This window comes from Stenella coeruleoalba (genome assembly GCF_951394435.1).
Source record: "Stenella coeruleoalba genome assembly, chromosome: 12".
Classification (NCBI taxonomy): Eukaryota; Metazoa; Chordata; class Mammalia; order Artiodactyla; family Delphinidae; genus Stenella; species Stenella coeruleoalba.
This window is the reverse complement of record NC_137158.1, coordinates 69,229,146-69,682,028: the sequence shown is the minus strand read 5'-3', so window position 1 is coordinate 69,682,028 and position 452,883 is coordinate 69,229,146. Positions and strand designations below refer to the sequence as shown.

Sequence of the window (452,883 nt, the reverse complement as noted above, 5' to 3'; positions counted from 1 at the left end):
TGTGCCTGGCTTGTGATCAGCATTCAATGAAGGTGAGCAATCGTTCTCTTTCCAGCTTAGTGTAGTTACTCACTTAATGTCATTGTTGCCTTAGAATGGCCAGCTCCTGAAACTAGGGCCTTCACCATCTGGGATCTGTCAGCAAACACGTGCTTTGGCCTCACATCACGTTCACATCATGGCTCTCTGTTAGCTTGCATCTTGACCCAACCTGTCAGCTTCCTGGAATCCTAATCCTTTTGATTTCCCTTAATTTCTGGTACCTTTTGGGTCACTTATATTACATACATAGACTCTTTTACTTGCTTCTAGTCCCTAGCAATTTTATGTTCTTTAAAATTCTTTTTAACTGCACATCCTCTTGATATTGCTTGGCTTTCTGCTGTTCTTAAGAGTCACAAGTACATACACTTCATTGCTGAATACACTTTGGAAATATTGATCCCAATTAATTTTCCTTACTGTGCTTTCTAATTATAAAATGAATTTTGAGTATTCTTTGGTATGTTTCGGTTGTGTTCAAAGCACTCAGATGATGTGTAAATGAAATGATTTTACAATCTTGGAGATAGTCAGGTGATGAAATAGTTTATTAAAATTTCATTGTAGTAATTTCTTCATAGTCTTAATTTACATTGTCTATGGGGGTATTTTTATCCTTTTCCACAGATTCTGTTATATGTGTTGAGGATTCTTAACTTCCTCTCTATAGCCCAGACCTTTTTCCTGACTTTCAGGTCATATATCCAACTGTATGTCTATCCGCATATAGCTGTAGTTGCTAACTTTTCATAATTAGATAAATACCGTAGGGAGGAGAGACCTGGCATTTTCAGTACTTGTTGACCTAAGGATGTGTTCCTGGATGAACTTTTAACCTTGGCTGGCCCAAGTCAGACAATCTGGAGTAGGGAGTACTCAACATAGGAAAGAATTTGCCCTTAATTGTTCTTGCAGGTATACTCAGCAGTTCAAATTTAAGCTATAAATCTTCTCCCACAGTCAGTTGAAGTTTGTTACCTCTTTAGCTCAGTCCCTGATTCCTGAGTCTTCGCCAACCTTTCTTAATTTTAATCTCTTTCTTAATCTTGCTACCACATTATTCTTCCTAAAAGACAACTCTCATATTACTCCTATTCAGAATTTTCCAATGAGTTCCCACTGCCTACTCAATACCTCCCAGGTGCTTTAATATAGCCCTCATTATCTTCTGTAGTTTCACCACAGACCACAGTTCCACATTACTTTTTTTTTTTTTTTTTTTTTTGCGGTACACGGGCCTCTCACCGTTGTGGCCTCTCCCATTGTGGAGCACAGGCTCTGGACGCGCAGGCTCAGCGGCCCTGGCTCATGGGCTCAGCCGCTCCGCGGCATGTGGGATCTTCTCAGACCAGGGCACGAACCCGTGTCCCCTGCATTGGCAGGCAGACTCTCAACCACTGCACCACCAGTGAAGCCCCTACTTTCCTTTTATTCCTCAAATTGAGTGAAACCAATTTTTCCCCAAATACAGTATATACTCTTCCAACATTACAACTTTGTTTACATCATTCCCTCCAACCAGAGGGAATGATGTAATTTGGTACCTAGAAATGGTACCACTTTTAACAAAAGAGCAAGAAAACCTTTACACAAATGATACATTCTTAACCTTTCTCTAGAGCTTTATGTGTTCTATTAGTGTCCACTTTTTACAGGACAGAGTTCAAAACTCACAAACCGAACAAGGACTTGGGTTGTCTGGACAGCAGTGCTGGTGGCAGCAACTCCACGCCATGTCTGAGTTGAGGTCCCACAAAGAGTTTTGTCAAATTTAATAAAGTTTAATAAATCCGATGCTATCAAAGCACTGTAGAAAATGAAAAAATTGTCCATTACTTACCTCCATTAGGTTTTAGAAAGTAATGTTTCCATGTAGAACCTGGTTGAATGTGAGAAAAAGTGGAAAGTAGTTGTTGAACTACTACACCTACCTTGGAGATGTACTGCTGATTTTTAAGGGCAAACTTGGGGCCAATTTTCAAGCCTATTCTACTTTTTGGTCCCAATCTTCTCTCTTACAGGTCTTCCCTCCAGGATAAAGGTACACAAAATTGCTTTTCAACTTTCCACTCATACTTTTGCCCTTGTCCTGGAGTTGAGGGAGGCTCATGTACAATTTGTAACCACTGCTGAAAAACATGAAAAGTATATTGCAATTCCTTTTCTGGTCAAAATATGTTCCCAAGCTCTCTCCTTGTTTGTAATACATTAAATAGTAGGCATAATGAGGAAGTCTGTTTATTTTCTATATTAGAAACTCTAAAGGGACTATCTTATTTTCACACATTATAATGTGAATGAAAACAGCAATAGCAAATCTCCTCAGATATAAAAAGACAGGAAGTTTTTAAAATAAACTGTAAATTGCTGTTTAAAGCAGTAATTCTTTAGACGGATATTTTAAATTAAAAGTACAAACCGGGCTTCCCTGGTGGCGCAGTGGTTGAGAGTCCGCCTGCCGATGCAGGTGACGCGGGTTCGCGCCCCGGTCCGGGAGATCCCACATGCCGCCGAGCGGCTGGGCCCGTGAGCCACAGCTGCTGAGCCTGCGTGTCCGGAGCCTGTGCTCCTCAACGGGAGTGGCCACAACAGTGAGAGGCCCGCGTACCGCAAAAAAAAAAAAAAAAAAAAAAAAGTACAAACCACGAGGACTTAAATACAAAAAATTTTAAGTCAGGAAGAGTTGAAATTACAGGCAATGAGAAAAGCTGTCTTATTCTTGCTTTACAGGTGAGGACTCTGTGAGCTGTTAATTTAAAAATACCGAGCACTGTCTGAATACAATAGAAACTGGAACAAACTGAAGCTGGGAATTTCCCAATGATTTTATTGAGGTAACTTTTCCCAATTTTATACATATATGCATTTATATATACTTAAGAAAGCTAAACAATGTTCTAAGGCACTTGGAATTGTGCACAGCAAAGTATCCTACAATATTATACAACTACATAGAGCATAATTTTGCTTTTTAAATAACACAAACACCAATACGGAATAAAAAAGATAATACATAGTCTTTCAGGTTACAATAGTGGAATTACATATACATATGTGTGTATACTTGTAGATATTTATACCCACATACTATAATACAGTACAGGTTTAAGAACAACAACAAAAAAGAGAAACTGTCATGTAATCAGTACACAGTTCCAGTTATTTATAGTCACAGATACTATACCTGTGTAATATGTAGGGTTAGATCACTCACTGGAAATTAGAAATCATTCAGTCTGATAACAATCACAGCTTACCAATCTTATCACTTCCACCAAAGCTTGAAATAACGAAAGAATGCATATAGTTCTTTATATAAAAATCACTGTTACACAGAAAAAAGATGACTAGTTTGAGTTTTTAGTAGGTACTAAATCTGGTGAAATTGGTGCAGAATGTTTTGAACACATTGGCACATTTCTAAGCCACAGAAGAAATATTTTAAAAAATAAAAATAAAAATTAGTGCCTATATTTTTAGTGATGAAAGTGGTTTGACCCTAGATTCATTCAGGTTGTTTTTGAATGCGAGTTAGCATTGCCATGGCGATTTCTTGTGGAAGTTCTCTAAGCAGTGTATACATAGTCAAACTATAACAAAACATCCAGTAAGGGAAAAGCCCCCTAAATTGGCAAGTGGCACAAATATCATTGGCATTTTAACATACCACAAAATTGACCTGAGGGTGGAGTGGCATTCTGCCTCATTTACTCCCTTCAATTTATTCTTAAAAAAAAAAAAAAAGTATTTCACAAGAATTCTTAAGCACCATCTAAAAATTCACAATATAATCACCTTTATTGACTGAGTCGCTCTGCTTCAGAAAAGATATTTAGAAATTTTAGTATTGAAAACAATTATAGTGGCTAACTTCATTCGATCTGTTAGCTACAATACATCCAAATAATTTCGAGACATATTTACCATTCAGTTTTGGAGATAAAAAGTTACGAAAGGAATAAGTATGTTTATGTACTGTTAGTATAGTATAATGTTTCACCTAGGTAAAACTCATTTTGTGTCTGATCATCGTCGAACTATGAACAATATGCAAGCAATCCACAGCTCACCCATGTTTCCTTCATAATTTAGTATTCACAAATCTAAGAAAAGTTGAACTGCATGGCTATATTTATGCAGGGGGGAATTCAAGCATGTGCATGTGGATTAAATGCTTCTTTAATAGGATAAAGAGGCAATTGTTTGGGAACTCATGGGATGCAGCTTACCAGGTGAAATCTAATGGTGATTTTCATAGACCAAGAGTTTTGTTTATGTGGATTGTTAGCTGTCGTGTTTGTAGTTAAGCCATGCAATGATCCTCATGACACTGACAAGGATTATGACCAACAGTGTAGTTCTGAGGTAAAATTGTGAGGCAAAAAACAAAAACAAAAAAAGTGTACTTCATGTGAAATCTCCCCTTTAAGTACATACAGGGACTAATCAAGCGACTATGCCTGTCGGAACTGCCTAAGCTACTCAATAACCTCCTCCCTGAAGAACCGGTAAACTAAAGCTGCATCAGAAGGCTAGAAACAAAAGGCTAGAAAGATGATGGGGGAGGAAACTACTCAGGGCCCAAAGAAATGCAAGGGAGTCAAGATGATGTTTTGAGATAGACACTTTTTCCTGTGTCCTCAAATTGCAGTAGACAGTGGCATTTAAGGGAGGAGGTACTGCCCTCCCAGGAGGGCATCTGAACATGGGGGAGCGCTTTTTACTTTTCGTATTTACAATGGCTGGGCATACAACTGGCATTTAGGCAGCAGGGGCCTGGGAGAGTAAACATCTTGCAATGTGTGGGACATTTCTGTACAAAAAGAATTGCCCAGCTCCAAATGCCAACAGTACCCCACTGAGAAACACTGATGGAGTGCTTTGCTCATATGCGCAGCTGTGCTAGCAATGTGAAAAGCTAAATGACATTTTTCTGTGCAGTAAATCCTAGCCTAGCTAAAAATGACCCTTGCCTATAGGGTTGGCTTTTGGTGGGAATAGCTGCTATAGGATTCTCTCTTTTTGCCAGAAATCTTACAGCGTGTACAATAGGATTTCTTAATTTGGGATAAACCTGTCTTTGAAAAAGCTTAAGTGGGCTATTTTTTCAGTTGTTTTCTAGAAATGTTAATGGTGGTTTGCATTTCCATAAAGAGCTTAAGCTTAATGATTACAAAAAGTAAGTGGAAAGTGAAAATGAGAATGGGTTGGGAGTATTCTACCCTTGTCCTACCACGCTTTGATCACTGCCAAATTATAATAACGCCTCATGCTGCTCTTTGAAACTTGCGTGTCAACTATTTGGAGATGTGCTTTCTCTCAGAAAGATGGTCCTATTAATTTGATGATTACTTTTGCTGTTGCATTCCTGTCTAGGACATATTTCAGCTCCAAAATTTCATTCTGCTTTGGCAAGTAAAACAATGTGACATATACTCAAATGCCCAATAGTGGAAGATCAGCCAGTTCAAGTGGCCAAGGGAAAACTTTGTAAATAAATTGCATCTTAGTGGTTCCTTAGTGCTCATAACATTCTCTAACAATGTGAAGAAATTAATTATTGTCTCAAAGTATATACTTTCACTAGTAAGATTAGGCTTAATAATATGATTGGATCTAGGAATGTTTAAGCTACCATACCGATGAAATGACATAAATTGATGTATCTTGTACTAGCTTGATTCCATCTCACCTATTCTGAGAACGATTTCTCACTCTGTGTGAAATGTGCTGCTGGGACGAATTAAAGAAATAATATGACATTTTTGAAGAGCTTTCACTGTTTAAATGTGGAGATACTACTATGTGATAGACAAGGTTGCTTTTTTCTATTGTGAATACAGTATAATTTGTGAAAGTTGTGTCTGACTCTATTAAGTATAAATACAATGCCTGTTTTTGTGTTAAAATGTGGTACACATTAGGATATGCAATGTTAATGCAGATTTTTCTCTCTTTTAAGTGTAAGTTACTGTATTTTTTTTAAGTGCCAATGCAGCACTGAATTAACTGCAGGTTGTAAAACCTGAGTTATGGGTTTTAAGGACTTATCTCTCATTTTCAATATTCGATGATTATTCAAGGGTGTATTCAATTCCTCTACTTCCTTAAAAAGATTTTCACTGACATTTTAGAACATCTACAAACAATATATTTACTAACATAAGAGAAAGATAAGTGATTACAATCATTATGCTAATAAAGGATATGAAAATGAAACCAGAAAGTCGTTTTTTCTGGGTAAATCAGATAGACGAGTGTGCTTTTTTCTCCATTTAAAACAGCTGTTCAAATACCCAAACTAGTTCTCTGAATATTATAGATTTCATCTAAATAATTTTAGGAATTATCATAAAGGTAAACTATATTGAACAAAAAGAAAATGCTAGACATTTCACACCATAGGAAATTATCAGGCAGGGCTGCCAAAAATTAACACTAATCACTGGAGAACTAGTTTTGTCAGCCTAATTGGTAATGACCATGAAGATGCTGATAAAGCTAATGGCATCTTCTTACTACCTTACTGTTACTGTTCTTTTTCTCCATTTTAAAAAAGATGGAAATGGTCACTTCGGTTTTTACAGTCTGTCTAGTTTTTTCCTGCCTGTGACCTTTCTGGAGATGGATTTGTTCTCTTCCTTAATCACATCTTAGGGACCCAGGAAAACCACTCACTTCTTCTACGTCAGCCTAATGTTACACTTTAAATAGGAAAAACCCTGGTGTTGTATTACAACAACCCAATTCACATAAACATGTATTTTTATAGAACTGTAGCTTATCGGTTGGATTGCAGAAATGCTGGCATTAGGCGGATACATAATTCTATGGAGGGTGGTCCACATCTTTGTATCCTTTTAGGCTGCCAGGTAAGATGGGCTGCTGAGATGGATATGCAGTGTTTCTGCCTTTTAAAATTAGCTACTGGGGATATGGGGATGTATGGATACGTATAGCTGATTCATTTTGTTTGTTATACAGCAGAAACTAACACAACATGGTAAAGCAATTATAGTCCAAGAAAGACATTAAAAAAAAGTAAAATTATCTATTAAAATAGAGCTTCATTCTGCAAAATATAGCTTAGCTCATAATCCTTCCATTCTTTCCATAGCTTTTTATTTAAAGGGTCATTCTAATGAAATAATTTGTGGTTCCAATTCTTAAAAATTAAACTAGTATTGGTTAATTTTTTTGACTTTTAAACTTTTCCCTAAACATGTCAATCATTAGAAGAAAAAGTATGGGTAGTTCATAAATCTGACATATCATACAAGGAAAACAATATATTGAGGGACCAGAGTTTCATTTTTGTACCGAGTGCATCTCAGTGTAGGGAATAAAAAAACTGTATCACATGTACTGCTAGTGGGAAAAAAATGGTTCCTTTTATCAACCAAATAGAGACTTTCTGTGATATGTATCTTGAGTGATAAAACAGTGATAAATGTCTTATATTTACCATTTTTATAAGGGCCTTGTGATTAGAAATTAAAATGATGTTCTAAGATTATAAGTATAGAAAATTAAAATAACACTACATTCCTTGGTATTTTTCCCAAGACACTAAAATGACAATAAAACAATATCATAAGGAAAAACATGGCTTCAGCAAAAAACTGGAACCTAGTTAATATCTGTGGCTGGATTTAAACACTATGAAATGGATAAAACTTCAGCCAGCGAAAGACACTTGGGCATGCAGAAAAAGTTTTTCAAAACAAAAATACGTCTTACTCTATCAAGGACATGACAATAGTGTAGAATTCTAGGTTTATTTTATTAACGCATATAGCTGAGTGCAGCAAGAGGTGTCAGCAACGCTGGCTACTTTTGTTAGTTATAAAACGGTCCTGGCTTTTTGTAATAGGCTAAGTGGGACTAAATCTTTTTTTATTTTTGAAGCAAAATCATCCAATTTTAAGTGGTTCTTTAAAATGTAAATGAATGGCAGGATCCAAATTTGTCCACCAGATTAAATGTTTGCCTTTTGGTTGAAATAGAAAATTAGAGTTTTCCATATACTGCACCAGAATCATTTCAGAAAATCCTAGTCCAAACTCTGAGAATAAAATAAAGTCTATTTAGGTCTTGTCTTGTTGTTATACATCTCATGTGTTTTTAATAAAAGGGGCACAAAACAATCATGAAAGAACAATGAAATGCAAGGTGGTATTTACATATGGTCATATGTACTTGGGAGCAGAAGCCATACTATGCCTGTGACTCCATGGAAAACAGTAAGATGACAATAGAGGACTTCTTAATGTAAACGATATTGACTGTAGGCTCATAGGGAAATCTTCCATAACTTTAATCTCACTGATTATTTTGCACTGAAAGTCAATGCTATATTTATGGATGCAATCTGCAGATTCTTAAAATATCAAATGAGGTTCTCCTCACTTACAACTTAGCAGAAATTTTCTGTTCTTTTAAGTCTTTGGGTGAGTATTTTTTTAATCCATGTGCTTAATTTTTTTAATAGCAGCAATCCAACTTAATGCAGCATGGAAAATAAGTAGTTCTTTTCATTCCTATTCAGAGCTAACTGCTGGCAGAAAACTTGCATTTCGCTTAAGTTTTAACTTTGGATTCAGACTTTTTAAAAAGGTGCCATGATTGTCGATATTATCTTCTTCAGATCAAGTACGATGGTTTCAACATTGGAGATAATCAAGCTAGGGAAAGACCAAAAGATTTATTTCTAAAGCCTGCTACAGATTTATAGGGTCGAATAATTACGTCTGACTTTATTCCCAGTCCTATAATCCTCGTGGAAGGTTGGTACATTAGGTAAGGAGTATTAAAAAAAAAAAGTAAAGTATGTCTAGCTATGCTACTTAAAGCATGCAACAAAATTTGGGTAAGCATGCTTATTAAGAGTCAGTAAAAGCCTCTCGCATTTAAGAAAAAGGTACATGAAAACACTCAGACTTATTTCTGGCAACTGAATTCACTGGCACAACAAAAAAATAATGGTACGACACTGTACCAATATAATGATGAAACAAGAATATTCTTCTAGGGTCAGGTCTTTAGGAAATCCACCTTGGGTGATTAAACTCCCAAATCCCTTAATAAGTTCTCAACTACCAAAAGCCTACTTTGAAAATAACTTTATGCTTCCATTTCTTCTTTTCATTAACATAATGAAGTACTTCTCTTGCTTTCTGATTTTCAACCCCCCACCCCTCTCCAGTGCTCAGAAATTCCATTCCCCATTCTTCTTTAACTTGCACTCTTAAATGTGGCTTTCTGGCAACAGGGAACCAGCGATTGTCTTCTGCTCATCTTCTTTGATTAAAACTCCTGATGAAGAATAAGTGGTGTAACCATGGCATCCCCTTACCATCAATCCACATGCTGGACAGCAGAGTCGCTGCACCCTTCCCTTTGCTTGTTGGCCTATCCGGGCTGTATAGGTGGGGAGCACGTTCCACACGCTTCCTTCACCACAAGTTAAACGGAAACACACACATTCAAATCCCAGTGCAATATCAGGTTTTCAGGAAGCGAGGATTCCCCCAAAGATGATCAGTCTGTTTCCAAAGAGTCCCGCACTTCATTATGGACGATGAAACCTGAAATATGAAACAGAAACTCTGTGAGACAGTAGAGAAACACAACTCTGCATTCAGTGAAATGAATAAGTTACAGCAATGCTTATGATCAAAGGCAGCTCTAGCATCCCCAACTGAATTACTGTTCTAAGTTATTGTCAGAACAGAATACCATTATAAACGTCATGTGGAAAAGCAGAGACAGCCCCTCTACAAAAGATGCTGCTGGGGCTTCCCTGGTGGCGCGGTGGTTGAGAGTCCACCTGCCGATGTAGGGGACGTGGGTTCGTGCCCCAGTCCGGGAAGATCCCACATGCCGCGGAGCGGCTGGGCCCGTGAGCCATGGCCACTGAGCCTGCGCGTCCGGACCCTGTGCTCCACAACGGGAGAGGCCACAACAGTGAGAGGCCCGCCTACCGCAAAAAAAAAAAAAAAAAATCAGATTGGGCAAGAAAGTAGCCAATGGACCAGGAGAGATTTAGAACCTTTTAAAGCGAAGCATTTTCCTGGAAAGTGTCCTGCTTTTAATTTCCAAAAATTAGCAGGACACTACAATTTGCTACTATTTGCCCATGGATCCATTAGAGAAAGAGTTCACAGACTGGATTTTGTTGGAAGGTCAGGCCATCATCAGCACAGCTTCTACGTTGGTGAAGAAAAGATGACTAACCAATACTGTGACTGCAATAATATGCTGACAAAGCTGCAGGGGGTCAGAAGTGCTACCTCAGGACTTCCCTGGTGGTCCAGTGGGTAAGACTGCGCTCCCAATGCAGGAGGCCCAGGTTCGATCCCTGGTCAGGGAAGTAGATCCTGCTTGCCGCAACTGAGAAGCCCGCATGCCGCAACTAAGAAGTTGACACGCTGTTAACTAAATGATCCCACATGCTGCAGTGAAGATCCCGTGTGCCGCAACTAAGACAGTGCAGCCAAAATTAAAATAAATAAATAAATGTAACCTCTCTTCATATGCACTGCCCAGATCTGGTCAAAAAACCCGTATATTTTCTTGCACTATCCAATCAGAAAAGGACATTTATATCCTATTTAAATTAGGCATCTTATCTTCAAAATCAACTCTTAAATTTTATGGTTAGAGGTCCTAAAAATGCAAATTATTCTTAAGTTTGGTACTACTCAGTGGTTTGCGTTCATTTTAAGGTACATGAAGTTCAGCTTTACCTCGGGGGAAGTTTGCCTATCTAACAGAATGACAGTTTTGGCTTTAGGCTTCAAGTTGATGAAGCAATAAATAGGTTTCCTGTGCTCTCAGGATACTTAAGCTTTTCGTCCACCCTTTCTTCAGAACTTTCCTGCAACTCAAATTTGAAGTTATCTATATTTTCTTCTTCTTGTTAAAACTGCAATAAATCTTTCTTATTTTCATACTGCTGAGAGGGAGTGAATAGGAGGAAAAAGCTAATTTTAAGTCATGGAATTCAGGTAAAGATAGTTATTTTCCATAACAGTTCCTCTACAAATTAATATATAAAAATGTCCTCACCTTCCTGTAAATTCATTCAGATAATATAAAATATGAAATTACTCACAAAGTGTAAAATATTACTTTCCTATAATTTCCTAATTGATATATACAGAAATCCTGAATAATTCATTTTCCCTTTATTTAAAAGGGTTTAATGGTCACGGCACATACACTTACGTTAAACAAATGAGGAGACTCTCCTAAACCACTGTGCCTTGTTCAACTGGAGTCAGATGACATGCTGGATGGGATTTTGTTAGTCTGAATAGGCAACCATGCTTGCAACTCTGGTGGTCGAAGCAGCATTTTGCAATTCTTTTTAGTTTCTGTCCAGGTATTAAATAAATGGAGCACCCAAGAGAGAAATGAGTAGGCAGAAGCAGCCTTCTCATTTCTCTGTAGAGGGGCCCTGAATTAATGTTTATTGAGGTCACAGGTGTAGTTCTTGCCATGTCACATTTTGATAAACCTATCTAGAAGCTCAAAGAGTGGTTTAATTTATCTGTAAATCCACATTGGATAGTAATAACTTAAGGTGTCACAGAATGAGAAAATTTCTTTAAATACACACACACACACACAAACACACACACACACACACACACACACACACCCCTCAACATAGCTACATTAGGAAATTTGAAAGGTAGAGAAAAGGAAAGAAAACACCTATAGGCTCTCTCTATAACAAATCATTAAGAGTTTTTTTTAATAAGGTTTGGCATTATTTGCATTTATTTATTTCTTTATTTACATTGAAGTACCATTGATTTATAATATTGTTGGAGTTTCAGGTATATAGCAAAGTGATTCAGTTTTATATATATATATATTCAGATTATTTGCCATTACAGGTTATTATAAGATATTGAATATAGTTCTGCATGTTATACAGTAAATCCTTGTTGCTTATGTATTTTATGTATAGTAGTTTGTATCTGTTAATCCCATACTCCTAATTTATCCCTCCCACCCTCCGTTTTCCCTTTGGTAACCATAAGTTTATTTCCTATGTCTGTGAGTCTGTTTCTGTTTTGTATATAGATTCAGGTGTATTATTTTTTAGATTCCATACCTAAGTGATATCGTATAATATGTGTCTTTCTCTGATTTACTTTGCTTAGTATGATATTCTGTAGGTCCATCCATGTTGCTACAAGTGGCAATATTTCATTCTTTTTTAAGCCTGAGTGTTTTAACATTGTTTCTTATTTTTCTTCTATGCATCTGAATTTTAAAATAAAACAAACCACTGCCATATATATACATATACATATACACACACACACACACACACACACACACACACACACCCACACACCTTTAGTCAGTATCTGGATTTTTCCACTTAACATTATGCCAATAATCTCTTGAGGTCCGTTCTGACTCTAAGAGTTGTCAATTTAATGATCCTTTGCTTAATATAATAAGCAAACAATTTAAAAGCTAATAAAATTATATATATGAAAATGCTACTTTGCATACTCTAAAAATGTTCTTATTTACAAAATTCAAAGTCTGTTTTTAAAAGCAATATTCTCTCTTGATTATAAATCTGATACATGTGGACATTTAAAAAAATTTGGAAATCAGAAAATATCCAAAGGTTATAACTAACCATAGATCCTACCATTCAACTGTAACCATTTTAAAGTTTAGTTTTTACGTAAATTGTTTTCAAACAATTTACATGTCTTTATAATTTAGAGAATTATTTTAAATTGTAGAAATCCCATTTACTATGGAAAGAGAAGTGGGTTTTCTTTGCCATGGTGATCTGTTTCCAGAATGCAATGGCCCCATTTAATAGTACAGTGCCCTTCAAATGGTCTTCTGGGTTTTGAACAGTAGGCTGGGTGGGCAGCTGCTGAGGGGGAGAAAAAAACAGTATGTGTCTGGACAGGCAGCAAGTGTTCTAAAAAACAGAGGTTAAATCGTGGTACCTTGCAGGCCAAAGGATGAATTCTTATGGGGACCAGTTATCCTCATGTTTCTCACATGACCCTAGAATGCATTCCAATTCCAAGAGCCATCTGGAGAAACTGGGGGAATTAGATGAAAGAGTGGATCGCTACAATCCCTCTTCAGGTCAGACATGCAGAGAACGTACTCCAGGATGGAGTTTTCAGAGGTGTCTTCTCGGTACAGGAACAGCAGTAATACCACAGTATTACTGCCAGCACACTCTTCATGAAAAGCCACCATGATGGACTCCTCATTTACAGAAAGAGGACTTCGGAAATAGATCCTTCATTTTTTTCTCTTAAATATTTTTTTCTTGACTAGGTAATAAATTCTTATGTTTCAAAAATTCAAAAGGTTCGTAAGGGTGAATAGTGAAGTCTCCCCCACCATGCCTGCCCCAGTCATCTGATTTCCCTCCCAGAGGCAAACCAATGTTACCAGCTTTTTGTGACTCTCTGCAGAGATGCAGAAGCAAAGGAAGCTGTGTATAGGAATGCATCCTCCCAGTGTTGACTGATACATCACTGTGTGGGAGATCATCACTGGATGAAGAGGTGCCTGGGCAGAAGAAGCAGGGCTGTCTCAACCCTTTTATGAACCACTCTAAATCACAGGCAGTTAATAGGTTTTGATTTTGAAGGGAAGGCTTACTTGATATAAGGAGATAACATCTGGCACTAATGAGAAAGGCTAATAAGTGAGCTGCTCTCTATCTGGGTTGCATTTAAATGGCCAGGTCATGATCCATGGCATGTTTATTCCTTCCAAGGGTGGCTGAGACTAAAGGCACCACCATCTCCTACATAAGCAATTTTCTAAATGTAAAACATTATCATATGTTTGTATTATTTTGATAAGACTAAGCAGTATTTACCAAACCTTTCACCTTTTAAAAGAAATACTGAAAACAGCTTAAAAAATCATAAGTATTATTTTTATGTCTCAGAGCCTAAATATTTCTCTACTGGAATACAATTCTAATGATGTAATATACATTGATGGAAAAATCACAGGAGACATTTGCTTTACTGCCAAGTTTTAAAGAATACTTAAGCAAGGAATATTTGTCTTAGTGATATGAATATTTAATTTTTCCTTATCCAGAAATTTAATTTTCTAAAAAATTGAACTATAATTGACTTATAATATTATATTTGTTTCAGAAATACAACATAGTGATTCAGTATTTTTATACATTATGAAGTGATCACCGTAAGTCTGTTACCATCTGTCGCCATACAAAGTTATTACAATATTACTGACTATATTCCCCATGCTGTATATTACACTCTAATGGCTTATCTATTTTATAACTGGAAGTTTGTACCTCTTAATCCCCTTCACCTAATTCACCCCTTCCTCCACCAGTGTCTTTAAAAGACATTTTTAAGAGGGTTAACCAATACATTTTTGGGAAAACTTTTAAAGCTTACCTTTGTATCAGCTGTTAAAAAAAAAAAAGCCTATGATTTTCTCTTGAAATACAGTCATCCCTGTTTGCATCTATTAATATTTGCTTAAACAATGAAGATAACAATTGACTATTTTACGGCACACACAAACACTCCAAATTTCTATAGATGAATAAATACAGAAAAATAGCCAATAGAATTTTAAAGGTGAAAAAGACTCCATCAGATTTAAAAATATACTACAAATCTATTCTAATTAAACTGTGTGACACAGTGCCAGGACAGACAACAGCTCATTAGAACCCAATACAGAATCTGGAAATTGATCCTTAATGGTCTTCTTTTAATAAAGAAGAATTTCACATAAAGGGGGAAACAAATGGCATAGGGACAATTGATTATTGATTTAGAACAAAGAAAGTCAACAACAACAAAAATAGAACACAGTAAAGTTAGCTTACTCCTTTGAATCATACATACAAATAAATGCCCGATGAATGAAAGATTGAAGTATTAAAAAAAAGCACATATAAAAATCAAAGATGAGTTTTATAATCTTGGCCATCCACCATAAGACACAAAATAATGAACTAAAACATAACAATATACACAAATTTGAATATGCAAAAATTTAAACAAAAGACCATAAAAAGAGTTAAAACATTAACTACAGATTGGGGGAAAGTATTGTGACACATGTAACAAAGGGCCGATAGCCACAATATTTAAGGAAGTTGTACTAATCCATATGAAAAATACAAACAACTCCAAAGAGAACTGGTCAAAGCACATCAAATTAGAAAAAAATCAATAAAAATATATAAAATGCCTAACCTTACAGAAATCAATGAAATAGGATATTACTGTTCATTCTCTAGAGCCCCCACCACCCCAAAATACTGATGAAGGTGAGTAGACCAGTCATGTTCATAAACTGGAGGTCGCAATGAAAACTGTGTCCTTTGGAAAGACAAGAGCATAGTAATCTCTCAAAATGTTAGAAAATATATATTTAGTGGATACAGCAAATACTCGTATACTACACAAATATTGGCATGTATGCAAAAGAGTGTATTTACAAAGAAAGTCAAGGTAGCATTGTTTAAATAATGGAAAAATGAAATTTTCATAAACATCCATCAATAGAATAATTGTTCAACAACTTACAGCATACTGTATTATCTATGAAATGCCATAGAGTCATTCAAATGAATGAAATATATGCTAACATGGACAGATTTTCTAGATGCTGTCTTTGTGTATAACTGAGAGGGGTACAGAAATGCATATAAGTACCTACACATATATCACATATATATACATGTTTGTGAATGTACAGAAAACTCTCTACAAAGATCTACACCAAACTTTTACCAGTGGTTCCTGTGAGAATGGGGATGAATTTGGGGAAGGAGTGAAGGAAGGTTTCATTTTTCCTTGATAGATTTTTGTGATGTTTGAATGCTTAATTAGAATATATTATTTGTGTACATAAGAATACATAGATAAAAAAGAAATGAACTTCATTTCTCCCTACCTCCTACTTTTTTTACTTGGTCACAGAGTACAACAGAAGAAGAAGGACCTATGTGAGTATAAATGTCTAATTTTCATAAAAGGAGAACTTTCGTATAAGTGCATTTAAAAAATTTGATTATTTCTATTGTAGTTTATTCTTCATACAATGCTATCAAATGAAAATGAGTTAATCAGTTACTACAATTCCTAGGAAAACTATACAGATGTAAAACTATCCTAAATGTCAAAAACTGGGTTGCGTGCAGTCACTACATCTCAGGACTCTCAGGGTGAGGACTCAGCGACACAAACACATGGCATCGCCCCAGTTTCCTGGAGGTCCCACCCAGCTCAATGTCACCATAAATATCCAGCTGCCTTATGATGATCAACTTAACTGGAGAAGTGTGACCACAGTGTCAGATATTAGCATGAACTCTTCCTGACCCCAGAAGCGGAAGGGAGAAAAGGAGAGGACAAATAGGTCTGCTTGATATGGGAAGGTGATGGGTCCAAGAGTAGATTATCATAGGATAAAGCACTCAAATAGAGAAAAAGTCTATATATTCAGGACATCTAAAAGCCCTACATGCATTTACAAATAAATATGATACAGGAGAAAACAAAACAAATAAGGAAGAACTATCCCTAGGAGAAAGGGGAATTTCTTCTACATGCCAGACATTATTATAGGACCAACAGCCATGGAGCAAGCAGGCCCCCATAAGCCTCAGGGAAGGGATTTGCTATTAAATTATGAAGATACATCACCACTGCCCTTATCATGGGACACGCTCCCCAGCAGGGAACACCACCACCAACAGGAACCACTGCAGATGCTGTCGTACCACGATGTATGGCTGCGCTACAGAGGGTGTTTCTAGTCTTGGGATCAGTATCTGCTTTCCAGAAAGACCTACCATGGTATTCTTCACGTAATCATCTGTCCTCATATGTTTTTTAGCAATTCAAGCTTTCAAAGATTTGATTCGCATGCAAATTCTTTGAAAAATCTTATATAATACCTGTTACATGTAGCAAAGCACGTAAACCCACGAGAGAAATAAACAGAACACCTGTGAAGTAGGGGGATCAGACTACATGATCATTCGGGTCCCTTCTGGTTTTAGCAGCTTGTGAAACTGAAGTGTGTTGGGAGGAAAAATGGTAGGAGTATAGTGATCTTCTGTGGCAGCAGTAAACATCGAATTCCTTTCTAAGCTACGTCTTCTAAAAATTACGTGAGTTCAAAGCAGACACATACGTGCCCAAACTGAGTTACGTGAGTTCAAAGCAGACACATATGTGCCCAAACTGGCTCTCACCAGCATCTGTTCTGGCTATAAAACTTCAACGGAGTCTCTTCAAGAACAGAATAAATGACGCTGATACTTGTTTTCGGGGCCAGAAAATAAAACTAAGAAAGAAATGAAAACATAGCCCTTTGGAATGATTCAGACTTCTTTGAAAGAAAAAAAAAGACTTAATTTTAGAAATGCTCACTAGATAGTGGGTGTTGTGTTAAACTATATTTTTAAAAAATTTTTAATTGTGATGAAATACATGCAACATAAGTTTACCATCTTACTCATTTTTAATTTGCTCAACTGCATTTTGTTTACCTACCTGGTAAACTGTCGACTCTCTTCATGAACTTCCATTTCTGTACTTTTAAATTCATTTAGTTCTTTCCTTATTGCCGCCTAAATAGGAAAAATACATAAACTGAATTGTTATTTAGATCACATATTTCTTCAGTATACATAGCATCAATGAAGCAGACATTCTTTGATGAAATGTCTTGGAGAAAGGCATTTCTAATTTCTACTAGGTAAAGGTATATTACAAATGAAATGTCAATGCTACAGCCAAACAAAAACCAGGACAGGTTTCCTTCAGGTGACATTGGCAAGGCAGAGCTGAAGGAGGCCTTTGCCAAATTCACCGTGGGGCCTGATCTATGAGTCACCCACATGCCCCATCCTCGATAACCACAAGGATAGCACAGGTCATGAGACTTTTTGAGAAACAACATCATTTTCCTATGAAAGTTCTGCATGTCATACCACCCACAGCAACATGGCTTTGACGAGCTACCACAGAGCTACAGAGAAGGCAACTGCTGTTTATTCTTTTATATTGAAAGTTTAGACAATTAGAATTAAAAATTTCAGCACAACACTTCAAGCCACTCAAAGAAAGTATCAAGTAGAATCCTATTACTATTACTATTTATTGAACACATAATCCATGTCATGTACATGATGGGGTTGGAAGAGATGCTATGTCCTTTCAGGTTGAAAAGCTGAGATACTCATCAAAATGTTAACATTAGTTACGTATTAACAATACTGGCTGGATCATGGATGGTTTTTCGGTTTCAACTATGTGCTTATCTTTATTTCCTAATTTTTCTAGGAAGAAGTTTTTCCTCATGTAAATGAAAAAATACTAATAAAAGCATCCCCATAACCTCTGAGAAATGGACTCTTCAGCTGAAACAGAATGACATTACAAACCACAGAGAATGGCTTTACAGAGAGATAAGAAAATCTACTTTGTGGTTGGAAAATGATGTATTTTAGAAAAGGGAAAAGACAGAAGAAAGCCTTGAGGCCTCTCTCTGGCTTTCTCCCATCACTAGCTATCACTCTGCAATATACAAGCTTTTCCCCAATGCTGCTTTCAATGTTACGTTTAAATCCTATAGTCGTAGATTGTTTGTCTCTCCAAATATATTCCTTAGCCCCTGTAGTTTCTATGAGGAACCTGAGGCTGGGGACTGTGGCAGTGGTTCCTGCTAATGGTTTTTTGGAAGAGGATGAATCAAGTAGAGAAATATTTCTGGGCCCACAAGTTCCCTGTGATAAGACAATATATCTTGTTTCACAAGTGAGATCAACAGTGAGGATACTTTGTTTCACTCACTGTAAAAACTGATACCCAGAACCAGTATCTGGCTGATACCCAGCTAAAATAGCAAAAACTCTCTATATTCATCACCAATTAATATCTATCAAAAAGTCTTCCTTAATCAACCCAAGTGTCCACTGACAGATGAATGGATAAAGAAGATGTGCTGCATATATACAATGGAATATTACTCAGCCACGAAAAAGAATGAAATCTTGCCATTTGCAACAACATGGATGGACCTAGAGGGTATTATGTTAAATAAACTAAGTCAGACAGAGAAAGACAAATACCATATGATTTCATTTATATGTGGAATCTAAAAAACAAAACAAATGAACAAACGTAACAAAACAGAAACAGACTTACAGATACAGAGAACAAACTGGTGGTCGCCGGGGTGGGAGGGGTGTAGCAGAGGGATGAGTAAAATAGGTGAGAGAGATTAAGAGGTATAAACTTCTAGTTACAAAATACATAAGTCATACGAATGTAATGTATAGCACAGGGGATACAGTCAGTAATACTGTAGTGACTTCGTATGGTGCTAGACAGGCCTTCTTACTTCAAGTCCCATGCTCTTTCCAATAAAATGAGCTTCAGGGCCTAAGTCATCCAGATAATTGTCTCAGATCTCCATGTTGTGTGTGCTAGCTTGTAATTAGAAATGATGAGTCAGTTATAGGCAATGAATGTGATGTGAAATTACAGGGGCTGCTTGTTTGAATATATATATCAGGAAGATGTGACTATAGGCAGTTAAAGAAATGCAATACTCATTTTAAAAATTCACTGAAGACCACAGTTTTATTCCAAGAGTTATTTCCTCTTACTATTTATTTATTTTTATATTTATTTATTTGGCCGCACCGTGCAGCATGAGGGAACTTAGTTCCCTGACCAGGCATCGAACCTGCGCCCCCTGCAGTTGGAAGTGTGGAGTCTTAACCACTGGACCGCCAGGGAAGTCCCCTTCTTACTATTTAAAGAGAAGGTTTCCTGAGAGAGTTCGGAGAGGAAAAAAGTAATTAAATACCCTTTATGTTAGGGAAATACATGTACAATAATCTTAACTCTCTTCTATACAAACGAGACCAGAGTTTAAGTCTAATAACTCTTCACATAAGTGTAAATGGGACTGATATTTTTTTGAAAGATAATGGGATAGAAAGAGGTAGGCTGATGTAGTGGGACTGAAATCTGAATGGTGCTGAGTTGGGTCAACAATGGGGAGTCATTCGGCCAAGACTAGGTATTTCTGAGACTGAAACAAAACCAGTCCACAGAGACAGTACTGGCACCAAATATGTAGTGTTGTTTGGTAGCATGAGAATTATAGAAAGGAAAATAGAAACAAAAATGACTGGAACTAAGTTTAAGATTGACTCGTGATGACTGGTGATGGAAGGTCTGCTTATCATTCCCAGTCAGCTCAGGGGTCAGCCTGGCCAGAAGCAAGAGGTGATTTGTTGAATATATGGACTTGCTGCCTTCGCAAATAACCCGAGCTATGAGGATTAACTTGAACTCCCATCGTTTCGATGTCTTTGCTTATTTCTTTGATAAAAATCTGATGTTTAACATGGAGGGAATTTCTTGACTACTCATCAAGCGCAACGCCATGGTTAGCTAAGTGTACTCTCTGCTGCCTGGGCAACCATGAATAAGCCAAAGAACATCTCTGTATGGAATTAAAATCTCAGTCTTCCCTAGGACCTATTTAGACAGTGCATTCCTGGGAGGGTGGTACGTTCTATTCATCTTTATGTCCCCAGTATCTAAGACAATATTTAATATATTAAAAGGGTTTTAATAAAAGACTACTGAGTAACTTGGACAAACCCATGTATCATCTGAAAAATTCCGGATTCTCTTTCATTGGATAAATTTAGACTAGACTGTAAACTGAGGCTTCAGTGAGTAATGAAAATGTCACCAATGGGGAACAAAGCTTAGATTATCAAGCCTGACCATGAAAGTAATACTGGTAAGAGCTATCATTTATTGATGAGCTGGAACTCTATAGATAATCTACTAAATTCTCAGGATAGATATAATTAGCTCTATTTTACTAGTGAGGAAACCCAAGTTAAATGACTTGGTCAAGGTCAAACATCTACCAAGTGGCCAATTAGGAATCAAACCCAGAAGCGCCCTGCTCCATAGCCTGCCCTCTCCTCTCTGCATGGAGCTTCCATGGTTTACCCCAGGGAGATGGCAACTGCTGTGGGCGCTTTGGTCTTCAAGCCAAGTTGATGGCCTTCTCTGGCTCTACTTGTCACCTTAGGGCTCATCTACTCCAGCACAGGTATCTATATAGGCCATATATATTTATAGAGGCCACAGATATCTTACTATACGTGTATCTGTTTCTAGTGTTCTACCCAAGCACAGATATTCTAAAATTAAAAATTTTATGTTAAAGGTGATTTAAGCTCAGTCAAGTTCACAATTAATAATGCATTTTCCCCACTACTTCTCTTTCCCATTTTGGGCAGTTTAACAAGACTACCAGGTCTATGAGATTCCCCAGAATACCCAGCACAGTGTTTTCATAGAATGGGCATTGATTGGTTATTGACTAATTGGCTACTGACCCCTTTTCTTTATATTTGAAGTTCAAAAAAATTTTTAAATGCAAAGTGGTATCTTAGTGGGGCTAAGAAAATAGTACTAAGAAAAGAGAGAGAAGGATGGTTCCTTTAGGCTGGCAGGAAGTTCAGTGTTTATTTTGAGAGCAGAGGTAGAAATATTTACTTTCAATAGTTTTTTTTCTTTAAATGGGATATATAGTTCAAAAGTTAAAAAGTAAAATTCTTTTTTAATATAAAGGTAAATTATAGGCTTTTATATTGATTAACTTATTGAAAAAATATATCATCATAAATCTTATCATCATATGTTATGAATATTTTAAAGTAAAAAACAACAGAAATCCAGAAATGCTTGTTACGATAATAATGATTAGCATGGGTTTTCATTCTAAAATAAAATATATACTAAGACCATTGATAGTTTTAGTATCTCTGGGCAATAACATTACATTGTACAAATCTTTTAACATCTAGAGAAAACAGATTATTTTTTTCAGTGTTAGGTTGAAAACAGTATTTTTAGAAATTCTTAAAAATACCACGCATTGGGCTTCCCTGGTGGCGCAGTGGTTGAGAGTCCGCCTGCCGATGCAGGGGACACAGGTTCGTGCCCCAGTCCGGGAAGATCCCACATGCCACAGAGCGGCTGGGCCCGTGAGCCATGGCCACTGAGCCTGCGCGTCCGGACCCTGTGCTCCGCAACGGGAGAGGCCACAACAGTGAGAGGCCCGTGTACGCAAAAAAAAAAATAAATAAAAAATACCATGCATTGATGTGCACTGTAATTATTATTTCCTCTTCTTGTATTTTTGAATATTCTGATTTTTGCCAATAAACACAAGTCACTTGTGTATATACGAAGTACTATACGTTAAAAGCATTTTACATTGCTGCCTTTTTTCTATTTTCTATCTTTTAAAAGTATACAACATTTTTTTCTTTCTAAAAGAAATTATTCTTAGTTTTCTTCAAGGAGAAAAAACCTACAATACAAATCCGGTTCTAAAAATGCAGTCCTTTAGACCTTCAAAGGTCTCAGGGTTAATGGAAGAGACAATGCCAAAGGGAGAAAATGAGACTCAGATGTGAGTAGGGAGGGCCTCTGGCTGTGCTCTGGGGCTCAGGGTTCCATCTCCAGGGGAGATGTGAAAGTCACGTGCCTTCAAATTACTCGTGAAGAGACATTAATCCTGTAGAAGAAAACTCGACCAAGTACATCTCCCCTGCAGCCTAGAAGTCCAGCACAAAAATCTATTTTTGTTTCAACACAAAATTAAAAAGAAAAATCCTCTCTGTTATAGCTAGAGGTGGACAAACTTTACCTTCCACCAACAGACAAGAGTTAGGAAGGACTATTTCTAGAGTATGGAAAATGTAGTTTCCATACGAGGGTGGTTGATCATTTAGACTCTCACTGCTTGTATACTTTGCACTTGCTCTGATTTTAATCATCTACCTGGCCACGCCCTACCTGCCTTTCTGAAATTCAACATTTGAGTAACGTGATAACTGGGAATGGTGGATACGGCAGACTGCATTTTCCAAAGATGGCAGCAATAATAACTCCAGCTCACACTTCTTCTGCAATATGACCTTGCCACCACTCCCCCACTGAAAGGCAGAGCTAATTCCCCTTCCCTTGAATCTGAGCTGACCTTATGACTTGCCGGGAACTAACAGAATGTGGTGGAAGCGAGGCTGGGTGCCTTCTAAAGCTGGGTCAGATAAGGCCACGCAATTTTCACCTGGTTCTCTCGGGGCACTTGCTCTGGGACAAGCCAGCCGCCACGTAAGAAGCCTGACAACTCTGAGGCCGCCATGCTGAAGAGGCCATATGTCTGTGCTTTGGTGGACAGGCCTGGCTGAGCCCAGCTGCTAATAAGCCCAGCCTCTGAGCCATCCTCACCAAGACGCCAGATACGTAAACAAGCCGCCTCGGACCCTCCGGAGCAGCCCATCTGTCAGCTGAACAACACTGAGTGACCTGAGTCACTCTTGCCTAAGCGCAAGAAATCACATTAAGTAGTTAATAGGCAATTACTGGTAACACATAAACTTGCTATTTCCTACAGGAAACCTGGTATTGACTGATGGTAAGCTTGTCCCACGACCTGAGTATCACAGCCTTCTTCATGCCCTCATGGCTGCCCTCAATCTGAGGGACTTCACCTGCCTGGGGGAAGCCTCCTTTTTTAGGGCACATTCCTCAGCCTGTGTTCTCCATCCCAACCTCAAGGGTTTCCTCCTTGCCTTTTCTGCATAATCCTTGACCTGCTGCGCCACTGATTATGCCCTACTCTAGCACTTACTGACTTTTTCTCCTATATAGGCAAACTTTCCCTTTCTTTTGGCTCCTTCCTCATGGCATAAAAGATTGCTCAGGTATTTCCCATAAATTAAAAAATCACTCCCTTCATATTCTTATTTTCCAATTCTACTCACTCAAGCTTTCAGCCTCCACAATCATTTTCCCTCAGGTGTCTACCTTATCATACCTCTTCTTCACAGCGAGACTCTTGAGGTTGTGTTTTATTCTCATGGTCCCCACCGCAGTCAGTCAGCTAAAATGCCTCCTTTCACTATGTTACTAACCACTTGTGAGCTGACACTCCCCTTTCTAGGCTGCCGGGCTACAGCTTCTCTTTCCCCACCTCACAGACATTTCTTTTCAGTATTTTTCCAATGTCTCTTCGTGTTGGGTTTCTCGGGCTCTTTTCCCAGCCTCCTTCCCTTCTGTTTTCATTCTGCACATTCTTCCTTTGTAACCTTACTCCTTTCTAGTTTTCATTTCTTCTTATGAGCTAATACTGATTCTGTATCTCCAATATGAGCTTGACACATAGTAGGTGCTTTACAGAATGAAATCTCCTATTAGAGAGCATCAGCACAGAGTGTACCTAAATACCTAGTTCTAGCTTTAAGACTGGGTGTGGCATGAGACTACTCAATATGGAATTTTGCTTAGAGACAAAAATTAGAAACCACTATTTGGGAGATCAGGAAAATTGTAAAGTGAAGAATTTAAAAACAAACAAATGGTTGGCAAAATTCTTTATGTAACCATGGTACTCATAAAATAATTAGTCTTTCTTCATGATGGAACCCTCTGTATATTTCAGTTATCCTGAACTGTGAGCCATGATACAGATTAAGTATTGGTAAACCATGACCCATAGGCCAAATGTGGCCCATCATCTGGTTGATTTTATTTATTTAATTAATTTATTTTTATTGGGGTATAGTTGTTTTACAATGTTGTGTTAGTTTCTACTGTGAAGTAGAGTTCCCTGTGCTATACAGCAGGTTCTCATTAGTTATCTATTTGATACATATTAGTATATATACTGTCAATCCCAATCTCCCAATTCATCCCACCACCACCCCCCCAACTGTTTTTATAAATATAGTTTTATTGGACCACATATACATCCATTCACTTACACATTGTCTATGGCTGCTTTCATGCTACAAAGGCAAAGCTGAGCAACTGCAACAAAGACTGGACGGCCCACAAAGCCTAAAATATTTACTTTCTGGCCATTTATAGAAAAAGTGTGCCAGCCTTGATTAGAGATCAATACCTTTTCCACTGTTAACATATCCCTTTAAAAGAGTCACTTGTATAAGTTATATTTTCTACGAGTAAGGATAAATCATGGCTGTGGGAAACATGCCCCACCCCAATCCAGGTTTGAATGCAGGCAGGTTATATGGTAACAAAGAACAATTTTTTTCTGAGACTTAATTGAAAGAAATATGTTGATATTATTAAATGTATCACCTAAGTGTCTTGAATAATCAAAGGCAGAAAATTATTGGGGTATTTGGTAATACCCAGTCTCCTAAGATGACTAAGTAAGCAGTAAGTAGGTATTGGAGCTTTTAGAAAAACAATAAAATCATACATAAATAAAATCAGGGCTCAAGCCACTGAGGTCTTGCCTTGTCTGCAGGTGTTAACCTGGCCCAGGGCTTGTCTGCCCGGCGATCATAGTCAGGTGAATCGGTGACTTCCACATACTCATTAAACCGCAGGATCCTTCGAGCTTGCAGCTCTGCCACTGTGGGTCTCAGGCTGAGCTGCAGGAGGATAGGGATGAGTTCAGTAAACCATTTACAGCCTCATGGTGGCACGTTTTCTACAGAGTACTTCAAACTTATGGTTACATAAGGTCACTTTCAGATATCAAAAAAAAAAAAAAAAAAAAGGCAGCAGCATCTTGGGAGTTTCTAATGAGAACTAGAAAGCAGTGTGCCCTAATTTTGCAACTATAAAAATCACCATTGTTAGATAGGTCACAGTCTTTAGCAACCATCTGCATTATGCTATTTCCCCCACCTTGCCTGGCATTGTGATAAAGGTGCCTGTCATCTCTGACACGGGGGACAGACACAATAGTAATCCAGATATAGTATGGCTGGTTTGAAGATTGAATTATCAAGACAAAAGCCCTACAACTTGTAGAAATGAGAATAAAAATCTCTGTTCCTACTATGTTAAACCTGCATATTCAGAAATGCACAAAGTTACAACAAAGGAATGATCCAGTGAAGGGTGTGCCTATGGCAGTCTTCCAGGAGAGTCTAAGGACACAGGTCCAGATCTGACATTTACCCTTGGCCAGCAAAGCCGATATGCAGCAATGAGGAGGGGGGACGCACTGGAAAACTGCACTTCAGTGAGGCCAGAACTGCTTAAACCCAGCTGCAACCTTAAGACACTTCTAATAACTCGGAGTCCCCCTGTGGTTTTTGTCAAATTCAAATTTATGGTTATATTTAATCTACCCTGCCCTGTGTGTATTTGTTTTCCTCTCATGGTCCTTTCTCAAGCCCAAGAACAGACAGAGATCGTCCTGAGAGACTAAAGAAACTTGGCCCCTGGTTGAACAGGCATCATCTACTGTCCGCTATTAAGTTTCATGCTTTTGTGGCCTTTCTCAGTTGGGAGGTGTCACGGTATTGTCGGACACGTAGAGCCAGGCCTATGTTTTACCCATCGGGTCCATTTTCAGTATTTTTCTCTCCATACATACACTTTATATACAGCCAGACTATCCATGGTTTAAGTGGTCCTCTTTGGAGGCATTCCTTATTTGCATGGGTTCAATTTTTGGAAAAATTAAGCACTCCCACAAAACAAACAAACAAACACAAAAACTGATGTTTTTTGTGGTCAAAACGCTCCCCTTTCCTTGGTTTCCTCTTGAGTAAAACCAGAGGCTGAACTGTCAATGCTCTAAAACTCAAGGCATTCAAGGATTCTTAGGTCTGGGTCTACACCCTGAGCCTACTTGGCCTGGGATAAGGCAACGGCGGCTCCTTCTATCTTCATGAAGCCCTGGTGGGTGATGGACAAAGGGAGGAAAAATCTAAGTGGTTCTGTTATACTCTCAGTTACTCTGGTATCTATACTGCTAGCTCCTTACTGCCACTCTAGGGCAGTAGGATTAAGAAGGTAGAGAAACCCTTGCTTCTGGGGACTTCCCACAATGCAAGTGACCAATGGTCACAGAGGTCAGAAGTTCTCCATCCAGTCTTGCCCTTCAGGGCTGTGCCAGTTACAGGGTAGCTATTAGTGCTATGGAATATTTTGCACCTATGGCAGGGAGCTCTGTGTGGTACAGGCTAGTGGGGGTAGGGCAGCTCTGTTGTCTCCCAGAAGGACCCAACTGGATTAAGAAAAGACTATATGTATGACAGAGGTGAGCTGGAGCAAGGAGGAGGGGTTACCGCTTATCTGTAGCTGGTAACTTAATGGCCATTGAATTGCTAGAAGAGCCATCTCAAGAAATTCAGTTTATAGTGTCTTTTTTAACTTGATTATTGTTTGATGTTTGGGATCTCTGAGGAAAAAAAGAGATGAATTAAGGCTATTTTCCCCTAAAAATCAAAACCAAAACCTCTCAAAATACAGTCTCCAACTTTTCCATGGGAATGGAGTGCTGCTTCTTTCTGCCTTGGAATGTTTTGGCTGTGAACTCCCCAGCCAGCCCAAATAAATGTGGGTCAGGTCACACTCTTTGCTGCAGATGTCATATTTTACTCATCCTGCCTTATCCAGCTGTGAAAGGTATATCTGAAGAATTACTGAGCAAGGTGTTTATAATGAAATATAAACTCTGATAGTGCTTAATTTTTCCAAACATTATTATTATTTTAACACTTACCGAAAAAAGCGAGGGCCCTGGTATCAGATTTATATTTTCATAAATGGGTAGAAACAACGGTCTGAGTTTTGGAGGTAAGCCATTTGTCAATTTGGGTAGCACTGCAGCAGGCAAGCTGGATGATCAAGTTCACTTAATAAATTACTCACCCAGCTCAGAATCTTTAGTAATAACAAAGTATTTATTCAGTGTGTCCCAAACTGCATGGAAACAGTGAGCATTTTTACAAACTACACATTGAAATGTTAATAATGGTTATCTCTGAATGGGAGATGTCTGCATGATTTTCTAGTCTTTTTTGTTCCTTTTGGCATTTGAAAAAATTTCACACAGATTATATGTTATTTTCATAATTGGCAAATGTAATTTAAAACTTTTGACTGTCGACTTTTCAAAATTAGCATATTATGCATTAATATAAACATAATTCATATTGCAAACATTACACTGATTTTAATGTCTGTGATTAGTCAGTAGACTAATAGGAATAATTATTCCTAAATATCAGATTTACATGTAAAGCACTGACTTGCATTTTAAAAATGAAGTATACTCAAAATACACACGATCGTTAACCATCACAGTTTCATCACCTTTCTGCTGAGTCTGCGTTTCAGTTCCATTTTTGCTTCTTGCTCTTCTTCTTCATTCTTTTCTGTTTATTAATTGGGGGGGGGGGAAGGGGAGGAAAGGCATGAAGACTTAGTTACTATAAAAGATTATACAATCAGAAAAGTAGCTCAGGCCACAGTTATTTGACTTCCCGGATATTGATCAAACACTCCACCAACATCTTTAAAAAGTTATCGAAAGATTCTGCAGAAGGATCAATCATTAATTTACAGATAATATTATTGTTTTCCTTATAGGATTGGTTTATTTACTAATTGAAAACTTTTTGCTTCCTGACTGCTTGTTCTATTCTGAAAAAACCACAAGAGTGCCCATACTCCAGTGAAAGCCTCTCACTGCTGATCATCTCATAGGCTTTTATAAGCACAATTTATCAGAATTCAGATAAAAACTTACTACTGGATCTGACCTTTGTGTGAAAATCTGAATCACATCAAAAAAACAAATTAGAACCACCTGATGCATGTCTGAGTTGCTGATTTCCATTCAAATCCAAGCAAAATACATTTGTCTGCTTTGGTTTCCATAGAAGCAGAATGTAATCATTTCTTTGGACTTTGCTTTCAAACCAGAATGTTCTGAATGGGGTTATGGTGTACGGTTGATGGAGATGATTTATTTTCTTGTGATGCTAACTTTCCAAAGTCTTCTCTTTCTCTAGTGCTTCACCAAGTAGTACAATTTAAAGGCCAACTCAAATGAACGCTGTCCAACAGATGGAATTAAGAAAAAATTGTCCAGAATTTTAAAAGAAATAAACACTGCTCAGGATTTTAATGGTTGCTATTTGATGAACTTCTCTCTGTTGGTTCCTGTAGCTCATACTTTGTTTGATAAGTGAGCATAGATTCTTGGATACCAATGCTTACGAAAGAATGTCTTTTAGAAAGTGCTGTTATGAATTCTACTGAAGGAAAATCACACGGTATAAAGGCTCAACCAAAAGGCTGAAAAAGAAAAGTCTCCTCTGTAACAGACAGATTTACTTTTAAAATTCAAACAGACTTCTTAGCACTAACATTGTTTTACTGTGAATACAGTATCAGTATTCAATATTTGCAACATCTGTATTTGCTAGCTGAACATGCTAAATTCTCTATTAATTTTCCTTATCTGGACAGGGAAAAGTCTTGACGTTCTTCTGAAATACTAATTTTAGTTTATAAGAAAGAGGATGATCAGTCTGGTTATTTAGACAACGAATGAACATAAACTGAAATTACCCTGCAAGACAAGAAACAACTAGATAGTATGCTTTCATTAAGCGCCTGTGAGTGTCAAACAAAATCTGATTATAATTCAGACTTCTTCCTATGAAAATACTGTAGGTTCTTCTAATTGCTTCACAAAATATATTGCAATATATCCTTTGATATCCTTAAAACACATCCTTAGGGTCAAATCATTACTTTACTATTATTATTTTTTAAAGGAAGTGGGGAGACTCAGAATGCAGGCAGACATCTGCTGCTCTTTTTTTTAAAAATTAATTAATTAATTAATTTAATTTATTTGGCTGCACTGGGTCTTCGTTGCTGTGTGCAGGCTTTCTCTAGTTGCGGTGAGCGGGGGCTACTCTTGGTTGCAATGTGCAGGCTTCTCATTGCGGTGGCTTCTCTTGTTGCAGAGCATGGGCTCTAGGCATGTGGGCTTCAGTAGTTGTGGCACGCAGGCTCAGTAGTTGTGGCTCGCGGGCTCAGTAGTTGTGGCTCGCAGGCTCTAGAGCGCAGGCTCAGTAGTTGTGGCGCACAGGCTTAGCTGCTCCAAGGCGTGCGGAATCTTCCCGGACCAGGGCTTGAACCCGTGTCCCCTTCATTGGCAGGCAGATGCTTAACCACTGCGCCACCAGGGAAGTCCCAAATAATTACTTTATATGAGTTGGATAAGGCATGTGGATTGTAAATTATATATAATAGACAAATACCGAGCTTGTGGTTCATGTGATTCAAACTAGGGCTTTACAGGGTCAGGCCTTTGATGATATTAATAAAAAGAAAAATATAATTGTTACAACATTTCAGTTATTCTTTCTATATAATGATTATGCTACATTTTCAAAGGTACTTTCCAAAGGCAAAATACTGGATATCTAGTATGACTCAAAGCTAACAAATGCTCCAATTTTCAAGAAATACACAAAACGTAATTTCCTGGAAGAGAATATTAGATAATTTTGCTTTATGAAGCATACTGCACATCTAGGTGTCAGCCAGTGATATTTAAAAAAAGAAGGGCCAACTGTAAATAAACAGGATTTTACCAATTGGGAATTCTTCTCTAACATCAGGAACTGACTTCCTTAGATTTCCCATATTTGAAATTATGCCTCTAAAGAAGTTAGAGGAAGAGGGTGAGAGGTGGAGGAAGGCCAACGTGACTGTTCCTAGGAATCTTACTAAATAGTCATTGTTAAATCTTCTACTAAGAGTCAAGGTTAAACCTTAAACTTGGTTTTAAAAAATTCACCAAGGGAATTCCCTGGTGGTCCAGTGGTTAGGACTCCGTGCTTTCACTGCTGAGGGCCTGGGTTTGATTCCTGGTTGGCGAACTAAGATCCCACAAGCCGTGCAGTACGAACAAAACAAAACAAAACAAAAATTCACCGAGTTTTTGGAACTTAAAAAAAAAATTATTAGAGGGCTAATTGTAAAGTAGGATGAAAGCACGTCTGGTCACTTTAAACAGACTGGAGGGATACTCATGAAGGAAGTGACTGGCTCGCTGACAAATCTCGCCCTCAGTAACTCATCAGAGCAGAGAGGGGCGGGTATCAGAACAGCCACGGAAAGCGTTTGCCATAAGCATACAAACGATACACGTAGTTTAACAGCAGTGGGTGCTACAAGAAACCTGCCTGCCAAGTGCTGCCCAGAGCCTTTCATGGATGATGCGAAAAGGAGAAGAAAGAAAAGCACCAAAGTACCAACAACTGGAGTAAGATATTCTTCAGTCACCAACTCAGATAAGATGGATTAAAAATAGCCAAACATTTTTTTGTGGGATTATTTCACTTTTTGCTGTTTTACACGTTTCCACATGGGTGTTGGCAAGAAATGAAAATATATTTATAAACCTACTTTGAAATACATCCAAAAAATAAGATGTCTCCATGGATGGACAGATATGTGATAAAGTAAGATGTTAATGGTAGAATAAAGATAGTAGATATATGGGTATTACTGTAAAATTATTTCAGCTTTTCTGTATGCTTTAAAAATTACATAACAAAACACTGGGGAAAAATACATGCAGAACTCGATGGCTTAATACATGTTTTCTCTATGACGATTTAGCTGGAATTATGGCCCTAGCTAAACAGTATTAGAGGACCTGAATATTTTATCCCTACCTTGTAGAAGATGTTCCACGAACATCTCTTTTCCTGATATGCAAAAGTTGATCCTGCAAACACCAAAACTTGCTTTCTATTTTAACAATATTAAGAAACTAGTTCCAAAATCTAACTTAATATATATGTTTTTTTAAAAACCCTAGATGCACTAAAATAGGAAAGAGATCAAATTAGGTGTGGTACTGGGAAAGATACTAAGAAATGAAATTTGTCCTGTGGTCTCCAATTACTGCTATCAGCGTTGACTGCCATTTGATTTATGTTTATTAAACTAGTGACAGGCTTGGATTTGAGCACTGCTGAATGTTTTATGCTGTGAATTAGTTTCCTAATCTGTCAAGAAAAGATGACCTCGTTAAATAAGTGTCCTTAAAAATCACACCACATCACACACAGACTTTTCTTCAAATAGACAATCATATTGCTTTTGAACAAAAGATGGAGACAAAACAAACAAGAGTAATCTATGTGGAAGAACACAGAAACAAGAGGAACTGAATAAAGTGTTGTCAGCTCTGGCCATCCAGTTCCCTGGGGCTGCTCAGCAGAATGTTTTGGGTGTCCTCCACCAGTTCTCTTTTCTGCTTCCCTTGGCCATACATTATGTCAGGAGATCACAAGCCAGTTATCAGCTTCTCCAGACTGGAAACGTGTCTTTTGTTTCCAGCATAAGCACATTTAGACAAACTAAGAAGGAAGTAAAAAAAGGCTGGAGTCAAATCTGAAGTTGACTTTGGCGTTTCACCCTTTCCCCAACCTCCAGGAAAACGGAGTATATAAAGCCAACACAGCACTTAAGATCAATGTGCGATACATTTCTAATCTATGAAACAGTTCCTCAAATAACCAAACAGCAATGTGGTTTGGCTCTGTGTGTCTCCCAGGAGCAGGAAAGAATTACCCAGAATTCACTCTTTCTTTTTTTTCTAGGTATTGCATCAGGCAGCCAATAAGATACACTCTCTGTGTTTTCGGAGCTTATGGACTGCATTTGAGCTTATCTACAATTTAATTCATAAATATTTTCCAGGAACCTATTATTAAAAACCATGAGCCTTTTTGGTTTGGTTTTGTTGTCAAAATGAGATGTTGCTTTCATTCTTCCTCAGAAAGCTAAACACAGTTTTTGTTTATTTTTCTTATCTAGCCATGACTTTTTCCATCTCCAAACAGGCTCTTCCACACACTGATGGTCACTTAAGTCCTTCTTCTTTGGGTTCCATGCCAGTTATGCTCAAAAAAGGCCAGAAAAAAACCTTGCAAGGAAAGAACCCCATAGACTGGCAGTTCATCCCACTGTTCAGTCTTCATTGTCTGGTTGTCTCAGTAATAGCAACTGTAGTATAAATATGCTGTTAAAATCTTTCTTTCCTTCAGGAAAGAAAACAACTCATCTGGAGAATGGGGATCACCCAGACAGGCCAACTTGACTCTGAAAGCCTGGTTGAAAAAGATTTCCCGCACGCCAGTACTCTCTGGAGTACTCTCTGGAGTTTTGCCCATCCCTGCTGTTTGATATTTCATACAATAAAAAGCTCTTTTGAAACTGGGTTAATAATATAGAAAACTACAGCTAGGCTCAATTTAAAAATATCCATTATTTAACTCACTGTGGTTAGTAACCACATCGATCCACTACAGCACAACAAACCACTTCTATTCATTTTATAGCTTCAACATATGAACTCCAATAACGTAAATACGACTGGACCAATGAGTAAAATGTAAAGTCCAAGAAAATAGAGGGGGAAAGAGAATGGGAAAATGAAGTAGGAAAATGAATGGAGAACTCCTTAAGTGCTGAAAAATTATAAATAACTCAAGAGGGAAACAGTTATCATAACAAAGGAAAATGAAATGGATTGAAAAATTCCTTTTCCCATAATTCTGTTTTAAATGGAGTCATTTGTTAAACCTGGCAACACATTATTATTAATAATAATATAGGAATGTTTGATTTATTTCCTTGTGGATTTTTTGGTCTTTTCTTTGACATTTAGTTGCAAGCAGACTAGAGCATTTTCTTCTATTTAATATTTGGGTGAAAGAATACATGGAATAAATTTCATCTTTCTTAAAAACAACTGTCACAACCACGACACCGCTCTGGGGTATCTCAGGCTTAAAGCCATAAAATGAAACACAAACGTCAAGAAATTATTTTAAAAATGATATAAATAATTATATAAAAATGTGATCTAAATGGGCCATTTCAGTCATTCGTGAATAAATATATTAAGGTTCCCTGCTGACAAATGGATTTTCTCTAGAGGGAGCTTGTTCATGGTTACACGAGGAATTTGCTGTGTAGTACAGGATACTCACGCTTCAGGATATTTCTTTGCTCTAATTCTTCAGTTGTGGGCCTCTGGCTAAGTCTCCTGTGATGAAAAACAGATATGCTGCCGGTTACAAACAAGGCCGCCTTAATGGGAGACGCAAAATAAAACAACAAGCAAAGCTGTATTTTTTTGTGTTTTGAGAAACAAAAATCCATTTTTAAGCCTCCTTTCCATTAGTTTGGAGACTAGAGATTGTGGCTGAGACTGCTAACTACCCCCCGTACTCCCTTCTTCCTTTTAGAAACAGAACCCCCAGAGTTTTAGCTGAACACCCAGCTATAGATTTCTGCCTCCCTACAGGCAAGGTGCAGCCGTGTGACTGAGTTCTTGCAATGGGATGTGAGCAGAAGCGGTGTTTGTAATGTCTGCTTTTTACACTTAAAGTGACTGGGTGTGTATTCCCTTCTCTCTTTCCTTCTTCCACAGGGTAGAACTTAAACATGGTCATGTGAGCCAGCTCAGATCATGCAGATGAGGATATCCACGGAGATGGAAGAGCAACAAGACGGAAGGAACCTGGGCGCCTATCTGACTGCCTAGAGCTGTGCTCCCCACCCATGCTGGACAGCCCACCTACCCCTGCACTGCGATGTGAAAAAGAAGCAAACACGTAGAAGTGGCTTGTTTGGACCACTGCACTTTTTGGTCTCTGTTAGAGCAGCTTAGCCTATACCCTAATTAACATACATATAATTAGAATCTAAAAAAAGGCTCAAGCGTTCATACCAATTCATGAGATGATCAATTTATACTGCACAGTGCTTTCAGGAAAATATTACTTTCGGGATCTCAAATAAATTTACAATGTATATAAAGTTATCTTGAGGTATACAGACCATTTCCATCAACCTTCAAGAAAAGCCAGGCTCATTTGGGATTAGTACCTGATCATTTGTACACAAGGGCTCAATGTCTTATTAACCCATTATAATTTTGTTCTTGGTTTTGTTTACATTATTTGTTGTTAATCACAGACAAAGACTTCCTCTGGATGTATTGATAGATTGAATTTGTGCAAATTAAACTAATATACATGAAAGGCAATCTTAATGCAAGATACTATCAATTCTAAATGTTTATGGCTGTGACAGAAATGGTATGAAGAATTAAAATCAATGATATTTTGAATAGCTCATTAAAAAGTTTAACATTTAATCTTCATCAGCGCTACCTTGAAATTCACTTAATAAGTGAGCCCACGAAAAAAGCCAGTGAACATCTATGCCAGCCAGATTTTGTGCCATTCATATATCCTATACTATATATCTGTACGATATCATCCCCCAAAGACATCATCCTTCTTTTGTTTATGGAGTTTCCTTTCTCTGGAATGCCCTCCTCTCCTTCTTCACCTACTGAAATCTTTTTTTTTTTTTGCGGTACGCGGGCCTCTCACTGTTGTGGCCTCTCCCGTTGTAGAGCACAGGCTCCGGAGGCGCAGGCTCAGCGGCCATGGCTCACGGGCCCAGCCACTCCGTGGCATGTGGGATCTTCCCGGACCGGGGCACGAACGCGTGTCCCCTGCATCGGCAGGCAGACAGACTCTCAACCACTGTGCCACCAGGGAAGCCCTGAAATCTTTTAAGTTATTAAAGGCTCCTGGTTCTTTGTCCCTCTACAGCAGTTCTACATAAATTATACATCGATTAAAGCACTTATTATTATAAAGATAATCACAGCTCTCATTAGTTCATCCTTTTAAGTCCCAGTCACTATGCTGGGTGCTTAGCTTACATTATCTTGAATCCTTGAAACAATTCAGCAAGGTGGCAGCCAGTTCCCATTTTACAGATAAGAAAATGAGAGATTAATTCCCTTGCCTTCCAGAAAACACTACTGAACGACAGAGCCAGGACTCCTACGTGGTTCTCTTGACCTAGATGTTTGTGCTTTTTACATGATCCCCATCACTCAGTATAAATTTTGCCTCTTTCACTAGACATGGAGTCCTCTAAGGCAGGAACTGTAAGTGGTTTATCTTTGAATGACAGGGACTAGGTGTGCTGGGTTTGTAGAAAAACAATTCTATAAAATTTATATACTTATAAAACTAAAAACCCTACCCTGATCAGATTTTTATAGATATGGACTACATGTGTGTTTCTAGAGGCTCTCAAACTTTTGGGGGTTGGAGTGGAATTTTACAAAAACAGAAGTGCTGCTCTGGTTGGCTACTTAGACCTACAATGAAGGAGTCCTCTCCCGCCTCAGCCCCAAAACACACCCGCTTCCCTAGCTCTCCCCAGGAAGCCTGAGTATCCTCTCCAAGAAATCCTAATGCAGAGTTAGAAAACCACCACCCTACAGTTATTTCATGGTGTCAACTTCTCACAATGTTCTTCATCAGTCCCCTGTTTTTGAGTGTTTCGGGTTTGCTTTAATTTCTCACTGCTCTAAATACCCTTCAAATAAACATCTTTGGAAAACACAGGTTTTTTTCCCTTTTAGATTATTTCCTTCTTGTATAACCTCCCAAATGGAACTACCATGTAAAGAAATACTGTTTTAGAATTCTTTTCTTATATTATTAAGTTGTTCTTCAGAAATATTGAACAAGGGCCAAGTATATGTGTCCTATTTTCTCATAAAGTTGCCGACATTAGGTTTAATTTATAAAAGTGTTTTGCTAATTTAAGAGGTAATACTTTAATAAAAAATATTTAATGTTCTTAAGTGCTCGCTAGGATCTAGGCACTAACATACCTTCAGCATACCATCTCATTTAATCTGCACAAGCCCTGGCTCGGCCCCATCTACAAAACAGACAGTGGTTTCTGAACCCCTCACATGCCTACCCTGCAGATACACCACAGTCACAGAAATCTTCCACTTCCAAGCAAGCGGAGGACTTTTCTCCCACCTCCAAATCTTGTTCTGGTGTTCCAGGCTGTTCCCTTCTCCCAATAAATGCAACCTATTTTTTATGCAGAGTGAGGGAAGTTAGCAAAACAACTAATACTTAAATATGCTTAAACTGATCATAAAAAGGAGAGTTTCAGCACTTGCTTCTATTACAACTGCCAGTACCATGGACTTCCAATGCCACGAGTGGCAAAAGTAGAAATCCTACAATGGCGGAGGCAGGAAGTGCAGTCAGATGACCATTTATTTCAAGTGAAAAGGGGGAAGTTTCGATATGGGGGCTATGGCTACCTGACTAGGATGGAACTGGCCCTTGAAGCTACTCAATATTTCTGTAGTCTCGCAGCCCCCAGGGCAGAAGTGGATGGCAGTCATAGGAATGCTATAGGGAGCCCATGAATCAAACCAGGAGTTGGGCAAACTATGGCCCGCAGGCCAACTCTGGCCTGCTGCCTGTTTTAGTGAAGAATGTTTTCTTGGAATGTAACCGTGCTTATCTGTTTATGTATTGTTTATGGCTGCTTTCATGCTACAATAGCACAGTCAAGTAGCTGCAATAGGGACTGTCTGGCCAACAAAGCCTAAGAGATTTACTAACTGGTCCTTTATAGAAAAAGTTTGCCCCCACTTGGATCGGGCTTTGGCGACCTCAAAGCTACTGGCTAGCTGGACCAAAAAGGCGCTTCTTTGAGCGATTCACCATCCAAGACCAACTTTAGAAGACCAGATAGGCCAGGCGTGCCCTTCCATGAGGGAGTCACAGTGATCTCAGTTAGGGAGGGAACTGTAGGAAGGAGAAAAGTAAGAATTAGTCAGTGCTGTCCCCAGATTTCAGCAATTACCTGACAAGCTCAGTTCCAATTTGCTGTCGGATTTCCTGCCTCTCTTCTTCAGAGGTACGCTGCAAGATGTTTTTGTCCTCTAATTCCTTCTTAGACGGTCTGTTGCCAAGTTTGATAGCAAGAGTATCCCTTCGTCGTATTTTACTGGCCAAAGCACCTGAGGATTAGAAAAGGCAGAAATGCAGAGCAAGGATTTTAGCCAGTGGCACTCAGGTTACACGTGCGCAGGGACTTTAAATAGAGTCCAGACCAAACTCTTTATTCACATGCAACGGTAGAATTTTAATTAACCTGAAGAAAAAAGACTTTCAAGTTGGATGTAGTTCGTTTTGAAAAACTGAAGAACTGTTTTTTTGTTTTGTTTTGGTTTGTTTAACACCTTTATTGGAGTATAATTGCTTTACAATGGTGTGAAGAACTGTTTTTTAAAATATTCCGAAAAATGTTGGGAAACCCTGAAAAAACCAGCAAGCATCATCTCACCTTTTGGACAGTGACATTTGAAGTTTATTCTGCTGAGACGGCATACCACGGAAACTACTGATTGCATAACGCCTTTTCTTTTTCGAGTCTTAAACACTTAGCCCCTTTGCTTATTCTGTAGAGTAAATCCTCGTCTTCCCTTTTCCTCCCCCCACTCAGAAAACCACTGACAAAAGTCTACCTGTGATACCTATGTTTTAATCCTAAATTACCCAGCAATCCCTGATATCTCACAGAGGATAGTAAATACCAATGAATGATAATGATTTTTGTTATTTTTGATTTGATTGTTGATGATTTTTTCATTATTCAGTACAGACTAGAAGGAATTTGACAATGCTGTTTAATCATGAATATATTAATAACTTTTTATAATCTGTAAATTCAATTCCATACTGAATCGCTCCCAAGTCATCTTTCTCAGAAGATTATTTAAAAAAATAGCATTTTTCCAGTTCCCTAGGTTATATATAAATGGTTGGCTTTATCCACTTTACTATCATTCCTTCTTAGAAGGCATACCACCTTTCTTATCATGGATGAGTGACTGTTTTTAATTCTTAAAAGGTATTAGTCATTCTTGACTCATTCCTCCTTTTAAACCACAGTATAAAAGTGAGTGAAATTCTTGGGCTTCCCTGGTGGCACAGTGGTTGAGAGTCCGCCTGCCAATGCAGGGGACACGGGTTCGTGCCCCGGTCCGGGAAGATTCCACATGCCGCAGAGTAGCTGGGCCCGTGAGCCATGGCCGCTGTGCCTGCGCGTCCGGAGCCTGTGCTCCGCAACGGGAGAGGCCACAACAGTGAGAGGTCCGCGTACCGCAAAAAAAAAAAAAGGAGTGAAATTCTCAAACATCCCCCATGAGTAATCCAGCAAATCCCGCACTGATGCTCTTTATTCAACAAAGGTCCCAGTGTGGAAGCGCCATCTTTGATCAATCTGAGAAAGGCCTCTGTTGTTTGACTTTCTGGACAAATTCAAATATGCATACTGGCCTCATAGACTGACTCCCCCACCGCCCTGCCCTGTGGAATCATCTTCCAGAAAGGACTCTCATCTAAAGCTAGACCTCAGAAGATATACATTTCTAATCTGAGAAAGGCACATGAGGGGAAAGAAAACATCAGGTGTCGGGCTCCTGATGAGGCTTTTGCCCTTTACAGGCTGCAGCTGCTTCTGCCCACCACAGACTTCCCTCCCTACCTCTTGAAAAGAGCCTTACTTTCTCCACTGCCGTCCTCGTCTTCATCCTCGTCATCGTCATCGTCATCGGTATACAAGACAGGCCCATCAGAGTCAGAGTCATTGGCCTGGTATTCCCTTTGGCCTTCGTCCTCTGAGGCACTGAAGGATTCTGAAGATTCTCCCATCAGCCCAGGAGTCAGCAGCTGAGGCGCTGCCTTCCCCAGCTCGTCTTTGGTTGTGACACTGTGAAAGGCACAGAAACATGGGGCTGGTGTGAAGCTCAGAGCAACCCTCGGGGATGATGCCGGCACATGAGACAGAACTCTAGTTTCATAAACATCCTTCAGGCTGGTGAGAGGAGAAAGCAGACACAAGCCAGCTAACGTCACTGAAATGGGGCAACAATACCGCACTCCTTAATTCCCAAGGCTTTAGTCTTCATCTGTAAAATGAAAAGGACTGACCAGGTGGTGACTGACATATTTAGTACAAGAATATTGTAAAACTATGTTTTGAACATTTATTTTTCCCTAGCAATAGGAGGTTCCGTGGAAAGAACAATGGGCTAGCGGTTCTTAGATATTTGATTTTGCCTCCACTTTTTCTTGGACCTGTAACTCCCACTTATCTTTCATGTCTAGCTTAAAGCCTCAGCTCCCTGAAGACTCTCTCATTGGCCATCAGACTAGTTCCTTGGCCTCTCTCCCTGCTCCCACGGTGCCCACCACACTGGAGCACTTAGTACACTGCATCTCAGTCTGCCTCCCCAGCCTGCCAAAGTTCCTTGACAAGCAGAACTCATATCATGTCGTAGCCCAGCCCAGTACCTAGAACGGTACTGACACAGAAAAGTTTATCTTCTTTAATTGGTATAGGAATTAATCCTACTTTCATCATAGTCAGTGTATTAACAGTAAAAAATTATATATCTTCTCCATTTGTAAAACTGCCTGTCATAAGATTATACTAATAACATGAGATGGAAAATATGAAAGCTAAGGGGACTCTTTAGAAGAAAGGTGATATGTCAGAATGCAATGAGTTTCTATTATTTAGCTTGGTAAGAGTCTCTGACTTAAAGTTACTATAAATATACAAAGCTTGCCAATTTTCACAGACCAGAATTTAAAAAAATACTTTACATCAAAAACATATCATATCAAAAACAATGTAATCTTCATTTTAAGATACAGAAGTTCCCCACATTGCTTTCTGATATAAATAGAAGAATCCAAATTTGGACGTCACACTTCTGAAAGACCGTTCAGTGCAAAACATGTGCTTGCTGTTCTCACTGAAAAAAATCAAAAAACAGTTCTCTGAATGATAAAAACAGGTAAACGTTGTCAGAATCGGAGGTACTGACTTTCAACTTTGTGGCTGATAAGCCTAAGCGTTCTCAAAATTCTCTATTTTTCACTTATTAGAAAAATCCAACAGCCAAACATTCTTGTTTTCAAAGAAGGAAATACGAAATTTCTGTCTTAATTGTGTGAAATACATAAAGCCTAAAATTGACCATTTTGACACTTTTTAAGTGTGCAGTTCAGCGGCATTAATCACATTCACGTTGTTGTGCGACCATCACCACCATCCATCTGCAGAAGTTTTCGTCTTTCCAAACTGAAACTCGGTATCCATTAAACAGTAAGTCCCCATTCCTCTTCTTTCATCCCCTGGCAACCACCAGTTTACCTTCTGTCTCTACGAATTTCACTATTATGTGCTTCATATAAGTGAAATTTTACATTTGTCCTTTTGTGTCTGACTTACTACACTTTGGATGTCTTCAAGGTTCATCCATGTTGTAGCATGTGTCAGAATCTCCTTCCTCTTTAAGGCTGAATAGTATTCCATTGTATGTAGAGGTCACATTTTGTTTATTAATTCATCATTCCATGGATGTTTGGGTTGTTTCTACCTTTTGGTTGTTGTGAATATTGCAGCTATGGACACTGGTGTAAAAATATCTGTTTGAGTACCTGCTTTCATTTTTTTGGGCTATATACACAGAAGTAGAATTGCTGGATCATATGGTAATTTTATGTTTAATTTTTTGAGGAACCACCATATTGCTTCCAAAGTATGAAATCTCATTTTAAATAAGATTTCTTTTTTTCACAGTCTGGATTTCTAGCATACTGCCACTGGAGGCCACTGTGGGTGACCGAAGCACGTTTACAAGATATGCCAATTAATAACACATTCTGAAGAGCGGAACAAAGATACTTCAGGGTTGAGTCCTAGTATTTGTATCACTGTTCATTAATTTATCATGATACCAATTATTAATGTAATCTCATCATTTGCATTTTACAATGTTTTGCAGTTTTCAAAGACTTCTGCATATATTTACAACTTAACAATTGTTCTATAGTATAAGGAGGGCAGGTAATTTATAGTTCATGAAACCCAAGAAGGCCATGAGTGAGTTGCCCCAACGAGGTAGCAAGGCCAGTCTACAACCCAGACTTAAAACCCTCAGTCTATCAAATGTGATGTTATATTTTAGTTTTATACTTTAATATTATGTTATGTTGATATTATAGATTATATTTAACTTAATATTAAATATTTTACTCCAAATTTTTATCAACCAACTCAAGACTCGGCTCTCATTTTCCCCCTACGTTTCTTGGCACATAGAACAATACAATGAACTCTATTAATGTTTGTGGAAATGAACTAGAAGAGTCAAGTCCCATTTGGGTATGGGCTCCAGATGGGGTTATTAGTTTCTGCCTAAAATTATATCAGAATTATATATTACTGATGCTACCAACAAATAGAAATCTACCAAATAGTAACTACCCTGCACTATGTGAATAGAAGCAGGTATTTTTACACATGGCCACTTGTCTTCTTTAAAGTTTTCACATTTGTATTCCAAACAGAAGCCTCTTCATAAAATGACAGGATTTTCACACATTCGTTGACTAAACATAACTGAGGGAAAGTTCTAAGTAAAGCAAGCGACTAAGGGCCAGAAATTCTAACTCACATATCCACTTAAAAAGGGAAGAAAGTATTTGGAAGGAAATTTGAGAGACTACTTATTCCAAGCTCCTTAACTCAAGAGCAAACACAAACCGCCCCTGTGAGATGAACTGTAATTTAAATTTTTAATTCTGAAGAATGTACAGAGAAGAAAATCTCTATGCCCTCTTCTAGGAAAGCATTATAGTTACCCTGACTGACAGGAAAATCTATTATAAATACCTCGGTGTCCAATGATGTTCTCAGCTCGTTCCCTGTGATCACTGCCCCAGTGGAAGTGGAGAACAGATGCTCACCTCTCTCGTCTGACAATCCTGCAAGTACTTGGGCTGAAGACAGATATCAAGCCCCCAGCATGCAGCGTGGAGTTTAGCACAATAGAGTGCCCTTCCTAAAATGGTTGTGCAAGTGGGTTGGACGGAATCAGGTCACCTTTGGAAATGGGCTTTCTCAGTGCTTAAGACTATCTTAGGAATTATTTTATATGTTACACCTTGTTCTTTAGTATATTGAAGAGTGAATCCATATACTTGATCTCCTTCCCTAAATTCGGACTTCATCTTAAACATTTATACTTCCTGGGCATGTCAGACATTATTTTGGTAAAAAGCAATCTGAACTGTAATGTTTTGTCCACTTTTGTATCTTTGGTGCTTAGTACGCCACCTGGCACATAGAAGGTAAGCAAAAAATACATGGTGGAATGCTGAGTGCCTGTTCAGTTCTAAAGGCTGGAATTGATGCCAATGCTGGCAAACACTCATAATGAAGTGAAGACACCTGCTCTGTGCTGGAAGTATTCAGGACACCATAAGCATTCATTTCAATACCTTCTTTTCCCCAGTCATTTATTAAAATGTCAAATAAAATAATTTGTACTTTAACATTTATTTACCTTTCCTTGGCTTTCCTTTGAATGATGGTACTCAAAATGAGAGAAACAAACACAAAAGGAATTGCAAAAGAAGTAGAAGCAGGTGCTTTGGAAACTTATGAAATTCCTTAGCACGCTGAGTGTGATGTGCAGCTCTGGGCTTGCGTCCTGACTCTGCCACTTACTAGCTGGGTGATCTTGGGCAAACTATGTTATCTCTCTCAGCATCAGTTTTCTCATCTATTCAACAGAGATATTTCAGGGGAGACTTATGTGAATTAAATAACTGACACTTCCTGACATTAAATAAGTATTTAATAAATGGAGGTTAATATCACTAGCAATTGAATAATTAAAAGTGATATTTTAGTCTCTTGATCCAAATCAATTTAATTAATGTACTAATTTTTTAAAGTATAACAGGACAAGGATTTTTTTGAAAGAGGAAATATTAAATTAAATATTGTAAAGAGCGAATTTGGGTTTTATTCTTAGAAACAGAAGAGGCTGGATTTAAGAGCTCCAAGCCTTCCCTAGACAGAACTGGTAGTGACATCTACTACACTCTGACAGTCCTCTTTCTTACACCTAGGGGACAGCAGAGCTAACATGTCTTATTTATCTTTAAGTAGAAAATTTATAGGACTTTGTGAGTGATTAGATCTGGAGGACAAGGGAGAATGAGGACCCTAGGATGAATTCCAGGTTTCTGGCTCGGGCAACTGGATGATGGCATGCCTATAGCATACCAGATTCTGTACTGGTTGGTGGGGATACAGAGGTAAGTAAGACATGGTGGTTAGTTCCGTCCCATAGGTAAGAAAAAAGTGCTGTTAGAGTACATGCAATAACCAATTCTGTCTGGATGAATATTGAAAGGCTTCACAGAGGAGATAACACTTGAGCTGGGTAGGGAATTGAGGAAGTAAGAAAGGTAGCTGCTCTAAGGTTGGAGGAAAAGGAGTTGGAAAAGAGTTGTTTCCTGATGCTCTTTATTTTCGGAGGAGGCTAAATAACTTGTTGAAATGGAGGTGGGCAGGAATGGGTGAGCAATCTGGACATAAGTGGTAAAGATGTAAGTAACCACTATAAGGGAAGAGGAGGAAACTGTCTAGGAAAAAGAAAAGGGACTGCTAAGCAGTGATGAGGCAGACTCTAAATGTCCTTGAAAGTACAGATCTGAAGTGTATCAGTCAGTAAAGCCAATGTAATCGTCTCCAGCAGCCCGTGGCATTCCTGGGGCAGGGCTATGAAAAATCAAGACACACGCACCCCAGTGTTCATTGCAGCACTATTTACAATAGCCAAGGCATGGAATTAGCCTAAATGTCCACTGACAGATGAAAGGATAAAGAAGATGTGGTACATATATACAATGGAATATTACTCAGCCATAACGAAGCATGAAATAATGCTATTTGCAGCAACATGGATGGATCTAGAGACTATCATACTAAGTGAAGTAAGTCAGAGAAAGACAAATATCATATGATATCATTTATATGTGAAGTCTAAAAAAATGATACAAATGAACTTATTTACAAAACAGAAATTGACTCACAGACATAGAAAACAAACTTATGGTTACCAAAGGAGAAAGAGGGGGGAGGGAGGAATAAATTAGGAGTTTGGGATTAAAAGATACACACTACCATATATAAAATAAACAACAAAGACCTACTATATAGCACAGGGAACTATATTCAGTATCTCGTAATAACTTATAATGGAAATGAATCTGAAAAAGAATATGTATACACACACACATATACATGAATCACTTCACTGTACACCTGAAACTAACACATTAGAAATCAACTATACTTCAATTAAAAAAACGAAATCAACGGTTGGATTACAGGTGTGCTTACCTAACATTACCTAACAGGTGTGCTTACCTAACTAGATTACATTATAGAAGAAACCAAAGTAGGCTCCTTCATTGCCAGCAGAGTGATTTAGTGATCTTTAGTACCCAGCTTCATAGGAATACAGATAGAATATGGGGTTTTTGTGCCGACTCACCATTTTGCATTTTCTCTGCTAATACTTAAGCCAGTGCCTGAGTGGACAGTGGTGCTGTTTGTCGCCTCTTCGGTCCAGAGAAGCTGACTTGGGTCTAAGGCAGGGACGGGCAGGTCGGCTCCGTTGCTGACCAGGACGACAGGAGTGTCTGAGGCAGCAATGCTCTGCTCCTCCAGGGGGGGAGAAGGGGTGGGGGGAAGAGGTGCTGGAGCCACAGCGGGCAGAGGGACTGCGGACTTGGGTCTGCCTGTGGTCTGCTCCTCGGTGCCGGGGGCAGTCTGCTCGGGTTTGAGACTCGCCACGCTGGTCTCCGAAGGCTCTCCTTTAAGGTCAGATATGCCAGAAGTGGTTGCATCTGAGGACGGTTGAGACGTTGGCTGCTTGCCAGTTTTTTTCTTGCCCTTTGTGATTCCTACCATCCCTGTTTTGCTAGAAACTGTCTCCTTTGAAGCTTTAGGACGAGATGAAGTGGAGGAAGTAGACGGTGAAGCTGTTGCTTTGGAGCCAGTTGTTTTTCTTGAATGAGAGGAACCAGCTAAAGTAGAGAGATTTTGCATTAAGAGTCAAAGAAGAGAACATTTTTTAAATAAACTAACCGAGTTGCAATCGTCAATGACCATGTTCCCTTTAAAGTTTACAAATCTGTCTGAATAAATGCATAAAGGGAAATAGGCTAATGATAATAATGGTCTTGTTTTCTGCCCCCTCCTTGCCTCCAACGGAGGAGCAAGTGATGCTTGAGGCCAAACCCTGAGGGACAAGAGTCCTCTGTCTACTCCCTCCTCCAGTCTTTAGCTGAGCCCAGCCAAAGGGAAATCCTCACCTTCTTGCCCTATGGGTCACCTGAAAAAGTCCCTGTATGCTCCAAAGAAGGGACATTATAGCATGTAGAGGGCACACAACAGCAGCTGTCTGGGTATAGTACAAGGTTACTCTCATCACAAACTGTACATGTTCTATGATGCCTTTCTGGGAATGGAGTGGCCCACATTCAGAAGATCCTGGAGTATATACCACCAGCTCCTGTCTGGCCAAAAGCAAATTTACTCATCTTAACTGCTAAAAGAGCAAACTCCAAACCAGGTCTCCCCAATGGCTGTACAGAAGCTTGCCACCCTGCCCCATCTCCCCAACGGCAGCGATAACGGGGCAGAGGGAAAACCCATGGCCACATATGAAGGACAAGTCTCCTTCAAAACATCAAGAGGCAGAAAAATGTCTTTTTTTTTTTTTTTTTTACAAAAAATGTGTAAATGGGTAGTGTCTGAATAATCTGAAGGGAAAGAGTATCATTTTCAGAGCTTCTAAGACTGCTTATGCTGCTAGAGGGCCTTCATCAGAGGATGGCCATGGCTACGGCAAAACAGAAGTTAACTCTCCTTTTCTTTTTATCGTCACAGGAAATACATTTAAACTCCTATGACCTTTAGGATCGATACATTGCTCCTAATTGTTTTTTCTGTTACAATGTTGTATAGTCCCTCTTTTTCCTGAGGGGTCAAACTATCTTCCACAGAAGAACTAGAAAAATCTTGTTAGTATTGTGGAGCCAATCCACACTGCATACAGATGTTATTTATTGTAACTTACCTCTGGTTATAACTTTATTGAAGTCAGTTGGGAGGGTCAGGAGAAGAAGAACAGATAAAGGAATAGACCATGAGGTGTATGACTTCACTAGCTCTGATCTACTGGAAAAAGGCAGTCTCACTTTGTGACACAGATGCAGGCTTAAAACAAGTCTCCATGGCCTGGGGGCTTTATTATTTTAGATATCCGTAATTATGAGAATTCCCCTCCCCCATATCAAGGCCTGTCAATGTTTCTTTGAAATAAACAATCCTCATTTGCTTATAGGACAAACGTATTAAGCATACTCCTACAATCTAAGTCCATTCCAAATGTACCTTTCACAACCAAGATGCTACGGACTTGCTGTCTAAACACGTTCAGTTATTTCTTGGGGAAATTGAACAGAATCGTTTCCACACATCAATTCTAATAATTTTTTCTTGTAGAAAAGTCTTTTTGTTTTTCTAACAGCAAAGTTAACTTCAGCCTTGCTTAGGGAAAAAATTTTTTATGCCTAGAGTGCAAATTCAAGCCATGTTACTATATTTCTCTTTTAAGTGTCGTCTAAAATGAGGATTTTGCTGAAATGTTGCTTAAGTTACCTTGAATTATAGCCATGACTAAAAAAGAAATGCCACCTCTCCTCAGTTAAATACTTGTGTTGTTAACACAGGGTGTAACGAGAAAGAAAAAAAATATGAGATGTTACTTCACCAGCAAATGTGCCAACCTGATATCTGGTGATCTGGAGGTCTACACTAACTTAGTAACAGAGGAAGAATCTGAACCAATAAATTTTTTTAAGAGATTAAATGTCTGACTGAAAATCAGGAGTGACATTTGAAGTATCTTTTCCAGAAGGTCAACTTTATTCAAATAAAACAAAGTTACCACGTAGAAGGTTCTAAACGGTTACAAATGGAATGTGAGGAGGATTCTGAAGGAGTATTATCAATATTTGATAAAAAAAAAAAGATCCTTGCACGCTGGGCTTGTTGGTAGACTTCAAGGCAACTCCTGTTTCTCTGTGATAACCTGAGAACAGCAACCTTTTTCACACTGAGCGCCAGTTGGGCCTCTTTTAATACAATGGATAACATGACTGTACTTTCCTCTTAGGAACATCATAAGTCTATAAAAAATCTTCAAGTAAAATATCTGGAAATAACTGCAAATCTCTCATGAAAGCTGTCACCTGCCCTGGTGTTAATCGCCAGCCTTCTTCCGAGAGAAGTAAGAGAGGGGGCAAGCCGAGTCAACCGTGAGCTGCTGCCACGTGGGGCGTGGGGAAGTGGGGCCTCACTCCCAAGGACAGGGTGAGGGTTTGGGGCTTTACTTCAGGAAGTAAATCAGCACCTGCCTCACTTCAAGCACTGCTCCTGAGGTGTGCTAGGAAGTCTGGGAAACACACACAGACACCAACGAGAACAGACACTGATGTGTGATGGAAGATGGTCCCTGAGAAAATGGCCTGTAGGCACTGTTGGCAAAGCATTCTGAGATTTTCATTTTAGAGCTTATTAGAAAATGAGACCCAGACACACAAGGTCAAAGGTGGCAGACAGGAACACCAGGACACAGACGTCTATCTGCATTCTGAGTTCTGTCATACTGTCACCTAAGCCACTCTCTGAATCTGAGCATTATGGGTTTAAATTACAAGGGGGAAAGATTAATACCAAGGCATATCCTGGTAGCTGGTTTTGAGGAAGCTGCTGCTGATTTTAAGGAAAGTAAGGTTTGCTGTAACACAGGAGAATTTTTATGCATGCGTTAATGGGACCAAGATGCTCAGCATGTGTATTTGGAATATATCCTTTCAAAGGCTGGACGGCAGGAGAGGCTTCTTTATTCCACTTCACTAGAATGGGGGCTCCGCTCTGCATGAAGCATATCTGATGTGAAAGGAAAGCTGGACACACATGACATGAAGTGATGTAATCACCCAAACATCCCCCGGTGATTTGCAGGCACAGCTTGTAATCGCGCCACTAGATGCTTTCCCTTGTAACACACTGAGGTCTATGAGGTTGGGAAGGGGGCACTGAGCATGTAACTTCCAACTCTGCTGCGCAGTTGTGACTCCAGCAGAGAGTGGTGGCATGAAGCACTGAGTGATATGAACCCTTTGTCATCTGTCAGTAGAGAGATGCCTATAAGGTTTAAGACATTAAGATCCAGCAAATATGTCAAAGAGGTAAGCATCATGTTTTCATGTGCAAACTTAAGATATTTTGCAAGAAAACCCAAGCCAAAGAGCCACCCATAAACTCAAATAGGCAGTCCAGTTGGTGTCTAAATAACGTCAGATCACATCATCGCTATTCACCAGGCAGACTACTCCCTGTTTCCTTCTACTGGGTTTTGTGCAGATAGTGGATACTCAGGATGAAAGACGTCTATTCACCCTAAACCTAATGAGGTGAATGGATCAAGTGGTTGACTTTTCTTTGGTAGAGACAGCAACAAAGGAATCTCCCGGGCATTCTCTGTGTCAAAGCTGAGTCCACTGGTGTTACATCCTAAGAGAGCAGACACCAAAAAGGCCATCATTCCTAGAAGAAGAAATTACCCCACCCCAGCGCCAAGCACCCTAGACTCAACCCCACAGCGGGCATACTCACCAGCCTCTCGGGTTGCATTTCGGCTTGCTGGCTTGGGTGGAGGGACGGGGGCCTGCTTACCAGGAGCCTTGGTAATTGTTTTAATAGGATGTACTTCGTCACCCTTGGGGCCGGCCCCAGCAGCGGCCCCTTTTGGAGGCACAGGTGTTTTTTTGGGCTTAGGTTTGGGTGTAGGTTTAGGAAGAGCTGGAAGAGGTAGAGCAGGAGCTGCCGGTGTTTCAGAGTGGTTTTCAGGGTTCTCTACAAATGAGAAAGTGAACAGAAGCAGACTGATACAGACACACGCCATACACACCATGCAAATAGAAGGAACGAGACATAGGGCAGCAGTGAGACAAACATGCAGCTGCTTGGCCCCTGGGAACAGTGGGCTTCTGCACCAGAGAGAGTGAAGGTTGGGGTAAAGAAGATCAAAGGCTAAAAGCCAAACTAGGGTGTGCTCTCCAGGTCCAAAAATCACTCCTGTGATAGAATAAGACTGCACGAGTGACTGTGATGAAGTTAAGTTCAGGGTGAGCGTAAATGTCCACCACCAGAGGCTGACACCAACCTCGAATCAGTGGTTGCTGGACGATGATGTGGGCATGAGTGCTAAGTTTTTAACCAAACTGAAGAACTCCAAGAGTGGCAGATCAGCGCATTATACACACGGCCACAGGGTGAAGCTGACGGCACAGCAATGGTTGGACTCACAGTTACCCTCCACTGAGGGACTTTCTCAGGAGAACTCAAGCCCCATCAACCTGAAAGGGATCTGTGCTCTGTCTCTGTCTCATTGTGGTCAAAAATCAATTATTTTCTAAGCTAAGGGAGACTCTCTAGAATCTGGTACAGGAAGCACAATGCACTGAATAAACTATTTTCTATTATTAAAATTTTCTCAAGTTCTCCCAGTGCACTAGGGCAGCTTCCTGTTTTACAATAACTTCCTCTGACCTTTTCAAACCGTGTCACAACTGTAGGTACTGGAGGGTGCAGAAACCAAAAAAAATATCAAATTTGTTTTGTCGTGTAAACACAAGTAATGAGTTTAAAAAGATACACGTTAAAATTCATTTAAAAAATCATACCTAAGAAAAGAAGCCTCACACAAGATTTTGCATAACTAGAGTAGTATTAGTTTCTCATTTTAAAAAGTGGGGATGCTGAACGTTCATCCACATATTCACATCCTTATCTTTTCTAATTGTGACTAGTTAAAATGAAAATACACTTTGGGGGGGCTTCCCTGGTGGCACAGTGGTTGAGAGTCCGCCTGCCGATGCAGGGGACGCGGGTTCGTGCCCCGGTCCGGGAAGATCCCACATGCCGCGGAGCGGCTGGGCCCGTGAGCCATGGCCGCTGAGCCTGCGCGTCCGGAGCCTGTGCTCCGCAACGGGAGAGGCCACAACAGCGAGAGGCCTGCGTACCGCAAAAAAAAAAAAAAAAAAGAAAAAAAAATACACTTTGGGTCCAAAGAGCTAAGCAGCATTTCAAAATGGAGCACAACGAAAAGTGTAAGACAGCGTTAAGACAAGACTGAGCCTTTACTGTATATGTTCTTCTATTATCAAATGACCAAGAAAGAATTTTAATATTGGAATGCATCACATTTTATTATTTCTTTTGTTTCATTTCTCATCCCAGTGAGTGTGAAGTGAGGACTCCTCCCCTTTTTTTTACATCTCCATCATTCTACATGTATAACTATCATAAAAATGATTGAAATTTCAGTATGTAATGAATAAAGCTTTTCTTTTACCTTCCCTCAGTCATGCAACCCACCCGTCACTGCAGCCCAGACGGACTCCTGCACTTAACTGTACTCGTTATCTGAGCTACTTAGTCACCATTTATCAGAGGCTACTTTGTATGTCTGCCTTTCTGTTTATATATCTTGTCTCTTCAACTAAGCTGCGTAGCACCCATAATGCAGGAGCGGCGCTCCTAACCCACCAGGCCTGAACCACAAGGCCACTGCATGGCAAGAGTCAGAGTTGAGAACAACACAAGTTGACAGTCACTGAAAACATTTTATTTTAATGTAAAACATCCAAATGTACGTTGATTTGCTAGTCTTTTGACTTAGCTTAGAGGCCTGTTCTTTAAGTCCATCTTTGTACCTTTAGCCCCTGGCATAATGGACATCCACCAATAACACCATCCATGGTGAAAGCCCGTCACAGCGATCTGCACCACTTGGGATCCTAATTCTCTCTCCTGCTACAAAGCCTCACATCTCTTATCCTCTGCCTTCATGGCATATTACTGAGGGATCTTTTTTCTGTCTGCCTAAGGTTTTTAAATTCTAAAGTTATATCCCAAAGAATCCAGCTTCTGAGTCTGGGAGGGAGATGGTTCTCTCTATATGACAGCTGGAAATTTCAATTCCTACTGGGTTGAGAATGTACATACTACACGCAAACTTCCGGCTACTCCTGGAGAAGCGTGGTCCACTCCTCCCTCCTCTGTAAATTCTATCAAATTATCTGTGTGTGTTTGCCATATGGCCAATGTTTATGTTTACTCTGCAGTGATTCCTAACGGGTATATGTGCGTGTGTATGTGTGCGTGAGCACACGCACGCAAACAGTATACTTTTCTGACTAAACTATAAACTGCTTTTGTCTGAAATTTTATATTCCATCAAGCAAGATGCTCTAGACATTATGTCTATTCAGTGAATGTGACTGATCAGCTGACAGTTACTAACACACACACACACACACACACACACACACACACATCCGTGGGAAGTGAACTCTTGTATCTGGGAGATAATGAATAACGTCAAGAGGTATTTTTTACTATTAGCATATGATCTGAAGAAAAGACATAAACTGATGGTGTAGAGGAGTATTACCTTTTCAAGAGGAGGTTAAGAAAGGGCTGCCTATGCACTCTGGCTTGGTGAGGATACTACATCTCTTAACAATGGTCTGGAGGTGAGCTATTGACTACACTTCAAAATTTGCCTCCTTCCACCACATGGAGAGTCGAGTCCAACAACACTTAGGGCAAATCTGAGAACTGCAGGCGGCCTTCACTTTGCCTAGAATGCACTTGCCCCCATTCCTCTCCTTCGTCTGACTGCATCCTTCTTATCTCCTCCAGGTCTCAGTTTAGAAATATCTTCCTCTTAAGACCCAATTTTGGTCCCACTTGCAAGCTCCCTGGTTTGCTGTCCTCGGGCCTCCCAGAGCACTTTGCATCTTGTATTACAATTGCCTGTGTACGTGCTGGTCTCCACATAGGTCACGATCTGCTTGAAGGCAAAGGCCGTTTCTTATGCACAGTGTGCATAAGATCAGTTTTTCTGCTTATATATGATTTATTGATAAGGAATAATGGGAGACTAAGAGGCCCGAAGGCCTTCAGGAAAATGTTTCCAGTGTTAGGCAGAAGAGGCCCAAGACCACCGGCCTAACTCAGAATCAGGTGCCCTCAGGAGCCCCAGGAACACCACGTGTCCTAGGTAGAACCTGCCCCCAGAGTAGTGGGAGGCCACTTGACATTCGTTTTGTTTTCTTTGACGCTGATGTTTCAAATATTAAAGCACTGACGTGCTGTCTCAAAAAGAGATACAAGCATCTAGGATGGTATGTGATATGGCTTTGCAAATATAACTCGTTAATATATGAAATGAAGTTCTTGGGTAAGTTGACTTAATGCAAAAGGAAGGGGCACACTGCACCCCAAAATAAAGGGTAAACTGAGAACATGGGAGAGTAGATTTGCATGGTAGTAAGTTCAAATAAGAAGTGAGATCAAAAGAGGAGCAGAGGTAAGAGTAAATCTTAAGCTGTTTTTTCAGTATTAAATGCTGTCTTTCCAGAGCAATGAATGGTTTGTTTATAAGATATTTTCTATTTAACATGATACTCCATGATGTTGGGCAGGAGTGACATTCTTTTTACTGTCAGGAAGTGGTTTCCATACCAAATGCTTCCCCTCACTCAGGGTGGCTCCAGCGGGGCCACTGTCTACACAGCGAGAGGGAGGCTCCTCTGTCTTACTGGTGCTGGGGCACCATGTCCAGCCTTTCCATCTCCTTATGTACAGACCAGCCAAGCAAGATGTTATCTTGGACCTTATTTGACCAAAAAGAACTGAATGTACTAATCCAAAGTAAAAAATAAGAAAACAAAAACATCTCTCAAATATCCATGAACCTATGAAGCCTGCCATCTTTTTGGAACATCAGGCCTGCTGGTTTAATTAACATAAAACTGTCAGCAACTTTTTATTAGGCTGATAAGGGAAATACGGCCTTTGAAGTCTGTCCAGTCCACTGACTGACATTCCACACGGACCAGGCAAGCACTAGAGATGGCACTGTTACATAATGAAGGATGTGATTTTGAATGTGAAAAGGCTGTAGCAGGGACAAAGCACAGATGGATTTGAAATTTAACAACGTGGTGAGACAGGACAGTTGGACTAAAAAATAAAAAAGTAAAAAAAGAAATCACTGCATTTCAACTGAAAACTCTTAAACTCTATTCAGGTCTGTTTTCTCTTATGTTCCAGGAATATTATCATTAAAAATTTTAGTTAATTTCTCATAATCAGTTATGAGAAATCAACAAACATATGATCTTAAGCATAACCAGAGCCCTTCAATGGAAACACTAAGTAAAGCCCCATGAGTCCCATACTTAATATGGAATAAAGCAAAATAATAAATTTCCAACAGATTATTAATAGAGGCTTCTAAAATTTTTAAAGGCTAATTTATATTCAAATAATTAGAGGTTATGGACTTTCTGAGAAGATGATTTTAAGTTGTGTCTGTCAAATGTTCTTTCGTTCCCTTTGCCTTTGGAGGATTTGGGTCAAGAACAGAGGAAGAGAAGTTTCCTTCCAGCAGTTTCTAAGAGTTCTCAAAATGCCTAGAGAGCCCAAACTAGGTTTGACAAATTTATGCCATCCAGCTCAGAGGCAGGCATTATGGAAAAATAGATGTTTTCTGAGGATTCATTTCTATGCAGCAGGAAATCATCTAGAATCTCCCAACAAAGCATTACCTTACGGGGGTTTCAGTTCAGGTTTGCATAAGTAAGAGGCTTGGGGGTTCCTGCAACCGTGATAGGAATGGTATGGAGATGTAGTCAATCAGTGACCAGGAACTTGTGAATGTTCTGGGGGTCCTTGATAGACAAGTATTTTGCAGTTCTGCAATCTACCATAGTATTTCACTTTGGAAACCAAAGTCTCTAAAGAAGCCTTCAGGTAATGGCATAATTGCCTCTGGCCTATTTTGAAATTTCCAATTGCACAGACAAATCGTGGAGCAGAGGTTATGGCCAATCCAGCAACCAGAATCCCCGGCATTACTGGGAACTATTCCTGGGTCTCCCAGAAATGCCTGAACCTGGACCAGAACTTACAATGTTGGGTGTGCGGATGCCACCAGCCAAGCTCCCACTTCTAAACAGATAATGCTGGGCTGAGTGAGCCATCTTGTTATGCTATTCCTCCAAGCTGAGCTGCTATAATTTGAAAGTAACCAGCAGAGAAAGATGTTCAGACTGCTGGCTTTTTTTTTTTTTTTTTAAAGATACTGAGGGGCTTCCCTGGTGGCGCAGTGGTTAAGAATCCACCTGCCAATGCAGGGGACACGGGTTCGAGCCCTGGTCCAGGAAGATCCCACATGCCACAGAGCAACTAAGCCCGTGTGCCACAACTACTGAGCCTGCGCTCTAGAGCCCGCGAGCCACAACTACTGAGCCCGTGTGCCATAACTACTGAAGCCCGCGCGCCTAGAGCCCAAGCTCCGCAACAAGAGAAGCCACTGCAGTGAGAAGTCCACGTGCCATCACCAAGAGTAGCCCCCGCTCACCGCAACTAGAGAAAGCCCGCGTGCAGCAACAAAGACCCAATGCAGCCAAAAACAAATAAATTAAATAAATAAATTAAAAAAAAAAAAGATACTGAGAGAAAGCTCCTGAGAAAAGGATAACATTCCCAGACATCTCCAATGATAGAAGAGGCCACCCCTTCCGATTCTTACTATTAATTAGCCCCCTTTAATAAAACATTAAATGATGCGTTTATAAAATGGATGTAGCTACCTGAGGAAACCATCCAATTTCTCTTTGCTAGTTATCGTTTCTCTCCTCTTTGTATTTGCAGAACTCCTCTCTACTGGTCTTAGGGTCACTATTTGAAGCCTAAGACCTGCTTCTCAACTTTGAGCTGTAAAAGAATGTGGGGTTTCTCTTGATTTTACCTTTCTTATCTTCTGCCTTTTCCTCCAGAGGTGGTGCTTTTTCAGCTACAGAGCCATTACCTTCTTCAGATTTTACTACATTTTCCTCTCGGGTAGATTCCTCTCCGATGGGTATCATGTGCCCGTTTGAATTTTCAAAGTTAACTGTTACATCTCCATCTAAAAATGGGGAGAGAAACACCTAGATGTCTAACGTGATGGCTTTCTTAAAACCAAATTTTCCAGTTACTAGGACTGTAGGGTTCAGGTTTATGTTTCAGACCTGGGAACCAAATACATCCTGGACTATTTTCACCATGTTTCACTGAATAATTCATTCAAATGAAAGAGCTAGAAAATTCTTATTCTTGGAGGAAAGAAGTTATGGAGGGAGTATCCAGGAGCCATCTCAAGACAGTTAGGAACGATTAACCTAATTATAAAATATCCCTAGGCAGGAGAGTCCCTCTCTTCTTGGGCTTAGTTTTGGTTGAAGTCAATAGTTAGGAGTCTCTCTGTCATTCAGAAACTGACCTGTGAAAAAAGGAATCTGAAAAATGGAATAAACATTTTTAACAAGCACCAAAAACACAAGGTGAATGCAAATACACAAATAACATGAAATGCAACTACACATACAAACGATTAGTGGGAGAATATGAACATCTCCAAGCACCACTGTCTCCAGAATATTACATCCATGACATGGTAACTTTACACAGTAATATAACTGCTACTCTATTCAGGGAAAGATGGCAGTAAGGCTAACTGTATTTTCATTTTCCTATTTATGGAAATATTAAAATGTACTCAGGGAATTGTCATATATAGCTGACCAGGAAGTCTTTAAGCTGGGCTAATAATAATTTGAAAACATTAGGAAAAAAATGTAAATAAAGCAATTACAGGGGAATTTTTAAAAAATCACAACTGAAATTAAAATTTATGTTATCTAAATCACAAATAACTAATTTTAACACCCCTGAATGTTTATAAATTCCTAAGAGTTTCTAGAGTGAGGGAGATTTTGCCAAAACTCTTAATTCAGTGATGCTTGAAAATTTAACCGTAGTTCATATCAGGAAAATTTTAACAAGCTGTGCTGCCACTGTAAAAGTGAAATAAAGGATTGGACGTTTTTACTTAGCAAGCTTGAAGAAATGCATGATTAGAGCTGATTTTATGCAATTTTTGATTAATCTTATTTTGGCAATCATTCTAAAACAGAGACCATCTCCCAAGTTTTCATTAAATATGATTGAATTGCTTTGGCTTGACAATAAAATCCATTGGCCTTATTGACAGAAACAAGCATGGCATTTTAATAAGTAAAATACATGTCGCAGAATTATGTCATACTTAAAATGAACAACTGTTCCTTAGTCACGTAACGTCCTATAATCCGATTCCTGTATAAAACTAAAATAGACAATAATTGAAGGCAATGCCATTACAAGTAGATCTCAACTATTTCAATAAAATTAAGGTAATGATTTTTAAAAGACTATACAACAAACCAACAAGAAAACAAAAGATTCTTAGTTCTTATTACTGGATTCCAAGAAATTTGCTAGTGAAAAAAAGAGGAAGGGGAGACACAATATAATATCCAGGTACTGGATTCAGAGAAACAAAAAATAATATAAGAACAGAAATTCCAGACAAAATAGAAAACCACTTCTTTATATAAAAATCCTCAATTTTTAGGTAACCCAAATATAAATTTACCTTTGTTTTCTATGACTTTAGTTGGTAATGAAAACATGTTGAAATCATGTTAATGACAATGTAATTGTTTTAACCATTATTACATTAAAATTTCTTTAGTAGACTAAATAACTAATTTTTAAAATTCAGAACAAAAAACCTAGAGAGAAAATTAAATAATTGTGAGCACAAGAAGAAATTGGATTATCACAAGATAGAAAGAAATAATCAACAACGTAGAAAGATACTTACTCTGAGATATAAAGCCAAAGTACAGGAAATAATAGAAAAAGGAGTCATGTTTGTAATAAATATGGAATTCAAGAATAAAACAGAAGAGAACTGAAGTTATTATTAATTAATTGGTGTATTGAAAAGGTTTTCTAGTTTTGTATATTATTTTATCAATAGAATTAAAATAAGTCAAGTCCTTGATATAGTTTATGTATGTAAGTAAAATACAAGCTCAGCAAAGGAAGGCAAGACAAGGTGCTGAGCCAGGCTGCAGGTTACAGTAAGATGTGCCCACTCCAAGTCTTACAGGAGCATTTGTGTGCAAAGGAAGGAGAAAACTCAGACAAGAGTCGTCAGCTTAAAGTAAACCAAGAGATAAAGCACACAGAAATAAGTGGTTAAATAAGAAGCATGAGAGTATTTGAGGGATTTCCCTCTTTCTGGTAAACTGGTACATTGGGGATACAGTTAACAGAGGAACAGAGACAAGAAGAAAATCATGTAAGAACAGAAGTTGGGTGACTCATTAGAAGGTTAAAGAGGACACCATGGGAGAAAAAGAAAGGAGGCTGTTATGCAGGCAAAAGCATCTACATGCCTTCATGTTAAAGCTAGGGAGAAGATGGAAGGTAAGAACCAGAAGATGTGACTAAACCTGGACCAGACCATGGACTTCTCAGGAGAGAAGGCCAATCACTGAATTTTTAGATTGAAGTTAGATTTTGGCATAAAAAAGGTCATCTAAAAGGAATAATAATAGCTGGGAGTGAAGGTATGGGGTGGAATGGGATGAGGTCGAATCCAGGGTAGCTGGCAGGATTTTAAAAGTCTATTTGGCTCACTGAATAAAGGGCATGATTGACAAGCACTGTCAAGAGCTACGACAAGGTCAAGAGCATGAAGGCAAAGAATGAACCTTCACTGGCAGAAGAGACGAGGTTTTCACCAAGCACGGCAGCTTCCAGTCTCTGGCTAGAGCTGAAAACAGACCGAAATTCTCAAGATAATTGTTTTTGGAAAAATGACAGAAAACTATTTTCCCCAGCCCTTGGCTGAAAGTGGGGAAGGGCTCTATTTACAATAAGCCTCACTGAGAATTTCTAAGTATTTGGTAATTTCTGTAGTTCTATATAGGGACCATGCAAAAAGTGGAAAGTAAGGTTCGGTAATTGATGACTTCCCAAACATTAAACCTACTACGCTATGTTTATGTTAAAGACTGTTTTGTTATTTTATGTTTTAAAACTTTTCACGTTCGGTCTGCAAACATTAAATAAAATAATCCAATAGAGTCAGATTTCTGGAAAGTAAGTATATGAAATCGTAATCCATCTTGCAAATAGTTTAACAGATTAGCCAAAATAAAACCAAGCAATATTAAGCATTTCTTTCAGCTGACCACTGCCACTTGTCTTTAGAAAAAGTAAACGCTTTTCTAGCTATAATTTTTAATTGGGTAAAAAAAGAGGCCTTTAGTCTCTAACTTTAATACTCATTAACAGTTTCGATCAGAAATTTTTCCTTTCTTTGAAAAGGTTTCCAAATAAAGGACACCAAAACAGTGCACTGGCCCACGCTATAAAGGTGATGGCCCAGCACTGAGCTTTCAGTGGACATGTAATTTCTCTGCCGTCTCCAGGGAGATTAGGGAGGAAGCAAACTTTGATACCAGTAGCAAGCCCACCTTCAAGTACAAAAAACGTTAAGGATGTACATTTTTTATTTCTAAAAGTCCCAGGAAGGAAATGACTAGCTTCAAGGTAATAGAAAACTAGGGACTACTTTAAGTTCCTTCATAAAACGGAGTGAGAAAAGTACAATACATAAAATACCTAAAATTTTGAGGGCTCAAGAAAAATGGCAGTATTCGCTCCAGACGTCCCTACTTTCTCTGCAGGAGTAAAATAGTAAAGCATCTCCTAGCTCCTTCTAGAATATTCAGATGCTGGGAAAAGTGTGGCATTTGGACTTACAAATAGTGAATGCCTAAAGAGGTTAAGCTCTTTGCAAGGAATATATATCAGGAAATGAGAAGAACTATTATTTCAATCCCAAATCAACAGCATTTTATTTGTGCCTACAAAAGCACAATAATAATATTTTACGCCAGTAAATGTTTAGAGGGGGGGGTGAGGAAAGGCATGAGGTAAGTCAGCAATGTTGCAACAAAAATTTCCTTTAGTTTTATAGTAGTGGGAGCAATGAAAATCACTCAGTACTATTTATTTGGAGAAATAACCATCTTGGTATTTCTTTTGAGGGTCTATCTCAGTTTCCATCTAATCCTTGTCTTTTTGAGAAAGAGTCCCCCTTGGGAGGATACAGGAAAAAAGGGAAGAAGATTAGAGGTAGGGGAAAAAACACTTGGAAATAATAATTGTTAGTGATATGGTCAGACAGAGCTAGAGTCAAAGAAATGAAAAGAGAACAATGCTGGGAAAATTACTTGAGAGAACACATAAAGCAGATTAATTTAATTTGCCCATTAATCCTTACTGACCGTACATTTGAGCGTATTACAGAGCATAAAGGACGAGAGGTCTGTTTACCATCTCTTTTCTCTCTCTTCTCTTTTCCTGGTAGACTTAAGAAACCAAAAGGCATGAGCCAAGCTAAAACTTTGCATTTACTTAAACAATTGAGTTTACTTGTATAGACAGATTGAAGCTCAAGAATAGAGAATGAATCATGTAAGCATTTGTATCTTATCTGTATCTCCTGCCACAGAGTAGCTTTGTAAAGCTTTAGGTTTAGGGTGACATATGGTGAAGGACTCACCAAAAAGGTCATTGTATTTCTTCTCTAGAAAACCTTAGATTCTCTGCAGCCCACAAAGGCATTCTGAATTAAAGCAAGATTCTCAGAGTGTGGTACTTTATTTCCCAAAGACCATGATCATCTTAAATTTCAAAAGAAAATGAAAGAAAGACCAAAGAAGGAAGGATCAAATTATTTTAAATGTATGATTAATTTCCTCACCTTGATCAGGCAATTCCTTAAGAACTCCCCTTCTTATCAGCTCCTCTCTACTTTGTCTTGTAGAAATCTTCCTTTCTAATACTTTTAAAAAGAATAAGCACAAGTAAGAATCAAGTCATTGCTTAAAATAATTATGAAAAACATTTCAAGTAGAATCGAGCATATTCATTCTGTTGACTTGAGGCTCAAACCCCAGTTTTTCTGGTTGCCTAGCAAACCACGTGATTGGAATCCACATAATTAGGACAGGGCAAATAACCCTAGCCCAAGACCTGAAGCTCAGCCACTGAGCCTCGTCTTCCAAATAACAGAATGTGGCCACGAATCCAGACACATTATCTCATATCAACTATGGAGCACCAAGGCTACTTCTCACTCGGAAATACCCCTTTCTTTAGTAACGATGCATTCTAAAACACAGGCATCTGTGAATGATGAATGTGCAATGTATGAATGCGCTTATATGGAAAATAAACTTTCACTAGACACTCAGGTAACTCATCTGAACCCCAGACAGAAGGGACTACTTTTCTAGTGTTTTCTTTCTCACATCATCTATTACAAAAGTCCAACATTTCTGTAATTCTTTTCCCTGCCATACTCACAAGTTCTAGAGTGTTCTGGTGTATCCCCTGACAAATCCCAAGTCTTGGGAGGATGGAGTTAATTCATGTTTTCATAGTATGTAAAGGAATGGGAAACTCAACACTGACTCTTCTTCTGGAAGAAAGTAAATTCCTGGTACAATTTCAGAGTTTAGGAGTTTAGGAGCTCAGGGTGGGACTTCAGTAGTATTCACCTTGTATGTCTATAATATTAGTTCCTAAACCCTACATGTCTATATGACCACTAGTTCCATTCCCCCCTTTCAAGGGTCATCTTCTAATCCTTTGAGCCAACATTCCTCAAAGTGCGTTTGCCAATCTCTATTCCCTCTGGATGTCCTGTTCAAGAAAGCACCTTGACACCTAAAACAGGGCCAGAGAAGAGATCTACCTAGGGCTCTTTGGGGAAAAGGAAAGGTACATTGGTGGAGAGTGGGTATGCACAGTGGGACTAGATTCTGACCCCCCCCCCACTAATATTCCTACCCTTGGCTTCATAATTTGCAAATCCTAAAGTCACCCTGGACAACATAATTTCAAGACCTAAATGAAACCCCATTGCCCCAAGCCACACCCTCACACATACTGAGAACGTGTTTTTTGGGGGGGTGCTCCAGGTGGCCTGATGCTAGGACACTGGGTGGGGGAGGGAGGGACGTGCCTTAGACCAGCAGCTGTGTATTAAGCGATGACATGAGCCCCAGAATAGCAACACTTAGTCTCTTAAAGAAATTGGATTTTTTCCCCTTTCCGATAACTAGGAATTATGTATCTTGGTTGCCAGAAAAGTCAGAGAAAAGCTTGATATTTACCATAGATTTCATATAATTCATGGATGAAATCTGTTTCCTCCTTCTTAGCAAGTGACCTGACTTCATTTATATTTTATGTATAGCATATGTGTACTCTTTGTTCTAAGTTTTGTCCAACTTTTTTTTTTTGGTTAGACTCAGAATGTAAACAAACAAGAAAATGAATAAATGAGTAAGTGAATGAAAGGTCAAAAGAATGATACTGAACATCTCATTGGTTCACTTGGAGACACACACAGAAACCCCACGCCCCTTTAGGTCACTCACCCAGCCCCACTCTCCACCACCCCTTGCAGAAGCAAGTGACAACAGCTCACTGAAATGTTGGCGATTTCAACAGACAAAGTTACCTGGGTATGGGGGGCCAGCAGGAGCTGTTCTTTTATGGGAGCTCTTTTATGTAAAAAGAGTACTGTTGCTTAAAGGCAGCTCCAACGTGTTCAGCTTTGTCAAAGAGGAGAGAACCCCGGTCAGCACAGGAAGCCAAACAAGAGCACCCACAATGCCACCGGGGCACTGCGGAGATTGTGTGAGGGGTTCAGTAGGACCCATTCACACCTGACTGGGCCTCCAGCGGGAGCAGGCCTCTGAGACCTCTCACAGCGGGATCTCAGCCCCTACTCCTGGGGCTGGGCCCAGAGACCCCCAGCTGTGCTGCACTAAGCTTGAGGCTGCAGGCACCACTGGGCACAGGACGAGCCCACATCCTGGGAAACGGAAGGCACTGCCTATTCAGAACACAGTCATTGTGGCCGTCTGCCCCTGGCTCTTAGGAAACAGAGCTTCTAATTGTTTGCTCCTCCGGTAAAGTGGCCCAAAACACAAAATAGTTGTCAGAAGTCTTGGATGCTAGCTCCAGAGCTTCCACGGCCAGTTGTGTGATGCTGGGAACTCTTCAAGTTCCAAGGCCCCTGACCCATTATCTGTAAATCGAGGGATGAGATTCAATGGCCGCTAAAGGACAGGTGGTCCAGCTCAAATAGTGGGTGATCCTGGATCACTAATCAAGGCCATTCTGTAATCTCTGCTTTGGGCACCTTTTAAAAGCTTTCATATTTGAACTTAAAAAAAAAAAAATCATCAGAGAGCCCGAAAATATCCTCTTGTTTCTGCCTTTCCGTTATGGATCCCAGAGGATGCTTTAGTTTAGTGTTAAGTTTTCTGTTGCTTTAATTCTAACTTAATCTCAGCTAAAAATCCCTCCTCTTTCTTCCATGTAAATACTGGAGCTAGACCTCGGCAGCTTGGCTTCCTGCCAAGAATCAAACTCCACTGCTTTGTTCTCTTGCTCTACCTCCTATAAAGGGGCCCTGATAGGAAAATGCCTTTGGCTATTTGTTTGGTCTTTGGCTGAGGGCATTTTTAACACATAATGCAGATATCTGTGTCCTGGGCCAAGGAGAACAAACTACAGGCAACTAAGCACGGAAGGTATTTTGTCAAGGCACCAAGTTCCAACCACCGTACTCCCAGAACAAGTATCTCACTCTTCATCTTTTAAAATATGTGCCTCATGTTTACAGAGTGTCTGTGTGTTTGCAGAACACATTCACTGGACACTTTTTCATGGGCTCAGAAGTGTCTTGCATTGGAATGAATCCGCGAGGTCATTCTAGTCCAACATACCACACAAAGCAGGAGCCCTTTCAGGAACATTCCTGAGATGTGCTCACCTGCCTGAAGACATTCGGAGGCAGGAGGGTCCCTTTGTGGCACAGCCCCCCTCCAGTTCTCCATTGCCCTCACTTTTAGGAAGGAATACCTCACCAGGAGCCAAAATCGCACTCCCGCCCTGTAACTTCAGCCCATTCGTCAAGCCCACGCTCCCCACAGCTCTAGACTCGAGCCAGTCGTCTGTGAGTGGAAAACAGCAAGAGTGACTCTGGGTCCACTGAGAGCAAAGTGGGTCATGGAAGCCTCCTAGAATCTGATCCCAAGTATCCACCAGCTGCTCTTCGACTCTGAAGCTCACACTCATCTGCTCAACAACAGCAGTAATGCTGGGGCGGGGGGCGCGGTTCTCACTCACAGCTGTAGCATACCCAGAATCCTGCTGGGGAAGAGACTTAGCAGGACACAGATCACTGAATGTAATAGTTGGGCTTCTCCATGAAAAGTATTGTTGCCAGTTGAGTAAATGCCTCATGGTTACTCAGTTTTATCCTAATTGAAAAAGCATGTGTGATTTTTACCGCAAGGCCAAGCAAAACCATGATTTCTTTTTTTTATAGAGTTGATTTACATTATTGTATTAGTTTCAAGTGTACAACATAGTGATTCAATATTTTTATGGATTATACTCCATTTAAAGCTATTACAAAACCGGCTATATTTCCCTGTGCTGTACAATATATTCTTATTGCTTATTTCTTTTATGTGTAGTAGTTTCTATCTCAATCCTCTACTCCTATCTTGCCCCTCCTCCCTTCCCTCTCCCTACCGGTAACCACTAGTTTGTTCTCTATTTCTGTGATCTGTTTCTGTGTTGTTATGTTCATTCGTTTTATTTTTTAGATCCCACATATAAGTGATAACATACAGTACTTGTCTTTCTCTGTCTGACTTATTTCACTAAGTATAATAACCTCTAGGTCCATCGACATTGCTGCAAATGGCAGTGTTTCCTTCTTTTTATGGCTGAGGAATATTCCATTGTAAATATATACCACATCTTCTTTATCCATTCATCTGCTGATGGACACTTCGGTTGCTTCCATATCTTAGCTATTGTAAGTAATGCTACTATGAACATTGGGGTGCATGTATCTTTTCGAATTAGTGTTTTTGTTTTCTTTGGATATATTCCCAGGAGTGGAATTGCTGATTATATGGTAGTTCTATTTTTAGTTTTTTGAGGAATCTCCCTACTCTTTTTCACAGTGGCTGCACCAATTTACATTCCCACCAAGAGTGGAAGAGGGTTCCCTTTTCTCTACATCCTTGCCAGTATTTCTTTGTGCAGAACCATGATTTCTGTTTTACTCCCCACTTTGGGTGAATTAAAGTTCTGACAGTTCAATCCTGATTACAACAGTTCATGTTCTCTCCAAGTGAAGGAAGCACTGTGTTCCATTTTCCCGACTTCATACCTATACTCTGGTTTTTCAAGTATTTGAAAAGGACCACTCTTCCAAAAACTTCCAATGGCTGTCCATCTCACACTGAATAACATCTCAACTCCTTGCCATGGTCCCTAAGATGCCCCACCCCCTACTCCAGGATGGCCCTCCCCCAACCTGATCGACTCCTAACCACTCCCTCCTGGCTCTCTCCGCTCCAGCCCCTGCAGCCCCTGCTGCTTCTCACCTGAGGCAAACTCCTGCCTGGTGGCCTCTGGCCTTACTGGGATGTGATTTTTCAGACCCCCACAGGGCTCATTCCATCACTTCCTGCTCATTCCCTCACTTCCTTCAAGTCTTTGCTCAAAGGTCACCTTATTAGAAGTCCCTTCCCTGTATACCTGATGGAGAATAGCTTGCTCCTTTTCCGATCTTTATCCTTCTTAACCTGCAAACTGTGTCCTGACCTCGGACATGGGATCTACTAACTTTGTGTAAGTGTAGTCTCCATGAGAACCAAAACTCTGTTTCATTGACTGCTGTATCCCCAACAGTGCTTTCTTTGCAGGTTGTTGGCACTCAGAAAAAAAAAAAGTGTATTTGTTGAAAACAATGGATTAAAAGAAATAGGCTAAACAAAAGAAAATAGGCTAACCATGGTCTTATTTTCTGCCCCTTCCCCACCTCCAGGGTAGGAGAGAGCAAGCGAGACCTGTGGCAAAACCGTAAGAACAAGCGTCTTCAGTCTTCTCCCAACTTGACTGCTTGGCTGGACCAGCCCAAGGGAAAATCCTCAGCTCTGTCCTATGGCTCATCTGAAAAAGTCCCTGTATGCTCTGAAGAAGGGAGGTCACAGTGTGTAGAGGACAGACACCAGCCAACTAGCAGGGTGTAGCACACGATTGGACTCATCATAAATTATAAGTGATTTATGATGTCCTTCTGGGCACGGAGCCTGCATTCAGGAGAGGAGGCTGGGGCACATGCCGCCAGCTCCTTTCTGTGGATGCATGGCCAAGATTTTATATTACTCTGGAAGTATCTGTGAGAGTAAATCTTGCAGTCCACAAGCCACTTGTGTTTTCTTTTGGCAGGGAAAGAGAGCCCTAATTCTCAATTCTAACACCGTTTAATGTCGGAACAAAATAGAAGAGCAAATAGGAGACCATTAAATAAGCGGACCATGTTATCTCCTTGGTTCTGAGTCCTGAATGGCCTTACTGTGAAACAGAGACAGAAACAGAGACCTGCTTGTCTTGCGTGGAAAGTGTTCTCTAAGAGCCTGGCTTTGCTTTACCTCTCCCTCAGTAGTCATTACAGAAAACAGAATGTCAAGAAATGGTCTCCTTTTTAAAAGACCCTTCACTAGGGCTTAGCTAAATCATTTAAAGAACTACAATCACCAAAATGCCACCCAACAGGACATTTGCAAAAACCTTCCAAACCATCTCAAGAATGTAAGGCAGAGAAATAAAGCCAACAGCTCCATCTCAAAACACTCAGGGGTCTGGCCATTTTCTTGTTTATCCACGCCACTCCCCCTACTCACAAATCCTACAGACTCCTGAACAAGTCCAACTCCTCACAGCAGCAGCCAACCTTTACAACTGGTCCCAAAGAACCATTCTTCCCCTCACTTCTTTTTTCACCTCACTTTTGCAAACGCCCAATGTTAAAGTCAACCTTTACTTCTTGCCATTTCCTAAACACTTCCTGCACTTCCTCTGCTACATTCCTTTGTTTCTTGCTGCTAGAATCAAGCTGTTTCCCTCTCCCTCTACAGTGAAATCCTGCTAGAATTTTAAGTCCTCTTCAAACAGCGCCCCCTGCATGGCGATCTCACTATTCAGGCTGGTAGAATCCATAATAACTCTCTATGCTCCTAAAGCACTTTTTCTTTTTTTTTTTTTTAACTTAAGTATAGTTGATTTACAATGTTGTGTTAGTTTTGGGTATACAGCAAAGTGATTCAGATATATATATTCTTTTCCAGATTCTTTTCCATTATAGGTATTACGAAATATTGAATACTGTTCCCTGTGCTATACAGTAAGTCTTGTTGTTTATCTGTTTTACATATAGTAGTGTACATCTGTTAATCCCCTAATTTGTCCCCCCGCTTCCCCTATGGTAACCATGTTTATTTTCTAACTAGAGCACTTTTATTTTTAAATTTTATTTGTTTGTTTATTTGGCTGCGCCGGATGTTTGTTGTGGCACACAGGATCTTCATTGTGGTGTGTGGGATCTTTAGTTGCAGCATGTGGGATCATTCAGTTGCAGCACGTGAACTCTTAGTTGCGGCATGTGGGATCTAGCTCCCTGATCAGGGATTGAACCTGGGCCCCCTGCATTGGGAGTGCAGAGTCTTAGCCACTGGACCACCAGGGAAGTCCCTAGAGCACTTTTTTGAAAATAATTTATTTATTTTTGGCTGCATTGGGTTTTCACTGCTATGCGCGGGCTTTCTCTGGTTGCGGCGAGCAGGGGCTACTCTCTGTTGCGGTGCACAGTCTTCTCATTGTGGTGGTTTCTCTTGTTGCAAAGCATGGGCTCTAGGTGCATGGGCTTCAGTAGTTGTGGCACGTAGGCTCACTAATTGTGGCTCACAGGCTCTAGAGCACAGGCTCAGTAGTTGTGGCGCACGGGCTTAGTTGCTCCACGCCATGTGGGATCTTCCTGGACCAGGGCTTGAACCCGTGTCCCCTGCATTGGCAGGCACATTCCTAACCACTGCGCCACCAGGGAAGTCCCTAGAGCACTTTTAAATAACCTCTCTGTGCCTCTACTTTCTCATTTACAAAATGAAATAACAGCTGCTACTTTCTGGTTCTTCTGGAGATTAAATGAGTTAAAACAAATAAATGTTAGACTAGCCTAGAATCTAGAAAGCACTGAATAAATGTTAGCTATTACTATTATTGCTGTTATAGCACTTACTATTTTTTTATTGCTACATGGATACATAGTTGCACATTCACATGACTCTAGTCTAAGCTCTATGAGGTATGTCTTGTGTATCATTTCATCTCCATGATGCTAGAAATGATACACTGCAGAGTAGATACTGTGCACTTCAGTTTTGTTTTGTTTTTGCAGGGAGGTAGGGGAGGCATGTCTAGTACCCTTTTCTACCTTTTCTATTTATCTTAGAAACAGCCCTCATGATATTTAGCCTTTGAGGAACCATCCTCCGCCTCTCTGAGTCCATGTTACCTGTGTGAGGCTAACCCCAACCCTGGGCTCCAGGGCTCCCAGGCTTATCCAGTCAAAGCCCAGTACCTTCCTGGCGTTGGTGACTGGATCAGAGAGGGGCTGTGTCTGAGTTGTACCAATGAGACCCAGGCCCAAGAATTTTGGTAACAGCAGGAAAAGTAGGCGTTTTCTTTCTTCTGGATCTGTAAAACTAGCTGAAGAGGAGCCTAGGGCGGCTAGTAATCAGCCACTTTGCCTCCGTAAAAGGAGAGCCTAAATTAAAAAAAAAAAAGCCAGTACAGAGGAATACAGGCCCAAAAAGGAGGCAGATTTCTAATCTTAGCTTCTAAGGACCTGGATCAAACCATGCCTGAAGGTTGTGTGCCCCTGGGCTTCTCAGTTATGTGAACCAATAAATTCCCTGTTGCTATTCATCAGCAGTGAAAAGCTCTGACTCATCAAAAAAGATGTTAAGTAGATGCTTTTTAACACTAAATTTTCTTACAGCAGAGCCCAAAGAGTCTCTAGGTTTTCAAGGCAGAAATATGAAAGAAGAACTACACAGACCCTCTTTTTACCCCTCATAGCCTTAAAAAAGAGGAAGATGTCTACAATCCCTTCCTCCTCTTGGGAAATCAGTGACACAACTTCCTCCAAAAACCTGACAGTAATCATCTGTTTACCTGGTGCTTAGATAGCTTTTTTTTTTTTTTTTGCAGTACGCGGGCCTCTCACTGTTGTGGCCTCTCCCGTTGCGGAGCACAGGCTCCGGACGCGCAGGCTCAGCGGCCATGGCTCATGGGCCCAGCCGCTCCATGGCATGTGGGATCTTCCCGGACTGGGGCACGAACCCGTGTCCCCTGCATCGGCAGGCGGACTCTCAACCACTGCGCCACCAGGGAAGCCCAGAAAACCTTTTTAAAGTTAATTTTTGTTGGGCAATTTTTAGATGGTAGTACATTCTCATATTTCAAATTATAAAAGAATACAGTAGAAAATCTCACTTTCTCTCTGTCCCCCACTGGCTCTTACCCTGTACCCCACCTATTCAAATTGAAACTCACCCTTACTCCACAAGCAAATAACCATTTTTATTAGTGCCTTATGTATCCTCCCAGACTTCCTTAGGCATATTCAAATGCTCATTTTAATTTTTCCCTTTTTTACATAAAAGGTCGGATGCTTTAAAACTGTTCAGGGGCTTCCCTTGTGGCACAGTGGTTGAGAGTACGCCTGCCGATGCAGGGATTACGGGTTCGTGCCCTGGTCCAGGAAGATCCCACCACATGCCGCGGAGCGGCTGGGCACGTGAGCCATGGCCGCTGAGCCTGCGTGTCCGGCGCCTGTGCTCTGCAACGGGAGAGGCCACAACAGTGAGAGGCCCGCGTACCTCAAAAAAAAAAAAAAAAAAGAACCCACCTGCCACTTCAGGGGACACGGGTTCGAGCCCCGGTGTGGGAAGATCCTTCATGCCACGGAGCAACTAAGCCCGTGTGCCACAACTACTGAGTCTGTGCTCCAGAGCCCACAAACCACAACTACTGTGCCTGAGTGCCACAACTACTGAAGCCCACGTGCCTAGAGCCCGTGCTCCACAGCAAGAGAAGCCACTGCAATGAGAAGCCCGTGCACCGCAACGAAGAGCAGTCCCGGGTCCTCGCAAATAGAGAAACCTGTGTGCTGCAACGAAGACCCAATGCAGCCAAAAATAAATAAATTTATTAAAAACAAAAAGAAATCGATTAAAAAAACTGTTCAGCATCATACTTTTTCATTGAACAGTGTATGTAATACTTCTAAAATTTCAGGTGACAGAAAAAGTTGAGATGGGAGGAGAGAAGAGGTGATCGATCGCCTTTGCCTTGTGCAAACAGCAGAGCAGCAGCTGAAGTCACTTCTGTTCCCAGAGAGGACAAGCTGGGAACAGCCATGGCAAATCCATCCAAAGGGACTCATGGGTTTTATTGCCAGGGGATAAAGGTTCAGGATTAGAACAATGAAGTCCCCGATCCCAGATGGGCCAGGAAGTACAAGTGATCTCAGGAGAGTAATTAGAGGCCAGGAATTGTGAGCTACGTGAAACACCGCTTGTCCTTCCTCCTTCCAGGCTGACTCACCTAAGCTCATGAGAGGCACAAAGGCACTAGACAGGTGCCCTGGGGGTTCATCCTGTTTGATGGAAAGTCTGTGTGCTTCCATGGCTTGTCTCTTCACATTCAAAGACAGTAAACCCAAAACAGGGTGAAGACCACAAAAGGCACAGATGTTTGAAATAAAGACAATGATAATCATCCTTCGAGAAATTAGCTTCTAACTTCCCACTGATAGGCAAGAGAAGTGAATCTCAGCTCTGAATGGTAAAGAGGTTTTTTTTTAAGCTAGAAGATCATAAACAATACCCATTAGAGAAGAAGCTTCTAGAGAGCCTGGACTTCTTTGATACCCTTCCCCATCTACTCTAGGACAATCTTATCCATTTCAGGGACTCAGCCATGTTGATTGAAATGGGATAATATCTTGTCTTAACACTCATCAGGCAGCCAGCTGACAAGCCAAGAGTGGATATGAAAGAGACCTTAGTAATACTAAACTATCTGAGATTAAGATATTCCCCTTCATTTCAATATTAAATTCTATTGTCCAGGATTACAGGCATGTGAAATTTAGGGCAATTTTTTAAAGGGGGTTACTATAATCTTTAATAGCCTGCTTTCTTTTTAAATTAAAGTGTAATTGATGTACAACATTATATTAATTTCAGGTGTTTAGCACCTATTTTATTTAGTTAGCCTATGAACAATACGTATTAAAATATTACCATCTCAAACTGATAGGTGTGAGTCACCAGTCTAAGTAAGAAGACCCAGTAGGCATCCCCCCAAGTCCATGTTCACTACTTCCATATACGTATCTAATCAGACCAGGTTTCTCCAGATGATTAAATAGTTTGTGCTCTTGAGCATTTTAAACGTTCCCCTCTTCTACCTACCATCTTGCCTACACAACAGAATGTACAGTATTTATAAAGAACATTATTTCTCCGGCAACACTTGTCCATGCCTAGACTAAACCTAGCTTCCTGCCTGAGCCTGCAGTGAGAGGACCAAGAGTAACTTCACTAAAACTTTTATTTTCCAAGGCAAAATACCAAAAAATGTTTGGTGTTTGGGAAGAAGTTCCTTTTCATTGTAACTGGAACTATAATGTTCAAAGTTTGATAGCAGTGCTAACTTTACACTTTGATATAATGCTCCCCTTCAGTACTTTCCCTTTCCATTCTGTTTCTAAATTTCTGATTATGACGGTGATATCAGGTGATTTCAATTCTTCTTAAACATGGAAAAAGCTAGAAAATAGAAGTATATATTCTAGCCCTTTAAAAAATACATCTTGAGTTCAAATCCAGAGCTTGCAACTTGCAGGTGATCACAGGCAAGCTCTTCAACTTCATGCCTTAGTTTCTGCATATGAAAACAGAGGTAGCAAAACATGACCCAGATGGACATTAGAACGATTAAAACGTCTTGTAAAGTGTTCGACACAAAGTAGGCACCCCATCAATATTAGGTATTTTTCTCCCCTACTTTCCATTTCTCCTTATACATATCTATATCCCTTTGACAATATTCTACTGAGATTTTTACCTGATATGCTTATTGATCTAGAAGGCAGCACAGTACAGGGGTTAAGAATGAAGACTCAAGCCAGGCTTCTGAGGTTCAAATACAGGCTATGCTACTCCCAAGCCCTGGAGCCTAGGGCAAGTTTTTTAACTTTTCTGTGCCTTAATTTATCCATTAGTGAAACGGGGATTATAATAGCAACCTACCCATAGAGTAACTGGGAAGACTTCAAACATTTAATATAGCATCTGGCACACAGTAAAAACTCAACAAGAGTTAGTTATCATTATTATTAATATCTATATACCTTGCTCCTATTTTAAGTTTAATCACAAAAAAAACTTCAAATGAGAAACAGAAATAAAAATTAATTTACTTTGTTTAAAAAAATGCTTTTCATATGCTGCACATGTAGCAAATTATACAAATTATTCAAAGGGAACTTTTTTTTGTTGTTTTTGGCCACGCTATGCAGCTTGAGGGATCTTAGTTGCCTGACCAGGGATTGAACCCGTGTCCTCAGCAATGAAAGCGCAGACCTAACCACTTGACCGCCAGGGAATTTCCTAAGGGAACATTTTTCATACCTCATGGGGTAGTAACTAAATTTAACTCTTTAGCACTGAACTGAGAAACAACAAGCAAGGACTACATAATGCCAGCAACATGTTAACATCAGATTTAAATAGAAGATTTTTAGTTCATGTCGCTAATGTTTTGCACATGATTCACTTAAGGTCTTTTTAAAAGACAAATTATAGGGGTTGAGGAGGAGAGGAAATGGGGAATTATTGTTTAATGGGTAGAGTTTAATTTTTGCAAGATGAAAAGTTCTGGAGATCTGTTGCACAACAATGTAAATATACTTGACACTACTGAACTGTACACTTAAAAATGGTTAAGGTGGTAAATTTTATGTTATGTGTTTTCTACCACAATTTTAAAAATAAATTAAATTGTAAGATACTTTTGGACTACATTAAGGCTGACAGCCATATGTCTAGATGAAGAACAGATCAGAAGGAATTTTCAAAGAATTTTAACTACATTGATGTATTATGTATTCACTAACTGCTTTCCAGTATCCAATCTTCTCTCCACCCATGCTTTTTATTCTCTTGTATTTCTCACATAGTCTCTCATGCCGTATCTTATAATAGGTACTAAGTAAACACTTATACTTTCAAATAAAGAAAAATTTAAGAGTATCCATTTCAAAACCGAAAGAGTCTGGATTTGGGAAAGCAGCTGAAGAAAACTCAGGACAAAAAAATGTTATAAGCCTAGATGAGCAAACTCCTTTCACTTAACAAAAGAAATACGAATTAACCTATAATTTATATTCCAAGTGGGAAACGAATCAGGAAAATATATATGCCAAAAAACAGTCATTTTCCAGGACTTAGCCCTTAGTGATAAAGACCGGATTCATATCATAAGATTAAAAAAAACAAAACAAAACCACAAAGGGAAATAATATGAAAAGGAAATAAAATGATGGACTTTCCTGACATGGGTTCTCTGACCCAGGCCAGAAGTTCTGTGGTACCTTTAAAAGTTTAAAAGTGGCACCACTCCCAAGGAAAATGAAATTAGGAACTTATCCACCCAAGTAAGGCATATAAGCAATCAGATTCTCTTTTAAAACAATACAAAGTTACTATGTCTCATCCCAATGGAAGCCTTTTTTATTAAAAAATCGATGGAATCATTGCTCCTTTCCTCCACATTTCCCTTAGGAAGTAAATGTGGCAAAGAAAAAAAGAAACATAAGTTAACAATTCTACATTTCATTCTAGTGGGTTTGATTCTTTTTAAAATGTCATTTATAATCAGAAATCAGCAAAATCTGATTATTAGGTATCATGGATGGCATCCATGACACGTTTGAGAATGTTTTCATAGAATGCTCAGTGAAAATGCCTTGCTTATCTGAGCTCACTTGTCCTATAAAAACCTAAATTCCCCCTGGGAAAGGCTAGAGGCCTCAGATCCTAGTCAGCTCTGTGGCTCAGCAAATTTAAACCTAGAGCTCAGCTTGGATTCAGTAAACACTATCACATTTTCTAGAATGTACAGGAAACAAGGGAGTCTCCTCAGCTCCATTTAGAAGTAAGATTTTATGGTTTGCATTTACCTATAGAAGGTGGGTCAAGATGGTTTGGTCATTCATTGTGCAGCTGGCTATTTTAAACCCATCATGGAAGGTTTTCATATTTATGAAACCACTAATTTTAATTACCACAAACATACAAAAAGTTAGCACTCACAGTATATTGCTCTTTCCCATAAATGGGTTTTACCTCTAAAACAGACCTATAATGAATAATAAATGCTCCATAAGTTAAAAGGTGGGGCCATAATGATTCTTCCAATCCACCTATGAGTAAGAAGACTGAACTAAGAAAAGATCCATTCTACTGGGAGAAAAAAAATGAAGAGGAACACTTAGTCTCCTTCACATTTAATGCATAGAGGAAATTTGTTTTAATACCATCATATATCTTTAGGAAAACAGAATAAAAGGATTTCAAGAAAGTATTATGGTAAGATTACTATATATTATCTCTTATTCACAGAATTTCTAACACTCATTTGGTCTGATTAGCTTCAGTTATAAAATACGTAAGTACATAAGTGGTTGACCTAAAACACAACACCTGCCCCACCTCCATTTTGTGTCCGTGATGCCCGCACATTGACCTTTAAATGGCTCGTACCATACAGAGCACACAGTTACAGTTACGTAAGTGAATGGACCCTCAACGTGTCCATTAAATTTCGTGAAATATTTATTTTGTCTATTTTGGCTTTTTAAGACTCCGTAAGGCTCTTAAGTTCTCAATGATATGAACATGAAGTCAGAACTGAAAACAGCTATAGCCTTTTCCCTCCAAAATTCTAGCATTTTCCAAATCACAAACATCTACTTCCCAATGTCCCATACTGGGATAGGATAAGGTCCATCTTATTAATTAATGAAAGAGCTTTTCATTAATTAATTCATTCAACAAACACTTACTGAATGCTTAGCATAAGCCAGACACTATTCCAGTTGCTTGGGATTTTACCAGCAAAGAAGACAAAAATCCCTATCTTCATGGAATTTATAATCTAGTGGAAAATGGGGCCAGAAAGCAAACAATAGAAATAATAAATGTTAGAAGATAAAATGTGCTATGGAAAACAAAAAGAGTACGGCAGAAGAGTGCCAAGAGTGCCAGGGGACCTATTTTACACCCACCAGGATGGCAATAAGACAGATAGATAATAGCAAATACTGCCCAGAGTATGGAGAAATTGGAACCCTCATACACTGCTGCTGGGAATGTAAAATGATGCAGTTGCTTGGGAAAACAGTCTTGGCAGTTCCTCAAAATGTTAAACATTGAATTATCATATGACTCAGCAATTCCATGTCTAGTTATATAACCAAGAGAAGTGAAAACATGCATCCACTTAAAAACTTATACACAAACGTTCACAGCAGCATTATTCATAATAGCCAATAATAGAAACAACTCAAATGTTCATCAGCTGGTGAACAGCTAAAGTGTGGTTTATTCATACAATGGAATACTATTTGATAATAAAAAGAAATTAAGTCTTGATACATGTCACAACATTGACGAACCTTGAAAACATTATGCTAAGTGAAAAGAGCCAGTCACAAAGACCACATATTTATTACATGATTCCATTTTCATGAACATCAGGAATAGGCAAACCTATAGAGACAGAAAATAGAGCTGGGGGTTTGGGAGGAAAATGCGGAGTGACTCCTAATGGAATGGGGTTTCTTTTTAGGATGATGACAGTGTTTAAAGTTGATTGTGGTGATGGTTGCATAGCTGTGACTATTACTTAAGGGATAACCTTTATTACTTAAAACCACTGCATTAAATGGGTGAATTGCATGGTATATGAGTTGTATCTTAACAAAGCTGTTAAAAAAAGAGTGCCGGGGCTTCCCTGGTGGCGCAGTGGTTGAGAGTCCGCCTGCCGATGCAGGGGACACGGGTTCATACCCCGGTCCGGGAGGATCCCACATGCCGCGGAGCGGCTGGGCCTGTGAGCCATGGCCGCTGAGCCTGCGCGTCCGGAGCCTGTGCTCCGCAACGGGAGACGCCACAACGGTGAGAGGCCTGCGTACCGCAAAAAAACAAAAAAAAAAAAGCAAAAACAAAACAAAACAAAAAAAGAGTGCTGGGGGATAGAAAGATTCAATATAGGAAGATCAAGGTGGATCTCACTGAGAAGTTAGAATGTGAACATGGATTTCAATAAAGGAGAGGAGGTAGTTGGTTAACCATAAAGAAATTTGAAGAGCCTCGCTTTGTTTTCCATTTCAAAGCACCAGAGGTCCTATCAAAACTCACCCAAGATAAAAGAGGTAACCTGAATAGTCCTATAGCTGTTAAAGAAATAAATTTGCAGTTTAAAATCTTTTTAAATCTTTTTTTCTCCCCGTTCACCACTCCTATTTACTATCATACTGGAAGCCTTAGCTAGTGCAAAAGGGTGAGAAATGAAATGAAAGGCAGAGATATTGGAAAGGAAAAATGAAACCATCCCTATTTACAGATGATATAATTATCTACATTAAAAAATCATAAGGAATTTTACTACAGTCAATAAGTAAGTTTAACAAGGTAGCAGGATACAATTGTATTTCTATAAACTAGCAATGAACAATTGGAAAAAATTTTTTTAATATATGTCATTTACAGTAGTTTTTTAAAAAAAGAACAGGAAAGAAATACTTAGGAATAAACTTAATACTGTTTTCTAAAAACTTCTAAGCACAACTGAAAGAAACAGATGAGCTAACTAAATGGAGAGACATATCAGTTCATAGATTAGAAGATTCAACATAGTAAAGATATCAGTTCTACCTAAACTGCAATATAGATTTAATGTAATTCCAATAAAAATTTCAGTAGGAAATTTTGAGAATATAAACAAGCTGATTGTGAAATTTATCTGAAAAAGCAAAGAAACTAGATTAGTTAAAACAATTTTGAAAATGAAGAATAAAGTTGGAGAAATCACAGTACCTAACTTTCAGGCCTATAAAGCTACAGTCATCAAGACAGCATGACATTGGTGAAGGAATAGATACATAGATTAAGAGCACAAGTAGTCCAGAAATAGACCCACACAAATGCAGGTCTTAATTTTTGATAAAGACTATGTGGCCAATTAATTTTTGACAAAGCTGTAAAGGCAGTTCAATGGAGAAAGAATAGCTTTTTCAACAAATGCTCTTGAAAGTTTTTGTTTTTTCCTGCACATGAATGTTCACAACAGCTTTATTTGTAATAAAAGTTCTTATACATGATACCAAAAGCATGATCCTAAAAGAAAGAAGTGATAAACTGTACCTCATCAACAGGATGACTTTTGCTCTATAAATGACACTGTTACGGAATGGAAAGGCAAGCTACAGTCTGGCAGACAATATCTTTAATAACATATCTAACAGAGGCAGCATACATATCTGGACCATATAAAGTACTCTCAAAACTCAACATTAAGGAAACAACTCAATAAACATTGTCCAGAAGACTTGAACACACCCTTACCAAAGAAGAGTATAGGGAAGAAAATATGCTTATTGGTTTTTTAATGATGAAAAGGCAATTTAATGGAGAAAGGATGGTCTTTTCAAAAAATGGTATTGAAAAAACTAGATACTTATATGCAAGAAATGAACTTTGACCTAAACCTTATACCTTACATAAAAAATAACATATAACTGATCAGGGGAATTCCCTAGCTGTCCAGTGGGTAGGACTCTCTGCTTTCACGGCTGAGGACCTGGGTTCAATCTCTGGTGGGAGAACTAAGATCCCACAAGCCACGTGGCAGGGCCAAAAAAACCCCCAGAAAACTAATCATAGATCTAAATGTAACACACTAAACTATAAAACTTTTAGAAGAAATTATAGGAGAAAATTTTTGTGGCCTGGGGTTAGGCAAAGACACCACCTACAGACGGGGAGAAAATATTTCAAATCACATATCTGACAAAGAACTTGTATCCAGAATATATAAAGAACCCTCAAAATGCAACAATAAGAAAACAATCAACCCAATTACAAAACAGGCAAAATACTTAAACAGAAACTTTACCAAAGAGGATATATGGACAGCAGATAAGCACATGAAAAGAAATTGATCATAATTAGCCATTAGGGAAATACAAATTAAAACCATGACAAAATTCTACTACATATCTTCTAGAATGGCTAAAATAAAAAATAATGACAGCACATCCATGTTCACAGTAGCACCACTCACAAGAGCCAAGAGGTGGAAGCAACCCAAGTGTCCACTGACTGATGAATGGATAAACAAAATGTGGTATGTATGCAATGAAATACGACGCAGTCTTAAAAAAGAGGGAAATGCTGTCACATGCTTTAGCATGAATAAACTTTGAGGATATTATGCTAAATGAAATAAAAGTCATAAAAAGACAACTTCTGTATGGTTCCACTTATATGAAGTATCTAATGTAGTCAAATTCATAAATACAGAAAGTAGAATGGTGATCACCAGGCACTGGGGAGAGGGGGTAAAGGGGGATTGTTTAATAGGTATAGAATTACAGTTCTATAAAACGAAAAAGTTCTGGAGATTTGTTTTATAACAATGTAAATATATTTTACTACTGAACGATACACATTCTAAAAAATGGTTAAGATTGGGCTTCCCTGGTGGCGCAGTGGTTGAGAGTCCACCTGCCGATGCAGGGGACACGGGTTCGTGCCCCGGTCCAGGAAGATCCCACATGCCGCAGAGCAGCTGGGCCCGTGAGCCATGGCCGCTGAGCCTGTGCTCCGCAACGGGAGAGGTGACAACAGTGAGAGGCCCGTGTACCGCAAAAAAAATAAATAAATAAAAAATGGTTAAGATTGTAAAATTTATGATATGTTTTCATCACAATAAAAAATTGATAATGATAATACTAAGTGCTGACAAGGATGTGGAACAACTGGAACTTTCTGACACTGCTGGGAGGAATGCACAACTCTGGAAAATAGTTTGGTAATTGCTTATAAAGTTAAAAATGCATTTAACATATGACCCAAAAATCTACTCCTACATATTTTCCCTAGAGAAATGAAAACTTTTGTTCACACGAAAACCTTTACATGAATGTCAACAGCAGCTCTACTCATAATTACCTCAAAGTGGAAAAAATCCAGATGTTCTTCAACAGGTGGACAAATAAATAAACTATGGTACAGTCATACCAAAGAATACTACCTAACAATCACAAGGAATAACTGATATATGTAACAACCTGGATGAACCTCAGAGGTGCTAAGCTAAGTGAAAGGAGCCAGTCTCAAAAGATGTCATGCTGAATGATTGCAAGTTTAATGACATACTTGAAACAACAAAATGATGGTGAAGAAAAACAGAGCAGGTGCTGCCAGAGGTTAGGAGTTCAGGGGGTGGGTGGAGAGGAGGTAGGGCAGGACCATAAAAGGACAGCCCAAGCGAGATTTTGGGAGTGATGGAACTGTGATATGTGCTGATGATGGTGGCAGTTACTCAAAACTATACATGTATTAAAATTCGTAGAACTGTACACACATACATACACATACACACACGCACATACAATAAACAAACAGAAAAAACACAAGAGTGGTGAATGACCATGAAAATGACCTCTTTTGATGAAGTCCTGATCACAAATGCAGTGACAGAGTATGAACTAGCTGGTGGTTCCTTTGTATGTCTGCCTCTCACATAAGCCAACCACAGCCACTTCTAAGAAAATCTCGGGAGTCCACCAGCGTAGTTGTCAGGAAGAATAAGAATATCTTCCTGCTGACTATAGGCTTATTGACCCAAGACCACAGTCCAAAAGAGAGGCAAGGCAGGGAGAAGTTTTGGAAAAATCAAAATCCTATTTGTGTTTTCTGAAAGGGCTATGGTTTGACATTGCAAGCCCAGACCACTGCTCAGTGAAAAGCTTCATTCCTAGGGGCCCGGTTTGCTGGGGAAAGTTTACAGGAAATGTTTCCAAAAGGAGCTGCCAAAAAACTGACTACAGGTAACCTCAAGACCCAGGGGTCTGGACTGCAGAAACCATTCCAGTGATCTCTTGGCTGTGACCTTTGCTTTTCTTCCTTGGAGAGGAGCCATCAATGGGTGAGCTATAAATACAAGCAATTTTCACATAAGGGAAAGTAAAGGACTTGGGGAACATCTCCCCTTGCTTTGGAAAAGGTGAACGCCATCTAGAAGGAAAGGAAAAATAATACAGTTAAGGAAGATACAAAGAGAAATGTTTTGAGGAAGAAAACAGGAATCAAAACAGCAGTTGAGAGGTTGAGAGGAAGAAAACGTTAACACAAAGGAGAGGGGAAAAGCTGATGAGCTGTGTGGATCTGGAGCTGGACAGCAGGTCAGAGAGACAGAGGAGAACAGTGGGACCAGACACATCAAAGCAAAGAGCCAAGGACAAAGTTCATGAGCCTGGGAATTTTCCCTTTTTGTCAGCTCTTGGACTCCCAGTGCATAGAACAGATCTGGGCTCACAGTAGGAGATCAGCGACTATTTGCTGTACAAATGAACAAGAAGGGAGACTGGTGAGAGCTGGTAGGAAGAGTCCAACGGTAATCACTGAGGAGCTCGCACTGATACGCATGGCCCGCCTGGCCCACCAGAAGGAAGGCTGGCTTTTTGTAATGTTTTTTAGGGACTTCCCTGGAGTACCAGTGGCTAAGATTCCACACTCCCAATGCAGGGGCCCCCGGTTTGATCCCTGGTCAGGGAACAAGATCCCACATGCTGCAACTAAGAGTTCACATGCCACAACTAAAGATCCCACACACAGCAACGAGGATCCCGCCTGCCGCAACTAAGACCTGATGCAGCTAAATAAATAAAGAAATTTTTTTTTAAAAAGAATTGCTTTAAACAAATGTGTTTTTTAGGACATGAAGAAGGGCATGCCAAGATGTCACAAACCCTCCTCTATTGATTTTTTAAAAACAGGAATAATTGTCTTCCCTAGAAGCAATCAGAAGCCCCATCCAGTCAGAAGTTCTGAGGAAGAAACAGGAAGGTGTGGAAGGCTGGGTGTGTTTTTCTTCTCTTCTGGCTGAAGATATGATATGCAAAGACTGGACAAAGACTGCGAACAGCCATTTGAGTTGATGGTGTCAGAGACAAAGGCTGATTTTTCTGGACCATAACATCCATACAATAATGCCAGGCCTGGCAGGACTATGGAAGTGATATGGAAGTGATATGCTGGGCGAAGACTGACTGAATTGGCCTACTGAAGTTGAATGAGGGAGGAAGGAAAAAGAACCAGATAATAGCATAAAATCAGGTATCATGGAGGATAGCAGAGAAGACAGAAAAAAACAGCAGTGAAGAATTCCAGTGCTTTCAGAGCAAACAGAATCCAAGAAGTGTGGGCACAATATGAATGGGCGCAGAAACAGAAGAGGAGTAATAAAAAAAGGCACGTGGGGTGTCAGCACAAGAAAGTAACTTTTGAGACATGGTGGGACAGGATTCTGGATGACTCAAAGGAGACAGATCAGATACAAAAGGGAGGTCTAACATCAGGAGGGAGCATACCTCGCCAGACACTATCCTATTGTTATATGGGGTTGAAACAGATCACCCAGGATCTGGGTGATGTTTTTCTATATACAGAACATTAAATGAGCAGAAATGTAATATGGACTATTAATGGGGGATTTTCAATTCCCTAGACATTTATAAGACACTTAATGCCTACTGAAAAATTCTTACCATTTTAATAACAAGATGAATTCTTATTCTGGACATTGATTCTAAATATTAAAAATGTGATTGGTAAAGTGCAATAATAAGAATTTGGGGGAAAGTCACTATGTTATCTTGGCATGAAAATAGCCAAGACTGAGAAGTACGGCCAGGCTCACAAGCTCAATAAAAACTAACTGAATAATCTAGACAATTTAGTATGATGAGAAACTCTAAACTGAAAATAGATCAAGGGGATGAAAGAACTTTAAAACAAGATGGGAGGACCATCATGTACCAATGCGATCAGGAGATAGATACATAGGTAGGTAGATAGATAGACAGACAGGTAGATAGATAGATTAGTACCAGGGGACAGTTAGAAAACCTGGAGAGAATTTGTTTCAGGTCAATATAAAAGAAAACTTCCTCAATAATGAGAGCTAGGAATTAGGAGCTCAGGAAGAAGCTGAATGACTGTATCTTATCAGGCTTGCAGGAGACAAAAGGTATTCCTGCCCTGGAGACAGACCTAGATGGTTGGTTAGGTCCTTTGCAACCCTGAAATTCTCAATTTCAACTGAAAACTCAGAAGATGTTCTGCCACAGTAACAATAAACAATGTTTGGCTGTATTTGGAGGAATGAGTCTTAACAGTACCAGGCTTCAGGTGTATCATGGATTAAACTGAATTTTGTAAATTAACATGGGAATTTACTCATCATTCCTTGTAATCTAACCAAGAGGTATGGGGACACGATTAACATGTAAGTTAAGGACTGTCTGAACACTGAGGCAATAACGCATTGTTTCAACTTATAAAGGCGTTCTTTGTAGAACCTGAAACTTGGATCCACCAAAAAACATCAACATATGAGGTATTCTAAACTTGGACTCCATGAAGCTAGCTTTCTGATCACCTGTCAGAAGCTGGCTCTTAGATTTGAATTTAAGAAAGGAAGCCATAATGAAACATTAGTATTACAGAGTTAAATCCCTTTCCTGGATTGCTGCTCCTCTTTTAGCAGAACTGTAGAGAAAAATTACGATTTTTTTCAGAGCCATGGTGCCAACAACTGATATCAAGATTAGCAACCAGGACTTCCCCAGTGGTCCAGTGGCTAAGACTCTGTGCTCCCCATGGAGGCTAAACAATAAGTTACTAAATAACCAAGAGATCACTGAAAAAATCAAAGCGGAAATCAAAATATACCTAGACACAAATGACAACGAAACACGATGATCCAAAACCTGTGGGATGCAGCAGAAGCATTTCTAAGAGGGAAGGTTATAGCAGTACAATCCTACCTCAAGAAACAAGAAATTTTTTTTTTTTTGCCACCCCACATGGCTTGTGGGATCTTGGTTCATGAGCCAGGGGTCAGGCCAAAGCTCCTATGGTGGAATCTCTGAGTCCGAACCACTGGACTAACAGAGAACCTCAGACCCCAGGGAATATTCATCCGAGTGAGGTCTCATGGAGGTCCTCATCTCAGCACCAAGACCCAGCTCTACCCAACAGCCTACAAACTCCAGTGTTGGAAGCCTCAGGACAAACAACCAGTAAGACAGGAAGACAACCACACTCATAAAAAACAAACAAACAAAATCCGATGGCAAAACAATATGTCACAGATGAAGGAGCAAGGTAAAAACCTACAAGACCAAATAAATGAAGAGGAAATAGGCAATCTACCTGAAAAAGAATTCAGAGGGATGATAGTAAAGGTGATCCAGAATCTTGGAAATAGAATGGAGGCACAGACTGAGAAAGTACAAGAAATGTTTAACAAAGATCCAGAAGAACTAAAGAACAGAGATGAACAATACAATAACTGAAATGAAAAATACACTAGAAGGAATCACTAACAGAATAAATGAGGCAGAAGAACGAATAAGTGAGCTGGAAGACAAAATGGTGGAAATAACTGCCAAGGAGCAGAATAAAGAAGAAGGAATGAAAAGAATTCAAGACAGTCTCAGAGACCTCTGGGGCAACACTAAACGCATGAACATTCGAACTATAGGGGTCCCAGAAGAAGAAGAGAAAAAGAAAGGGTCTGGGAAAATATTTGAAGAGATTATAGTCAAAAACTTCCCCAGGGGCTTCCCTGGTGGCGCAGTGGTTGAGAATCTGCCTGCTAATGCAGGGGACACAGGTTCGAGCCCTGGTCTGGGAGGATCCCACATGCCATGGAGCAACTAGGCCCGTGAGCCACAACTACTGAGCCTGCGCGTCTGGAGTCTGTGCTCTGCAACAAGAGAGGCCGCGATAGTGAGAGGCCCGTGCACCGCAATGAAGAGTGGCCCCCACTTGCCACAACTAGAGAAAGCCCTTGCACAGAAATGAAAACCCAACACAGCAAAAATAAATTAATTAATAAACTCCTATCCCCAACATCTTCTTTAAAAAAAAAAAAAAAAAAAAAAACTTCCCTAACATGGGAAACAAAATAGTCACCCAAGTCCAGGAAGCACAGAGAGTCCAATACAGGATAAATCCCAGGAAAAACACACCACGACACATATTAATCAAACTAACAAAAATTAAATTCAAAGAAAAATATTAAAGCAGCAAGGAAAAAAACAAAATATAACATACAAAGGAATCCCCATAAGGTTATCAGCTGATTTTTCAGCAGAAACCCTGCAGGCCAGAAGGGAGTGGCAGGATATACTTAAAGTGATGAAAGAGAAACCTACAACCAAGATTACTCTACCCAGCAAGGATCTCATTCAGATTTGATGGAGAAATCAAAAGCTTTTCAGACAATCAAAAGCTAAGAGAATTCAGTACCACCAAACCAGCTTCACAAGTGCTAAAGAAACTTCTCTAGGTGGGAAACACAAGAGAAGAAAAAGATCCACAAAAACAAACCCAAAACAATTAAGAAAACGGTAATAGGAACATATATGTAGATAATAACCTTGAATGTAAATGGATTAGATGCCCCAACCAAAAGACACAGACTGGCTGAATGGATACAAAAACAAGACCCATATATATGCTGTCTATAAGAGACCCACTTCAGACCTAGGGACACATACGGACTGAAAGTGAAGGGATGGAAAAAGATATTCCATGCAAATGGAAATCATAAGAAAGCTGGAGTAGCAACACTCATGTCAGATAAAATAGACTTTAAAATAAAGACTGTTATGAGAGATAAGGAGGGACACTACATAATGATCAAGGGATCAATCCAAGAAGAAGATATAACAATTGTAAATATTTATGCACCCAACATAGGAGCACCTCAATACATAAGGCAACTGCTAACAGCTATAAAAGAGGAAATCGACAGCAACACAATAATAGTAGGGGACTTTAACACGCCATTTACACCAGTGGACAGATCATCCAAACAGAAAATAAATAAGGAAACACATGCTTTAAATGACACAACAGACCAGATAGATTTATACTTATAGAACATTCCACCCAAAAGTGGTAGAATACACTTTCTTCTCAAGGGCACACAGAACATTCTCCAGGATAGATCACATCTTGGGTCACAAATCAAGCCTCAGAAAATTTAAGAAAATTGAAATCGTACCAAGCATCTTTTCTGACCACAATGCTATGAGATTGGAGATCAATTACAGGAAAAACACTGTAAAAAACACAAAAACAGGGCTTCCCTGGTGGCTCAGTTATTGAGAGTCCGCCTGTCGACGCAGGAGACACGGGCTCATGCCCCGGTCTGGGAAGATCCCACATGCCACGGAGTGGCTGGGCCTGTGAGCCATGGCCGCTGAGCCTGCGGGTCTGGAGCCTGTACTCCACAATGGGAGAGGCCACAACAGTGAGAGGCCTGTGTACTGCAAAAACAAAAAAAAAACAAAAAAACCCCAAAACTTCCAACAAACACAAGTCCAGGACCAGATGGCTTCACAGGTGAATTCTAGCAAACATTTAGAGAAGAGCTAACACCCATCCTTCTCAAACTCTTCCAAAAAACTTTAGAAGGGGAAACACTCCCAAATTCATTCTACGAAACCACCGTCACCCTGGTACCAAAACCAGAACAAGGTATCACAAAAAAAGAAAATTATAGGCCAATATTACTGATGAACATAGATGCAAAGATTCTGAACAAAATACTAGCAAACAGAATCCAACAACACATTAAAAAGGATCATATACCACGATCAAGTGGGATTTATCCCAGCGATGCAAGGATTCTTCAGTAGATGCAAATCAATCAACGTGATACACCACATTAACAAATTAAGGAATAAAAACCATATGATCATCTCAATAGATGCAGAAAAAGCATTTGACAAAATTCAAACCCATTTATGATAAAAATTCTACAGAAAATGGGCATAGAGAGAACCTACCTCAACATAATAAAGGCCATATTGATAAACCCACAGCAAACATCATACTCAGTTGTGAAACACTGAAAGTCTTTCCTCTAAGATCAGGAACAAGACAAGGATGTCCACTCTCGCCACTATTATTCAACATAGTTTTGGAAGTCCTAGCCACAGCAATCAGAGAAGAAAAAGAAATAAAAGGAATCCAAATCGGAAAAGAAGTAAAACTGTTACTGTTTCCTGATGACATCATACTATATATAGATAATCCTAAAGATGCCACCAGAAAACTACTAGAGCTAATCAATGCATTTGGTAAAGCTGCAGGATATAAAAGTAATGCACAGAAACCTCTTGCGTTCCTATACACTAAAAATGAAAGATCAGAAAGAGAAATTAAGGAAAAAATCCCATTCACCACTGCAACAAAAAGAATACAATACCGAGGAATAAACCTACCTAAGGAGATAAAAGACCTGTACTCAGAAAACTATAAGACACTGATTTAAGAAATCAAAGATGACACAAACGGATGGAGAGATATGCCATGTTCTTGAATTGGAAGAATCAACATTGTGAAAATGACTATACTACCCAAAGCAACCTACAGATTTAGTGCAATCCCTATCAAATTACCAATGGCATTTTTATACAGAACTAGAACAAAAAACCTTAAAATTTGTATGGAGACACAAAAGACCCCGAATACCAAAGCAATCTGTTTTTGTGGGTTTTTTTTTTTTTTTTTTTTTTGGCTGGGTTGGGTTTTCATTGCTGCCTGTGGGCTTTCTCTAGTTGCGGCGAGCGGGGGCTACTCTTTGTTGCAGTATGTGGGCTTCTCACTGTGGGGGCTTCTCTTGTTGTGAAGCACGGGCTCTAGGTGCACAGGCTTCAGCAGTTCTGGCACACGGGATCAGTAGTTGTGGCTCGTGGGCTCTAGAGTGCCAGCTCAATTGTTGTGGCTCACAGGCTTAGTTGCTCCATGGCATGTGGGATCTTCCCAGAGAAGGGACCGAACCCATATTCCCTGCATTGGCAGGTGGATTCTTAACCACTGTGCCACCAGGGGAGCCCCCAAAGCAACCTTGAGGGAATAAAATGGAGCTGGAGGAATCAGACTCCCTGACTTCAGACTACATGACAAAGCTACAGTAATCAAGACAATATGGTACTGGCACAAAAACAGAAATATAGATCAATGGAACAGGATAGAAAGCCCAGAGATAAACCCATGCACCTATGGTCAACTAATCTATGACAAAGGAGGCCAGGATATAAAATGGAGAAAAGACAGTCTCTTCAATAAGTGGTGCTGGGAAAACTGGACAGCTACATGTAAAAGAATGAAATTAGAACACTCCCTAACACCATATACAAAAATAAACTCAAAATGGATTAAAGACCTAAATGTAAGACCAGACACTATAAAACTCCTAGAGGAAAACATAGGAAGAACACTCTTTGACATAAATCACAGAAAGATCTTTTTTACCCACCTCTTAGAATTATGGAAATAAAAACAAAAATAAACAAATGGGACCTAATGAAACTTAAAAGCTTTTGCAAAGCAAAGGAAACTATAAACAAAACAAAAAGACAACCCTCAGAATGGGAGAAAATATTTGCAAACAAATCAACTGACAAAGGATTAATCTCCAAAATATATAAGCAGCTCATGCAGCTCAATACTAAAAAAGCAAGCAACCCAATCCAAAAATGGGCAGACGGCCTAAATAGACATCTCTCCAAAGAAGATATACGGATGGCCAAGAGGCATATGAAAAGCTGCTCAACATCACTAATTATTAGAGAAATGCAAATCAAAACTACAATGAGGTATCACTTCACACTGGTCAGAATGGCCATCATCAGAAAATCTACAAACAACAAATGCTGGAGAGGGTGTGGAGAAAAGGGAACCGCCTTGCACTGTTGGTGGGAATGTAAATTGATACAGCCACTATGGAGAACAGTATGGAGGTTCCTTAAAAAACTAAAAATAGAACTATGACTCAGCAATCTCACTACTGGGCACATACCCAGAGAAAACATTAATTCAAAAAGACACATGCACCCCATTGTTCACTGCAGCACTATTTACGATAGCCAGGTCATGAAAGCAACCTAAATGCCCATCAACAGACGAAGACAGAAAGAAGATGTGGTACATATATACAATGGAATATTACTCAGCCATAAAAAGGAACGAAATTGGGTCATTTGTAGAGATGTGGATGGACCTAGAGACTGTCATACAGAGTGAAGTTAGAAAAACAAATATATTATCGCATATATGTGGAATCTAGAAAAATGGTACAGATGAACTGGTTTGCAAGACAGAAATAGAGACACAGATGTAGAGAACAAACGTATGGACACCAAGGGAGGAAAGTGGGTGGGGGTGGTGGTGGGATGAATTGGGAGATTGGGATTGACATATATACATTAATATGTATAAAATAGATAACTAATAAGAACCTGCTGTATTAAAATTAAAATAATATTCAGAAAACAAAAAAACAAAAAGTCTTTGCTCCCAATTCAGGGGTCACGGGTTTGATCCCTGGTTGGGGAACTAAGATCTTCCATGTCACGTGGCGTGGCCAAATCAATTAAAAAATAAATAAAAGATTAGCCAGCATGAGGTTCATTAATGTGAAGCATTTTGATTGTTAAATTATTGGATAAAGTTTATACTTGATTACATTCACAGTACATTAACACCATTATTAGGCTGAAGAAAATGCATGCATCTCTAACTCATGTGATCACTTAATAGGATTTCCCCGAGTGCTTTTTCTTTTCTTCCCTCTTGTTTTTTGCTCAAATGTTGCCTTCCTGGTAAAGTTCCCCTGACCACTCAATTTTTTTGTTTTGTTTTGTTTTGGATTTTTTTTTTTGGCCGCACGGCGCACCATGCAGGATCTTAGCTCCTCAACCAGGGATTGAACCCGTGTCCCTTCAGTGGAAGTGCAGAGTCCTAACCACTGGACCACCAGGGAAGTCCCTGACCACCCCTTTTCTTTTTTTTTTGTGGTACGCGGGACTCTCACTGTTGTGGCCTCTCCCGTTGCGGAGCACAGGCTCCGGACGCGCAGGCCCAGCGGCCATGGCTCATGGGCCCAGCCGCTCCGCGGCACGTGGGATCTTCCTGGACCGGGGCACAAACCTGTGTCCCCTGCATCGGCTGGCGGACTCTCAACCACTGTGCCACCAGGGAAGCCTGACCACCCCATTTTAAACTGGAACTTCCCTCCCACATTCCCTACTCCTTGCTTTATTTTTTCTCCTCTCACGTTCTAATATACTAACTTACTGGGTTTACTCTATGTCTCCTACCCCTGCTAGAATGTAAGTCCCATAAGGGAAGGCAATTTATCTCTTTTGTTCCTGCTGTATCACTAGAGTCTACAACAGTGCCTGACATATAGTAGATGTTGATGTTCAATAAACATGTCAAGAGGATAAAAGAGTATTACCTAACATATAAGCAAGGAGCCCTACATGGACCAGGATGTGCTGTGTGGTCTTTATGGGCTATGTAACTTCCCTCTGCTGCTGTAAATTGGGAAAAGGGAGAGATTCTCTTCCCTTCCTCCAATATGGTGTGACAGTGAATGATACATGAAGGTACTTCCATGTTCTTAGTGGAACAGGATAGAGAAAATCAAAAGGCTGCCATTTATTAATACAACCAGATCAGTCCTGAACAAATATCACCCTGGGAAAATCCTCTAACTTTGCCCTACCTTCTAGATATAGAAAATAGTCACTATCAGCAACATCATGCCTCTATGATTACAAAGAATAGTATCTTAAATGAACCAAATATAATTTTGATCCTTTTCAACCATTTTTCTGTGTACACTGCTGAAATCAGGCTAGTCAAGTAGAATCAAAATAATTCTTCAGACCGAATCCTTCTTACAGCAAAAATTCCAGTATATGAAGCAAATCCAGGTATTAGGGTCACCTTTCAATGATCAATCCTTACTGGTCTGAGTATGAAGTTATCGTCTGAAGAGGCCACACAGTGTAATGGTAAAAAATCTGGCTGTGGCACCATATTGCTTGGGTTCAAATACTGCTTTTGGCTCCTACCAGGTGTGTTTCCTTGGGCAAGTCATTTGAATTTTCTGACCTTAGTGTCCTCATCAGTAAAACTGGGATAACAGTAGCACTTAAACTTTATAACCTTTGAGGATTAAATGAGTTAACATGAATAAAGTTCTTGGAGCAGAACCTGGCACATAATAGCATTCAATAAAAACATAGCCATTATATTATTAGGGAGTAAGAGTACCTTCAGTAAATTAAAGCTTTTAGCAGATGACTTTCTGCAAATTACTCTGACTCCTAGAAGGCTGATAACTTGCAACAATGTTATCTAAAAATCTGGACGTGCATTCCTTCCCCATGACTAACAACACAAATAAAAGTCACAATTATAATGAAAATAAATTGTCTGGATTTTCTTTATTTAGGAGTGTAACTTCTTTTTAAATAAGGGCAAAAAGGTAAGAAAAAGAAATTTCCCCTAATTATTTTATTGGCTTTTAATAGTTGTACATGGCTGTAACTGTGAGTACATGTTTTTGGTTTGTATTTTAATTTATTGTCTTTATCTTTTCCATGATATTTTTTCAATCTTCAATTTCTTTTATAAAGTCCTAAAGCACCCAGTGCTGTATTTTTAGTTATAGTGGATATCCAATAAATAACCAATTCAAGTCATATGTTAAGAGTACATACCAGGTTCAAATGATCATGTAAAGCATCTGAAGTGGGGTGAAGATGAGTGAGATAGTCTCTGCCCTCAAATAATTTACACAGTAAATTGGTAGCAGACACATAAACTAGGAAAGAAGTCAAAGTACATATGTCCTAACAGGAGGACAAGCACAGGAGGGGAGGTTCCTACTAGATGATGCAGAATCAAGGTCAAGAACATCCTCAGGAAAGAAGAGACATGTTAGGACCCTTGCATGGCTTGCAGTATTTTCCCAGGTGCAGCTGTAGGAAGAAGGTGCTCAGAGGAAGAGGGAAGAGCGTGAAGAAAGGCCTGGGGACACAGAGGCTCCGGGCATGCTCACTGAGGGCCCCTGGGTGACAGAAGTCCAAGGCAAGTGACTAATAAAGAAAGATAAGGGCTTCCCTGGTGGTGCAGTGGTTGAGAGTCCGCCTGCCGATGCAGGGGACACGGGTTCGTGCCCCGGTCTGGGAAGATCCCACGTGCCGCGGAGCAGCTGGGCCCGTGAGCCATGGCTGCTGGGCCTGCACATCCGGAGCCTGTGCTCCGCAGCGGGAGAGGCCACAGAGGTAAGAGGTCCACGTACCGCAAAAAAAAAAAAAAAAAAAAGTCCCTCAATAGCCTAGAGTTTATAATCTATACTAAATCATACCCAACAAACATACTGAACCCTTGCTATGTATGTGTACAACATTCAGAATTGACCTATAAAATAACTAATACTTAAATTTTAAAATAAACATAGCCATTATAAGCACTTTTTAATTTACTCAGGGGTTTTTTCAGTTACCTTAAAAGCAGAATGGTGTAGCTGATAGTTTTGAGTACTTACTGTATCCCCAAAACCACATTAATCATTTTGCATATATTACCTCATCTAAACCTGTGATGGGACTATATGGCTTTCCAGGATTGATTTAAGAATAAATGAATATATATCCAGCATGATGCTTGACCCACAAGTTAAAAAAAAAAGAAGTGTAAATACCCAGACATCTGCAACGTTTCCCCTTGTCCTTTGAGCATAAAAATTACTGTATAAGGGCTTCCCTGGTGGCGCAGTGGTTGGGGGTCCGCCTGCCAATGCAGGGGACACGGGTTTGTGCCTCGGTCGGGGAGGATCCCACATGCCGCGGAGCGGCTGGGCCCGTGAGCCATGGCCGCTGAGCCTGCGCGTCCGGAGCCTGTGCTCCGCAACGGGAGAGGCCGCAACAGTGAGAGGCCCGCGTACCGCAAAAAAAAAAAAAAAAAAAAAAAAAAAAAAAAGATAAGACACGAAAGGTCAGTTTGGGTTACACTGCAGAGAGCTGAGGAGTCTGGAATTCATTTAGGAAACAACGTGAAGTCAGTCACTTTTTGGGCAAGAAGCAAAGGACCAAAGTTCCACCTGAGGAAGACTTCCTGTAGTGGTATCCAGGATGATCTAGATAGAGGAGGGAGGGGAGAGATTTCCCCACCTATTTTCCCAAAACCACAATAATCCCTGCTCTCTCCAGCCACCCAGCTCTTGGGCTGTGCCCTTGTAGCGACAGGAGCTCCAGCACCTGAGGTCTGGGGTCTGAAGAGACCACTCCCACAGACCTATCCCCTGTGTCCCACTTCAAGCAGTGAGTTTCCGTCCTGAATCCTTTGGTAACTCCCTGTCCTAGTTACCAGCTCTATTCCCCGGTTCCTTAAAAAAAAAAAAAAAGATGGGGACCCAGTTTGAGTCTTTTTGGTTCCAGCACCATCTGCCATGAATACTGCCACCTAAGTAAAGAACACGCTGGCTCCCAAGGCTTGCTTGGATTTCCCAGTCTCACTCACCCAGGTGCTCCGTTATGCTACCCTACCTGGTGGAACACATGCCATTTTGTTGTGAAGGACCCACTGCTCTATTTGCTGGCCTGAGATCTGGATGTTATCTTGGCTACTCTAGTGTTCCTGACAGGCTGTGCCACCCTGAATCTTCTCTGTCAGCCTCACTAGCTGGGTCACGTTCCCTTCCTAGGCAGGCTTAATGCCAGAACCCAGTCTCTCCCTGCCTCCTCCAGCATTCCATAGCTTTCTAGAGCTCGGACAGCTAATACCTAAGTAGAGCAAAGAGGCCACCTGCAATAATTGAGACACAGAGTGATGAGGACCAGACAATGGGGACCGAGAGGAAAGGCTGATGGTAGAGGCCTGCACTAGGAGAAATAAATAAAAGGTTTAGGAACTAACAGAATGTAGAAGATGGTAAAAGGCAAGGACGAATCAAAGAACTCCGTGGTCAAAGCCTGGATGCCAAAGAAAGCCACGTCTGCAATAGCAGGGGTAGCTGGGGACGGCAGGGGATCTACTTTGGTTTGGAAAGTATTTGTACATAGGACTTTCCCGCGCCCTCTCTGCTCCCTCTCTGTGCTCATTCAGAGCAGGTGTCAGTACCTTCCCTCTCTAAAACGAAAGTTTAAGTTAACGCGTGAAAGACAAGTAGGGTGAGCATAATGAGACCTTCCGGCGACTGCTACTGCTGCCGCGTGAACTTTAAATTTTCTATCTTGCTTCACCAAAAATAATGTTTCTATTCCTGAAATTACATTTTAATACTATCCCCAAACACAGAAGTGTTTGTGAAAGCAGAAGTTATGAAAAAAGTAAAGATAATTAAGCTGAAGACATTTCAGATGTTAAGCCAATGTTAAGTGTTAACTGTGGGTATGTGTTGAAGAGAATAAAGAATCAAGTTGTAGGTTCTCTGTTTGGTGCCATTGCCTTAAACAATGTCAAAGAGTCATTCTTGTAAAAGATCAATGTTGGTATCTCATATCCTGTGTAAAGCCTGGGATACCTTTAGGGAGGGGTGGAATTAGATGGTTGCTACTCCAGTCACCTGCCCAGCCACTCAGTGGTTTGAGGAAGAACTGAGTGTGGTCATAGGTTACAGACCCTCTCTTCTAAACCGGGGGACACACAGCACGTATTCACAGCAATTCTTCTGCTTGTAGACACTGTAACCTCTCGTTGTGAAAATTTCTCGGTCTAACTCTGCAGTCTTACAGTCCAACTTAACTGAATGCCTCCCCTCACTGTGTGAGAGCAAAATCTGATGCAAGTTTCTTAACATTCTCACTACAAAATTCTGCTTTTTAAGTAAAAAATTGACACCCAGAAGCAAATTAATCAGTGCCTGGCATGTACCACGTTTTCAGTGTAGATCTATGTAGACCATAAGAATGGGTTTTGCGTTAACACACAGTCCTCAGGCACTACTGCCCATGAGGTGCTCGAGGAGATGTGCCTGGGTTCGAGAGATGTGGGCACTGAGAAGAAAGAAGGGTGAGGAAGGGCACGTTCACAAAAGGAGAAGGGCTGAGACAGGTAGCGAACCTCTCTTGCACAGGTTTAGGGGAAATGGGAAGGGGAAGAGAGGGGACAAAAGAGAAAGAAAAGTCAAAGACAACCAAGATGATGACACCTTGTGTAAATCAAGTAAGAGCTATTTTGTAAAGCAAGGAGGGACACAACAGCAATGGCGCATCTTGTAGAGACTGAGATGGATGAAAATGAGAGAATAACACTAAATGTCAGGATTGGGAGGCTTGGAGTCCCCTCAGTGGAGTGCTGGATGCAGGGGCAGACTGCAGAAGGAAAGACATGAGAGTGCAGGAGGGAAGTGGAAGCAGCAGACACAGGGTAGATTTTGAAGACCTTTGGTCTTAGTTGTAACCACCCATGTAGAAGTTAGAGGAACAGCCTGTTTGTTTGTATTGTCAGCTTTGGGGAGATGAACGCATACGTAAAGACCCAAAGGGAGGCACCTCAGCCACCACTACCTACCCACCACCACCACCCCCCCCCAAAAAAGGGAAGAAATGATTATGTAGGAAAAAAAGCGTAAATGAGATTTTGAGTTCTAAAGTTAGGGAAGGGATGGAGCTTAGGTGGAACCAAAGGAGGACGCTTTCAGTCAGGAGATGAAAACCGAAGAAAAGACTCACCAAGGGAAAGTAAATAGAAAAGACTACTCTGCCCTAGAACCCAATAGCCTATGGACCATTCTAAACAGAGTTGAAGATACAGGTAACTTGCTGCTTTAAAACAAGGCCAGAGAACTCGAAGTCGGGGCATAAGCCCAGCCAGCCTTATAGGACAAGACAGCCTTTCAAAATCTAGTTGACTCAAGGACTACCAAGCAGACAGAACACAGGACCTTTCTTAACTTCCACCACCATGAACATGTGAGAACAATGGCATTTATTACAGTGGCATTAATAAATCAGTGCTGCATCCTATCTACCATCACTTAAAAATTCCTACCACAGACCCCTACACTAAGAAAAGTGGTATTAATCGCTGTGTAATAGAACACAGTAAGATTCATGTCCATATGACTGTAAAGCCAAGAGCTTAGGAGAAGGACAAACGAAAAAGAGTTACTCTTCTTGGAAGAAATTCATATTCTTTCATATCCTAAAATATTATGGATCTTGCCTAAGGTGTTCTTTGATGGAGCTGGCCTTGGTCATACCCAAACCCCTAGATTTCACTGTTTGAGACAATGTATTAGAGAAGAAAACACCCTACTCTTGGTTATTTCCAAATGCATCAGTTTTCCTCTAGATGTGACATCTTTCCTCAATGTGAAAAAAAAACTTGTTACACCACTTCGTTCCTCCATTTATTTTAAGCTTTACTAATACATTCCATAAAACTCAGCAGAAATTGAATTAAAAATATATATATATATATATAGACAGTAAAGTACTTGGGACACTTGATAACATCTTACGAAATTCAAATAAAACATTAGTAATAACATGGGTTTAAAAAGAAATGATGTGGACTTCCCTGGTGGCGCAGTGGTTAAGAATCCGCCTGCCAGTGCAAGGGACATGGGTTCGAGCCCTGGTCCGAGAAGATCCCACATGCCGTGGAGCAACTAAGCCCGCGTGCCACAACTATGGAGCCTGCACTCTAGAGCCCATGAGACACAACTACTGAGCCCGCGTGCTGCAACTACTGAAGCCCGTGTGCCTAGAGCCTGTGCTCTGCAACAAGAGAAGCCACCACAATGAGGAGCCTGCGCACCACGATGAAGAAAGCCCGAAGACCCAACACAGCCAAAAATAAATAAATATATTTAAAAAGAAATGATGCAAGTAAATGTAGCAGAAAAATTCACAATGAATTGTTAACACATCCACTTGGCTTGTCTTTATTCTGTTATGTCACAATTTTGATGCAAAGACAAAAAACAAAAAACAATCTGATGATATATCTAATAACTTTCTCAGGTTTTTAATGTGGTTCGGTAGTCTTTAGGAACTAGAAATATAGTACCCATAAATAACTTCTTGGAGCTCAACTTATATAAAATCTTGTGTGAATTTGAAAAGGAAACAGAATACAAAGATTGCTAGGCTATCCTCAATAAATATGGGATAATATAAAATAACACTTAATGCTGTCTAAAATGACTTTTCTTAAATATTCTGGGTTGGTAGAAATGTTACAGCCTCCCTACTATTAAAATAATTAAAAAGAGTGACAAGAAAAGATGAAGGGAAGTTCTTTGTAATTGTTCCTACTTTAGGGAGAGAGACAGTAGCAGCCCAGACCCAGGAAAAGGGCAAGAGAGACAAATGAAGAGACTTTCATCATCTCTTTTTAATGTCTTCTTAATGCTACTGTCCAGAGCCCTATTCCCATCTTGGTTATCCATGGTAACTCGAAGAGCTAGACTCCCCCAATGCTTAGAGAAACCTGAGCGGGAAGTACTTAAGAAGACCAGTGTATTTCCATCTACAACTGCAGAACAAGGAAGAACAAGATGCCCAGTCAGGGGTTGGAAGGAGTCAAGGATCCACACAGAATCTGGAACTGAAAGCACATTAGAATTCAATTCATTCAATTCTGAGCTGACTTGCTCAAGGTCACACGGTACCTTGGTGGCAAGGACACAACTAGAACCCAGGTGTCCTCCCTCAGCACAGCACTGTGTTCATCCCTTCCCACTGCTCCCAACCCAAGAAGCCAGTTAGGAACTAAAGAGGATTCAAAAAGCAAACCATCATTATTTGCTCCTAAGGCAAGTCTTTTGTCTTTGCCTATCTTTTTATTGCCAAAACTTTCCAGTACCTACAAGTAGAGATATGAGAATAATGAACCCCATATATTACCAACTTGGGACCGATCTTTCATCTATACTCCCCTCTCCTCCAGGATCATTTTAAAACAAATCCCAGAAATAGTATCATTATTTCTTTTTAAATATTAAATGCTCAAAGAAATGATACAGCTGCAAAAGCAGCAGAGACAATTTTCTTTAGGAAGCCCTGGTGTCTCTATCCTACACCCTTGTGCTATTGATGGTGTTTTCCTTTTTATGTCACAGCGCTAGAACTAAAGGCCAACTCTTAGCACAGACCAGTAAGATATGCTCTGTGATCCTGTACATACACGGACAATATTAGTTTCTGGTGCAGTGAGGAATTTTGATGAAGGGATTATTTTAGACAACAAACGTGGAGAAAGCTAAACTTACACCAAGATATAAACTCATTTTCACCTTAAACAATACCCTGATACTGGACATTTGTTTAAATCAGGCTTAATTCTGGCCTGAGATTTAAGGCCAACTTCCTCCGTAAGTCCATATGAAAGGTACTAAATAATGTAATTCTTAAGGTTTAACAAATCCACAAAATAAAATAACAATAAAAAGTTTTCACACCATTAGGGTTATGACTCCTCTAGGACACAGACCATTTATTTGTCCTAAGGACATGATGGAAATTTAAAATTAATAAATATAGCAACACTTTTCCTTCATACAGCCATTTAAATTTTGCCCACAGAACAAATACATTTAAAAGACATTTTAAAAATTCTTCATTGACAAATAGGATCGTGATACTGGAACTAAGTAGACAGATAGATAATAGTGTTCGTATGTGTGTGTATAAATGGATACTTGCAGCTACAATACTGACAAATAACATTTCCACTTCTAATTTTCCATTTCACCTCCCTCTCCCTACACATTAATTTTTTATATGAATTTACAAGTACATATTTAAAAGCAAGACTATGTTAGAAAGCCAAAGTGAGTAGAAAAAGAAGGCAGATCAGAACCCTAAGTTGTTTCACCCTTAAATGAAATAATTTCATTTCAAATATAGATTAATTTTTTCCCTGAAAAAAAAAAACCCTGCAAGATATGATTTTTTACCTTTTGGAAAATTTAACAATTTATCTTCTAACAAAATTATGATGTTCCTACCTGCTGATGTCTCTCTAAATTTGTCACTGGTCTTCTTTTTCCTCCATTTCCAAGGCTTAAAGATTTTACCAATGGTGGAGAGTTTCCCCTTCCTCTTGAAGGGAGGTGTTTGGGAGCCTGCTGTTGGGCCATCTGAGTTTGCTATAGAAGCTTTGTCCAGTCCGTCAACTGTATAAAGAAAGTCAAGTCAGAGAAAAGCTGTAATAAAAGTTTGAAACAACATCATCTATGTCTTCCTGCACTGTTCAAAGTAAACATGCCCACTTTAATTGGAATCTCACATAAAGTTTATTTTGCCCCATTTCCCTGCCAGTAGAACTCCTCTAATATCAATCAATAAATCAATCATTCAGAAATTACAGTCCCCTTAGATAATCATTTTGAGGAAACAGAGAAGAAATAAGAGACCTACATAAAAGGTAAGGCCAGATAAATAAGGGTCTGCGAAACAGCTGAATCCGTCTGCAACAACTACATCAATATTTTGTGCAGAAATAGAGTATTCTAAGTGAAACAGGATGTTCCTCCAGAGACTAGTTGGGCATTCTCAGTAATGAAAATGACAGTTATAGTGTAGTTAAAACCAGGTTTTTTTCCTTCACAAAATAAAATTTAGTGCCAAGAAGCCAAATTCTAAATTTTACTATACTAAAACTATCTTTTGCTTGTTACAAAAAAGTTTCTAGCTTCAAATAAACTGATAACTATCACGAATGACAAAAAATACGTGGAAAATATGGATGTCGTAGGTAATAGAACATATCTTTATGTGCCTCAATCATTTCATCAATCAGAAGAAAGGCCCCAAACCTTAAGTTGCCTTACACTATGTTCATAACAGAAAGAAGATGGTGATAACTTATATTACCCCAAAGATTAAATTTTAATGGCAAAAAACGGGAAGCAACTAAAGCATGGATAACTATGGTATTTTTCATGCAATGAAGTAGCACTCAGCAATTTAAAGAAAAGGAGCCATTGATACCTACAAACAACGTGAATGTATCTCAGAAACATTGTGCTGGCAAAAAACAGCAACACACAGAAGAGTACATACTGTGTGCTTCTATGTATATGAAGTTCTAAAATAGGCAAAATGAATTTATGGGAAAACAGAAAAAAGAAGAAGAAAGAAAGAAAACCAGACAGTAGTTGCTTCTTGGAGTGAAATGGATGTGGGAATTAATTGAGAAGAGGCTTGAGGGATTTTCCTGGGGTGATGGAAATTATCTCAATAAAGGATGGATTATACAAAATGCATCAAATGGTATTTATGATATTGTGGATTTTTCTTTATGTAAAATCTACCGTTAAAAAAACCATAAATAAGTAGTGAAGTCCAATCAATGGCATGCATGCTGATGCGTTTAGGGATGAAGTGTACTGATGTCCATCAAAAATAATAAATTGATGGATAGATGGAATGGAGATGGATAAATTTACAGTATAGTAAAATATAGCAAAATGTTAAGTGTTGAACTTAGGTGGTGGGTGTGTGGTCATTAACTGCATAATTCTTCCATCTCCAAAACTTTCACAATAAAATATTGGGAAAAATAAAACAAAAATTGAATGTCAAGAACCTCTGCTTCTAGGAAAATGGAGTAAACTTACTTTTTCCTACTTCTCCTGCTACATACAACTAAAAAAACCCTGAATGCTATATATAAAAAAAACATGAAAAGACTATATAAGGTGAAAAGAAAGTAGGCCAGCTTGGGACCTCAGGACCTAAGAAACAACATGGAGGTAAGATCCCTGGGTTTTCCTTTAGTCTCATGTATTCCAGACTTGCAGCTGAACCTGAAAACACCAATGGGCACAGACCAAAAAAAACTCACAAAAGCCTGCTCTCTCTAGCCAAAGGAGCAGGAAAGGGACAGCCCAGCAAGACAGAAAACTTTTAGACAATAACTGCTCCACTCCAGCCAAACACCACAGAAGAAACTATGACCACCCAAGCCAAGAAAGGCTGAGTGGGTAGAGTAGACTTCTACCCTCTAATGAGGAGCCCCCAAACCCCTATCAGAGTGGTGTCAGAGAGGACCAAGTAGGGAGCCAGGACCTTCCTGTGCACCAGCTCTCAATGAAGCATCCTCTACATTGTCAGTGGAGACCATGTGGGAACCTGGTCTTCCACCCATACCCAGTAATGAGGTATCTCTTATTCTCCTTCCCTGCCAGTATTGGGGTAACATCAAACCACTGCTCAGTGGGAACAAGACCACCCCCACCCACTATGGTGTCAGTAGAGACCACGTGGGGATCTGGAAATTGAACCGTGCCCAAGAGTAATGAAGACGCTTCCCCCCCATATCTGCCGCCAGATATCAACAGAGGATGAAGGGAGAACCTGGGTGTTTACCTCCGCCTGGCAGTAATGAGGTGGCACCCCTCGCTTCCCTTGCTGGAGAGGTGTTAAAGCCAGTTAAAACAAAAGGTTTCCATAACATTTACAGTCTCATAATATAATACAAAAATGTTTTAAGTTTCAATCAAAAATCACTTGACATATCAAGAACCAGGATAATCTTAAATTGAATGAAAAAGGACAGTCAATACAATACCAATACCTTAATCCTTATAAGTTCTCCTTCCAAACAAGAATGATAAATCCTGTTCTTCCCACTCATAAAGTCAACTCTAATCTCAGGCAGAAATGCAAGTTCAGCAGTGACTGATTCTTCTGTAAATGGTTCCTAACCCTACTTTACCCCAGCCATGTTGGCCACAGTGCAGCAGGCGGAGATACGGGAAGGACTAATTTGGAAGCTAAGCCAGAGTTAAAAAGTAAAATCCTTATTTACTTTACTTCCACTCCTGTCCAACTGCCTTCCTTAAACTAGGGGCAAACCCAGGGAGAAACTGACCATGTGGTATTTCTTCTCCACTGAGACTTTACGCTGAAGGCTCAATTTTGAACAATTTAAATGCTGTGAAATATAGAAGGACTGACTATTACAAACATGGGAACTAAAGTTACCATCTCAAATTCACCTCCGTGCCTACAGACACACATTTAGTTCTCATTTTCTCTCAACCCACATATCCGGTTGCCTGACACTCCATCAAAATTCTGCTTTTGATCTGAACCACTAAGGAATAGTCTATTTTTTCTCCTGAAGACAAAAACAGACGAAAACAAAAATTAAATATTCCTTAGGTGACAGAAGGTGACAGATGGGGAGACTGAATGAGGTAGTTGCAAAATGAAAGCCTTCATGTTAAATTCATAGCTACATAAGACATTAACTGTCATTCCTTTCTTTATTTGGCATTTACAGTTTTAGTCTTTCTCTCCTCTGGAAGGGGCCTGGGCCAGTGCCAATGACCACAGCAGAACAACGCACACACATTCCTTTTTCCTGATTGAATGAATCCACCTATAATTTTGTAATTATTGGGCTATTACGGTAAACCACACTTGCAATTAGGAACCATACGTCGGCACAGTTGGCCACAGGGCCATTGTACTTCTTGTAAATCATGAACATGAAGGGGACTGCCACCTGATTTGGAGTAGTATAAACAGAATATTTACTCCCTTCTTTCCTCCAAACACCTAGGATACTGCCAGGGCCACTGATAATTCTTTTATTTTTCTTTTGGACCAATTTACCATTAAAGTCACTTTGAAATTTTTGAAACAGTTTTTCACAACAAATCTAGTGAATTTGGCATTTACACACAGATAAGAATTGCCAGGTAAAGCCCAGAAGAAAGTCTGATTTCCCTGTTTTATTTTTATTTAACATCCATCTTTTTATTTATTTATTATTATTATTTTTTGGCCGCGCCACTCGGCCTGCAGGATCTTAGTTCCCCAACCCAGGATCAAACCTGTGCTCCCTGAAGTGGAAGCGAGGAGTCTTAACCACTGGACCACAAGGGAAATCCCTGATTTTCCTGTTTTACATGTTTACTTTGATCCACTTACATGTTATGAAGAGTGACCTGTCATTCAGCAGGACTTTCTTTTTCACACTGGAAATCAACATTTAAAAATATTTAATTTAATTAATTAATTAATTTAAAATCTCCTTGAGGAGGAGATTAATAAAATTTATTTACTTTTAATTATTTTTTAAAATTTTTTATTGGAGTATAGTTGATTTACAATATTGTATTAGTTTCTGCTGTACAGCAAGGTGAAGCAGTTATACATACACATATATCCACTCTTTTTTAGATTCTTTTCCCATATAGGCCATTACAGAGTACTGAGTAGAGTTCCCTGTGCTATACAGCAGGGCCTTATTAGTTATCTATTTTATATATGTATATGTCAATCCAAATCTCCCAGTTTATCCCCCTATCCTTATCTCCTGGTAACCATAAGTTTGTTTTCTACATCTGTGACTCTACTTCTGTTTTTGTAAATAAGTTCCTTTAATTTTAATTTTATATTGGAGTATACTTGATTAACAATGATGTGTTAGTTACAGGTGGACAGCAAGGTGATTCAGTTATACCCATACAAGTATCCATTCTTTTTCATATTCTTTTCCCACTTAGGTTATCACAGAATATTGAGCCAAGTAAATATTATTTAAATATTTTTAAAAACAGTCATTAGCTGTTCAAATGTAGACATTTTAAATGACACAGCTCAGTCTATCTTCCCACCAAAGTAAGCTCATTCCTAACAGGATTTCCCTGCACCACCACCCAGTAAGATCCAGAAAATACATGAAGATTTTACTTTTCATTTAAACGGAAATTTATCAATTAGACAATCCCAGTGCTACTGTGACCACAGAAGCCAAAAATAAATGAAGCTAGATAATTATCATATAAATTAAGTTATACACTTGGAGAGTCTTTTCTTTGAGATCTGAGAACTGAATGACAAGGATTCCTAGAAAAATTAATCCTATTTAATACAAGTTTGTAGTATTTTTATAATGTTCAATAGTTCTCTAATAGTCTAGATATTCATTTTTGGTTTTTCTCCACACAATTATTTCAGTCACTGAGAAAGTGAGACAAATGTGGCAGAGCATTCCACCTCACAAATTTTGTAGGTGAAAGATCATTTAGAAAAGAACCTCAATAAAAGAATCCCCAGTACTCCTTCTAAAGAAAGTGATAGCCACTCTGAGAAAAAACGGTGGCAAAGATGGCCTCAACTGTCCTCTAAATATCCTTACATATCTTTTTTTTTTTTTTAATTTTTAAATTTTTTTGGCTGCGTTGGGTCTTCGTTGCTGCACGCGGGCATTCTCTAGTTGCGGCGACAGGGGGCTACTCTTTGTTGCGGTGCACGGGCTTCTCGTGGCAGTGGCTTCTCTTGTTACAAAGCACAGGCTCTACGTACGCGGGCTTCACTAGTTGTGGCTCGCGGGCTCTAGAACGCAGGCTCAGTAGTTGTGGCGCACGGGCTTAGCTGCTCCGCGGCATGTGGGATCTTCCCGGACCAGGGCTCGAACCCGAGTTCCCTGCATTGGCAGGTGGATTCTTAACCACTGTGCCACAAGGGAATTCCCTATCCTTACATATCTGAAGGTTAATGAGAATACATTTTTGAAGCCCAGTATTAACAAAAACAAAGTGAACTCATATGTGGTTAAAAAAAAAGTGTTGATAATACTCTGCTGTACTAAGTATATGCTTATAATACTACTCATAGTGATTTTATTGGACCAAAGAATGTACCTATTAAAAGGGCATTGCACTAAAACATCTGACATTTAAAAATCAAGAACTTAGGGACTGCCCTGGTGGCGAAGTGGTTAAGAATCCGCCTGCCAATGTAGGGGACACGGGTTCGAGCCCTGGTCTGGGAAGATCCCACATGCTGCAGAGCAACTATGCCCATGTGCCACAACTACTGAGCCTGCACTCTACAGGCCGCGAGCCACAACTACTGGGCCTGCATGCCACAACTACTGAAGCCCATGCGCCTAGAGCCCATGCTTTGCAACAAGAAAAGCCACAATGAGAAGCCTGCACACCGCAATGAAGAGTAGCCCCCGCTTGCTGCAACTAGAGAAAGTCCATGTGCAGCAATGAAGACCCAACGTAGCCAAAAATAAATAAATTTATTTTTTAAAAAATCAAGTACTGAAAGAAGTAAGAAAACAAGCAAACCAAAGTTTATTTCCTTAATATATGGCTTCTAGGCTATTTTCTTTGTGCCTTTGTAAGTTATTATGCTTATGTAATAATATCACTATATATATATTTTATTTCTATTACAGTTTTTATGTTTCCACTATAATTCTGTCACCTTCCTCTTTAAAGGCCACAGAACACATGGCAAAGAAACATTAGGGCCGCACTTAGGGAAGATTTAACTTTATTTCCTACCCCTACATGAGGCCTCTCTCTCCCAAAACAGTGACTTAGAAAACATGCTATCAGACAGGGGCCTACATCCAGTTCTGGGCACAGAACCAAGCGGACAACAAGGTCAGAAGGAATGGATGCTATGAGCCGTCGCAGACGAGATTGGATTAGGGAAGCCAAGTGGCTATCCTTGTCTTGAGTTGTCTGAAGGAGATCCTTCCTCTCCTGCTAATCAGCATTTACACTGGGTTGGATCAAATCTCTTCCTTTTGGGGGTAGGATGAATGACCAGCGGAAGGGAAGTGAAAAGGGACAGAAGAATAAAAATGTTAGGAGTTAATTCTGAAACTGGTATACTTGTAAACTGGATGGAACAAATAGATGGTGGATGTTAGGAGCCAGATTTGTCAGTCTTGGAAAGGAAGGTTACAGATAAGCAAGGGGGAAGCTAGAGTGATCCATGTGGCACTGAATTAGAGCTGGAGGCATCAGTATGAACTCCTGTTTTGGCAAGAGAGAGAGAAAGAAGGAGACAGACAGAGAGATGACAGATAGGTAACAGGTATGTGTATATACGTGGCTCAGCATACACACATGTATTTCCTATTCATTCTGAGGGGCTAGAAGCAATGACAGCCCAGGGAGCACTCAGGTCTTGGTTTCTAATAGCACTCTCCAGTAAAAGGAATCAGACCTTTTTCCAGAAATGGCTGCTTCTAGGGTTGGAGCAAGGAGAATACTAGGTGAGCTTGGAGCATCTTACAGTGCCAGAAAGTAAACAAGCACTCAAAAAACATTCTGATGAGAGAATGTCAAAGTCACACAGGAGCCAATAAGAGAGCCCCACAGGCCAAAGATGGAACAACTTGAGCAATAAAATAAACAGTGCAGTATTAGATAATAATTCAAAGTATATCTGTGAGTCCATACTGAATAAATACTGAATAAATAAATAAACGTGGGATAACAGAAAAGTCTGTACAGAAGAATCGCCATTAATTTATATAGATACTCCACTCTCAAGAAGGTGGATCTCAACTCCCCACCCCTGAAATGTGGGCTATACATGGTGACTTCCTTCAAAAGACTTCGGTATAGGGAATTCCCTCGAGGTCCAGTGGTTGGGACTTCACGCTTTCACAGCCGAGGGCCTGGGTTCGATCCCTGGTCAGGGAACTAAAATCCCACAGGCCGTGCAGTGCGGCCCAAAATAAATATATATAATTAAAAAAAAAAAAGACTTCGGGATGGAAAGGTAGGGAAAAAGAGGGACTTCACAGTGGAGAAACCTGATAAACACTAACTCAACCAAATGATGGATGTTAACTTGATCGGTGATAAGTCATGTTGAGAGCATGAACCCTTGATATGATGGATGAGAATCAGATGTTGAAACCTATAACCCCATTGTAACCATAAGAAAAGCACTAGACAAACCAAACTGAGGGACATTTACAAAATACCTGACCAGTAAATACACCTCAAGGCCATTAAAACAAGGGAAGTCTGAGAAATTGTCCCAGACCAGAGGAGGCTAAGGAGACATTCTGAACAAATGCAAAGCGGTATCCTGGATGGAAGCCTGGAACAACAACAACGAAAAGGATCTTAGGGAAAAACTAGTGAAATCCTAACAAACTGTGGGGTTTAGTCAATAATAATGCACCAAAACCCCTTCCTTGGTCGTCACAAATGTATTCTACTCGTTTAAGAGATGAACAGCAGGAGAAACTAAGCTGGAGGTATGAGAGAACTCTCTGTACTTTCTTTGCAATTCTTCTGCACATCTAGAACTATTCTAAAATAAGGGGTTCAGTTTTTAAAATGTGGATTAACTAGCAAGGAGAGGATGAGGACTTAGGAGATTCCTAGGGGACAGGATATCAGTTGTAGAGAGACCTCGGTGGTGGTGTCATTTATCAACAGTAAAGATTTCTACTCTAAGTTTTAGGAAGTAATATGTTTTAGAATTGCCTATTTTTCTCTCCAAAATCTCCCTTTATTAATACTTTCAACTCCCAGTATTTTATCACTAAGAGAATATTTACAGGTCATCAAATTGCTGTTTCAACACTTTGTATTACATGATGGATGGATCCCAATAAGGTAAGTGGTATCTAATATCTTGCAAAAGAGTAGACAATGGGCCCAGTTACTACTGATCACAGTTACTGTGGAACCACACAGACAGAGGCAATCCCCAACGCATGCGTGTGTGCAGTACTAGTAACATGTACTGCTAACATAGAACGACAAATCTGGGAATAAAAATGTTTTAAGTTACTTGTACTTTATTTTTAAATCACTGAAGCTCAATTATTTTCAACAATAAACTTCTATTTGGGAACCAAAAGTAAATTTAAAAGACTGAAATTTATTTCATGACAATGGAGGATAGCTTTTCTAGCTTATCCATTTTTTTCCCTGAACTCATGGGCATGGGAGAAGACTGGTATAATTCCAGAACAGAAATCCCACTGCTCACACTGGTATGAGAGGTTTGATAAGCAGACCCAACCAAGGACTAGTCACTGACCCATCCTGGGTTTCATTCTTTCCTGAAAGCAGAGAGAACAGTGAACTCTAGCTGGTGTGGCTTGGGACTATTTCACAGGGAATGGGGAGACCTGAACTGGGACGGCCAAGACGAGTAGCCTTTCCGGTGGAAATCAAGGAGGGAATGCCTCGAAAGTGAACAAATTAAGGACGGCTGACCTTTTAAAGTAATGCCAATAAAAATGTTCTCATTATCTCAGTGCTGTGCTCATAAGAGACACATGAGACATATTTATAGAGAAAAATAAAAACAAATTTATAAAGTCCTATCTTTGAACGTGTGAAATGGTTAAATGTGAAATTTTTAAAAAGGATCTAGAGAATTTTTGAACTTTCTATATATCAATGTATATAACACTAGATAAAAATCTGAGAAAGGGCTTCCCTGGTGGCGCAGTGGTTGAGAGTCCACCTGCCGATGCAGGGGACACGGGTTTGTGCCCCGGTCTGGGAGGATCCCACATGCCGCGGAGCGGCTGGGCCCGTGAGCCATGACTGCTGAGCCTGCACGTCCGGAGCCTGTGCTCCACAACGGGAGAGGCCGCAACAGTGAGAGGCCCGCGTAACGAAAAAAAAAAAAATCTGAGAAAAATACAATTTTAGAGTTAGATCTTAGATAACACAGAAGAAAACTGCTTTTCACCTGCTGATAGTTCCTTTTAAAAATAATCAGCATTGGGACTTCCCTGGTGGCACGGTGGATAAGACTCTGCACTCCCAATGCAGAGGGCCCAGGTTTGATCCCTGGTCAGGGAACTAGATCCCACACGTATGCTGCAACTAAGAGTTCGCATGCCACAACTAAGGAGCCCACCTGCCACAACTAAGACCCTTCACGACCAAATAAATAAATATTAAAAAAATAAATCAGCATTAAGGTAATAATCATGGCTAAAAATATATTTTAAATTGTTTAGCCACCATCTTTTGAAATGCAGCAAGAGTAAAAAGAACAGAATGTAAACAAGAAATTAAATTCAAAGAAAAATATCTCCAATTGGCCTTCTACATGCATCACCTACAGACTTTCTTGGTCACATCATACTTGTCACCAGCAGTAAATCTGTAGATATTTATGACTTTTGTTGTTGTTGTTAATTTCACAAGCATTTCCAGGTATGTGAGAAGAGCAGAGGTCAAGAGACTCATGTGAAACCTGGATTGTAACTGACTAGGTGGCTCCCTTCTGCACCTGACCTTACTTTAATCGATTGAAACCAGACCTCAAAAAACAATTTTTTTATTAGAAAAAAAAAAGAATAGAATGTGAAAAACGTTGCCGCAATAGAGTAAAATGAACGAATTTTAGTTTCTCTGGAGGAAGACTAATATTTGTTCACTAGTTAATTAACTATATACTAGACTATAATTTGCCATTAAGTTGCCAATTTCCATTCCACTGTCACTTGAAAGTGGAATGAAATGAAATCACTTGAAAGAAATGATAAAGTTAGCTAAAGGGACTTGGGATGAAATCAGTATTTCCCACTGTCACTGAGATTAATACTATGAAGATTTTTCAAAATTATGTTTGAGGTATAACATGCATACAGCAAGCAAATGATTTTGTACATGCAACCACCATCCAGATCAAGGTCTAGGTCATTTCCAAGAAAATCTGCTTGTGCTCCTTCCCAGTCAATACCATCCTCTCCATCCATGCCCCCAAATAACCACCGTTTTGACTTCCGTCGCCGCTAATTTGTTTTACCTGTTCTTGAACTTCAACTTAGCGCAATTATACAACATACTCTTTTGTGTCTGTCTTCCTTCACCGAACATTGTGTCTGAGACTCGTCTAAATACACGAGCATTTCAAAGCAAAGCTACCTGGGAACAAAATGAAAAATATGCCATCTATCTCAGCAAGACCTCAGATGGGAGAGTACTTGAACATGATGAGCTTCTTCACAGCTCTTGCTTTCACAAAGGATATCACTTCCATTTTCTTTACCTGGAACAAGTAAATAACATCTCCTTCCCCTTACTAGATTTCTGAGAAAGCTCATCTACCTTTCCACCATTTTTTGAGGTTGCCCTGAAGCCATGCTAAATTAGAAGCTCACCTCAGCAAGCTTAATGATGATGAAGCAGTTTATTTTCTGTAAATAATGACAGTTTTATGTTTAGTCTTACTCTGTACATTAGAGCAGGCAGCAGTCTGAGCAATGCGGTTCAGAGAAACACTGAGTATAACATTATCCATTACAGGAACAACTCTGTTTATCACAGGAGTTCTACATTACTCTCTATATATTAAAGCCCTATATATGAGGACACTGAGACCCAAGAAGGCTATGTGGCTTTCCGAATAATTAACTAGTGGCAGAGACATAGTCTAGGTCATCTGACTCCTGATCAGAGTTTTTTCTCCCCATTCTCTCAGGCTGTCCTCATTGGAATATGATAGTTAAACTCATGGTGAACCAGCGGCACCTCCTAGTACCTCTAAAAGAGCAGTAAGACTCTGCAGAGCAAAAAGCAAAGAAGATGTCACACAATTAGGACAGGCAATAAATCTCAGTAAATGTTCTGGGTTTTGACCATCCAGCTGGGATGGTTAACTGTAAAGCCAAGAAGAGAACTGAGTCACAGACCCAACTCTGCTACTTAACTGGCCCTGTGACCTTGAGCAAGGACCCCAATATTTCACTGCGGAAATTATAAGACTAAGTTAAATGATCACTAGGCTCAATACGATTGCTATAGTTCTACATCACATTAGGACCTGTTCTAAGTGCTTCATGACTATTGCCTTGTTGTCACCACAACCCTATAAAATAGGTGCTATTAGGATTTCCATTTTTTAAGTGAGGAAGTTGAAGTCCAGAGAGACCAAGCAACTTACCCAAGGTCACACAGCTGGTCAGAGGGATTTAAACTCAGGTAGCTTGCCTCCTGAGTATCCCTTGCACAAGATGGGTCAGGGGACTGTGGGTGGGAATTGGGCTATATTTTAAGAGAAGGCGAGACATAAAGCCTAATGAATAATAATTCAATTCTATGCCCAACTGCTTCTTTGGACTAACCCAACGAGATAGGGCAGATACTGTTTTACTCTCCAAGACAATGCCCACTGTCACCACAGTTAACTTCATGCTGGTTGCAGGCAGTGTGTCCTCTTCGCTTACATTGACTACAGTCATTTGATTGCACAGAATCCTTATTTCACATAGTATTAATTTTAGAAATTTCATACCATCAGTTTTTTGACTTGTTTTTCTAACAGAGGCAGCCATTATTTTTAAACCCCCAAAGGGAAAAGCTACTAAAGACTTCCATCTGTCTTGCAAACACTGACAGAATTTCAGAGTTTAAACTTGTGGACGATAGACCTGCAGAAGGAGCATGTTTGTGCAGCTGTATGACATCCTGGTGCACTGACATGAACAATATCCCCTAGACTTGCTACAGGATATTTAACAGATTAAATACTGTCACTTGTATTTAGGGTTTGAAGAAACTCTGATTGAATAGGAAAAGGGTCACTTTGCAAATGGAAAATCAATTTTAATATAAACAAAAGCATTTTAAGTTTCATATATCACTGTTATTGCTATAAGCAAAGTGTTCTAGGAAGAGATATGATGGCTGTGTTTAGGAATAGAAAGAAGTGTGCTACAGAGAAATAAGAAAGGAACAAACCAACTTCCTACCTTCCTTCCCTTCCTGAGCTAACAACCCTCAGAGTCTGGGGTGGGGAGCAGGTCATGGTGTATGGAGGGTGTGCTGTGCTTGTGGAAAGGAAGAAAAAGTTGACACGTCTCCAGTGGACAAATTACCAAGTGAGAGAGAAATGTCACCTCTATGTGAAGATGGTGACCACTCAGTTCATGCTGAGCGTGTACATGGGGAGGAAACTTTAGGAGAGAAGCTGGCAGACTTCCCTGGTGGTCCAGTGGTTAAGACTCGGCGCTTCCACTGCAGGGGGAGCGGGTTCGATCCCTGGTCCGGGTACTAAGATCTCACATGTTGCGTGGTACGGCCAAAAAATAAATAAAATATATGCTAAAGTCAGTAAAAAATTTTTTGAAAATCTAATGGAATTTCACGATTTTGAAGTGAGTGGTTACATTCTGCCCCCAACAAAATTACGAAAAATTTCCCATAGAGGATGAATGTAACAGAAGTATTATTAAAATAACACATTAAATCTGGACCAATATCTTTGGGTCAAAAGATTCATGAGAGTCTACATATAACATGACTAACTCTCTTTGCAGTCTCCTGGCAGTCACACGAGTTCTGTGAAGAGCCTGGGGGCCACATGTAAAACTCTGGACTATCCCCCCAAGGCAGAAATGAAACCTTATACAATGGAACTCAGGACACTAGGAGATACAAGCCATAGGCTCATACAATGGAAGGCACAAAGCTGGTAGAATTTATGTCAATTAGTCATACAGAGTCCCAAAGGCACTCAGGTTTATATTCCTGTCATTCAGTTAAGAGGTGACTGTAACAACCCAGCCACCAGCCATCTGAACTTGGACAGGAAGAGAGAAAATGGACTGAAAATGATGAATGGCTGCAAGAGATACTGAGGAGGAAGTAAGGAGGCTGAGAAGCTGCCTGGAGAAGGCACAGGCGACTCATGGCCAGAACCTCTCTGAGGACGTGGTGGGATACAAAGAGGAGATGGAGACTTGGAGACAAGATCTATGGCTTGAGCTCAGGCGCTATGAACATTCAGGGGAAGATGTCAGCAGACAATCAGAAATACAGTACCGGCACATTAGCAAGAAATCAGAGTTGAAGTTAAAGAAGTTATTTGGGGTGGTCTTTCAAACCAAAGTGCAGTTAAGTTTACCTCTTAGAGGTTGATTACATTGAGGTAGTAGCCTTTACTCGGAAAGGTAAATCATCTAAGTAAATTGGAACTAAATCCCAATTGTTTTTGCTTTATCCATTCTTTTCAAGCATTACACATGAGAATCTGAATCTCTCAGAATACTAGGAAGCCATCTAGAAAACCATAAAACCATATTTTTAACCTGAAACCAAATTCTTTCATAACAATATTAGGGATACTGAGCTCTGTGTTGCTACTTTAGACTTCTGATTCACTAAATCAGAAACTGGGAGAATTACAAGGCCCTTTGCATAGCAGCCCAGGGTCGTGACGGCAAATATCGGACTACATAATGTAACATGCCCAGTTACGAGGAATCATTCTCGAAGACTGGCAACCAGCAAGTTTTTGTTCCAATCCAAACAGAGAACATCACCTCTCCTATCTCTACTTTCAACTGAGAATCATATATCTCCTGTTATACCGGTATCCTAAGGGGGGAAAACACACATGGAGAAACGCTTGACATTTATGTTGCTCTGTAAGAAAACTTCCAGAGCAGTAAGAAAATGTTCTGTTAAATTCCAAGAACCTGAGACTTCTTTCGTACTAGGAATCAGCAGGTAAAGGGAGAAGTTTAGTTGATTTGTTTTACGTTCACGAGGTGTGGGGAGATGCTCAAGCACGTTTATGGGCTGAGATGAAAGAGCCTGGAGGGAGGGAGAAAGTGAAGATCCAAGAGAGAACGGACTAGCCTGTGGGAACTGAATGCCCTCTGGATAACCGCAGGCTTGGGTGGAGCAGCAGAGCCTGAACCTAATGTGGTGCATATGAGGAAGTGACCAGGAAATCAGGAAACGACAGCGGCAAAGAGATGGTAAGAGAAACTCAGCAGGGTGGCACGTATTTCAAATAAGAATCCATACAATACTGGAAGCAAAACAGGCAGGAATGGTGATCGGGAGTGGATCGAAGGTCAACAGCAAGGGGTGAAGGAAAACTGAGCCTCTTCCGACAGGGGAGAGCTGCCAAGGAGAGGCGGGTTTCAGACACAATGAGAAAGAGGAGGAAGGAGAAGTCCACCGAAAGATGAGGATGTGGGAAACTGCTTCCTGTGGAATGGAGTCATCCATCCATAATTAATTTCTTGAGTAACTATTATAGACAAGGTAATGCACTGGCGCTATGACAGTGAGCAAAAATGCAATGGATCTCTGCCCTTAAGGAGACTCATGGTCTATGATGGGGGCTGACATTATCCTGGCGACCATCCATTCCAATGTAGAAAAATGGCAGGTACCGAGCGCACAGGCGATGCGGTGGCTGCAGGCATAGCATGAAATGGTCTCCAAGTTCTGAGTTAAATTTCAGGATAAAACTGTTTGTGCGTTACAGAGATTTAGTCCAGTTTCATAACATTGCTTAAAAGGTAGAAACACCCTGTCTCAATTAAGCTGGAAACTATTTAAAAGTCACTGAAAAGCAAAGGATGAACATTCCTTAGTTTGTATACCTAATTCTCTAGAGATGGAGATGAGAGTGAGAGAGAGAGAGAGAGAGAGAGAGAGAGAGAGAGAGAGAGAGAGAGAGAGAGAGAGGCAGAATTCTATTAGTGGTTTTAAAAAAAAATAATTTTACAGTAATGATGCCTTTAGGATTAACTTTAATTTTTTTCCCTCCAATATAGTCACTAAACATGTCCCACTTAACAAAATGTTCTATTTTGGTTTCTTTCTTGAAAATGACATGTGTGTCAAAGCAAGCGTTCCAGAGAACGAGTTGTACCGGCAAGACTTGGGTATAACACCACACGGAACGCCTCTGAATCCAATTAGGGCCCCATCAAGCCAACCAGCTGATTCCAAAGTCCTTTTCTGATATAATTTTTATTAAGATTTTCAATACTGGCCTGAAGGAATGTTGAAAGTGTACTAGAATGATGAAAAAAAGCCCATAACTGAGATTCAGAAGTAGCTAGTTGCAACACACCGACTTCTCCAGAAGCCATAAAATTATTTTTAATTGTGATTCTTATTAAGTGAGTAGAGGGAAAAAACTTGCCTCTTCAAGGAGTAAGTGTATGAAGAAAAGGGGATAGTCCTCCCTGCTATGTCAGCAGTCCCATGAGGATAGGGACCAAAGGGGCTTTATTACCGGTGGTGCCCCCCACCCTGTGCATAAGCCACAGAAGGTACTTAATAAATATTTACAGAATGAATAACTAAGTCACGGACAAGTGTTTGGCAATAATTTACAAGGCCTGGCCTATCTAGGCCATGATTTATTTTAGCAGGTCTTTAGATTTTTCACACAGAGGAAATTGTTTCCAACAGTGCCTTCCTGTAGAATTCCAAATATTTTGCAAGATAATATAACAGACACCAAAGTTTGAAATTGAGAAAACATCAAAGCCAGCAGGAAGGATGATTAACCGTCAGAAGAATGGTACACACATTGTTGACAAACTTTTCAGGTGAACAAACAACTGCTGCTTACTATGTAATTTTAACTCATTTTAAAAGACAACCATCAAAGACAAATCACTGAAAAGAACAGCTGGAATCATTCCGATGTGAAATTATCTTTCAGGAACTTTCTCTTTTCACACAGTGGTGAAATTTTTTTTTTTTTTTAAAGAAGCTACCTGTCCACACACACCACGCTGACATCGCCCCTTCTCTGAACACTGAGCACATCAGGCATGTCAGATTCGTCTTCAGTCCTAATAGGGGAAGTCAGAGAGGCAACTCACTTTCATGGTAAAGAAACTAGGAAAGGTAAGCTATCTAACTAAACTGGAACTAAATCCCAATTGTTTTCCTTTTTTCCATTCTTTTCAGGCATTGCACATGAGAATCTGAATCTCTCAGAAAACTAGGAAACCATCTAGAAAACCATATTTTTAACCTGAAACCAAATTCTTTCATAACAATATTAGGGATACTGAGCTCTGTGTTGCTACTTCAAACTTCTGATTCACTAACTACATCAGAAACTGGGAGAATGACAAGGCCCTTTGCATAGCAGCCCAGGGTCGTGACGGCAAATATCGGACTACATAATGTAACATGTCCGGTTACTGGGAATCATTCTCGAAGACTGGCAACCAGCAAGTTTTTGTTCCAATCCAAACAGAAAACATCACCTCTCCTATCTCTACTTTCAACTGAGAATCAAATTATCTCCTGTTATACCGGTATCTTAAGGGGGGAAAATACAAATGGAGAAATGATTGACACTTATGTTGCTCTATATGAAAACTTCCAAAGAAGAAAATGTTTTGTTTTGTTAAATTCTTTAGTTTATTTGGCACCCTGGTAACACTCTGTACACGCTTGTAAAAAAATAAATAATCAGGGGCTTCCCTGGTGACGCAGTGGTTAAGAATCCACCTGCCAGTTCAGGGAACATGGGTCAGAGCCCTGGCCCGGGAAGATCCCACATGCTGTGGAGCAGCTAAGCCTGTGCGCCACAACTACTGAGCCTGCGCTCTAGAGCCCACGAGCCACAACTACTGAAGCCCGCGTGCCTAGAGCCCATGCTCCGCAACAAGAGGAGCCACCGCAATGAGAAGCCCGCACACCACAACGAAGAGTAGCCCCTGCTCGCCGCAACTAGAGAGCGAGCAGCAACGAAGACCCAACGCAGCCAAAAATAAAATAAAATAATTTTTTTTTAAAAAGAAATAATTAGTCATTTAAGTATAAACGCAAACCTGTGAGTACTGTAGAGGAAAAACATGGGATTTGGGGCCAGAAAGACTTGAATAAGCTCTTCCTCCACATCCTAGCTGGTAACCTTGGGCAAGTCCTTGAAACTTTCAGAGTCTCTGCCTCATCCGTAGAATGGGATAACACAACTACCATTCGGGTTGTTGCCCGGGTAACAGAGATAATATATGTGAAGGGTCATCCTGCCTCATCAATACTCAAGAAAGGTCAATGCCTCCCACTTCTCCTAGTTCCCACTCAAGCAAGTGGAGCAAGTGGAAAAGGGGCTCTTAAAAGGTTTGGAGGCGAATAAATGGTAGAATTGGAGTATTTCTGATATGTAGACATGGGGGCAATGAAATTTCTTTGAAAGCTATTTTCCTGGTCTTCCAGAGGGCTCCAGGAAAACAAAACACCCCCCCACCCCCCGCAAACAGACTCCTACATAGACCTACCCTCGTTCTCCACTGTTCTCAAGACAATTGCTGGGAGCTGCTGAGACCAACGAGCGCTCAAGGGTCAGCCCCGTTATTCTCTAGCAGAAATGCCCTGGACTAAGGAAAGGCACAAAGCAAGAAGGTCAACATCACCTACAAGAATGGGAGGGAGTAGCTAGAACCGGACCCAGCTCTATTTCCCACCTGCTGGGAAGCTGTACAATTTGTTTTTACACTTACACCTGCAGAAAATAAAAAATTACTTTAACAAAAACCTATTTTATTCAAAAGACTGCTTGCTTACTTGGTTAATAAAATACTCAGTGACTCATGTTGAAAATCCAGTTATGGAACTGTCTACATCTAGTTGGGCTACACGTTTTTGTTCCTTTTAGTTTAGTTTTGGTTTTTGGGTTTTTTTTCTTTTTGCTATAGCTGCCAAGCATAGGAAACTACATTTTACTCCTGTTTCCAAATATGCCTAATGTCAAAATCTAAAGAGGAAAAACAGTTCCGTTTTGTGACTCTTAACCTCAGATCCTTTGCAGTTAAGGCCATCTTTAAGTTCAACACAGATAGCTAAGCCCTGAAGGACTCCTGTTTACTGGAACTCATTAGCCACTGAACTGGAGAAGAAATCATTGCAAAGGGGCCTCTGTTTATTCTACACCCTTCCCTTTTTGAGATCTAACCAGAACCTCGTACCCTTTCTCTTCGCCCCTAGGATTAGGTCTCCAGGAATAAAAATAAGGTTGGACTGGCATTGCAAGACCACAAGCAATTATTAATTAAAACCTGACCCGTTATTTCCACTTTATAATAAAGACTTCATTTTCTAAGCCTTAGGATACTGAATTTTGCATCTGAAATATCAGGGTCTTGGTCCAAGTGAAGTGTTCTCACCTGGAAGGGCACCAATGTTCTGTGACTTTTAACTTTCCTTAGATTGAGTGTTCAGATTCTAATCTGCAAAATGCCTTAAAAGACGAAAGTGACAGTCACAACTAAGGGGTGTGGAGGCTTGGCTAAGGGTTCCTGCGTGCCCCCACTGCCACCCCATCACTATTTGAATCCAGATCAAGACCCGAAAGAACTGGGTCCTATGTGCAGCTTTTTCTGGCAATGTTTTCTATCTCAGACATCTCAAGGTCTAACTTACTTCGAGGAAACTCCTGGTCCAGAAGACGCCTTTAAAAAATGAAATAATTTCTGAGGTTACTAGAGAATTTTAAATCCTTTTCAGAGAGGATCTAGGATTGCTAGATTCAGATGCACCCAAATCTTACTTGTGTGCCTAAATGTCTTGAGGGACCTATTCCATTTAAATTAAGGAATTTTGAACCTCAAGGAGGTGAGTGTGCTTTTGAAGAACTGTCTTCATGACTTGTGACAAAATGAGCCAGTCCACTCCAACTGTCCATCCCAGCGAAGAGTGTCCTGTGAAATTTAATAAGAGATAGGAAGGTATCAACGAAAGCCTTCTGGGTGTTTTGCAACGTGATGGGATATAACACAAATGTGTTTAGTCACACACGAGTCATCTTTGGATTACCAACCTGACTCAATGGGGCTGCTACATTTTCTGGTGAGAACATTCTTGTTCTGGTTTTACTTTGACAGGTGTTTAAACACTATCTTTCTTTAGCATCCCTATCCATTTTCCTTCTTATTTTAGCAGCTCTTTGTGAGGAGACATGTCACTCTGCTGGATATCAAACACATCTAAGACAATGATAGCATACAGAGTAAGAAAAATCAAATCGAGAAAAAAAAAAAGTATATATGGAATGACAACAAAACACTTCTCAAAATAGACTGCCTCCCATCCGGGGACCTCAAAGAAGATTATAAAACCAGTCAGGCAGCGCATATATAGTTGCTGACCACACTGGAATCAGAATCCTGATAAGCTCTTTTTTTTCTGTCAGCATGACTCAAATCAAGTTGGTGTTCTTATCACAAGATACTGGTAATTATTTCTTACACAATTATGGTGGAAATATAATGTTCCCATAGACTATTTATCAATTTCACCCTATATACGCTTTACATTCTATGCTTCACTTCTTGAGTGGCACTGCCTAGTGACACGGGTTGATTGCCATTGCTGAAAATCACCTTCAGTGCATCCTCTTACTCAAGTCGTATCTACTGAATAAGTGGCATTGTTGGAGTGAGCAGAGAAGAGGCTGTACTCTGTTAAGGAGTGGAACTGAAGAACCCAGAGAAAAGAACAATGGATCTGATGTGCTTATGGGCCATTCTGAATGGGTCCCAGTTTGTAAACTTGTTTTAAGGACAGTGTTACAGCCTGAATTGTGTCTCCCCAAATTCACATGCTGAAGCCAATTCCAAGAATCTCAGAATATGACTGTATTGGATATGGCCCTTAACGAGGTAATTAAGGTAAAATGAGGTCCTACGAGTGGGCCCTCATCCAATATGACTGGTGTCTTTCTAAGAAAATAATTTTGGACATAGACATGTGAGTTCACAGAGGAAAGACCGTATGCGGACACAGGAAGAAGGAAGAAGGTGGCATCTACAAGCCCCGGAGGCCTCAGAAGAAAACAAACCTTGATCTTGGACTTCTAAGTTCCTTTTTTTTTTGGCTGTGTCGGGTCTCACTTGCGGCACACGGGACCTTTCATTGAGGTGCGCAGGCTTCTCTCTAGCTGTGGCATGCAGGTTTTCTATTTTCTAATTGTGGCACGCGGGCTCCAGTGCATGTGGGCTGTGTAGTTTGCAGTACGCAGGCTCTCTCATTGAGGTGCACGAGCTCAGTAGTTGCAGCACGCGGATTTAGTTGCCCGGGGCATGTGGGATCTTAGTTCCCCAACCAGGGATCGAACCTGAGTCCCCTGCATTGGAAGACGGATTCTCTACCAGTGGACCACCAGGGAAGTCCTTTGGACATCTAAGTCCTAAGTTCTTGGACTCTGAAACTGTGAGAAAATAAATTTCGGTTGCTTAAGCCACTCAGTCTGTGATAATTTGTTACAGTAGCCCTAGCAAACTAATAGAGACATTTATTATTGTCTGTAAAGCTATGTATTCATACATTGAAGGCAGTGAAAATGTCACACGGCTTTCAACCTCACCTCTACCTCTCTCCACCGCAAAGAGGGGAAAAGAAAGCGTCTCTAAAGGCTTCTGCTCTGCTGACTTTACGATGGCTTCGTAAATTAAAACATCACCATTTGAAGAATGAACAATAACGTGTTCTGACATTCTGTGGTTAGATGATTCAGGGGGGTCAGTTTTCTAAAAGTGCACAGTTCTAGATTCTTTTTAAAATCTCAAGATTGATTTTATCCTTTTCATGTTTTCTTTCAAAAAACTGGCAGCCGAGTACTTTCCAAGAGACAGAATACCAGTCGCACACATATGTATACAATTCCATTTTAGAAGACGTTAGGAAAATGAAGCTCAGCTCAGTTGGGCCCGCAGTAACATTCGACGTGAGCTCCGTTAACTCGTTCTGCCTTATTCCAAGTTTCCATCCTCAGCCGGCTCCTCCGCAGACAGCCTGGCAGGCCAGCACAAGTTAACTTTACAGATGTAGAGGAAATTTTGAAAAACACAAAAATCCCTTTAAATAGATGGAATTGGCAACAGCAATCCTGAATTGTCCGTCAGGTTGCCCCTCTCAGTCCTATTAGGCTACCCAGCTGTTGTCAGAAACATTTTTATTCTAGAAGGAAGGTCCAGGAGTTCCCTGGTGGCGCAGTGGTTGAGAGTCCGCCTGCCGATGCAGGAGACACGGGTTCGTGCCCCGGTCTTGGAGGATCCCACATGCCGTGGAGCGGCTGGGCCCGTGAGCCATGGCCGCTGAGCCTGCGCGTCCGGAGCCTGTGCTCCACAACGGGAGAGGCCACGACAAAAGGAAGGTCCAAGGCCAGCTCAGCAGGCCTTCCTCAAAACACCTGAGGCAAACAATGGTGGCCTTCCTTGGAGAGGCTAAGAGACTCTTTAGGAAAAGCTTTTAAGAGATCCCAATTAAAACTTACTGGAATATACTTCACAGTGAGCAAGGTACTGCAAATGGGCCCACCACTGAAAGGAAAGACCCCTGAAGTACAGAGGCAAAAATAAAAAGCCACACGTTTCCAAAAAGGAACATATGAAAAGAATTTTTAAGTAAATGATTGCTTGCTTTTGGAGTTCTCAGGATTTGCTGCCCACACTTCTGAACCAGAAAAGGGCTCGGCCTCCTTTTTAGAAATATGTTTTACTCAAATCTTTCTTACAGGTCCTCACACTCATTATTAAATACCTGTTTTCATCCAACACCCTGTTCTTTGACTTTGGTTCCTCTTGAAGTAATTAGCATGCGGCTACCTCTGATGAAGTTCACAGGGGTCTTCCCGAAAAGGCAACAGAGTTGAAAAACTGTGCCTTAAAGGGTAATTGCCCTGCTGAAACCTCTTCCCCTTCTAATGTTAACTACATTTAGCTCAAACCTGACTACTGTGGGAAATGAATTATTTTGCAGCTTATAATATTAATAAAATGTACGTAAGGGCAAAATATTTTCTGGCAATGAGATTTTGCCAAAATTGTACTTGGCAATGGGAATATTTGCTCGTGAACAGGACATATTAATGACCAAATCCATCAAGGCGCTGGGTACAGAACATTAGTGTTTTGAACTGGACATTCTGTAATTTCTACCTCTTTTCAAGAGAAGATACACAGCTAGGGATAACCCCAAAAAACAAAAAAAAAAAAAAGAGAGAAGACACACATTGTTGGGGAAGAGAAATTTTCATCTGAAGCCACCTTTTAAATACTGCTAATCTCTAGAGGAGGTTTCTCACCTCAAGAATCTTCTGTAACACTTGTTAAAAACCCAGATTCTGAGAACCTTCTCCAAAAGATTCTCATTTTTCTGGTCTAGAATATGGAGCCCTGAAATGAGTGTTTTTAGCAAGCACACTAGGTAATTCTCACAACTGGGCAAGTCCGTGGAATACTAACCTTCACTTGTAATACCCCAGATTTCCATCCAGACCAGTATCCCACAAGGATGACACACCCTTAAAATACCAGTAAGATGCACAAAATACAGGAAAAATACAGTTATTCTATACAGACCTTAAACATGAATCTTTTAAAAAATGGTAGCAGATTATTATCATAGTAAACATATTTTAATTAGTCTGTTCAGCTATAAAACTGTTTTTTGTTTTGTTTTGTTTTTTTGGCCATGCCGCACAGCATGCGGGATCTTAGTTCCCAGACCAGGGATAGAACCCGTGCCCCCTGCAGTGGAAGCGCAGAGTCCTAACCACTGGGCCACCAGGGAATTCCCCAAAACTTTTAAACTTTCATAGAATGTTTTTAGACCATAACAAAAGCAGGTCAAAGTTGAGTTCTTGTGGGACAATCAACCAAGAAAGTCTTCTGAAATTAATTAAAAGCTATTTGCTAAACTTCTAAAAAAACTAGTCTTCTACATAAAGGGAAAATGTTAATTGTGATGAATTATAAGTGACGGTACGTGTTTGTGCATATACAGCAAGTTTGCTTTGCTACCTTATGACCCAACCAAGCCATCAACCAAGTAGGAAGCCAGAAAGAAAGGTATTTATACAAGGCCTCAAAAAAAAAAATGTCCCATGAGCTTTTCTCAAGAAGCTATCTGTGTGCTCTGCCAAAATAAGGAAATAGATGCAGAAAAAAATCAGACATGGATCCAGCTATCTAAGATTCAACATAAGAGAGAAGTGGAAGGAATTCCTGGGACGATGTGAAGAGAGATCCCAGGGCAACAGCTGGGCAGCAGGCTTACAGGAAATGCCGTCCAAACTGGAATAGAGCAAAGACCTCAGGTAAATTTCTCAAAGAAGAACTTGAAAGAATATCAAAATTGTCTGGACATATTTGAGAAGAGATCAGTGTAACTGGGGAAAGGTTTGGGGATGAGGATATAGGAACCTCAGCAAGCCAAAACACGAATAGGGAAAGCAAAAGCTATGCAGGAAGGAAAAAGGAAGTACGGTTTACCTCACGGCCTAGCTGTCATAGCTTTTACGTAGTTATAAGGAATACTGATCTAATCTAAGGCACAATAGAAAAATGTTGGGAAGATGAGAACATCGGAGGATGGGAAATGCGTGACTTCGCTGGGGGTAGGGGTGAGAAGCGGTGTGAAAGAGGAAGCTGTATCTTCAATTTCCATACTGTGAGGTCAGTAATAATGTGTCAAGCTGAATAACCAATAATTAGCAATGTAAGCACACTGTTTAGAGACTGGAGGTAAACACTAAAGAATCGGTTTAAAAGGCTCTACATTTCTGGGATGCTCCTTAACTTTCTGATGAGTGCCCATCACTCTGCTAATATACAACCTGGCCAAACACAGCTATTCATTTATTCAGCAGTTGTTGTGTCAGGCATACATCTAGGAATAAGAAGACACATTGGGGAACAACTCAGATAAGTTCCTTGCTCTTGGAGCTCAGGTCCTAGCAAAGGGAGACAAGGGACAAACAAACAAACAAGATAATCTGAGGGATAAGTGCAATGACAGAGCAGAGAAGTGTGACTGAGGGGTGGGTAGGAGAGGTCCCTGTGAAGAGGAGGATGTGGGAGCTGAAGCAAGTGTAACCGAAAGTGGGGTCCAGCTGCTCGCCACTCAACAGCCAGTGAAGAGGCCAGGTTGGTGGAAAGGAAAGTTTGCTTCATTTTGGATGCCAGCAACTGTGTGCGTGGGGAGGGCGGACGCCTGTCCAAAGGCCGAGTCCCCACCTCTGACAACCAGGGGGCAAGAGCTTTTATAGACGGAGGGAGGGGGCTCCATGCAGAACCTGCACAGTCAGCTCTGACCGTCATCTTGACATTGGTCGTGCAGTGGTCTGATCAGTGTCATCTTGATTGTTTTAGGTACAGCTAATCTTCAGTTCCAGGGTCAGTTTGTTTCCATTTCTTTGAGGCCAGTTCTCAGAATTGTGGCAGCTTATGTCATGGCTACAGTCCGGTCATCATGTAGTTAACTTCTTCCACCTGGAGGGGGTTTCAGTATCTATAACACAGCTCACAGGATACGGCTCAGAATATTATCTATAGCCCTTGAGAAGAAGCTAAAGGTCCTTGACTACGCTTAATGACTAAACTATTATTATTTGGCCTCCTTTGACTGTTTTCCTTTGCTTCTGCATTTTCTCACTTCTCTGATGAAACTGACTCTTTGGCTACAGTTTTTCCACAGACAAAAGGCAAGCTGAGGACATGGTGGGCATAGACCACAGGGTCCTGCTCCATTTCACAAGGAACCAGCTTTGGAAAGAGCCAGAAGGAGCGTGTCCCAGATTTCCTAGAATTACAGGGAGCAGCAACGGCCAAGGTCACGGGTAAGAGTGAGCCAGGCTTGTGTGATGACTGAAATGTGATTGAAGCTGTCGGGGGTGACGGTGAGGGGCAAAGTGGTGGAGATGAAGTCAGAGAGATGGGAGGAGATCAGGGGTCACACAGAATCATGTATGGCCTTGAGGACAGCAAGGTGAAGTCTGGATTTCATTCTAAATGCAATGGAAAGTCATGGGAAGGTTTTGTGTAAGGAAGTGACATGATTTATGTTTTTAAAAAATTACTTTAGCTGTTGTGTGGAAAATGAATTACAGAAGGCTAAGAACAGAAGCAGGACACCAGCTTGAACCTACTGCAGTGGTCCATGCATAGATGGCCAGGGTGTGTATGGCAGCAGGGGAGAGAGAGAGGGAGAGAGAGGGAGAGAGAGAGGGAGAGAGAGAGGGAGAGAGAGAGGGACGGAGGGAGGGAGGGAGGGAGGGAGAGAGAGAGAGACATGGAGAGAGAGAGAGAAAGTGAATGGAGTTCAGATTTATTTTGGAAGAAAAATGGGCAGGACATACTGATGGATCAATGTGAACAGGAAAGGGAAAAACCCAAGGGTGAATCCTAGATTTTTGGCTAGAATGAGTGAGTGGTCAGAGGTATCATCTGGTGAAATGCAGAAAGTCAAGGGAAGAACCGGTTTGGAGGGCAAAATTAAGCCTTCCGTTTAGACCTGCGACCTGTGGGATGCCCATTAAGGAGTCAAGCAGATCTGGGAAACAGGCAGTTGCCTATTTGAGCCTGGAGCAAAGGAAAGAGCAGAGTTGCAGATACAAACTTGGGCATCACCCTACTCGCAGTTCTCCAGGCACCCCCAGGTCAGGTGCTCGTTGTACCTTGTTGGATTACCGCAGCTTACCTCTTGCTCCCTCCTCAGTCTCCCCCACAAAATCAGTACTGCAAGCAGCAGGCAGATTCACCCCTTTAAAGCAAAGCTCTAATCATCTCTCACTTGATAAAAAGCCTTCTGTGGTTCTCACCCCCTGTGTCTTGTACTCTTGCCTTCCAACCCTCTCCATCTCAGGGCCTGAATTCTTGTTCCCCTTCTGTACTGTTCGGCCTCCCTGATTTGTCCCCAGGGTTCTCTGGGGTCCCTTCTCTTCCAGCCCCATTTCCACACATCTTCACTAAGTGTATCCTGGGCTCAGACCTTTGTGGGCAAGGCCGGTGCGTGATTTATCTTTTAAACTTCCCCAAAGCTTAGCCCAGGTACCTGACACTTAATTACTTCAGTTCAGGAACTGTTTGTCAGATGAAGGTGCCACTCGTTCTCCTTACTATCCCCTCACAAAATGAGCGGATTTACAGGAATACACCAAAATTTTCCTAGTGTTAAGGGTTGCAATGTTATATTTGACAGAAGGTTTACATGAATGAACACATCCAGTCCCTTGAAATGAAAATACAGGAGTAGTTTACAAATATAAATGATAATGGTTAGACCCAACTTTTTAATGTAATGTTATCTGCCCATTCCCTTCTGGGAAACAAAAACTGTTGTTTTTGGTTTTGGTTCCCCTGCTTCAGATGGGGATGGGGATGGAGCAACCAGGAAGTGTTTATTTTCCTAAGACTATTTCTATCTCCATATCACTTTTACATAAGTTGAGTCTTCACCAAATATGAATCTTTATTCCCAAGCATAGAGACTCACACTAAAGTCCCCAGAACAGGAAAACATGTTGGAACCTTTCCTCTATTCAAATTAAAGAGGCTTAATTAGAGGATCAACAATCCAGGTTTCTTATCTCCTTCCCTCCTGCATTAAGTAAGCAAAGGATGAAGTCTGACTCGCCCATTGGTTGTTATTTTTTCAAATGGCTGAAGATAAAATAAATTTAAGCTAAAAACATTTGGGATATTACTCACTGGCCAGACTGATGACCAATGGACCAAAGAGAAGTAGTTGAGGTTCAAATTTTTGCGCCTTTTCTTTCTCTCTAAGTGACTGACATTTGCATTATGATCAAACAGACTAAGAAAAAAAATAAACCTAAAAAGCTATCTTAGGGGCTATATTTTTGCTTTCACCATTGAATTCACAAAGAAAAAGAATAGGACTGGTTGAAAACAGCAGTTGAACTTAAAGCAGAGTCAGAGTCCATGACAGCCAGAGAAAACCTGATATAGTTGCAGGTCAGCTCATGGCTTTAATTCCAGTGGAGGGCCAGGTGGATGCTGCAGGGGGAAGCTCTGGCCTTGATCATGCCCAAAGCAGAGGAAAGCCATGACTGTCACACTATCTTTTCAGAAATGAATTTCCTCTCTCTTTCTCTGCTCATGTAGATTTTTCTTTATGCACGTATTTTAAAAATAGAATCATATAACTTCAGAAAACTGCCATTTCATATTTTTATGCTGTTTATTATGAAAATCGCTTTTCAAAAATATTTTTATATCTTTTTTTTTTTTTTTGCAGTACGCGGGCCTCTCACTGTTGTGGCCTCTCCCGTTGCGAAGCACAGGCTCCGGACGCGCAGGCTCAGCGGCCATGGCTCACGGGCCCAGCCGCTCCGCGGCATGTGGGATCTTCCCAGACCAGGGCACGAACCCGCGTCCCCTGCATCGGCAGGCGGACTCTCAGCTACTGCGCCACCAGGGAAGCCCCTATATCATTTTTAAATGGCCTGTTTTATTACATGACTATATCCTTACATGACTATATCCCAATTAATTCTCTTGTTGTTTGACTATTAGGTTATTTCCAATACTTTGGCTCTGATGAACATTGCTCTGGTGAGCAAATAATTACTATCTTAACAATATACTTCTAGAAGTGGAAATGCTGGGTCTGAGTATATGCACATTTTAAGATTTTTAATATATATTACCAAACTGCTCTCCTGATAGGTTGTACCAATTTAAACTACCACAAGACAATCATCTCCTGGAAATCATTCCTTTTAATCTTTACTAAATTCATAGGTGATCGATGGCATCCATTTTTTTTCACTGAATTGCTTAAATTTTACTCATTACACCAAATGGTCACTCGCATTTCTTCTTCGATTAAGCAATGTGGGCAAGTTAACTCTTGTGCTTCAGTTTCCTCATTTGCAAAATGTGGATATTAATGGTAGTTACCCTATATGGATGTTGTGAGGATTAAAAAGTTAATTCAAGTAAAGCACTTAGAGTAATTCCTGACCCATAGGGAGCTCACCATTATGGCCATTAGATATTTTGAAAAATTCCTGTTCATGTTCTTGACTCATTTTTCTATTTGAGTTTTACCATTTCTCATTGATTTCTTTTTCTCACTGATTTTTAAGGTCTTACTACATTGAGATATTTAATCATTGTTTTCTATATGCAATGCAAATATTTTGTCAACTTTATGATTTCCTTTTTCAGTATGCTGCTGATTTTTTTGCCATGCAGAAGTTTAAGGATTTAATATCATTAAATCATTCACTTTAAATCAGAAAAAATTACAGAGATTAAATAGTCAAATATGAGAAAAACAGCAAAGGAAAACACGTTTTTAATAATTCTAGTTTGTAAGAAAGAAATGGATAGATTTGACTCCATAAAAGTTTAAAGTTTTTATATTAAAAAAAATCAAACAAACAGAAGAGGTAAGAAAAACACAGAAAAATATTCACAGTATATTACAGACATAAGGCTAATCTCCTTAACATACAAATCTTTGAAAAAAGAAAACATAAAATAAGGAAAAACTATAAATAGGCAATTCAGAGAAAAAGAAATACAAATGCCCGATTTCACTTATAATCAAAATGAGATATCACTTTTTACATATAGATTTACAAGGATTTTTAAAAATTAATTATGCCCAACACTGTGGTCCTATACAGTTTTGCAGAGTGTTCACTGCACAAGGACAACTGGACGACAGGAGTGAGTTGGGACAGAATTCCTGCTACTCTACTGCCTGTTAAACCATATGCCTGCCGGGCTGCCTCACCCAGAGAGAGTGCTTTCTATTTCTCACAAAGGGCCATATGCTTTAAGAGAGTATGCAGTGGTGGTGAGACAGTGCAGAAAAAGGAAATCTCATCTAGTGAGCAGATATACTGATACAGTCCTTAGAGATAATTCGGCAAAGTCTATCAAAATAAAACAAACAAATCTTTTGACCCAGCAATTCCATCCCTAGGATTTTACTGGTACAGGTAGCGTGAGATGTTTAGATAAGGATGTTCATTTCAGCTTTGTTCATAATAGCACACACACAAAAGAACCCAGAAACAATATAAAAATACAAACAAAATATAAAAACACAATAGAGTTCTTTTAAAGGAAATTATGAGATATCCACATATTATAATACTGTTTCTAGATTAAAAACATCAATATGAAATATTTTCAAGTTTACATCATATGAAAAACTCAAACTCGGGAGCAGCAAGCATATTACATCTTGCTTGTATTTTGATAAAGACACATACGTGAAGACTGTAATGAAAAAAAGCTGTTCATGCTGCGTTATAATTTAAAAGGGAGGGACTAGGGGTCTGGGAGGGAATAAAATTCACTTTTATCCTGAACTGTCTTGTAAAGTTTGACTTTTGATCATATGCATGTTATTTGCATTAAGAAAAATGAACTATCCGTTTTTGTTTTACGATTTCTTTTAATACTGGCTTTACAAGGAAATGGATGAATATCCTGGGCAGGGCAGAAATAAGGCACTGACCAAAATATGGAAACCCAGAAACACAGACAGATATAGGTTCTATCATGGCCTAGGTGTGATCCTGCATACTTTATTCACTTGTTCCCTTGTCTTCTAAAAATGAGAAGAGTGGCTTTGTCTGCCCTTTCAACTCAAGGGCTCATGCAAAACAGCCAAGAGCTGCTCTGTGGCACAGTGAACATGGGGTGGGGCTGAAGACTGAAAAAAATAGTCACTAGATTCAAATACCACCCGACGGACAACAGAGCCAGCGTAGCATGCAATTCTTGAAGTTAAAAAGAATGAAAATAATACAAAATTCGCATTCATATAATCATTAGCTTAAAGTAGTCAGACTGCATTGAGAATATTTGTTGACTCATTCATATTCTCAACAAACTTTTTGTACCCAATCTGTCATGCCCAGTACTTGGCAATGAGAACGCCAGAAGTCTCAACCCCTCTAAGGAATGAGGTCAGAGGGTACTGAAACCCCCCTATTTGGGGACATACCTGTTTAGCCTGTGCTTAGAAATAATAAATCTAATCCTCAATAAAATACGAGGAAATCAAAACCAGCAACATATAAAAAAGATTATATATCATATCCAAGTAATCTTTGTCGCAGGAATGCAAGGTTGGTTTAACATCTGAAATTAATGTAATATGCCATAATTAATACAATGAAGGACAAAAACCATATGATCATCTCAATAGGGGCAAAAAGAAAAAGGCTTGGACAAAATCTAACAGTTGCATGATAAAGATGCTCACAAACTAAGAGTAGAAGGGAACTTTTTGATAAAGGGCATCTATGAAAAAAACCACAGCTAACATGACATTTAATTCTGAAAGACTGATTGCTTTCCTCCTTAGATCAGGAACAAGACAAGAATGTTCACTCTTGCCTCTTCTCTTTAACATTATACTGCATAATAAGTGAAGGCAACTAGACAGGGAAAAGAAATAAAAGACATTCAGATGGAAAAGACGAAGTAAAAGTATCTCTGTTTGCACATGACCTTGTATATAAATCTTGTACATAATGTGATCTTGTATACAGAAATACCAAGGAATCCACTGAAAAATTATTAGGACTAAAAAAATGAGTTCACTAAATTTACAGGGTACAAGATCAATATATAAAAATCAATTTTCTATATTCTATACACTAGCAAGCCACATTCTGAAAATGAAATGAGTGCAATTTCATTTAAAATAGCATAAAAATGATAAAAATACTGATAAATTTAACAAGACATACACTGAAAACTAAAAAACATTGTGGAAAAAAATCAAAGAAGATCTAAATAAATGGAAAGACATTGTACATTTCCATTTCTTGTCTTTACGGGTTGAAACACTTCATATTGTTAAGAGAGCAATATTATTCAAATTGATCTACAAGTTCAACACAATCCCTATCAACGTCTCAGCTGGATTTTTTGCAGACATTGACAAGCTGATTATAAAATTCATTCGAAAATGCAAGGGGACCAGAATAGCCAAAAGAATCTTGGAAAAGAACAAAGTGAGAAGACTCACACTTTTCTATTTCAAAACTTAGTACAAAGCTACAGTAATCTTGACAGTGTAGCATATTAGTAGACATATACATCAATGGGATAGAATTGAGAGTTCAGGAATAAATTTGACATATATGGTCATCTGATTTTTGACAAGGGTACCGAGACAATTCAACAGGGAAAGAATCACCTTTTCGAAAAATGGTCCTGGACAATTGGATATCCACATGCAAAAGAATGAAACTGGAGCCCTACACCACACTACACATAAATATTAAAAAATGTATCACAGACCTAAATGTAAGAGCTAAAATTATAAAACTCTTAGAAGGAAACATATGTGTAAATCTTGACAGTGGTTAGTTTATGGTTTCCTAGATAGGAGACCAAAAGTGCAAACAACAACAACAAAATAGATAAACTGAACACAATAAAAAATTTCAGTTGCAAATCATAGTATCAAGAAAGTGAAAACACAACTCTGAAAATGGGAGAAAGTATTTGCAAATCATATATCTGATAAGGGACTTGTATCCAGTATACAAAGAACTCTTATAACTCAATAATAGCAGGTCAAATCACCCAATTAAAATTAAGCAAAGGATCTGAATAGACATTTCTCCAAAGAAGATATACAAATGGCCAATAAGCACACGAAAAGATGCTCAATGTCATAAGTAATCAGGGAAATGCAAATCAAAACCACAATGAAATACAACTTCACACTTACTAGATTAGCCATAATCAAAAGACAGTAACAAGTGTTGAAGAGGCTGTGGAGAAATTGGAACCTTCATATACTGCTGGAGGCAATGTAAAATGGTACAGCCGCTTTGGAAAACTGGCAGTTCCTTAAAATATAACATAACAAAGATAGAGTTACCATATGACCCAGCAATTCCACTCCTAGATATATACCCAAGAGAAATAAAAACATATGTTCACAAAAACTTTTACCTGAAGTTCATGGCAGCACCGTTCAGAGAGTCAAGAGGTAAAAATAACCCAAATGTCCATCAACTGATGGATGGATAAATAAAATGTGGTATATTAATACAGTGGGATATTATTTGGCAATAATAAGAAATGAAGTACTGATACATGCTACAACATGGATGACCCTTGAAAACATTATGCTAGGTGAAAGAAGCCAGTCACAAAGGCGTGTTGTGTTGTATGATCCCACTTATACAAATTCTTCAGAATAAGCAAACCTACAGAAGCAGAAGGTGGATTAGTGGTTAATTAGGGCTAGGAGTCGGGGGTTGAGAAGGATGGGAACAAGGATCGATGGCTGCAGAACACAATGAATGTACTGAAAAACAACGAATTGTACACTTTCGATGGGTGAATTTTATGGTATGTTAATTATATGTCAATGAAGCTGTTTTAAAAAATAGAAATAATGGGCTTCCCTGGTGGCGCAATGGTTGAGAGTCCGCCTGCCGATGCAGGGGACATGGGTTCGTGCCCTGGTCCAGGAAGATCCCACATGCCGCAGAGCGGCTGGGCCCGTGAGCCATGGCCGCTGAGCCTGCGCGTCCGGAGCCTGTGCTCTGCAGCGGGAGAGGCCACAACAGTGAGAGGCCCACGTACCGCAAAAAAAAAAAAAAAGAAAGAATGACTCTAACTGCACGTTTTCAGAAATCATTATTACTTGGTCTTCTTAGAACCTAGATGCAGCCCTAAGCTGAAAGGCTCAAAAGAGCCTGAAATCAAGAAAGAAAAGCAAGCTAACTTGTGGCCTATAGTGCTGATTTTTACAAAAGCCCAAACTGAGTAACAAGTATAAACTATCAGACTCTGTGCTATTGACTCCTTAGACTCAAACAGATTTTCCCCGTTAAGCATTTACGACGGGAATTCTCTTCGCCACTGTAATTCCTAGCAGCCACTCTAGACTTAAACAACTATAGATGCCTGAGATCACACAGAACAAAGATCTTCACACCACTTGTGAAGCCTGTGGCAAACAGCTAACGAGGAGTGAACAAAATACATGGAAGGGTAGAGGGTTTGACATTCTCAGACTCAGAGAAGAACACCAACATGAACATAAAACTTAAGATATGGCAACCAAATGCTCTGTTTTTGTTGTTTTTTCATTTTCATTTGGAATCTAAAGGCAAAACTTCAGGGAAATGGAGTGATAGTAATACACTTAGAGGATATAAATGGATATCATGAGAAAACTGCTCCGCTCTTAACATTAAAAAACTTCAGTCATAGCAACTATCATCCCTTAACCAACAAAACAAAACCAAAAAACCCCTCTACTCATGATGTCTGAATTGGTCACTCCAAGATACACAAACTTTTAATCAACTAAACGGAGGACCTGTAATTTAAGTATAACACCATTCCATGAGAGATTTCTCTGAAATATCTTTCATGGTCAAGCATAACTTTTTGTTTAAATTACTTATAAATAAACTGCCCAATCTCTTGACATGATTAGTCATTGTATTAGGAATTACATATTAGGAATTACAGCAATCTGGGTATTTTTTGCTGTACTGGGTTAGGAAGGAAGGTCACATTTTAGGATTCTACTTTGCTTCTTAGGCATCATTTATGTAACATTCTTTGATTTTTATAAATGCAAAATCCACTTTTCTAATATTAACCCTAACAATACTTTGTGGCTAAAGAACTAAATTCAGGGCAGTACTTTATACCTGTTGTATTGGAGTACTGATCTAACTCTATGCTTTGCCAGCGCTGAAATTTAAAAATCTAACTCTTCCTTGAAATGAAAGAAGTCACACTGCTTTAAAGTAAGACAAAGGAAAGTAAGCCTTAATTGCACAAAATAGTTTACTAAAATTAAGATCCTAATCAACACTCCCCCTCAAATTCCCAAAAAGCTATCAACATTAAGTCTCTTCTGTTCGGCAGCAGCGCTGTACAACCTTGTCAATGACAGTAAGGGAAGGTGTGATCTTTTTTGGATTCCGATTCCTCTCCTTTGCAGACGGCTGGTTCTCCTGAGGCATTAACATAAGCCGGAGCAAAGCTTATGATATTTCAGGGAGTGAAGCTCTACAATATAAACAAACCCATGCTGGTGGAGGCTGGAATGGTAGAATGCTATCTAGTTAGAGACATCCTGGAGCTGATTAAAACAACAACAACAACAAAAAGAACCCTTCATCTCTGCCCTGTCATTTCCTTTCAGCAAGATCCTGTTGATGTTTACACAATTTGAAGAGTGTATCAAATATCTCAAGGAATAACGTAAATGCCCCCTTTGAGGTTTTGTTTTTTAATTCTTGATGGAAAAACATATCAAAATAGTATCTTTCAAGTATGTTTCATTATCCAATCACAAGTATCGCCACCAAAAAGTTGTTTATCCCTACACTACTGGAGAAACGCCAGATGTACCTTCCTTCCTTTTTTTTTTTTTTAAAGAAAATGTTAAAAAGAGACTTAAAACAGGGCAGTACAGCTCAGAAACATTACACGCGTTTCCATCAAATGATCTTTAGCCCTGAATAACCGGGTTCATTTCCCGGTTATTCAGGGCTAAACGTTTCCCCAAATTTTATAGCTTGTGTCTAATAAACAAGCATCATTTGAAACAATTAAGCTTTTTTCTCTTGGTTATTAAGTATTCAGCGTTCTGCCAGGATAAAAGAAGGCAAACAGCACTTCTACTCCGAAACACAAACCATAAATCAGTTGACAAGCTTGAAAGAATTCAGTTCTAGTCTGTTCGGAAGCCAAGTGTAAATACAGAAAAACCTGTTGGCGAGTTTATCTTGCTCTTTAAGTTTCGCGTTTTTAAAACAAAGCAATACGCCAATGGCGTTTCTCGTAAATTTCAGGCTCAGAAGAGATTCAGAGAAACACGAAAGCGAGGCATCTCGGAGAGAAAATGGAGCCTGTGCCTTTAAGGTAAAATCGGCTGGATCCCAAAAGGCATTCCACTTTTCCACGACAAAGAGTTTGGGGGAGCGCTACCTCTCGGGTTTCTCGGAGGGACTTGGCGGGTTCGGGCAGAGCCCGGCTCGCCGCGGAGCCCTCGACCGCCCAGGCTGCCCCGAGCCAGCCCAGCACCCGCGGGGCGGGAGCGCATAGCGTGCGCCCCGGACTCACCGCTGCTGGGCTGCGGGGACAGCGTGGAGACCGAGGTCTGGCCCATGTCTCGGGTCGCAGGGCCAGGTCGGGCGATCACGCGGCTCTTTTGGTCCTTGGATCATGGGTCCGCTCGCAGACAGATTCCCAAGCGTTCATTTCCCGGTCCGTGCGGAGCTGCCCACCGGGTCCCCTCACCTTCTCCCCTTCGCGGGTCTCCCAGCCCGGCCGGCCGCAGCCGGCGCGGCGGATCCTGCCCAGCGGATGCCTGTCATTCCTCTATGCAGATTAGCTGGGGTCAAGGGTCACGGGGGAGGAGAGAGGGGGAGTGGGCGACGGGGGAGGTGGAATGAGGGGGGCGAGGAAGTGAGGAGGGGAGAGGCCCGGGCTGGTCCAGCCGCGCCTGCGGGGGCTGTGAGACCCGCGACCCCCCAGGGTAGCAGAGAGTACGGGTGACTCCCGTTTAATTTAAAAGGTTCCCTGTCAAATGATCCTTTAAGGCTGGAAGAAAAGGAATTAAAGTACTTAGTCACGGTACTTAATTTAAGAAAATTTGTTTCGTTAAAGCTAGTTCCTTCCTCACATTGTTTGCTGATATGTGTGCATTTTTTTTCCTTTTAAAAATTATCTTCCTTTTAACAAGTGGAATTTTAAAAAGCAGTATCAGTGGCCTCAATCAGGTTGAACAATAAATCTGAATGATGGATCTATGTGTGAGATCAACAAAGTATACACCTTGCTCTCTACCACCTAGACTCTGGGAAATTCACCTCTCCTATATTCAGAAGAATCACTGTGAGACTATCAAACTGCGTGATAAGGTGTTTAAAATATACAAAAGGTGAAAACAACAGTAATTTATTTTAGAAGCTAACATTCCATAAAAGTTAAATTAAATCCTACTGTAATTAAATCTCAACTGCAAACTCCTTAAAAATATGAATACAAATACTGTTGATGAGAAATCTAGATGCCATCTCTATCTCCATCTATCTGTCGATCACTCTATAGATAGATCGACAGATGGAGATAGATACGGCGTTAGACTGGATGGTGGTTACATAAATGTGGCTCACTTTAAGAAAATTCATTGAATTGTATACTATGATTTGTGCATTTTTCTGAATGTAAATGTTTCATTAAAAAGTTTTTTGCGGGGGCTTCCCTGGTGGCGCAGTGGTTGAGAATCTGACTGCTAATACAGGGGACACGGGTTCGAGCCCTGGTGTGGGAGGATCCCACATGCCGCGGAGCAACTAGGCCCGTAAGCCACAACTACTGAGCCTGCGCGTCTGGAGCCTGTGCTCCGCTACAAGAGAGGCCGCGATAGTGAGAGGCCCCCGCTTGCCACAACTAGAGAAAGCCCTCGCACGGAAACAAAGACCCAACACAGCAAAAATAAATTACTAAACTCTTACCCCCAACATCTTCTTAAAAAAAAAAAAAAAAATTTTTTTTTAAGTGTATTTTTTTGTTTCTGGCCAGGCCATTAGGCTTATGGGATCGAACCCAGGGCCCCGGCAGCGAGAGCACCAAGTCCTAACCACTGGCCGCCAGGGCATTCCCAAAAAAGAGTATTTTTTAATTTTTAAATTTATTTTTATTGGAGTATAGTTGATTTACAATGTTGTGTTAGTTTTTGCTGTACAGCAAAGTGAATCAGTTATACATATGCATATATCCACTCTTTCTTAGATTCTTTTCCCATATTGGTCATTAGTATTGAGTAGAGTTTCCTGTGCTATACAGTAGGTCCCCATTTGTTATCTATTTTATATATAATAGTGTGTATATGTCAATCCCGATCTCCCAATTTATCCGTCCCCAACAGTATATTTTTAAAAAAACTATGCTCACTTGCCACAGCTTTCACTTTTTAGGTTATCCTAGACATTCAACTCTGAACTATTAAAAATCTATATAGTATATAATCATTAGAGAAATGCAAATCAAAACTACAATGAGGTATCACCTCACACCGGTCAGAATGGCCACCATCAAAAAATCTACAAACAATAAGTGCTTGAGAGGGTGTGGAGAAAAGGAAACCCTCCTACACGGTTGATGGGAATGTAAATTGGTGCAGCCAGTAGGAGAACGGTATGGAGGTTCTTTAAAAAACTAAAAATAGAGCTACCATATGATCCTGCAATCCCAGTCCTGGGCATATATCCAGAGAAAACCATAATTCGAAAAGATACATGCACCCCAATATTCACTGCAGCACTATTTACAATAGCCAGGACATGGAAGCAACCTAAATGTCCATCAATGGAGAAATAGATAAACAAGATGTGGTACAGGGCTTCCCTGGTGGCGCAGTGGTTAAGACTCCACCTGCCAATGCAGGATCCCTGGTCCGGGAAGATCCTACATGCCTCGGAGCAACTAAGCCCGTGCGCCACAACTACTGTGCCTGTGCTCTAGAACCCTTCAGCCACAACTACTGAGCCTGCATGCCACAACTACTGAAGCCTGCGCACCTAGAGCCTGTGCTCCACAACAAGAGAAGCCACCGCAATGAGAGGCCCGCGCACCGCAACGAAGAGTAGCCCCTACTCGTCACAACTAGAGCAAGCCCAGGCGCAGCAACAAAGACCCAATGCAGCCAAAAATAAATAAATTAAATAAATTATTTTTTAAAAAGATGTGGTACATATATACAATGGAATATTACTCAGCCATAAAAAGAAACGAAATTGAGTTATCTGTAGTGAGGTGGATGGACCTAGAGTCTGTCATACAGAGTGAAGTAAGTCAGAAAGAGAAAAACAAATACTGTATGCTAACACATACATATGGAATCTAAAAAAAAAAAGGTTCTGAAGAACCTAGGCGCAGGACAGGAATGAAGATGCAAATGTAGAGAATGGACTTGAGGACACGGGGAGGTGGAAGGGTAAGCTGGGACGAAGTGAGAGAGTGGCATGGACATATATACACTACCAAATGTAAAATAGATGGCTAGTGGGAAGCAGCTGCATGGCACAGGGAGATCAGCTCGGTGCTTTGTGACCACCTAGAGGGGTGGGATAGGGAGGGTGGGAGGGAGACGCAAGAGGGAGGAGATACGGGGACATATATATACGTATAGCTGATTCACTTTGTTATAAAGCAGAAACTAACACACCATTGTAAAGCACTTATACTCCAATAAAGATGTTAAAAAAAAAAAAAGATCACATAGAGCTTTGCTTTGTTTTTTGAAAGACATTTGCTTGTCTGTTTCATCATTTAAGTTGCCCTCTTTTTTTCACACCCAAATAGTCCACCCTCTACTGTGGGGAAAACTTTTTCCCTAGAATAGTGTGATCAATTATCTACTTCCTTTTGACTAATTCACTCTTAAGAAACACTGATTTTTTTTTTTTGAGTGGCTACAAAGACCTTATCAAATTATTTAAAATGTTGGTATCTATGTATTCACATGTATACATAAAACAATTACATAGAATCTTCAGATCACTGGGGTGTTAATGGGGTACACACATGAGCCTCGCAGGGACTCAAATGAGACCAGGCTTGGAGGCATAGGGCTTTGGAAAACTGGACGTCCTTCTAAGGACCTGAGAGGAGTGGGGTGACGAGGAAATGGCCACTTCAGGGGTTTGGCTTAACCCCGCTGCTCAGAGCTCCACCTCAAGCTCCTTTCCCATCTTCACAGGAAGGGAACCCATTTTCAGACTGTATCCCCACTACATACAAGCCAAGTCCCTAAAACCTTGCTGTGGCAAACACACGCAGGAATCCACCGGACCAGGTCTTTTTTTTTTTATAAATTTATTTATTTATATTTATTTTTGGCTGTGTTGGGTTTCATTTCTGTGCGAGGGCTTTCTCTAGTTGCGGCGAGCAGGGGCCACTCTTCATCCCAGTGCGCAGGCCTCTCACTATGGCGGCCTCTCTTGTTGCGGAGCACAGGCTCCAGACGCGCAGGCTCAGTAGTTGTGGCTCATGGGACCAGTTGCTCCGCGGTATGTGGGATCTTCCCAGACCAGGGCTCGAACCCGTGTCCCCTGCATTGGCAAGCAGATTCTCAACCAATATGCCACCAGGGAAGCCCCTGGACCAGGTCTTTATAAATATATTTATATCAGAGAAAAGCAAGGCACTTTGGGAGCATTATGGCTCACTCTCCTACACACATCATTCTGGACACAAAGTAAAAATTGGTTAGTTTCTCAAGCAAGTTAAATGAGTAAAGTTAATACAATTACAAAATCCCTAGCCCTTCCTGAGGCACAGGTTGAGGTGCATCTCTAGGTGACACCTGGTCCCAGGTCATCTGAACCCCGGCAGAGTTCAAAAACTGATGCCCCCAGCTATCTATTTTACGTTTGGTAGTGTATATATGTCCATGCCACTCTCTCGCTTTGTCACAGCTTACCCTTCCCCCTCCCCATATCCTCAAGTCCATTCTCTAGTAGGTCTGTGTCTTTATTCCCGTCTTACCCGTAGGTTCTTCATGACATTTTTTTTTTCTTAGATTCCATATATATGTGTTACCATACGGTATTTGTCTTTCTCTTTCTGACTTACTTCACTCTGTATGACAGACTCTAGGTCCATCCACCTCACTACAAATAACTCAATTTCGTTTCTTTTTATGGAACATATGTATATGTATAACTGATTCACTTTGTTATAAAGCAGAAACTCACACACCATTGTAAAGCAATTATACTCCAATAAAGATGAAAAACAAACAAACAAACAAACAAAACTGATGCCCCCAGGAAGCCTGACATCTCTGCTGAGCAAAAGCCCCTGGCCTTGGGGCACTGCCCCCTCCCCAGGCCCTGAGGTCAGGTGATGGGGGTTGCAGTGGGAGGCATGCGGAGAGCAGAGCTGGGACAGGGTGGGAATGCTTAAGCAGGGTCACCAAAGCCACAGAGACCTCAGTCTATCCGAGCTGGTGCTGCAGAGCCGGAGGATCACCTCCACAAAGAAACCCTGATATTTTTTAACAAAAGTGAGGATTAACCAAGATATGAGTTCTAATTAGGACAATGAAATTAATCCTAACTAAATTTCCTTTTAAAGTGGAAAGCTGCTGTGTTTGGGAACACATTCCACCTGGGGGGTTCAGCAGTGAGAGTAAACAATTATAAGGGCTCTTCTATTTCTTCCTTTAAATTGTCTTAAAACAACAACAACCAAAAAAAAAAAAAAGACCAAGTAGAGTGTTCTCTCAATCTAAACTGAGAGGAGGAAATTTTCACTCTTCTTTCCATTGATAGAGCCTGATGGATAAGGGAGGTCATTGATTAGAGGAAATATACCATAAATTTTGCACATCAGAATACGTAAATACAATGATTTTCTTTGAAATTAACAAAAGCTAAACTTTGACGTACAATGTCATTTTTGCTATCAATACTTCTTTTACTTGAGAAACAATAATGTGTTTCTTTTTATTTCTTCTGCAAATTCATATTTCAAACATCAAAGGGGTACTCTATAGCTCTAGTCTTTCAGGATTTACTAAATCCATCTATATTTACCTTATTCAAAACCTTTCATGATTTGCTAGTTAATATAATCTTAGCCTCATCTGGGATTCTTATAATCCCCCGATCAGGTTACACACTTTCCTCTGAAATTTTTCCAGTTCCATTACATTATCCTTGAAGCATGTCAACCAAAACTGCAGGAAGTGGGCATTAAAGTTCCATTATAAGGGTGGCACAGTTTATTCTATTTTGTTTCCAGTGCTTCCGATGAGGATTGGTGTTTTAACAGCCTTTTCATCACAGCTAACAAATTATATTATTGAACATAGAAAAAGTCTACAGAAATCCCTAAATTCCATTTATAGGTCATAACATAAAGGTTAGAATTTATCATCTAACAAGCGTATGTTAAAATAATTTCCCCCCCGCCAGGGGCTTCCCTGGTGGCGCAGTGGTTGAGAGTCCGCCTGCCAATGCAGGGGACACGGGTTCAAGCCCTGGTCCGGGAAGATCCCACATGCCGCGCAGCAACTAAGCCCATGTGCCACAACTACTGAGCCCACGTGCCACAACGACTGAGCCCACGCACCACAACTACTGAAGCCCATGCGCCTAGAGCCTGTGCTCCACAGCAAGAGAAGCCACCACAATGAGAAACACGCGCACCACAATGAAAAGTAGCCCCCGCTCGCCTCAACTAAAGAAAGCCTGCACACACTGACGAAGACCCAGCACAACCAAATATAAATAAAATAAACAAATTTATTTAAAAAAAAGATAATTTCCCCCCAAATTGCCCTTTTCTTGCCTCATTACAGCTCATCTGCTATTATTCAGCCAACTCACAGTTTTACTAAGAGCTCTGCATGTTAACCCCTCAAGTTTATAGTTTAAAGGTGGGAATGTTTAATGTCATCTGAAAAAAATGGATGTTTCTCTGTGTTACCTCTTTCCAGAGAATTTATAAAATTGCTAAAGAAGATTAGTGCCAACATCTAACTTTGAGGAAATGATCTATTTATAACTCTTCAGCATTGGTCCTGTTCTTCAGTCTGTATCTCTAGACCAATCTCTCATCCAGTGATATCCTGGTAAATGCTCAACAACTGGTTTGATCTGGGGGTGGGGACAAGACTGATGTGTGATTTGTGTTTGCTGTTTTCTATGATATAAGTACTTCTACAACGACCAATTCAATGAGTGGTCAGCTGGCTCGCAAAATTTATGTCAACTGGTTTGCCAAGTTTCTGGAAATTGAACAACGGGCCTCTATGAGCAGGCTTCAGCGTAGCACCACTTTCATGTCTTTTAATATGCTGTCATCAAATCATACCATGACTGATTGTGAGAAACAGTTGATGTTAAACCTTCCTAAAAATATAGACTGACAGCATCTTCTGATTTTTTCCATTACCCGGTCTAAATATTTTTGAACCCCTGAAAGACCTTCTGTGATTTATTCCTTTACTTCCGGAAAGAAATTAAATTGGGTGGATTAGTTAGAGCGAATTTCCCCTCCCGGAAACTGGTTTGCCTTTTGACAAAGAGGTTGTACTTCTTGAGGTTTTCAAGCATTTTACCCTATAACACAGGTTTCACTGGCTTGTAGGAGTTATTAAATTCATCCATCTGGGGTACCCAAAGTGACACTTGCACTTTTTATGGGTGGAAATCACTAGTTCCATTAGATAAACGTTAAAAGCAGACATAAACCTAAACTCTAGCAATCTATTTGTGGAAAGGTCCTTTCCTACCAGGTCGAAGTCCAAATTGTAGGCATACAATTTGGTGACTAGAGAGATGGTTTACAATGAGTACAGTCACCATTACCAAGTCCTGTAACTTAGATCACTGACAGTCTTTTCTAGTGGCCAAATCTCAGCTTGGAGTAGGAGAAAGAGTGAGATCTTCCTCCCTCAAAGCACGGATACCATGAATACTCATCCTAGGTGTCTGGTTTCCTGGCTGCTGCTGGCTCTGCGAGGACCGCATTTTTTTTTTTTTTTTTTTTTTTTTTGCGGTACGCGGGCCTCTTACTGTTGTGGCCTCTCCCATTGCGGAGCACAGGCTCCGGACGCGCAGGCTCAGCGGCCATGGCTCACGGGCCCAGCCGCTCCGCGGCACGTGGGATCTTCCCGGACCGGGGCACGAACCTGTGTCCCCTGCATTGGCAGGCGGACTCTCAACCACTGCGCCACCAGGGAAGCCCATAGGACCGCATTTTGAAACACCAGCATTTGGGGGTGAGGGGGTAGGAAGAGAAGGGTTAGGCAGAGTACCAGAAGATGAGATGGTTGATCAGAGCAGTGGTGGTCTAGGAAGCAACAGTGGCTGGTGGTGGCCACGTACAGGTAGATGAAGATCTCTTAACTGGCACCCTTATTCCTGGACTTAGCCGTGAAGATCTAGTGAATTACTGACATTTGCCTGAGTAATGGGAATTGCAGTCATAGAAAACCTTCTCCTAGTGGAAAGGAAATGAAACTTAGTAATTAAAACTTAGTAACTTTCCAAATAGGATTTTTTTTTAAGTGTATTGGTTTTCTAGATACAATGGTCAGAAGAAACAAGAGAAATTCACAGATGATCTAAAAGTATCAGTTTAATCATTTATTTTCTTCTACCTACCCTTGTCAGATTTATTAAAGAGCAGAAAACTGTCTTTTCTCCCTTTCTCTGGTGGAGGTGCTAAAGGTCAATTTTTTAAATTAGAAGGCTATTTTTAACACAAGAGGTTCTAATAATCACATACAAGAATATATAACTCAGAAACTAAAAGCTGGTGTGCAAAAGTTTTTAAGTAGGTTTTTACTAGACTATCTGCCAGTTTTTAAAAACTTTGCATTACTCCAAAACTTGGCTACATTTTGTGAAAGTCAGCATATTTAGAAACATAGAACTACTAAAAAGCAAATAGAATGTTATGATTTCAGTTGAATTCTGTATATGCAACCAGTGTTTACTTTTTAAAACGTTACTCTACAGGAATTGCCACCAAATGCTTCCTATGCCTTTTATTTTGACAAATGCTGAGAGATTTTAGCTTTAACACGATAATATAAACAGACAAAGGAGAACTTTGGTTAAGGGAAGAATTACAACTTTAGACATTCTAGTTATATTCAGCATCAGTAGGAGAGAAAACCACATTCCAGAAGTATTAGAACAGGAAACAAACCTGTAAGACAGGCTTTTCTTTCCTATTGTTCTCATATTTTTATATGATTTATTTCCTGAGTTTTTCTTCTACTGCTTGCTCAAGCTAAAAGGATTAACAAAATACCTTGCCCCTGTTTTGCCCTGAGTGAGTCTCTGCAGAGGGCGTGGTGTTTCACACGTGTGCTTACTTAGTGATTGAGCTGGATGGTTAGAAGATTTACTCTGGAAAATAAAGACCTCGAGGGGTGGTGCTGGAATTTCCTTTTCCAGAAACTTTCCCCCACCCCAATAGAAAAAGTGTGTAATTTGCTGCACTTCGTTTTACAAGAAAAACAAATTACTCATCCACAGTATTGAAAACTCTGACAACTGCTATAAAATGAATAATCTTTAATTTGCTAACCGAAATCTATAGAGAACATTCCTTCAAGACATTTTTAATAATTAGTGCCCAATTTACAGAAAGTAATTGCTTAAAATAAGGTCCAAATCATTGGGGTTTTTTTGTTTTTTGTTTTTTTTTTTTGCAGTACATGGGCTTCTCACTGTGTGGCCTCTCCCGTTGCGGAGCACAGGCTCTAGACGCGCAAGCTCAGCGGCCATGGCTCACGGGCCCAGGCGCTCCGCGGCATGTGGAATCTTCCTGGACCGGGGCACGAACCCGCGTCCCCTGCATCGGCAGGCGTACTCTCAACCACTGCGCCACCAGGGAAGCCTCAAATCATTGTTTTATTAACCGTCGTATCTATCCCTAGAACCTAACATAGTGTCTGGCACATAGAGGGCACTCAATACGTATTGTGTGATAAATCACATTTACATGATTTCCTTAATTATAGCAACTTGCAGCATGGATGAAAAACATCCAGCTAGGAATAAATGTATGATTTTGGTGATATAATGCGGACTGCATAGCAAGATGATATCAATTTGTGTCAGTGACTGTAAATTTCCTTTTATATGCCATTCTGTTAATAATAATCATCCTCTAGTCGTTTAGCTAGAATTAACTGAGGATCTCGCCTCACACCTCTAGTGTGAGGATAAGTGAGGTACAGACCGTACCCCGGAGGACTTCACTATATATATATATATATATATATATATATATGGTGGAGGGTGGCTATTCTGGCTTACAAGTAAATGACTACAACAGTGAGTACTATGATAGAGGTTTGTTCCACCAAGAGTTAAGGATGAACAGTGGGCTGCTACAGGGAAGGCTCTGAACTCTATGAATTGCTAAATCCACATCTTTCCAATACAGAGTCAGCAACTCATTCTGAAGATGACTCAAGATTGTGAAGGGCGGGCTTCCCTGGTGGCGCAGTGGTTGAGAGTCCGATGCAGGGGACACAGGTTCGTGCCCCGGTCTGGGAAGATTCCACATGCTGCGGAGCGGCTGGGCCCATGAGCCATGGCCGCTGAGCCTGTGTGTCCGGAGCCTGTGCTCCACAATGGGAGAGGCCACAACAGTGAGAGGCCCGCGTACCGCAAAAAAAAAAAAAAAAAAAAAAAAAAGACTGTGAAGGGCTTCCTAAATCAAAGATTAAATTCTGATAGTATGTAGTTAGTATTAACTGTATTTCTTTATTTATTGCTGACAGCTTTTTGAGGAATAATTTACAAACCCTAAATTCTACCCATTTTAAGTAAACAATTCAATGAGTTTTAGTAAATATGTAGTGCAACCACTTCTGCAGTCAGGTTTTAGAAAACTTGGAGAATCCTGAAGAGTTCCATCATGTCCTGCAGTTAATCCTGGTCCTACTCGCTGGCATCAGGCAACTACTGACCAGCTTTCCATCTCCATAGTTTAGACTCTTCTAAAATTTCATATTAATGGAATAACAGCATATGCAGTTTTTTATATCTGGCTTTTTTCACTTAATGTTTTTGATATTCATCCATGTTGTTGTATGTATCGGTATTCTGTTCCCTTTTGTTCTGAATAGGGTTCCATTGTACGGCTATATCAAAGTTTGTTTATCTATTTACCAGTTAATGGGCATGTGGGTTGTAACTATATTGTATTGTATTCCTATTCTGTGAAAATACATAAGATCTATCTATCTATCTATCCATATGATAGTTCCATATAAATAAGAATTCATTTATTGGTTCATTAGTCATCCAACAAATATTTATTATGCATCTCCTTTGTACCAGGCTCTGTTCTAGGTATTTAAGATATAGAATTAAACAAAAAGTAAAAATATATGCATTCAGAGAACTTACATTTTAAGGAAGGGACAGAAAATAAGCAATGAACATAATAAATCTGTAAATTTTACAGCAATTTAGAAGATGAAAAGTGCTATGAAATAAACGGGGAAGGGTAAGAGCGATGGATTAGCATGTGATGGTCATAGTAGTCCTCACCAAAAAGGTAATCATTGAGCACAGACTCAAAGGACATGATGGAGTTAGCCATGTGGTTATCTGGAGAAAGGGCACCCAAAGCCAGAAGACAAGAGCATGCTGTATGTTCAAGTAACACTAAGGGACCAGTGTGGTTGGAGGACAGTAAGGGACGGGGAGGTGAGAAGGGGATTGTAAGCCATATAGGACCTTGCAGTTGACCATAAAGACTTTGGCTTTTACTATAAGTGAGATGAGGAAGCAATGACAGTTTTGAGCAAAGGAATGACATGATCTGCCTTATATATTAAGATCACTACGGCTTCTGAGTAGAGGATAGAAGAGACAAGGTTGGAAGCAGAGAGACCAGGAGAGACTACAAGAATACGCCAGGCAAGAAGCGACAGGGGCTTAGACCAGGTTGGCAACAGTGGGAATGGTGAAAATGTACTTGGATTCTGGGTACATTTTTAAGGTAGAGCCAAATTTCTTCATGGATTGAATGTGGAGTATGGGAGAAAAGAGATAAAGCAAGGACAACTTCAAAACTTTGTCTGAGCAATTGGAAGGGCTGAGTTGCCATTAATTAAATCTGAGACAACAGTGAGTGAAGTGGGTTTGGGGTAAAAAAATTCGAAGTTCAAATTTGAAATGTTCAATTAGACCTCCAGTTGTAGAATGAAAACAATCCTAAGTGTCACCAAGGAAAAAATCAATCTATACCTAGATATATCCTAGGGACACTGAATATCAAAAATAAAGAGAAAATTTAAAAAGTAGTGGGTAGAAAAGAGAGATGCCACATCAAGGCATCACAATAAATCCAAGAAGACAATAGAATTATATTTTCTTTGTGTTATGGAGAAATATCTTAGAATTCCATACCCCAACAAACAAACATTCACTAAATCAAACCATCACTCACTAAAAGTGGTTAATCATTGAAGGAACTTCTACAGAATATTCCTCAGCAAGAAAGAAAAAGAGCCCAGATTAAGGGTGGGATGCAAAGAGTTGAGTGAGTATAGAAGTTGATAAAATTATGGTGAATTTAATAAACTATTGGCTGTGCAAAATGGAGGGGTAGTCAATGAGTTTTTAACATATGTTAAGGTCCTGATATTGACCAGGAGGACAGACAAATTAAATACTTTTTGACTTTGTTAGAAAAATGTGTTGTTTCAAATAATAAGAAAAATATAATAATAAGCTTCCAAATCAGTAAATAAAAGAAAGGGGAATAAAAAAATGTTTCACTAACCCAAATAATGAGAAAAGAAAGTGAGAGAAAACTTTAAAAAGAGCAGGCTAAAAAAGATGATGATCAATTAAGACGGTCAAGTTAGCCCAATATTCTGATTGCAGTAAATGTGAAAGGAATATTCATATCTAATGACAGAGAGTAAAAGATTGGAGCAGAAATACAATGCATCTCTCTATCTTCCAATTTTGGGAGATACATCCAAAAGAGCAAAACAAAAGCATGAAAAATATATACTTAAGCAAACACTTACCAAGGGAAAATTGGTGTATCAATATTAATAATAGATGAACTAAAATTGATAAAAATAATAAATAGCATAGAGGGACCGATTATATAATGATAAAAAGAATAATTTAACAAGAGAACAGATGTACAAATTTTCAGCTAGTATGCCCCTACCATCAGAATCTTGAAATACAAAAAACAAAAACTAACAGAATTAGAAGGATAGATAGACAAATTCACAATAACATGGAGAGATTTTAACATACCATGAAAAAGTAACAAGATCAAGCAGACAAAACATTTTTAAGGTTATGAATATGAACAATCCATTTGATAAGCTTGGTTTTACAGGTATATGTAGACACCGGTATTCAAGAAATAGCAACTTCACATTGAGTAAATACTGGATCTCAATAATTTTTAAAGAATTCATATTATATAATCTACAATCTCTGACTATAATGTAATGAAATGTGTTGATTTCTTAGAAATCAATAAGAAAAACAGTTAAAACAGGAAAAAAACTCTTTTTTGGAAACTTTTTTTTTTAAAAAGTGCTCCTAAGTTACAAGGAAATCAAATTGTAACTTATAAAGTGTGTAGAACAAAACAATGAAAGCACGGCAGAATACGTGAGATGGTGGTAACGTGGTAATCAGAGGTATATTTAAAGTCTTCACTGCATTTTTAAAAAAAGAAAGAGGTTTATTCAGAGAGAAATAATATACTTATACAAATAAATTAGGTATTAAACTGATGAAGCTAAAAAAGGAAAGAAAAAAGAAGAAAAGGAACAGAGTAAGAAAGGGTATGATAAAAATAAGGGCGCAAATGAAAATAAGAACTAAAAATCAAGAGATTTGCTTTGGTATATTCAGAAACTTCATTCATCCAAGTGAAAAGCAGGGGTTGACTTAATAAATTAAGAGAACGCTCTGCATTTCTGAATGGAAAAATGTAATTGGAATGCAGGTAAAGACAATTCAAGATGAAAAACAGAGCTATCTGGAAGTTATACGAACTGAAACATCACTAGTAGAAAGGTGACTTTAAAACTTACTATTTCGCATCCCGGGGAAAACACAGATGCATATTTAGTGTTATTTAAACTGCTTGCGTTATTAAATAGCACAGCATTCTATAAATAAAAACAGATGCTCAATCTACTGCTTATTTTTGTTTTCTTTAGAGCAAATATCTCTCTGTAATATTTTTTATTTGTACTACAATGGTATCTTTAAAACTCCAAATGACGTATTAAGGGAATTGCAAATAAGTAGTTTCTCGTATTTCATAGGCCTAGCTTCAACTGTTCTTTACTGTTATGCTTCTGGTATTTTAAAACAGAAAAAAAAAGGAAGCTCTAAGCTATGTTTCTGAAAACATACGTAGTTTTATTAGAACTTAAATCTAAACGTAAGATGCCTCCAAGTAAAACAGCCCCCTAGGGGAAAGTTGTACATATCGAAGAGGCTTTAGAATATAAAACGGATTTCAGTAACTGAAAATTACTTCTCAATTAAGGAAAGTTGACACATTCTCCAAACAGGTGATAAAGATGGGAGCTGAGAAGGGGGATGAGGCAACTTGCAGGTGTTCAGACTTAATCTCTCATCAAAACAAGGTTTATTCAGGGAGAAATCATATAATCACACAATTAAGAAGTAGACATAAAAAATGGGCTTGGAATATTGCCATTTAAAATCTATATACCACTCTCCAAAGCAATGAGGCTCTTTCATTGAAGGGTTTTCATTCCCCAACTTCCTTAAGCAGAGGGCTTTCAATTATGAGAATGCACAAGGGAAATTTTTACAAGGGAGAAAGGGGCCCAATATACAATAAGAAATCAATCTTTACATGAAAGATTTCTTGTTTTACTTTAAAAGAATATTGTTGTTCTCTCTCTCTCTCTTTATTTAGCAGGAGAAAATGATGTGGATTTTGCTTTGCTATAAATATTCCAAAACCCACATAAAGCTCCAAAGATTTCACTGTTTCTACAGATTATTTTACTTCTTCTTTTAGGTGTGTAAACCGTACTGTTTCGTGAACTAATGACACATCCAGTGATTTGTTTCTGTGAACCAATGCTGAATAGAATACTCAGCTACATTTATTAATAAAATAGTCAACATTAATATACATTTCTCACTTGAGTCTGTCATTTTAGGGTGATATGTTTTGCTTTGTTTCTTAGACAAATATTACCCTATTTCATCTAGGGTAAAAAAAAATTCATTTTATCCAAAAGCATTATGAATATTTAGTTGTAGTCCATTATTTATGTCAATGTAGAAATATCAAGTACCTTATTCTGAAAACTGTTATTACCATGTGAAGAATGAGACTCCTTATAGCTTGCCAAAACTACAGTTACTAAAAATCCATGGCTTATTTTCTTCCCACCTTCTGTCTAGGTTTACCTCAAGCTTTGGTTCTCAAACCTCTGTTCATCTCCCTCTTTTATTACTAACTAGAGGACTCATCCTTCCTCGGGTTTTACTTTCTATGTCTACTTGGGTTGAATGATTCTCAATATCTTGCCTCCAATTCTCCTATATTTTATGTTCTAAGAGATATGTTGGCTTAGATGTTAAATCCTCTGAGACCTTAATCTATATATTTCCATAGCAACCTGCCCCATGGAATTTATCCCAAGGCTGTCTCTTCATCTGTCTCTTGCACTGGGCTGAATGTCACCTGGAGGCCATGTCTGGTTTACCATTATAACACCAGCACAGAGCCAGAATGTGGGGAAGTGCTCAGGAAGTATGTATTTTATATATAAATGAATGAATGAATCTGATCTGTATCAATGCACCATTTAGATCTGTGGCTGCCAGGGGAAATAGAAAAAGGAAATTGAGGACCCATAAAAGTATTGTGGGGTTTACTCTCAGGCCCAGCAGTAAGTGATAGTGTCAACAGAATACCATTTGATGATTACTTAGGTTTTTTGATTCAGTAATTGAGAAAACATAGAATCTGAAAACTGTCATAATTACATTAATATGCATCTACTAAATACATACATTATGTTTTCAACAGCCCCAGTTAAAACTCTGTTCAATTTCTCCTCTGAGATTACTGGCCTATGTCTTATTAAAAATTGATTTCGTTGAAATATAGCAGTGCTAAAACTAAACAGGAATGTTCATTAACTTACAAATCATTGTATACAGATTAACGGACTGGATGGAGAGTTCTAGCTGACTCTGCTTTTGCAGAAAGAAAACATTTGACTGAGGTAATACAAGAAATGTTTCTTAATATCGGGGTACAATGGAAAGGCTTAAGGTGGCCCTCTGATATTCACACCATTGTACAAGTAGCTTCTCTTGAGGGCGGATGGGATCTGTGAGTTTCTTCTAACCAACAGACTATGGTGAGGATGTATGTGATTGTGTGTGTGTTTGTATGTGTGTGTGATTATGCTGTGTAGGATTGTAACATCTGGCTTGCTACGACACACCCTCTTCCTGGCTTTGAAGAAGTGTGAGCTGCCACCTGAAGGCCATGAGGCAAGGAGCAGTAGGCAGCCTCTGGCTCAAAGCCAGCCAGAAACTAAGGCCCTCGGTCTGGCATTCTGCAAGGAATGGAACACTGCTAGCAACCACATGAGCTTGGGAATATATCCTTCCCCAGTCAAGCCTTAGTGAGACCACAGCCCTGGCTGACACCTTGACTGCAGCTTTATGACATCCTGTGACTCTAAGCAGAGGACCCCACTAAGCTGTGCCCTAACTCCTGACACACGGCAACTGAGATATAACATGTGTGGTTTTAAGCTGTTAAGTTTGTGGTAATATTGTTCTGCAGCAATAGATAACTAACACAGGTGGGAACACAGATTACTAGAAAGGAAGACCTACTCAGTCTAAACAGAATATTGGAGGAAGTAGGATTGACGAGAAGTTTAATTTGCACTGAGGTAAAAAAAGTAGCCTGGAAGAGGAAGAAGAGGCCTTAGCAGCAGAGGAAGAAAGCCAGGTGGTTAAGCTAACACTTTCTCCTCTGATGAGTTCAGAGAGGGCCAAAGCCAGAAAAGTAAGACTACAGACAATATCTGAGGATAAATGTAGTTTGTATATCTAAATCTGTGGCATTTATGAACCTATATGATATTTCATTCAAAAATATTATACTGGCATAGCCAAACCGTCCATCCCTATCCAGCATCTCTGAATTGCAGAAGCAGTTCTTAGAAGTCACTTAAATCGGTCAGAGACCAAAGTGTGAGTCCAAAGCTCCAATGACTATGAGCTGTGACCCACTGTCAACCTTCAAACAATTATCTGGATTCATATCTGCAATTCTGACAAACCCAGTTGTGGATGCCTGTTGTGTAGTATAATGTATAGTAGTACAATAATAGGGTGTAGTACAGGCAGTGTACATTCTAGCATTCTAATTTCTATCCCAAATAGAAAATATGGACTGAAAGCCCAAGAAAAGTAAAACTGCTCATATTATCTATCTATCTATCTATCTATCTCCTACTATTGGAATGTAAGCTCCCCAAGGAAAAGATATTTTTTTTGTTGTTTAATCCCTTATCTCCTTACAAGTTGGTGGCAGTCAATAAATATTTGTTGAATGAATGAAGCAGCTCCATCTTTACCTATCCTTTCCTCATTTGTAAAGTGGGGGTGATAATAGTACTTCCCTGAATCAAGTATAAGGATAACTGATGTAACACATATGAAATGATTAGAACATAACCTTGCATGTCGTACCCGATCAGTAAAACTTAGCTACTATTAAAGTATAATATCTAAATATACTTTGTTCAAAGAACCTGTTAGGAAAAAGAACCTGAGTGCCAATTCATGTTCCAATACAGGGGAACCTTACCACTAAGGAGGTTCAACTATAGGTTAAGTTTTGAACTTCAAAAATTTAAAGTCATTTTGAAATAAATTTGGATATGGCAGTATACCTTCAAAATAACAAAGGACTTGAAGTCAACAGGTAAAATGTAATTTTTGCTGCAGGAATGTATATGAAATTATGCTTATTGTATATCATAAATTCAGAGTCTGTCTAGTCCAAACTCTAACTCAAGCAGAGATCCCTTCTGATATTTCCATCTAAGTGATCGGGATACTTTTCAAGCCTTTTCTGTATGTGATTAAAAAGATTGGCCACACCAAGTGTTGGCAGAATATACAGCAACTGGGACTTTCATACATTGTTGGTGGGAGCGTAAAATGACAATTTGTAATTTGGAAACTTGGCCTGGAGGTTTCTATAACCTTAAACATACACCTATCCTATGAGGCAGAAATTCTACTTCTAGGCATTTATCCAAGAGAAATGAAAACATATCCATAAAAAGATCTGTTTAAGAATGTTCATAGCAGTTTTATTCATAATAGCCCCAAACTGGAACAGGTCAAATGCCCATCAGCAGGAGAAGGGGCAAATACAGTTTGGTGTACCCGTCAGTGCAATACTACTCAGCAATAGAACCCTGTGCCGTGCTGCCCAGACCCACCCCCGCCCCCCCAGAAATGAAGGACTTATTTCCCCATCTGCTGGGGCTGCTCCTGGAAGACAGGAGGGGTGGCGGCAGATTTTTCTTGGCTGAAACAAATAGCCTTACCCAAAGTACCATCCTCTTCCTGGAGAAGCAGCCCACATCCAATGCCGGATTAACAGGGGAGTGAGGACAACTTGAAATTACTCTAACAGGACATGCAGCTCCAGAGCTCCCACTGGCAGATGAGAATTCTACCACTGACCCACCCATGGCGGCTGTCACCGAGAGCTCCCCAGGGGATCAGTCCAGCCGGGGAGGGTGTTCAGGCTGCCTCACAGCTTCAATTCTCCCTCTGCTCAATCCTGCTTCTTTCCCTCCCTTCCAAAGCCTTAGATCCCAAGAGGCCTCCTTAATAAATGCCCTGCATGCTAATCTTTGTCTCTTTCTAGGGAATCCAACCTGTGAGAAACTACTGATAAACCCAGCTAAATGGATGACCCTCAAAACCATTTTACCGAGTGAAAGAAGTCAGACACAAAAGGGTATATATTGCATGATTCCACTGACAGGGTTCTAGGAATGGAAAAACTAACGGATAGAGAAGGAAATCAGAACCATGTTTGCCTCTGGGTAGGGACTGACTGGAAGGGGCCAGGAAGGATCTTTTGTGGAGTTGGGAATATTCTATATCTTGATAGGGGTGTAGGTTGCATGGATGTATGCAATTGTCAAAACTCATTGAATTGTTCTCTTAAAATCTGTGCATTTCACCGTATGTAAATTATACTGCAAGCCAAAAAAAAAAAAAAGGAAGGAAGAAAGAAAGAAAGAAAAGAAAAAAAACAACCACATCAAACTTGGTTCAAATAGAACTTGTCATCCAACATTCGAAATATTTAAAGTTTCACTATGGCCAACTGAGCCTCTGTTCATTTGGAACCTGGCAGTTAGTTTTTTAAACGTACGTTTGGAAACTGACATGTCTGTTGTGCTCATCTTTCTGTGGATTGCAAAACTAATAGACATGCTCTTTCGGTTTGAGTCATTAATTTAAAACGCTATGCTAATCAGTTATAGCTCCAGAGCCCTCAGAAAAGTCATGAGATTGCTTCTTTTATGACATTTATTCATTACTTGAAATATCTGGTACGATATTGATTCAACTGTAGATTTATCTACCTCTCTGCTCATTTAGCATCGATCTCTCAGAGAATTCTAAATCAGATTATGAAATCGTAAAATCTAGATTTTTAGAGCTAGGAAAGACTTGAGATCCCTCAGTTCGAGGACAAGGAAGCTTAGGCTCACAGGAGATAACTGAATTGCCAAGTTCAGTTGCCCACGTCTAGGCGAAAGTAGATGGACATCCCAGGGCACACCTCACCAGGCAAACCTGCCCTACGCTCTGTGCCGTGCTCCCCTCCACAGCTCGACTTAGAGAAGAAAACCTAAGAATGTATTTTATCCTGTGATTTCCTTTTCCCTCCACTATGTTCCTTACTTTATAATAGTTCCCTAGCTTAGGATAAGAACTTCAGTTGGTGGAATAAAAGACTCTTCTTTGATCTTGACAGAGATAATTTCTGTCGTAAAGTAGGGGAAAACAGCACATCTGTTGCCTCTCTGCTTTCCTTTACCTCTCACGTGGCAATCTGTTGGAAGCAAGTTTGGTGAAAAGTAAACTATATTTGATTCTCAGTATACAGGTTTGACCAAGAAACTGAGGACATTATATTAAGAATTCCAAAGACCTTCCATCTCCATGGAGAGGGAATAGCTAGTATGTGGTAATAGGTGCAAAGTTAAGAATTAAGTCTGAAACATGAACAAAAAGTAAATCTTAAATGTAAACACTCTATTGCAGTCATCTCTTTATCTAACTTTTTCTCACAAATCCTGTGGCTTCCATACAATGAACTATAAATCTTTGCTTTGGATGGTTTCTAAGAAACATCTGGAAAAGAAGATGAAGGCCAAGAGGAGAGAATGAAAAATAGAGAAAAACTACAATTAATGACAGAGTCCATCTTCTCTACCCATCTTTTTTTTTTTTTTTCCCCACATCCATCAGAAACATAAAAAGCTAAAATCTGGTCAATATCAAGCGTTGAGGATGTGACTGCGGCAGGACTTCTGTTCCATGCTGATTAGAGTGTCATGGGTACAAGCCACTTCAGAAAAGTCTGGCACCAGCTAATTTCTACCCATCTATTTTCTATGGTTATTTTATTAGAACATCTTAATTGAGATAGAGTTCCCATAGCATACAATTCACCCATTTAAAGTGTACAACTGAATGGATTTTATTTTATTTTTTTCTATTAGTATTTTATTTTTTGCGGTATGCGGGCTTCTCACTGTTGCAGCCTCTCCCGTTGCGGAGCACAGGCTCCGGACGCGCAGCCTCAGCGGCGATGGCTCACGGGCCCAGCCGCTCCGCGGCATGTGGGATCTTCCCGGACCGGGGCACGAACCCGTGTCCCCTGCATCGGCAGGCGGACTCTCAACCACTGCGCCACCAGGGAAGCCCCCTGAATGGATTTTAGTATTCATAGAGTTGTGTGACCATCATTACAATCAATTTCAGAATATTTTCATTACCCCAAGAAACTCTGTACCTGTGAGCATCACTCCCCATTTCCCCACAATTCCTCCAGCCCCAGGTAACCACAAATGCATTTTCTGTCTCTGGGAATTTGCCTATTCTGGACTTAAATATATGAAATACAACATGTGGCCTTCTTTCACTATGCATGATGTTTTCAAGGGCCATCCATGTTGTAGTATATGTCAGTACTTCATTTCTTTTTGTTGCCAAATAATATTCCACTGTACGTCGATACTACATTTTATTTATCCATTCATCACTTTGATGGGCATTTGCATTGTTTCCACTGTGGGGCTATTATGAATAATGCTGCTATGAAATTCATGAACAAGTTTGTTGTGAAATATATTTTCTTTAAAAAAATTTTTTAATTAAAATTTTTAGTTTATTTTTTATTGAAGTATAGAATATATTTTCATTTCTTTTGTGCATATACCTAGGATTGAAATTGTTGGTCATATTATAACTCTATGGTTAATTATTTGAGTAACTGCCAGACATTTTCTTCAAGGTATCCTTTGAAGCACAAAAGTTTTTAGTTTGATGGGGGCCAAATTATGTTTTTTTCTTTTGATTCTTATGCTTCTGGCGTCATATTTAAGAAACTATTGCCTAACCCAAGACCATGAAGATTTATACCTATGTTTTCTTCTAAGAGTGTTATACTTTTAGCTCTTACATTCAGATCTTTAGTCAATTTTGAGTTAAATTTTTTGCTTATGGTGTGAGATTGAGTTCCCACTTCATTCTTTTGTATGTGGATATCCAGTTGCCCTGGCACGATTTACTGAAAAGATGGTTCTTTCCTCCACTGAATTATCTTGGCAGTCAATTTATCCTTGTTGAAAAATCAATTTTCCATAAATGTAAGGGTTTATTTCCAGACTCTCAATATTCTTCCATTTACTCCATATATCAACTACTTCTCCACAAATAAACTTGGCATGTGGAGAGCTACATTAATTCTTTCAGGCTACTAGTAAACTACTAGTCCTTGAAGCCCTATAACAACCAGCTTGGAGATTTTAGCTTCGCGTCTCCACAGTAAGGTAAGGGGTTTACAACAGCGGTGTGGAAACATCCTATTGTCTCATTCCACGCAAGAAGGTGAAGTTCACAGACAGCAGGGTTCAGAGCAGCCTTCGTTATAAGGTGGAAAGACCAACTCACTTTGCAACAGCTTTTCCAAAATCCAGAGTGAAACCTCAAAGCAGCCTGGTTTCTAAGCACGAGTCAGCTTCCTGACGTGCCCTGTGACTGGCCTTGTCTCCAAAGGGCCCCAGTTTAATTGCACGGGACACCTCTGAGACAGCCAGGTGCAGACGCATCCGGGACAAACGCTCCTGCAGTGAGGCGACAGTCACACCGCTTGCAACCAGGAGCACCTCTCCTGTTTTGGGAAACTTGCCAAACACAACTTTTAAGGGAGAAGAAGGAGGCTGCTGCTGGGAACACCTGGTGCTTTTCTATCGTCTGCCAGGAACTTCCTGCCTAAAGCCTGATGGAAATACCATGGATGTTCCTGAGATGGGGCCGGGGGCTGTGCCTGCACGGGCTCATGAATTATCCTGCTTAGAGCTGTTGCCAAAAAGCAACTGAATTTCTTATGCTGTGAACTATTACACACACACACACACACAGGTAGACAAACGGTCCAGGTGTGACAGCCAAGGCTTAGCTCCAGGTAGGCACTCAGCCTTATTTCAGCCCCTGGGTGTGTGCATGTCGTTGCTTCTGGGAGAACCACCCTCAGCTCTGTCTACCTCACGGGTTATTCAGGAATCGTGAGGCTGCTCACTTTTGTCAACAGGAATTATTGGCACTGTTGGATTCCCGAAACTCTGAGCTTCGAAATGAGATCTGAAAACTGACCCAACTTAGCAGGAACCTATCTGATGGGGAAACAAAAGCCATGCACGTATGTATACTCACAGCATCCACAGGTAATTCGCACGTCCCACGGGGAAAAACATGGCCTTAGTCACTCGGAAGAGATTTTCATTTGAGAAATTCTGGCTGGAATGCCCTTCAGCTAAAATAATCCAGCAGATACAGGAAAAGAAGCAGGCATTCAAGTACATTTGTTTAGCTCAAGGCTGTAATCTGATGCAGTTAGGTGAAGTTTCTTATTCTTGGAAGAACCTAAAACATTTTTAATTGAGGATTTCACATTTAATCACAAAACCCCCCAAACTCAGCTGTGCTTTAAAAATTCATTTCAGTGATGATCATTTTGTGATACAGAGAAATATCAAATCACTATGTTGTGTACCTAGCACTAACCTAGTGTTGTAAGTCAGTTATATTTCAGTTTTTTTTAAATAGGAAGGGAAAAGAATACATTTCAAAGCACGAGCACATCAGGTAGTGGCTTTCACTCCTTTTTGGTCAAATGTCCTAAAATTCTCTAGTAAGTTACTGGCCACACATACACCCTTCTTTAGGTATGAATGAGAATCAACAAAGCCTACCAACATTTTAAAACCAAGACAAAAACCTCATTTGTGCATCTCTTAAATTTTCTCTGACTCAGAACCTTTTCACACCCTTCTTACCCCTTGGGCTCGAATGTCACTGTTTATAAACAAACATACAAAAATAAAGGAAAAAAGGAAGGAAATGCTGTTGACTTTGGATGGCGGTTGGCTGGGCACAGGACAGTTGGAAACCACAAGGGGAGACGAGATCTGCTGAGCTTTATTTAGCTGACACGCACACACATGTGTACATGTACAAACACACACACAGGAACGTGTTCTGGGGAGAAGAAGCAGTTGTAGGAAAGAGAGGCTCCCCTGTCCACCAGCGTCAGGAAAGTGAAGAGCTGGCTTACACCTTCCACTATGCCCGCAGGCCTCAGTTACAGTATTAGTGCCTCAGAACCCTTAAAAACCCACCGGCTCTTCACTCCTTTCTACCTCAGGCTACAGTCTTCGCTGAGACAGGCTGGGACCTGAAACCTGGGACCTGGGACCCTTTGCTGCAGTGCTTGCACCTGGACAAACGTCTTCTCAAGCAACAAAATACAAAGAAAACATAAGGGACTAAAAATAACTGCGTACACGCACATTTGGGGCAAATTATGAACAACAAGATACAAAAAGACCAAAAACCCAACTGCCACTTCTGAAGAGCCGGGAGCAAAAGCAGGGTATTGTGCACGATCTGTGCACACAGCACCGCCAAGGGGGTGGGCAGACCACCTAAGTCACCCCTCCACCTAACCGCGGGGCCCACCCCTATCCTCCCATATAAGGAACCAGCTTACCACGCCCCCTCAGCGAGTGAGCAAGGGAACCTGTTACTTGTTTTCTCTCCCTCCTGCTGCAGCATGAGTCCCAGTAAAGCCTTGCCGGAATTTCTTGTCTGGCCTCTGATCAATTTCTATTGATTAAAGAGTCCGAGAACCCTGTTTGGTAACATCACCAGTGCCTTCAGATTTCTTCACCACCCTGCACCTCTTGTCTTTCCTCACCTACCCCACTGATCAGAGCCTTCGCTCTAAATCAGCCCTGCTGTGCTCTTTCTGTGTCTCACATTCCTGCCCCTCCGATTATTCCCACTTCGTACACAATCAGATCCATTTGCTATCCTTTTGTCCTTTGGATTTCATTCTTTTGAGAAATCTATCTAGAATTGTGATGAACTCTCACTAATTAGTAAGGGAAATGGATGACTAAATGAGCTCTCAGGGAAATGCAAAAGAGGCTCTAACAATCTTCCCCATCTCAAAATACCCACCATTGTGACCGGGTCCTGCCTTCCCCAAATGACATGCAGGAGATATGTGGAAGAATTTGCAGCTAACAATGGAGTTCTTAATTGGACACTGCCTTTATTATTCCACTATTCTGAGTTTTATTCATGTCCCCAGCTAGATAGAAAATCCCCTGAGGGGCTTCCCTGGTGGCGCAGTGGTTAAGAATCCGCCTGCCAATGCAGGGGACACAGGTTTGAGCCCTGGTCCGGGAAGATCCCACATGCCCACGGAGCAACTAAGCCCGTTCGCCACAACTACTGAGCCTGCGCTCTAGAGCCCGCGAGCCACAACTACTGAGCCCACGCGCCACAACTACTGAAGCTCGCGCGCCTAGAGCCCGTGCTCCGAAACAAAGAGAAGCCACCGCAATGAGAAGCCCGCGCACCACGATGAGGAGTAGCCCCCTGTTCGCCGCAACTAGAGAAAGCCCACGTGCAGCAACAAAGACCCAACGCAGCCAAAACTAAACTAAAATAAACTAAATTTTAAAAAAAGAAAAAGAAAAAGAAAATCCCCTGAATTCTCCAAATAGACCACAAAAGCAACCACTCACCAGTCCCCCCAGAGAGGTGGAGGCTCTATCTCAGCCTCCACCTGCCTCTGGGGGCCTGGCAGCATCCTCTTAACTGCTCTCCCATGTCCACTCTGGCTCCTCGACAGTGCATTCTCCACACGGCCAGGGTTAATGAGACCCAGTCTCTCCATAAGCCCAACCCTTCAATGGGCTCCTACTGCACATGTACAAAAACTGTAAATCCTTACTAAGGGCTACAAAGCCTCCCTGAACTGGCCCTGGTGGGCTCTGTGTCCTCAACTCTGCTCATCCTCTCCATCACCCTCCCCTCTCCAGCCACACTGTCTGTCCTTATTGTCCTCAAACACAGGCACGTTCCCTCTTCAGGACCTTTGCACTTGCCTCCTTCTGTGTCACGTGCTATTCTCCCCAACTATCTGCATGGCTTCATCCTCTCTCACTTCATCCAAGGTCTCCCATAAGCCAACATCTCTCACGGAGGCCTTCCCTGCCTCTATATAAAGCCGTGCCATAACTGTCCATTTTCCTTTATTATCCTCCCATTTCACTTAGCTGATACTAAGTATTTATACATTTCAAACAAACGCATGCTCACAAGGGCAGGGGCGTAGCCTGTCTTCACCATTGGATCCCTAGAGACTAGCCCAGGGCCTAGCACGCTGCAGGTGTGAGTGAACGGACACATGTTAAATTGTTTCCCTTTATTGCAGGCATTTTGAGAGGAAAGGAGATCATCGGTTAAGAGTAGGATTTGGAATCAGGTTGCTCTGGGTTTGAACCTTGCTGTTATTTATAGCTGTGGGACCCTAGCAAGTTTTTTAACCTCTCTGAATCTTGGCTTCTCTTCTGCCAAATGGAGATATCAAAATACATCAAAACAATGTAAAGTGCTTATTGCAACAGGTATCACTTAGTACTGGTTCAATAAATTATAATATTTCTAATTATCAGTATAGGTCACTAGCAACTGGTCACCCCAGAATGTTCTACATTTTAATGGAGACCTAGAATATTCTGTGTTTTGTTCTTTTTACAGCTTTAAAAAATGTAACAGTTGACAGCATAGTAAAGACTCAATCTTTAGAGCCTTGCTAAAAACACATTTTTAAATTCTTTAGAGACAAGCCTTACCCCACTGTAGGCACTTAAGAAATGTTGACTATAGAGAATAACCATCATCATCACAAGAGTGTTATTGTAGCACAAACATTATGAAGAATGGGAAAATGTTGTTCTTTGTTGTTCTGAAACTAAGCCCTGGCCTTATGGTTAGCATGCTGAGCATAACTTCATGTCAGGAGAGACGGAGGCTTTTCTTGTATATTTTTTCAGGCTATTCAGATATTAGTGCTTGGGGGAAATTCCTTGAGAAGCATGTTGAGCAGCTTCATATCCTCCCATATTCTTGGTTAAATTTAAAGCTGAGGTCAGAGTGCATCTGCCTTTCTTGACGTTTCAAGAAAAGTGGAATTCTAATTATCTTCTCTATTTATTCCATGAACACAGAAAAGGGGGCTGTGGTTCAATGATAAATCATGCAAAGTGGGACACCTTTTCAGTTGTATTGGAAGAATGAAGTTATGTCTAAGAAGTGACCGCATTACATTAAAATACGTGTCTATGTGTTTGCATGTGTCTGTCAAATAAAGGTAATTAGGTCCTAGAGTTCTGTCACTCATTATATTATGGATATTTGGAAGCTACTTAATTTAGTTATTTTAAAAAGTCATTAAACTTTAAGGAGACATGTTATGACATTAATGTTAGAAAATACCTATTCTATTTAGAGGTTTTAAAGTGGGATATAGTTTTATAATATAAAAATAACCATTTATTGACAGATTCTCACAATGGAAATGAAACTCTAGATTTGGGGCCCTTTGAAGAACCCATGTGAGTCTATATCTCTCTCATACCTAGCCTATGACTTCAGACATATCAGATGATCATTTAAATACCTGTTAAAGGACTGGAGAACATATATTTTAACATAAAAAGTTTTTTAAAGTATTCATGCCGATGTTTCTGACATGTTTATCTCTGCATAAATATTTCCCCCAGTTTTTTAAAATATATATTCTTATAGAGCATTGTTTTACATTTATACGTACTCAAATCTTTCAACCATTTCTTTTATTGTTTCTGATATGAGTGTTGTATTAAGGAGTGACTTTCATACTCTAATGGTATATAAATACCACTTTTTTCATATTTTCTTCTGGTACTTTTAATTTTTCACATGTAAATCTTTATTTCATCTGTAATTTATTTTTGTATATTGCGTGAGATGAGATACACATAGTCTCCTCCAAATTGTTCATTAATATTGCCAAACACTTCTTATTAAAATATATTTGTTCTCTATTGATTTAAAGGACATAACCATAAAACAAAAATTATATCATAGGTCATGTAACTGTATTTTCAAAAATGGGAAAGATGGAGAATTATAAATGCCAGCACAATCGTTCTTAACATATTCACCCGAAGTTTTTCCTTCCTGTGAGGAATTCACTCCTCAGTAAATCAAACCAGCAAGATGCTTTCACTACATTCACACCTTTCTTTTAAGTTGGGGATACTGAACCTAGAGCATAAAATTATCTTCCATTATGAAAACAAAAGGAGCCTAAAAAGAGTCCAAGTAAATGTCATGAAAAGTCATTTGGGTCTAAATATGTTATAATAATACAGACTGATAACTGTACTAGTATGCAAAATTTCAGTGTTTTTTAAGGATTCTTCAGCAAATAAGTTGACTTACTTTCAGTAGAACGGAAAAAGTATAAATGTTTAATAGCTTGAAGTATCAGCTATTAAACATTTAAGGAACATTACTTAGTTCCTTAAAATTGTGTTTTATTTAGAATTCTGTTGTTACTTTTCTTTAATGAGACAAAAAATTTTTTTAACTGAAAACTGGGGTAAGGCAGATGCTTGCTCTTTCATCTGAAATCATGCTGCCTCTAATCTCTTTTGATACAAGGAACATGAAGTCCAAATAGGGGCTTGTAAAGGAGAAACAAGTTGTAATAAACTTTTTTCCAGGGCTTTATTTAATATCAATGCATCATGGAAAGAGAACACTAAATTGCTGCTTATAAACTAAATGTGCATTTCAAGTAAAACATTTAACATTCTCAACAGCTAGATTAAAAATACCTAGAGGTCTGATTCTAACTGGAAAGCAAAGGTGAAAATTAAATGTCATTACCTAGATCTGAACATTTATGAGCCGCATACACAGTGAGTTTTATACTTTACCTTTGTTTACCTCTAGGGATATCACTGCTTTGTGGAACTAAATTTCACAGTCCACTATTAGGTACATTATCCTGCCTCAGTGTCCATGACTTAGATACAGATAAATGAAATAATTCTTTATATCCAATTGTTATGATCAATTGATAGTTAGAACACTGTTACGATCAATAACTTGACTTCATACACAAAAGAAGTTACCAAAATTTATTGAATTCCAAACTGAGCTAAGCCCAAATGTTAATTATCTTTGAGCTATACATCAACCAATTTTCATAAATAACCAGTTCACAGTATGACACTATCTATTGATTTTTTTAAATATTTCTGAATTGGGCCACTAAAATATTCTCCAAATAGAAGTAAAGTTAAATTTGGTTTGAGATTATATCTATTCCGACACAATTCTGAAAACAATCAAGGAGTAAGTGGGTAGATTATTTGTACAACATTTTGTCCTATAAAAAAGACCTGTTTAAGCAGAAATTTATATAAATTTCTTACTGATAATATGTCTGTAAAATAATGATGTATTAAATTCATTATTATGTGTGCAATATATAATATTAATATAGTTAATTCTAAAATAATTTAGGATGAAATCACCCAAAATATTATATAAATTGAGTCTTTTCCTTTCTATTGTCATGAGCTGTCTTAGTGCCCACGTGCAATTCTCAAGCAAATTAATAGGAAACAAACTGTACTAGCTTGCTAGGGCTGCTGTATCACAAAGTACCACAAACTGGACAGCTTAAACAACATAAATTTATTGTCTCACAGTTCTGGAGACTGGAAGCCCAAGAACAAGGGGTCCTGAGAAAGAGAGAATCTGTTCCAGGTCCCTCCCTTAGCTTTTGGTGTTTTGCTGGCAATCTTTGGCATTTTTTGGCTTGTAGAAGCATCACTTGATCTCTCTTCATCTTTACGTGATGTTGCCACCTGTGTGTCTTTCACTGTGTCCAAATTTCCCCTTTTTATAAGCACATCTGTCGTATCGGATTAGGGCCCACCCTAATGACCTCATCATAACTAAGTACATCTGCAAGGGCTCTATGCCAAAGAAGGACAGATTCTGAGAAGGTGTTAGGACTTCAACCTATGAACTTTGGAGGGATACAAGTCAATCTATAACACAAACAGACAAGCATGCCCAAACCAGAACCCCGGACTGCCAGGTCTAATGAAAGTTCTGAAGATAAGAAGGCTCAAATCCTTGACTCAAATGAAATGAATTTTATTCACTGTGTTAACATAGCTCTTCATTGCTCTGGCCAATTGATCCTTTTTTTTTAGGTTCTCCAAGTGCTTCCAAAAGCAAGCCTATTCGCAATTCGGACAATAAAAAACCGGTCCCTAATAACAAAGTATTATAGAAACTAGGTGCTTAAATAGGACCTTGATTGAAATACTGTTTATTGTATAACTGAATCAGTACAATGCCAGTGTATCTGACCTCACCTAAGATTTGGAGGTATAGTATATGAAATAGAAAGGACATTCTTTTATTTTTTTCAAACATTTATTTATTTATTTTGACTGCTAGGGGTCTTAGTTGCGGCGTGCAGGATCTTTAGTTTTGGTACACGGGATCTAGTTCCATGAACAGGGATTGAACAGGGGCCCCCTGCATTGGGAGCACAGAGCCTTAACCACTGGCCCACCAGGGAAGTCTCAGAAAGGACATTCTGAATCAACAGTTTCATGACAATCAGAATGATACTACAGTTTCCCTGACCCCAGATCAGCTATATACAACTTGCCTCTATGTAGCTTTGGCCACACATGGATGGAAAAACACTATTATTTAGTCATATGCATAAAGATCTAAGCCTTCCTTGGTATTGCAAGAAGAAAATGTAGAACTGAATTTCATCTAAGCAACTTGTATTAGTTTCCTGTGACTGTTATAACAAATGATCACAAGCTTGGTGACTTAAAAACAGCAGAAATTTATTCTCTCACAGTTCTAGAGGCCAGAAGTCCAAAAACAAGGTCTTGTCAGGGCAGTGCTCTTTCCAAAGGCTCTATGGGAAAATCCTTCCTTGGCTCTTCCAGCTTCTGGGGGCTCCAGGCGTTCCTTAGTGTGTGGCCACATAATTCTAATCTCTGCCTCTGTCTTCACATGCCTACTCCTTTCTGTGTCTGTATCTTCCCTTCTTCCGTTTCTCATAAGGACATTTATCATTGGATTTAGGGCCCATCTGGGTAATCCAGGAGAATTTCATCTCAAGATCCTTAACTTAATTATATCTGCTATGACCCTTTTTCCAAATAAGGTCACATTCACAGGTCCAAGAATGTCCTTTGTATATTAATACTATATTTAATATTTTTCCAAATAAATAGTGATATGTATATTAGAAGTAGTATATCAGTTGACAGAAAACAAAAACCAGAAGTGTTCATACTGGGGCTAAATCAGGAGAAACAGAAATTCCACTAAGCTTTTATCGGCTTTGACGAGTTCTGCTAGATCTGCTTTAGCTTCCAGCCTCATCTTGTGGCTCCTCTCTCTTCCATTTCTGCACTTCAGCCAGACAGCAAGTTACTCTCCACTGTCTCTCTTCAGGGTTTTTGCCTGAGGACCTTATTCTATTCTGTTGGATGCTGAGTCTCCTGGTTAACTTTCCTCATCTGTTCATCCTTTGGGTTCAGCCCGAGAGTTACTTTTCTAAGAAGAGTTCCTGACTCAACAAATCTGTGTTTGATGTCCTTCCTATGGGAATTCACGGCACCATGTATTAATATACCCATAGAGACAAACATGAGAATCAATGGAGTAAAGTGAAGATATTAATGTGTCATCCAGTCTAGGAACCAGAACACACTATCTCTGTGATAGCCATATTGGCTTCTAGTTTAATTGCATTATAGTCAGAACATGTTTTCTGCATCAAATCAATCCTTTAAAAATCTTAAAATTTCTTTTATGACTTGGTAAACAATCAACACTTGTATATGTTTCATGTGTACCTAAAAGGAATTTATATAGATCTAGTTGATCAATGAGATCAAGCCTGTTGATCATGTTACTCAAATCATCTCTATCCTTACTCACGTTGGATTCTCCGTCTATCAGCTGATGGAGATTTAGTCATGTCTTTCACGATGATTCAGGTTTTATCACCCCAGAACTCAAAGACTTTTCCCCCAGAACAATTTGATTCATTTTGAAGGGGCCAAATATTATTTAGATAGAAGTAAAAATGGGCCATCTATATGGACATAAAGTGCGAATTCAAGATAATTCTCTTTTCCCATTCACGTCTTGGTGTAATCCCCTCCCCTTGAGTATGGGTGGGGCCAGTGACTTGCTTCTAATCAACAGAACATGGTGAAGATGCTGTGCAACGTGAGACGTCGCTCCCATGACTACGTGGTCTTACATGGCAGAGGTGATGGAATGGTTCTCCTGTGGTTATTTTATGTTGTGTTTGACTCCTGCCTTGACAGCTGATTCACGTTAGAGTCTTGCTCTCTTTGCTCTCAGTTTACAAAGAACTGAATTCTGTCAACAACATGAGTGAGCTTGGGAGCAGACCCTTCTCCACTGGAGCCTCCAAATACAAACCCAGCCCTGACTGACACCTTGACTGCAGCCTTGGGGAGAACCCAACTAAGATGTGCCTGGACTTCTGATGCATAAAAACTGTGAGATAAGTAATGTGTGTTGCTTTAAGTTGCTAAGCTTGTGGTCATTTATTATGCAGTATAGAAAATGAATACTATTTGGCAAACATTTATTACTGAGAGCATACTGAGGACTAGGAATAGATGGGCGACCAGCCCAAGGAAATCTAAATATCATTATTATGTTTCCTACGCCCTTTATTTTTTTCTTCTCTTGCCCTGTAGACATTTTTTTTTTTTGCGGTACGTGGGTCTCTCACTGTTGTGGCCTCTCCCGTTACGGAGCACAGGCTCCGGACGCGCAGCCTCAGCGGCCATGGCTCACGGGCCCAGCCGCTCCGCGGCATGTGGGATCCTCCCGGACTGGGGCACGAACCTGTGTCCCCTGCATTGGCAGGCGGACTCTCAACCACTGCGCCACCAGGGAAGCCCGCCCTGCAGACATATTTAAATGAACAAAGATTTCCAAATATGTGTGCTCTGCGTGGCATTTTTGTAATAGAGCACCACACACACACACACACACACACACACACACACACACACACACACACAAAGAAACATCCTAAATGCCCCCAACAAAGATAGACTAGTTAAATACATTTGGGCATGTCCAAATAACGGAACAGTATCTAAAATATTCATACAAATCAATATAGATGGATAGCCAAGAGATATTGTTAAGTTAAAATTTACTGATACATAATAATAAGTATAATCCAATTTGGGCTAAAAAGAGAAGATATACTATATGTAAGTGAGATAACACTTGCTCTCTGCAAATTACAGGAAGGTAGAATGTTTGAATACATAAGGCCATTTTAATGATAATAGTGAACCTAAGAAAGGTTTGATTTCCTTATAGTAGATAAATGTTCTGTGCATAGAAATTACTTCAGTTCCTAGGATTATCTAAATTAGCTCGTCCTTCCTAAAAAAAATGAAAAAAATTAAATATTGGTGCTGATTTTTAAATTGGTAATGACCTGTTAATTTGTGGCTATGAGATCCCATGGGGGCAAGACCATGTTTGATATCTGCTGCAATTCCTATTTCCTTTGGCAGCCAGATCTAGTGAACAAATGTTTGTGGCACGCAAATCACCCAGGGTTTGCCCACAGCAATCTGCACATGCCCAGCCGCACAGCCATCAGCTTGACAGCTTATAACATAGCTGCTGTTGGCTTTTATCATCTCTGGTGTGAATCCAAGGCTCATTCTCCAATGGAAGAGACAAGAGAGAAATCATCTAACTGACTTGGGCTCGCTGTCATCAGGCTCCTTTGTTGTGAACACATCGTACAATGAACACAAACTGATCAGCAGCATAAGTCACAGCTGGCCCCGAGACCTCAATTTAAAAATCGGACCAGTTTTTCTTCAATAGCCTCTGAGTGTATAAATACCATCTTCAAATATATAGAACACTATATATCAAAATGAAAAAAATGCTAGTTTCATTTTCAGCAAGACTGCTCTCCTATTGAATGAGCAGGACTAAGTGTTCCCATCCTGGCAAGACCAGACAGCAGGAAAATATATTTGTTTAATTACAGTCTTGGAAGAGAATGGTACATTCTTAGGCTGCGACTTTCTGGAAGAGAATTTGGAATACACATCGGAACCTTCCCTGAAAGGGGTTTTAATTGAATAATGGGCCGCAACTTTCTACAAGAGAGACTTAGAACATATCTGAAGACCTTCCTTGAAAAAGGCTGCAATTCAATAATTATATTGTTATTGCTGATTATCTGCAAGGAAAAAAAGAAATATTGTTCCTCAAATTATCACATAGAATAAGGTGAACATGGGACTTGGAACTGAAAATTTTCTAGGCCATTTTCTACATGAGATTATTTTACTTTTTTAGTGAAGACCCATTGTAGTACAGTAAAAATGAGGGCTGTAGACACATTTGCACAGACTAGTGTTTTCTAATGGTAGAATGAAATATAATTGTCAGAGTCATTTCGTGATACTGCCTTGATAGGTAAAATATTTGCTTCTAAACCAAGACTGTTTCTACTTCAGTCTTTTTTTTTTCATTAAATGAGTGATTGACTGATTTATTATTTTTCTAGAGAGAGTCTTTTACTTCTGGTTCAGTCCACACAGAGAGCATTCAGCATCACACTGGTGACTGGGAGCCACCTCTCTAATTCATATAACCTTCTACTTCAATCTTAAACCTATATTTTACAAATTCATTTTAGAAAAGAACAACTGCACATCCATATGCAAAAAAAAAAGAATCTAATTTTTACAGGCTTTGCAAAAACTAACTCAGAATGGATCCTGGACCTGAATGTAACTATAAAACTCCTAAACTATAAAACTCCTAAAGATAACAAAGGAGGAAAATCTAGGTGACCTCGAGTAAGCCGATGATCAGCACCGAAGGCATGATCCATAAAAGAAATAACTGATAAGACTTCATTAAAATTAAAAGCTTCCACTGGAGAATGTCAAGAGAATGAGAACACAAGCTTAGGCCTGGGAGAAAACATTTGCAAAAGACACATCTGATAAAAGGACTGTTATCCAAAATATATAAAGAACTCAATAATAAAATAAACAACCTAACTTTTAAATGGGCAAGAGATCTGAACAGATACCTCTCCAAAGAAAATATATAGATGGCAAGTAAGCATATGAAAAGATGTACAAGATCATATGTCATTAGGGAAATGCAAATTAAAACGAGATACCCGACACACCTATTAGAATGGCCACAACGCCAAATGCTGATACAGGTGAGGAGTAACAGGAACTTCCATGCGCTGCCGGTGGGAATCCGAAGTGGTACAGCCACTTTGGAAGACAGTTTGGCTATTTCTTACAAAACTAAACATCATCTTACCAGCGTATCCAGCAGTCACGCTCCTAGGTATTTCCCTAAATGAACTGAAAACTTATGTCCATACAGAACTCTGTACCTGGATGGTTTACAGCAGCTTTTTCATAATTGCCAAAACTTGGAGGCAACCAATATGTCCTTCAGTAGGTGAATGGATAAATAACCTGTGGTACATCCAGACAATGCAATATTATTCAGTGTTAAAAATAAATAAGAAATAAGCTATCAAGCCATGAAAAGACATGGAGGAAACAAAGTTTAAAGAAGTTAATCTGAAGACTACCTACTGTATTATTCGAACTATAGGACATTATGGAAAAGGCAAAACTACGGAGACAGTAAAACGATTAGTGAATGCCAGAGGTTAGAGTCAAGGGAAGGACTACTAGGCAGAGCACAGAGGATTTTTAGGGCAGTGAAACTATTCTGCATGTATGATACTACAATGGTGGTAGACATTTGTCAAAATCCATAGAATGTTCAACATCGAAAGTGAATTTTAATGTAGACTATGATAGACGCTGGGTGAGAATGATGGGTTAATGTAGGTTCATCAATTGTAACAAATGTTCCACTCTGGTAGGGGATGTTGATAGTAGGGATAGTTGTACATGTGTGGAGACAGGAGTAGATGGGCACTCTCTGTATTATCTGCTCAATTTTGCTATGAACCTAAAACCACTCTAAAAAAAAAAGTTTATTAATTAAAAAGTCAAACATTCAAAGTTATTTATTTGCCAATATTTATAAATACTAGCTTAAGCTAATTAGTAAGCTGGGGAGCTCTAAATAGTTTTTTTTAATAGAAAAATATTTAAGTAAAATGCAGATACCCAGGACAAGGTATAAAAACATACTTATGGTCCCCCAAATAGAAACAGTCTAAAGGACAGTATCATGTGGACCTCAAAGCAGCAGCCGTCTCTAGGTAAGTTTTAGCCAGTGCTTGAGACTGGGGGAAAGGAAACAACTTAAGTTTCCCCTTTGGGTGGTTAATGTACTTTTGCTTCTCCAATTCTGGAAGAATACACACTGAGCATCGGCTCAGCATCAGGTCAAAAGAGGGTCTAGCTGAGGTGGTGTGGAGGATGGGCGGCAGGCCTGGGAAGTAAACCATCTCAGTTCTTTTACTGGGCTTCCAAGGCTAATCTATGGCAGTGTGTTTCTGGCTTAGTTCCCTCATTACTTACTTTCATACCTTAGTTTCAGTTTTCCAGAATTAACGGCATCGTACCATAACAAAGATAGATTCATAACCCTAGAAACAGAACAGATTTCTAAAAACAGCACTACAGAATAAGAAAGAATCTTAGGGTTTCCATCATTTTTACCCTTTTCTACTCACTCTGTCTCTTAATGATGCTTTTTAGAGTACGTGCCCTTTATGAGAAGTTCGACATTTCTAAGATGCCTATGTAGTTCCAAGGACCAGGCTCTAAACTTGCCTTTGCTGATGAGACCCAGTTTGTGGGATTTGGGAATGAAGCTAGATTCACAGCCTCATCTTTTCACTACTGTGAGAAAGTCTTCAATTCAATTGAGTACATACTCAATGCATGTACCATAGGCAGAGTACCACTGCAGGTGAGGTAGATGGAGCCAGGAAGGGTTCTGAAAACCGCTTTCCTTAAAGAAGCTTAAATCTCCTTGATGTGACACCATACATAAGAGTTAGATACTATTAAAAAAAAAAAACAGCAACTTTTATTGAAACCTAAGAAGGATGTTCCATTTTTGCGAGAAGTTCTTTAATCCCTGCCTCATGACTTTCAGCAAGGAAGGCTGATGTTGAAAAGAGAGAAGAAAGGATTTGTTGTATAAGACATTCTTATAGCTTGAGTTGCTTCAAGTAACCACTAAAAACATGAGGTACTGGGAATTCCTTGGTGGCCCAGTGGTTAGACTCCACGCTTTCACTGCCATGGCCCAGGTTCGATCCCTGGTGGGGGAACTAAGATCCCACAAGTCACAAGGCGTGGCCAAAAAAAAAAACCCCCAAAACCCAAGACCAACCAACCAAACAAAAAACATGAAGCATTGCTTATTAAGAAGACCTATGGGTAACCTACTGTGAGAGAGACTTGGAGTGCAAATGATTCCCACTGTTACCCCAAGTGAATTAAGTATGATGCAGACCTGCTTTAAGTTCCGTTAAACAAAGGAATTTACTTTGTCTTACCAAGAGTATTGCATAAGTGGAATTCATTCTCATGATCTTTATTCATTTTATAAATATGTCAGGAATGGGGCTTTACTAATATTAACTCATTTGACCTATGTAACAACCCCCATGAAGGGTTAATGATAGTTGTCTACTGAGTCAGCATTAGTTTTACAAAGTATTTCTTTTTGAGCTATAATTAGGGGATAGATGTTTAGTAATAAAATTTGGGTAAAATGAGTTGGAACTGGATATACAGTAGTATTTACAGAGATCCTACCATTGTAATTAACTTAAACGTCACCAAATCAAAGATCTGCTATATTAACATATATATTCTTAAATTTTCTCTAAAATTAGATAGAACGGATATGACTGACTGTGGCTTCCTAGACATACTTAATTTCCTGAATGTCTGCATCCGTACAAGACAAGAGGATTTTTCAAACGATAGTAAAATACTTTTAATTATTTAATCTTAAATAAATAATATTTATGAATACTCATCTTACTATTATAAGAAAGAAAGATTCAAATCCCATTGTTGAAGTTATTTTGGTCATGCATCCAAGATTTTCATCATCCTCTTGTCACAGAGATTACCTTAGCAGAACATGCAAACCGCAAGAAGGTGAAAATATAGGAGCAGCGATACAGTTGGTTGTTTTTCAGAGGTCAGCTCAGATCATGCAGTCTGCTCTCTGACAAGGTCTGTGATGCCACATGTTACAGATGGCGCATTTTACAGGTTGTTCCCAGCGATGAACACTGCAGATGAATCTGAGCAGCAGTCTGAACGCTCCTTTCATTTGAATTTCATTATCTCAGGGCTGAGAATTCTTGTCCTGGAAGAGCACACTGCTCTGTTTTGGGCTCCCTTTCAATAAGTGTCTCCTTGGAAGCTTTTCCTTCCCTTGGCAGCACACTCAGCAGTAAGCAACTCCACAAGGCTGCCATGCAGTGACACAACACTGCAAGCTAAAGGCCACCTACACGGTGGAGCCTGTTCATGACCCATAACGTGGCTGGTGAAACCTTCTGCCTCTGCCTATCCACAGCTCTCACTAATTTGTATCACCTTCCATCCCAACGCTCAAGGACATTTTCTGGAGGTACCATTTTGAGGCCAAACTGTATTTCTCCATCACGGAGAGGTGTTAGTTACTTTGGAATAAAGCCCAAATTACCTAATTTAATATTTAGCTGACTCCTTGCCAAAAGTGGGGCTTGATATAAATTCAAATGCTGAAACTTCACTTGTTTTTAAAAATACCACTGAAAGGAAAATTTAGACTGGGTACCAGAAATATGTTCTTTTCCTTCTGAGATGGTAAAATTCTTCCCTCTCACTTTCTAGCCTTTTTTTTTTTTTCCCCAGAGAGCTGTCCAGGGAAAGGATGTATGATAAATATGATTTTCATATAATAGATCTGTATTCATACTTGAAAAATCTCATCATTTCTATGGGCATCTTTAAGAAAACTATAAAATTCCACCCTCCTTCATTTCATAACATAATCATCACCACCACCTTCTATACTGATTGAACACGTACTTTGACCTCTCTTAGGCACTGGGGATAAAGAGATGGATAAGGCCATCTTTGCCCTATGCATTTGCAGTCCAACAAAATTCTAATGGATTTAAACTCTTATCTCCTTTCCCATTGGCCAGAAAGTGAAGGGAAAGAACCTTAAAAATGAAACCTTCAATAATGAAAATACAGTCTGGTGAGGGTTGGGAATAGCACTGCTAAAGAAATCAGACTTTGCTTAAGCAAGAAAGACCACAGTGAGAGCCGAATAATGCTCTCCCATCCCCCCACTCCAGATGTCCACATCCTAATCCCTAGAACATGTGAATATGTTACCTTATATGGCAGAAGAGACTTTGTGGGTGTGATTAAGTTAGATTTTGAGAGTGAGATTATCCTGGATTATCTGGGTGGGCTCAATCTAATTACAAGAGTCTTTATAAAAGGGAGGCAAAAGGGTCAGAATCAGAGGGAGAAGATGTAAGGACAGGAGCAGATGTTAGAGATGAGAAGGTGCTATGCTACTGGCTTTGAAGATGGAGAAAGGGGCCATGTGCAAGGAGTGTGGGTGGACTCTACACACCAGTAAAGAAAGGCAAGGAAATGGATTCTCCCCTAGAACTTCCAAAGGAATGCAGCCCTGCTGGCACATTTTAGACTTCAGACCTCCAGAACTGTAAGATAATAAACTAGCGGTGCTTAAGCCACTAAGTTTCTAGCAATTTGTTACAGCAAGGACAGGAAACTAATACGGACACTCTTTACCCCACCAGAAGCTAGAACTGGTTCCCAGCACAAGGACAGATAAACTTGATCCTTGCAATTCCAAGTAAATCTTCAGCACTGGTCTATTCTAAATTGGCTATTTCTTTGAACTTATCTTCTACCACTCTCCCTTGAAATCATGTCAGTTCAGCTATATTGACCTCCAAGCCGTCCCCCAAATGGGTGAAGCCTGCCCCATCACATGTTGTTCCCTTATACCGATATTCATACAGTTTCCTCATGTAACTGCACGTCCTCAGACAGGCCTTCCTGGACCACTCTTTCTTCAAGTGGCCCTGTCATGTCCCTTACACCTCATTCTATTTTGCTTCGCAACGCTTACAACTACCTCATATATTTGCTCATGTATCTATCTCCCCTGATAGAATGTAAGTTCTGTGTTTTGTTCACTGCTATATTCCCAGAGCCTGGACAATTCCTGCAACATTGTGGGTGCTCAACGCAAAATTTTTGAATACACAAAACTACTATGTGAGGTATTGATTGGTGCATCAAATAGTGTTGGGTATCTCTCTTTCTCCAGATAAAGAACATTAGCTCTAGACCTTTCCTTGTCTTGAGCTTCTAATCTTTGTATACTTATGGAGTTAATGAGGAAAAATGAGCAGCAATTTCCCTTGAAAATATTAAGAAAGATGTCTTTCACTTTCTGAGTGAGAGAAAGAGTTTGATTTCTGGTGAGCCGATAGAGTAAATATACTGTATTGAAATAATTGAGTTGAATTGTTGAAATCTAAGTTCAATATCCCTCCTAGTACTAAGACACACACTCTCTCTCTCTCTCTCTCTCTCTCTCCTCTAGTATATACCTACATATATACTTTACATAGCAAAAAATACATATTGGGATGTATAGAATTTATGAACTTTATCCCACAAGCAAACTTTATAACAATATCTCAAAAGGCTATAAAGAAGTGGGTGGATCATAGATCTGGCTCAAATTGAGTAACTTTCTATAAGACCTAAGCTATTGCAGAGAATAACCTAATGCTTATGATTGAGAAGATACTCAAAGTTCATATTTTAACCAATATAACAACAGTTGTGTGCAATATAATAATAAATATAATACACATAAAATAATAAGATTGGTTTTTAAACAATCACATTGTAATTTACAGAGCCAAGTGATTATTTTCTGCCTAAAATCAGTCCTCTTATAATGTACTTCACTTATTCTAACAAGGCTATCCTTGTTCAGAACATTTTTATAACTTCTTTTGTTTGGAATTGCCATCAGAGATAGAGGAAAGAAGATGTACAAATGGCCAACAAGCATGAGAAAGAAAGCTCGACATCATTATTCATAAGGGAAATGCAAATCGAAGCCACAATGAGACAATACTTCACATCCACTACAATGGCTATTATTTAAAAAATGGAATGTGACAAGTGTTGGCGAAGATGTTCATAAGCTGGAACCCTCCCATATCCTGATGGGAATGTAAAATGGTACAGCTACTGTGGAAAACAGCTTGGCAGTTCCTCAAAAGTTACACACAGAATTACCATATGACCTAGCAATTTTACTCCTACATATATACCCTCAAAGGATTGAAAACTGATACCCAAACAAATACATGTATACAAATGCTTACAATATTTAGCACTATTCACAATAGCTAAATGGTAGAAACAACCCAAATGTCCATCAGTGGATGAATGGACAAACAATATGTGGTATATCCATACAATGGAATATTATTAAGCCATAAAAAGGAATGGAGTATTGGTACATTCTACAATGTAGATGAACCTTGAAAACTTTATGCTAAGTAAAAGAAATCATACAGAAAAGATCGTATATCATATGATTCCATATATGTGAAATATCCAGTATAGGTAAATCCACAGAGACAGAAAGCAGATTGGTGCTTGAAAGGCGTTTGAGGGGAGGAGAAAATAGAGAATGACTGCATAGTGGGTACACAGTTTTCTTTCTGTTGATGAACATATTTTAGAACTAGATAGAGGGACTTCCCTGGTGGTACAATGGTTAGGAATCCTCCTGCCAATGCAGGGGACACAGGTTCGAGCCCTGGTCCGGGATGATCCCACGTGCTGCGGAGCAACTAAGTCCATGTGCCACAACTACTGAGCCTGCACTCTAGAGCCCGCGAGCCACAACTACTGAGCCTGTGTGCCACAACTACTGAAGCCCGCAGCCTGCGCACCTAGAGCCTGTGCTCTGCAACAAAAGAAGCCACTGCAAAGAGAAGGCCATGCACCCCAACGAAGAGCAGCCCCCGCTCGCCAAAACTAGAGAAAGCCTGCGTGCAGCAGCGAAGACCCAACAGAGCCAAAGATAAATAAATAAATTTTAAAAAGAACTAGATAGAGTAGTTGGTAGCTGTACCACATTGTGAAGGTACTAAACACCACTGAATTGTATACTTTAAAATGTATAATTTACTTTAAAATGTACATTTTAAAATGTATACTTTAAAATGTATACTTTAAAATGTATATTATGTGAATTTCCCCTCAATTAAAAAATAATTTTTTTTAAAGATGAGAAGATTCTTGAATTCTCCAAGGCTGCCTACACAGTGACATATCATATTGCTTGTGGTTAGGTGCTTAATAAATATTTATGAAATTTAATGGTGGAAAATATTTATGTCCTGAAAGTTAATTTATTTTTTGGAATTGATCAAGATCATTCTAGGCCAAGTCAGCTGAATAAGATAGGTTATCAAACTGAGTCATGCCATCTTAGCTGTTAAAATAATAATGTGTTAACTACAAAGTCAGAGACTACTGCCAGAAACTCATGAAGCTGAGCAGGACCCTGTGGGGCCTTCCCTGGGAAAGACCACCCCACTGTGAATACCCTGCCTCTTGTTTGAAGAAAAGTTTTAGCCTCCTAGGCTTTCCCCAAGTTCCAAAGAGCAAAATTTAATCAGAGAAGTGAGAAAATGCAGTAACAAAGGAAAGCAGTCAATCAAGACACAATAATAATAGTTTAGCCATAAAACAAATCAAGGACCTTCATTTCTTTATTAAGGGCTATAGATAATATTCTGAGCCATATCCTTGAGTTGTTTTTCAGATACTAAAACGCCAACCAGGTGGAGGAAGTTAACTACATGCTGACCACCAGCACGTTGACCCCAGACCAGTTGGAACCAGAGGTTGACGATGTTGACTCCTGAAATACCACCTGGTTACCTCGTCACTAACCCATCCACGAGCTGATCAGGCACCTTGTGAACCTCTCCCTCAACTTACCTTTAAAAACCCTTCCCTCAAAGCCATTGGGGAGTTCAGGTCTTTTGAGTATGAGCTGCCTGTTCTCTTTGCTTGACCCCATCTTGGATGCCTTGCAATAAACGCTGTACTTTCCTTCACCACAGTCCAGTGTAAGTAGCTTGGCTTTACTGCACAGGGGCAAGGCAGACCCAAGTTTGGCTTTGGTAACACTCACATTTCCCTCTGCCTAGTGAACCTGTTCTTCAAACCCTCGGCCCACATGTCACCTCCTCTTGGAGCTTCTCTTCCCTTGTCAAGCAGAGCTTCCCTCCTGGATCTTCCACTTTGTACTGTACATAGCTACCTAAACACTTGCAGTTCTAGAACTCATCTGTCTTCCCACAGCAGTGTCATCTCAAAGGAAAACAACAGCTCTATTTTACTGACAGATACTTAGCAAGGGTACCATGTCTGCAGATAGAAAGTCTATCACAAACATTTGTTGAAGGACAGAATGAATGAACTAACGAACAATTGAATGAACAGAGTTTGGCCTGGTTTGTAAAGTGACCTGAGAGACAACTCGGAAATCAGAATTTCCTATTTGTTTTGAGTAATATCAACATTCTGAAATTAATGTACACCCATCCAATATAATTGCTGAAAGAGATTCTCTTTGGCTGTTGAAATTCTAATGTCTTTGCTAAAATCCATCCCTGTCCTTTAATTGACATGCCTTTTCTCCCCGGAGTGACTGGTATGCATAGCAGTCTTAAGCATCTTAAGGCAGATGCTCTTAAGACCAAAGTTTCTCAAAATAAACATGTGCTAACTTGCTCTCATAAAAGTAAACAATGGGTCTTTGTCATTAAGGAAGAAATGTTTTAATATTTTTGTAATCAAGCTGCCACAGCAATTCTGCCAGGCCTTTCTTATCTCCTGGGAACATCCTCTGATAACAATGCAGTTCTGTGCTAAATTTCAAACAAATCTGGGCCACTGCAGGTTTGCAGGGGTGGGAACGGTCATGTAATTATGTACCTTCATTCTGTAGTCACACAAAACAAGATGAAATGCTTAGCATTTTTCTTTGACCTTGGGCCACTTCTTAAAACTTGAAACAGCATGAAACTTAAAGGGTTCAAGCAAATTGAAATAAGAAAAAGTGGTGTTCACCTGAAACTACACCAAACTGATAAAAGAAGATTTTACAAAGCTGTGCTTACAAATCTCCCGGGTTTTGTAAGCCAGTCTTATTTAAACGGCCAATCATTGGGATGAAATTCACATTACAGAACTTCCATCACCCTGGCACAACCCTCATGATTCTTATCACTACTTGGCATTATACCATATATTTACTTGCTTATCTATTACCTTTCTGTCCCAATAGCATGTGAGTTCTATGGAGCAGGGACTGGATATGTCTTACCACTGCTGTGTTCTCTGCAGCCAAAAGGGTGGCTAACACAGTAGGTTCTCAATTCATATTTGTCGAAAATATCTCTCATCTAAATTACGTTCCAAAATTGTGATAATTAAAGGAGGTAAGGTAAGGCAAGAGGTGTTTCGAAGTAATTCAAAACAATAAGCTTCACCCAGTCATTGTTAACAAATGCAAAATTCACACACTTGCTAGTGGAACTAGATCATTAGAGACACACTGATGCGGTATGAAGGGGGACACAAAACAAAGTGCTTATATCTCCTTGCTCCAATGAAGTTGAAATCAATATGTAGCACAGAATTTGATAAGTTATGAAATATTACTTGAATGAACGGTCCATGTAGCAGTAGAGTTTAAATTCTGAGTCACCATGTAAAACTTCGATATATCTCAAAATAAACATAAGTCTGGCACAGAAACTATCCCATTCTATTGTACAGTTGTGACCATATTTTTAACATGAGACAAAGAATGCACTCAGCAAGTATTTATAACAGGAGATCAGGGTAATAATACTAGATTTGCTCCCAACATATGCCTTGACTCCTGGTTCATTATGCTATGACTATGGTCTCTATCTCTCATTTCCATCACACCACTCAACTCTTAGACCTAGTGATAAACTCAGCTTCACCTTCCTGGCTGGGCCACCCTCTGGCTTCCTGATTTAGCCCTTCTAGGAAGCACCTCACCTGATCCAGTGTACCTCTGGGGTCCTATCTACTGGCCTGGAGCCCCTCAAAAACAGTTTGAACACAATGCTCCCATCCAGCAGGCACAGGGTGGAGTTTACCCATCTGAACACAACCACATGCCATGAAAACAAACGGCTTCCCTACAACATGACAATGGGTGGATATTTCCAAATTGCTTATTTTACCCATAAACCTCAAGTCCACTCTCAACATAGGAAGATAGAAGAAAATCTAGTTTAAGTGTTCTTGTTGTGGTAATGTTACACGTAAATCGATCACGACAGCTGAGTCTTGGTCAGAAGCATCAACAGGATTTCACAGCTAGTGCTGATTAATAAAAGAACAAATTCAATAATAGCTTGTGTTGGGGCAGCGTGGGGAGCCACGTGGGGAAGCAGAACCTTCCAACCATTCATCCCAAGTTACTGTGGGGTTGGAATCCATGTCGTCGGTATCTGAGGTTTACCCAGGATATTGGGTCCTACATGGCAAGGCAGTACGTAATATGTGCTGCTTTCCAGTTAACTGATTAAAACACAATTTGTTGGCTTTTAAACATTTCTAAAAGCAGTATATGCTTATTGTAAAAGCAAAACTCAAAAGACCTCAAACAAAATCAAAAAGTATGAAGTAAAATATGAACATTCGCCTTTCCTTCCCCAGGGATTGAGAACTGCTAATATACTAATTATATATTCTAATATATTGAGAACTGCTTGGGATGTACTCTTTCCAGACGTCGCCTATGCAAACACAAATTGTTTTTACAAATACAAAACTAGTTTTATATGCCATAATCACATTAACTTATTTTTAACAACAGTTCAGAAATATTTCTCTCTCCTCTGGGTTTTACAACTAAGTTTTTTTCCTCCCCTCCACGTATTAAGAGCAAGATACATTTAAGCACACTGATATATTTTAGATATTTTGAAAAAGAATTTCTCTTTCTAAGGAAGGAAATTGGAAATGTTCAAAAAAAAATGGATAACAAGTATCACTAGACTGACTGTTTTCAAGTTGAATGCTGGTTCTTTTTTTTTGTGGGGGGAGCCCGAGCACAGCTTGCGGGATCTTAGTTCCCCAACCAGGGATTGAACCCGTGTCCCCTGCAGTGGAAGTGTGGAGTCTTAACCACTGGACTGCCAGGGAATTCCCAAAGGTCAGTTCCTTTTTACTACTTACTTATGGCCAAGTTTCATGTGCCTCATTCTTTTGACATCATCAGATCCTCCTTCGGAAAAAATATTTTCTCTTTAGGTATACGGTACTTCATTCTTCATGAGATATCAAATTCAATACACATGTTACTGTAATTGTTACATGTTCTATCTTCCTCTGCAAGGAATCCCTACAAAATTTACATTTAAAAATTCTAGATTTGGTTTAATGGCAATCAGAGAAAAAAAAAAAAATCAAGATTCCGAGGAACTACATCTCTGGAAACATAAGGATTGTCTCAACATCGTCAAGCAGGCAGCCATGCTTTGCACTTTTGCCTCCAACTGTACTTCCTTCCAACTATCCTTTTCTCCTTAAACTTTTAAAATTTATATAATGAGCATGTATAAATACACCACTGCGTGACATAGAACATTTTCCAGCTGGGTAACAACGGCACAAGCAGTGAGTCTGCCAGCATATATTAAGTACCTACTGTGTGCCACATACTGTGCTAGGCCTTAAGGAAACCAAGGCGAAGAGAACTTTGCCCTTGAGCAACTGCTCAAGGTGGGGACCTGGCTGACGGGGACAGTGGATGTGAAGGACCAATGACAACACAATGGTATGTTGGCCAGGGGAGCTCAGGGAATAAGTAGCCCTGCAGTGACGTGGAGAAGGATTTCCAGATGGTGACAGATGAGCCACGTGTCCTGAAAGACAAATAGGAATCCACCTGGTGAAGAATAAGGAAAGAACAGTGGACAAGGAGAAGAGCAGGGAGCAAAGCAGAGAAGAGGACACGGCATTGGGGATGAGACGAAGAGTCTGGGTGCCGGGCCGGGGGCTATGTGACTAGAGGTGGGTAACAGTGTCGGTGACACAGGTGGGGGCCGAGCACACAAGAGCTTTGCGTGAAATCTTTTTTTTATATAATAATTAATTTATTTATTTCGGGCTGCGTTGGGTCTTCGTTGCTGCACACGGGCTTTTCTCTAGTTGCAGCGAGTGGGGGCTCCTCTTTGGTGAGGTGCGCAGGCTTCTCATTGCGGTGGCTTCTCTTGTTGCGGAGCACAGGTTCTAGGGCGCTCAGGCTTCAGTAGTTGTGGCTCGCTGGCTCAGTAGTTGTGGCTCGCGGGCTTAGTTGCTCCACGGCATGTGGGATTTTCCAGGACCAGGGCTCAAACCCGTGTCCCCTGCATTGCCAGGCGGATTCCTAACCACTGCGCCACCAGGGAAGCCCTTTGTGAGATCCTGAGAGCATGGGCAAGATCACTGAAGATTCTGTCAAGAACTAGGAAATAAAGTGAACTGCCACTTAGTTTAAGTAAATGTAAAAAATTCATGAACTCCAGCCCATACACGTGAATCATAGGAAAACTACTCAGGCTCTCATGGGGGTCTATTATTTTAGATAAAAGGATAACAATCTTGATTATCTGGTCTCCCAGACCACAAAAGATAAGAAACTGCACATGTAAACATTTTTTATTTGGTATCTATATAAAATGACGGATGTTAACTAAAATTATTGTGGTAATCATTTTGTAAGATATGTAAGCCAAGTCACGATGCCGTATACCTTAACCTTACATGGTGCTGTATATCAATTATATCTCAGTAAAACTGAGAGAAAAAGAGAGAAACAGCACATAAAAAGGGAGGGAAATGAGAGCTGCCAGAAGCAAGTACGCTGAAAACAGCAAAAAGGAACAGCTGAGGGTCTGAAGACCCAAGGCCGGAAGGCAGGGGAGCCAGAGCAGGCTGAGGGGGAGGCCATCACAACCACCTGAGAGGTAGCCGTGAGGATCAAGTGAGTTAATATTTGTAAAGATTTAAAATGCATGTAGACACTAAATGAGTCTGCGGTTATGTTATACTCGTACTAGAGCCAAGTATAATCAACCCTATATTTAGATAAGGAAAGTGAGGCCTATGGATGTGCCCAAGGCACCATGCCAGCCAGTGGAAGAGACTCAGCCAGGAAACTAGAGTCTGAGTCTAGTTTCTTTTCACGACTCCAAATATTAGAGTATGTTCAACTGGAGGAGGCAGATAAATGTGACTAGATAGAAGAAAGAACTGCAATGTGAGAATGATTCCCATGCAAAATATAAATGCAAGAGTTGGTGGTGGGTGAGTGTCCTCATAGCTGCTGGCCTCCTGAGTCCTGTGCAGTTCCAGAGAGGCTGGAGCTATGGCAACAAAACGCCCTTCCACAGTGAGGCGGCCCGAGAGGGCTGGGGGCGTGTGGGAACACATCCCTGATCTCCTGAGTTTTCCTTGTTGACTAAGCCTGTGCTGTCCTCCCAACGTCTTCTGTTGACCTTTTTCATAAGCTAGCATCTACTTTGGTCTCTCTCTCTCTCTAATCTGTCCAAATCCCCTACCCAATACTCCAGTCCCTGCTCTAGAACTGGATCTCCATGCCCAGTCTCTGTGTGAAAATGCTAGGGGTGCCCTAGTTTTCATACTCTTGTCCTTCCCCTGGGGGTTTGTACTGCCCCCTCTGCATCTGCTCCCCACCTGCCATATAAACACATGCCCTTCATATGCTTGGACCCCTAATTAATGAACTTCTACCGGAATTTCCAGCTAATTTCCCCGGTCCCTGGTCCCCAGATTGCATATCCAAGTACAGACAGCTTCAAGATAACAGATTGGGACAGTCGTGTTCCATGGACACTGTGACCAAAGCCATTTGGCTGTCCTCCCCTGAGACAGCCTTTGTGGCCAGGACAAATATAACCACATTTCCCTGGAAAACAATAATGCATGCAACCCAAAGGGTAAATTGCGTTTGGCTTTCCTTCTGCATACAAGTCAATGGGAATCAGATTTGGCATGGCCCATGCCTCATGAGTTGGCAAATGGCCAAGCATATCCTCCACCAGACATGCTTTTCATATGTCATTACAACTTGTCCCATGTGCAGTTAAGCTGTGCGTGAGGCTGATCTCTGAAAATAAATACATAAATACACTTCTTTGCCTTGGTTTCATATCTGTAAAAGAGAAACTGATCACTTGAAATGTTTACATATTTCACCGGAGAACTGTGAGAAATGAACTATATTTGTAAGCATTTTTAAAGATGAAAGGGATATTATTGAAGCATGAACAGTATCCTAAAAAAGTCACTTATTTCTCGTTCTGCATTTAAAACACAGTTTTGTGGGCCTCGATTTTCTTTTAAAACTACCCAGGAACCCAAAAGTACCTTAGGAGTTTTTGTAGTTTTGAGGCTCCATGGAAACCTTCTTTGGAACTGCTAGGGACAAAGCCAATGTTCGTTAGCAAAAAAGACACCTTTGTTTATAGAAGGTTAGAGTTGTGACAAAAACTGACACAAGCCAGGAAATATAAAAGTTAATGGTGGCGCTTCATTCTAAATGTATGCTACAGGGCTCCTGGTTTGCTACAAAGTCTGGATTTTGAAGACAAAGTTGGCTTTCATTTTCAACTCTCTGGCTTTTTTCAACTAGCGTCATAGTCACACAGTTATTTAAACAAATGTCTTTGAACTTTCTTAATTTAAAGGAGTGACCCTTAGGTTAATGACTGTTGTAAAATGCATATTGTTTGAGCAAGTGGGTTGGCTCCACCTACTAACATCTCTTCTGTAAGTACCACAGACAAGCATGATGGGCGCTGTGAAGACTGAAGTCTTGCAGGGGACACCTAAGATATTTTCGCTCTTGCACCATACTGGCAGTTCTCAGAGGTCAGGATCGGCCATCTTTCCTTTAATCCCCTTATTAAAAATGCCCTAAGTTAAGCTGCTTGCAAAATGGATGGTTGCCAATTTTCCATTACTAAGAAAATAACACTCAAGTATATGAAACACAGAGGCAGGCAGCAGGTGATAAATTAAAAGCAAGTTGGGTGGATGAAGTTTTAAGCACGTCTCAGTCAAGGTAGGGAACCTCGGGAGTGCTCTCCGTAGGGAGAGGGTGAGGAGAACACAGCCTTCACCTCCACTCCCAGGCAACTGTCTCACTGAGATGCTTCTTCATCTACGGGTCAGTGCAGGTCTCCAATAGGATCTATCAGAGCACTTTTGTAAATGGCACATGACCTTTATAATTCTAGTAATAATGTGATTTCATAATGGCAACAATCAATTATCTTAAAAACACACGAAGCAGTGGAAACTTGCTCTGTCTGAGCAGCTTTCTTAAATGTCCCTTAGACAGACAATGAGTCTCACCGGGGTATACAGTGGAGTCACCCTTGAAATAGTTTTTTAAAATACAGCTATCCGGGCTTCCCTGGGGGCACAGTGGTTGAGAGTCCGCCTGCCGATGCAGGGGACGCGGGTTCGTGCCCCGGTCCGCGAAGATCCCACATGCCGCGGAGCGGCTGGGCCCGTGAGCCATGGTCGCTGGGCCTGCGCGTCCGGAGCCTGTGCTCCGCAACGGGAGAGGCCGCAGCAGTGAGAGGCCCGTGTACCGCAAAAAAAAAAAAAAAAAAATACAGCTATCCTTTTTCCCCCATGGGAGATTCTGAATTAGTAGGTCTGGTGTGGGCCTGGGATGGCAAATAGGTAGGTAGATAGATAGATAGACAGATTTTAATCCATAAGTGATTCTGATGGGCTCCCCACTGCTTGTCCTAACGGTAAATGACTACATCACTCAACTGCCAGTAAAAATTAATTCATTGTTTCTATGTAAGCATAAGCACACAATAAAAGATATACCTCAGGTTTTATTTCAGCCATCCCTTTGCCCTCTTACTGAACACGTATCTTCTGCCAGACGCTGCACTAGGGGATGAACTTATGAAGAAGACACAGCCCCGTCCTTAGGTGCACGTGGCCTAGTCAAAGAGGCAGACACATAGAATAGCATTATAGTGCACCTGACACGTGTGGGAATGGGATAAGAGAGTGTTATTCGGGCATAGAGAAAGGAGAACACTAATTCCATCCCAAGAAATTGCAGAAGGTTCCACAGAGGAGGGGACTCTTGAGCTGGGACTTACCCAGTGACAAGGCTTTTCAAGGTGGTGAGGGGAGATTGCGGTGATGGGGGTTCCACACAGAAGGATCAGCATGTTTAAATTACGCGTTTCTGGGGGGTAATGAGAAGTGCAGAGCGGCCAGACCACTGTGAGAGTGAGGGGGGCAGGGAGAAGAGGCAGGAGGTGGGGCAGGAGGGGCGGGGCGGGGGGAGGGTGGATACGAGGAATGTCGATGCAGGGGTGACGTCACAGGCAAAACCAGGATGAGGGGGCAAAACCATTTCGAGTTTAAAACCCTCTGCCACGGGCTTCCCTGGTGGCGCAGTGGTTGAGAGTCCCCCTGCCAATGCAGGGGACGCGGGTTCGTGCCCCGGTCCGGGAAGATCCCACATGCCGCGGAGCGGCTGCGCCTGTGAGCCATGACCGCTGAGCCTGCGCGTCCGGAGCCTGTGCTCCGCGACGGGAGAGGCCACAGCGGTGAGAGGCCCGCGTACCGCAAAAAAAAAAAAAAAAAAAAAAAAAACCCTCTGCCACACTTTTTCAAGTGATCCTCGTTTGATTTAACATGAGATAGTTAAATCAAATATTATAAAAGATGGTTTTAATGAATTCTGTTGTTTCCATTAAAAGTTCTATATTAACCCTAGTGTAAAAAGTACCATTTAAAAAAAATTTATATTTTTATTGGAGTATAATTGCTTTACAATGTTGTGTTAATTTCTGCTGTATAACAAAGTGAATCAGCTATACATATACATATATCCCCGTATCTCCTCCCTCTTGAGCCTCCTTCCCACCCTCCCTATCCCGCCCCTCTAGGTTGTCACAAAGCATCGAGCTGATCTCCCTGTGTTATGTGACTGCTTCCCACTAGCTATCTGTTTTACATTTGGTAGTGTATATATGTCCATGACACTCTCTCACTTCGTCCCAGCTTACCCTTCCCCCTCCCCGTGTCCTCAAGTCCATTCTCTACATCTGTGTCTTTATTCCTGCCCTGCCACTAGGTTCATCAGTACTGTTTTTTAGATTCCATATATGTGTGCTAGCATACGGTATTTGTTTTCCTCTTCCTGATTTACTTCATTCTGTATGACAGACTGTAGGTCCATCCACCTCATTACAAACAACTCAGTTTCATTCCTTTTTATGGCTGAGTAATATTCCATTGTATATATGTGCCACATCTTCTTTATCCATTCATCTGTCGATGGACACTTAGGTTGCTTCCATGTCCTGGCTATTGTAAATAGTGTTGCAATGAACATTGTGGTACATGACTCTTTTTGAATTATGGTTTTCTCAGGGTACATGTCCAGTAGTGGGATTGCTGGGTTGTATGGTAGTTCTATTTTTAGTTTTTTAAGGAACCTCCGTACTGTTCTCCATAGTGGCTGTATCAATTTACATTCCCACCAACAGTGCAAGAGGGTTCCCTTTTCTCCACATCCTCTCCAGCATTTACGGTTTGCAGATTTTTTGATGATGGCCGTTCTGACTGGTGTGAGGTGATACCTCATTGCGGTTTTGATTTGCATTTCTCTAATGATTAATGATGTTGAGCATCCTTTCATGTGTTTGTTGGCAGTCTCTATATCTTCTTCAGAGAAGTGTCTATTTAGTTCTTCTGCCCATTTTTGGATTGGGTTGTTTGTTTTTTTGATATTGAGCTGCATGAGCTGCTTGTATATTTTGGTGATTAATCCTTTGTCAGTTGCTTCATTCACAAATATTTTCTCCCATTCTGAGGGTTGTAAAAGCACCATTTATGAACCAAAATACCCAGAAAAACAAATTATCAAATCCTCTCCATGCTTTAATATTTAAGGTTACTGTCAGTTGAAAACGATCTGAAACTCATTCTGGAGTGAGTGTGTGTGTGTGTGTGTGTGTGTGTGTGTGTGTGTGTTTGGGGGGGCACGTATCAGATGGAACAGGACCTATCTCTCTATCACTAAAAAGAAGGATGCCTGTGGTGAGTCACAATGCAGCAAATATAGTATTGGTGTCTGATAGTGGCTCTGACCCAACCACTCAGCACAGATACACTCAGTGATGATTAAATCATAGCGGTGTTCTTTGAGGTCTAATAATGTAACTTTTCTATTAGATAAAACTTGACAAGGGATGTTTAACATCTCTTATTAGTTAAAACTTACATGTGAAGTCTCACCAGAGAACATTTTTGCGGCTATGGTGAATCGTTACTCAATATTTAATTTGCTTGAGAGATGCTGGAGGAGGAAACACGCTTCCTGATTAAGAAGTAGGTGACTAAGTCTCTCCATACCGCCTTCTTAATCAGGTCCACATTCTCCAAAAGGATGGATTACGGAAAGCCTGGGTCCAGCCTACTCTGTTCCTATCCCGGTGTGTCGTCCAGAAGCAGTCTTTTGCCTCTGCTTTTTTCTTTCAGCTGTTTCCTTGGAGGTCTCTTCACCCTGCCAGCCTCACATTCGACCCGGATGCAGATAATTCACAAACACAGATCCTCAACTAGACTGGCCTATTCACTGTAGGAGGAAAGAGGGAGAGGAGGAAGAAGAAAGGGGGGGAGCGGGAGAGGAAGGGGGGTGAGGAGTGGTTGCTTACTTCTACAAGGTAGGTATTTCTAGCTGTCTGTAACAGTAGTCCTCATCCTGGTTGCCCATTAAAATACCCTCGGGAGCTTTTAAACAAACACCCATGTCCTGACCACACTCCAGGAATGCTGATCTAATTTGTCCAGGGTGGGGTCCAGAGATTGGTATATTTTAAAAGCTCTCCAAGTGGTTCTCCTGGACGGCCAGAGTTGAGAACTATTACTCTAACTCTTTGGAGGACACAGCAGATGTCTATGATGTGTCAACTGCCCTCAAGATGCTTAAAGAATGGGAAGAAAAAGATGAAGTGGGGGGGTAATCTCAGATGGACTGTCAGGAAGTACAAAGCTGCACGGTGAGTTCTGTTAGTGCCCTGAGGAAAGGCAGGGCTTCAAGACCAGTTGGGAAAATCTCCTGAAGGTGGGATGTGTGCTGAGCCTCGAAACAGAGCTGGGTTTCCATCAAGTTCTCTCTCCCCTCCCGCACTGTCACACCCCAATCTAGAGCCTCCTAAATGGATTTCATTCTCAGGGGCTTCCATTCTTGCCTCTCTCCCATCTGTTCTTCCCATGGTTATGCCTTGAAATCATCAGTCCTGTCATGCCACAACTCCACCCAAAACCTATGGGTAGAATAAAAGCCAAGCCACAGGCTTCTCCTGATTGGCCTGAGGCCCCTTCATGAAGTTCACAGCACTCATCCCAACCCAAATATTTTATCCATTCATTATTAACTTCTGCTTTCTCTGCTAGAATGAATTTTCATTATGACAAGCTCTGTCTCATTCACTTGTACCCACACTGACTAGCACAGTGCAGAGTGAGTGACCAGGAAACATTTCCTGGATGTATGGAAGAAAGAGTGACTGAATGGTGAGGAGGAAAGGCCATTCCAGGTGGGAAGAATAGAAAGAGCAAGGGTAAGAAAGGGAGATACGCATGCATGTTCGTGTCCATAGAACACAGAGTAGGACAGCTTGGCGGAAGTAGAGGCTGCCTGGGAAATAACTGACAATAAGCAAGTCCTGTACAGTCAGGTCCGTACATAGCAACAGATGTCAAGATTTGAACTTCACACCTGTAAAGGTGTAAAAACTGCCCCAGGACTGAATGATCCAGGACTAGGAAAGGAAATCATGTTTCTAAAGCCTGAAAAGTAATGAGGCATAATTTTAGTTACTGTACATAATTAGAAGATTAAATATTTGGAAAAAATTGGTTTATGTGAGGAAATTCAAACTGTAATTTTGGGGGAATAGATAGCTGGATGTTAGGGAATTATCTTCTAATAAAGAACTATTCAGAGCTACTTATCAAAATAATTGCAGATACTTTAAATCAAACAGTAGGAAAAAAAAAAACAGTAGGAAAACCTGCTAACCTCTCTTTGAAACTATGGCTTCTCGACGTATGTATCAAAATTTAAATAAAACAGAGTATTATTTCATAGCATGTTTTTCAAACCTTGTAGTGGTTCACAGGGTAGCACAGAGTTTGAAAAGAAGTAAGGTGAAATGTAAGCGTTACTGCTGAAAGACCTTGTTGTGCACAGGTGTTGTAGAAAGAGACATAGCCACCACTATTCTGTGACCTTCCCTCTAACCACGATCTCTCTGAAAGAAAATGAAAGGGTCAAATTCTACCACAGTGCAGATTAATGTCTCTGCACGTTATTTAAATATCATTTTTAAATTCTTTTGTGCCTCTTTTCATAATTTCTGTTAATGATCCTAATATTATCATATACTTCAAGTGCAAATTTTGAATACTCTTTATAGTAATAATAAATTTTACAGGTGGACTCTATCAAAAAGCATTCTACTTTACAAATTGTCATAAATGTATGAATGTTTATGAAAAATCACAACTATCTTTTTTCTTACCATGTACTGACTTCTATCTAATAGAGCATTTAGATATAAGATCGTCTTTGACCTTGATACTTAGAAAAGAATTTCCTTTTAGAAAAATTGCTCTGAACTAATTCAATGATATTCCATTTAATTTTTAAATATTTATTATACGCTTACTGTGTTCCAGGCACTGTACTCGATGCTATGGAAGATACAAAGATGAAGAATTCCCACTCTCAAAGCAAGATGACAGCATGAAAAATGCTGGGTTGAATTTTGCTATTGTCAAAAAGAGTTGGACTCAAGTTTACAAATCACTACTTATTAGTGAGCTCTTACTTAGCTTCAGTTTCCTCATGTGTAACTTGGAAAATAACATTTACCTACAGATTGATTGCAAGATTAATGATGTAACCTATATAAAATACTGAAGTTGGTGCCTAGAACATAACACGCATTCAAAAAACGTAAGATCCCTTCCTTTTAAGACATTTAACATTTAAATAGGATTTGCCTTTGTTATATATGTTCTTGACGCCTGACCCATGAAATAGAACTCTGAAATTAGCTTTTTAATGCATAAAGTCTCTTATTATCAATTTTTAATAATTCATGTGAAATGTTAGTTTGGATAAATAAAATCTGCACATTGTTCCTAATCTCACAGGTGTAATTGAATCCCATTCATCTCCAATTCAAGTTTGAGTCCTAGCTCCCTTTCCTTCTTTATTTCATCTGATGGTGATGCTAATGAGCAGTGAAGTGCCCCAAAGCCTAGAAACAAGGAACAAGAAGAGAAATCCTGGACAGAGCTGACACAAATATTTAGTCTCTAAAGAATCAAGCATTGATATTTACACAAGTGAATAGTCTGTTACTTCCCCCAGATGGCTTCTAAATTAGGAAACAGGAAGTTGAGAAGAATTCAGGAGAGAAAGAGTAAGGTGAAAATGGAAAGCATAAATGAGAATGAAGGGCTTTTACCGGTGACCCCCAAATCTGAGTTATATGCTTTGTAACTAGGCGTCCCCAGGAGAGCCTGCAGTTAACACAACTGGGAAACGCTGCCTTCTGTATTCCATCTTGCGAACTCACAATAAATATTAGCACAGGCTAGGATTTACATGCTAATTCTATTAGCATGTTTAGAAACCTGTTTAACACTGTTAAGCTCAGCAATTCCCAGAACTGCCTGAACACTAATTCTGTGTTTGCGTGCGTGCCTGTGCACAGGAAAGGGAAGGGGTGGAACTTAATTAATATCCTGTGAAATTAATACGCAATGGCATATAATTTAGAAAATGGGTAGATTACTGATTTCCCTTCTCTGCCACCAACGTGTGTTCTTGCTGGTTCTTTATGTCTTAAGAAAGGCATTTGCTTGAATTAAAGGGATAGTTCTGCCAGGACATCAGCATAATTCATTGTGGGTGGCAGAAGCTTTAAGTGAGTTAAAATAGGGATTCCAGTTTATTTATTTTTTACTCACTCTACTGCTGTAATTAGAGAAGCTTTGGGCTGATCTTGAAATTGTGCCTTGTCATGGAATATCATACCTACATGCTTATATGATAAGCCCTATGGCATATTTTTTTTAATGATCAAGATGGGGGGGTGGAAAATGCACATGAATCAGCCCAGCCTCTTCCTTCCTACTACTACTATGCAGACACACACACACCCACACCCCTAATATGTGCTTCTTTCACAACTCTCAACGTTCATCCCTAATAATGTACTGTTCCAATTTATTTCAATGCTTTCAATGTCAAATACGAAATTATTTTAGTCACAGAGTTTTACTCCTGGTAAGCGATTTCACAGAACTCAAAATACTATGCCTTCAAAATCCCTGCTTGCCTGCTCTACCTGCACCAAGGACTGAAACAGCTACATTTCATAAACTAACATGTTTTACTAAAAATGGGTGGTCTTATTGTGTAGAATGTGTTTTAAATGATGTATCCTCTTAGCAGAGCTGACCGTGTATCAGGCGCTGTAGGGCATCACTGTAAAACTGATAGCAGCTGAGTAACTGAGCTAATGCTTTTCAGGAGGCAGAGAGTCCATAACACATTTGGGAGAATTCTGCATTTAGTGTCAATAACACTGAAATGGGGAATAATCAGTCCCAGAGTGCGTACCTTCTAAAAGTTCAACACAGCCAAGAAAAAAGAAAAAGTTCTGCATGAGAAGTAATTTGATGCTAATCATGTGATTGGCATTAGAATACTTCCGTAGCCATGTATGTCTAGCTGTCAAGCAAAGATATTAAAAACAAATACATTATTAAAAGGTACATGATTGGCCACTAATGTCTGTGCTCTGAAATTAAAATATCAGAGGATACTGAGACATTTCCTACACTGCATCTAACATGAAGACTAAGCATCAGACGCAAGAATTCTTCTGCTGTTACACTCTGCATACTGTAAAGCTGGAAAAACATTTTCCTTCAGCTCACTGACACCATCTACCCTTTGCCCCCCGCCCTTAGTGACAGTTTTATCATCAACTATATGCCTTTTACACCCACTGTTCTGAGCACAAAAGGATCATCGGCACACATCCTGCAGCCGAAATAACAGTGCAGTCTTCCAAAAGGTGAATGTGGAATTACAATCTGCGTTCCCAATTCCTGAACTTGAAAGCAAACACTGATTGCCTCGTGGACAATGCAGCAGGGTTAACACATTACATAGTTCCCGGTCCTGAACATTTAATTGTGGAATAAGACCAACAAATAGGCAAACCTTCTGCAGCAAAGGGTGCAGACTGCAAACGAGCCCAGAGGCTATGAAGAATTACATGCTTGCTTTACATACCGGCATTGTCCATGTCTCAGGAGTGGCGAGGAGAGTTCTGGAGCCTGGCAGCTGGGAAGCCCTGGCTCTTCTCCTGGCTAATGAAGCACCCTGCCCTTCTGCTGATTATCAGTCCTTGCTGGCGCACAGAGCATACTTCATGCACTGTTTGCAGGAGACACCGCCAGGAAATTTATATCTCCAAGGATGACATACAGCCATTAGCTCCATTACAGGCTGATTAAGAGAGACTGAGCCTATCAAGTGGATACTTGAATCCACTGGGGTTTTCACCTCTGTTCCGGGCAAAGGAGAAAAAAAAAATCACTGCAACGTTGAGTGTATTGCACATTTCCGAAAAGCAGTGCACATGCTATGCAGAACACAGTGCTCTTCCAAAAGATGACAGAGCAAACATGAGCAGGAAGAGGCACAGATAGTTTAAAAGGTAAAAACGGGGCTTCCCTGGTGGCACAGTGGTTGAGAGTCCGCCTGCCGATGCAGGGGACAGGGGTTCGTGCCGTGGTCCGGGAAGATCCCACATGCCGCAGAGCAGCTGGGCCCGTAAGCCATGGCCGCTGAGCCTGCGCGTCCGGAGCCTGTGCTCCGCAACGGGAGAGACCACAACAGAGAGAGGCCCACGTACTGCAAAAAAAAAAAGTACGATAAATTATCCTTTTGTGGGGACTAATCTAAACGTGGTCCAGCCTCTATCACTGACATCACTGGATGACTGGGCAACTTTTCAATTCAGAATTTTAAAGTTTATTTTTGGTTATTGCTGTTGTTGTTGCGAGTGGGAAAAGAAGAGCAGATCAAACATTCTAAAATAAAGGCTGTCTTAATATTTCTGCTCTAATTAATGCTAACAAGGTGAGTATTCTCATTCCATTTCGGTTATGTTTTCATCATGACTGGCGTTCCTATTTCTGGTCAGATTTTCTGCCCACCTATGCTAGCAGAGAAATTCAAAGGGATTTCACTAAATGTCACTAATAACACAAGAAATAATTGTCAAAAGATGTCAGGGGACCCTATAGTATGTTACAATCCGTAGCCATCTAAGTGACAGAAATTTGAGGATCAAGAGAAATCCAAGAAAGTCCATTTCACTACTTTTCTTTAATTTGGCTATGTAAAGAGGACCCTCAAAGACACCTGAGACAGCTTCCGGGGTCAGAGCATATGAATGGGCAGAGGGCTGAAGCAATCATGGGCTGTGCCCTGAGGCTGTTATGACATTAGACTCTGGGGACAGCACAACTCTGTTTACTGCATTTTCTCAGATATAGAAAAAAAAATACAATGGCCTCATTTGACCTATGATACAATGAATCCACAGTACATAAGTGCTCTACAGGTTTTTTTATTTTGACTAGTTTTTAAAACACAGTTCTGGTGTTATCAAACCCCCAGCATTGTTAAATTTTAAAAAGCGATTAATTTAGTTAGTATTTCTTTATGCCATTGGAATTCCTAGTGACAAACAACTTGCAAATTATTTATAGTCTAGTCTTCTATTTCAACAGCTTCTAAGTATTTTTGTTTTTAATGTCACCAAATTTTCCTACAGATTTTAGGTTCCTTTATTGTTTAGGCAAATTACTTCATTTGTGATATAACATATATTTTCCTTAAAGAAAAGCTGCATTTCTTGGTGATTTTGCCCTGAGATTTTTACCCCCATTATTTTAATTCTGTCACACAAATTTGAAGATATCTTCAGAAAAACATTCTTCATATGTTTTTGAAAATTAGTTTGATCCCCTAAGACTCAGATCACTGTGGCTTCCATAACTCATCTACTTGCCCTGATTAAGACTGCCAACTACCCAGAATGAGTGTCATCTGTAGAAAATCTAGGGCAAACTGACAAAAAAAAGAAGAGGAGGTAGGGAGATACAAAAGCTAAATGAGAGAGAAGAAATATCATGAAGCCTGAGATTTTGGTAAGGAGGAGCTAAGCAGTGTCATCTATTGGCCATGCATACTGACTAATATGATTAGAATTTATATTACCTTTGCACACAGTTCAAAATGTGACTCGATTATTTTTATTAATACAATCAGTCCCCAAAGCACAAATGGATTGTATTCTAAAAGTTTGTTTTAGAAACAGACTCACAGACGTAGAAAACAAACTTACGGTTACCAAAGGGGAAAGGTGGGACGCAGGACAAATTAGGAGTCTGGGATTAACATATACAAACTACTATATATAAAATAAATAGGGACTTCCCTGGCGCTGTGGTTAAGAATCCGCCTGCCAATGCAGGGGACATGGGTTCGAGCCCTGGTCCGGGAAGATCCCACATGCCACAGAGCAACTAAGGCCGTGAGCCACAACTACTGAGCCTCTGCTCTAGAACCCGCGAGCCACAACTACTGAGCCCGTGTGCCACAACTACTGAAGCCCGCACGCCTAGAGCTCATGCTCTGCAACAAGAGAAGTTACCGCAATGAGAAGCCCACGCACCGCAGCAAAGAGTAGCCCCTGCTTGCAGCAACTATGGAAAAGCCCACATGCAGGAACAAAGACCCAACACAGCCAAAAGTTAATTGATTAATTAATTATTTTTAAAAAAGATAACCAACAAGGACCTACTGTATAGCACAGGGAACTCTACTCAATGTTTTGTAATAACCTATATGGAAAAGAATCTGAAAAAGAATATATATGTATTTTTAAAAAATAAATTCATGTTTTAAAAAGTTTGTTTTGTTGATTATTTGGAAAACACTTTTTCTCATAAACACTGATTAGGTTCCAAGAACAGGACGTTAAACGCTGTTTAAGTCATGATGTGATTTATATAAGATCCACAATCTTTTATACACAATGATAAAATCCAGAAAGTTCTAAAAATCTTAATTTTTTTAGAGTTTGGCTCCAAAATGCATTTGGTGTCACAACAAACGTGAAGTGATATGAGGATATTTAAAATCTTTACTTATCTCATTTAGAGTGAATAACATATTTTGCTTCAGAAATTTTAATGTTACAGGTATGGGAATCGATTGTCCAGACCCTGCTGATTGATATATAATATATAGTATATGCATTATGTTACCTTTTTAAAATGCAAAAATTCTGTATTTAGAAATGCACCTGATTCCAAAGGCTTCAGATGAGGGACTAAGGTCCTTCACTACATTTTTGCAATTTAAAAATAGCAGGAAATAATCCTTTCTACTATTTTACTTCAGGATCATATTCCTCATTTAGGAACTCACAATCTCCCTCCCTCACCTGCTAAGTTAAGGTACTGATGTTCGAACTACTGATGTTGTAAGAGATAAACAAGGGATAGGCAACGTAGAAAGGTGTCGAGAAATAGTGAAACTAACATTGAGGGTCTATTAAAAATCAGGCCAGGACTTCCCTGGTGGCACAGTGGTTGGGAGTCTGCCTGCCGATGCACGGGACACGGGTTCGTGCCCTGGTCCGGGAAGATCCCACATGCCGCGGAGCGGCTGGGCCCGTGAGCCATGGCCGCTGAGCCTGCGCGTCCGGAGCCTGTGCTCCGCGGCGGGAGAGGCCGCGGTGGTGAGAGGCCCGCGTACCGCAAAAAAAAAAGAATCAGACCATTTAAAAACTGCGCAAATTGCCAAGGACAGATCTGCTTCAGGTCCCTACTTGCCACCAGCACCATCACTGCCCCGACCCAGCATCAGAAGAAGCCAGCACAACAATGGAAACGCATGGTGAGTGGAACATTTTCCTCAAGCTCCAGGGAGAACCCACTCCCTCCACTGATTTAATTCAGGCCCACAAATAATATGCCCTAGGTGGGGAATGCCTGAATACAAAGCAGACCCTTCCTAATGGTTCCAGAGATGCTGTATGGCACAGGAGCAGCATCAGTAAGCCTGATGCTCTACATCAGGTTTTAAAATAGATTTAGGTCCTGTTTTTATTAACCTTCCCATATCTATATTCCTCAACTTCCTTATAATCAGACTCATTTGTTTGAGGCCAGTGGTGAGTTGGAGTACCTGCATTCAAAATACCGTCCGTGCTATCCCACCTGCAGAAAGAAGGCTACAACCTGTCACTGGCCGGGTTTTCTAAGAACTGTCTGCCTGAGGTTGGTTGTAAGGTGTTCACGACTCCAGGCCTGGCCAGCTGAGGTAGCAACTGCAAGGCGACCAGTGGCGTCCAGCACCTTCAAAGGTATTGCCAAGCACCTGGTGATCACCTCGCTAGTATCACGTCTTTGTCAAAAACACACACACACACACACACACACACAAAAAAACCTCTATTAGCAACTCTCCCTCTCAGTTTCAAAGAAGAGGATGTCTTAGCTTCCTAGAAAAGTTCTGCTTATTTCACATTATTTCTTGCCCCTCCCCCAGTTTTACTGAGATATAATTGACAGGCACTGTATAAGTTTAAGACGTACAGCATAAGGACCTACATATATTGCGAAAGGATTATCACAATCAGCTTAATTAACAGCCATCATCTCATACAGATACAAAAGAAAAAACTGTATTTTCCCTTGTGATGTACTCTCTTACAACTTTCAAAGGCACCACACAGCAATGTTAGCTACAGTCACCAGGTTGTACTTTACCTTCCAGTAATTGTTTCTCTTATAACTGGAAGTCTGTACCTTTCACATTATTTCTCAACTTTCCTAGGAGACGCTTTCATGTGTTGGGGACACAGGGAAGAACTGGTAGCAACCATGCTCTACTTTTCTGACTGGAATCCGAGCCCAGGTGGACGAAGCAGCTCAAATGGAGGCTGTGGAAAGCCAGAGGCAGAAAGGCTTTTCCAAGAGGTGCAGCAACTCCAGAACCACAAGCTACAGATATCATGGTTTGGCTTTCAGGGACCAATTGGGATCCTTCGCTACCAAGTTAGACTCTGTTCCTTAGAATGGAAGAATCAGAGAATGAATCCCCCATGTCGTTATGTTGCTTGTCCCAGCAGATCTCTGGGACACCCTGATCAGTCTGTCATTTCTTGATTCATCCAAAGAAATAAAGAAGTGCTGAAATATTGACTACCAATTTAGGAGGCCCTCAAGCTCGCTCCTGGTCCCCACTGGAAATCTGTTCTGAAAAGATTTCGGCCACTGCTTTGACAAGAACAGATAGTTTTGATGTGTAAAGTGCTTGGGTTTATAACTCTCCTAAGTATTAAACCCAGTCCCCAAACTACTACTACAAAAAAAAAAAAAATTTACAGGACAAAGTTCTGCAACAGATAGTATTTCCAGGAAGATCTGGGCAGAAAAACACTAGACATTTACCTAATGTTATATTGTCTGGATTTTAGGACAATATTTACTTCACATCCATATGGTTTGGATTATCCCTAACCATTCTCCTTTTGAGATTTCTCTTCTATCGTAAGATGGGGCTGTGGGGAGGGGTCTCCTGAATTACTTGTTAACATTTGCTTCTCTTTCCTTACACGTGATCCTTAGACTATGACTTCTATTCACACAGACTTAGATGACATCTTAATGCAGAGGCCATGAAACTTTTCAGCAAACTCAGAACTTCAGCCGGCATCTAGACCTTAATGAAGCTAGAGCCATCAGACAGTCTTCTGACATGTTTGGACCTCTGGTCCAGAATACCACCCTTCTCCTCCGAAGACACAGCAATGCGATATAAAATATTAAATAGGTAAATCACAGCTGGGCTTGAAAAGCTAGATAACCATTTCCATGAATTAGAAAGGAATGGAAAGCTCAAAGCACTGACTGAGCGTCCACCGAGCCCTGCTGTGCTCAAGGGGCAAAAGTAGAGGCTGGAGGCCAGGTGCCCGGTTCCTGTGTGGTGATGGATTTAAAAGAGCTCCACTTAAGAAAGGAGGGGTCAGAGTCAGGCTCTCCTTGAATGGGGCTCCTTGACTCAAGAAAGGACGTTGAAAAAAATGGCCATTGACTTACTTCCAGAAGCCAAGACTTTATAAAGCCTAGGTGGGCAGAGGGAAGATAAACCCTCACAACCAAGAACAAAATAAGCTTCGTGCTGTCTCCCTCAATACAAGATCTGCGATATTCCTCTCAAAATAGAGCAGGACACCCAAAAGTCATTAGAAGACCTGACTCTAGACTGGAGGACCAGAAGGACGAGGTGGAGGCAACTTCAAACCATAAAACTATTAGACAGGAAGAGAGTCAAGACCAAACCCAATGAGGCAAACAATAAAAAAAAAATGACCTTCCACTCAAAATGAACGCATAAGCTGAATTCCCAAACTGTTGGCTAATATTTTAAAAAGCAAGTAAATAAAATACCCCATAAAACATGATTTCAATATTGATGATATCAAGGTTATGGAAGTCTCATAAAGATTTTTTAATAACTATGTTTATCAAAGAGATAAGTGAAGGCATGACATCTATCAAAAACAAATAGGAAAAGAAAATAGGTGGCTATGAGAGAAGAATAGATGGATATGGAAAATAACTTACAGGAAATCTTGGCAATGAAAGAGAGTCATGACATTTAGACCAACACAGACTTCTCATCAGCAGCCACAGATGCCAGCAGACAAGAGGCTGAAAGAAAATAAATGTCGACCTTGAACTGTATACCCAGCTCTACTACCATTCACAAGCAAAACATTGACATGTTCATAGATACAGATACGGAGACTAAAAATTGGTAAAGGGTGCAATTTAGTAAGATGAAAAGTCAACCCAGAGAGAAGGCACAGGATAAAAAACAATGATGAGTAAGAAGCTAATAAGATGTATTTGTATATTTAAATACCTATTGATTAGGAAACAATTATTTTATAATTCACAAAAACGTCTGCAAAAAGAGGTCAAACAGGATGAACCTAACAAAATAAGGGGAGATGTTCAATGAGAACTTAAAGTGTGAAAGGAAAATAGAAACACTGAATAACTTTAGATTTAAATTTTAAATTGGTAGATAAATTTATAGTTATATATGTTTTGTAAAAATTAAGAACAACCACTAAAAGAACAGAAATAATTTGGTTACTTAGACCAAGTCTCTAAAATCAACTGAATTGCATATCAAGAAGGTATAAAGTGGGCTGGGCTTCCCTGGTGGCGCAGTGGTTGAGAGTCTGCCTGCCAATGCAGGGGACGCGGGTTCGTGCCCCGGTCCGGGAAGATCCCACATGCTGCGGAGCGGCTGGGCCCGTGAGCCATGGTCGCTGAGCCTGCGCGTCCGGAGCCTGTGCTCCGCAATGGGAGAGGCCACAACAGTGAAAGGCCCGCGTACCGCAAAAAAAAAAAAAAAAAAAAGGCACAAAGTGATCCACTGTTTTTAGGGAAGAAAATACTAGAATGTCTATTAACATTTCTTTTCGTATAAAAGATAAACTATTAAGCTATAATAATATTTAACATACAGGTTTCCTTGGCACCTTCACTTTTCTATATGTCAGACTTGAAACATACTGTAAATAGTTCCATATCATAAAGTTGACCCAAATTAGGAAACCAAATTCTTAATTTGGTTTTAAAAGCTTCCAAATGAAGAATTTCAGTGGACTTTCAACTTGTTTGCTAAAATACAAAAGTGCAACACACATTGACTAGTGTTCAAGAACAACCAATGACAACAGGGTAGAAAGCCATTTACTAGCTGAATTTCAACCAAGAGTTCTGCATGAAAAGTTGATGGGGTTGAATTATGATTTAGCAAGTTCAGTCAATGATGCAATTTTTCAACTCGGATATGTTTTTCAACTCTGACTGCCATTAAAACCAGGTATCACAATAAACTCATCGAGAATCAAACAGTGGACTTGCTATTTCTTGAAACATTAAACCAAGATTTTAAAAAAAATGATGCATATTCAGTCATTGCCTTCATTAAAAAATTAATAATTTTTGTGCATAGGACTTTTGTCCTACTAATATAAAACTTTTATTGTTTTTGAAATATTGTTTATTTCACCTTGATCCTGGCTTTAAAGTATTTCGTTTTTATGCTACATAATATACATGATCTATTAATATAGTAGTCAACGTACATAACTCCTCAATTAGTAAGTACACGTATATTGAGAACATGCTAATTTTTTCTGATTAGATTACTGTAGCACCCTACTTCCATGCAACTCCTTCCATGCAAATTCTGTTCGTTCTTCCTAATTCTCCTCTGTGTTTGTCTTTTGGGGTTTTTGTTGTTGTTGTTGATGTCCTGCTGCTGTTACCACGGAAGAAGTCTATATATCCTTCTCTCTCTATTGGTCACTGAACTCCCAGACACATTTATTCTCCTATCAATCACTAGATCACTTTCCTTCCTTCATTCAAGGAATTACATCCTTCTCACCTTGTCTATAAAACTTTCCCCAACAACCTAGAGGCACATGAAACTTCTAGTACTCTACTTTTGCTAATCACCATACAAAATACAATTACTATTCGGCTTGTTCATACTAACATTTTACTTAATTCATTGTAAGTAAAGGTATTGAATATAGTTCCATGTGCTATACAGTAGGCCCTTGTACTTTATCTATTTTGTATATAGTGGTGTGTATATAATTATATTTAATTATAATTTATCCTCCTAATTTATCCTCCTAATTTATCCCTCTTCTTCCCCTTTCACCTTTGGTAACCATAAGTTTGTTGCCTATGAATAATTTCTTTTAAGCCTGCAGGTTTCTCTCTCAATTTGACTAAAAAAATGTTTAAAGCTAATCTTTTGTGCCTTGCCAAAAAAGAAATCTCTTGGTCTTCAACAATACTCAATAGTATTGATATGAAAATAAACTTGGTAGTATTTCTGCCTGTGAAGAGACATATGAGCCTCTTTCTAAATTCCAGGAGAGAGCTGCCTTTAAAAATTATTTCCGAAGGGAGACTAAATTATAAATCTATAACTTATAGCAGAATGATATAGGCTTACCATTATCCAGTTCAATTTATTTATCACTTCAAGGATTTTTAAAAATAGTTTTCAGGAACTCTCCATCTACTTTATTATGGCAAATTCTCAAAAAGAAATTATTGAGTCGGCAGCAATACAACCAGGTCACTGGTAAACAGAGGAAGGCCCATGTGTGATTCGGTACAGAGTAACTGGCAAAAGACAGCTCCTGACTCCATCCAACAAGCCAAAAGGGTGGCCTGTTCCTTAAAGGGCAGATACAGATACTTGTGGATGAGTCTACTGTTATAAAACCAGCAAACAAAGGGAAAAACTGATTCACAGAGTCTGCTCCAGGAATATACAGCCTCAACAAGTTCTCCCCACGATTCATCACTTAGCTGAAAGCATGATGGGTGCCCACTCCAACCAGATAGCTCGTTCTCCTCAACTGACAGACGGCTGGCGAGCGCACGCTGGCGGACTGAAGGCAGCCTGCCACCCAGACTCACAGAGATGATGGTCTTTGGCAGACTTGAAGAGAGGGTCAGACTACGGTTTTCTTAGATGAGCAATCAAGGGCTGCCAACTGACAGTGTAATCAATGGCCCACTAACATGATCATCTGGCCCGACCAGACCCCAAAAGCTTTAGATGAGTCACATGCTCTCAGTTTGCCAATGTCCCCACCATTCCCTGTTGTAATATACTGAGCTGCATACACCTTTGTGACCTGCCTGGCTCCTGAAAGCATGTGTGTCCAAGGCAGCAGAATGGACTGATGACCTCTCAAATCCTTTCCTGAATCATGGTTTTATAAAGAAAGGGTAGGATATTTCAACTACCTTGGAAAGGTGGAAATGTTTAGGCTGGATCTTTTTTTTTTTTTTCCTGGCTGCACTGTGCGGCGTTCGGGATCTTAATTCCCTGACCAGGGATCGAACCCATACCCCCTGCCGTGGAAGCATGGAGTCTTAACCTCTGGACCGGCAGGGAAGTCCCTAGGCTGGATCTTAATGAGCAGTTCCTACAAGGCTGGCACGGGAAACACCACTTTGCAACCAAAAGAAGTTCCTTCATGGGATAGCTTTCTGGGATTCATGCAACAAGGTGTCCTGGGCTCTAAGTGAATTAAATTTAAATGGCTGAACATTTCTTTAGTGCAAAGATGTTTCTTAACTTGGACAATTCCTTATTAAACATGTACTGATTACCTCTATACAAGATACAGTCCATGAAAGGAGGGATCTGGTCAGTCTTCCTCATAGCTCCAAAAACAGTCCTAAGTGCTCAACAATTATTTTTAGAATGAATACATGACTAGATAAGTGATGGGCGGAAATAAACATTGTGATCCAGGCACGTCCATTTCTCCAACAGGAGAATCCCACCATGCCTCAAAAGCACTGGTCACTTTTTTTCACTCAGTCATCAAATTCTGCCTGATCTCCTTAAAGGGCCCAACAAAAATTTAGTTTCCTCCTACAAAAGTACACTTTGCCATATATTAGTAAACAGTGGGTAAGTACTGATACTTACTTAGTCTTCAGATCAATTGGGTAAATGGTTCTTTTTCTCTATGCTGCTTCTACCTCCTCATCCAGGCACTCATTGAAGAAAGAAGCAGACAACCTGAATGTTTTATATCAGCCCAGGACACCTAGAACAAAGTGCTGAGTACACAGTAGGTATCAATAAATGCCTGGCTGGTTTAACTGGGGACTAAGTTCTCTGACTTTTCCCACTAACATCATCATTCTAAGGGAGTGAGGGATAAGATCCTAAGTTAATTATTAGGGACAAATCTCATGTGCTTACTACTTACCCCCTAAACCCGGCACAGATAACGTGAGAAACACCAGACATCTAAACGTTTCTAGAAGGACTCGTTAGGACCGCAGCAAACATCTAGCTGCCGTCTTTGAGGAGTGTGAGGCTGAGTGATTCCTCCAAGGTGGTTGTATAAGAGTTCCTGGGAGCCATGGGGAAAAAAGAGATAAACATATGTCTCTGATGTGAGGGACAAGACAAGGAAAGGCACTGGATAACAGTCGGGGTTTAACCAGGTTCTAGAAGAACAGCAGGGAAATGGGCCAAGAGGAGGAGCCCGTATGATTGTTCTTAGAAAAGAAATTAGCCGTCCTATGACTGCTTTCTCTACCTGATTCACACTTCTGCTTTCAATGTGCTTTCTCCATTGTCTTTTCATCTATATTAGTTTCCTGTTGCCATTGTAATAAATTACCACAAATTTAGTGGCTTATAACAACCTAAATCTATTCTTACAGTTCTGGAGGTCAGAAGTCTGAAATGAGGTTTTCTGGGGCTGAAATTAAAATGATGACATGACCGGACTTCTGGAGGCTCCAGGGGAGAAACCATTCCTTGCCTCTTCCTTGGCTTGTGGCCATATCACTCCAATCTTTATTTCTGCTGTCACGTTGCCTTCTCTCCTGACCTTCTTGCCTCTCTATTATAAGGACCCTTGGGATTACATTCAGTTCGGCTGAATAATCCAGGATAATTTCCCCAACTCAAGACCCTTAACTTAATCATGACTGCAAAGTCCCTGTTTCCATGTAAAGAAACATATTCACAGGTTCCAGGGATTAGGGTGTGGACCACTTAGAGGGGGTGGGGGGGCATTATTCAACCTACCACATCATCATCATCTTAACGAACTACATCTCATCCAGCCAGTCATCTTAATAAATGTTCTCTCTCGCTGGAAGCTGCTCAGAGACAGCCAGAGTCCCTCCTGCTGCCCCCTTAAGTACATTTGAGGTCTTGAGTGTTGGGTAATAGTTAGAAAGTGGTGGGAGGGGTATCAGAAAGGGTGCCAGTAGTGGGATTTGAGCAAGTAATAAAAGAATAGTTAGCAAGAGAAAAAGATAGAAGAATTATAAAGAAGAATGTCAATATAATAATGGATGCGAGGGACTTCCAAGAATCTAATCCCACACGGCATTCGAAAAAACTTGAGTCTGGGATGCCCCTGAGGCTACCACCAAAAGTGTTCAGGCCAAAGCTACATTAAGAATTTAAAAACCTTTTTTGCAAGGGCACAGCTGAAACTGTGTGTTATAGGAGGGAGGATGGGGGGGATCAAATCCCTCAACCCCTGTTTCACTGGCTCCCCAGTAGAAAATATAGATAGCGGAAGAGAAAACCAAGAGTCAGTACTCTGCAAACACGGTATATGTAATACGTGTTATTCTGAACTTTGTCCCCAAGTTTGGTGTATGGATTACAGGGAGTAGGGATTTCACCTTATTTTTAGGAAGGTCTACGGATAGAGGATGATATTCACCTTGAGTAAAAGAAATCACCTTTAACCCTTTAATGAAAGTGCACGAGGACTTCACCACTTTCCTGGATGTCTTATGTTTCGGTACAACTGCAAAGCCACGGAGGCGTCCTTGACCTCCACAGCACTCCTTACAGGAGGGATGGGCCATCAGCTTCTAAGTGTGGTTTCTCTCATTTCTCAGAGGCGAAGGTAACTGTCTTCCTGGAAGTCATTCCTGTCCCTCTCCCACAATGGGTTTTCTCAAGATAAAAACGAATGGGTTCTTCCTTAGAATGGAGAGTGAGAACACTGAAGGGGGAAACATATGCCGAGAGTAGAAAAGAAAGATCCAGATTATACAGCAGAATGATGTGGCATGGACATGGATGCTGGGAACAAAAGCAAAGGCCAGAAGGAGGCAGGAGCCGGAGCTCCGGGACAGCCACGGGACTCGCTGGCACAGGACATGAGGTGGAGACAGAGGGGGCCAGCTAAGAGGTCACAGGACTTGCAGCCAGTGCTGCAGAGCCCTAGGAACAGCCTTGTGGGTGGACGCTGTGATTCTCACAGTCAGATTTGGTATTTCTAGAGCAAAAATCATTCACTTGCTTAAAACCTACTACATTATCTACCCAAAAATGCTTACTGCTGAGACCCTGATACAGATATAACTAAGACTGTCTCTTTACTAGTGAAGCTCAGGTACATGGGAGCCTCTGCACCAAGAATAACCACCAAGAGGTAAACCTTCTGAGAAAGGATGAGAAGCTTAGCCAGCCTCCATCAGCTTGGAAAATGAAGCATGCTAAAAAGACACGGTATCAAGACTGAGAGGAGACCAGGAACAGAGCGATACACAGATCTGGCTCGCTGGGGACAAGAAAAGTATTTCTCATGGCCAATTTGGCAGGACCAATGATCAAGATTCAATGACCATTTGCATCGTGCTATAAAACATCTGTAGTTCATTTGAGAGAGTCAAATTAAATTACTTAGTAAGTCTGATGATTAGCAAACTCTCTTAACTTTACAGAATCTCTGCAAACCGTACAATTCTGAAATACTCTTATTCTTTAAAGTACTATTTTAAGGGTCCCCAGTAGCCATTGCTTAATATCAGAAATAGTTGGAACCAAGGGAAACTTAAAAAGAATCTGACAGGAACAAACCACTAAGTGAGACTACCTGTAACCCACCTACTCAGAGACAGGAAGGGAGGGGGAAAAAGTTACAGAATGAATGTTAAAATAGTAACATCACCATGCAGTGAATCACCAGTGTGTTTATCTCTGGATGGCTACATTAAGTAGAACATTCTGGCAACATTCTTTTTCTTTATTCTAACAGCATTCCTTCTCCCTTGAAAAAACAACAACAAAATAAGCTCTAATCCTCTTCGTGAAAGCCTAATGTAGGACTCTGTTCCCTTGAACTTTGGGTAAAGTTTGAAACTTGTAATTTAAAATGCGAATGTCAAAATAGCATACAGGCATGGAACTTTCAGTTAGCATCAGCTTGTCAAGGTCCCCTGGGATGTCTGCTTTGCGCACACCTTACAGCTTGCTCTGTGAAAGTCTGAATTAAAAATATGTTAGCTCATCAGTCATTTGAGTCTGGAAACATTTAAATAATTAAGCTCCAAAGCCAGTCAGCACCACAGAATGCTATGACCCTGCAGATGTACTGGGCCCTGTGCACTCCATGTCAACAGATCAAAAACTCTCCCAGCATCAAGGAAACATGGCACGAAACCCTCCACCTAGGAAATGTGGCACAAAACCATCCATTTTTGTTTCATGCCAAATAGGCTAGCATACCAGAGGCCTATCACCTACCCTCCTTTTTTTTTTTTTACCTTATTAGCCTTTCCTGTGTCACTTGACATCCTCACCCTAGTTCATGTATATTTCGGGGCCCATCACCTAACTGGACTTCTTACTGAGCAACATCATGCCTTGCCCGTCTATATTTTGCATCAAATGCATCACACCTTATAAAGGTTTCTAAATTTGTTCTTACTATAGGATTCTAAAATTGGCTTGCTTCTGAAAACCTGAACTGAAAATGTAACAGAAAAAGACCAATTTTAGGAAGCTGTACGTTATTCATAAAATCATTACGTAATAATCTTCCTTTCAGAACTTCTTCCCCTAGCTAATGTGTTTGCAAAGAAAGTCTGCTTAAACCAGCTGACTGGAAGAAGAGAGCCCCAAGTCGACGTCCCTGCAGACTCGATTCACCCAACAGACAGCCTGGTGAATGAGAGCAATGCAGGAGCAAGTGCTCTGTAGCAGACCCAGCGCTGCTTCCTTGCACAGGTGCAGGGCCGAGCCCTGCTTGCCCAGAAGTGCAGGCTGTTGGCTCCAGACTAGTTGATGGCCACCTCTAGAGAGGTCCGCATGCTGGTCTGCCGGGTCTGGCCGAGGCCAGTGCCAAGGCAGAAGCCCGGGCCCGCTCCCTGGATCATCGTCATCATCGAGTCGAGAGCTCTTCCTACTTCCCTCCCCAGAGACAGCAACGACACCCCATCTCCACTTAGGCATGTTCAGTCTGTGCCAGCCCCTGTGTGCTTCCACATCCCAGGGAATATTTTCATTGGTTCTAAATACAAGTAGTTAACCTCGAATGGCTTTTCAGCTGCAGAGCTGTCAAAAATACACATTTATTTTACAAATTCATTCAATCAACCCTCACTGAGCACCAACGTAGCAGAGCGTCGAGCAGAGGGGCTCAGCAGTGGATGGGCCACGGCTCTGAGGGTTCAAAATGGGCAGAGGAAGTCCACAACCTGAGTGTCTGAATATTTGTTATTTAAACAAATACTAAATTTAAAACTTTAAATATTAAATTTAATAATATTAATATTATACTGTCAATTAAAATGTGTTCTATCCTCCAACCTTAATAAATATACCTTTATCATGACCTAGAACATGGCAGCTCTGAGGCCCACCCTTCTCTGCCCATCCCCAGGTTTGTCCTATACCGTGAGAGCTGCCCACTCCACGCATATCCAGAGAGTGATATATGCACTTTCTGTCACACATCCTCACACAGCCACCCCTCTGGTCTAGGGGTACAAACACCAGCAGTACAGTCTGCTGTCACCCTCAGAAAGATAGGTCTAGGGAAGTAGCCCAGGCAGGCCCTGGAAGTGGGCTGAGGGCTGTTTGGAATGGGAGTTCCAGGACCCCAGGTACACAAGGCATGTCCTGGAAAGGGGGCAGCACATTCCTTCCTTGTGAGAGAGGGGTAACTGGAGGAGGCCAAGGGGGCCCAGGGCAGGGGCTCCTCGTGCCTGGGCCTAAGGGCGGCATTGAGGTCAGCACCTACTGTCCTGGCATCCCCTGGGAAGTCCTTCATCCCATCTGGCCCTCACTGGCCTTAGGCCAGAGGCCCTCGGCGGTCGCTGCTGTGTCCAGCCTCCTTCCTGAACGTATAGACTCCTCGGAGCTGTGGCCTCTCTGTGGCCTGTTCATGCTTCTCTTGGCGTTTGGAAACCTTCTGCTGCTCTCACGTAACTCTGGGCAGGGGAAAGGCTGCCTCGGGCTCTGCTGGCCTCATGAGCTCATTCTCTGCTCTTGTGGGGCAGGGAACTTGGTGACATTCTCAGGCAAGTGACCCAGAACACCGTGCAGATGTCTCTTTTTCCTTCTCGGCGGGCTTCATGCAGGGTCCTCCCAGAGTGTCCTAAATGTGTCTCAGTCTGTCTGCATCCATGATTAACCTAAAATTCTTTCCAGTGTTTTATCTTATGCCAGGCCTAGTCTTTGCAAACTCAGAAGTCAAGAATTGGCTGCACTGTTCTCTGCACTCGGCTGTCACCCTTTCGGAAGGAAGTGGATGCAGAATGCCCCAGCTGCCTGTACCAGTGGTGATGTCATAGGCACAAAGGGTTACAGAAAAAAGTCTGTTACTGTTTCAAAATACTGTCTCCAAAACATACATAAAATTAGTATAAGAAACGCTGTCCTTCATATACAAATAGAATTACATTGGCCGGCTGGCCGTAGGACATAGAGGCTGTGTTTTTCTGGTAGCAGGTATGGATTTGCTCCACTTCATCCGTGGTATCAGCTCATCCACCTGTTGACCAGCACGTGCAGTGGCAAGATGGCCATCTGGGTTTGGGGGACAGGATGAGGCCGCACAGCGGAGCAAATGAATCTATCCACACGAAGATATCATAACAGACTATTCTCGTGACCTGTCTTTCCCACGGTAACCTCAGCAAATAAGACACAAGGCTTTTTCTTTCTTAGACCTTCAGAAATAGCAGATAAGACAGCTTGTTCCTATAACTAAATAAACAAATAAACAAACAAGTAAATAAATAGAAAGTTGTTGAGCTCCCGGAGTGACACGTAAACCTGAAGAGTTCACTGAAAGGTCTTTGACCTGGGGGTCTTTTCTTGTCTTCAACAGCACCCACTTGTGATCGCAAATGCCTATCAACTGTGCAATCCAGAAAACTGTAATTCGCTTTCTAACACCGATTTTATATTAAGGCACATAAGTAACATGGGGGAGGTGAAATGCTATGTTCCTCTTGATTAGTGTCTTAAAATAACAGAAGTAAGAGCCGCATGCTGATAGACGTTGGCCCCAAAAGTACGTTTAAAGCCAGAGACTCAAAAGTGCATTTAAAGTCAGAGGCTGGCATTTGCCTCTGAACAATTCAACCGGAAGCTCACTAGGACTTGCATGATCTTACGAATGTGCATCCTTCACCTTCAAGGTGGTGAGTTCCTGAAAGGCATCTGCAGCACATGAAAAAATTTTTAATGACTATTTGACCGAATACAGGGAAGATACCACAGTAAAAAAATTAGTTTTGTAAAAATCCTGTAGATTTTAATGACTGTAAGGCCATCCAAAATTCCAATTCTTATGTAAATCAAATTCACTTTCAAGTAAGTACATTTTCTTTAATCACTAAGTACCAGTAACCCAATTTTAAACTCTGTTACCATGAATTTTAATTGTTGAACACAGAGTTTTATTGACTATAATATTCTGAAATCAACTCAACCTGGGCATGACTATTATATTTTTAAATACATGGCTGGGTTAGGTTACAAACACTTTGTTTAGGAATTTTCCATCTGTCTTTATGAGAGAGTCATCTGTCATTTTCCCTTCTGGCTTTAGACTGAGCTGTGTTTCAGTATTTTCTGTAACATGAAATAGTTTGTGTAAGATTAGTGTTATAGGCTGAAATTGTGTTCCCCAAATTCATATGTTGAAGTTCCAACCACTGGTACCTTGGAATATGACTGTATTTTGAGATAGGACCTCTAAAGAGGTGATTAAGTTAAAATGAGGCCCTTGGGGTGGGCCCTAATCCAGTCTGACTAGTGTCCTTATGAGAAGAGGAGCTTTGGACCTAAAGAGACACCAGAATGTTCACGCATAGAGCTAAGGTCTTGTGAGGACGCAGCAAGAAGGCGGCCATCTGCAAGCCAACGTTGAGAAGCCTTAGAAGATATCAAATCTGCTGACACCCTGATCTTGGTCTTTTAGCTTCCAGACCTGTGAGAAAATGAATTTCTGTTGTTTAAGCCACCAATTCTGTGGTGTTTTATTATAGCAGCCTTAGTGGACTAATACAATTAGAATGACTTGTTCCTTGAATGCCGAGTTGAACTCACTAGTTAAAAACTTTTGGGTGTGGTGAAACCAGATTTTCGATCACTGATTTAAATTAGTTAATAATTCCAGGACTTTTCAATTTTCTATTTCTTCTTGAGCCAATTTTTTAGGAACGTGTACACTTCATCTGTTTTCAAGGTTATAGAAATCAAATTGTTTATCACATCCTCTTGCTACCTTTTAATACATGCAACCTCCGTAGGTATATTCCTTTTCATTTCTACTATTGTTTATTGTACTTTTCTTCCTTCCCTCACGGATATTCCCAGGTGTGTCATTTCCATTAGTCTATTCATAGATCCAACTTCTGGTTTTGTTGATCCTCATATATTTGTTTCTGTTTCATGAATTCTTACATTTATCTTTAGTATTTCCTTCCTTCTGCTTTCTTGGGTTGTTTCTGGGAAAGTCTTACTCTAAGAACTGACATTTGGGACATCTAGTGTGAATTAGTGGTTTTAAAGCTCTGCTGGGCAAGACCCTGGGATATTCTTTGGTGGTGTCTCAGTGGCTACCATCGAGGGTTCCTCACTCCCACCCACTCCACTTGCCACAAAGAAAGCTCAGCTATTTTAATCAAAGTAGCTCTGGGAATTCCCTGGCAGTCCAGTGGTTAAGACTCCGTGCTTCCACTGCAGGGGGCATGGGTTCGATCCCTCGTTGGGGAACCAAGATCCTGCAAGCCACGTAGCCAAAAAAAAAAAGAAAGTAGCTCTACCTTTATCCACTTTACATGCAGAATTTCCATAAAGTTCGGGGGAAAATGGTTGCACCTCCAAAAAGGAAATTTTTTTTTTTTTAATTTGAAGACTACAGAAGGATTGAGCCAATAAGATCTATTTCTCCCATATCATAACTTCTAGTTCTTACAGCTACACATATTCCTATTGACAGTGTAGTGCGTTAATCTTAAAGTACCAACTTACAACTAGGGAAATCTCTCCACATTTGTCAATGCCAGAATCCTTCTAAACCGAGATCCTGTAATTGTATCTATAATATCAGTGATCTTAAGCATAAAAGGCTTTGGGAGATCGTTCTCTGCCCAGTAATGTTTAGAATTTGTGCTGAGTATTAGACTAATTTTTTTACTCTAACGATCCTTCAGGTAGAGTTCCCATGAGGTGGATGAAAGAACGGTACTTCTCAATTTCAAAACAGAAAACTTGCATTCAAATATTTCATTAGTTTGTTGAATATGTCTATGAAAAACTACTCCAGCTTTTTCCTCCATAGTCTCTGGACTTAATCTTTTAACCTTGAATGAGTTGCTAACAGGCTTTTGGTACAATTATTCTATTACAGATCATTGCCATAAACTATTTCATGTTACTGAGAGATGCGTTAAGAATAACATCAGATTGTGTTTTTTAGTGTAAAACCTTGGATAACATTAATTCATCGAATATATGCCTTTGATTCCACAGGCAGAAATAATTTATGGACTTATCTAAATTATTTGGCATAAATCGCCTATAAATGTTTCTCTTATGTCTGTATCACATTTTATTGCCAAAAAATTAGTGTGATGGTTTCTTAGAAAAACAAATTAAAAATTAAAATACTACAGAACAGTACTGAGTCTTAGCTGCAACTCTCTTTTTTTACACTTGCAGCTAAGTAATTTGATTTAAAGTTTATAATAATTATCATGTCTTTCCAACCATGGCCAAGAGATGATTATCTGTCTTCATAGAAATGATGTGGATTTCACAAACCAGGAGCAGTAATTAGCTGAACCAGATAGCTAATTACCATCAGAAAAAAACCAACTCAACAATAACAAAAATCTCAACTGCTGATTTAGACAATCTTTAATATTGTAATACGTGGTGCTAAACATCATTAAATACGTGCATCCTTTCAGAACTCTGGAGAAAGATATATTTCAATTAATGCAGCAGAATAGACCCATGGCAGGTTTTCTCATACTTAGACATACGATGGTTCCTTTGAGCTGTGTGGCCAGTTGGTACTATCTGCCGTTAAAATTATCCAAAACAAAAACTTCTTTTCCATATTATACGATGCGGAAGGCCCAGGTCTCATCCAAGTACATGATAAATGGGTTTCTGAGGTTTATGTCTTGTTTTAAAGAAAAAAGAATCTGTCTCTTCCATGAAGTGCTAGCAGCCCCAGCTTAAAACTCCCTGCTGTTGGGCTCATCAGACGTTCTGTACATTAATTCCCTGGCCAAATTTAATTTGCATCAAATTACATAGGAAGCCTCATTCTTCCACATCATTTTGCAGGGTTTGGGGGACAGAGTCACTCATGTAGTTCATTCACTCACATTTTTTGAGCGCCTATCAGGTGTGAAGCCCTACGATAAGCAAGGAAGATCCTGTCTTCACGGAGCTTGCTTTCTAGTCCTGGTTGGTCTTTTTCAGAGCCCAGTATTCCCAAGACAATGCCATCAGTCTCTATACTGCCCTCTTGGGGTATCCTGCTTGGTAGGAGGCTCTAGCGACTCCTGTTCTGAATCCCTTCCCCACTCCTTAAGCCTGAGGTTAGCAGTGAACCTAGTTCCCTCTTTCTGGTGTGTTGTCCTTATCCTATCTGGTACCTCAGTTTCTACTCTGAACAGAGATTTTGCCTGGGTTAAATCAATCTCACCCGACACTTAAAAGTCAGCTTCCAACGCCTTCCTAGTGTCTGGAATCCATCTCCGACAGACAGACCTGCTTCCTGACAGGGACTACTTAGCTGTGTTTCCAAAGTACCGCCCCCTCCCCGCCCATTCCCTGTCATAGGCTCTGCCTGCATCTGGGCGCAGGTGCGGTTCCACCCAGCTGAGCCCCACTCTCAGTCCCTGCAGCCCGTTAAGACTCTTCCACTGGTTCCCCTCAGTGCGCAGGTCTGCGCATTAACCACACCTTAACTGCTGATTAAACAGTCATGTGTTTCCCCTACTTAATTATGACAGGCAACCCTAGAGAGGTGTGCTTCCTTCATCTGGACCAGACAAATCAGGCTCTTGATGTTTAGAGGAGAAAGCCAGCATCTCCCTCTCCATGGCTCCCAGCCGTACATGGCTCTCTTCCTTGGTGCTGGGGTCCTGGTCTTTATTAACTGTCCATTACTCTGGTCCCAAAGAAAGAAACTTCTACCCCCAGCTCAGCCACTCCCTCTCACCCTGTACTCGTCCCTCCCAATGAGCAGTGGCGAATATGATCATCCAGAGTCTGACAGTCACTGGGCCAGCAATGCACATTTGCTCATTTCTTACATCACATAGTAGAAATTGGCCGAGGTTTGTTGAATAACTGCATCAAACCCTATACATCGTGTGAACCTCCTGAGGTCTTCCAGGTCAGATGAAACTCTGCCTTAGGGTCTCCAGGGAACATTATCAAGTAAAGCCAGGCTCTTCTGGTGCCATAACTAGAGGTCATGTGCTGCTTCACTTGAACCAGACACTGCTTATTCCACTCTTTACCATTTTTCCTCCAGAACAGAGGCCACTTGATCTTCCCTGGAAGTCATAGCTGGGACCAACCTTGGCTGTACACGGGAGGGATTCAGATGCCTAGTCTAACACTCTGAGATTCAACATCAAGTCACCTTTCCATTAATCTCTATTCATATCTCTAACTGTCTGGTCCCAGCTCTCATTACTTAACTACTTTGATCCCAAAAGCCGATCCATCTGAACCCGAGTTCTAGTAGTTGGCTCCCAAGGCCAAATCCCCTTCTGAGCTACCTGCCTACTACTGTAATTTCCAGAACTGGTAGCTCTGTTTTGCTAGTTCCCCACCCAATGGCTTTGAACCTGAGTCCAGAAGCATATGTACTTAGCACATGTTAGATGCAAAATAATCACTGATTGATCGATTGATTTAAAAATACCTGGACTACTATAACAGGTGGCAGGCATCATACCCAGAGAGGGACCTAGAGTAACCAGAATTCATTCACATGAGGACTTCCAGGATTCTGAGGGGTCTAGAGGGCAGGGACTGTGTCTTTTTTTTTTTTTTATTCTATTGAAGTGTAGTTGATTTACAATGTTGTGTTAATTTCTACTGAACAGCAAAGTGATTCAGTTTTATATATATGTGTGTGTGTGTGTGTGTGTGTATATATATATATATATATATATATATTCTTTTTCAGATTCTTTTCCATTATGGTTTATCAGAGGATTTTTTAAAACTTTTTATTTTATATTGGAGTACAGTTGATTAAAAATGTTGTGTTGATTGACATCCATACACTAATATGTATAAAATAGGTAACTAATAAGAACCTGCTGTATAAAAAAATGAAATAAAATTCAAAAAAAATGTGTTAATTTCAGGTATACAACAAAGTGATTCAGTTATACATCTGTATGTATCAATATCTGCTCTTTTTCAAATTCTTTTCCCAATTAGGCTGTTACAGAATATTGAGCAGAGAGTTCCCTGTGCTATACAGTAGGTCCTTGTTGGTTATCCATTTTAAATATAGCAGTGTGTACATGTCCATCCCAAACTCCCTAACTACTGAATGAAGTCAGACAGAGAAAGAGAAATATCTTAAAAAAAAAAAAAAAAAGATACAAATGAACTTATTTGCAAAACAGAAGCAGACTCACAGACTTAGAGAATTAACTTATGGTTACCAGAGGGGGAGGGAGAGTTAGGGACTGTGTCTTACTGATCACTGCTGCTTCTCTGACTGACACCATGCCTGGCACCCAGGATGCTCTTTACAATTTGATAAAGGAACGGATTTACAAATGGCAGCTAAGGCTCTTCAACCCACTGGCAGACTCTCTCCCTGAAGCTGCCTACCTCCCTGCTGGCCGATTAGCTCTGAGTACCTCCTACCCCAGGATTCCCATTGCCGTGCTGTGCCAAACTACTCTGACCCACGACTACTGCCCTTGACCTTCCATCCTCCCAAAGATGTTAACCGTGAACCAGAACCCCTTCCTGTGGTCACGGGCATAACCTTTGGAGGCCGTGCGCTGTCAGCCCCCTGAACAGACAGAAGCTTCATTATGATATGCGTGTCCCCCTTCCCCACCACGCTGTCCCACCCCAGACAACTGGGCTGAGTCAGACGGTGTACCACTGGCTGGCACCAGGAGCAATTCAACAACCTCCCCCAAAGGATCTTCTCTAGCCTCCATGTCTCATATTGCTTCAGCCGATCCTCTCACGGAACACAACTTCAGAAGATTTCAGGGTTCTAATTTGCATCTTCTAAATGAACTTGTTTCTATATGACATTCACAGGGGATCATATACCACACTGAACACATCAGATATGATTTTATTTTTTTGTAACAAACATCAATTCCATCCACAAACATTTATCGAGAGCCTGCTAGGTTCCAAGTGCTGTGACAGGCCAGCAGGTAATAAACTTCTTGTCAGCAAGGGCAGGGTTTTACTACTTTAATATCCACCTTACTCCTATCACAGTGTTGGGCTATTGACCACAATCACTGTTACACCAAACTAAGGAGTAAAGAGTCTGGGTCAGATAAAGAGTCCGATAAAGATTCTTTCTGTTTCCCACAACAAGTAGGAGTTGCAGGTAGGTGTGATGGGGTTACCTTTGGGGTCACCATTGCAGAGCTGGCACTGAAGATGAATGGGACATCAAGTTAAGGAGTAATGAGACGCCCTACACCCATCAAGCTGTTTGAGGCAGCCCATCCCTACAATAACTTCTTGTGTAACTGGGTATAGGACAATTTCTGCAACTCAAAAATCAAGACTTCTAAGCAAGGGGCTTCCCTGGTGGCGCAGTGGTTGAGAGTCCGCCTGCCGATGCAGGGGACGCGGGTTCGTGCCCCGGTCCGGGAAGATCCCACATGCCGCAGAGCGGCTGGGCCCGTGAACCATGGCCGCTGAGCCTGCGCGTCCGGAGCCTGTGCTCCGCAACGGGAGAGGCCACAACAGTGAGAGGCCTGCGTACCGCAAAAAAAAAAAAAAAAAAAAAGACTTCTAAGCAAAATTCCTATTTCCAAACAAGCAAGTTGGAGATGATAATTTCACTTCAGCTCTCATCCTGAACCACCCCCAGGGTATACATGGGCTCCAGAAAGCGCGGCTCTGCCAGCAACAATGTCCTTAGACTTGTCCTTGCTGTCAGGAGACATGGACAGACTTATAGGCTGGATGCGGCTCTGGAATGTTCAATCCACAAAATGAGCAAAATCAAAATTTGCATGAGAAAGACATCTAAAATAATCCATAACCATGTCTTATTGTAACTGGTGGTGTACAGTGGCTCCCAGAAAACAAAGACATTCCACCCCTTTCCAAACAGCCTGTTAACACCAAAGCATGGAGCTGCCCTGTTTGGAATGAGGTACTTAGATTTTCATGATTACCGTCTTTTTCTGTGCAGGAGAAACTGCTTACAAAAAATCCTCATCCCTCACCTCAAGTTCTGACTGAACTATTAAAAACAGTAGCTAACAATTTAGGGTATTTCCTAACCGCCAGGTAGTGTGCTAAACTCATAACCCTCACGACAACTCTATAATGAAGGTACACTTATTAGACCTATTGTACAGATGAGACAATTGAGAAAGATGTACCAGCTTACCTAGGATTATACAGCTAGTACGGAGTACAGCCAGTATTCGAATGGAGGCAACTGGACGACAAAGCTCACACTTTTAACCATTATTCTCAAGTGCCCCGCTAAGCTCCACAGCAAAAAATATGTCTTTTTTATCCTGAAGGGCAAGGGAACTAATCTTCATTGACCCCTTACTAGCTGCCAGTCTCTTTACATGTACGGCTTCATTTAACCCACATTATAATCTCCTTGAGGTCAGGAACTATCTTTTTAAAATTTCTATCCACAGCACTTAGCAGTGTTTGAAAATGTATTAAGTTTCCGATTCAATCAACACTTGTTGACCCAGCAATCCCACTCCTGGGCATATATCCGGAGAAAACCGTAATCCGAAAAGATACACGTACCTCAAAGTTCATTGCAGCACTGTTTACAATAGCCAAGACATAGGAGCAGCCTAAATGTCCATCGATGGAGGATGGATAAAGAAGATGTGGTATATATACACAATGGAATATTACTCAGACATAAACAGAACGAAATAATGCCATTTGCAGCAACACGGATGGGCCTAGAGGTTGTCATACTGAGTGAAGTCAGTCAAACAGAGAAAGACAAATATCATATGATGTCGCTTATATGTGGAATCTAAAAAACGGTACAAATGAACCTATTTACAAAACAGAAATAGAGTCACAGACGTAGAAAACCAACTATGGTTACCAAGTGGGAAAGGGAAAGGAGGGATACACTGGGAGATTGGGATTGACATATACACATTACTATATATAAAATAGATAACTAATGAGAAGCTACTGTATAGCACAGGGAACTCTACTCAATATTCTGTAATAGCCTATATGGGAATAGAATCTAAAAAAGAGTGGATATAGGTATATGTATAACTGATTCACTTTGCTGTACAGCAGAAGCTAACACAACATTGTAAATCAACTATATTCCAATAAAAATTAGTTAAAAAATAAAATAAAATTACCAAACCAAAAAAGAAAATCAATGCTTGTTGAATGAATGAATCAAATTGTACTGCCAGGTTTGAACCTACTGCCATCTACCTCAGCCTCACTCTTGCCAGTGGGACTAGCCGCCTTCCAGTTAAGACAGAGGTGCCTTACAGCTCTGTTATCATCAGTTCCATAGTATTCATATTCTATGGACTTTTCATAAGTTCTTGCCAGATTCCTTGCTTTTGTGATTATGCAAAGTGCAAACATGTCATTTTGTCACTTGGCAACTATGATAAATCTCGAGAGTGTAAACCAATGTTCTACCAACCTCAAAGGTGAGAAAGGGATTGTGTTTTCTCTGTAGATAGTTCTGTGCAGATGCAATCTGAGGATAGCTGTTAGCATGCATTTCTGTAATCCATCCCTGTGTGATATAAGTGCGTTCGTTAGCTAAACCACTGTTTAGTAAAAAAGATTCAATCTTCTTGACGCATAGAGATGGAAGGATTGCAGAGGAACGCTCTTTATTGCTACTATGAGTCATGGTAAAATCACTGGTACCTAAGTGGCCCATATTTTGGTTCTTATGGCAAAAATAGTTGATACAAAATTACATTCAAAGACAGGAACAGAAATTTACTAATCCCTAAATTCTCTGAGTTTCATACCCAGAATAGAAAGATTCAGTACAGTGTTTCTAATTCAAGTATGTGAATGCTGACTGCCTGTTTTAAATGCATCAGGGTTTGAAATTAAAGTCTATATGGACAAACTATTATTTATATATTCTTATACTTAAATTCTTTGTAAACGTTTCTCTTTTAATACAGCTGAATCCTTCAACAAATCTTGGCAAGGCTATCAATTTTCCTATGCCCTTTCTGCCACTGCTGAATACATCAAATACCTATTTAAACAGTGTAAAATATTTTTATTTAGCTAAATAATTTAGAGAGTTAAACACACCATATTTGGCAAGCAGTTTTTGATCTTGCTCTTATTCCTTAATACTATATTGTAAGCACATTCCCATGCCACTAAAACTGTTGATGAATGTGGACGATACTCTACAATTTCTATCATTTACTTATTTGTTGCCCTATTCTTGGATATGAAGGATATCCAAGTTTTTTTTTTTTTTTTACTATTATAAATGACACTATGATGAATATCATTCTATGTCCGTATCTGATCCTTCTTTGGTAAAAACTTGCAAGGAAACAAACTGCTAAATAAAAGGTAATGAACATTTTTAAGGTTTTTGAGTAAACAGCCAAATTGTGTTCCATTTACCTGCCATGGAATCAAATTACCTGCCTTCTCTCCTCCTGCTGGTGTCCATTGTCTGTACCGGATAATTAGGAATCTAATTTTATGTCGTATTATTTTCCTTCTGCTTCCCTCTCCTCGTGGCTTGTTTGCTAGTGTATTTTGTGATTGTGGTTTGTGAGCTCATGGTCAAATGAACATTGCGGGAATGGCGTGAAGCTTGGACTGAGGTCCCACTTCCAGAAAGAGTTTGCTCTGGATCATGCCAGTACCCCATGGTACTCCAATCCAGAACCACTGTAAGTTATTTGTTTGGCTAAATAAGTGGTGTAAATTCTAAGCCCAACCTGCATGAGGATGGGACTATGGTTATGAATTTTTACAGGCAGTCTTTTTCCATCCACAGCCTAAGAGGAAACAGGTAAGTTTCCTTATTCCTTTTAATGACAGGTTTTTTTCCCATAGCTTTCCCTCTTACTAGGATGCAACCCTTTGTCTATGGTTTATGTGACACACCTAGGCATTAAAACCCAAGGCCCTGGTGCCAGTTCCCAGGAGGCTGCCTTGCCATCCTCATGTCTAATTGTCAAGATAAACCACATTCATTTAAAGGGGTCTCAGCGGTCCAGCAGATGAGGGGAGAAAGGCTTGTTCCAGTCTTCTTCACACCCCCCACTCCTACTTTCTACGTCAATGAGAGACATCAACTCAGTCAACAGCGGGATACCAGATGATATCTCCCCTGTCCACCTGGAGACAAGAGCACTTCCCCCAAAGCCCTAGGGCCCTGAGGTCAGCAGTGGCTTTGGTGCCTGTTTACCACTCTGGTGTCCAACTCCCTCTGGCTTTGGCTCTGAGGGATTTCTCACGTTTTTGAAATTTCAGCTAGACATTTAAAGGGATGTATCTAATTTTGTCCCTCTGATTTGTAGGTGTTCTGCAATGGAAGAGTTTTCAGGATATCTTGTCTGCCATATTGCCAGAAGTGGTCCCATCTGTCACCTCTACACCTCTTGTCACTCTCCCTCACTCTCCAGAAGTGCTGGCACCCAGCTCACATTTCCACCTCCACTCCAAGCCTCTCATCATTCTGGGCCACTACAGCATGGATGTGGGTGACCCACACAACATCTTAGCTTCTCAACTCCTTGAATTTCTCATTCTTAGTGACATTTATCTTCACGTTCTTTCAGCAACCCACGACAGACCTTTTCCACCACATCAGCGGCACCACCTTTACAAACGATTAAATCCATCTTGTTACTCTTGGACCGCAAGCTCTTGTATTTCCAATTCTCTTATTCAGTTACCTCTACTCTTCCCTTTCCCTCCTGTCCAGTCTACATCCTAGAGTCCATACTTCACACTCTCAATCCACCCATTTTGCCCAAACACCTTTCAGGTGCACCTGCCTGAACAAAAACACCACAGTCAGGGAATCCAACACTCTGCCTTTTTTACACCTTCCCCTGAGCTTCTGGGGGAAAATCGACATAAACTATGTAGATGGTACCTCTTATATTCAAGTTCTGTATCTGGTTGCTCTAAACGGCTTGGCAATGCTTTTAGGTCTCCATAGTTAATTCCCTCTTCTGTGATACACAACAATCATTTCAAACCTTCTCCAGCAAACTGTGACTCTCTCCACACCCCTTTACAGAAGAATTACCCTCCTACCTCCTAGAAGAAGCGAAAGCCATCAGAGGAGAACGCCTGCAGCTTTCCTGCGGCCGAATTTCAACCTAACCCCACCATGGCAGTCAGCCTCGTAAGATGGTCCCTAATGGTCCCTCTTCAAAGGATTCACACTCTTGTACAGTCTCCTTCCTTTGGGCTGGGCCAAATGACTCCTTTCTACTGAATAGAGTTCAGCAGAAGTGACAGGATAGATCACCTCTGAGGTCAGGTTACACAAGGACAATGACATTCACCTTGCTGGCCCTCTCTTGCTTTCTCTCCAGCTCCCTCTGCCATGTTTTGAGCTGCCCTGTGGAGAGGCCAATATAGCAGGAAACTGAGGGGTGGTGGGTGAGCCGGCCAGCGGCCAGCCAGGAACTGCGATTCCCAGTCCAACAGCTCACCAATGACAGAATCCTGCCAACAACGTCATGAGTGAGCTTGGAAGCAGATCCTTCCCACGTTGAGGGTGGAGATGCTACAGCCCTGGCACATACCTGGATTGTAACCTCTGAGACACTCTGAGCCAGAGGACCCAGATAAGATGCCTGGATTCCTGACCACAGAAATAACAAACACATTGTTTCAGGCAGCTCCATTTTGGGGTAATTTGCTGTTACACAGCAATAGATGATAAAGACACAGGCCCACTGACTCTTCCTGCCATCGTCCCTGTTGTAATGGGAAAGGAGCGTCTCCCAGTCTGGGGCATGTTAGATCACCTGGGGGAGAGGCCCCTTTCCTTTCCACCTTCCCAGGTCCTAGTCTGTCCCCCACAAACAAGCTCCTCCTCCGAGACCTTGCTTGACTTGCAGGCTCCTTCCGCTTTCTCATCATACGTGTCCACTCACCTCTTTTAAGAGTATAAACCAAGTGAAGACAGGAGCCACGCTGATCTGGTTAATTGTTTTATCCTCAGTTCCTACCACCATCCTTTGAACATAAAAGCCCCTTGGGCTTCCCTGGTGGCGCAGCAGTTGAGAGTCCGCCTGCCGATGCAGGGGACGCGGGTTTGTGCCCCGGTCCGGGAGGATCCCACATGCCGCGGAGCGGCTGGGCCCGTGAGCCATGGCCGCTGAGCCTGCGCATCCAGAGCCTGTGCTCTGCAACGGGAGAGGCCACAGCAGTGAGAGGCCCGCGTACCACAAAAAAAAAAAAAAAAAAGGCCCTTAATAATAATAATATGGTGAATAAATGTACCAGGAACGGATATTTTAAAAGTTTTTTAAGATACTCTATTTCTTTGGCGTGGGTTTGCACTGCCATGTCACCCATTTTAGACCTGAAATATGAAAGTCTACTTTAAAACTATACACATAACAGTAATTTGCTGAAATTGGTGTTTTTGCTGGGTGGTTGTAGATGTTGTTTTCTACTGAAGACACACTCCCTCCTAATGAAAATATTTTCCATCCTTCAGCCTGGACCTCTGCTAGCCAACAAGCCTCCTCATGCAAAATTTTTAAAGGGGTCGCTTTTCTTCCTGGCAGCTTCCTAGTTTGGCAAGCAGTGTACAGGCTGGATTCCAGGTCGTACTCTCTCCCAGGGCCAGTGCTCTTGCGCAGTGAACAACCTATACATCCTTACATTACTACCCTGCTCAACCCTTCACAGAGGGAAAATCTAGCGCCAGACATTTGCTCTCTTGAGTTCTGGGCTCCCTTGCCTCCCTGAAGAAAGACGAGGGGCAACAAGAGTTAAATTAGATCAACCAAGAAGTGGGGAGATGAAGGACGATGTTTTGTACTGAAAAGGGGGAATGGATAAATCTGGCTATGACTTCCCTACCTTGGACCATGAGGGTGGCAGGTCTGGGGGTGCATCTCCAGCAGACACAGAGCCCCACACATGCAATGCTTGGTGAAGGAGCAACAGTAATTGTGAGCAAAAGGAACAAAGAATGAGGCTCCTTCCCCCACTGTGCCTGCACTGCTCCTGCTGTGACCCACAGGAGGGAGAGTGGGCCTGGTAAATAGGTTGATCATGATGGTCTCCCCGGTGCTGGCAAATAAATGAGGGATAGGGTGCCTTGGACCAGACTTAGATTGATTCAGAAAGATAGATAATCAGACTTTACCTGCACAGTATATTATAACATTATATCCATCCCCATATCCCCCTCACTAAACCTTCCATGTATCCCTTGTTTCTACCTGCACTCCTTTTTAAGCCTTTGCTGAGGCTCTATTTCATATTTAAGCTACCTAAATAGGTGCTTCAGGGCTTTCCCTGCATCTCTCTTCTCTCATTTTTTTCCCCATCTATTATATAATTACCAGATTAATCTCTTTAAAACATGACTTTCAGGATATCCCTTGTGGTACCCAAACATTTTTAACTGCTTCCCACTGATTAGAGGCTGCAGCTCAGTCTTCACCTGGGTTTAAGGCCTTGCCTACTGGGTCTCAATGTATATGTTCTGCTTCCTCTCCCATTCCCTTAACCTGTGATTCCAGCAAAACTGAAAATTTACCTGGAGCTCTCTCCTCTCGATGCCTCTGCCCAACCCATTTCTTGTGGTTGGGAGTTTTTACACATTTTTTTTTTTAAATCAAAATCTTATACAAAACCTTATACAAGATATTAATGGTTAAACATTAACATTAAAATTTTCCCTTCTCCCAAAGCCTTTCCTAACTCCTTTAACCCCTAAAGTCCCTTCTCATCTTTTATTTTATTTGTGATCACAATTTAATTTCCCTACATTACGTAATAATTTATTTTAAAATGCTGAGGCCCTTGAGTGTGAGTTCCTAGGGGCAGGAACCAGAGCAATTGTCTACAATTTCACATCTTCCGTGTTGCCTAGCACAGGGTTTTGCACAAAAGCAAAATAAAATGATTGATCGACTGAGTCTTCCTTTTACCAGAAGAGCCACCATAACAAAATTCTTGGTGGACTTAAATATGACTTTAAGGGCTTCCCTGGTGGCGCAGTGGTTGAGAGTCAGCCTGCCAATACAGGGGACACGGGTTCGTGCCCCGGTCCGGGAAGACCCCACATGCCGCGGAGCGGCTGGGCCCGTGAGCCATGGCCGCTGAGCCTGCGCGTCCGGAGCCTGTGCTCCACAACGGGAGAGGCCGCAACAGTGAGAGGCCTGCATACCACACAAAATAAAAAAAAAAAAAAAGAAAAACAAACAAACAAAAAAATATGACTGAAAATTTAAAAATTATTGTTACATTCCATTCAACTTCTCAAAAGTTCACTTAGTTTTAAAGTTTAATCACAAACTATGAAATATGCATCTTATCAAAATTAAAGGATACAAATACATAATCTGATATAGAAGTTTTTTGTTTTGTGTGTTTGTATATGTGTGCATGTGTGTTACTGAGTCTGAAGTATAGTTTACCTACAACATAAGCTGTGGTAGAAAATCTAGCCCTCTGTAAAGAATTTTAGGTTACCAACTTTAACAGGAACAAATATTACCTCTGTTGACTTACGTTTTAAAACCGAAGAGCTAAATAGTAGAAATAAACTTCTCACTTGCAGGTGTTTAGGTAGTAATGAAACACTATTCTAAAAGTTAATAGATGTAAAGTCTGTTAAACATTTTTGTTTTCAAAACAGCTCCTTCTTGAATGAATGCAACTCAGCCAATTGTCTTTTACAGGAATAGAAAATTACCCTTTGACTTGTAAAATATGTAAACCAGAAAATGTGGAAGAAAGGAGCCCTTCCAGAGCCAGGTCAAGAGAGCCCAGTGTCATTCCTACAGCAGCCTTTCTCACTAGTCACACCCTGGGTGTAATTAAGAGAATCAGGCTTGGGTTGCAAATCCTATCACATGAAGAGCAATCTAATGTGAAGACACCAAGTTTGGAGATGCTCCAAATTTCCGGCCAACGTAAAGAAAGGCCCTATGGATATATAGCTTATAACATCTACGTCAGCTGTGCTGGACATTGATGTAAAAGAGATTCAATTTAACCAAGGACATTGGCTTGCTCTGACATATCTCATTCCAGAAATGTGATTATGCCCTATTAGCTGAAAACAGGGACCCTTTAAAAGTTTCTAAAATCTTTTTAAACAATTGTTCACAGCCTGGACACAGACTCTATTTTTCTAAATTGAAAACAAATGTCCACTTAGAAGGACTTAATGTACTTAAGAATTAATTGTATTCTGAAAACAATTTACCCCAAGAGGGAATGGATTTTTATTTTAACAAAACAGTCCAATAATGGTTTTAATAGATTGGAAGATAAATAAACATTAAGTAGTTAAAAACAAAAAGTCATTCATCTAATATTGCTTCTCAAGGACGGCAGTACTTTACAAGAGGGAAAAACTCAAACAACGCATTTACAGGTACATCTATCTTTTCAACATAAGCTATTAAGTACAAACAACGTCTCCTTTGTGGCTAACGTTTGCTGATCAGTATAAACACTATGCCATCTAGTGGCCAAACTTTAAACAGCAACTATGGAGAGATTTTTCGGCAAGCCCATCTTTCTGAATGCCATCTTGTTAAACTGGCTTCTGAAAGTAGATTATTACCAAGAATATAAAGGACAGATTGTTTATATATGAACTATTCTGCACCATAACATTTCCAGGTGTCTTAGGAAATTAATATCAGGTGCCTAAAAATGTCATACAAACTATATAAAACAATTTTTACAACACAGGTACAGATAGGAATGAGTTGACCGACTTTTATGAACAGGCTCCGGACGCGCAGGCCCAGCGGCCATGGCCCACAGGCCCAGCCGCTCCGCGGCACGCAGGACCCTCCGGGATCGGGGCACGAACCCGCGCCCCCCGCATCGGCAGGCGGACTCTCAACCACTGCGCCACCAGGGAAACCCTCCGACTTATATTTTTAAGACTTTTGGTAAACGAGAAAGCTAATTGACCTGTGGCTAAGAATTATGACATTCATAGACTCTACAGTTCAACTGGAGGAAAACACTGGTAGATATAAAGTCAAACATGAAAGTATGAAAATATATGCAAGAAAATAATTTATTGGTTGGAAATGTTTTCAGAGTTGTCAATGATTATTTATTTATTTGCCTAATTATAGCTCTAAATTATGTTCCAAAAGGATATTTTGTTGGAATTAACTAGCCAAGTAAATATTGAGAAATCTAATCCGACCGTTACACCCAGACACTCTGTAGAAATAAAGAAAACTCTGACCAAATTTTACAGGTCACTATTAAAAGTGTTAATTTTTACAGTTGGGAAAGGAGGTGTTTTTTTTTGTTTTGTTAACACCATTCTATTACCGAAAAAAAGCAAATGGCAGAAGGCCACCTGTTAGATTTAGCACTGAAATGAAATACCCGTAGGAGACAGTGCCTTATTGTTCATGGTTCTTCTCAATATTGCTATTGAAGAGGTCCTGGTTTGTTTGAAAAATATTTACATCAAATTTCCAACGCAACCAACTCTAGGAGCTGCTGTTTTTTTAGTGTCATTAGAAGAACATAAAAATATTTTGAAATTTTAAACATGTCAAGAATTATTTTGAGTATTTATAAAATGATTCAACCTAAAGAAAATGCAGGTGATGGTAAAAAGAAATTTCAAGTAAACTCAATGTCTTTGCTGAGGTGAATAAAAATGTATCTATAATTTAAAAAAACTGAATTCTATAGGAGCTTGTATGTTGAGAGAGAGAAAACCTACTTACGGAGCTAAAAGAAGATACAGGCAGACCTTTTATTGCAATTCACTTTATTGTGCTTCACAGGTACGGCGGTTTGTTTGTTTGTTTACAAATTGAAGGTTTGTGGCAACTGAGTCAAGCAAGTCTATCAACGACATTTTTCCAACAGCATTTGCTTACTTCATGTCTCTACATCACATTTTCATAATTCCTGCAATATTTCAAGTTTTTTCATTATTACTATATTTATAATGATGATCTGTGATCAATGATCTTTGATATTACTACTATACTCACTGAAGGCTCAGGTGATGGTTAGCATTTTGTAAGCAATAAAGTATTTACAAATTAAGGCATGTGCATTGTTATTTTTGATATAATGCTATTGCACACTTAACAGACTACAGTGTAAACATAACTTTTTTATGCAACGGGAAACCAAAAAACTCATGTGACTCACTTTATCACAATATCACTTTATTGTGGTGGTCTGGGGCTGAACCAGCAATACCTCCTGTACTTTAAACATGAACATTTAAAGTAGGGTGGAAGACAAACCCTAAGGTGACCTACAATGATTTCCCACCTCCTGATGTCCGTGCCTTTGTGTGGTCCCCTACTCTTGGGTGAGAATTGGACCTGTGACTTGTTAGCCAGCAGAATGTGGCAAAGTGGATAGGGTATCCCTCTGTGATTATGTTATATTCTATAAGACAGTTTCAGCAGACTAGAGCAAGAGATCCTCCTTTCTGGGTTAAGGAAGTGAGCAGCCAGGTTGAGGAAGCCCACTGTAAGCAGCCTTTGATCAACAGCCAGCAAAAAGCTGGAGCCCTCAGTCATACAGCCCCTGAAAAGGAATTCTGCCAACAAGGTGAATGAGCTTAGAAGTAGACTGCCCCAGCCAAGCCTCCAGGTGAGAACACAGCCCACTGATACCTTTTGCAGCCTGGCAAGACCCTAAGCAGAGAGTTGAGTTGTCTCAGGCTTCTGATTCAGGGAGGTTGTGACTTGTTTTAACTGCTAAATTTGTGGTAGTTTGTGATGCAGGAATATAAAACTAATATAGGTAGCATGGTAAATAAACTTCACAATTCTACAAACACATATTGAGAACTAGATCCAGGTCTGAGCCTGGCCTACAGTAGGCCCTGACAGCATAAATAAATGGATGTGCTATGCCCTATATTAAGATCAGAAAGGTAGGTAAGAGTTTAATGTACAGTTCCAAGGACATCATTATCTATTTGAGGAAAAATGGACATGTGATTAACTCTGATGAATAACTAAAATAAACGTTAACGCAGGTACAAGTAACATGACAGGGTGCACGGAAAACGGTCTGAATCAACAGAAATCTTTGCAAGCTACAGAAAATCCAAATAAAAAATAATTAGCAAAAAAAAAAAATAAAGGACTGGGGAGGAATTCACTCATTCACAAAACTGAAGTCTGGAGGTAGGGCTGGCCTCAAGGGTAGTTGCAGCCGTCCTCAGGGCCACAGGGGTCAGAGGATACCATGAAATACAGGAGAACTTGCTCTTCCATAAGCCCAGTGAAAGTCTCCATGCATCTCATTGGCCAAACTGGATCACAGACACACCCTTCAGCCAAGCTCCACGCCATAGCCAATCAGAGATCAGCCCTGGAGCAAAGAATGGGTCATTCCCTCTAAACCACACAGATGATAATGCTGCCTAGAGGGGCTATTTCCACAGGAAAATCTGAGGGCAATTGGCGGAGTTAAGGGAAATCAGTGCAAAGGTGGTTACCAACCAATGCTGACCACGGAGCCTTGCTAATTTTAAGTGGGGAGATCATGGATGTAATATATAATGAAATACAATGCATGAGGAAATTATACACATACCCGCATGAAGGGTATATGAGAACACTGTGTATACTAGGTTCCCAATAGTTTGGTAAATATAAAATTATTTGAAATTAAAAATTAAAAGCATTTCATTTTGTACTCTGGATTAGACATGACGAAGACCAACCTTCCACAGATTAAAAAAAATGTGACAATAAAAAATAGATTTGTAGCAGTAAGGTTTGAGAATTTCAAAAGAAACCACTCTTTGAGCCTGAAATCAATTTCTATAAGAAACACACTCTCGGGGACTTCCCTGGTGGCGCAGTGGTTAAGAATCCGCCTGCCAATGCAGGGGACACGGGTTCAAGCCGTGGTCCAGGAAGATCCCACATGCTGCGGAGCAACTAAGCCCGTGCGCCACAACTACTGAGCCCACGTGCCACAACTACTGAAGCCCACACGCCTAGAGCCCCTGCTCTGCAACAAGAGAAGCCACTGCAACGAGAAGCCCGTGCACTGCAACGAAAACCCCTGCTCGCCACAACTAGAGAAAGCCTGTGCAACAATGAAGACCCAACGCAGCCAAAAATAAATAAATTAAAATAAATAAATTAAAAAAAAAAAGAAACACACTTGCCCTCTTTGGGGGAAAAAAAATGTGATTGGGTTACATCTGACGGAGGCATTTAGACCCTCTAGATCTGACCAAGAAACTTTCTGGTCCACTGCAGTGTTGAGCTGTATATATTGATTGAATTGACTAGAAAATTGGTGCAAGAGTCAGAGAAAGAGAGATGCTATACCAGGAATTCAGCAAAGGATGGAGGTGTCAGGATAATATATGAGGTGAGAGGAATTTAGGCCAGTGAGAAGGTAAATTGCAGAAGAGGAACGTCAGAGAAAATTTATATGAGGCAGAAAAGAATTTTTTAGCAAGAACAAAGTCTAAAAGCAAGGAAAAGTCTAAAAGATACTGACTCCGTGGTTAGGTACAAAAAAGAAATAGAGGGCTTCCCTGGTGGCGCAGTGGTTGGGAGTCCGCCTGCCGATGCAGGGGACGCGGGTTCGTGCCCCGGTCCGGGAGGATCCCACATGCCGCGGAGCGGCTGGGCCCGTGCATCCGGAGCCTGTGCTCCACAGCGGGGGAGGCCATGACGGTGAGAGGCCCACGTAACGCAAAAAAAAAAAAAAAAAAAGAGAAATAAGAAAGAGCACAGCAGATCTTTTGGTGAAAACCCTAATTGTGTGGCTTCCCTTTTTTTTAACCATATAGAACAACATAAAATATGTTTTTTTGGAAACTGACATGTTGGCGGGCCAATGTTTCATAATTAATCAAGTACTGCATATGGTAGGAAAATATCCAATGCCTCCTACATAAATATCCCACAAGGTAAATAGCATTTTTTAAAGAATGTGAATAGAATGTTATAAACATAACATGAAAACAATACTGAAACGAGGGCCCTAGCGGAAGTGGCTGATTTCAGGATGGAAACAGGGAACACAAGATCAACCTGGAACGTCATATGGTGCCAGAAAATAAGGAAGTGGTTTAAGAAAATGATGAGGACAGGTCAAAAGGATACAGGAGCCAACTTGAACGAGCTCTCGATAGCCAAATATGCAGCAATTTGGGCAACAAAATAACAACAGTAATGGATTATAACACATAGAATAAAATAAATATTCATGAGTCCATACTGATACAAACAAATAACTGAATGAATAATAAATCGTTCAAGAGAGACAGCTCTTCCCTACAGTGGAATTCCAATTAGTAAAATACAGAAGGAATGACAGAAATAGAAAATCACCATGTGGCAAGCATCACAATAATAACTGCTGCAGGCAATCATTTTTTAAGGCTCTCAGTGGGGTAACTGGCTAACTTTGAATAAGACCTGTATATTAGCTAGTATCATTCTGTCAATGTTCTTTTCCTGGTTTCCATAATTGTACCATGGTTTTGTAAGATGTTATCATTTGGGGAAGCCACGTGAAGGGTATGTGAGAATACATGTACTAGTTCCACAACAGTTTCATAAGATTAACATTATTTTAGATTAGAAAGTTTTAAATATTTACGAGAAAAAAGCCACCATAAATTGCTTCTTCAGGTCTCAGAGTCATTACGATAATAAGCATCAAACACTACTTCCAGAGCCATCGCTTAGGCTGGGTCAAGCAGGGCAACTGTCCTCCACTTGAATTTCAGAGGAAGGGGAGGAGAGCAGGGGAGGGCTCAGAAAGACAACCAGGGCAGTAAAGCTGTCACCCTCTGGAAGGCTTGGAATGACACTTGATCAGTCAGAGCAGAAGTCCCTCTACTGGGAAGAGTGGATGAATCGCTCACTTCTCCACGTGCAAATGCACCCCCCTCTGGCCAACATTCTGTGGATTCTTTTTCTACTCTAGACGTCTCTAAAGCTGCTGCTAAATGGACTCATCTCCCTAACAATGTGCGGGTCTTAAGGAGGGAGAGCAAAGGGAGAGGATGAGTGGGAGGGGCTGACACACCCCAGGTGCTGCGCCCACAACCTCCTCCTCAGGAGCAGCTCTGGGGGCTGTACTGAAAAAGCATGACAATGCCAACCAAGAGAAAGCTATCGATAGAACATCTTCCTAGCTACATCCGAAATGAAATATACGATGTTCCCCCACAAGAACAATGCTTATCGCCCATGTTGCTGATAAACACGTTACACCTCATCTCACATCTTAATACCCAGCACAGGGAGAGAAGTCAAAGCACTACACTGACGGTATGACCGTGAATACAAAGTCACGTGTGGTTAGGGCCCAGGGGATGGAGCAAAGGAAGAACCAAGGGGGCTACACGTTTGACTGCAGTCAGAACAAGAACGACACCGCTTCTGAATATAAGCTCAACAAATCATCATTTTTAAAATGTCACGTGTGCTCCCAACATTTTAAATTCTTAAATGTCACGATGCCACAAATGTTAATCTTTGGTTGAATCTGATTTGAGCCTAATACACTTACTGCAAACAGAACCTCTTACAAACAGAGAAGAGGGAATTCCCTGGCGGTCCAGTGGTTAGGACTCCACGCTTCCAAATGCTGTGGGCCCAGGTTCCATCCCTGGTCAGGGAACTAAGATCCCACAAGCTGTGTGGCACGGCCAAAAGAACAAAGAAGAATGGGAAAAACATTGCAACTGACCTCAAAGAACTGGACTGGGGCTTATATCATTTAAGTATTATAATAATTGTTATTATTATAATAATACCACTCTATCAAAAACATTTATTGAATCTGACGCTAAGCACTGGGTGTCAAAAATGAAAGTCTCCCTGTCTGGTGGGGATCTTCTTTCACAGACATGCCATCAAATGATTTATCATATACAGTTTCCAACGAGTCAGTCATTTGAATACCACCTCTCTGACTTTTGCCGTATCTGTGTACCGATTATACTTTTACGTATTGGATTTTTCTCTTAAATGGCTTCATTTTCTCCAAGGTTACATTAAAAGAAATATTTATGTAACTACTATGAATGGAAAATGGGGATCACTTGCTATAAATAGAAGCAAATTATAAATGTAAATAAATATCTAAAATATGAACAAGTCTACCTGTATCCCATATAAAATGATCTCACAAACCACTAGTGGTATGTATGCTACGGTTTGGAAAATACTTCAATACAATCTAAAAAATGCAGATACGTCAAAATTTTAAGGATTTGCTATTCACGTACAGGAAAGACTTAACAGTCAAAGAATAGGTGGAGGCAATTTTAGAGATGGAATATGCAGCAGTCAGGATAGACTAGATTGTGCCACAGTAACAAAAAGTCCCCAGGTCTCATTGACTTAATGCCACCACCTAAATTTATTTCTCAATCACAGAGTCCACTGTGGGGCCTGGTAACTCTCTAAGGAAGCTGCCCTCATGTGGTGACTCAAGGTCAGAGCTGATGGAGGTTTCACCATCATGCAGCTGCAATTTCCTGAACTTGTGACTTCCTCAGTTGATGAGGTGAGGAAGGGAAGCCCGGAGGATTATGCACGAGCTGAGCGTCTCCCTGCCTCAGCCCATAAGCGACACATTTTTCTAACCCTCATAGCCCAGTGGGCAGGATTAATCACAGCCCTGCCCAGCTGCCAGGGAGGCAGGAAAGTGCACTCCTTTCTCATGGGTGTGAGTGAGCACTACAAGTCTCTAGCAAATATGGGTTGGGAAGATTAACTGGTCCAGGAGAAAATAATCTCCAGGGAGAAATGTATCTGGGGATAGGAAGAGAGAAAACAGCCAAGGGAATAGAACCGAATGGAGAGGAAGTATTGTCTGATCATAGGTGCAGCTCTGATTAATAAAACCTAAAATGTGCATACGGATCTATTATTCTGTAGAAACGCTGTAATCACCTCTTCGATGATAAGAGAAATAGAAATAATTACCATATTTACATGCATAATTCTCTGCTTATACCTATTTTTAATGTAAAATATATGTATTTTTTTCAAGATGTAATTTTTTTATTAAAGTATAGTTGCTGTGCAACATTATATAAGTTACAGGTGTACAATACAGTCGTTCACACTTTTTAAAGGTTATACTCCATTTACAGTCATTACAAAATATTGGCTATATCGGCTATATTCTCCATGTTGTACAATATATCCCTGCAGCTTATTTTGTACCTAATAGTTTGTACCTCTTAATCCCCTATCCCAATATTGCCCCTCTCTCCTTCCCTCTCCCCACTGGTAACCACAAGTTTGTTCTCTATATCTGTGAGTCTGCTTCTTTTTTGTTATATTCACTAGTTTGTTGTATTTTTTAGATTCCACATACGGGTGATATCATAGAGTATTTGCCTTTCTCTGACTTATTCACTTAGCATAATGCCCTCCAAGTCCATCCATATCGCTGCAAATATACCTCTGCTTATACCTTAACTCAGGTCAACATAGATCTACTGGATTCCTACAATGTGCAAGAAACATGTTCAACTCTAAGCACATTCATTCTAAAATATAAAAAAAAGATAACATGGGAAGAATGAGAAGACGCCACACATCTTCACCAGAAACATTTGAGATTCTCAGCTCCACTTATACAGAAACCAGAGTCACAGTGTTTCTGGGATTTACCACACTCTGGATCTAACACTTCACCTGTGCTTTAGGAATTCCCCGCTGCTTATATACGGGAGGGAGGGAGGGAATGAGGAAGAGTATGAACATCTTCCAGAAAGTGCAGCAACTGGAGCACAGTCTAAACAAGCATGTTATTTCTCCTTGACTCTCAGGCTCTGGCTTTAAGGATTGAGTATCTTTGATGAACAGGAAGGATGAGAGCTTCTACCTCACTTACTGCGCCTAAACAACCTAAACACAGACATCAGCACGCTATTTCTGAACATTAATTTAGAGGGTACAAAGGGCCTATAATTTCATTATTTCATTTCACCTCTGTAACTATCCTGTGAAATAAGAACTACTGTCCCCATTTAATGTAGGAGGAAACCCAGAGAAGTTCGGGGCTAGGCCTCTGGCCATGTTTCTAGTTAGGGGCGAAGGCAGGCAGGTAACACAGTCCTCCAGACTCCAAGTGTTCCTTTCACTGCCCAGTAGGTTCATCTTTCTGCCAAAAAAGAATTTCTTGGCTATTATGAATGTTTAAAAAATTAAGGTTGGGCTTCCCTGGTGGCGCAGTGGTTGAGAGTCCGCCTGCCGATGCAGGGGACACAGGTTCGTGCCCCGGTCCGGGAAGATCCCACATGCCGCGGAGCGGCTGGGCCCGTAAGCCATGGCCGCTGAGCTTGCGCGTCCGGAGCCTGTGCTCCACAACGGGAGAGGCCACAACAGTGAGAGGCCCGCGTACCGCAAAACAAACAAAGAAGCAAAAAAAACAAAAACAAACAAACAAATTTAAGGTAAAGGAAAATATGTAATAACAAAAAAGTGTTGATGATATCACAGTGAATGAAAAGAGTGAAACTGTAATAGGTGATTACAATTCCATGAAAAGATGCACAGCAAAGCAACTATGCCATTCTCTTCGTGGCACTGAGAGCGCAGTGGGATTTGCTGAACCCTTTCTAAAGGGCAGGTTTGACACTTGGCGCTTCTTTGTTCATATTTTCAAGGCCCTCTTCCTTCTCTCCATTCCTCTCCCCTGGAGCATACCTTAAACCTCAGCGGCTCTAAGGGATCCACTGATGGGTCAAAAACCCAACACACAAACCACAAAGAGGAAGTTCATTCCTCAGCTCAGCAATTTGTCTGTCTTAGCAGGTCCATCCAGGTGGACCCACTCAGCGAAGCCTCTGCCTGAAGCAAACTGGCATTTGAAACCATAGGACAGTAAGCCTCTATGGAGAGGATGATGCGGAGGAAACGTCTTTGTTTTCATCTCCAAATGGGAGACCACAGGAGGAAAGGAAGTATGGCAGCCATGCTGCCTATTTAGATCTTTCGGGGTTTTCAAAAGCCAAACTCACTTAAACCACATCTGCTGCTTTCAAAATGACTCCAGAATACTTTCTGCACAAAAGCCACTTTGCTGTTTAGAGGCAGTGAATTTAAAGAAGTGAAAGTGTCATACTGACAAGAGAAAGGCAACTGACCCGGCAGAGACAGAATCAAGCCCACGCCGTACGGGTTATGAGGGACACAGAACCAAGTGTTTGCCTGTGAATGGCTTTAGACAAATAACCTACAGATATATCTCACGAGGAAGTTCTGAACCAGATGGAATGGATCAACCACATGTGGATCCTGATTCAAACCATCATTTAGGAGACAACTGGGGAAATTGGAACACTGACAGAATAATGATATTAATGTTAAAATATTTTTAGTGCGATAATGGTTTTGTGGCTTTGTTTTTTTTGAGTCCTTATTCTTTAGTGTTACATACTGAAATCTTTACAGGAAAGTGAGATGATGTCTGGAATTTACTTTAATATAGTCTGAGGTGGGGCTGGGGGAGGACTTAGGCGCACAGAAGTAAGTTGGATTAAGAGTTAGTAACTATTGAAGCACAGGTGATGGGTACACGAGGGATCGTTAGACTATTCTATTTTTGTTTACATTTAAAATTTTCTAAAAGATAATCTTAAAAATAAAAGTCTGCAGTGTTTTTAGTGTAGCTCTGGCTTTTGTTTCACCAGCATCTCTTCCTCTTTTCTAGAAACAGTCCCTCCCTCTTTACTTTTCTAGAAACTGTCCCTCCCCTGGTTCCCTCTGGTTTTCTCGGGGACCGACCAGCCACAAGGGTGACACCAAAGGCCCCATCCAACTAGGCCCTATCAGAGCCCTGAGGGATTTTATGTGTGGACCCCATGAGAGAGAAGTTCTATTTTTTCTCTGCAGTTTCTCACTAAGATCATTTAAACCTGGAGTTACTGGCAACCATACTTGATCCTGCAGCGGGAGAGAATGAACCCATCTGAGACACCCGGAGCCAAGAGAGTGGGGCTGAGGCCGGCTGGAGAGAAGAACAGTGGAAAGAGAGAGTGAGAATAAGAGACATGAGGACCGCTTTTCAATCCAAGGATCCAGTGTCCAATTCTTCCCTGTCCTAAGTTGTGGGGGCCACTAAATTCCCCTGTAAGGGCTTTAAATGCCAGAGGTTTACTCTAGCCTGGGTCTCTTACTGGAACTCCAGACTCAAATAACTTTGCGGATGTGATTAAATTAAGGATCTTGAGAAGGGAAGATTATCCTGGATAATCCAGGGGGTCCAGTATAATCCTAAGTGTCCTTATAAGAAGGAAGGCAAGAAGGTCAGAGAAAGGAATAGGACAATGAAGCAGAGGTTGGGGTGATGCACTTTGCAGATGGAGGAAGGGGCGACGACTCGAGGAATGCAGGCAGCTTCTGGTAGCGGGAAAAGTCAAGGAAACAGATTCTCCCCTAGATTCTCCACGAGGAACACAGTCCTACCAATACCTTAATTTTAGGACTACCGACCTTCAAAACTATGCAATAAGAAATCTGTGTTGTTTTAGCCTACTAAATGTGTGGTCATTCATTACAGCAAGAATAGGAAATAAGAATGCCAACTATCTATTCAATGTCTCCCCCTGGATGTCTGACATGTCCAACTCGATGTGTCCAAAGTGAACGCCTGATCTTCACCCCAAGCCTGTTACACGCACAGCCTCCATGCTTTCAACCTACAGCAACTCCACCCTTCCACTGCTTAGGACAGACACCTCGGAGCCATCCTAGACTCCTCTCACATACCATACCCCTCCAGCGGAAGTCACGCCAACTCCCTGTTGCAAGGTTTTGTGCAAATACCACTGTCTCCATAAAGCTCGCCCCGACCACCCTACTGCAGCCACCTGTCCCCATGTCTACCTCCCTTTGGCACTCTCAAGTTTCCTTTTCCTACTCTGCTCTTTCTTTTTTTTTTTTTTTGCGGTACGCGGGCCTCTCACTGTTGTGGCCTCTCCCGTTGCGGAGCACAGGCTCCGGACGCACAGGCTCAGCGGCCATGGCTCACGGGCCCAGCCGCTCCGCGGCATGTGGGATCTTCCCGGACCGGGGCACGAACCTGTGTCCCCTGCATCGGCAGGCGGACCCTCAACCACTGCGCCACCAGGGAAGCCCTGCTTTTTCCTTTTTCTGTAGCGCTTGCCATTTTCTAACACGTTATATAATGTACTTACGTAGAAACTTTATTCCTTATTTTCTGCCTTTTCCTGCTACAGCATAAGCTTCATGAGGGCAAAGAACTTGGTCTTGATTTGATTCAGTGATATATTCCAAGCACCTAGAACAATGCTTGGCATATAGTAGGTGCTAATTAAACACGAGTAGAATGAAAGAATGAATACATGAAAGCTGATTTTAGTTCTATTCCAGCCACTTGCAGTCAGAACACTCCTCATACACGTCTATTGACTTGAGTTGTCATTCTTACTAGAAGACTGCTAATGGTGATCAATGTTTTACACCACCCGCCTTTGGAGAAAAGGTGAGTATCTCTACTTGTGATCACTATTCATGCATCTGGACAAAAATACCAATCAATACATTTCCCACATATAAGGACTTGCATTTTGCTGGGATTGCAGTTGTTATTTTTAGAGTCTGTTACTGTTTGTGACTTTGCCATTTAGGTACTGTCAAAGCCTCTGCTTCTCCTCAGCAACCTTTCCGAGAACTGCCATCTGATCGTTTGCCAGCCACCTTCTTGGGGCGTCACGCCCCTACATGATCCAAAACACAACCCCAGGCTTTGTCGTCAGCTCTGATGGGCTTCCTTATGTCCCACACAATTTACCTCTTGTCCTGTAACTCATGAAGGGAAATTTTAAATACAGGCTTCCCCCTCTAATAAGTTCCCATAAATGTGCATGAGTTAAAAATACAAACTCCAGGGCTTTCCCTGGTGGCGCAGTGGTTGAGAGTCCGCCTGCCGAGGCAGGGGACATGGGTTCGTGCCCCGGTCCGGGAAGATCCCACATGCCCCGGAGCGGCTGGGCCCGTGAGCCATGGCCGCTGAGCCAGCGCGTCCGGAGCCTGTGCTCCACAACGGGAGAGGCCACAACAGTGAGAGGCCTGTGTACTGAAAAAAAAAAAAAAAATCCAAGCAAAAGATTTATCCGGCATAACAGAGGGCTCCAAACCCAGGAAAATAAAAATGTAGCCACTAATCATGTTATAACTGTTTACTTAATTTTCACTCTTGAAGATTATTTGGATATATAATATTAAAACATAGATTAAAAACTAAAGTTTACCAAGGAAATTAATTATCTAAGGCTTTTCAATACCCCAAGTTTGAGTTATCACAGCTTACTTGCAATAACATTCTGTAGAAGTAGTTTAATGTTGGGGAAAAGTACTTGCTGCAGATATCACAGAAGAATAAGAGAATATGATGCTGACTTTGATGGAATCTTACTGACTACCCTAAAAATAGTGTCAAGAGAAAGAACACAGGTTTTCTTCTCTGGATAAAGAGGCTGTAGTGAGTTGTATCACATTTATCTGATCTACATACGTTTGAACTATTCTGCATTTGTGTCTTTGGAACATTTTACTGCTAATTCTTTCATTTATTTATTCTCTACTCATTGTCTTTGTTTTGATTGTGGTAAAATATACATAACATAAAATTTACCATTTTAACCATTTTTATACATACAATTCAATGGCATTGAGTATACTCCCCACTATTTCCAGAACTTTGCATCATCTTGAACAGAAACTCTGTACCTGTTTCCTCCTTCTCACCCCCCAGCCCCTGGCAACCTCAAGTTTACTTTCAGTCACTGAGTTTGCTTATGCTAGACATCTCACGTAAGTGGAATCACACAATATTTATTCTTCTGTGCCGGGCTTATTTCACCTAACATAATGTTTCTAGGGTTCGTTCACATTGTAGTTATGTAGCAGAATTTTATTCCTTTCAATGGATGAATAATATTCCATGGCATGTATACACCATATCTTGTTAATCCAGCTACTCACTGACTTTTAGAAAAAAATTGTGGGTGATCTGTTTTTAACACTTTGAACGTGTTCTTTTTTAATTTTGTTTTTTTCTTTCAAAACTAGATACTGTGACATGAAGATGAGACAAGCACATTTCAAAAGAGGATTATGACTCGTGAAAGCTCAGTCCCACTGAAGAGACAGTTGAACAAACAGAGTACTGCAGCACAATGCAGAGACACAGTGATGAGGCTATGAGACCATACTGGAGGGAGCAAGCTACTCTGGCCAGAGGAGCTAATTAAGTGTTTAGTGAGGCAACGGCAACTGACCAGGGTTTTGAAGGACATGTGGAAGCTCTACATCAGAGGAAGAAGAAATAGGAGACCCTTGAAGCACAGAGAATCACACATGTCAAGACATGGGATGAAAAGAGAGGGTGTGTTTGGAGAACAGGACATAATGGAGAAAGCAGGCTCCACACCATAGAGACATTAAAGGAAGAGAAAACATGCTCTAGAACCTCAACCAGTGATAAGTCTTGTGGGAGGTGAACATCAACAGCCACGTGCATGTCCTCAGACTTTGTAAGCCAGTGGTTAAGGGTGTGACGGCATGAGCAGGAATAAAGCAGCCCTCTCTGGCTCCCTCCTCACTATTGATGCAGGGCTTCTGGTCCCCAGCAAAGCCGTCCAATGAATCTGGGAGTCTCCATCCCTGTTCTTCCACTCCCCTCAGGTGACCTGCCTTCAAGGTGACACGATGAGGTACCTCACTGCTACCCCTGTGCCAGAGGCCCACAGACGCTGCACTCCCGTACATCGTGCCAGGCACCCTGAGCACTGAGCCATCCAGGGGACTGTGCGTGGCCCCTGCCCTCTGGGCCCACAGTGGCCCCTGTAAATCCAGTCCATTTTAGCCTCATAGCTCCTTTCTCCAAAGGACTGAGACCTAAACTGTGGAGCCTGGTAGGTGCCCACCACAAAATCCCTTCCTGAAAGTTCTTCTCCATCAACCTCCCTCATTCAGTTATTCATTCACCTCATATTTATTGAGCAACTATCTAAGATTCTAGGCACTGAAGATAGAGTTAAAAAGAAGACGGCAGGGTCTTCCCTGGTGGTCCAGTGATTAGGACTCCATGCTTCCAATGCAGGGGGCACGGGTTCGATCCCTGGTCGGGGAACTAAGGTCCCAAATGCCTCACGGCACGGCCAAAAAGGAAAAAAAAAAAAGAAGACAGCAGATCCCTGTTCTTATGAAGCTCTGTGTGTGGAGGCGGGGGGGCAGAATACAAACAAAACTCAGCAAGGAAGGTACTGAATGGTGAAGGGAGTGCGGGACAGCGCAGTGTGATGCTGGGTACAAGCGGCCCCAGGAGCTCGGGCGAGGGGTGGCCACGCCCTCCGGGGAGGACACTCTGAGAACAGAAACCCTACGTTCTTACCACCCACCTCACCAAATTCACAACACACTGCCTCGTTTCAGGTGCATAATTCTGGCTTTTGCCCAGAATCTCCACAAAAAGCATGAGTGGGCTTAGAGTAACCCCACACTTTGTTTACGTGAATAACCTGTACATGTCACTTGCTCAGAATTACAGAATGAATCTCAGAATGGAGTTATGAAACTCCTTTTAAATAGTATCTAATAATAAAAAAAGACATGCTACAGACTAATAACTTTTCACATTGAAATTAGATTAAAAAATTTTACATTCATTTTTACTTCCATATGTAATAAAAGCAATGATATGTAAATAACAGAAGGAAAACTTTTTGTGAGTTATTTTCCCTTAGGGCAACTCCTTCCTTCCTAACTGCTCTGTGTCTGATGTGAGGTGGCCCAGTCCTTGTGGGTGAGGCCCCCTTGTGGAGTAGTTAGCATGAAGAAGCAGGGATTACAGCCTCTATAGCATCCTGGACAGCTAAGAACCCTCTGCCATGCTGGAGGGTCTGAGGGTCTTCACACCCGCCGAGTTCAGAAGAGTTTGCAAGCACCATGTGGATGCCCTAGTTGAACAGCAATGGGACAGCCCCTACCCCCCCACGACGGATAAGCCACGGCATCTCTAAGCGCTAAGGCCATCGTCACACAGACAGGGAAACCGCGCTCAGGAGACCAGAACCTCCTGAGACAGGCAGAATGGCTCACCGGCAGCACACACATCATGCCAAGGTCGGAAGGAGGTCAGTCCTGCTGCAGCTCCTTCCACTGCAATGCCTGCCTGTGTCTGCTGTGTGCTGGGCCTGGGCCAGGCTGGCCGCCGGCTGAGCCTAACTGGTCCAAGACTGATGAACCCAGCCCGGCGGCCAGGTTCAGGAATCTGGCCAGATCATCACTTAAAGCTCCCCAGAATTCTGACTGGTCCTAAGCCTGGAATTCCTAGCAAATCTTGATGTCCCCCTCCTCACCTCTGATCGCACGCGCACGCACGCACGCACACACACACACACACACACACCCCTAGACTCCCTCTCATCTGTGTACCCACACTGCTCCCTTTGCCTGGACCTCTTCTCCTTTATCTGGCAAGCACCCACTTAATCCTTCATGACTCAGCTCAGCATCCGCCACCTCCTCTGGGGGGCCTCTCCTGACAATACCAGTCCACGTGAGGCCCCCCTCCTACGGTGGCCCATATTGCACTATGTGTTAAGGTAACAGAAGTAGACTGGTCAGAGGTCTGTTTATGCCGCAGAAATAAGCTCCTAGATACAGGGACTAACGACGTCTTACTCACGTTTGTGCCTCTAGCACCTTCCCCACAGCAGATTCTCAATCAGGGCTGATCAAATGGATAAATGGATAAATGGTAGAATCAAAGAGAGAGAGCTCAAGACAGTTGCCCTCAACTAATCAGATTTCTAGTCTTTTTTTTTTTTTTTTTTTTTTTTGCGGTACGCAGGCCTCTCGCGTTGCAGAGCACAGGCTCCGGACGTGCAGGCTCAGCGGCCATGGCTCACGGGCCCAGCCGCTCCGCGGCATGTGGGATCTTCCCGGACCACGGCACAAACCCGTGTCCCCTGCATCCGCAGGCAGACTCTCAACCACTGCGCCACCAGGGAAGCCCTCTAGTCATTTTCAATTGGCTACTAGTCACATGGTTCACAGATGAATCAGCCTGATTTAAGATGCAGAATTGAACACTTGCTTCAGTTTCTAATCAGTTAACTGATCGATCGGATCAATCGAACGGCAGGGCTCTTTTTTTTTCACTTCTTTATTGGAGTATAATTGCTTTACAATATTGTGTTAGTTTCTGCTTTATAACAAAGTGAATCAGGATATACATATACATATATCCCCATATCTCCTCCCTCTTGCGTCTCCCTCCCACCTTCCCTATCCCACCCCTCTAGGTGGTCACAAAGCACCGAGCTGATCTCCCTGTGCTATGCAGCTGCTTCCCATTAGCTATCTATTTTACATTTGGTAGTATATATATGTCAATACTACTCTCTCACTTCATCCCAGCTTCCCCTTCGCCCCCTGTGTCCTCAAGTCTGCTCTCTAGGTCTGTGTCTTTATTTCTGCCCTGTCACTAGGTTCATCCGTACCATTTTTTTAGATTCCATGTATATGTGCTAGCATACGGTATTTGTTTTCTCTTTCTGACTTACTTCACTCTGTATGACAGACTCTAGGTCAATCCACCTCACTACAAATAACTCAATTTCATTCCTTTTTATGGCTGAGTAATATTCCATTGTGTATATGTGCCACATCTTCTTTATTCATTCATCTGTCGATGGACATTTAGGTTGCTTCCATGTCCTGGCTATTGTAAACAGTGCTGCAATGAACATTGTGGAGGGCTCTTTTTATAAAGACAAAAATTCTGTGACATACTTTCCCCCCCAAACCTATCTCCATAAATAGAATTATTTAAGGGATAGATTTTAATTTTTAAAACACAATGAATTCTATTTTAATAAATAATACTATGTAATATTTACTAAAAATGTTAAAAAATATCAAGTACATATTTTCTTCACATAATTCCCATATGTATGAGAACTCTATATCTTCATAATGTTTGCAGAGCAATCCTGATAATCCCTATTGTAAATTCTTTCTGAAGTACTGGAAAGTAACTGGTAACATCTGCTATATGGCAAAGTAAGAAGGGAGAGGAGAAGGAGTTATCTTACGTGCTCATAAATGAATTATATTCAGTTCCTTCCTCCATTGTCTCTTCCTACTTCAGACCCAGGCAGAGTTGAGGGGTGTGGTGGGAGGGAGAGACGTCAGGATAGAGTTACCATTGATATACATAGTATAGCAAACTAATAAATAATCCATGAATCTTCCCCTTCTCCTTTTCTTCCTTTCTCCTGACATTTCAGCAGTAGGATTCGTGACGATTTTGAAACAGGCCGGTCGCACATCAGATCCAGGGGATGCTGACTCTGAATCCATAATGGTCCAAGAGACGTGGCTGGAGCTGACCCGCTAGATCAGGTGCAAATAAAAAGCAGACGCCTGCGACGAGGATGCTTCAGCCAAGACCCAAAGCGACCCCAAAGCAATAGAGTATGAGGACACGTCCTCTCTCAGAACAGCCCTCTATATATTACAGTGGGGGGAAGCCTTGACCCCATTCCAGGAAACCTTCACAGACCATTAAAGAGAAGGTCATACCTTATTTGGCCCAGCACCTCTCCAGTCACCTCATATGTGAGAGAAGGCCAAAGATGGGCTGGAAGTGGCTGAAAGCCACTATAATCTGCTAAGCAGCCCTTTCTTTCATTGGTCTTTGTCACAGACCTCCCCTCCCCCCAGGGAGGGGGAGACACCTAACCCACACCCAGGCATTCCAGCTGCTGGTCCAGTTTGCAGTGAGGTCCTGGAATTTCCTTCAAAGGGCTAAGAGTCAAACATACCTGTCTACTCAAAGACCAGTTCAGAAACAAATAGCCTTCACTAGATTTTGGTAAGACAACCTCTACTTCTTCGCATTATAAAAACAGCCTGAATCTACCTTGGAAATACATAATCTACTTACATATCCTCTTTACCTTCCTCTGCCCAGAATATTACTAAGAAAAAATGATAAAGATGATAAGAATAAGTAAGATAGTGAGCTTCCTGGTCTCTCCATCATGTGGCCCCAAAAGTGAACATGAACATGAAAACATTTAATTTGGTCCTTATGACAGATCTGACATTCACGACTTAGGTTTTTACAACCTAATACTATTACTACATGTGAACTTAGTAACTGAACATTTCTAATGCTGATAGAACATTGTTTATATGGTAAAGGGAAGAAGTAAGTGAACTGGGGATTTGAACATTTTGGAGAAAAAAGGGTGGGTAACTTTTTTTCTCCCTATGATATTGTTATATGCGAGTAAAGGGAGATGTTTACATTTTTATGTAAACATCTTATTTTATTTTTGTAAACATTTTATTTTATTGTAAACATTTTATTTTATTTTTGTATTTTATCAATACAATGTTTCTCTTAATTCTCTTTCAACCTGTGGGTTCCTGATTTGGGGCAAAAATAAAGACATGAGACATGAGGGAACAAGGAAGATGCCCCTGGGGCAGCACGGTGGGTGGGGCCAAGGGAGGCTCAGAGGAAAGAGCTGGGGCGGGGGAGGGGGGGGGGGTCTCCCGAAGCCAGTGAGGCTGAACCGGACACGAAGGACCCTCTCCATCCTTCAAGTGTGTTTCGTGGAAGGAAGGAGAAAAATAAAGGCAGCACTGGGGAAGGGTGCTTCTGGCAGCAATGTGCAGACTGTGCTGTTCCAGCTTGTTCCATGGACCCTTGGCCTAAATCTGACCTGTTCAAGAACATGGTTACCTCATGTTTCTACTCACAAGGCATCACCTTTATGTTTCTTTCAGAGTCCAGGCGAAAGAAACGACACATCTACATTTCCAAGGCTGCGGCATGCTAACAGGGGAGGGGAGGTGGAGAAGCGCAAGGAACTGGTGCCTCCAGGCCTGAGACAGGACCATCTGGTAGGAGAGGCAGCCAAGGTAAAACAACTAGAGTCTGGAGATGATAGGGACAGAGTAGGTGACTAGATAGTTCATGCCACTAGGGGACTGTAAGTAAAGAAGAAAGTATGGGAGACCCCTGTAAATTACTGATCACTCAAGGAAACAGGTTTGCTTAACCACAAAGCCGAGCAGGCTTGCTTAGCAACAGAAGCATGAGACATGCCCCCAAACAATAAAACGGTGGTGGACTGAGACCCACATCCTGCCCAGTGAGCTCAGTAAGTTAATGATTCCTAGGACACGCTCCTCTGAGCACACTAAAAACAAAACTATAAGGAAAAGGTGACATTATACTAAAACCTGAGATGATTCACCATTTTTAGCATATGTTACTGCCCTTCTGCTAATTTAAATAGCACCATGACAGTCCCAGCCTGACCATGTAGAGATAAGAAAACTCCCCCACTGACACGGAGGAGGAACTAAGGATGCAAGCATGACGTCTACACAAGAATGAGGAAGAAGGTGGTCTTCTCCCCCTCCCCATTTTTCCTTTGATTATAAAACTGCAGCCCACTAAGTTCTCGGGACATAGCACTCTCTCACCTGCCTGCTTGTAAGCCTCACAAGCATCCTATTTTAACAAATCACTTCTTATCTATCAGTTTGCTTCTCGCTGAATTCTTTCTGCACTGACACATAAAGGACCAGAGCTCCTTGGAGCCCCCTGACACACATTTCTGTGGTTTCAAAGGAGCTGGATCAGGCCCTGATGGCCAGGTCAGTTATCAAACATCCAGACCCTGTGCAGTAAGAGGGAGCTATCTCACCATCAGGCCACATCTCCCGCTGCCCACCTGCCTCTGGCACTCCCATACCCTTCTCTTTCCTCCTCCTCCTGTCCCCAACCAAGTGCCCACTCCTACAGATGTGGGAGTGTAAATTATCTCATTACCTGGTGTGGTGGCAGCAGCCTAAACTTGGAATCAGAAGACCTGGGTTGGAATCCCACTTGGCATTCACTGGCTGTATGACCCAGGCTACCTCTCCCTTCCCTCATCTATGAGGTGGGATAAATAAGAGTCAAACAGGGGACTTCCCTGGTGGTCCAGGGTAAGACTCCGGGCTCCCAATGTAGTGGGCCTGGGTTTGATCCCTGGCTGGGGAACTAGATCCCACATGCATGCCGCAACTAAGAGTCTGCATGCCACAACTAGGAAGTCCGCATGCCACAACTAAGATCCCGCGCGTCACAACTAAGACACAGTGCAGCCAAAATAAATAAATAAATATTTAAAAAAAAGAAAAAAGAGTCAAACGGGAGTCCAAAATTATGAGGATTAAATATGTTAACAATGAACTTCTCTATAATACTACAGTTGCGATGATGATTAAAGTAATTTACACAATGACCAATGTGAATGACCATCAAATAGCCTTTGTGCTTCAGGTAATATTTATCTTTAAAATGGAAAGTTTGTCAAATCAAATGAATCTCTCATTGGTGAACTCTGCTTGACCAATTCTTCTGACCCCCTTTAAGTGAGTCTGGGGCAAGTTGGCCCTTTCACTCTGGCCTCATTTTTATTTCAAAGACAAATATGGTTTCTAGGATGGAGGAAGACAAGGAAGCATCATTTCCATCAGTTATTGGCCCACTTTTTATACCCGGCACCTAGGTGCACTGCAGATGCTCAGATCAGAAGTCCATACTTAATGTCTTGAAATAAATAACTTTAAGGACTGAAGTCTGGAATGACCTGGGATTGGATGATCGAGTACCTGGTGTCATAAAATTCTGTGTTGAACAATCACAAATCAAAGCTGGGGAATTTGGTAATCATCTACAGAGACCGGAAACCTGCCTGAGGTCCCTGAAATCTGTTACTTCATTCATTCATTTCTTAAACACCTTGTTTTCACTGTCCTTTCTACTACTAACTTCCATGTAACATTACAAATAGATTAATTAGTAAAATATTTGGTTCCCTCCCTCCCTTCTTTCCTTCCCTTCTCTTTTTTTCCTTTTTTCCTTTTTTAAATAATTTTGAAATATCAGCTTAAAACATCAGTTTAAAAAACAACAGTTAAAAAGAAAACCACTAAATGTCAACTGCCCGAAATTCTTTTGTGCCTGTGATCCTACTATATGACAAGAAACCATCCTGAGGAGATAATTAGATCTTATCTGTGAGTAGTGGTGGCAAGATGGGAGTAGGTGGGAGTGTCAACATTTGACCAAAACAAAGCAATTCAAATGATTAGTTAGGGGGGAAAAATGACTCACACAGGTGGCTGGGGTTCCTATCTGATGAATGAAACTCTGACACTCCGATGAGGTGGTCATATATTTTATTTGTCCCTCTATGGCCAGAAATTTAGGAATGCAAACTGGATCAAGAGGAAAAGCAGAAAGTAAACTGATACATGAAATGTAAAGTATTTCTGTTGGTGATCATGGTGGTAGAGAGCAGAACAGACCAGAAAGACCTCACCGCCCCTCCCCACTTCTTTTTTCCCCACAAGTTTTCACAGATGGTTTTATTAGTTGTTTCCAAACTTATACAAGGATTGGGGGCTAGAGGCAATGAAATTTAGCAGCAGTGCTGGTGTTAAAGAGATAAGGTTTTAGCCCCAAGTAACACCTTTCAATCTGCCCTGTAACAATAGAAACGTGCTTCAGGCAGGGTGGTGTCCCACATTTTAACTTGCCCCCAGAAAATATCCTGAATTTCACAGATGTTCACAGTAACCTGACCTGATTGTAAATATCTTCTCTCTGTAATTCCCCCCCTGGTTAAATGAAGCTATGCAAAGGGCAGACAAAAAGCAAAGCAGGAAGCCTCCCACACTAGAAATCGAAGATAAGAATCACAGAAGCCAAATGGCTTTTATTGAAGGGTATTTTAAAGCCAATGTAGACATATATGGCTATTTGTAAATCCTCCACATGTGTGTATAAACATGTACTTCACACATCAAAACTGGATTGGTTCCTGAGCCACAGAAGGTACTGAGAACAAAGTGAAAGCAACTGAATTGTAGAAAATACATACTTCCAACGTATACAACAAAGGAGTACTACTTTTAATACACCAAGAGCTAAGAAAGTAATACACTAGAAAAATGGGCAGAGGAAATGGATAGGAAGACCACAGATGGGAAAAAATACAAATAGCTGATACTATAAACTACTTGCTAAGTACAGCAGTGATCACAGAAATGTAAAACTAAAGACAATCTATCCATCTTAAACTAGCAAAAGCTAAAAAATGTTAATAGTTTTCGGTCCTGGGCAGGGTATGGGAAAACAGATACTCTCACTCTCTCCTGGGAGTGTACATTTGTACAGACTTTAGAGGAAAATATGGTAGTGCCTATTAGATTTTTTTTTATTGGAGTATAATTGCTTTATAATGTTGTGTTAGTTTCTGCTGAACAATGAAGTGAATCAGCTATAGGTATACATATACCTCCCCCCTCTTGGACCTCTCTCCCACATCCCCCTCCCCCATCCCACCCATCTAGGTCATCACAGAACACCAAGCTGAGCTCCCTGTGCTATACCACAGGTCCCCACTAGCTATCTATTTTACACACGGTAGTGTATTTATGTCAAATCTAATCTCCCAATTCATTCCACCCTCCCCTTCCCCCCGATTACCTTTGATTTGGGCATCTTCTCATGGAAATACACCCACATATTCAGAAAGATATACACGTCCAAGGTTCACTGAACATTGTTTGTAAAATCAAAAATGGAGAGGAGGGTTTCCCTGGTGGCGCAGTGGTTGAGAGTCCACCTGCCAATGCAGGGGACACGGGTTCGTGCCCTGGTCCAGGAGGATACCACATGCTGCAGTGCGGCTGGGCCCGTGAGCCATGGCCGCTGAGCCTGCGCGTCCGGAGCCTGTGCTCCGCAACGGGAGAGGCCACAACAGTGAGAGGCCCGCGTACTGCACACACACACACACACACACACACACACACACACACACACACACACAAATGCAGAGGAAAATGCAATGTTTATCAACAGGGAAGTGCTTATACAAAATATGATACAGCTAGGCTGTGACATTTTCTGAACTTTAAAATGAGTGAGATAAAATCATGTATATTGACATGAAAGCACGTCCAAGAAACTTTTGACTAAAAAGTGCAGTTTGCATAGATTATGCATCGCATAATTCCAAATTTGTGAAGAAAAAAATGATTCCTATATATTCATGTGTATTTCCATAGAAGCAGTCTAAAAGGACACCAGCTGAAGACAGGTGAGGTTGGGGGGATGTGAGAGGAATTACACTTCTTCTTTCATACGTATCTGTGTCAAGAATGTATTGTGTATTTTAATGATGGAAAAAATACAGATTGATTTTGCTGAGGCTGGAAAAGTGGAAAACGTTGTTTCGGGTGTTCTTCAATCTCAGCACGAATTGTTGGGGTCAGACGAGGAAGTCTGAAGGTCTTTGATTAGTTCAGCTACTTTCGCAGAACATTTAAAGTGCCCCGCTAATTTGCTAATTACTGCCCATTAACTAAGGGGAGAGGGAAAGAAGAGGAGACATCACAGCCCTGTCAGACCTGTGGCCTCACTCTTCAGTGGATATTGGTATGAAGCAGTTGTCTCCCCGAGTTCACCGTCCACATTTGCTTCATCAGAGAACATGGCATCCCTCTGCCCAAACCTTCCACTGACTTCCCATCTCACTCAGAAAAATCGACATCCATATACAACAGTCCACAGAGGTCCATGGCCTCCTACCGTTCTTGTCAACACACTTTACCCTTTGGGCCTCTTTTCTGTTTCTCAGACACAGAAAAAATCCCTGCCTCTGAGGCTTCGCCCTTGTCTTCCCTCTGCCCGGAAGGCTTTTCCCTCAGGTATCCCCAGGTCTCTCACCATCACTTCTCTCACAGCTTTCCTCCAGTGGTGCCTTTTAGTGAGGCCCGCATTGACTACCATATCTAAGGTTGCGATCTCCATACCTCCACCCCAAGATTCCCTGTCTCTCCCACACTTTGTTATCACCATCTGTTATTTTTAAATTTATTTTGTTTACCGTCTCTCTCCAATGACAAAGATTCTCTCCATGGCCAAACTTTAGCGGAGCTCCTCTGAGCCCTCTTCCTGACTAGGCCTCAATCTTAGCCTGTAAATATTTGAACTAACGCTAACGTTGTTTCTAATGGCTCAAGGCTGCTTCCCTAGGATGGCCCCAGCCCCCCTTAAAGTGCCTGCCTGAGAAAACTCAAGGCTGCCAAAGAATTTACTATTTGTTCCAACCAATCTGAAGATAGGGTCCCCTGCCTCCCAGCCTCTGTGGGAGGGTAGGAGCCTAACTTCCATAAGTGATAAGGGATGAGCACCAGCGAACAAGCCCAAACTAGTTTCACATGGACCAACGCCCCTTTTTCACACTTCTTGTAATTTTTCAACTTCCTGACCCTACTGAGTCCCTGCCCACTCCCCTCACTACTCCCTCCTCCTTCCTTTTTTTTTTTTTTTTTTTTTTTTTTGTGGTACGCGGGCCTCTCACTGTTGTGGCCTCTCCCGTTGCGGAGCACAGGCTCCGGACGCGCAGGCTCAGCGGCCATGGCTCACGGGCCCAGCCGCTCCGCGGCATGTGGGACCTTCCCGGACCGGGGCACGAACCCGCGTTCCCTGCATCGGCAGGCGGACTCTCAACCGGGGCGCCACCAGGGAAGCCCCCCTTCTTCCGTTTTTAAAATATTTTTTATATATAATACACACACACACACACACACACACACACACACACACACACACACACACACACACACATATATTTTGGCTGCGCTGCACGGCTTGTGGGATCTTGGTTCCCCAACCAGGGATCGAACTTGTTACCCCTGCAGTGGAAGCGTGCAGTCCTAATCACTGGACCACCAGGGAATTCCACCTCCTTCTCCCTTTAAAACACCCAGTCACCTCTGTACAAACTGAAGTCAAGTTCAGTCCATCCTGGACTCTTTTCCCTATTCCTTAGAATGTTACTGCTCAAAATCTGTCCTTTCCACTTTCACTAGCAACAGGCTTTGTTTATGTTTAACATTCCCCACTGTAATATAGGCTCCAAGGGCTGGATTTTGTTTTCTTACTGGCACATAATAGAGACTCAGTAAATACCTGCTGAACATCACTGATGGATGGACAAACGTGTGTGGGTTTTAGTCCTACAGGCACATTTCCAGGCTGGGATAAGCATGTTTAAGCTTTTGGATGAAATATATTGCTCACTTCACTCTTTAAATACCTGGCAAGTGACAGGTGCCCGACTATCACAGATCATTCCAGTCTTCCTACACTTCCTACACTTATCTTCGATTTGTTTTTAATCCTGATAGAGCACCATCTGCTACATGCTTAATATCCTCCATAACCGTAAAGGACCGAGCACAGAATACCATGCTAACGAACGATTATTGCAAAGTACTGTGTGAAAAGTATCTGCTTCACAGAAAGACTTTTGTTGTTGACGGTTATTTCCTCTACTTCCCACCCTTTATTTCCATCTATGGCCCTGGTGTTGAAACTACCCTTCAACCCAATTCCCCCCGTGCCTCTCTGGGTCTCCATTCCCCAAACTTCAATGAAAGTGCTTTGGCTATGAATTCCAGGACATTTTTTCCGATGCCATCCAATGATGTCTTTTCAGTGTTTATTCTCTAGGTTCTCTTAGGTGATCTGACTGCTGCTACTCAACCTCACTATACTCTTTCTCCCTTATTCTTCTCATTTTTTTTTTCAGCTGTGCCTTCTCACCACTTTTAGGTGACTGCAAGCTGTCCCAAGTATAATCTGTCACTTCTAACACATGCTTTATAAGCAACTACTATAAGTGAGGTAGTACGGAGATTACAAAAGTCTAATACTCAAATGCTGCACTCAAAGAGATCGGAGACAGTCTATACTCATAGGAGAAGTTAAAGTTTACTGCACAGTGGTTGCTTTAATAATTATTTGTTGAACGAAGTGGTTAGGTAGGAAAATTCTGGCACTACCCAAGGCGATACTAAACTGCTACATGATTGACGCGATAAGTGAAAGTTCTCCATTTAGAGCTGTGGCTTCTCCCCACTGTTATACTTCTCACTCCTAAAGGGTATTTTCTGTGGGGACTGTAACATCAACCACAGGTGACTAAACTAACATATCTGCTTATTACTTCCTCAAATCTGCATATTTTCCAGCAGCCTTGTGATTCTCAGAGGGACCACCAACATTCTGATCCTCAGGTCCATCTTAGCATCTGCAGTCTCCTTGGAAGGAGGATCATGCCCAGCCCATCAGGGCAGAAGTTCCTGAGGCCTCCCTTCCTTCCCACATCCATGAGAAGCCCTGGTCTGGGCATCAATAACCTCAACTCCAGTCCCCTTCAGCCCCTCCCTCTTCTCTACAAAAGGCATCACAGACACTGAGAAATGAGGAATGAGAAATGTAAAGCTTTACACAGATGTAAAGCTTTTCAAACGTGCATATTCATCATTTACTCATGTCTTTCCATGTTTGGAGTAATGCCATCTCAAAAACTAGATTTGAGTCATGAGTTTCCAGTGATGAAAGTGTTTTCATCTTAGGTTAAAAAAAAAATTCTGGGTCAAAGTTTAAAATTCTGGGTCAAAGGGTGCGAACTTCCAATTATAAGGTAAATAAGTCCTGGGGTGTAATGTACAGCATGGTGACCATAGCGAACAGTACTGTACTGTGTATTTGAAAGTTGCTAAGAGAGTAGATCTTAACAGTTCTCATCATGACAATAAATTTTTTTGTAACTGAAGGCAGGGATGGATTTCAACTAAACTTATTGTGCTAATCATTTCACAACACATACATACATCAATCATTATGTTGTACACCTAAACTTAATACAATGTTATATGAAAGTTGTATCTCAAAAAAGATTCTATCTCCATCTCTTCATCCTACCATCTGAAAACCCGCTAGACACTAGACGCATGAAGACTGTACAGATAGAATCCCAGGAACCCACTGACATGGGCACTCTTGAAGCAAAATATCCTGCATGGGTGGAAGTTCTACAGGTTCCTCTCACTAAATCTTTCAGAGCTTCCACCTCTTATAAATAATACATAGTCGGGTTTACCAAACAGGAAAGCAAGAGTAGACTTTCAAGCAGTATAGAAGTTTCCACGGATGGAATTGTAAGCTACATTAGTGCTAGAAGGAATCCATCCTTAAAGTAGTTGACAAGCCCAGTGGACGCTCTCCAGAGGTTTGCTCCTCAAAGCGTGGTTCATGGGCCAGCCGTATCAGCAAAACTTAGAAGCCTATAAGAAAATGCAGAAGCTCAATCTCCACCCCTACTGAACTGCAACGAGATCCTCAGGTGATTCATAAGCACAGTGACATTTGAGAAACTGGAGACTGTAACCCTGTCACCTAAATCAGATGTGGACTCAGGTGAGAGCTCTGGTCAACAGGCCATTACAGCAGGTTGATGTAGTTGTCCACTGATGCACCGAAACATCACCCCTTCTAGAAGAAAATGGTGGACTTAGGGCTTCCGGGGGGGGGGGTCTGACTAGGACTCTAATTTTTCATCGTTTGTGGCATGCCTTTGTTGCTTGTTGGCTATGAGCAGAGCGGCAAGGTGATGATGGCTGAAAACCACAGCCTGGGATTAAGGGCTTCCTTGCTGGGGCACAGGGACCAGCTGAATCATATCGAGACATCTCCACCCCCAGCCTCAGTAAGAGTCTAACACAGGTGAGGGCCTGCGAACATGAACATCAAGGGACGCCTTGGAGGGAGAGGGCTCAGAGAGCAGCAGTTAAAGCATGTGTGTGCAGAAACAGAAGGGGGGAGTGGTAGTCAGGCAGCCGAAAGCGGGACGGTGGGATGGGGGGACATTTACACACAGATTTTGATGCACAAGGTAAGTTTTCCGGCACTAGAAATTTCAAAACACCTGCTTTTTCCTTTCTGCAGCTTCCTGGCAACTGCTGGTCCCTCCAGTGTATTCCTGGGCCTGGGCAGACACTCCCATCTTGCCATTGCCTGAGGCCACAGACATTTTTCATCTCCCAGCCCGCTGGGAATTTGTCAGCTGCCTAAAGAAACATCATCCCAGTGAAAAACTACCAATCGTGATCTGGATAATTGCATGTGACCTAATGCCAACCCTATACCTATGCTAAGAAATGTTTTATCAGATCAGGCCAGAGGAATGCCATCCCACACCCCAAACAGGCCCCAGAAGCCAGGGTCACCCTCTGGGAGAACGTAATCCACAGAGAGCCAGGGTTTGAATCAGCCTCACTGCCTCAGGGTTCCATTTGGAAAGAGGCACAGGCCTGATCTGCTGTGTGAGACCCATTGTTACCGCTCCTAAAGGAATGCGGGGTGGAGGATGTCTGGTGAATGACCAATGAGGGCTGAATGGAAATACAAGGGGCCTAGGTGGCACCACGATTATGTGCACCCTGCAGCTGGTGTGGTGGTTGTGGAGGGAGACATGGGGTATCCCATCAATCGGCCAAGAGAGAGATTGTCTGTCTTCACACCCAAACCATCTCCGCCGTGTACTTCACACTCCTCAATCCGTAAGATCTGCCCTTGTGACCCACCCCTCCAACAGGTGTCCCCACTCTGTACCCCGGCCAACGACTTCCATCATCCTGCTACTCTTACCTTGTTCCCTAGGAAGATCCCTCCTTCTTGCTTCCTTCGCCATAACTCCAAAACACCCCGCTGTGCTGCAGAACATCCGCTTCATCATAGACAACTGTTTCCTTATTCAATCCAATTTTATTACCCCACTCTTTTTTAGTTAATTTATTTATTTATTTTTTTTTTTTTATGGTACGCGGGCCTCTCACTGTTGTGGCCTCTCCCGTTGTGGAGCACAGGCTCCGGATGCACAGGCTCAGCGGCCATGGCTCACGGGCCCAGCTGCTCCGCACCATGTGGGATCTTCCCAGACCAGGGTACGAACCCATGTCCCCTGCATCGGCAGGCGGACTCTCAACCACTGCGCCACCAGGGAAGCCCTAATTTATTTTTTAATTGAAGTACAGCTGATTTACAATACTGTGTTAATTTCAGGTGTGCAGCACAGTGATTCGTCTTGGGTTTTGTTTTTGTTTGCAGATTACATTCCATTGTAGGTTATTACAAGATATTGAGTATAATTTCCTGTACTATACAGTAAATCCTTATTGCTTATCTAGTTCATGTATAGTAGTCTGTATCTGTTAATCCCATATTCCTAATTTGTCCCTCTCTCCACCCCACTCTCCTTCTTCTTTCTGAGCCTAATAGGCATTTGGCTTTTTTCAGTGGCACTTTCACTTCCCAGAAGCCCAGGAATTCCTCACTTTGCCGGTTCTCTGGTACACTGAGGTAGTGGATACCGTTGGTGTGTTTTCCCATCCTAACCATCTCTAATCTAAGAACTATCCTGCCCGCAACTATAAGAGTGCGTGCCAGCAGCCTTGCTTGTCCCGTACAATGGATATTGCTGGTTATGGGAATGGCTACCTGACCCAGGCTGGGCATTTGGAACTGGATCCAAGGACACCAACGAGTCTCTGTTTGCTCTAACTGAAGACGTGTGAATGCGGAAACTGAGGAAACGCGTGCTTGTAATAGCAGAGAATCTGGTATGGCTGGATGCATGGATGGCTGGATGCATGGATGGACGGGAAGATAGATAGATGGGTAGATAGATAGATAGATAGGTAGATAGATGGATAGAGCCCTAGGGGAAAAAAGTGATGGAGAGATGGTGAAAGAGTACCCTTCTTGGCCACAGGCAATTTATCAGCTCCTGGTTCTGGGTCCTCATGATACACAACTCTACCTATTGGTTTTGAACTGCTCTTATATCCTTATACAAACAAAAACAAAAACTTCTTTTGAACAAGGGAGTCTCTAATCCTGGCTATGGAAAATTGTTCATTTTGAGCAAATCCTTGCTATCACTTAATAATCTTCTCATTCATGCCTTACTGAAGCCCTCCCACAGATGTCACATTGTCTCCTTTACTTTCTTAACCTCAGAGTCACTACGTTAATGGCCCAAACTGACCTGCTTGATTACCACACACTAAATCGAATTGTTATATATTCTGGGGGTATGAAGTATTACCATAAAGTAACATGAATGACTTAGATGTCCAAATGATTGTTATTCCCACCAAAATAATCATGCTGGGAGACAGTATATGTATTCCCACAATGTGGCCACTATCCTGGCCACTTCTGGAATGTCTCTTCAAATCTTCCCCACTGACAGTAAATCCATGTCTCTGAAAGTTAGACATGATTTTTAGAAAGAGCTACAGTCGTGCTGTAACCAGGGAAAGTGGATAAAATGAGGGATTGAATATTTTAATCATAAAGCTTTTGTTAGAAACACTGTTTTACCCAGCAGAATCCTAATTGAAATAAGCATATCTTCCATAATTGGAATAAGTATATGACAATTCTAAAAGATAACATTCATTTGAAGACATAAGTTCTATTACATTTATTAAATACAAATCATGTTCTTTGTCATCATCAAATCTTTCTGTCCTCTTCATCTAGAGAAGCAGCAATCAAAGATTTATAAAGCCCAGTAGGTTGGAGAAGAAGGATTTGACAAATGTTTGTTATTGATGTTTAGGTTACTCAATTATTATCTAATAGAAATAAGACCGATAAAGAAGACGCCATTCAGGTAGGTTACAATATACATGAAGGCAAAAGATTACAGACCAGCCTGATGACCTGAATCGTGGCCACAAATTATACGTCACATGCTTAAAATACGTGAGCTGCTGATCCAGAATGGAAGCGTCACACCGATGATATTCCCACCCTAGTAAGAGCCCTGAGCTCTGGGGATGGATAACGCACTTTTCTTTAAGTCACAGGTTTCTTCCTGTTATGAGGGGTAAGCAACAGCTACTTTTTCTCAAGCCTTCACAGAGGCATCGAGAAACTGCTAAGTAAGGTATATAAATGTCAAGTTTTAGCCAATAGGTCACGCAGTGAGCTAGATCTCAGAAACCTTTCTAAGGCAAGCCTTGCAACCCACTTCTCCCTGCAAATTTCAGCTAGTGTGATCAAAGGTAATGAGTCAGCCAGGAGGGTGTTTTAAAAACACTAAAGCTGCTTCAGGGTTTTCTTCCTGAGCTTCACTGTAACTGAAACTACACTTGTACTCTGAGACAAGATAGGGTTCCTGGGCATGAATTACACACATGACTCCAAGATTGAGTCGTTTTAGGTTAAAAGAACGCACCTCAGTAACGATCACTGAAGCATGCTTGCCTGAAAATACAGGATCCCAGAATCCCGTTACAGTTAATCCAAATTTGTTGTTTATACTAGAAATCTGAAGTGTTGGATAGACCTTAAAATAGACAGACAACTGGCTGGGGCCTGAAAATGACCTTTTGATGGAAACATGTTTATTCTGATGATCTCAGAATAGTATTTGTAGAGTAATACATAACTGGATTTCCTCCCTGGTGGTGGGGTACATACGAGTCGTTTTCCCTGAGTGGCGATGGCTGTGCACTAAGGTTCTGTTAGGTAAGGAAAAGAGCGTGAGCTTTGAAGTCATAAAGATTTGAATATCTGTTCTACTACTTCCCTGCTACCTGTGGGACTGGGTGTGTTATTCCATTTTTCTGAAGCCAGGTTCCTTATCTAAAAAGTGGAGCTGATACTTAGCTATGTCACAGGGTTGCTATGAAGATGAAATGTGATAGCGTGTACAAATATGCAGGACTGGATTCGTGTTAAAGTTCACTTCCTTCTAAGCCCTCTTGCCTACGCTCTTGCATCCAACACCCAGCACTGCCCTGCAAGGAGGCTGCAGAATCCCCGACACCAGCCCGAGGCTGGACTGACATTCACGACTTCCCTTTCACGAACTACTTTTATGAAGATATTGTGAAGCAAGGTTCACACAATACTCCCAAGGAAGTGCTCAGGATTTCGTCAACAGCTCTTCAAAAACAGTCTAGTTAATTTTGGGTTTTGTGTGTGTGTGTGTGTGTGTTTTAAACATTTGGAAATCATAGCTTCTATCCAACTTTCCATTTATATTTTTTCTCACTTCGCCTAGTTTTTTGATTTATGACTTCATGTCAAAAGAACTGACTTTTAGGGAATTCATGCATTAAGTCCATAAATATTTAGTAAGCACCTACTATATACCAGGCCCCGTATCTGGCACTGAGAATGCAAAACTCAACTAAACATAATCTCTGTTTTCAGTGCTGTTACAGCACAAGGAAGGAAGCACAGTCAACTACACCATAGTAAGTCCTGTCACAGCCGGGTGCCCAAGGTGCCGCCATTTACATGGCACTCTAAAGTCCAAAAGCACTTTCACACTTTCAGCCTCACATGAACCCTATGAGCTAGGCGTTACCGTTACTCATCATTTCCAGGTCAGATATAAGGAAGCCAAGCGGAAGGAGGGGGAGTAAGCTGACCAGGATCACACTGATAATAACCGTGGTTCTGTGTCTCGAATCTCAGCTGGCTGTGTTCTCCCCACCATCTCCCTCAGTGTCCATGTCAGAATACACTCCGAACACGCCCCCTATCAAGCTTGCAAATGCCTTACAAATGTCACCTAAATTGTGTCTGCCGGGAAGCATTCAGACACAGGAAGTTCTCATTCTCTGGCCTTGGCCTAGCACCCTAACCTCCCTTCTCTCCCCCAGGACCCTACTGCTGAGTGTTTTCTGATGATGCCGGGTTGTTTCAGGCCTTGGTGTTTTTTCTGTACTCTTTCCTCTCCCCAAACACTCCTTCTCCATCTTCCTGTTCCTCCTCTTGCCTGGAGATAGTATAGGTTCACCTCCTCCCGGAAGCCCTTCCTGATTACCCTCCCCCAAGCCATTTCCTATAGCTGAGCCTTCTAGGTTCTCCCCCGGGCCCAGGACTGGGCACAAGTCATAGCTCAGACTTGGAAGACTGCCTGTCTTCCCCCCACTGTTCCTTTAGGGATGTCTTTACAGCCCCTGTGTTTAGCCCACTAGCTGTTTGTTGACTGAATGAACGAAGAAAAAATCAAGATATGCTGCCTCACCTAGTGTACCACCTGCAGTGGCTGGAGCTCGAAACAAATCCACAGCTTTGCCAGCAGTCTCAGAGCTACTACTGAACTACTGATGCCAACCAAAGCTTCCCCAGTTTAGGTATAATTCGCTCTTCAGGCATCCTCTGAAAATAAGAACAAGAGTCATCACCACCATCACCAGTCATTTTTTGAGCATACACATGGCAAATAACAATGGCTTAGACCACTACACATGCTGCTGTCTCTAGCCAGCCACATCCTTTCTGCTTTCATTCTTACTCCCCAAATTGCAGAACCATGTCTGCTCATCTCTGTACACCCAGAGCCTAGAACAGTGACTGGCACATAGCAGGCCTCTCACCTCGATAAATATTAGTTGAATGAATGAATGAAACTGCCCCGGCTCACTTCTTCTTAAGTGACCTTATTGGCACTAAGTGAAGACTTCACCCTCCAGGCCACAACTGGCTTGAGTTTGGGTGGGTATCGGATCAAGACAGACAATGTCTCTGTGACCTCTGTGTGACCTATGACCTATGGCTTTAAACAGTGGATCTGCTCTAGGGAATCTGAACTGAAAAACACGAAGAAAGTTGTCCAGGTAAAATACGGACAAGAACCAAGAGGAAGTGAAGGTAAGCTGTGGTGGGGAGGTAGGAGCTATGAGGTAGGGTTTGTGTGAGTAGATGGATGAGGAAACACCCACAAAACAGACTCTCACCAGGAGAATCTGTTCGGATTAGGAAGCAGAGAGGCAAAGAGAAGCTGAGAGTCGGGGAGGCCGCGCCATCCCTGAGGAAGCGCTAGAAGAGAAAGAGGAACTGGTCCGTAGGGCCGCCTCCGTTCCCGACAGCTCTCTGGTCTCAGCTCCAGGTCAAGTGCAACCTGGCTTAACAGGCATGTCCTTACCTAACAGCTGAAGATGATTTTTAGCGTTTCAGCCTCTGCTGCAGGGTAACAGGTGATGCTGAGTTTTAAAATGTCTTAACCTCGGGCACAGGACCACCTTGGCTTATAGGGTGACTGTGGGAGCGTTAGATAAAGGCGCCCCTTCTGGGATGAAGCCTGACCAGTGGGCAGCTCCTAGCTGGATGGGAAGCCCACAGCCTTTGCACAAAGAAAAAGGTTCCCTTCTTGGAGGAGGTGGGGGCATGCAGGTCCACCCCAGACTGTATAGCTTGGCCAGGGCAGGGCACAGGCTGCATTTGAGCCCCCCTTGTCTGCCCTGCCCAGGCTGCCCTGCTTTTCCCGGCAGGATGGTTTTACTCTCCTGTGAGAAGGCAGGGACAGAAAGTACACCCAGAGCCAAATGGTCTTTTTTTGGTAAAAAAAAAAAAAACCACTCTGAGTTATGTGAATGGAAAGTGAGCCGGCATCCATTGCTCTTGCCTAGGGCTGCTCCGGCCCCGCTGTGATGGGGCCCAAGAGTTCCCTTGGGACTCCCCACCCCGCATGGCATGTCATTATGCTTTGGATAACAAAGGCTGAGCATGCAAACACCAACTGGAGTAGTTAGAACCTTAGAGGGCAGTGGAAGGCACTCTGGGAGCACCGGCAAGGTGTGGACAACGAGGACTTCCCCCAATGGGACAGGTGACCGTCAACTGCAGAACCCGTCTTGGACAGCAGCACCTCGCGGCAGTGGCCAGGTAGTAGCAGGTATGGATGGACAGAACATCTAGGTTACTAGATTCTCACTCCACTAGGCACTGAACACACCAGCGATGAAAGACTCGAGACAAAGATACTGGATTTGCCATTACCTACATACCTATGTATACTAGGGCAAAGGGATGCCGGAGGGATGAATCAGGGTACCAAAAGAGATGAGACTGTGTCTGGACACCAAGCTGATGAAATGGCCCATCTGCTCATACCTCCCTTTTTAAGGTGGCTCAAACGTTTTCTGTCCTGTGCAGCCCTATGTGCAAGACTAAGAGTCATAGCTTGAAGACAGCAAACGCCTGTTGGTACTCCTACAGCCCAGTGGGTCCAGCACAGCGCTTGGTACACAGTAGGTCCACAGTCAGTACTTGATGAGCGCTTACAATAGGAGTAAGTCCTGAACTGTGTCCTAAGGCTCTTGACTTACTAAACATTGGGCTTATCAGAAAAGACCATCAGAACCCACTGAATATATTAAAGTTCTCAATGCAGAAGAAGATTGACCTGAAAATTAAGAGAACACCTGTCCATATATCATGAAAACTTTGCTTTGGGATTTTATTTTTTTTAATGGATAAAATACCACTTTATTTACAAAGAAATACTAGATTTTAAAAATCCGGAACTTCTGTTGAATTCCAGAACAGTGAATTCAAAACCATAAAGCAATGTTTTTCTAAGCTCAAAACAGGGCTGATGTATCAATTCCAATTTTACTTCAGTTATATTTTTAAAATGTACTTATTTGAAAATATATGGCTTTCTTCACGTTTTGTATGGATTTTAAAATTTAAAACTAGAGATTTTGCTGACAAAGTACATGCATGTTTATCACGTGAAAAATTAACTATTCAAATCACAAGTTAAATAAAAGCCATTGAAGCCTGAGATGCTTTTCTTGACAAAAACCCAGTAATAAAGTACAAACAGAAAGTGGATTCTCTTGTGATATCTCCACAGCATCAATAGAGTGCCAAGTACAGAGCTGGTCTTCTAAAAATATTTTTTTGGATTGGATCGTCTCTTATTGGCATAATAGGCAAAAACTTCGAGTTTCATAGTTTTTATTATTCTTTTACGGACAGAAGGGCAGAAAGGAAGCAGTGCTGGGATGTGGGGTGACTGATGGGGATGGCCGTTTGCTCTGGAGTGAGGCTCTTCTCTGACAACCCTTGGTGAACATTTTGCAGTCTTCTCCCCCCTCTCCTCCTCTGCCCCCTCCCAGCCACGCACCACTGCAAAGTTCCCTCCCCCCTCAACACTCTCCCAAAGACTCCCACCAGGTAATTAACTCATTATTAGTAATTAACCCTTGGGAAGGACTTACTGGCAACTAGCTGAAATCAAAAAAGGGAGTGAGAAAAGCCACTTGGGAGGTGGAAGCAGCAGAGGAGAATACCAGTAGGGATGTGAGAAGGTACCAAACCAAAGCCTTCAGCCTTACACTTGCCCAGGCCAACCCTGGTCACAATATCACAATATATATGGCAGCAAGTCATGCTGATATATAGGCCATAGCACGGTGGTTCCCAAAGCTTGCCACACATTAGAATCACCTGATGCCAATTAAATCAGAATCTCTGGGACTGGGACCTAGCCATGAATTGTTTTGCTGTGATTTTGGTGGTGGTGGTTTTTTTTAACTTGCCAAGGGACTCCTATGTGTAACCAACTTTGCAAACCAGTGGCAGACAGTAATGCTTCTCAAACGTGAATGTTCCTATAACAACCTGGGGATCTTGTGAAATGCAGACTGGGATTAAGTAGGTCTGGGGTAGGGTCCAAGATTCTGAGGTGACACCGGGGCTGCTGGCCTGGGGCTGGCTCTGCCCAGGCCACATATGATCTCGCTTTGGATACTGCCCGCTTGTGTGCCCAGAACTTCTGGGGAGGGCCTAGAAACTGGGCTACCCTATGGTCAAGGAATGTTTTCACACTCACGTAGAAGTTCACTCTTTCACACATGGGTCAGCATCGTGGGGTGCAGGGGACAACTCAGCTGAAAGCTGTCACTTCCTAATATCCTTTAAAAGTACACAGGAGGCATAGAGCTCTTGGAGGTAAAATAATTTTATAAATTGAAGTTTACAGTTCACATGAGGGGCACTTTGCACATACACATTTAAAAAGTTTTTACTCCCCTCTTCTACGTGTAGGCCTCGATTTCCATCTATGAAAATGAGAAATGGTGACACACGCTATGTTTATTTTGTCTACCGTCACCAACTGGACACATTTGCAGTTGCCTCTTTAGAGGCACTTGAATGGTTAATCTTTGTTAAAAAAAAAAATCAATCAAGATTATCCAGGGGTCAAGTTCAGTCTGGCAAAGACATAAAAACCAGGAGGAAAAATACATTCAACTCAATACTTTCCACAATATGAATCCGGCAGAAGATTCTTCACAAACATCCCATAACCTACATCCCACTACCTGTATTTAACAATTCCAACCGGCTTTAAGCAAAGTGATCTGCGAAGTCAGATCAACAATACGTTTGATGTTTTCTACATATACACGTTGTGCAGCAAAAGCGATATTACAAAAGTAAGAGGGGACTTCCCTGGTGGTCCAGCGGTAAAGAATCCGCCTTACAACGCAGCGGATGCAGGTTCATCCCTGGTCAGGAGCTAAGATGCCACAGGCCGCGGGGCAACTAAGCTCACATGCCACAACTAGAGAGAGAAAAAAACCCGCACACCACAGCTAGAGAAGCCCGGGCACCACAAGGAAGAGCCGGCACTCGCAACTAAGACCCGATGCAGCCTAAAATAAATAAGTAATAAATAAATAAATCTTTTTAAAAATAAAGAAAAATTGAAAAAGATAAAAGGAATATGAAAGAGGGCTCTGACGGAAAACTGAGCTGGCTTGCCTGTGGAGTGGAGTCAGAGGTATGGAAATGTGCCGTTTTCTAAGGGGAAACCAGGCTTCAGGTAGGAGTGAGGTTGCCTGGGCGCTTCAAGGCCTGGCCCCCGAGCACAGACCCTGAAGGAGTAGTGGTGGAGGGTAGGGCGTAAGCTCTGGACCATTACAAGGGCCTGTCGCTGCTACTGGTAGATTTGATGTTAGCTTCAGTCCCAGCTTCCCAGCTTTCACGCATCCTCCGGAGATTGCAAATCAGAAAACGATGTGCAGAAACTTAACAAGCCTGGTGGACTTTTAAAAACGGTTCTACAGTTCTTAAGAAAATGCTTTGTTGAAAAGCATTTTAAAATCATTAATTATTTAATCCCCCCATAACCTCCCCATGTGGTAGTTCCACACTCTTCTTCCCACTTTAAACACCTAGATGTGAGAGACAAGGTTAAGCGATTTGCCTCCCCGCCACCCCCGCGTTACACAGCTCCGCGCTGGCAGCACGGGCCCCCAGCCTGGTTCTGGCCGTCCGGGGCCCCGAGCAGTCGCCGGAGCCGGGGGTGCACACCGGGCAGAGGGGAACCCGCGGGGAGGTGCTACCGCAGAGGCTCCAGGCTTGGTTCAAACAGTGAAGGATCACGGCCAAACTCTCACCACCACCTGCGTGGGGCTTTACAGGGAGGGAAAACTCATACTCCGGGTCCTCGGACCAGCAAACCCCCAAGGAAGGCTTTGTTTCAGAAGCAGGAGCGGTTGGGTGGGTGTTCAAGACGCGCACTGGCACAGCCCCCACCCACACCGTGAGAGGACCGCACGCTTCCGAGGGACCAAAGTCGCGCTGAAGACCGAGGGAAGCCTCCTCTTCCCGATGCACAAGCCTAAGAACCAGAGCAGCCGGGGCTCCCCGGCGCCGCAAAGCCGCACGGCCGCGTGGGAGCGCTCCGCATCCCGGCGGGTGCGTCTCGCCCGGGAGAAACGCGCGCCCACCCTGAGCCCCAGCCGGGGCGGAGCATCTCCCGCCGAGGGTTCCGAGCCGCCGGCCACCAAGGAGGATACCGGCAGCGGGGTGGGGAGTTCAGCTTCTCCCAGCCCCGACCCCCCCCTCCCCAGCCCCTCCTCCACTCCCGCCGCCAGCCGGCTGGGCCATTGCCCGCTGACGCCCCGGGCTGGCCGGGTCCCCATCGCAGCCACCTGCCCGCGCCGGCCCTACCCCCGGCCCCCAGCGCCCGAGCTACCCTTACCTGAACCGGAGATGTGGACCCGGAGCGGGCGGCCCCGACTCGAGCACGACGACAGGTCGCTCTGCGAGCGGCCGCGGGGGCTCGGGTCCCCGGGCAGCCGGCGCAGGGCAGGCGCTGGAGGCCGGGCGGGCGCCTCGGGCTCGGGGACCTCGGCCGCCGCCTGCCCGGCCGGCTCTCCCGGGGGCTCCGCGGGGCTCCTGCCCGCCTCGGCCATCGGCTCCTGGCGGCCCGGAGCGCGGGGTGGGGCCGGCGCCGAGGACCGCGCTGCCCGGCGCGCGGCTACCCCGAGGCAGCGACAAGGGCGGGGAGGCTGGACGCCGGGCGCCGAGAAGCTGGTGGGGAGGGCGGGAGGAGGAAGAGGACAGAAAAGTTTGCACAGGAAGGAGCCGCCTACAGCCGGCTCTTGCTCCCGCCGGCGAAAGCCGCAGGGTTCGGAGCTGGGCCGCCCTCTGTGCCCGCGAACCTGCCTGCTGCTCCACCCCCCCAGGGCCTGGGCACGGCCCTTTGCAGGATGGCAGCCATAGGGTCCCCTCTGATCGTCACCCAGGTAGCAGGCCTCAGATTAATAGAGCTTGGGGCTTCAGGAGCTGGGATGCAAGGTCAAGGTTAACGATACTATTTTCATTAGGGGTGGGGGGGCGCGCGGTGCGCGGGGGTTTTGAGGAAGGCCATGTACACACCCTTGAGCTCCCTGTGATGGAACCGAAATGATAATACCTAGTTTAAGGATGCGAAACTCGAAACTGCAACGCCAAAGGGCACTGGACTTGCTGGTGCGTTCGTGACCCATCCTGGAGACCCTTAAGTCAAGGCTAGTGACCTTCGCCGCTCACCCTTTACCCTCGAAGCCCTCTCTGCCTCCAACCTTTGCCCACATTCCTGGGTTTCTGTCTGCTGGGTAGACTCGTAGGTCATGTTTATAAAGGCCAGGCTTCCAAAGAACGGAATAAATTAACACAGATTGGAAGTCTCAGTCAAAGCTTTCTAGTGGCAAGACTGGTCTCTCAGCTGCTGTTGATTGGAAATCAGTGAGTTACCACCATGCCTTGTATGATTGCTGATTCAGCTGGTGATTTTGCAACCTAAGCTTTATCAGTTTCACGATTAGGCCCCTAAGTTGTGACTTGCCCAGAATCACACTCAGGAGTCACCACTCCTGAAAGCTCATGGCAGGGAACAAAGGTCCCTGGGTTCACCCACAGGCCTTAGAGAGGCAGCAGGAAGAGAAGGAGACTGGGGGCTGGGGGTGGGAAGAGGGTTAGCCTTTAACACTGATTGACACACACCCCCATATTCCAGGTGTGATGTCAGACACTTTGCACATATGATATCTTTTAATAAGTAAACCTTAGGGCTTCCCTGGTGGCACAGTGGTTGAAAGTCCACCTGCTGATGCAGGGGACACAGGTTCGTGCCCCGGTCCGGGAAAATCCCACATGCCGCGGAGCGGCTGGGCCCGTGAGCCATGGCCGCTGAGCCTGCATGTCCAGAGCCTGTTGCTCCGCAACGGGAGAGGCCACAACAGTGAGAGGCCTGCATACCGCAAAAAAAATAAAAAGAAATAAAAATAAAAATAAACCCTAGCAGAGAAGGTAAGAGGAAGGGGGGTCAAAAGTGAAGGGTGCAAGCTAGAGAGATACATGAATTCCCACAGAGGCCTTTGTAGCAGCTAGGTCATAATAATGACAACAGCTCGCCTGTAACGATTTAAAAGGGTTTTCACCTATCATTCTCACAGCAACTCTGGGAAGGGCCTTATTATCCCAGTTTTGCTGTGAGAACTCTCCAAATACAGGTCCATTTCCACAGAGTCAGCCATGCTTCTCTGGTCCTGCTCTAAATGTCTCCTATTTTCCCACCTCTTTAAATTTACATGGCTTCAAGTGTTACTACGTTGCTATCTTGTGTAGTTTAGGACAGAAAAAAAGATGCCTCTGCTTCAGAGCATTAACTTGCAATGTTTCAGTAGATAGGTCTTTGGTAGTATTGAAAGGGCCCTTGGAAGGATTTCCCCCTTTCCCTTGTAATCGACATTAGAGTATGATGGTGTTTCTCGTCATCATTTGCTATCCTGCGTGTTGTATTACCCGGTGATGCCGTCTGTACTCCTCACGTCCACTTCCTTAGCGGTTAGGCTCCCCTTGTCAGCTGCCTTCTTTCTGGGGCACATTTGCCTCTTCTCTGCGCTTGGGTCTCACCCCACTGGAGTCTCCCCATTGCTCACAGCAAGAGCACCTCCACCATCCTTCCAGGCCTCCTGCTTCTCCCTTTCAGGTTTATCCTGTATGTCACCTCTTTTGAAGGTAAATAAATGAATAACTAAATATTCCAAAACACATGAAGTCTTCCCCTGCTCATTATTCAGTAACTTATCATTTCAGCTTTCACTCAGTCAATACCTACTGGAGTGCCTCTTGAGGGCCAGACACTGTGCCGTGCCCTCCATGCCCTCGAGGAACCCCTCAGCCCTCCCTCCCTCCATGCATTTTCCTTTCACCACCAAGCTTCTAAAGAGAGTAGCCTCCACTTGCTAGTGCCTGTTCTTATAGTCCCCCTTCCCCATCCGCATTCCTTCACTATCTATAGGGTGACTTTCTGCCCCTGCTACTTACTGCATGGGCTGCTTTGCCACTATCATTTTTGAGCATTTGGCTGCCAAACAACGTACTGAGGACCTCTCAGGTCTGACCCCTGCTGCAGCCCTTGACACTCTGGACCACTTGTTCCTTTTCTGGACTCTGTGTCCCTGGTTTCTGAGACACTCATCTCACCTCTCTGCCTCCCAGATACCCTCTTCTCAGGATCTCTTTTTTTCTGTCTGTTCTTACCTAATGCTCCCCTGGGGTCCAGCCTCAGCCCTCTTCTCTTCACACCTGACGTATTTTTTCCTGGAAAACCTCACCTTCAGCTTTAAACTGTGCAGAGACACCTCCCAAATCTTTTCCTCCAGTCTAGAGACTTCTTTCCTGGTCTCTAGATCCCAGTGTCTAACAGGGCTTGTCTTCTGGGTGTTTCCTTGACACTCGGCAGTCAGTGTTCCCAGAGCTGAATGCTTCCTCCTCCGTGAATCTGTTCTATTCTCCATCTAAAATAAATATCTCCAGAATGGGTTTCCACTCTGCTCTCACTGCCATGTCTTTAGCTTGAACCTTCGTCTTCTATTTCCCCTTAAAGGAAGGGACTCGGCCTCTACGCTCACTTTCTTCCACTGAGCTCCCTTTCTCATTCCTAGCGTGATATTTCCAAAATACTCACAAGACTCTGCTGCTACCCCATTTACATCCCTTCAAAACAACTATCCATGCCACATGTTCAAGCACATGCGCCCTAGCATGGCGTATCAGGGCTTCCACATCCTGCCGCTGTTAGACACACCCTGCTCTCTAGTGTCCAGACCTATTTGTAGTTCTCTGTTCCTCTTCTAATGGTAGCTTTGCATCCCCATTTCCTCTGCCTGAAGCATCATCCTCCACCTTCTCTAACTTTGCCCAACTCACCGACCACCACTCATCCTTCGAGCCTCAGGTCAAGTGTCTCCCCATCCACAAAGTTTTCCTGATGCCTCCCTGACCTCGGAGCCAGGCAAGGGCCCTTCCTGAGCAGTGCCATAACGTGCCCTGTATCTCTCTGTTACGTCCCTTTTCACACAGGATTGCAGATGTTGGGGTGCTAGTCTATCTCTCCCTCTCCCTGTGAGCTGCCTCAGGGCAGAAAGTACCTAGACTGGGTTGTGTTCTCCCAGCACCACTGTGTGTTGGATGAATGAATCAGTTAATGAAGGCTATTTGGGCAGACAGGACATTAACAAGTCCTTCCCTGGCAATTCATGGAAGGTGCTATGGAAACCCAGAGGAGCAGGACCTAACCTGTCTGAGGGAGAGGATCAGGGAAGGCTTCCCAGAGGAAGGGGCACCTGAGATGCACAGGCACCCAGGCTGCGGGAGGGCATCTGAAGGACACAGAAGCTTGAGAAAGTGGGGCTCCTCAGGACTCTGTAATAACTGGAGAACAGGAAGTCCACGGGAAGTAGCTAATTTTTGAGCCTGAAAAGTGGACAAGAAGTGGATTAGGATTCACTTTTCAAATGCCGTTATGTATCTGCAATCCTAAAATGATGACATATCGTATTTATTGGGGGTTTTGTTTATTTCCAGTTTTGTTGATCTTATCTCACCCCTGGTATAAGATTTCAATTTCCTTAGCAATGTTCCTCAGCACCTAGGACAATATTCTGCCCAGCACTTAATAAATGTAGCTATTTGACAGACTGATAAAAAGAGAGGCAGAACATTCAACTTTTCAAAGCAAAATGTTTGTCAATGTTATTAGTTTATTTGTTTGTTCTGCTCTTTTCGTTAAATATCATTTCTGAAAGCTTAGAAATGAAAACTGAAGATGAAAAAGGAATTACTTTTAATTACAGAGTGTTGTAACAGTGATTTAACACACCAAAATTATAGTATCTTTGTTTTACCATTTTTAAAAAATCATGATTTATGTAAGATTATAAAAGACATAAATGAAAATGTATTGACTAGTTGGGTCTGCCCATTAATGCTTAGTACACCCTGCTTTCAGCAGAAGCACGTGGATTATTATCATAACTGCAATTTTATTTTGGTGTCTTCCCATCCCCCCACACAGACACAAAGTTCCATTGATCAGACTTTATATGTAAAACACACACACAAATACAGTATACGTGTTTTCTTAGGAAATACTATTCCAAAATACATGGCATTAGAAATTAGTGTCTTTTATGGACAATATTGTTTCCTTAATACAGGTAGATAAAATCTCTACGAATGAAAGAAAAGGTGACCAAAGTAATATCAGAAAAGAAGAGGGGCTTCCCTGGTGGCGCAGTGGTTAAGAATCCACCTGCCAATGCAGGGATCACGGGTTCAAGCCCTGGTCCAGGAAGATCCCACATGCCGCAGACCGACTAAGCCCGTGCGCCACAACTACTGAGCCTGCACTAGAGCCCACAAGCCACAGCTACTGAAGCCCACACGCCTAGACCCCATGCTCCACAACTAGAGAAGCCACTGCAATGAGAAGCCCTCACACCGCAAGGAAGAGTAGCCCCCGCTCACTGCAACTAGAGAAAGCCCACGCACAGCAACGAAGACCCAATGCAGCCAAAAAATAATTAAAATAAATAAATTTATTAAAAAAAAAGAAAAGAAGTGGCAGAGATCAGAATGGATGATACACAGTCAAAATGAAATAACAGAAAGGCAAGGAATCCAGATAATAAAGAGGGTTGGTAACAAAGGAAACGAGGGCAAAGGACCATAATATAGTGACAGTAGGCCTGCATTAAGGTCACATTAAAAAACAAAACAAAACAAAACAAAAAACAAGAAATAGGAAACCAGTTTTGATGACCTCTAAGGTTTATTCTGGTCTTGGATTTGATGGTTCTATGAAAATTTTTATTTGGATTCATTTTAAAATTGAAGATAAAATTGTTTCATGAGAGAGGCCAAAGCTGGTGCATAGTTTTGAACCCAAACTACCATTTCTCTTTAAGGTACTAGGTTGCGTACTCCTTCCTTTCTCCCTCCCTCTCTTCCTTCCTTCCTTCTTCTCCCTCTAAATACAGCCACTCTGTCCTAAGATGCCTAGGCTCTGTGCTACACACACAGAGATAAAGGAATCTCTCTAATCTCAGACTAACAGCCTAGGAGACAGAGGTGCACAAAGTACAGCAGAGGTACAGCGGAGGAAATCATTGACCCTTTTTGGATGAATCAGGGAAAACTTCAATGGAGAAAACACAAGCGAGCCATAAAAGTGAGTGGGGATGAAAAAGAGGAAAAGGCAGGGAAAGCTGCCAGGCAATGGGAATACCATGTGTGAGGCCCAGGGTAGGAAACAGTAGAGAGGAGTAGGGAGGTGAGTCTGGCTGGACTCGGAGGGGAGTGGGGAAGTGGTGGGTTGTGAAACAGAGAGGGTTGTCAAAAGATTTAAGCATAATAGTAACATGATCACAGGCATTATCTTTTGCTTCAATTTGGATACCTAAATCTGATACCTAAGTGATGCATACACGTAATTTGTTGGTTTTAAGGATTGAAAAACATATATAAGGTGCTGAGCATAATGATTGGCATATTCTGGGAACTCAATGCTCTAAGACATTGGGGATATGCATTATATTTCTTTTTTTTTAAACATTTATTTACTTATTTGCACTGGGTCTCAGCTGCGGCAGGAGGGCTCCTTAGTTGTGGAATGTGAAGTCTTAGTTGTGGCATGCAGGGATCTAGTTCCCCGACCAGGAATCGAACCCGAGATCCCGCATTGGGAGAGCAGAGTCTTATCCACTGCGCCACCAGAGAAGTCCCTATATTTCTTTATCTCCGTAAATCATACCCAACTCAGCTCCATCCACAAAGGTTACCCAAAAGACATTTTTCAGGATTCCTTCCTTCTCCTTGTATCAAATAAGAACTTTAGTACTTTTGCATTTAGGAAGATAGGAAGGGACTGTCCTAATTCTTAGTCCAAGGTCAGCTATAGCTTCTTTCACCTAGACTTCCAAGGCACCTGCATGTTGTGTCCAGGACACCCAGTCCCTACAGAAGCCATCCCTTCCATGTCCTGATTCCTTAGAGACTGTCAGAGAAGGTGCTAAGGTCCCCATCACTCAGCTGTCAAAACTCTCAACCCCATTCCCAGTGGGGGTGGAAGTGTCCAGCACACCTGGGGATTACATCCTTCTTAACTGAACCCTCAACTAAAACCAGTCGTTGATGGGAATGCAAAAGTGCACAGCCACTTTGGAATCTAGTTTGACGGTTTTTATAAAGGGAAATGTACATTTACCCTGTGCCTCAGCAATCCCATTCACAGGTATTTGTCCAAAGGAAATGAAAACTTATGCTCATGCAAAAACCTGAAGGCAAGTGTTCATAGTGGCTTTATTCACAATCTCCCAAAACCGAAAACAACCCTAATAAGTACATCCATACAATGGAATACTACTTAGCAATACAAATGTATGAACTGCTAGTACATACATCATGGAAGAATCTCAAAAGCATTCTGCTAAGGAAAAGCAGCCAAACTCAAATGGCTTTTGTACATTATTGTTCCACTTCAGTGACATTCTGGGAAAAGCAAAACTATGGGGGATCGAAAACAGAGCAATAGTTGCCTGTTGCTGGGAGCAGAGAGTGGGGATGACTTTTTTTGGCTGATGGAACTCTTCTATGTCTTGCCTGTGGTGGTGAGTAAACAACCGTTATTTGTCAAAAGGCATAGAATTGTATGCCAAGAAGAGGGAAATTTATTGTGTGTAAATTATACCTCAAGAAAAAAAAATCTTTCCTTCCCTTTTGGGACAATCCAGCCTAATTCTCTTGAATGGCCAAGACTTTCAGCAAACAGACCTGCTTAGAGGTTGCTCTGTGCTTAGAAATTTCTCTGGTCTGGAAGCCTCGTACTCACATACAGAAACATTTTTTAAATGTTAAAATGCTATTATATGGCTCCCAGGAAGCAAAGGCCCACCCTTCTGGAAGGGAGACAAAGTTCTCTTTTGTCCCTTCTTGATGCACCTCCAGTTGCATGGTGGTGGGAGTGGGAGGTGGAAAATCCGAAACAACCAAAACAAACAACAATAACAACAAAAACCAGAGGTCAGTTTAGGGGTTGTCTTTGGACTTCGCGATTTTTGTTTGTTTTTAAGCTTGAACTTCCAGAAGGGGGAGGAGAAGATAAAAATTACCTTTATTCCTGGATCAGACTGTCCTGCAGAGAAATAAGATAATGTAACTTCTCAACAAGTTTTCTGTTACATTCTATCAGGATGTGTTAGATCCATCCCAGGATTTGTTCTGAAGGCTGGGTCTGCTGGAGTGAGGGGGCAAGCTCCAGTGAGCTCATGGAGGAACAGGGAGTGCAGCAGGGGAGGCTGAAAAAAGTAAACCCACAAACAAGGTCATTGCTCACAGTTGTAATACTTTGTAGAAAATTAATCGGGTGATCTGATAGGAAACAGCTGGAAGAAAGGCTCCATTAGCTAGGATGATCAGGGAAGGCCTTTCTGAAGATGGGACCTTTGTACAGACCTGAAAGATGAGGCATCCAAGGTACCAAGAGCACAGAGGGTGCCATTACAGGCTGAGGGACCAGCAGATGTGAAAACTCTGCTGGAAGAATAAGCCACAGAAAGGAAGCCAAGGAGGCTGGTATGTAACGAGCAAGTTGTCTAGGATGGGAGGGTAGGGGGGTAGGCGGTGGTAAAGGTGACCCAGAGAGGGAAGGGAGGTCCAGACCCTCCACTAATTCATGTGGAATGAAGTCAGTGAAAGGTTTTAAGCAGGAGAATGACATGACCTGAATTACATTAAAAAAAAAATTCTGCATTTTTTTTTTAATGCAAGTACTGATGGGTTGAGGGGGCGGGAGGGTTGAGAAAAGCAGTGAACCAGGGCTCACCGCAAGATTTTTGGCTTGAAAATAAGTGGTAAAATTAGCTGTTTTTTTTTTTAAGGGACAGAAATGAGGAAGACTTGTTTCGTTCAATATTTTTTAAATGAGACAAAGCTATAATAATTAAAATAATTTGGTGCTCGTGTATTAAGAGTTGTTAAGACTTATTTAACAGGTAAAATGCACCAGGCATCCCTGTAAGTACTTTGGATGTATAACACATTTAATCCTCACGAAAAAACCTATAAGATGGGGACTCAGTAGCACTATTTTAAGGATGAAGAACAAAAGCACAGAAAGAGTAAGTAAAATGTCCCAAGTCCAAAACTCGGAGGTAGTCTGGCTGCAGAACCAATGCTCCAACTGCATACCCCTACCCATCCCAGGCCAATGGAACGTAATGTGGAATCCTAAAAAGTCCCCAATACACCTAAATCTTAGTCTATCATAAAGGTACCATCACATGGGAATCAATGGGAATTAGCCAATGAACAGTGTTTGGAAAATTTCCAAAGTGTTTGAAAACTACTTTTTAAATCTTCCTTTGGCACATTCACTAATACACTAAATAAAGACAGATTAAAAAGGTAAATGTTGAAAAAAAAAACCACACACACAAACGGTAAAAATTTAGAAGAAAACACGAGATAGAAAAGCACTGTTTAGAAATGAAAGTAATGGAAGAAATCACAAAGAAAAAAAATCAATAAGTTTGACTTCATAAAAATTAAAAACCATAATGCAAAACAATTAAGAAACAAAGTAAAAAGTAAATTGCCTTCCAGAAGTATTGTATCCAATTTACATTATGGTTCAGAAGATGGTATCAATTTATACCCTTCCTGCAGTGTTTGAGAGTACCCATCATACTTTGCCAGCGTTGGCCATAAAATTAAAAAAAAAAACATTTTCTAAATTGACAAGAAAGAAAATGGTAAGCGTTTGTTATTATAATTAGTATTTTAAAATGGTAATTCAATCACCTGTTTGATATCTTTATTGGCCATTTGCATTTCCTGTTTGTGAAATGGTTGTTCATGCACTTTCTCTGTTTATCTGCAGGAGTTTTAGCCTTATTGATTTGTATGAGCGCTTTACAGACCAAGAAGAGTATAATTTTTTTCACATTTGTAGAAAATGTATTTGCCCAGTTCATTGTTTACCTTTCAGTTTCTATCTCACATTTTTTGGAGGGGTTGCTATTGTTAATGGAATAGTCTTCTTTTTCAAGCCAGTTGCTGTGTATACAGGAAAGCTATTGATTTATGTATCTCTGTAACCTGGTACCTACTAAACTCTTTTTAGCTCTAAGAGTTTTTAGTTGATTCTCTCTTGGGTTTTGGGGGTCTATAATAATACTGTCTAAAAAAAGAAGGGGGGGATGGAGTGAGTAAAGGAGGAAAGAAAAGGGCGTGGGGATGTTTTCTCCTCCTTGCTAATAATAAAACTCTTATTTAGGCTTGTTATGTTTTTTTTTAGCCAGAATTTCCAGTAACTTTGGTGATAATAAATATCAGGGTTTTTTCCTCTTAATCTAATGAGAATATCTCTAGAATTTCACTCTTAAGTATGAAGCTGTCTTTTGATTTGATAGAGATATTAATAATTATCATAGGAATCACTCTTCCAAGTTTTTTTAAAGCATATATTGTGGCAGGATATTATTCCTATCTACCAAAGATGGTAACAGAAAAGAAAGCAAAATTTTAAACTTCATGCAGAAAACACACTAGCAACACTATGTATTGGGATAGCCAAGAAGTTCGTTTGGGTTTTTCCATAAGATATTATGGAAAACACGAATAAATTTTTTGGCCAGCCCAATATTTAGTTTGGCTGAGTTCAGGGGGAAAAAAAAGTCCTCCTCAACTTTATTCTATGTGTTGTGGACAATTTTTTAAAAAATAGTCTCTTGATTTTCCTTTGGGCAGTACTCCTTTTCCCTTTAAAAACAGAAGCAAAAACAAAAACAACTTCACTGAAGTTTAATTTACATATAATACACTGTACCCATTTAAATGTATGATTTGATGAATTTTGACAGATGGACACACCAGTGAAACTGCCACAATCAAGATACTGACAATTTCCATCACCCCCAGAAGATCCCTCCTGCTTTTTTGCAGTCCATTCCTCCCTTTGTCCACAACCCTGGGCAACCACTGATCTGCGTTTTTGTCGTTACGAATTTGTTGGCATTTTCTAGAATTACCCCCACTTCTACAAAGGTAGATGTGGCCCCTTGAAAGGTAAAGAAACTTGGCTCTCCTGAAGGTAGCCTCCCTTATGGAGCCATGGGTCCCCTGGAAGCACTGAAGATAATCTTCCTTCAGGAAATTAGTGAGTAGCTCTAATATCCGTGGTCAGAGAGGGTTAGTTAGACCATTTGTGTTTTGAGGGTTTACAAGGAAAAGTTTTCCTATTCCTGGCACTGAGTTCTTATTCCCTGGGAAGGAAAGCAGAACAGATGTTCCAAATCCATAAGGGCTCAGACTCCAGAACTAGTCATGATGCAGTGGCCCCCAGGATTCTGGAGATGGCCGTGTGTGTGAACTGAAGGGACTGAACCCAGGGAGGAGGGCATCTAGGCAAGGAGAGAGATGGCCACTCAGGTGAGCCAAAATTGCTAACCATAAAGACCTATCATTTTGAAAATCCAGACATGGACTCCTAGGCCCTCTGGGAGATAGCTACAACGTACAAGCCAAAAGAAGGGACCATGGAGAGTTACTACCTTGAAAACCCACGTACCAGTACCCTGGGAATTTAGGGAGGCCCCATGTGTGATTAGTTTCCTATTGCTGCTGTAACAAATTAGCACAAACTTAGTGGCTGAAAACAACACAAATCTCTTATCTTACAGTTCTGGAGGTCAGAGTCCAAAATGGGTCTCAGTGAGCTAAAGTCAAAGTGTTAGCGGAGCTGTGTTCCTTCTGGAAGCTCTAGGGAAGAATCCATTTTCTTCCATTTTTCAGCTTCTAGAGGCTGTGAGCATTCTCTGGCTCCTGACTCTCATCCACCTTCGAAGCTAGCGGTGACCAGTCAAGCCTTTCTCATGATGTCATCCCTCTGGTTCTGACTCTCCTGCGTCCCTCTTCCCCATTTAAGGACCTTTGTGGTTACACTGGGCTCACCCAAATAATCCCAGCTAATCTACTTATTTCTTTTTCTCTTCTTTTTTTTTTGGTCATGCCACATGACATGCGGGACCTTAGTTCCCAGGCCAGGGATCAACTCCGTGCCTCCTGCAGTGGAAGTGGGGAGTCAACCACTGGACCACCAGTCCCTAATCTTCTTATTTCAAGATCAGCGTATTAGCGACCTTAATTCCATCTGCAGTCTAAATTCCCCTTTGCCATCTCTTGTAACATATTCACAGGTTCTGAGGATTGGGAGTGAACATCCTTGTGGGGCTGTTACTTGGCCCACCACATGATGTAAACTGAAACAGCTGACTACAAAGACCTACCACTCTGAGAACCTATGTACAGGTGTTCTAGGCATGCAAGAGATGGTCATGCGTGTGAATTCAATGAGCTAGCCATGGACAGGTGACCATCATGAGAACCCAGGCACCATCAGCCTGGGCACTCAGGAAGATGGCTATGTGTGGAAGTAAAGCATGTGGGAGCATCCTCTCTTGAAGAACCCAAGGGGCCAGCCCCAAACATGCCACAGCATGGAATTATCGATAGAATCGTTTAACTCTGTAGGGCAGTTCACAACAAATTTCATAACCAGTACAGGAAGTAGCAAGAAGCAGGGCAGTAGTGGGCAGTCCAACAACAGTGGTCTCCCCACTGGAATGGGGAAGCTGGACTTATGTCTTTTTGGATAGCGTGAGTGCCTACAACAGCTCATGTGGAAAGAGGGAGATAATAAGCTTTCTGTCAAGAAGATAAGGGGGTATTGAGGCAGAATTAATACAAACAAGCAAAACACTATGAACAAAATTTTAAATAAAGACAGGATCCAATCCTGCACTTAAGGGAAAAAAAAAAAAGAGTAAGTGAAAAAAATCCTGTTATGCTGAGGATGAATCCAGACATGTGAGAACAAGTTTCAACATTGTGGACAAAAGTAAGGCAGCCCTGTGAGTTTCTCATTTATTATGCTGCTCAGTAGCTGATATAAAAGGATTTAGCCATGGCTCTTACCTTCAAAAATAAGCAAGATTTCATAGTATTGATAGTTTCTGGAAAACTGTAATGAATGTTCCTTTTTTTTTTTTTTTTTTCGGTACGTGGGCCTCTCACTGTTGTGGCCTCTCCCGTTGCGGAGCACAGGCTCCGGACGCGCAGGCTCAGCGGCCATGGCTCACGAGCCCAGCCGCTCCGCGGCATGTGGGATCTTCCTGGACCGGGGCACGAACCTGTGTCCCCTCCATCGGCAGGCGGACTCTCAACCACTGCGCCACCAGGGAAGCCCCTGAATGTTCCATTTTTATAATTCCATTTCCCTTGTCAATGAGTAGCTACATGGATTAAATTTTAAATTTCCTGTGAAGAAAATTGGGAAAACACATAAAATATAGAGAATAAATCTTATACGGATATTCGAGGGAGTATTTTACATTTTGGAATGAACCTTTGAGCAGTTTTGTGGTCAGATAACGTGGGTTTTACTGATCTTTACAGAATGAATGACATTCTTTCTGGTAAGTTCCCAAGGTATCAATATTTATGGATGAAGAGACTGTGTTGTGAAGGGAACTGGGATGTGGTCCCCATCTAGAGAGCTTCCAGGGATTGCAGTCATGTGTATTACACACGCCGCCATCTTTATTCCTCGATAAGAGACTCTACAGATAATACTATGCCAATCTGTCGGGCATGGCATCTCTTCAGATGAGCTACCACCTCTCCACTGCACGCACTACCTTCTCTATTTTGACCAGTGTGTCAGGATAGAATCTTTGATAGCGATACAGGTCTCACCTATGTAGCCTCACGTGGGGCTCTGATCATCTTGTCAGAAGATTGCAGCAATTTCTTCTTCGTCAGACTCTGTCTGCAGGACTGACTCTTGATCTTCTTAGTGTCTTCAGCTACTGCAGTGAATAGCCCTCAGGGCTCTAACATGGATAAGATCCTATGCCTACCTCTTGTGAAAATTGCTTGAGGCTTCTTGAGTCTTTCTTACAGGTCTTGCCCTTAGATTATTGCTTAGAATACCCTCACCCCAGTGCCTTCCCTCCCACCACTCAAATGCTCCACACATCTCTCTCGCAGCAGCACCTCATCATTGCTCACCTCTGTGGATTCCTTCTCTCTTCACACTGGACTCTGGTTCTTGAGGGCAACAGAGTTTTGGAAGCTTCTTATGGGCTGGCTTTATATCCTGGGCACCTGACCCATGCTGTTGGCCTCTGTCTGAAATACCTTTGCTCCCACTGTCTGTCTACCTAATTAACTTACTCATACTTGAGAGACCTCAGTTCAAATTTTAATTCTCCAGGGAAGCCTTCTCTGACCACCAGACTAGATTGGGGTCCCCTGCCATATGCTTTCATAGTAGTCTTTATTTCATAGCATGTACCCCAGTTTGCAATATTATATTTGGGTCATTTGTTTAATGTCCATATTTCCCACTAGAGGGAAAGCCATACGAGGGAAAGAACTGGGTCTGTTTTCTTGCCATTGCGTCTGCCGGGCCCAGCTCAGTGCCTGGCCCAAAGTCAGGGCTAACTAAATATATATTGACCTAATGAAATAAAGGAGTAATGACCAAATGAATGAAAGAGTGTTTCATTGATATAATAACCAGAGTCCAGGTAGCTCTCCTCAGTTTAGCATGATGGTCAAAAACATGGGCCCTAGGCAATTTAGGCAAGTTATTTAGCCTCTCTGTGCCTCTTACCCTCATCTGTAGAATGGGGATAATAAAAGTGCCTTATGAGGATTTAATGAAACTGTATGTAGGTATACAGATCGACCAATAAGTAGATAAATATCCATATATGTATCTTTAAATATTTAGAAGAATGCCCAGCATATAGTAAGTGCTAAACAGCATTTACCAAACCTTAAAACTCCCACTCCCTGCGATGACTGGCACATTCAGCCATTGCTATTCTAATGCACTTACCCTGGCTCACATGAATATCAATATTTCATCTAATCTCTTTGTATATTTTTAGTGCTTCTTATCCTCTGTCTCTACGTTCTCCAGGGCTGACTTATCTATCGGTGTAGCAGGCACAGGGCCCAGGCCCATAATACTTGTAGAGACCCACAGAAATGTTTTAATGTCTTCTAAAATCTGAAGGGGCAAAAAAAAGAGCTTTTAGGTTAAAGAAAAATATTTTAATATATAATATGAATATATTTGCCTTTACCCCAGCATAGTCATAAAATATATGCTTTATTTGTTTGTTTGCTTATTTATTTTTACCGAGGAGGAAGGGGCCCTTGAAGGCAACAGTGTCCAGGAAAGTCAGAGTGCAGCCCGGCAGTTCTCAGCCTGACACTGCACCAGAGCCTTCACTCTTCAGTTAGAAGAAATGAGAACAAAAATGCCACCATGGCTGTGTCACAACTTTTGTGCACCATCTGAATGGTTTCTGGTAAGGGCAGGCAGCTCCTTGAGAAAGCACAGCCCTGGCAGTAGGTGATCTTGCTATTCTGGGTTTACCCTCTGAAAGCACATGTGCTCCCCTAGAGCCGGGCTGCAGAGAGGACTCTGCTCCCTGCCGTCCTCTCTCTCCCACTGCTTCCTCAGCCCTCCCGCACCTCCTCACCCACAGGTTTCCTGCCCACACTCACCTCTTTTCCCATCTCCCCTTTGTTCACTTTCCTCTACCCCGGCTGGCTTCCTCTAAAGCACTCTTTTTTTTTTTTTTAACATCTTTATTGGGGTATAATTGCTTTACAATGGTAAAGCACTCTTAACCTCCTCTTAGCTTTCAGCATCCTTCACCTCCTGGACGCTCCCCTGTGTTTCCCACATTGCTTTGCTTCTTTAGCAATGCTTTTGGGTGCCTCTACCTTATCCCTCTCTTCCTTCTTGTCACTCATTATTCTTGCACGTCGTCCACTTCTCTTTGCATTGTAGTTCCTTTTGATTCCAATTTCAGGCACTCTTTATATCTGCTGCTTTATTTATTTATTTTATTTTTTAAGAGCTCTGTGCTCTTAAGTTTTTTTTTCTTTAATGTCTCCTTTCTCCTTTTTGCCCAGTCCTTTTTCAGTTTTCTGTTAGTTCCTTTTCTTTTTTTCTGCTTCCTCTTCCTCTGAGGATGTGGTCCCTTACCTCTCACCTAACCAGGGCTGTGGAAACTCCACCCTCTGCTCTGATCCCCACAGCCAGGAAGGCCACAGGAAAGGAGACTTGATATATGACAGAGACCTCTTCTTCCTGAATTGGGCCTCCATGCACAGACACTAATTAGATCATTAAGTTTTCAGTGAAGACATTGAGAAGGAGAGAAATAGAAGGCAAGTGGATTGCACATTCTGATGCTTGGCTGTGTATCAGGGTCATAAAATTACCCGGGCCACCCACTCTCATCCAGAGAAAATGTGGCTCCTTTGTTTTGTTAGTAGTCAACCTGCTTGCCTTGCAGACCACCCAATTGCCCCCACCGCCCCAGCCCCCCACCAGTTGGTTGGTGAGCAAAATTGATTGTTCAATCTGGATTACAGGTAGACAAATCCCATAAATTAGCCTCTTTAGCAAATATTTAGGCTCCCCTTTGGGTAAAAAAGCTCAGTATCTCAGATGCTTCTCCATTCCCTGCTTCTCCCTAAGGTGGCAGGCTTAGCTGTTGTTCTCCAGGTGCTGGGAAGAAACATGGCATCCCTGCCCCTTCTGGTGTTCGGGTGCCAGTATTTGTCCTGTTGATGTTCCCAGATGAAGCCTGAAGCTGCTATAATTCATGATCTGGTCTCTGTCAGCCCACCTCAGCTCTCAGTGGTATGCTGGAGTCCTCTGAGATATGACTGTGAGCCCCAAATCCTTGGCACAGAGGCCCCAGGGAACCACTGGAGCCAGATTCCCTGTTAGGTTCTCTGCTACCTCTGGGTCCTGTCTGTATCACTGGAGTATCAAGGTCACCCAGGAAATCTACAAGCAGCCTCTCCTTCTGTCTAACAAGGCTCCATCTACTTAAATTTGCCTGTCAGCCTAAGAGGCTTCCTCTCAAGTCCTAAGTGGGAATCGGGAGAGAAATGCCCCTTCCCTTAGTCACCCCTTATTTATCTGACACATATAATAATAATAGTCTGTACTTAGATGAAGCTTAATATGTGCTTTGCGTGGTTTAATTCTCAGAACCCTATGAGGAAGATGTACTATTATCATTCACATCTAATAGGTGTGGCAACTGAGGCACAGGAAGGTTGAATGACTCCCTCAGGATCACAGAGCTCTGGAGTCGAGGGTGGAGCCAGAACGAGCATCCTGGTGGCCCAGCTGCAGAATCTGTCCTCTCAGACTCTGAGCTATGCTGCTCCCCTGCCTCCTCTGAGCCCCTTGGCCTCTTCCCTTCATTCCTCCTTCTACTCCCCGCCCCCAGGCCAGAAAAAGGCAGGATTTTATTTGCCCACGTCATATGCTCTCTCTACCCTGAAGCTGGTTTACTTACCATATAAAGAACGGCGTGGGTTTGGTTTGTTTTGAACACTTTTCTTCTGCGTTTCCAGAGGGCGGCTGTATAGTGATGTCACCCGTGAGGCGAACGTTTCATTCTCCCATTGTCCACTTCAGCGGAATTCTGGGAACTGCTGAGACTGGCTGGTGGCAGCCATCCAACTCCCATATGGAGATCCAGAATGTGTCCTCGAGAGCCTCACTCAGATATCAGCTCCACCCTCGGCAGCTCACTACATCCCGGAGGACATCAACAGCGTGACTGCATCCTCCGGCAGCAACAGAAATTGACCAAGCCTGGCTGGGCTGCCCTGTCCCACTGGGAGACCAGGAGCAGTGACCATGGTAAGCACCCCGTGTACCTGCAGCTGCCCAACGTCTGGCTGCCGGCCCTGGTGGCTCCACACTGATGCCCACCCGTTGCTGCAAGGGACAACTACCTTATCTTTCTACTTTCTTCACCTGGCACCTCCAGGTGACCTCAGACAAATAGGATGGGATCGGGGCTCCTTGACCGTGTTGCCCACTGGGGCCCAAGGTTCCCCAAGATGAGCCAAGCACACCTGGAGATCTATTGTTTCTCAGATATCTGGATCCTCTATCAAAACCTTTAATTACATAGTTTAAGCCTTAGGGTGGTGTGGTTCTATTGCTCAATTAGCAGTAGCTTTAAGCGTGAAGACTGCAGCTCTGTAAAGCATTATCACAGAAAGTGGGAAGCACCAGCTCTCCATCAGCGACCGTGTTCTAAAATGTTTCATAGATTTCATCCTTTTAGTCATTTAACAAGTATATTTTGAACAAATCTCTTCATTTCCAGACAGATCTATTTCTTATTCATTCCAAATTCTTTATCAAGGAGTCCCCACCTGGCATTCTAGGATTCTTATGTGTCCTCAGGGCACTAAGGAAGGCCTTTCGTCTGTTTTCAGTATATCCTACAGAAATTGTACTTTTATGATAAGGTTGTAAAAATGTTCTTTGCCTTCAAGTGAAATGATAAATGACCCAGTGGCATTTATGCAGATCAGAAGGTCTGATTAGCACTCTTTAACTGAAATACATGGAAATGTAAATAACTTATTACATGATAAAAGAAATTGGTTTGGAAGATGGAAACATTCAAAAGGTGAGGTTCACACGTGCAAAGGATGCTTGATGAGAAGACAGGGCCCCACTACTGCCTTCTCACCATGGCTATGTCTACTGTCCCTCTGAGAGTTCACAGTCTCATGGTCACTGTGAAAAATGTCTTTTATGCTGATTATACAATTGTCTGTTTCAAGGGACATCAAGGCACAGTGACTAAAGGGCCATTTTTTTTTTTTTTTCAAATATGCCCTGGAGGTTCAGGGGCCACTGAGGTACTGGATCATTCTAGGATCAAAGACTGGATCATAAAAATTGTCACCCCACTTTATCACTAACTGGGGCTACTGCGATAGGTAATGATGTTCAGTGGATTCTCAGATCTCTCTCTTCCAGGAGACCCACAGCCTGGAAAGACTGGGGGCCCTTATGGCGGAGCTGTAGTTCTGGGAAGCCATTGACACTGCATCGAGAGGGTAAATGTCCTTATACCTGGGGTGACAAGTGGTTGCTGCCACTCCCATGTCTTTGCAGAGACAGGAGAATGAGGGCAACAGCTACTTAGCGTCATTTCCTTCTTTAATACTTTAATAATACTTGTTAAAAGGAAACAAGCAGTCCCAAATGGAGTCAATTGTGCTAAACCCCACCAAGACTTAATACCTAACTCACTGTAGTTTCAGCCTCTCCCAGGAGTGGAATTTTAAATCAGTCCGTCTGAAACTTCCTGGTCCACACTAGGGAGGTAATCTGCCCTAGACCGCCTGCATTCCCTTAAGGAAAGGTGACCTTACCTGAAATAATCCACTCTTTGAACTTCCTTGTCCCACCCTCTTTTTGCCCATAAAAATCTTCTATTTTGTACAACTCCTTGGATTGCCTTTCTACTTGCTAGATAGGATGCTGCCCTTTTATGAGTGGTTGAATAAAGCCAATTCAATCCTCAAATTCACTCCACTGAATTTTGTTTTTTGAACACACTCAATAATTAGAACCCTGATTCATTGAAGGACTTCAACAGACGTGCTGCTCCGTGCCAGGCTCTGCCGTAAATTCAGGACTACAGAAAGGCAGATCACTTCCTGTCCTTGGGATGCTCACACACAGCCTCATGGGAAATGAGATCTGTATCCTAGCTACAAGATAATCCATGGACTGCTATATTAGTGATTGGAATGAGATATTAATGGGAACACACAGGAGGGAGTAAAACGTCTGGGAGGGAAGGTGGTGACAGAAAGCTTCACAGAGGCACTGACATTTGAACTGGCCTATGGTAAAATGAGAGGCAGTTTTCTATGGGAGCAGATGGGGTGGGGATTCTGGCTCTACTCTGAAAGCATTTAAGAGGAGAAGACAATGAGCTTTTGATGACCTCCCTTTGAAACAGGAGGGAAGGCGGCAGGGCACAACCTTTAAAAGAAATGACATAGCCCTTGAGGATATGACAAAAACTGGTTAGACGCAGTTGGGCCCAAGATGGCGGAAGATTCGATTTCCAGTGGACCTTGAACCTCATTATACACTCATTGTAATAGATTATCATATACTAAATGACACACCCACAGGCACCATGACAGTTCCGAGGCTGACCATAAAAGGCCAAAAAGTGGACGGTGGCCAAGTTCCTGGAAATCCCCGCCCCTCCCCCCAAATAGTTGGAATAATCCTCCCACTCATTAGCCTATGAAATTACCCAGCCAATAAAAACTAACCACCCCATATTCCAGGGCCTCTCACCTTCTGAGATGGCCCACACTTTGCCTGTGGAGTGTGTTTCTCCCAGGGCCACTCTCGCCTTTTAAAATGGGCCGCATTCTGTCTATGGAACGTGTATCTCTCTAAATAAAACAACTTCTTACCTATCACTTTGCCTCTCGCTGAATTCCTTCTGCACAGAGACATAAAGAATCCGAGATTCAGAAAGTCCTGAAACCTACTGTGCGATTTCAATTAAAAGACAGTGGGTTCAAGTCCCGATCTGAGCTTTGGCTGGTTTTGAAGCCCATCTGAGCTGTGCAGTTTCACCTTGATTAATCATTCCAAGTTTCTGCCTTCTTTCCCAAGCCAGCAGATTTTTTTTTAAAGGAACATTTATTTATTTATTTATGGCTGCGTTGGGTCTTTGTTGCTGCGTGCGGGCTTTGTCTAATTGCAGCGAGCAGGGGCTACTCTTCATTGTGGCTTTTCATTGCGGTGGCTTCTCGCTGCGGAGCATGGGCTCTAGGTGCGTGGGCTCAGTAGTTGTGGCATGCGGGCTCAGTAGTTGCGGCGGACAGGCTTAGTTGCTCCCCGGCATGTGGGATCTTCCCAGACTAGGGCTTGTTGGCAGGCAGATTCTTAACCACTGCGCCATCAGGGAAGTCCCACCAGCAGATTTATTAAACATTCGTTTCACTGGTTTCACCTGTCTTAGATCACTTTGTTTTCTACTGCAGTGGTTTTCAAAGTTTGATGTTCAGACCAGCAAAATCAGCATCACCTTGAACTTGGTTAGACATGCAAATTCTGGGGCTCCAACCTGCATTGCAAACTCCTGGAATTTCACCTGATACAGACTCAAGGTTGACAGCCACAGTTCTAAACACACCCAGGACTCTGGGGAGTGGGAGCGGGGTGTAAAATGCAGAGGCTGAGAAGGATCTGGGTTTTTCGGTGCCACCGGCCAGGGAGGGGTTGGACGACCCGGCTGAGGTTCCCGCCTTGGGATCCAGGTCCACGGTTCCACCCAGGCTGGTCTCTAGCGTCTCCTCTGGCGGTTTCTAGAAGGAGCTGGAGGTTGAGGGGAGAGGTGCTCCCACAGGTCCCTGAACCAGACTCGTTTTTTCTCTCCCAAGCGGATTGACTAGGAGGCTTAGCTGAGCAGCCTCAGGGCTGGCTTTGGGGTAATACTGGCGTCCTTAGTTTTGCAAGTGAGCGATGCAGGCCTCCTGTGGTCGTTCTGTTCCGGCGCCGGGACCGCGGCCACTCCCATCCCAGAGAGGAGGGTGCCTTTCTCCTAGGACAGCTTGGTCAGGTGACCTTGGCGGCTCTTACTCAGCCAGGGACCCGGAAGGACGAGGGATCAGGAGGCCGCGCGCGTGCGGGCAGGACGGCGGGCGCGGGGCCATGAGGTCCCCGAAGCTGCCTGGGCTCGTACTCTCGCTGCTGCTGCTGCTGCCGCCGCCGGGTCCAGTTGGCGGCGCCGCGCGCTTCGACCCCACCTGGGAGTCCCTGGATGCACGCCAGCTGCCCGCCTGGTTCGACCAGGCCAAGTTCGGCATCTTCATCCACTGGGGCGTGTTCTCCGTGCCCAGTTTCGGGAGCGAATGGTTCTGGTGAGTGCACCTCCCTCCGTCTCCTCTGACCCCGCTTTGCACCCCACTGGCCTCCAGCCATGACCCAGATCCCAGCCTATGCCGGTTTGTTTTGCCCCCTAGTCAGTTTCACCTCCCGCTGTTTTAGCGGTGTTTAGCATTTCCGGGTGTTAAATGAATAATTTACTGTGTAAGTGGTTCGTGCTGGGTGAACACCGAATTTTTCTTCCGTGTGACTGCAAGAGTTGTCACACAACTGATGTGACTGGCTTCTCAGCTTCTTGATAGCTGCACTTATCAAGTTGTAGTTATCACTCTGTAGCCACCGAATGACTGAGACAGCAGGAAAGTAATCGACTGTGTGGGGTCATAATGTGAAGCGTGAGCCTAAACTGCCGTCCTTGTCCTTAGAGAATCAGACACCTTGTCCCGTCGCTGTTCTGCTGCTACCTGTCAATTTTTAGTTGTTCTGCCATGAAGTATGATTTAAACATAAATTCATGGGTATGTGAGACTTCTGTTCCTTTGGGCATTCACTGGCTCTTTAATGTTAAAATGTTACCACGTGTGGCTCAAGAAACAAAAAGTTCTAGAATGTTTACCCTAAAAAACCCCAATTATTAATAGACTGCTATGTGGAAAGTGCTGCACAAAAAATTGCTCTGTAGCTTTTACCTTGAGATCTATGTAAAAATGTGCATGTAATCCCTTACAACTTTGCAGTGTCTCACATACTTTCCTGATTAAATACCTGAGGTATTTTAAGTTCTTCAAGATAGAAATGGTATATATATATAGTATACATATATAATATATTCCTAGTGAAATAAGAAAATAAACAATGAGTATTTAAACCTGCTTTATACTATATAGTGTACAACAAATTTAATATATACAATATATTTTAGATACGTCAACTGAAAAAAAATACCCTATGTGAGAGTTGTGAATTAAGTTTTATTTGGGGCAAAATGAGGACTGAAGCTTGGGAGACAGCCTCTCAGAGAGCTCTGAGGAGCTGCTCTGAAGAGGTTGGGGGGAGAGATCAGTATATATGTGACTCTGGCGAAGGCGGATACGTGCAATCAAGCACACATTTTGGCAGAAGGTTACCGCTAGTCACGAGAAGGGTGCTGCTAGTCACGAGAAGGTTACCGCTAGTCACGAAAAGGGTGCTGCTAGTCACAAGGAGAAGATTCTCCCTTATGATTTTAGTGCTTTTCTAGATATGAGAAGATGCAAGAATTTGGGCTCATAAAATCTCCTGAAAATATCTAATTATCTGAAGGGCTGTTCTGCCAGTTTCTCCCAGAGCACAGAGTGCCTCATTCCTCATCTCCACCTTGAACTCCTCCCAGGGTGTGATGAAGGTCAGTGACTTCAGTGGCTAGCGACTTCATTCTTATAGAACCAGATGGCAAGTGACAATTTCTAGTTGGCAGATACAATACAGAGTATAAACTATATATTGTATTAACGTTATACTATAAACATTGTACCACTTTCTATAAAGAGACTTTCTGCAACCAGTAACTCTTCTTATTCAGTTAGGCCAGTTGATGTAAAAGAACTGTATAAACTATGGAGTACTATTCATATACTCTTTTGGAATCAACTTCAAAACCAAGGGACTCTTTCTTCCCATAACTTGTATTACCAAATATATTTGCTTCAGGATGTTATAAATCTTTCTTTGCAAGTTTTGTGCTGTGAGGCATTTTGAGTTTAGTTTTGAAATGTTTCAGATTAGCAAGGTACATGAATTAACAGATTTTTTCCTCTTAAGATATAATAAATTATACTTTAATTTGCCATTTTGTTCAACTGGGAAGATTAGGTAAATATACATTTGGTGCTGGGAGAGGATTTGATTGTTAACTGAAACTAGTGCTCTGTGCAAAACAGCTAGTTTTGAGTCATCTTATTCTTTGTAATGGTTAACTTTTTATTTTCTACAAATGAACACAAAGTTGTTTGTTTTGACCTAGGACAATAAAGGTAATTCTCATACAAAACAGAGTATATTTTTGATGGTCTGGAAGTGCAATAACCCTGTGGAAGATTCTTTAATTATCTATAGTTTCCCTTTGTGTCCCCTCTAAATCTCTGCTCCCCACCCCAATTTGTCCTGGAGCCATCAACAGTAGAGATGGGTATATCTGACTGTCCTTAATGGCAGTTCGAAACCAAATATAAATTATGGGCTGTTTACTGTAGGTGCCTCTTCTCATCTCTATTAGTATGAAATTTGAGAAGTGACTCTAGACTATAATAGAGAATGCAAGTTCAAATTAGATGTGTTAGGAAAAAATAGAAATCTCTTATCTTTTAACTTTCTGACTGTCCCAGTTTCTCTTTTGTAGTTCGATTTAAAATGTAAAAATGCATCATGTATCAATTAGGATACTTTCACTTCAAGGTATAGAAAACCCAAATAAAAGGTTTAACAATAGGGGTTTGTTACTCTACATAATGAGAAATTTAGAGGTAGTTGGCTCATTGATGAAATCAAAGACCTAAGCTTTCTGTCATCCTCAGCCTGTTGACTTGTCCTGTCATGGTCACATGATGGTGGACAGGCATCACTTCATACAACCTTGTCCGAAGGCAAGTTGTATCTCTTTCTATTAGAGAGGAAACCATTCCCAGAATCTCCCAAGTTGGCTTCCCCTCAAGTTCCATTGGCCAGCTTGGGTCAGGTTTCCATGTGGTAGGTGTGATGGAAACTGGGAAAGTATGTATCTGACTCTTGGGCAGGTAAAGAATAGTGCCTGTGACATATTATGTCCTTCAGTGAAGGCTTCTCAGTGGGATGAACCTCCTGATCATCTTTGGGGACGTAATGCTGATTATGGATTTACTCATCCCTTAGAAACACTCTTATGAAAGGAGTGGTGGAAGGAAGAGTAGAAGATGGGTCAGAGATGGGGCCTGCATCTATTTCATGAGCATAATATTACTGCCATATTTATCTAAAAATTATGTTTTCGATGTTGTTTTCCTCCTGAAGCTTTGCTTAGGCAGTTTAGGCCCCATTGCTCAGAAACCATGCATATAACCAGTGACTCAGAAACCATGCATATAACCAGTGACTCCTTGAAGGCTGAGTCAATATAGTAAAATAACAGCATCTTCTTAACTTTACTGTCATCTCCTCCCCCACTTGTTCTCTGCTAGTGAATATAATACATTTGTGTTACGCTTTATGTGCTTTGTCTTCTTTTGAAGCCTTCATCACTTATGTTACAAAGGACTAACTATGTAAAGATACTACATGTTGCAATTTAAAAGTGAAGAATTAAGAGCAAATGGGTGGCTGTGTTGCCTAGAATGTTCAGGTTGATGAGCTGAGTGGAGTTCACAGAGGGATAGATGGAAGACTATGGAAGTTTACATAAGCTTTCTTTAAGGTGAAGTCAAACTAAATGGGGAAGTGAGGAAGAGAATCTTGGTAATATGTGAGTAAGGGGGATTTAGTAAAGGGAGCTGGGCAGTTACAGGTGACCCTTGAACGACACAGGTTTGGTCCACTTTTATGTGGATTTTTTTCAATAAATATACACTTGGCCCTCTATATTCGAGGATTTCACATCTCTGGATTCAACCAACCTCAGATGGAAATTTTCATCCACGGTTGCTTTAATCCACAGATGCCGAAACTGTGGATATGGAGGGCTGACTGTATTGGCTGACTGGGCTGGCCAAAAAGTTCCTTCAGTTTTTAAGTAAAAATAAAAGACACATTTTTCATTTTTACCAAGAACTTTATTGAACAACATATTCACTGTTTTGTTCCACTACCTTCTGCCATTTTTCAGGCAACTTCATAATTCCATCTTCCCCAAACTTTTTATCTTTTTGAGCAAAGAACTGTTCCAGGTGCCTTTTACAGTCTTCCAGGGAATCGAAATTTTTTCCATTAAGAGAATTTTGTAAAGACTGAAATAAATGGAAATCTGAAGGTGCAATGTCTGGTGAATATGGCGGATGAATCAGAACTTCCCAGCCAAGCCGTAACAGTTTTTGCCTTGTCATTAAAGAAACGTGTAGTCTTGAGTTATCCTGATGGAAGATTATGCGTTTTCTGTTGACTAATTCCAGACGCTTTTCGTAGAGTGCTGCTTTCAGTTGGTCTAATTGGGAGCAGTACTTGTTAGAATTAATCGTTTGGTGTTCTGGAAGGAGCTCATAATAGAGGACTCCCTTCCAATCCCACCATATATACAACATCACCTTCTTCAGATGAAGACTGGCCTGTGGTGTGGTTGGTGGTGGTTCAATTCGCTTGCCCCACGATCTCTTCCATTCCACATCATTGTACAGTATCCACTTTTCATTGCCCATCACAATTTGTTTTAAAAACGGAACATTTTCTTAATGTTTAAGTAGAGAATTGCATGCGGAAATATGGTCAAGAAGGTTTTTTTCGCTTAACTTATGTGGTACCCAAACATCAAAGTGATGAACATAACCAAGTGCAAATGATTTTCAATGCTTGATTTGGATATTTTGAGTATGTCAGCTATCTCCCGCGTGGTATAATGTTGATTGATCTCAATTAATGTCTCGATTTGATCACTATCAACTTCAACTGGTCTACCTGAGAGTGGATCATCGTCCAGTGAGAAATCTCCAGCATGAAACTTCGAAAACCACTTTTGATACATTCAATCACTCACAGCACCTTCTCCATACACTGCACACATCTTTTTTTGTGTTTCAGTCGTTTTTTTACCTTTCTTGAAATAATAAAACATAATATACCAAACATGTTTCTTTTTTCTTCCATCTTTAATATTAAAATGTCTACACAAAAATTCACCAATTTTGATAAGTTTTTTTTTAAATGCACGCTGATATGACAGCTGTCACAATACAATCTAATTGTTTTGAATGAAGTTAAAGACAAGTGGTACTAGAGCCATCTTACAGAAGAAAACAAATGAACTTTTGGCCAACCCAATACTATGCCATTTTATATAAGGGACTTGAGCACCCACAGATTTGGGTATCTGCTGAGGCTCCTGGGACTAATCCCCGATGGATACTGAGGGATAACTATATCTCAGATGTTTATGTGAATGCTGCTTATATGCTGTTTCCTTCATCCCCTTAGGTGGTATTGGCAAAAGGAAAAGTTACCGAGTTATGTGGACTTTATGAAAAATAATTACCCTCCTGATTTCACATACGCAGATTTTGGACCACTGTTTACAGCAAAATTTTTTGATGCAAACCAGTGGGCAGATATTTTACAGGCTTCTGGTGCCAAATATGTTGTCTTAACTTCCAAACATCATGAAGGTAAGTACAACATTTGCAAAAACTCACAGTGGTTATGAAATGTAAAGTAGTTCTTTTGGACCAAGAAACTAAAGCAAGGTCATCCACATGAAATCAGAGTTTTCTCTTAGGAGCAATCATAAGTGCTTGCAGCGTAAGAGACCATGTGTTCCACCCAGTTAAGAAGCATTATGTATGCAGAAAGATCATACCCTCCACATGACAGAGAAAAAATGGAAACTGATCACATTTTTTTATATGCATATTTAACAATTTCCAAGTAATCCAAGATTTGATTTGAAGCTATTTGAAATGGGAAGTGGGTTGCAGGTCAAAGTTTACACTTGGAATTGCATTCTTCCTTTCTTTCCACCTTTGTAATGCATTCTGGGAAGGCACCCAGGGGATTATTTTGCTGTAGTTTTGCATCATGACGGACACACAAGGTTGTGCTTTTGGCCAACTCTTATATGGCCCAATTGAGGACAGTTTGCTAGTGATGAAAATGACGCAGGTCACCTGGAAGGAACAGGATTATGGAGCTGTAGTGGTGCCCAGAAATATCAGAGATGGTGGAGGAATATGTAAAGGAAACACAGTGGTTGTATTAGGGTTCTTCAGAGAAACAGAACTAATAAGCAGTATAATATATAGAAAGGTTTATCATAAGAAATTGACTCACGCAACTATGGAGGCTGAGAAGTCTAGACCCAAGAGAGCCAGTTGTATTGTTCCAGTCTGAGTCCAAAGGCCTGAGAACCAGGAGAGTGGATGATTTAGGTTCCTGTCCAAGTATGAGTGCAAAGGCAGGAGAAGACTGATGTCTCAGCTCAAAGACATGCAGAGAAAAGAATTCTTTCTTAATCAGCCTCTTATTCTGTTTAGGCAGGCCTTCAGTGGATTAGATGAGGCCCACCCACTGGGGGAGGGCAATCTGCTTTACTCAGTCTACCTATTCAAATGTTAATTTCATCTAGAAACACCCAGGAACATATCCCGAATGATGTTTAACCAAATATCTGGGCACCCAGTGGCCCAATCACGTTGACACATAAAATTACCATCATAGTAATCTTCCACTAATAGGATAGATTCCACCCATTACCATTCCAGTATCTATAAGATCAAGGAAGCATCAGCAAATTATTATTGTTCCAACAGCATGTTAATAATTAGACAATTTGTTTGCATAACCATCTTTGCCTTGGAATAAAAAATTTTCCCTCATTATTTTCCCCAGGGGTGGGTAGGGGATTAGAAGGGAAGAACCAAAACCCAAAATAAGGAATTATCTTAGAATATTTTTCCCATTGGCCACATTCTAGTGGCTTAATGATTTTCTCCTATAGATGTTTCTCAGGCTGAGATGGGTATTTATAAAGCGTATTTGCTTGTGAACATGTTGATTTCCTGATGCCTAGGAATTTCTCCAAGCTGCATGGCACAAGGTATTACATAGTGAGCTTATTTAAAAACAAAACAAAACAATCTTAATCACATTGTGAGGACAGATGATGTAGCCCACATTTATCAACTCTCTAGGACTCATATTGTTGGACGTTTTCATGATTATGGGAGAGACCCTGCTGAGCCTGGCTAGGCGGGAAGACCACTGTGTGAGCTTCTGGTGGTGCTACTGAACCGAATACCCATGTGGTTTTAGCACCGCCAGACGTTAGGGTCTGTCAAGTTGAAACATTTTGAATAAGACTTTAAATATCATCAGCAATGCTTCGAAGTTTACCACAAACATCTTTAGAACCAGTGTGAGCTCTTTTAAAAGTTTCTTCAAAATGAATCCAGAGTGTGTCCATCTTAGTCTTGTCCTAATTTACAAGAGTAAAGTGTTGCACCAAAGCACCTTACTTATGTCTGTTCTCAAAGATTCTTTTAGATTTTAGTGGGACAGCAACAATGTATTTATGTTCCTAGGTGCCAACTAAACATTTTGAGGCTTTTTAAATTATTTCTTAAGTATTTCAGTTTATATAGGGCTTCTATGGTTTTTATATAGAACAACCAGCAATCTAAATGCAAATTCCTTTTAAAATATGAATTATTTCAAAGTGCTTATGTAAAGGCAGACATTCTTCTTACCTATTTAGTTGGTAGGTAATTCACTTTTAGGTAATTTAAAGCACGACATCCAAGCTTATGATTTTAGAGTAGGATGAGATTACAAGTGGTGGGTACATTGCAAAGTACAGAACTACTGGGGACTAGTACCCCACCCCCACCTTGATAAAATGAATAATGAGGGTAAAGGACACTTACTACTATACATGGACACCAGTGTTCTAAGAATCATACTATAACAAAATAAATAATCCTAAAACCAGGGAATATACTTTAATTTTTGGTTTAGAAGACAAATAAGAATCTTGCAGGAGTGCATCTCAGGATCTTCACTGTAAGCAGTAACAGTCATTGTTTAGCATGGTAGATACGGAAGGTGTTCCTGTCTTAGCTGTGATCGCTAATGTTGATTGCTGATTTTGTGCTAGACCCTGTGCTAGCCATTGGCTGAGGATATAGCAGGGGACACTGCAGACATGATGCTGTCCCTCAAGGAGCTTATAGTCTAAGAGGGAGAATACAGGAGATAGATCAGACTATACAGACTTTATGGGGAACCCTGAGAGTTGCTTTTAAAAATCTTGGTTCTACTTTGTTTAAATTCTCATTTGTTTCTTGTATGAAAGCAAAATGTATACTATGGAAAAAAACTGCCATAAAGCAGTTGTTTGTGGAAACAGTGATTTATGTATTACGTGTACTGCCTATGTGATTTGAAAGCTTTCTTTTTGTTTTTTTTGGCTGCACTGCGCAGCTCGTGGTATCTTAGTTCCCCAACCAGGGATCGAACCCATGCCCTTGGCAGTGAAAGCTCAGAGTCCTAAGCACTGGACCGCCAGGGAATTCCCCCTATGTAATTTGTTTTGGTGTTTGTATATGTGGAAATTTACTAAAACAATTGATATGCTTACAAGCTTTTTAATATAATGTTTCAGGCTTCACCTTGTGGGGCTCAGAGCGTTCGTGGAACTGGAATGCTGTAGATGAGGGGCCGAAGAAGGACATTGTCAAGGAACTTGCAGTAGCTGTTAGGACCAGGACTGACCTGCGCTTTGGACTGTACTATTCCCTTTTTGAATGGTTTCATCCGCTCTTCCTTGAGGATGAATCCAGCTCATTCCAGAAACAACAATATCCACTGTCTAAGATGCTGCCCGAGCTCTACGAGTTAGTGAACCAGTATCAGCCTGAGGTCCTGTGGTCAGATGGTGATGGAGGGGCCCCAGATACGTACTGGAACAGCACAGTCTTCCTAGCATGGTTGTACAATGAGAGGTGTGTGTGTTATTAGATTGCTGTTGTGACCTTAAACATTCCTACTACATGTATAAAATTTTAATTCCCTTGCTTCTTGAAATATGTCCTTTCAGGCTCATTTGTGACATGGGGGAGGAAATCATTGTAAATAATGCTCATTAGATATATCAATATTTACTCAGAATAATCAAGAGTTACAAATCAGGAGTCAAATACAACTCAATAGTCTGATTTTGAAATCAGACTAAACGTCACAGGATCAAGAACTTTGAAGACATTAATTTTGTGGGTCCTCATTTTCATCTTCTATTCTGGGACAACTCTATTTATTCATCACTGTTTCTGATGATGTGCTTTTCAATTCCTCTAGTTGCTTCTTTTCATCCTCATACATTTGATAATCTTTGCTGCTCAGACAGTGTCACCCTTGTTTGTCTCCTCTTTTCCCTCATCGTCAGCATTTCACCTCTTCCTGTTCTCTCCTCTTGCTTTCTAGCATGTTCCAAGCTACCCCATTAGAACAGGAAGTTCTGACTGAGCTCCTTGATAAGGCTTACACTATATGGAGCAAAGTTATATTTGTAACTAGAAAGTACTTGGTATCATGCTAGGAGGTCAGGGAGTGTCCTGCTTGTGTTCTCTGGGCCCACAAAGGGCACACATACAAATACTCTGGAGAGCTCTTGATATGTAACTGCAGTTTCTCTAGGTACTCCTTCCAAAAGGAAATATGGGGAACCCTCCACTTCAATTTGTGAACCAAACGATCCCCTCTAAGTGGAGAAGTGCAGGAGGTACCAACTGCTATGATGAATAATGTAGCGGGGGTATTTCATGCTACAGTGAATTCCATGATAACGGTCAACTTTCCTGAGGTTTTTCAATATTAGGCACAATTGTAAGAGAAAGAAAGGCTAGAATATATGTAGGAGATTATTCAGTCATAGGTGAGAAGAATGTCTTGACTGTAAGTTCAATTTTAGCTACCATTCACAATATGGAGGCAGGGAGGAGAACCTTCAAATAATAGTAAAATACTCTTATAAGTGCTATGTGTGCTGGGCACTGGGCTATGTGTTTTACATAAATTAGTTCTGTTCTAATAATAGATGAGGAAATTGATTATTCAGAAGAGTTAGGTAACTTGCTGTGGGACAGCGAACTTAGAAAGTGACAGGCCAGGACTACAATCTCCCCAGGTCTATTTGACTTCAAAACTGTGGGCTTTGTATTATATTCCACTACGGTTATTTTCCAGGAGTGAATTTCAGTCAGACCTCTTTTCAGTGACACTGCTTTTGTGTAAAAATTTTTTACTTTTTGTTTAAAAAAAAAAAATCATCCTTTTCATTTCAGCCCAGTTCGGGACACAGTGGTCACCAATGACCGTTGGGGAGCTGGTAGCATCTGTAAGCACGGTGGCTACTATACCTGCAGTGATCGTTATAACCCAGGACATCTTTTGCCACATAAATGGGAAAACTGCATGACAATAGACCAGTTTTCCTGGGGCTATAGGAGGAATGCTGGAATCTCTGACTATCTTACAATTGAAGAATTGGTGAAGGTACAGTAAAATGTCTGGTGACCATTATGGTAGCACTTGTAATAGTGTAGGTGTATGAGAATTATTTTTTCTAAATTGTATAGCTCAGCGGTCTATAACACAGGACATTACTCTTTTTTCTGTGTGTATTCTCCTAGATAGTGGCTATATATATATGTCTAAGTCCATAAATACCACATGTTAACACATTCAGGATGGAATTGTTTTCTTTCTCTAAGAACTATATTTATTCTTAATTTTTTAGCAACTTGTAGAAACAGTTTCATGTGGAGGAAATCTTTTGATGAATATTGGGCCCACAAAAGATGGCACCATTTCTGCAATTTTTGAGGAGCGATTAAGGCAAATGGGGACCTGGCTAAAAGTCAATGGAGAAGCCATCTATGACACCCATGCTTGGAGATCCCAGAATGACACTGTCACCCCAGAGGTATGGTAAGTACTATTAGATAGAGGAAGGCATTTAACATTTCTCAGAGGTGAAGAGAAAAGTAAACTAAAAAAGGAAATGGGATGAATGCCCACCTACACAAAACACTTTCTTTACTTACTCTACAAGAAATTAGAATATTTTAAAACACATTATTTATCAAATTGAGCTGAAATCATCTCTAGATTCCTCCAAACAGTGGACAGATTTCAGGGAAAAATATTCAGCTCTTACAAAAATTGTAGGCCATTCAGAAAAATGAAAAAAAAAAAAATGCTGAGTGGTTAATCCAAAAGAGACTTCAGGTTTAGTCAGGTAAATTCTAACTTTTGCAGGTGTTACATCGCACCAAATTAGCAGGAGGTGCGGAAGGGCAGAAAAAATATTAAAAATCTGCAAAAATAACAGCATTATTTAAATTGATTAAAAATCTTGTACCTTGTTCCTATTACTCTAATAAATCTAAACCTGAAGTTTCTTTAAAATTATCTTAACTGGCTAACTTTTCTTTTAACTAGTATCTCCTGTAAAAGCCTTGCCACAGGTTCTGTCTGAGCTTTGGAAAGTTCTATGGGCCAATGGGTCAGACTCTGCAAATACGGTGGTTTCTGATGTGCGGTCTTAACATATATAAATAAGAGTAGCATTAGTGAAGCTCTAAAAATTCACCTTATGTTGCCACCAAAGTGAGTACAGCCTGATCAAGTATATATCAAAAGATTAGACTAAATAATCTTCCTTGAACTTATGACTTAAAATAAATTGTCAGTTCATTGAAGAAAATAAAGTAAGGCAGTCTACACAGAAGCAACTGACTATAGAATTTTAGAATGCCGGGTCTGGGAGAAGCCACAATAAGAACTCAGAACCAATCTTTCATTTTACAGAGGCTAGTTTAAATTGGGTTTTAGAATTTGCTTCTGTGTTTGTATTTGACTATGAGGGTGTCGGATCTGGGATTTGACAATGGTTAACCATTATTCCATTACATTTTCTTTCAATAAGATAAAAGCCAAACTACTTATTAGCAAGACCTATAAAGCCGTAGCCTGGCTCCGCTGCACCGAGCCCAGTGGCTTGCCATCCCTGCCTTACCAGAGGAGCTCTCTCCCCGCAGGTTCAGCACGTGTGCTTCCCTCCTTGCTGCATCTTTAGATAACTATCTAGACTCCCAGGGCGATCCTTGAAATCCTTTGACACTTTAGCCCTGGCTCACTGTTACTGTCCCCAGAACTACGCTTCACATAATTCTTAGTGATTTTAATGTCAATATTCACAGCTCTTCTAATCTGCTGGCCCCTCAGTTCCGGTACCTCCTCCCTTCTAGGGATCCTTTCCCCTTCTGTTGGTCGTACCTTAGACCTTGTATTTCCAATAATTGTACTCCTTCTATGCTCTCAGTCTGAAGCATTCCATTGTCTAACTCCCACCTCTTATATTTTAGCTCACTTCAGCTTCCAAAGGGATCTGCCGCCTTTAATTCTGTCACTTTTTCTCTTCCTCCTGCCTCAACCCTCTCATGTCTTTTCTTTTTCCTTATCCAGGTCAGGTTCTATGCATCACTCCAGTGCATCCACCCTCAACTCCTTAACTCTCTCTCCCTCTGTCGTACTCATTAAAACTCAGCTTTGATTAAACTCAGCTCTACTTATTCCATATCTACCCCTGTGTAGCTAAATGTGACTAGAAACACACACACACACACACACACACACACACACACACACACACACACACACACACAATGTCAAATGCTCTCACTTTTGGCTTTAAAGCAAACCCGTGTATCCTGGATCCCATCCCAGATTATCCACTCAAGGATATTGTTCTAGCAATTCTCCCCGTTTGCTCCTCATCTTCAATTTCCCCTCTTTGTTAGATCCTTTCCTATCAGCATAAAAACCTGTTTTGGTTTTTTTCATCTTGAACTCTTTCCATCCTACTTAGATCTCCAGCTACTTTCCCATTTCTCTACTTTCCTTTATAGTAGAACATCTTGAAAGAATGTTTTTTACTTGCTATCTCCAGTTTCTTGCTCCAGTTTTCCTCTTTTTTTAAAAAAACTTATTTATTTATGTATATTTTTGGCTGTGTTGGGTCTTCGTTGCTGCACGCGGATTTCTCTAGTTGCGGTGAGTGGGGGCTACTCTTCGCTGCAGTGCACAGGCTTCTCATTGCGGTGCTTCTCCTGCTGCGGAGCACAGGCTCTAGGCACGCGGGCTTCAGTAGTTGTGGCGCACAGGCTCTAGAGTGCAGGCTCAGTAGTTGTGGCGCACAGACTTAGTTGCTCCACTGCACGTGGGATCTTCCTGGACCAGGGCTTGAACCCTTGTCCCCTGCATTGGCAGGAGGGCTCCCAACCACTGCACCACCAGGGAAGCCCTCCAGTTTCCCTCTTAAACTCACTCTGGTCAGACTTCCACCCCACACTCTATAAAATCACTGTTATCCAGGTCCACAGGAACCTCTCCCTCACTGGGTCAGTCGCGGTCCCTATCATCTGAGCTTACTGTCAGCATTTGCCCCAGGTGATGGCTGTCTCTGTCTTCACTGTGCCTGTTGGCCATTCCTTCTTAGTCTCCTTTGCTGGTTCCACCTCAAGTCCCCGACCACTAAACCTTGAAGTGCCCTGAGGCTCAGCCCTTGGACTTCTATTCTTTATCTTAATTCCCCAGGTGATCTCATCTATTTTCAGGGCTTTAAATGCCATACTGATGACCTCTGCAGTGCAATCATCTTTTTTAAACTCCAGACTCATATATTCAACTTCCTAGTCAGTGTCTCCACTTAAAAATAAAGCATCTTAAACCTGTTGTGTCCAAAACTTAGGTCCTTAAAATTTTGCTCTAAATTAGTTCCACCCACAGTCTCCCCCATCTCAGTTAATGGCAGCTTCATGCTTTTAGGTGCTTGTCAGGCCCAAAACCTTGGAGTCCTTAACTTCCCTTTCTTTTACATCCCACAGCCAATCCATCAGTAAATTCATCATATCTTTGAAATATATCTGGAATCTGACCACTTCTCATCCTCTCTGTGGCAACCCTCTTCCTGTTAGTCTCCATCGTTTCCCCCATGGATTATTTCAGTAGCTTCTTGTCTGATCTATTTCCATCTGTGCTCCTTTAATCTATCTGCTACAAAACCTTTTAAATAATAAGTCAGGTTACGACACTCCCATGCTCAAATTCTTCCAGCGGCTTCCAGTCTTAGAGAAAAATTCAAGACTTACAAAGGCTTATAAGGTCCTATAAAAACGAGCACCTTGTCTCTGTGATCTCATTGGCTATCATGCTATCCTTCACTTACTCTCCTTCAGTCACTCTGCCCTCCTTGCTGTTCTATCAACAGGCCAAGCATACTGCTGCATTGGGACTCTGTGCTTGCTGTTCTCTTCCTCTGCTCACGTGGTTCTCCCTCACATCCTTCAGGTCTCCTCAACGCCACCTCCTCAAAGAGGTCTTCCTTGACTATTCTATTTATTTTTTATTTTTTTGCATGTAGACTTTCTTCTTTATTGCTGTACACCCAGAACTTAAAAGAGTTCCAGGTATATTGTAGTCACAAATAGATAATTTTTGAATAAATGAACACATTTTAAAATTTAGGGGTCAGGTAATTTCCAGCAATGCCATTGGTTTAAGAAATTAAAACTGCTTCAGATTACCAAATGTGAGAGTGATTATGATTTCTAACATGGCTCAAAATAATTTTTTAAAATTTGAAGTTTGTCTCCAAATCAGTAAGGAATCAGTCTAGAGAATCAGAAGGTCTATGATTTTTTCTGTTTTCTTCATCACTGATTTACCTTGAGAACAAGTTGTCTATTCCTTTTAAGAAAGTAAGTTTAGTGAAGATTTAAATTAATGTGACAGAATGTACAGATATTTAATTTGAGGTTAGTATAAACACAGAGGACCCAAAGAATCCCCTAACAATCCTGTGATCTTCTTTTTTCTTTTTTAACATCTTTATTGGGGTATAATTGCTTTACAATGGTGTGTTAGTTTCTGCTTTATAACAAAGTGAATCAGTTATACATATACATATATCCCCATATCTCTTCCCTCTTGCATCTCCCTCCCTCTCACCCTCCCTATCCCACCCCTCTAGGTGGTCACAAAGCACCGAGCTGATCTCCCTGTGCTATGCGGCTGCTTCCCAGTAGCTATGGATTTTACATTTGGTAGTGTATATATGTCCATGCCACTCTCTCACTTTGTCACAGCTGACCCTTCCCCCTCCCTGTGTCCTCAAATCCATTCTCTAGTAGATCTGCGTCTTTATTCCCGTCTTGCCCCTAGGTTCTTCATGACCTTTTTTTTTTTTAGATTCCATATATATGTGTTAGCATACGGTATTTGTTTTCCTCTTTCTGACTTACTTCACTCTGTATGACAGTCTCTAGTTCCGTCCACCTCACTACAAATAACTCAATTTCATTTCTTTCTATGGCTGATTAATATTCCATTGTATATATATGCCACATCTTCTTTATCCATTCATCTGTCGATGGACACTTAGGTTGCTTCCATGTCCTAGCTATTGTAAACAGAGCTGCAATGAACATTGTGGTACATGACTCTTTTTGAATTATGGTTTTCTCAGGGTATATGCCCAGTAGTGGGATTGCTGGGTCGTATGCTAGTTCTATTTGTAGTTTTTTAAGGAACCTCCATACTGTTCTCCATAGTGGCTGTATCCATTTACATTCCCACCAACAGTGTATGAGGGTCCCCTTTTCTCCACACCCTCTCCAGTATTTATTGTTTGTAGATTTTTTGATGATGGCCTTTCTGACTGGTGTGAGTTGACATCGTATGGTAGTTTTGATTTCCATTTCTCTAATGATTAATGATGTTGAGCATTCTTTCATGTGTTTGTTGGCAATCTGTATATCTTCTTTGGAGAAATGTCTATTTAGGTCTTCTGCCCATTTTTGGATTGGGTTGTTTCTTTCTTTGATATTGAGCTGCATGAGCTGCTTGTAAATTCTGGAGATCAATCCTTTGTCAGTTGTTTCATTTGCAAATATTTTCTTCCATTCTGACGGTTGTCTTTTCGTCTTGTTTATGGTTTCCTTTGCTGTGCAAGAGCTTTGAAGTTTTAGGTCCCATTTGTTTATTTTTGTTTTTATTTCCATTTCTCTGGGAGGTGGGTCAAAAAGGATCTTGCTGTGAATTATGTCATAGTGTGTTCTGCCTACGTTTTCATCTAAGAGTTTGATAGTGTCTGGCCTTACATTTAGGTCTTTAATCCCTTTGAGTTTATTTTTGTTTATGGTGTTAGGGAGTGTTCTAATTTCATTCTTTTACATGTAGCTGTCCAGTTTTCCCAGCACCACTTATTGAAGAGGCTGTCTTTTCTCCATTTTATATTCTTGCCTCCTTTAGCAAAGATAAGGTGACCATATGTGCGTGGGTTTATCTCTGGGCTTTCAATCCTGTTCCATTGATCTATATTTCTGTTTTTGTGCCAGTACCATACTGTCTTGATTACTGTAGCTTTGTAGTATAGTCTGAAGTCAGGGAGCCTGATTCCTCCAGCTCTGCTTTTCTTTCTCAAGATTGCTTTGGCTATTCGGGGTCTTTTGTGTTTCCATACAAATTGTGAAATTTTTCATTCTAGTTCTGTGAAAAATGCCAGTGGTAGTTTGACAGGGATTGCATTGAATCTGTAGATTGCTTTGGGTAGTATAGTCATTTTCACAGTGTTGATTCTTCCAATCCAAGAACATGGTATATCTGTCCATCATCTTTAATTTCTTTCATCAGTGTCTTATAATTTTCTGCATACAGGTCTTTTGTCTCCTTAGGTAGGTTTATTCCTAGGTGTTTTATTCTTTTTCTTGCAATGGTAAATGGGAGTGTTTTCTTAATTTCACTTTCAGATTTTTCATCATTAGTGTATAAGAATGCAAGAGATTTCTGTGCATTAATTTTGTATCCTGCTACTTTACCAAATTCATTGATTAGCTCTAGTAGTTTTCTGGTAGCATCTTTAGGATTCTCTATGTATAGTATCATGTCATCTGCAAACAGTGACAGCTTTACTTCTTCTTTTCCGATTTGGATGCCTTTTCTTTCTTTCTCTTCTCTGATTGCTGTGGCTAAAACTTCCAAAACTATGTTGAATAATAGTGGTGAGAGTGGGCAACCTTGTCTTGTTCCTGATCTTAGTGGAAATGGTTTCAGTTTTTCACCTTTGAGGATGATGTTGGCTGTGGGTTTGTCATATATGGTCTTTATTATGTTGAGGTAAGTTCCTTCTATGTGTACTTTGTAGAGGGTCTTTATAATAAATGGTTGTTGAATTTTTCCCAAAGCTTTCTCTGCATCTACTGAGATGATCATATGGTTTTTTCTCCTTCAGTTTGTTAATATGGTGTATCACATTGATTGATTTGCATATATTGAAGAATCCTTGCATTCCTGGGATAAACCCCACTTGATCATGGTGTTTGATCCTTTTAATGTGCTGTTGGATTGTGTTTGCTAGTATTTTGTTGAGGATATTTGCATCTATGTTCACCAGTGATATTGGTCTGTAGTTTTCTTTTTTGACTATTTTATTTAAAAGAACACCTAGATCCCTTTTTGCCAACGTAGTGTTGACCTAAAATAGACTGCCAGTTATTTCTCCAGCAAAAGTGGGTTTATTTGCGATCAGCAAGGAATTGTAATTTGGGGTCTGCAAACATGGCAAGCCACATGTAAGTCCCTGCACAGCAAGGGAAGGAGAACTCTTTTACTGGGGGGAAAAGGAAGCTGGGAAAGCTATAGTAAATGAAGAGTCCATGGCTTTTCATTGGCTGAGTTGTTGCCAGGTAATAAGAGGAGCCTTCCTACTTCATGTGGGCTCTGCTATTGTTGCAGGGCATGGGAGCTCCCCTCTCTGGTCTCCTGACTCTATTTTAATTGAGCTTCCTGTTTATCAATTTTCACACAGGCATGCTCTATTCTTCTTACTGGGCTTCAGTTTTCTCCATAACATTTAATCATCATCTGACATACATTTTTTTGCTCATTCTAATTTTCTCCACTACATGTAAGCTCCATGAGGACAGGGACTGTGTTCAATACTATGTCTCCAGCTCTGAAACAGTGATTAACATTTTAAGATGTCAATAAATATTTGTCAAATAATTGAGTGAAAAAATGAATGAATTCTGTTTTCTTTGTCTAGACCTTACTCTTCTCACCTTTTCCCTTTTGCTCACATTCATCCTTTAAGTCTCAGATTAAATGTCATTTTCTTGCTAATGGTATAACGTAAAAACATGCCTTTGTTACAATCTTTCAACTTCCTCTTCTTTCATAGTGCTTATAAAAATTCACCCTTCTATATTATTTGTGTGATTATTTGATGTCTCTCTCCCTCACTCTAGTCTAAGCTTTACAAGAACAAGAACTAAGTGTGTTTTGTTTTCTATTGTATCCTTAACACCAAGCACGGTACTGGGCCCAGCATTGACAGATACATACCTGTTGAATGAAGGAGTATGAAGATTTGATCATCAGGTGGAAAGCCATCTATTCTTGCATCTTATGCTCTTTGCTCACATTCCCCCACCTGTTTCCAGCTCCATGAGAAAAGTCTGATGAAGAAGAGTAGTACTAGAAAAATCTCGGTTCCAAGAACTTCCTTTTAGCACTGGGGAAGTGGGGAAGACAGGTGCTGTGATAATTGTGATTTATAATAAGAAATATATATTTGGTCTTTTTCTGTTTCTGGCACAGAGCTCCTAAAACTCTTGGAATTTCCTAAGCGATGAGAGCCATAAAGGTGTCTTTTGTTATGTCAGTGAGGTGATTTTGGACACTACCAAAGGATGAGGGCTGGTTGCCAGGAGACCCGACCATGTTATTAGAGGGTTGGAACTTTCAGTCCCACCCATGGCCTCCAGGGAGGGGTGAGAGGGTGGAGGTTGAACCAATCATCAGTGGTCATTGATTTAATTAATAATGACTAATGAAGCCTCCATAAAAATCCCAAGGATGAGGTTTAGAGAACTTCTGGATTGGTGGAGGTACAGGGAGAGTGGAGCACCTGGAGTGGGCATGGAAGCTCCCTGCCCCTTCCCACATACCTTGCCCTGTGCATCTCTTCCATCTGGCTGTTCCTGAGATATATCCTTTTATAATAGACCTGTAATACAGGAAGTAAAATGTTTCTGTAAATTCTGTGAGCTGCTCTAGAAAATTAGTTGAACTCAAGGAGGGGGTTGTAGGAAGCTCCAATCTATAGCCTGTGGGTCAGAAGCCCAGGTGACAATCTGGACTTGTGACTGGTGTCTGAATTTGGGGAGGGGGCAGTCTTGTAGGACTAAACCCTTAACCTGTAGAATCTGACACTATATCTGGGTAGATGGTGTCAGAATTGAGTTGAATTGTAGGACACCCAGTTAGTGTCCGAGAATTGCTTGGTGGTGTGGGGAACTTCTCCCCACTCCACACACATACACGGGAATTGGGATCAGAACCCTTCTGGTGCTTTTTATGCTACCATCGGGCTAGTTTTCCTTCACTCTATTAATAAAAACATTGGTAAATATTTACTGAATGGAAGTATCTCTGTAAAATAATTCTAGACCTGACCCATAAATAATGAGAAATATTACTATGCTTTTATTCCCTTTTAACCAGGTACACGTCCAAACCTAAAAACAAATTGGTCTATGCCATGTTTCTCAAATGGCCCACATCAGGACAGCTGTTTCTTGGTCAGCCCAAAGCTACTCTGGGGGCAACAGAGGTAAGAGGGAATTTTGTCTTTATTGTTCCTTTAACTTGCTGCCTAGAATAACCTGATGAAGACATAACTTTTAACTTCAGGGTGAGCCTTATATGTGTTCCTCTTATACCTCATAAGAGTAATTTAAAAATGGACTTCATCAATGGCAATGTTTGGCAAAAACCTTTGAAAGTTTTCTTTCATTTCCCAGAAAACCAAACCTATAAAATGGCTATATTATCTCCATGCATATCAATTAAAATATCTTCTTCACAGTCATTCTATGTTGTTCAGGCTCACTGCATGCATCCAAAATGAATCTTTTCGTAAAACTGGAGTCCAGATTCTTCCCCTGACATCCCACCCCAGAACACATCTGAGTAACTATGAGATGTCATGGCCCTACCATTTCAAGTTCACAAAAAACTGGGGGAAAATTAAAGGTTAATCTCACAGTTTTAACCATCAGCTCTGGCATCGAGTTCACTTTGATATATTTTATAGATTATTTTTAAGAAACTGAAAATTTTCTGGGATATGAATTGTCCAAATGCTTTTCCTTGCATCATTTTTCCATATTTCATTTCTAACACTTATGGCCAATCAGGCAGAAAAGGAGATGAGTTCAGATCTGATGTTTAATTACAGCTTAGTGTCCTGGGCATGACATTATCTTTTTATTTTATTTATGTTCTCTTTGGCTGCCATCAATAGTGTTATTTGAAAGTTCACGGGTTTTGTTTTTATGTTACTCTACATGATAAGCAAAGTTTTCTGGTTCAAAATAACCACAGATATATAGAAAACTACTTATTGAAATTCACCTTGTATAAGATGAAGAATATAGAACAGTTACAGTAATAATTGATCACACTTAGGTATTGTTGATTAGTGGAGGTTATTGGAACATCTTGGGGGGAATGGTGGCTGGATAAGGAAGCTGAGCCTTTCTTCAAACATTCTGTGTGAGAACTGGGCAGGCCTTAGTCGTGCAGATTGGTTTGAGAATAATTTTCTCTACTCTGACACTATTCAATCTTTACAATTCTTCCCCAAATCCTGCACACTTTTAAGAGTAATATGGGAGCAAGACAGATGTATACACTCATTTTAAAACAGCTTGTAATCCACTAAATAAAAGTAAAAAATGAATCTTCTGTCCACATTGCTTTTTAAGAGATATCAACCACTCCTTCCGAATAAAGTGAGGGAGTCAGAGATACACTTGGAGACATTTGTGTGTATGTTTTTAATTTCAGGTTGAACTACTGGGACATGGACAGCCACTTCAATGGACTCCTTTGGAGCAAAATGGCATCATGGTAGAACTGCCTCAGCTAACTGTTCATCAGATGCCCTGTAAGTGGGGCTGGGCTCTAGCACTAACTAATGTGACCTGATTTGCAGTAGAGGGCTTCCTGATGCAGTTATATCTAAGACTAGAATGTATCAGGTTTCTATAATTGTAGCACACAGAGAAACCAAATGTAAAATTGGCCCAGAATTTCCTAAATTACTCACATAACTGGTTTAACTCTCCAGTGCACTTTGCTATTGACGTCCCTTCACACTGAATTTATTTCCACGTGTGATTCAGAGGTGGGGATTTTGTTTCAGAGTAGTGGGGAATTGGTGGTGTTAAGGACTGAGTTGTGTCTTCTGCCAAATTCACATGTTGAAGCCCTAAGCCCCAATGTGATTGTATTTGGAGATTTTAAAGAAGTAACTAAGGTTAAATGAAGTCATAAGAGTGGGACCTTAATCCAATATGACTGGAGTCCTTATAAGAAGAGGAAGAGCACGGATGCAAGCATATGGAGGAAAGACCACATAAGGATGCAGTGAGAAGGTAGCCATCTGCAAGCCAAGGACAGAGGCCTCAAGAGAAACCAAACCTGCTGACACCTTGATCTTTCAGCCTTCAGAACTGTGAGAAAATAAATTACTGTTGTTTAAGCCATCCTATATGTGGTATTTATTATGGCAACCCTAGCCGACTAATAGAGGTTCATAGGTATATAGTAAATTTGGCTTAATATTTTATTTCCAATGCTTACAGTAATTTTCTTTTTATAAAAAAAATTTGTCTTTTTTTCCCTCTTGGTAATAAAACTGATATGTTCACTATAGATATTTAAGATTATACAGAAATGCTTAAAGGCAAAATCACTGTTAAGATCACCACTACTAATATTTTAGTATGTATTCTTCCACGTTTTTCTTTGGCAGGGGGAGGTGAGTGTGTGGGATTGGAGGTATGGGCCTATTTTTGTGGGTGGGCTAATTTGAGGACCAATTTAAATTAATAAATTTACTTCCTGTATATGCTTTTAAGCAAATTGAAGTTGAACAGCTAGCTGAAAATTAGGAAGTCTATTCAGATCTTCCCTAAGAATGAAGCAAAAATAATACTGATGTAAATTTAAAGAAACACTGATTAAAGAACTCACTCCCCTTAACAAAAGATGTTCCACATGGCTAGATCTTTATTTGAAGTGCTACAGGCTTCATTTTGTCATATCAATCAAATGTGGACATCTCATTGTTCCCTATAAATGCTTCAAGTAGACAGGGAAATAAAATACTATTCATATTTATTTTCTAAAATCATCTTGAAGTTGAAAATCTTAAAAAAAATTATTCATTGCTGAAGTTTCTACAACTATCAAAATTTTGAAACCATGCCAAAGTATTTACATGAATAAGTACTTTAAGAGTTCTAAATCCCAAGTAACATTTTATTAGAGGTCCAAAGACAGATTTACATGATCCCAAACACTAGACTAAGGAAAAACAAAAAAAGGAAAAAAGCCCTCAAACCCAAATAAACAGGGTTAGAAGAATCTTAACATAAAAGTGAGGTCATCTGTTTGTTTGAAGAAAGTTTTTTTTTTTTTTTTTTTTTTTTTGCGGTACACGGGCTTCTCACTGTTGTGGCCTCTCCCGTTGCGGAGCACAGACTCTCCACCACTGCGCCACCAGGGAAGCCCTGAAGAAAGTATTTTTGTGACTAAAAACCTGTCAATCATTTAAATTCCTACCCTGTCCATCTTGACCTTTACAAATAGAGGGAAAATGGAACTATTTAAGCAAATTATAGTTAGGTATAGGGTTTAGTTAATGGGTAGCTGTGAGGGAGCTAAATGATAAAATACAGCTCAGCATTCAGAGGTGCTGATAAAATGCTTTGCTAATAACCAGACATTATATATGAAACAGAATGAGACACCAAATTTAAGTTTATTTAAGGTATATCTTGCTTATATGTGAAATATACTATAAGTGGGACTCATAACAAGCATTTAAAAATATTCCATCAAATTCTTAGCATTATCATTGGTATGGAGGGCAGGAATTATACTAAGGATAATTAAAAACCAGAGCTCTTATTACCTATTTTAGCCAATAGTCCTTAACCCCCCAAGCAATTGTGCCTTTTCCCAGAGTTACTAAATAGGCACAAAATTGACTTGTTTTGAATTTCAGTAACTTTGGATTTTTTCTTTAATGATGAGAAATATTGAAGGCAAGCAAAGCTAGATTATTAGACTGAATGATTTAGACATTGATATCATTTAAAATATGGATATCACTTTAATAAGACTCTCATTTTCTTATGAGTGCCACATTGAAGCAACACAATTACTTTAAAAGGTCAGGCTAATCAAATAAATATGAATTAGGACAATAGAAAACAAGACAGATGTTTTGCCTTCTGTTCATTTCAATTTTGTAAGTAAAAGACCTGGTTAGATGAAAACCTTCCTAACTTGCAAAAAAATAAATAATTGTTCATATCAGATTTTTATATATATACAGTAACCAACACATTTATGCAAGTTTGAAGGAGAAAGTAGAAGCTGTTTTAAGTAATCTCCATTTACCCAACTCACTAGATTAACGGATGCTCTCCATTTTCTTGGAAAAGCATACTGATTGACGCCCAGGCAAGCTGCAGGCTTTCAGTTAGTAGGCTTCTGTCTGGCACATGCTTCACCTTGATTTTCACTTGCTGCAATATATGTTTACCAAGGGTTAGTTGAGTTCGTTACTGTTATGGGTTGAATAGTGTTCCCCAATAATTCACGTCTACCCAAAAGCTCAGAATATGATCTTGGAAGTAGTGTCTCTGCAGATGCAATTAAAGTAAATATTGAAGTAAGATCATACTGGATGCAGGGGTCACAAGCATGTAAAAGATGACCATATGGAGACAGAAGCAGAGACTACGCTGCTACAAAGCCAAGGAATTCTTGGGGCCACCAGAAGCTGGAAGAGTCAAGGAAGGACTGGAGGGATTCTTCCTGAGAGTCTTCAGAGGGAGCATGGCCCTGCTGACACCTTAATTTTGGATTTCTAAGCACCAGAATGGTGAGAGAATAAATTTCTATTGTTTAAGCCACACAGTTAGTGGTAATTTGTTATGGCAGTTCTAGGAAACTACTATAGTTACCAAACTAATTATGCCAGTAGAACTTTTTATCATGTTGCATAAGCAGATGAAATGAGTGTGAACATTTATAGTTTCTGTGAAAACCAAGTTGAATACTTTGGAAAAACTAGATAAACATATGTTGCCTTTTTTTTTTTCCAATTTAAATGTACTGGTTAATTAATTGTGGGTAAAACAGTTGTAAAAGGACTTCCCTGGTGGCACAGTTGTTAAGAATCCACCTGCCAATGCAGGGAACACAGGTTTGATTCCTGGTCTGGGAAGATCCCACATGCCATGGAGCAACTAAGCCCGTGTGCCACAACTACTGAGCCTGCGCTCTAGAGCCCGCGAGTCACAACTACTGAAGCCCGCACGCCTAAAGCCCGTGCTCTGCAACAAGAGAAGCCACTGCAAAGAGAAGCCTGCGCCCTGCAATGAAGAGTAGCCCCCGCTCGCCACAACTAGAGAAAGCCTGCGCGCAGCAACGAAGACCCAACGCAGCCAAAAAAAAAAAAAAAAGTTGTAAAAGACTGAAGGGAAATATAGTAAAAATCTACAAGAATTCTGTACCCCTGGTTTACAACTATATAATGTTAATACATGTGATCTGTATAAGAAAGACAATTAGAGAACCCTTAGAAGCAGACCTACACTGAAAAGGTAGAAAAGACATGGGTCCTACATTCAATAACTGGCAAATAAAGATTATTTATATTTTAAGTTAAAATATCTAAGAATACATGTGTTATTTTTTAAATGATACCCTGCTTTAAATGACTTCTTGGATTAACCAAACAACTAAGGGTCCCAGATAAAAGGGCTCCTACTGTACAATTAGAAGACAAATTTATAATGTCTAAGTCCAATTAGCTTTAAATACATGTGGTTTTTACCTTGTCATCTCTAAAACTGCTACAACTCTACAGAGGTAGATGATTCCAGGTGATAATTTTCAGATGATCAGCTTTCTATCCTTAACAAGGCTGCACCTGTTCATTCTCAAAATTTCCTTGGATGAAATCCTGGGTTAATATTGCTGGAAGAGATGCATGCCCTATTACACACACATTTACTAATTTTCCAAAATATAGTTTTTCCACCACCCTATTAGAAATAACATCATTATATTCTGTCAAATTTTGAAAAGAAGCATTTGCTCTCCTCTCCACTTTTACATCTGTTTTTTCTGTTTTTTTTGTTTTGTTTTTTGTTTTTTTAAAAAAATATTCTAGGCATAGATTCCCTAGTGGTTGGCTTCAGGCCTAACCTGGCCTTAGAAGAGACTTCACAATTCATTTTCTACCTTCTACTATTTAGCTATATGTTAGAGAAATAAAACAACATAAAATGATGCTACTGAAAATATTCTTATGCTACTGAAAATATATCTAATATAATGACGATCATGATTCATTTATTTCTGCTCTAATTACCCATATAAAGAACTATAGATTTACTAGAACAATGAATTATTTCTTTTCAGAAGGAAATGCTATTTATTTTTTCTAAACAAATAAGTTAAAAGAAAGCAACAATTACCAGTTAAAATGAAACTTGAAAACTAGTGTAATCTCCAAAAATAACAGCAAAAATGCTATGGGACAAATAAATTAATAGTTGTAAAGTATTAACTCAATAAAACCATATTTTACTAAAATACTTTATTGCAATAAGATTCACTGTTCAAAATCAATACAAAGTAAGTTATTAAAATTATTTACAAAAAATGAATGAAACTATGTACAGTAGTTAATCATAGCTGTGAGTAAACGGCATCAACACAATTTTTGCCCCTAAATCAATATGTAGTTTCCTAAGGATTGTTAACAACAGTAAAGAAAAAAATTGCTGATCATAGTTGTTCCCTATTTTTTTCTGGCCGTGCCATGCGGCATGCAAAATCTTAGTTCCCCCGACCAGGGATCAGGGATCGAACCCGTTCCCCCTGCAGGAGAAGCAGGGAGTTTTAACCACTGGACTGCCAGGGAAGTCCAGATCACAGTTGCTAAATTAACTGATTTCTCTAAAAAAACGAAGTCCTCAATCAGGTATATTTAAGACAAATAACTTATCCCTTTGAATACTAACTGGAAGTCTGATTCACTCCTGTATACTGTAGTCCAGAGAACTTAATGATTAAATAGCATTATTTTCCAGACTTCACACCTACTTCCCAAACAGATTTTACCTCAGTATTAATGTCAAAGTATACTGAATTTCCTATTATATAAAAGAAGTATCTACATTAATCAGTTTGGAACTAATATCCATGGTGTAACAAATTATTAACAATTCTGACATTTGCCCTGTGTACACTCAGATATGCCCACAAAAACCAGTCTGTTGATGACTTTAAAAAAATATATTAAGATGCCAAATAAATCTATTTTATTATGAAATGAAGACTTTGATTATGAATATATTTTTATTAGACATTTCAGTACCAAATCATTACCCTCTATATAGTTGATTTATTCAGTGTATTTTTTAAAGCAAATGAATTCCACTGTAGTTCTTCCTGAAGGAAAAAATCATTTCTCCAGTTGTTGAGGAGTACTAAAGGCCTCATACACATTAGCAGCGAAGTCTTTCACTTGCTCCATCATTAACAGATCCTAGCAAAGATGACAATAAAACATTACAGTTTATAAAAAGAACAGATAATCAGAATTCATTTCTGTAATCAAGCAACAAAGTTAGCTCTAAGTTTTGTGGCATTAAGGCCAAAAAGAAAACCATTTAATGAAAGAAGTAGTTTTTCTTATAATAAATTCCTGGAGATGTTTATTGTTTAAGTTCTTACGTGAGAGATAGTGGATATGATAAGTATTCAAGTGTGGCTTAGAGAAGACGACCCAAAATAGTCTTCAAATGGATTTCTGTGTGTGTCAAGTGCTAGAAGAGTATCTGTTGAATAAATGATTACAACACTATACAAGTCTAAAGGTACTTTTGCTGGAAGCTGACATGACATGATTGAGGTATATTACTTTCTAACATAGAATATATGTAGTATATCATATATTACATATACACACATACATAATCACACATATACACCTGAGAACAGGGGTTCTTAAGGGATCTGTGAATGTAGATAAGGAAAAAATTACATCTTTATTTTCATTAACCTTCAACTAAAATCTAGCATTTCCTTCAGTTATGAATGTAAGCAACAAACTGATAGTAGCAGCAGAACCTCTGAATTTGCCTTTAGTAGAAATCAGACATTTTTACATCATATGATAGACAGCTGTGGAAGTTACATGGAGTGCCATTACATCTTGTTATTTAATGCATGAACAAAGAAGCAATATTGCTATATCGTAAATCTGATTTTTAAAAGTATTTTAAAACTGTATGCAATTGGTTTTCTTTAAAACCTACGTATTTTACAATATGCATTTATAGACATTATTCTGAGGAGGCGTCCACAGGCTTCTCCAGATAGTGAAAGGATCTATGACAACAGAAACCATTAAGTGCCCTGTGAGCAGCAGAGAAACAAGAAGTGAACCTATCCTTTGTGTTCTCTCCTAAGCATCAGAAAACCCAAGTGAGCTTAGGTAAGTCTTGTTCTCACAAATTCAAGGTTAAATTCTCTGAATACCACGTGGCATTTTAACTCATAGAAATCATAGTTAAAAAAATTGGTGGAAGTCTTGTCAATTAATGGTCTAGTTTATAAACTCAATCTACATCCAGTCACACTAAGAAAATTTACTAAGCATTAGTATCAATGATGTTTTTACTAGGTTGAAACCTTTTGTCTTCATTCTCAATTATACAGACTTTAATTAATGTAGAACATAAATTACTTAAGCACCAGAGCTGGTGTTGTATTACGCTTAGCTGTATTTCCCACTTGTCAAGATGAACAGCTTACTGATGAAGCCAGAGACTTCATGAAAATGGAGAAAGATAAAGGTTTAAATGCCAGAAGTTATAACTTTTTTTCTCACACTAATATACATGTAAAAATTAAAAAAAATAAACAGAAAATTTAAAACTAAGTTTTTAATTAAGATTTTTTGAGCTTAAATTAAGCTTAAAATTAAGTGAAATGAGATCAGCCTTATTCATTCTTTCTTCTGAAATATGAATGGCTAATTCTCATGGGTGAGCGGATGACACAGAAGACTGAAGGAGTGAGGAAAAGTAGCATGTTAAGGACAAGCTAATGACACTATACAGAGAAAGGAAGAATTACAACCCATAGTCTCAGGACTCTTCATGTCCTCAAGTAGAAATCCACAGAGATAAACGATACTGAGAAGATGCCATCTTTACACTTAGGCCTAGGGTCTCTTTGCACTGCACATTATGGCAGTGGTTTGGAACTGAGGTGTATTGCAGGTAATTTATTACTTGTTGTACAGTTTCCAAGTTTGCAAGTGACTTGGAAAAAAACCTATGGATTCAAAGTTGTCCTTTTAATAAAATTAGTCTTACTCAATGTATTCTAAAATGCTTTCCTAAGAAAGGAGATGGAGTTATAGGTAGTCTAATGAAAAATTTAAATAACCTACTGAGTATGCAGTTTTTAATGAGCAGATTATTGGTGCAATATTAATTGTTGTATTTATTAGCTATTAAGATGCTTTACCTTTCCCATAAAAATTTTCAATTTTTCCTCAAAATGCGAGGAACTAGTTCGCTGATTTGCCTCAAGGCTCAACTTTTCTACTAGCACAGCTTAATGCAAAACAGTAACACTGTAAATTCAACTGACCACTAGAATGTATTTGGACTAAAATGTAGTCTGTCTAACACGTGTTGGACTATAACATGGAGAAAGGTATTCCCAACCTCATAAAAGTGCCATGATACATTATTACTCTCATGGGTCATGCTACCATACTCTACATGTGGTTTCAAGTTTTTGGTTTCTTTGAACAAATATCATAGAAGAGAAATGTAATTTTATGTTGGACAAACAGGATCACAACCAAGAGTACAGTCTGTTTTTAATAATACCCCCAAGCTTTCCTCTTACCTGAACAAAATGACTAGGTGTTTCACTGCAAACTGAATGGATCTGTCCATTTATTATTGGAATTATCTTAGCTAAAGGCAGGCTGACACTGGAAAGACTGAAAAATCATCACAGTAATAATTATTTTCTTAAATTATAGGAACTTAATATTTTAATTATAAAAGTAATAGTCATTGAAAAGTACTTATAGAAATGTATTAATAAGAAAATATAAACCACATATAATTCTACCACCTAGAAATAACAACTATGATGTCAATTGACATCATAATTAATTTTTTCCAGTAATTTTTTATATATACATATCTATACTTTTTGTGTTTTTAACACACAACTATAACATCCCAAGCAACACTTGTTTTGCATTTTTATTCACAGGTTATAATCATTTTTCCATCTCATTAAAAGTTCTTCCAAAGTTTTTGTCTGTTTTTTAATAATTATATAGTAATCCATCCTCTAGCTGTGACAATTTATATCATCAGCTCCCTACAGTTGGGCATTTAAGTTTTTGCCTAATATTCCTTAATGTAAATAACTTTTTGTATTTACAGTAAATTACTGGGTCGAAGGGTATGAATGCTTTTAAGCTTTAAAATGTATATTGCCAAATGCTCTCTGCTTCTCTAACAGTTTATGAGGATACCTGCTCTATCATGCCTTCTTTCTACATCAAGCATTATCTTTTTCTTTAACCTTCATATGTCTGATAGCTGAAAATGGCATCTCACAGTTTTGCTCTGTATTTCTCTTAATTACTAGCAATGTCAAATGTTTTTTCCCTCTACTTCAGTGAACTGTACTGTCATCTAGTCAGCTGAGTAAGTAGGAAACCTGGGATCATCGGTACTTCCTTCTCCTGCCTATATCCAGCCTCTCCACAATCCTCAATATTTCTTAAATGTGTCTACTTCTCCCCATTGCCAAACCTATCCACACTAGGCATTATCTCTTCTCTAGACTACAGCAATGACCTTCTAACCTGTAAATGCTCAATAAACATTTCCTGGATGAATGAATGAATGAATGTTATGTGTGACTATATATATAATGACTGTTAAATAATGAAACTACTTTTTGTGTGTGGGTTAAAGACTTGATTTATTACATAAAATATCACATTTCATACATTTAAACCTGGGACTACACTAAAATTTTCCTTTTAAATATCATGAAAATGCTGAAGCTATGGTATCTAACTAGTATGCTGTGCTAAGATTTGAGGGAATGCTTTTTTTTTTTTTTAACATCTTTATTGGGGTATAATTGCTTTACAATGGTGTGTTAGTTTCTGCTTTATAACAAAGTGAATCAGTTATACATATACATATGTTCCCATATGTCTTACCTCTTGCGTCTCCCTCCCTCCCACCCTCCCTATCCCACCCCTCCAGGCTGTCACAAAGCACCGAGCCAATATCCCTGTGCCATGCGGCTGCTTCCCACTAGCTATCTACCTTACGTTTGTTAGTGTGTCTATGTCCATGACTCTCTCTCGCCCTGTCACAGCTCACCCTTCCCCCTCCCCATATCCTCACGTCCGTTCTCCAGTAGGTCTGCGTCTTTATTCCTGTCTTACCCCTAGGTTCTTCATGACATTTTTTTTTCTTAAATTCCATATATATGTGTTACAATACGGTATTTGTCTTTTTCTTTCTGACTTACTTCACTCTGTATGACAGACTCTAGGTCTATCCACCTCATTACAAATAGCTCAATTTCGTTTCTTTTTATGGCTGAGTAATATTCCATTGTATATATGTGCCACATCTTCTTTATCCATTCATCCGATGATGGGCACTTAGGTTGTTTCCATCTCCGGGCTATTGTAAATAGAGCTGCAATGAACATTTTGGTACATGACTCTTTTTGAATTTTGGTTTTCTCAGGGTATATGCCCAGTAGTGGGATTGCTGGGTCATATGGTAGTTCTATTTGTAGTTTTTTAAGGAAACTCCATACTGTTCTCCATAGTGGCTGAACCAATTCACATTCCCACCAGCAGTGCAAGAGTGTTCCCTTTTCTCCACACCCTCTCCAGCATTTATTGTTTCTAGATTTTTTGTTGATGGCCATTCTGACTGGTGTGAGATGATATCTCATTGTAGTTATGATTTGCATTTCTCTAATGATTAGTGATGTTGAGCATCCTTTCATGTGTTTGTTGGCAGTCTGTATATCTTCTTTGGAGAAATGTCTATTTAGGTCTTCTGCCCATTTTTGGATTGGGTTGTTTCTTTTTTTGTTATTGAGCTGCATGAGCTGCTTGCAAATTTTGGAGATTAATCCTTTGTCAGTTGCTTCATTTGCAAATATTTTCTCCCATTCTGAGGGTTGTCTTTTGGTCTTGTTTATGGTTTCCTTTGCTGTGCAAAAGCTTTGAAGTTTCATTAGGTCCCATTTGTTTATTTTTGTTTTTATTTCCATTACTCTAGGAGGTGGGTCAGAAAGGATCTTGCTGTGATTTATGTCATAGAGTGTTCTGCCTATGTTTTCCTCTAAGAGTTTGATAGTTTCTGGCCTTACATTTAGGTCTTTAATCCATTTTGAGCTTATTTTTGTGTATGGTGTTAGGGAGTGATCTAATCTCATACTTTTACATGTAGCTGTCCAGTTTTCCCAGCACCACTTATTGAAGAGGCTGTCCTTTCTCCACTGTACATTCCTGCCACCTTTATCAAAGATAAGGTGTCCATATGTGCGTGGGTTTATCTCTGGGATTTCTATCCTGTTCCATTGATCTATATTTCTGTTTTTGTGCCAGTACCATACTGTCTTGATTACTGTAGCTTTGTAGTATAGTCTGAAGTCAGGGAGCCTGATTCCTCCAGCTCCTTTTTTCGTTCTCAAGATTGCTTTGGCTATTCGGGGTCTTTTGTGTTTCCATACAAATTGCGAAATTTTTCATTCTAGTTCTGTGAAAAATGCCAGTGGTAGTTTGATAGGGATTGCATTGAAAAAAGTGGAGACATTTATGCATTCCTGAAGAGATCAGTCATTATTCTCCTTCACAGTACCTTTGCAGCATTTTTCTTTTTTTTTTTGAATTTTTAAATTTAACTTATTTTTTATACAGTAGGTTCTTAACAGTTATCCATTTTATACATAGTAGTGTATACACGTCAATCCCAATCACCCAATTCATCTCACCATCCCACCCCCCACCCCGCCACTTCTCCCCCTTGGTACCTTTGCAGCATTTTTCAAAACCTGTCATGATTTTTGTTTGATGTGTCTCTTTATATGTTAGTGAATTTGTCTTCCACAGAAATTGAAGATAGCACTACCACACAAGGTCCATGTGGTTTCATGCCCACCTCACTCACTGTATTATCCTAGCACTTTGTAAAGGGCCTGGTGCAGTGTGTGCTCAAAACATACTTGTTGACATGATTAATAAAAGTTTCATTCATCCATTGCTATGTCCCACCCCCAATGTCTACTTTCCCAATTCCACCTTCACAAAGCAATCAAAGTGATCCTACAATGTAAATCCCATCCTGTCACTCTCCTGCCACTTTTCTAGTGGCTCCCCAGCATTCTCAAGCTGACAATCATAACCTGTATGTGCTGAATTCTCCAACTTCATCTCACACCATTCTTTCCCTAGTTCCATCCTTTCAGCTGCCACACTGGTCTTCCAGGTCCTCGAAGTGTACCGTGGTCCTCCTGTCTTCAAAGTCTTTGCGCTATGACTTCTCCTCTGAATGTCAACTGCCTCACTCTATCCAAGACCTCATCTTTTTGTTCTTGTTCAAATTATTTCCTTGCAAACTCTACTTGACTTTCCATGTTTGTTCAAATACTTCTATTATATGCTCAACATTCTTTTCCTATATAACACTTATCATAGTTTATGCAATTATGTTTACTGTCTGTTTCTCCTACTAGATTATAAGATCCATGAGGACAGAGACTTAGTAAAGTACTTGATAAATAGCAGATGTTTAATAAACAGATTTTAGATAAATGGACAAATTGGTCATTTCTACATGCTCTTTTGTGAATTATGTTTGTGTCTCTGACCATCTCCTTCTTTGGGTTTCCTTCCTTAACTGATGTGTATATAATGCTATGAACCTCTGTATATGATGCATATAATTTGCAAATACTTCCCCAATATATCATTTGCATTTAATATTGATTATAAAGTTATAACTTGCTTGATCTTTAACTTTTAAATTTTACCGCCAAACATTATTTTATTCATATAAAGTTCTTTACTTTCATTCTTAGAAAAACTTTTTCCATCTTGAGATCAGCTAAATATTCACCTGTTTTCTATCACTTCATTTATGTTTTGATTGTTTAAACCCCCTGGTTTTTGCTTTTGTTTTTGTTTCTGGCTATAAGTATGGTACAGAAGGGCTCTAACTTTATTTTACAATTAGTCATCTTACCATGACTGTCTTACCGTTATTTACTAAATAATACATCTCTTCCTAACTTTTATCATATGCTATATCTTGTATATTTTAGAGCCTGTTTCTGGATTTTATATCGTATTTCACTGATTCATCTATTCCTAGTAACATATTATTTGAATAACTGTACCTTATAATACATGTTCTATAGGGAAAGTATTCATTGCTCTACTTCTTCAATAATTTCTTGAGTATTCTCAGCCGTTTATTCCTCCTTTAGTACTATCAGTTTTTTTTTTTTTTTTTTGCGGTATGCGGGCCTCTCACTGTTGTGGCCTCTCCCATTGCGGAGTACAGGCTCCGGACGCGCAGGCTCAGTGGCCATGGCTCACGGGCCCAGCCGCTCCGGGGCATGTGGGATCTTCCGGGACTGGGGCAGGAACCCGTGTCCCCTGCATCGGCAGGCGGACTCTCAACCACTGCACCACCAGGGAAGCCCAGTACTATCAATTTTTCAGGTTCAAAAATAACAAAGCAACCACTCTCTAATCCTCAGTGGATTTTGATGGTACTTTGACCACATTTATAGATTAATTTTGGGAAGCTAACTTTACAAATTTTAGCTGATTCTCTTGGATTTCTAAGTATAAAATCATGTCACTTTCATATAACAATAACTTTTTTCTCTCCCTTTCTGAAACTAATGTCATTTTCTGAAGATAAGAATTTAACTTAGAAAATCAAGAGTCAACTAACAGTTTATTATACAGTAATAAACATTCAGTAAGTGTCTCTTCGCAAAATAAATATATAAAACTCACTGGCATTCCTGAATTTGGTTCTCAGAATTGTCTCTTCCTAGTCTTACTGCACTGGTTAGAATAATAAAATGATGCTGAATAAATATGACAATAGTGACCATCTTTATACTGTTTTTAATTTAATGGAAATAATTCTAGTGTGTTGCCATTAAGTATAACATTTGCTTTTGATTTCAAATATTTTATTATATAAAAAGGATTTTTTATTTCTAGAAGAGGTTTTATCAGTAATAAAAGTTATATTTTATTGAATGCTTTTTCAGCAACACTGAAGATGATGCTTGTTTTTTGTCCTATTAACTTATTAATGTTATGAATTAGTGTAATAACTTTCTTAATGTTTAAACTTCCTTGCATTCTTAAAATAAACCCTAATTAGTCACAGTCTTGGAGAATAACTAGAAATTCCAGGCTCTGATGTGAGACAAATGTGAGTGAACATCTGGCTTTACTACTCGCTGGCTGCGTGACCACAAATTATTTAATTTTTCTCTGTCTTAGTTTCCTCACCTGTGGCAAGAGGAAGATACTAGTACTTACTTCCTAGGGCTATTTTAAGAATTCAATGAGATAATGTTCTGAAAAATACCTATCATACTTGTATGTAGAAAAAGAAAACAGAAGTACTGGTCACTATTATTACTGCTATATATTTCTGAATTTCATTTGTTTATATTTTATTTAGGACTCATATCTATATTCGTACTTTAAGTGCATAGTTTTTCTTTTACATCCCATGTTTATCCATCATATTTTCTATTGGGTTGTTTCTTGTGATAGGAAAATTTTTAATATTATATATATATATGTTTATATATACACATATATTATATGCACATGTTATATATATAGTATATACATAAATATATACATATGTAATATATACATATATATGTAAAATTTAATGTTTTATTAGTTTACATCATTTTTCTGTTGATTCTCTTGAGGGTTCTGGATTATTAATTGTAGTACACATAATTAGTGATATTTTCTCTCTTTGCCAATAGTTAAGTATAAACACTGAGTACTACAGGAGTGATAATGAGTACTACAGGAGTTCAGAAAAGACTATCAACGGCTGATGTAATTGTAACATAATTTTTATAATTCTTTAGTGTATAAGATCAAGTATTTGTTTATATTATATCAACTATTACAATTCTTATAACTACTCAGGAAATGACTAATACTTCTGCTAGGTAGAGATTATAGTGAAATTTTGTTGACTGGAGCACCTTGATTTAGGGAGTATTTTATAGAGGCTGAAATTTTTTTTTGATAATTTAAAGAACTGCTAAAAAAGATTTTAGGATGATATTTAAATTGCTTCAGAAAATAAATTTTATGATGCTAGGCATTCCAAATCCTCAATGTTAACTGCAAATTATTCCTTTTTGTATAATAAAGATGGGTCCCAGAGAACCGGGCAAATAAAATAATCTTGCCCTGTGTATTTGAGAATTAAATTGGACATTGCACATACATACTGCATATCAGTTACTGTTACCCCTAATTTTAACAGATGAGTTTATAGTCAGTTAACATTGATTTAGTACCTATTATTTTCTGAATTTAACTTAAAAAACTGCAAAAGAGTGTAAATCCTAATAGGAGATTCAAGGTGCTCATGCTGAGATGATAAGAATATAATAAAACCATAAGATATCTTTTGGCAGTGTGAATCCATGACTTAGTAATAGTTATGATTAAAATCACTACCAATTGCACTAAATAAACATTCCTAATCCTACAATAAGGGCTGTAGAACTAGGAGATAATTCATCAAGTGGGAATTTAGAAACAAGAATGCTTGGCTGAATTATACAGGCTAGTTATGGCTCATAGTACTGGAATAATATAAGAGAAAACATTAAAACTTAAATAATGTTTTCAGTTTTGTATTCTAAAGAGTGAAATCTAAAAAGCCCCAATAATTGAAATTTGGCCTATAGAAAAAATAGTTTCACAACTTAAGTACTTTATATAGTGGCAAAATTTTTGGAAGAAATGAAAGCTTTAATATTGAATACTGAAAGAGCTCCTCCTAATGAAGGAGTCATTGGTTGAACAGAGTTTAATTTGTTGAAAAAACAAACATTCAAATTTATCCTCTAAGATATTTTTGTTACCTGGAACAAAAAATAAACACATCCCAAAGCACTATTTTATTAGAACATTCTTTAGACTGATAACATTCTTTTATGTCTTCTTACCTATTCATGGAGTTACCGTGTTGCAGGTCCTGTTCAGTAGGTCGAAAGAACTCAGCCATATTGTCTAGCAGTCTACTAAATCCTCGGTTTAGACAGGTATTCAAAACTGTACTAAAATCTGGACTACACAAAATAAGAGGATAAGTTACTTTTCAGATTTTCAATCGAAAAGGAGACAAATTCAATAACGATGTGGTTACCTTTGACAACCACCAACATTTCTAGTCACAATTTAGTTTTTAGACTAAAACACTATAAAAATATATCAAGGAGTCAATCTTAAAAGTTAAGCATAAAAAGTGAGCTTATTATTTAGCACAACACAATGAGAATATTCATGCATTTTGCTAGATTTCCTTACATTAGGCAGCACTTTATAAGTGTATTTTTATAAATATCAATAAATAGTATTACTTCTCTTGCGGAAACACTTGAAGAGGAATCCTCTTATAGTCACAGGTTATTGGTTTGCCTTATATACTCTATCATATCATCCCAGTGAGACAGAATATTTTATTAACATGTACAACAGATGAGGAACTGGATACTTGAGGGATGAAGAAATCTGTTCAAAGGTTATGTAATTAGTAAATATGGGAGCCAGAATTTGAACCCAGGCCTTTTTGATCTTAAAGTTCAAGCTCTTTTTGTTACATCATGTCAGTACCTCACAAAAACTCTTTGATATAAAGAATAATATATGTATGCTATGAGAGTTAGAAACTGCCTAGTTGAACAGATTAGTTCTATCTTCGACATGTAGAAATCTCAATTCAACTCATGAGAGTGGAGGGCTAGGGCTATAAGTTTGGGAATTACTAACATACAGACAGTAAATTAGTAGGAGTATATAAAATTGCTTGGGGCAGCTGAGGATGAAATAAGAACAAATACCTGGGAAACACTAATATTTAAAGGAAAGGCAGGCATAGAGGAACCTAAGAAGAAATGATCTGAGAACTGAGAGAAAAATTAGATTTTTCATTGAAGCCATAAGAGAAAGGAATTTCAAGAAAGCCTTGATCACCAGTGTCAATTACTAGAGAAAGGCCAAGTAAGATGAGCATTACATGTTGACTGGATTTGGGAAAAGTTCACTGATGACCTTTTTCTAGAGCTTCATGGAGTGGTTTGAATAAGAAAAAAGTGGAGATTGCTACTGTAGAAAGTCAAGGGACTAGAACTTGATGAATTCAGATAGTAGAGTCAGTAGCTGAGTTAACCTAAAAATTTGCTGATTTTCTTCAAGATTATGAAAAAATATTATAAACAAAGGATATAATTTGCCCAGAAAACAGAACTAGAAAAAAACTAGAAAAAATGATCTTAAATTATCTTTAGTTGAAAAGAAACTTTGATATTTTAATCACTTAAGATAAAGTGGATGGAACTGGTATTACCACTAAGATTTCACAATGATAGAACTACCTCAACGAGTGTTAAGTGTCTCAATCAAGGTTGACCAGATAGTAAATAGGACAGCCCACCTTGAATCTAGGTCCTCTCGTCTTCTAATGCATAATCTGATGCTTTTTCCATTTCTAACACTCTGGCTCTCTTCTGGGTAATTTAAAATAGTAATACTCAGTTTAGGGAGGATGTGAAATTTTTATCACTCAAAGATTTAGGAACATTATAGACTATCCTGAAAGCGTTAGGGGAAGTAGTTCTCAAAATTGAGTACAGGTGTGTGTGCATACACATTAGCATGTGTGTACATGTGTCTACACCTGAGGCCTAGCTGGAGCTGGCTAGCTTTGGCTGCCAAGAGCATCTTTTCCCAACTCTCCAAGTCAGCACTGAGTGACCTCAAGTTGGTAGTCAGCACTGCTGTGGCTACAATTTGTTTCTGGTCTTTTTTCTTTCAGGGCTGGTTGTTAACCATTTACCACTACACACTGAGCATATGAGAATCACCCTTGAAAGCCTTCCTCAAAATATAAATGCTAACTATCTTCCAGTTCCTTAACTAGTATATCAGAGTCTCTAGGCTAGGAAAGTAGGTGGGGGCAAGGCATGGGTCTCCTAAAAAAAAAATCTTTGCTTCCCTCCCCACCCTAATAAGAGGACCATTAGTTTAGGTAGGAAATCCTACTTAAGGCAGGGGAATAGATTTTAAATTTAATTTTAACAGAATATTATGTTGAACGTTGTTCAAAAAAAACTATAAAATGGTCATAAGTACATTCAAAAAAGAAACACATGCTTTCTGTTACATGCAGTATACATACCTTTCCAACATGTCTCTAGTTTCATTGAGTAGTTTAATAGTGGTAACATCTCTAGGAGAAAGCCCACAGGCCTGTGAAATTAAAAGGCCACATTTCAGGGTTTCAAATATTAGCACAGGGTTATGATGAAACAAATCATATTAATAAACTCAGGAGTTCAGGAAGCCTGAAAGTCTATGTTCTATCAACAATCAAAAAATGTTAAACTCAAAACACTATAAAGGTTCATGTGCACAGGTAAGCAGTATTTAGAACATGAGTCACAGTAAGATCTTTGTTTATCTGACCCCTCTTGGACACATTTCTAGAATATACTTACAAAGAAAAAAATAGCCTTTGAGGTTGCAGAGGCCAGGGATTTTTTTTCTGTGATTGTTAAGACTTTTTATCAGGATATGTATGTGTCTTTTCTCATCAATCTAGTTTAGTCTAAGGCTCTGTGTGTCCTTTCAATCTGAAGTTGCAGGTTTAAATTTAATTCAGGTAAGATTTGGTCTATCATCCCTCTCTTCATCCGTTCTTTTGAATCATTTTCTTTTTTAATTCCACTGTTGAATTTTAAAATTTGGAAATTGCTTTATCATTCCAGAAAGCTTTTTAAATACTATTATTGCATCTCCTTGAGATTCTAATTTGTAAGTAAGTTTTCTCCTGTTTCTTTCATTAATTCTGTCAGGTCTGTTCTGCTCCTTCAATTTAGCCTCCATCCTGCAGTTCACAGGGTTTCCTCACATGGTTTGCTTTTTTTTTTGGCCTATTCATGAATGCAGGGTCTCTCAGTACCCACAAACATCTATCTCTGGGGTTTCTGGGCAAGGGGGAAACCGGCAGGCAATGAAAAACATGGCAGTCTTTGTTCTAACAGGACCTTTACGCTGAGGTATGGCATAGGGGCCTCTCTGGTCTAAGACTTCTCCAATTGTTAAGTGAGAGATATTCTTCTCTCAATGGCAAAGAATGGATGCAATCCACTTAGGTATAAAATTTTTAAAAAATGAGGTCTATAACATGTACTCTTTGGCATTTTTATTATTCTTAACCAATGAATAACTTAAATCACAACTGGCTGGGACACACCAGTGTATAGCAACACCATAGCTGATAAATGTTAGATTAGGCCTTCTTTGTTTCTCAACTGGATGACTCCTTCAGTCCATTCAGATACTGCCATCATTGATTCATCTTAAAAAGCAAATGTGATTGTGGTACTGGCTTGATTAGAATTTGAAATGGAAGTTCAGACTCTTTATCTTGGCACACAAAGCTCTTTAGGATCTTGCCCCAACTACCAGCTTTATCTTCTGTTACCTGACCTCATACAGAAATGCTCTAGCCAAAGGAACTGAATTTGTCTCCTGTGTTCCCCAGGTGTAATTAATACATCTTATTCATTTTATATCCCAATCATACTAGTGTCTGTCACATAACTAATATTCAATAAAATTCTGCTGAATATCTAAAGTTTTTTCTAACTAGAAGTCAGTTCCATTTACAGTTTGTTTTCTAAATTAATGAGGTTTTATTTAAATTACTGAAATACATGTCTTTCAATCACTTACCTTTCAAGAGACTCAGAAATCTAAATTTTAAGAGATAGTGAAAAAAACCTTAAAAAAAAAGAGTAATTCGTTTGGTTAAATGGTTATGAATGAAGCACCTGAACTGCTAATGGAGTTTCTTCATCTGGCATCATATAATGGCACAATAAAGATCTGGATCCATCGTTATTAATCCAAGAAGAAGATTTATGTTGCTCAACGAGATCTCTGATTTCTTTTATTTTTTGCTCCAAGTCCAAAAGGGACAAAGAATGTTTAAGAGAAACACTAGAAACAGAGAAAAGGGAATTGGGATAAATTGAAACTATACAACACATCCTATACACACTCTTACCCTAACAGGTTACTACCTGAGATCCTGTTTCAACCAGTCAAACCTGAAACTGCTGACTGTGAAATCACTAGAGTAGATTAAGAAATCAGCTACCCGTTAAGGACCAAGAAAAATCTTGTTGCAGATTTCACAAGAAAATTCCCACTGTATGAACGGGAGTTAAAAGCCTCAGACACAGATTTTTAAAAGCAGGTTTTTTATCTCATGACCCAAATATCTCTGGTTTGTTTGGAAATCAATCAATAAACAATGAAACATTAAATCTTTTCCCTTAGTATGAAAAGGTTGATACTGATGAAGAAAATGGATTCCACAATGTAACACCGCAGGGCTGTGTCCATATTAGGTTAAGAGTTTCGCAGACCACCATTTGTCAAATCACTAGCTTCATTAGAACAATTCGAATTTTTCTTTTATTCATCAGAATCAGTAAGTCAGAAAAGCCAAAGCAAAATGCCTTACCTTCCTAAAATCTTCTGCACAGCTTGTTTAATGACAGTGATCAATTCTGTCAGGCCTATTAAAGCAAAAACAAACATAAAAGCGTTGTTGACTTTTTCAATTCCTCAATACTACGAATGAATGAATCAGAACTAGTTTACAGGTCACGAATAAGAATCTTACCATCTCCAAGGAGGTGTTGAATACTTGATAAATATTGCTGTTGGACATCTGGGGGGGCAAGAACTGTCTGTATAAAACAGAAATAAGGTACCCAATATTATTAGTAAATAATAATATTTTCATTATAACTTGAGCTGAGATTCTTTAGGACCTGGAACAACAGGAAAAATACTATTCTTTAACATAACAAAAAGCCTAGCTTCAAAATATGAAGAATAATAATGCTAAAAGTTTATAATCACATGAAATATAAAGATATTTATTCTATATGAATTATCATTCTATATGAATTATTTACCAAATAAATAATATTTGGTTAAATTTTGAACCTCTTGAAAGAAAGGGCAATATCTACTGAAGTCTATTAAACTTACGGTGCCATTTTTGCCAACTGCTGCATTATCCAGGTAAATATATCCACCAATTATGTTTAACTGGACTCGCAAAAGAACCACCAGCATGCAAGTACTGTACACAGCTACGATACTTCTTGTGAAACCTTTACAGAGAAAAGAAAACCACTTGGTACTAATTATTAAAATATAAACAAATGTGTAAAATCACAAACCATTCCTACAGTTATTTTTTCATAAGATGACTTTAAAAATACATTTGTAATTGTTTCAAGTACAAAAATATATCAATTCAAAACATTTCATAGTTTATCTGCTTAAAAAATGTTTATCGTAAATTAGGAATGATCTCTTAATTGAAACAATAACCAAAAAAAACAATAACGGATATATTCAGTGAAGGGTTATATATTATTAGCTTAGAAAGGAAAAAAAGAAAGGACTGGGAAGCATTAAGTGTTGCAGCCTCAGAACTCAGAGCTGTCCAGGGAGCTAGTCCTGAGCAAGAGAAGAGGGTTGAGCATGGAAGAGCTCCAGCTGTCAATGGCAGGTAAAAGAGGATAAAGGATAAGCCCGTTAAAGGGCTGGAGGAAGGTACACAAAGACAGGGAAACACCCAGAGACCCGGCTAGGACAGCGTGTTCAAAACAGAGGAGAGAGAAAAGTGTTGACTCTTGTGGAGGGGTCTAGTAGGATGAAAATGTCCAGTGGATTTAGCAACACAGAAGTTACTACTGATGCTTGAGACCTCTGCTTGGGTGGAGATACACGACTGGAAACCAGGCTCTAGTATGTCAAAGAGTGAGTAGGAGTGAAGAAGGAAAGACAGGGAATGTAGAAATCTTTTGTATTATACAATGGATGTGAGAAAGTACAATAGCTGAAAGGAAATACAGTGTAGTACAAAAGTTTAGTTCATTTTCAAATAGGCAAAGTTTAAGCATGATTCAGTTGATAAGGATTAGTTGAATGGATAGGAAAACACAGGAATAACTGACAGTATGAAGTTCTGAGACATGAAGATACATCTCTTCTAGGGCAGCTTTCTGCTACAAATTTTTATTGCTAATCAAAGTCTGCATACAATATCAAAGTAAAGTTACTATCTGGGTTGGAGTAAAAACTTCCTTCAAAGTATATATTGTAGATATCAGTACCTAATATGCATATATGTAGTCTAGGACAGGTTTACATATTATCATAACAATACCACCACCACCGCTAATATTTATTGAGTAGTTTCTATGACCATTGATCTACTTGCTTTATGAGAATTATTTAATCTGAAAAAAACTCTATGAGGTAGGTAAAGAAGAGTTACCCACATAATAGAGTACAAAAATTTCCCATTAAAAATATTTTAAGGCTGTGCTGTTGCACAGAATACGCAGGCTTACTTATTATCTTCAGATCCTCCCATATGTCTAGCTTGTTTGAAGGCCTAAAGAAAAATATCAGAAAATAATAATATAGGTAATCTAACAGAAAACTTTGAACTTTACAGCTCTATACTTAATTATATTTTATCACAGGATAACTGCAGAAAACAAAGCCCATAAAATATAGTAAAAACAACTGTAATTTCAGTAACTGATAATAACAACCATTTTCATAGTATCCTGGTGTATATCCTTCCAGTCTTTCTCCTCCTTCTGAGCATATGCATATTATAAAATCATACAGGAAAAGCAGGAATATTTATTTCTTTCCCTTATTTACTGTTTTATAAATAATGCAGTAGGTTCTATAACTCTTCAAAGGTAAGTAATGAAGTATTTTTTGTTTACAAGTATCATTACAAACACATGCATTTAAATGTGTGTTTGATGTGTTTCTACCCACTGTAGCTATTATCCTTACTGATGTTCAAACTGCCCATCTTTAACTATTGTGGGACTATTCAGGTTAGTTCCGAAGTCCTTTTGACAAGACCCCTTTTAGTCTTTGACAACTTCCTTGCTCTCTGACATAAAAAGCTGTTCTGGGTTCATCTTGTTCAATTCTTGCTGCAAACCTGAAATCATCCATTTCTCTGAGAGTCCTGGTTCCTAGTAGTGGAAAATGGTAGTCTGAGACTTAATCCTTTGATTAAGGATGTTCATTGCTACTGGGTAGGTCATTATTTCTAAGCCTTTTCAGTAGACTAAGCTAGTAAATATCAATATATGTATGTATTTATTTATTTATATGAACATATATTCAAAGAGATAAAATACATCATGAATTCATATTGATACTTCTAATTCAAAATTAGGACCACTGGGTTTTTTAACAATCTCATTGTTCTTACATCTGTATTTCTTTTTGCTCACACTAGAAATCAGTGAAACTAACATAATTACTAATTTGCTTCATCCCTCACTCTATGGACAACAGTCTCAGAATAGCAATAGCAACAGTGAAAAGAGTTTAAGTTTTTTTTTTTCAATTCTGTATGCTCTAAGAGTATATATCCCACTAAAAACACACAGCCAAATTTCTATTTTTTTAATTAATTAATTAATTAATTTATGGCTGTGTTGGGTCTTTCTGTGCGAAGGCTTTCTCTAGTTGCGGCAAGTGGGGGCCACTCCTCATCGCGGTGCGCAGGCCTCTCACTATGGAGGCGTCTCTCGTTGTGGAGCACAGGCTCCAGATGCGCAGGCTCAGTAATTGTGGCTCACGGGGCTAGCTGCTCCGCGGCATGTGGGATCTTCCCAGACCAGGGCTTGAACCCGTGTCCCCTGCATTGGCAGGCAGATTCTCAACCACTGCGCCACCAGGGAAGCCCTCAAATTTCTATTTTAAAGTCACTTGGCATAGCTTCTCTTTTTGTGATTACAACACCAACTAGATACGCATTTGGGTTAATTTCATTTATTTTACTATTACTTTTTAAACATTGCTTTTTAAACACTAAACATAGTTTTATAAATATGTAAAATATTTATATGGTTCCAAACTCAAATTTATACAACACAGTATATTCAAAGAAGTCCATTCCTACCCACCTTTATTCTTTTTCTTCTTCATAGGTAACTATTAAAAAAATATACTTTAACTTCCCATTGTTTTCCTTTATATAGGCAAATATGTATATATATTCATATCTGCCCCCTTAGATAAATGGTGGCATTCTATACACATTTTCCTTTATCTTTTAAAAAAATATAACAATATATCCTGGGGATCATTCCATAATAGTATAGAGATAGTAGCCATCGTTGTTTTTTTTTTTAAAAAAACCATGGCATAGTACTCCACTCACTGTGTGTGTATACTATGTGGATGAAGTTCAGGGCTTTTCAAATCACCTTTGTGGTAGGACCAGGTATTTTTCTTATTTCTAATCTGTCACAGATGAACAGTTTGGTAAAATAAAATAAAAATGAATTACTAGAAAAGTCAAATTAAAAAACCACAAAGATACAAAAAATACAATTCCATATTCTTTATAATTATAATCAGACAATGAGTTACCATTACAGTTGTGGGATATTACTAGCTTCTTATCTTTCTTTGGCACTGGAGAGACTGTAGAGCTTCAGGTGTCCCTTTCCTAGATGGCACAAGTGTGGTAGATATATGGAGAAAATCCTACCAGGCCCTGATGCAACCTTACGCTACTGTTCAGGCCTTGTGGCAGAACACCATATTTTAGTCCCATATTAAACTGGGAATCAACCACAATTCAAGGGTTAGGTATTTTAATGCAAGTAAATCACTTCTTTTGAATGTTATCTAAGATAAATTTCAAAGTGATTCTTATAGAAATTCTAAATGAAACAAGATAAGAAAACAGTGGTTCCAAAATTTTAACACAGGAAGTGCTCAACAGCAGCAGGCTGTGGAAGGGCAAACTAGGGTGTCTGTCTGGAAACTGTACTTACTGGGCATGATTTTGGTGGGACAGGACCGAATTATAGCCATGCAGGACATTTCTTCATGTTGACATTCACCACTATCAGACTTAAAAGTAGATTTAATTGAGTTATGAGACCTAATGTACAGCACGGTGAATACAGTTGATAATAATGCTTTCGTATACTTGAAATTTCCTGAGAATAGATGTTAAGTGTTCTCACCACACACCAAAAAAGTGGTAACTACATGAGGTGATGGATATGTTAATTAGCTTGACTGTGGTAATCACTTTTAATATATACATTTACAAAAAATGAAAAAAAAAATTCACCTTATCTGTTTTAAAGATTCTGATTCCAGACCTATGTAGAACAGAGGAAAGTACTTTCTAGGCCAAGATTCCTTTCAAATGATTTGTCTGATGAAAACCAACTTCAAGTTAAATACAATCAGACTCTTTAATATTACCAAAATATGTTTAAGAATTAAACTAATCCTTTCAAAGTGTTCTACCTGTCTTGTGATGAAGGATGTTTAAGATCCTTTGCCATTGAAACTACACTGCCATTATCAATCATCAATAAGAATGCCAAATATTAAAGGCAGTGTTGTTTATTTGCTACTATAAAACTGATAAAATAAGACTATCAAACCTTTCATTTATTTCTGATTAGTTATTATCACAATTAGTTCAAGGAGAAAATTAACTTGCTTGACAGGCTTATATGAGGCCGGAGTTGATTGAAAACCAATACAAAAGCAGTCATAAGATTGGAGGCCTTACTTTAATCACACTTTGTAAGGGCTCAAGCGTCTCTTTATGCAAATACTTCTCAAATGGACATTCTCCCCTCCCCCAGCCCCCAAACTGCAAATAGTAATTTCAAATCAAAAGAAAGGAAAGAAAAAATAACACAGAGATGTTTAAAGAGGAAACAGGCAATGAGGAGAACTGTTGTGCATCTTACCCTTCCAAGAATTTAAAAAATTCTCCTGTGTTATAAAGAGAAGAGGGCTCACGCCTTTTCTTTAAAGCTATCCAGGATTACCCATCATTAATCTCTTTGCTCTCTAGCCTCCCACATTTTCTCCCACATTTTGCTTTTACTTTTTAACCACAGACTAACCATAGTATGTCTTGAATTATGACAATTTATTTCATCTAATTCCTCCTTTGGATGACAAAGTCTTAGAGAGAAAGAGACCTTATCTTAATTATCTTAAATCCTCCAAAACACAGGGAATGTAGGGCCTTACGGGAAACAGGGTTACCAAGAAAGAATCCCACTTATGTTTAATGTGTGTGTTTCTGTGTTGCTTTTATAAAAGTGTATTCACTTATTTCATTTGTCTTGCCTTCTCAGTAAGACTAAAACTTAAGGCAATTAAAATTTATTTTTCTATATGTTTCTTCTTTATATAATCACATGAACTAATTTATAAACCAAACCTTACATCCATAAGTAGTAGTAAAAGTGTGTCAGCCTCTAAGAATCATGAAACTAAGGAAAAAATTCTTATCACTAGCATTATACTTTTATCAGATTAAAAAACCTGATCAGTTGGTTGAATGAGGGAATATCTAGGTTATGCCTTTTTTAAAGTAGTTTTCTTTAGGGACTGTCATCATGTTGTTGAAGTGCAGAGTTGTAACTTTGCGTGGATTATGGACAGTCAATAATATGTATTTAAAAGCTGCACTATTGCAAAACGGGTGTATTATCCAGGTACTCATACATTTTTCTTTTACTGTTACTTGATTTTTATTTATTTTTTTAAAATCTATTTTTATTGTTGGCTGCGTTGGGTCTTAGCTGCAGCATGTGGAATCTTTTGTTGCAGTGCGTGGGCTCTTTGTTGTGGCGTGTGTGTGGGCTTTCTCTCTAGTTGTGGCGCGCAGTCTCAGTAGTTGTGGTGTGCAGGCTCAGTAGTTGCGACGCGCAGGCTTAGTTGCCCCATGGCGTGTGGGATCTTAGCTCGCTGACCAGGGATTGAACCTGCATCCCCTGTGTTGGAAGACGGATTCTTAACCACTGGACCACCAGGGAAGTCCCTGTTACTTGATTTTTAAACTTTGTTTTAGCCACTTAAAAACTGTTACGACACAATTTGCTTCAAATCCATTCCAAGTTGTATATTTGTTTTCTAATAAAAAAATTACAATTTATACCCCCATCCAAAAAAAGTACACAAACCAACTGTATATAAATTCACTGTTATTTTGGGAGGTATTGTCTGACCACAGAAAATGTCTTCAAAGAAATTTTCCAGCTTGCTGCGTAACCTGCCTGAGCACTAAATTCCTATCTGCAAAATGGAGTTAATAATATCTGCCTCAGAAGCAACCTAAGTGTACATAGACAGATGAATGGATAAAGGAGATGTGGCACATATATACAATGGAATATTACTCAGCCATAAAAAGAAACGAAATTGGGTCATTTGTAGTGAGGTGGATGGACCTAGAGTCTGTCATACAGAGTGAAGTAAGTCAGAAAGAGAAAAACAAATACTGTATGCTAACACATATATATGGAATTTAAAGAAAAAAATGGTTATGAAGAACATAGGGGCAGGACAGGAATAAAGATGCAGATGCAGAGAATGGACTTGAGGACACGGGGAGGAGGAAGGGTAAGCTGGGACGAAGTGAGAGAGTGGCATGGACATATATACACTACCAAATGTAAAATAGATAGCTAGTGGGAAGCTGCCGCATAGCACAGGGAGATCGGCTCGGTGCTTTGTGACCACCTAGAGGGGTGGGATAGGGAGGGTGGGAGGGAGACGCAAGAGGGAGGAGATATGGGGATATATGTATATGTATAGCTGATTCACTTTGTTATAAAGCAGAAACTAACACACCATTGTAAAGCAATTATACTCCAATAAAGATGTTAAAAAAAAAATCTGCCTCACAAGGATACTGTGGAAATTAAATGGGAGTAATGTATCTAGCACTGGGCCTGGCACAAAGAGACACCCCAGAAAGAGCACTTTCTTTCCCCTGACTACTGGAGAATGATTACAAGGAAAATGAATATCTTTCGATAAGGCCACAATGATTAAAATATATTTAGTGAAACCATTCCCCTCCACCCCCCTTCTTGTTCATTAAAAGAAGCCATTTCCTTCTGGAAGTCTTCTCAAACTAACACAGCATCACACTAAATTACAATACTCCAATACACACTACTCTCCACATACAAGGTCCTATGTATGAAAGTGCTTTGTACACAGTACACTGTCATGGTAAGATAAATTATCATTATCATATGTTCATGTTATATTTGTACTTCATTTTGTTAATGATATAAAATGTCAGTTCATATGCTTTAGTTATTTAAAATGTATGTTCACATGCTTTAGCTAGTACGCTGTAAACTCTTTAAGAATATTAAAGAGTTAATATTTAATATTTAACATTACTGTCGCTTCACAACATCTGGTTCAGGAACACATTCCCTAAGTACTCCATAATTAAATTTCTGAAAAAGTGTCAGAGTGACAGAAGATCTCTTCATATGAAAACCAGAATACATACAAATATTGTCACCCTAAATACTTTGCACACCAAGGTAGAACATAAATAAATGGACAAAATATTAATTAAATGATATCGTAAGTAAATATTTTTTTCTAAATGAGCTTATTTATTATAAGCTCTAAATAGAAAGAAAAATAAGAAAACAAAGACTTTTGAAAAGTATTTCAGTTACATTCTATAAATTTTCAGTGCAATGTATACATGAGAATGGCTGTAACTTGCATTTACCTGTTTTTTAGCAGAGCTGTAAGGCTCTCAGAATTGAGTTGCTGCATTAAGGCCTCTCTCAGTGTTGGAAGCATGGACAGCACTATAATACAAACAGAAAATTAAAAAGGTCACAAGTGATAGGACTGCCTTCACTGAGAAGTGCACATTGTTTTAGGCTATATGACAGGACTAGCAACTATCAAGGGTTGGTAAGGAAGGTCAGGGCTTTCAAATTATTATTAAGAATAAAAACCAGTTACATACTAATAAATCATTTATCTGCTCATGTGAAGCAAAATTATGCATATACATGTGATGATCATAGTGATGCAAACAAGTACACGTAGAAGAAAGAATGGGAAGAATTATTACCAAATGTTAACAGTGTTGGTCTTTGGGCTACAGACTATGGATAATTCTTTTTTTTTTTTCCAGATCTTTTACAATAAATGTTTATTTCTGATTCAATAAAATGATCTTTTGTCTTTAGCTATACTTCTTGCTTCACATTTTATTTCTAATTTTAGAAAACATTTATTTCTTAACTACTACAAAGCAACAGGCATTTGTTACGACCTAGACAAAAGTGCATCAGGCTAGGGATTAAGAGCTGCCGAGTTGTAGTTTTGGTTTTGACAATGGCTATTGTTCGAATACCAACATGAAGATACAATAAGATATAATACTCTATGGAAAAAAAGACTGCATGTAATTTACGGGAGTTATTTATTTGTGGCTCTATGCATGGTATAAGAAATGTTGGTGAAATGTACATACATAAATTTAAAAACTACTAAAGTAGTGACAACAAAATGAAAAAATATCAAGAGATTACAAATGCCATATTCTAAAAGGGAAAACTTTAGTGTATGATTTTTACTTCTTGACAAGGCAAGATATTAATGACAAGATCCATGTTATTTTTTTTCAATAGAAAATTCAGCTTTTAACCTACTCTAAACATTTATTTCAGTGCTGCATTGTGTAGCTTCAGCACATTTCCTCAAGATACATGATTAAATCACCTAAGTTGTTTAGACCACTAACTAAAGTAGCAGCTCAGTCAATGTAAAACGTGGTTTCTCTTTTAGTGTCCGTGGTATGTATATCTAGCCTAAACACGGTATTTTATCTTACCAAGAAAAAGCAACACTAGAGTCCTAAATTCAGAAAAAGTAGTAGGGAACTTTAAAGATTATGTGGTATGACAACATGATTTAAGAGGAATCTCTTCAATAATTCTCCTGAGAGATAAGAGCTTCTGACTTTCCACTTCAGCATACTCAATCAAAGACAAGGCTATTCTTCTCTTCTAGCCATCTGTACTAACACTGAACAAATATGTTTCTGTATTGAGTTGAATACAGCTTTCATGTCTTGCTTTAGCCACCTGGTCTCCATGATAAACACCCCCAGTCCAACCACAAATCACAGGACAACCCTTCACCAGCCTTGAATCTGTGTGACCCTGAGCAAATTATTTAACTTCTCTGTGCCTCAGTTTCCTCATCTGTAAACTGGGGATGACAGTGGATCTACCTTACAAGACTGTTGTAAGGATTAAGGATAAAAGGCATTAGAACAGTGCTTCTTTACACATGGAAATGCTCAGCAAGTGTTAGCTCTTTTTATTATTATCCTTACTTGGCTTCTTCTGACACATGCCAGTTTGTATCTTCTTAACATGTGACAGGCAGAAATGGACCTCTGCTCTGACTACCACAGAGCATGTTATAACTACCTTTGAGCTGAACCACAGACTTTATTACTTCAGTCTAAGATTAAATTAGTATTTCCAGAAGTCACATCATACTCTGGTTCATAACAAGCTTATGTTCAACTAGAATTCCCAATCTTTCCTCATACCTCCTGTTTTTAAGCAAGCTTGGATAATTCTGTATCAGTACAATTGACTTTTAATGCAGAACAATTCTTTTATCCCAGTCTAGCACTTAAACGGGACTAGACTATTTTGCATCCCAAAACTTCATTTGTGGTGTCAGTTATGCATCCAAGCGTTGTGTCATGTGTAAATTTAATAAGCACTTCTCCCAAATCTTTAGTAAAATCATGAAGACGGTAGAGACAATGGGCAGGGCACAGAAGCATTCCATTAGATACTATCTTTCAAGTTGGGGCCAACTTCTTGGGTTAAAAAACTGATTATATTTACCTAAAAGTACTAAATTTTTCTAGTATGTCCATTACATCTTATTCAAAAGAATAGAAATTTAATTATATGATTTGTAACCCCATTATCAATACATATCAGAAAGCTAATCTGGAAATCTTTTCAGTGAACCTATACTTTGGCTCTTAGTGGGCACCATATTTTAGTTCTAACTGCCTGTATCAGCTATGCATTCATCTGAGGGGTGTGATGGTCATGGAAATGTGCCGCTCGCATCTTCTGCTGGGAGGAGCATAATTAGCTGTCAGCTCCAGCTGCCACCCCTCTGGATCTACACCGCTCTCAGCCAATGACAGTGCTTGGTGGGGATACTAAAGCAGGCCCGATCCTGAGGGACTCCTCTACCAGGGAACTTAGCCTTGAGGACTCCCGACTGGCCTGCCAAAACTTTCTTAAAACCGTGCTGTACTCAGAGACTCTTCTTACCTAACCCTCCTTCCTCTGCCCATTCTATTCACAACTATCAGACCTGTATGGTGGTCTAAAGGCTTTCCTTGCTTACTTCTCCTCCCTCCTCTTTATTCTGCATGGGTGTTCCCCCCAGTCAGTCTCCTGCACATCTAATCCCATCTTAGCTGTGCTTCCCAGAGCACCTAAACTGACACAAGGGTCCATGTCAAACTAAGATGTATTTTGAGATCCCAGAAGTCAGCATTTTTCATTTTTTGAAAATTTGAGTAATAACTGGAAATGAACTGTTCTTAAACTAGTGGTTAACAGTGGGGAGAGGGAAGGGGCAGGGGCAGTACAGGGGTAGGGAAAAAAAAGGATTATTTTGGGATTATATGAAATCATGTATGTGAAACTTTTGAAAACTGTAAAGCACTAAAGAATTTTTCATTCAATTAAACAAAAAGAAAAGAAAAAAAAGAAATGGACTGCTCTTATTCTTTAAAAATTCATTAAAATGTCCTTGGTAGTACCACTACATTGAATGCTAAATATTGATTTAAAGAATTGTGTAATTTTTAAAAAGTTATGTTACTGAGTATTTGTTATGTACCAAGCACTTTATATGAATTACTGCATTCTCATAAAACAATTATGAAGTGGGTTTTATGATGATCATTTTATAGAGGAAAGAACTAGATTTAGATTTGCCCAAAGACACACAGATATTACAAGGCAAAACTAGGAACGGAACCAGATCTGCCTCACCCTTGAGCCTGTGCTCGCTCTTACTGTACCTTATCTGAGTTGCCATTTTACACAGCATTTATGATTAATTTTTGCTTTATAGATTGAAGTATTATTATTTCAAACATTAAAAATCATGGGACTTCCCTGGCAGTCCAGTGGTTAAGACTCTGTGCTCCCAATGCAGGGGGCACGTGTTCAATCCCAGGTAGGGGAACTAAGATCCCGCATGCCGCACGGCACAGACAAAAAAAAAAAAAAATCATACTCCAGCTGAAATGCAATGTGTCTCTTAACCTTCTTAATCCCAGCCTCTTTATCAAATGAGACTGAACTAAAAACAAAGTTCTTCCAACCTTGAAAAAATATTCTACTTTTAAAATTGAACAAAGAGAACCTACCTTTATAAATTTTTTTCTAAGTTAATTGTTCTTGAAAGAAATGGTAGAAAAGCATTAAGCTTCAAACAATAACAAAGAAAAACAAGTTTGACATGGATTTGAGAACTAATTCTTCAAGGAGTTATGCCAATTATAACGTAACACCTTGTTTTCTTCAAATATGGGCAGCTGATTTTGTTATAGCATCCTCCCAGTAGGTTTCTAGCTCTGGAGATTAAATTATTACCACTGATTAACACTGAGTGTATACTATTGTGTTAGACTTACAGGTCTCTAGGTGCCTTGTTAATGTAAGAAATTCTTTACTATGACATAAATGGCCCAATGGCATCAGGCCCACTCCTGCAGCCCTGTCTCCTATCACTCTTCTTCCATTGCTCATGCTACTCTAACTACACAGCCTTTTTCGCTATTTCTCAAATATGCCAAGCTTGTTCCCACCACAGGCATTTTGTATGGCTCCCTCCATTGTACCATTTAATTTCTCCTCAAATGTCACTTCCTTAAAGAGGTCTGACTCCTGGTTGCCCCACCTTAAAGAGCACCCCACCGCTCACACAGCTCATTCTCTTGTAAGCAGTCATCACTGCCTAAAGTCATTTATCTGTTGTTTATCATCTTCTTCTCTCACTAGTGAATAAACTCTGAAGGTCAGGTTTTTGTTTTTTCACAAAATTGACCAAATTGTTCACCTTCTGTTTCCCCAGTGCTGAGTACTGTTGAGTATTTGCTGAATGAATAAATAAAATGAATGAACAAGCATCCATGTTGCATATTAATTTACACTGATTTTCCAAATCCACATTAAATGATGTATTTCAGTTAAATCATGTAAATATTTGCTAGATTTAGCATTTTTGCCTTTTCCTCTAACTTTGGTCCTGGAGGTATGCAAATTAATATAAATCATCAAGCAACTTTATACATGTATAAATAGTTCTCTTTGTCTTACCTGTCATATTGCAAGTCCTCTGGTTACTTTCAAAATGATATTGTCGTCGTGCTTGGGCAATGTATTCTGCAGCCTCCCTTTCTTGTATTTCTCTGATTTTCTTCTGTCCATATTTCCCCAGGATATATATTCCTAAAATTATTTTTTAAAACAAGTTAGTATATTAATGCAGTTAATTAGAGTATTAAAAATTCTAAACAGTATTTTTAACCCACTTTATCCAAATATGAGGCTTATATTAGTGAAAAGCTAAAAATTACAACTTTTAAGAACCTAAATTAAAGAACTGTATAAGAATTGCAACCTGAAGAGAAGGAAAAGGAGACTGGCATTTTAAAAGCCAATGATAGATGGGTACATAAAGACTAGGTCTAAAGAAACAGAAAGGAATTAAATCTACAAAGTCAGGCAATGCCTTTAATAGTGAACTGGAGATATTCTAAATGTCCAGCAAAAGGGAACTGTTTAAATACATTATGGTCTAGCCATACAATGGACTCTTACATAGCTATTAAAAACTACATTGCTAAATAGTTAATGACTTAAGGAAACATCCATGTTATAGTGTTAGAGGATAAAATAAGATCCTAGAAGTTTTGCTTTTTAATGTAAATAAACATATATGACAACAGATGGATTTTAATTTCTTACATATATTAAACAATGATCATTGCTAAATAGTGGGATAGCAGGCGATTTTTTTCCTTCTTCTTGCTTCTCTATGGTTTATACATTTTCTTCAACCAAAATATAATACTTTTTAAAAATGTAAGAAAAAATTTAAAAGGAAGAATAAAAGAAAGGTAGGTTGTCAAGCAGACATCTAAAACTAGAAACTTAAGTGAAAAAGGGAAGGTGAAAAGGGTACAAAAATTCCTAAATTATGACACTATGATATAAAAATATAGGTGGGGTCTTACGGCCTGTAATTTACTTTAACACATTTCAGTATAGACAGTATAATATAAAATGTGCACATTTTGGTCATACCTTATAGGCATTCAGTTGTCCTGACTGGGAATGTTAACACTCCAGCGTGGTTAGTTAGCATTTGATCAAAAGCCATAGTTCAAGGTTTAAGCATTTCAACTAACCTAGCAAAATGAATATCAGAAATGGCTTTTCACAGATTAAATGACTGGTGTTTAAGATACTGGGTTAGCTGAAACATTTTAGTAATATTCATTTGAACAAGAATATACGAGAAAGTCCTTAACCCTTAGGAATGGCTTAGTCTCGGATCCTCAGCTGCTAGTTCGAAGGATTCTTAGTCAAGAGGGTTAACCACATGGCCAGCAGAATCCTACATCTAGAATACTGTTGCATTTGCTTTGGGTAAATCGTTTATGCATGGTGCTGTTGTAGCACAAAGAAAGGACAATGGGATTTCAATGAGCTTATAGAACAAGTTATGATACTGTTTTATCTATCCTTGATAATAGATGTTTTAATGTGAGCCAGAATTTGTTTCATGATAACCTGGCAACAAGGCTGTAGGAGAATAACTAATCCTCACCTACCTCCAACTGTCTGTAGCCTCCAATATAACAAGAAAGAACATAAGAATTGTACATGACCGAAATAACTGGATTTGGTCTGTTTGTCACAGGTGGGAAGGAGGAAGCCCACTAAGAACTGCAAAGCAAACACGTATCCTGAATTATTTTCACTAGTGTAAGCAATACAGATGAACTGATAACATGTTATATGTCTTAAAAAGACATTGAAAGAGTATGTGCTACAAATAATTAGAAATAAAGTGTGACTGCTGTTAGGTCTAGATGCAAAAAATGTATTACAATCTCCTTAAAGAATAAATAAAAATTCATATAAATGTCTTCAGAGCTACCTTTCTTGTAATTCATCCTCAATAAACTGAAGACAGCGCCATAATACTAACAGAATGAAGCAACTGACTTACGAAGTAACCCTTTGACAGGCAACTCTTAGATAATAACTACTTCTCAATGAATTGCTTCTATTTTATTTGCACAACAGATGGCTAAAAGTTATGTGTAAAATGATTATTATTTCTCAAATAATAATAATAGCGTAAAATGAAATGCTGCAATGACACCCCTTGTATAGTTAAGAATTTTCTGGAATAATAGTAAATTTGATTGGTCTATGTGTTTTCCTGGGGAGAAGGTCCACTGCTTTCATTAGATTTTCAACAGTGTCTGACAAAAACACTTTAGGAACTACAGTTGACCTCTGAACGACTCCAGGGATAGGGGTGCAGAACACTCCCTCCAGAAGTGGAAAATCTGCTTGTAACTTTACAGTGGGCTCAATTCATAGTTCTGTGCCCTTGGATTCAACCGAGGATCTGTTGTGCTGCAGTATTTACTGAAAAAAGTCTGCATATAAGTGGCCTTGCACAGTCCAAATCTGAGTTGTTCAAAGGTCAAATGTATTGTGTAAGTGGCCCTGTGCAGTTCAAACCTGTTTTGTTCAAGGGTCAACTAACTGTACTGTGTTTAATTTGGTAAATGTAATATATTCTTACTAAAGCTAAAAGATAAATTATTATGGGTTGAAGTGTATCCTAGCCCAAATTAACATGTTGAAGCTCTAGTACTTCAGAAAGTGACATTATTTGGAGATAGGGTCTTTGCAGAGATAATCAAGTTAAAAGGAGGTCACTAAGGTGGGCCTAATCCAGTACGACTGGTGTTCTTATAAGAACGGGAAATTTGGACACAGACATGTGTACAGGAAAGATGATGTAAAGACACAGGGAGGAGAAAGCTATCTACAAGCCAAGGAGAAGGGCCTGGAACAGATCCTCTCTTAAAGCCCTGAGACGGAACAAATCTTGGATTTCTGGCCTCCAAAATTGAGAGACAATACATTTCTGTTGCTTAAGCAACTCAGTTTGTGGTACTTCGTTATGGCAGCCCTAGCAAACTGATACAAGGCATTAGGCTAAAATCCCACAATCCATTATTTTCCTCGAGTTAGCACTGAAGTAAATTCCTATACAAGGACTAATTTACCCAGGCTCTCATTTGCAAAATTCATAAATTCTGATTTTGTGTGATTTGTTTCCCTACAGAAGTAAGAATGAAGGCAGAGAATTCATTACCTAAAATGTGGAGTTCAGGATACACCTGACTTGCTGCCTGAAGTTTGGCCCAGAAGAGAGTACATACTGATGGCTGTGGCACCAACTAGGCAGGTAACTTTAAGCAAGTCTTTCCTCTCTCTGGGTCTAAATTTCTTCATAAAATGAAAGGCTGGGATTATATGAGCTTTAAGTTTTCTTCTTTAGCTATGACTTTATTTATGAATAATGAAAACATTCACTAAATATCTCAAAGAATAAATGTAAAATGTTTTGACGTTTCCTTTCAGAACACTGCTGGTAAAGCAAAATATCTTCTAGCCTTCCCATATTACGAATTTGGTTTTCTAAAACCATCACTTAGTGCCTTAATGGATGAAAATCCTTCAGTATAACTATTTTACTAGGTTAATAACGTCAATAAGGGTTTGAAAATAATCTATTAACTTCACTCCCATACAAAAGACCACCAAACCCTTCTATTCTGATTCTATTTCAGAAATATTTTCTAAGCTTTGCCACTTTAGTCCACTTCTCTACCACTGTCTTCATTCAGACCCAGATTACTAATGCTCTTGAACAGGTTTAACAGCTTCCTAACTCTCCTTTGTTTCTGGTCTCACACCTTTCCAATCCATCTTTTATATGCAAAGTGATTTTCTAAAACTTGAATCTGACTGTACTACTGCCACATTTAGAATTCTTCAACACCCTGCCATCATTTCTTAATGTACAGTCCCTGTTCCACTTACATCAGAACTACTGATGGGGTACTTGTTAAAAATGTAGCCTTGGGGCTCTCCTGGTGGCGCAGTGGTTGAGAGTCCACCTGCCGATGCAGGGGACGCGGGTTCGTGCCCCGGTCCGGGAAGATTCCACATGCCGCCGAGCGGCTGGGCCCGTGAGCCATGGCCGCTGAGCCTGCGCGTCCGGAGCCTGCGCGCGTCCGGAGCCTGCGCGTCCGGAGCCTGTGCTCCGCAACGGGAGAGGCCACAACATTGAGAGGCCCGCGTACCGCAGAAAAAAAAAAAGTAGCCTTTAAGGAAGTTCCTTGAAAACATCCCCAAATGTTTTGTCTTATATGATGCTGTACCCCCAATATATAATATTGGTACACAATTGGAGCTCAATAAATATTTGTTGAATGAATTAAAGAATTAATGAACTGCACTCTGGACCTAAAGAATCAGAATCTCGGAGAAAGAATTCTATATTTTCATTAAGTCCCTTCAGTGATTTTTATCCATACTAAAGTCTGAGAAGCTCCAAATTCTGTAGAATGGCACAATAAGGAAGGCCCTTCACAATCTGCACTATAGCTACTTCTCCAAATTTATCTTTTGCCACTCCCCATTTATTCCTTGCACTTAGCCATAGTGAAATACACTTTGATTCACCCAAAACAAGGTCTCTGAATCTGCTGAGCAACCCCTTTACCTGTTGTGCCCCCTTCTACTTTGCTAGCTGTAACTCCAGCGGATTCTTTTTAAAATAAATAAATAAATAATTGATTAATTTTGGGCTGCGTTGGGTCTTCGCTGCTGCACACGGGCTTTCTCTAGTTGTGTCAAGTGGGGGCTACTCTTCATTGTGGTGCGTGGGCTTCTCATTGCGGTGGTTTCTCTTGTTGCGGAGCACGGGCTCTTAGGCACGCGGGCTTCAGTAGTTGTGGCTTGTGGGCTTAGTTGCTCCATGGCATGTGTGATCTTCCCAGACTACGGATCGACCTGTGTCCCCTACATTGGCAGGCAGATTCTTAACCACTGCACCACTAGGGAAGTCCCTCCAGTGGATTCTTAAGGGAGGCTTGCTGAACACCTCCATTATTCTCTCTCTCTATGCTCCCACAGAACCCTGCTCTATTATGGTACTCTAATACTATCACTGTACTACTTTTGTTTATTTCCATTTCTGCCTTCTGGACTGCACTATGAGTTCCTCAAGGTCAAGAATTGTATCTTATTCCTGTGTATCACCAGAGCCCAATATGGAGAGAGTAGGCCCTCTAATTCAAATGTTTGTTGAATGAATGAAAAACCAAAGAGACCAAACATTAAAGTTTTTTCCCCACCACTGAATGGCCAAGATTCTTGAGCATGCAAGTTGATATCTTACCTAGTTTGCAAATCTGTCAAAATGTGCTACTTCTTCCATGAAGCGCTTTCCTAATTATTTCCAACTGCACAGGCTATCTGCCAGTTTGATATATACAGCATTTTTCAGGTCTTATTGTTTTGTATTTTAATTATTTGTATGCTTCTTGCTGTGGTTTGAATGTTTGTGTCTCCCCTAAATTCATCTGTTGAAATTCTAATGCCCTATGTGATGGTATTAGGAGGTGGGAGTGTTTGGGAGGCGCTTAGGGCATGACAGTGGGGCTGTCAAGAATGAGATTAGTGTTTTGTTTCTTGGTTTTTTTTTTTGCGGTACGCAGGCCTCTCACCGTTGTGGCCTCTCCCGCTGCGGAGCAGAGGCTCCGGACGCGCAGGCTCAGCGGCCATGGCTCACGGGCCCAGCCGCTCCGTGGCATGTGGGATCCTCCTGGACCGGGGCACGAACCCGTGTCCCCTGCATCGGCAGGCGGACTCTCAACCACTGCGCCACCAGGGAAGCCCGAGATTAGTGTTCTTATCAAAGGGCCTTCACAGAGATCCCTATCCCCTTCTGCCATGTGAGACTACAAGAAGTCTGCAACCCCGAAGTGGACCTTCACCTAACCATGCTTGTACCCTGACCTTAGATTTCCAGACTCCAGAACTGGGAGAAATAAATTTGTGTTGTTTATAAGCCACCCAGTCTGTGGTATTTGTTATAGCAGCCTGCACAAACTAAGTCATTTGTTTTCATTCCTTTTAGACCATAAAGTCCATGAAGACAAGAGTGGTGTACTGTGGAAAGAGAATGTGCTTCGGGATCTAACACACCTGGGTTTGAGTTCTAGCTTCCCTGTTGTTAACTCTGGGAACCTCAACAAGTTTTTAAATTCTTAGCACTCTGGTTCCCACATTTTTGAATGGGGATAACAATAACTATCCTGTCATCATCCCCACTGAATAGAAGAGCTTAATACAGGGCCCATTGGGCACCCACAAAATGGTAGCTATTACTATTAAAAATCTCTGTAAATCTTGTATTTCCAATCATATTACCTTCAACACTACAGGCACTGGATAAATATTTCTTAAAATTGATTAACTGATATGTACCATGTTATAGGACCTTTCCCTTGAAGCAGAAAGACTATGAGGCTCAAACAAATGCCAATCATGGTCATCTACTCTTTTTTCTTTTTAGACTGACATCCATTCTTGTTATAAAACACTAGGATTATTTTCTTTTTCTGTTCCTCTGAACCTCTTCCCCCCTTTCTCATTCCTCTTAATCTCTAACTATAAAGCTCTCAATAGATTTTTGAAAAAAATCTATAACTATCTTTCTTTTTTGAATTTTTGAATTTTATTTATTTTTTTATACAGCAGGTTCTTATTAGTTATCCATTTTATACATATTAGTGTATATATGTCAATCCCAATCTCCAAATTCATCATACCTATAACTGTCTCTTAAGTGTACTCTTTTGCTTCCCCTATGATTATATCTAATCTACCATTAGGTTGTTCCATAAATCTGACGGGGTATGCTATTTTTTCTGAGATAGCTAAAGAGATACTATTTTCTTTCCTTCAGTAGAGGCAAAAATATTTTATTTATACTTCTTCCATCACACATAAATCATTAGTTTCTACAAATAAAGTGGACTCAGTAGTCTTTGTGTAATTTAAATATACATTAGATATCAGTGCATGAAGATATTAGAAAATATATTTTATCTATAAAGAATTTTTCAAAGAATGCCATTAAAATTTACATATAATCGAGGGTTTCCCTGGTGGCGCAGTGGTTGAGAGTCCGAGATCCCACATGACGTGGAGCGGCTGGGCCCGTGAGCCATGGCCGCTGAGCCGGCGTGTCCGGAGCCTGTGCTCCGCAACGGGAGAGGTCACAACAGTGAGAAGGCCGCGTACGGCAAAAAAAAAAATTTTACATATAATCATTATTGATCTGTGGTAGACCTCAGAGAGGAGAAAAACATTCTCCTTGCGTCATTAACAAGAAGCCTGTTTCAAATTTTCAAGAATCAACAGAGCTGAATTATTGATGCTAAGAGTATTGCTAATTTCAAATTGTTTTGGGGCAATAGAATATAATCAATAGTAAGAGAAAAACAACCAAATTCTTTGGGAAACTTCTCTTGTTTTTAACTATTTCTGTAACCAAAGCATGTAGTCAGTGATAATACTTCTCCAAAAACTCAAATGCTAAAAATTTCCTCTTAACAGTCCTACATTTCCTTCTCCTGTATCACACAAGACCTTTTATTCTCTCCTTTAGACCCCTGCATGATTGTCTTATGAGGAAAAAGGCTCTCAAGATTGCTATCTAATCTGTTTCTAAATCTCCTCTCAGCCTGTGCAACTCAGTTATGTGAGCTAGGTGGGAATTCATCCCAATCTTGAAGATCCTGAGAAGATTGCACAACTTCCCGAAAGCACTTTCTTATTGCATAATTTACTACATAGTTTGTATTCTAAAACAGCTGAAACAGAGCTAAAATATTGATTTGTGTTTCTTTGTCTAGCATATACCTTCCAGTCCTTCAGTACAATTGTGCTGTTTTCAAAAATTCAATTTAACTTTAAACAAGAACTCGAAGTGCAGGCTTTAGTTAACTTCCCTCGAGTATTATGAAACTTCTGCGAACGGTGAATGCCAAAGTACTGGAAGTACCAAACAGAAACGATGAACCTCACAGTAAAACAATAGAAGAGAAGTAAAAAAATATGTAAGAGAACGGTGCCTTGAAACAGAAAAAAAAAAAAAAATGTGGTGGGTTCTCCCAAGGTGGGTGAGTAAAAGGCGAGAAACAGAGTAAGCGGCAGTATCAGGGCAAAGGGCACAAATTTCACAACTGCAGAGATGTAAAGAACCCTGGAGGTTTGTCACCCGGTTCCCCGTCCCATGGTTGAACGAATCCTGGGCCATCACCTCTATTTTAGAAGGCAGACATCTCTCTCCCACCCCCTCCTCCCTATGCCCCTTTCCAAGAACGCTGTCACCCACCTCCGAGGACCGTACCCAGGAAGATGCATTTCTTTTTGTGACGTTTCAGAAAATTCCACGTAGATCTCAGCATCTTCAGGCCCTGGGGGTGCGGGCTGCCTAAAGGGAAGGAGGAATGGTTCACCAGGAAAACGTTTCTTCGTCGCCTGGCACGGACTACCCGGCTGGACCGCCGTCGTCCCACTCGTTGCTCTCCAAAAACCACGAACGCGACTTTCCGCAGAGACTGTCACCGGAGCGGGAAGGGGGCGGAGACTGTAGCTGAGCAGCAGCGGTTTCTGTTGCTGCGGGCGCGCCGCCGCCGCCGCCGCTCACTAGCCTGAGGCGCCGTGGTCCGTCTAGAATTCGCTCCCGAGTGCCTCACAGTTCGATTCCCCCGGAAACGACAGCCCGCCCCCACCGCGTTCCGTTGCCAGCGCTCCTCCGCCGCCGCGGCCTCCGGCACTGAGCGAGGCTACCCCGGTGCAGTATGGAGGCGAAGGTAGGGTCCACGCAGATTACGGGCGGCGCGTGCTCTGTGTTGGCGGAGGAGACCGAAAAGTGGATGGAACAGGCGATGCAAATGGTGAGGGGGCGGGACGTGGATGTATAGGGTGGGAATTTTCTCTGGCTTATCCTGACCGAAGCGTTCGAGTAAACGTCCCCGGGGTTGCTTTCTGGTCTCAGTAATCTCGATGGCGCTCGCATTCTCTGGGTAAACAGCTGGCTTTACTGTCCTGAAATGTTCTTTAGCCCATTCTCACAGTGGTTCTGAGGAAAGGAAGAGACGAAATACAGAAATTATTTCTTTTTCACTTGTTTGAAGTATGCGCCAAACATCCCTATTCGGGGGCTGCTGGCACAGGCGTGCTGCGTCCCCTTGTTTCCTGTGCACATTCGCAAATCCTCGAAGTCACATTATTTTGTATTTAGGACCTCTTGACTCTATCTAGTAGAAGGAAGGAAGCTGAGGATGTTTCCGGTAGAGAACAGGATAAAAACAAGTACCTGAACAGCCAGATTCTCATTCATCTATCCATCCATCCATCCATCCATCCTTTCACTTCCCTCACTCCTTTCAAGACTCCTGATTAAGGAGGGCTCTAATAAGATTTGTGTATAATCCAAGCTTTACCCATACTTACGTGTCCCATCGAACTCTTTAATAGGGATAAAAGTCTATTTGGCATATATGTATATATATATATAAATCATGCACACACACATATATGCATATGTTCATTTAAACTTGTTCCTCATACTCTTTTGAAAGTCACTCACAGTAAAAAAAAAAATCTATTTTGTATTACATTCCAGTAAACACACACAGATAAAATTGAAACAAAAGTTTTACAGAACAGTACTTAATCTTCCTATGTACAGTTTTTCTGGTATTTCTCTTTCATTGCATTTTGGAAAAAAAAATGCTGGTCATCACCCCTGATTTGATTTCATGACCCACTCTTTAAGCCCACTTCAAAATTTATTTCCCCCATTAAACTTACAGGATGCATAACTTTCTGTCTGATACTTTAATGTTCACATGTACCTTTAAATAATTAATTTGTTATTTGTAATATGGAGTTGTCTGTCCTGAACTCCTTTTATGTTACTAAATTCTCCAAGCTGGAGACAAGGAGTTTTCATGTGATATCAAAAATCTCACTCTCCTTACCCCAAATCATTTCAATAATATCATATGCCTGGCGGTGCCTTTTTTTTTTTCTGGCCGCGCTGCGTGGCGTGTGGGATCTTAGTTCCCCCACCAGCGATCAAACCCGTGCCCACTGCAGTGGGAGCGCAGAGTCTTAAGCACTGGATGGCCAGGGAAGTCCCTGGGCAGCATCTTTATAAGTAGTGAGGATGATAATAAATGCACATGAAGGCTAAAATATCTCAGATTAAGCTGCATTTATATCTTTCTATGGGCGAGAGACCTGGAGGCCAGGGAATGCTGGAATACTGGGAATTCGTGGTCTCTTCCATTTATTTTCATTTGCTTCAGGAACTCTCCTCAGAGTATTTATGTGGAGCTTGTGTAGATGAAATTTTGAGGGTTGCTGTCATAGAGGACTCAATAGTGGTTCCATAAACAGCTAAGTTTAATCAGTCATTGAGCTTTTCCACTTTGTGTATCAGAAATGTGTTTTCTTTCTGTCCTTTCATATCTTTGTACTAGTCTCTAGTCTTCCGGACTAAACATTTGAGTCTTTTTACTACCTTTTGGTATGACCTTGGGCAAGTCACTTTATCCCCCTAGGGTATTGCTTCCTACTCTATAAAATGGGGTGGTTGAACTCCAAGTAATTTCTAAGCCCTCTCTGGCCTTGACATTTTTGTCTTTTAATTAGATTATAAACACCTAGGGGTGTGATTACCTAGTTTATCAACACAGGGTCAAGGAAGTCCTTAGTTTGCACTTATTTTTTTGGTTTTGGCCAATAGTATATGTTTCTTCCAGGACTTAAAAAAGGGAAAAAAGGGCTTGTCATAAACCTTGGGCTTTGTCCAACCATTCCCTCCCCACTAAAGAAACTTCAAATCTTAAACTAATTCAAAGAATTGTTGAAGTAATTGAAGGTGTATTATGTACTTCTGAGAAGAATTTATGATTAGGCCAGAAGCACAGCTAGTACCAAATCTGGAGGCAGCAAGTTAATCTCTGATTAATGTGTTCTGAGGAACTTGAAAGTGAAATGTCCAGTATACAAGTAATAGGGAGGATACTAGCATCCCCACAGCACTGGTACAGAGTACACATATTTATATGACCAGTTCAAGTAATTAGAATGTTTGTCTCTGATGTTAGCATTTGTTGGGCAAAGGCCTGGAGGAATTGGAATGGAGATGGATTCTTTAAAGTATATGACCAAAGGCAGAAAACATAAAAGGAAAATGAATAGGTTTTAGTTATATAAGTATTGAAATCTTCTCCATATTAAAAAGATAAGATACAAAGTAACAAAGCAAATGACAAAGAGGGAAAATATTTGCAATGTAAATAAAAGGACAGGTTTGATAACCTTAATATATAAAGAACTTTTATAAACTAATGAGAAAAGATGTACACCCTAATTTTGAAAAAGTCGAAGGATATGAACATGCTATTCTAAAAGAAATACAAATAACTAGCGAGTGAACAAGTGTGCGATTTCACTAGTAATAAATTAAATTCAAGTTAAAAAGAGTTACAATTTTTCACCTGTTAAATAGGCAAAGGTGAAAAAATTATAATGCTTGCTGTTGGTAAGGGTGTGTGTGTGAGGAGCTGGCTAGTTGGTTGCTGAAATTGGGGCATCCTTTCTAGAGGGCAACTTTGCTATGTATATATAAAAAAGCCTTAAAACTAGTTTATCCTTTGATCCAGTAATGCCTTTATGGTATTTTTTTTCCCAAATGAAAATATTTTAATGTTTTCTTTTTCTGATTATATAAATAATTCATAGTCATAAGAAATTCAAACTATAAAAAGATTTAACAAATTAAGTAATAATTACCTAAAAATCCTACCCTCAGAGATAATGTTATAAAAATTTTAGGGGCATCCTTCCATGTATCTCTGTCCATGTGTAAACAGACATATATACTTTTTTCTTATATTAAATCTCTGTGCTAGGTTTTTTCAAATTTATTTTTTGACATATATATGTTTAAATAAATGAAATGACGTATTTTCTTTATGATTGTGAATATCTTTTTCTAGACGTAAATATTTCTTATTTTGGTTTGTTTTCCTCACCCCCATTCCATAATACTTTTATTGCTGTGGAATAGATTACCAAAAGTGGGACAAAGGATGTATGTATTTTAAAACCATCTAGACATTTTAAGATTGCCTTCTAGAATTATGCTGCCCAATGTAGTAGCCACTAGCACGTGTGGCTATTTAAGTTTAAATTGATTAAGATGAAATAAAATTAGATATTCAGTTCCTCAGTCACATTAGCTGCATTTCAAGTACTCAGTAGCAACACATGGCCAGTGGCTACCATATTGGACAGTGCAGATCAAGGGATATTTCCATTACTACAGAAAGTTCTGTTGGATAGCACTGGTCTGAAATGGTCATAATTCCATCCCCAGTGTATGAGAATGTTCTGTCCTACCCCTGTTCCCACTAGCCCTGAAATGATCACTCTTTACTATTTGGCAATGTTATAGGTGAGAAGTATTATAATATCTGTGTTACTTTTTTTTGTTGTTCTTTGATAAATTTATCAAACTTTAAATAAAGTTCTCTACACTTTATTATTGTTTGTAAAATCACTATTTTTCATGACAGTTTTCTTTTGGAGAGCTAAGTGTATAATAAAGGTTATTGTTTTAATCATCAGAGAATATAATTCTAAGGGTGTAGGCTTAGAATCAAATAAAAGAATAACAGTGTTGCACTTTTACATTCCAGACACAGTGCCATGGATAGTGTTTCATGTAGGCCATAGTGTATAAGCCCCATAGTAGCCCTACCCTATCAGGTGTGTATTATTACTGGCCTCATCTTCAGAGGGGGACATTGAGGTTTAGAGTGAAGTAAACTTCCCAAAGTTAGGGAGCTGGTAAGGAGAGAGCTGTGACTTGAGCCCAGCCACCTGTCTTCACCCCGCCCTGCCTGTACTGTGCTGTGTTCGGTCACTCACTGCTCTCCAGTGCGCCCTACTGGACCTCTCTGCCTGTTCACTTTCATCCCACTGACTACAGTGTATTGAGCATCCTAATTAGACACTCGGATTGTTTTTTCTCTGTGAATTGCCTAGGCATATCCTCTTTTGCCCAATTTTATTATTAGTTTTATTTAAATACATTGTAGGAACCCTTTGTATTTTATAGCTATTTCTAGGAATAATTCATAAGGAAGTGATGGAGACATAAAGTTCTTCACTTGTTTATAATAGTGAGGGATTTGAAAAATAGCCCCATGTTCTAGTTAAACAATAGGGGACCAGTTAAATGAATCATAAATATTCATGTAAAGGAGCATCATCTAAGTTTAAAAAAATCATGTGCTGAAAAAATATTACTCAACATGGGGAAATGTTTGTAATACATTTCTAAATGAAAAAGGCAGACTGTTGAACTGTTTATATAGTATAAATCTATTTGACTGTTTAGAAAACTACGAACATGTATATGCAGGCATAGAAAAAAACCTGAAAACTTTCTGTCACAGAATAGTAACAGAGACCATATTTTGGAGTGTTGGGATTGAGTGGTTTTTATTTTTATTTTTTTATTTTTTTGCGGTACGCGGGCCTCTCACGGCTGTGGCCTCTCCCGTTGTGGAGCACAGGCTCCGGAGGCGCAGGCTCAACGGCCATGGCTCATGGGCCCAGCCGCTCCATGGCATGTGGGATCTTCCTGGACTGGGGCACGAACCCGTGTCCCCTGCATCGGCAGGCGGACTCTCAACCACTGCGCCACCAGGGAAGTCCGAGTGGTTTTTATTTTTTGATGTGTGGATTTTTTTACCCCCAGGTTTTTTGCCTCGAACATACTTACTTCATAGTTAGGAAAAAAGAAAGCGTGAGTGAGTGAGTGTGTGTGTGTATGTGTGTGTGTGTGAGTGTGTGTGTATGTGTGTGTGAGTGTGTGTGTGTGTGTATTATCAGAGGGTCAGAGATAGAGGGAGAAAAGTTGCAAGTTTTCTAGAATAAATCAATTGCATATTATTGTTGTTGCATTTTCTGGGCGCCTAGTATTACTATAATATTGTGCTAGGTCTGAGGAAAATTCAAAAAGAAAACAAGCACAGACACATGCGTTGTAACAAATGTGGTGTGATTTAGTGTTTCCTGTGTGTTAGGCCTTGTGATGCGTGCTAGGCCTGCAAAGGTGAGCAAAACAGGTTTGCTAGTGCTTGGATCTAGTGCTTGCCTCCCAGGAGCATACTGTTTAATTGATGAAATTAAGCCACGCACAAATGAAAAAGTTAATGGTAACAAGTTCAGGGTCCCAAATAAGAGACAGATATAAAGTACTATCAGATAATAGGCGACAAAGTCCTGAGCAAGTCAGTTGAATTAAATTATAGGATGCTTTCTTAACTTTAAAAAGGGAAAGTGGGATGTAGGTGGGTGGAAAAGGAGAGAAAGGTTGATCAAGCAGAGGAACCGTCAAGTCCACAGAAATGGAGGACTTGGTCTTAGGTTAGGAGGTGATCCAGCTGTTTGTTCAGAATAGGGCTTCCTAACAGGAGCCCAGGTTTTAGGGGGATCTATAAACCCTGACGCTATGTATAAAAGTGTCATGTGCATGTGCCTTTTTCACGTTTGAGAGTCCATAACGTTCATCAGATTCTCAGAGGGGCTCTGGAAAGTTTAAGAACCAAGGACCTAGAAGGATAATGAAAAGTTAGGCTGGCTTATTTGGCTGGTGGGAAGCGTGGGTGGTAGTTGGGAGGCTCTTGGTGCCAGGTTGAGGAATTTAATGTTGTAGAGGGAAAAGAGAGCTTCCGAGAGTCATTAGCAGTAACAGCTGTAGCGTAGTTTGACCTTTTGAACGTTATTATTTTCTACCTAAGAGTTGTTCTGGCTAAATTGTCTTTTCCCCTGATTTTTTTTTTTCTTTTGTAGGAGATATACCTGGGGACTCACCAAGAGTCTGTGCACACTGCAGTCTGTCCCCATCTCTCCTCCTTTTACCACTGCATCACTAGAGAGTAGTTTATGGGAGCGATGGCTTTAGAGAAACTCCAGAATCTCTTCCATCCTAGAGCTGTCATTGTCTGTAACCTGCGGGCTCTGACTAGAGTGAAGGAAATGACATTTAAAGAGCAATAGAAATGACATTAAAGACATCTGGAGTAGAGACCAGTAATTGGGCCAGGAAGAAGAGAGATTTCATTCTTCAGTTTTGAAAGATGATAATTTATTAATTTATGAAAGACCAAGTTGCCATTTTAAATAGTAACTGAGCCTTGGCTCCTGTCAAAAAAGATGAGAGAGTTAAAAACCTACCTGCACACACTTCAGACCCACCTTGCCTGAGTTCTTGTGCATTCATAAAGAAGTGATCAGACTTGACAGAAGAGTTGGTGGGAGTATTGGAAAGTACGAGATGGGATGAGTTGAAAATTCTTTTCAGCTTAATTAAATCTATTTTGAATGTGACAGCAAAGCAAATATATATTTGATATATGCATATATACACATGTGTTTTATATACATGTAAACACACCCATCTATATTTTTTTTAATTGAAAAGCATTTCACTCTAAACTCACTTCCATGGAGTTTTTGGGTTATTCTCACCACCTCCTCCCTAACTCGCCATTCCAGATGCCCACCCCCTCACTGTGAGCTTGGCAACAACTTTAATCAACAACATTATTTGCCTTTTTAAAATACTCCCTTCACTCACATTTTCTCTCTAATTTGGACAGCAAAGGAAGGCATTTCACAAAAAAACACGTTAATCTAAGGAAGTAGGAAGATAATATTCAGGGTTGGGAAATAGAGTTAAAAGGAGATAATTTGCTGGAAGGGAGAAAGAGAAAATCCAAAGGAAAGAATGAAAAGCACAAGCCCCGTCACCTGGAGACCCTGGTGGAGGGGCTGCCAGGCCCTGCAGCGTGGCCCCGGCTGTCTTCCAGGTGAACAAGTCAGGACTTGGAAGGAACCCTACTGGGCAGCTTGGGTTCACCTTCTCCCCGGCCACTTACTTCCTTTCCTCTTACTCTTGGATTCTCTTCTGCACATTTGAAATGGCCACATAGCCTCACATAGAATTCTTCAGGAGATAGTTTTACAGAAAATCCTTGTCACATGGCTCCCCATTTGTTTACTCCTGCAGTTTTTTTTTTAATCTTTAAACTTCCTATGCCTCACTCTGTTGCTAAATGTCCCCTCTCCTTTTGTCCCTTGAACTAGACCTACTAAGAACCCAAACACTGATAAAGTAGCTGAACAACGGTAATTACAGTAGAAATTAGAGACAGAGCCATGGCAGAGAGCCCAGGAACCTGACATCTGGTAGGTGCTCCACAAAGACTTGTTGAACAAGTGAGTGGATGGAGCCAGGTTGCCTGGGCTCTAGTCCCAGCCTCTTACAGGGGCTAATTCCATAACCTTCCCATGGCTCAGTCTTCTCATCTGTAAAATGGGGAAGCTCACGGAACCAGTCTCATAGGGTTATAAACTAAATGAATTAATACAGTGCTTAAAATAGTCCTGGATCAAGGTAAGTTTTTCAGTAAGCTCTAAGCTATTAATATTTGCAAGCTCAGAATCAGAACACTTGAGATGTAGACATAACAGTCTGTTGTAATAGAAACTAGAAACGTAACTTATAGGCAAGTCACTCTTCAGGTCACTGGTTTCATTCCCTCCCTTCCACCCAAATTGACTCTTCTTTCTTGGCCTAGTTTTTTCCTTGGATCTTCCATAACACCAGATACTCCTGGTTTTCCTCCTACCTCAGTAGGCATCTCTTCTTAATTGCCATTGTAAGAGCCTTCTCTGTTTATTCCACCTTTATTTTTTTTTTAATGTTTCAATTTGAAATAATTACAGATTCGTAGGAAGTTGCCACAGAGTATACAGAGAAGGCTCACATACCCTTCAGGCTGCTCCCTCCAATGGTAACATCTTCCGTAACTGTAGTAAAATATTAGAGCCGGGAATGTGGCATTGACCCAGTCTGCAGGGCTTGTTCAGATTTCATCACCTTTATGTGCTAACCTTAAAGCGTTTGTGTATGTGCGTGTATCTGTGTGTATGTGTAGTTCTATGCAATTTTGTCACCTGTTTAGTTTTGCGTAATCACCACCAGAACTGCTCCATCACCACAAGGCTTCCTCATGCTACCTCTTTATAGCCACCATCCCTTCCAAACCCTAAACCCTGGCAGTCATTTATCTGTTCTCCATACCTGTAGTTTTGTCATTCAAGAATGTTTTATACATGACTGTGTCACCTTTGGGGATTTATTTTTTCATTCAACATAATTTCCTTGAGATCCATCCAAGTTTTGAGTCAATTAATAGTTGATTCCTTTTTACTGCTGTATAGTTTTCCATGGATAGATGTAGCACACTTTGTCTAACCAGTCACTCTTTGAAGGACATCTGGGTCATTTCCAGTTTTTGGCTATTATGAATAAAACTCCCATGAACATTCATGTCTGTATACAAAATTGTGTATTGTATGAACATAAGGTTTCATTTCCCTGGGTAAATAAATGCCCAGGAGTGCAATTGTTGGGTCATATGTTAAGTGCATGTTTAGCTTTTTAAGGAACTACGGAACAATCTCCCAGGGTGGCTGTACCATTTTACATTCCTGCGGGCAATAGATGAGTGATCCTGTTTCTCTGCCTTGCTGGTATTTGGCACGGATACTTTCTATTTTAGCCATTCTGCTAAGTGTGTAGTGATAATCTCATTGTGGTTTTAATTTGCCTTCCCTAATGGCTAATGTTGTGACCATCTTTTCATGTGCTTATTTGCCATCTGTATGCCCTCTTTGACAAAATGTCTTTAAATATCTGTTGCCCGTTTTCTAACAGTTTTTTTTTCACTGTTGAATTTTGAGCATTCTTTACATAGTCCAGATCTAGACTTTTGTTGAATATGTGGTTTGTAAATATTTTCTTCCCATTTTACCTTATCTTTTCTTCCTCTTAACAGGGTGTATTAGTTTCCTATGGGTGCTGTAACAAATTACCGCACATCTGATAGCTTAAAACAACACAAGTTTATTCTCTTATCGTTCTGGAGGCCCAGAGTCCACACTGAGTTTCACTGTGCCAAAACCAATTGTCAGCAGGGCTGTGCGCCCTCTGGAGGCTCTAGAGGAGAATATGTCTCCTTGCCTTTTCCAGCTTCTAGAGCGACATTCCTTGCTTGGTTCATGGCTCCTTCCGCCATCTTAAAAGTCAATAGAGTAGCATCTTCAGCTCTCTCTGCTTCCATCATCACAGTGTTTTATACTTTATGTGTCAGATTTCTCTCTGCCTCTCTCATAAGGACACTTATGAGTGCATTTAGGGCCACCTGAATAACCCAGGGTAACTTTCCTGTTTCAAGATCCTTACCAAATACTTGATGGATGAAAAAATGATTTGTCTCTCTTGTGTACCCCAGGTTATGTGTCATCCTAAGCTTATTTCATTTTGTCTTCCTTCAATTAATTTTTTATTTTTGTGAAGACAAACAACACAAAGGAAAACTGATCAACATATTTGAACAGGAACTTCACAAGAGATATCCAAATGTCAGTAAACTTACGAAAAAATGGTAAACCTCTTAACGCACCAGGGAAATGAAAATTAAAACCACAGACACTACCTCATATCCATCAAAATATCCAAAATAAATAATATTAACAATTCCAGTTGTCAGTGAGGATGTAGAGCAACGGGAACTCTCACACACTGTTCATGGGAATGTAAATTATTACAACCACTTTGGGAAACTGGCAGTATCTATTGTACTAAAGGCAAACACACACAATAGCCTCTAACCCAGTAAATTTACTGTTAGGTATATACTCAACAGAAATTAATAGTACCTGAAGAGACAGGTATAAACATGTTCATACGGCATTATTAGTAGTAATCAAGAAGTGGAAACAACCCAAACATCTATCAACAGATTGCATAAATAAACTGTGGTATATGCATACAAAGTAATATAGGGCAATGAAAGTGAACTACAGTTACAGGAATGAACATGGATGCAACTTAAAAACATGTGAAACAAAAGCAGCTAGAAACAAAATATATACGCCGTGAGTCCATTTATATAAAGTTCAAAAACAGGCATAGTTAAGTCAGAATAGTGATTTAAGCTTACTTTAAATTTCATTCTTTGTGCGATGATTGCCTTAACTGCACGAGTACTTAGTCTCCACCCTCCTCAGCTGTCAGTCCTCCTCCTGGCTTTCCTTTCTATAGTAGCCTATGGTACATTTGTATATTTATTTGTATATAGTCACCAAACCTTGGAGCTCTTCAGTCTTTCAAACTTTGCATAAACTGGGTATGCTTTAACTGTTTTTACAGAACTGGGACAGCACTAGCCTGTGGGTAGCTCATGACACAATTCTGAAGAATGCGGTCTTATTGCTTCAGATACTGTCTCTTTACACCTCTCCATGCCCCAGCTCTATCCCACCACTCCAGATGGGAGAGAAGTACAGTATGCTCCCACCACGTGCCTCTCCTTTCAGCGCTTTTGGCCAAATGATAAGTGTCAGTTGAGCAAGCTTGCAGCAGCTAAGGAACCCATGCTGGCATTATGATACGACGTTATTGCTACTGTAAATAGTGTAGCTGGGAGCAAGAGGCTAGTGCAGGAGATAGAACACACTGTTTTCAGCTAAGTCTTCAACTTGGCACTTTATATGCCCCATGGTGTGTGAAAATACCTCCGCTTAAATGGGAGTCTTGTCTTCCAAAGGGTCTCTGGCCTGCCACAGTAGGAAATGCTGTGCCTTTCTAGAAACAGCTGTACTTGGGATTTTTAATTGTAGTGAGGTGGCAATGATTGTATACTAGTCCAAGGGTTGCACCCGTTTAAGGTTCTCTCTCACCTGTGGTATCAGGGCATCCCAGAGGTAACCTGCCTGTTTTTGCTCTCTGCCTGAAGAAGTATTCCTTAGCTGTCCTGGGCCCCGGAGCTGCTGGAGTTCCCTCAGCCATAGCGCTAGAAGAAAAATGGGCAGCCTCTGATAGAGGGGAGACTTTGCAAATATAATAAATTGGTTTGCCATTCCTGGGATGGTGATGGAACTATGCCTAAACTTATTTTTCTCATTTGTGTTTTTCAGTTGAGGTATACTTCACATACAGTGAGATGCACAGTTCTTAAATGTATTATTCAGTTTTGAGTGATGCAGACATCTGTGTAAGCCACATCCTTATCAAGATAAAGTTTTCGCCACCACAGAAAATGTCCTGTGTCCCTTTCCAATCTACACATCCCCTTTCATGAAGCAACCACCGTTCCAATTTCTTCCATCGTAGTTTAGTTTAGTCTGTTCTAGTACTTCACATGATTTGACTTCTTTTCCCTTAGCATGTCTGAGATTCATCCATGTTGTTGTGTGGATCAGTAGTTTGTTTCTTCTTATTGCTGAATAGTCTTCTATTGTGTGAATATGCCACAGTTTATTCATTCTTTTGTTGATGGGCACCTGTTCTATTTCCAGAGTTTGGCTATTATGAATCACGCTGTTATGAACATTCTTTTACAAGGTTTTTTGGTGGACATATATTCCCTTCTCTTAAATAAATACTTAGGAGTAGAATAGGCTATATGTTCACAGGCTATATGTATGTTTACTTCTTAAAGAAACTTCCAAAATGTTTTCCAAAGTGGTTATGCTATTTCTTTGTATAGAGTGCTCCTAAACTTTTATTGTCTCACTTAGAGCAGAAATTGTGGGCACAGGGAGATATCCAGTCTGGTCACCTTTATGCTGTTGGAACTCTAGAGGATATTTTCTGTAATTTTTAAAGAAACAAAACAATAAGTAGAATTTCAACAAGGAAAGAATTTTAATAAAAGATTTATAAATGTTACTTATTCTTCTACCTCTTTGCAGATATATACACTATCTCAGAAAAGGTGCATAGACCCTGGCAATTAAAAAAAAAGAGTCAATAGCAAAAAGAGTCAGCAGCAGTCTTTTGATTACTTCTCCCTCAGGTGAGAAGAAAAAAGTCAGGGGACTCAGGACCCATGAAGGGAATTTGTTCCTGAGTCTCCTTAATATGGATATGATAGAGAACAAAGGCACTAAATACTAATATCTAGTATTAGTATTATACTAAAATACTATGTTTGAGAAAAGGGAAGGCTGACCTGCATTTCTTTGTTCTGGTGTTTGTACGTGTGTGTACTGCTCAGGCTGCATCTTTTCTCTCCTACCATCTTTTCATGTTTTGAACATTACCTCTTAGATTTTCCATTTTGTCTTTCAGGCCAAAGAAGCCCTAGAAAATATTGAGGTTCCTGTTGGCTGCCTTTTGGTCTACAACAATGAAGTTGTAGGGAAGGGAAGAAATGAAGTTAATCAAACCAAAAATGTATGTGAGTTGAATAGTATAATTGCAGACATATGGAAGTGATGGTAGGTGTGGAATGAATTTATCGTAGATGACTAGAAGATGGGTCTGTGTAGAGTCCCGTGAGTATCAGTGGAAGGATGGTTTCCCTAAACATCTCTTTTTTTGAATGCCCTTTTTTTTCTGATTATAAAAGTGATACATGTTGATTTTTTTAATGAAAATTCTACTTTATAAAACACATCAATTTAATTCATATCGTATCCTTTAGTACCTTTACATAATGTATTCCTCATGATAAATTAAAAAGTCACCCTCAGTTGATAGCTATGGAAGTATAAAAAGATTGTATAAAGGAAGCTATTCCTAAATCAGATAATTCAGTGAAATACAGTCTCCACCACCTGCCGTCTCTATCTACAGGTACACTTGAAAAGCTTGTGCGACTTTAATTTATTGTGGTTAGGTTGAGAAGTTCATGAATTAAGGCAACACTTCCTGAACATGGTATCACAACCGTGTGTCACAGTGAGTATAATGAAGTATCAAGTTTTAGGATTATAAAAAGTGCTAGGTGGACCCGAGGATAGCTTATGACTTTAATACCCCTCACACAGACCTTGATCTTACTTGGGAGCCAGAGAACACGCTGGCGTTGGAACTGGTGCTGTGAGGACTTTAAAGTTCATCCATCACATCTCTCAAAAAGAAAACTCAGATTTAGTGAAACACAAGCAAAATAGGAACCCGGATTCATGAAGCAATTGTTATGTGGATATCAAAATGCTGCTGAGATAAGTAATAAACCATAATACAGCAATTAGTGAATATGCAGATACTTATGCAGGAGTGGAATTTTGTGTTTTAGATAATTGTCAGATCTTCCTATGTGTATTTTGTAGTTCAGAACAATATCTTTAAGGTGAGATCACTGAATGTCCTAGCAACATCCATCTAAACCCCCAGTGACTTGGGTTTCTTACACACCTTGAAATTAACCTGGATTTATTTTTAGTTTTCTATGCTCTATAGAAGATCACCCTATAATCACAGTATAGAAAGACTCTTGACCCCAAGTGAGGAGACCCCAATCCTGCTTTTGGCTCTGATACCATCACCCTCTGTCACCACCACCATCACCTCTCCCAGCTATGTGTCTTTAGTAACCTCCTAACGTAGCTTAGCTTCTGGTTCTTCAGCAGTAAAAGAGTTGATTGAGGTGATTTAGGTCAACGATTATTTCTTGAGAACTATGGGGACATTTGATTCAGTAGTTCTGAATCTGATTTTTAAAAAGCACCCGAGTTGGGGAAACTTTTCATTTTTAAGCTCCACATTTGGTGCTGGTATGCAGTCATGGGTGGGAACCTCTTTGCTAAAGCACCTTCCAGCTCCGAGTTTATATTATTTCTGGGCCAGCAATGCTCCCATCTGCCTCTGGCTTCCATGGTACCTTGGCCACTGTGCCAGCACTTTCCACACCCTGCCCTATGTCACAGGTAAATGAACACCTTTCTGTTTGTCCCATCAAATTTTATGCTCGTTGAGGACAGAGACTTTTTTCCCCACAAAGAGTTTAGCACAGTGGCTTATACATAGTTGACATTCCGTGTAAGTTTATTGATAAACATGATTATCATGAATATTATCAATAATTATCGCATAGCAGAGTGCATATATCACGTTATGCGTCATTGTGCTTCATATAATTCAGATCGCTTTATGAGATGTAGATACCAGTATATCCAGTATTACACTGGGGAAACCAAGGCTTGGAGAAGCTGTGTAACTTGCCCAGGGCTGTATAATCAGTAACATCACAGTCAGGATTCAGATTGAAGTGTGGTTCATTCCAGACTATGTGATTTCTCCTCTACTCAACTACTCCCATGAGGTATCTGAGACTGGTACCAAATGTCTGCTTCTCTCTAGAGTCTGCCAGTATATAAAATCTCATCCCAAAGAAAATACAAGTGATGACATTCCAGTGATGATATTCTAAATATAGATTTGCTTAGAGTGAGGTCAGTGACAGCCTTGAAAACATTCGTATTTCAAGTGTCCCCTGAAATATTCAGGAACCATAGACACATTTTTTTTTGAGACTTATCTCTCTATGGCATTTTAATTGAAAGAGTGTCCCCTAAAGTATTTAGGTACTTAACTAAAAATAGAGCATAATTCGTGTGGCATCTCAGATTAGGTGTCTTTTGTTGGTGAGATTATGGTACTTGAACTAGGAACTAGAGTGTCAACTGCTAAGGGTGTCCTGAAACCTTTATTTGCTAAAATGCTGGCAGAAATGATAGACCTATTTTTCATATTTACTTTTGAATATTTGTAAAATACAGTTACATGTAGCCAACAAGGTCAATGCAAGCACCTCTTCTTTCAGGCTACTCGACATGCAGAAATGGTGGCCATCGACCAGGCCCTAGATTGGTGTCGTCGACATGGCAAGAGTCCTTCTGAGGTGTTTGAACACATGGTGCTGTACGTCACTGTGGAGCCGTGTATCATGTGCGCAGCCGCTCTCCGCCTGATGAGTATCCTTTGACTTCATGGGTTAATGTCTCGTACTCTTCCTGTGAACTCGAAAATGGCCAAACATCATAGTAGAAACATAACCCATTTCTACTACATGAAAACAGAGACTTATGAAACAAATTATAGGAGGTGCACATTATAAAATACAGTATCCCTTGGCCAAAAAATTTTTAGGAAAGATTTTTGAATAATAAAATTACCTCGTTTTTAATATCAATAAACATATAACTATTAAGTAAGCTAGAGCAAGAAACACATGACAAACTGTCGTGTAAAGATAAACCATAAATTAGATTATAAAACAGTGTGCATAGGAAAAGATCTGAAGACTATGCATCTGTTTTGCCTTTAGTGAAGAGATTATAGGTGATTTAAAATTTTTCTTTCTCTGTTAATATGCTTTTATTGTTTATTTTTGCCATGAATACCTATTACATAGAAGGCTTGAAAAATTTTAAGTCAGAAGTAAATACAAAGGAAAAAACAAATCATTTATGATACTATAATTGTAAATAAATGGGAAATTGATAAAGTTACAGCTCTTTGAATTCTGTCTTTCACAGAATAAGCGGCACAAATACTGAATACAGCAAGTTAACCTCTAAAGATCTTTTAAAAAATTATTTGATAATTCAACAACTCAATTTCATACTTGCATATTTTTATGTACTTATTTTGCTGTGTGTGAATCATTTAATCACTTTAAAAATAATAGAGAGGGTTTTGAATATGAAAATATGTACAGTTTCCACTTTACAAGCTCTCTGCCCATCCTGCCTTACAGAGCGGCTCTGCTTTAGTCTGGTTTGTACTAGGTCACAGGTTGTATCTCTTTGAGGAAAGAACAGGGAAAAATCTATTATTTTTAAGAGGTGAAAATCGCTGGATTAAATTCCTGCCTCCTTTCTGGCTCCAATTCTCTAATGATTCCAAAAAATCATCTAGGAAAGATCAGAGAGAGCACGGAGCTCTGAGCGTTCAGCAGCTACACAGTCAGTTTTCATTCCGTTTGCAGTTGTGACACATTAGTTTCTATATTCTTTAAATCTCTTTCTTTTGTGTAACTGGATTGTGTAACTGGATTTTTAAGACGAAGCCTAAGTTTAATTATTTTTTGATAAGTATGGCTGTTTTTTTGATAATTTATTTTTTGGCTGCGTTGGGTCTTTGCTGCTGCATGCAGGCTGTCTCTAGTTGTGGCGAGTGGGGGCTATTCTTCATTGTGGTGAGCGGGCTTCTCCTTGCAGTGGCTTCTCTTGTTGTGGAGCACAGGCAATAGGCACGTGGGCTTCAGTAGCTGTGGCTCGTGGGCTCTAGAGCACTGGCTCAGTAGTTGTGGCGCACGGGCTTAGTTGCTCTGCGGCATGTGGGATCTTCCCGGACCAGGGATCAAACCCGTGTCCCCTGCATTGGCAGGTGGATTCTTAACCACTGCACCACCAGGGAAGTCTCAGTTTAATTGTTTTTGAGAGTAGCATGGCCTTTCCTCTCCAGGCTAGCTGGTATAAACCCACCCTAGTTTTGTCACAGTAGGCACTTGAACTGCACACTCTTTGTAGGACCTTAATTCTTCCTTAGAAATCCCGCTGGTTGTCTATGGCTGTCAGAATGAACGATTTGGTGGTTGTGGCTCTGTTCTAGATATTGCCTCTGCTGATCTACCGAATACTGGGAGACCATTTCAGGTAACATGAACTGTTATACTTTTTCCTTTTTTCTAATTACTGTGATCTCACGATGGGCTTGCAAGTAGTTAGCGTGTGCTCAGTACACCAAGAGGCCACGCTAGAACCAGGTGGGCTCTCGGGACCTCTGGTCAAGGTCATTGATGCCTCAGTGTAAGACCACAGGTTCATTTCCAGGTGAGTGCTCAGCTCTCTTAATTAACAGAATTCCTCCAGAAGGAGAGTCCCCAGCCTTCTGAGTTTTCCTCTAACAGTCTTCACCCATGCCTTCAGCTATGTTTGAGGACCCTACCACTGTGGGCGTTCTCCATCCATGCGTATGCCTGGCTCCACGCTGTACCAAGTTTGTGTGAGGCTTGGTAACAGTAGATGCTATTTACAGTGAATGTACAATAATTTTGCACAAAGTCAGTCGTTTTGCTTGATTGCCCTGTACTATTTTTGGTGCCTAGCAATCGATACCTGTTTTCATTATTTTTTTTTCCTGCCTTTCTAATGTTGAAATTTCCCCCAGGCCCAAGAATCCACTTAGAAATTCTACTTTCCCTTGAACCTTGCCACTTCTCCCAAAGTTTTTATGTTTAAGGCTATGAACAGTAGGAATTTATATTTCAGCATTTGATCTGTAGACAAATACCAGTTTCCATAAACTGGTTTGATTGTTTTTTTCTCCAGATGTAAGGTTAATCCTAAAAGTATTATGCTTTAAAAAGAAAAGGGCTTAACAAATTGCTGGACATGGTGGGTAGTTAACTACAAAGACCTCAGATATTCTTGGGAGAATATTAAGTACCTATGAAGGGCTAAATTTGGCTGAATCCCACTGAGAACAAGATTTGGAAAACATTCTATTTTGAGTTTTGCCAGCTGAACATTGGCTTTCTTAACAACTCCTGCACTTTTGAGAATAGATGACTTTTGACATCACATCAGAAAAGAAATTGTAATAGAATGATGGAGAGTAAGCAATACAGTTAGCTTGATCATTAAAGAAATAGGCAAAGTGATTTGCTTTTTCCAGTTGCTTCTATCAGTAGCTCAAATTTTGCTTACATAACTCTTCGCAAGTGAATTGCTGACTCTACTTCATTTATGAGAAAGATCTAAAGAATTTCTCAAAGCTTCTGGGCAGAACAAAGATGAGCTATTGGATATCAGACATGGGGGAACATTTTTGACCAACATGCCGGTGACATTGAGTGCACACCATCCTCTCCTGCACGTCCCTGCACAGAATCCAACAGTATCTGGTTGAACCAAAAAATAAGTTCACTTGCAGTGTGTGTACCTGGCCAGATTGGCTCCGTCAAAATGAATGGCCATGGTTTGAAGCCACATCTCCAGATTTGATGCCAAAATATGTTTTTTTTTTTTTACAGTGTTTTGAGATTCTAGAGAAACTATCGATACCCCAGGCTTCTGGATGCTGTGTTTTCTACTTTCATTTGGTTGGCTTAGGGTGTGGGTAGGGGTGAGGCGGGAATTTGTGGGAGGTGGGGTGCTGTTTTTGTATTGCAGAATTATAGATTCTTTTAATACTGTATTATAAGCAGCATTAAAGTTCATAGAGGAGACCTACAGAACTATTCTTTTCAAAGAAGATGGTGATTAATTTACTTTACCTGCCTTGTGTAAAAAAACTATTTTAATTAAGAATATGTGCTTTTTGTTAAAGCCACAAATTTGTAGCTATACTAGATGCCCGAAACGATTACCTTAGTAGCTTAGAGAGATCCAGTTTCCTTCTCCACCTGTAACTCAGTGGGTCTGGTCCCTGAGTGCACATTAGAATCACCTGGAGAGCTTGGACCCAAGCCTGTGCTTGGTCCCCACCCCAGACCCACTGAATCAGAAGCCGTGGAGGGAGGGGGAGCATTGGTATTTTTTTAGTGAGCTCCCAAGTGATTCCACTGAGCAGCCAAGGTGGAAAACCAAGGTTCTAACTTTACCTGAGAGGAGAGTGCTTTGTGCAGGTGGGTGCTCCTGAGACAATGAGGAGAGGTGGGGGACCCGGGGGACGGGAACACTGAACAGTGTAGGAAACGCTGTACTCACCAACATGGTTAGAAGATGAAGTACTGAGAAGCCAAGGGAGGAGAGGGTTCAAAAGAGAAGCAAGTGTAGCCAGGAGTCTCCACGACTGCAGAGAGTTGAGGAGAGTGAAAAGACCAGTGTTTTGGTCAATAGGGGCCCTTGAGATACCTAAGAGGGCAATCCTGGGAGCACAAGACAGTGAGGATGAGGTTGGGGAGGAACTGAGAGCCGCAAAAGTGACGGCCACGATTCGGGAACGTTCTCTGGGAGGAGCAGGGTATCAGCTTGCGTGGGGGACAGGGTAGAAGGAAGATTATCGGGTTTTTTTTCCAGCTTTATTGAGATATAATTGACGTACAACATTGTGAGATTATAAGGTGTACAGTGTGATGATTTGATGCTTGTATACAGCAAAATGTTTATACCACAATAAGGTTAGTTCATACATCCTTCACTTCATATAACTACTATTTTGTTGTTGTTGTTATTACGTTATGGTGAGAACACTTAAGCTCCCCTCTCATAGCGACTTTCAAGCATTCAATACAGTATTGTTCTCTTTAGTCACCATGCTGGAACTTACTCTTCTTTTAGCTGACGGTTTGTACCCTTTGACAAAAGTCTCCCCATTTCCCCCACCCCCTCCGCCCCTGTCAACCACTATTCTACTCTCTGTTTCTATAAAGAAAGTATTGTATATATGGTCATATATATATATGTATATATGAATATTATTCAGCCATAAAAAAAGAAGGAAATTCTGCCATTTTCAACAGCATGGCTGGACCTCAGGGGTGTTATGCTAAGCAAAATAAGCCAGGGAAAGACAAATACTATATGATCTCCCTTACATGTGGAATCCAAAAACATCGAACTTGTAGCAGGTGGTTTTGATGGGGAAGGTTTATGCAGGCTTTGTGGGCCCAGGCAGGAGCCAGCTGAAGCACAAGAGAAAGGGAGGCTCATCTTGAGCAGTGGACCACACTCGCCGGCCCAGTGCTGGCTCCATCCTCTCCTGGGCACTGCTTCCAGATGGAAGATTCCCTGGTATCTCCTCCATTCATTGCATCACTCGTGCACCTCCAAAGGGGGCAGCGTATCAAGTCCAAACGCCTTCAAAGCCCTATATATTTTGATTTCGTTTTTATTGCTTTCATTTCTTTCCTTGCACTCCCTTAATAATCACCCCACCCCCATCAGTTGGTTTTCTCACTCACGACCTAAGCCTATTCCTACTCTTTCCCTGAGATGATCTGCTCACTCTTTTTAAATATTCTCTATCGTTAAGGCAAGTTTAAGTTTCATCCCCCTGCTGTTACCACAATTTCTATTCTTTCACATGTTGATCACTTCTCTGAAGGAATCTACCAAAGATAGAACAAACTGAACACTCAAAAAAACATCCTTTGTAGTAAGGATCGACTGATTTTTTCTTTAAAGAGCCTGAGGGTAAATATTTTAGCCTTTGTGAGCCACTTACATCTCTGTCACATATTATTTATTTTTTAACCCTTTAAAAATATAAAAACCATTCTTAGCTGACCATTTCTAGCTGTGGACTGCCAACCCTAGCTCTATAGAATCAAACACTTAATGGGCCACCAGTAAAGAACAGCAGATAAAAATAGCTTAGTGCTGGGCTTCCCTGGTGGCGCAGTGGTTGAGAGTCCGCCTGCTGATGCAGGGGACACAGGTTCGTGCCCCGGTCCGGGAAGATCCCACATGCCGCAGAGCGGCTGGGCCCGTGAGCCATGGCCGCTGAGGCTGTGCGTCCGGAGCCTGTGCTCCGCAACGGGAGAGGCCACAACAGTGAGAGGCCCGCGTACCGCCAAAAAAAAAAAAAAAAAAAAAATAGCTTAGTGCTTAGTGAGCGCTTAATGATATGCCAGGTATTTAACAGGGGTTATATTATCTAATCTCATTTAATCCTCACAAAATCCTTTTGGGTTAATTGCTATAATTCCCTGTATTTTACATATGAGGGAACCGAAGCATAGAAAGTTTAAGTATCCTACCCAAGATCACATAGCTAGTGATTTGTATTATGATCACACAGTAGTTGATTGAGAAATAATAATTAGTTGATCGAGAGAGATGTTTGAGACCATATGTCTGGTTTTTTTGGGGGGAAATATGCTTCCTTACCCATGTTACTAATATCCTCAAGGCATGTTAACACTGGAAATGTGTTTACATAATTCTGTATATATTGCAGTTTTTGTGGGATACAATACACATTTTCCTAGGCCTACATTCATTCTCAGCTTTCTCGTTTCATCAGTGCATCCCTGGATATCGGGCTGAGGAAGCAGTGGAGATGTTAAAGACCTTCTACAAACAAGAAAATCCAAATGGTCAGTTTTCCACTACTGTATGTGTGTACTTCACTTAAATCAGTACGAAGAGAGTCTGCACGGGCCTACCTCTTCATTTTCTCTTTTTCTTTTCTATTCTTTTCACAGCACCAAAATCAAAGGTTCGGAAAAAGGAATGTCAGAAATCCTGAACTTGTTCTAATGAAAGACTCATGTTCCTGGACGACATTCTTGGACAGAAAGCTGTTGACATTGTTGAATCGTATGTTTATATATTGTCCTTAATCCATGGGAAAATGGTTTTTCATCATTTGCTCTGTTAAGGGAACAAATTAGCACTTTTAAAAAGTCTGACAACTGCAAACAACTCCTAGATTTTCCACAAGCTGGAAGAACATTTTTAAGAAGGGGAAAAATTAAAGATTGACATTTTAGAAATTAGTAAGCAGTGCCTGCTCTTCCTGCCAAAATCGTTATGCTCGGTCCAGGGAAGTGCTGACTTTCAGGGGATGTGTATATATCTGGCCTCAGTTACCTGGTGTGTCTGCATGGAGCGCATTGCCCTATGGACACCTGGTCTAGGCCTGGCCTTTCAGACTCGGAGCCTTCATTCTTGGTAGCCACTATGTTCTCCCAGGGTGTGGGGGGCAGGATGTGACTTCCTTGGAAATTGTATACGAATCATATACATATAGACCGTGATTCTATGGTCCTTAGAGCAGACTTTTGCTTTTATAAAGCATTTAGAGAAAATACATACTGTTAAAACAAGTGCTTAAGTATCATTTAAAAATTACAGCATACTGCTATTGTAAAATCTTATTTATGCCTTCTTTGAAGATGAATAGTCTTAACAGTAAAAGAAATGCATAAATGGACAACTCCTTCTTTGTTATTGAGCAACTAAACTGTGCCAGGCTCTGTTCGTTCGCTGAAGCAGTGAGCAAAACAAAGAATCCTGCCCTCATGGAGCTCATATTCTAGCAGGAGGAGACAGATAATGAGCATAACAGATTACACAGTATGTTAGAGGGTGATAAAAATTATGGCAAAAAGAAACAGAACGGGGTAGAAGGGGTGGGCGTGCCATTTGGTGGTGGGAATGCTGGTTGCAGAATTATGGTTAGTTTCATCTGAAATCAAGCACAATTATTTCTCTTTATAAAAATCCAGATTTAGAATTTAAAATCTAAAATGTAAAAGGACTTCCCTGGAGGTCCAGTGGTTAAGACTCCTCACTTGGCACTGCAGGCGGCAAGGGTTCCTTCCCTGGTCAGGGAACTAAGATCCTACATGCCGTGCGGCGCGGCAAAAAACAAAAAACAAAAAGCAAAACTAAAATGTGAAAGTGTCAGCACAACCCTCAAAGGGTATCCACAGCAGGAAGTCCCAGGTATCCATGCTTCTTGACTGCGGCAGGGGTTGCCTCTGATGAACTGCAGCTTTGCAGAGCCGTGCCGGGATGCTCTGCATCTGCCCAGAAGGGGGCCTCGCTGTTCCACCAGAAGCCCAGCTCCAGGCCCTGGAGGGCAGCTCCTCAGTTGCATTTCTTCAGTGGATTTATTTCCTTGATGCAAAGCATCTGTATTTGTTGGTTCTGCCATTTGAGCGATGTCTCTGACTTGTTTGTTTTGAATTACATTACAGGCTGGAATGTAATTGTGGTAAAGTATTTTTATATTGCCAAGAGTAGCAGTTAATCACAGTTACATGCTTCAGAGGATTTATAATTGCTTGGTTTTGTACATGTGTGTTTTTATCTGCATTTGAGAAGTTTTATGGAGAAGAATATGCATGACTTTAAATCTATAATAATGTTACATGTACCTTCCCCTCAATTTCACCTACTTTAAAGATGATCTTCTCATTAAATTTTAGTGCTTTGACTAGGTTATTCCTTTTTGCCATTGGTCATGATTCATTTCTGCTTCTTATGCTTTTCTGCAAGCAGACTTCATTGCACTTATTGTCTTCGTGTCACTTTCTTGGGGATTATTGGTAGATAAAAACCCTGGGAACTTTTTTCTGGGGAGTACCACCCTTTAAGTCCAGCCAAGCATCTTATGTCAAGTAGGTTCTTGGTAAACATTTGTTAAATAAAATTATTGATTGAAATTTAGGGAAAAATTAATAATAAGGAGAATATCTGGGATAAAAAGCCAAAGCCAAATAGTACCCGGGTATTTTACCCCAGAGATAGTCACTACTAAAAGGATCAAGAAAATAATAAAACTAAAAAGAGGGAAGGCCAGAAAAGACTGACCCACTATACATATGTTCTGTCTTTGCTGTGTTTTGGAGAATGGGTAAGTATTCCAAATTCCTAAGGATGGCTGAAAATTTTAATTTTGGTTATTACTTTTTTGATTCTCTTTCCAGTGATTGACTTACAGAATAGTCTCTCCTAAATTTTTGGTCTTAGGCGCAGTTCCCTCCATTGCTTTGGGGAACAATCAGTTTGGATGGAGTACTGAAGATGGGAGGTCAGCACCTCCAGCACTGATACAGGACCATTGTGGGCTCACAGATGTGAAGGCTGTGGGATTTTGACAGCAGTTAGGCAGTGGTGGTGAGGAGTTGAGGATGTATGATGAGGTGATCCTGCTTCCTGAGTGGCATATTCTCTAGCTACTTAGATGTGGCTTAAAATATTGAAATGCTGCAGTTAGAAAGATTGAATCCAATTGATTGATACTGATGTAGTGTGTCAAAGAGACAAGCTGAGAGGCTTGTTTTGTGTATGACATAATTCTGCAAGCTGTGGGATGCACAGAGGTTTTAGAATCACAGCCTTCTTTGGAGAAATTAGTGGGAAATGATTGCATCTAAGTTGCTGGGGTACCCAATGTTTACTGGTCTGCACCGGACTCTGCTGAGAATGGGTGGTGTGTAATGCTTTGGCACCGTCAGTCACTGATAAAAGATCATGTTAAAATATCTGTGTTTTCTTGTGACTTGGCACTCTCCCTTACTGTGTTGTATTTGGAGTATCATGGAGAGAAAATAGATAGCCAAGAACTCCAACGTAGGCAAGAACTGTTAATTTTTCTTTAAACTCTATTTGGAAATAACTTCAAACTTAGAGAAAAGTTGAAGAAATACCTATATATCCCTTATTCCTTAAACCTATTAACATTTTATACCTTTAGATTTGTCATTTGATATCTATTATTCTCTCTCTCTCTCTAAAAAAATGTATATATAAATATATATATAAATACATATATATCAATATATGTTTTTCTGAACCATTTAGTAGAAAGTTATATACATCATACATTCTTATACAATTCTCATATAATCATGGTATAGTTATTGACATCAGTAAATTTAACATTGATATAATACTTTAATATACCATTTGTAGTCCCGTTTTGTCTGTTGACCCCTTCACCTCCTTTAGAGAATTTTCCCCACCCCCCTGCAATATCAGATCCATTCTGAGGTCACATATTGCATTTGATTTTCATGTATCTTTAGCTTCTTTTATTCTAGAACATTTCCACAGCCTTTCTTTGTCTTTTGTGACATTGACATTTTAAAAATAATACAACCCTTCTGCTCCACCTCCTTTCTTTTTATTTTTTTATAATGGTGTTTCCTCATGATTAGATTCAGGTTATGCATTCTAGGTGATATTATGTTCTTCTCAGAGCGTCGCATCTGGAGGCCCCTAAAGGCCATCTGTCCCTCGCTGGTGATGTTAATTTTGGTTACCTGGTGAAAGTGTTATCTGATTTCTTTGCCAAATAATTATTGTTTTTTTCCCCCTCCCTTGCAAAGAATATGCAGTCTGGGGAGAGGAACTGTTACATTTTTTGAGAGAAAATGTATTCAACATTGCTGGAAAGGAGGGGGAAGAAAATTAATGACATATATTTCAAAGCAACTGTTAAATTATTTGATTGCGTTCCTCCTCTTTTATTACGTCTGCCAAAATTTATAAAATTCTTTACAAATTCTTTCCTAATAATATTTTAAATAGGAATGTCTTAAAAATCAAAAGGCAGCCTCAGAAATAAGTTCTCTCCTAATCTTTTCCTCAGCAAAAGTAACAATTATATCAATTTAATTATATATCTGATAAGGTAGAGTTTTGGGAAAATAGGTCTAAGATGTTTCTGGTTTCACAGATGGCCTATAGTGATCCGAGAGGATCTAGGTAGGTAGTCATTTGGCCATAAAATGTGAATTCTCTTGGGTTTCCATAGAGATATCTAGACTTAAAACGTTTTAAGCACTGCTACTTTCAAAATGACTGTCAGTAAAAATAGCAAAAGCCAAGGCTCTTTTTGAAAAAAAATTAAACATTTTTTTTAAAGTAGTGAGAGTCCTGGTTAAAAATCCACGTTGAAGCCAAAGCTTGTCCTTCCCAGTCATTCTGCATCAGCTGGCCTTGAACAGCCCTGGGGAGAAGAGCCATCAGGAACTGCTTTCCCTGCCTTTTGGCAAAGGAATGAGACTACATTGACTTCATCTATGAAGACAACTGCCAACTATTTTCTTACTCCGTGAACTGTTAATTGTGCGTGGTGAGGAAAGGGGTGATGGGTGACATTATTTTTGTGCTAAGATGGCATGTGTTCCGGCAAAAGTTTGACATCTTTAGTATCTTTGTTTTTTCAAGTTGAGCGAATAAAAACGGGCTCGTGGGATTATTTCTCACCTGATTTTTAAGTGACCACTGGGCTCCATACCATGTGTCCATGACTACTAGGGAGACTTTGTGACGTGGTTGAAGAAGCATGAACTTGGAGGTCTGGAGCCGGGGCCGGCAAACCCAGCTTGCTGGCTGTTTGGGAACAACTCACAGGTTGAAAATGGTTTTACACTTTTAAATGGTTGAAAAAAATCAAAAGGAGATTTTAGTGACCCGTGAACATGTGAAGTTCAAATGCCAGTGTCCATAAATTAAGTTTTGTTGGAACATAGCCATGTCCATTTGTTTCTGTATTGTCTGGGGCTGCTTCCGTGCTATAGTGGCAGAGTCAAGTAGCAGTGACAGAGACCTGTGGTTCCCACAGCCTAAAATGTCCAGTGTCTGGTCCTTTAAGAAAATGTTTGCTGGCCCCTGGTCTAGAGAATATGAAATGTTGAGGTTGGATTTCTAAGGTGCTTATTCAAGTTCTGTGACTTTGGAACTGAGTCATGTGGTTCATTGTGCAGCTGTGGTGAATTGCTTCAGTACCGTGATTCTTTTTTCAAGTCGGTTTATGAATATGAAAGAGAGATCCAGGATACTAAAATATTTACCCTGGCTTAGAATATTTTGTTTCCTTACATACACTTTAAGGGAGTGGCAAGGAGAAAAGATAATTTATCATTTTATTTGGGTTTAGACTAAAAAAGCCCATTTTATTCATGATCCTCATATAAAAAAGATTATCAAGTATTTATCACTTTTACTATAATGTCAGAAATCTATTGGACCCTTTTAAAAAGCAGGACTTAAACAGAAACTACCTCTATACCATCCCCATCACTGTGCCTTTGTCAGTTTTCTTGGGGAACAGGCTTGGGGAACAGTTTTCTTGGGGAACAGAACATTCCCATCACTGTGCCTTTGTCAGTTTTCTTAGGGAACACCCTTTGGTGCTAGAAAAGACAAAAAATAAACATTTGTTAGGTATTGTGTGTGTTTGTGTGTGTGTGTGTGTTTGTGTGTTTTAACCCAGCATTGAGTTCAGGACAAAGCCTTATGCATAATAGACAGATACTATGTCTTAATTCTAAATTGCATAGTAAAGAAGTCTTTGAGGCAGACTTGATGGAGAAGGAGGGACACTAGCTGTGCCCTGAAAGGCAGGTAGGATTTGGGAAGGCAGGTGAGAGGGTGAGGGCTGCATATGCGATACTAGAGTAGGGGAAAAGCAGTGATGTGAAGATCCAGGCCAGGAATGCTTGGGCCAGGTTACAAAGATCCCCTACTTCTTTCTGAGAAGGAGTCTTTTTTTTTTTTTTTTTTCGGTATGTGGGCCTCTCACTGTTGTGGCCTCTCCCGTTGCGGAGCACAGGCTCCGGACGCGCAGGCTCAGCGGCCATGGCTCACGGGCCCAGCCGCTCCGCGTCATGTGGGATCTTCCCGGACTGGAGCACGAACCTGTGTCCCCTGCATCGGCAGGCGGACTCTCAACCACTGCGCCACCAGGGAAGCCCAAGAAGGAGTCATTTTTCATTCTCTTTCTGATGTGAGTGATTTCATACTCGTCCTGGAGTATGAGTGGTTTGGGGTAGGGGATTGCCAGAGAGCAAAGGTTCTGATCCTACTGTCACTGAGGACTCACACATCACTAGGCAAGATTTGAGTTGTGGGCACAGAATGTGTCAGTAATAGATGCTGGTACACATTTACATTGAATGTAAATGTACACATTTACATTGAATGTGTACCAGGCTCTATTCATATGTTACCTCAGTAATCCTCATATCAACCCTAAGAATCAGTACTGTTATCATCTCCGTTTTACATCAAGGAAACTGAGGCACAGGGAGGTTAAGTAACCTGTCCAGCGTCGCAGAGCACTAAGTGATTGTATCAGCGTAGGCTTGTTTATGCCACAGGAACAGCCCTTACATTTTAGTGGCTTAGAACAAAGCTTTGATTCTCTCGTGCTTTACTTCTTGTCCATCTCAGGTCAGGCCAAGGGCTTAGGCCACCATCTGGGACATCATCAGTCACGGTGGCAGGGAGATGAGCAAATGGCGAGCAGGGCTCTTGCTTTGGAGCAGGGCTTCCCACTCGAATGTGCGTGTGCATGGCCTGGGGAGCTTGTGAGGTACACATCGTGAATCAGGAGGTCTGGGGTGGGCCTGAGATTCTGCATTTCTAGCAAGCTTCCAGGTGGGTCCTATACTGCTGGACCATGGGCCGCTCGAGTAAGGAGGGCTTACTGACTTTTGCCCAGAAGTGAATCATCACTTCTCACATAGGAATTAAAGGAAGTCACACAGACACGCCCAACTTCAAGGTGGCAGGAGATGTAAGCCACCATCTACCTCAGGAGGAGGAGAATGGGAGTATTTGTGAACAGCCCTAATGAAGAGCAAAAAAATGTGAAGTTAGGATTTGAATTCAGGCAGGCTGTCTCCAGACTGCGTGCTTTTTTTTTTTTAAAGGTTTCGGTTTTCACATTTATTTTCCTAGATTTTATTTTATTTTTTAACCATTTAAAAAAATTGAATTGTAGTTAATTTCCAATGTTGTTACCTTCAGGTGTACAGCAAAGTGATTCAGATATATCTACATATCTATATCTATTCTTTTTCAGATTCTTCTCCATTATAGGTTATTACAAGATATTGAATATAGTTTCCTGTGCTATACAGTGGTTCCTTGTTGTTTGTCTGTTTTATATACAGAAGTACATTCTCTTAATCATCACTCTGTACAATCATAGGTGTGGGTCTATTCGCTATGGAGAAAGGGCAGCACGGTGGTAGACAGCCAGTCAGGGTAGCCCTTGAGACTGATAGGTTGCTGTCAACTTGTGTGACAAGTGTCCGGTGTCCCAGGCAGCTTCGTGTCAAAGGCAGCAGTTCTCAACATGGTGTCGCAGCTCTGAAATGTTTCAATCCATTTTTTTCTTAATAATGTGCTGACATCTCTGAATTATTTATTTTTGTTCGAAGCATACCTTAGAGTGGATTCAAGCCTTTCCCGATTATACTCTCTCTCGTCTAATATTGTGCCGTGCTTTCTTGTTTTGGAGAAAGGGTGGGGTTAAAGCCAGTATTCAGGGAATTGTGCATGATCCTGGGAACGCCCACGGGTGTGTGTCCATACGCCATTCATCATGTGTGTTTGCTGCAAAGTGCTGGAGTTGCTGGTCTGGAGGAGTCCTAGGCTTGTGGTTAGCACAGCAAACTCAGTTCCCAGCTGGCGGTGGCTGAGAAGCAGCTTCTCTGAGCCTGCAGCCTATGCCCATTCCTAGAAACTTCTGAGATTGTCCTTGACAATTGCCAATTGTGGGAATGAATGGTGGATACCAGGCCCACGTTAGAGTCTTTATTTTATTTTATTTTTTTTGCGGTACGCGGGCTCTCACTGTTGTGGCCTCTCCCGTTGCGGAGCACAGGTTCCGGACGCGCAGGCTCAGCGGCCATGGCTCACGGGCCCAGCCACTCCGCGGCATGTGGGATCTTCCCGGACCGGGGCACGAACCCGTGTCCCCTCCATCGGCAGGCGGACTCTCAACCACCGCGCCACCAGAGAAGCCCACGTTAGAGTCTTTAAATGGAGAAGAGAGACCTGAGTTCCTTACAGCACAGAGCCCAGTGAACGGCACATCTCCTTTGACCCTCCAGAAAGGTCACAGAAAGCACCCCAGCCCACTTTGCAGCCTGTTCCCAGGCTGAAGTGTAGACAAACTATTCAGAAACATCGGTTTCAGCAAGGCCCTGTCTGCCTTATGGAAAACCTGACTTGCAGATGATACTTGGAATGAATTGATTGGTATTCCGCCATTAAAAAAAATCCTCTCAAAAAGGAGACAGAGGTACATTTCAGTTTTACACAATAAGAGATAAGATTTCAGAATTAACCCATTACACTAGTTGATTCAGTCAGCAATTTAACTAAGCATGAGGGAGAAAATGGGCCTTGACAGCTTTTCTCTTGGAAAATCAAGTTAGCCATGTTGAAAAATGCTTTCACCCCTGTCCACCTTATCTATCATTAATCATGGGACGAACTGGAGAAACCAGAGTTTCTCCAGAGACACTTTTGTCACGTAATGCACGTAGTTCAATTAAAATATGCAGATTAATGCAAAGTTAATAATTAAGGGCACGTAAGAAACAAAGTCTTCCTATTTTTATTAATTACTTAGACGGGAAACCTACAGTATGACTTTCTAAAATTAGTGGAACAGAGTTCTACGGCTCGATCATTCCAATCCTAGTCCTAGAAGGTACTATTAATGATCTTTCTTGGCTGTTAGTGCCCTTTGGAAAAAGACCTGTTCCTCCATCAGTAATCCTGACTTCACAGGAAAGTACTTTCAACTTTTAATCTAGTCTGAACTGGCATTGCTAGAAAGCCATTTCTTTCAATGACATTTCTATATTGGAGGCCTCAGTAACTTAAGGATGTCAGCTTGATTTTTGTATCAACGACATCACCATCCTGATTCAAATGCTAAACAATTTCAGGAAGGATGAAATTTCTTCCTGACCTGAGAGGAAACCCATTTTCTTAGTGATGAGCTCTGCTGACACGACGGTCTGGGGAACCCAGCATGCCTTGCACCTTTATTGGTGGATTTCCTCCTCAGGTAAGCCCGAGACAACACACGGTGTTTTTTCTTTTTATCCTAAGCCCATTTTATCAACTTCATCAACCTCAAGCATTACTTTACTCTTCGCTTCAAAGTCTTGGAGGCTCCATGAAATCTTTTCCGATTACTCCAGCCCACAATGACCATTTTCTTCAAATTCCTACTTAGTGTCACATAGGTTAATACTCATTTGGTGTCTAATTACAGTAATTAGATTGTAATCTCCTTACAAGCAAGGATTTAGCCCGATGCTAGGCCCAGGGGTGGGTTTCGGTCAATGCTTTCGGAGGGATGGATTTGCAGTTCTGGATGGTTTCCAGGCAGCAGGACAAACATGCGTATTAGCACTGCCGAGAGAACGCCGTGTCGAGAGAACACCGTGTCGGCTGGCTGAGCGTGCCCTCTATCTCTGAGCGCTTTGGTGGATCGCTACCAGGCAGCTGGGCAGCCCAGGTAGCGTGACTTAGACCCCTGGCGATTTCCTCCAGCTCTTCTCTTCTCATTCGGACTGGGGCTCGAAGTTTCCCATTTCCGGGTTTGAGAAGTCAGGAGGACAAAGCAGGAGAGGGGCAGAGAGGTAAAACATTTTAGATCTGCTTTGCTAGTACCTAACCTTCCTGTGGAGGCATCACAAATAAAACGAGGACACATTGCACATTTCAGAGCGAGGAAAATGTTGTGCAGAGATTGATTTATATAACTTTTTTTTTTTTGCTAGATTAGTCCAGAAGCTGGATTAATATTTTAATCATATTCTCTTGAGAGGAAAAGGCAGCTGGTGAAATTGTTGGAGGTGACACGCCAATCTACATAGAAACCAAGTGTGGCTTGGAGACCACCATGGAAATAATAACTTCAGTCATTAAGTGGATAATGAAAGGAAGAAAGAAACCAGATAAGTTTTCCGGTTCAAGAATTTATTTTTATTATAAACTAACCTTAGGGAGACCATAAGCTTTATTATTATTTTAACATTTAAATTCAAATACTGATGGATTTATCTTTTCACTGCTGATTACTCTTGGCAGAAGCAGAGTTAGCAGTGAGGGCTATAGAACATCTTTCATCTTTTTATTTTTAAGTTGCCATTTTAATTGTGTACATAAGCTCAGTTGTGCAGGCAAAGCATGGCAAGGAGCACACAGTGTCACAATTCGTGTCGGGTTTGTTTTTTTTAATTTTAAAATTTTATTTATATTTTTATACAGCAGGTTCTTAGTAGTTATCCACACAATTCGTGTCTTGATACACAATTTCTCTCTCCCCGTGAACTTGGCTTTCCAAGGCTGGAATTCTAACAGTTGGTACAAAGTCACTGGCATCCTGAAATCTAAAGGAAGAGGCCTTTTTCTCTCTCTCTTGCTCTCTTTTTTTTTTGTTTGTTTCCTTGCAGACCTGGATAATGCCAAATCTTCACAATGGGTCTGTAGCTGGCAATAGCAATAAGTGTCTGGAATATGCTCTGGGAAATGCAATCTTTTGCTTGGTAACTGCCCTCAGGTGGAAATTGATGTTTAGGTTATTACTGGGAATTTGTTTGTGCTTTAGAATTTTGTGGGATTAAGGCTGGTGCTGTGATATTCTCATTTGTTCTGTCGACCCTTAGGTATTTCAGAAAAGAGGGAAATGAGAGTCTTAGGGTTGAAATGATCAAACTTTGGAGGTGCTAAGGCTCTATTCCAATTATACTGGCAGATGGCCCAGCGTGCAGATTCTACCCAAAGGCCCAAATACTGTCTCTTCTGCCTGGAACTGAGTTAGTAGAAGGAAATAGGGTAGGGCGGAATTTTGGACTGAAATTTCTCTGTGGCAGCAGCAGATTGAACTGATGATAGGAGAAAGTTTGTATTGTTAACTTTTACAAGGTGACAGTCAATTTCAGGAATTTTACAGGGCTGGAGGATTATTTGGGCTATATTTTCATCTGGTGCTTATCGTTCACACTGCCTGGTTGGATAGCACAGCTGAGCAGAATCCAAAATGAGAAAGAGAATGGGGGCTGATGGTGGCATCGGGGCTAATGGAATTAATGTCCTGACCTGTTCAGCAGCTTTGGGGGCTACAATAGAGAAGCATTCGTAAAAACCGTGAAGGAATGAAGTGGCAACTCCTTGACTCCTGGATGATAGGGAGGAAGAGAATTTAGGAGAGGATATGGAAGAAGGGCCTCCCTGAAGGAGAGGGTAAGACTTTCTTTGGCTTCTGTCCTGATCTCCTTTTCCTAAGGAGGACAGCAACTCTCAGAGTAGACTATGGCTCCCATGGTTAATTTCACTGGCTTAGTAAGAGAAACAGCCAAAAAAGGAAGAATGTTGGTGTCTAAAAGAGAGCAAGTCACTTGTCTATTCATGCTACTGGTTGGTTAGGTGAAGAGCATTGATTTGTCTTTGTGCTGATGGACAGAACTGCAGTGCAAAGTTAGAAGTCACTTTGGACTCTTTCTCATAACTCTTTTTTTTTGCGGTACGCTGGCCTCTCACTGTTGGGGCCCCTCCCGTTGCAGAGCACAGGCTCCGGACGCGCAGGCTCAGCGGCCATGGCTCACGGGCCCAGCCGCTCCGCGGCATGTGGGATCTTGCCGGACCGGGGTATGAACCCGTGTCCCCTGCATCGGCAGGTGGACTCTCAACCACTGCGTCACCAGGGAAGCCCCCTCTTTCTCATAACTCTTATGAGAACTAGGTGAGATAGCTTGGGAGCCGCTGAGAAACATCACTCTCGGCATTCATCCAGGCCTTGTATCTTCCTCTCTCTCATGAGTGTGGCTTTTCCTCACCTTGGAGTATAAAATCTGAGATTCAGTTTTTGTTCTGTACTTAGGATGGATATAGGTAGTTCAATACTAATGGGCTGTTTTGTATCCAGGCCAATTAGGCTCACCTGGTTAGATAGCCGCGTTCTCTAGCACGGTTAGAAATGGAGCTGACAGAACACAGACTCATCTGTGAGAATAACTAGTAATTGCTGATATTTACTGACTTTATTGTGTGCCAGGCACGGCTGTAAAAGGCGTTGCAGCTATTATGTGATCCTTGCAGCAACCTGCGGTGGTTACTGTTCTTTTTCCCACTTAAGGAGTGAGTTAATGTATGCAGAGTTTAATGTGCTCAAGATGGCAGAGCTAGTAAGGGGCAGAACCAGAATTTAAACTCTAGGGCCACGTTTCTTCACCATTATACTGAACTATTTCAAGAAGATTACCCAAATAGGAAAAGAACCAAAAGGATGAGGACTGTTCTTCCCTGCCCAGCCCTCCGCTGGAGCAAAACTCCGTAACTCGGGTTTATTCATGAGGCTAGCCTTTGGCTTCCCTCAGTAGGTCATGAATTTGAATGTCTGTCTCTACTCTGTGTGTGGTATTTTGGTTTTGTTTTGTTTTGTATTTTTGAATCTTCCTTGTTTTGTATTTTTGAATCTTTACAAGGTAAATCTTATAGAAGGAAAAGAACTGTTTTGCTTATAAGATCAGATCCCAGGATACTCACAAGCTTAAAAAATACAGCTGGACCATCTGCCTGGTTCTTTGCAAAAACTAGAAGTAAAACTGCATGATTTTGTAAAAACTTTTCAGTGAGACAGGTCTTGTTCAGGATCCGCAGATGAATTGCCAATACCTTTGCATATTCTGTAATCCTTTCTCCAAAATAACAGTACCTATTATCACTTTTACTGTTATAATTATCATTCGGTTCTGTACTAAGTGATTTACGTGTATCTTCTCACACTGACATGTACGTGATAGGTACTGCCATCATGTATCAGTTATCTGTTGTCACAGCAATGTTATGTAACAAAACCCCACAAAACCTCAGTGGCATGCAAAAATAACTATTTATTGCTTATACACGTGGGGTGATTGGCTAAAGAGATCTGCCAGTCTTGGCTGGATTGGCTCATGACATGTAGGATTTGGCTCACTGAAGACTGATCTAGCCTGGCCTTGGCTGGGATAAATGGGGCAATCCAGCTCCTCCATTTGTATCTCCTCCTCCAATGGCCTGGGCTGGGCATGTTCCATTGTGACTGGAGAGCTGCAAGCTCTGAACAAGCCTAATTGCATAAGTCCATTACAGCCTTCTTTGTGCAACATGTCTGTTAATATGTCAGACATGTTGGTTAAAAGCAAGTCACATAGTTAAATGTAAGGATGTTAAATAAGTCATTCCATCCCTGTAGAGAGCATTGGAAAACGGCAGGGCAAAAGGTATAGATATAAGAAATGATGAACAATTGGGCCCATTTTTGCAATCTAGGACATGTTCGCTTTTTCAGATGGAGAACATGAGGCTTAGACAGTAAGTGTCTTGCCTAGGGTCACATAGATATATGAAGTGACAGAGCTTGAATTTGAACCTGGGTTTGTCTTTTCTCAAAGCTGGAGCTCTTAATGATGTACTATAAACGCAAGCTTTAGAAACTAGGTATGCCTCCAACTCCTTTCCAGATATAAGCCATCATTTAACTCCCTCATTATGCCTTTTAACCAATGAAGACAAAATGCAGCTGTTGATATTATATCATGAAAATGCGGTGAGGAGTAATTGGTGTTAGTAAATTCTCTGAAAAAGTGCTAGGTATTATGATCAAAGAAACACACAGACTTTTAAATCACTGCCTGACCTCATTTTACATTGTGTAGTCTTTCAGATCTCTCTTACCTGCCATAGTTTAGAAATGTACTGAGTTTAACATTTCTTAATATTCTCACTCCTCTCTGCCTCAAATCATCCTAGCAATGCCCCAATCTGCCTATACTAGCAGTAATTATACATGAAAGTTATACCCTATACAAATTGCTTTTACAAAAATGACAGTAATATCTTTAAGATTGTCCGGAAAGTTGTATGTTTTAACAGTTGATAAATGTGGACTCTTAGCTGATAGAAAATTTAGTCTTTATATCAACTGCCCTTTCTTCTGTTTTTTTTTTTAATAAATTTACTTATTTATTTTTGGCTGCATTGGGTCTTTGTTGCTGCACGTGGGCTTTTCTCTAGTTGTGGCGAGTGGGGGGTGCTCTTTGTTGCGGTGTGCGGGCTTCTCATTGCGGCGGCTTCTCTTGTTGTGGAACACGGGCTCTAGGCACGTGAGCTTCAGTAGTTGTGGCACTCGGGCTCAGTAGTTGTGGACCTTAGAGTGCAGGTTCAGTAGTTGTGGTGCACGGGCTTAGTTGCTCTGCAGCATGTGGAATCTTCGCGGACCAGGGCTCGAACCCGTGTCCCCTGCATTGGCAGGCGGATTCTTAACCACTGCGCCACCAGGGAAGTCCTCAACCGCCCTTTCAACAGATGTGTCCTAGCCTAGTTTTGCTTTGTAACTTGCAGCTACTGTTGTTATTCATTTTATTAAGTCAATTTCATGGCACATGTTTTGAAGAAAGTTGAAAAATTTTATATACTTCTGTTGACCCTAAAAGCAAAACAGCAGAACGGTACATTCAAGCATGCGGCTTGAATGCAACATTGCATTCCTAAAAAGGTAATTTCATGGTGTACCCTTTGGCTCTTGGTCTCTGGTCTTGTCCTGGACCATTGACAATATAACAAAGACAACTTCCTGCTTCTCAGGAAAAGGAATTTTTTATAGAGCTGTGAGGAGCACTGAGGGTCCATCAGGGTCTTTGTGAATATCCTGTGGATCAGTAAGGTTTTGGGGATCACCTTGGAAATTCAGATTTAGGAAGGGAGAATTTAAAGAAAAGGGAAAATTTGGAGAGAGGTGATACTGTGAAGATGAAGGGACATTGGTTCTGGAATGAGGGGAAAAAACAAGGCTGATAAGTTTCAGTCAACATACAAATGATTGGGGGAGACTGAGAAATTCAATTCAGATTCTTTGTGAACATAAAAATTTGGGGAACTTGAGTATGGGCTGTATCTCTTCATTCTAGCACTTACCACATATATGGCACTCCCCTGTAAGTCAGGGGACCTGTCTTCTCCTTGTTGCTCTGGTTTTGATCTTGGTCACATGATCCATCAGAAGCTTCCCCATTTATATTTGAAAGTTTTTCAGAATTATAAGTGCCAGATTGATACTAGGTACTATCATTATATAAGACACAAGTTAAACTGGAAAGAAGAACTCCAGATACAGGAGCCATGTCTTTTGTCTTTTTTCATCTTGCACACGACTCCAGTGTCTAGCTTGGTGCATGGTCAATAGCTGACACTTGGGATGTGTTTAGGGAATTAACGAATGATCCTAAACTGCAACATAGAATCATAAAGATGATCTCAAATAGTTATTCTTGTCTCTTTGTTTATAGATTGAGATTTTCACACATGATTATTCATGCAGTTGAATTATTAAAAACTTATGTAAGATAAATAAAGTTGTAAGGCAGAATTTCTGCCCTCAAGAAACTTCCTGTCTCATTGGCACACAAGACTTAATTAGCTCCTCTTCCCTCAAATTAAACAGTAATAAAAGGCAATGGGAGGGGCTTCCCTGGTGGCGCAGTGGTTGAGAGTCCGCCTGCCGATGCAGGGGACGTGGGTTCGTGCCCCAGTCTGGGAAGATCGCACATGCCGCGGAGCGGCTGGGCCCGTGAGCCATGGCCGCTGAGCCTGCGCGTCCGGAGCCTGTGCTCCGCAGCGGAAGAGGCCACAACAGTGAGAGGCCCGCGTGCCGCAAAAAAAAAAAAAAAGAAAAAAAGGCAATGGGAAAATCCTAGTTAAGTATATTTGGATGTAGGGAGAAACATTTACTCTTGTCAACTTAAGAGAAAAAAAAGCATGGCTCGCAGAAATGAAGGAAATGTGGAAGAGCCACAACCAGGAAGATCAGATCCTACACCTCCCAGGATCTGGGGGGTGGGGCTAGGACACAGGCTCAGCAGGACCCTGCAGCCGGGATGGTTTCGTTCTATCCACTTTCTCCTTCGGTCACTCCATTCAGGATTCTTGTTCCTGGGAGAGAGAATCCCATTGGCATGATTAAGGATAAATGCTCACTCCTTGGCCAAGAAAGAGCCGCTGGGCAAGAATGCATAAAGTGGGAACCGTGTAGTTTCCCGAAGCATAATTTGGGTGCATCTCTGAGATGCAGTGCATCCTACTGGCAGTATTACGAGAGTTCAGAGAAGGGGGATTCTGGTGAGACTTCACAGATGAAAAGGGGTTCAAGCTGGACCTTTAAGGATGGGTGAGAATGACACAAATGAAGAGGAGGGAAGATTTCAGATGGGGCCACAAGAGGGGCAAAGGTTCAGAGTTAGGATTGACCCTGCGTGTTCACCAAAGTTAGGCATGGCAGAGACAGAGAAAACAGAAGTTAGTAAAAAGTCCTTGGATTCGTCTCAGTCGAGAAGTGAGGACAGATACCAGGTTTAAAGGATAAATCAATGACTTGGGCAGGGAAACATAAGTGTAGAGCTATCTGAATAGAAGATATTCCAGCAAAGTATAAGGGAAGCCTATGTTTTTTTTTTTTTTTTTTCCGGTACGCGGGGCTCTCCCGTTGCGGAGCACAGGCTCCGGACGTGCAGGCTCAGCGGCCATGGCTCACGGGCCCAGCCGCTCCAGGGCATGTGGGATCTTCCCGGACCGGGGCACCAGCCGGCGTCCCCTGCAGCGGCAGGCGGACTCTCAACCACTGCGCCACCAGGGAAGCCCAAGCCTATGTATTTTTGAAAGAAAATCAGAAAAATAAATGATACACTGGGAGAAGCTTCTAGGTATGAGATTGAGAATCCAAGTGAAGGGGTCAGTCATGAAGAAGGAGGGAGTCACCACTTGTCCAGAGGCTGGAGGATAGGCAGGGGCTGGATGAGGGTGGAGCTATCAGCACAACAATTTAGATGACACTTGCTCTAAACAGACCAGATCTTAGCCACATAAGGTAGAGGTCACTACTGAGTGAAGGGCAGCAGTGCTGGATGAGGATTCAAAGATGAAGATGCTTTGGAGTATCCAATATGGTTAGAGTTCTCAGGAATCAAAAAGGGGTCAGTGAAAGATCACAGACAATATCTCTGCCTCCGTTAAGGTTAGCATGAATTTGAGTTGCATTTCCAAATGACTGGATAGAAGCTATTTTGGGTTAATATTCAAAAGCTAGGGTTTCCAAAACTTTGGAGTCGATTTTAAAGATAAGAAAATTTATTCAGGAATGTAGCCTTTGTTCCTAAACTTAAAGGATTATTGGAAATATTTGGAAGACAGCAGATTGACATATTTTGTTTGTGATGGTTTCCTTTGTTTATATAGGGAGTAGTTGCCACAGAAGTCTCTTGGTCTCATATCTTTTTCATAAAATAAATGTATCACTAGAAACACCAGACATTTTAGTGTTTGACTTAGCACTGAAATAGCACCAAATAGAATCTGTTTAGCCATTTTCAGCCTTCTTCTGTGCTTGCCCATTATTTATGCTGGAGTTATCTCAAAAAATGGATTAAAGGAGAAAGCATGAACCTACAAGCAATCCTTAACCTCAAATATTTGATCTATGTCATCACATTTAAGTCGTTCAGCATCTGCTTAGAAAAGACAACTAGGGAGTTTGGCTTCTCTTCACCCCTTTGAAAGAGTCAACATTAAGACTTATTAATGAGCCAGATTCTCCCCATGCCCAAGTCACCCTGTGGTGGCCCTTTCCCCAACTGCTTAAGGCAATACACAAATAATTGCTTTATGTCATAGATCTGGTTTTACAGAATTAAAAGTAAACCAAAATCTATCTGCTCCCAAAGAAGTCTATGAATCATGTTTTGATAAAAAATAATCACCTTTTATTTAACCATTTTTCAGTCTAAAATGTATCTACCTGGTCTTAAAGGGGCCCTTTAGTATACTGTGTATAATTCTTCACAAGGCATAACCTAGTCATTAATATGGCTAATCCTAACAACCACGGTCACAACCACTGGGACTCCTATTGATTGAGTCTGAACTAAGTTCCTTACAAATATTGCCTATTGAATATAGATAATCATAATGTAGATTAGACTATAGATAATCATAATCATATGGAGTAGGTATTATTATGATGACCCATGTATGTAAATGTGTAACAAGGACGGTGAGGCTTAGGAAGACTAGGTAACTAGCCTGGTGTCACACAGTTAGTAACTAACAAGGCCAGACTTGAGCGTACATCTGGATGGTTCCAAAGCCTCTACCCTTGCACCATGCATTATAGTTTCTTTACTTAATAAATGCCTCTGTGTGTGACATTATGCTAAATTCTTGACCAGAAACCGGTACCCTTACTTGTTTGTCTTTAATTAAAAAATTTTAAACTTTTCCTTTTAAGTTAATTTTAAACTTAAAAAAAGTTGTACAAGCGGTACAAAAATCCCTGTGTATCCAGATTCCTCAAAAGTTAATCTTAAAAAAAAAAAGTTAATCTTACATAATAGAGTACAATGATCAAAATCAGGAAATTAATACCATTCTATTATAGTATCTACAGAAGTTATTCACATTTCACCAGTTCTCCCACTACTGTCCAGGACCTAAACCAGGATGACATATTGCATTTAGTTGTCACGTCTCCTTGATTTCCTTTAGGGCCAGCCCTACGCTCGCAAGACCCTGGGAGCGAGTGCTTCTGCAGATTTTGCACCCTGGGGGCTTGCTTGCTTCATTCCAGTCCCTTTAGTCTAGAACAGCTCTTCAGTCTTTCTTTGCCTTTCACACCCTTAACCCTTTAAAAAAGGACTCACCAGTTATTTCTGCAGAATGTTCCTTGATTTGTGTTTGTCTGCTGTTTCTTCATGAATAAATTTGCATTGTGGGTTAACTACTATAGAAGTCATGTTGTGTCCTTCTTGGGGCATCGTACCAAGTGGCATGTGATGTTGATTTGTCACGTCGCTTGTGATACTACCTTTGATCATTTGGTTAAGGTATCTGCTAGATTTCCCTACTATAAACTATTTTTTCTTTGCCATTAATAAGTATTTTGCAGGGGAGCTACTTTGAGACTATGTAAATATCCTGTTTCTCATAATACTTTTGCCACTAATTTTTCACTTATTGATCACTCTTGTCTAAAACAGTGATTATTATAGTGTTTGAAAATGGTGACATTCTTTTTCCATCATTACTTCTACATCTATTAATTGGAATTTTATTGTAAGGAAGAGCTTTTTCTTCTTCGCTGTTTATTCAATTATTTATTTATATTAGAATGGACTGATGGATTCTTATTATGTTCTGTGGTTTACAGTCTATTACTATCATTATTTATTTTGTTTGTTCAAATTTGGCCAAAAAAACCCCTTCGAGTTGGCTCCTGGATCCTTTTGATATGTTCCCATCATTTTGTTTTAAGCACTTACTTTCTGGCATCACAGGTTTTCCCAGGCCCATCTTGTACTTTCACTGCCTAGCCATGACATGAGCCATTTCTCCAAGGAGCCCTGGTTCATTCTGTTGGAGCATGGTATTCAGAAACCAAGATCTAGGCATTAGGTGTACTTACTGCTGCTGGAGTATCATTGCTTCTAGTTTCTCTCAGAGGAGAGAGCTAGAAACATATGTGCATATACACATGTTTATATCTATTTGAATATCTATCTTTCTATATATATAATAAAAACCATTATTTCATAGTGATACCTCCAATTCCATTCGAATACCACAAGGTTTATCCTGAATGCTCTTTATTTGTAACCCCATTCTCTGACAATGATAAAACAGGCTCTCATTAACCACAATATTTTAATTTATTTACTTAATACTAGAATTCACAGAAAGTAATTTCCCATACCCCTGTATGTACATTTGTGCATGGTTCATTTTATCTTTAGTTTTAGTGCACATAGTAAAAATACTGTTTTTCAAAGTAACTGAGGTTTGTTCCTTTTTCTCCTTTGCTTTCTGTATGGTTGTGTTACTCATTTGTTACTTTACAGTTAGGTTTATTTCTTTGTTTGTCCTACCAGTTACCAATTTATTGCCCTTCATCTCCAAATTCACCCTTCATTACTTACTCTGCAATAATGGAGTTGGATCCTTTAAGTGTTTCTTTTTTGCAATAAGCACAGTGTTATAATTTGCCAGTGAAGGGCCCTACAGGGACATTGTAGAGAAAGGGATTTCTCTTCCTGGTTCCAGGGTGCTGCTGTTTTGTTATCTTCTCACTCCTGTCACATGGCTACCAGCGGTGTGTGGAAAAACCCAGTGCTGCTTGTCCAGACCACAGTGTTCTTTGGTGAGCTCACTGCCTTGACCCTGGTCCAGTGACCACCTCACTGTGTCCCTCCCAGCATGGACATCACACACTCTGGGCCTCGTGCTGCTCTGCTGATGAATGGGTTTCCAGTGTCCCAACTGCTTCTGTGTGCCAGTCCGCTAGTCTTGGCCACTTGGACCCCAGAGGAGTGCTTTTGGTTTGCTGGCCAGCTGTATTTCCTTCCTGAAAGCTTTGGCTTGCCTGTACCACAGAGGGTTATTTCCTGTTTATCTGGTGACTGTGGAGCTGCTCTGGCCCAGAAAATCCACTAATTTTTAGCATTCACTGAATCCAATGAGGTCTGAATCTCATCCTCAGGAAGGAGCCCCTTCCAAGTTCGTTCATTCCTTATACTCTCTCTCTCTATGTTAGAGTATTTTTTAGAGTACTGCTTACACCTTTACAGTTACTCCCATGTTATAGTTTACATTAAATTTCCCTGTTTGAATTAACTGCATGATTTCTACCTCCTGATTGGATTCATACATATTTCATTTGGTTTCCCTTTCCCATCCCTGTTGATTTTGACTATCTATATGCCTTGAGTAAGTGAATCACTACTATCATTGCCAAAAGTCAGAACTATTTAAAAAGGGCTGCTCAGAAGAGTCAATCCCCTGCCCCCATCAGTTCATTCTATCCTATTCTCATTTCCCCCATCCGTTACAACCCATTCCCACCTGCTCCTTGTATGTAACCAATCTCATTAGTTTCTACTTTAGCCTTTCTCTGTTTCCTTTTGCACTATTAAGCAGATACATGTATAATTTCTTATTTCCTTTTTTCTTTCACGAAGGATAGCATCCTACTGATATTCTTTTATACTTTGCTTTTTTCACTTAATATGTCCTAGTAAATACACCATGCCAGTTCATGGAAATCTTTATCATTCTTTTTTTACAGCTGCATAGTACTCCATCGTCTGCATATACTGTAGTTTATTCAGCTACTCTTTTAATCATGGTTATTTAATATGATTATTTTAAAAAACATGGTTGTTTTCAAACAATGTTGCAATAAATAATCTGCACATATATATTTTTGTAGTTTTGGAGATGTATCTTCAGGTTAGATTCCTAGAAGTGGGATCTCTCAGTTGGGGGGTAAGTGAATGAATTGTTTTGTTAGTCATTGCCAAGTTCCCCTCCCAAAGGGCTGTGCCAATTTGTATTCCCATCAGCAATGCGTGAGAGTGCCTGTTTTCCCCTAACCCTGCCAACAGGATGTGTTGTCATGCTTTTTGAATTTTTGCTTATCTGATAGGTGAGAAACGGTATAGTTCTAACTTGCATTTCTTTAATTATGAGTTATTTGAATATCTTTTCAAATGTTTAAATGACATATATACATTTTAAAATAAATTTTCTGTTCCTGTCTTTTTTTCTGTTTTTCTCTTGAGTTTGGTCATTTCTCCTTCTTACAGAATTCTTTAAATATTGAGGATATTAGCCCCTTGTCTCTGGTATAAGTTACAAACATTTTTCCTAGCATGTCAGCAGCCTTTTGACTTTCGCCATACAAGTCAATCTATTTTATTTTTTTCCTGTATTGGAAGTCATGGTTAGAAAGACTTTCCCTGTACCAAGGTTAAAGAGGAATATACCCATATTTTCTTCCCATACTTACATAGTTTAAATGTCTATGTTCAGATTCCTGATTCATTTAGTTTATTCTTGTGTATGGTGTGAGATAGGTATAGATTTTGTCTTTTTCTGGTAGTTACCCAGTTTTCCCTATTTTTGCCCCAGCAATGTGAGATGCCCTTTGTCACACACTAAATTTCCATATGTACGTGGGTCTCTTCAGGGACTTTTTATTCTATCCCACTGGTCTGTTTGCCTAATCATGTGCCAGTGTCCAGCTGCTTTAGATATAAAGGCTTTAGAGCAGACTTTAGTGTTCGGTAGAGCCAGTTTCCCTTAGAGTTATTCTTTTTAATTGATCTCCTAGCTATACTTGCACATTTATTTTTCCATACTAATGTTAATATCAAATTGTCCTTGATAGTTAATATGATTAAATTATGTGATGATAAACTGAGGAAGCAATTCAGGAGCCCAGAGGTACATTGCATCAGCAGCTAATAATTCAGCCAATGGGAGTCCATGGCAGAGAGACTTGGGTCCTAGCATCAGTAGCACAGATGGAGTAAGGAAAGTCGTAGAGGTAGGAGGCAAACACCAGGTAAGATCCATATCCTGGAAATCATGGTTGGCTAGAGCCTCAAATCAGAAGTTCAGAAGCAGCGGCCAAGCTCAGAAGTTGGCACATCACAGCCTTACACAACTGTGGTAAAGAGCCAGCAGTCTCAGTGTGGGAGCCCACAAATTCTGAGTCCACAGGTGAAGTGAACTTAAGTTACCCATTGGGTAGGAAAATTCTCAACTCTCTATTCAAATAACCAACAATATGGCTTTAAAGAGTTTTGTTTAAGTGTATTTATGCCTGACATATTTCTGGAGTAAGCTTTGTCTCATTTTGTTCCTGGGAAATCTAAGTTCCCTCTTGCAGAGTTCAATAATTTGAAACTAAAAGTTTTAAATGCATTTTAAACAGCCACTTTCCCTCCTCTACCCACACATTTACTAAAATAAACAAGGCCACCCTACAAGCCGCTCTTTGATTTGCATAGCAGCGAGAGCTGATGCAAATTCTCACATTTGGGGCTATTTCAGTTTCTGGGATGGCAAAGAGTTTCTTTCCTTAAATAATCTTGAGCATGGTACCTTTTCTAAAGCATGGTTACTGTAAAGTGAAACATTTGAGGAAATAAAGTGTTCATGATAAAAGAAAAATTTTAGATGGTGTCAGGTTTGATTTTTGCAGTAAGAAAACATCACATCCCTCAGTGGAGAGTTCGAATTTGTAGCCCGGAGGCTGGCTATGGCTACAGCCTCACTCCCACCCGCTCCCTGTCACACAGGGCTCCACCAGTCCTGCCCTCCACACACACGTGTCACTTTTTCCTTCTCATAAAAAAGCAGGACCTGAAGCCCCTTTGCACACTCTTCTGAGTCTTTTCTCCTTAAAAGCATAAAATTGCCACCTGCTGTGTTTCTCTTTTTTCCTAAAGTAAATTCAGGAGCTTTGTAATTTTAGCCTAATGTTTGTAGAGAATCCAGCAGAGCATATGCTCGTAAACGGGTAAAGAATAAACCCTGATTTATCCAACCTGGTGGTAAGACTGTGAAGTCAGCTCGGCTTGTCACGTCCTCACCCCTTTCTCCCATGGTACCATCTCATCCTGCCCTATTGCCTGGAGATGTCCAGTGTCCCTGGTTGTGCGTCCAGTGCATGAACATTGTTATGTTAACAAGGGTTGATAATGGGAAATTAACTGGTAAAGCAAATTGGAGGAAAAGGGGAGGGAATTAATATCTATAGAGCATCTACTTTGTCCAAGGCAAAAGTGCTTTAAGTACTTTGTTTCATCTAAATATCATACCCCTCCATGAAGTGGGCATTTCACTGTGTCATTTTTCACTTTGTCATTTTTTTCACTGTCATTTTTTTCACCAGATTTTCTCTTGCCTCTGCCTGACCCAGAGCCCTTGCTGAATTATGGTGCCTTCATTTTTTCTTTCTTTTTAACATCTTTATTGGAGTATAATTGCTTTACAATGTTGTGTTAGTTTCTGCTGTGTAACAAAGTGAATCACCTATACGTATACATATATCCCCATATCCCCTCCCTCTTGCCTCTCCCTCCCAACCCTCTAGGTGGTCACACAGCACCAAGCTGATCTCCCAGTGCTATGCAGCTGCTTCCCACTAGCTATCTATTTTACATTTGGTAGTGTATATATGTCCATGCCACTCTCTCACTTCGTCCCAGCTTACCCTTCCTCCTCCCCGTGTCCTCAAGTCCATTCTCTACGTCTGAGTCTTTATTCCTGTTCTGCCCCTAGGTTCATCAGAACCTTTTTTTTTTTTTTTTTTTTTTAGATTCCATATATATGTGTTAGTATACGGTATTTGTTTTTCTCTTTCTGACTTACTTCACTCTGTATGACAGACTCTAGGTCCATCCACCTCACTGCAAATAACTCAATTTCCTTCCTTTTTATGGCTGAGAAATATTCCATTGTATATATGTGCCACATCTTCTTTATCCACTCATCTGTCGATGGATGCTTAGGTTGCTTCCATGTCCTGGCTATTGTAAATAGTGCTGCAGTGAACATTGTGGTATATGTCTCTTCTTGAATTATGGTTTTCTTAGGGTATATGCCTAGTAATGGGATTGCTGGGTCATATGGTAGTTCTATTTTTACTTTTTAAAGGAACCTCCATACTGTTCTCCATAGTGGCTGTATCAATTTACATTCCCACCAACAGTGCAAGAGGGTTCTCTTTTCTCCACACCCTCTCCAGCATTTACTGTTTGTAGATTTTTTGATGATGGCCATTCTGACTGGTGTGAGGTGATACCTCATTGTGGTTTTGATTTGCATTTCTCTAATTAGTGATGTTGAGCATCCTTCCATGTGTTTGTTGGCAATCTGTATATCTTCTTTGGAGAAATGTCTATTTAGGTCTTCTGCCCGTTTTTGGATTGGGTTGTTTGTTTTTTTGATATTGAGCTGAATGAGCTGCTTGTATATTTTGCAGATTAATCCTTTGTCTGTTGCTTTGTTTGCAAATATTTTTTGCATTCTGAGGGTTGTCTTTTCGTCTTGTTTATGTTTTCCTTTGCTGTGCAAAAGCTTTTAAGTTTCTTTAGGTCCCACTTGTTTATTTTTGTTTTTATTTCCATTTCCCTAGGAAGTGGGTCAAAAAGGATCTTTCGTGATTTATGTCATAGAGTGTTGTGCCTATGTTTTCCTCTAAGAATTTTATAGTGTCTGGCCTTACATTTAGGTCTTTAATCCATTTTGAGTTTATTTTTGTATACGGTGTTCTAATTTTATTCTTTTACATGTAGCTGTCCAGTTTTCCCAGCACCACTTATTAAAGAGGCTGCCTTTTCTCCATTGTATATTCTTTCCTCCTTTATCAAAGATAAGGTGACCATATGTGCATGGGTTTATCTCTGGGCTTTCTATCCTGTTCCATTGATCTATATTTCTGTTTTTGTGCCAGTACTATACTGTCTTGATTACTGTAGCTTTGTAGTATAGTCTGAAGTCAGGGAGCCTGATTCCTCCTGCTCTGTTTTTCTTTCTCAGGATTGCTTTGGCTATTCGGGGTCTTTTGTGATTCCATACAAATTGTGAAATTTTTTGTTCTAGTTCTGTGAAAAATGCCAGTGGTAGTTTGATAGGGATTACATTGAGTCTGTAGATTGCTTTGGGTAGTATAGTCATTTTCACAATGTTGATTCTTCCAATGCAAAACATGGTATATTTCTCCATCTGTTTGTATCGTCTTTAATTTCTTCCATCAGTGTCTTATAGTTTTCTGCATCCAGGTCTTTTGTCTCCTTAGGTAGGTTTATTCCTAGGTATTTTATTCTTTTTGTTGCAATGGTAAATGGGTGTGTTTCCTTAATTTCTGTTTCATATTTTTTGTTGTTAGTGTATAGGAATGCAAGAGATTTCTGTGGATTAATTTTGTATCCTGCTACTTTACCAAAATCATTGATTAGCTCTAGTAGTTTTCTCGTAGCCTCTTTAGGATTCTCTATGTATAGCATCATGTCATCTGCAAACAGTGACAGTTTTACTTCTTCTTTTCTGATTTGGATTCCTTTTATTTCTTTTTCTTCTCTGATTGCCGTGGCTAAAACTTCCAAAACTATGTTAAATAATAGTGGTGAGAGTGGACAACCTTGTCTTGTTCCTCATCTTAGAGGAAAAGGTTTCAGTTTTTCACCATTGAGAATGATGTTGTCTGTGAGTTTGTCATATATGGCCTTTATTATGTTGAGGTAGTTTCCCTCTATGTCTAATTTCTGGAGAGTTTTTATCATAAATGGGTGTTGAATTTTGTTCAAAGCTTTTTCTGCAGGTACTGAGATGATCATATGGTTTTTCTCCTTCAGTTTGTTAATATGGTTTATCACATTGATTGATTTGCATGTATTGAGGAATCCTTGCATTCCTGGTATAAACCCCACTTCATTATGGTGTATGATCCTTTTAATGTGCTGTTGGATTCTGTTTGCTAGTATTTTGTTGAGGATTTTGCATCTATGTTCATCAGTGATATTGGCCTGTAGTTTTCTTTCTTTGTGACATCTTTTTTTTTGCGGTACGTGGGCCTCTCACTGTTGTGGCCTCTCCCGTTGTGGAGCACAGTCTCCAGACGCTCAGGCTCAGCGACCATGGCTCACGGTCCCAGCCGCTCCGCGGCATGTGGGATCTTCCTGGACCGGGGCACGAACCTGTGTCCCCTGCATCGGCAGGCGGACTCTCAACCACTGCGCCACCAGGGAAGCCTTCTTTGTGACATCTTTGTCTGGCTTTGGTATCAGGGTGGTGGTGACCTCGTAGAATGAGTTTGGGAGTGTTCCTCCCTCTGCTATATTTTGGAAGAATTTGAGAAGGATAGGTGTTAGCTCTTCTCTAAATGTTTGATAGAATTTGCCTGTGAAGCCACCTGGTCCTGGGCTTTTGTTTGTTGGGAGATTTTTAATCACAGTCTCAATTTCAGTGCTTGTGATTGGTCTGTTTATATTTTCTATTTATTCCTGGTTCAGTCTCAGAAGGTTGTGCTTTTCTAAGAATTTGTCCATTTCTTCCAGGTTGTCCATTTTATTGGCAGAGTTGCTTGTAGTAAATCTCTCATGATCCTTTGTATATCTGCAGTGTCAGTTGTTACTTCTCCTTTTTAATTTCTGATTCTGTTGATTTGAGTCTTCTCCCTTTTCTTCTTGATGAGTCTGGCTAATGGTTTATCAATTTTGTTTATTTTCTCAAAGAACCAGATTTTTGTTTTATTGATCTTTGCTATTTTTTCCTTCATTTCTTTTTCATTTATTTCTGATCTGAGCTTTATGATTTCTTTCCTTCTGCTAGGGTTTTTTTGGTCCTTCTTTCTCTAATTGCGTTAGGTGTAAGGTTATGTTGTTTATTTGAGATTTTTCTTGTTTCTTGAGGTAGGATTGTGTTGCTATAAAATTCTCTGTAAGAACTGCTTTTGTTGCATCCCATAGGTTTTAGGTCTTCATATTTTCATTGTCATTTGTTTCTAGGTATTTTTTTAATATATATAAATTTATTTTTTAATTTATTTTTGGCTGTGTTAGGTCTTCATTGCTGTGTGCAGGTTTTCTCTAGTTGCAACGAGCAGGGGCTACTCTGTTGCTGTGCATGGGTTTCTCATTGTGGTGGCTTCTCTTGTTGCGAAGCACGGGCTCTAGTCACGTGGGCTTCAGTAGTTGTGGCTCGTGGGCTCAGTAGTTGTGGCTCACTGGCTTGTTGCTCCACAGCATGTGGGTTCTTCCCAGACCAGGGCTCAGACCCATGTCCCCTGCATTGGCAGGTGGATTCTAAAGTACTGCGCCACCAGGGAAGCCCGGCATTTTTTGATTTCCTCTTTGATTTCTTCAGTTATCTCTTGGTTATTTAGTAGCATATTGTTTAGCCTCCATGTGTTCGTATTTTTTACATTTTTTTTCTGTAATTGGTATCTAGAGTTATAACGTTGTGGTCCGAAAGATACTTGATATGATTCCAATTTTCTTAAATTTACCAAGGCTTGATTTGTGACCCAAGATGTGATCTATCCTGGAGAATGTTCCATGAGGACTTGGGAAGTAAGTGTATTCTGTTGTTTTTGGATGGAATGTCCTATAAATATTAATTAAGTCCACCTTGTCTCATTTGTCATTTAAAGCTTGTGTTTCCTTATTTATTTTCATTTTGGATGATCTGTCCATTGGTGAAAGTGGGTGTTAAAGTCCTCTACTATTATTGTGTTACTGTCTATTTCCCCTTTTATGGCTCTTAGCAGTTGCCTTATGTACTGAGGTGCTATGTTGGGTGCATACATATTTACAATTGTTATATCTTCTTCTTGGATTGATCCCTCGATCATTATGTAGTGTCCTTCTTTGTCTCTTGTAATAGTCTTTATTTTACAGACCATTTTGTCTTATATGAGAATTGCTACTCCAGCTTTCTTTTGATTTCCATTTGCATGGAATATCTTTTTCCATCCCTCATTTTCAGTCTGTATGTGTCCCTAGGTCTGAAGTGGGTCTCTTGTAGACAGCATATATATGGGTCTTGTTTTTGTATACTTTCAGCCAGTCTATGTCTTTTGGTTGGAGCATTTAATCCATTTACATTTAAGGTAATTATCTATATGTATATTCCTATTACCATTTTATTAATTGTTTTGTGTTTGTAGGTTTTTTTCTTCTCTTGTATTTCCTGCCTAGAGAAGTTCCTTTAGCATTTGTTGTAAAGCTGGTTTGGTGGTGCTGAATTCTCTTAACTTTTGCTTGTCTGTAAAGGTTTTAATTTCTCCATCGAATCTGAATGAGAGTCTTCCTGGGTAGAGTAATCTTGGTTGTAGGTTTTTCCCTTTCATCACTTTAAATATGTCCTGCCACCCGCTTCTGGCTGGCAGAGTTTCTGCTGAAAGATCAGCTGTTAACGTTATGGGGATTCCTTTGTATGTTATTTGTTGCTTTTCCCTTGCTGCTTTTAATATTTTTTCTTTGTATTTAATTTTTGATAGTTTGATTAATATATGTCTTGGCATTTTCTCCTTGGATTTATCCTGTATGGGACTCTCTGTGCTTCCTGGATTTGATTGACTATTTCTTTTCCCATGTTAGGGAAGTTTTCAACTATAATCTCTTCAAATATTTTCTCAGACCCTTTCTTTTTCTCTTCTTCTTCTGGGACCCCTATAATTCGAACGTTGGTGCATTTAATGTTGTCCCAGAGGTCTCTGAGACTGTCCTGAATTCTTTTCATTCTTTTTTCTTTATTCTGCTCTGTGATAGTTATTTGCACTCTTTTATCTTCCAGGTCACTTCTCTGTTCTTCTGCCTCAGTTATTCTGCTATTTATTCCTCCTAGAGAATTTTTAATTTCATTTATTGTGTTGTTCATCATTGTTTGTTTGCTCTTTAGTTCTTCTAGGTCCTTGTTAAACATTTCTTTTCTTTTCTCCATTCTATTTCTAAACTTTTGGATCATCTTTACTGTCAGTACTCTGAATTCTTTTTCACGTAGACTGCCTATTTACTCTTCATTTGTTTTTTCTGGTGAGTTTTTACCTTGCTCCTTCATCTGCTGCTTATTTCTCTGTCTTCTCATTTTGTTTAACTTACTGTGTTTGGGGTCTCCTTTTTCACAGGCTGCAGGTTTGTAGTTCCCATTGTTTTTGGTGTCTGCCTCCAATGGGTGAGGTTGGTTCAGTGGCTTGTGTAGGCTTCCTAGTGGAGGGGACTGGTGCCTATGTTCTGGTGGGTGGGGCTGGATCTTGTCTTCCTGGTGGGCAGGGCCGCATCCAGTGGTGTGTTTTGGGGTGTGTGTGAACTTAGTATGATTTTAGGCAGCCTCTCTGCTAATGGGTAGGGTTGTGTTCCTGTCTTATTAGTTGTTTGGCATGGCGCATCCAGTACTGGAGCTTGCTGGCCATTAGGTGGAGCTGGGTCTTAGCATTGAGACAGAGCTCTCTGGGAGAGCTCTCGCCGATTGATAGTACATGGGGCCAGGAGGTCTCTGGTGGTCCAATGTCCTGAACTCGGCTGTCCCACCTCAGAGGCTCAGGCCTGACAGCAGGCTGGAGCACCAAGACCCTATCAGTCACATGGCTCAGAAGAAAAGGGAGAAAAAAAGAAAGAAAAAAGAATAAAAATAAAAGTAAAAATATAATAAGTTAAAAAATTATTAACATAAAAAAGTAATTAAAAAAAAAAGAAGAGCAACCCAACCAATAGACAAATCCACCAATGATAACTAGTGCTAAGAACTAAACTAAGATAAACATAAAAATAAGAAACAACTCAGTCGCAGACAGCAAACCCCAAGTCTACAGTTGCTCCCAAAGTCCATCACCTCAATTTTGAGACTCATTGTCCCAAATTTGGATTCATTGTCTATTCAGGTATTCCACAGATGCAGGGTACATCAAGTTGATTGTGGGGATTTAATCCGCTGCTCCTGAGGCTGCTGGGAGAGATTTCCCTTTCCCTTCATTGTTCGCACAGCTCCTGGGGTTTAGCTTTGGTTTTGGTCCACCTCTGCATGTAGGCCGCCCTCAGGTGTCTGTTCCCTGCCAAGACAGGAGGGGGTTAAAGCAGCGGCTGACTGGGGGCTCTGGCTCACTCAGGCCTGGGGGAGGGAGGGGTACGGTAGTCATAATTGGAATGCAGGGTGAGCCTGCGGTGGCAGAGGCAGGCATGACATTTCAACAGCCTGAGGCGCACCATGTGTTCTCCCAGGGAAGTTGTCCCTGGGTCATGGGACCCTGGCAGTGGTGGGCTGCACGGGCTCCCGGGAGGGGAGGTGTGGAGAGTGACCTGTGCTTGCACGCAGTATTCTTGGTGGCAGCGGCAGCAGCCTTAGCATTTCATGCCCATCTCTAGGGTCCGAGCTGATAGCCGTGGCTTGTGCCCATCTCTGGAGCTCGTTTAGGCAGTGCTCTGCCTTCTGTGGGCACACGGGGAAGGAATTCCCCTCTCCTCGCACACCCCGAAACAATGGTCTCTTGCCTCTTAGGCAGTTCCAGACTTTCCCAGACTCCCTCTAGGCTAGCTGTGGCGCACTAGCCCCCTTCAGGCTGTGTTCACGCAGCCAACCCCAGTCCTCTCCCTGGGATCTGACCTCCGAAGCCAGAGCCTCAGCTCCCAGCCCTCACCCGCCCCAGCGGGTGAGCAGACAAGCCTCTCGGGCTGGTGAGTGCTGGTTGGCACTGATCCTCTGTGCGGGAATCTCTCCGCTTTGCCCTCCGCACCCCTGTTGCTGCGCTCTCCTCCGTGGCTCCGAAGCTCCCCCCCCCGCCCAACCCCCCACGCCCCCCCGTCTCCGCCCGTGAAGGGGTTTCCTAGTGTGTGGAAACTTTTCCTCCTTCACAGCTCCCTTCCAGAGGTGCAGGTCCTGTCCCTATTCTTTTGTCTCTGTTTATTCTTTTTTCTTTTGCCCTACTCACGTACATGGGGAGGTTCTTGCCTTTTGGGAGGTCTGAGGTCTTCTGCCAGCGTTCAGTAGGTGTTCTGTAGGAGTTGTTCCACGTGTAGATGTATTTCTGATGTGTTTGTGGGGAGAAAGGAGATCTCCATGTCTTACTCCTCCGCCATCTTGAAGGGCCCCCTCCAGTGCCTTCTGATTTATTCAATGCCTAGGACAATGTCTGCTGCATAGTAGGTACTCAGAAATCTTGTGCTTATTTGTTGCTTAACCACGGACCTTCAAAGCTTCAAAGCCTGGTCCCCAAATCATTACTTTCAAAGTTGAGGGTGTTAGCAAGGCTGCTTTGGTAGATGAAGGCCTTTTCAGTATTACTCTTTTATCTCAGCCGCACTGTTTAGAACACTGCTTTGTCTGACCCTGGATAAGATTTCCCTGACTTCTCTGATTCTGTTTCTTCTCTTTTCTGTGCCTTTGGCTGACCCCAAATTTAGAAAATCTCATAATATAATTTGACCCTCTAGATTTTCTCAAAAGTCTGTCCCTAATGACTGAGCTTACTCTGCACTGCTAGAATGTCAGCAGAGTCTGACCTCAAAAGTACTGAGTCTGCTTTTTCCCAACTGAGAATGTCATTCATATTTCTTTTCAGGATTCTTCCCAGCACAGGAGGATACTTCTAGATGTGGCCAAATACACATGACCAGTAAACAAATGTAAACATGCTTGACTTCCACTAACCACTGGGAAAATGATAATTAAAATTAAGTGAAGCCATTTTTCCATCCAGCAGACTACCATGAGTTTAAAAAATTGAAAATATCCAAAGTTAGCATGGATGTGGGAAAACTCTCATCTATTTTTGGTGCGAGTGAATATTGATGAACATCTTTAGATATCCAGTTAACACGGTTGATCAAGATTTCAAATGTACATATTTGATAGTTTCCTTTTGATGGTTTTCTGTTGTTTGCCAATTAGTTTTTGAATTTTTGTCTCTTTTTTTTCCCCTGTGTTAGGCTTCTCCAGAGAAAGAGAAACAACAGGAGGTAGATAGATGGATAGATAGATAGAGAAATAGCTAGCTAGCTATAGCTGTAAGTAAAAGAGGTTTATTATAGAATTTGCTCACATGATTATGGAGGCCAAGGAGTCCCACTATTTGCCATCTGCAAGCTAGAGGACCAGCAATGCCAGTGGTGTAATTCAGTCCAGGTCTGAAGGTCTGAGAAACAGGAACACTGAAGGCAGAAGACAGCTGTCCCAGCTCAAGCAAAAAGAGCAAATTCCTCTTTCTTTTGCTTTTTTGTTCTTTCGGGCCGTCAGTGGATTCAGTGAGGCCCACTCACACTGGTGAGGGCAGTCTTCTTTACCCAGTCTACAGACTCAAATACTAATCTCTTCTAGACATACTCTCACAAACACACTGAGAAATAATGTTTAACCAGCTATCCGGGCATCCCTTAGCCCAATCATATTGACATGTAAAATTAACACATAAAATCTTTTTCTTTTCTTCCTTTCTTTCTTGCTTTCTTTCTTTCTTTCTCTCTCTCTCTCTCTCTCTCTCTCTCTGTCTTTCTTCCTTTCTTTCTCTCTCTCTCTCTTTCTTCCTTCCTTCCTTTCTTTCTCTTTCTTTCTTTCCTTCTTTCTTTCTTTCCTTTTCTTTCTTTCTTTCCTTCCTTTCTTTCTTTCTTTCTTTCTTTCTTTCTCCTTCCTTCCTTCCTTCCTTTCTTTCTTTCTTTCTTTCTTTCTTTCTTTCTTTCTTTCTTTCTTTCTTTCTTTCTTTCTTTCTTTCTTTCTTTCTTCTTTCTTTCTTCCCTTCTTTCTTTTTTTAAAAGAAATCTTGTGGCTGAAATTTGTTTCCTTAAGAGAGTCTTCTTGTGATGTGTGTCCTTCACTTGTTTCCCCCTATGTTCCTTTCATCCTTGCTTGCTTAGTTAGAGAGAGGGAAGCAACTATAACTGGGTTATTTTTTATTTAAAGGACTTTGCTGAGAGCCACCCTCATTCTTGAAGGTCAAAAATAAATGGGAGATGTGTTTCCAAAGAAATGAATTAGCAGATATAGGGAGATACCTCAAGCACAGGCTGACTCTGTGCCATTTTAGAGGGTGGACTGGGTTCTGTTCGGACTGGGTTCTGCTCGGACTTTCTCCTCTTCATCCATAGCATGTCCAGCTCCCGGGTCTCCTTTCTCTAACTGAAGACCCAGGGCTGTCACCAGCCTACGTGGGGTCATGTGTGAATTACAAGAGGGCTTTGGGTAATGCCTGCTGGCTAGTGCTTGGGGAGCAGATGCTGTCTTCAGGTGATCTGGGGAAAGGATTTAGCTCTGCTTGTAGAACAGAGCAGGGGCTTCATTCCAGCTCCCTCTGCTCAGCCTCTGGGCCAGGCATCCTTTTGCAGGGCCTGCCTGCACAACCTTCCCTGGCCCTGCCTGCACAACCTTCCCTGAAGCCCTGCAAAGTATGCTGGCTTTGTCTTCAGATCTGACATTGAGGAAATCGGCATTTTGCCTGAGCTCTAAAGACATGGTCCTTAGACTCCCCCACCTCAGTCCAGGCTTTAGAGTTTTGGGCAGTATGTTTTGTTTGGGGCATGGTCATTTCTTTGGTTCATTGAAGACAGAGTTTTCAGAGAAAAGAGTAAAATAAAATCCCTACTTCTTCTACCACGTTAACCAGAAGTTTAATTTCAGAAACATAACATTGTAACTATTTGAAATTGTCTTTCATTTTATACTTTTTTTCAGTGCTCACTTCACTCATTCACAATTGGCTGTGTTAGTCATGTACACTCTCTGCAGAGAGAATAAGTACTTAGATTGCTAAACTTACACAGTATTGCTCAAAAACACTTTTTTTCCCCTTGACTTTTGTGCCAGCAGATCTTTCTCAGCCATCCTGGGTTCTTGTACTCTCCTATGTTCTTTTGCAGTTTTCCGAAGAACGCAGCTGTCTGGGAAGGCACACTAAAGGGGTCAACACTTAGATCATGGAATAATTCATCCATTTCCAATAAACAGCACCAAACCGAGCATTAGTTGGTTTCAGAATTCCAGTTGACTGTGATGATCGTTTTAGCTAAACTCTCAGCTGCTGGCAGGACTGGTGGAATGGTCTGCGTGAGGCTGTGCCTGTTTGTAAGTCCACACTGGGCACGGGGAGGTAGGGAACAAAACAACTACTTGGTTAAGAAATGCTAGTTTGTTGACGATTTTTTTTTTTTTTTTTTTTGCTTGTTTAAAATTTTTCTTTTCCTGGGTTGTTGGGTCCAACTGGAAAAAACCAGTTTACAATTGACCAGATAGGGAAAGAGTCGGGTGTGGAAATCCAAATTAATTAGAGTTTTTTTCTAACTGATTCTGATACCTTAGGGATTACCACCCTGGGCCACTGGTTTTGTTTGTGGGCAGCCACTGGTGAGGAGAGCTCTTGGGCAGCTTTTTGTTCTTCCCGAAGGCTGTGTCTTTGGCCTTAGAACAATTACTGATGTGCTCACGGCCCTCCTATGAGTCCACCCAGCAGGGTGGCCAGGCCAGGACTTCGGCTCCGTCTCTTGCACGTGGAAGTGTCTCCTACATACTTAGATTTTGTGACCCGGACTCCAGGGTTTGAACAACAGCCCTGTTTGTAAATAGCTTTAAAAGAACACTTCAGTGTCCCCAAGTTGTAACTTGGGGAATTTTTCTCCTGTTTTGTAACTTTGGTGTGTGGGGGGTGGGTAGGTTGGGGTGGGGTGTGTGTGTCTTTCAGTTTAAAGTCCTCAGAAGAGAGTCTTTTCTTTTTTTTTCTTTTTTTCTTTTTTTTGAGAGTCTTTTCTTGTAAAGATTCTTTGTTTTAAAAATAGTATTCTTTGGTTTCCAATTTGCTTTTTATGAGGAGAAACCATAAAAACATATTCATTTATAAGGAGGAGTGGGGTAAAGAGCATACAAGAAATGCATACTTAACAGAACAGCTGTGACAATGTCTTCGTCTAACCAGCATGGTCCAGCACATTAAAAAAAATAAAAATAAAAATAATCCCGGGCTTCCCTGGTGGCGCAGTGGTTGAGAGTCCGCCTGCCGATGCAGGGGACACGGGTTCGTGCCCCGGTCCAGGAAGATCCCACATGCTGCGGAGCGGCAGGGCCCGTGAGCCATGGCTGCTGAGCCTGCGCGTCCGGAGCCTGTGCTCCGCAACGGGAGAGGCCACAACAGTGAGAGGCCCGCGTACCGCAAAAAAAACCCACAAAAAATCCCAGTACCAAACAAATTACTCTTCAAGGGGAGGAGGTTGAGAGCAGTGTGTACATTAAGTGTCCAGTTTAGGTAGAAAATGTAAAAGAATTGACCTCCGCCTCAGGGTCTGCTGAGTATTGTGGATAGACCCAGGACTGGGATGAACATCGTCTCAAACATGCTCACCGCCCAGGTCGTCTGTAATTTGCACTGAGGTGTAATTAAAGCTGCTTTCCAAGATGATCAATGTTTCCTTAGCGTAAAAATCGGGGATCAGCACGTGATCTCCTTGGCTGGCTGGGGTTGGATTTCAGCGGAGGCTGAAGAGAAGAGAATCAAGCATTGGGAATATTTGGACCACGTGAAGCCGCTGGGGATCCTACACACCTGAGGGGTTTTGTGTAACAATTTTAACAGTTGCTGCCACGTTGCATCGTAGTCTTACCAGTCTTGCTAAAACATATTGCACGTTTCTGTTTCTTCAAAGCATGATAAATAAAATGAAACCTTTTTTTTATTAATTCCATTTTTTCTCAAATTCTTTTCCCATTTAGGTTATTACAGGGTATTCAGTATTGAGCAGAGTTCCCTGTGCTATACACTAAGTCCTTGTTGGTTATCTATTTTAAATGTAGCAGTGTGTACTTTTTAAATGTTTAAATCAGGAATAGCCTCAAAGCATTGATCAGTGTCTCCAGCTGTCGGCAGAGCTGGTTCCAGGGCCTGTGGAGGTTTGGGAGACCATCCTTTTGAATAGTGTATCTGCTTTTGGTGGATATTGGTGTTGTTTCCCTTGTGGTCTGGGGTGCCTTCTCAGTGCCATCAGTGTGTGGCCTGCAGCCCCTGACCCATAGGAGCATCTCTTCTATTTCCTTCTTTGCTGCTCCCAGGCTTCTGGGTGCTGAAAAACCCTTCAAACCAGCTTGTTAAGGTTGTTAAACTGGAGTCTGAGACACCAGCCAAGGCCTGAGAGGACTCAGCATGTACCATCTCTGGTGTGGACCAGAAGAGAGCTATTTTTGCCTAAAAGGTGCCTTTCTTGCTTACTTCTTGCCTCTGGCTGTGTTTTGTGTAGATGAGGGTTTTGGCTAGCATAATTTGATAGATTAGGAATCACTGTGGTTTGAAGGAAAAAGATGAATAAAAATAGGGTAAAGGCCCTATTGTATTTGGAAGTTGTGTTCTACCCTGACCACGTCAAGGCAGAATCCCCTACAACTGCTTTAACACCGCGTGGCTGGGCCCTAGGAGAGCTGTCAGCGAGCCTAGACTGTTGGGGGACTATAAAACAGAAACGTGGCTCTGGGTGAATTTGGTAGAAGGAAATGTGACTTCGTGTCCTGTTGCTACCTTGGAAAATAAACCGTTCATCATGGATCTGTTTCCTTAATTGTAAGTTGAAATATTTAAAACAGAAAATAAGAGTCTTCTAGCTTAGCATTTTGAATTGTGTGTGTGTTTCTATTTCAAGTCCTTTAAAATACAAGACTCATGGCAGGTGGCCAAATAGTACGCATCGCATCCAGTGCCGTCGTGAGATCAGCTATCAGGACAGGAGCAGCAGAACAAATGCCCTGGGCCTCTCTCATCAACCCTGACCTGACGGAACAGGGCAGGCAATGTCGGAGATGGACACCACTTTTCTGCACAGAAACCTTTTAACCAGCATCCATTAGACAGCAGAGAACGGGGTGGCTTCTCTGCCGGGGCCCCGGAGCTGTCAAAATTGATGAATAAGAATAATTCTGACACACTCCTCATTGGTGTATGGTGGGCTGCCTGAATTTTAAAATCCTCTTCCTTTCTCTAAAAATGTTATATCTCATTCTGTATGTTCCAAGATGATCTACATTTAATATTTTTCCACCCCCTTAAATCTTGCCATCTACATGCTGATGGGTGAAGGGATATCTCATTCTGAAAATCTCAAGCAACTTTTAATTTTAACAAAACTGCAAAATTCATAAATTTTAAAAGGAAAGAAGAGGGGTGGGGAGGCGTATTTCACTTTCAACGTGTTGTCAGAAAGGAGTGAGCTAGAGTCTGGAGACAAAATCTTGGCCATGAAATGATGACAAGATACCCATGATTCTGATCTGTCACAGTGATGATAACAGACAGATTGGTTCTTCCCGAGGGTCCTGGGGGCTTCCTGAGGATGGCGGCTGGTTTGGAACCAGAGCTGAGATTTCCTCCTCTCCTTTTCAGATTGTGTTTGCAGCATGCTCGCCAGACATGGAATCTTAGAAGAGCCACTGCGAATGCTAGATGCAGTCTGTAGAATTCATTGTCTTTTAAATTTGGATATCATTCATGACCACACACACGCTTAGGAAATGGAGTATGCATATGTCATTCAGATGCTCCTGGTACAGTACGTATACTTGTGAAAATGTATCTGTGTAAGGTACTAGAGTCTCTTATAAGGTCCAAAAAAAATCCTGTGTGGATCTGTCCACTTTATAGACCCCAAGGACACCTCTGATCCCTGGTTAGTCATCCATTCACCCACGTCCCCAGTGCTCTGAGAGCTTCTGGGATTGCCTGCTAGCGTCTAATTCATATACTGAATTATAATCCTACTCTACCTAAATCGAATCACTGCCTTGCTTTCCTATTACCTGTAACAATAAAGTCAAATTCCTTGCTTGAGTTCCAAGGCCCCACTGATCTGGTCCATACCTCCCACCTCCTCTCCTGTCACTGTCCTGCCCAATCCCTCTCCTTCTCAGCCGCCCTGGCCTTCTTTCTGTTCCTAGAGCACCAATCTCATTTCCTCAGGGCTGTCGCACTTTCTGTTCTCTGTGCCTGGAATGCACGTTTCACTCTGCAAGGCTGGCTGCGGCTTCTTGACATTTATTCAGTTCCCTGACCAAATGTCCCAACCTCCGAGAGGTCTTTCCCAACTACCCTATCAACCGCTACTCCCTCTCCATCACTTATCACATGAGCGTTTTATTTTTCTTCTCAGAGACTGGATCTCTGTTTATCCACTTGCCATCTGCCCGTCTCCCAGGCAAGAGAGCGAGCTCAACGGCAGCAGGGACATTGCCGATGTTTTTCAAGGCCCCCCGGGCAGCCCCGAGAAACGGGCCTGGCATGGAGGGGTGGCTGACTCCATATGTGTGGACTCAGTGACCACACCTGCACTAGCTGCAAAGTGAGAGTCATGTTTTGAGAGTCAGAACGACAACAACAAACTAAACTAGGAAAATAAAATTTCTTCTGAACGATTGTCCCAAATGTCATAAATCTGCATTTCCCGCTGGATTTACATCACTTGCTTTTGTTTTTGTTTTTTGCGGTTCCCGGGCCTCTCACTGCGTGGCCTCTCCCGTGGCGGAGCACAGGCTCCGGACGCGCAGGCTCAGCGGCCATGGCTCACGGGCCCAGCCGCTCCGCGGCATGTGGGATCCTCCCGGACTGGGGCACGAACCCGTGTCCCCTGCATCAGCAGGCGGACTCTCAACCACTGCGCCACCAGGGAAGCCCCATCACTTGCTTTTGGACAAACGAAAAAGTACAATTCTCTTATATCCCAGAGACTTTTCTGCATCCATTTGCTTCCTCCCATCCCTGTCACCTTGGAAATCGCTCGCTCAGCTGGCCGTGCTCTCCTGTCTCCTCTAAAGCCGATTTGCAGCTCCTGCCCTGAGGAAGCCCTTCTCATCAGCCTGTCCCTCCACCTCCGTCCTCACTCCTCAGCACATTTGGGTGCTGGCATGTTCACAGGCATCCTATGTGTGAATTTGCCCTTGCTCATGTCCTTTTCTAGAAAAGTAACTTTATCCTTTGATGTAGAGGTAGCAGGGAGAGGGACAGGCAAGGGTACTTTGTAATCATATTTTCAGTTACTTGAAAGTAAAAAATTGTGATTTTTTTTCCCCCTTTGCAAAAATTTTTCAATGCTGTTAACTGATATCAGAAGCCACCTGGGTCTCCTATTAAATGGGCCTGCTGTCATCTTCAGAAATGTAGTTTGTTGCCTGAAAGAAACAACAAAGTCTTGTTTGTCTACCGAATAAAATTTAAAACACGCAATGTGACTGTAGCCAATCAGAATGGTCTCAACCTTTCCAGTAATGACAACGTGTCCATGGTCCTTGACAGCGGGACGTGAAGAAGGGCACTTACTCCTGTGAATCACAGGGTGCAGGATTTCGGGGGTCTCTGCCGACCTCCCAGCCCAGGACAGACCCTGTGAAGCCATCCAGCACTGCAGCAGAGCCAGCGAATAATGAGGTCACTCACCTCATCCTTCCTCCTGCCTCTGGGCAGCAGCAAAGCCAACCGACCCTAGTCAAACAGCTTTTACAAGAGCCGCACACACTTTCTCTTCAGTGTTTCCAAAGACAAAACCTTGGCGGGGTGTGTGAAGTGACAACACAGGAAGGCGGTTGTAGGGCCGAACCAACCCTGCTCTCCATTCTCTCTCCCAGGCTCAGAGACCAGCCTGCCTTCCTGTGGTTTCCGTGGAATCAAAATGTTTGCATGGGTTTCGTCATCTCCAGGAGAAGCTAGCTGGTCATGCAGTGATGGCCTCGTCCTTCACCAGGATGCCAAGTGTCGGGGGATGAACCCAGAGACTTCATAGAGCAGGTGTGTCCCCCCATCCTCCACCTGACTTTCTGCACCTTCAGGTTTCATAACAACCTGTCTCAGAGTGAGGTGTTATTTAATGGTGTGATAAAACAAGGATATATATTTTTACCATGTTCACACCTGTGGGATTTTGAACTACAAAAAGGCAGCAAAGGGGAAAGAGAAAGGGTCAGTGAAACCCTATACTTCATTTTCATTTCTCAACACCCCTGTTTCTGATACCCAAGCATTTCTTCCTTCTACCATTTTCTTCTCACTGAGTCCTCACAGCTCAAGTAGAAAACAACCCAGGGGCATGATTAAAAAGAGAGATTTCCTGGGAGGTAGGGAGTACAACTGGCTCAGACCTCCTGCGTTGGTCCCACTGGGGCCTCACAGCTTCAGTCTGGTGGGGATATACTGAGCGCAGGCCTGCAGCTCACGTCCCAGTCGAGTGAGCCCTCACCCGGGATTGGCGGGGCTGTGCACATGTGTGTACATGTGCGTGTGTATGTGTGCTAGGAGCAGGCTCGTGGGATGGGGAGGGTGGAAAAGCCTCAAAATTCAACCTCCAGAGAGGAGTTTTAAGTCAAGAGAGTCCCAACTAAAGACTTTTAATACAAAACTAGAGACAAATGCATCCTTTATCAAAAGGTGTTACCAAGAAACATGTTAACTACTTGTACTTTTCATTCAAACTTAAAGTTAAGTCACAGTTAACAGGCCCTTCTGGACTCTTAACTAAAGACTGTAGCCGGAACAGAATTATCTAGAGCTCCACAAGAAATCTTCCATGTGCTGTCTGTCACTGGCTTTGACAGGCCTGGTTCTACTGATGTTACCATGTCCTGTGTGTCTCTCTGAACTTGTTCTAGCCCGTGTTTATACTGTCTCTCCACACCCCATCTGCAGCCAGTATTTGAACAACTCCTCCTGTCTCTTTCTTCCAAACAGAAAAGAGGGAGGTACCACCAGTGTCCTCTGATGGAGTGTCACGGAATCACGGCTGTGACATCTTAATAGCCGCACTCCATGACAGAGCCAAAGTTGTCCCTGCTTTGCTAAATGACAGGTCAGGAGGGGCACAAAAAATGACTTTCTCTCAGCCTCCTCCTGTCCTGTACTTTAATGCATTTTCAGTCAGATTACTCAGAATTATTAACATTTTATAGTGTATTGGAAAAGTGATGTCAGGTCATTTTCTTTTTTCTTTCCTTTTTTTAAAAAAATATTTATTTAGGCTGCGCCGGATCTTAGTGGCGGCACGTGGGATCTTTTAGTTGCGGCATGCGGGCTTCTTGGTTGTGGCTTGTGAACTCTTAGTTGTGGCATGCATGCGGAATCTAGTTCCCCGACCGGGGATTGAACCAGGGCCCCATAAATCAGGAGTGTGGAGTCTTACCCACTGCACCACTAGGGAAGTCCCGATGCCAGGTCATTTGCTAAAGCCTGAGTCTTCCTGCACTTTTATCCCCAGCTCAGCTTTTGAGCTGGTAGCATAAAACCCTCTCAGTTTTCCCATTTGAGAAGAAAGGTAAATGAAATGGGCCTTCAATGTGCTTTCAAGAAGACATGATTTTTAAAGTCACTTTGAACAGTTTAGAAATGAGCACAATTGCTTTTTCTATCCCTCATTTGGTTAATAGAGAAAAGGGTTTCTCAAGCTAAGATGAGAACTTCTGGAAGAGTCATGAGCTCTATGGCTCTGGATGTCTCCCAGCTGGTTTTAACAGGCAACTCAGGTCTGGGGAGGGATGGATGGCTAAGTGCCAGCTTAATTGGAACGTGGGGTTCCAACTCCAGCTCCACCACTATGTGTGACCTTGGTCAATACCCTAACATCATTACAGATCACAGTGATAAATAACATCGTTACATTATCAGTGGGGATAACAAGAGTAGCTACCTCATAGGATTACTGTAAGGGTTAAATGAGCCCATCCATTTGGTTATTATTCTGGTGAATAGTAATTGTAGGGCAGAGAAAAGAGATTGATTAATCGCTGAGAAACTGGGAGGATGAACAGTTTAATGAAATTCAAAAGCTATTGGAAGAGGGCAATAACTTGGTGGAATTAACATCACATTTTATTTTTATTTTACAAAATCCCTTTGGGGTTCTTGTATATGGAAGGGTGTCTCACTATCCCTGCCACCCCTGTCACTTTAGGCTAGACCATGGCAGCTTCTCCAAGGACTGTATTTTGTCATTTTAAAATTGGTTAAATGGAGTAACTCACCATATTTAAAACCAACCGGACTCATTTTCGAGCTCTTGGATTACACTTTATTTTCAAAAGCTTGGGGGAAGTTCTTACCCAAAATGCCCTGGTGAATCCTAGAATTACAGAAATTTCTTCCCAAAGTACATCCGAAGAACCAATTCTACAAACTGTCAGTTATAAGATGAATAAGGTCTGAGGACCTAATGTATAACATGGTGACTATTATTGATAACACTGTATCATATAATTGAAATTTGCCAAGCGAGTAGAACTAAAGTGTTCTCACGCACACAAAAAAGATAACTATGTGAGGTGATGAACGTGGTAATTAACTCCACAGAGGAAATCTTTTCACAGTGAGTATATATGGGAAATCATCATGTTGTACACTTTAAATATCTTACAATTTTGTTTGTCAATTATACCTCAATAAACCTGGACGGATAGAGAGATAGATAGATAAATAAATAAATAAAGCAAGCAAGTAAGTGAGTGACAAATGGTTCCACCTCCTCTCAAATAGAGAAAGGTCTTTTTTGGCCAAGAGGAGGGAATTTCTTTTCCTTACTTCTCTCCCCAACTCTCAATGCAACCCCAAATCAAGATTATTTAAATTCTCAAACTTACTTAACAGAGTGGTCCCCCAGGGCTATAACCAGCCACGCTTCCGTGTGGAAACACAGCCAACACTTTTTGTTCACCCATTATTGAGTTTCTTCCTCCTCAATTCCTTGAAAAGATGAGAATTAGGTGGGGAAGCAATGTATCTGCCTGTGAGTTCTCCTGTGTCCAAGTTCAGCAGAGGGATGGAAATATAAGGCTTCCTCCCCATGGGGCAAAGATGTGAATGTCTCATTGAAGGAGGCCTCTAGCCCAGAGGAGCCAGAGGCGGGTGCTGACATGTTTTCCTGGCCCCGGGATTGGGCTGTGACCTCCAGGGCCGGCGCTTCCTGCCTGCATCACCATACAGGCTCCAGGGAGTGGGCCTGGCCCCGGGACCATGGTCCTTGCTGTAATGGCCCTTCCTCCACCTCCTTCCACCCTCACCTGGGCTGCCTCGTATTTCCCCAGTGCTCCTTCCGCTCAGTGGGGACCTTTCTCTCCACCCTCAATGCAGAAGGAGCCACACCAGGCTAGTGGTGAGGGTGAACTCAGGACAGGCTTTTCCCCATAATTCTGAATTTCCTATGTTTTGTCAGTGTCAACCAGACTCTTAATGCTATTTTAATGTAGTTGTTTTGTGTGTGAATAATATGCTCTTTTTGCCAAACCTCAAGCCCTGGAACTAAGATCTCATAAAAATGCCTAGAGTCCAAAGCTAATAGCTGTTATTCAGCTGTTATGGGGTAAGGCCGAAAAAGTTTCAGATTGATGTTATTCTCACCAAGGCAGCGGTGATACGAAACTATTGAGGGGGGCCCCAAGGCTCCAGATGCCCGGGGTGGAAGAAGCGCCGTGTCCCATCAGGATGTCCCAGTCGCTTTCCCTCCACAGCCCCTGTAACAGCTTCCGCCTTCATGATCCTCAGCTCAGTGAATAGCCTCACCTCCCACCCAAGCTGAAAGTCCTGGAAGTCACCTTTGACACCTGCCCCCCAACCTCTGTCACCCACCATACACATCTGATCGTCGCCAACATTCATTCAACAAGTATTTATTAAGGGCCTGTTGCACGCCTGGCGTTCTGCTGGGTGGGATGACGAAGCGACGCCTGCTTGTAGGATAGAGGGTAGGGTCATGGTTAAGAGTGTGGACTCTGAAGCCGGAGGTCGCGGGCGGGTGCTGCCACCATTAGCTCTGTGACCCTTGACAAGGTCTTTTTGTCTCCCTGTGTAAAATGGGGATAATAATAGCATCTGCTTCATGGTTACTTTTTGACACCTACATGAATTATAATTTCTAATGCACTCAGTGCCTGGCACATGGTAAATTCCATGTGAGTATTTGAAAAATAAAATGATAGAAGAGAGATTGGTATCAAGCCTTCACACAAACAAGGGAAGTGGCAGGTGGGAGAGGGTGGAGGCCCTGTGAGATCCCAGGAGCCTGGGCTGGGATGTGAAGGACGAGTGGGCATCAAAACGTCCATCTCCTGCCACTGTCCTCGTTCAAGCTACAGTCACCTCTCTCCTGGGCCACAGAAATGTCCCTCATAGTGGTCTTCTTTCCTGTTCCCCTCCTCGCCAGACAGCAGCCAGTGGGGTGTTTCTAAATCTTAAGTCTGATTGGGTCGTTCCCTAAATGGCATTCTTCAGTGGCTCCCAAGTTCCCTCAGGTCTATATGCAAGTATCCTTAGGGGGCTTACAAGGCCCTGCATCATTTTCTTTCCACCATTGTCTTGGTCCTCCTTTTCCTCGTCTCTTTAACCCCCAGGAAACACCCTCACACGCTATACTTCAACCCTGCGGAATTTCTTTTAGTTCTCTCTGTAGGCCACAGTCCTTCTCCCCTCTGGACCTCGGCTCTTTTAGTCACATCCACCTGGCATATCTCTCTGCTCTGCCCCACCTTTCCCTGGTGAGCTCCTATCATCCTCCAGACCTCAGCCTCAGCCTCACCTCCTCGGGGACTGCCTTCCCCAGGCTCCTGAGCTGGGTTGGAGCTCCTCCTGTGATTTCCCGTGGCCCCTCCTAGGGCCCTATTGCAGTGTTGATCACTTTATCTATTGATCACTTTATTGTGTAATTTTCCCCTTTACTCTCTGTATTCCTGCCAAGCTCTGGGAGGGTAGAAACTGCCTTCTTGTTCAAGTGTATCCTCTGAATTCAGCACAGTGCCGGGCACATGGTAGGCTCACAATGCATGTTATAGGTTGAATTTATGTCCTCCCCCAAATTCATATGTTGATGTTCTCACAATGTGACCTCCAGTACCTCAGAACGTGACCTTACTTGGAGATGGTATTGTTGCAGATGTAATTAGTTAAAATGATTGGAGTTAAAATATTGAAGAAGAGTGAGCCCCTAATCCAATCTGACTGGTGTCCTTAAAAACAAAAAAACATGTGAAGGGAAAGACATGCATAGAGGGAAAACAATGTGAAGATAATCCAGGGAGAAGACATTCATCTACAAGCCAAGGAAGGCGGCCTGGAGCAGATCCCTCCCTCACAGCCCTTGGAACGAACTACTCCTGCCGAAACCTTGATCTCCAGCTTCTAGCCTTCAGAACTGTGAGACAATAAATGCCTTACCGAAGCCACCCAGTGAGCGGTATTTAGTCATGGCAACCCTAGAAAACGAAGGCAACATATTTCTTCACAGACTGGGTTTCCAGCTCCTTTAAATGTGCTCCTACAAGTAAAGACTTCGCGTGTGCACAAATATCCCCTAAACAGCTCCGTGTTCCACAAATAGTTGGATCCACAAGAATGGCAGGCCCAGGTGGCTGTCAGTCATCACAGCACACAGCCAATTTCAGCGTCGAACGACCCCTCTCCCTGGGTATTCCAAGATCTTCACCCGAGTGGGCAGGGGAGGTGCTCCACTTGTCAAACTCCCACAGTGGGGGGCATGGGAGCTGACGGGCAGGCAGGTGCTTGTTTTCCTTTCCAGCCAGGAGAAGCAGCTGAGGAGGAACCAGGCAGAGCAAAGCACAGGGAAGCAGAGAAATAAGAGTAGGTGTGTGGAGCCAGAGCTGTGCTCATTCTGGACTCCAGAACCATGCCACTGTCAGGGCAAAGCTGTGCATTAGCCAAAATGTCAGGGAGGAATTTTCCCCCTTTATAAAGAAAGTTCTCCTTCTCCATTTGATTGCAGCCTCTAAGAAGCAATTTTTTCAAATTTCTTCTGACTTAAGAAGTTCAGAGTTATGTTGAGCTGAAGAAACACCAGGATCGTAATTACGGTTATTATAGGGAGTTGTTGTATGCCCATCACCACAGCATCTGGCTGTAATCACATGCTTAATGGAATGCAAGATGATCCATTGCTCATAATGGGCACTTTCTGAGCCAGGCAGCCACCAAGCGCCCACCCTCCCACTTGGAGGCCCAACAGAACAGATGTTTGTGGAAAGAGAGGATGCTTGTGCCTGTCTGGAGGGCCAGCGACCTCAGGGCAGTGCTCAGGGAGAGTCATTCCATAACAAGGTCTTGGAACTCATACGGTTCTGACAAGTCAGGAAGGGCAAGATGCAGGCTCTTCCCTTACTCTGGGTAGCAAGAAGGGGTTGGGGGGGATCGTGATGCTCACCTCTGATCACAATGAGCCTCACAGATGGTGAAGTGTGAGTATGGGATGTAGACCCATAGTCGCTCCTGGTAACCCCAAGCTCCTGTCCCCATTCTTTAGCAACTGGGATGCCCCAACACACTGAAAAGGCAGAATGACAATCCCTCTAGTCAAACAATTCCTGAGGTATAATTATCTTAGTCTGCCCTGGCTGCCATAAAAAAACAACAACAGCACTTATTTCTCAGGGTTCTGGAGGTTGGGAAGTGTGAGATCAAGGTGCTGGCAGATTCATTTCTTGATAAGTGCTCTCTTCCCTGGCTTGCAAATGGCCACCTTTGCCTTCTCGCTATATCATTACATGGAGGAGAGAGGAGGCTCTGGTGAGTCTTCTTATAAGGGCACTAATCCCATCATTGGGGCTCCACCCTCATGACTTCATCTAAACCTCATTACCTTCCCAATGCCCCACCTCCTAATCTCCTAATGCCATCACATTAGGGGTTAGGGAGTCAACATATGAATTTTGGGGGGGACAAATGTTCTGTCTGTGACAATAATTACACTTGCTCTCTCTTCTCCCTTTCTCTCTCTCTCTTGTTTGTGTGTGTGTGTGTGTACCCCCCATTTCTTCCTTCACACCTCAATTTTGAGAGCCAAGAAACCAAAAGTCATATGTCTCTGATCTGGCCTCAACCCTACAGATACGGCCCCTGACTGCTTTTAGTCTCACCCTGACCCCTTTTGGTCTCACCATGCCCCAGGCTACCAGATGCCTCATGCTGGCTTTACCACGTTTGACTACAGTGGAGTATTAGCTCATGTCTATAGGAGTCCCTTTAGACCGGTGCTATTAGAAACCCCAAGGCCACTTGATTGTACTGTGCCACACATTCCGGGTCTATTTTATTAACTTCCCCAAACATAAAACCCTATGGTCATCTAGCCTCTCTGGTATCATCATGCTTGATCTCTATGCTTCTTCTTTTTTATTGTAGTTTTCTGTGGCTGTCTTGCCTCTGTGGTTCCAATGCAAATAAACTTTCCTGTATCCTTAACCAATTCCATAGCCAAGAATCTTCTGCATGCCCTAACAGGCATCTCAAACTCAACACTACCAACGATGAACTTCTAGTATACTTTTGCCCACCCTATCCCTGTAAACAAATGTCTCTGCCATTGATTAGTTCAGTTGGTGATACCACCACCCATCCAGCTGACTATCCTTCTCCCTCACCCTACATCTTACCTAACAAATCCTACAGCATTTAATCTCAAAATACTGCATATGTCAGACTAGAAGGCACGAGCATTTAAAATAGAGCCCCCTGGATTTTCAACTGGGAGATAATCTCTCAGACTCAACCATTTTTGAGGGGGGCAAATTTAATCAACAGTCAAATGTCTATATTTAAATTATTAATTTAGCTACACGTGTATATTTAAAATAGCACTTAAGCTATAAAGATATTAATTTAGAAATCAACATCCTCACTCATGTTTTCTGAAAGAGTTTTATTCAAACTCGTCACGTGCAGTTTTGACACCAGGGTTTCTTTCCTCACTGGAGCGTAGAATTAAGATGGTTTTCTAGAGCAAATCATGGTCAATTCTGTGTTGTTTGAGACACAGTATTTTAGAATCCAAATGTGATTCTGTCTCTGGAAACAGTTCCTAAAGTCACAAGAACCCATCAAGCAGCTGGGGTTTTTTCAACTGTGTATTGTAATCCTCACTATGTAATCACTTAATATATTCATTTAAAAGTAATCTTTCAAACGCTTGTTTGTAACACCATGCAACAGTTGTATTGTGAGGTCATAATCCCAGGAAAAATTACTGCAGTTCGATTAATTGCCTTTGCCTTTTTTTTGACTGAATCAGTCAGGAGGCCTCTCTAACACCTCAAACCAGCACTGATTCAAGCCATTTCAGGCCAGTGTGCCTTCTCCAAACATAGGGCGACCATATGCCCTGTTAGCCAGGGGCAGTCCTGGTTTAGCATGTTGTCCCTATGTAGTTATCAATAGGACCATCTCAAAAGTGTCCCAGTTTGATCATTAATCATATCATCAAGTACTGGTTTGTTGTTCCAACTAAGGTAATTGAAAGAACTCCCTAATAAGGATTTATAAACATTCACATATAAGGTTTGTTTATCTTCTCCATAGGTTTATGTGGGGATGGGGAAGCACTTTGTCTAATATTTAGGCATAAGCAGTGTTTCTTATCAACTCTCACAGGAGCTTCCCAGGTGGTTTCTCTGCTTCCAGCGAGTTCCCCCTCAGTCCAGCTTCTACTGTGCTATCTCTCCCCTGCTTATGACCCTTCAATGGCTCCCCACTGACTACAGGATTATAGTCAAGCTCCTACCGTGGCTTACAACACCCTCATTTTCTGGATTCCCTTTTGCTTCCTAAAACTCATTTCCTGCTTTTCCCTATGTGACAGACTGAATCATAGCCTCCCAAATATATTCACATCCTAATCCCTGGAACCTGTCCATATTATCTTATAAAAAGGGACTTTGCAGCTGTGATTAAATTAAATCTTGAGATGGGGAGATTATCCTAAAATTACCCGGGTGGATCTGATCTACTTACAGTGGTCCTTATGAGAGGGAGGCAAGAAGGTCAACGAGGAAGTAAGGAAAAGGGAGGACAGGCAGAATCACAGGGAAGGGCGATATGATGACAGAAGCAGAGATTGGAGTCATTCACTTTGAAGATGGACAAAGAAGGAGCCAAAAGCCAAGGAATGCAGACCGTCAGCAGACGATGAGAAAGGACAAGGGAGCAGGTTCTCTCCTAGAGCTTCCAGAAGTGATCAGCCCTGCCGACACCTAGACATTAGCCCTGTGAAACTGAATTTGGATTTCTGACCTCCAAAGCTGTAAAGAGAACAAATTTATGTTGTTTTAAGCCACTGTGTTCGTGGCAGTGGGTCACAGCAGCCATAGGAAACACTATATCCTACTTGGTGCTTTACAGTCCAGCACCTTCTGTCTGTCTGATGCTCACCACTCACACCACGCTCTTTCCTGCCTCTGCTACTTTGCTGCCACCCCTCCTGCCTGGAATGCTCTCTCCCTCCCACCCAGCCCCCATTTGCTTGGTCAAATCCTGTTCACTCATATGACTCAGTGTGGGTGTTCCCATCACTGACCTCCACACCTACATCCACCTAGGTGGGGTGAGCACTCTTCCTCTGGCTCCCATTCATTCACATTCCTCTAGCATTTATTTTTCCATAGTTCCGTAAAATTATATATCTGATTGTCATCTCCAACACTTCCAAGAAGGGAGTGTGTCATTTATTTTTCTATCTCCATATTCAGTAGGTGCTCAATAATTGTTTGTTGAATAATTAAAAAAAAGAATTTAAAGAACTTAACAAATATTTCTTATAAGAAACATTGGGTTATCCTTTGCCCATTGCCAAGTGATTTGAGGAAGAGCCACCTATGTTCAATATTCTATTAGGTATCATCCTAGAAGAAATTGTGATTGCTGCCAATTGGAGAAATTCTAGGAATCAAAATGGAAGAGTTCCAGGTCTCTTTCATCCCTCAGAGAGGGCTTTCTGGAATCTTGGCCCAGGGACAGATGTTTAGTGGATCAGAGAAAGCTTTCCCCTCAGATGAACTTGTTCATCAAGGTCCAGAGGCCAGGCTCTAAGCTCCATTGGGTAATGGGGGCCTCAGTTCAAATGGCTGTGTGCCAGAAATGTGTCCTCCCACACTTTAGCCCAAGGGGACTGTGCTGCTTTTTAAACAGGTCTTTCTGTCTCTACACCTCTGCTCACTCGTTTCCCTCCTCTTGGACTGCTCTTCTCTCTCCCTTTCCATGTTTCCATATTTCAACCTACTCGTTCATTGAAGTTCAGCTTCTAAAACGTTCCCAACTCCTAGTTGGCCATTTCACAGTTCAGATGAGAGAATATAAATAATTCAGTCCATTCCATCGCTACCAAAAAAGCTGAAGATCAAGTTTCTCCGAGACGGAGCCAACAACATCTCTCTCTACCAAGGAGAGCACATTTTCAGAGGAACGCAAGCATATCTTTCGAATGGTGGTGAAATCGGCCATATAGGCCTCTGAGCATCCTCTTGTGTATATTCTGTGGCCCATTATGGTAATTTCCTCTCCTCTTTACCTTCCTTGTAACTGGGCGATTATACTGCAGATCCCTGGGTACTATAATTGGCATTGCAATATGAGGCTTCATTTGATGCTTGCAAATTATGGGGCCAGGGCTGAAGCTCTGATGTGGGACTTGCTTCCCCGTAAGTCAGAAGAAGTTACATGTACATGAGTGCATTGGAATAAAGAACCTTTTCTCATAATCACAATTTAATATTTAAAAATAAAATTTCAGTTACAGAAAAATAATAGGATCAGGCCCACCATAAAAGGAACAGGAGAACTGAAATGAAGTGCTCTCATAAAAGTTTCATAAAATACAACCACACACATATTACACACTTGGGAGAAATGCCATAAAATTTCTACACATGAAGGGGCAATGTTCCCTTGATCTCTTTTCCTGTTCAACAAGGATTTGTTCTGAATTCCGAAATCCCTACAGGTGAGTGTTCACAGGCATTGCAGCATTTCAGAGGAAAAAGGTTACAATCACTGAGTTGGGAAGATGGGAAACGAGAAATGAGCTCCATCCAGGGAAATCACAAGGTGTTGGTAGGACGACGATTTTCATATAGATGTGTTCTTCCTAATTCAGGTTCTCACAAGAATAAGTAGTTTCAGGAGAATTCAACAACAAGAAAACATGGAGAAAGAAAATATGGTGTGTTGAGGAAGTTTCCTCAAGGTAAGAAGACCTGAGTTCCAGTCTCATTTCACCCTCTAACCCTTTATACAAGACCTTAGTGTCTTCTTCTATTTGTCGTGGAGGTTGAATGAGGTTATTTTCAAGGTTCCTTCTACTGTAATATTCTAGTTCTGTCACCCAGTGCTCACTGGTGTGTGAGGACTAGTTTAGTGAGGGTCAAAGTCTATAGCCACTGAGGCAAAATCTTTACCTGGAGAATATTTTCCCAGCATTTATCTACATGAAGAACTTAGTGAGACACCAGATCTAGAACCTGGTAATTGGCCCCTGTCTGTTTTGTTGGTCTGAGAAAAATGCATCCTATTCTGCCCCAAAAATCTTCCATGGAGAGTTAACTTTCTCTGTAGAAGACGTGTGTGTGTGTGTGTGTGTGTGTGTGTGTGTGTGTGTGTGTGAGAGAGAGAGACAGAGACAGAGACAGAGACAGAGAAGAGAGAGATAGATAGTTATGCTCTGAGAAGCACAATGTTAAAAGGATACATGCACCCCAATATTCACTGCAGCGCTGTTTACAATAGCCAAGGCATAGAGGCAACCTAAATGTCCATCAACAGAGGAATGGATAAAGAGATGTGGTATATACACAGTGGAATAGTACTCAGCCATTGAAAAGAATGAAATAATGCCATTTGCAGCAACATGGATGGGCCTGGAGATTATCATAGTAAGTGAAGTAAGTCAAACAAAGAAAGACAAATATCATATGATATCGCTTATATGCGAAATCTAAAAAAAATGATACAAATGAACTTACTTACAAAACAGAAACAGACTCACAGACTTAGAGAATGAATTTATGGTTACCAGTGGGAAGGGTGGAGGGGCAGGGATAGCTTGGGAATTTAGGATTGACTTATACTCACTGCTATATTTTAAATGGATAACCAACGAGGACCTACTGTATAGCACAGGGGACTCTGCTCAATATTCTGTAATAACCTAAATGGGAGACGAATTTGAAAAAGAATACATATACATATACAAATATATGTATAACTGAATCACTTTGTTGTACACCTGAAACTAACACAACATTAATCAACTATATTCCAATATAAAATAAAATTTTTAAAAAAGAGTGGAAAAAATATTTCACGGAATTGACAAAACCGTGGGTGGAGAAGTGAGGCAGTCCTGAGCCAGAGTCTGTGAGCAGAAAAATAGTAGCCTTAATTGTAAATAACACTCAAATTATACTCTCTTCTCTGCTTTAGCTATAGGTCTGTGTTTTAATGAAATTTATATGGAATAAAGCAATTTCAGGCCCTAAGAAGTTCATTAAATGAAATTATTTATTTATTTAAAAATTATATATGATAAATCCTCCCATTTTCAATTGAGGTCTACTTATTTCAAAAATAGCCAACATAATAAGTTATGACACAAATTCCAAGGCAGCTGCCCTATAACAAAATGGCACAGAGGTTCTCTTGAATTTCATGATTATGAAATTTGACCCATTTGGAGTTCTACATAAAATAAACTGGTGGAAACAATCTACAATGACAATTCTGAACTGAAATCTTCTTTTTCTAGTCATTTGACCTATTTGGAGGCAGCATGGTAGAAGGCAAAGAGTTCAAGTTTCAGAGTCAGGCAATTCTGGGCTCAAACCCTGGCATTGGCACTTCTGTGTGAACCTGGGTGAGTTCTGCCATCTGTCTCTACTTCAGGGTCCTCATCTATCAAACAGAGATCGTATCTTAGGGAATGGTTGTGAAAATTAGAGATCATATATTTAAGTACACAGTGACTAGCATTTGATAGGCGCTCAGTAACAGTAGCTACTGTTATTCCGTTTAATGGACCTGGCCTGTTACACCACTCCCAGCTACAGTGTGCATGCAGGATGAGAAAGCACCAGTATATCCTGGATGTGGCCAGGAGAGCAGGCTTGCCACTCACTGAGGTAAAGCGTCCTGGAGGAAGCCCTGTTAATACAAACAGGTGAAAACTACTCTCCGGCACTCACACCCTGATTTCCCATTGTCATGGTGACAGGGATACCTGGGCTCCCTCCCTCCTCTTCTAGCCACACCATCTTTGTAAATGCCTCCGTCCCCCATAACTTTTTGAACCCTCCTTAGAAAGTCTAATGAATGGCCCCTTTTGAGGGAAGTTCTTACCTGCATGAGGTGGGAAGCTGGGCTGTGGGTGTCCAGGATCGCTTTCAGCAACACACAAAATTTACAGAGAGCCCAGTCTGGAAGAAGTGCTCATAAAATGTGCCATTGAGAAAGCCCTGGCAGCTAAAAAGAGGAGCTGTCACTCTCCAGCGCAGACACGCTCCAACAGCTTCGCGTCATTAAAAAAATACAACACAACACAGCAGAAGAAACAAACAGAGGGAGAAATGAAAATGCCTCAGTAAAATCTACGCAGTCCAACAGGATCTAGCCCCTGTCATGAGGTTTCCTACCGTTCTGTCCTCACTCTGCTTTGGCTACACCGGTTCTGCTTCAGGCTTCACACGCCCGTAATTCTGGATCTTCGCATGGCTCACTCCCTCGCTACCTTCAGGCATCTGTTCAAGGAGGCCTTCCTGGGCAGCTCTGGGTAATAGAGTCCCCATCCTCCCACCCCCTTCCTGCTTCTCTGTCTCTAACTTCTTTCCATTCCCCCGTCGCTACCTCCTGTTCTGCTGCTGCTGCTTCTTTGCACTTACCACTACTGGAACTTTATTTATTTACTTTTTCTTATTTTCTCTTGTCTTTCCTACCCACTAGAATTTAAATGTCATGAGAGTGAGGGATTTGTGTCTTGTTCATCGCTGCATCTCAAGTGCTTACAACTGTGCCTGGCATGTAGCAGGTACTCAATCAATATTTGCTACACGAGTGAATAAATAAACAGAGGAGCAAGAGAAGCAAGAGACTGGGTTTTCTCTCATACTAGGTCATGACTTTCCAACTCTAGGAGGCTGCAAATATTTTCCAAGTGAAATTAGGATTGGAGTTCTAGTGAATTTCCATTTTCAGTCTACACAAGGACATCACCACTTAAACCAGTTCCTTTTTAGAAGTGATATAGTATTACATTTAGTAGTAGTATGTTTTCTTCTAATTCAAGTTACTCCAGTTTTAAAGCAAGTGTATCTTCAGGTTCGTGGTAAAATCACCATATAGGTCTCTTTGTGGCCATTTCGTTAACTTCTCTTTACCTTTTTCATAACGGGTGAATCTTAAAACTGCAGAAGAACTTGGGTTGTCTGCCGCAATAAAACCAGCAGCACTGTTAATAAGGGATATTTAAGCCCAAGACTGTAAGCTCAAGGAGGGCAGGAACCTTGTCTGTTTTTCTAAGTGTTTTATACACAGCACATAGCACAGTGCTTGGCACATAATTTGTTGAGAAACTTAACATATGTGATTAAGTAAATAGACATAACTCTTGTTCTTCTTGGTTACTTTAGCATTGTAGACAGCTAATGAGACTATTGTTACCTTAACCTTTGCATCTAAGTACCCACCTAGTAAAGTTATTAAGGCATTGATTCCTCATTATCTTCTCTCCTTCCCCTGATGGGATGGATTCTCACTCTCCCTGGTAGTCATTAAATTTTTCCTGCAGTCTTGGTGCTTGGTGGCTTCGTTCAGTGGATGTTGCTTCTACAACTACCTCTGTTTGTGTCTTTGTCCCCATCTGCTGCTACTTCGTGTTTGATGTTTCACTCTAATCTCCACAAGGACCTCTGAAGATGGAGGATGGTTATGTCTCAACTCCTGGACTAAGCTTTCTCAGCCCAACCTTGGATGACACTGCTTCTCAGTAACCTGAGATCTTTGTCTAGTATCTTATATGTAGTCTGAACCTTCAATGTGACAGCACTCCTTTGAGGACTCAGAGTAACTTACCCAAGACTAATACCAGAAGATGAATGAAGGCACTACATGACTCATCCTGACTTCACTGAGTATCCCCCAAAACTCACGTCATTTGATTCTCTCCTATCTTAGGGTGATTTCACTATTCCCCCAGCTGGGACATCCTTATCTTACCCATAGGTGTTGGGCAAACTTATTCTCCCATCCTGGTCTTAAAAGTTCTCTTTAACATCTATTCTTAATTCCCTAGAGGCAGTCATGTAAATAAAACCACTATAGTTCTGGAGGTAGAGGCAGGTGCAGATTAATCCCTACTTAGATTTCTGTTATGAACTCTACTTCGTTGACCAATATCCAAATAGGAAAAAGTCAAAATGGGGAACTTTATTACAATTCTAATAATTCTTTTCCAAACCTAACTCAATATTTACTTATTTAAAAATACTTTCAGGTTCTCCTCTCCTTAAAGGAGTAACAAGCCAAAGTAAATTTAGCTTTATAGTTATTTGTTTTATATATCATCAAAACTCTGAAATTCAATGAGGTACCTTGATCTTTCCTTTATTTAATGTTTTCACTATTTAGAATAAGAGTTCAATGACTTCCTGAATGATATTCCACAGTAATCATACTCCCTGAACTCACCTGCCTCTCTGAGGGTAGGTATTGCCATCACCGCTTCAAAAAGTCAATCTCAGCTAAGGACATCTCTCTATCCACCAGCAGACACCCATTCATCAGCGGAAGACCCAAGTTTTTTATAGAAAATGGGCTTTTAACTCATCTTTTTATTATGTAGGACCAAATAGAAAATTTTATTATTAACATATAAGCTAAAATTTTTTCCACCCCAGGATAAACAATGGACTTCATGAGAAAAAATAGAGCATATGGGGCCCTAAAATGTTTTAATAGGAAAATGTTTGTTTATTTAGTACCTACTATGTGCCAGAGAGTGTAAGTATTGTTGATTTGAAGACCATTAGCTATGTTCTATGCCCTTAAGGAGTGCAGAGTCAAGTAGAATAGACAGAATTAGTTATGTTAGGGTTAAAGGAATATATATCGATTGAATATAATCGATTTATTTTGGACTCTAATGGAACTGGGAGGATGGAAGGGCCTCCTTGCTTGCTCTGGTCTGTGGGAGGAATGAGACATCCGTGAGGGAGATGGATCAGACACTGAGAATCAAGAGAGGACATTTCCCTACCCACGCTTCCTCCCTCCCTCCCTCCCTTCCTCCTTCTATTGCTTCTTTCCTTCCTTCCTCAGAAAAGCCCTCCTCTGCCCTCTGCCAACTCTTTCTTCCCATCTCCCCACCAATGTCTATTCTTCATTTCCTTTCTCAAGCCAGTGGTTTAAGGGAGGGAAGACTCTTCTTTGGATCTTTTGTCCCCAGATGAAAAAAATAATGCCCAAGTCTCTCCGCTGCTTTAAGGTATTGGGTTTCAAAAACATTTTTACAACAGCCCTTCCAAGGACCACTCACCTGTCTGCCAAAGGTAAGTAAGGCTCTGGAGTCAAGATCGCCTTCTTTGTCACAGGAGGGGAGGAGATTGTTTTTCACACACTTGGAGGGCTGCCAGTACGTTTGCTGAGTTTATTGCAAGCCTGTTTTAGGGTGTTGTTGGCTCATTAAACTCAGTTTCTTAATGTACAAGAAACTTGATAAGATCTGATAAGACCATCTGGACTATACTAGGGGCAGTGCTAGCTATTTATACCTCCAAATTACCTACACTTTGAAATAAAATGGCCAGTTTCACTCTAATTAAGTCATATCTCCACCAGGAAATGGGCAAAAAAATTTCTTAGTAGTTTCCTGATCTCTTTTTGCACTGTTTGACTTGAAACATGGTAGTCTCAGATTTTCATATCATATATTTATACAAAGTAACTTAAAATTATAACTGATATTTATGTTAATAAAATCAACTATTGATATATACTGATTTCCTGGTTTGAGCCATTAGTACGTTCTAAATACATTATTGTCATTTTATACACATCATTTTCATTTCAAACTACGACCATGCAAGGCAGGCAGTATTATTATTTATCAAATGAGAAAAACTGAGCATCAGAAAAGTTAAGTATCTTTTCCAAAGCCATACAGCTAGTAAGTGGCAAAGCCAAGATTTAAGCATAGATGTGTATATTAACACTATCATATGTATATATTTACGTATGTCAGTAAACTATATGATAAATCATCCTCATGTTTATTTTTTCAAGACTGGTTGTAATTAAAATACAGTTTTTTCCTTTTCCATTTAAAAAGCTGGTTTTGGGGAGAGGAGAAGACAATTGCTAACAGATGTCAACAAATTTTTAGAACTGAGAAAGGAGTTTTTATTTGTCATAAAATGTGAACACTGAATATCTATTTAATTAATAACAGTGTAATAAAACTAGATTAGGATGCTAGGAGATAGACAATGTCTGGAAGATTAGGGGCTGTAAGTGTAAGAGGCCTAATTCCTCATTGCCCAGAGTAGATAGTCAATAGAAAAAAAAAATGTGAATATCAAGAAAAAAAGTTTAAACCTTTGTTAGAAACATGGAGATAAATGTCTATCGAAAGACACAGGCAGAAGAGTCAAAAGCAGTCACTCATGTAGTAGGAGTTGAGAATAAGGAGGATTGGAGTCTGATAGTATACTTGACTTTTAAAATTAAAGATGAGGGCTTCCCTTGTGGTGCAGTGGTTGAGAGTCCGCCTGCCGATGCAGGGGACATGGGTTTGTGCCCCGGTCCGGGAGGATCCCACATGCCACGGAGCGGCTGAGCCCATGAACCATGGCCGCTGAGCCTGCGCGTCCGGAGCCTGTGCTCCGCAACGGGAGAGGCCACAGCAGTGAGAGGCCCGTGTACCACAAAAAAAAAAAAAAAAAAAAAAAAAAAATTAAAGATGAGTATTATCCTGATGCAAAATAAAATAAAACAAATGCATGCACATTGTAGATGACTTAGAAAATATAGATGAATACAGGAAGAACAAAGATCATCTCTGAATAATTTCTCCACCCACACTTAGCCATTAACATCTTATTGTGTTGTCCTTCAATAAATTTTTTTTTTCTTTTTGCAGTACACGGGCCTCTCACTGTTGTGGCCTCTCCCGTTGTGGAGCACAGGCTCCGGACACGCAGGCTCAGCAGCCATGGCCCACGGGCCCAGCCGCTCCGCGGCACATGGGATCCCCCCAGACCGGGGCACGAACCCCTGTCCCCTGCATCGGCAGGCAGACTCTCAACCACTGCGCCACCAGGGAAGCCCCTTTCAATAAATATTTTTTGTTACAAACTAAATATATTTAAATATGTTCACACACATATTAAGAAGAATTGTGTATTCTAAGTACTTAATATAAGAGGTATTTTCTTATGTGATTAAAATTTTTTGCATAATATTCAGTTGTTTGAACATTATGTAATTAGCCATTTTACTGCTGTTGAACATTTAACTTTTAAAATGTATTACTTCATTTAGTCATTACAACAGCATTTTGAGTTACTTCTTATTATAATCCTCTCTTTTTTTTTTTTTAAAAAAAAGGACCTTGAAAAGGTTACATAACGTTATGTTGAAGTCCTAACCCTCAGTACCTCACAATGTGACTGTATTTGGAGATCAGTCCTTTAATGAGATAATTAAATGAAGATGAAGTCATTAGGGTAGGTTCTAGTCCAATATGACTGGTGTCCTTATAAAAGGAAATTAGGACACAAACAGGTGCAGAGGGAAAACCATGTGAAGACACAGGGAGAAGAATAATGGTCATCTACAAGGCCTTGAAAGAAACCAACTCTAATAACGCTTTGATCTTGGACTTCTAGCCTCCAGAGGTGTGAGAAAATAAATTTCTGTTGGTTTAGCTAGCACCAGCAGTCTGTGGTGCTTTATTTTGGTAGCCCTAGCAAACTAACACATGTACCTATGGTCATGTCACCAGAGAAGGCTAAATCTGGGTTCAAAATACAGGTGTTTTGAATCCAGATTTCAGATCCCAAGCTCTTTTCCTCATACTCTGTACATGTGCGCGCACACACGCACCTACATATAGACACACGTGCATTCGTCTTCCCTGGAAGTCACATTTCCATCTCACCACACACAGATTGATGCTGCCATCTTCTCCCTTTGCTTTTATTTCCATTCTTCTTTGTATGTCTTCTTAAATGTTTCTACTTTCTCCTTCTACTTCTTTTCTTTCTGCTATTCTTTCCATGGAAATTCTCGGGCAGCTTCTTTTCACCGTAAACATCTGTTTTGGAATAGCCACAGATCTTTTTATATCCTGACTTGTAGGTCTGTAACCATCTTACGTTCTGTTTCCTCAATTTATTCTTCAAGGCACATCTGGTTAAGAACATGATGTCACCCAGGGCTCTCAGGTATGAACTGGGATTGATAGAGCAACGAACTCCACAGTGTGATATAATTTGTGATATGAATTGAGATTTGATGTGATCAAAGAAAAACAAAGAATACAGTCATTGGCTTGTGATATTTTTGATTTGCAACTACCATAGTTTAACCTAGTTTCTCCTTGTCATACTCTCAGGGCTTTATTTCCTCTCACCTCCAAAATCCCACCTTATTCTCCAGGATCCTATGATCAACAAAAATAAGCAACACTCTTCGTTTGGAGCAATTCTTGCTTTATTTGAGCAGGTGCTAAATAATTATAGACACAGTTAGCATTTAAAGGGTGTGTTTCTTTTCAAGTCCTTAAAGCACATGTTCACATTGATGTTTCCAATGTAAAAACAAATTTCAAAGAGAAGAAACAAAGAGAACAATAAAATTTGAAAATCTCAAATCTTGACTAGTCCTGGTAAATAGAAATGGGACAGGTGGTTCCACTCTCCTGAAATCAATATTTTATTCTCAAGAGAGTGGAAGTCATTCTGGCTTAGAACCCCTTTAGAAATGATGAGGGCTTTGAGCACTTCTTTTTTTACAGTGCAGATATGAGCTGTGTATATTTTCTGGGGAGTCACACAATTGGCAAGCGTGTTGACATCCAGAGATTAGTTGTTGTGTCGTGCATCTATTTTCCAGGCTCACAGATTTAAAATATCTTGACAATGACAGTGAGAGTTGATGATGCGGGTTGCTAGACACTGAAGTGTTTTTGGAGTTACTGTTTTTATGTCTTAGAATCTACTTTCTTGAAAGTCTTCAAAAATTTGATAGCATCTCATATTTCCCCACTTCTGCCTAAAGGCAGAGAGATGGATGTAAGTGGCCTCTCAAGACTCCTTGAGCCCTAATAGTCTACGTTTGCCACTTGTCCTGCAGGCCACCAGATGGTGTTAACCATTAACCACAGGAAGTTCTATGGCCCCTTGAAAATAGTGATTAATGAGAGGCATAGCTAAAGTTGTTAGGGGATCCGTTTACCTTTTTTTCCTCAGTTGCCTTAAATGTGTCAGAATCAAGTTGAAGGATGTCTATAATATCCACAGAATGGATCCACAAAACCTCTAATTAAAGAGGATATCATTGTTCTCTCATCTCTTCAGTTGTACAATTTCTCGTGAAGGTAAGTCTGTGAAGACTCATTGATGTGATCTAAAGAGCTGTGATTGCAAGAACTTAAACCTCTTTAATCTCAAATTTGAGTGAGAAACCACCACCAAGTTAGGAGAGTGCAATTCTCCTTCTTTTAGCTGTGTAGATGAAACATAATCCATTAGAGTTTTCCTTAGAACCCACCTGGGTGTCCAGGAAAAGTAATATGGAACGTCCGAAATGTGCATGGGTGTATATAATAATGAGCATGCTTTGATGCATTTCAGTTAAGTTAAATTTTTTCACTCCATGTATGTGAAAGTAAGCTTTGACCTCGAAAATATTTCTGGATTGTATTAGGACTGCCTTTTTTTTTTCTGATAAAGCTCTATCTTTTAAAAAATTGCAATTGTATAAAGATGCAGAGAATTGAAACTTGCATTGCAGGAAAATCTGAGCAATTGCATGATTAAACAGCTTCCTCCTTCTCTAAAGACATGGGAATAATAAAAATAGACCCTGGAATCATTTCATGTAACTTCTGTTCATTCATACATTCGATTGTGGTTGTGTTTACTTTGTTAACGAATTATTTATGTTATCCTAACTTTATTTTCGCCTTTAGATTCCAAGTATTATATGAACAATTAAGAGCTTAAGGAAGTACTATTTATGAAATTTAAAGCAAACATCTCTCTTCTAACATTTTTTAATAAAGCACAACATTGTAATATTTTATTCTCCCGCTGCTCTATTTGCTGTCATTTTTATCCACGCGATCTCAAGTCCACACTGTGTGGGTAAAAGGTAATTCAACATTCTGGGACATTCTCTTTGTATTCAACTTCATGTTAGAATGCCTGGGGGGATACAGATGATGTTTAAAGCCCTCTAGTGCTTACCAATTGGCCAAAATTAATTTTATTCTCTATGTTTCTGGCTTGGATATATTGAGTTTCATTGGGCAAAAAAGTGCTGTTGGTAATACTCAGAGTTTTATATTTTCCCTTTTAGGCTGGTCCAATTTAGGAAACGGAATCCTCTAAAGTCATAAGTAGAGATGCAAAAGCCTTCAGTTGCTTCTATGTTACTGAAATCTTGAGGTAAGATGCCATATATTCTAGCCTTTATGTTCTCTTAAACTCTTGTGTTTCAGGTGTGTCAAGCCTTGTCTTCTATATAACACTTCAACATTTGAGGTCGGAGCCTCCTGTTTCTTTTGCGTTCTTCTCTCTGAGTCCCTAATAGGTGCCCAAAAGTACTTAAGTGACATCAACTGTTAATGTTTGATGGCAATCACCATTGCCAGACAGTTTGGTATTACAGTCAGTAACATCGAGTCATCTTGACCATCTGTATTTCCCCAAAGCAGTTCCTAAAGCCCCAGTGATTTATTTTATGTGGTAAGGCAATTCATTCAGTTGTTCTTAAGCAATTCACTTTACTTTTCTTAATTCAAGTAGAAGTCTATATTGGTTTTTTTTTCTCCATGTTCACCATTCTTCCCAAACGTCTGTCTGTATCTTTGTATACTTCTGTATCTTTTCAAACTTCTGTATCCTGAACTTCTCTATCTTCCTGAACATCTGAACCTTTGACCTCCAGAGGGTGTTGCCTTCATTCCTCCAAAACAGTTGCTGGGTACTGTGTGCTCATTTGCCTGGAGTTCCTGACCACAGTGAAGCCACCTGTATTTGTTTTGGATGCCTAGCTGCCCAGACCTACATGTTTATTATATTTATTCCCACCTGAGTATACCTTGCAGTGGTTGGTGGGAATTGGGGGACCATGTTAGCCCTCATGTATATTCAGTTAAGTCAGAGAAATCACTCCTGAACTTAGCCTAATCAAAAAGGGGAAATTATTGGAAAGACCCAGGGTAGCTCTCAGAGAGGAAGAACTGTGTAAACTAGGAGTCAGATTAGCTCCTGCAGCAACAGATCTAGAATCAGGGGCTAGGTAACATCAGGTACCCTCTCCTTCCCACATTGTTTTCTCCATTTCCTTTCTACATCAGTTTAATTCTCTCCTCCGACATACAGGCTTTCAACCTGTAGTAAAAACATGTGGTAAACATATGGCTGTTCCAGATTCATATCCTTCCAGTTGTATAAAATAAAAGGGAAGATCCTGTTTTTAAAAAGCCAAAACCTGGAGAGGGGAACTCTAATGGCTGAACTTGACTTAGCTGTTCAGCTGTGGACTAGTTACTAGAGTCAGAGCAATGGAGTACTATCATAGGCCCTGTCTTGGTCACATGCCCACTCTTATGGCCAGGGCAGGTGGGGCAGTCCTGTGATAGACAGACCCTGCCAGAACCACAGGGTGAGACTGAGGGAGCAGCTCTTCCCCCAAACAGGGATTAATGTTGACTGTTATGGACAGAATTATGTCCTTCTCAGATTCATAATTTGAAGCTCTATCCCCTAATGTGACTGTATTTGGACATAGGGCCTTAAAAGAGGTAATAAAGGTAAATGAGACTGTAAGGGTGACCCTAATCCAATATGACTGGTGTCCTTAGTATAAGAGAGAGAGAGAAATGCCAGGAATGTGAGCACACAGAAAAAAGCCAGAAGGTGGTTATGGCAGTCCTAGCAGACTAATACACTGTCCTAGGTTAGCAAACAATATCTGTGATGTGGTACCTACCACACCCAGCTCCATTTTGCTCTGAAATTATCTTACAAAAGAAAGTTAAGGGCTTAGGAAATTAGCCAACTAGCTTTATAAAGAGATGCTCGCAGATTGGATGGGGTTGTCACCTGACCCAAGGGCAGCCCACTCCTAGGCTGGCTGGGATCCCTGTGTGTGTATGTGTTGGGGGGTGGAGAGGGATTGGGCAAAGGTTATTAGCTAAGTCATTCAGATTAGCTCCTCCTAGGATGTGGGTCATGGAAGACTGGTTTATTCCTAGCAAGAAAACAGCAAAGACTCTTCTGAAGAGGCAGAATCGCCATGAGAGAGAAATGGAGAGTAACAACTTCCTCCCGTGACCTCAGATTGTGACAGCTTGCCATTGGGGGTGACCAACTTGTCCAAGTTTTCCTGGACTTCCCTGGTTTTGACTGTGAAAGTCCCATGTCCTGGTGGGTTTTCTGAATCCTTATGGTGGCTAAGTCAGCCTCTCTTCTTTTAACACTAAGAGTCCAATTATGATTACAACTGTTATAATTTTTTCTGACTGTTATCCTGGGGAAATAGATTTTTTTATTAAAAAAAACCAAAATAGTGTTCTCTGTGAGTGAGTGAACTCGATATCTAGCCCTGGAGAGGAGAGGCAAGGAGAGAGAGAAGGACAGGATGTGAATGTGGGGGAGACCACTGAGGGAGTGGGAGTTGGTGATGTAGAGGGAGATATGATTAGCGAGAAGAAGTATAAAATGAAATTAAAGACCAAAATGAGCTCTTTGAATATCGCCCCAGCGTTCAGTGCCTGTGGGTAAACATGGGGGCTAGTTTGCCGTAGCTGTAGACCTGTGGGTACAGAATGGCCATTTGCCTCTCTTTCCCCTTGATTCACGTTTACTTGATTCAAAAGGAAATTCAGGTTAAATAAAATCATCTTCTACATATGGCCACATAAAATTTCTTTTATCACTCTGTGTTTCTGTTTTGTTAAACTTTTCATCTTTAAAAGATGTCTATAGCTGTTACACTTATTTTAAAAAAATCTACCTCTAACTCTTCAGTCTAGCTTCTCCCTTCACACCTCTGAAATCATCTTGTCCGTCTTTATGATGACTTCCTAATTTGTTGGCTCCTTCTCCAACTGATCGTCCTTTCGTCATCCTTTCTAAGATTTCACACTGCTATTTTCACACTTTTGAAACTTGCTCTTCCTGTGGCTACCGAGATCCAACTTTCTTACGGGCCTCTCTCTATATGCCTTTGCTGACTCCTTTTTTTCCTGTTTCCTGTAAATATTGACACTGCCAAGGGCCTTCTTGATCTTTTTTTTTTTTTTTTTTTTTTTTTGCGGTATGCGGGCCTGTCACTGTTGTGGCCTCTCCCGTTGCGGAGCACAGGCTCCGGTCGCGCAGGCTCAGCGGCCATGGCTCACGGGCCCAGCTGCTCCGCGGCGTGTGGGATCTTCCCAGACCGGAGCATGAACCCGTGTCTCCTGCATCGGCAGGCGGACTCTCAACCACTGCACCACCAGGGAAGCCCAAGACTGTGTACTTTTTGATGATAGGAACCATATCTTTTCTCTTTTTATCATCAACATCTAACCCAGTGTCTGGCACATGGTAAGTGCCCAGTGATTAAACTATCTCTGCTTCCACCTTTGCACCCCATCTCTATTAGTTTCTTATTGCTGCTATAACAAATTAGCACAAGCTTAGTGGCTTCAAACAAAATAAATTAATGATCTCACATTTCTGGATATGAGAAATGTAAAATGTGTTGGAAGAGGCTGAATTCCTTTTAGAGGTTCTAGGAAAGAATCCATTTCCTTGCCCTTTCCAGCTTCTGAGCTGCCTGAATGTCTTGGCTCATGGCCCCCTTCCATCTTCAAAGCCCGCAATGACGGACAAGTCTTTGACATTGTCTCACTCTTGACTCTGACTCTCCTGTCTCCCTTTTTCACTTATAATAAGGATCCTTGTGGTTACATTGGGCCCACCCAGACAATCCAGGATAATCTCCCTATTTCTCCCCAACTGATTCTCCACCTTAATTCCCTTTTGCCATGTGACATAGCATATTCAAAAGTTCCAGGGATTAGGACACGGACATTATTCTGCTTGCCACACCCTACTGTATATTTACTGCTGTTCTTTTAATTTTTGTTTATTTATAAATTTAGTTATTTTATTTTTGTCTGTGTTGGGTCTTTGTTGCTGCATGTGGGCTTTTCTCTAGTTGCGGTGAGTGAGGGCTACTCTTCGCTGCGGTGCGTGGGCTTCTCATTGTGGTGGCTTCTCTTTTTTTTAATTAATTAAATTAATTAATTTATTTTAACATCTTTATTGGAGTATAATTGCTTTACAATGGTGTGTTAGTTTCTGCTTTATAACGAAGTGAATCAGCTTTACATACACATATATCCCCATATCCCCAGTTTATCTATGTACGGTACACACATGCACACAACTAACAATCTCGAATGCCAAGACATTCCTCCTCCACCACTCATCTTCCTTATTTGACTCCCAGACCCCTGGCAGTTAGATCTCCAGGCAAGAGTTTGAAAGAGAAATCTCAGGGCATCTAATCAATCAAAGAAAAAAGACCTACAGATGGTGAAATTGGAGAGCATGAAGCTGTCCAGATAAGTCCTCTAATGGGAAGCGGTGGGTTGACAGCCCCTCCCACCTTCTTAGGGACACAGATTGATTTTTTAACATCTCTGTCTTAAACGCGAATGGACAACAAAAAACTGTCTTGCTTCTGGGGAAAGCTCTGAAATGAAACAGAGACACCCAAATAAAAAAGCAGCAAATGCAGCATGTAGTCAACAGAAACTATATAGAAAGGAATAATATATTTAAAACGCTATCAATAGCCTCAAGAAATAAGAGAAGGGATTGCATCCAGAAAATAAAAAAAATAGGACGCTATAAAATAGAAACATTCAGGAAACATAAAAAGAGTTTTTGGAAATTAAAAACATGTTAGCAGTTGAAAAGCTCAATTGAAGGGTTGGAAGATAAAATAAGGAAATTCTGAAGAAAGTAGAGCAAACAAAAAGGCAAAGAGATAAATGATTAGAGGAAAGATTGATGAATTAGAGGACCGGTCCAGACTGTCTAACATCTGAATAACAGGATTTCCAGACACAAAGAACAGAGAAAAATGAAGGGAATAAATTACCAATAAATAATTCACAATATTTTCTAGGCCTGAAAAACATCAGTTTCTTGATTAAAAGGGATTTGAAAGGGATCCCTGCCGAGCACTATAAAAGAAAAAGATGCAGTCCAAGGCACATCATCATAGAATTTAGGAATACTGAGGATGAAAAGAAGATTCTACAAACGCAGAATCTCTGACATGCTTCAGACACTTACAGGGTATCAGGAGTCAGAATGGTTTTGGACTTCTCAGAGCAACGCTGAGACTAAATGACAGTAGAGCTAGAAGATGGTAGAATTCTGAAGGAAAATTCTTTCTGACCCAGAATTCTGTGCTGACTCAAGCTCTTCACTCAAGTGTGAAGATAAAATAAAATTTCTGCTTGCAGACAGACAAGGTCTCAAAACATTTCCACTTATCATTTCTTAGGAAGCTAGTAGAGGTTACGGCAAGTACCAAATGGGAGCAAACCAAGAAACAAGAACCATGGGATATGATAGAAGAAATAGAAGATACAGTGCTGAAGGACTGGGGGGACCCTCAGTTCACTGGGCAAGGGTACTCAGCAGCCAAAGTGACTCAGGAGCCCGGAAGGTTAGGGTGGCCATCACTGTGACACCTTAATCCATTGTCTGTGTGTTTAACCTGACAATGCCAGAGTGCGCCAGCCCAGATTCTAATTCGCATTTGGCTTGTCCGAGCCATGTGCTGATGAGTTTTTCTCCTCTTTCCATGCTCTGCTGCTGAATCAGCTGAGGATTCTCTTTCCTACACTTTGGGTTACTCCAGGGGCTACAGATTGGCCACGGTAGAAGCCGAGAGAACAGAATGGACCCAGCATCTGGTGTACACTAGACCCCTGCCAGATGCTCTGAGTACGATTGACCTCATTTTTCCAGAATTTCCTGATGGCTTTGCCCACTGAGTGCCCCATCAGGGCCTCTTCTGATGGCTCAAGGAAGCTGACATCTATGACCTAGAGAATCTTGAGCCTCATTTTACGATGCAATATAATTGGCTTTTTCCTTACACATCTAAGTTGGTGCTTTTGCTACTCTTTTTTATTAATCTAATTTCACTTTTATTAATATGTAAAATTATTAATAATAAAATATTTGTTTGAGGGAAAAATAATTTTTTCATCCTTGGGCCTTGATTGGTCCTTGCAGCAATATAAGAGTTGAGGACATGACTGTATGGGGGATAAAAAAAATGGCCTTGGCTTGTTGATGATTAGACTGAGGACCGCCTAAAAGAGATGGGTGATAGGAGCAGATACGATTAGTGGTCAGCTATTCCTGCAAGTGGTCTAAGATCATGGGGCTGAGGTGAGCATCCTCATGGCCGTCTCCACAATTATCTTATTAGAGCTTATTCCGATTTTCCCTTTGATAGGATTATCCTAGTCATTAAGGGCAGAAGGCTAAGATTCAGGCCAATTTCAATTGTAGTCACAGACTTTGTCCTCCAAAACCGTCTGTAATTTTCCACTATCTCTGAACTTTAAGGATAATAAAGACAGTATGGAAATGGCTGTACATAAACAATTCTGATTTCTTAAAGTTAAGCGAATGTTCTGTGCCCTTTGCAGCATCTTGAAACCCTTCCTCGAGTGTTCACAAATTTCTCTTGTCTCTTTTAGTGGCTGTTGTCTGTAACACTGATCTTTTCCTCAACTATACTGTTATTTATTTTTTCTTTGCTCTTTTATTAGACTGTGAGTTCCTAAAGGGCAGCAAATACCTTCCTCTCTAATTAGTCCTTTAGTTTCTACATTACATTGCTTTGGAAAAGTAGGACCGCCTTCCATCTCTTGAGTCCTTGTTATAATCTAGGTCAAGCCCATTATAACTGTCTCACTGCATGTGTACAACAGCTCAGTGAGGAAGGGCAGATTATCATCTCCACTCTCTAGATGAGAACGCTGAGGCTTGGAGGGCTGAATAAAGTGGTCCCTCAGAGAGGGAACAGCCCAGCTGGGAATCGAAGCCATGCCTGTCTGATTCTGCAGCTTGAGCGACTAAGCCCTACATTATTCGAGCTAACCATTCACTTCCTTTTTGTTTCAGACAGAATAGTTTTCTTTCAGCCTTAGGAAGGTAAACTTGGGAATTTGTCACAAAAGGCCATGAATGTTGTTTTTCTGTTCATTTCTGCCATTTCTTATCTATTACAATTTTTCCTTTTCACTAACTGAAGGGGCTGGGCTGGGACAGCAACAGAAATGAGGGAAGGCTGAAGGGTCTTGGGGAGATCCAGAGTTTGGGGTCTGTGGCAACAATCAATATGCTAATCACCTAACAATCCCCAAACAATTTAATATGAGTACTTCCAGCATCCTGGGACCCACACTTTCCATTTCTGTTCCCATGCAGTGGGGGACACAAAAGCACTCTATTCAGGTTAGCAGGAGGCCTGGCAGAATCCCAGCCCCACTCTGTCCCCATGTCCACACCCTTGTGTGGCCCCCTCGCCTGTCATTCCTCTGGATAAAAGGGACCATGCCTCCCAGCGGTGGGGTATGCCCACCATTCCCAGTTGAGGTTATGAAACCTGCTGTCTCAAGGAAGGAGAAAGAATGAAAATTGTTGGGTAGGGGGGCAATGTGGACAGGAATAAAGAGAAGCGGGCTGAAGGCTGATAAATGGGCAAAAATAATGAGTTAAAAAACTGCCTTGCTAGCAAATGGCCAGAAATCTGGGAAAAGGAGGAGGAGGGTCCCTGTGGAGATGGGAGGTAGGCCAGAGAAAGGAGAGAGGGAATGGGCCACAGCCATCTCCAAATTATTTTTCCTGTATTGTCATTTTAAATGTTTAAATATTTGATACATACAGAGGAATATGTACATATCCCAGGTTATTTTTAAGCTGTTAGAATTTCATGTCTAAATAAAGTGTGAGAAAGCACACAGTAGGTAAGACAGGCTCTCTTCCTGGGTGAGAATGCAAGAGGGGAGATATGTCTTTACCTCGAGTGGAGCATTAAAAAATTGCCCCTTGACTGCTTGAAAGAGTATATTGCAGTTAAAAAAATTATTTTTAGGGAAGTGAACAGCTTTGCCCTGTTTTCAGGGCTCCCATTCACATCCCCTCACAGCTGAATTGGAGAGATGCTTTACATTCAAGCCCTTCTGCAGGGAAACAGGCATTTAAAAAAAAAATTAATTAATTAATTAATTAATTTTTTGGCTGTGTTGGGTCTTCGTTGCTGTGTGCAGGCTCTCTCTAGTTGCAGCGAGCGGGGGCTACTCTTCGTTGCGGTGCACAGGCTTCTCATTGTCGTGGCTTCTCTTGTTGCAGAGCACGGGCTCTAGGTGTGTGGGCTTCAGTAGTTGTGGCATGTGGGCTCAGTAGTTGTGGCTCATGGGCTCTAGAGCTCAGGCTCAGTAGTTGTGGCGCACGGGCTTAGTTGCTCCGAGGCATGTGGGATCTTCCCGGGCCAGGGCCCGAACCTGTGTCCCTTGCATTGGTAGGCAGATTCTTAACCACTGTGCCATCAGGGAAGCCCGAAACAGGCTTTTCTCTTGGTCGTAGTCTTAATGACATTAAAACAATAGAGCACTCTGTGCCCTAAATAACTCTTCTTAAAAATTAGATTATGTAGCAAGAGGTTAACTCAGGGAATATTATTTGCAAAAATCCAGTAACTCTAAAACTTAGGACATCTGTCAAGAGCGATTTGCCTGAAAATGAGCCTGACTAGGATTTGGTACTCACTGGTAGTACCTCATGGATGACAACCCAGGTGTTTTCTACTCTTATTTTTTGAATTTCTTCCCCTGATCTCTGGGACTCTTTGCTCAGGCCCAGATAACAAGGATGGAAGCACATAGGAAGCTGAGAATAAGAATGTCAAGTTCTTGGTCTCTATGTGCCAAAGTCCTCAGCCCAAACATGAGATAGGAGTGGTTTGAAAGAAGATGAAATTGGGCATCACTGGTCCCTGTCATGAGCAGATGAAGAACCTCTAAGCTGGAGAAGGGGAGAGAGCTCAAGAAGGATTGAGAAAGTTAGATTCCAGAACAGGGCTTTGCAGCCTGTGCTCCAGATTGAGCCAAGTCATTGGTGAGATAGAGGAGGATGAGAGGAAGGCCACAGAATTCAGAGGTTGCTCTGGTGGAGACATCCCGATGCCTGGCTTTTGGTCTGGAATTCTCTCCTGCAGGAATATACTCAATAATGCAATGGATTTAAATATAAACATGCCATTTGTTTTCCTTTTTAACGGGGATTGTGGAAATAGAATTTAGAAGGATCTTTGTGTTCATGTGATGAAAACCGTACAGATAGTACATCTGTATGTGAAGGTGCATGTTTTATGAATCCTAATATGATAATAAGCAATGCATTTGACTACGTTAGGGAAAAAAATTAATTACCTTTTTGGTCTCTCCATTGACAAATCATATCGCAAAAACCAAGTATGGGTCAAAAAAGGCAAGGAAAAAGTAGCATAGAGGTGACACGGACGATTACTGACCAAGAACATTTGTTACCTTCCTGGATTTTCTGTTCGTGGTAATTGTCAGCTTTGTAAAATTAGTGGTTTGTTGTGAATACGTGTTCATGTTTGTATCTAATTTTTAGTGTATAATTTTGTATTGCATTCTTTTTCTTAAAAAGGGCCTCCAATCTGCTGCCCACGTAACTGTATTCGTTCCTGAAACAGATATAGGAAAAAAAAAAAAAAGAATAGCAATCTTTGTGCAGTGAACTCATGTCTCAAAAATGCCCTCATGAGCATCTCAATGTGAGATCTTGAGGGATGCTGGTCTCTAGGTCTCTTTTCTGTGTGATGTATTTGGTTTGGTATTAGCAGGAGGGCCCCTAGACTGTGTGGGGCTCCAGGCAATTTTTTTTTTTTTTTTTTTGCAAGGCCTTTGTCTATCTAAACAATTTGATTAAAAATTTATTACAAAATCCATGGGCCTCTGTCAGGCATAGGGAGAAAAGAGGTGTTCAAGTATTTGTTTATTGTCTAATTGGTGCACATAAAGTTTCTTTGTAGCATCCATTTCTTCCTATTTAGGTCCAGGAGCTGTTTCTTCCAGTTCTTTATTATCAAATGTATCATTTCTGGCTTCTTTCTTTCTTTCTTTTTTTTTGAGTTTCTATGTTCAATTTTTTTTTTTTTATTTTTTAAATATCTTTACTGGAGTATAATTGCTTTACAATGGTGTGTTAGTTTCTGCTTTATGACAAAGTGAATCAGCTTTACATATACATATATCCCCATATCTCTTCCCTCTTGCGTCTCCCTCCCTCCCAGCCTCCCTATCCCACCCCTCTAGGTGGTCACGAAGCACCGGGCCGATCTCCCTGTGCTATGCAGCAGCTTCCCACTAGCTATCCACTTTACATTTGGTAGTGTGTATATGTTAGTGCCACTCTCTCACTTTGTCCCAGCTTCCCCTTCCCCCTCTGTGTCCTCAAGTCCATTCTCTACGTCTGTGTCTTTATTCCTGCCCTGCCACTAGGTTCATCAGTGCCATTTTTTAAGATTCCATATATGTGTGTTAGCATACGGTATTTGTTTTTCTCTTTCTGACTTACTTCACTCTGTATGACAGACTGTAGGTCCATCCACCTCATTACAAATAACTCAATTTCATTCCTTTTTATGGCTGAGTAATATTCCATTTGGCTTACTTCTTATCTCGCAACTAGAGATGATGTAGCAATGCTAGTATTACTCACAAAGCTGGAATCTGTTTGCACTGTTTGCCGTATTACCTCTGCAATTCTCTGCTACCTTTGATTCAATGCTGATCACACCATAACTCATGATGTCACATCACCCATCTGCCACCCATGAATACTGGCTTCCAGTGAGACACAGTAAAGTTGTTACTATGCTTTGTTGATGGTGACCACAAATGCAGGTCTCACCCCAGTTGTGCAGGGAAATGTGAATGATATTTATTTTTCTGGTCATGGTCAATGTACTGTTTGGAATTTTAGGGCATGGATGTAGAAGTCTTTAGACTATAATCAGTGCACTTCTAGCATGTGATCTTTCTCAATGTTGACCACACTGCTGCTTTCCAGACACTGCCACGAGCTGGGAAAAGACGTGGGGGCCTGTGGGTAGAGCAGGAAGGGCAGTGCCATCTGTACAAGCAATGTCCCCTGATCATTTGGCACGATTAAAACCATCCTGGGTTAGCACAACCGCACCAGTCAGAGGTGAGAGGCAGAAATCAATCGGAAAGGCAATGGGTGTGCTGAGCAATGATCTTAAAGCCCCCAGAGGAGACAGGTGCAACCAGTTCCAGGGGACTGCCTGACACGGCATACAGAGCTTGCAGAAGGGTTTGGATGGTCAACCCAGATGCCAGAGTGTGGAGTGCACAGGGTGAGGCATTCTTGCCACCACAGGAAAAAGATGCCTGCTGCCTCCAGGGGCTGTGCTCATGGGCAGCACAGCAGTCAGCATGTAGGGGGGTGAGAATCAAGGCATGGGTCCAAATATGTGGCTCAAACCCAAGTGTTGGCAGTGAACTCTTAGTAGCCCAGAGACCTAAACTTGCTATGTGTCTGACATAAGCGAGAGTCGCTCACACTCTGCATATCAGCACCATCTGGAGGCCCAACCTTTCATGATCCCTCAATGCAATATTGTGCTAGTCAGAGGGAGCAATCTGCTTGCCCGGCCTCCTTTCTGTTACTGGAACCTTGCCCTGGGGTCTCGGGTTGACCCTATAGGTATGAATCCCTGAGCAAATAGGGGCATATGGTTGAGCCCAGGTGAAGGGTAGAGGGTCAGATAAGAAAGAATATGGGGCCAGGACTTCTGAGGGTCCCAGTCCAAGCTCAAGGCTCCCTGCCCAGGTGTCATTGCTAGCCTCAGCTGATCCCAGGCACCAGAAGGGACTTAGAAGATCTTAAGGAGTGCGCTTCAAAGTATGGGGCTACCTGAGGCTTAAGAGTCCGGAGCAAGGACACTGCTTGCTCAGGAGTAAGGGATGTCTACTGGATATCAGAGTGATGCTGGCCTCATAGAATGAGTTGGGAAGCATTCCTCCCTCCTCTGTAATCTATAACTGTTTATGCAGGATTGATATTCTTTGTTCTTTAAATGTTTTTCCCCAGTTTTATTGAGATATAATTGGCCTATAACATTGTGTTAGTTTAAGGTGTACAACATAATGATATGATATATGTATATACTGGAGAATAACTAGCATGATAAGTTTAGTTAACATTCATCACCTCACAGTTGCAATTTATTTTCTTGTGATACGAACTTTTAATATTTACTCTCTTAGCAACTCTTTTTTTTAAGATTTATTTATTTATTTATTTTAGGCTGTGTCAGGTCTTAGTTGTGGCACACGGGATATCCATTGAGGTGCGTGGGCTCCCCTCTAGCTGTGGCCTGGTGGTTTTCTCTTCTCTGGTTGTAATGCGTGGGCTCCAGAGAGGGTGGGCTCTGTGGTTTGCTGCCCAGGGGGTCTAGTTGTGGCACGCGAGCTCAGTAGTTGCAGCACGCGGGCTTAGTTGCCCCGTGGCATGTGGGATCTTAGTTCCCAAACCAGGAATCGAACCTGCATCCCCTGCATTGTGAGGTGGATTCTTTACCACTGGACCACCAGGGAAGTCCCTCTTAACAACCTCCAAATATAGAATATTGTTAACTATAGATACAATGTTTTACATTACATCCCCAAACTGCTTTATCTTATAACTGGAAGTTGGTTACTTTTGACCACTTTCATCCATTTCCTCCACCTTCTACTCCCCACTTCTGGCAACCCCCCTGCTGTGAGAGATGACTCCTCTTTTTCCTTCTTCTTCTTTGTACTTTAGTGCCTTCATTATAGGAATTAGTACCCCAAACATCCCTTTCATGACTTGGGGCTCTCGATCCTCTCCAGGCTCAATGTCATTGTCTATAATCCTTACTCACCTGGAGGGTTCCTTCATGTTCCCAGTCTATGCATTCATTTGTTCATCGGTACAACAGCTATTAAGGCTGCCTCATGCCAGGCACGCTGAGGACCCCAGGACACAGTGAGAACATGGTGGACGCAGCCCGGCCTTCCAGGAGGGCATTAAACCACTAAACAAAGAGTCACCCCACCTTTACCTCAGCTCTACGGACCAGTGAGGACCCACGGGGTGCCGGGGCAGCTCCCTGGGCCTTTGCCAGCTCCTGGTCCTGCGCAGGGACAGGGTTGGCCATGGGGACTGCCCAAGGGCCGGGGTCCCACCACCCACGTGTGAAGCAGAGTTGGTTCCGCTCCCTGCGACGCGGTCACGGGGGTAGCCGGAGAGGTCGTTTGGTCACAGCCCTTGGGTTCCCCAGCTGCTCTGCTCACAGCCTGCCCCAGGCAAATGCGGTCGGGTTTCCCAGTGTAGGTGCCTAGGCCAGTCCCCCGCCCCAGGCCAGAACTGTGTGAGAGACTTCTTGAAAGTGGGGATTATATTATTTCTTCTTTAAGTGTCTCATAGAATTTTCCAGTGAAGACTTCTGGGCTGGGAATTATCTTAGTGACAATTGAATTAGGAATTCAATTTATTCAGTTTTTATAGGGAATTTAGGTTTTCTATTTCTTCCTGAGCACATTTTGGTAATTTTTTCTTTTCAAGGAAATTGTCTATTTTATCTAAATTTAAATTATTAGCATAAATTTGTTCATGATATTCTCTTATGACCCTTTTAATGTCTGTAGGATTTCTAGTATAGTGTAGGATTTCCCTTCTTTCATTCCTAATATTGGTGAGTGTTTATCTTCTTTCTTTTCTTGATCAGTTTAGCTAGAAGTTTATCAATTTTATCAATATTTTCAAAGAACCATTTTTTAACTTTATTGTTTGTTCATTTCCTGTTTCATTCATTTTTGTTCTTATTATTTCCTTCTGTCTTTGATTTCAGGTTTGTTTTCATTTCTTCTCCTACCTGTTAAGGTAGAAGATTAGAGAATTGGATTTAGACTTTTTTTTTTTTTTTTTTTTTTGCGGTACGCGGGCCTCTCACTGTTGTGGCCTCTCCTAGACATTTTTTTTTCCCTAAAATAAGTATCTGTAGCTATAAATTTTCTTCTAAGCACTATTTTAGTTGTAGCACACAAACTTTTTTTTTTTGCGGTACGAGGGCCTCCCACTGTTGTGGCCTCTCCTGTTGCGGAGCACAGGCTCCGGACGCGCAGGCTCAGCGGCCATGGCTCACGGGCCCAGCCGCTCCGCGGCATGTGGGATCCTCCCGGACTGGGGCACGAACCCGTGTCCCCTGCATTGGCAGGCGGACTCTCAACCACTGCACCACCGGGAAGCCCAGCACACAAATTTTGATATGTTGAGTTTTCAATATCACTTAGTTCATTTTAATCCCATTGTAGCTGAAGAATATACTTTAAATGATTTCAATCCTTTTAAATATTTGAGACATTGTATTGCTCAGTATATGGTCTGCCTTGTTGTATGTCCTGTGTGTACTTGAAAAGAATGTGTATTCTGCAGTTGTTACTAGGAGTGGTCTCTGTCAATTAGGTTAAGTTGGTTGATAGTATTATTTAAGTTTCTATACCCTTACTGATATCTTGTTTAACTGTTCTATCAATTACTTACTGAGTGTTGAAATATCCAATTACACTTGTGGATTTGCTGATTTCTTTTTCAAAACTGTGAGTTTTTCCTTATATATTTTGACACAATTGTTAGTTGCACGCACATTTAGGATTGTTATGTCTTTTTGATGAATTAGCAATTTTATCATTATAGCATGTTTTTCTTTATTCTGGTAGTATTCTTTGTTGTGAAGTTTATTTTGTCTGTTGTTAATTTAGCTATTCTAGCTTCCTTATGACTAGTGGTGCATGTTATATATTTTTAATCCTTTTATTTTTAACCTGTAACTTTATTTTAAAAATGGATTTCTTATAGGCAGACTATAGTTTGGTCTTGCCTTTTTACTCAGCCAGAAAATTCCTAACTCTTATTGAAATATTTAGATTCATGTAATTATTGAATGGTTGGGTGTAAATTTAAAATCTTATGATTTATTTTCTATTTGTCCCATCTGTTTTATGTTTATTCTCCCCTTTTACTGCTTTCCATTAGATTATTTTTTTTAACTTTATTGAGAAATAATTCATGTACAATGAACTGCATTCTTTTAAAATGTACACTTGATAAGTTTTGATAGTTGTATACACATATTGAACCACCACCACAATCAAGATACAGAACACTTCAATAATTGGGCATTTTTAGTATTCCGTTTTATCTCCACCATGGGTTTATTAGCCATATCTCCCCTTTTTAGTAGTTGCCTTCAGATTTACAAATTACATCTTTAATTTATGACAGTTTGTCTTCAAAAACAGTATACCAATTTCTGAATTATGGAAGAAGCTTACAAAGTTTCCTTCTCCCATTCTTTGTGCTACAAGTTTTCATACATTTTACTCCTACATGTGTTTTAAACCTCACAATGTATTGTTTTATTTCTGCTTTAAACATTCATTATCTTTTAAAGAGATAATAACATGAGAAAATGACATATATTTACTCACAAATTTGCTCTTTTTAATATTCTTCATTCTGTGTGGACAGCCAAGATCCCATCTGGTTTCATTTGCCTTCTGCCCATACTGCAGGTGTAGTGCTGATGAAAGATTCTCTCAACTTTAGTATGTCTCAAAAAAAATCTCTATTTTGCCTTAATTTTGGAAATACATTTCTCTGGGTATGTAACTTTAGGTTCACTGTTATTTTCTCTCAGCACGTTAACGATGTCATTACATTTCTTTGAACTTGATAATTTCTGAGAAGAAATCTATGATTCTTATCTTTATCCCTTTCTATGTAATCTGTCTTTTTTCTACGGACAGTTTTAAGATTTCCTCTTTATGACTTGCTTTCAGTAACATGATTATTATTTCTCTTGATGTGATTTTCTTTGTTTTTATCCTGCATGGGATCTGTTGAGCTCATATTTGTGGATTTATAGTTTTCAACAAATTTGGAAAAATTTCTGCCATTATTTATTCAAATATTATTTTCTGCCTCCTCCCCTTCTCTTCTTTTTAAAAACAGGACTCCAGTTATATATATATAGTTCCACAAGTCACTGAGACGGTGTTCATTTTCTTCCTCCAGTCTTTCTATTCTCTGTGCTTCAGGATGGATAATTTCTATTGCAATGTTTTCACATTCACAGATCCTTTTTCCCCTACATTCTCTAATCTTCTGTCAATCCCATTCAGTGTATTTTTTATACATAAAGTTTTGTTTGCATTTTTAACATCTTCCTTTTTTTCTCCCAGTCATGTCAACTTTCCCTCTGTCTTCTCAACCTATGGACTACATTTATAATAGTCGCTTTAATGTCCTTGTCAGGTAATTTCATCTCTATCAATTCTGAGTCTGTTTCTATTGACTGACTTTTCCCTTGGTTTGGGGTCAAGTTCTCCTGCATCTTGCGTGTCTAGAAATTTTGGTTGGATGCCAGGCATGATAAATTTGGTCTTGAGTGTTGGATTTTTGTTTTGTTTTGTTCTTCCTTAAAGGGTAGTGTTCTTTTTTCTCTCAGGCAGTTAGTTTCTGAAGATCAGTTTAATAATTTTGAAGCTACTTTTAATGCTTTGAAGAGTGGGACTTGAGTAACATTTACTCAAGAATAGTGACTCATACCTGACCCTTCATGCCCTTTCTGTTCAATGAGGTCTCTTTACTCTGGCTGGTGGGAACACGAATTATTCCTGGCCTTAAATGGGCTCTTGGATTTATTCAGTTTATAGACCCTCAGCAATGGTTCTTTTCCTCAAACTGTAGAGCTTCATCCTACTCATGTGAAGACTGATATTCAGCCAAAGACTAGAAGGAACTCTATGCAGATTTCTGGAGCCCCTTCTCTTCAGAGCTCCCTTATGTTCCAGGACTCTCTCCACAAATTCTACCGCCTCAGGATCTCTGAACTCTGGGCTCCTTAACTCAGTGAGACCCTCCGGGGTTTGTTTGAGCTTCCCCTCCCAGTGCTATGATCTGGGAATCGCCTCCAGGCAGAAAGCCAAGGCGATTAAAGGGCACACATAGTTAATTCTCTTTCTTCAGGGACCATAGTCTTCAGCAGCTCTGTCGACCAATGTCTGAAAATTAGTTCTTTTATTATATTTTAACAATCTTTTCTAGTTTACAGTGTGGGAAAGGTAATTCCAGACGTTATCACTTCTTCATGGCTGGAAGCAGAAGTCCCCTAGACACAATATACTTTCTTCCAACTTTGCCTTAATATTCTGCTTTGAGTGCAGAATACATGCTGCAAATTGCCAGGTTCTATCACAGATGCAAACTCTATTTATTACTGGGCTTCCGCCCCTCATCCCTACCACCCTCAGTTCTCAGAAACTTTTACCCAGACTTTCAACTAGACTTTTGAAATCAATACAGGGACTTCCTAAATTATAATTTAACTAGTGCCAAGATTATAGTCTCCAGTTGAGCCAATTTAAGTGGAAAACTCACTTCTTAGAGGTACAGTCTTTTAGGGTATCTGTCTTTGGAAAACCATTTTGTAATATAAAAATTCCAAAATTACTGGTAACCATACCACAGAATTTATATATGTAAAAGGAGTGGTAAAATGGTGATGAAGGACATTTGGCTTCCCTGGAACTGCCAACCAGAATTATGGTTCAGGATAAAACTTGCCAAGTGTCTCACCTTTTCAGTTCAGACAACTGCCTTCTTGATGCCAGTCCCACATTGTGAGATGTGCTAACGGAAGGCCTCCAGCAGAACCAGTTTCTTAAACCCCACTACTTTGGTCTTTATAGAATAAAGAACACAGTGGGGACAAGGGTATTAGACTTCTGAAGGAAGGTTCATGACGTATTAACAATGCCTTTTCCTTCCTTCCTTCCTTGCTGGAGAGCCTGGGAGACAGAAAGCAGGGAGATTTCTATTTGTTCCACCCTCTTCTGTTGAAATCTGTGTTGCCCCAATTCCCTCCACCCTCAGTAAGAGCTGTGGGGTTGGGGGTAGGGTTGTGTGCCATGGAGCTGACAGAGCATTTGATGCTGCTGCTGGAGCTGTGAGAGAGGGTGCTCCAGAGCAGCCTGGGTACCCACCCTTGGCTTGGCAAGGATGGAGGAGTGCCTGTCAGAGAAGGTAGCTGGGGCTGGACAGAAGCAGAGACCTTGGGGTGGATTGCTTGTTGCCTTGGAAATAGGGGAGCAGAGGACAGGGGAACTGTGCGAGGGTGGACCCTCGTGGAGCTCCCTAAAGAGCTGACAGTTTCATCCCCACTCTGAAGCCAGAGTCAACACTTGTTTCCAGCCCCTTGGTGTCTGACTGAGAGGCAGAGAAGGGAGTTGCCAGCTCTGATGTCATTTTCTCTATAAGCAGAAATCCCTCCCTTTTTCCCCAGGCACAGGGAGGAGAGAGGGGGGATGGGGAAGTTTTGACAGTTTGGATTTCAAAAAGCACAGGATGAAATATTAAACCTGAATGGGATGAAGAAATAAGGTGTCTGGCTCAGGTGGGATGTAGGGTTGAGGGCCCAGAACATTTAGCGCTGCTTGATAATGAATGAATTCCATTCTTGCAAATATCTATATTTAGATTGTTCTTTCAAACTTATTAATATGCTTGTGCATGTATGTAAAACTGGAGATAGCAGTATAAAACTCTTACGTTGTGTTTGATTTTACATGCTTGCAAAATTCCCTTGAGAGAATATTGCTGCATGGGTTGATTTGACTGGGGCTTTGAAAATGTATATTTTCAATAAAGCTTGGACATAAGATGGCTACCTCTCTTCCTGGCAAATCTCCCTGTAGCTAACATAGGCATTTGTTATTACTCCAAAATCCTTCGAATTGTACTTGAAATTAGAGTTATCTGTCTCAAAAATTTTCATTGCTTAGTTGATGAGGAGGCAAAGCATCCAAGTGTCTTTGGAAGTTTCCATGGGGACTTCTTCAATGACCCTCAGCACTTCCATTTCAATAGATGAGATTCTGAGTGACTTTGACAGGCTTTCAGCACTGGGTAATTGGTTTGGCTTAGTGAAGGACAGCAGTGTTGGTCACTCAATGATTAGAAAGTCACAAATATGAGTTAGATATTACCGTGTGGCTATTACTCTGTGTGTAGAGGGGTGTGTGTGTGTGTGTGTGTGTGTTTAGCATAGCACAAGTCTAGCCCACATAAACATATAAAAATGCTTAATGATAACATATGTTTCTTATTGCTGCTGTAAAAAATTATCAAAACTTAGTGGCTTAAAACTCAAATTTATTACCTAACAGTTCTGGAGGTCAGAAGTCCAAAAGTCAAGGTGCTAATAAGGGCAGTATTGAGGCTCCGGGGGAGAGTCTGTTTCCTTGCCTTTTTGAGCCTCTAGAGGCTACCTGCAATCTTTGGCTTGTGGCCTCTTCCTTGTGTCACTCCAACTTCTGTTACCATGGTCACATGTCTTGTAATCACTGTGAGTCTCCTGCTCCCTCCTACAGGGACCTTTGTAATTATGCTGGATACACTGGATAATCCAGGGTAACCGTCACATCTCAAAATCTTTACCTCAATTCTATGTCAAAGTCCCTTTTGCCATGAAAGGTAAGATATTCAAAGGCTCTGGCGATTAAAGGATGTGGACATCTTTGGGGGATGTTACTACCATGTCAAATTAACTAAAAAAGCAAAAAATCATATGATCTCATGCACCTGTAAAACGTTAAATTCCAACAACCGTTATGATCATGACTTCCTATCTGTCTATTGCCCTCATTTCCCTGTCTGCAACCTTATTGAGACTGCCAATCTCTGGACCATTTTACTACGTCCCAATGTTGGTCCTCTGTCTTTCCTCCTCAGTTCCTTCTAGACCCCATGGTTCATCCTTCCAACCATCCTTGCCAATGCCCTTGGCTCACACCTGCTTGTTCTTTTGTGACACCTACTTTCAACTTCTTTATGATGCCTGGTTTGTTGAAGTCTCTTGGAGGAAATCCCCAAATGGTCCTTGTTATCACCAAGGTAAATTCATGATCTTTGAGGGCCCTCAGTGTGGGCTTGACAGCTTTCTATATTTTCATAGTCTAGGCCACTCTTTTAGGGTATGTTATAGACTCCAACTCCATTCTCTGTTCTCTCACTCTCTTCAGACCATTCTTTGAGGAAAAAATTGCAGCCATCAAAGCCACCAAAAAGAAGTCCATGAACTTTGCCCTTTGTCCTGCAAACTCACTTCCAAGGACTTTTGTCTCTTTCCTCTTTTCTGTGACAGTGGGAGAGGTGTTTCCTCCTAAGGCTAACCCAGAATAGTCACAAACCAGGAATATCCACAATTGATTCACATTCCCCTCGCAGACTGTGTTCTACAGGTCTAAGTTCTGCTTTCAAAATGCCATTCTGGGGCTTCCCTGGTGGCGCAGTGGTTGAGAGTCTGCCTGCCGATGCAGGGGACGCGGGTTCGTGCCCCGGTCAGGGAGGGTCCCACATGCCGCGGAGCGGCTGGGCCCGTGAGCCATGGCCACCGGGCCTGTGCATCCGGAGCCTGTGCTCCACAGCGGGAGAGGCCACAGCAGTGAGAGGCCCGCATACCACAAAAAAAAAAAAAAAAAAAAAAAAGACATTCTGTGGGATTCCCTGGTGGCCCAGTGGTTTGGACTCTGCACTTCCACCACAGGGGGCATAGATTCAATCCCTGGTCAGGGAACTAAGATCCTGCATGCCTCGGGGTGTGGTCAGAAGAAAAAAAAAAGGCATTCTGTAATTGCTAGCTCTACTTCTTTACCATCCACTAATGTCAATGACTCCTCAATTCTCTGGAATCTAGATTCTATCCCTACAACTTCACTGAATTGGCACCTGACCCACATACAGAAAAATCCAAAGTCAAGTTCATTATCAAACCCATCCCAGGCTAATTCTCCTCCAGGTTTTTTATTTAAGGAACTAGTGCTCTCATTAGCTTGACTGCATCCTAGATGGTATTCTCTCAATTACCCTACAGTATAGCAGCTACAAGACCTGAAGATTCAATTTCTTAATATACGTTATATTCAATTTCCTCATATATATTATATATGTCAATTTCCTAATACCTATATTATACATAAACTATACATATTATATATAATATATACATACTTTTCCCATATCTCTATTATAGGACCAGATGTTCATCTATATTTTCTTATATTTTTTATACTTTTTTTTTTACATTTCATTATTTAATCTATCTGAAATTTTATGTGTGTACGTTTTGCGTGTGTGTGTGTTTTAAGGGAGGAATCTAGCTTTTTCTTTCTTTACCAAATTTGTTGTAGCACCTTTCAATCATTTAGTATGCCATTGCTGATTTGAAATGCTATCTTTATTATTTACTAAATGTATATATATTCTAGGACCTGTTTCTGGGTTTGCTTTCTATTTTATTGATTTTTCTCTCTATTCTTGAGCCATACCACACTATTTTAGTTATTGCATTTTTATAATATGTTTTAATAGCACAAGTATGCTTGAATTATGTGTCATTTTCAAGATTTTTCAGTTGTTTTTACCTGTTTCTTCTGTTAAATGAAGAAAAAAACTTTAGCAATTTTAGAATGGAGTTATATAGTACTTATAAATTATTTGGAGGAAGAAATAACCTCTTTAAGAATGGAGTCTTCTTTTCCAGAATTTAGGATATTTTTCCATTTTTATTTGTCTTTTTAAAAAGTCCCTCAGGAGAAAAATATACATCATTTGGTCATGAAAAATTGTCATTTTATTATAGTATTAGATTTAGGTTGCTGGTATTTTATCTATGATAAGCAAAATTTTGGTTTTATTTTGAGGGGTATATTAAGTCTGAAAAATAATTTGAGAAGCTTTTCATTGTTCTGTACCTTTGGTACAATTTCTTGTTAAATGCTTGCCTGTTAATTTGCATTAGTTAATTATTACTTCTTGTTCCAGAAGTGGATCTAGAAGCACATTCCTCCTCCTCTCCCCTCCTCAAGAATGTGGATGATGGAGTCGTCTTTACACTTGCACATAGAGAAAAGGGTAAAGCGTGAACATCCTTTTGAGCACTGGTGGGGTTAAGCCAGAGGTTCCAAGCCAGAGGGAGAAACCGCAGGTCACTTTTTTCTCACCCCTCATTGATTATAGAGCAAGTAGTAGAGTCATCCCGATGGATTCTGCTCCAGGACAAGCCTGGAGCTTCTGTGAAGGGTCAGTGGGTGCATTGGCAGCACCTGGGCTGGGTAGGCATGTCTTAGCACATTCCCTGTCCCTGGCGAGACAGCCCTGGGTGTCCTGCCAGAAGTGTGGCCAGAGTTCAGGGCCTGGAGTTCCCAAAGCAAAGATGACCCACCATAGGAAAACCAAACCAAACCCCAAATCTGATCGTATGATCTTATTTCAAACCTAGCAGTGATGTATAAATCCAACGTGCTGCAGTATAAGTGAGTTGAATCAGCCTTAAGTCTAAAGCCCCACAGGTGTCAACTCCTTTAGGTGTTGGTTGAGTGGCAAAAAGTAGAAAAGTGTTATTTGCTAAAGAAGAGGGGTAGTAACAGGGCTCCAGATGAACTGTCCCAGAAAGTCTTTAAAAATATTCCATTCCTTGAGGTTTCTTCATTCTGAGAGTCAACTGGAGAAATAATTTCCTTTTAAATGGTGGTTTTTCTTCTTTCCTGCCTTTTTTTTTTAAACAACATTTAATTTTCTGTTAATAATATCAATTCTATAGTTACATAAAACTTTTTTTTAAAACATAGACCTTTCTCACTTCAGGTCAAAATATAACTTATTTGATGCTAGATGTAACACACAAACATCTCAGAAAAATAAGTAACACTGTCACGGACATCTTTATCTGGTTTCTGACCTTAAAAGGGAATGCCTTTGGTATTTGAGATGACTATTTCTTCTCATGATATCAGATATTTTTATATTACTAACGGTATTATCAAAAATAAATGTTAAAATTTCTCAAAAGCCTTAGAGCAACTGTGAAGAGAATCATATGATTTTTTCTTTGTGAACTATTGAGGCAATGTTTTTAACAAAAATCCTAATATTAAGCCAGCCTTGAATTTTTAGAATAAACCTTACTTTTGAAAAATGATTTCTATAGTGTTGGGTTTATGTTGCTGATATTTTAGCTAAAGCAAGTAAAAAAGTTCTTTTTTTGCATGTTGCCTTTGTTTTGAGGGTTTTATTAACTTTGAAAAATAATTTGGGAAGTGTTTCATCATTCTGTAATCTTGGAACAGTTTAATAAACATGAGAATTGTTACTTGAAAGTTTTCAAGAACTTGCTCATAAAATACTCTGGACCCAACTCCTTTTTCGGAGCTAGTTAATTGAATATTAAAAAAAAATGGCTTTCCACAGGGAGATCAGCTCGGAGCTTTGTGACCACCTAGAGGGGTAGGATTGGGATGGTGGGAGAGAGATGCAAGCGGGAGGAGATATGAGGATATATGTTTATGTATAGCTGATTCACTTTGTTATACAGCAGAAACTAACACATCCTT

General features: G+C 40.7%; 4 protein-coding genes across 12 annotated transcripts; 2 read left to right on the top strand and 2 right to left on the bottom strand.

Moving 5' to 3' along the window:
* Positions 1-2,849: 2,849 nt before the first annotated feature.
* PHACTR2 (phosphatase and actin regulator 2) lies at positions 2,850-263,783 on the bottom strand (the record flags this gene model as incomplete). 5 transcript variants are annotated; one of them, XM_079939433.1, is made up of 13 exons in its annotated part: positions 262,991-263,783; positions 97,944-98,111; positions 60,568-60,648; positions 55,669-55,827; positions 49,458-49,697; positions 45,262-45,796; positions 39,403-39,608; positions 37,698-37,854; positions 33,977-34,032; positions 28,260-28,321; positions 25,439-25,576; positions 17,616-17,692; positions 2,850-9,629 (listed from the first exon to the last, which is right to left on the bottom strand). In XM_079939433.1, the coding sequence occupies exons 1-13, from the start codon at positions 263,202-263,204 to the stop codon at positions 9,614-9,616; spliced, it is 2,109 nt and encodes a 702-aa protein (XP_079795559.1). In that variant the 5' UTR covers positions 263,205-263,783. The 5 variants fall into 5 exon arrangements, with proteins under 5 accessions (XP_079795559.1, XP_079795560.1, XP_079795561.1 ...); XM_079939434.1 differs by lacking the exon at positions 2,850-9,629 and having other exon boundaries at positions 17,612-17,692; XM_079939435.1 differs by lacking the exons at positions 2,850-9,629; positions 262,991-263,783 and adding an exon at positions 133,349-133,599 and having other exon boundaries at positions 17,612-17,692.
* A 20,107-nt stretch (positions 263,784-283,890) lies between these two features.
* On the top strand, positions 283,891-305,493 carry FUCA2 (alpha-L-fucosidase 2). The gene is made up of 7 exons (XM_079938735.1): positions 283,891-284,430; positions 289,526-289,713; positions 292,704-293,043; positions 294,382-294,592; positions 294,837-295,027; positions 303,665-303,773; positions 305,012-305,493. Exons 1-7 carry the CDS (start codon positions 284,033-284,035, stop codon positions 305,150-305,152), a joined length of 1,578 nt encoding a protein of 525 aa, XP_079794861.1. The 5' UTR covers positions 283,891-284,032; the 3' UTR covers positions 305,153-305,493.
* PEX3 (peroxisomal biogenesis factor 3) lies at positions 301,635-346,504 on the bottom strand. Of its 2 annotated transcripts, XR_013830709.1 has the most exons (15): positions 346,152-346,503; positions 337,964-338,095; positions 333,301-333,382; positions 327,080-327,123; positions 325,704-325,828; positions 325,330-325,396; positions 325,168-325,222; positions 324,470-324,638; positions 322,813-322,883; positions 320,582-320,704; positions 313,184-313,280; positions 310,643-310,802; positions 309,081-309,223; positions 303,109-303,167; positions 301,635-302,672 (listed from the first exon to the last, which is right to left on the bottom strand). XR_013830709.1 is itself a non-coding variant. In XM_079938736.1 (12 exons), exons 1-12 carry the CDS (start codon positions 346,222-346,224, stop codon positions 310,719-310,721), a joined length of 1,122 nt encoding a protein of 373 aa, XP_079794862.1. In that variant the 5' UTR covers positions 346,225-346,504; the 3' UTR covers positions 309,845-310,718. The 2 variants fall into 2 exon arrangements, 1 of the variants encoding a protein (XP_079794862.1); XM_079938736.1 differs by lacking the exons at positions 301,635-302,672; positions 303,109-303,167; positions 309,081-309,223 and having other exon boundaries at positions 309,845-310,802; positions 346,152-346,504.
* ADAT2 (adenosine deaminase tRNA specific 2) lies at positions 305,646-424,503 on the top strand. 4 transcript variants are annotated; one of them, XR_013830710.1, is made up of 9 exons: positions 346,583-346,716; positions 359,052-359,156; positions 361,531-361,681; positions 363,261-363,367; positions 367,683-367,755; positions 367,864-367,978; positions 407,870-408,029; positions 419,149-419,238; positions 424,486-424,503. XR_013830710.1 is itself a non-coding variant. In XM_079938738.1 (8 exons), the coding sequence occupies exons 3-8, from the start codon at positions 341,121-341,123 to the stop codon at positions 367,905-367,907; spliced, it is 504 nt and encodes a 167-aa protein (XP_079794864.1). In that variant the 5' UTR covers positions 305,646-308,123; positions 311,599-311,753; positions 341,022-341,120; the 3' UTR covers positions 367,908-369,692. The 4 variants fall into 4 exon arrangements, 3 of the variants coding, with proteins under 3 accessions (XP_079794864.1, XP_079794865.1, XP_079794863.1); XM_079938738.1 differs by lacking the exons at positions 346,583-346,716; positions 407,870-408,029; positions 419,149-419,238; positions 424,486-424,503 and adding exons at positions 305,646-308,123; positions 311,599-311,753; positions 341,022-341,144 and having other exon boundaries at positions 367,864-369,692; XM_079938739.1 differs by lacking the exons at positions 346,583-346,716; positions 407,870-408,029; positions 419,149-419,238; positions 424,486-424,503 and adding exons at positions 311,468-311,753; positions 341,022-341,144 and having other exon boundaries at positions 367,864-369,692.
* The last annotated feature ends 28,380 nt before the right edge of the window (positions 424,504-452,883 follow it).

What these genes read in the sequence shown, in the direction of transcription:
- FUCA2 (XM_079938735.1), top strand. Translation starts at nt 284,033, where the DNA reads ATGCAGGCCTCCTGTGGTCGTTCTGTTCCGGCGCCGGGACCGCGGCCA. An exon ending in TTCGGGAGCGAATGGTTCTG is followed by an intron (nt 284,431 to 289,525) that starts GTGAGTGCACCT and finishes TCATCCCCTTAG; the next exon opens with GTGGTATTGGCAAAAGGAAA. An exon ending in CTACTCTGGGGGCAACAGAG is followed by an intron (nt 303,774 to 305,011) that starts GTAAGAGGGAAT and finishes TTTTAATTTCAG; the next exon opens with GTTGAACTACTGGGACATGG.
- PEX3 (XM_079938736.1), bottom strand. Translation starts at nt 346,224, where the DNA reads ATGCTGAGATCTACGTGGAATTTTCTGAAACGTCACAAAAAGAAATGC. An exon ending in CCTGGGTACGGTCCTCGGAG is followed by an intron (nt 338,096 to 346,151) that starts GTGGGTGACAGC and finishes AAATAATTTTAG; the next exon opens with GAATATATATCCTGGGGAAA. An exon ending in TCAACACCTCCTTGGAGATG is followed by an intron (nt 325,223 to 325,329) that starts GTAAGATTCTTA and finishes TTGCTTTAATAG; the next exon opens with GCCTGACAGAATTGATCACT.
- ADAT2 (XM_079938737.1), top strand. Translation starts at nt 346,621, where the DNA reads ATGGAGGCGAAGGTAGGGTCCACGCAGATTACGGGCGGCGCGTGCTCT. An exon ending in TGGAACAGGCGATGCAAATG is followed by an intron (nt 346,717 to 359,051) that starts GTGAGGGGGCGG and finishes TTTGTCTTTCAG; the next exon opens with GCCAAAGAAGCCCTAGAAAA. An exon ending in AGCCGCTCTCCGCCTGATGA is followed by an intron (nt 361,682 to 363,260) that starts GTATCCTTTGAC and finishes ATTCTTCCTTAG; the next exon opens with AAATCCCGCTGGTTGTCTAT.